The sequence below is a fragment of the Scyliorhinus canicula genome, chromosome 6, assembly GCF_902713615.1.
Source record: "Scyliorhinus canicula chromosome 6, sScyCan1.1, whole genome shotgun sequence".
In the NCBI taxonomy this organism is placed as follows: domain Eukaryota; kingdom Metazoa; phylum Chordata; class Chondrichthyes; order Carcharhiniformes; family Scyliorhinidae; genus Scyliorhinus; species Scyliorhinus canicula.
Window position 1 is genome coordinate 85,692,956 of NC_052151.1, and position 524,736 is coordinate 86,217,691.

At 47.3% G+C, this 524,736-nt stretch overlaps 4 protein-coding genes across 9 annotated transcripts; 3 read left to right on the plus strand and 1 right to left on the minus strand.

Moving 5' to 3' along the window:
• The first annotated feature begins 107,060 nt into the window (after positions 1–107,060).
• On the plus strand, positions 107,061–140,188 carry gprc6a (G protein-coupled receptor, class C, group 6, member A). Its single transcript, XM_038799612.1, has 6 exons — positions 107,061–107,342; positions 120,705–121,008; positions 123,261–124,100; positions 126,041–126,244; positions 130,506–130,629; positions 137,715–140,188. Exons 1-6 carry the CDS (start codon positions 107,152–107,154, stop codon positions 138,767–138,769), a joined length of 2,718 nt encoding a protein of 905 aa, XP_038655540.1. The 5' UTR covers positions 107,061–107,151; the 3' UTR covers positions 138,770–140,188.
• A 72,148-nt stretch (positions 140,189–212,336) lies between these two features.
• On the plus strand, positions 212,337–333,621 carry LOC119967287 (protein FAM162B-like). 3 transcript variants are annotated; one of them, XM_038799614.1, is made up of 5 exons: positions 258,675–258,939; positions 261,897–262,005; positions 326,670–326,778; positions 332,061–332,162; positions 333,476–333,543. In XM_038799614.1, exons 1-4 carry the CDS (start codon positions 258,774–258,776, stop codon positions 332,157–332,159), a joined length of 483 nt encoding a protein of 160 aa, XP_038655542.1. In that variant the 5' UTR covers positions 258,675–258,773; the 3' UTR covers positions 332,160–332,162; positions 333,476–333,543. The 3 variants fall into 3 exon arrangements, with proteins under 3 accessions (XP_038655543.1, XP_038655542.1, XP_038655541.1); XM_038799615.1 differs by lacking the exons at positions 258,675–258,939; positions 332,061–332,162 and adding an exon at positions 212,337–212,412 and having other exon boundaries at positions 333,476–333,621; XM_038799613.1 differs by lacking the exon at positions 332,061–332,162 and having other exon boundaries at positions 333,476–333,621.
• Positions 333,622–339,472: 5,851 nt separating this feature from the next.
• Positions 339,473–395,076, minus strand: kpna5 (karyopherin alpha 5 (importin alpha 6)). Its single transcript, XM_038799621.1, has 14 exons — positions 394,949–395,076; positions 390,289–390,419; positions 390,088–390,192; positions 389,898–389,997; positions 371,926–372,020; positions 366,184–366,315; positions 365,460–365,548; positions 364,273–364,372; positions 363,757–363,920; positions 363,213–363,291; positions 360,383–360,508; positions 355,131–355,258; positions 348,607–348,785; positions 339,473–344,469 (listed from the first exon to the last, which is right to left on the minus strand). The coding sequence occupies exons 2-14, from the start codon at positions 390,415–390,417 to the stop codon at positions 344,282–344,284; spliced, it is 1,614 nt and encodes a 537-aa protein (XP_038655549.1). The 5' UTR covers positions 390,418–390,419; positions 394,949–395,076; the 3' UTR covers positions 339,473–344,281.
• Positions 395,077–395,235: 159 nt separating this feature from the next.
• On the plus strand, positions 395,236–432,380 carry LOC119967288 (zinc finger containing ubiquitin peptidase 1). 4 transcript variants are annotated; one of them, XM_038799619.1, is made up of 11 exons: positions 395,236–395,365; positions 398,640–398,707; positions 399,459–400,131; positions 406,075–406,185; positions 409,762–409,871; positions 416,558–416,726; positions 424,331–424,519; positions 428,273–428,438; positions 430,354–430,517; positions 430,848–431,062; positions 431,704–432,380. In XM_038799619.1, exons 3-11 carry the CDS (start codon positions 399,486–399,488, stop codon positions 431,749–431,751), a joined length of 1,818 nt encoding a protein of 605 aa, XP_038655547.1. In that variant the 5' UTR covers positions 395,236–395,365; positions 398,640–398,707; positions 399,459–399,485; the 3' UTR covers positions 431,752–432,380. The 4 variants fall into 4 exon arrangements, with proteins under 4 accessions (XP_038655547.1, XP_038655548.1, XP_038655546.1 ...); XM_038799618.1 differs by having other exon boundaries at positions 395,297–395,511; XM_038799620.1 differs by lacking the exon at positions 398,640–398,707 and having other exon boundaries at positions 395,239–395,365.
• The last annotated feature ends 92,356 nt before the right edge of the window (positions 432,381–524,736 follow it).

Here is a 524,736-nt window from a genome sequence, read left to right on the forward strand (position 1 = left end):
TTCTTCCAAGTCTTCATGGGTGATCTTTGTTAAGTGAGCAGCACAGTGGCACAGTGGTTAGCACAGCTGCCTCACAATGCCAGGGACCCAGGTTCAATTCTGGCCTTGGGTGACTGTCTGTGTGGAGCTTGTACATTCTTCCCGTGTCTGTGTGGCTTTCCTCCGGCTGCTCTGGTTTCCTCCCACAGTCCAAAGATGTGCAGGTTAGGTGGATTGGCCATGATAAATTGCTCTTCAGGGATGTTTGGGTGGGGACCTGGGTAGGGTTGCTGCAGACTCGATGGGCCGAATGGCCATTTTCTGCACTCTAGGGTTTCTATCGACCATAAGACATAGGAGCAGAATTAGGCCACTCGACCCATCGAGTATGCTCCACCATTCAAACATGGCTGATATTTTCTCATCCCCATTCTCCTGTCTTCTCCCCATAACCCCTGGCCCCCTCATTAATCAAGAATCTATCTATCTCTGTCTTAAAGAAACTCAGTGATTTGGCCTCCACAGCCTTCTGCGGCAAAGAGTTCCACAGATTCACCACCCTCTGGCTGAAGAAATTCCTCCTCATCGCTGTTTCAAACGATTGTCCCCTTAGTCTGAGATGGTATCCTCTGGTTCTAGTTTCTCCTACAACTCTATCCAGGCCTCGCAGTATCCTGTGAGTTTCAACAAGATCCCCCCTCATCCTTCTAAACTCTAACGAGTACAAATCCAGAGTCCTCAACGTTCCTCATACAACAAGTTCTTCATTCCAGGGATCATTCTTGTGAATCTCCTCTGGACCCTTTCCAAGGCCAGCACATCCTTCCTTACATATGGGGCCCAAACCTGCTCACAATACTCTAAATGGGGTCTGACCAGAGCCTCAGCCTCAGAAGTACATCCTTAGTCTTGTGTTCTAGCCCGGTCGACATGAATGTTAACATTGCATTTGCCTTCTTAACTGCCCACTGAAGCTGCACGTTGACCTTAAGAGAATCATGGAAAGGCACTCCCTTTGTGCTTCTGATTTCCTAAGCATTTCCCCATTTAGAAAATAGCCTATGCCTAAATTCTTCCTTCCAAAGTTCAGAACATCACACTTTTCCTCATTGTATTTCATTTGCCATTTCACTGCCCACTTTCCTAGCCTGTCCAAATCCTTCTGCAGCCCCCTTGCTTCATCAATACTACCGGCCCCTCTACAGATCTTTGTATCATCTGCAAACTTAGCAACAGTGCCTTCAGTTCCTTCTTCCAGATCATTAATAGATTGTGAAAAGTTGTGGTCCCAGCATAAACCTGAGGCACACCACTAGTCACCGGCTGCCATCCTGGAAAGACCCCTTTATCCCCACTCTCTGCCAGTCAGCCAATCCTCTATCCATGCCAGGATCTTACCCTTAACATCTTTTAAACTTATTTAACAGTCTCCTATGCGATATTTTGACAAAGGCCTTCTGGAAATCTAAATAAATCACATCCACTGGTTCTCCTTTGTCTAACTTCCTTGTTACCTCCTCACAGAACTCTAACAGACACAACCTCCCTTTGACAAAGCCGTGCTGACTCAGTCCTATTTTACCATGCACTTCCAAGTACTTCGCAATCTCGTCTTTAATAACAGACTCTAAAATCTTACCAATGACCGAAGTCAGGCTAACCGGCCTATAATTTCCCGTCTTCTGCCTCCCTCCGTTCTTAAACAGTGGTGTTACATTAACCACTTTCCAGTCCTCTGGGACCCTTCTTGCCTCCAGTGATTCCTGAAAGATCATTACTAATGCTTCCACAATTTCCTCAGCTATCTCTTTTAGGACCCTGGGGTGCAGTCCATCCGGTCCAGGTGACTTATCCACCTTCAGACCTTTCAGTTTCCTCAAAACCTTCTCCTTAGTGATGGCCACTGCACTCACCTCTGCCCCCTGGTTCTCCTGGAGCTTTGGCATCCCACTGGTGTCTTCCATCGTGAAGACTGATGCAAAGTAACTATTCAGTTCCTCTGCCATTTCTTTGTTTCCAATTATTACTTCTCCAGCCACATTTTCCAGTGGTTCAATGTCTGTTTTGCCTCTCGCTTACCTTTCATGCATTGAAAAGCACGTTTCCTATCTTCCTTTATATTACTAGCTAGCTTGCACTCGTATTTCATCTTCTCCCCGCTTATTGCTTTTTTAGTTGTCCTCCGCTCGCTTTTAAAGGCTTCCCAATCCTCTGGCTTCCCACTAATCCTCACCACTTTGTATGCTTTTTCTTTAGCTTTTATGCTGTCCTTGACTTCCCTCATCAGCCATGGATGCCTTGTCCTGCTCTTAGCATGCTTCCTCCTCCTTGGGATGAATTTCTGTTGTGCCTCCCGAATAACCCCCAAAAACTCCTGCCATTGCTGTTCCACTGTATTCCATGCTAGTCTCCTTTTCCAATCAACTCTGGCCAGCTCCTCCCTCATGTCTTTGTAGTTACCCTTATTCAATTGTAATACTGTTACATCTGATTGCAACTTCTCCCTCTCAAACTGCAGGTTAAATTCTATCGTATTGTGGTCAATGCTCCCTCAGGGTTCCTTCACCTTAAGTTCCCTAATCAAATCTGCCTCATTACACATCACTAAATCCAGAATTGCCTGTTCCCTGGTAGGCTCTGTCACAATCTGCTCCAAAAAACCATCTCTTAGACATCCACAAATCCCTTTTCTTGGGATCCACTACCAAACAAATTTTCCCAGTCCACCTGTATATTGAAGTCCCCCATGATTATTGTAATATTGCCTTTTTTACATGCCTTTTCTATCTACTGATTTATTTTCTGCCCCACATCCTGACTACTGCTAGGGAGCCTGTACATAACTCCCATCAGGGTCTTTTTAAAAAATAAATTTAGATTACCCAATTCATTTTTTCCAATTAAGGGGCAATTTAGCATGTTCAATCCACCTACCTTGCACATCTTTGGGATGTGGGGGCGAAACCCACGCAAACATGGGGAGAATGTGCACAGGGACAGTGACCCTGAGCCGGGATCGAACCTGGGACCTCGGGGACATGAAGCAGCAGGGCTAACCCACTGCGCCACTGTGCTGCCCTCGGGTCCTTTTACGTTTGCGATTCCTCAATTCTACCCACTCTGCCTTCTGATCCTATATTGCTCCTTGCTATTGATTTAACTTAATTCCTTACTAACTATCCAACCCTGTTCCCCTTGCCCATCTGCCTGTCCTTTCGATAGGACATATATCCTTGGATATTTAGATCCCAGCCCTGATCCCCTTGCAGCCACATCTCTGTGATGCCCACAACATCATCCCGGCCAATTTCAATGTGCGCAACAAGCTCATTTACCTTGTTCCGTATAATGCGTCCATTTAGGTACAACACCCTCAATCCTGCATTGACCACCTCCCCTTTCACACTCTCTTCAGTCACTATACCCTGTATTGTGGCCCTCTTTGATTTTTGACTATGGCTTCTCTGCCTTACACTTTCCCGCTTACTGCTTTTTGTTTCTGGCCCGGTTTTACTTCCCTCTGACTTCCTGCATCGGCATTCTGTACCCGGCGCCTTTGTAGGTCACTTATGAGAGTGTGGTGAATGTATAACAAAAATTGATACTGTATATCACTGTGTCCCTGTGGGCTCCATCTGTGAGCCGCTACGCGGCTCTGCCCACTGGGGGAGATGAGGAGCATGTACAGGGCTGTGCCCATGGCTCCGCCCATGGCTCCGCCCACAACCAGAAGTATAAAGTGCTGCGGTCTTGCGAGCCTGCCTTCAGTTCAGCTAGTCGCTGGCAGGCTCAGTTGTAAGTCGATTAAAGCCACAGTTTACTTCAACTCGTGTCTCAGAGTGAATTGATGGTCGCATCAATTTAATCGACTTAAAAAAACTATCATGGAATCAGCCCTCAAACCTGATCGACTGGAACTCGATCCACAGGCCACAGAAGTGAAGGAAATATTTTAGCATTGGCTTCGGTGCTTCGCGATACTCGACCGCCTGTACGTGCGGCCTGTAAATGAAGTTTACGCGCGGCACATCTTTACAATCCGCCGCCAGCGCCCTGCAGAGTCGCAAGAAGACTACCTGCGCAACCTTAAAGCTCTAGCATGGGAAAGTAATTTCCAGGCTGTGACAGCCTCCCAGCACATGGAACTCGCCGTCTGAGATGTGTACATTGCAGGGGTCCGGTCCAATTATGTGCGCCAGCGTCTCCTCGAAAAATGGGCCCAGAATCTGGAAGACACGGTAACTCTAGCGACCTCGTTAGAGGTCGCTTTTCAAAGCTTAAACTCGTTCCCGGCCGACCACGCAACCCCATCGTGGACCCCCGACCAGAGACTCCCCCAGGCCTGGACCGCGCGGCCACCCGCCCACCACGGTGAGCTATCATGCCACTTTTGCGGCCATCCCGACAGCATTGCCCGGCCCACAACGCGACCTGCAGCAGCTGCGGGCGGAAAGGACACTTTGCGAAGGTCTGCCTGGCTAAAACTAAAAACCCCAACTTGAACGCTAACCAGAACACTCGCCCCTCCAACTCACAGGCCCGTAGACCCCGCAATGTGGCAGCGTGTCTGCCGACTCTGCCTCCGCACGACATGTGCGACTCATGGGGGCCGCCATCTTGGCAATCCTCCCCCACGCAGCCGGCCATGTGCGATTCATGGGGGCCGCCATGTTGGGCGCCATCTTCCTCGCCGCCCAGCACGTGCGATCAACGGGGGCCGCCATCTTGGCCATCACCCGAGAAGCCACTCAACAACTACGACCTGCACGGACAGTCATCACGGGGCCGCTCCAGCACCGCCGACCACGCCGCCAACAACCCGCAGCTCAGTGCAGTCACTTTGGATCAGTCGCGGTCAAAGCACCTCAAAAGCTCCATGATGTCCGTCCAGATCAACGGATACGAGACACCGTGCCTCTTCGACTCCGGGAGCACCGAGAGCTTCGTTCACCCAGACCTGGTAAGACGCTGCTCGCTTCTGATATTCACGACGCGGCAAACTATCTCCCTCGCCTCGGGGTCGCACTCTGTCCAGATACAAGGGCGCAGTATTGCAAAACTAACGATACAGGGCACCAACTACTCCAACTTCCAATTGTATGCACTCCCAGACCTCTGCACCCCTCTCCTCCTAGGACTGGATTTCCAGTGTAACCTCAGGAGCCTAACACTCAGCTTCTGCGGACCCCTCCCCCATCTCACTATATGCAGTTTATCAACACTAAAAATCGACCCCCCTCCACTCTTCGCTAACCTCACTGCTAACTGCAAACCAGTGGCCACTCGCAGCAGGAGGTACAGCCTGCAGGACAGGGTATTTATTAGAGCCGAAGTCCAGTAGCTCTTACGTGAGGGAGTCATAGAGGCCAGTAATAGCCCCTGGAGAGCTCAGGTGGTGGTTGTCAAGACCGGGGAAAAGTTCCGGATGGTGGTTGATTACAGCCAGACCATTAATCGGTTCACGCACCTCGATGCGTACCCCCTCCCCGGATTGCAGACATGGTCAACCAGATCGACCAGTACCGCATCTTCTCCACGGTGGATCTGAAGTCTGCATACCATCAGCTCCCAATCCGCCCGGAGGACCGCCACTACACGGCGTTCGAGGCAGACGGCCACCTTTTCCATTTCCTCCGGGTTCCGTTTGGCGTCACGAATGGGGTCTCGGTGTTCCAACGAACAATGGACCGAATGGTGGACCAGTACGGGCTGCGGGCCACGTTTCTGTACTTGGATAACCATCTGCGGCCATGACCAGCAGGACCACAACGCCAACCTCCACCAATTTCTCCAAACCGCCCAAAAACTCAACCTCACATATAATAAGGAGAAATGCGTTTTCCACACAACCAGACTAGCCATCCTTGGCTATGTCATGGAAAACGGGGTCCTAGGACCCGACCCTGACCGTATGCGCCCCCTCCTGCAACTTCCCCTCCCCCACTGCCCCAAGGCCCTGAAGAGGTGCCTCGGATTTTTCTCCTACTACGTCCAGTGGGTCCCCCAGTATGCGAACAAAGCCCGCCCACTATTTAAGACTACACTCTTCCCACTGTCAGCTGAGGCCCGCCAGGCCTTCAACTGCATTAAGGAGGACATCGCCAAAGCGGCAATGTGGGCGGTGGATGAATCCGTCCCATTTCAGGTGGAGAGCGACACCTCAGAGGTCGCTCTCGCTGCCACTCTGAACCAGGCAGATAGGCCAGTAGCGTTCTTCTCCCGAACCCTTTCCGCTTCGGAACTTCGACATTCTTCAGTCGAAAAGCAAGCCCAAGCCATTGTGCAAGCCGTACAGCACTGGAGGCACTACCTCGCAGGTAGGAGGTTTACCCTCATCATCGACCAGAGATCGGTTGCCTTTATGTTCGATAAGTCGCAGCGGGGCAAAATTTAAAATGACAAAATCTTGAGGTGGAGGATCGAACACTCCACCTATAATTGTGATATTGTATACCGTCCGGGGAAGCTCAACGAGCCCCCAGATGCCCTGTCCCGAGGCACATGCGCCAGCACGCAAGACTAACGATTACAGGCAATCCACAATGACCTCTGCCACCCGGGAGTCACCCGGCTCGCCCACTACATCAAGGTCCGCAATCTACCTTTCTCCACCGAGGAGGTTAAAGCCGTCACCAGGAATTGCCCGATCTGCGCGGAGTGTAAACCGCACTTCTATAGACCAGACAAGGCCCACCTGGTAAAGGCATCCCGGCCCTTTGAACGACTGAGTATTGATTTCAAATGGCCCCTTTCCTCGACCAACCGTAATATCTATTTTCTTAATGTCATAGATGAATTCTTTCGCTTCCCGTTTGCCATTCCATCCCCCGATATGCCCTCCCATACAGTCATCAGAGCCCTGCACAGTCTTCACCCTGTTCGGTTTCCCCAGCTACGTCCACAGTGACAGGGGTTCGTCCTTCATGAGCGACGAACTGCGTCAGTACCTGCTCGACAAGGGCATTGTTTTGTACTAAGTGCTCAGTTTTGAATGCGTGTTAACCTTGTTCTTAATGGGGGATGATGGGTGGAATTTCCTTCTTTGTGTTTGTTGGAGATTGCATTTGTATGTTTGAGTGGGGGGAGGGAGATCAGTGGGGCGGGTAGGATGCTTGGCGCAATGGGTGGGGGCTACCAGGCTAGCTGGCGGGCTAGCTCACGGAAGTGCAGTGGGGGGTGAGCAGGTGATAAGTTTGTTCTGGGGATTGGGATTGTTATTTTGTATTGGGGGGAAGGGGAAGGGAGGGGGTATCGATCTGCTGACAGGGCAGGGACTGGTCTTTGGAGACAAATTGGGGGTTGATGAAGGTGGGCACTCGAGGCTGGAGGATGGCCTAAGAAGGGTTATGGTTGATCGGCGGGGGTGGGGGGGGGGGGGTGGAGCCCCCGACCAGGCTGATCACATGGAACATGAGAAGGTTGAAAGGGCCGGTCAAGCGGGCCCATGTGTTCGCGCATCTGAAGAGTTTGAAGGCGGATGTGGCAATGCTACAGGAGACACTCCTGAGAGTAGTGGATCAGACTCGGCTGAGGAATGGTTGGATTGGGCAGGTATTTCATTTGGGGCTAGACTCTAAAACTAGGGGGGGTAGCGATTTTGATCAATAAGTGGGTGTCATTTGAGGTAGGAGCATGCATAGTGGCAGACCCGGGGGGTAGGTACATTATGTTGAGTGGGAAGCTGTAGGTGATGCCGGTGGTATTAGTGAATATCTATGCACCAAACTGGGACCACGCGGAGTTTATGAGACGGGTGCTGGGGAAGATTCCGGACCTGGACTCACATAGGCTGATCATGGGGGGACTTTAATACTGTCATTGATCCGAGTTTGGATTGGTCGAGTTCGAGGACAGGGGGGTGCCAGTCGTGGCAAAGGAACTAATGGGGATAATAGAACAGATGGGAGGGGTGGCCGGGGGGTGGGGGAAGGTAGATCCGTGGAGGTTTGGATGACCAAGAGCGAAAGAGATTTCTCTTTTTCCCACGTGCACAAAGTGTACTCCCGCATCGATTATTTCGTTTTGGACAGGGCTTTGTTGGTGGGGGTGGTAGAATCCGAGTATTCGGTGATTGTTGTGTTGGACTATGCCCCACTCTTGGTGGATTTGTAGGTGAGCAAGGAGGCGCATCAGTGCCCGCAATGGAGATTGGACATAGGACTGTTAGCGGATGAGGAGGTGTGTGTACGGGTGAGGGAGGCTATCCAGAGGTATGTGGAAATAAATGACGCAGGACATTTAGGCAGCAACAATGTGGAGGCACTGAGGGCAGTAGTTAGGGGAGGGAGCTGATTTCAGTACAGGCTAATAGGGGGAAGGTGGAGCAGGCAGAGATGAACAGATTGATTAGCGAGATTCTCCAGGTGGCCAGGAGGTACTCAGAGACCCCGGAGGTGGGGCTGTTGAAGGAGTGGCAGAAATTGCAGATGGAGTTTGGTCTGATATCGACAGGGAAGGCGGTGGGGCAGTTGAGGAAGGCGAGAGGGGCGGTATATGTGTATGGGGAGAAGGCCAGTAGGTTATTAGCACACCAGCTCAGGAAACGGGAGGCGGCCAGGGAGATAGGAAGGGTGAAGGTTAGAGGGGGAAACATGGTCTTGGACCCAGCAGGGGTGAACAGGGTGTTCAAGGAGTTTTACAGTTGGCTGAGGAACCCTCAGATGGGGTGCAGGAAATGAGGCAATTCTTGAAGGGTTTGGAGTTTTCAAAGGTGAAGAAAGGGTTGATGGTGGGGCTGGGAGCCCTAATCAGGATTGTGAATGTAGTAGAGGGAATGGAGGCCATGCAGTCGGGCAAGGCCCCGGGACCGGACGGATACCCAGTGGAATTTTATAAGAGGTTTTCTGGAGTACTGGGGCCGCTGCTGGTGAGGGCATTTAATGAGGTTAGGGAGCGGGGTGTCCTTCCCCCAACAATACCGCAGACTTCGATCTCATTGATCCTGAAGCGGGAGAAAGACCCAGATTAATGCGGGTCATACAGGCCAATCTCCCTACTAAATATGGACACCAAATTGCTGGCCATGATTTTGGCCCAGAGGATAGAGGATTGCGTTCCGGGGGTGGGGAGGACCAGCCAGGATTTGTAAAAGGGAGGCAGTCAACGGCCAATGTTAGAAGGCTCTTGAATGTCATCATGATGCCCTCCAAGGGGAGGGAGGTAAAGGTGGTGGTCGCTATCGACGTGGAGAAGGCCTTCGACCGGGTGCAGTGGAAGTATTTTGTGGGAGATCTTGGGGCAGTTTGGGTTTGGGCAGAGCTTTGTAGACTGGGTCTGGTTGCTGTCCCAGGCACCAGTGGCGAGTGTGTGGACGAATCGAGTGAGCTCAGACAATTTTAGACAGAGGCGGGGGACGAGGCAGGGATGTCCACTCTCCCCACTGATGTTTGCCTTGGCTATAGAGCCATTGGCGATGGGGCTGAGAGTGTCAAAGGGATGGAAGGGGCTAGTCTGGGGGGGCGGGGTTTAGCACAAGGTCTTGTTGTATCTGGATGGCCTACTCCTGTATATTTCTGACCCGTTAGGGGGGATGGGAGAGATTATGCAGATCTTAGGGGAATTTGGTCGGTTCCCGGGGTATAAATTGAACATGGGTAAGAGTGAGGTTTTTGTGATCCAGGCGAGGGGGTAGGAGAGGAGATTGGGGAGTTGCCATTCAAAGTGGTGGGAGGGAGTTTTCGATACTTGGGAATCCATGTGGCACGGGGATGGGAGCAGTTTCATAAATTAAATCTGGCCCGGTTAGTTGGGCAAATGAAAGAGTAATCACTGGTTTGTATGGGGAGGTTGGATGGGGGGTTTCGGAGGTGGCAGAGAGCAGGGATTGAGAGGCTGGGGGATCTGTTTATTGATGGGAGCTTTCCTTGTTTGGAGGATTTGGGGGAGGAGTTTGAATTGCCGGGTGGGAATGGGTTTCGCTATCTGCAGGTGAGAGACTTTGTACGAAGGCAGGTTTCGACCTTTCCGCTTCTACCGCCACAGGGGATACAGGATAGGGTGGCTTCAAAAATGGGGGTGGGGGAGGGGAAGGTGTCGGAAATTTATATAGAGCTCATGGAGTGGGAGGGATCCCAGATAGGGGAGGTAAAGTGCAAGTGGGAAGATGAGCTGGGAAAGGAGTTGGAGGCAGGTTTGTGGGAGGATGCTCTGAGTAGAGACAACACGTCCTCATCATGTGCCAGGCTCAGCCTGATACAATTCAAAGTGGTCCACTGGGCACTCATGACGGTGGCCCAGATGAGCAGGTTTTTTGAGGTGGAGGACAGGGTGCAGGAGGGTCCGCAAATCATGTCCACATGTTTTGAGCATGTCTGAAGCTTAGGGGATTCTGGCAGGAATTTGCTGATATCATGTCCACAGTGCTAAAAACGAGGGTGGTGCTGAGTCCAGAGGTGGCTATGGTGATATGCATCACTGTAAATACACAAGGGGTTCATGTAAATACACGTAGACTAGATAGACACTAGAGGGAGTACCAGAGACATGACACATAGACATTCAATCAATAGGTCAGTAAGATAGGACACGACCAATGGGCATTCACGATACACACAGAGGTGACACTACCACAGGAGGGCATTACACCAACCCATCTAAAACGACACAGCACACATGATCTTCCTCTTTCCAGTGGAGACACTCAGTGAGTACAGACACAGGGTTGATTCAACATCACACCCACCACGTGGATTGTAGCAGATTGGTTTGTCAGTCTGAGTAACTATAGCAGGATTAACGGGAGAGTCGAATCCAAGTAGGAGAATCGTTAACAGTTTAATAAATGTGTTAAAGCTATCTACAAGTCTGAACCTTCCTTTGTCAGAGTGCACATCAAGGAAGTAGCTTATGCTACGTCGAGAGCATAACAAGACAGTGGCAATCTTTGGAGTGTCGGAAGACCCGGGAGTCCAGGGGACGAGAGAGGCTGATGGTTTGGCCTTTGCCTCCTTGGTAGCCCGGAGACGGATCTTATTAGCGTGGAGGGACCCGGAGCCCCCCCGAAATCGGGGGTATGGGTTAGCGACATGGCTGGGTTTCTCAGGCTTGAGAACATTAAGTTCGCCCTGAGAGGATCAATGTTAGGGTTCGTCCGGAGGTGTTAGCCATTTGTCGACTTCTTCAGGGAAAACTAAAACTGTTAGCAGATACAATAAGGGTGGGGGGTTAGGGAATGAGGGGGGTAGGGGAGTTAAAGCCATTTTGGCTGTGTATGGTTGTTGGTTAGAGGGGTGTCACGTACTGAACTATGTTTACATTTGTATTTGTTTCATTTGTTGTTAAAAAAAATCATAAATGCCTTAATAAAATGTTTATTAAAAAAAAGTATCATAGGTCGAAGGCACAGTGGTATGACTGTCCGGCTGAATCGAAGAAGTAGTCCATCCACGATCATCAGAGTTTCCTGAACGTTTCTGAATTGAGGATACTGCCCTTTTGGCCAACAATTCTTGAGATGTCAACGACGCTGGTTAAAATGAATTTGAAGCACTGTCTTCTCTAAGGGACTCAGGACATGCAGATGTGTCTGTTCCCTGCCAGGTCTCTGTTCATTCCTTCAGCTATATGTGGCCTAGTGCTGCAAGAGAGAGGGAATTGTGCCAATGAGTGTCTGGCAATGTGTTTGAATAGCTAGCAGCCTGTGGCACTGTGAGATGTGAGCATGATTGCAGAGTGTTAAGTGTGTTAGGGTGAGGCTGACCATGTGCATATTCGGCATGAATCCTGATTGCTAAAGATTGCTGATGTATAAGTGATGGGAGTGTGGTGCATTGAGCTGTGTATGGTGCTGGTGGTACAGTTGGTTGCATATGATAGATGAAGTTGCACTCACAAATTGTGTCTATGTAAGATCACTGGACTTTTTGCGGCACTGCAGCTAGCTCCTTGGATCCAGACTCTTTATATTAACCTCTATGGCTGCCAGTTTCCATTGCCTTCACAATATGTATGTCTGGAGAGTGTATAACTTTGCACATGAACTTTTCACCACTTGCTAATGTAATCTATTCACTTCATTAGAATTCTTACAGTGCAGAAGGAGGCCCTTCAGCCCATCGAGTCATAGGGTGGGGGAGTGGGTCAAGGTGGGGTGCTCTGTCAGAGGGTTGGTGGAGGAATAACCTCTTTCTGCATCGGAAGAGATTGAAAAACAGTTTTCCTTTCCCAGAATTATCTCAGGCCTAAACGTTTCTTCTCTACATGAAGAGCATTATATATATTTCCTCACTTCTCCTCCACATCGATTTGACTCACAACCACATTTTTAAGGCAAGTCCTTACTCCCATCCTAATCCCAAGGTACTTGGGATTCTTCTTTTTCCTTTCCTCCTGCATGAGAGACATAACTTTCACCCAACCGATCGTGAGTTGTGGGGTGCTCACTTGATTTACCCCTTGTCTTCAGCAGTTGTCATGCCAACACCTCCCCTCCACTGATTGCTCTGGCCATCCCTTTGTAATCTTAAACCACAAGGGACCCATTTGCCAGTGACGTGCAGAATTGACACAGATTTCTCCCCTGAGGAATAGTGAGTGTCAGGTTGGTGGGTTGCAGATTGCCACATGTGCAAGAGGAAAGCTGAATAATCTTGCACCCTGGGATGTCACTACTAGGTGTTTGCAATGTTCCCTCTGGATCACATATTGTTGTGGTTCAATTACCCTTGTTTTCTTCTCCAAACGCGACGCATGTTCAGATTAACATTTCCTGTGATTTTGCTCTGTGAGCGGATTTGTGTGTGGGGAGGGGGCGAGGGGTGCGGTGGGGGGGAGATCTTTTGGCTGTTCATGCCGGCAGGATCTTCTGGTCCCTGTGATTTGCATATCTGAGTGTATGTAAAGGGTTAACATACATAAGTAACAGCTAGATAACCACTCCCAATCTTCTCACTGGCAGCACTAGAGTGAAGATTACATCTGGAATCTCTCCAAGTCCAATTCTGCCCCATCGTCTTATCTGCTGCTGCGATCTCACAGCTGGTAGTGAGTTTGTATTTCTATCATTTATGCCATCACACCATCACCACCGTTACCATCACTGACCCCACCCTCCCCCGCACCAGTAGTGAGATTTGCTGAGGTTCCTCACAATCCCACACTAATGGTGTGATTTCGCCCACTAAACACTCAACACATTTAATCTGCTTGGGCCAATGTATCTCATACATCATAGGGTTGGCCTCATCTGTCCTTTGTAGACAGGTTCAATCACCCATCCTCTCCAGTTTTTCACTAGCACTTGGTCACCTCTGCCCCACTGTTGCCTTGAAGAGAGTGGGACAAAAGGCTATGGACTAGGGAGGCGGGATTCTCCGACCCCCCACTGGGCCGGAGAATCCCGGGGGGGTGCAAATCCCGCCCTGACACCAACTGCCCTATTCTCCGGCGCCATTTTTCGGGCAGGGGGCCATTGGCAGCGGCCCGCCCGGCGATTCTCTGGGGCCTGATGGGTCGAGCGGCCGTCCATTTTTGGCCAGTCACGCCGGCGTGAGCCACTCAACCCACGCACCGGCGGGAACTAGCAGATGTGTCTGTGTGGGTGGTCCTCGGGGTGGGGGGGGGGGGGGATGCATGGGGGGATCTGACCCTGGGGGTGGCCTGGCCCGCGATCTGCGGGTGGGCTTGTTCCGTGGGGGGGGACTTCTTTCTTCCGCGCCGGACCCTGTAAAGCTCCGCCATGGCCGGCGCGGAGAAGAGAACCCACCGTCTATCCAGCAAAATACACCGGCCAGTCTGCGCATGTGCGGAATCACGCCTGCCGTTCCACGCATACGTGAGACAATGCCGGCTGATCAGCACATGCATGAACTCACGCCGTCCCTTTAGTGCCGGCTGGAGTGGCTCCAACCCCTCCACCGTCCACCTGGCCCCCGGAAATGCGGAGTATTCCGCACTTTCGAGGGCTGTTGGCGCCGGAGTGGTTGGCGCCGTTTTTCCTGCCGGTGTGGGGACGTGGTCCCCAGAAGGGAGAATCCCGGCCATGATGTCTACAGCAAATAATGAGAGGATAAAAGCAAATTACTGCAGATGCTGGACTCTGAAACGAAAGAGAAAATGCTGGAAAATCGCAGCAGGTCTGGCAGCATCTGTAGGGAGAGAAAAGAGCTAAAGTTTCGAGTCCGCTGACTCTTTGTCAAAGCTAACAGACAGAGAAAGTTGGAAATATTTATACTGTCATCTTTCATTCTCACTCCCCATTATAAATATTTCCCACTTTTTCCGTCTGTTAGCTTTGACAGAGTCATTGGACTCGAAATGTTAGCTCTTTTCTCTCCCTACATAAGCTGCCAGACCTGCTGAGATTTTCCAGCATTTTCTCTTGCATGTCTCCAGCAAACACCTCTTTAACAAAAAAAAAGAGCTGAACAAAGACATGCCACATGCTGAGTTAGAGTTGAACTGGGTTTTGTTTCTCGAAAATACCAGAATCTTTCCCTTTAGACTTTTTTTGGTTTTAATCAACTGTGATGTTTTTCCCTATAACTTTCTCAGATTTCAGAATGTTCTGCTCAATATTTTAAATCACTTTTTCAATTGTTTCAAGCTCTCTGTTATGTTCTAATGTGTTGCAATGATTGAGTCAGTGCACCAAAGACCGTCTAGTTAGTGACTAGTTAGGATTTGTTAACTTACAATAATGCGGGTAGAAAACAATACTAATGCCAACAAACTGCAAACTGTTAACAATTAGAATATGCAAACTAACACAAAAATCCAACTATCCATAATGACTCCTCACCCAGCCTCCCGAGGTTGCAGTGTCACATGATGTAGTTCTACTGCCACTTGCTGGTTAGAGGTCTAACATATTAACATACAGAATTGCTTATGCATATCATTACATAATAATAATCTTTATTATTGTCACAAGTAGGCTTACATTAACACTGCAATGAAGTTACTGTGAAAATAATGCCACAATCCGGCACCTCTTTGGGTACAGAGGGAGAATTCAGAATGTCCAATTCACCAACTCAACTGAATGTCTTTTGGCACTTGTGCAAGAAAACCAGAGCACTCGGAGGAAATCACGCAGACATGGGGAGAATGTGCAGACTCCACACTGACAGTGACCCAAGCCGGCAATCGAACCTGGGATCCTCGCACTGTGAAGCAACAGTGCTAACCACTGTGCTACTGTGCTGCCCACACACTCTCCTTTTAAAAAAAAGAAAGAAACACATCCGACCAATATCAACAAAGCAGTTCAACATTCAACCTGTTCTTTCATAGAATCGTCATGGAATCCCTACAGTGCAGGACAGCCCATTGAGTCTGCACTGACCCTCTGAAAGAGCATCCTACCTAGGCCCAATCCCCCACCCAATCCCAATAATCCCACCTATCCTTTTGACACGTAGGAGCTGTTTAGCATGGCAAATCCACTTAACCTGTGGAGGAAACCGGAGCACCCGGAGGAAACCCACACAGACAGGGGGAGAATTTACAAACTCCACACAGACAGTGACCCAAGGTTGGAATTGAACCCGGTCCCTGGCGCTGTGAGGTAGCAGTGCTAACCACTGGGCCGCTATGCTGCCCTTTTCATGAATGAAGACTTTTGAAAATCATTTATCAAATCCCTTTTCCCAACTCTTTCAGAGCAAGAACTCCAATAGTTCACTCCCTCCCCCCTGAAAAGAACCTAAAATGTCTCGAACCCTAATTCCAATTTACATTATCAAACACTAAAAATCACAATTCTCACATGTGTGTGTTTGTATCCGGATTAGAATTCCCACATGTGGATCAGGATATTCTGGAATCACGAATTGTGACATGATTCTTGATAAACATGATTCTAGTTTAAAATTTGAAAAGAAAAATTCACTTAATCAATTACTCGCCCCTGCTTTTAAATATAACGTACTGAATCTAAAGGGCTGGTTCAGCACAGTGGGCTAAACAACTGGCTTGTAATACAGAACAAGACCAGCAGCGCGGGTTCAATTCCCATACCGGCCTCACTGAACAGGTGCCGGAATGTAGCGACTAGGGGCTTTTCACAGTATCTTAATTGAAGCCTACTTGTGACAATAAGCGATTATTATTATTATTACTGCCACAAAAATCACAATTTTGGGAAGAAAAACACCCAGGGCGGGGTTTTCCAGTCCCCCACATCGGCTGCATCTTCTGCCCCACTAAAGTCACTGAGAAGGTAAATGGATCACCACATCCACTAGAGGAAATCCACCATGGCGGCTCCAGAAAGCTTGACAAACATCATCCACGCAAGAAAACAAACCTATTTATTCCACAAACAAGCAGAGAAAAATAGCACATGCTTTAACAAAACACAAATGACATTACTTGTCTTCTTTCTTTAAGCTTTTGAAGTGCCTGTAATTAAAGTTCGAAACAAAGTTAATCAAAAAAAAAGCTTAGCATACTTAGTTGGGCAGCACGGTAGCACAAGTGGTTAGCACTGTAGCTTCACAGCACCAGGGTCCCAGGTTCGATTTCCTGCTGGGTCACTGTCTGTGCGGAGTCTGCATGTTCTCCTCGTGCCTGTGTGGGTTTCCTCCGGGTGCTCCGGTTTCCTCCCGCAGTCCAAAGACGTGGAGGTTAGGTGGATTGGCCATGTTAAATTGCCCTTTGTGACCAAAAAAGGTCAGGAGGGGTTATAGGGTTACAGGGATAGATTGGAAGTGAGGGCTTAAGTGGGTCAGTGCAGACTCGATGGGCCGAATGGCCTCCTTCTGCACTGTATTTTCCATGTTCTATGACTATATTTATCCCAAAGCAAAAGGAAACTGAGCTTTCACACAAATGAACAATTGGGGCTTTGTCTTTACAGCTCGTAAAATCTCCACCAGCAATCTGTGCAGCCACAGCCTCTTAAAGAGACAGAACACTACAACTTAGTTTACATTCCCCTGCAAGTCTCCTCTTATCTGGGAGAGATATAATAACACCATAAAATACCAACAATAATTGCTCCCCACGGATCCATAACTAGACTTCACATAATATCAAATTGACACAGATACACTCAATAATCACATCCACATTCTCATATTCTACACATCCTAGAAATGTGAACTATAGTCATTTATAAACTCTAAGTGCCAAAGACACATTAAAATTCACACATAGGCATTATTATCAGAAGCTTGCTCTGCATTCTCCATTCTTGCAACATTTCTTCTAACTTCTTAAAACTTGAGGTAGAACCCAAAACACAGCAAATAAATTATGTTAGCAGTTTCAATTCCCTTTGCCTTTAACTGCTTTTAGCTTTTTTTATACAGCAACCACAACCCCCGTTCCAGGGCTCCCCTAAGCTGTCCACCTGGAAGAAGCATGTATCTTGCTTCAAAGCCACCGTAGGTGAGCAATGACACTCATCGATTCGTCCGATGCCCCACCGCACATTCTATTGCCCTCTCCAATGGCACCTGATGCTCGCTGTTGACGCATTGACTCTCCAGATATTGAGTTAGCCGTCATTCACTTTCCAGCGCAAATCTTTCATTGCCTTCACAACTGCCTCACAATCACTAAGATTTTTATCTCTCTTCTCCAGCACGTATCTGGGTTTTAATGCTTCAGCCACATACCTCCTACTCTGCTGCTGATGTGCCATCAGCCAAACTGTTGCTCCCAAGGCTTGCCTACAAGGGACCCCTGTACCCCCTGTGCAGCTTTATCTACTTTATCTACAAATCTTTATTAACCCACTAAGCAATAGTATATACTTAAAATATCAGTTGCTCAGAAAGAAAAGTCACCCCAGGAGTGATTTCACTGGAAAATAGGGATCTTTTATATTATTAACACAGTAGTAATCATGTTAACATCACAGAAAATGGCTTTTTGACTAACAGTTACATAATTCTTAAAAGAAAAGGAAACACTTTAACTACTAACTTATACCTTCTCTATCTCCAATTAAGCAAAGCCCATTACAGGTCAAAATCCACTTGTAAATAAAGTTGGCAATCATAGGGATACTTCTTGGAGAGAGAGAGAGAGACCCTTTCAGGCGCAGCCTGCAGATCCTTCTGCCTTTGTCAGACTATAAAATCCGACAGCCAAAACTGCTTGCTACAGACCTGGCCCCTCCGATTAATTACATAATTTATATCCCACTCAGGTCCTATGACCTGCTTATCTATGTGTAAACACAATGTTTCAAATTATCTACTCTCCTGGCAATCTCCAGCAATCAGAACAAAGTTCTGTTTGGCATCTCTTTGTAAACAAGTACATGTTTGGAATTAATGAATCTCAATTTCAGACATCTTAATTGCAACCTTAGGAGCAATTAATGCCACCTGCCTGTATAGTAAACCAGGATTTATCAAAATATTACTGCAGCAGATGCATATACCTTAACCCGGACTTTTAACATCATTACTGCAACAGATATATATGTATAATACAATCTACATTAAAAATTCCTACATTCGTCATACTCCACTTCATAGACTCTGCTTTAAAGATTTTTTGAAATCTGTTCCAGCCCTCCTAAAAGAAGAAATTATGGAGTAAATTACTTCTGCCATTACTCACCCTATATTCTTTTGGGATTTTCACATGGCTCCATTGTTGCTTTGCCAAAAAAGAGAGAGAACTTAATTCCTAAAGCTTCATTTCCCCCATTTAGACCAATGTCCTGGCTTGACACCAGTTTTTCCGCCATTCTCGTTTAGATTCAAAAATTATGGTGTTTGTGGCTTGACAACAGTGTGATTTATTGATCCTAGATCGGTTCCTTTAAACACGTTTCTAGTGCACAGAGAAAATTATAATCAGATTTAGAAACAGAATTCGATCTGCAGCGAGGAAACAGTGTTCAGTGAGTGCAAAAGCACCACTTTCATTTATTCTCATAAAACCAAGATGTTCCGATGATATGTCTGGAGTCCTGCCACCCATGAGATATTCAAAAAACCAAGCCAACTGTATTAAAGCTGACAGCAACAATTTCTATAGATATATTGAGACAAAGAGAGTGCTAAATGAGCAGGATCAGCTTTTTAAGGGCAGATGTGAGCAAGGTCATATCAGATAATGGGGAAAAGACAGACTGGTTGAATGAATGCTTTACAATTGTCTTCACAATAGAAGAGAGATCAGTGGTGCAAAGGAGCCTAAACCTAAGTCAAGGATGGAACCTTAGTGGATTTAATGTAAGTATAAAATATGGCAACAGAGAAAGTAATGGGACTTATGATAGACAAAAACTACAAACTGAATTTACAGCACCTGATTGGGACAACAGCAGCACATGAGAATCTTTGGGCTCCTGAATCACCTTTGTTTAAAGGTGGCGTGCAACAGTTGGCTTTGTGCAGTTGTGTCTGAGGTCAGTGATCATCCTGGATGACCTCCATTGTGCAAGGGAAGGGAGCAGGAGAATGGCAGCTTGCATGGAGACTCCAGATCGGCAAGACTTGTTGGGCATGTTTGTCCATAGATCTCTTTTTAAAAATAAATTTGGAGTACCCAATTTTTTTTTTCACGGTTAAGGGGCAATTTAATGTGGCCAATTCACGTACTGTGAAAAATGAAAATCGCTTATGAAATGAAATGAAATGAAAATCGCTTATTGTCACGAGTAGGCTTCAATGAAGTTACTGTGAAAAGCCCCTAGTCGCCACATTCCGGCGCCTGTCCGGGGAGGCTGGTACGGGAATCGAACCGTGCTGCTGGCCTGCTTGGTCTGCTTTAAAAGCCAGTGATTTAGCCCAGTGTGCTAAACCAGCCCCTATTGTCACAAGTAGGCTTCAAATGAAGCTACTGTGAAAAGCCCCTAGTCGCCACATTCTGTTGCCTGTTCGGGGAGGCTGGTATGGGAATTGAACCGTGCTGCTGGCCTGCCTTGGTCTGCTTTCAAAGTCAGCGATTTAGCCCTGTGCTAAACTAGCTCCTACTGTGCATATCTTTTTGGGCTGTGAGGTTGAGACCCACACAGACACGGAGAGAATGTGAAAACTCCACACAGTGACCCAGGGCCGGTATTGAACCCGGGTCCTCTGTGTCGTGAGGCAGCAGTGCTACCCACTGCACCACCGTGCTGCCCTTGTCCAAAGATCTCTGAAGACAGAAGGGCAGATTAATAGGGTGGTGAAAAAGGCATATGGGACATTGCCTTTATCAATCGAGGAATAGATTTCAAAAGCAGGGAGGTCAGGTTGGGGTTGTATAGAACTTTGGTGAGGGCACAACTGGACTACTGTGTGCAGTTCTGGTCGCCACATTATAGGAGGGTTGCAATTGCACTGGAGTGGGTGCAGAGGCTGTTACCTGGGGTGGAACATTCAGTTTATGAAGAGAGGCTTGGATCGTTTTTGCTGGAGTAGAGAAGGCTAAGGAGTGACCTGATCGAGGTGTAAAAGATTATGAGGGGTATGGACAGAGTGGATAGGGGCAGCTATTCCCCTTAGTTGCAGGATTGGTTACAAGGGGACACAAGTTCAAGGTGAGGGGTAGGAGGTTCAGGGGGGATTTGAGGGAAAATGTTTTTTACCAGAAGGTGGTGATGGTCTGGAATGAACTACCTTGGAAGGGTCACAGAGGCGGGTTGCCTCACATCCTTTAAAAAGTACCTGGATGAGCACTTGGCACTTCTTATCATTCAAGGCTATGGGCCAAGTGCTGGCAAATGGGATTAGGTAGGCAGGTCAGGTGTATTTCATGCATTGGTGCAGACTCAATGGGCCAAAGGGCCTTTTCTGCATGCATTGTATTATTCTGGATTTATTTAATTGGATTTGTTTATTGTCACATGTACAGTGTACAGTGATAAGTATTTTTCAGCGAACAGCTCAACAGCTCATTAATACATGAAAAGAAAAGGAAATAAATGAAAATACATAATAGAACAACACAAGGCACACAATGTAACTACATAACACCGGCATCGGGTGAAACATACACGGGTGTAGTGTTAATGAGGTCAGTCCATAGAGGGTCATTTAGGAATCTGGTAACAGCGGGGAAGAAGCTGTTTTTGTGTCTGTTCGTGCGTGTTCTCAGACTTTTGTATCTCCTGCCCGATGGAAGAAGTTGGAAGAGTGAGTAAGCCGGGAGGGAGGGGCCTTTGATTATGCTGCCCGCTTTCCCCAGGCAGCGGGAGGTGTAGATGGAGTCAATGGATGGGAGGCAAGTTCGTCTTCTATGGGCTATGTTCACAACTCTCTGAAGTTTCTTGCAGTCTTGGGCTGAGCAGTTGCCATGCCAGGCTGTGATGCAGCCAGATAGGATGCTTTCTATGGTGCATCTGTAAAAGTTGGTAAGATTTAATGTGGACATGCCGAATTTCCTTAGTTTCCTGAGGAAGTATAGGCGCTGTTGTACTTTCTTGGTGGTAGCGTCAACGTGGGTGGGCCAGGACAGACTTTTTGGTATGAGTACCCCTAGGAATTTGTAACTGCTAACCATCTCCACCTTGGCCCCGTTGATGCTGACAGGGGTGTGTACGTACTTTTCTTCCTGAAGTGATTCTGTGAAGAGTGAATCAGTGGTGCAGGTGGTAGGGAAGTTGTGGAGGTGTGGAAGAGGGATCGAAGGGAGTACAGAGGGTGGAGTTGGGGCATGGAGCAGTGAAGTGGGAAGGGTTTAGCATCCTGGGTGCAGCAAAGGGTGTTGGGAACAGTCTGTTAAAATCAGAAAACAAGCTATCACAGGGTGTTAGCTGGCACTGGACACTAACGTGAACATTCAATAAAGAGTGAATGCAAAAATACAGAATTGGTTCTTCCATGATAGAGAAATGTCCCTAACTCCCGTGTAACAATCAATTTGAGCCAATGAAGTGTGTCAGTACATTTAACTCTCTGGCTAAGGCACTGTCAACAAATAATTATGATGCACACTTAAAAAAAGTGAAAACAACTGAAAACATTGGGTGGATTTCTCCGTCCCGCCGTGTCAGAATTCTGGTTCAGCACCCCGCTGGGATTCTCCATTACGCCAGCTGGTCAATGGGGTTTCCCATTGTGGGGCAGCCCCACGCCGACGGGAAACCCCTCGGCTGCCGGCAAAGCGGAGCATTCCGACAGCGGAGAATTCATCCCGATGTATTTGTAAATATTTATGAATTAAATTAATTTTTTTTAAAATTTGTCCAATAAAGGGCAATTTAGCGTGACCAATCCACCTACCTTGTACACCTTTTGGTTGGGCTGAGTTCACCACACTCTGCAGTTTCTTGCGATCTTGGACCGAACAGTTGGCATACCAGGCTGTGGTGCAGCCGGATAGGATGCTTTTTGTGGCACATCTGTAGAAGTTTGTGAAAGTTGATGCAGATATGCCAAGTTACTTTAGCTTCCGTAGGAAGTAGGGACATTGTTGGGCTTTCTTGACTGTTGCATCAACGTGAGTGGACCAGCCAGACTGGTGACTCCCAGGAACTTAAAGATATTGACCATCTCCACTTCGGTGCCATTGATGCAGACAGGGGTGTGTGTCGTATTAATGGTGATGGAGTTGGGCAGAAAAGTTATAGCCATGATAAAGAGACTCACTGTTTTTTCTGGAAGTTCCTTTATTGACTGCCCATATCAGCTGATGGTGGGTTTCACCACTGACAAACTTTCCCCGCATCCCATGCTGCCATCATACACCCCATGTGATTGTTAAATTTTAATTGTATCTCATGGGAACCAGCAAAGAAACAGGAGAGCAGGTGTGGAGCCCTTTTCCTTTTTCACTTTTGGCAATGGCACGCCATGTTTACAATTCTGGCCATTCGTTTTCTTATTTAAGTCTGGTTTCACAAGCACCAGTCTTGTTTAATAAGTGTCCAAGTTCATAGCTGAGCCTCGACTTTGGCTGTCAGCAGACTGTCTGACTGGAGGGAACCTCGGCGGAAGAAATAAAGACTTCCATTAATATAGGACGTTCCATGACAACTGGATGCTTCAAAGTGCTTTATAACAAATTAGGTACTTTGTGTTGTTATGTAGGACACATGGCAGCCAATCTATGCACAGAAAACTCCCACAAATAACAAATGGTAATGATCAAAGAACTACCGGCCACTGGGACTACTGGCCGTTCTCAGATTCCAAGTCCCAGAGCCAGGATAGAGGCAAGTATGGGGGTTTCATGGCTGGGATGGAAGGGAAGCCACAGAGGTGGGGGTGGGAGGGAGATGGAGGCTCTTTATGGAGATGTTGGGGAGTGGGAAGATCTTGCGGAGCTGTCTGATGTGGAAAGGGGGCCAGAGAGGGAGGCACCCACTGTCTGCCCAAGTCCCCAGCAGGGTGACCTGCTGGGCTTGCCCTTGTCCCTGACTTGGTGGTGCCAGCTGAAAAATTGAGGCCAGGTGGGAAGTGGCACTTAAGTGCCCCTTGAGCAAGGGTGGGTGGGCCAGGCAGTTTCCCACCAGCAAACCCATCGGCTGGGGAAAGGTATTTAGCCTCTGGTGTGGTCTTGTACCCACAGCCTTCTGACTCAGAGAAGAGTGTACAACAGCTGAACCAGGGCTAACACACATCTGAGCTTAATTCTGTCACCCCTGCAGACTACCAGTAGGGGTCACTATATAATAGTTATGATTATGAGCTGCCATTCTGCACTCCTTGGCCATCGAAAAGTCAAACGAACCAGTTGGCCCTGAGTGAAGCCTGCACTGCATGTCACTCAAGCTGACAATGTGTAAGAAAATATCTGCTTCTTTTTATCACAAAACAACATTCTTTGTTCTCTTACTTTCAGAAATGACAGAAAGAAGAAGGAATGAAGGGCAGTAACTGAGCAGCTGTGCTTTGGTTTTAAGGTATTCCACTAAGTATTGGCTCTGATTCTGACAATTGGAACCTCCGCAATATTGCAGCTTTACTATACAGTTCTCTGCCAAAACTGAAGGCAGCCAAGGGAATGGAACAAAAGCCTGGAAGTAAATACTGGAAATGGACAGAGCAATGGCAGATAAAATTCAGCAAAGATAAGCGTCAGTTACTGCACAGTGGAAGAACAATTTGCAGACCAGTGTCCTCCACCGTTGTGTAGAATTCCAACAATGATGAAGTCAGATAACCTAGACACCATGGTGAACATGGCATTAAAGATGTCCACTCTTTGCATATGGCTATCAATAATACAGCCAATGGGTGAATTTTTTAGTTTGGGATACTAAGTGTTAAAGCAGGGACTGAATTCTGTGCGGTTCCCATTCCCGTTGGGAGTGCCTTTTGTGCAGCAATTCAGGATATACTAATGGGCCAACACTCTGCTGGCACGAATTCAGAGCAATTTCCGGCCCAGCGGGCGTTGTAATCACTGGGACCGGAGTTAGCGCCAAAGAGCCTGGCAGCTGGAGCTGTTTTTAAGCGCTCCACTTACCACACACTCACTGCAGCCACCAAGGTGGCTCAGGGAAGACCTGCCCCCCAAGGTGGACCCACAGCTCCATGCCAGTGAGGAGCAGAGGGAAACATTCTTCCCCAACGTGGGCCGCAGATACAGCCCTGCTCTCTTGGACACTGCCTAGGAGGTGGCAGCAGAGGCAGTTAGTTATGCCAGTCTCACCAGGAGGAGTCTGCTCGTGATCTGGAAGGGTGGGAGGGGGGGGGGGGGTCACTGGTGAGGCCTCGGCCCTGAGAGGGGCAGAGACCAGGGTGGGATCCAGAGGCTACAGTGCTTCTGGTTTGGGTGAGCTCTGCTGATCCCTTGCTTCTTCTGCAATGGGGCAGGGCTAACACCTGGTGGGCTGCTGATTGACCTTGGCCTTCGATGATGCAGCTGAGTAGGAGGGTGTCCAGACGGAATACAACTGTTACTGTTCACACAGATCTGGGCTGGAGTTTGCTGAATGTGAATAAAAGGCAGACTGCAGCAACGGCAGTCTGAGCCAGGTGAAAGGAGGAAGGAGCAGTGCTCCAAAAGCTAGTGTTTGAAGCAAACATGTTGGACCTTAACCTGGTGTTGTAAGACTTCTTACTGTAAATATTAGTAGTAATTCGTACCCGCGCGATTTCCATCTGAGAGAGGTGGAGCATCAAGGTAGGGTGGCGCATACTGTGTCCAACCCGCTAATCACATTTAAATGCAGGCAACTGCCGATTTTGCATGCCGCTGCCAATGCAGGGTGTAAACTTCGTTATCACTACCAGTGAGGGACCGGAGTATTGCGCCTAAATCAGCACCAGGCGCAGACCTTGATTTTGGCCAGGTGCCCGATTCTCTGCCTGTGGCAATTGGATGCTTTTAAGCAAATTGGATTTGGCAATTTATGGTTTAAAAGTTAGAATCTGTTCGACTGCAATGAAATGAAATGAAATGAAATTTGCTTATTGTCACAAGTAGGCTTCAAATAAAGTCCCTAGTCACCACATTCCGATGGTCATGTTTCTTTTGAAAAGGAATTCTGTTCTGCAGGGCCTGGGTGGTTTTAGCAGCCAGATGGTAAAATCGACAAAATAATGTGTTTTTCAGTAGTTTAATTTCTTAAAAATGCAATAATATTTTTAAAGCAGAGCTGTCTTGTCTGAAGACAAGGAAGAGGCTGAAAAACCCAGTTGAAACTGCTCTTTGAAGATATTCAGCCAGAGTCTGACAGGGTTCTAACAAGAGCCAGAATCTCTTCTGTAAAGCCAATATTATTCTATGCCCTGCTGATATGTTTATTTTCTGTTGCTTAGTGAGAAATTGAGCCATTGTGTTAAGGGGTATTTGTTCTTTTTGTGTGTCAAGTTGAAAAGTTTAATATTGTATTTATTTTAGAAATGCCAGAGCCCAATTTTCATGCAATCACACCAGGAGCGAATCATTCTTTCTGCACAGTCTTACAAATACACTACTATGTTGGGGTTTCGGTCCAGTGCCGTAGTCACTATTGGCTTCTGGTCCGGGATCGTAATACGCCCAATCACGGTTCATGTTTGCTGCATTATGAGGAAGAGAGTTTCGCCCAATGTCTAAATTAGTACAATATGAATCAGAGAATGAAACTGGACAGTTCATGTAATGTCCAATCTCGATTCCTGAAACATAAGAGAAATAGTCAAACCATAAAGGAAGAACAGGGAAGAACCATCAACCGGGTACATTTTAATCTTCAGCCTTTTGAGTGGTCAAAAGCAGAATAGATTTCCCCAACCTTTAGAGAAATATTTGCATTTCTTTTGAAATCCGATTTAATAATGAACAGAGACCCATGTCACCATTTCCTTTCCCAAGTGGTGAAGGTGGGTGCTCTTCTGGTGTCAGTGGAGGTGCAAAGACCCTTCAGTATAGAAAAGAGCTAGTTGAGGAGATACATGCTGAAGGTTTACAGTGGGTTATATTGCTTTCTTATTGATCTGGAGGACTAACCACTAAATATAAATTCATAAGCACACCATGAGAATTTGAATTCAATTTAAAAAACCTGTAAACATAAAGTTGGCATCAGTAAACGTGACAGTGGAGCTGACAAAGTCCTTTCAGGGTCTAGCAGCTCTCCAGACATATATTTCTGTGCTGTACTGTTCTATGTTCTATAGATGTGATTGGCTTTTAAAAGCTATCTGAAGTGGGTTTGCAACTCAATTATATTAAACAGAGAAGAAGACTCACCATCACCTTATTTGGGCAACTTGGTACAAGCATTGTCAGCACTACGCACATCCTGAAAAGTAATAATCGGAGCACTCTTTCAAGGCAAAGCTGGAACATAGGACGAGATGTCTGCTGTCTAATTCAAGAGTGATTAACACTCAAAGTTCCAGGTATGCTTGTTGGAGGAAAATACCTTTGAATCACATTAGAGCCGTGATTCTGCTATAATTGATTGAAAGTGATTTAAATGAATTTCCACATCCAAATTTGTCACGCGTTTGTAAATGAAAATGCGTTACATTCCTTCATAATGTATAGAGCAGCTGGTGGGAATACAAATACTGATGGGCCATTGAATTTTGCATTTGAAATATTTAAAACATTCTGTTCAAAACCGTGGCAGGATTCTCCTGTTTGGGAGACATGGGCTGGATTCTCCGATTTTCAGACTATGTCCGGTGGATCCGTGGTGTTTTACGTTGTAAAAATCGGCACTGCTCCAGCACCAATCCTCCGACCAGTGAGGGGCTGGCAGCTGCATCACGTGAAATGCCCGACCTCCACGAAATAAACGACCGGAGAATTGCCGGGTCCATGGCCGCGCACGCCGACGACCCACAGCGGTTATGCCGTACAACATGGCGCTATCCATGCCTGGACTCGACCTGCCAGATTGTATCCCCCTGGACTGGACATCCCCTCGCCATCCCCTGTCCACCCCTCACTAGTTCCCCCAGCCCTCGCCGAAGCCACCCCGGCCAGTAGCATGGCGCCCACCCAACTGTGCCGGCACTAGACGCAGTCCGCAACCGCCATGTCGGACTCCCAACTGCTGAGGCCACATGTCAACTGTGCAGTTGGGAACTTGGTCCATCGGGGGCGGAGCATCGGGGGAGGGCCTTCAGGTGCTGAGGCCGTCCCAACGGCTTGTGGCGGGTGCCGCAATAACGCCGTTTTGGCGGGGGCGGTGCATGCGTAACCCACGTATAACAGGCGCTATCCCCGATTCGGTCGGGAAAATGGATTCTCCGCCTGATCCCTGATTACTAAATTAGCATCGGGAAATGGATATCCCGCCCTATGTTCTCCCGCCAGAGCTGAACTGCACTAGCTTTACGATCCCCTTGCAGGTCGTAAAGCAGGATGCAATTCAATGTTTCATGCCATGCTGATTTATGCATGACATGGAATACGAGGAAATTCCCAGGGGATCGCTTTATCAGGACACCATCAAGTGATTGGAATGCACTTAGTACAATTTCATCTCTTTGATTTGGGCAATGTTTACAAACGACATAGGCAACTGAAGCTTGAAGGGATACGAATGGATCAAAGCTGCAGATGGTTTTGATGAGCTGTCAATCACAAACTACTACTGGGAAACCATGAATGGGTTGCAGATAGTGAATCTGTGGGAACCAGATGCAGGCACAGCCTCTCACCTTTGAGGAATGGACACCTGAAGCTGAAAAGTAAGTATTGCAGCTGTAAAGCTTCCCCCAGCCCCTGTCTGGACTGCTGTCTACCTTCCAGACGGGTGTCTCAGTTCTGGGGGGGGGGGGGTCCTATGTGAGGTGGGGGTCAATGGATGGGGTTCTTTAGGCAGGGTGTTCCCCATTACAGGGATCCCTGGAGGGGTCCCCTATTACAGGGGTCTCGGGGGGAGGGCTCGAGTCACATCCATGCTTGGGGGAGGGGGCTGGCCAGGTGATCTGGCTGTTGGGGGCTGCTGTGCGGTGTGGGGGGAGGGGGCATTGGTGGTCTCCATTGTGGCCCTGGTGTAGTGGATGGACCTCGCAGTGGGACAACGAGGCCCCTTTACTCGCTGTGGGGTCCACCACATCAGGTTCAGGATTGTAGAGACCAAGGGCGGGATTCTGCGGGAATCGGTGGGGTGGGCAACTCCGGCGCGAAGGAGTGGCATGAACCATTCCAGCGTCGGGCCGGCCTATCCTTCAGGGGATAGGCCGGCGGCGGAGTGGTTTGTGCTGCGCCAGCCGGCGCGGAAGGGGCATGGCAACACGCCAACCAGTGCCGAAGGGCCTCCGCCAGCCGCCGTGAGGTGCTGCATGCGCGGGAGTGCCAGCATGTGCTGGCGTCATCCCAGTGCATGCGCAGGAGGGGTTCATCTCCGCGTTGGCTGTCGCGGAGGACCACAGCGGCCGACGCGGAAGAATAGACTGCCCCCACGGGATCGGTGGGCTCCGATTGCAGGCCAGGCCACCGTGGGGGCACCTCCCGGAGCCAGATCCCCCCGCGCCCTCCCCAAGAACCCCGAATGTCGCCCGTGCAGCCAGGTCCCGCCGGCAAATACCTGATGTAATTTACGCCGGCAGAACTGGCTGATAAAGGGCGGCCACGCGGCCCACTGCGGGCCGGAGAATCGCCGGGGGGGCTGCTGTTAGCGGCCGCCGACTGGCGGGGTGAAATTCCCCCCCTGCGAAATCCCCGGCGCCGGAGAATTCGGCAGCTGGCGGGGGCTTGATCCACACCGCCCTCTGGCGATTCTCCGACCCGGCGGGGGTCGGAGAATCCCGCCCCACATGTGAACCTCGCCCATGTGATTCCCGGTCACGGGGATGGGAGAAACACGGAAGGGCGGGGCATAGGGCACCGGGCCTGCTAAATAGATGCAAATGAGTCATTACGACCCATTTCCATTTATTTCCATGCTCCCATTGATGTGTTGGATGGGACCCGTTCACACCGCCAGCGAGGGATCAAATCAGGGTGTTCAGGGCAGTGCTCAGCGCAGATCCTGATTTTGTTCCGGCGCCCAATCTCCTTCTCATTGGCAAATGCATTCTGGTCATCCTGGGGACGGAGAATCCCACCCCAAATTTTTAAAATAGTTCCAGAATTAGAATAAAACTGAAAATGCAGAAAACTCAACAGGTCTGGCAGCATCAGTGGAGAAGACCCCAGAAGAATTATATGGACTCGAAACATGAACTCTGTTCCTCACTCCACAGATGCTGCCAGACTTGCCAAGTTTATCCAGTATTTTCTGATCTTATTCTTTATTTCCTGCATCTGCAGCATTTTGCTTTTATTCCAGAAATAGAAATCTCTCTCTCTTTCTGCAAATGAAAACACCATGCTTAATATCAGAGCCAGTTGTCAACTTGGGTTCCAGAATCAAATTTTGTGGCCAGAGTCATATCTAATGTCCCTATAGATTCTAATCCTGAATGAGATTGCAGTGAAAGACGGGAGGTGCACAATTGTTAAAAGATAACAGCGCTCTTTATACAATTGTGTATCAGTTAACCAAAATCTTCACGGCCGATCGTGATTCAGATTTCGAATAGCTTTGGTTTTGAATCCTGTATAATAGCCATAATCAAAACTAAAGGAAAGATAAGCAGTGAACAGAAGATAACAAAATATAAGGAAAAGCTGGCCACACCCAGTTCAAGTGTTCCAGGTACTCAAATTGAAACTGGTGAAGGTCTTGGTTGAATGCTTGTTTATTGAAAAATGTATCAATCATTTCAGCGAAATCACTTTGCATTGTATGCAGCCGCTTTCTGTTTTATTGTCATTATCAGATGAATGCTTACTGACAGATCCGGAAACCTTTGAACTTTTAAACTAAAGGTAATTCTGTTTGGAGTCCCCATATACCAACTTGTGGTGGCCTGTGCTTATTTTTCCAGTCAATTTTCTCCTGTCCTTCAAGTGCCAATCCTCTGCTATGGTAAATAATAAATACAGGTTACCTTTAATAAATTCCCGTTGGTAGCGCCATCCGTGATTCTGCTTGTAAGAGAGGGTACAGAGTGTCAACAAGGATTGTGTTGGCTCAGGTACTGTCATGCCAGCTTGGGTTAGGGACTTTCCATGTCAAAGGTCAATGAGATTCAAAGAAAGTGCAGTTTTTGGATGTATTCACTTTTCGGATTTAGGTATAACGGAAACTCCGCATGTCGTTAAGTTTGCAGAATCTACTTCTCTTCACTTGGCTTTTCTGTTTTCAGATGCTAATGGACCTAATTATATTTCTAATTTTATTACAATCAGAGTTTGTTACATTAAAAGCATTGGATACTCATAGGATCAATAGTTAAATGCCTAATTTGTTTTTAAATCAAAATTTGGAGTTTTGAAAGTCCTGGGCATGATAAATTCAATTGAGGATAAAGAATATTGTATACTTTTAGCTGGTTATGAAATCTTTGACACTTGGGCTGGTGTATGTATGGCCTTGTTGCAATTATGAAGGTACAAATAATTGTGTGGTAGTACAGAATTTCAGCGTAAAAGGACATTTTGTTCACGCTTTTCATCTTGCATTCATTAGAATAATCACAATAATACCAATGTCAGCGGAGCATCAAGAATGAACCAGCAAATGGCTATCACTTATTTTGTTTGGCTGAAACAGGAGCAATGTGTGTACATGTTCTTTCTGTCTGCACCCATGAACAGGCCTAAGACCATCACCTTGGGATTGAAACGTGGCCAGTCTACCTCAGTGCAAGTGCAAGTTATCTCAGATGATGCTAGCTGTTTCATGCTGCTACTATAGTAGCAACACAAGTGGTATTGGTCATGAAGGAGATGCTGTCATCTAGCCAAAAAGACATTCTTTTAAATGTGACATTAAATCAGTCCGTGTCTGTTCACTCAGATGGATGTAAAAGATCCTGTGGCATATTTTGACCATAGAACATAGAACATTACAGCGCAGTACAGGCCATTCGGCCCTTGATATTGCGCCGACCTGTGAAACCCCTCTAAAGCCCATCTACACTATTCCCTTATCGTCCATATGCCTATCCAATGCGTTTAGTGTTGGCGAGTTCACTACTGTTGTAGGCAGGGCATTCCACACCCTTACTACTCTCTGAGTAAAGAATCCACCTCTGACATCTGTCCTATATCTATCTCCCCTCAATTTAAAACTATGTCCCCTCGCGCTGGACATCACCATCCGAGGAAAAAGGCTCTCAATGTCCACCCTATCTAATCCTCTGATCACCTTGTATGCCTCAATTAAGTCACCTCTTAACCATCTCTCTAACGAAAACAGCCTCAAGTCCTTCAGCCTTTCCTCGTAAGATCTTCCCTCCATACCAGGCAACATCCTTGTAAATATCCTCTGTACCCTTTCCAATGCTTCCACATCCTTCCTATAATGCGGCGACCAGAACTGCACGCATTACTCCAAATGCGGCCGCACCAGAGTTTTGTATAACTGCAACATGACCTCACGGCTCCGAAACTCAATTCCTCTACCAATAAAAGCTAACACACCGTACGCCATCTTAACAACCCTCTCAACTTGGGTGGCAACTTTCAGGGATCTATGGACATGGACACCGAGATCTCTCTGCTCGTCCACACTACCAAGAATCACTACCATTAGCCCAGTACTCTGCCTTTCTGTTATTCCTTCCAAAATGAATCACCTCACACTTTTCTGCATTAAACTCCATTTGCCACCTGTCATCCCAGCTCTGCAGCTTATCTATGTCCCTCTGTAACTTGTAACATCCTTCTGCACTGTCCACAACTCCACCGACTTTAGTGGCATCTGCAAATTTACTGACCCATCCTTCTACGCCCTCCTCCAGGTTATTTATAAAAATGACAAACAGCAACGGCCCCAAAACAGATCCTTGTGGTACACCACTAGTAACTGGACACCAGTCAGAACATTTCCCATCAACCACCACCCTTTGTCTTCTATTAGCTAGCCAATTTCTGATCCAAACTGGTATATCACCCTGAATCCCATGCCTCTGTATTTTCTGCAATAGCCTACCGTGGGGAACCTTATCAAACGCTTTACTGAAATCCATATACACCACATCAACTGCTTTACCCTCATCCACCTGTTTGGTCACCTTCTTGAAGAACTCAATAAGGTTTGTGAGGCACGACCTATCCTTCACAAAAACATGTTGACTATCTCTAATCAAATTATTCCTTTCCAGATGATTATACATCCTATCTCTTATAAACCTTTCCAAGACTTTTCCCACAACAGAAGTAAGGTTCACTGGTCTATAGTTACCGGGGTTATCTCTACTCCCCTCTTGAAAAAGGGGACATTTGCTATCCTCCAGTCTTCTGGCACTATTCCTGTAGACAAAGGTGACTTAAAGATCAAAGCCAAAGGCTGTGCAATCTCCTCCCTAGCTTCCCAGAGAATCCTAGGATAAATCCCATCCGGCCCAGGGGACTTATCTATTTTCACACTATCCAGAATTGCTAACACCTCCTCCTTATGAACCTCAAGCCCTTCTAGTCTAGTAGCCTGTATCTCAGTATTCTCCTCAACAACATTGTCTTTTTCCTGTGTGAATACAGACGAAAAATACTCATTTAGCACCTCTCCTATCTCCTCGGACTCCACGCACATCTTCCCACTACTGTCCTTGACTGCCCCTACTCTTACCCTAGTCATTCTTTTATTCCTGACATATCTATAGAAAGCTTTAGGGTTATCCTTGATCCTACCTGCCAAAGACTTCTCATGTCCTCTCCTGGCTCTTCTTAGCTCTCTCTTTAGAGCCTTCCTAGCTAACTTGTAACTCTCAAGCGCCCTAACTGAACCATCACGTCTCATCTTTAAATAAGCCTCCTTCTTCCCATTGACAAGTGTTTCAACTGCTTTAGTAAAACATGGTTCCCTTGCTCGACCACTTCCTCCCTGCCTAACAGGTACATACTTATCAAGGACACATAGTAGTTGTTCCTTGAACATGCTCCACATTTCCATTGTGCCCATCCCCTGCAGTTTTCTTCTCCAGCTGATGCATCCTAAGTCTTGCCTCATTGCATCATAATTGCCTTTCCCCCAAATATGTCCCTTGCCTTGCGGTATGTAACTATCCCTTTCCATCACTAAAGTAAACGTAATCAAATTGTGGTCACTATCACCCAAGTATTCACCTACCTCCAAATCTGGCACCTGCCCTGATTCATTACCTAGTACCAAATCCAATACGGCCTTGCCTCTCGTTGGCCTATCTACATACTGCGTCAGGAAACCCTCATGCACACATTGGACAAAAACGGACCCATCTAAAGTACTCGAACTATAGTGTTTCCAGTCAATATTTAGAAAGTTAAAGTCCCCCATGACAACTACCCTGTTACTTTCGCTCCTATCCAAAATCATCTTTGCAATCCTTTCTTCTACATCTCTGGAACTTTTCAGAGGCCAATAGAAAACTGCTAACAGGGTGACCTCTCCTTTCCTGTTTCTTAACTCAGCCCATACTACCTCAGTATTCGAGCCCTCAGCAAATGTCCCCTCAGCCACCGTAATACTGTCCTTGACTAACAATGCCACCCCTCCCCCTCTCTTACCACCTTTCCTGAGCTTACTGAAATATCTAAACCCCGGCACATGCGACAACCATTCCTCGCCCTGCTCTATCCATGTCTCCGAAATGGCCACAACATCGAAGTCCCAGGTACCAACCCATGCCGCAAGCCCGCCCACCTTATTCTGCATGCTCCTGGCATTGAAGTAGACGCACTTTAAACCACCTTCCTGCCTGCCGGTACACTCCTGCAACTTTGAAACCTTACTCATGACCTCACTACTCTCAACTTCTTGTGTACTGGAGCTACAATTCAGGTTCCCAATCCCCTGCTGAACTAGTTTAAACCCTCCCGAAGAGCATTAGCAAACCTCCCCCCGAGGATATTAGTACCCCTCTGGTCCAGGTGTAGACCATCCCGTTGGTAGAGGTCCCACCTACCCCAGAATGAGCCCCAATTGTCCAGGAATCTGAAACCCTCCCTCCTGCACCATCCCTGGAGCCATGTGTTCAACTGCTCTCTCTTCCTATTCCTCGACTCGCTAGCACGTGGCACGGGTAACAACCCAGAGATAATAACTCTGTTTGTCCTGGATCTAAGTTTCCACCCTAGCTCCCTATCCCGTTTCTTACCTATGTCGTTGGTACCTATGTGGACCACGACTTGGGGCTGCTCCCCCTCCCCCTTAAGGATCCCGAAAACCAGATCCGAGACATCGCGGACCCTGGCATCTGGGAGGCAACACACCAACCGCGAGTCTCTCTCGTTCCCACAGAATCTCCTATCTATCCCCCTAACTATGGAGTCTCCAATGACTAATGTTCTTCTCCTCTCCCCCCTTCCCTTCTGAGCAACAGGGACAGACTCTGTGCCAGAGACCTGTACCCCATGGCTATCCCCTGGTAAGTCATCCCCCCCCAACAGTATCCAAAGCGGTACACCTGTTACTAAGGGGAACGACCACAGGGGATCCTTGTACAGACTGCTTCCCCCCAGCCCCTCTCACCGTCACCCATCTATCTTTATTCTTTGGCGTAACTACCTCCCTGAAGCTTCTATCTATGACCCCCTCTGCCTCCCGAATGATCCGAAGTTCATCCAGCTCAAGCTCCAGTTCCCTAACACGTTTTTTGAGGAGCTGGAGTTGGGTGCACTTCCCACAGATGAAATCAGCAGGGACACTGACGGCGTCCCTCACCTCAAACATTCTGCAGGAGGAACATTGCACTGCCTTCCCTGCCATCCACTCTAGATACAAAACAAGAAAAAGAAAGGAAGAGCTTACCTGATATTCACTTAATCCCTTAGGTTAGAGGAGGTGGAAGGGTGGGGGACACTACAAGTGTAGTGTCTCGGGTTTAGCAACCGCCCAACTTATATACAGGTACTCACCTTCCCGACAGTCCCCTGCTCCCGCCGAAAATCCGGAGGCCACTCCCGCTGAAAGGCAAGCAAATTTAAAGGCACACACTCACCTTCACGACAGGCCCCTGCTCCCATCGAAAATCCGGGGAATTCTCCATGGCATCCTTGTCAATATGTATCCGTTAATCAACATCACAGATCTGAGGATTAGCATATTGTGGTTTGTGGGATTTTGCTGTGTGCAAATTAGTTGCCACATTTTAAAAATTAGAACAGCGACTGCACTTCAAAAATATTTGATTTGCTGTAAACAGTTTTGGGATGTCCTGAGGTTGTGAATGACAGTGGGCAAGGTTCCATGGCCTCCCCGAGGTGAGTTTTTTGGCAGTGGGAGGTGGCCTGCCATTGGCCAATGACAGGGCTTCTCGCCCCACCATTGCCAATGGGCCCATTGACTCCACCCTATTCTGCTAGGAAACCTGTGGTGGGGGGGGTGTGCTGTCAGTGGGACAAGAAGATCATATCGGCGTGATTAGCCGGGGGATCTCACCCACTTTATAAATGAAACTCTTGTTGAATGCCTCAGGAAATGTTTAAAATAATAATACTTATTATGTTTTTTTTTCGTTTAAACACACTTGTGTGAACTCTCCTTTCACTTTCTACTATTTTTGATGCTTCGGCCCTGAAGTTTGGGTCTCACTTAATGGAACAATTTTCTGTACCTATCATTGTTTAACAAGTAACATTTCTTCTTTGCCCACTTTTTCAATTACCTCCAGACTCTGTGGGGCTGCCTGCTCATATGTCCTCATTGGAGTAATACTCGTAATATCCCTTCCTATCTTGCATTTGCACTACACTTTAATGTCAAAAAGCATTCCAAGATATTTTGCAGGGATGCGAGAAAAAGGGGCGGGATTCTCCGAACCCCCGCCGGGTTGGAGAATCGCCCGGGGTCGGCGTCAATCCCGCCCCCGCTGTGTCCCGAATTCTCCGCCCCCCCGAGATTTGGTGGGGGCGGGAATCGCGGCGCGCCGGTCGGTGGGCCCCCCGCGGCGGTACTCCGGCCCGCGATGGGCCGAAGTCCCACCGCTGACTAGCCTCTCCTGCCGGCGGGATTGGCGGCGGGGGTGGGATCCGGGGTCCTGGGGGCGGGGGGGGGGGCGCGGGGCGATCTGACCCCGGGGGTGCCCCCACAGTGGCCTGGCGAACGATCGGGGCCTACCGATCGGCCAGCGGGCCTGTGCCGTGGGGGCACTCTTTTTCTCTGCCTTCGCCATGGTCTTTGCCATGGCGGAGGCGGAAGAGACCCCCTCCCCTGCGCATGCGCCGGTATGACATCAGCAGCCGCTGACGCTCCGGCGCATGTGTGGACTTAAGCCGGCCGGCGAAGTCCTTTCGGCCACAGCTGGCGTGGCGCCAAAGACCGTTCACGCCAGCCGGCGGAGTGGGAACCACTCCAGCGCGGGCCTAGCCCCTCAATGTGAGGGCTTGGCCCCTAAAGGTGCGGAGAATCGTCCGCACCTTTGGGGCGGCCCGATGCCGGAGTGGTTCACGCCACTCCAACACGCCGGGACCTCCCGCCCCGCCGGGTAGGGGAGAATCTCGGCCAAGGAATGGACAGTGAGCAACGGGAGAGGGGAGGAGGTCGTAGGTCAAGAAGTTGGATTTTAAGAATGATCTTGAAGGAGGAAAGGGAAACGGAGGGGCTGAGGGGATAATGGAACACATTTGAAGTGTGTGACCTAGGCAGCTGAAAGTATGGCCGCTGTGATGGAATAAGGGAAAGGAGGAAGCATAGTAGGCCAGAGTCAGAGGACTGGAAAATGCAAGAGTGGTGCAAATATGGGAGGTTCTAGAAATAGGGAGGTATGAGGCCAAGGAGGAATGTAAACTGAAGGATGAGAATTTTGAGCTCGAGAAGTTCAGGGTCTGAGAGCAAATGTAGGGTAGCAAGGGCAGAGGTGATGCTCAAAAAACACTTGGAATGGAATAACGTTCAGGCAGCAAAACTTTGGATGAACTGAATTTAAAGGATAATAGGTTGGAGCAACTGAGTCTGAAGATGAGAGAGATCTGGATGAGTGTTGCAAGAACAGAAAGTCTCAAGTAGGAATAGGCATAGATAATATGAGAGGTAGAAATAAGGAGGACTTTGTACGGGTTTGCATTGAGGTTCATCTCAGAGCTGAACAGGACACCAAGTTTGCAAACAGTCTGACTCAACCTGGGTTAGCTGCTGGAGAAGGGGTGGAGCCATTGGTGAGGGTATAATCTCCAAATGTGATGACTTCAATCTTTCCCATAAGGAGAGATGTTTGGCTGTACACTTGACTCCCAAAATCCCACTTTATGCCGGTTTGCGAATATTCAGAATGCAGATGCGTGTGTTGCCAGCATCCTTGGAGTTTGCACCTTGCTACATTTCAGGGTCCACAGTGACATTCACAGTGGGTAACAGAAACATGCTTCTGCATTTGGGGAGCAGTGGATCGTTGGCAGATCGTTGCTCATGTTTCCTGTGACAGTGCAATTAAATACTGTGAGGAGTATTGTAGAATTTGTGGAACGGATTATTTTGAAAACTTAATAAACTTCTTGCCTACCCGCTTCCACAATCTGTGGACAGGTGAAATGACATTGGCCTTATCTCTCACCTTCAAACATGGAAATCTTGCACTGGTCTTCATGGCAGGATGCCTCTCGCCACCACTAATTAGCATACTTCTGACCAACGTGGACTTCAGCCTAACTTATAGATTACTATCAGCAAATAGCACCACTCTACCACTTGCCTTGTTGCTGATATTTCTCTCTCTCGGCAGCAACACAGCCTTCCCCCAATCAAAATCTCAATCAGTCCAGAGATCTCCGGCTCCTGCTACCCTTGACAGGCACGTTGAACAGAAACAGGAGTCCCCAGCTCCCCTTGGCTGGTCCAGGTTACAGGAGTATTCACGGTGCTCGCTGGACTTGTCAACTCCACATCGGCCGTTGCCACCCTTGACTCCTCAGGTGGTCAACGTGCTTTTTCATGGTCTTCCCGTTAACATCGGCCACACAAGACGAGGCCACAACCAAGGTCAGATGAATGATGAAATCTGGCTGGCAACAAGGATTGTCTGAACTGCTGAAGATCTACTTCACTTGTCAAGTCGAGTTGACATGTGAAGATGGCGTGATTCTGTGGGGATGACGGGTGATCATCCCCCCTCAGGCTAAACCTTCTGCGTGACTGACCCCACCTGACCTTCTAAACAAGGCAAACCAGAAGTGAAACTTTGGACCAAGATTGGGTCTCCCACCCCGAATGACCTGTCACCTCTCTCCCCAGACCACTGACTCTTCTGGGAGGCACTGATGTGCCTCCACCCTCCCCGCCAAATTTGAAAATGCATGATCCAATCGGGTTCTCAACTGATGGCCCATTAGCAGCTCAGTGGGTTGTGACCCCATATGCTGGAATGAGGAGTTGAGTTGTACAATAACAAAATATTAGCCAACCTCTGGCGAAGTGGTTTATCGCTTAGCTTTTTCATAGCATCCCTGAAAGTTTGAATGGCCCTCTCAGCCAGACCATTCAACACTGGATGGTAGGGGGATGTCCTTGTGTGCCGTATGTCATTTACTCTCAAAAATGTTGGAAATCATCGCCAGTGAAGAAGGTGCCTTTGTCCAATACAATTGGCTCGGGAAACTCATGAATGGCAAACACTTGGTGCGAGGTATTGACCATGGCTGCTGAGGTAGTGGTCCCTATCTCTTGAACTGATAGCCACTTTGAGAGGGAATCTACCAGCACCAAAAACATCTTGCCTGGGAACAGGCCTAAAAAATCAACGTGGCCCTTGGTCAGCAGACAACCTGGCCATTCCCAGGGGTGAGGGTGGTAGAAGACAGAAAGGGTGATACTGTCGTACTAGTTCGTCGATGGCTTTGCCTATGCCTGGCCACCAGACAATTATGTGTCAACATCTTCACCTTCAGTTGCCTTGGGTGGATGCTGTGTAACCATTGAAGGGGGGCCTCCAAGCCTGAGGCGGTAATCCCACCTGTGATTCCCCACAGAATCTGACATGCTGTCTTCACATGTCAACTCATCTTGGCGAGAGTCGTAAGGCCTTAGCTGTTCAGACTTCTCAGAATGCCAGCCAGACTGTATCATTCGTTTGATCTTTGAAGTAATAGGGTCTTTTTGTATCCAGCCGTGGATGTGGCCTGCGGACACTGGCAGGGTGTCTAGAAATTTTAGGGCTAGAATGATCTTCTGGGTACCGATGGTGGTGGAATACTCTTGGATTGGGGCAGGTGACTTAATGCATCTGCATTAGCAATTTGCATCCCAACAGCAAGCCCAATGCTGCACCCTCACTAAGGCTATGGGAGTTATGGGTTTACTTCCCTTAATAGGCCCAGTAATAGCTTGAGGTCAGTCACTATGTCGAACCATCGACCATACACATATTGGTGGAATTTCTCACACAGAAAATAATCGCTAAACTCTTCGTATCAATCTGGGTGTAGTTTCATTCCCTCAAGAAAGGGTCCTTGAGGCAAAGGTGTCCTGAACCATCTCCCATTATGTGGGATAAAATAGCCCCTGTACTGTAAGGGGACCCGTCACATGTCAACACAATTGGTTTCCCTGGATCAAAATACACCAAGAGGTTTGACACTACAATGCTTGCTTCATGATTCGGAAGTTCTTCCCCCTGAGACTCTCTCCATTGCCAACATTGATTCTTCCTTAAAAGTAGGTGCAATGGTGCCAATGTTGCAGCGGGATTTGAAATAAATCTTCCATAATACTTGACCATATAGAGGAAGGACTTATGTTTGCTGACATTTTTGGGTGCAGGGACGACTCGTTTGCCCTTGATCTTTTCTTCCACTGGGTGCAACCCTGTCACGTCAACACAGAATCCTGGGGGAGTCACTTCTGAGGCCTGAAAAGTTGATTTTTCACATTTTAGTTGGACCCTTGCATCACGAAACCTCTTTAATACTTTCTCTAGTCTGGTCATGTGTTCTTCTGGTGCAGTGCCGCTGACTAACACGCCAACAAGGTAAACCATCCCATGGGCATTTCCTGGAGGAGATTTTCCATTGTGCGCTGGAAGATAGCACAGGCTAAAGCAATACTGAACTGCAGTCCAGTATACTGGACGAGGCTAACTTGCAGCCAGCAAGACTCCTCATCCCACTCTAGTTGCAGGTAGACGTGACTAAGGTCCAATTTTTAATAGATGAGGCCCCCGCAAGCCTAGGCCTTCAATTCAGGAATTAATATACCGATCAAACTGGGCAGCCTGATTTATGATCAGTTTATAGTCCTCACAAATCCTTATCGACCGATTATGTTTATGGACACTCTGAAAACTGAACTGACTTGATTATACCCAGCTCTTCCAATCTCTTTCTCTCTGCTTCAAATTCTGATGCAATACAAATGGCACTGGTTTGGCTCGGAAGAATTTAGGCATCAAATCTGGATTGACGTATATCTTGGCTTTTACACCCTTAATCCAGCCCAATTATTTGCGAAGACATCTTCATACCTCCTTAAGACATCTTGGAGGATGGCGACAGACATTTTGAAGATTTCCAGACAGATGAGCCTAATCTTCCAAAACCAGTCTCTTACTAACAAACTGAGTCCATGTCCTTCCATTATAACAAAAGGCAGATTGGCCTCCTGCCCTCTATAGGCCACTGGGGTCATGGCTGTTTCGAGGATCTTCAAAATCTCTCTGGTGTAAATCAAAAGCTTGGTGGTGATACTCATCAAGCTGTGTTTTTCGCGCAGGTATTGGAAGCCTGTTCACCCACTAAGATCATCGAAATCCCTGGTGTCGACTTCCACTTTAAGAGGTCTACCATTTACCTTTAAGACAATTTCAATCGGAACTGTCTTATTCAATTGGACTGCATTCGACCGATGCATTCCGTGCTCTTCTTCAGAGCTCTTCCCCACTGTGTTCAGTGGCGCTATGGATTGCTGCTGTTTTATTTGCATTGGTGCACGCTGCCTCATGCAGCAACATGCTTGAATGTGCCCCTTTTGTTTGCAATGGAAGCACATAAACCCCTGAACATGGGGATGGTTCCCCCTGCAATGATAGCAGCCCACCTTCGATTCGGTTCAACACCCCAATCCCTTCCCGATCATTGGATTCCGGTACTGTACCAAGGACCGTGTCTGGCTCTGAGCTGGGCCTGTTCATCCCACTGCAGACCTCATGGCATTACAGCCCCAAACTTGGTTATCCTCGCCTTCAGCTACGCTTTGAAGCTCAGTGGTGCCTTTTTCAGCGCACTCCGTCACCTGATCTCTTGCAGTCGCCTTTTCCAATGTAATTGGAGTCTCTGCCACAAGCTTCTTCTGGATATTTTGGTCATGGATCTCACAAACCAGCTGGTCGTGCAACATCTCTAAGTGCGGTCCCAAACTAACAGTGCTCAGCGAGCTGGTGAAGCCTGGCTATGAAGGCTGAGACAGATTCTTCATGGTCCATCAATGCAGAGTTAAACTGGAGGAGAATTGTGGGCCTTGAGTTGAAATATTCTTTAACCAATTCACTATCTGGTCAAAGATCTTTGAATCATGTGGTTCTGGGGACATGAGGTTCCTAATCAAATTATACATAGCTGAGGAGGGAGAGAGAAGGGGTACGGAAAATATCCAACATCACCATAGTTTGCTGACAGTTGTGCCGCTGGCCGGGGTATCAACACTTGGGGCTGGATTGTCCGTTTCTGAGACTAACTATCGGCGCCGATGCAGGATTTGTGAACTTTCAAGACCGCAAAACTGGAACTGAATCTGGATCAATTCAGCAACTGTGGAGGGGCCACGTGGAACACAATTGATTCCAATGAAAAATGGTGCAGGATTCTCTGAGTCCTTGATTGACACTCAGGAGCTGACAAGCATCAGCCGCATACACATATTGCACTCCCCACACACTCATCCCAGCCAACAGGATGGCACTGGTTGTGCTGGAACATGCCCGTGCAGCTAATGGGTCAGCCGGGGCCAGAGGACACCTAGGGGGCTGGCCTGGGGGGACACCTATATGACCGGTGTTCACAGTGGGCTGTTAGTGGTGTGCGCTGCTGCATGGCTGCCTTGCCGGCTGCGGCAAGGTGTTCCTTGCCCGTCCACCCCGACCCCATAGCCCACCACCTGACCACCCCCCTCCACTCCCCCGGAGAAGCCCCCAGCCAGCGACACACTGTCAGAAAACTATGGCAATGTTGGACACTTTCTGTACCCCCTCTCTCTCCCTCAGCAGCCACAACGCCAATTTTCTGATTTGTAAAAGCACAAGTGAACTGCACCGTCGGGAAATTGGTCATTGGAGGCGGAGCATCGTGGAGGCCCCGGAGAATACTGGGTCAGGCTCGCTAATGACATGCAAATGGTGTTTACAGTACATGTGTTCCGGACCGCATTGACGCCACTGTGGAGGTGACGGAGAATTACGATTCTCGGCCCAATCGCGTTTCACAATTTTGGCATCAGCCAATGGAGAATAGGTTCTAGATAATCCCCCATAGTCTCAGAAACAGAGGGCGGGATTCTCTGATCATGAGGCGAAGTGTTGATGCCGGTGCAAACATGGCCTCAGGAGCAACGGTTCTGACCCCTACAGGGATACAGCACGGCACTGGAGCGACTCACGCCCCTCCAGCTGCTGATCCCCGGCGTCAGATGGGCACCACGGGTCTGCGCATGCGCAGTGTGACCGGCGCCAGTGCATGCTTGTACAGTGAAACCAGCGTCAATGTGCGCATGCGCAGTGGCTCCCTTCTCCAAACTGGCCCCGACACAATATGGTGTAGGGCTACAGGTGCCGGCGCGAAACAAAAGAGGCCCCCAGCCCGAAGAGGCCGGCTCGCCAATTGGTGGGCCCCCATCGCGGACCAGGCCACAACGGAGACCCCCTCCAAGTTTGGACCCCCCTCCCGGGATCCACGCCGCGGTCCCGCCGGGTAAGAGCAGGTGTGAATGGCGGAGAATCGCTGGGGGGGGGGGGGGGGGGGGGGGGGGGGGGGTGCCTGACCGGCTCCACGCCGGCGGCAATGGTGCCAATTCTCTGTCTCCGGCGATTCTCCGGTGAGAGAAACCCAGCCCCAGAATCCAGCCCCTGAGGTCTTTACACTTCAGCTCCCTAGTTAACGTTGCCCTGGGTCTTGATCCCAGGGCCTCGCGCAAACTTCCTATTAGCCGGGGCTTGCATGTTCCCGCGCGATGGGCCCCTAGCCGTTCACATGGTCTGCAGAACCCGCCATCTTAAAGGGGTCATGCTACTACAATGCGCAATGTCCAAAAAGTAGCAATCACACTTTCACAGCATGCAGGCACATTAAAGATGCAATAGTGACTATAGAAATATGTAGTGTGTAACATCTTTCAATTTTTGTTGCTATAATACTTGAAAGCAGTTCCAATATTCTTTGTGATCTGAACATTGTACAGCCAGCGCCACATTAGAATTATAAGTGAAATACAAGTCCTGACACCATCAGTTTTATTGTCTTTGTGCAGCTAACTTGGCAACTTTATACAATTTTTATTAAAGAAAATCTTTATGTTTGGAAAGTATTTTGCTTCTCTCTGCAAAATTCATTCATTGGGAATATTCCTTTGACCATTTGCCATACTAAATTGACATGGTGTAATAAAAGCAAAGCCATAGAGACAGTTTAAAGATCAGAATTCTTTAAAAAAGAGTATTTTTTGGTTAGACTGACGTGCCATATCATCCATCCATAATTGTTTGAAAAATAACTTATTGAATAATTTACAGAGGAACTGCAATTTATTGTTTGTGAAAAATATCCTCAAAAGATGTTTGTACTCCCGCAAGCATTTTTAAACTGAACTCGCAGTATAAATCTTTAAATTCCCTCACTTCCATTAGTTAAACGTGGTGATGCTTACCATTGAAAAGGTGAGAAAATTTTCATTTAAATTTAATAAACATTAAGTCTATTAGTGGAAGAGTTTGTTGTGAAGCTTAGTGTGTAACTTTGCATTGAATATTTTTCTGTTTGCATCAGCTTCATCGCTGTGATTCATCAGCATGCATTTACATTTTCAGCCTTGGTAAGAAGTTTCTAAATGAACTTTACTAAATAACCAGGCTTGTTCAAGATTTCCTGTGGAATTGGCATGGAACAATCGGATTTGATGATGAGTGTGGTCAGTCTGGATTTGATTATTTCATTGCACAAGTGGGGAAATATGACGTGGGCTTTCTGTGAACTGATCCCTGTACTGGACACTTACCCGACTAAGGCACAGATTGGCAGACTTAAATAAATAGCCAACGTTGTTGTTCAGCAGTTCATCTCATGCTTTTCTTCTGAACAAAGGCCCAAATTGTTAAACTCGTTGGGGAATTATTTCCTTCCAAAATAAATAATACATGGATTGAAAGTGATGCATGAGCTACAAGTAAAAATGTGGCTGCACTGCTTAACAGTACCAGCTTTTAGGCAGTTGTGTTGCTCTAGTTAAAGAAGGGAAATATTTCAAAATGTAGTGGCTACATACAATTTTATTCTCATCCAACTGCAGAGAATATTGTTTTAAAACAATGGCCTGAATTTTCATGGAGACAGAAGGGTCCCACTTCTTAGTCAAAATGACATCAGAGTCCCGAATCTGGAAATCCCACTCCCTGTCCGGTACTCACAATTTTCACTGGTGCGGGGGAGGGGAAAAGGGGGTGGGATATATTTCACACATCTGTGGTTCACGGAGGCAGTGACACACTTAGAAGTTGTTTTTATCAGAAGCAATTTTCATCAGCAAAGTTTTTGAAACATGTCCCGTCGCCTTTACAAATTTGAGGAAATCATATAAACCTGCTGGAGATCTTTGAAGAGGTCATTATACATTTGGAGAGCTCAGGTACACTTTTTGGATTGTTATGAATAGTTCTTGCAATTTCAAAAGCTGTTTGTTGACACAAGCCTGAAGACAATCATTATAGTATTAGTACGGCTTGGTTGCTTCCACAACCTATCATTATCACAGTAGGGATCTTGAAAGCTCGCACTCTGATTGACAGCTCCAAATGGCTATGTAGGGATTAATTGTCCTTGATGGGGGGCTATGAATATACATATATAGAACCATAGAATACCTACAGTTCACAAATGGGCCTCTTAGTCCATCAAGGCTGCACCAACCCTCAGAAAGAGTACCCCACCTAGACCCACCCCAAACCAGTAACTCCATAACCCACCTAATCCACACATCTCTGTGACACTAAGGGAAAATTTAGCATGGCAAATCTATCTAACTTGCAATCTTTGGACTGTGGGAGGAAACCAAAGCACCTAGAGGAAACACACATGGGGAGAAAGTGTAAACTCCACATGGACAGTCACCAAAGGTCAGAATTGAACCTGGATCCCTGTGCTAAGAGGCAGTTGTGCTAACCACTGTGCCACCATGCCGATGCAGTATATGGTTGATTTTACATTGGATTAAGCACTTGCAGGGATTTAAATGTATTAAATGGGCTTTTAACAATGCTAGCTTTGTTTAATACAGCGCAGCCTGTAATACATATTTAAAACAGATACATCATTTTGGATACTGTTGAGGGGAAAGCAGCAACAGCCAAATTCATTGCACCATGGTTGGTTCTTCTGCAGAGTGGAGGAATAAAAAGTGTGGGAATACAATAGTTATAGGAGATTCGGTTTTAAAGGGAATAGATAGGCATTTCTGTTGCTGTGAGTGAGTCTCCGGGATGGTATGTTTCCTCCCTGGATGTTTCGGAGCAGTTACAAGACATTTTGGAGGGGGAGGGTGAGCAGCCAGTGGTGTGATGCACATCTGTGCCAACAACATAGGTAAAAAAAGGGATGAGGTCTTGAAAGCAGAATATAGAGAGTTAGGTAGAAAGTTGAGAAGTCGGATCTCAAAGGTAGTGATTTCAGGATTACTACCAATGCCATGTGCTAGTCAGAGTAGAAATAGTAGCTGAAGAGATTGTGTAAGGGAGAGGGTTTCAGATTCCTGGGGCATTGGGACCAGTTCTGGGGGAGGTGGGACCTGTACAAACTGGACAGGTTTGACCTGGGCAGAACTGGAACTGATATCCTGGGGGAGTACTTGTTAAAGCAGTTGGGGAGGATTTAAATTAATATGGCAGAGGGATGGGAACCTATGTAAGGATTCAGAACAAGGGGAATAAAGAAAAAAACAGCAAGGAGAATAAGAAAAGTGACAGGCAGAGAAATCAAAAGCATATGTCAGATAATGACACTGTAAAAAATAGTAGGGATAGGACAAGGAATGTTAAAAGGGCCTTAAAGTGTTGCACCTGAATGCGCGGAGCATTCCGAATAAAATGGATGAATTAGTTGGCAGATAGATGTAAAAGGATATGATATAGTTGGGATTACGGAGACAATGGCTTCATGGTGACTAAGGATGAGAACTAAACATTGAGGGCTGTTCAGATTTTAGGAAGAACAGACAGAAAGGAAAAAGTGGTGGAGTTACAGAGTTGCTTAAAGAAGATATTGACACAATATTGAGGAAATATATTAGTCCAGATGATATGGAATCTGTCTGGGTCGAGTTAAGAAACATCAAGGTATTCAGACCACTAGACTGCAGTGGTAACGTTGGGAATAGCATTAGACAGGAAATCAGAGATGCATGTGATAAAGGAACATCTGTGATTATGGGTGACTTTAATCTGCATTTGGATTGGGTGAGTCAAATTTCACAGTACAATAGCGGAGTAATATCTGGAGTGTATACCGGATTATTTTCTGGACAAATAAATTGCTAATTTGTATGCCTCTTCTTTGAATCTAACACTATCTCTAATTTCCCTTGTAAGCCATATGTTGAGGAATGAACACGGGAACAGGCCATCTTGGACTGGGTATTGTGCAATAGATCATAGAATCATAGAATTTACAGTGCAGAAGGAGGCCATTCGGCCCATCGAGTCTGCACCAGCTCTTGGAAAGAGCACCCTACCCAAGTTCAACACCTCCACCCTATCCCAATAACCCAGTAACCCCACCCAACATTAAGTGCAATTTTGGACACTAAGGGCAATTTATCATGGCCAATCCACCTAACCTGCACATCTTTGGACTGTGGGAGGAAACCGGAGCACCAGGAGGAAACCCACACACACACGGGGAGGATGTGCAGACTCCGCACAGACAGTGACCCAAGCCGGAATTGAACCTGGGACCCTGGAGCTGTGAAGCCATTGTGCTATCCACAATGCTACCGTGCTGCCCGCACAATGCTACCGTGCAATGAGAAAGGATTAGTTGGCAATCTAGTTGTGAGAGAACCCTTGAGAATGAGTGACCATAATATGGTAGAATTCTTTACCAAAGTGAATGGTGAGTTGGTTAATTCAGAGGCAAGGGTCCTAAACCTCAATAAAGGTAACTATGATGGTACGAGGCATGAGTTGGTTATGACAGACTGGGAAACATTACTGAAAGGAAGGACAGTGGACAGGCACTTCAATTCAAGGAACAAGTAGGTGAACTCCAAAAGTTGTTTATTCCTATTTGGCGCAAAAGTAGAAAGGGAACTGGGACCAAACCATGGCTTACCAGGGAAATTAGAGATAGTATTGGATTCAAAGAAGAGGCATACAAATTAGCAAAAAAAACAATAGACCTGAGGAATGAGAACAGTTTAAAATTCAGCAAAGGTGGACCAAGGGATTGATTAAGAAGGGGAAAAGGCAATTTGAAAGTAAGATAGCAGGAAACATAAAAACTGACTGTAAAAGTTTCTATAAGTATGAAAAGAGAAAACGATTGATAAAAACTAATGTTACAGGCAGAAACAGGGAAATTCATAAAAGAGAACAAAGAAATGGCTGAGGAACTAAATTTGTACTTTTCTTCTATCTTCACAAAGGAAGTCATGACTAATGTAGCAAAGGTTCTGAGACTAGGGCAGCACAATGGGGCAGAGGAGAGCACTGCTGCCTCACAGCACCGAGGACCCAGGTTTGATCCCAGCTCTGGGTCATTGGTTGTGTGGAGTTTGCATATTCTCCCCGTGTTATATGGGTTTTGCCCCCACAACCCAAAGATGTGCAGGGTAGGTGGATTGGTCATGCTAAATTGCCCCTTAAATCGGAAAAAATGAATTGGGTGCTCTGAATTTATTTTTTAAAATGTTCTGAGAAACACAGGTTTTAGTGAGCAGCAGAAGGAAATTAGTACTAGTAAAGAAATAGTTTGGGAGAAATTAATGGAATTAAAGGCAGATAAATCTACAGATCCTGATAATCTTTATCCCACAGTACTTAAGGAAGTGACCCTAACAATAGTAGATCGATTGTGGTCATTTTCCAAAATTTTTGGACTCTGGAATGGTTCCTGCAGATTGGAGGGTAGGTAATATAACCCCACTATTCAGAAAGGAAGATAGAGAGAAAACAGGAACATATAGACCAATGAGCCTAACGTTGGTAGTAGGGAAGTTACTGGAGTCCATTATCAAGGATTTCAAGGCACAGCATTTGGAAAGCAGTGATGTAATCAGACAAAGTCAGCAGGGATTTACAAAAGTAAAATAATGCTCGACAAATCTACTAGAATTGTTTCAAGATATAACTGTTATAGTTGACCAAGGAGAACCGGTGGATGTGGTTTATTTAGACTTTCAGAAGGCTTTCAACAAGGTCTCACATAGCAGATTACTATGTAAATTTAAAGCGCATGGGATTACAGGTAGTGTCTTGCAATGGATAGAAAGCTAGTTAGCCAACAGACAGCACGCTGGAAGGAAAAATGTTTTCTGATTGCCAGGCAGTGACTAGTGGGGTATGAAGGGGGAGTTCAGCAATGATACCTCTTAAAACTGAATAGTTGGCATGCTACAGGAGTAGTTTTACATAAGTTATTTTATTAAGGATTGAGATGAATTATAGGACTGAGTAATCATGATTAACCATTAAACATGTATTTTTAGGACATAGCAGTAATAAATAATCAATTGCGATTTAGGATAGCTAACTTGACCAAAAGGACATTGGGCGGGATTCTTCGACTCCCCCCGCCGTATGCAGTATAATGTGGATAAATGTTCAATAGCAGAAATAGGAAGTCAGGTTATTAGTTGAATGTATGTAATTGAGACAGGTGGATACTCAGACCTCGTTAATCAGTCGCTGAAAGTAATTGCGCAAGGACAGCAGGCAGTAAAGAATGGAAGTGTTATATTGGCCTTCGTAGTGAGAGGATTTGAGTACAGGAATAGAGATGTTTTACTGAAATTGTTTAGGGAGTTGGTGAGGAAACACCTGGAGTATTGTGTGCCGTTTTGGTGTCCTTATCTGAGGAAAGATGTTCTTGTTATGGAGGGAGTGCAGCGGAGATTTACCAGGCTGATTCCTGGGATGGTTGGACTGTCATAGGAGGAGAGGCTAAGTCGGTTAGGATTACATTCATTAGAGTTTAGGAGAGTGAGAGGGCATCTCATAGAAACTTACAAAATTCTAACAGGGTTAGACAGGCTAGATTCAGAAAGAATGTTCCCGATTGTGAAGAAGTCTAGAACTACGGGTCATAGTTTGAGGATAAGGGGGTAAACCTTTTAGAACTGAGGTGAGGAGACATTTCTTAACTCAGTGTGGTAAACCTGTGGAATTCACTACCACAGAAAGTGTTTGAGGCCAAAACATTGTGTAATTTCAAGAAGGAAATAGATACAGCATGAAAGCAAATTACTGCGGATGCTGGAATCTGAAACAAAGAGTCATCGGACTCGAAACGTTAGCTCTTTTCTCTCCCTACAGATGCTGCCAGACTTGCTGAGATTTTCCAGCATTTTCCCTTTCGTATTAGATACAGCACTTGGGGGTAAAAGGATCAAGAGATATGGGGGGAAGGCGGGATCAGGGTATTGAGCTTGTTGATCAGCCATGATCACAATGAATGGCGCAGCAGGCTCGAATTGCCGAATGGCCACCCCCTGCTTTTATTTTCTATGTATGTTTCTATGAATGTAAAATAAACTTGATTCCATTTCACCTCAGTATGTTTCCTGAGGTCTATCCATGGTGGAGTCAGGGTGAGTTAACATGAGAGTGTAAAAGAAAAGGGTAATGGATGGGTCATGGGTTGGCACAAGATGGCACTATTTTGGCAAAGAGGTTATAAGGGGCTATGAGAATAAATGGGGACCCATGGGTTGTCATGGGTGGGCACGAAGTTGGCATGAGGGCTAAAGGGTATATGGGGTGGCATAGTGATGTAGGTTGACAGTGAAGGGTTGAGAGTGTACAATCATAGGATTGCAAGGTAATGATGCATGCAGATGAACCATTAATACAGACACCTGTTCTGGTACTGGAAGGTGACCCCAAACGCTCCAAGCAGCAGAACTGTTATTTCAGGCACCTGTGGTTTGTTCCACAATGTTTTTTGTTACTGCTTGGCTCTCATTATAGGTGTGTTGCCCTAGTGTGATTGGGTGGCAGAATGGAATCATTAGCTACGTGAATAACAAGTGTTCAATATCACCTTGCCTCGTTCATGATGATGGCACAAAAATGGTGAGTATGCCTGATTGGTGCTCGGTGAGGGTATCCAGGCTGCTGCCAGGAAAACAGGCATTTTCCAAGACAACCCTCTGGTTATGGTCTCACAGCGACTGGATATTGGTAAATTAGTAGCCCTTGCGGTGCTGGAACATCTCCCCGCTAAGATCTCCCCGCTAAGATAAGACCCATGTACATGCAGTCAATTGCACCATTTGGAATTCTACCAGTTTGTTTTATACAAGGACGGAAAGTGATATTATTCTTGGAGGCTCTATACAAACATATTTTAATACTTTTGTGTTCTGTGTACTTATACATTTTCTGTTTCAATTTACTGTCATCTATTTTTAATCTTTGGTTTAAAGAACAAGGAAGTGCAACATACCATTTTTTGTCAGCTATTATTTTTCCTGTTAAACTTGTCTGTCGTGCCTTTCTGTTTCGCTAATCTTTTCCTTGTGGTATTGATTCTTGCTAAGGTGTGGTTAATGACTGAGACAGTACCTCACTTTAAAACCCACCACCGTACCGTCAGCAGTAAAGCGGTTGAGAATGCTCCCCACATCTAATACTATACAGATATCAGTTTGGACCTTTGAAGCACAATGAGGAGATGAGACAGGAATCATTTGGGCAGAAAGATCATATTGGAAGAACATTCTGCCAGCTTGTCAAAATATTCCTGCCTCCAGCCCATTTTGAAAAGGGCAGGTTAATCAGCACAATGTCTATCTGGCTGCACGTGATAGGCAGTGGCTTAAGACAATAAAGCAACCCCTTAACGCATCGCTCCCAAACTGACTGGATGGAGGGCATGAGGTGGCATGAGTTTCAATGGATGGGCATGGGATGTTATTAGGAGATGAGAGATTGTAAGGGGTGAAGTCTAGAAGGCCTTACTGTTTTTATTATATAACTGAGACAAAGTCCCAGAGCACCGAGACGGGCTTATTGAACACTCCAGAACACGTGGCTACCTCGGAACTCTTTCCAGGTTTGCGGGCCTGACGCAAGGCCTGATGCCTGGAATGAAAACCCAGTGGTTCTGGTTTTTCTGCCCATTTTACTTTGTGTGGTGCGGTTTTCCCACCAGCGGGTGAGCCTCAAATCAGGCTTTGCGTTGGGGTAAAATCTTGCGCGAATCTCTTGACTTGCAGAACCTGGCGCAATCTGGATCATGCACTCACTGGGCGTGATCCAGATAATGGCGCATTTAAATATCCTGAAGCCATGTTCACCCGCGCCCAGCACTCAATGGCCGCGCTTGTGAGGGTGTAAAGATCAGGGCAGCGTTTCAAAATGGTGCCCTGGTTTTTGAGGAGTTGGTCTTGCTGGAGAGCTCAGCCCCCCCAGTGCCAGAAAAATTTCAAAGTGTGTGAGAAACTCCTCGAGACCCAAAAAGATGGTTGTACAGTTGAATAGCGATATCAGTCTCGGCATTGCAACCACCATGAAGCACCCCGGCAAGTGCGCCCAAAACCTGACTGTTGTAACCTGCTGGATCCTATTAGTTGGGGTCAGTTGATTACCCCTAGTATCTTGGGGAATATGAGCTCCCTGATAAGGGGGCGGGCAACTATTAATGTTTATAAATAGGGCTGGCCAGCATTGTACCAGCTAGAGTGAAAACCAGTAATGAACTGCTGGTGCTGCGTAAATATTGTTGTAAATAAAGTTACTTTCTGTTTGACTTAACCTTCATGGCGCTCACAAAACTAACTTGAAAATAGTTTCAGTGAATCGCCTCCGTAGCTTATTTTAATTCATTATTGGGATGCATATTTGCCCTTGAGAGGTTGATGATGAACCACGATCTTGGACGAATGCAGTCCATGTGGCGCAGGTATCTGCAGTGTATGAGTAAACTTCCCCAAGATATATATGAATGAAAATCGCTTATTGTCACGAGTAGGCTTCAAATGAAGTTACTGTGAAAAGCCCCTAGTCACCACATTCCAGCGCCTGTTTGGGAAGGCTGTTATGGGAATCGAACCGTGCTGCTGGCCTGCTTGGTCTGCTTGGTCTGCTTTCAAAGCCAGCGATTTAGCACTGTGCTAAACAGCCCCTGATACAGCTATTTGTTTTAACCTCAGGTGACTGAGCCCAGGATTTTCCACTCCGCTCACAGCAGGTTTTTCCAAAGTGAAGGCGGGCCGCCTTTGACCGAGAAGATCCCGTCACCGGCCAATGGCAATCCGCCTCTGTCGTCTGATAACCCGCCAGAGGGGAGAGGGATCGTGCAGCCGCAAAAATGCTTTTATTCCTCTTTATTTTTAAGTGTTGTTCAGATTTGTACTGTAACTAGAAACAATGAAATGGTTACATTTGTTCACTGTCAGGTGGCGCATGACACGTTGGAGCAGGGACTCGTTGGCCATCTTACGACGAATTTGGATGAGTCGTTCATCCGTAGTGGGCGGATTGGATGCGACGAATGCCACATGAGCATCAATCTGGCACACGAAGCCCACTGGGTCGCAGGGTGTGCTGACAGATCGGGAGAAGGCATCGGCGACAATGAGCTCCTTACCTGGGGTGTAGACTAGTTCGAAGTCGTACCGCCTGAGTTTAAGGAGAATGCGCTGCAGGCGCGGCGTCATGTCGTTAAGACCTTTTTGAATGATATTGACCAGTGGCCTGTGGTCTGTCTCGACTGTGAACTTTGGGAGTCCATAGACATAGTCATGGAATTTGATGACTCCGGTAAGAAGGCCCAGGCACTCTTTTTCAATTTGCGCATAGCGCTGTTCGGTGGGCGTCATTGCACGTGATGCGTATGCGACAGGAGGCGTTGTCACGTTGAAGGAGCACTGCTCCAATGCCGAACTGACTGGCATCTGTGGAAATCTTTGTTTCTCCTGGCCGGATCGAAAAATGCCAACACCGGGGCCTTGGTCAGCTTCGCCCTGAGTTCCCGCCATTCTTGTTCATGGGCGGGGAGCCATTGGAACTCTCGTCTTCTTGATCAGGTTCCTGAGAGCCGTGGTGTGGGAAGCGAGGTTAAGGATGAATTTCCCCAGGAAATTGACCATGCCCAGGAATCGGAGGACCGCCTTCTTGTCCTCCGGTGTCTTCATGGCCTTAATGGCAGATACCTTGCCAGCAACCGGCTGCACACCCAAGTGTGAGATGTGGTCTCCGAGGGATTTAGTTTCTGTTGGACCAAAGGAGCATTTGGCCCTGTTGAGGCAGAGGCCATGCTCATGGATTCGTCGGAAGACGCATTGGAGGTGATCAATGTGCTCCTGCGGGGTGGTAGACCAGACGATTATGTCGTCCACATATACGCGAACACCTTCGATACCTTCCATCACCTGCTCCATAATTCTGTGGAACACTTCCAATGCAGAGATGATGCCAAACGGCATCCGGTTGTAACAATACCGGCCAAATGGGGTGTTAAAGGTGCAGAGCTTCCGACTGGAGGCGTCGAGTTGGATCTGCCAGAACCCCTTGGATGCGTCTGGCTTGGTGAAAAATTTGGCGCGAGCCATCTCACAGGTGAGTTCTTCGGGCTTTGGAATGGGAAAATGTTCTCTCATAATATTGCGGTTTAGGTCCTTGGGATCAATACATATACATAATTCGCCGGATAGTTTTTTCACGCACACCATTGAGCTGACCCAGTCAGTCGGTTCCGTAACTTTTGAAATTACGCCCTGGTCCTGGAGGTCCTGCTTGAGGCGGTCCTTGAGGGGTGCTGGGACCCTGCGAGGTGCGTGCACCACAGGCGTGGCATTTGGTTTTAACAAGATTTTATAAGTGTATGGGAGTGTGCCCATGCCCTCGAATACACCGTGGTATCGGATGATGATGGCATTCAGCTGTGCCCGAAAGTCACCGTCCTGAGATGCGGCAGCGTCAGCGGGTGACAGGGAGTGAACCCTTTGGACAAGGTTTAGGAGTTTGCATGCTTGAACACCGAGCAGGGAGGCTTTAGTGGATCCCACTATTTCGAATGGCAGGTTAGCCTTTAATGACCTGTGCGACACTTCAAGCTGGCAAGAGCCACTGGCAGCAATGGCATTACTATTATTGTCCAGAAGTTGGCAGGCTGATGGCAGGATAGTAGGCTTGACATGGAGGCTTTCAAGGTCAGACCGTGCGATGAGGTTGGCTGAAGCGCCGGTGTCCAGACGGAAGCGGATGCGGGATCAGTTGACCGTGGGGGTGGCACACCACTCGTCGTCCGGATCAATGCTGAATATTGGGAGAGACTTGGCTTTTGTCTTTGGGAGCATCTTGTGTTTGGTGATGATGCCCACCCGAATTGGTGCTTTAGGATCCTCGGAGTCAAGGTCCGGAATCAGGTCGGAGTCGGAATCGTTGACTGGTGGCTGGATGGCTCGGACATCCCTGCGTGGCTGGTTGGAGCGATGAGAGGTAGTAGGTTGAGCAGACCTGCATAAGGCAGCATAGTGGCCAAGCTTGCCACATTGGAGACAGCGTCGGGATTTTGCAGGACATTGCCGCTTTAAATGGGCGGAGCCACAGTTGCCGCACGTCGTGACGTCAGAACGCTCGGTGCGCCACCGTGCCTGTGCAGTGCGATCTTCGGCATCGACGTCCCCTTCGGTCAGTGCGCGCATGTGCAGGAGCCCGCGAAAAGCACGTGAAATGGCCACCCTCATCCAGACTTAGGCCCTGGGGTTGTTTAATGGCTTGCACACGCTCTGCCTCGTGGGGACATTGCCCCGCCGTTTCAGCTGCTTGAATGTGCGAGTATCGGTTAGCGGCGTGTTCATGCAGAACGCAGGTCTCGATGGCAATCACAAGGGTGAGCTGTTTAACCTTGAGGAGCTGCTGGCGTAGGGGGTCCGACTGCACACCGAAAATGATCTGGTCACGGATCATCAAATCGGAGGTGGAGCCGTAATTGCAGGACTGTGCGAGGATGCAAAGGTGGGTGAGAAAAGATTGAAAAGGTTCCTTACCCTGCAAACACTGTTGGAAGACATAGCACTCAAAACTTTCATTTACCTCAATGTCACAGTGACTGTCAAATTTGAGCAGGACTGTCTGGAACTTGGACTTGTCTTCACCTTCAGCGAAAGTGAGAGAGTTGAAGATATGGATGGCGTGGTCCCCGGCCGTGGAAAGGAGGAGAGCAATCTTCCTGGCATCTGAAGCAGCTTCCAGGTCTGTAGCTTCGAGGTAAAACTGGAATCGTTGTTTAAAGATTTTCCAGTTCGCACCAAGGTTGCCGGTGATGCAGAGCGGCGGTGGAGGGCGGACGCTGTCCATACTACCGGATGGCTGATTGCTGGTGGAAGGCAGAAGGTAGGTCTATTAAACTCTAACATCACGTACTGGTACCATGATGTGTTGGGTACTCTGGATCTGCGAAGACTGCATTTACCTTAGCAGTAACATAGACAGGCTACCAACACTTGTAATAGTACAACTATATTTTATTTAACTAAGAGCTGTTAAACATACTTGCACCGTGGGTCGACACTATGTTAGATTGACTGAAGACCTATGTCTAACCTGACCAGCCTATACTGCTAGCACATGGTGGATGTTTGTGCTACTGACTGCGGGCTCTGTCTGTCTCAGAGGCTGCATCCCAAATGAGCGGGAAAACTAGTGCCCTCTGGCTTTATAGTGACCATGCCCTAACTGGTGATTGGCTGCTGTGTTGTGCGTGTTGATTGGCCTTGCAGTGTGTCAGTCAGTGTGTGTCTCTGCACTATCGTATACTGATGTGTATATTATGACAAACGGAAGTGAGGTGGGGGAGGAGGCCGAGAGAGAGCTGGCCGTGGGAGGGGAGGGGGGCAGAGGGGGAGGGGGCATGGGGGAGATAGGGAGGTTGACGCAGCGAGGCGAGGTGGGAGATGAGGCATGATCAGGGGCGGAGAATGGGGCCATCTTGGATGGACCAAATACAGGGTGGAATTAACGGGGCTAGAGCTAAAAAGAAAGGATGACAGGCAGAACGAGATTATTTCGTTCAAGGCTCGGGTGGATAGCAAAAGGAGGGAGGAATATGAACGGCTTATGAACGGGATAGTGGAGGTAGATAGGGAATACTTGAGGGTGCCCACCACGGAGTGATTGGCGAGGAGTAAAACATTACAGGGACAATTTGATAGGCTGACAACGGGGAGGGTGGTAGGATAACTGCCGAGGGCAAGACGGGTGCAGTATGAATACGGGGAGAAAACGATTCGAAAATTACGGAAATAGGCTGCGTCCAGGGAAATATTGAGGATACGGACTGGGGATGTGGTGTCGGAGCCATGGAAGATGATTGAGGCATTTAGGGAGTATTATAAGGAATTGTACAGGGTGGACCCGGCAGGTGAAGAGGGAGACATGTGACGGTTCTTAGATAAACTGCAGTTTCCTCAGCTGGAGGAAGTGAAGAGACAGGCGCTAGAGGAGCCCCTGGAGCTGTGGGAAATATTGGAAGCATAACGGGTATGAGGTTGGATAGGTTCCAGGGCCTGATGGATATCTGGCGGAATTTTAGAAGGAGTTCACAATGGACCTAGCACCACATCTCTTGGGGGCGTTTAATGAGGCGTTAGAGAAGGGGAGCTGCCGGAGACGATGACACAGGCAGCGATCATGTTAATCCCAAAAAAGGGGAAGGACCTGGTGGAATGTGGGTCGTATAGGATCATATCGCTGTTAAACACAGATGTAAAAGTGCTGGCTAAGCTATTAGCGGGAAAGTTGTATGCCTGGGGTGGTTGCGGATGACCAAACAGGCTTTGTAAAGGGCAGACAGCTTTCTGGCAATATAAGGAGGCTGTTAAATGTAATTATGACCCTGTTGGGAGCCCAGGCACTGGAAGTAGTGGTATCCATGGACGCGGAGAAGGTGTCCGACCGGGTGAAGTGGCAGTACCTGTTTGAAGTCCTGGTAAGGCTTGGGCCGAGGTTTGTGCCATGGGTGTGTTTGTTGTATGTGGAACCGAGGGAGAGCGTGTGGACTAATGACATGGTCTCACGGAACTTCGAATTGCATACGGGAACAAAGTAGGGTGCCCGCTGTCACCCCTGCTGTTTGTGCTGGCTATACAGCCATTGGCAATGGCTCTTAGGGTGGCGACAGAGTGGCAGGGATTATGAGGGGACAGAGGGAGCTCAAAGCTGACAACCTACTATTGTACGTTTCGAACCCGCTGGAGAGCATTGGAGAGGATCATGGGACTGTTGGGGAGGTTTGGGTGTTTCGAGTTGGGACGGCGAGCCAATTTTGGGGCGATGCCATTTAAGGTGGATAGAGACAGGTTCAGATATCTGGGGATTTAGTTAGAGAGGGAATGAGCAGTGCTTCGCATGTGGAATTTCACAAAGCTGGTGGAAGAGGCTGGGGAGGATCTCAAGAGGTGGGATACATTGCAATTTACTTTGGCTGGGAGGCTCCAAGTGGTAAAGATGAACATTCTGCCAAGGTTCCTGTTCATTTTTCAGACACTTCCGACATTTGTTTCGAAGGCCTTCTTTCGGAAACAGGACACAAGTATTTCAGACTTTGTATGGGCCTGGAAGGTGCCAAGGGTTAGGAGGACAGAGGCAGAGGCAGCAGGTAGGGTAGGCGTTGCGGAACCTGCTTTATTACTGTTGGGCAGCGAATGCGGAGAAGGTGAGGCGGTGGTAGGAAGGAGAGGGTGTACAATGGGTTAGGATGGAGGAGGAATCTTGTAGGGAGTCCAGCTTAAGGGCTATGGTGATGGCAGCATTGCCAATGGTGCCGAGCAGGTATTCAGGGAGCAGTCCACGGTGAAGATATGGTACCAGTTGAGGAGGAATTTTAGGGTGGAGGGGATGGCAGTGTTAATGCAGTTGCGTGAGAATCATGGGTCTGAGCTGGGGGAGATGGATGGCATGTATAGGAGGTGGAGAGGTGGGGCTGGTCAAGCTGAGGGAATTGTATTTGGAGGAAGGGTTTTCCAGTCTGGAGAAATTGAAGGAGTGGTAGAGCTCCCGAGAGGAAATGAGTTTAGGCACCTGCAGGTAAGGGACTTCGCGCGGAAGGTTTGGAAGGAGTTCCCTCGGTTGTCGGGATACACTCTGCTAGAGAGACTGCTGCTTCTGGATGTGGGAGGGGAGGGTAGAATTGGAAATATATACAGGTGGCTGGGAGAGCAGGGAGGTGAGCGGGTGGTGAAGATTAAGGAAAAATGGGTGGAGCTGGGAGGGAAGATAAATTGAGGAGTATGGAGTGAGGCACTCCGTAGGGTAAACGCGATCTCCTCATGCGCAAGGATGAGCCTGATATAGTTCAAGATCATACACAGGGTACATGTGACTCGGGCAAGAATGAGAGGATTCAACTTCCGGTGGCGGCGATGTGCTGAGCAGACGCACATCAGGTGGGTTCGCCTCCCAGTTGGACCCAACACAGTGAATTTATTTGCATTTTTGGCCCTAAAATTCACCTAAAACCCCCTCAAATACAAAAGTCATCAACAAATCAAGAAAGAAAGAGGATGTTCATGAACAGCTGCTCGAGGGGGGGGACGAGAAGTCGGAAGCAGAAGCGGAGGAAAGGGGCAGGAGCAATGGGCGAGCAGACCAGCGGCCCCACAAGACGAGGCGGAGAACCAGTCGGGGAAAGATCGGCGACCTGAACAGCAGAGCAGGAGCAGACAATTATATCACCCCCTATACAGGGGGACGGATGGAGGAACGTTTTAAAAAAGGAACTGACTGCTATGAAGGAAGTAATTAAGATGGAGTTCCAGGTGGTGATGAAGGAGGTGGTGACAGAAGCGATAGCCACCCTTCAGCGCACGATAGAAGGCCTGGGATGGAATGTGGAGGCCCAGGAGAAGATGATCGTGGACCTGGAGAAGGCATCAATGGACCATAGCGACAGGATCGTGGCTCTGGAAGCCGAGGTGAAGAGGTTGGTGGCAGCGCAGGGGAACTTAAAAGGGAAGATCGAGGAACAGCAGAATAAGTGCAGGCGGCAAAACGTTCGAATCATGGGACTGCCAGACGGGATTGAGGGGAGGGACCCAATGGGCTACATTGCCCAAATGCTGGACAACCTAGTTGGAAGGGAACGCATTCCAAACCCCACAGAGATGGACAGGGCACAGAGGTCAATCCGGCCTAAACCCAAAACTGGGGAGCAGCCAAGAGCGATGATTGCGAAACGACACCGATTCCAGGATCGGGAAACAATCCTGAGGTGGGCCCGACAGACAAAGTCGTGCTCGTCGGAAGGGCACAGAATCAGGGCCTATCAAGACATTGGGGCGGATCTGGAAAACAAGAGGGCCGAATTCAACAGAGCGAAATCGGCGCTCTACCAAAAATGGGTGCGATTCGGCATGCTATTCCCGGCCAGACTCTGGGTAACATACCCGGGGAAGGAGCATTACTCCCCGGCAGAGGCCAACGAGTTTGTAAAAACTAACAACCTGGAGGGAGAACAGATGCAGCAGCGGTGAAAGTGGCAGGCACAGAGAAAGAAAGGGAGTGAGAGTGGAGGATGGACCAAAAACAAAGACTGTAACATGGACTGTAACATGGGGCAGCAGAGTAGCATGGTGGTTAGCATAAATGCTTCACAGCTCCAGGGTCCCAGGTTCGATTCCCGGCTGGGTCACTGTCTGTGTGGAGTCTGCACGTCCTCCCCCTGTGTGCGTGGGTTTCCTCCGGGTGCTCCGGTTTCCTCCCACAGTCCAAAGATGTGCGGGTTAGGTGGATTGGCCATGCTAAATTGCCCGTAGTGTCCTAATAAAAGTAAGGTTAAGGGGGGGTTGTTGGGTTACGGGTACGTGGATACGTGGGTTTGAGTAGGGTGATCATGGCTCGGCACAACATTGAGGGCCGAAGGGCCTGTTCTGTGCTGTACAGCATATGTCAATATGTCAATGGACTATGTTTTTCGAGGGAATAGGTTGCCTCGTTTTCGTGTTTGTTTCTTTTCTTAGTTTGAAGATGGGAAAAAGGGAAAGGGGAGCGAGAATAGGGGAAAGTCAAGGGGGTGAGACAGGGGGTGGAGATGGGTAGGTAAAACAGGGCCAGGGCCAGACCAGCACTGGGGAGGGGAGCCACCGTACTAGCGAGTAGGGCTATCAGGGCAGGCAGTACACGTTCTGGGAGCCACTGAAGGCCGGGATTAGAGAAGAGATCATAGCCTACAAGGAGGGCAGAGATCGTGAAGAGACGCCGGCCAGGCAGCAGCTGGTTGACTCCATTTTGGAGGTCAACATGAAAGTACTCCGAGGCCCCGACCGTAGAGCTGCTGACAGAGGAAAATGCTACAAATGGACTTTAACCTGCTATCCAACAGGAAAGCAGTGCACCAACTCCGCCAAACACGGGTGACCTTCTATGAAGAAGGGGACAAGGCTGGCCGCCTATTGGCACACCAGCTGAGAAAGCAGGCAGCCACGAGGGAAGTAGCGCAGGTAAAGAGCAACAGAGGCAGGGTGGTAGCAGAATCAAAAGAGGTCAATCAGGATTCGAGACCTTCTACCAATGGCTGTACACCTATGAGCCCCCCGACGGGGATGCAGGGATGAAACAGTTACTCGACGGGCTGGAACTACCAGTTGTGGGAGACTACAGATGGGGTGGGCGCTGGAAGCACCAATAGATCTGGTAGAAATCATGGAGGGTATCAGCTCCATGCAGGTGGGGAAGGCACTGGACCCGATGGGTTCCCGGCCAACTTTTATGAACAATTTGCGCCAGGCCTGGTCCCACACCTAAGGGACATGTTTGCGGACTGATGCACTATCAATTGACCACAGAAGCGAGGTTGTAGTCCTAACTGAAGGCTTTAATAGACAAGATGTTTCCCCAGCAGCTCAGTACATAAAGGCAGCTGTGGGGAATACACAGGCTCTTATACCCCGCCATACTGGGTGGAGCTACCTTACAACTCAAACCAATGGGTGACTAGTGTTACATAACATCGGGCCAATGAGCAGCGAGCCTTCTCCACCAATGGTGTCTCGGCATTGCTAGGTACCGTAATACCTCTAGTCATACTATCACATTCACCCCCTGTTGAAAAAAGAATCCGGCGGGGGGGTGGTGGCGGCTTGGTCGCCCGACCATAACTGGTGGTCCGCACGGGTTGAATAGCATAACTGGTAGTATGACTATCGTTGAGGCACTGTACTACTCTCGTACTGCGTCTGCCCACTGGCTCATAACTATTTACAAAGACATAATACAGTTTCGCAATTTCACAATTGGCCATGTACATGTCACATTAAAAGTCTATATACAGTTCATAGCGACACAATCAACGGTCAGGGGCCTTGGTTGTCTTTTGCGATCGACGGAGCTTCGGCGGAGACATCAGTGGAGGTGCAGGTGTTTGTGACTCTGGGAGCGTGGATCCAGGTCCCGTAGCGGCTTCAACACCCCTAGATGGCGCTGGTGAGAGTCGCCAATCTGGGGAGGGGGTGTCCAGACCTCTAGATGGCGCTGGTGGGAGGTTGACTGACCAGGGAAGGGAGCGTCTATAGAGTGCCGCGGTGGGCGGGGGGTCCAGGCAGGGCCGGCGGGAAAAGCGGTTGTCCAGGGCAGGGGGGCGACAGTGAGGTGCGCCAGTGGGGGGGGAGGGTGGGGCTGGTGGTGAGAGCGAGGGAGGGGATCTGGCGGACGCCAGGTCCCGTAGGGAGACTGTGTCTTGTTGGCCGTCGGGGTACTCCACGTACGCGTACTGGGGGTTAGCATGGAGTAGATGGACCCTCTCGACCAACGGGTCCAACTTGTGCGCCCGCAAGTGTTTTTGGAGCAGGTTGGGCCCAGGGGCTGCCAGCCAGGTCGGGAGCGGGGTCCCCGAGGATGACTTTCTATGGAAGACAAGGAGACGTTCGTGAAGTGTTTGGTTAGTTGCAGTGCAGAGCAGAGACCGGATGGAGTGGAGGGCGTCTGGGAGGACCTCCTGCCAGCGGGGAACCGTGAGATTCCTGGAGCGTAGGGCCAGTAGGACGGTCTTCCAGACCATTCCGTTCTCCCTCTCAACCTGTCCGTTACCCGGGGGTTGTAACTGGTCGTCCTGCTCGAGGCAATTCCCCCGCTGAGCAGGAATTGAGCAGTTCGTCACTCATAAAGGAGGACCCCCTATCACTGTATGTAGGCGGGGAATCCGAACAGGGAAAAAATGCTGTGGAGGGCTTTGATGATGGTGGTTGTGGTCATGTCGGGGCAGGGGATGGTGAACGGGAAGCGGGAGTACTCGTCAATCACATTGAGGAAGTACGTGTTGCGGTTGGTAGAGGGAAGGGGACCTTTGAAGTCCATGCTGAGGCATTCAAAGGGACGGGAAGCCTTTATCAGATGCGCTTTCTCCGGGCGGTAGAAGTGCGGCTTGCACTCCGCGCAGATGTGGCATTCCCTAGTTACTGTCCTGACCTCCTCGATGGAGTAGGGCAGGTTGCGGGTCTTTACAAAATGGAAGAAATGAGTGACCCCTGGGTGGCAGAGGTCTTCGTGAAGGGCTCGGAGGCGGTCCACTTGTGCATTGGCACATGTGCCGCGGGACAGGGCATCAGGAGGCTCATTTAGCTTCCCGGGACGATACAGGATCTCGTAGTTATAGGTAGATAATTTGATCCTCCACCGCAAGATCTTATTGTTCTTTATCTTGCCCCACTGTGCATTGTCGAACATGAAAGCTACCGACCGTTGGTCCGTGAGGAGGGTAAACCTCCTGCCGGCCAGGTAATGCCTCCAATGTCGCACAGCTTCTACTATGGCCTGTGCTTCCTTCTCGACCGAGGAGTGGCGGATTTTGGAAGCATGGTGGGTATGCGAGAAGAAGGCCATGGGTCTGCCCGCTTGGTTGAGGGTGGCCGCCAGAGCTATGTCGGACGCGTCGCTCTCGACTTGGAAGGGGAGGGACTCGTCGATGGTGCAATGTGGCCTTTGCGATATCCGCTTTGATGCGGCTGAAGGCCTGGTGGGCCTCCGTCGACAGGGGGAAAGTAGTTGTTTGGATAAGAGGACGGCTTTGTCGGCGTAGTTGGGGACCCACTGAGCGTAGTAAGAGAAGAACCCGAGGCAGCGCTTCAGGGCCTTGGAGCAGTGAGGGAGGGGGAACTCCATAAGGGGGCGGATGCGTTCCGGGTCAGGGCCTATCACTCCATTTCATACTACGTAGCCGAGGATGTCTAGGCAGTCGGTGCTAAACACGCATTTATCCTTGTTGTACGTTAGGTTCAGGAACTTTGCGGTCTGGAGGAATTTGCGGAGGTTGGTGTCGTGGTCCTGCTGATCGTGGCAGCAATACGCGTACCCCGACAGCCGACAGGACACAGTCTCTCTACGGGACCTGGCGCCCGCCTGATCCCCGCCCCCGGCACCAGCCCCCGCACCCCCACTCCAGCCGCAACTGCTTCCCGCAGGGGCTCCCCTCCCTGGCCCGCCAACCCCCTCCCCCGTGCCACCTAGAGGACCAGACACCCCCCCCAATGGCAGGCCCTCACCAGCTCCACCTAGGGGTACGGACGCAGCCACGAGGACCGGATCATCGCCCCTGGAGTCACGGACGCCCATACCTCCAACGTCTCCAGTGAAGCTCCGCAGGTCACAGAGGACGTCCAAGGCCCCCGATCGGCTGACCGAGTCTATGTGAACTGTTAATGGACAGTTTTTTGTTTGTTCTCTCGTTTGTCCAACTCTGTAAATAGTTACCATGTTCTAACATGACCATGTACATAGTTACGGGCCAGTGGGCAGCCACCGTTGGGAAGGTATGATTCCACATCACTAGTCATACTACCATTCTCTTATCCTACTCACACGGGACACCCCCCCCCCCCCCCCACCCTCATCCCCCGGTTTCTCAAAGGCACACGCCCCCCCCCCCCCAGTTCATTTCTCAACAAGGGGTGAATGTGGTAGTATGACTAGGGGTATTACGGTACCTGAGAGTGTGAGCTGCTATTGGTGTTGAAGGCTCGCTGCCCATTGGCCCAAGTGTCGTCTTCTCATTGGTCGGGAGGAAGGTAGCTCCGCCTACGAGGCTGAGTATAGGAAGCCGTGTTTTCCCAGCAGCCAGGTCATTTGTGTATTCCTGCTGCTGGGCACACTTCTTGTAGATTAAAGCCTTCGATTCGGACTACTCCTTCATTTTCTGTGTTCATTGATCGAGCATCAGACGTGAAAATACTTGCAAAGATCTTGGTCAAAAGGCTGGAAAGCTGAGTACCAGAGGTGGTCGCAGAGGACCAAACGGACTTTGTCAAGGGTAGGCAGCTCACTGCAAACATCAGGCGGCTACTGAATGTAATAATGACCCCCCCCCCCCCCCCCCACCCCCGGGAAGAGAACACTAGTGGTGGTCGTCTCCCTGGATGCAGAAAAGGCCTTCGACAGAGTTGAATGGAAATACCTCCTCGAGGCACTGGAACGGTTTGGGCAAGGAGCGGGATTCACCACCTGAGTAAGACTCCTATACAATGCTCCCAAGGCGAGCGTTCAAACCAACACCACCAGCTCTGAATACTTTCAGCTGTAAAGAAGCATGAGGCAAGGATGCCCCCTGTCCCCACTCCTGTTTGCCCCAGCAATTGAACCCCTGGCGATAGCCATGCTCGATGCTAAAAAACTGGTAGGGCATCCAGCGAGGAGACAGAGAGCGCAGAGTCTCACTCTATGTGGATCATAGACTCATGGAATTTACAGTGCAGAAGGAGGCCATTCGGCCCATCAAGTCTGCACCGGCCCTTGGAAAGAGCATCCTACCTAAGCCTACGCCTCCGCCCTATCCCCGTAACCCAGTAACCCCACCCAACCATTTTTGGACTAAGGGGCAATTGATCATTGCCAATCCACCTAACCTGCACATCTTTGGACTGTGGGAGGAAACCGGAGCACCCGGAGGAAACCCACGCAGACATGGGGAGAAAGTGCAAACTCCACACAGACAGTTACCCATGCTGGGAATTGAACTTGGGACCCTGGAGCTGTGAAGCAACTATGCTAACGACTTGCTCCTGTATGTCTCGAAGCCACAGGAAGGACTGAAGGCAATCATGCAGATCCTGAAAGAGATTGGAACCTTCTCGGGTTACAAACACAACCTGGGCAAAAGTTGGAGGGGCTCCCATTTAAAACGGCCCAGAACAAATTCCGTTATCTGGGGATCCAGATAGCCAGAGACTGAACACAGATCCACAAGTGGAACCTGACCAGCCTGGTGGAGGAAGTTAAAAGGGGCCTACAGAGGTGGGGCTCACTCCGACTCTCCCTGACGGAGAGAATGCAGACAATCAAGATGAACATGCTGCTGAGGTTCCTCTTCCTGTTTAGATCCATCCCATCAAGCACAGTGGTCACGGCCTCACTGAAAACGTAGCTTTAAGACAGGACTTCAGGCTGGATGCTCGCTGACAGCCCCTTATGCAGTCCCTGGCTCTTCGACTGTGTCACCACAATCGATGGGGCTGCCCATTCCAGAAGCCCAAAACCCATCTGGACGGGGAGGCGGGGGGGGGGGGGGGGGGGGGGGAGGGGAGAATCGTAGGAGTGCAGGTAGTGTGGAGGTGAATGTAAGGGTGGGAGTGACGGGGTGGTGAGGGTGGTGTAGGGGTGAGGGTGGGGTTGAGCGTGAGGGTGGGAGTGAGGGGGTGGTGAGGGTGCGGTAGGGGTGAGGGTGGGGTTGAGCGTGAGGGTGGGGGTGAGGGGGTGGTGAGGGTGGGTTAGAGGTGAGGGTGGGGTTGAGCATGAGTGCGGGGGTGAGGGGGTGGTGAGGGTGAGGGTGCGGGCGGTGTGGGGGTGAGGGTGGTGAGGGTACAGTGTTGAGGGGGGTATTGACACTCGTGTCACAGGGAACTGCAACTCAGCAGGGTCTCACTTCCTCGCCCGTGGCTGAACTCCACCCCGGCAATGTCCCTTTCCTCTGAGTCGCCGACCACGGCCAGGGGCCTCTGCTGCACCGCGGTGAGGGGCTGTAGGACCAGCGCACCCTCTCCTGTCTTATCCCGCTCCTGATAAGACAGGAGCGGTTATGGGCGGCCTTCTCCTGGGGGGGGGGGGGGGGGGGAGCAAATGGAAAACAACAGTGTTAGACAGTCCACCCAAGCAGCCCAGGGCTGGGTAGCTGGCGGCTGCGGTGACCAGGGCACACAAACATGGTGGCTGGTATGGGTGCCGGCATGTGGGCAGGGTGGGGGGGTTCAGCCACCCTCTGGGTTGGGGGGGGGGGGGAGTTGGATTATAGGTATGTGGGACGTGTTAGTACCAGGGGCACAGTGCTGCCTACTCACCCTGGCCACCCTGAGGAGGTCGTGCAGTTTTTTTCGGCACTGCTGGCCAGTGTTGCTGTCGGCGCTGACTGCCTCTGTCACCTGCGCCCAGGCACGGTGAACGGCGGCGGCTGGCAGCCTCCTCCCTGGGCTGGGCTACAGGATCAAGCGTCTCTCCTCCACTGCGTCCAGGAGGGTCTCAAGCTCGGCATCCGTGAAATGGGGGGCTGCTCTTCTCACTGCCATCTTGTTGGTTGGGATGGTGTGTGTGGGGAGTGAAGTGTGTATCTGTGGCTGCGGCTTGTCAGCTTCCTGAGTGTCGCAAATCCAGCTTATCCCTCACCATTTCTCATTGGAATCGACTGTGTTCCAGGTGGTGCCAGTGATAGCCCCACTAGCTGGATCTGTCCAGGTGTGGCACCAGTTTTGCTGCAATGAAACTCCACGAACCATGCGCCGGCGTCAACAGTTAGTCTCAGAAATGGAGAATCCAGCCCACAATGTTTTGGCCTCAACTACTTCCTCTGGTAACGAACTCCACAGACTCACAACTCTCTGGGTGAATACATTTCTCCTCATCTCTATCCTAAATGGTCTAATCCGTATCCTCAGACTGTGACCCCTGGTTCTGGACGCGCCCACCATTGGGAACATCCTTCCTGCAGCTACCCTGTCTAGCCCTGTTAGAATTTATAGGCTTCTGTGAGATTCCCCCCTCATTCTTCTGAACTCCAATAAATACAATCCTAACTGATTCAATCTCTCCTCATATGTCAATCCTGCCATCCCAGGAGTCAGTGTGGTAAACCATTGCTGCACTCCTGGAGCAAGAACATCCTGGGATGGGATTCTCTCAGCCCGGGGCTGGGCCGGAGAATCGCGGCGCCCAGCACAAATCACACCACGCCACCCCGATGCCGGGACGAGATTCTCCACAGAGCGGAGAATCGGTGTAATTGGCACCAGCGCGGTTGGCACCCGGAATGGGCCGAGCGGCCGTACCAAAAAACCCGAGTCCCGCCGGTGCAGTTCTAACCAGGTCTTACCCAGCGGGACCTCGGCGTGGAAGGGTCCGGAGGTGGCCTGTGGGGTGAGAGGGGGGTCTAACCCGGGGTGGGGGGCCTCCGCTCTAGCCTGGCTCGCAATCGGGGACCACCGATCGGCGGGCTGGCCTCTCAGGCTGGGGGCCTCCGTTCTCCCGCGCCGGCCCCTGTAGCCCTATGCCATGTAGCGTCAGGGGCTGGCGCGGAGAAGGGAGCCACTGCGCATCCTGCACGTTGGCGCCGGTGCCACTTCGCATGCGCGGATCCCGCGGTGCCCAGTTGACACCGGGATCGGCAGCTGGAGCGGCGTGGGTCGCTCCAGTGCCGTGCTGGCCCCCTGTAGCGACCAGAATTGCTGATCCTGAAGCCATGTTGACGCTGTCGGGAAACACGATCGCGTTTATGACGGCGTCAACACTTAGCCTCAGGATCAGAAAATCCCGCCCCCTTCCTCAGATAAGGAACCCAAAATTGCACACAAAGCTCTTTATAATTGCAGAAGACTTACCTGCGTCTGTACTCGAATCCTCTTGCTATGAATGCCACCATACAATTTGTCTTCTTTACCGTCTGTTGTACCTGCATGCTTACCTTCAGCGACTGGTGTACGAGGACACCTGGGTCTCTTTGCACATTCCCCGGTTCCCCTGGCACACAGGAGAACACGGATGGCCATGCACACTGAGATGCCTAATGAATTGGCAAGTCTGCCAGACAGCACAGGGTTTCACGCAGAGCATGAGATCCATAATTTCCAGCATTGACAGCACTTGGTCACAGAGGTCATAAGATCCATGATTGGTGCCATGTAGGGGTTTAGTCTGCTGACATCACGACTGAGGATCTCAGTGCTTAAAGCGGCTTGCAAAATCTAACAGCAGCCCAGCAATCTGTCCTCCAATACAATTTACTCGGATTTACACGAACCTGCAGCCCATGCTTGGGGGACAGCATTCATGTTCCGACTGCTATCCTTCAGACAGATGTACCAGATTGCTGAAGTGGTGTGGTCCAAAGTCGTGTGGTCTGAAGTGGTGCCCACAGGGCCCAGAGCTGCTCGAGATCATCTGAAAAGGCCACCTGCTGTCTCCTCCAGTGAATGTCACCAGCCTTCCACTAGCCATGCTGCAGCCACGAGGAAAGACAGCAAAGGACATCCAGGACAGGCAAGGCCACCTTCAAAACAGACACTGAAGGAATATACAAGGATAAATATTTCAGTTTTACATGTGTTATTGGATGTTGAATATGATTTACATGGCATTAAGCCAAGAGGACACTGAGATGAGATAAAGCTAATGGACTGAAATGTAAGGAGTTGTGGAGCAACTGTGATGTTTTATAACATTAGAGGAAGCAGAATCTCAGCATCCATTTGCGGACAACCTGTCCTGAGTGAAGGGGTCCTAGGTGCCCCTTTCCTTCATCATCTTTCTGCCCCTCTTGTTCATTCATTTTTTGTACCGCTCCCTTTGCTCATCTTGTTGTCCCTCCTCCTTATCCTGCACTGAGGTGGCCCCCGAATGCCCGGTGGAATAGTTTCACCCGTAGCAAAGCAAGATGCAGGAGGACCATAAACGTAGAAAGCTGTCCTTGACCTGAAAGGTGACCTCGAGCAGGCCAAACTGCAGAAATCTTGTTTCAGGCACTGGTGGCTTGTTCCACAATCTTTTTTGTTGCAGATTAGCTCTCGTTATCGTGTGTAGTCCCAGCATGATTGGGTGGTAGAGTGGAGTCAGTAGCTAAGTGTATAACAGGTATCCCATGTCACCCAGCCTGATTCACGATGATGGTGTAAAGATGGTGGATATGCCTCATTGGCACTGGATGAAGTTGTCCAGGCTGCTGCCAGGAAAACAGGAATTCTCTAAGAGAATCTTCTGGTCATGGTCGCACAATGACTAGATATTGATAGTTTGGTAGCAGTGATGGAACATCTGCCCGGTAAGATGTGGGGCCCGCAGTTGATTGCACCACTGGGAAATCTACCAGTCTGTTCAGTACAGGGCTCCTGTTCAGAGCATATTTGAACTGTTTTGTGTTCTGTGTATTTATACATTCTCTGCTTCAATGTACTATAATCTTCTGTTGACTCTTGTTTTAATGAATGAGGAAGCACAACATTCAAATTTTTGTTGGCTATTATTTTTCCTGTTAAACTTGTCTGTCGTGCCTTTCTTTTGTGCTAATCTTTTCTCGGTGATGTTGATTCGTGCTAAGGTGTGGTTAACGACTGAGGCAGTATTTGCAGTGCCTCACTTTAAAATATTAAACCCATCGTCATGATGCCGGTAGTAATGGGGTTGAGAATGCTCCCCACGCCTTTCTTTAAAAATGTTTCCAATTAAAGGGCAATTTAGCGTGGCAAATCCACCTACCCTGCACATCTTTGGGTTGTGGGGTGAGACCCACGTAGACATGGGCAGAATGTGCAAACTGTACAGGCACGGGATCGACCCCAAGTCTTTGAGGCAGCAGTGCTAACCACTGTGCCACCGTGCCACCCGAGAATTCTCCCCACTCTTAATACTATACAGATATCAGTTTGGACTTCTGAAGCACTCTGCAGCTGGGTTAAGAGTCAGGTGGGCAGAATGATCACAATGAGAGGACAATCTGCCAGGTTGTCAACATCTCCAGGTCATTCTTAAAAGGGCAGAGCGTTCAGCATCATGGTGGTCTGGCAGCTGAGGCAATTTTTAATTTGAACAATTTGAAAGGGCTGCTTGGGTGCCTCCATGTTGAGGTATCCTCTCTCTTCCCCTTACCTGCACCTGTAAGTTGTAGTTCTCGAAGTGCTAGATGGCCTCCTGTTGGCCCTGCTTTGTTGGGAGACCAACCACCATCTTTAATTAAATATTGAGCCAACCCTGCAAAAATTGTGTCCACTCACTTTTGTCAACAAGGACCTGTATTTGATCTTGGCATCAATCTCAGAAGGAAAATCCAGCCATTAACATGCACAACAAGGCTAATGGGCGCGATTCTCCGGAAAGCTTTCTAATTGTGGAAGTGAGCAGGAAGAGCCATGAGCTTCCCGGCGCTCGGCCCAGTGAGGCTCGCAACGCTATTCAACATTGATTGGTCCACTGAACAAGGACCCACGGGCTTCACACCACAAATGAAGGCTCGCCAACTGATTCACCAGGACCGTGCTGTACAGTCAACTCCACTCAGCTCGCAGCCATGGCACTGAGAAGACTGGGCCCAAGATTCAGGAATGCAGACCTGGGGAGGCTCCTCGATGCGGTGGAGGCCAGGAGAGATGTCCTGTCCCCCTAAGGGTCCCAAAGGGTGAGCCACAAGGCAGCCAGTGCTGCCTAGGTCGAAGTGGCAGCGGCCTTAATTTGGACAGCGTCAGCAGGAGGACTGGTCTCCAGTGACACAAGAAGGTCAATGATCTACACCAGGCAGCACAGGTGAGTTGACACCACCACAACCCCCTGGAACTCCCCCCCCCCCCCCCCCCACAACCATGTCCCCGCCTCCCAACCCTCCATCTGCTCCCTTCACATCCCCCTCACTTTATCCCAACCCTCCCTTCGCATCCCTCTCCCCTACCACTGAGACCCACGTGTGGCTACCGATTCCCTCTCAGTGTCTCTCCAGGAGGAGCTTTCCCACAATTGCCGGGAGTGGGCCCAGGCTGGCAGAGGGATGTCAAATATTAGAATCCTCGAGGAACAGGCCCTGGAGGTGGCCAAGTGGCCGAGGACAGAGTGGTCACAAATGCAGAGCTAGGTGCACACCGCAGAGGTGAGGAACCACCTGGCCCCACCCTCCCCGCCTACCAAGAGCCCCACCTCAGAGAAGAGCTCCGAGGATGCCACAGTAGATGCATCACAGCTGTCATCCCCATCCTCCACCATTGCAGATACACGCACATTGGTGGAACATGTTAGTGGTCAGGTTTCTGGGGCACAATCTGGTGAGCAACACACTGTTGCAGCTGTTCAGCAGGTGGAGGCAGGAACCCCCAAGCGACACAGCAGTCAGAGGCCTGCTGGATCCCAGAACTCAGCTTGGCCCAGCCTGATGCTGAGCCTCTGGAACAGGGTTACCCAGAGCTGCTGGAGACGTTAGGGAGTGGCTGGGACATTGGAGGATGTCCCAGAGGCTCCGGGCTCTGGAGATGTTGCCAGCAATGCGTGGCACTGAGCTCAACACTGCTAGTCTGGTGACCGCTGTGGAGAGCCAGATGCATGACGGCGACAGCATGAGTGAAGGTGTTCAAGCATGGCTCAGTCGGTGATGGCCATGGCTGAGGGCCTCGGCAGACTGTCTGATTCAATGGGGGACGGGATCGAGTACGAGGCTGACCTCGATAAGGCACTACAGGCTTGTCCTACTCTCAGATGAGAATGGCCGAGGCGCTGCAGCGCCTGTCCCAGTCACTGAGGAGCATCGCCAAGGGCATCGACACCATGGTGTAGACATTGGGGAAACTGCCAAGACTGGCAGAGCCAGATGATGCAGGGCAGCCGGGGCTTGAATGAGCTGCTCCTTCATCCCAAGGTGAACCCCAGGGCCCTCTGGGCACCGATCAGGAGGAGGAGGTGCTAAGTGGCAACTCGGATCCATCCTATGGACTGGTGATGGTGGCTACCAGCTCCTCCAGCTTCCACCCCTACGTTCCACCCTACTGCAGCCAGCACCGGGTGTACAGGGTGGCACGGCTGTGCATGTGAAGTCGACAAGTGCATGGAGGCCCTCTGGCCCCAGAATGCCCAGAGGACGCCTGCCAGGGGCATCTAAAGCCAAGGGGTGGGGTAAGCAGCTGGCTGCCTCCTTCTCTGATGTGCATCCTAGGGACACACCTGCATGTAACGGTGGAACAAGGAAGGCCAAGCACATCGAGGATCACTGGGGGAGAGGGGTGAAGGTAGGTGGGGGGGTAAGGCGTTTGGGGGTTCAGTGTGTATTGGGGGGAGGGGGAGGAGGCTTTTTAGAGGTTTTGGGGAGGGGGGGAGGATGGGGATAGTGGGGCGGCGCCATCGGGATATTGGTGCACTGGACGAGGAACATTAAAATACCCTCAACACAACCAGTATGACACCTCTGGCTCTTTGTTCCGCGGTGCGGGCCGACCACCAATCCCATGCCCCATGCCCCCAGACATGACCCACCCCCACTCCCTCCACCCAACACGCCCTTCCCACGCACACCAGGCTGCGGACATGAGCCCGAGGCTGAGGCCCATCCCTTGGGTGTTTGGAGGTTGGCCGTTGCGTAGTGGTGTTGCCTCCCACAGTGTTCAAGCACAGTGTTCATGCATCAAGGTGCGATTGGGATACTAGTTAATGAGCCCACATGGTACCTGGCGCGTCCACCCTCTGGGATCCACTTGGGATGTACAAACTGTTTACTTGACTACGATTGCCAATTCCCTATATGCAATAGCCTTCAGACGCACGGCCAGAGACCTCCGCGGTTAGTGGGAGTTATGGGTGGTCTGTGGGGCAGATAAGCAGGGGCTAGATTTTCCCCCGGTATGGGAACATGCAGTACAGGGGTTGGCATGACAGACCTGTGCAGGTACACCCCCCACCCCCTCACCACCTCCCCTCAGGTTCCCCCCCCAGCGCTGGTACCCCTAGCCCTCCACGGCAGCCCAACCCAACAGGGGCTGCCCCCCCCCCCCCCCCCCACACACACCGTTATCTGGCACGGGCAGCATTCCCCATGCCCTCTGGGCTCATTGGATGTGTGCAACGATCGTCGCTCATCTCCTCAGCTCGCCACAGAAGCCCATCCGCCAGGTCCACGTTTTCCAGAAGGAGTACTAATCGGCACCAACGAGACCACTTGTGGGGAGGCTGCTGAATGACAGGAGGACGTTGGATATGGGGTCGCTCTCATTAATTGTATGGAAATAGGGCTTGAGTGACGATAATTGGTTTCTTGCCACATTATGGCGAGATCCCGGTTTTGCCTACGGGAGCAGGCCGATTACATTGCAAACGGATTGGCGCCCGGCACGGTTCTCATTTTCCGCCTCTCCCGCCATTCACCGGCCTCGTCTCACACGAGCGAGAGCGCAACGAGGCCAGTGAATCGGGAAATTTGTTGCTGGATTGAAATGTTTAAAATTATGAGGTGTCGACTTCCGGTGGCGGCGATGTTCGAGTGAGCCGCACATTTGGCGGGCTCTCACTCCGGCGGAGCTTTGGAGCTGATTCTCCGCGATAGCGGGACCACGGGGGGGGGGGGGGCTGCCACGAAAGAGCAGGAGAGCGGGCTGACATCGATGGAACCGTGGGAGGCCAGCAGGTAGGGGAAGAGAGAGAGAGAGAGACGGAGGCAAGGAGCAGAGGAAACTGACCTGTAACGTAAGATGGCGGACCCACGGACCTTCCTTCCTCCAGGAGAAGAAAATAAGTTTTGAAGTCGCTGAAGCAGGACAACTTGGACCCACTTCAGAGGCCCAGAAGGTAAAATTTAAGGAGCTGGGCGAAGGAAAGCGACAGCGAAGGTGCTGAGGAGCGGGCTGCAGCACATGGAACAGCGAGAGTCCAGAAGGCAGAAGAAGAAGGAGAAAAAGGGACAGAGACAAGGACCTGAAGAAACTTACCTGGGACCTAAGATGGCGGACACACAGACCCCGGACTTAGCAATCCAGCAGGCGCTGGATAATATGCTCCAGGTAATGAAGTCCAGTTTTGAGACGCTGAAGCGGGACAGCTTGGACCCAATCCAGAAAGCGGTGGATCAGCTGAACCAGAGGCTGGACACCCAGGATGTTAAAGTTAAGGAGCTGGGAGAGGCGGTGGAGGAGCAGGCGGATGCGCAAACGGTTGCAGCGCTAGAAGTTGACGGCCTGAAAGAGCGGCAGAGAAGACTGCTGGACAGAGTGGAGGAGCTGGAGAATAGAGTCCGCAGGGACAATCTGAGGATGGTCGGCCTCCCGGAGGGGGCTGAGGGAGCTGATGCTGCAGCGTTCGTAGCAGAACTGCTGAAGCAGCTGATGGGGGCCGAAGCCTTTCCGCGACCGCCGGAGCTGGAGGGGGCACACAGAGTGCAGGCAAGGCAGGGGCGGCCGGGCGGACCCCCCCGCCCGATGGTGATTAGGTTCCACAGGTTCGTGGACAAGGAGCGGGTGCTGCAGTGGGCAAAGAGTGCCTGGAGCAGCACGTGGAACAACAGTGTTCTCCGCATTTATCAGGACCTAAGCCAGGAGGTGGCTCGGCGGCGAGCAGCCTTTAAGAATGTCAAGGAGGTGCTGTTCAAGAAGCACGTGAAGTTTGGTCTGCTGTTCCCAGCTCGGCTATGGGTCACGCACCAGGGTCAACACCACTACTTCTCCGAGCCCGAAGAAGCGATGGATTTTGTGAGGGGCCTGGGGCTGGTCCCGAAAGGAGGCCCCAAGGACGCGAATTAGGGCCCGAGCATTACTGTGGGAAGGAACGCCGCATGTGCCTGGACTGCTGCTCAACGGTTTGCTGGGCCAAAGGGGCCAAGTGGAACATTTGGGACTCTTTCCTTTGTTCATGGACATTGGTTTGGGGGGTTAACCCCCCCCCCCCCCCTTTCCTTTGTTTTGGGTTTTTTTTGTGGTCTCTCTTGTTTCTTATGGGGGGGGTTTTTTGGGGGTTTTTTTTGGGTTTCTTTTTGTGCTTTTCCTCTTTTTTCTGTTTTTTTTTCTGTTTGGGCTGATTTGTACATTTTGTGCAGCTCGCGGAAGACACTGGAGCCGGCTTGCCCTAGTGGGTGGGAGAGGGGGATGGGGCGCCGGGGAGTGGGGAGGAGGACGGGGAAACAATGGGAATGAGACAGGAAGGCGCCGGAGTGTTGAGTCACCGGGCTAGCAGATTGGCTAGTCAAGGGAGTCAGGTGGGGGGGGAAGTCACAGCCAGTAGATGGCAGGGGTGGGGGCATCGGGGGATGGGGTTGGGGGGGGGGGGTGTTGTTCTGCTGACGGGGGAGGGACTTGAAATAGGCACAGGAAAGGAGGTCGAGGGTGGAGGCAGCCAAAGGGCGGGCCAGGAATGGCGCGACGCACGGGCCGGGGCCGGCCCGAGAAAGGCTATGGCTGACCGGCGGGGTGGGGGTGGTGGGATGTGCCCCCCGACCAGGCTGATCACCTGGAACATCAAGGGACTGAATGGGCCGGTTAAGAGGGCGCGGGTGTTCGCGCACTTGCGGGCCCTGAGGGCGGACGTAATTATGTTGCAGGAGACACATCTGAAAGTGTCTGACCAGACCAGGCTAAGGAAGGGCTGGATTAGCCAGGTCTTCCACTCGGACTTGGACTCGAAGTCCAGAGGGGTTCTCGCAGGCTAATAACGGGAGGGGACATTAACATGGTCCTTGACCCGACTTTGGATCGGTCGTGTCCCAGAACGGGTAGACTCTCAGCAGTGGCAAGGGAGCTGAAAGGGTTTATGGAGCAAATGGGGGCAGTGGACCCCTGGAGAGATAGACAGCCAACAGGAAGGGGCTACTCGTTTTACTCGCACGTCCATAAAGTATATTCTAGGATAGATTTCTTTGGACTAGGCAGGGACTGTATGGGGGAGGTAAAGAACACGGAATATTCATTCCGGAATCCAGGTCCGGGATCTTCCCCAGCACTCTTTTAATGAAGTCCACGTCATCCCAGTTCGGGGCATATATATTCACCAGCACCACTCTTCTCCCCTCCAGTCTGCCCCGTACCATCAGGTATCTGCCCCCCCTGTCTGCGGATATGCCCTCTGCCTCAAATTGCACGCGCTTGTTGATCATGATTGCCACCCCTCTGGACTTCGAGTCCAAGTCCGAGTGGAAGACCTGGCTAATCCAGCAATTACCATTTCAGACCATGCCCCGCATTGGGTGGACCTGCAGTTCGGGGGAGCAAGCTATCAACGCCCGCAATGGAGGCTAGATGTGGTACTGCTGTCGGAGGAGGGGATCTGCGAGAGGCTTCGGAGATGTATGCAAAATTACCTGCAGGTGAATGGCATGGGGGAGGTCTCAGCGGCGACTCTGTGGGAGGCGCCAAAGGCAGTAGTGCGGGGGGGAGCTAATTTCAATTGGGGCCCACAGAGCCAAGGCAGACCGGGCAGAGATGGATAGATTGGTCAGGGAAATGGGTCGGATAGATGAAGAGCACGCGGAGTCCCCGGGGGCGGTTTTACTCAGGGAGAGGCAGAGACTACAGGCGGAACTGGGGGCACTATCCACGAGCAGGGCCGTGGAACAGCTTAGGAAGGCGAGGGGAGTGGTGTACGAGCATGGGGAAAAGGCTAGCAGACTGTTAGCGCAGCAACTCAGGAGGAGGGAGGCGGCCAGGGAAATAGGTAGAGTGAGGGACGAGGGGGGGCACAAAGTGGAGGACCCGGCAGAATTGAATAAGGTATTCCGGGACTTCTATCGTAAGCTGTATACTTCGGAGCCGCCGGAAGAACCGGAGGGGATGAAAAGGTTTCTGGACGGGTTAACATTCCCAACAGTAGGTGGGGGGCGAGTGGAAGAGCTGGGGGCCCCGATTAGAGTAGAGGAGGTATTGGGGGGCCTTAAGGCCATGCAGTCGGGGAAGTCCCCGGGGCCGGATGGATACCCAGTAGAGTTTTATAGGAAGTTCTCTGAGCTGGTGGGCCCGGTCTTGGCGAGGGTTTTCAATGAGGCAAGGGACAGAGGGACCCTGCCGCCGACAATGTCACAAGCCACCATATCACTGATATTGAAGCGGGGTAAAGACCCGGAGGCGTGCGGGTCCCACAGGCCAATCTCCCTGATTAATGTAGACGCCAAGCTCCTGGCAAAGGTACTGGCAGGTAGAATTGAGGACTGTGTACCGGAGGTGATTGGGGAGGACCAAACTGGGTTCGTGAAAGGTAGGCAGCTGGCGGCCAACCTGAGAAGATTACTTAATGTGATAATGATGCCCCCGGCGGACAGGAAGGTGGATGTAGTGGTGGCGATGGACGCCGAGAACGCCTTTGACCGGGTGGAGTGGGACTATCTATGGGAGGTGCTCGGACGGTTTGGGTTCGGGGAGGGATTGGTGGATTGGATCAAATTATTATATCAGGCCCCGAGGGCCAGCGTCAGGACCAACAGAGAAGTGTCGGAGTACTTTAGGTTGTACCGAGGGACCAGACAGCGCTGCCCGCTCTCCCCGCTGCTGTTTGCGTTGGCCATAGAGCCGCTGGCGATTGCGCTGAGAGCCGCAGAGGGTTGGAAGGGGATGGTGAGGGGCGGGGTTGAACATAGGGTTTCTCTTTATGCAGACGACCTGCTCCTGTACGTGTCGGACCCAGTGGCCGGGATGGGAACTATACTGGGAATGCTGAGGAAGTTCGGCCAGTTCTCAGGATACAAATTAAATACGGTCAAGAGTGAAATGTTTGTGGTCCAGGCAAGGGGCCAGGAGAACAGATTGAGAGGGCTACCGTTTAGGCTGGTTGAGGAAAATTTCCGGTATTTGGGAATCCAGGTGGCACGAGACTGGGGCAGGCTGCATAAGTTAAATTTGGCCAGGGTGGTGGAGCAAATGAAGGGAGAGTTTCGGAGATGGGATGCACTCCCACTGTCGCTGGCAGGGAGGGTGCAGACTGTAAAGATGACAATCCTCCCTCGATTTTTGTTTATTTTTCAGTGCCTCCCGATCTTTATCCCACAGTCCTTCTTCAAAAGAGTTAACGGGCTGATCATGAGCTTTGTCTGGGCGGGAAAATCCCCGCGGGTGAAGAAGGCGATGTTGGAGAGGAACTGCAGCGAGGGAGGGCTGGCTTTGCCGAGTCTGATCAATTATTACTGGGCGGCCAACGTCGCTATGATAAGGAAGTGGATGGTGGGTACGGGGTCTGTTTGGGAGCGGGTGGAGGCGGCTTCGTGAAGGGGCTCCAGCTTGGAAGCCCTGGTCACAGCTCCTCTACCGCTGCCGCTGGCCAAGTACACCACCAGCCCCGTAGTGGTGGCGACCCTGCGGATATGGGGCCAGTGGAGGAGGCATGTAGGGGAGATGGGGGCGTCTGTCTGGGTGCCAATCTGCGACAACCATCGGTTTGCCCCCGGGAGTATGGATGGGGGGTTCCGAGTATGGCGGCGAGCGGGGGCGGGAAGGGTGGGTGATATGTTCCTGGAAGGGAGCTTTGCGAGTTTGAGGAGCTTGGAGGAGAAATTTGGGTTGGTAAGGGGAAATAATTTTAGATACCTACAGTTGCGGGACTTTGTTCGTAGACAGGTCCCATCTTTCCCACGCCTCCCGCCAATGGGGATCCTCGACAGAATAGTCTCTAGGAGGGAAGAAGGGGAGGGTAGAGTCTCGGGTATATATAAGGTGCTCATGAGGGAGGAAAGGTCCCAGACAGAGGAACTGAAATTTAAATGGGAGGAGGAGCTAGGTGGGGAAATGGAGGATGGGCTGTGGGCAGAGGCCCTGAGTAGGGTAAATTCGACCGCGACATGTGCTAGGCTCGGGCTGATTCAATTTAAGGTCGTTCACCGGGCCCATATGACGGTGGCTCGGATGAGCAAATTCTTCGGGATGGAGGACAAATGCGCTAGGTGCGCGGGAGGACCAGCGAACCATGTTCACATGTTTTGGGCATGCCCTAAGCTGAGGGGGTACTGAGAGGGATTTGCGGGGGTCATGTCCCGGGTGCTAAAAACAAGGGTGGTGATGAGTCCAGGGGTGGCAATTTTCGGAAGACCCGGGGGTCCAGGGGGAGAAAGAGGCCGATGTTTTGGCCTTTGCTTCCCTGATAGCCCGGCGACGAATATTATTGGCGTGGAGGGACTCAAAGCCCCCGAAGACTGTGTGGTGGCTTGCGTGTGATGTCGAGTTTCCTGGGGATGTAAAAAATTAAGTTCGCCTTGAGGGGATCTGTGCAGGGGTTCGCCCGGAGGTGGCAACCATTTATTGACTTCTTTGCGGGAGAGTGAGCGTCAGCAGGGGGTGGGGTAGAGTAGAGTAGGAGGGAAAATATGGCGGGTAGTACCGGCGGGAGAGGAGCGGGCTTGTGCAATATGTTACGATGGAAGTATTGAAAGTACGTGGATGTTTGCACATTTTTGCCTTTTTTGATGATGTCTGTAACTGTTTATAAAGCCAAAAACTACCTCAATAAAATTGTTTATTTAAAAAAAAAATTATGAGGTGTCTAAATAGTGGGGTCAGGAAGGCCCTTTTCCCCTGCATTGAGTGATTCACTCCTGTCGGAAAATAGAATTTGGGTAAGATGTAGTCTGAGAGAATATGTGAGGCAAAATCTTTTCACTGAGAGGATGGTGAGCATCTGGAACTCACTCTCTAAAAGGGTTGTCGAGGCAGGAACCCTCATAACATCTAAAAGGTTATTGGATATGTACTTGAAGTGATGCAACCTACAAGGCTTTGGTTCTCAAGCTAGGAAGTGAGATGAGGCTGGTAGACTGCTTGTTGGTCAGGGCACACAAGCTGGGGTGAAATGTGCTCCTTCTGTGCTGCAGGTTTCTATGATTCTGTCATTCTGACTGAGCTGGTTTGCATAATATTTTGTCGTCCCTCCAGCATGTGACATATAACAGGCTAAATTATCAGATGGCAGTAGGCGGTAATGCACAGTGATGAAGGACAGCAGAGGCAGTAGTGGCTGGGAAGTTAATTTTCAACATTGCTACTTCCTGTTATGTGCCCTTTCCAATTGGGTCTTTGGAAGAATAGCAGTGTCCTGATGCTCCTGTCATTTTATTGTGTTCTCTGCTAGTTCAAATGGAGCATGGCAGCTAAATCAGCCAAGCACGCGTCTTACGTACCCCGTCCTGGCCACACACATTGGGACGTGCAGACACTTCAAACATATCGTGTCCTCAGGCTTCAGGCCGCTATTCATGATAATACTGTACTTTGGTCCTAGGAATGTGCATCATGCTGCTTTCTTTATTCCTAGCCCAGGGCGCGGGAATTAATTGTGGTGACCCACACATCCTCTTGCTTTGATTAGCTTACGGCCCAGAGCAAGATTCATGCTTGGATCTTCTTTTCAATACGGTTCAATGTGCAGCTCCTGTCTCCACGAGGCCTCTGAGAGAGTATTGTATAAATAATTTCTAATGCGATCCATTTGTTTCTTACTGAGATGAAAGGAGAGGTTAGGAAACGGGGTGCCCGGCTGTTAAAAGGGAAATGAATAAATATTTGAAGATGATAAAATGTAAAGAATTTAGGGAAAGGGCAGGAAAATGACACTGATAGATGTTTCCGAGCTGGTGCAGGAGAGATGAGCTAAATTACTTCCTTTGATTCTGTGACTTCCCGAGCAATCCTATTTACCTATAGGTTTAAAAGAATTGTTTGTTTGACGGGGGTTGGGGAGAGGGGGGAGGTGGTGGTAGTGGATGGCCAGAATAAATCAGCTCCATCTGAGGTATTAACGGGAAGAAGGTTACCCATTAGCTTCCTGTTTTTCCACATATTTTCATGCCATCTCTGGAAACCTCTGACATCAAGAGACCAAGGGCAGGAGGATGAGTATTGTGCAAATCAGAGGAAGGGTTACGATCAACTTAGTGCATGAGGTACCGGAACTCCAACCAGGTGAACCAGCCTGGGTTAGAGACCAAAATGGAAAAGGCCATATACTAGAAAAAACACAAAGTCCGAGATCTTATCTGGTTGAAACTGAGCATGTGATCGTGGGAAGCAATAGGAGTTCACTCCTATCAATGAGAAGGAGACATTCAATTGAATGGACCAAATATCCATATGATCAGAAGACAACCTGAATAGAAAACCGATAATCTCTGAAGATTCACAAGCTACTCCACAATGTTCAAGGGGGAATATAGAAAACCTGATTCCTATGCAATCTCAGCGAGAAATCAAAACAGGGTCAGGGGGATTGATGAAACCATCACAGCGCTTATGTAGAGATGCAGACAGAGATTGGGGAGGGAGATGCAGGATAATGTAAAGAGTATTCATTGAATTAGCGACTGGGGGGGAGATATAGTGTAAGGGGTAAAACGTAAATATATGCGGCGGAATTCTCCGTTCCTGAGACTAAGTGTTGACATTGGGACAGGAGTCGTGGACTTTTACGACAGCAAAACTGGCGCCACACCTGGGCGGATTCAGTGACCGTTAAGAGGATAACACCGGCGCCATGAGGAATACAATTGATTCCAATGAAAAATGGTGTCTGATTCGCCGGATCCATGATTGACACTTGGGCCAACAAGATGGCAGTGAGGAGAGCGGCACCCTGCTTTACAAACGCGGAGCTTGAGACCCTGTTGGACGCCGTGGAGGAGAGGCGGGTGACCCTGTACCCCGGTCCGGGAAGGAGACTGCCAACTGCCACCATTCGCTGGGCCTGGGTGCAGGTGGCAGAGGCAGTCAGAGCCATCAGAAACACTGTCTGGACTGGCCAGCAATGCAGGAAAAAACTGCACTACCTCCTCGGGGTGGCCAGGGTGAGTAGGTAACACTGTGCCCCGGCATAAACCCCGTTCCCAAACACCCAAAACCCGAAACCCCCCTCACCAAGAGGGAAGGCCACACCCCCACCCTGCACCAAATGTCGGCACCCATATCGGCCGCCATGGCTGGGTGCCCCGGCCACTGACGCCATCAGCCACACACCCCTGGGCTGTATACATCGGACTGTCTAACACTGTGTGTTTTCTGTTTCACCCCCCTGCCCAGGAGAAGGCCAGGATCGGGAGAAGACTGGGGTGGGAACCACTGGACTTGCGGCCTCTCACCGCTGCAGAGCAGAGGTGGTCGGCGGACATGAGGAAAGAGCAGTTGCCGGGGTGGAGATCGGTGTCAGGCGAGGAAGTGAAGGCCCGCTGATATGCGGTTCCACGTAACACGTGTGTCAACCACTCCAACACAACGCCCACACCACCCTCAACCCCACACCATTCTCCCTTGACCCTCACCCCCACACCTCTTCTTCCCCCACAGGCCGACGGTCTAATCATGTGTCTTGTCTTGCTTCTTGCAGGAGCTGTTGGTGATGGGGCAGACCCTTCTGATGCCCCCTGCCCCAGGCCACAGCCACAGCCAGTGCCCCAGGTGACCAGCAGCGATGAGGAGACACGGAAGAGAGCCATATATCCAAACCCAGAACACCCCGGAGCTCGAGTCGGAGGATGACACTGACTTCCCATATGGTGGGTGTCGCACTGTAGAACCGTGGGCCAAGGAGGTTCTGTGGAGGGTGCAGCAAGATGGCTATATTGCAGGCTGCAGCACTGGCAGTCCATGTCTGGTTGCTGCCCCAGACCGGCGGTGGGCAATCGCGGCACCACAGCCCGTTACCTGTCACCCCCCACCCCAGCCAGCCCGGCCAATGTAAAGACCGGCAGCCCAAGGTCGTTCCTCTCCGTGTCCTACCTCCTTTCTATCTCTCTCTCATTAGCCACGCCGCCTGTTTCACGATTTTTAAAAGCACAAGTGAACCTTGCCGTAGGGAATTCTCCCCAGTGGAGGCGGAGAATCGCAGAGGCCCCAGAGAATACCGGGTTAGGCTCACTAATGATCTGCCAACGCCATTTACTATACGTGCGGAGTGGAACGCATTGACGCCACTGTTTAGGCAAGGGAGGATTGCAATTTGGAGTGAAACCAGCGTCAGAACCAATTCTCCACCCAATCGATTTTCTCGATTCCAGTGTTGGCTGACACAGAATCCCACCCTATGCTCTCCCGCCGGAGCAGAATTACACTGAGGGAGTGCAAATCATGAAGCAATTCAGTATCCCTGACCATGTAAATCTATGCATGGCGAGGAATACAAGGGATTGCTGAGAGAATCACGCTATCGGGACGCTACTTTGAGTGGTAGGAGAAGGGTGGACAGGTGGTGCATTGTGGGGAGGGTAGGGTTGGCTGGGCCACGGCTGGACGTTGGGGGCAACTCCCTTCAGGAGTTACCCCCTTGACCTTCGACGATGTCCCCCTGCATCAGGTTCACATTTGGTGATACTTGTGGTGAATCCTGGCCTCGTGGTTCCCGGCCCAATGGACCAGAGAATCGCAAGGGTCTGGAGACTCTAGTATCGGGCCTGCATTAGCATCGTCCACTGGCATGCGGACGAGGCCCTCATTCAGCGGGGGGCCAGAGAATAGCGGTTCGAACCCGGCGCAAACCTCAATATCAGCTGGAAGCCTGATTCTCCGCCTGATCGCGATCCACTTTGCAGACGTCATGGGGTGGAGAATCCAGGCCACTATTTCCTCAGTGCAGGTCCTCAGGGTGGCATCTGCTGGCTTCAATAGTAGCTGATTCAATTTTTGTTCATAGATGGTCTCAGGAATTAAGGAAATGGCAGCCCCTTACAGACCTCCATTTGTATCAGTTGTCCATTCAGTTTTGGAATTATCCAGAACAGATGTGATTTACCTTGTACAGATGGTACATTCAAGTTTGGTTCCTCATCAGAACCATGTGCTGTATTTAAATTGTAGTTATTCGTATTTTCTTCCACATTGTGAATTTTAGGGGCTGGTTTAGCACAGGGCTAAATAGCTGGCTGTTAAAGCAGACCAAGGCAGGTCAGCAGCACGATTCAATTCCTGTACCAGTCTCCCCAAACAGGTGCCAGAATGTGGCAACTAGGGGCTTTTCACAATAACTTCATTTGAAGCTTACTTGTGACAATAAGCGATTTTCATTTCATTTTTCATTTCATTTTCTCAGTTGAATTTCTACGGTACAGGAGGAGGCCATTTGGCCCATCGAGTCTACACCGATCCTCTTAAAAATCACCCTACCTAGGCCCCACCCTATCCCCGTAACCCCATCTAACCTATGCATCTTTGGAGACGAAGGGACAATTTAACCCATCCACCTAACCTGCACATCTTTGGGCTGTGGGAGGGAACTGGAGCACCCGGAGAAAACTCACACAGACACAGGGAGAACATGCGGACTCCACACAGACTGACACCCATGACTAGAATTGAACACAGGTCCCTGGGGCTGTGAGACATCAGTGCTAACCACTGTGCCAACATTTAGAAGTGTTCTGTGTTTTTCCTTGAATATTTTTCCCTGGAGAAACTGATTTATCCCAGCAAGTTCTTGCTGTGTGGCCAGTTCTGCCACAATTTTTGCATTGCCCCAGCAATCTGCCTGTGAATAGCCCATTTGCACAGCGATGACACTCCTGTGGCTGGGTAGGCCTTTTCTGGGCAGCAGCCAGTTTATGAACCCTTGTACCTGTTTCGAGCTGAGAAGTCAATTAAGCAGCAAACTCCATTGAAACAGCAATATATAAAATGTATTTCTTTTTTGTTAATAATCTTCTCTGAATGGCCTCATCACTCAACCCACAAACCAAGCAATAGAACATAGAACATAGAACATTACAGCGCAGTACAGGCCCTTCGGCCCACGATGTTGCACCGTCCTGTGTCACACGGGAGGGTTTAAACTAGTATGGCAGGGGGGTGGGCACCGGAGCAATAGGTCAGAAGGTGAAAGCATTGAGGGCGAACTAGGGAATAGGGCCAGTATGGCTCTGAGGAAGAGCAGACAGGGAGATGTTGCTGAACACAGCGGGTCTAGTGGCCTGAAGTGCATATGTTTTAATGCAAGAAATATTACGGGTAAGGCAGATGAATTTAGAGCTTGGATTAGTACTTGGAACTAAGATGTTGTTGCCATTACAGAGACCTGGTTGAGGGAAGGACAGGATTGGCAGCTAAACGTTCCAGGATTTAGATGTTTCAGGCGGATAGAGGGCGATGTAAAAGGGGTGGCGGAGTTGCGCTACTGGTTAGGGAGAATGTCACAGCTGTACTACTGGAGGACACTTCAGAGGGCAGCGAGGCTATATGGGTAGAGATCAGGAATAAGAAGGGTGCAGTCACAATGTTGGGGGTTTACTACAGGCCTCCCAACAGCCAGCGGGAGATAGAGGAGCAGATAGGTAGACAGATTTTGGAAAAGAGTGAAAACAATAGGGTTGTTGTGATGGGAGACTTCAACTTCCCCAATATTGACTGGGACTCACTTAGTGCTAGGGGCCGAGACGGGGCAAAGTTTGCAAGCAGCATCCAGGAGGGCTTCTTAAAACAATATGTAGACAGTCCAACTAGGGAAGGGGCTGTACTGGACCTGGTATTGGGGAATGAGCCGGTGGTAGAAGTTTCAGTAGGGGAGCATTTCGGGAACAGTGACCACAATTCAGTAAGTTTTAAAGTGCTGGTGGACAAGGATAAGAGTGGTCCTCGGGTGAAGGTGCTAAATTGGGGAAAGGCAAATTATAATAATATTAGGCGGGAACAGAAAAACCTAGATTGGGGGCGGATATTTGAGGGTAAATCAACATCTAACATGTGGGAGGCTTTCAAGTGTCAGTATGTATTTTTACACATACATAAAAAGCAAGAGGGTAGCCAGGGAAAGGGTTGGCCCACTGAAGGATAGGCAAGGGAATCCATGTGGGGGGCCAGAGGAAATGGGAGAGGTACAAAATGAATACTTTGCATCAGTATTCACCAAAGATAAGGAATTGGTGGATGTTGAGTCTGGAGAAGGGTGTGTAGATAGCCTGGGTCACATTGAGATCCAAAAAGACGAGGTGTTGGGCGTCTTGAAAAATGTTAAGGTGGATAAGTCCCAAGGGCTTGATGGGATCTACCCCAGAATACTGAAGGAGGCCAGAGAGGAAATTGCTGAGGCCTTGACAAAAATCTTTGGATCCTCACTGTCTTCAGGTGATGTTCCGGAGGACTGGAGAATAGCCAATGTTGTTCCTTTGTTTAAGAATGGGAGCAAGGATAATCCAGGGAACTACAGGCCGGTGAGCCGTACGGCAGTGGTAGGGAAATTACTGGAGAGAATTCTTCGAGACAGGATCTACTCCCATTTGGAAGCAAATGGACATATTAATGAGAGGCAGCATGGTTTTGTGAAGGGGAGGTCGTCTCTCACTAACTTGATAGAGTTTTTCGAAGAGGTCTCAAAGATGATTGATGCAGGTAGGGCAGTGGATGTTGTGTATATGGACTTCAGTAAGGCCTTTGACAAGATCCCTCATTGTAGACTGGTACAAAAGGTGAAGCCACACGGGATCAGGGGTGAGTTGTAGGTCATCAGGTAGGTCATAGAAGGCAGAGAGTAGCAATGGAAGGTTGCTTTTCTAATTGGAGGGCTGTGACTAGTGGTGTTCCGCAGGGATCAGTGCTGGGACCTTTCGTAGTATATATAAATGATTTTGAGGAAAATGTAACTGGTCTGATTAGTAAGTTTGCAGACAACACAAAGTTTGGTGGAATTGCGGATAGCGGTGAGGACTGTCAGAGGATACAGCAGGATTTAGATTGTTTGGAGACTTGGGCGGAGAGATGGCAGATGGAGTTCAATCCGGACAAATGTGAGGTAATGCATTTTGGAAGGTCTAATGCAGGTAGGGAATATACAGTGAATGGTAGAACCCTAAAGACTATTGAAAGTCAGAGAGATCTAGGTGTACAGATCCACAGGTCACTGAAAGGGGCAACACAGGTGGAGGAGGTAGTCAAGAAGGCATACAGCATTCTTGCCTTCATTGAGTATAAGAATTGGCAAGCCATGTTGCAGCTGTATAGAATCTTAGTTCGGCTACACTTGGAGTATAGTGTTCAGTTCTGGTCGCCACACTACCAGAAGGATGTGGAGGCTTTAGAGAGGGCGCAGAAGATATTTACCAGGATGCTGCCTGGTATGGAGGGCATTAGCTATGAGGAGCGGTTGAATAAACTCTGTTTGTTCTCACTGGAACAACGGAGGTTGAGGGGCGACTTGATAGAGGTCTACAAAATTATATGGGGCATAGACAGAGTGGATAGTCAGAGGCTTTTTCCCAGGGTAGAGTGGTCAATTACTAAGGGGCATATGTTTAACGTGCGAGGGGCAAGGTTTAGAGTAGATGTACGAGGCAAATCTTTTACACAGAGGGTAGTGGGTGCCTGGAACTCGTTGCCGGAGGAGGTGGTGGAAGCAGGGACGATTGTGACATTTAAGGGGCATCTTGACAAGTACAGGAATAGGATGGGAATAGAGGGATACGAACCCAGGAAGTGTAGAAGATTGTAGTTTAGCCGGACAGCATGGTGGCATGGGCTTGGAGGGCCGAAGGGCCTGTTCCTGTGCTGTACTTTTCTTTGTTCTTTGTTCTTCTTTGTTCAAATATTTTAACCAATTCTTGGTCAGTTTTGTCATTGGGTTTCTCAGGTTGGAAAAAACGTTTGAGCATATTAAAAGTTTTGCTCCCAATTGTACTAAGAAAATCAGGGATTGAATATCTTCTGAAATGTTATTGTCCAGGATATAATAGTGGAGTCTCTCTGCATATGAATTCCAGTTTTCTGAGTCTTCCTCAAGTGGATCCATGGTGTCAAGGTTTCCCACAATTTTTCAGCGATAGCAGAATGCTCTCACAGCTTCCCTTATGTCAATGCTCTATTTTAAGTGGGGTGAATCAGTCAATTGCATCAGCTCGTGATGCCCACAATGTTTTCTTTGCCCATCTACCTTTTGTCTTATTCTACTGCACATTGCAAAGTCTGCAGTCTGAACTCCTTGGGTGCTGGTCTTAATGGACTTTTCCTTTGAATTTGTGTCCGGAACCTTACCGGTTCCAATGCCAGGTGCGCGGTGCTATGTGTGAAGTGCGATCGCTGACCCACTGTTGATCTACTTCAATATTGACCATCGGCAACTTTGATTTCCTTTTCACTTCGAATTTTTTTTCTGATCCTTTCTTAGTCGCTTGTTCTTCCTGTTGTGTATTGTATTTGCAGGAAAAAAGAATGTAAATGCTGAAGCACATGGGTTGAATGCAATAAACAACAGAGGTTCACGAGATGGTGTTTAACTGTACAAAGGTTTGGTCTAGACTGACTCTAAGCCCACAAAGTATCCAATGACATCACGGATTATCAAGTGATTCAACTCTTAGAAGGACCATGCAACAACACAACAATAGCAACCTGCATATATCACAATGTTGAACGCAATGAAACATCTAAGGATACATTACAGGAATGATCAGTCAAAGATTTGAAACTGAGCCATGTGGGCAGAATTCGGAAACCCGAGTGACCAAAACATTTGTCAAAGTGGTAGAACTAACTTTCTTAAGGAGTGTCTGAAAGGAAGAACATAGGAACAGGAGAAGGTCATTGAGCCCTCAGGGTAGGCCTATTTCACTATTCAGCAACATCATGGTCAATCTATAGCTTAAATCTATCCAACTACTCCATACCGGGATCACTATTTCAAAATAAGGGGTCATCCACTTAGGGCAGAGGTTAAGAAATTATTTTTCTCTCAGAGGATTAGGATACTTTGAAATTCTCTTCCTCAGAAGGTGGTTGAGGCAGAGACCTTGACCAAAATTTTACACTCCACCCAGGTGGGCCCTGAGGTGGATGGGCGGGGACAGTCTAAAATTACATGGACACCTGCCCTAAATCATGAAACAATTGCAAGATGGGATGGGCAGGGATTCAGGCGGGAAACCTGCTGTTGAATCCGATAATGCAGGACACTTGGATCAGCCGGGTAGAAAACTCCCCGAAGGACATCCTCCCTGAACTGCTCTCAGTGCAGGGTTTTTATATTCCAGAGCTGAACTCTCAGCTTAGGGGGAAAAACCCATCGACTCATTATCGGGGGAACTCACATTCAGAGGAGTTCACCAGGAATCTAATTGTCTTTATCTTGTGACCTTCCTGACAGTTATAACATCCCAGTCTGTCAATGGTGGCTTGAGCCGTGGTGCTCTGTATTTTATAGGCCTCCATCCACTACGACAATGCGGAACATCGCTCCCTGGAGTGGTCTCGCAAAATTGATGTGGCGACAGGACCAATGACCGCCGGGCGGGTTTAGTATCTGCTAAAGCAGCACACATGGATCAACCAGGTAGAAAACAAAGATTCTATTTATTCAGAATATTACATTCCAGACTCTCCAAAGGGCCTCCTCCCCGATTGTTCCCAGGCCAGGGATTTTATACTAGAGAGCTGAACTCTCAGTTATTGGGGAAACCACACCCCCTCGTTACTGGGGGTCTCATATTCAGAGGAGGTCACCTGGAATCTAATTGTCCTTATCCTGCGAGCTCCCTGAGGGATTCAACACCTGCCTTTTCCCCAATTAATGCCCTGAGGTAGTCACTTTACAATTTCAGTTGTTTGGCTGGCCGGGACGGGTTAGAAGAGGTGGGAAACCGAAAAATGAACGAATCTCCATCTCAGGCAAGAAGATGGGACAGGAGCCATGCCGGCACCACAATCAAAGGCTCCTTCAGATTTGGGGTTTCCTCCCTTCCGGGCCCTCCTCGTGTCTCCAGCCTACCTGCTATTGCCAAGACCACCCACTCCTTCCAACCCACCCAGGGCACCCTATCCTCCCACCCCAGGGGTGTATCTCAGGACTCATTTGAGGCAGAGCATTGCAGTAGTACCTCTTTGGGCCAGTGCAGCACTGTATCTGGATAGGCTGGAAATCTGATTGTCCTTCCAAGGGCGAATGGAATTCTGGCCTACTGCCTATCAATGCTCAGTTGAGTTCTCATTTGTGGTTCCAAATTGCTGCTTGTGCACAACACCAGTCACAACCCATTAGCTAACATCCAAAGATGTGTAGGTTTGGTGGATTGCCCATGCTAAATTGCCCCTTTGTGTCCAAACGTTAGGTGGGGGGCGCGATACTCCGAGCTCCACGCCGGACCGGAGAATCGCCGCAACCGCGCCACGCTGCCCCGACACCTACGCACGATTCTCCGAGGTGTGTAGAATCGGCGGCATTTGTGCCTGCGCGTTTAGCACAGCACCGGTCATGGGCTGCTGTCCGCGGTGGGGCCGCCGATGCTCCGCGCCGGCTGGGCCGAGCGGCCGCACGGAAACGGCAGAGTTGCGACCAGGGGTGAACGGCGCCGGCGGGAACTCTGCGTGAAGGGTCGGGGGTGTCCTGTGGGGCGGGGAGAAGCGCTCCTTCACCGGGGGGGGGGCTTCCGATGGGGTCAGGCCTGCGATCGGGGCTCACTGATCAGCGGGCCGGCCTCTCCCCCCCGGGCCTACTTTGTTCCACTTCCAGCCCCAGACCCCCGCGCCATGTTGCGTCGGGGCCGGAGCGTTGAAGAAGTCCCCCGTGCATGCATGGGTTGGCGCGGCGCAACTGCGCATACGCGGAGTGGCGTAGCGCCCATTTGGCACTGGGAAGGGAGGCTGGAGTGGCGTGAACCACTCCAGTGCTGTGCTAGCCCCCGGTGGGGGCCAGAATCGGTTGTCCCCGCGCCCGAACACTTAGTCTCCATTTTGGAGAATCGCGCCCGGGGTTTTGGGGATAGGGTGGTGGCATGGGCCTGGGTAGGGTGCTCTTTCAGAGGAACGTGCAGGCTCGATGGGCCAAATAACCTCCTTCTGCACTGTTGGGGTTCTATGGTTCTTTGAACTGTACCAATGGCAGAATAAATCAGGTGATATTAGCATGCAATCTGGTGCTCACATATAGATTATACATAGAATTTACAGTGCAGAAGGAGGCCATTTGGCCCACCGGCTCTTGAAAAGAGCACCCTACTTAATCCCACACCTCCACCCTATCCCCATAACCCAGTAACCTCAGCTAACCTTTTTTTTGGACACTAAGGGCAATTTATCATGGCCAATCCACCTAACCTGCAAATCTTTGGACTGTGGGAGGAAACCGGAGCACCCAGACACGGGGAGAATGTGCAGACTCCGCCGGGAATCCAACCTGGGACCCTGGAGCTGTGAAACAACTGTGCTAACCACTGTGCTATACAGTGCAGAAGGAAGCCATTCAGCTCATCGAGTCTGCACCGACCCACTTAAATCCTTTCTTCCACCCTATCCCCAGACCCCAATACCCCTCCTAATCATTTTGGTCACTAAGGGCAATTTATCATGGCCAATCCACCTAACCTGCATGTCTTTGGACTGTGGGAGGAAACTGGAGCATCCGGAGGAAACCCACGCACACCCGGAAGAACGTGCAGACTCCGCAGAGACAGTGACCCAGCGGGGAATCGAACCTGGATTATGAGGAAGAACGACCATCTCCAGCTATCCTTTTCAGAGGAAAAGAAATTGGCTTGGTGGATGTGACAGAGGAAATTATATTCTTCTATTGGTACTGACAGCATTGCAGCCCAGCCGTGTCTCATTGATGAGGGCCAACTAACAGAACTAACAATAGCTACACACTCTTCCAGGTAGCAAGGCAAACAGTGGTAGTAGAGAGGCACGTATCAATTTTGCTGTCGGGCATTGGTGCATTAGACACTGTCGATCATCCACTGCCTCATGTCCAGTCATCTTGACTTGTCAACTCACCGGGAACAGATGTTGAAGACTGAGAAAGTGAGGCTGACCAAGCACATTCCATCTCCACTATAATTACCTCAAACACAGCTCTTTTTTAATTGCATGCAAACCTCAAAATTATTCACCCACACACCACAGCATATTGAAGGCAAGAAAGAAAGAAGGAAGAACATAGGACGGGATTATCTGGTGCCCGACGCCAGAATTGTGAAACTTGATTGGGCGGAGAATGGGTTCCGACGCCAAAATCGCAGCTGGTACCGATTTGACGCCAAATCGCAATTCTCTGTCACCTCGACAGAGGCGTCGATGCGGTTCGGAATGCACCGTACAATAAACACTGTTTGCATATCATTAGCATGCCCGACCCGTTATTCTCCGGGGCCACCAGGCTTCTCCTCCTCCGATGGGCCGCGTTCTCGTTGGCACGCATCACTTCTGCTTTCAAAAATCATGAAATCAGCGTCGTGGCTGATAAGGGAGAAAGGAGGTAGGACACAGAGGCCTGATTGTGGGCTGCCCAGCCGGACACTGGCCGGGCTCGCTGGGTGGGGGAGGGGGGGGGTGCATGCCAGAGTAGGGGAGTGATGGGGGAACAGACCGAATGGCCTAGGTGACCCCCCCCCAATGGGACTGGGGTGGTGCCCAAACATGGACAACCATTATTGGTGCCAGCAAGTTGCATACCCACTGACCACCCACAATGGCCCATAATTCTGCCAGGCTAGCAGTGCCAGTGCCAATGTGCCCAGGTGGCACCAACAGTACCAGGATAAGCATCTGGGGCCTCCATTCCCCTGGAAGACCCCACTAGTGCCGTTCCATCTCGCCTACGTTTGTGGAGACCAGCATTGAATGGCACTTTTCCGAGATCTCCAAAGTGAAGGGGTTAGATCTCATTATCTTGGGAATTGTGGGAGTGGATATTAGAGTGAGACTAGCTGTCACTCTAATATGCAGGTTTCCCAAAAGGTGATCCAGCCACATTGTGACGTCTCGCAAGATCCCATTAGACCTCGCGAGATGTAGCGAGCCAGGTAAATCCCAGAAGAGGGAACTCCCGGCATCCACCTGCTGCACTGTGCCGCTCTGCACTGCCTACTGGCATAATGCGGCCAGAGGATCATGCCCTATAATTAAATAGGCAGCAAATACACATTAATTATTATCACATTTCTAACCCCCTCTCTTTAACTCAGCCCACCATCTACACACACATAAGACAGAGAAACACAGAGGGGAAAGAGGGGCGTAAAAAAACATTAATAGTAAAAGGATGCAAGTCTCCGAGCACAATCTAACAGCTGAGACGCGCCAGGTACAAATCCGAGCGAGCCGGTTAGATTGCGTGAGAGTCCAAAATCAGGGTAGGGTTGTACCCTGACTCACCCTCTGGCACCCGGACACCTTGGCACTGCCAGGCTGGTACAGTGACACTGCCACCCTGGCACTGTCAGGCCTCAGAGGGGTCATGCCCAGGAACATTTGGCTGAGGGGAATATGATGGTTGGGGGTTGGGGGAGGGGCGTTAAAGGCAATTACGAAGAGGCCTCAGGAAAGCTGGGAGGGGTGAAGGGTGGGGTTCTTGTAGGGGAGGGTCCTAAAAAGGGGGAGCACTTGGGTGGTTGTGGGGTAATGTCCATGTGTTTGGGGGGGGGGGGGGGGGGGGGTTGACAGTGCCGGTGGATGGCGATGTGTGGGGGGGACCTTCAAGCTCATGTAGAGATCATGGGGAACCCTTTCAAAATGTGGTGGGCCGATCTCTGAGGAGCCGGTCTGGCCAGAGAGTTCAACTGCTATACCTTCCTGTGAATTACAAACTATTCTTTTGTTTCTAAATTGCAAACGTGCACTATTTCTCTTTAACTGCATATTCCCTTTGTGTGTGTGTGAGTGAGTGACTTTTGTAAAGGCCACAAAGAGTCCACATCGGGTTTGTTGAAACAAAAACTTACTTTATTTTGCAACTCCTATTATATACAGTTCCAATAGCTCCCAGTCGGTGACTTACTGACCAACTCTATTTCTACATTGCCAGACATTAGAGGTCCCCCGTCGCCTTATCAGGAGGGGGGAGGGGGGCCCATATTCTGCAAGGTTCATAGGGTAATTAATCATTCCCACCCCGTAAGACCAGTGCGGCTCATATTAGTGTCCTAGAACATAGACCATAGGGAAATACAGCACAGAACAGGCCCTTCGGCCCACGATGTTGTGCCGAACTTTTGTCCTAGGTTAATCATAGATCATAGAATTTTGGACACTAAGGGCAATTTATCATGGCCAATCCACCCAACCTGCACATCTTTGGACTGTGGGAGGAAACCGGAGCACCCGGAGGAAACCCACGCACACACGGGGGAGGATGTGCAGACTCCACACAGACAGTGACCCAAGCCGAAATCGAACCTGGGACCCTGGAGCTGTGAAGCAATTGTGCTAACCACTATGCTACTGTGCTGCACATTCCAGCTGAACGTGTGATTAGATAATCTTCTGTATTTAAACCACGAAAGCTTGCTCCTGGTATTCAAATTGACCATGCACATCTTCCTTTTCAAAAAGCACAGATTATGGCCATTAAGGGAAGGGAACAGAGAGCTTCAGTTTCTCTCTCATATCTGCTTGTAACACACATAAGAATTGATAGACGAAAAAAGATTTAAATCTCATCCGTTCACTTTCTACCGAGCTGGTGGTCACATGATGCAATGATAATGGGGTCATTGACTAATTACATAGCAATCAACCTCTATCAATTACTTTACAAACATGACACAAAACCCTCAGATCAACATCTTTTAAACATACTGTGAGTGAGATTGGATTCACAGCGCCAAAACATGGGTCTGATCCCGGCCCAGGTTCACTGTCCATGTGGAGTTTGCACATTCTCGCCATGTCTGCGTGGGTCTCACCACCACAACCGTGAACAAGTTAGACCGAAGGGCCTGTTTTCATGCTGTAAACGTCTATGACTCGAAAACCCAAGGATGCGCATTGTAGGTGGGTTGGCCATGCTAAATTGTTCCTTAATTGGAAAATAATTTTAAAAAGCGAGAGTGGTTGGATGTGATCTCACTATGTGCTCCTACATATATACTCTTCAAGGCTGTTTCATAAAGGTTAAAAGAAACAGACTTATTTAAAGTAAGACAATTACACTAAAGCAGGGTAAGCAGCTAATGGAGGGCACACTATGGAGTGGTTCATCTCCACCCCTGGTCATCCGCTGCAATCTTTTGTTCTTTCTTCCCAATTGCCTTCATGGTTGAGTCCTGCTGACTCTAATAATGAGTGTATTTTAGTCTCAAAAACTACTTGCTTCCCTTTCCCCCTCAGCAGTGCTATAGGATCCAACACCCCATCCACCTCCCATATCCTCATTCAGTGCCCTATGTCTTGTCCCCTCCCTCAGGGATCCCAGCATTGGATCGTGGAATCAACCTACCTACCGCTCTGGGACTCCTGGACCCTGTGACCCCAGAAATCCAGGATTGCAACCAAACCACCCGCAGATTGGACCAGTCTTAATTGGTCCCTTCACTGAGTTGGACCATGAGTGTATCTGCTCCTGCAGAGTCCTCCAGACTGCATATGGGCACCAGGTCTGTCAATAAAATGGCATCAAGGCAGAACCTGTGATGTCACAGCCTACAGTGGTATTGAACCACACCTCTTCCTCCTCCACTCCCAACTGGTAAGGAAAGTTAAAATTCTTCCCGATGCGTCTGTATTGGAACATGCAGGAGTAACGCGAGAGAAAACATAGCTGCCAAGTCTCTGATCTGCTGTACTGTTAACTTTATTATATTTTAAAGTAACTTTCATTAGCTTACAGCCATTTCCCAAATGCTGCTGTTCCCTCGTGCCTGTAACTGTTCAACAGCTTCTCCTGGTTTCTCAGCATTGCTCCAATCTGAATCCTGGCTAGTGTTTCACATTCCTGGGTTGAAGTACATTTCTCTGCTACTGCTGGGTCCTAAGGTGACTTCCAACTTCTCGACCATTTTGTTTCTGCCCTGCAACTGATTCTGCCTACCTCCTGGATTTTCATTCCCAGAGAAATACCTCCAGAAGTGCATCCTTTGATATTCCATCCTTCAAATTGCTTCCGGACTTCCTTTGCCAGCCAGACTTATCTCCAAACTTGGACTACACTCGTCAATGCAGTATGCGCACTCTACCCTCTACATGACCATTATTCCACCACGGGACCTCTGGCTTGAGCTCTCCCAGAAGGAAAAGACAGTAAAACGGGGAAATAAAAATACTGGTCCGAACTGTTTTTTTCAAGTGGATTCCCTCTATCTTCTCCTTATTTGCTGGTTACTGCCAGAATATATGGATCCTGATGATTGCTATGTCACCAGCCATGTAACTTCACAGACTCACAGAATGGTTACAGTGTACAAAGAGGCCATTCAGCCCATCTTGCCAGCTCTGGTTCTCTGAAGGAGCAATTTACTGTGTGGCACACACTGGTTGCTTCCCATAACCCTGTACATTCTTCCTTTTCAGATAATAATCCGACTCTCTTTTTAAAATAAATTTAGAGTACCCAATTATTTTTTTCTTTACAATTAAGGAGCAACTTAGCATGCCCAATCCACCTAACCAGGAACATCTTTGGGTTGTGGGGGTGAAACCCATGCAGACATGTGGAGAATGTGCAAACTCCACACGGACAGTGACCCAGGGCCGGGATTCAAACCCAGGTCCTCAGCCCCACAGTCCCAGTGCTAATCAGTGTACTGCCCTCGACATCCTCTTAAATGCTGCAAATGAACCTGCCTCCATTACACTCTCAGGCAGTACATTCCAGATCCCAACCATTCTGAGTGAAAATGTTTTTTCTAATTTCTCCATTGTTTCTTTTGCCAGTTACCTCAAATCTGTACCCTCTTGTTGTTGATCCTTTCACCAATTGGAATAGTTTCCCCAATCTACTCTGTCCAGGCCCTTGATAATATTCTGGACCTCTATCAAATCTCCTCTTAACTTTACCTCTCCAGGGTAACAGTCCAGGCCTCGCCAATTTATCTGCATAACTGAAATTGCTCATCCCTGAAGCCATTTTTGTGAATATTTTCCATATTTTCTCTAATGTCTTCACATTATTCCTAATGTTTGGTGCCCAGAACAGGACACAATGGGCGTGATTTAACAAGACAGGAACAGAGTACCGTTTTGGGCATGTTGGCGGCGAGACTGACACCGCTATTTAATGGTCCTTTGTTGTCTTTTTGGCCTTGGCAAGGAACATCCCGCCAAGACGCACATACAATAATTTCTTACACTGGTGAGCTGAGCTTGCCAGTACAGGAAGGGCATTTGTACACCGGGGTGCCATTATTAAATGTCGCCCGATCTTTCACCCCCCCCCCCCCCCCCCTCAGCCACAGCACTGCAGCCTCTGGACCCCTTCACGGCATCCAACTTACTTCTTACAGGGTCATTGAGCCCCTGCTCACCCCACCTCTGAGGGCAAGGCACCCCGGGCCCAATCCCTGGCACGAGAAACCTGGCACATGGGCACCTTTGCATTGCCAACCTGGCACCTTCACGATGCCCCTGTCAGTCTGGAAGTGCCACCCGGACCTCCTGGCAGTATTAGGGTGGCACTGCCAAAGTGCTTGGATGGCAGTGGCAAGGTGCCCGAGTGTCAGCGGGAGTGAGAGGGTACCACTCTATCCAGAGTCCAACCGCCAAGGTATCTCTCACAGCTCAATGGCATGGGAGACCCAACCAGGTGGGTTATGCCTGGTCCACATTTGTGTGGATGAGTGTTAAACGGCGCCATGGCATGGTCTCCCAGACAAGGTCATTGGTCCCCGGGCCCCCGGGAGAACACAGCACCAATAAATTTAAATAAATGTGAATATCTAGATCTCGCCCAGGGAGGGTGTGATCCAGATCACGACATCTCGCGAGGATCCATTAAATCTCACGGGGCGATTCGATAGTGATGAATCTCACAAGAAGATTCTCGTGAAATTCAATGGCTTCACTGAGTCACCACGTCAGGCATGACAAGGCCATTAAATCGTGCCCAATATTTCAGTTGAGGCTGATCCAGTGTTGTATTACTTTGTATTATCTTGAACTTTTCTTATCTTTATTTGCATTCACATTTTGGATGCAGTCTCAGAACTAACCTCTTCCCTAATATTTTCTCCCCGTAGCAAAAGTGTTTATAAACATTGTAGTTAGCATCAAAGCAGGGTACCTGAGATGTATTCAAGCGTGAAGGGAAAGGTAAATAAACAATCTACCAAGCAGCTGTGTCTGAACCATTAGACTCTTCATCACAGGCTGATGAAAGTTATTGGAAGTCTTTTCAAGTATTGTGGGCTTTCGAGGAAGTCTCTGACAACTGTAACAAATGCTTTTGGCTGAGGGAGCAGATGTTAGGAAAGAGAAAGTGTTCCTGCATTCATTCTTCAGTGAACTGCCTGGACTGTTTGCCAGCTGTCAGACAGAGTGGTTCAGGTTGAGGATGCAACATCAGAATTACCAAACTCAGACCAGGAGGATGCTGTTGAGCAGAGGATTGCCTGAAATCACCATGCCGTGGGTGATCTTCAGCTTTCCCAGAGCTGGAGGGCACAGCCTAGACACGGGAGCCCCATCCCGGGGGAGGGGATGTCCCAGGATCAACCCCTCTCTCACAGTCTGAGTCCAGCCAACCATTAGAACCTTTGGGAGACCCCCCTCTGAAGTTTGGCTGCAGCAAAGACGCACATTATCGATGCATTGACCCATCGGCCGCCCTCCCCTTGGGGTCCGCCACATCAGGTGTGGGTTTCACTGTCAGGATGTAGGTGCCATAGTGTCAGAGGGTGGGGACTGAAGGGGTATCTGAAGGATTGGATTTTTGTTTATTGTCACGTGTACCGAGGTACAGTGAAAAGTATTTTTCTGTAAGCAGCTCAACAGATCATTAAGTACATGAAAAGAAAAGGAAATAAAAGAAAATACATAATAGGGCAACACAAGGTACGCAATGTAACTACATAATGCCGGCATCGGGTGAAGCATACAGGGGTGTAGTGTTAATGAGGTCAGTCCATAAGAGGGTCATTTAGGAGTCTGGCAACATTGGGGAAGAAGCTGTTTTTGAGACTGTTCGCGTGTCCTCAGACTTTTGTATCTCCTGCCCGATGGAGGAAGTTGGAAGAGTGAGTAAGCCGGGTGGGAGGGGTCTTTGATTATGCTGCCCGCTTTCCTCAGGCAGCGGGAGGTGCAGATGGAGTCAATGGATGGGAGGCAGGTTTGTGTGATGGACTGGGCTGTGTTCACGACTCTCTGAAGTTTCTGTGGTCTCGAGCCGAGCAGTTTCCATAGCAGGCTGTGATGCAGCCAGTTATGATGCTTTCTATGGTGCATCTATAAAAGTTGGTAAGAGTTAATGTGGACATGCCGAATTTCCTTAGTTTCCTGAGGAAGTATAGGCACTGTTTTGCTTTCATAGTGGTAGCGTCGACGTTCGTGGACCAGGACAGATTTTTGGAGATGGGTGCCCCTATGAATTTGAAACTGCTAACCATCTCCACCTCGGCCCCGTTGATGCTGACATGGGTATGCACAGTACTTTTCTTTCTGAAGTCAATGACCATCTCTTTAGTTTTGCTGGTATTGAGGGAGAGATTGGTGTCGCTGCACCACTCCACTAGATAGATTCTCAATCTCCTTCCTGTATTCTGATTCGTCGTTATTCGAGATCCAACACACTATGGTTGTTTCGTCAGCAAACTTGTAGTTGGAACCAAATTTTTCCACGCAGTCATGTGTATACAGGGAGTATAGTAGGAGGCTAAGTACGCAGCCTTGCGGGCCCTGGTATTGAGGACTATTGTGGAGGAGGTGTTGTTTATTCTTATTGATTGTGGTCTGTGTGTCAGAAAGTTGAGGATCCAGTTGCAGAGTGAGGAGCCACATCCTGGGTTTTGGAGTTTTGATATGAGCTTGGCTGGGATTATGGTGTTTAAGGTGGAGCTGTAGTCAATAAATAGGAGTCTGACATAGGGGTCCTTGTTGTCAAGATGCTCTAGGGATGAGTGTAGGGCCAGGGAGATAGCATCTGCTGTGGACCAGTTGCGGTGGTATACGAATTGCAGTGGATCAAGGCGTTCTGGGTGATGCTCTTCATGACCAACCTCTCGAAGCACTTCATTATGGCTGAAGTCAAGACCACCGGACAATAGTCATTGAGGCACGTTGCCTGGTTCTTCTTTGGCACAGATATGATGGTGGGCTTCTTGAAGCAAGTGGGGACCTCGCAGCAGAGTAGGGACAGAATAAAGGTGTCCGTGAACACATCTGCCAGCTGGTCCTCGCGGGCTCTGAGTGCACGACCAGGGATTCCGGCTGGGCCCATTGCCTTCCGAGGGTTCACTTTCAGAAAAGCCGATCTGACATCGGAAGCTGTGTGTGGTGAACGTATAATGCGTATAATTCACACTGTGTATCACTGTGTCCCTGTGGGCTCCATCTGTGAGCCGTTGCGCGGCTCTGCCCACAGGGGGAGATGAGGAGCTTGTAAAGGGCTCCACCCTTGGCTCCACCCATGGCTCCACCCATGGCTCCTCCCACTACTGGAAGTATAAAGTGCAGCGGTCTTGTGAGTCTACCCTCAGTTCTTCTGGTCGCAGGCAGGCTCAGTTGTAAGTTGATTAAAGCCACAGTTTACTTCCACTCGTGCCTTGGTGAATTGATGGTCGCATCACAGTGATGGTGGGTTTGGGTGTGGTATGGGCTGCTGGGGCACTCGACAGCGGATTGTTGGTTTCCTGCTCAAACCGAGCATGGAATACTTTGAGTTCATCGGGGAGGGGTACGCTGCTGCTTGGAGATACTGCTCGACTTCGCTTTGTAGCCCATTACATTGCTTAGCCCTTGCCACAACCACCAGGAGTCTGTAACACTAGTCTGTGACTCTAGCTTAGTCTGATATTCTCTTTTCTTTTATTTTTTATAAATTTAGAGTACCCAATTAATTTTTCCCAATTAAGGGGAAATTATTGTGCCTAATCCACCTAGCCTGCACATCTTTTGGTTGTGGGGGCGAAACCCACGCAAACACGGGGAGAATGTGCAAACTCCACACAGACAGTGACCCAGAGCCGGGATCGAAACTGGGACCTCGGTGCCTTGAGGCATCAGGGCTAACCTACTGTGCCACCGTGCTGCCCCTGATAGTCTCTCTTGGCATATTGGATGACTTTGCAGAGTTCTTACCTGGATTTCTTGTATAAGTCAGGGTCGCTTCACCTGAATGCCTCAGACCTGTCCTTCGGTAGGGAGTCAATCCCGCGATTGAGCCATGGTTTCCGGTTGGGGAACGTACGTACTGCTTTCATTGGCACACAGATGTGCACACATTTACTGATGGAGTCTGTGACGGTGGTGACATACTCATTTAAATTGGTTGCTGAGTTCTTAAATATGGACCAGTCCACTGTCTCCAAGGGGAGGCTGACGGGACTGGTTTATGGGAGTGGCTGATGGCGGCTGGGATTGGGCTGTGTGGTCACGTGGGGGGTTCAGGTCACCCTCATGTGAGCGTGGTGTAAGGCAGTAACCCGTGATTCCCATAACGGTGGGAGGATGCCCTCCATGTCAAAGGGGCGGGGGGGGGGGGGTGGTGAGGATTTGTATTGTGGTGTGGGAGGCCTGCAACTGGACTTTGTGATTGGGCATCCCGCTGAGACTGTCAACCCGATACCAGGATCCTGATGGAATCCAGCGAGTTCTCTGCCATCCATAAATTTGCATGTTTAAGGAGTGAGACTCGCACCTGGGCGCCGTTCCTAGCACCAGCCGACACCAGTTCCGATTTTTGGCTGGCGGGATCACTTAAACTCCAGGGGCGGGAATCTCCGACCCCCCGCGGGGTCGGAGAATCACCCGGGGCCGGCGTCAATCCCGCCCTCGCTGTGTCCCGAATTCTCCGCCCCCCGAGATTCGGCGTGGTCGGAAATTGCGCCGCGCCGGTTGGCGGGCCCCCCCGCGGCAATTCTCCGGCCTGCGATGGCCGAAGTCCCGCCACAGACATGCCTCTCTCGCCGGCGTGGATTAAACCACCTACCTGACCGACGGGATTGGCAGCGCAGGCGGGCGCCGGGGTACTGGGGGGGGGCGATCTGACCCTGTTGGATTATCATGGTGGCCAATCAATTCCTTCACCGAAACAATAACTGGCATCTAGATTGGCAGATTAAAGTTTATTAAGAACAGATGAGAGCCTACATCAATAAAAAATTTGAACTCAGTGGAATGCCCCAAAGAAACAAGAGACTTGGAATTTGAAAATGTGATTAAGCAACAGGAAATGCAAATATTTTAGGATTACTCAATACGCAGAGAAAAATGTTCCTTTTACTCCAATTGCAAATAGAGATTTAATAGAAATCAAATATTTGGTGGTTGTATTAATATAGAATATAACAAATGCAATTTTGTGATTCGGCTGTGCCACTAATTAATTAAAAATGTACATTCTGGACAATATTCCGTGACATTGTTTGCAAAATACAAGCAAGTAAGAAGTATGTTCTAGTACTGGCTGGTCTAGTGCATGTGTTGATAGGTACAGAATATAACAGGAAGTAATACGCAAAAAATACTTGAAAATATCTTTCTACACGAATCAGTTTAAGTCATGATTGGCTTTTAATTCTCAATTCCTCCTGACTTCCAGGTGGCTTTTAACCTGGCACACAGCTAGGTGACAGCTGGACAGTAGGGTTAAAAGGGCTGTGTCCCCACACCGTCACCATATTTTCAGGGCCTTCCATCGGTGTCCAACGTGAATGTGGGAGCCATGACATTGTCTGACTCACATAGAACATCAACACAACTTTGCAGGACAACAGGACAGAGCATGCACTAAGCACACACAGCTGACTTGAATCAAACGGTGAAGAGGGAAGGGCTGAATAAAAAAGTAAATATGAAATTATTTTTGTGGGGCTGAGATGAGCAGGACTGGCATCCTGGGTCACCCCACTGCCCAGGTGACTTCTGCGCAGCATGCCCTGGAATGACCTTCCTGCTAGCTGGGTCAGCCTCTGAGTACCCAATATTGGGGGTATGCAGCGTATAAAGCCGAGCCCTCAAACTAAACTCAGCTTACCGCCAGCAAGGCTGGGCGGTGAGCCCATTCGCTTCTCAGGCTGGAAGCCCCAGAGTGAAAATCTACTCTGGTGTCACTTTGTGCTTCTTCATTACTGCTGGTAACAAGCGTGTTCTGTTTTTTTATAATTGTGGTGGGAATTACTATAGGGTTGTTTTAAAACCGAGAGGAGGGGGCAGTTAAAATTACTTAGATTGTTTACCAGCCTCTGAGCTGTCTGGATTCCGCAGTCGGCAGTTTTGTACTCATTCTTAGCCTAAACCAATGTCCAAAATCAATGTTGAAATTACAGTTTAAATTATATTGCAGTCGGAGGGCAACAAACTAACTGAAAAATGACCAGTTTCCTCATGCAAACGGATAGCAGATAAAATATTCCTGATACTTAACTATAAATATAATTCAGACAGGTTGGTTGTGGTAGCATGCCCCTTAAAGCGACGAGAGGTCCTGCAGTGTCATGTGACTGGATTGGCCAATGGGGCCAGAGTGCATGAGCCCTGGGGACGGAGTGCGTTTTCCAGTTAGCTAGGTGTTTGGAGTCTGAGAACTCTCTGTATATAGTTTCTTACTTTAATAAACCATCAATTTGTTCATCTACCTCGTGGCCGCCCACCTGTCAGGATACTACATTGCTGATGAGGATCAACTGGAGTGCCTTCCTGCTCCTACAGAAATCAGGAGGGTAGATCTTGCGTGAAAACTTTTTCTTCAAAGCAAACTCATTCAGCAGTCTGTGAGTGACGGTATGCCCCTTTTTGGCAAACTAGAATATTCGAGTCCAACATGGAGCAAGAGTCAATAAATGTCAAGCACTTCTGGTGTTTTTCAAGGCCAAGGAAATTGGATGGAGGAAAAGCAAGGGGCTATCATAGTAATGGTTTGTGGGGCTCCTACTTACAACCTGATTAGGAGTCTTGAGTTCTACAGGTGCCTCCAAATCCAAAATATTCAAGGAGCTGGTGGAGTTATTCAAGGGGCCTGGTCACCCGAAACCCTCGATAAGAATGCAGCATTACAAATTCAATTCAACTTAAGGGCGCCAGAGGAGACAATCATGGCGCACCAAAAACAAATGGCTAAACAATGTGGGTTTGGCTCTGTACTCAACGACATGTCAAGAGACAGGCTGGTCTGTGGTGTTAACAACATGGCCATACAAAGAGAATTGTTAGCAGAGTCAGGGATTATTTTAAGGAAGGCATTAGAGGTTGTCCAGGCTATGGAAAACACCGAAAAGGGGGGCCATGGAGTTGCTGAGCATGAAGGCTGGTGACGTCTGTTGTGATCGATGGCTCTCCTGATCATGAAAGCACACATAGAACACAAAGATGTGATTGCTATAAGTATTTATTCTTGACATGCAGGATGGTAACCATGTAATTCTATGTACAAACAATTTTGTCTACATTACTGTGAAGCTAAGGAGAGTCCCACTGGACTCCCAATGGACTGTCCCACTGTCCATCCTACTACCAAGTGTCTGTCTCTCGTCCGTCCCTCGGTATATATATATGTCTGTATGAGTGTCTGGTTCCACCTACTGGCGGGAGGTCATAACTTTCACTACATGTATCGGTTAGTGGCTATGTACACTGGTGCTGTTATATACAAATATATACGTGCAACTATGTACAGTTATACATTGATATGCTCATGCACATATCACCACAACGTCCACCAGGTTTGGCTGGAAGCCACTGGCAGTCATGGTGTCAGAGATGATGGTGCAGAAACCAATAAGCAAAACTGGCTTTGAGTAAATGAGAGCGCCGAGATATAGGGAATTTAGCCTGCAAACCTAAAGAAGAATGCTACCAGTGTGGGGGACATGTAAATTTAGGGAAGCTGCTTGTTATACCTGCAATAGGAGGGGGCACATTAGGAAGAAATGCAAGACGGAACAGAGCCCACAGGGTACCATCAAAAACACCCTCCGACTCCAGTAGAGTGTGTCATAATATACACACAAGTATATGATGGCGCACAGACAGGCATTGATTGACACACAGGATGACCAATGAACACACAGAACACAGCAGCCAATCACCAGACAGGACACGACCACTATAAAGCCAGAAGGCACTAGTTTTCCCGCTCTCTTGGGATCCAGCCTCTGAGACAGTCAGAGCCTGTGACCAACAACTAGAACATACACCATGCGGTAGTAAGATAGTCTGGTCAGGTTAGCCTCAGGTCTCCAGTCAACTCAGCATAGTGTCAATCCACAGTTTAAGTATGTATGATAGTTGAGAGTTCAATAAAATCGAGTTGCATTTCTGCATGTGTTGGAAGCCTGTCTCTCTCACTGCTGCAGTAAATGCAGTCCTCACAGACCCAACTTACCCAACACATCAGAGTGTTGAGAATAACCCTGAGATCTAATTTGAAGTATACAATTAAAACACCATCAAAGTGGGTAAAATATGGGTATCCTCAGCCACTATGGGAATTGAACCAAGGGCCAAGTCTGATGGGCTGGGATTGTCTTCACCAAATTAAATTAAATTGTCGAAAAATCTTCCAAATCAACAAAGAAAGTCTTCATGGCATTTTTTTAAAAATCAAGAATGTTTCCAAGACGAGTTGGGTAAGATACAGGGCCTTAAAGGAAAGATTTACCAGGATCCAGTGGCCATGCTCAAGATGTCCAGAACTCGACCCGCCCCCTATGCCTCATGCGAGAAGGTTTAGTCTGAACACAAGCGATTAAAAGAATTAGGTACCGTCAAACTTATACAGTTTTGGAGTGGGCGGCTCCAATTGTGCCAGTGGAAAAGACAGATGGAACCATTAGAATATGCAAGGACTAAAAACTGGCTGTGGAGCAGCCAGCCAAATTGGATCCCAGAAATGGTCATGGCAAAACAGGTCCAGTGTCATATAAGGTAGATGTTCAAAGAAGATTTAAAAAACACATGGACTATTTGAAGAGGAGAGAACCGCACACAGAACCAATGTGTCAACCTGACCCGAGTAGGCTTGTCAGTGATACGGCTACAAATGAAATTAATGCCACAGCAAACTACCCCAGGATGAACCCAATATATTCCGGGGGAATTGAGGAAACTACCTGCAGGATATACCTGCAGGATATTGAGGATGCAGCATTGTAAGTCGAGACTGAACCCATTGCGGTTCAAACCAAAGTTACCTCTACTGCTGAAGCACCCAGGAGTGAACTGTGTTACTCTCAAAGGATTAAGAAGCTCCCTGAACAAATTTATCTTATAAGAGACTATTTTGAAAGATGCATGTATATTTTTATAAATTGTTCCTTTGTTAATTGAAAAATGTTGAGTGGGAACCTAAAGGGAGAGGAATGTGGGAAAGTATCCTTTTAAGGGGGAGGGTGGGTTCCCGGAGTGTCATGTGACCCAATTGGCAGGGGCCCGAGCACATGAACCCTAGGCGCAGAGCACTGGTTTCCCAGTTAGAAGTTTGGACTCATTCATTTCACTCTCTGTATATAGTTTCTCACATTAATAAATCGTTCATCTGTTATTCTACCTGATGATCGCCTGTCTGCCAGAATATTAAACTCATAAAATGTCCAAATCTTTCACGAATGAAACTTGCCATAACATGACGCAAATAAACAACACTGGAATCGAACACCTGCGCAATGATGACATACCAGTGCATTTCTGATTGGTGCCTATTGTGTTTCTACAATCCAGAAACCCACGTTTAACCAATGGAAGAAGCAGAAACTTTTAAACAAGGTGTGGCTGAGTATTTCCGAGTTTGTTTCTCATGTAACCCACAGAAACTTGCCGGCTGTGCACAAAGAATAAGCCTAATCTGATCCAGTCTGTCATGAGGAAACAATCTTAAAATGCTTCGAAGCATGATTCTGTACGTGTTTCTCACATGGTGTACCTTATCCATCAATCTGCCGCTTGCTTGTGAAATTCTTGATGATTTTGACAATACCGGGGCCCCAGGAGATATCATCATTGGTGGTCTCATTCCAGTCCATGGAACAATTATGAGTATCAAAAAACCAGAGAGTCAACCATGTACAGGGTAAGTGACCCATCTAAACAATAGCAAATGGAGTGAGACATGTTCAATGATAACTTAAGTCAGTGTAAATGGTGTAAAAAATTATTGTTCTAAATTAAAAGTAGTTTTTACAGATGAATGTATTGGCTTAAATGCAGTGATGTAAACACATTTGTTAGAGTGCAGAATCGGAAGTAAACAACTTTTACACATTATAATGCACACCCTAACACAAGTAGATACTTTGCACCATTAAGATGCTGTAGTCCTTTTTCTTCAAGCATTGAGATGTTTTTTTGAAAATATCTTTTATTCTCCTCCTTTTTCACATTTTCTCCCTATGTAACACCCACCAACAATAACAATAATCAGTAACAATTATGTCAATCCCCATATCAATAACAACGATCCCATCCTCCCACCAAACCCCAAACATTAGCCCGCATGTTCACATAAACAAATGACAAAAAGGAATCGGGAATCACCCATAATCAGCATTAACACACACTGCCCCCCTCCCCCCCCCAACCCTCCCACCCACCCTCCCAGCTAATGTTCAATGTTATCCAGTTCTTGAATAATGCCCATGAATGTGGGCAGCACGGTAGCATGGTGGTTAGCATAAATGCTTCACAGCTCCAGGGTCCCAGGTTCGGTTCCCGGCTGGGTCACTGTCTGTGCGGAGTCTGCACGTCCTCCCCTTGATTGCGTGGGTTTCCTCCGGGTGCTCCGGTTTCCTCCCACAGTTCAAAGATGTGCGGGTTAGGTAGATTGGCCATGCTAAATTGCCCGTAGTGTCCTAAAAAGTAAGGTTAAGGGGGGTGGGTTTGTTGGGTTACGGGTGTAGGGTGGATACGTGGGTTTGAGTGGGGTGATCATTGCTCGGCACAACATCGAGGGCCGAAGGGCCTGTTCTGTGCTGTACTGTTAATCTAATCTAATTGTAGAACACCTCCGTCCTTCCCCTCAGCTCAAACTTAACCTTCTCAAGAGTCAAGACCCAACAGGTCCCCCTGCCACGCCAGGGCACAGGGTGGGGAGGTTGCTCTCTAATCCATCAGGATCTGCCTTCGGGTGATCAATGAGGCGAAGGCTACAACATCTGCCTCGCACCCGTTTCCAACCCTGGCTGGTCCGACACCCCAATATGGCCTCCCGGGGGCTCGGGTCCAGTTTCACAAGCACCACTTTAGAAATTACCCTAAAACCCTCCTTCCAGTAATGCTTTAGCTTTGGACAGGACCAAAACATATGAACATGATTAGCGGCCGCTCCCCCCCACGCCCTCGTGAGGTGTGCTCTGTATACCACCTTCATCTGTGTCAGCCCTAACCTCACGCACGAGGTGGAGGCATTCACCCTCCAGAGCACCTCACACCAGAACCCCTCCTCCATATCCTCTCCCAACTCTTCCTCCCACTTTGCTTAGATCCCTTCCAGTGGTACCATATCCTCCTCCAAAATAGCTCCGCAAACCGCTGATACTACCCCCTTCTCCAGTTCCCCTGTCGTCAGCACCTCCTCCAGGAATGTGGATGCCGGCTCAACTGGGAAGCTCTGTATCTTCTTTCTGGCAAAATCTCAAACCTGCCTGTATCTAAACATTTCCCCCTGCTCCAGCAGTGTCTGGTTGTGCTGATACTGCTGAGAAGGGATCATTCCCAATGCACATAGGCCAAGACTGATTTGAGGAGCAATGTTGGATAAGGCTTCTCTGGACTGACTGACTGGAATATGTCCTGTTGCCTCCTGCACGGAGTGAGGACTTACTAGTAGCTTTCTGTTGTAGGGTGTTGGTTACAGTTTGGTAGATCTGAAGAAATCTTCGTAGCCATACGTAGGTTAACTGTAAGTCTTTGTTGTCTCTCAAAATTATTTACAAATATACAGTAAAGTAGAAGCAAGGTGCTGTCCCCATGCCTGCCAGTACACATGGATCTGTTCAACATTGGGCTTCGCTGGGGTGCAGGTCATGCACTCTCCTACAGCACTCTAGTCAGTTCCCCATTAACCCTATGTGTGCCAGATCCTCGTACTTCATTTTCAATTTTTGAAAAATTACCACAGTCGGCTACAGGAAACATCAATTGTACACCGCAGTCTGCAGCACACAGCTGTATTAAGTAGAGCAAGCACGATGAGTGAGCCAATAGGAGTGAGCACCTGTGGTTGTCCACCCTTGTGTATGAGCATTATTAACCACCATGACCGGGGGGGTGCTGGGGCAGGGGTAGAAGATCAGCCTGCATTGCGGAACAACGTGCCAGCAGCTGCACATGTCTCAGGTGCAACGTGTTTATTGGGGTACAATAGTGACTCCCAACTGCCCCGCACCCCCGATGGTGTCGCCCCCCCCTCTCCACTCCTCCCACCCAATAAGTTTAAAAGACAGAAATGTCAATCTTGAGAGGAATGAGTTGCTGAGGTTTTAAAAACAACAATGCATAGGGGACACTGCCACAGAAATGTGCAGGAAACTATGATAACTTGCTTGTAAGAAGTTTTAAAGTTTGATTTATGTTAAAGGGGCTGGTTTGGCTCAGTGGGCCGGACAGCAGCCTTCTGATGCAGAACAAGGCCAGATGCATGGGTTCAATTCCTGTACCAGCTGAGAATTCTGAATTCTCCCTCTGTGTACCCGAACAGGCGCTGGAATGTTGCGACTAGGGGATTGTCACAGTAACTTCATTGCAGTGTTAATGTAAGCCTACTTGTGACACTAAAAAGATTATTATATTATTATTATTATTATTATTATTATTAAGGGGGAAAGGAAGGTAAAGAGGTGTAGGGAGACTATTCCAAATCTTAGGGACCAGGCAACTGAAGCTATCGCCATCAAAGGTAGATCAAATTGAAAGAGACCATCTGGAGGGTTGTGTTGCTGGAGGAGACTTCTGAAGTAGAAAGGGACAAGGCTAGGAAAGGATTTGAAATAAGGATTAGAATTTTAAATTTAACTGAATTTTCATCTGTTTCATTTTACCTCTTCATTAAATCTTTGACTTGAAAACTTGATTAGTAACGAGTTGGAATTACTGTGAGATTTGATGAGTCACTCTGCTCCTCTCAGCTTCACCTTCGCTTTATCGATTTTTGATCGACAAGGGGCTCAGGCTTTGGGAGCTGGACAGGAAAGTGGAGTTAAGGCCACAATCAGATCTGCGATGCTCTTCTTGAATGACTGAGTAGGTTCAAACGACAGAATCTCCTGCTCCTAACTCTTGTGTTCCCCTGTTAATTAGTATCAGTTAGTATCATGTCAAGGTACCATGCAAGGCCAACGGGTTGCACTAAAATGGGATCAGCGTCCATGTAGCGAGATTGACTTGTGCTGCTTGTGGGGTTTAAACTAACTTGGCAGAGGGGTGAAATCCTGAGAGAAGGTTCAACAGGGAGAGATGCACAGACAAAATTACAAGAGGCAGCAAATGAGTCAGGAAGGTAAAGAAATTCTAGACCAGTTAAGTCATAAGGGAGTTTGGTAAGATTGGGTGGCATTTATTTTAATGCAAGGAGTCTGACAAACAAAGCAGAGGAGTTGAGGCCACAAATTAAAACATGTGGGTATGATGTCATTGCTGCCACAGAGACATGGTTGATAGAGGACAAGACTGGCAACTCAATATTCCAGAATATGGGATTTTCAGACGAGACAGTGAAGGTGGTAGAAGAGGAGGGCGGGGGGGGGGGGGGGGGGGGGGGGGGGAGGTGTCGAAATTTTGATCAGGGAATCAATTACAGCTGTAAGGAGGAACAACATCTTAGGAGGCTCTTCAAATGAAGCCTTATAGGGAGAACTTAAAAACCAAAAGGAGCAATCAGATTGCTGGGAGTGTTCTAGAGGCCCCCGAACAGTCCGAGATAAATAGAAGAGCAGATATGTAGGCAAATTTCAAAGAAGTGTAAAAGTAATAGTGTAGTGATAGTGGGGGATTTCAACTTGTCCAACATTAATTGGGTAGTCATAATGTGAAAGATTTTGAGGAAGCAGAATTCTTAAAATGCATTCTCAAAATCCAGGAGATCTTTTTAAGCCAGTATGTAGAAGGTCCTACAAGAGAACGGGCAGTCTTGGATTTAACTTAAGATAACAAAGCTGGGTAAGTGATTGAAGTATCAGTGGGGTAGCATTTTGCAGACAGTTACCATAACTCCATTAGATTCAAAATTGTTATTGAAAAGTAAGAAGTCTTACAACACCAGGTTAAAGTCCAACAGGTTTGTTTCAAATCACTAGATTTCAGAGCACGGCTTCTTTATCTGGTGAATCACCTCACCTGATGAAGGAGCTGCGTTCCAAAAGCTAGTGATTCGAAACAAACTTGTTGGACTTTAACTGGAGGTTTTGAGACTTCTTACCGTGCCCACCCCAGCCCAACGCTGGCATCTCCAAATCATGATTATTCAAAAGGACAAGGAAGGACCTGAAATCAAAGTTTTAAACTGGAGGAAGGCCGATTTTAGTAAGCTCAGGGGCGGGATTCGTCGCGAACCGGCAGGGGGGCCACTCCGGCGCAAAGGAGTGGCGCGAACCACTCCGGCATCGGGCCGCCCCAAAGGTGCGGAATCCGGCCGGCGTGAGTTGTCGCATGCGCGGGAGCGCCATCATGTGCTGTCATCATCCCAGCACTTGCGCAGGGGAGTTCTTCTCACACCGGCCATGGTGGACGTTGACAGCGGCCGATGCGGAGGGAAAGAATGCCCCCACGGCCCAGGCCCGCCCACGGATCAGTGGGCCCCGATCGCGGGTCAGGCCACCGTCGGGGCACCCCCTGGGGTCAGATCTGACAGAACAGTAGGACACATTCGGGAAGGAAATAGAAAGAATAAAGTGGCAGCATGTTCTAGTCAAGAAAAAGAATTGAACCAAAATATCCAGTGATTCCTGCATATCGAGGGATATACAGCATTGGAACAAGAGAAAAATGGAGGCTTACAGCAGATATCGAGGGCTCAAAACAGCAGAAACCCTAGAAGAGTATAGAATGTGCAAAAGGGACTTAAAAAGGAAATTAAGAGAGGAAAAAAAGGGTCATGAAAGGATACCTGCAAAATCCTAAATTGTTTTCCAAGTATATTCAGTGCATATCATTAGTGGATCCGACCCATTATTCTCCGGGGCCTCTGCGATTCTCCGCCTCCGATGGGCTGAGTTCTCAACGACACACTTCACTTGTGCTTTTAAAAATAGTGAAACCGGCGTGGCGGCTGCTGAGGGAGGGAGAGTGGATACGGAAAGTGTCCAGCATGGCCATAGTGTGCTTACAGTTGTGCTGCTCGCTAGGGGGTTTCTACCAGAGCCGGGGGGGGAGTAGTGGAAGGTGGCAAGGAGGTGGGCTGTGGGGTCAGGCTGGATGGGCACAGAACACCATTGCCACAGCCAGCCATGCAGCTGCAGACACCACTAACAGCACACTTTTGACTTAGTGCCACGGATCATATAGGTGTCCCCCAGGGAACACTCCTGGGTGCCCTCTGACCCCTGCCGGCTCATCAAATGTATGGGCGTACTCCAACACAACCAGTGCCATCTTGTTGGCTGGGACAAGTGTGTGTGTGGGGATTGTAATGTGTTTGTGCGGCCGCAGCTTGTCAGCCTCCCGAGTGTCTATCACGAACCCGATGAATCCCACCATTTTTTATTGGAATCGATTGTATTCCATGCATCGTCTTAATAATAGCCGAATCAGTCCAGGTGTGGTGCCAGTTTTTCTGTCATGAAAATCCACGAATTCTGCATTGGTATCAACACTTAGTCTTCGAAACGGAGAATTCCGCCTGATAACTCTCCAGAGCCAGATGAAATGTATCCCAGGCTGTTGAGTGAGACAAGGCAGGAAATAGCAGGGGCACTGGCAATAATTTTCAATTCCTCTCTGGCCATGGGAGAGGTGCTGGAGGACTGGAGGATTAAAAATGTGGTACCAATATTCAAGAAGGGAGGAACGGATAAATCAGGAAACTACAGGCCTGTCAGTCTAACCTCAGTGGTGGGATAACTATTGGAAGCAATTCTGAGAGACAGATTAATCTACATTTGGAGAGGCAGGGATTAATCAAGAACAGTCAGCATGTTTTTGTTAACGGGAGGTCATGTCTCACTACCTTGAATGAATTTTTCGAAGAGGTGACCAAGTGTGTAGATGAGGGCAATGCATTTGACATAGCATTTGACTTCAGCAAGGCTTTTGATAAGGTCCCACATGGGAGACTGAAAGTGAAGGTAAGATCCCATGGGATTCAAGGAAATTTGGCAAATTGGACCCAGAAGTGGCTGAGTGGCAGGAAGCAAAGGGTGATGGTGGAGGGGTATTTTTCTAATTGGAAGCCAGTGTCCAGTGGGATTCCGCACGGATCAGTGTTGCTTGTGGTTTATATAAAGGATCTAGACTTTAGTGTAGGAGGGTTAATCAGTAAGTTTGCAGATGATGAAAAATTAATAATGGTAATAATCATCTTTATTATTAGTGTCACAAGTAGGCTTACATTAACACTGCAATGAAGTTACTGTGAAAATCTCCCAGTCGCCCCACTCCGGAGCCTGTTCGGGTTGTTGCCTTTTTACCCTTTAGGTGAATCACAAGCTGTTTCTTATATTGACCAAATTACCACACAACCAGTATGTTAGCTCAAAAATACAGTTTATTAATAACACAGGACTTGTATCTCTATGCAACAATACACACGGCTCCATACTAAACTACACCTAATGACTGAGATGACCTTTACTTAACTTCGAGTGACCGGCACTGTGCGAGATAAGGCCTTTATCCAGGTTGGAAGTTGTTGGGTTCATCTCAGCTGGGCTCGTCCTTCAGGAAATGGTTGCGAGTCCTTGAACTTGGTTGTTCTGCTACAGTTGGTTGCGCACAGGCCGTGCCAAAAGAGGCCGATCCCTAGTGCACAGGGCTTTTTATCCTTTGTCTCTTTTGCGCCCTTTTGGGCAGTCCTTACTCCAGGTCCAATGGATCGATAGGGTTTTGATCATCCTCATCGATCTTAGCCAATTAGGGGGGGGATACATCCATGGCTGGGCGGGTCCTAGCTATCATTGTCCCAGGTATGTAGGCCTTTCCAAATAAGGGGGGTGGCGCCGGTTAGTCTGCTATCGTTGATGGTCCTAAATGCGAATGCTATTGTCTTGGGGAAAATGGTGATTGATCTTTAATGAACTGGGAGTTTCCTACCAGGTCTGGTTTCTTTGCAATACCCAGAGACTGTATACCTGCCTGTGTCCCAAATTGACCACAATTCCCACAGTCCTTTGCAGTTGCCCATTTTAAATGGCTACAGGGTACACAGAGGGAGAATTCAGAATGTCCAGAATGTTTACTTTAGCGATGGAAAGGGATAGATATATACCGCAGGGCAAGAGTTATAGCTGGGGGAAAGGCAATTATGATGCGATGAGGCAGGACTTAGGATGCATCTGATGGGGAAGGAAACTGCAGGGGATGGGCACAATTGAAATGTGGAGCTCCTTCAAGGAACAGGTACTGCGTGACCTTGATAAGTATGTACCTGTCAGGCAGAGAGGAAGTGGTCAAGCGAGGGAACCGTGGTTTACTAAAGTAGTTGAATCACTTGTCAAGAGGAAGAAGGAGGCTTATGTAAAGATGAGAAGTGAAGGTTCAGTTAGGGCGCTCGAGAGTTACAAGTTAGCTAGGAAGGACCTAAAGAGAGAGCTAAGAAGAGCCAGGAGGGGACATGAGAAGTCTTTGGCAGGTAGGATCAAGGATAACCCTAAAGCTTTCAATAGGTATGTCAGGAATAAAAGAATGACTCGGGTAAGAGTAGGATCAGTCAAGGACAGTAGTGGGAAGTTGTGCGTGGAGTCCGAGGAGATAGAAGAGGTGCTAAATGAATATTTTTCATCAGTATTCACGTAGGAAAAAGACAAAGTTGTCGAGGAGAATACTGAGATACAGGCTACTAGACTAGAAGGGCTTGAGGTTCATAAGGAGGAGGTTTTAGCAATTCTGGAAAGTGTGAAAATAGATAGGTCCCCTGGGCTGGATGGGATTTATCCTAGGATTCTGTGGGAAGCTAGGGAGGAGATTGCTGAGCCATTGGCTTTGATCTTTATGTCGTCATTGTCTACGGAAATAGTGCCAGAAGACTGGAGGATAGCAAAGGTTGTCCCCTTGTTCAAGAAGGGGAGTAGAGACAACCCCGGTAACTATAGACCAGTGAGCCTTACTTCTGTTGTGGACAAAGTCTTGGAAAAGTTTATAAGAGATAGGATTTATAATCATCTAGAAAGGAATCATTTGATTAGGGATAGTCAACCCGGTTTTGTGAAGTGTAGGCCGTGCCTCACAAACCTTATTGAGTTCTTTGAGAAGGTGACCAAACAGGTGGACGAGGGTAAAGCAGTTGATGTGGTGTATATGGATTTCAGTAAAGTGTTTAATAAGGTGCCCCATGGTAGGCTATTGCAGAAAATATGGAGGTATGGGATTCAGGGTGATTTAGCAGTTTGGATCAGAAATTGGCTCGCTGTAAGGTGGTTGATGGGAAATGTTCAGCCTGGAGTTCAGTTACTAGTGGTGTACCACAAGGATCTGTTTTGGGGCCACTGCTGTTTGTCATTTTTATAAATGACCCGGAGGAGGGCTTAGAAGGATGGGTGAGTCAATTTTGCAGATGACACTAAAATCGGTGGAGTTGTGGACAGTGCGGAAGCATGTTGCAGGTTACAGAGGGACATAGATAAGCTGCAGAGCTGGGCTGAGAGGTGGCAAATGGAGTTTAATGCAGGAAAGTGTGAGGTGATTCATTTTGGAAGGAATAACAGGAAGACAGAGTACTGGGCTAATGGTAAGATAGTGTGGATGAGCAGAGAGATCTCGGTGTCCATGTACATAGATCCCTGAAAGTTGCCACCCAGGTTGAGAGGGTTGTTAAGATGGCATACGGTGTGTTAGCTTTTATTGGTAGAGGAATTGAGTTTCGGAGCCGTGAGGTCATGTTGCAGTTGTACAAAACTCTGGTGCGGCAGCATTTGGAGTATTGCGCGCAGTTCTGGTCAGAGGGGACATAGCTTTAAATTGAGGGGAGATAGATATGAAAATGAAAAATTAAAATTAAAATCGCTTATTGTCACAAGTAGGCTTCAAATGAAGTTACTGTGAAAGGCCCCTAGTCGCCACATTCCGACGCCTGTTCGGGGAGGCTGGTACGGGAATTGAACCGTGCTGCTGGCCTGCATTGGTCTGCTTTCAAAGCCAGCGATTTAGCCCTGTGCTAAACAGCCCCTATCGGGCAGATGTCAGAGGTAGGTTCTTTACTCAGAGAGTAATAAGGGCATGGAATAACCTGCCTGCAACAGTAGTGGACTCGCCAACATTAAGGGCATTTAAATGGTCATTGGATAAACATATGGATGATAAGGGAATAGTGTAGATGGGCTTTAGAGTGGTTTCACAGGTCGGCGCAACATCGAGGGCCGAAGGGCATATACTGCGCTGTAATGTTCTATGTTCTATGTCCAATTCATCTAGAAGCGCGTCTTTCGGGACTTGCAGGAGGAAGTTAGAGCACCTGGAGGAAACCCACGCAGACACGGGGAGAACGTGCAGATTCCGCACAGACAGTGACCCAAGCCAGGAATCGAACTCTGGTTCCTGGCAGTATAAAGCAACAGTGCTAACCACTGTGCTACTGTGCCACCCATGGTATATAGTAAGGAGGATAGCCTTAGATTACAGGACATAGACAGACTGGTCAGATGGACTGATCAGTGACAAATGAATTTTTTTTAACGGAATTTGTTTTACGGGATGTGGGCATCGCTGGTTCGGCCAGCATTTATTGCCCATCCTTAGTTGCTCTTCAGAAGGTGGTGGTGAGTTAGCTGCTTCAATCGCTGCAGTCCTTGAGGTGTAGTACACCCACTGTGCTGTTAGGGAGGGAGATACAGGATGTTGCCCCAGTGACAATAATGGAACAGCAATATATTTCCAAGTCAGGGTGATGAGTGATTTGGAGGGGAACCTCAAGGTGACGAGGTTCCCAGGTATCTGCTGCTCTTGTCCTTCTAGATGGTCGTGGCCATGGGTTTTGAAGGTGTTGACTAAGGAACATTGGTGAGTTATTGCAGTGCCTCTTGCAGATGACCAACTTGATTTGTCATTCAATCTGGACAAGTATGATGTGATGCAATTGGGCAGAACAAATAAGGTAAGGGAAGCACAGAGGAGCAGAGAGACCTTTGTGTGCATGTACACCGGTCCCTTAAGGTAGCAGGGCAGGTGGATAAACTGGTTAAGAAAGCATATGATATACTTGCCTTTATTAGCTGAGGCATAGAGTTTAATAGCAGGGAGGTTATGCTGGAAGTGAATAAAAAGTTGGTTAAGCCACAGCTACATTATTGTGTGCCATTCTGGAATCCACATTATAGCACTGGAAAGGGTACAGAGGAGATTTACCAGGATGTTGCCTGGGCTGGAGAGTTTTCTTTCTGAAGGGAGATTGGATAGTGTTGTTGAAAACTCACCACTATTCTTAGAAGTCCCCCTATACCAAAAAGGGCCGACATTCTAAATGGTGAACAGGGATTCTCACTCCCTGACTCCTAAGCAGGCTTCGGTGGGTGCTATTCAGGTCAAACAATATTTTCAAGTTATCTCCCTGTATAACCCATACCTTCACAGAAGATTTCATCTACTTACCACTCAGTAGCATCGATCCTGGGTCCCGCATTGCTATGTAAGTAAAGTACACTTTTGTAATAACCACTGTTTCAGGTTAAAACTTTTAAGTTATTTTATTATTATAGATTTTTTTTCTTTTAAAAGATGCAATCACTGTCTTTACAGAAAAGTAAAAAGATCTTGCTTCTGGATCCTTCTGGTTGGTTGAAGGGACCTTCAGGCCCAACTTGACAATCAATCTTCTTTTTAAAATCTGATCTTCTTTAGATGTATTCACTGTTCTGCTCGGTTGCTATGTCCTATCCTTCCCATGTACCGAGTTGTGAGAGCTGGCTCTGCTGACTTTCTCTGAGCTGACTCTTCTGAGCTGACTATGTCTCCTCTTTATGTTCTGGTCTTCCTTAGATGTATTAGCTGTTTTAGCTCGGCTGCTTTGCTCTGTCCCTTTCCCATGACCGAGCTGACTGTAAACCGACTCTGATTCTTTCTCTGCTTCTCTCCCTCTCTGCCCCTTTCTCAGGGTTTATATATCTTTCTAACAGTTATTACGTTTTTATGACTTTACTGGAAAGTAACTTTTATTTCACTTGGATTGTAAAAGGTACCTTTAATCTAAATTTCTCTAACACGACTAAGCTTTCATTTTGAAATGACATCAGCTCATAGATCTCTGATTACATTGTTTCCTTGTGATGTTCAAAAATGCTTTGATTTCAATAGGGGTGTGAATTTTGGTCTGGTTCCTGTCATTTCTATAGTTTTATTATCGAATTGTGTCCCCAGCTCATAATTTTGATTTTGATTTGGGTCTAATTTGTGTTCTTGTAGACAGGTTGTCTCCAGTTTTCTTTAATTTACCTGGTGTTAGCAGAATTTCACACCTATATATTTGCCCCTCTAGTCATTCTTTTCCATCTGCTGATTTTACTTCAATGAAGGTGTGAATCATTGCTTTTAGCGTAATGCTAAAAATACACTTGGTTATAACTTGAAAGGTTTACATTTATCACCTAGCTCAACTGAAACCCTCATCCATGCTTTTCCAGATGCTGACTAAGATGCTTAATTTCAATGAAGGTGTGAGCCATTGTTTTTAGCTTCATACAAAAATCCTGTTTGTTTGCTAAGCCTGTTTGGGAGAAAGAATCTGCGTTTTATAATCCTGTTCTTTGCAGCTGCTGTTAACCCTTCGTGGGATCTTTCCCTGTATCCTCTCATGTTTCTCTCAGACCAGATATTGCCAGACATCCATGTTTCAAATGACACATCCTTCCATATTTTCAATTACAATAGGGGGAGGACATGATTGAGATTAATAAAATTATGAGGGGCATAGAGAGAGTAAGCAGGAAGAAACGTTTCCCCTTGATGGATGGATCAATGACCAGGGGCCAGGGGAGGTTTAGGAGGGATGTGAGGAAAACCTTTTTCACCCAGGGGACGCTGGGAGTTTGGAACTCGCTGCCTGAAAGGGCGGTGGAGGCAGAGACCCCCATAACATTTAAGAAGTATTTAGTTGTAGAATTGCGATGTCAAGGCATTCAAGGCTTTGGGCCAAGTGCTGGAAAATGGGATTCGAATAGTTGGTTTTTTACCAGCATAGATGTGATAAGCCTTGAATGCCTTGACATCGCAATTCTACATCTAAATACTTCTTAAATGTTATGGGGGTCTCTGCCTCCACCGCCCTTTCAGGCAGCGAGTTTCAAACTCCCAGATGTGATGTAGACGGGATGGGTTCCAGGGCATTTTTTGTGCAATAGACCACTATGACTCTGTGTTAATTGCACATTAATTGCGTTTAATGGAATTGTGGGCATAAACTGGCCATTTGCTTTCCTAGACACAGGTTGAATTAGTGTTTGCAGTTCGGAGATGCATGCTTATAATGTATAACTCCAGAAATAAATGCTTTTAAAATTGTATAAAGAATGGCTCCGGTACTATCCTTCATCAACTGACTTTCTGCAATTTTATAACTATGTTATGTGAGTTCATGGCGTGTGAAATGTTGAGACATTTGAAAATCGAAAACGGATTTTGCAAAAGGTGCAATTTATTCTTGGCTTTAAATATTCCTAATATGCTTTTTCTACCCTTTCCAATATGGCAGGGTTGGCAATATGGTACCTTTTTGGCCATAAATACAAACTTCCTGTTTGCCATATTGGAAGCTAGTGAGCCGAAGTTCTGGCTCCATGAGTTTGAATTCCATTCCATGAACTTCAGCATGCAATCTGCAATTTGGTATTGAAAAAGTGTTGCAAAAACATCATTTGATGAGGAATAGGGGAAGTCACCTGGAATCCTTACCGATGTTCATCTCTCAAAAAAATATCCAAAAGCAGATCATCTGTTCATTTCTTTAGTTTCTGAGATGTAAGCTTGATGGAAGCAAGTGTGTTGCTATATTTCCTACATTACAGCAGTGAGCACACATTAAAAGGAATTCATTGACTGAAAAACACTTTGGAATGTTCTCAGGTCATGAAAGGTGCTGTGTAAATGAAATTTATTATTTTCCAGTAGCAGCTATCATAGAATAATAACAATAGAAATCATAATAATATTAAATATCTCAGTGATAATGGTCATATTAATAATGACTGCAATATCCATTATCATAATAACAATAGATAATGATCATATTACTGGAATATCACAATATTTATATGACAATCTACTATTCTTGCTTCTACTTCTGTTCTTCTCTGATGTTCAGGTATGATGTGCGAGGCTTGGTAAAAGCTATTGCCTTGATCTACTCCATTGAGATGGTAAATAATTCAACTCTGTTACCTGGGATCAAACTGGGGTACGAAATTTATGACACTTGCACGGAGCCTACAAAGGCACTGAAAGCAACTTTGAGGTTCCTTTCCGTATTCAACTCGACAGACAACTGCGTCAAAGTTCAGTGCAATTATGCGGATTATCAGCCAGCAGTAAAGGCAGTTATTGGAGCTGGAACCTCAGAAGTTAGCATTGCCGTTGCAAGGTTGTTAAACATTCAACTTATTCCTCAGGTAACTATGTTTTCTTCATTGGATCTAGGCATTGTTTATTTTGCATTCAAATTATTCTTGTATTTATCTTGCTAATCTTACCCTGTAAAATCTTTTCTTGTTCTTCTGAATAGAGTAATACAAAGCTAGAGTTGTTTAACAATGTGGCAACACATTCATGAGTTCACATGACAGAAGAAAATAAACATTTAAAAAAATGAAAAGCCCACAAGGCCAATAAGCCTGTTCTTTGATGACTGATAACAATCCTGCAAAACTTCTTTAACCATCAACATACACTCTCTTTCCAGAAATACACTTACAGAGTTATATTCTGTGGTAAATTATTCCAAAGTCATTTCACTCATGATTTTCTCCCTCTTAAAAATACAAAATACTGTTAGCACTAGCACAAGAAATTCTGTGGTATGTCACTACCTGGTCCTCGCTCTTGCAGGTATTATTCTACATCATTATTGGCCAAGATTTTGCAGTTAGAAAATAAAGTACGGTATTTGACACTGATCTCGACGAAAACTGTACTGAAAGCTGTTGTGATCTTTGTATCAAGAAATTTAATTCTCTTGATGTATAATTGATTTCATTACAGCAATGGAGATTCGTAGTGCCAAATGGTCAACACGCTATGCAAGCAAACATTCACATTCAAGAATTTTCACAGATAGCCAATCAGGAAATAAAAAGCATAAATAATTAAACCTGTCTTTACAAATTTCACAGCATTAGAATAAAGATTTTGGTTTACACATGGGATTGAGATTGAAAATGAGATATCATGAAAAACTTAATTTTAAAAAGTTTAAAAATCCAATTGATCGTCATGCAGACTTTTAACAAAATTCTATAAATATAAAATCCTTTTTTCAGGACCAGATTAGTCGCTCAGAAGCAGGTATTGTTTAGACCACAGTTATAAAGCTGGGGCTGGATTCGCGCATTGCGATCGGGCAGAGAATCGGGCGTCAGCTGGAAATTGAGGCCGGCACCGGACGGCCAACAGACGCCATGTTCCGGTGCCTCGATGGCAGTGTGAAAGCATTCCATGTCCTGCGCCAGCATGGGCATGTAAAACGTACAGTAGCACTCGTTAACATGTCATTAACAGGCCCGATCCGGTAGTTTCCGGTCTCCCACGATGCTGCACCTCCACCAGGCGGACATGACACCGGCATGGTTCACTTGTGGTATTTAACAATGGGGACCAGGTGCCGTGGGTGTTGATGGAGAGAGAGCAGCTACAAAAATGTTGCAAAGGAGCAACAAGCCAAGCTGGTTTCTGCTTGGAGGTGTTGATTTTGGCCCTTTCTGCCCTTTAATGGGTGACCATTGTGGATAAAGTTTGAAATGAGAGGAGGTTGGGATGTCTTCCACAGAGTGGAATGTCGGCAGGGAATCAGACCTATCAAAAGTAGGTGAGAGCCCTAGCTCAGGAATTGGAGGGCGATTGTAGCGCAGTACCATTGGAAAATTGGCAGAGGGGGAAAGGTCATCCAATATTTTATGGTAGCTTCTTTTCAATTTGTAGTACATTGGGCATCGTCCTGTGCTTTTGCGTGACACATAATCTTCAAATCAACAGTAATGAGATCATGTAGAGTTGTTTGTTTAGAAAGCAAAGTGCTACATTTAGCTCGTTTAATTCTGCCCTCTCTGAAATGTATGACGTTTCTACATACTTCAAATTGTAGTTTGTAACATTCAGCATCAGAAATTTTCAAAATTATTCAATTTCTAGTTACTGGGAAAGAAAAGAAAAAAGTTTGATTGTTGGGAAAAAGGGACTTCCCTGAATCGTTTCTTTGGAGATATGATGGGGTGGTTACCAGCAGAATCTATTCTCATCTGGGGGGGGGGGGGGGGGGCAGGGACGACTAAAAGTAGTTGACATAGTTTATGAATAAGTGATCTACCTTTTAAGACAGAGGTCATTGGTCCGTGAAAATCTCTTGCCCAGAAAATAGTGTAGGCTGGGTCTTTCTGTTCGTTCAAGTCTGAGTTAGATTTTTCATGGACAAGGGAGTCAAGGGTTATGGGGAGGAGAAATCAGCCACAATCTTACTGAATGGCGGAGCAGACTCAAATGGCTTAGTGTCCTACTCCTGCTCCTATGTACTATGTTCCTATGTCAATGTGGCCTTATACCGTTGCAAAATTTAAACAAAATGATTGACTAACAACCCTTATTTATGGTACATATTAGAAATGCAGACTTCAAAAGTAATACCTTCTGAACATTCTAATCTTTTTCACAGATCAGTTACTCAGCTTCTGCTAAAATCCTCAGTGACAAGGCTCGATTTCCTGCTTTTTTAAGAACTATTCCAAGTGACGACTATCAGACCAAAGCCATGGTCAAGATGGTTCAAAGATTCCAGTGGAACTGGGTGGGAACTATTGCAAGTGACGATGAATACAGCCGGTCTGGAATAGATAACTTCATTACACAAGCAGAAAGCCTTGGTATATGCATTGCGTTTCAAGAAGTGATTCCATTTTATTCATCTATTCAAGTAACTAATTCCAGAATAAACGAAATAGCAAACATGGTCATCAACCGAACAAAAGTGAACGTCATTGTTATTTTTGGAAAAAGCACGCACGTCATTGAACTGTTTAAGATATTAGGCACTCACAACATAAGCAAAGTTTGGATTGCAAGTGACAGCTGGTCAACCAACAGCAACATTACTCATTTGGAGGGCATTGAAAATATCGGAGATATTGTTGGATTTACATTTAAAAGTGGAAATCTTTATAAGTTTCAAAACTATATCAAGAAATTACCAGTTAACAGGACAAATGTTAACACATTTTTAAACAAGTATTACAGGCTTCGAGCCCTTTGTGCAAATGTTGAAAACGATGAGGTAGAGACATGTATTTCCAACTATAGGCATGTGGATGCTAAAAGATATAATGTTTCCAACACAGCAATACAATATCAGGAAGATGATTTTCTGGTGAACAATATTGAACCAGGTGTTATTTCTAGCATACAATGGTCAGTGACTGCTCTTGCTCATGCTCTTCGAAATCTACTAAAATGTAATGAAGGAACTTGCAGGAAAACATTCGACTTTGCACCTTGGAAGGTAAATCATTATCCTACAGCACAAATGCTGAATGACATTAATCTACTCGGAGGCACATACATGTAGCTTCCATGGAAGTCCTTTATGATGGAACCATCAATTTACTAGACACGTGCTTTAAGATATGAACAGTGGTTTTAATCTACTTACAACAGAGCCAGCCTGTTCTGCGTTGAACTCTCGATGAACTGAATGACTGGCTCTGAGCATTGGTATTTATACAGCAGTCTAGGGGGAGGAGTCGTGGGCGGAGCCAAGGGTAGAGCCCTGTACAAACTCCTAAGCATTCCCAGCGCTACTTCCCCTAGTGGTCGGGCAACGCAACTGCGCTTACAAATGCATGGTCTCATATATATACAATACAGTGTGAATTACTGAGTTACATTCACCACACTTTATATATTTGTTTATTGACTCTGCCCTTAAAGTATTGGCACAATTTACCGGCCGCGTCCTGCCAGAATCAGATCGGGACGCGGTCATTAGATTCCCGATGGTCGTTTCACCTCGCGAGATCGAATGAGATCTCGTGAGATTTTGCGATCTGGATGTCACCCACAATGGGCAGGTCCCAGACTTGCCAATGCTAGATCAAACCGGCTCCCGGGTTCAACCGGCCTCGCCGAGGAGACCCCAACTGTGCATCATTCAGTCCTGGTCCCCCACAAATGGGGACCAGGCGGAACAGCACTTGGAGGGGGGGGGGGTTCCCATGTGATTGGAGGACCCCAGGTGGCTGGTATCTGGGCAGGATGGTACCCTGGCACTGCTTATGCCACCTGGACACATTGGCACTGCAAGCCTGACACTAAGGCACCAGCCTGGCGCTATCAGGGTACCAGGTGACACTGCCACACTGGTGCCCAGGTGGCATTTGTGCCCATGCTGGGAATTGGGCCTGGGGGTGCCCTGCCTGTGTGAGGTGAGGTGAAAGGGGCTAGAGGTCTCCCCAACAGGTGCGTTGGGGCAATGGGGGCTCCAGGGTCACGTCAGGGGGGAGTCTTCAGAAAGGACACCATTTTTAAATAGCGTCTCGATCTCATCCTGCACTGAGGAACTCCGCCTCACCATTGAGGCTTGAAAAAAATAACAGTGCCGTTAGATAGCAGGGCCATTCCCAATACATTCCCAATACAACAAGCGCTGGAAACGACCCTTCTAATCCCGCCTAGAATGGACTATATTTTTACTTTGTGTAAGTACCACACACCTATATGGTACTTTGTAGCCCTCTTCTATCTGAGACAAGCAGATAATTAGCAGTGCATTCACTGAAATGACTTTTAAAGCCAGGTTCAAAATGTAATAACATTCCCTATGAATCCATGTTGACATCAAGGTACATACTATTCCATGAAATAATATGACATTGAGATAAATTATGAGTGGTGCTGCTGAAATAGTTACTGAGACTTTATTCAGCTAGACCATGGATGTTTCCATGAGCTGTTGAAATATTCCAGGCTATTTACACCAAAACCAAATGTTCTGGTTCCAATTAAGTTTAATTTGCCACGGACCAGTGAAAGGCAAAAATTTTAAAATTTATAATCTTGCTTCCTTAATTTTCCCCCAAATATCAGTTACCATTCATGCTGTTGGAAAGAGGAAATTCTTCACTAAACAAGGAAATGCTCAGTTTACAGAGTTCCCTTGTGAGACAGGTTCTGAATTTTGTTTGGCTTGCATTGCTTTCTCTATAATCCATAATTTACCTGCATGTGTCCTAAGAAAGGAATTTTTGCACAAATAATTCTTTAAGGACTGCATGTCTCCAAGGAATTGTTCAGAACATTCACAATGAAATTTCACAGTTTGGGCATTGATGCTAAAGGTTATAACAATAACATCCTGAATCACATTGTTAGAACTAGATATTAAACTTGGTGATATTATCTTAAATAAAATGGAATTTAATTACTTCTCAATTCTTCTTTCAGTTGTTGGAAGAGCTGAAGAAAGTAAACGTGACTGATGAAGGAACAAAGATCCAATTTGATCCTTCAGGAAATTTTATTTCTGGATATGATATTGTCATGTGGAAAGTTATCAATGGCAAAATGGAGTTTAATCACACAGTTGCTGAATATGATATACAGGAGGATAAAATTAAAGTTAAAAATCCAAGGTTTAATCATTTAGAGGTAAATTTTATAATACTAATATATGTTAACTTTTACATTTTAGAGTTAAGCATAGTACATAGCAATTATAGTCAGTAATATGATCAATCACAAGCTTAACACACTGATGACTTCCTTTGTCTTCTGTTGTAACAGACACATTAATGTATGTTAATGCAGTAAATAGATGAATATCATATCTCCATCCTCACTCACTTTGTCCTTTTTCCTCTGACTTCATTATCCTCTTGTTCTATCTATACCTCTCCCTGTTCTTCCTGAATTTATAGTCAGTGCCTTGACAATGTCACCTTCCTTGGTCCCTTAATCTTTTTGTAACAAGGAATTAGAAAAGAATATGTAAATTTGACAATAGAATAAATTTAAAAGTTTTGTATCTAAAAGCAGAAAGAATTCGGAATAAATTTAATGAGTTAATGGCGCAAAAAGAGACAAAGAGTATTATTTGGTGGTGATTTCTCAGTATTTTGGAAAGATAGACTGAAAGGAAAAGGAGGAGGTGTAGCTTTGCTGGTGAAGATAGGGATCCGTGCTGTAATGAGAAATTATATGATCACTTGAGATCAAGATGTGGAATTACTCTGGGTAAAAATACGAAATAGCAAAGAGAAGTGGAAAAAACAGGAATGTTAATGAACAAGATTTTCAGGGCCTGTTCGCTTTGGGTGCAAATCCTGATGTGGCTGCTAACTCTCGTGAGAGGGCCATAACGGCATTTGGCCTAAAGGGTGTGAACCTGATTTCAATAAATTAGCATACAAATGGAATACAAAAACTGAAGCCAATCGTTATTACCATGCCTGGGGCGTGTTGGTGAGTATAGCCCCCGAGTGGTGAAGAACATGGTTTGGGGAGTACCCTGGCACTGACCCTTGCACCTTGGCACTGCCCCTGACAGGTTGACAGTGCAAGGTGGGCAGGGCCAGTTGCTGGGTCTCTCGGGAACCCCATTAGATGGGTTCCCACTATGTCGGGGTGGGGGGTTCGGTCGATGGTGGAGGGGGTTGGGGTTGTCCTGCATCTCAGTGGAGGAGGGCAGATACTTAGAATGGGGGGTGGGCGCCCCAATGCTGATGAGAATGAGTGGCTGAGGTGGGGTGGGGGGAGCGGGAGGGGGTTTGGTCACCCTGACGACTGCATGGTGTGCAGGTGTTGACCTGACCATTGAGTGGTGGGGCGAGATTAGCCCTCTGTTTTGGACGGTTAAGGTGTTCTCCTTGTCTGACGTGGGTCCCAATGAAGGGAGGGGAGGGGATTTTGAAGTGCATTTTTAAAGGGTACCCTGATCTTGGAATCCCAGCTTTCCTGGCAAGTTTCGCTCCCACCCCAGCTGGCAGTGTAATCCTTGCCAGCACTTTGAAATTATGCCGTTTGATCTGGCAAGAAAAGGAAGCTGTGAAACCAGCAGGTTTCACACTGCTTTTCTCACCTGATCCAGCTATGTGCAATTTTTGGAAAATTTCACCCAGTGTTCCAGAAATCAGAATTGGAAAACATCACAGATGAACAGCATTTAAAAAAGATTAAGGTGAATGGGTGGGATAAAGCATGAAAACACAGAGCAGAAATTAAAAGTTTTATAGTGTTTAAACAGGAGCAGGTTAAATGGGAGGTTATTTTAATATGAAGCAATAACAGGCTTAGAATCTGGAGATCCCTTCCTCACTCAGGAGTAGTTACAGTTTTGACCTCAATCGTCAATTCAAGTGTGAATTGAGCCCCAAATTATGCCTGTTTGAGAAATGTTTTTCCCATGTGTTTCCACTCAAACCTATTTGCATATTATAGAATCGGTCATGAGTCAGCGTAATCAGGTAGTGTTTGAAATCATATTTTCTATAAATGCTACTTCTGAATATTTTTTAAGAGTGGTAACTAGGTGATGTTTGATTAAAACAGCAGAGGATGGATTAATAAAAAAAAGATTTTAATCATGGTGTTAATTCACCACTTCTGGGTAACTTGATTTTCAATTGCTGAAAATCACTTACAAAAATGATATATTAAACAATTTTCCACATATATTGAAGTCAGATTTTTGGTAAATTAACAGAGATAATATTCAAACGCTTTTAAAATGGACTTTTTGGTGTCCTTCAGCAATATTCAATGGATGCAGCAAATGTCTCGCACACCAACTGGAAAGTCTAAGAGAACACCACATTGCTTTTTTTAAGGATAGCCCACTGAATATATTCAAGTGGCTGCTCGATATAGCACTTGGGGAGAATAGGATCAAAGGCTATGGGGAGAAAGCAGGATCAGGCTATTCAGTTGGATGATCAGCCATGATCGTGATGAATAGCGGAGCAGGCTCGAAAGACCAAAAGGCCTCCTCCTGCTCCTATCTTCTATGTATCTATGAATCAGGAGCTACTCATGCCCTGAACTGGACAAGACCAGGTCTGCACCGGGATCAAGGATCCCTGGCCAAAAGTCCTGCCCATCCAAACCAGCTGGCCAACCAGAGATCACTAGCTCTATTGAAAGACAGCACCCCTGAGGAGGTGCTGCTGTGTCACCCAACCTGGGCCTAGGGGGGAATTTGACAGCCAACTACCAGTGTATTTGAAGATTGGGGTCATGTAAAATAAAGCAGATTTTCAGCTCACCATGTTCCTGGTCACTCCCGAGCTGTCCCCTATTTGACAAGGCATGGGAAAAAGGTATCAGAGGTCACTTGCCCTTCGGCCTACTGAGGCCTTTGAGCTGTCAAGTAAAGGCCAGGTAAAGGCCTCATTCTGCCTTTGCTGCGATATACGTCAGGCCGGCATTTACAGTTTAGGTTAAATGTTGGGAAGCAAGTGGAGGGTCCCCCTTAGGAGGGTCTCCTATGCCTATTGAGGGCACCTCTTTTGTGATTTGCCACTGGTCATTAAAACCTCTGACCTCATTAAATGTCCTCACCACTAAACTTGCCACATGGAAAGGTTTAAAAATCGGCTTCTTATTCCCAAATGATTGCAGGCACTAGAGTTATGTTGACAGCAGATAATGCTTAAAATGCTACAACCTTTAATATCAGCTACACTGATTTAGATTGAACTGCATTGTAAAACAGAATACTAGGAGGTGGTGTTGTAATGGTATTGTCACACTGGGCTAAATCGCTGGCTTTTAAAGCAGACCAAGGCAGGCCAGCAGCACGGTTCAATTCCCATATCAGCCTCCCCGAACAGGCGCCGGAATGTGGCGACTAGGGGCTTTTCACAGTAACTTCATTGAAGCCTACTCGTGACAATAAGTAATTTTCATTCATTTCATTCAGCGGATTCTGAGATCAAGGGTGCTTCGCTGGGGACCTGGGTCCAAATCCCATCTCGGCAGCTAGTGAAAGTTAAATTGAATAAAAGGAAAGTCTGGCACTGCCAGGCTGGCAGAGGTACTGTCAGGCTGTCAGTGCCAAGGTGCCCATGCTGGGGATCAGCCCCAGGGGTGCCCTGCCCGGTAAGCCGGGTGGGTCCGGAGGCCACAAAGAGGGGAGTTGAGAGATCGGGACGGCATTTGAAAACAGCATGCTAATGTCTTCCTGCACTGACGAGCTGAGCTGAGCTAGTCAGTGCAGGGAATGAAGGCAAGTGTGGCCTCAGTGGGGCCTTGCCAAGGTCCGGGGGGAAAAAAACTGAGTCCATTTTGATAGCAGGGTCGTTGTTGGCGTTGCAGGCGTCAAGAAACACCCCACTAAACGTGCCCAAAACAGGTCTTGGTTTTTAAGAAAAACTTACTTTTTTCTTTGTTATATCGCGTCCAATATTTTCAATTGAAAACATACAATAATCAATCACTTTGACCCAGGATCCTGCCATGGCAGGAACTGTCATGAGTGGGACAGAAAATCTGATAGATAAAGGTCCATTGAAGTTGTGTGGGAATTTCTGATCCCACAGTGGGACTGGAAAATCCTGGTCTTGACTGTTATGCGTGAAAGTGAGTTCAAAAGTAACGTTCAAATGTTCTGGCAAATGTATAAAGCACTCTACTTACCAGAGCAGAGCATTCTTTTTCATTGGTTTAAATTTTCCATTTGTTTGACAATTTTCCTTCTTAAAAGCTTTGCATAATTTGTTTTAGAGTAACCACAAATAGGCCTCAATATTGCCCTAAACTGGACTTGATCGAACCACATAAAGCTTTTAAAATTATAATTAACTAGCATACTATAAAACATAGTTGATAGCATAATTAGATATTACATTTGGTGATTGCAGTACTTTCCAGGTCTTTTCCACATTTCTCAATGTTATTTTCATTTTCTTAAAAGGTTATGACATCTAATTGCTCAATCCATTGCCAACCAGGGCAAATAAAGTTGTCTTCTGAAGACCAAAACACCTGTTGCTACAATTGTGCAAACTGCAGTCTACATACATACTCCGATACAATTGGTAGGTAGTAAGCAAGTCGCTCTACAAATGATTGTGTACATCATATATTTGTGCAGTCTTGCATTACACCACATCTGTGAAGTATGAATAAAAGAAGGGAGGGGATGGTATCTTTGTATCATTAGGCTGCTAATAGGAGCAATGGGTTAGTAATGTATTTCCAGAACTGGTCCTCCACCTCAATAGCACCAGGGTCGGTTTTAAGCCTATTTGACCAATTTCATCAAATTGGGCCCCGCAACTTAAGGGGGCCCCGCGTCAGCGGTGACAGAGTTACCGTTTGAAGCCTTTTCTGTATTCTAAGAGGAACTATAGGGTAGTTTTTACTTTTGGGGAACGCACCGCATTACCGTCGACAAATCCTTCAGCCCTGCGCCGCCAAATCCTTCCGCCCGGGTATGTAAGTTTCAAAATTTTAGTATATCAAGCATTTAATGTTTTTTTTTGGTTAAAGACGAGCATACTACACGAAATATAAACATACATAAATGTTTACTTTTGTAGAGTAGGGGCCCCGCCATCACTTTTCTAATTGGGCCCGCAATTCCTAGCACCGGCCCTGAATAGCACATCCACAGTGAGGTACTCTTATCTAGCATTAAAATCTTGAAGAAGAGAACAATCCGACTAGAATCTATGCTACAGAATTTGAGCCATACTGAAACATTCACCATTCTTTTCATGCAACTCACAACAGTGGACACTTAACGCTGAGATTTCTTTGACCATTTTTTTCCCCTCCTCGGCTCAGGAATTGTTCTAATTCACACCACCATACAATTGAATGAGGAAATGGTAGAGGTATATTTTGTGTCTGTCTTCACTTCCAAAGACACAAAGGCTGGGATTCTCTGGAACTGCCTGTCAGTGGAGGGAATCCCGGTGGATCGGTGAATCGGGCCAAAAACTAGTTTCATGCCATTCATGAGACCCATTGCAATTCTCCCAGCCTGCCCCACCTGCTGCAACGAGCTTCCCAATGGACCCAAAGAGGTTCCTGCTCAGGCCAGGCAGTAACATGCAAATAGCTCATTAGAACTGTTTTGAAACTAATTTATAGATAGGATGCCCGATTTACCTACCTCCTGAGATGCTCCAGCCCACACTGCGAGCGTCAGGATGGTGTGAATTGTTCTCCCTGTGTTTACGTGGGTTTCACCCCCACAATCCAAAGATGTGCAGGGTAGGTGGATTGGCCACGCTAAATTGTCCTTTATTTAGAAAAAATAAATTGGGTACACTAAATTTATTTTAAAAAAGGATGATGTGAATTGGAATGAGTCCTGAGAAATGGGGAGCTGGCAGCTTACAGTCCGCAGGGTGGCAAGAAGGTGATAATCCTCCTTACAAATGCCTCCAGGGTGTCAAAGGGGAGGTCATTCATGGGAGGTGGGGGTCTGGGCGGCTTGTGTTGAGCTGGAGGGGCTCAGGTTGGGTTCTTTCCAGGGATGTGGGTCGATTGGTTGATTTTCCCATCTGCAGCCTTTAAACCCTTTAAACAGACTGTCAAATTCTTTCTAATAAAATATAGATCTAAGATAATAATTCAATTAATGGACTTTTGTCTTTTACAAGCTTTCTGATTGACAGGTCCCATGCAGTTTCAAAGAGAGGATAAAGCTTATTTATTTATATAGATGTGCAGTGATCAAATAATTCAGGGGAACAGCTATTTTCCTAATTGTAGTTTTTTTAAGAGGCTGTCTGTTTGTTCTAAAAAGCTTCCAGGTGCCGTTTAAAGAGACTGCCTCTTTGGGGCAGCACGGTAGCATGGTGGTTAGCATAAATGCTTCACAACTCCAGGGTCCCAGGTTCGATTCCCGGCTGGGTCACTGTCTGTGCGGAGTCTGCACGTCCTCCCTGTGTGTGCGTGGGTTTCCTCCGGGTGCTCCGGTTTCCTCCCACAATCCAAAGATGTGCGGGTTAGGTGGATTGGCCATGCTAAATTGCCCGTAGTGTCTAAAAAAAAAAGTAAGGTTAAGGGGGGAGGGTTGTTGGGTTACGGGTATAGGGTGGATGCGTGGGTTTGAGTAGGGTGATCATTGCTCGGCACGACATCGAGGGCCGAAGGGCCTGTTCTGTGCTGTACTGTTCTATGTTCCGAGCATCTGCAAGCTCTTGAGACCAAAATGTAGCCTCTTAAAAACTGTGGTTAGGAAAACAGTTGCTCTTCTGAATTAATGGTTCCCTGTTTATAAAAGGCAGTAGTCCTTGAATGTAAACAATGCAGTTCAAAGCTTTTAGGCCTCAAGACATAAGAAATCTTCAATACTTTAACATGCAATGAACTTGACCTTGAAAAAAACTACTTTAAAGGTTTCCACCACAACAAAAGGGATACTTTTCCTTTCATATCACAGATCTTTGAACTTGGCATATTGACAAACTGTTTATAGGGTTTAAGTGTGCAGATGGGAACACTTTCACTTTATTATCATAGAACTGTATTTTTGAAATACTGACAAACTGTTTAAAGGGTTTAAAGACTGCAGACCAAAAGAGCACCCAAAGGAGCCCCACCGCAGGAAAGGACCCCGCCCTGAATCATTCCAGCCTAGCACAAACACCATTAATAATAATAATAATCGCTTATTGTCACAAGTAGGCTTCAATTAAGTTACTGTTAAAAGCCCCTAGTCGCCACATTCAGGCACCTGTTCAGGGAGGCTGGTACGGGAATTGAACTCGTGCTGCTGGCATTGTTCTGCATTGCAGGCCCCTACCTCATACGAAGGACCCTGCTGGGCACCCTGTAGACATTTGTGGGGAAGGTACTTTCCATACTCAGACTAACAAGTTGGCACTGCCTGGTTGGATTGTCAACATACTTATTAGGGTGGGGGATGGACTTTGCCAGAGAACTGGGTTGGGGCGGGGGGGGGTGCAGCATGAGACATTAATTCCAGCCCATCACAGGTCCAGTGAGAACCCTGGTGTTCCATTTTATGGCACTGAATACCCAACTAGGGTAAAAATATTTCTAAGTGCTGTTGAAAGGCACGTTGGTGTCACGCCTAGCACCAGTGAGAATCCCTACGGTTTTCCCACTGTTGGGAGCACTTTAGTCTCCAATCGGGAAAATCGCAGCCAAAGTTTAATTCCAGAAATTGACACTAACCTCGGGGCTAAAAAGGTTGTAAGGAAATTAATATCAGCAGAGAAAAAGTATTTGAGAAATTTTAGGGACTAAAATCTGACACGTTCTCGAGACTTGATGCCCACACTAAGGGGTTTTAAAGAGATAGCTGTAGAGATGATGGAGGATTAGCTTTAATATTTCAAAATTCCTTAGATTTGGGAACAGTTCCATCTGTTTAGACATTGGCAAATGTTACTCCACTTTTCAAGAGGGGAGGGAAATAAATGGGCCGGGATTCCAGATCCCGCGGCCAATGATGCCACATCAAAAGTGGAGCAAGCCACTCCGGGGTCAACGGGCCTCCAGGCCCAGGTAGTCACCCCTTCCTAGGGGGCTAGTACGGCGCTGGAGTGGTGTCCGCTGCTCTGGCGATTGAAAGTAGGCGCACATCGGCCGGCATGGGTCCATGCATACGTACGGGTTCCCTTCTCTGCGCCAATATGAGCAATATGGCGGAGTCCTACAGGGGCCCGGCGTGGAGGAGCATAGGCCCCCCACAGAATTAGCCCGCCCGCCGATCGGTAGGCCCCGATTGCAGGCCAGGCCACCCTGGAGAATCGCCGGGGGGGGGGGGGGGGGATGCTTTCAACAGCCCCCGACCAATGCAGCGGCAATGCCGGCGACGCCAGAGAAACGGCGCCAGAGAATCAGCAGCCTGGCATCGGGGCGGCGTGGCGCGATTCTCACGCCCCCCCGGTGATTCTCCAACCCGGCGCAGGATCGGAGAATCCCGGCCATGAACTACAGGACATTTAGCCAAACAATGTCAGGAAAATGTTGGATTGTTCAGAAGTCTTAACAATGCAGTTAGAAAAGGTTTGTATGATTAGGACAAGTTTTACTAAAGGGAACTCTTGTTTGACAAATTTATCTGAGTTGTTAAGAATATGATTAGTAGGGTAGTTCAAGGGGAACCGGTAAATGTGGTATACCTGGATTTCCAAAAGTCATTCGATAAGGTGCTTCACCCAATCTTAACAGGCTCATGTGGTTGGGGATAATATATTAGCAAGGATAGAGGATTGGTTCATGGGCAGGAAGCAGAAAGTGGACATAAACAGAGAATTTTCAAGCTGGTAGGCAGTGAATACTGGAGTGCTGCAAGGATCAGTGCTTGAACCCCAGCTACTTACAATCTATGATAATGACTTAAATAAAGAGACAGAGAGTAATGGATCTAAGATTGTTGATGATGAAGCGGGGTGAATTCTCTTCCCCGGGACCCCAAAGTGCATTTTCCGATTTGACGGAGAATCAAAACTTTGGGACTGACGCCAGGATTCGGCAGGCGCCAGTCCGGATACGATGCTGACGGTGGGATCGAGGTTCATGCCTACGCACCGTGGGAGGATGTAAATTAGTGCAAATGGGTCTTAATACCTATTTGCATTCACTTAGTCGGCCCAGCAACCTAATCTCTGGCCCTCCGTGATTCTCAGGTCCCCTGGGCTAGAAATCACGTGGGCGGGGATGACTAAAAGTCTCACCAAACGTGAGCCTGACGTGAGGTTCCTTGTGTTTGGCCAAAGGAGCAAACCTTTCAGGGGGTTGCACTCAAAGTCCATTAGGAGCCACCCCCCGACAATGCACTCCTGTCAACCCATCCTCTATCAGACTCCCCTCCCCCCCCATTACACCCCTCCCCAGAGACCCCCATAATTGTAGACCCCCTCCCCAGGAAACCCCATTAATAGGGAGACCCCCACCCCCACTGTGACCTCCTTAATAGGGAGACGCCCCAGGGCCTCCTAACTGAAGGTAACTCCCACAGAAAGTCCCTAAATAGATGTACCCCCACAGAGACCCCCTGACTAAAGAGAGCCCCCCTCCCCAGATACGAGACCCCTATCTGGAACCTAGAGAGCAGTCCAGACAAAGGCAGTGAAAGAAAATACAGTTGTAACACTTACCTGGAAGCTTCACGTGTCCATTCCTGGAAGGGGAACAGGTGTGACCTGTGTTTCACCCCCCTCAGATCTAGTAGCTGCAAGCCATTCATTCCTTTCTAGTGGTGAGCTGTGATTGCCAGCTCCCACAAAACAGCTACCGTCTAGATTCATTCATCTCCCTTCATGGATGAGAGACTCAAAGTGTTGAAACCCCAATGTTTGCAAACATCAAGCAGATCAAAGAGAGGTAAATGCATTGCAATCTCACACTTGATCCCCAGCGGTAGCTCAGAGCATTGTGTTGAGATCAGCGCCCGGCACCGATCCCAATTTTCTGATTCTCCGCCGCATTGGGGACCCTGCTACCGGCGGTGGGCGGTAGAGAATCCAGGCCATGGAGATGTAAAATGAGTGCACAACAAGACTGAAGATGGGGTATAATATAGAAAAGTGTGAAGTTATTCACTTTGGTCACTAGAACAGAAAGACAGACTATTTTTCAAAAGGTGTAAAACTTGTAAATATTGATGTTCATTGAGACTTTGTGTGCTTGTACAAAGAATGCAGAAAGTTAGTATGCAAGTATAACAAGAAATTAGAAAGACAAACAGCCTTGCTTGCAGCGGGATTGTACCGGCAGTTCTGCTATTGTTGTACAGAGTTATGTAAAAAAATAATAATAATCGCTTATTGTCACAAGTAGCCTTCAATGAAATTACTGTGAAAAGCCCCTAGTCACCACATTCCGGCGCCTATTCAGGAAGGCCATTACGGGAATTGAACCCGTGCTGCTGGCCTTGTTCTGCATTACAAGCCAGCTGTTTAGCCCACTGTGCTAAACCAGACCACATCTGGAATTTTGTGTCCAGTTTTGGACTCCACATTTAAGAACGGATATGCTTGTATTGGAGGTGATATAGCAAAGGTTCAGTTAATTGGTCCCTGAGATGAGGGGTTGCCCTATGATGAGAGGCTGATTAAATTTGGACCTTTATTCTCTTGAGTTTAGAAGAAGGAGAGGCAATCTCATTGAAACTTACAAGATTCAGCAAGGGCTTGATAGGGTGGATGTTGACACATTGTTTCTCCTGGTCAGGGAATCTAAAACATGGGGCAGTCTCAGAATAAGGGGCCAATCATTTAGCATTGAAATGAGGTGGAATTACTTAACAGAAAGGGTTGTGAATTTATCAAATTCTCTACCCCGGAGAGTTGTGGTTGCTCCATCGTTGAGTATATTTAAAGCTGAGATTGATCTCTCAAAGAATCCAGAGATATGGGGAGTGGGGGGGGAAAATGGAGTTGAAGTCCAACATCAAACACAATTGGATTGAATGGTGGAGCAGGTGCGACTGGTCATGTGGTCTACTCTGCTCATAATTCTTATGTTCTTGTGTTCGGTGACTGCAGGCAGGATATTCAACCAAGAAAGGAATCACAGCCAGCCTTATCTAATTTTTGCTTGTAATGCACACAAATACACATGTTTGTTTTCCCCCTAGAAAGTTCACTGAACAGTGCTTAGGAGTAAAAGTCTGGCTTTGGGCAGCATGGTGGCGCAGCGGGTAGCACTGCTGCCTCACAGCGCCGAGGTCCCAGGTTCGATCCCGGCCTTGGGTCACTGTCCGTGTGGAGTTGGACATTCTCCCCGTGTCTGCATGGGTCACATCCCCACAACCCAAAAAGATGTGCAGGGTAGGTGGATTGGCCATGCTAAATTGCCCTTAATTGGAAAAAATAAATAATTGGATACTCTAAAATTAAAAACAAAAGTCTGGCCTATATCCTTTTTTTCATGTAGTGTAAACTGTGGCATTCTTACCACCATCGAAGTTCAAATAATCTATGTCAGCAAGAATCAGGGACCATTTTGGACCATATGCTTAACTGTTCAGTAGGCAAATTCATTCAGCTTGCAAAAGGACAATTACAAATCTGGAATAAGAACTTAATTAAATGAGCCCAGAACAAACAGCTTTCAGCTAAAACCAGAAGGACAGCTTAATTGAATAATTTGATATGTTAATTTTTCTAATATTTGACCTTCTTCATTTCAGATGCACTGCGATGTTATCCTTGTCTCGCAGATGAGTGGGCACCGCCTGGAAGTGCAAGTTGTCACAAAAAAAGCATTATATTTCTTGACTGGAGCAATGGATTTTCTATTGTACTGCTCACTCTTTCGGCCTTTGGAATTGTTTTAATCATTGTAATATCTATTATTTTTATGAAGAATGTCAAAACACCAGTTGTTAAGTCAAGCGGTGGTACCATGTCCTTCATTATGCTCATCTCTTTGTTACTCAGTTTTTTAAGTGTAGGTTTATTCATCGGAAAGCCGAATGATATTACTTGCAAAATCAGGCAGTGCCTATTTGGCATCAGCTTTACTCTAGCTGTTTCATGTGCTGTGGCAAAATCACTTAAAATACTACTAGCATTCAACTTCAACCCAGCTAATCGAAATCATTTGAAGAAACTGTACAATTATGGGTTCATCACAAGTTTCTGTACTGGACTTCAAGTTGTCATTTGCACATTGTGGTTGGTTTTTAATGGCCCAAAAGCTCTCAGGGATGTCAGCAGATTGCAAAGGGAAATTTTGGTGGAATGTAGTGAGGGCTCTTATCTAGCATTCGCTGTTATGTTGGGGTATATCGCATTCCTTGCATTGATTTGCTTTACATTTGCTTTTAAAGGTAGAAAGTTGCCAGAAAACTACAATGAGGCTAAGTTTATTACATTTAGCATGTTGATTTATTTCATTTCATGGATTACCTTTGTACCTGTCTATGTAACCACTCATGGCAAGTATCTCCCAGCTGTGGAAGTAGTGGCAATTTTATCTTCAACGTATGGGATATTATGCTGCCAGTTTTTCACAAAGTGTTATATTATTCTGTTTAAGAAAGATTGTAACACTACCACTTCATTTTTGGAAAATCTGTATGACTATTCACTGAAAAGCTCAAACATTATAACAAACCATTCATCAAAATGCAAGTCCATCAAAACAAACAACAGTCAAAATTCTCTAAATGTCACTCCCATTTCCTCTGTACAAAACAACGCAATCACCAATGTTTCAAGGAAGAGATGTTCTAGTTGGTGAATGTTTAATTGATAAAAATGATTTTGCACTTTGCATAGTAACTTCATATTGAAGCTATTTTAGGTTTGAATCTATAGTATGGTCAGATCAATCCTGCCCACTCTAACATAATACGTGTTGTAATTTTTTTCTTTTGGCCTTGGTTGCCAAATGAGATGACACAGGGTAACAAAGGATTGCAATTTTGTGGAAAGTCACAGACTTTTCTCCCCATGCCGCAAATATAACACATCAATCCAAGGTGGAAGTTAATTGACAGAAGCACAAAGTCATTCATTACACATACACCGATCCTTCCTGACGAAGAGTTAATACATAGAATAATCAAGGTAGAAGATGAAATGACTGATGTCATTTGATCTTTGCTACATTTTTGGACAATACAAGTTTACTGAATTTACTTACTGGTACAATTCCTTGATCTTGAGTCATCCCTGGAGAGCAGAGAAATTATATAATGTGACATGACACAAAATGTACCGTTTTCCAATGCATTAATTTTATATCTTTCCCAACTTCAAGCAATAACTTCTAAGAGATTATTTATCAGGAAAATGATGAAAAACAAGATTATTTTTGTATTAATATCTCCCACTCTTCATTGTCCTTCCGTACACCATCGCACAACACCTTCACCAACTGACCTGCAGCAGCACGATAAGGCACACTAGGATCCTTTCAGGAAAGACCACCATCACCCAAACTCAGGAACAAAGAATAAGATATTCTCACATCTTGTCAGACCTCTCACAATGCAACACCCATTCCTGAGGAGGTTCTGGTTGAATCAGCTGCTGATTCTCCATGTTGATTACTCTGTCTGAAAGTGCCAGATGAATTCATCACGTAAGGAAAACTTTGCAGATGATTCCAAAGTACAGCATCTAACTGTATCACCAGACTGACTCACAACTTACATTTTGGTGACTATACTACACAGAGAGAACCTTCTCAATGTAACGTTTAAAATGGTTGCATCTATGGTGATGTGTCAAAAAACACATTGGGTTGAGCAGGGCAGTCAATTAAAAATAGGAAAATGATGGATAAATTACCTCAGCTATTCAGACATCAATCAAAACAATTTTAAATTAATATGCTACGAGTTCTGTTTTTGCTAAAATATATAATGTATATTGAATATTTCGATTTTGAAACTTACATTTGTATGATTACAAATCATATCATTTTAATTCAGTATAAATTTCAGTCTCCTTATTAAGATTCTCCCCATGTGTATTCTCTAAGAGATCTTGTACATCTGTATGATAAATTATTACATGCCACAGAAGTGTACGTTATGCTATATTTTATTGATACATTTAATTTCAATTCTTAAAGATATCAGAGAATATCCAAATATCTCAGAAAAACATGTATAAAAACAATTACTGTTTAAATAAACCTAAGATCAAGTTACATCTTTTATTTGTTTGTGACATCCTTGTGCTGGATTATAGGGTGGAGTTATACTATTAAGAGATTATATAGTCTGGAATTTCCTGGATTGTATCCACATGGAAAGTTACACCTATTTCCCACACCAATCTTGTTGGTGGGAATTTACACAACAACAGAAAACAATTGGGACTTGAGAAAAGTGCAAACATAGAGGGTGGGGCAATTTTCCAAACAAAATAGCAAATTGCCAGGTTCTGACTGAAAACTGGGGTGTTTCTCACCCAGAAACACAGCCGGGTTTTCTGACTAGATCTTCTAACACTCTGTCAAAGGAAAATCAGGAGACTCGGTTTGCGCTGGTGGGGCAAGGCCTTATTGAGCCGACAAGAGTAGCTCCACATAGATTGGGGATCCTGTTTAGAGGGTGCCCTGATCTGCAATTGAAATGAACTCCCTCCCAGAGGATCCCTCCCACAAACTTCGGGATGACCTCCACTCCCACCATGGATGTATCGGGGGAGGGGGGATGGCACGTTCCATTCTCCTCCCCCCCCCCTCCATTTTGATCAGCACCCACCCCTCTTCCCCCCCCCCCCCCCCCTTACCACACATATGGGGAAGCCTCCCCAACCCAAAGGAGGAGGGTTACCTGAAGATACCAGGGTACTGTTATGGGTCAGGGTTTAGAGAACTCCAAAGCGTATCATGGAGTTCATCTGACCCATGACTTTTACTAGATTGTAGTATGGGGAGCACACGGCCCACTCTACAGGTGTGGTGCAGCAGATATCTAACAGTAAATTTTAAAGCTAAACAATGTTTAGTCTATGAACTCAAATTAACCTTTTTAAAACAGTGAACATCTTAGCAACTATCAATTCAAATACAAACCCCAAAGAATACAACACTAAGTAATCCTTAAACTTTCCTTTTAACATCCATAAGACATTTAAAAAAAAGCCTTTTAACAGAAGCACATCTGGTTTAAATTCACTACTGAGAAGTTATCACTTTGAATTCACTAAATGATCAAGAGATAGTCTTTACATGGCAGAGAGAACAACATTACACCATCTCTGGCTGGCTGCAGCTCCAACACTGAAACGAAACCAAAAAAACAAAGACACACCCAAGCTTTTCTCAAAGTGAAACTAAAAAGCAGAGCTAGAGCTCAGCTCCACCACACTCTGACATCACTGCAGTAACTTGAGCAGACAAACATTTCTTAAAGTGACGTTGTTGTGATATTTCCCCCAAGAAAAAAAAAATTAAACCATCAACTTCAAGATGGTTTCATTTTTCACCTTTTCACTTTCCTTTAAGAAGTATGGACAATGAATATACTTTTATTAACAAAACGAAACACGCAAATATTTAAATTATAGAGTCCATTTTAGTTCTTCCTCCATCTGGAATACCTCTTGATTGACAGCCTCTTTGGACAAGAAGGTCTCTGCATGATCCATCCATTTCCCAACCCCTCGGCATGTCTCTTTAAAGTCAGATACTTTAGTTCAATCTGATCACAGAGTCCCTTGTAATTCTCCAACACAGGAGCGTTGGTTATCACAGCTTTAAGGCCTTCAAATGTATGTTGAAACTCCGCTGTCCACTGAAACTTTCGCCGTTTCTTCAGAAAGAAAATGTTCGATCAAATCCACTCATGCCAAGAAATCACATTATTTCCCTTTGTGTCGAGGGTATTGGAAATTCCCCAATAACTTTTGGTTTCACATCCCGTGGGACCATTCAACCCTGTCCAATTGTACGGCCAAGGAAAGTGACTTGGGCTTTTTCAAATTCACTTTTGGCTAGGTTTACCACCAAACCCCCCTCCTGAAGTCGATCAAATAACTCTATCGGATGTTTTAAATGTTCTTTCCATATCTGGTGGAAAATTACCAGATCATTGATGTATATCGCACAATTGGGTAATCCTGAAACGACTTTGTTAGTTAACTATTGAAATGTGGCTGGGGCGTTTTTCATACCAAATGGCATAACTTTGAATTGGTACATACTATCTGAAGTCACAAACGCTGAAATATCCTTCGCCCTTTTGGATAAAGGTACCTGCCATTAACCTTTAAGTAAATCCAGTTTGGAAATAAAAGCTGATTGTCCCACTTTCTCAATGCAATCCTCCAAACATGGGATAGGATAACAGTCCGGTCTTGTAACTGCATTAACCTTTCTATAGTCCACACACAACAATTGGGTACCATCTGGTTTAGGTACCATCACTATGGATGAGCTCCATTGGCTGCAACCCACTTCAATTATGCCATTTTTAAGCATACTCTCAATCTCTTTGTTAACCTGTGCCAATTTACGTCTATATGGATGTTGTTTGATTGGAACAGCATTTCCCACATCTCCATCATGAATAGCCATTTTAGTACGTCCCAATTTATATCTACAAAATTGCCCATGTGATATCAATAACTCTTTCAGGTCAGTACGTTTTTCCTCTGGAAGGTAACTCAACAATCTGTCCCAATTTTTAAGAACATTCTCATTTTCCAATTTAATGTGAGGTCTGTCAAATTCACAGTCATATGGATTTGGTTCGTCACTTTGAGTTAACATCATTAAAACCTCCCCCTGTTGCTCTCCTTCCCTTTCAAAGTACCTTTTAAGCAAATTCACATGACACACTTGGTGATTCTTCCTTCTATCTGGTGTTTTTAACCGCATAATTCACCTCACTTAATTTCCTTTCAATTTGATAAGATCCACAAAACCTTGCTTTTTCAGCTTCACCTACCACTGGTAACAACACTAATGCTTTATTTCCACAGGCAAAATTACGACCTTTGGACTTCTTGTGGCGTGGCAATGACTAACCTTGGTCTTCAACCACGAGTATTTCAGGCACATCTGCATCCCTAGTTTGACCACAACTTGTTTTTGTTTTTGAAAACCAATAGTGATTTGTGCCGTGTCAACCTCCCCTAACAGGCGCCGGAATGTGGCGACTAGGGGCTTTTCACAGTAACCTCATTTGAAGCCTACTTGTGACAATAAGCGATTTTCATTTCATTTCATTTCGGTGTGATGTCATGAGACCAAGGAGGGAGTATTCTACATGGCCAGACGCTACGGTGTAAAACCATTTAATGATATGTAAATGCATGTTAATTTATGGAAATAAGGTTCATGCTGTTCCTGGGCAGGAACCTGAGGGGGAAGATCCCAAACTGAGATTTTGTTGACATAAATCCTGTTTTGACCCTCCCACACGATTTGGCGGCCATAATGGGATTATGCCCATGACTAACAGATCTCACCCATGCTAACTTTTTTACAATACACATTGCCTTTCTAACACAATTAAAAATAAAGGGCATGATTCTCAGAAAAATAAAAGAAATGCTGCCACTAGCAGCAAATTCGGTGTGTTTCCCACTGGCCCGCACTAATCAGAGGTGCTATTCACTAGCACTTGGAAATGTCTTTGGAGAGGGGTGAGTTTTGTGCTAGCCTTGTGAGGAGCGGGGCCTGAACATGTGACAGCTCCCGCTCCTCAGAGATCGGGGCGCACTTTAAAAAGGGTGCCGTGATCTCAGAATAAGATCTGAGTCAACCCGCCCACCCCCAAATCGCTGACAAGGCTTCCCCAATCACGGGCAAGGCTCCCCACCAGGTGAGAGACACCCAGTTATGAGCTTGCCAAATGCCTCCCTTCAAACCCCCCGTTAGGTCAACTTCCTCAGTCCCCCCTTCAGCCCCCCCCCCCTCCCCTTGGCAATGGCAAACTTGTGCAGGAACAAGCTGGTGAGTACCTTCTCTAGACTTATCTCCAGAGGGGATGGAGCCGCAGGGGCTTGGGCTGGGCTGGAAAGGCTCAGGTCGGGGATCATCCCTGCAATAAGGACCATGTGAAAGTTCTCCCTCTGTAGCCTTGAAAACCATTAGACATTCTCCCAGCATGTCAAATTCATTGATCTGTCAGTTGAAGGTAAATGTCGTCCCTCTGTAGCCTTCAAACCTTTAAGCTTCTGTATGTAAAGTTCAAAGATCTGCCAGATGAAGGTAAACATCTTCCCTTTGATGTGTTTGGAACCTTTGAAGCGTTTTTTCACATTCAATTTTATTCCCCTTTAACCTTATCAAGACTCTGGGATTACTGAGAAGCCTAAAAGCTTTGAACTGCATTGGTTACATTCAATTTCATGATCCATTATCTTTGAAAAGCCTCTTGATTAAGATGTCCAAGCTATTTCAAAGGAGCAATTAGCTTTGTTCATTTTTATAGCTTTTCACAGTACATTAACTCTGAAGTGTGACCTTTTTCAGCATGTGTTGTTTCTAACCACGATTTTTAAATGAGGCTTTTTCTTTGTATTGAACCATTTCACAGAGAGACCTGGCACTTTCCTGTAAGGAAGGATAGGCAGTTGATTGGGCAAAGTTGCACTCAGTGGGATGGGTTAAAGTGTGTCTGTTTCAATGCAAGGAGTATCAGGAATAAGGGAGATGAACTTAGAGCATGGATCAGTACTTGGAACTACAATGTTGTGGCCATTACAGATAATGGCATTCACAGAGGCAAAAATGGTTATTAGATGTTCCGGGGTTTAGATGTTTCAGAAGAATAAGGATGTAAAAGAGGAGGGGGAGTAGCACTGTTAATTAGAGAGTGCATCACAGCTGCAGAAAAGGAGGTAATCGAGGAGGGTTTTTCTACTGAGTCAGTATGGGTGGAAGTCAGAAACAAGAAAGGAGCAATTACTTTATTGGGAGTTTCCTATAGACCCCCCCCCCCCCCCCACCCAATAGCAGCAGAGAGATGGAGGAACAGTTTCGACAGCAGATCTTGGAAAGGTGCAGAAGTAACAGAGTTCTTGTCATGGGTGACTTCAACTTCCCTATTATTGACTGGAATCGCCTTAGTGCAAATGATTTAAATGGCCAAGAAGGATTCCTGACTCAATATGTAAATAGGCTGACTAGGCGGGAGGCCATATTGGATTTGATGCTTGGCAACAAACCAGGCCAGGTGTCAGATGTCTCGGTGGGACAGCATTTCGGTGACTGTGACCATAACTCCTTGGCCTGTACCAGAGTCATGGAGAGGGATAGGAACAGACAGTATGGGAAGATATTTAATTGGGGGAGGAAAAATTATACTGCTATTCGACAGGAGCTGGGGAGCATAAATTGGGAACAGATGTTCTATGGGAAATGCACAACAGTAATGTGGGGGTTGTTTAAGGGGCACTTGCTGCGAGTTCTGGATAGTTTTGTCCCACTGAGACAAGGAAGGAATGGTAAGGTGAAAGAGCCTTGATAAGAGAAGTGGAGCTTCTAGTCAAGAGGAAGAAGGAAGCTTACGTAAGGTTGAGGAAGCAAGGATCTGGCATGGTTCCAGAGGGTTACAAGGAAGGAACTCAAAAATGGATTTTGGAGAGCTAGAAGGAGGCATGAAAAAGCCCTGGCAGGAAGGATTAGGGGAAACCCCAAAGCGTTCCACACTTATGTGAGAAATAATAGCATGATCAGAGTGAAAGTAGGGCCGATCATGGATGGTGGAGGGAACTTGTGTCGAGAGTCTAAGGAGGTGGGGGAGGCCCTAAATGAATATTTTGCTTCAGTATTCACTAGAGAGAGGGACCTTGTTGCTCGTGAGAACAGTGTGAACCAGGTTAATAGGCTTGAGCAGGTTGATATTAAGAAGGAGGATGTGATGGAAATTTTGAAAAGCATCAGGATAGATAAGTCCCCTGGGCCAGATGGGATATACCCAAGGTTATTACGGGAAGCGAGGGAGGAGATTGTTGCGTTGTGGCAATGATCTTTGCTTCCTCACTCTCCACTGGAGTTGTACCTAATGACTGGAGGGAGGCGAATGTTGTTCCCCTGTTGAAGAAAAGGAATAGAGAAATCTCTGGGAATTACAAATCAGTCAGTCTCACGTCTGTGGTGAGCAAAATACTGGAAAGGATTCTGAGAGATAGGATTTATGATTATTTAGAAAAACATAGTTTGATTAAAGATAGTCAGCATGGCTTTGTGAGGGACAGGTCATGCCTCACAAGCCTCATTGAATTCTTTGAGGATGTGGCAAAACACATTGATGAAGGTTGGGCAGTGGATGTGGTGTATATGGATTTCAGTAAGGCATTTGATATGGTTCCCCATTGTAGGCTCATTCAGAAAGTTAGGGGGCATGGGATATAGGGAAATTTGGCTGTCTGGATACAGAATTGGGTTGGCCGAAAGAAGGCAGCGAGTGGTAGTGGATGGAAAGTATTCTGCCTGGAGGTCGGTGATCCGCAGGGATCTGTTCTGTCACCTCTGCTCTTTGTGGTTTTTATAAATATCTTGGATAAGGAAGTGGAAGGGTGAGTTAGTAAGTTTGCCGATGACAGAAAGTTTGGTGGAGTTGTAGATGGTGTCAAGGGCTGTTGTAGGTTACAACAGGACATTGACAGGATGCAGAATTGGGCTGAGAAGTGGCAGATGGAGTATTACATAGATAAATGTGAAGTGATGCATTTTGGAAGGTTGAATTTGAATGCTGAATACAGGGTTAAAGGCAGGATTCTAGGAAGTGTGGAGGACAGAGAGATCTTGGGGTCCACATACCGAGATCGCTCAAAGCTGCCATCCATGTTGATGGGTTGTTAAGTAGGTGTATGGTGTATTGGCTTTCATTAACAGGGGGATTGAGTTTAAGAGCCACGAGGTTTTGCTGCAGCTTTATAAAACCCTGGTTCGATCACACTTGGAATATTGCATCCAGTTCTGGCCGCCTCATTGTTGGAAGGATTGGATGCTTCCGAGAGGGTGCAGAAGATTTACCAGGGTGCTGCCTGGACTGGAGGGTATGTCTTATGATGAAAGTTTGAGGGAGCTAGGGCTTTTCTCACTGGAGCGAAGAAGGAAGAGAGATGACTTGATGGAGGTGTACAAGGTGATGAGAAGCATGGATAAAGTAGATAGCCAGAAACTTTCCCCAGGGTGGAAATGGCTGTCACAAGGGGACATAATTTTAAGGTGATTGGAGGAAAGTACAGGGGAGATGTCAGAGGTAGGTTCTTTACACAGAGAGTGGGCTGCCAGCAGAGGTGGTGGAGTCAGAGTCATTAGGGACATTTAAGGGATTCTTGGACAAGCACATGGATGTAGGTTAGGTTGATCTTAGATTAGGATAAGTGGTCGACACAACATCATGTTCTATATTCTATATTCTAACTTTCCCTAGCTTCCAGCAGGTGGGCGTGAACCAGATTACATTGTTGGTAGGGGGTGGGAAGATCATACTCTGAGATCTCCCAGGCACAAATTCCATTATGGCCCTCTTGCAAGAGTTTCTGGCCATAACCGGATTTGTACCTGTATCGAAGCCGGATTTGTACCTGTATCAATGGGATCAGAAAATCGCCAAAAGGAACTTGCGCCAACGTGACGTAATGCCTGGTGGGTGGGAATATTCAATGAGGGCTGAAGATGGAATGTTAACCACACTAAGTGTACCACAATGGATTCAAATTCATGCAAATCAGTTTTTGAACCCTTTCTGGGTGCTAACCTGATAATGGCAGTGGGGGTGGGGGGTTTCAGGGGGGGGGGGGGGGGGTATCGCAATTGGAAATCTCGCCAGAGCAAATCCCATTTTTGCATCTAACAAGATTTAACAACCATGGATTTGGATTTTGTTTATTGTCATGTGTACAGAGGTACAGTGAAAAGTATTGTTCTGCATGCAGCTCAAATAGATCATTTAGTACATGAAAATAAAATATGTAATATTTTATAGGTACACAATGTACCTAAAGGCACACAATGTAAATACATAGACACCAGCATCAGGTGAAGCAATCAGATCAGTCCACAAGGTGATTGTTTAGGAGTTTGGTAACAGTGGGGAAGAAGCTGTTTTTGAATCTGTTTGTGCTTGTTCTCAGATTTCTGTATCTCCTGCCCGATGGAGGAAGTTGGAAGAGTGAGTAAGCCGGGTGGGAGGGGTCTTTGATTATACTACCGGCTTTCCCCAGGCAGCAGGAGGTGTAGATAGAGTCCATGGATGGGAGACGGGTTTGTGTGATGGACTGGGCTGTGTTCATGACTCTGACGTTTCTTGCGGTCCTGGGCCGAGCAGCTGCCATACCAGGCTGTGATGCAGCCAGATAGAATGCTTTCCATGGCGCATCTGTAAAAGTTGGTAAGAGTTAATGTGGACATGCCGAACTTCCTTAGTTTCCTGAGGAAGTATAGGCGCTGTCGTACTTTCCTGGTCGTAATGGCGACGTGGGTAGACCCCCAAGACACATTTGTGGTTATGTGCACAGCTAGGAATTTGAGGCTGCTAACCATCTCCACCTCGGCCTCGTTGATGCAGACAGGCGTGTGTACAGTACTTTGCTTCCTGAAGTCAATAACCAGCTCTTTAGTTTTGCTGGCATTGAGGGATAGATTGTTGTTCGACCACTCCACTAGGTGTTCTATCTCCGTCCTGTATTGTGACTCGTCATTGTTCGAGATCATTGCTTTGGGTCTATGGCTAACGTGTCGGCTGAATCCTGCCCTAAGTGTGATGGTGGTGGGCAGGTTCCAAGGTGCATTTCTTAGTTCTCACCAGAATTTACTCACGCTTGAGGTATGGCACAGCTGAATGATAGACTGAAGTCAAGGCTGAGAGAGACTAATTCTGACTAATTCATCATTAGCAATGCTGAATTAATTTTTTAAAACACTAGCTAGCCAGTTATGCATGGCATGTATATGGTATGGGGGCTATGGGCGGAATTCTCTGCTCCCGGGAAAAATCGGGAGGGCCATCGTGAACTCGGCCGAGTTTCATGACGGCCTCGGAGGCCGCTCCTCGTCCCTATTCTCCCCTCGCGGCGGGGCTAGGAGCGGCGCTCCGTAACTCTCGGCCGCCGGGTGGCGGCCAAGAATGACGCGACGGCGGCGCCTATGTGACGTCAGCCGCGCATGCGCAGGTTGGCCGGCTCCAACCCGCACATGTGCGGCTGATGTCATGAAGGCTGACAGCTCGAACCTGCGCATACGTGGTGGCTGTCTTTCCCCTCAGCCGCCCCGCATGACGTGACGGCTTGATCTTGTGGGACGGCAGAGGGGAAATAGTGCGTCCGATTGAGACGCCGGCCCTACGATCGCGGATCGGTCCCCTCCCGAGCACAGTTGTGGTGCTCTTCCCCACCAGGCCCCCTACAAGCCCCAAAACGGGCATCTCACGGCGATTTCATGACGGCAGCGACCAGGTGTGGTCGCGAAAAACGGCGACCGGCGATTCTTCCGAGCGGGGGGTGGGAGAATCACGGAGGGCACCAGGGGGTCGTGAAATTAATTAGGGGGCCCTCCCGCGATTCTCCCACCCGGCGTGGGGAGTGGAGAATCGCACCCTACGTGTCTCACCGAAAGGAGGTATATATGCTGTGAGTGGTCAACATGCCTCTGCTTCGCTCAGTGTATGTGCTAGAAGATGGCACAATGCCGGCATGGGGGAGTGAGGGGTGTGGGGGTGGGATCCACTATCAGTCCCTCCCCTCCCCAGTTGGCGAACCTGGAGGTGATCAGAACGTTCCCTGCACATTGGCCCTGGCGCACATGCTGTGCGGCCTCCCGTGTCTGCCTAAGCCGCACGTTCTGCCCAACCTCTCCCTCCCCCGCACCTTCCTCGTCGGACAGAGTTTGGTGTGCCACCTCCCCCAGCACGTCGCCCCTCTGCTGTGTGATTTTGTGGAGGACTCAGCAGGCTGCAACGATGCGGATGACCCTCTCAGCATCATACTGGAGATCCCCTCAAGAGCAGTGCAGGCATCTTCAGGAGGCCGAAGCACTGCTCAGTCACCCTCCTGGTTGCTGTTTGGGCATTGTTGCAGCGGGTCTCTGCGTTCGGTCTGTGGTGTCAGGGTAGCTGTCATCTGCCACGACTGTAGCGAACACCCAGGAGCCAACCATCCAGCCAGGAAGGGCATCTCAAGCTTGTCAGCAATCGTAGAGTGTGCCAAGGTGAAGGCGTCATGCCCGGGTATCGGACTCAGCGGTGAATGATGCGCATCTGATGGTCACATATCAGCTGCATGTTCATTGACTGGAACCCCATTTAGTTGGGGGCTAGTTTAGCTCACTCGACTAAATCGCTGGCTTTTAAAGCAGACCAAGCAGGCCAGCAGCACGGTTTGATTCCTGTACCAGCTTCCCCGGACAGGCGACGGAATGTGGCAACTAGGGGCTTTTCACAGTAACTTCATTGAAGCCTACTCGTGACAATAAGCAATTTTCATTTTTTTTTTTCATTTGGTTTGTGTAGAATGGCCTGTTATCTGTAGGTGTTCGTAGGGGATCATGCATCCCATCGATCGCCCCCTCGAGTCAGGGCATATAGGCGAAGTGAAGTGGATTTATTGGGCCAGCTGGCCATATAGGGTCTCCATGACAGCGTGGATGCACCTGTCCACCGAGGTCTGTGAGATCCCAGACAGGTCCCCACTCGGGGCCTGGAATGACACTGTCACGTAAAGATTCAAGGCAACCATCACCTTGACAGCCACCGGGAGCAGGTGTCCAGCCCCATACCCGCCGTGGTGCCAAGTGCCATTATCTGGCAGACTTCAACGGCATGCCCGATCCGTCGGGTCCTCAAATAACAGGTGGTGTTGGTACACGCGAGGCCTCATGCGGCTCGTCCTTGCCAGTTGGGCGGCTGACTCTCCATCCTGGGCTGCTGCCACCTGCTCCTCTGCTGCACACTCCGTTGCTGCCCACTCTGCTGCTGCTGCTGCATTCTCCTCGAGCACTTCCAGCTCGTACAGCCGCAGGGCATCCACAGGGCTGCGGCGACTAGCAGAAAGGTCACCATTGCTGGTTGATTTCCAATATCCATTATCTGCTTTGGGTTAAAGGCCAACAGGTTGGCTTGGGACTGACCCCCGTGCCCAACCACTTCCAACGGGCTACCCAGGTTGGCATTGCAAACTCTGATGCTGCATCCCCCCCCCCCACCGCTCCACCCCCATCCCTGCACTCCTGACCTGTCGGTGCCCGGTGCTCTGGTCCGTCCCTGCTGCCAGGGGTATCGTTAGCTGGCACTGCCCTTGCCAGTGGTATGCTCCTCAGCCCCTGTCCAGCGCTCCCATAGGACTACTGCGGGCATTGCCCTGAGGGGGCCGCATGATGCCCCGCCAGCGGGTGCCGTCTGGTTAAGTGGGAGTGTTTTGCTACAGGGGAGGGTGGGCTGTGGGGGGGTCGGGGGTTGTGTGCTAGGGTGTGGGTGTGGGAGTACCTATATGGCCAGTGGCACCCTGCAGAACCAGGGGCTAAAGCGAGTGGTCAGTGGAGTGTGCAGCAAGATGGCTACCTTGCAGGCCTTGGCAATGGCGGCCTGCGCCTGGACACCACCCCACTGCCTGGGGGATCATCCTGGCCCCCGGCCCATTCCCTCATCACCCCACTCCCCAACTCCTAGCCCTGGTAGGGCCTTCCTTCCCCAGCCAGCCTGGCCAAAGTCCGGCCCAGCAGCCCACGGTCATACCTCTCTGTGTCCTACCTCCTCTCTCTCTCTTCCTCATCAGCCACTACACTGGTTTTTAAAGCACAAACGAACCTCCCGGTCAGGAATTTGTACCATTGGAGGCAGAGAATCGCAGAGGCCCCGGAGAATAACGGGTCGGGCTTGCTAATGAAGTGCAAACGGTGTATACTGGACTTATGTTCTGGAATGCATTGACACCGCTGTTGAGGCGAAAGAGAATTGCAATTTGTCATGAAGTCAGCGCCTGCTGCAATTTCAGCGTTGGAACAGATTCTCCGCCCAAAAGCGTTTCCCGATTTTGGTGTCGGCCGACAGAGGATCCCGCCCAGGATTTCCTGGGAAACTGGGAGCACCTACTGTTGCTGATCGTAGTAAGTCACTCATCTTTTTTCCTACAGTGCATACTCGACCACTTGGTGAGGCTTGCAATATTTCACAATGTGATCTTCCCAAGCCCTCATTAATGTCATTAGGCTTGCTGATTTGCATCAATTTGACTGCATCAAAACGTGCAAGATTAAAGTCGAACCTTCAGACCACATTCAGTCTTCTCACTCACCAGGCGTGATGTCAGGTGGACGCAAATTACTATTGCTTTAAAAACGGGAAACAGATGTCATGACCTCCAAGAGGGGAGCACCACTCTCCACCTCGCAGCAGGGAGTTCAAAGGGCTAGGCCCATTGGCCAGATCGAGAGAGAGTGGACAGGTTGGAGGTGGTGGTTCGGGGTTTCTGGGATGGAGGCCTCAGCTGTTGTGTGCGGTCCTGAAGCCTTCTGCCTGGTCCATGGCTCTCTCCTCATGTAGCATTAGGGTCCTCAGCCTGGGCGTCCCAACACCCGGTTTCTCTCTCTCAGTGGTTGTGAGTGATGTTCTCCTGCAGGAACACAAATGGGGATAATGCGCTGGATGCCTGTCAGGTCGATGACAACAGGCAGGTGGAGACACTGCAGCTAAGAAGGGAGAGGTTCTGATGAGGACTGTTGGGGTGGGGTTGAGGATGATGCAGGGAGGTTGGGTGCTGGGATCCTGCAAAATGGTGCCATGTGGGATCTAGGTGATATTCCGGTGTTAATGGAAGGGTGGAGGTGCAGAGAGAAAACTAGGAGCACCTACTGTTGCTGATCGTAGTAAGTCACTCATCTTTTTCCTACAGTGCATACTCAACCACTTGGTCAGGCTTGCAATCACCAGTGTTGCCACCGGGTTCCAGGCGGGATTCATGACCTTGCTAGAGGATCCCATGCCAACCAGAGGGTATATAGCAGCCCATTTCTCCTCCATTGTATCCAGCAAATGGTTGAGAGCCCCCTCCATAAATCTAGGTGCTGATTTCCTAGCTGCCATCATGTTGGCTTGAATCAGATCAAGTACTCTGGAGCCATGTAACAGCCCCTTTTCTGAAGTTCTCAGTTGACCCTCAGGGCAGGTGAATCAGACGCTTTGCGCCTCATGCATTGCATTTTTCAAGTGGGGAAAAATAATTCTTCTGAGTGCCTGAAGTCCGGATTGTGCTACCAGGGCAGGCTGGAATCAGGCTGATATTCATGCCAATAATGACACTTTGGGCGAGATTCTCTGGCCTACACGCAGCGTGTTTCTTGGAGGCGGCAGGCGGCCTTCCATTGGCTAACGGCAGGATCTTCTGGTCTCACCGCTGTCAGTGGGATTTCTTATTGAATCCACCCCACGTCGCCAGGAAACCAATGGCAGTGATGCCCCGTTGGTGGGAGCTGAATATCCCGCCGACATGAACAGCCAGAGCATGTCGCCCAACGTTTTCGCAAAGTTCTGCCGTTAGTTTCAAAATTGGAAAATTCCAACAAAACTGTTATAGTAAGGCTATTTGAAAGCTACTGAAACAAAACAAATATACTAGTTAATGTTTAACCAAGAATAACAATAAAGACAACTAATATTTATATAGCACCTTCAACATGATAAAACATCAGAGGAGCATTACAATATAAAATATGAGTCTGAGATGAATCAGACTACAGAAGGGAGATAAATTACTTGGTTACATGGTGTACCGAAAACAACCTCTCTCTAAATGTTGGAAAGACCAAGGAACTGATCAACGAATTCAGGAAGCGTAGCACAACACACATTCCCGTCTGCATCAATGGCTCCGAAGTGGAGATGGTCGATAGCTTTAAGTTCCTGGGGGGGTCACATCACCAACAGTCTGTCCTGGTCCACTCACGTTGATGCAACAGTCAAGAAATCCCAACAACGTCTCTACTTCCTACGGAAACTAAATAAATTTGGCATGTCTGCATCGACAATCACAAACTTCTACAGATGTGCGATAGAGAATATCCTATCCGGCTGCATCACAGCCTGGTATGGCAACTGCTCAGTCCAAGATTGCAAGAAACTGCAGAATGTGGTGAACTCAGCCCAACGCATCACACAAACTTGCCACTTCCACATTGATTCTGTCTACATCTCCTACTGCCTCAGGAAAGCAGACAGTTTTAACAGAGACCCCTCCCACCCAGGCATTGCCTTCTTCCAGATCCTTCCATTAGGCAGAAGGTACAGAAGTCTGAAGACCCGCACATCCAGACATCGGAACAGCTTCTTCCCCACAGCTACAAGACTCCTCAACAAATCCCCCTCTGACTGATCTGTTCCCTGTAAGAAAACTATTCACGACGCCCTATGCTGCTCTTGCTCATGTATTTGCTTTGTTTGGCTCCTTGTTCCGCGCTGCAACCAACCACTGTTTTGTCGATGCACCGTTTGTCAATGTTCTCTGTTGATTATTCTTGTGTCTACTATGTACGTACTGTGTACGTTCCCTCGGCCCCAGAAAAATACATTTCACTGTACTTCGGTACATGTGACAATAAATCAAATCAAATCAAAATCAAATAAAACCAGATGACCAAACGTTTGGTCAAAGTGGTAGGTTTGAAGTAGTGTAAAGGAGCCTAGGCAGTTGAAGGCGAGGCAACAAATAATGGAGCGATTAAAGTCACTCAAATATTCAAGGGGCCATAATTAAAAGAGTGCAGATATCCTGTAGAATAGTGAGCCTGGAAGAGATTACAGACAGGGGTAAGGCTCTTTAAATACAATGAGAACTTTAAAATCAGAAGTTGCTTCACTGCGAGCCAATGTAGGTCACGGAGTGAGAACGATATCAGAATGTCAATTTCTGATATCTAGAATATTACTGAAACCTGAATCCAGTGAAATACAAAACCTGAAAATTATTCTGCGGGCGTATTACAAGTTGAGCCTGAAGCACAATTGCATAATGTTACCCTGACTCATTCCAGAGCAGGGGCATTAAACATTTCATGCTAAACCAGTTAACATCCCCGTAAACAGAAAAAAATGTAATAACATATATAGGATCGTATTGCACAGTGTAATTTCCTGGATATGGAAATTGTGGAATTCCAATCACTCACCTTGAGCATATTTATAAGTAAGGTACTTGGCGAGGGCTGAAACAAATTGGTTTTCAACGCATTCTAAAGAAAACAGAGATCCATTGTAATCGGCATCATTATGGAATATGGGGGTATACTTTGCTACCTATACTTAGCAAACTATACAACTAAATGGTTCTGAATCATTTTGGCATACATGTTTCTCTCCTGTGTCATTGCTATTGGATAATAATGGTAGGTATGGTTTTAATTTTGCAGGAATGAAATGAGTAAGTGGGTAAAATGGCTCTTGGGGACCTTGGACTTATCGTGCAGCCATTTTAATTGTGCTGTTTTTGGCCTCAGGAAAGGTGCCTTAGAGGCTGGCCATTTATTAATATGTCAAAGCAAAGTTCTGAGAACATAATTAGGACCCTGATGTGATACCCTTAGGTCTCTGACAGCTGCCTGAAATCACATGCCAGCCACTAGCCAGCAATGGCTTCCTGATGGGCTCATGTGGGAGGCCAATGGTCATTTGGAAATGAGACCCAGGGCGTAAAATTTCTTGGAGCACACGGCAGAACATAGGAAATGGAGCAAGAATAGGCCATTCAGCCCCTCAGGCCTGATACGTCATTCAAATAGATTATGACTGATCTTCTGCCTCAACGCCATTTTCCTCCACTCTCACCATCTCCCTTGATTTCTTTGATAATTAGAAAACTATCGATCCCTGTCTTGAATATACTCAAGACCTTCTGGGGTGGAGAATCCCAAATATTCACCAGCCTCTGAGTGAAGAAATACTTCCTCATTTCAGTCCTAAATAGCCTATCTCTTACCCTAAGACTCTGTCGCCTGGTTCTACACCCCAACAGCCAGAGGAAACATCCTTCCTGCATCTACCTTGTCAGCCCTGTATGAATTTTGTAATTTTCATTGAGATCACCTCTCATTCTTCTAAATTCTGGAGAATGCAGGCCTAGTCTTCACCGTCTCTCCTCAAAGGAGAATCCCACCATACCAGGGATCAGTCTGAAGGAACATTTTTAAACCCTCTCGGGCAAGGATTTTTGTCCTTAGGTAAGGAGTCGAAAACTACACACAACACTCCAGGTACAGTCGCACCAAAATTCTACAGAATAGGAGACTTCTTTATTCCTGTACTGTCAAATCCTCTCATAATAAAGGCCAACATACCATTTACCTTCTTAATTGTTTGCTGCACCTTCCTGTTAGTTTTTGATGACTTGTGAACAATGGTACCCAGGTTCCTTGTGACATCAACATTTCCCAATCTCTCCTCATTTAAGAAATACTCCGCATTTCTGTTATTTTTCTACTAAATTGCAACTGATGCCGCTCCAGCTATAGTTGGATCTTAAAGGAGATTAGCTACTCTAATCAGGAAAGAAAAGAATCACCTCAACCATGATCCAAGGAGGTTGCTTTGTAAGTCGCTGCATCATTCATCAGGGGAATCAGTGTGCTCCGTCCACATGACTGAGCAATGTAATATCGACAGTCGTATTGAGCATTAAGTTAATTAAAAGTACAAGGTTAAACAACCGTCAGTTTAAGGAGCTATTGAAAGATCATGAAGTGCAGAGGTTTTGTTTACTGTTGTGAAGTGTGATGGCTCAGCCGGGGGGATATACTGATGCTGGTTCACCAACTGAGGGACAAAGTGAAACTCAGTGGAGACAAAGGGAAAACCTGTGGCTGAGCTGCGTGACAACAAGTGACTTGGCTTTCACAGTGAACATTGCACAATACCTGTCTTAACTCAATGCCAAACCAGTTCAGTGTGGTACAGTAGCACAGTGGTTAGCACTGTTGCTTCACAGCTCCAGGGACCTCGATTCGATTCCCGGCTTGGGTCACTGTCTGCGTCGAGTCTGCACGTTCTCCCAGTGTCTGTGTGGGTTTCCTCCGGGGGTTCCGGTTTCCTCGCACAAGTCCCGAAAGATGTGCTTGTTCGGTGAATTGGACTTTCTGAATTCTCCCTCTGTGTACCCAAACAGGTGCCGTAGTGTGGCCACTAGGGGCTTTTCACAGTAACTTTATTGCAGTGTTAATGTAAGCCTACTTGTGACACTAGTAAAGATTATTATTATTATTATTATTGCTTCCATTCATTCAAATGCGAAAACGTTTAATGCTGAACTAAAGCTGGGGCAACTGCAAGTGGAAGGGGGCAACACAGTGCATTTTCCCACTCTTCAGCCTGAAAAACGTGGAACAACAGAGGAGCACATCAGTGAGTGTGCAAATTGACTTCAGACATTGTGTGAGCGATTTAAAGACCAAAAGTGAAGGAACCGGAAGTGAACAATTCTTGCAAACACCGTTCAATATTGAAGCAGTCAATGTACCTGCAAACCTTTAACCTGAAGTTATAGATCTGCAAAGCACCATTGAACTCAAAGTTAGATAATAAACCTGCCTCTGCTTGTTTATATCTAAAGGGTGATGGTTTTCCAAACCTGAGGGACGGCACTGAAATTGCATGGCTGTTTGGAACAACATGGGGGCTGCGACCAGTTTTTTTTTTCAGAACTTTCTCTCGCAGAGAACTGTCTGCATGCAGATTGCAAATGTGAATTTTTGATAACCAGGTTGCAGAGCAACAACGTTGTCAGTGCAGCAGACATAACCAACGCTGAAGAAGGAAAAGCAAAACGCAGCCATTACATTAAAACATAGATTGAGTGAGTTGAACATTTCTGTGTTCTCTTTAAAAAATTTAAATAACGTTTGTTTTTATGTGTGCATGGCCATGACTGATTTTGACTATGTGTGAATAGCTCTTGAAAAGAGAAAGATTCCCCAACCATCCTTTAGAATAGCATAAAAGGAAAGTGCAATTTTACACATCATTTGATACACACACTTAGACAATGTATTATTTACTTGATCAGTCAGGTTGGTCTCGGAGCTTTTGATGTGAGGAGGTACTGAATGTATTAGAAAGGTGCGTTAACTCAGTTGTAAAAGAAATGTGGAAGAAGGCTTCACACCTCAATTATGTGACCATCCATTGTTACCAAGAAACCACCATGCTGACCTCATAATCCCATGATGTGGAGATGCCAATCGCATCAATGCCAGATACATCAGTCGCATTCACAAGACAGCCCCGAATGTCACCCAAGCACAACGCAACGCCATCCACGCTCTCAAGACCAACTGCATCGTCATCCAAACCAGCAGATAAAGGAGGGGCCACCATCATGCTGAACAGAACGGACGACTGCAAAGAAGTGTACCAACATCTCAACAACCATGAACACTACAGACAGTTACCTGCAGATCCGACCAAGGAACATTCGAGCCAACAAAAATGTTTTGAGTCAACAAAACAAAGGAGATTGTCATCGACTTCAGGAAGCGTAGTGGAGAACATGCCCCTGTCTACATCAATGGGAACGAAGTAGAAAGGGTCGAGAGCTTCAAGTTTTTAGGTGTACAGATCACCAACCACCTGTCCTGGTCCCCCCATGCCGACACTATAGTTAAGAAAGCCCACCAACGACTCTACTTTCTCAGAAGACTGAGGAAATTTGGCATGTCAGCTACGACCCTCACCAACTTCTACAGATGCATCATAGAAAGCATTATTTCTGGTTGTATCACAGCCTGGTATGGAGCCTGCTCTGCCCAAGACCGCAGGAAACTACAAAAGGTTGTGAATGTAGCCCAGTCCATCACGCAAACCAACCTCCCATCCATTGACACTATCTATAATTCCCACTGCCTCAAAAAGGCAGTTTGCATAATTAAGGACCCCACGCACCCCGGACATAGTCTCTTCCACCTTCTTCCGTCAGGAAAAAGATACCAAAGTTTGAGGTCACGTACCAACCGACTCAAGAACAACTTCGTCCCTGCTGCCATCAGACTTTTGAATGGATCTACCTTGTATTAAGTTGATCTTTTTTCTACACCTTGCTATAACTGTAACATTATATTCTGCAGTCTCCCCTTCCTTCCCTCTGTACGGTATGCATAGTTTGTACAGCATGCAAGAAACAATACTTTTCACTGTATACTAATACACGTGACAATAATAAATCAAATCAAATCAACAGACTGATTAAGACCTTGGATCCAGACCTTCAGAGCACCCTATGTGCTCTCATCCCACGTAACGCCCCGCGATGGAGATTTCTACTGCCTCCCAAAAATGCACAAGGCCAATACACCAGGCCGTCCTATTTTATTAGGCAATGGGACCCTGTGTGAGACCTCTCTTTCTACATTGAGGGCATCTTGAAACCCATCGTACAAGGATTTCTTACAGAAACTCAGCACCCATGGACCAGTTGAACCAAGAACATTCCTCGTCACTATGGATGTCTCGGCACACTACAGCAGCATCCGCCATGACGACGGTATTGCTGCAACAGCCTCAGTCCTCAACACCAACAACTGCCAATCTCCAGACGCAATTCTTCAACTCATCCGTTTCATTCTGGATTACAACGTCTTCACCCAAGTTCTTCATCCAGACACACGGAACAGCCATGGGACCAAATTCGCACCTCAATATGCCAACATCTTCATGCACAAGTTGAACAAGACGTCCTCAACCGCACAGGACCTTTAACTAAACGTTATACATCAGTTATATCGATGACATCTTTTTCCTTGGACCCACGGCGAAGAATCACTGAAACGACTACACGATGACAGCAATAAGTTCCAACCACCATCAGACTCACCATGGACAACTCTCCAAAATTGGTTGCTTCTTGGACCCACTCATCTCCATCAAGGGCGGTCACCCTCAGCACTTCACTTTACCGCAAGCCCACGGATAACCTCATAATGCTCCACTTCTCCAGCTTCCACCCTAAACACATTAAAGAAGCCATCCCCTATGGACAAGCTCTTCATTGACACAGAATCTGCTCAGATGAGGAGGAGCATAACAGACATCTGAAAGATGCCCTCGTATGAAAGGGGATATGGTGCTCGATCATCGATCAACAGTTCCACGCGCCACAGCAAAACAACTGCACAAACCTCCTCAGAAGGCAAACACGACACAACCGACAGAGTACCCTTGTCGTCCAGTACTTCCCCCGGAGCGGAGAAACTATGACATCTTCTTCGCAGCCTTCAACACGTCATCGATGAAGATGAACATCTTGCCAAGGTCATCCCCCACCCCGACTACTTGCCTTCAACCCGCGCAACCTCAAACAAACTATTGTTTGCAGTAAACTACCCAGCCTTCGAAACAGCGATCACGACACCACACAACCCTGCCATGGCAATCTCTGCAAGACGTGCCAGATCATCGACATGGGTACCACCATTACACGAGAGAACAACACCCACCAGATATGCGGTACATAATCGTGCGACTCGGCCAACATTGTCTACCTCATACGCTGCAGGAAAGGATATCCTAAAGCGTGGTACATTGGCGAGACCATGCATACGCTGCAACAACGGATAAACGGGCATCGCGTGATAATCGCCAGGCAGGAATGTTCCCTTCCCGTCGGGGAAACCCTTCAGCAGTCAAGGGCATTCAGCCTCTGATCTCTGGGTAAGCGCCTCTACAAGGATATGCGACGACGCAGAATCGCCGAGCTGAAACTTATAGCCAAGTTCCGCACACATGAGATTACCCTCAACCGGGACCTTGGACTCATGTTGCATTACATTCATCCCCCACCATCTGGCCTGGGCTTGCGGAATTCTACCAACTGTCCTGGCTTGAGACAATTCACACCTCTTTAACCTGTGACTATCCCTCCTCTAGTTTGGACCTGTAGACATGTAGACTTAATTACCTGCACAGACTCGCATTCAAAGTATCATCTTGCATATTTGACTTTGTCTATATATATGTTCTGGAACCCACCTCTTCATTCACCTGAGGAAGGAGCAGTGCTCCGAAAGCTAGTGATTGAAACAACCTGTTGGACTTTAACCTGGTGTTTTGAGACTTCTTATCATAATCCCACAGCAGTTAGGGGAAAAAAGTAGGGAATGGCACAAATTGGATGCTCATTTGGACAAGTCTGCTACTGGTCCTCCTGCTACTCGTCTCCCTGCTGCGGTCCTCCTGCTGCTGGTCACCCTGCTGCTGGTCACCCTGCTGCTGGTCTCCCTGCTGCTGGTCTCCCTGCTGTTAGTCTTCCTGCTGCTGGTCACCCTGCTGCTGGTCTCCCTGCTGCTGGTCTTCTCTGCTGCTGGTCACCCTCTGCTGGTCACCCACACTGCTGGTCTCCCTGCTGCTGGTCTCCTGCTGCTGGTCACCCTGCTGCTGGTCCTCCCTGCTGCTGGTCTCCCTGCTGCTGGTCTCCCTGCTGTTGGTCCTTCTGCTACTGGTCCTCCTGCTACTGGTCTCCCTGCTGCCGGTCCTCCTGCTGCTGGTCACCCTGCTGCTGGTCTCCCTGCTGCTGGTTCTCTGCTGTTAGTCTTCCTGCTGCTGGTCATCCTGCTGCTGGTCCTCCTGCTGCTGGTCCTCCTGCTGCTGGTCTCCCTGCTGCTGGTCCTCCTGCTGCTGGTCTCCCTGCTGCTGGTCACCTTGCTGCTGGGCTCCCTGCTGCTGGTCTCCCTGCTGCTGGTCTCCCTGCTGCTGGTCTCCCTGCTGCTGGTCTCCCTGCTGCTGGTCCTCCTGCTGCTGGTCCTCCTGCTGCTGGTCCTCCTGCTGCTGGTCCTCCTGCTGCTGGTCTCCCCTGCTGCTGGTCTCTCTGCTGCTGGTCTCCCTGCTGCTGGTCCTCCTGCTGCTGGTCTCCCTGCTGCCGGTCCTCCTGCTGCTGGTCACCCTGCTGCTGGTCTCCCTGCTGCTGGTTCTCTGCTGTTAGTCTTCCTGCTGCTGGTCATCCTGCTGCTGGTCCTCCTGCTGCTGGTCCTCCTGCTGCTGGTCTCCCTGCTGCTGGTCACCCTGCTGCTGGTCTCCCTGCTGCTGGTCATCCTGCTGCTGGTCCTCCTGCTGCTGGTCCTCCTGCTGCTGGTCTCCCTGCTGCTGGTCCTCCTGCTGCTGGTCTCCCCTGCTGCTGGTCTCCCTGCTGCTGGTCATCCCCTGCTGCTGGTCTCCCTGCTGCTGGTCTCCCTGCTGCTGGTCTCCCTGCTGCTGGTCCTCCTGCTGCTGGTCCTCCTGCTGCTGGTCCTCCTGCTGCTGGTCTCCCTGCTGCTGGTCTCCCTGCTGCTGGTCTCCCTGCTGCTGGTCCTCCTGCTGCTGGTCCTCTGCTGATGGTCCCCCTGCTGCTGGTCTCTCTGCTGCTGGTCTCCCTGCTGCTGGTCTCCTGCTGCTGGACACCCTGCTGCTGGTCACCTGCTGCTGGTCCTCCTGCTGCTAGTCTCTCTGCGGCTCGTCTCCTGCTACTCGTCTCCTGCTGCCGGTCCTCCAGCTGCTGGTCTCCCTGCTGCTGGTCTCCCTGCTGCTGGTTCTCTGCTGTTAGTCTTCCTGCTGCTGGTCTCCCTGCTGCTGGTCTCTCTGCTGCTGGTCACCCTCTGCTGGTCACCCCGCTGCTGGTCTCCCTGCTGCTGGTCTCCCTGCTGCTGGTCTCTCTGCTGCTGGTCTCCCTGCTGTTGGTCTCCCTGCTGCTGGTCTCCCTGCTGTTGGTCCTTCTGCTGCTGGTCTCTCTGCTGCTGGTCTCCCTGCTGCTGGTCACCCTGCTGCTGGTCTCCCTGCTGCTGGTCACCCTGCTGCTGGTCTCCCTGCTGCTGGTCAACCTGCTGCTGGTCTCCCTGCTGCTGGTCACCCTGCTGCTGGTCACCCTGCTGCTGGTCTCCCTGCTGCTGGTCTCCCTGCTGCTGGTCACCCTGCTGCTGGTTACCCTGCTGCTGGTCTCCCTGCTGCTGGTCTCCCTGCTGCCGGTCCTCCTGCTGCTGGTCACCCTGCTGCTGGTCTCCCTGCTGCTGGTTCTCTGCTGTTAGTCTTCCTGCTGCTGGTCATCCTGCTGCTGGTCCTCCTGCTGCTGGTCCTCCTGCTGCTGGTCTCCCTGCTGCTGGTCTCCCTGCTGCTGTCTCCCCTGCTGCTGGTCACCCTGCGGCTGGTCACCCTGCTGCTGGTCTCTCTGCTGCTGGTCTCCTCTGCTGGTCCTCCTGCTGCTGGTCCTCCTGCTGCTGTCTCCCTGCTGCTGGTCCTCCTGCTGCTGGCCCTCCCTGCTGCTGGTCCTCCTGCTGCTGGTCCTCCTGCTGCTGGTCCTCCTGCTGCTGGTCTCCCTGCTGCTGGTCACCCTGCTGCTGGTCTCTCTGCCTGCTGGTCTCCCTGCTGCTGTCCTCTGCTCCTGGTCCCCTGCTGCTGGTCCTCCTGCTGCTGGTCTATCTGCTGCTGGTCACCCTGCTGCTGGTCTCCCTGGCTGCTGGTCTATCTGCTTGCTGGCCTCCTGCTGCTGGTCTCCCTGCTGCTGGGCTCTCTGCTGCTGGTCCTCCTGCTGCTGGTCCTCCTGCTGCTGGTCCTCCTGCTGCTGGTCTCCCTGCTGCTGGTCTCCCTGCTGCTGGTCTATCTGCTGCTGGTCCTCCTGCTGCTGGTCCTCCTGCTGCTGGTCCTCCTGCTGCTGGTCCTCCTGCTGCTGGTTTCCCTGCTGTTGGTCCTCCTGCTGCTGGTCCTCCTGCTGCTGGTCTCTCTGCTGCTGGTCCTCCTGCTACTGGTCTCCCTGCTGCTGGTAACCCCACTGCTGGTCTCCCTGCTGCCGGTCCTCCTGCTGCTGGTCCTCCTGCTGCTGGTCCTCCTGCTGCTGGTCACCCTGCTGCTGGTCTCTCTGCTGCTGGTCTCCCTGCTGCTGGTCACCCTGCTGCTGGACCACCTGCTGCTGGTCCTCCTGCTGCTGATCTCTCTGCTGCTGGTCACCCTGCTGCTGGACCTCCTGCTGCTGGTCCTCCTGCTGCTGGTCCTCCTGCTGACGGTCTCTCTGCTGCTGGTCCTCCTGCTGCTGGTCCTCCTGCTGCTGGTCCTCCTGCTGCTGGTCTCCCTGCTGCTGGTCACCCTGCTGCTGGTCTCCCTGCTGCTGGTCCTCCTGCTGCTGGTCCTCCTGCTGCTGGTCACCCTGCTGCTGGTCTCTCTGCTGCTGGTCCTCCTGCTGCTGGTCTCCCTGCTGCTGGTCTCCCTGCTGCTGGTCTCCCTGCTGCTGGTCCTCCTGCTGCTGGTCCTCCTGCTGCTGGTCCTCCTGCTGCTGGTCACCCTGCTGCTGCTCTCTCTGCTGCTGGTCCTCCTGCTGCTGGTCTCCCTGCTGCTGGTCTCCCTGCTGCTGGTCTCCCTGCTGCTGGTCCTCCTGCTGCTGGTCTCCCTGCTGCTGGTCTCCCTGCTGCTGGTCCTCCTGCTCCTGGTCTCCCTGCTGCTGGTCACCCTGCTGCTGGTCTCCCTGCTGCTGGTCTCTCTGCTGCTGGTTCTCTCTGCTGCTGGTCTCCCTGCTGCTGGTCTCCCTGCTGCTGGTCCTCCTGCTGCTGGTCTCCCTGCTGCTGGTCACCCTGCTGCTGGGCTCCCTGCTGCTGGTCCTCCTGCTGTTGGTCCTCCTGCTGCTGGTCTCCTTGCTGTTGGTCCTCCTGCTGCTGGTCTCCCTGCTGCTGGTCCTCCTGCTGCTGGTCCTCCTGCTGCTGGTCCTCCTGCTGCTGGTCATCCTGCTGCTGGTCCTCCTGCTGCTGGTCCTCCTGCTGCTGGTCTCCCTGCTGCTGGTCTCCCTGCTGCTGGTCTCCCTGCTGCTGGTCTCCCTGCTGCTGGTCTCCCTGCTGCTGGTCCCCCTGCTGCTGGTCACCCTGCTGCTGGTCTCTCTGCTGCTGGTCCTCCTGCTGTTGGTCCTCCTGCTGCTGGTCTCCCTGCTGCTGGTCCTCCTGCTGCTGGCCTCCTGCTGCTGGTCCTCCTGCTGCTGGTCCTCCTGCTGCTGGTCCTCCTGCTGCTGGTCTCCCTGCTGCTGGTCACCCTGCTGCTGGTCTCTCTGCTGCTGGTCTCCCTGCTGCTGGTCCTCTTGCTCCTGGTCACCCTGCTGCTGGTCTCCCTGCTGCTGGTCCTCCTGCTGCTGGTCTATCTGCTGCTGGTCACCCTGCTGCTGGTCTCCCTGCTGCTGGTCCTCCTGCTGCCAGTCTATCTGCTGCTGGTCCTCCTGCTGCTGGTCTCCCTGCTGCTGGTCCTCCTGCTGCTGGTCTCCCTGCTGCTGGTCCTCCTGCTGCTGGTCCTCCTGCTGCTGGTCACCCTGCTGCTGGTCCTCCTGCTGCTGGTCCTCCTGCTGCTGGTCCTCCTGCTGCTGGTCCTCCTGCTGCTGGTCTCCCTGCTGCTGGTCTCTCTGCTGCTGGTCCTCCTGCTGCTGGTCCTCCTGCTGCTGGTCACCCTGCTGCTGGTCTCCCTGCTGCTGGTCTATCTGCTGCTGGCCCTCCTGCTGCCAGTCTATCTGCTGCTGGTCCTCCTGCTGCTGGTCTCCCTGCTGTTGGTCTCTCTGCTGCTGGTCCTCCTGCTGCTGGTCCTCCTGCTGCTGGTCCTCCTGCTGCTGGTCTCCCTGCTGCTGGTCTATCTGCTGCTGGTCTCCCTGCTGCTGGTCTCCCTGCTGCTGGTCTATCTGCTGCTGGTCCTCCTGCTGCTGGTCCTCCTGCTGCTGGTCTCCCTGCTGCTGGTCTCCCTGCTGCTGGTCTATCTGCTGCTGGTCCTCCTGCTGCTGGTCCTCCTGCTGCTGCTCCTCCTGCTGCTGGTCCTCCTGCTGCTGGTCTCCTTGCTGTTGGTCCTCCTGCTGCTGGTCCTCCTGCTGCTGGTCTCTGCTGCTGGTCCTCCTGCTACTGGTCTCCCTGCTGCTGGTAACCCCACTGCTGGTCTCCCTGCTGCCGGTCCTCCTGCTGCTGGTCCTCCTGCTGCTGGTCTCCCTGCTGCTGGTCCTCCTGCTGCTGGTCTCCCTGCTGCTGGTCTCTTTGCTGCTGGTCTCCCTGCTGCTGGTCACCCTGCTGCTGGACCTCCTGCTGCTGGTCCTCCTGCTGCTGGTCTCCCTGCTGCTGGTCTCTTTGCTGCTGGTCTCCCTGCTGCTGGTCACCCTGCTGCTGGACCTCCTGCTGCTGGTCCTCCTGCTGCTGATCTCTCTGCTGCTGGTCTCCCTGCTGCTGGTCCTCCTGCTGCTGGTCCTCCTGCTGCCGGTCTATCTGCTGCTGGTCCTCCTGCTGCTGGTCCTCCTGCTGCTGGTCCTCCTGCTGCTGGTCTCCCTGCTGCTGGTCTCCCTGCTGCTGGTCCTCCTGCTGCTGGTCCTCCTGCTGCTGGTCACCCTGCTGCTGGTCTCTCTGCTGCTGGTCCTCCTGCTGCTGGTCTCCCTGCTGCTGGTCTCCCTGCTGCTGGTCTCCCTGCTGCTGGTCCTCCTGCTGCTGGTCTCCCTGCTGCTGGTCACCCTGCTGCTGGTCTCCCTGCTGCTGGTCACCCTGCTGCTGGTCTCCCTGCTGCTGGTCTCTCTGCTGCTGGTCCTCCTGCTGCTGGTCTCCCTGCTGCTGGTCTCCCTGCTGCTGGTCTCTCTGCTGCTGGTCCTCCTGCTGCTGGTCTCCCTGCTGCTGGTCACCCTGCTGCTGGGCTCCCTGCTGCTGGTCTCCCTGCTGCTGGTCTCCCTGCTGTTGGACACCCTGGCGCTGATGGTCTCTCTGCTGTTAGTCTTCCTGCTGCTGGTCTCCCTGCTGCTGGTCTCCCTGCTGCTGGTCCTCCTGCTGCTGGTCTCTCTGCTGCTGGTCTCCCTGCTGCTGGTCACCCTCTGCTGGTCCTCCTGCTGCTGGTCACCCTCTGCTGGTCCTCCTGCTGCTGGTCTCTCTGCTGCTGGTCTGTCTGCTGTTGGTCACCCTCTGCTGGTCACCCTGCTGCTGGTCTCTCTGCTGCTGGTCACCCTGCTGCTGGTCCTCCTGCTGCTGGTCTCCCTGCTGCTGGTCCTCCTGCTGCTGGTCTCCCTGCTGCTGGTCACCCTGCTGCTGGTCTCTCTGCTGCTGGTCTCTCTGCTGCTGGTCCTCCTGCTGCTGGTTCTCTGCTGTTAGTCTTCCTGCTGCTGGTCACCCTGCTGCTGGTCCTCCTGCTGCTGGTCTCCCTGCTGCTGGTCTCCCTGCTTCTGGTCTCCCTGCTGCTGTCTCCTGCTGCTGGTCTCTCTGCTGCTGGTCCTCCTGCTGCTGGTCACCCTCTGCTGGTCACCCTGCTGCTGGTCCTCCTGCTGCTGGTCCTCCTGCTGCTGGTCCTCCTGCTGCTGGTCTCCCTGCTGCTGGTCCTCCTGCTGCTGGTCCTCCTGCTGCTGGTCCTCCTGCTGCTGGTCATCCTGCTGCTGGTCCTCCTGCTGCTGGTCCTCCTGCTGCTGGTCTCCCTGCTGCTGGTCTCCCTGCTGCTGGTCTCCCTGCTGCTGGTCTCCCTGCTGCTGGTCTCCCTGCTGCTGGTCCCCCTGCTGCTGGTCACCCTGCTGCTGGTCTCTCTGCTGCTGGTCTCCCTGCCGCTGGTCTCTCTGCTGCTGGTCCTCCTGCTGCTGGTCACCCTCTGCTGGTCACCCAGCTGCTGGTCTCCCTCTGCTGGTCACCCAGCTGCTGGTCTCCCTGCTGCTGGTCCTCCTGCTGCTGGTCCTCCTGCTGCTGGTCTCTCTTCAGCTGCCGTTCATCTTGATCCTTGTGATGAACAGTTACTGTACCCTTATCATCATGTAGGTGATACCCCTTAAGACCGGGCTTGGAACCCTTGGGGACTCCGCCTCCGGCTCCGCCCACCAGGGAGTCGTATATAAGGGGCCGCCCTGTAGGCGGCACCCAGTGAGCATCCGTCTCGGCAACAGGCTAGTTCTTTGCTTATTAAAGCCTTCTTTTACCGTTCTACTCTTTTGTGTCGTTATTGAGAGTACTACAATCCTCATCTGATGTGATGAATGGCAGATGGAAAGTGGAGATTTGGTGCAAGAATTTCCTGAAGTAGTGAAAGTAACCTTCAATGTAGTCGCGTTCTTGGCGCTCCGAGCGCGGGAAAACACCCGGTTAAACACGCTTGACATGGGGCTCTGCATTTCCAGGTTAGAGGTTTTAAAGGCTGCAGATAGGAAGATCAGCCGAATATTCTCACCCAGGAAAGGCCCCCAACCTGAGAGCCTCCAGCCCAGCCCAAACCTCCCCAACTCCCACTACTCATGAAGAACCCCCCTCGGCCATTTGGAGCAAATGGTAGGGAGGGTACTCAACCCTTGCCAACCCTCGGAGTGTACGGTGTTGGATTGGTGCTGCCAAGGGTTGTGGCTTGAAGTGGGGGAGGGGAGGACTGAGGGGAGGCCTAAAGGGGGGACTTAGAAATGGCAGGCTGAAGGGGGTTACTGATGGGGAAGGCCTTTGTCAGCAATTGGGGGTGGAGGGGGGTGGTTTGCTAGAGATCCGGTGGGGGGAGGGGGTGGGGGGGGGGCAGGGGGTTGCAACTGTATCCTGAGGTTAGGGCGCTTTTAAAAAACTCCTCCCGATCTCTGAGGAGTCGGACCGGTCAGAGATTCGGCCCCACCCCTCTCATGTCACGTGGAAACTCCGATCCTCTTTAAACAAATTCCAAGTGCCATTGGATGGCACATTGGCTTCACGCCTGGTGCCAGAGAGAAACATTCTAGTTTTCCCACTGGCAGCAGCACTTAGGGCATGTTCTCCTGCCTCGTCGCGGTACGGCGGCACAGTGTTTAGCACTGCTGCCTCACAGCTCCAGGGTCCCAGGTTCAATTCCGGCCTCTGGTGGCTGCGTGGAGTTTGCACTTTCTCCCCCCGCTGTGTGCGTGGGTTTCCTCCAGTTTCCACCCACAATCCAAATATGTGCATGTTAGGTGGCTTGGCCATGCTAAATTGCCCTTAGTGTCCAAAAGGTTCGTTGGGGTTACTGGGTTACGGGGATTGGGTGGTGACATGGGCTTGGGTAGGGTGCTCGTTCCAAGGGCCGGAGCAGACTTGATGGGCTGAATGGCCTCCTTCCACTCTGCTGCTTTTGATTCTATGGTGAATTGCGGGCCGAGGCCAAAAACGAGATCCGCGCCGGGCACCAAAAATTTGTGATGCAACCGGCCCGCTCCTGTCGGCAAAATCAGGATCTTGCCGTAGTGTGGCGAGGAATGAATTATCACCACAAAAGCCCCATTTCCATACTATTAACGGGAGCTCTACCACTATGTCTCGGTGTTTCCCCAGGATGTACATCTGAGGTGGAGGCAGCCAACTGCCCCATCCCGTGGCCCTCAGTGCCTCTGGGGGGCATCTTCTGGGGACTCTGGGGCTGGAAGGCCCCGGCTCACTTGTCGGCAGCACATGCACAGCCGTGCCACCCTGTCCGTATGCTGATCTCAAAATGCGGCCTCATCAGAGAGATGGAACTCAGGGAGGCTGGTAACCGCCGTCGCCACTCCATAGGACGGGTCCGGGTTGGTACAGAGCCCCCTCCTCCTGGTCAGTGGCCATAGGACCCTGGTGTCCAACTTGGGGCAGAGGGGCAGCTGTCCAAGCCCTGGCTGCCCTTGCATCATCTGACTCTGCCATCCCTGGCGGTTCCCCATGGTCTGCACTATGGTGTCGACACCCTAGACGATGCTGCTCAGTGACCGGGCCATGCTCTGCAGTGCCTCAGCCAGGCCCACCTGTGACTGGGTCAAGCTCCGCAGCGCCTTGGCCATGCCCATCTGAGAGCAGGACATGTCGTGCAGAACCTCATCAAGGACGGTCTTGTACTGGTAGCATACCCCCATGACGGAGTTTTGGGGGGGGGTTTGTCAACTCATCCGTGCGGTCCAGTGTAGGTGATTCACTTTCTTTCGGCACTGGTGGTCACTCCTCCTGCTTACGCTTCCTGAGCCGGGCCGAGCGCGGTAAGCTCTCAGCAGTTCCTGCTCACTACCACACTTAGATTTATTTTGGCACATGCAGCCCAAGGGGTGGGTAGCCGGTGGCTTCATTGGTCAGGGCACCCAGCCATGGCGGTCAATATGGGTGACTGCCTGTGGTGCAGGGTGGGGGTATGGCTGGCTTCCAGGTGGGGGGGTGGGGTTATGCGTGTGTGGGACGGGGGTTCATGCAAGTGGCACAGTGCTGCCTACTCACACTGGCCACCCAGAGGAGACCGTGCAGTTTTTTCTTTCCACTGCTGGCCAGTCCTCATTGTGTTGCGCACGGTGCTGAAGACCTCCGACACCGTGTCCAGGCCAGGCGACTGGCGGCGGCTGGCACCCTGCTTCTTAGCTGGGGGTACAGGGTACAGGGTCACCTCTCCTCCACACCATTCAGTATGGTCTCCAGTTCAGTGTCCTTTAAACAGGATTCTGCTCTCCTTGCTGCCATCTTGTTGGCTGGGATGGTGAGTGTGGGGAATAAATTACGTATATGCGGTTGCAGCTTGTCGGCCTCCTGAGTGTCAATCATGGACCCTGCGATTCCCACTCTGTTTCTCATTGGAATCAATTGTGTTCCCGGTGGTGCCGGTGCTAGCCCCTCAATGGTCGGTTCATTGGTCCAAGTGTGGTGCCAATTTTGTTGTTGTAAAAGTCCAATAGTCCTGTTCCGCCATCGACACTCAGGAACGGAGCATCCTGAGCGATAATAAATGAATAAGCTTAAATATCCCATAATTAACTATTTCAATATAGAGGGCAGGGTCCCACTTTGTTGGGCTTCCTGCCAAGTGTATTACCGCATTCTGGCGTGATGACATCAGAAGCACGACCAGCCGTCATTGCACCTGATAATGCATTGGCACAGGAGTGGGTCAAAATTTAAAGTCAAAATTTAAAGCTTGAGTTTTGCTTGGGTGGAGGTCTTCTGCCTTGCCCAGTGCCTCAGCTTGGTTGGGTGACCTTGTGGAGACGTTCAAGGGGGTCGGTTGAAAGGTTCCACCTAAGATGGCAGCCATTTAGTTCCTTTTTCAAAGAGTTTAGTTACTGTTAAGGGAGTTTTTAGGATTTTATTGTTGGGGTATTAGAATTGGATGTGTTTTTATAGAATCACGACAGTACAGAAGGAGGCCATTTTGCACATCGGGTCTGCACCAACTCACTGAAAGAGCACCCTACCTATGCCAACACCCCCACCCTATACCCCTAACCCAATAACCCCACCTAACCTTTTGGGCAGTTCATCATGGCCAATCCACCTAACCTGCACATCTTTGGACTATGGGAGGAAACCGGAGCACCCGGAGGGAACCCACACAGACACAAGAAGAACGTGCAGACGCCACAGTGACAGAAACTCAAGGCTGGAATTGAACCCGGGTCCCTGCCGCTGTGAGGCAGCATTGCTAACCTCTGTGCCACCGTGCTGCCCTGTTGATTGTTGATTGTGCTCTTTTTATATTGAAACTTGAAGCATCTGTTTTTAATTTTATTATTGTGGGTTTTTTTGTTCAAATGAAAATATTTTCAATAAAAATATATATATTTTAAATTTAAACCTTGAAATATTCAGCCCTTTCAACACTTTTAACCAACTGGCCACTCCCAAACCCATTTGTGCTTTGAAGTGAAAATGATCGCCCATAGGGTCAGGTTGGGCTTATATCAGGCAATTATTTCTGAGACAGGTTGGGTTCAGCAGAGTCACTGATTTGTTTGCACGGCTGAAATCAAATACAGGAATAGCTTTAATTCATTATTCAGCTTTTAATTAAATTAAAATTTGGAGTAATTATTTTAAATTATAACATTTTAAAGCAATTGTAAAAATGCATTTTCCCCACAGAAAAAAATAAAATAAATTGCCTCTTTACACTATAGGATCTGGTTGGTTCCATCATAACACATCGCTGGTGTAGGGTATAGGATCCGATTGTTTTGTGGTGTCGGTTGCAGCAAGGTTTGAGGCTCACTGCACAGACATTTAAAAAAATAGTTTGTCTCTCTTTTACTTACGCAATATATTGCAATATGACGCATTTGTACTCAGTTGAAGGTCAGACATATTTGCCTGTCTGGCAGGGGGATTTTCACATGGGTTGCCTGGGCAGTGCACAAGACAGATAATCAGCAGGATCGAGGGCAACAGGAACTTGAAGACCCATGATGGAACCGGTCTGATTTCCCCTTGTTTAAATTAACAGAAGGGAAATGTTTGCTTCAGTTAGCACTGTGCAAATCTCCCTGTACTCCACCTAGTCATTAATCATAAACAAAAATGTATCAATGGCTTCTATATTTAATCATTCACACAAAAATGCATTCCTGTCAAAGCTAAATTTTGCAACACCTTGTTTGTTACTTTTTCTGCCCTCAAATATCATTTTAGATATAACGTTGAGACCAGTTAAACACGTTTTGATCAATGTTGCCTAAGGCAAAGACAGGTATGGGGCGGGATTCCCCGTTTCAGAGACTAAGTGCTAATGCCGGGACAGAATCGGCGAATTTCTCCGGCAGCAAAATTGGCACCGCTCCCTGAGCAATCCACTCAAGAGGCTGACAAGTTGCAGCTGCATATTATCACTATCACTCCCCACACACACTCATCACAGCCAACAAGATGGCAGCACAGAGAGTGCCAACCCGGTGTGCAGACGCTGAACTCATGAACCTGCTAGACGCCGTTCACTGCGTACACTGGGCCTGGGCGCATGTGGCAGACTCTGTGAGTACCGTGGGCCCCACTGCCAGGACCGGACAGCAGTGCCGCAAAAACCTGCACAACCACCCACGGGTGGCCAGAGTAAGTAGGCAGCACTCTGCTCCTGGCACCAACCCTCTGTAACTTCACCCTCAGAGGGAAAGCGCTCAGCACCCTGCACCACATGCCAATACTCATACCAGCTAGTATGGCCGGGTATCCTGGTCACGAAGGCCACCAGTTACCCACCCCTGTGCTGCAAGCATCCGACTGTCACACTGTGCATTTTCTGTCTTGAGAAGGCGGCCCACAACCACGGGGAGAGGGAAAAGACTAGAGGGGGAACCACTGGATCTGCGGTCCCTCACCACAGTGGAGCAGTGGGCACTGGGCCTGGTCGGTGAGCCCGGAGAGAGGGCAGTCACCAAGGCGGAAGTCAGCATCGAGCGAGCAAGTGAGACCCCACTGAGTTGTTCTCCATGGCATGTGTGTCACCACACCTACCACTCACCCCACTACCCTCCATCCCTCCCCACACCAACACCACCCCCATACCACCCCCCCCCCCCTCCCACACCCCCGTCCATCACCACCCACCACCCAATTCCGCTGGTCCAATCATGCATCATGTCTTGTGTCTTGCAGGACTACCAGTCGATGAGGCGGGTCCTTCTGGTGTCCCGCATCCCGGACCGCAACCCCAACTCCAACTCCAAATGGATAGCAGCGAGGAAGAGGAAACGGACAGCAACAGGAGCCCTCGAACTGCAGCCCAGGACACCCTGAAGCACCAGTCCAGGGATGACTCCCCAACACAGCTGTCTCCAACACCTTCCACCATTCGAGAGACACTCACCCCGGCTGGGCATTTTAGTGAAGAGGCTCCTGGGATACCTTCTGGTGCACACCACACACGTGCTGTGGTACACCAGGTGGAGGTAGAAACGACGGAGGGGGCGGAAGGTCGAAGGGCGGCCCGACTAGCTTCCTTCCAGACGGGTTTCGGGCTTCTGGAAAGGGCGGTCCCTTCGATAGTGGAGAAGCAATCGCAGATCCAAGGGCTGCATCAGGGGGTGTCAGCGAGCATCCAGAGCCTGCAGGTGCAGGAGGTGGTGCCGACCATGCGTGCCACCCAGGTCAACATTGTAAATGATGCAGAATTATTGTGTTAAAAATGGGCACATCAAACATGACAATTGGAGTATCAAACAAGAAATATAAAAAGCAAGATCCAAATATATCAGGTGAAAAATCAAATGGAGGGAAAAGTTTCCACATGATACCAAAAGGCTGTGAAAAAGGACCAGAGTGACAGTCAGATGATGAACTGTCGTTTGACACACCGACCTTAAAGATTAAATCTGATATGTTCCTAAAGGGCGAAAAACCCTTGGAAATCATCAGGTGCAACAGCTTCAACTGGAAAGGTCAGAAGTTGCATTCCACAAACAAGACCTAAAATGCGAGGCTGAATGCAGCGAGAATGAAACCTCGAGGGAGAGGGTGTAGGGTCTGATGGAGTCACGCCACAATCTGGCGAAGGCTGATTGTGTCACAAGAGCCTGGTGAAGAAAATACAACTGGAGGGTAACACGGTTAGGCAGTGGTTAGCACCGCAGTCTCACGACGCCGAGGTTCCAGGTTCGATCCCGGCTCTGGGTCACTGTCCGTGTGGAGTTTGCACATTCTCCCCGTGTTTGCGTGGGTTTCGCCCCCACAACCCAAAGATGTGCAGGGTTGGTGGATTGGCCACGCTATATTGCCCCTTAATTGGAAAAAATTAATTGGGTACTCTAAATTTATTTAAAAACGACAAAATATAACTGGGAGTCAGAGAAGAGGTAGCCTCTGAAGTGAAAGCTCTGAACAAGCAGCCAAATCAGAATGTGCAATTTGAGAATAGTGCTAAATGCCATGTCTTACAGAAAGGGCAGGAACTATACTGATGTGTTGGGCAAGCTGGGTCTATGTGGACTGCGCTTGATGCAGTGTAGAGAGAGACAGGCTTCCAACACTTGAAGAGATGCAACACGATTTTATTGAACAACTAACTATATTACATGCTTAACTGTGGGTTGACACTATGCTGACTTGACTGGAGACCTGAGGCTAACCTGATCAGACTAACTGACTACCACATGGTGTTTGCACTGGCTCACGAACTCTGACTGACTCAGAGGCTGGATCCCAAGAGAGCGGGAAAACTAGTGCCCTCTGGCTTTATAGTGGTCGTGTGCTGTCTGGTGATTGGCTGCTGTGTTCTGTGTGCTCACTGGTCATCCTGTGTGTCAATCACTGCCTGTCTGCACACCATCATATACCTGGATGTATGTTATGACAAGCTGTCTGACAGACTAGTCAAGCAACAGCCTGATATAGTCTTACTCACAGAATCATACCTTACAAATAACGCCCCAGACGCTACTGTCACCATCACCATCCCTGATTGCGTCCTGTCCCACTGGCAGGAGAGATACAGCAGAGGTGGCACAGTGACATACAGTCGGGAGGGAATTGCCCTGGGAGTCCTCAACATCGACTCTGGACCCCATAAAGTCTCATGGATTCAGGTTGAACATGAGCCAGGAAACCTCCTGCTGATTACCACGTGCTGGTCACCATCAGTGATGAATCAATGCTCCTCCATTTTGAACACCACTTGGAGGAAGCATTGAGAGTGGAAAGGGCACAGAATACACTCTGGGTGGGGGACAAAGAGTGGCTCAGTAGCACTACTACTGACGGAGTTAGCAGAATCCTAAAAGACATAGCTGCTAGACTGGGAATGCAGCAAGTGGTGAGGGAACCAACAAGAGGGAAAAACATACCTGACCTCATCCTTACCAACCTGCCTGTCACAGATACATCTGTCCATAGGTATTGTTAGGAGTGACAACGTACGTAACGGTAACTACAGACTTGAGGGAGGAGCTGGCCAGAGTTGATTGGAAAAGGAGCCCAGCAGGGAAGACAGTGGAACAGCAATGGCAGGGGTTTTGGGGGGTTATTCGGGAGGCACAACATAAATTCATCCCAAGGAGGAGGAAACATGCTAAGGGGAGGACAAGGCATTATATGGCTGATGAGGGAAGTCAAGGACAGCATAAAAGCAAAAGGAAAAGCATGCAAAATGGCGAGAATTAGTGGGAAGCCAGAGGCTTAGGAAGCCTTTAAAAGTGAGCAGAGGACAACTAAAAAAGCAATGGTGGGGGGGGGGGGGGGGGGGGGGGGGGGGAGAGATTAAATATGAGTGCAAGCTGGCTAGTAATATAAAAGAAGATAGGAAGAGTTTTTTTCAATAAAAGAAAGGCAAGAGAGAGGCAAAAATAGTCATTGGACCACTGGAAAATGTGACTAGAGAAGTAATAATAGGAAAAAAAGAAATGGCAGAGGAACTGAATAGTTACTTTGCATCAGTTTTCATGGTGGAAGACACCAGTGTGATGCCAGAGCTCCAGGAGAATCAGGGGGCAGAGGTGAGTGCAGTGATCATTACTAAGGAGAAGGTTCTGGGGAAACTGAAAGGTCTGAAGGTGGATAAATCACCTGGAACGGATGGACTACACCGCAGGGTTGTAAAAGAGATAGCTGAGGAGATTGTGCAGGCATTAGTGGTGATCTATCAGGAATCATTGGAGGCAGAGAGGGGCCCAGAGGACTGGAAAGAGGCAGAAGATGGAAAATTATAGACCGGTTAGCCTAACATTGGTCATTTGTAAGGTTTTAAAGTCCATTATTAAAGATGAAATCGTGGAGTCCTTGGAAGTGCAAGATAAAATAGGACTGAGTCAGCACGGCTTCGTCAAGGGGAGGTCATGTCTGACAAATCTGTTAAAGTTCTTTGAGGAGGTAACAAGGAAACTAGACAAAGGAGAACCAGTGGACATGATTTATTTAGATTTCCAGAAGCCCTTGGACATGGTGCCACATAGGAGACTTAAATAATTTAAGAGCCCATGATGTTAAGGATAAGATCTTGGCATGGATAGAGGATTGGCTGGCAGAAGGCAGAGAGTGGGGATAAAGGGGTCTTTTTCAGGATGGCAACCGGTAACTAGTGGTGTACCTCAGAGGTCAGAGCTGGGACCACAACTTTCACGATATACATTAATTTTTTAAAATAAATTTAGAGTACCCAATTCATTTTTTCCAATTATGGGGCAATTTAGCATGTTCAATCCACCTATTCTGCACATCTTTGTATTGTGGGGGCGAAACCCATGCAAACAAGGGGAGAATATGCAAACTCCACACGGACAGTTACCCAGAGCCGGGATCTAACCTGGGACCTCGGCGCCGTGACACTGCAGTGAACAATGTACATTAATGATCTGGAAGAAGGAACTGAAGGCACTTTTGCTAGGGCTGAAGATGAAACAAAGATCTGTAGAGGGTCAGGTAGTATTGAAGAAGCTAGGAGGCTGCAGAAAGATTTGGACAAGCTAGGAGAGTGGGCAAAGAAGTGGCAGATGAAATACAATGTGGAAAAGTGTGAGGTTGTGCACTTTGGAAGGAGGAGTTTAGGCATAGACAATTTTCTAAATGGGAAGATGCTTTGGAAATCAGAAGCACAAAGGGACTTGGGAGTCCTTGTTCACGATTCTCTTAAGGTTAACGTGCGTATTCAGTCTGCAGTTAGGAAGGCAAATGCGATGTTAGCATTCATGTTGAGAGGTTTAGAATACAAAACCAGGGATGTACTTCTGAGGCTGTATAAGGCTCTGGTCAGACCCCATTTGGAGTATTGTGAGCAGTTTTGGGCCCCAGATCTAAGGAAGGATGTGTTGGCCTTGGAAAGGGTCCAGAGGAGGTTCACAAAAATGATCCCTGAAATGAAGAACTTGTTGTATGAGGAGCGGTTGAGGACTCTGGTCTATACTCATTGGAATTTAGAAGGATGAGGGGGGATCTTATTGAAACTTACAAGATACTGCATGGCCTGGATAGAGTGGACGTGGAGAAGATGTTTTCCATTTGTAAGAAAAACTGGAACAGAGGAACACAGTCTCAGACTAAAGGGCTGATCTTTAAAACAGAGATGAGGAGGAATTTCTTCAGCCAGAGGGTTGTGAATCTGTGGAACTCTTTGCGCAGAAGGTTGTGGAGGCCAAATCACTGAGTGTCTTTAAGACAGAGATAGATAGGTTCTTGATTAATAAGGGATCAGGGTTTATGTGGTTAAGGGAGGAAATGGATATGAGAAAAATATCAGCCATGATTGAATGGCAGAGCTCCTATGTCTTATGGTCTTATGGTACAGTCTTTGTGGAGACAAAGACCCGTCTTCGCATTCAGGATACCCTCCATCGTGTTGTGTGGCACTACCACCGCGCTAACTGGAATAGACTTCGAACATATCTAGCAACTCAAGACTGGGCATCTATGCGGCCTTGTGGGCCAGCAGCAGTGGCACAATTTTATTCAACCAATACCTGCAATATCTCATAGAACATAGAACATAGAACGATACAGCGCAGTACAGGCCCTTCAGTCCTCGATGTTGCACCGACATGGAAAAAAAACTAAAGGCCATCTAACCTACACTATGCCCTTATCATCCATATGCTTATCCAATAAACTTTTAAATGCCCTCAATGTTGGCGAATTCACTACTGTTGCAGGTAGGGCATTCCACGGCCTCACCACTCTTTGCGTAAAAAACCCACCTCTGACCTCTGTCCTATATCTATTACCCCTCAATTTAAGGCTATGTCCCCTCGTGCTAGCCACCTCCATCCGCGGGAGAGGCTCTCGCTGTCCACCCTATCTAACCCTCTGATCATTTTGTATGCCTCTATTAACCTTCTTCTCTCTAACGAAAACAACTCAAGTCCATCAGCCTTTCCTCATAAGATTTTCCCTCTATACCAGGCAACATCCTGGTAATCTCCTCTGCACCCGTTCCAAAGCTTCCACGTCCTTCCTATAATGAGGCGACCAGAACTGTACGCAATACTCCAAATGCGGCCGTACTAGAGTTTTGTACAACTGCAACATGACCTCATGGCTCCGGAACTCAATCCCTCTACCAATAAAGGCCAACACACCATAGGCCTTCTTCACAACCCTATCAACCTGGGTGGCAACTTCAGGGATCTATGTATATGGACACCGAGATCCCTCTGCTCATCCACACTACCAAGAATTTTACCATTAGCCAAATATTCCGCATTTCTGTTATTCTTTCCAAAGTGAATCACCTCACACTTCTCCACATTAAACTCCATTTGCCACCTCTCAGCCCAGCTCTGCAGCTTATCTATGTCCCTCTGAACCTCACATCCTTCCGCACTGTCTACAACTCCACCGACTTTAGTGTCGTCTGCAAATTTACTCACCCATCCTTCTGCGCCCTCCTCTAGGTCATTTATAAAATGACAAACAGCAACGGCCCCAGAACAGATCCTTGTGGTACGCCACTCGTAACTGAACTCCATTCTGAACATTTCCCATCAACTACCACTCTGTCTTCTTTCAACTAGCAATTTCTGATCCACATCTCTAAATCACCCTCAATCCCCAGCCTCCGTATTTTCTGCAATAGCCGACCGTGGGGAACCTTATCAAATGCTTTACTGAATCCTAATACACCACATCACTGCTCTACCCTCGTCTACCTGTTCAGTCACCTTCTCAAAGAACTCGATAAGGTTTGTGAGGCAGACCTACCCTTCACAAAACCATGCTGACTATCCCTAATCATATTATTCCTATCTAGATGATTATAAATCGTATCTTTTATAATCCTCTCCAAGACTTTACCCACCACAGATGTTAGGCTCACCGGCCTATAGTTACCGGGGTTATTTCTACTCCCCTTCTTGAACAAAGGGACCACATTTGCTATCCTCCAGTCCTCTGGCACTATTCCTGTAGCCAATGATGACCTAAAAATCAAAGCCAAAGGCTCAGCAATCTCTTCCCTGGCTTCCCAGAGAATCCTAGGATAAATCCCATCCGACCCCGGGGACTTATCTATTTTCACCTTGTCCAGAATTGCCAACACTTCTTCCCTACGCACCTCAATGCCATCTATTCTAATAGCCTGGGTCTCAGCATTCTCCTCCACAACATTATCTTTTTCCTGAGTGATACTGACGAAAAGTATTCATTTAGTATCTCGCTTATCTCCTCAGCCTCCACACACAACTTCCCACCACTGTCCTTGACTGGCCCTACTCTTACCCTAGTCATTCTTTTATTCCTGACATACCTATAGAAAGCTTTTGGGTTTTCCTTGATCCTACCTGCCAAAGACTTCTCATGTCCCCTCCTTGCTCGTCTAGCTCTCTCTTTAGATCCTTCCTCGCTTCCTTGTAACTATCAAGCGCCCCAACTGAAACTTCACGCCTCATCTTCACATAGGCCTCCTTCTTCCTCTTAACAATATATTCCACTTCTTTGGTAAACCACGGTTCCCTCGCTCGACCCCTTCCTCCCTGCCTGACCCGGTATATCCCCCACTCTACCATTGCCACCAATCCAGGGGATCAACCCTGGTTCAATGAAGAGTGCAGGAGAACTTGCCAGGAGCAACACCAGGCAGACCGAAAAATTAGGTGTTGACCTGATGAAGGACAACTTGCATGCCAAACAGCATAATTAACAAGTAATAGACAGAGTTAATTGATTCCACAGCAACGGATCAGATCTAAGCTCTGCAGTACTGCCTCATCCAGCCATGAATAGTGGTGGACAATTAAGCCATGCACTGGAGGAGTAGCTCCACAATATCCCCATCCTCAATGATGGAGGAACCCAACACATCAGTGTAAAAGGTAAGGCAATAATCTTCAGCCAGAAGTGCCGAGTGGATAATTCGTCTTGATCTCCTCCAAAGGTCCTCAGGGAAAAAAAGTGTGCCTGAGATAAACATAGTGCAGAGTAAGAGCATGCAGAGAGAAGCTGCAGGGCTCAACAGGACTGTAGGTTTGCTTCAATGCAAAGATAGATGAACTGAGAGCCTCGATTACTGCATGCAACTATGATGTAATTGCAATTATACAGATATGGTTAAAGGAGAGAAAGGCGGTATGGTAGCACAGTGATTAGCACTGTTGCTTCACAGCGCCAGGGACCCTGGTTTGATGCCCGTCTTGGGTCACTGTCTTTGCGGAGTCTGCAAGTTGTCCCAGTGTCTGCGTAGGTTTCCTCTGGATGCTCTGGTTTCCTCCCACAAGTCCCAAAAGATGTGTTTTTTAAGTGAATTGGACGTTCTGAATTCTTCCTCTGTGTACCCGAACAGGGCACGGAATGTAGCAGCTAGGGGATTTTCACAGTAACTTCATTGCAGTGTCAATGTAAGCTACTGTGATACTAATAAAGAATATTATTCTGGCAGCTTAAAATTCCGGAGTATCGTTTCTTTAGACGGGATAGAAGGGGAAACAAAGGGATGAGGGAGTTGCATTAGGGAGTAGATCATAGCTGTGTTGAGGGAGGACCCATTGGAGGGATCTTGTTGTGAGCCAGTAGTGAGTGGAGCTCAGGAATAAGAAGGGTGAAATCACAAAATTGGGAATGTGCTTTAGACCTTCCAACAGCCCGCAGGAGACAAAGGAGCAGTTGTGTAGTCAGATACTGAAAAAGTGTGAAAAAAGCAGGTAAGTTGTGATTGGTGACTTCAGCTTCCCCTATATTGACTGTGAATCCCTTACAGCCAGGGGCTCGGATAGGAAAAACTAGAAACAGAGGACACAATTTCAGACTAAAGGGATGATCCTTTAAAACAGATGAAGAGGAATTTCTTCAGCCGGGGGTGGTGAATCTGTGGAACTCTTTGTCGCAGAAGGCTGTGGAGGCCAAATCACTGAGTGTCTTTAAGACAGAGATAGATAGGTTCTTGATTAATAAGGGCATCAGGGGTTATGAGGTGAAGGCAGGAAAATGGGGATGAGAAAAATATCAGCCATGGTTGAATGGCGGAGCAGACTCGATGGGCAAGTGATCTAATTCTGCTCCTATGTAACTAGGATAGACTTCGAACATATCTAGCAACTCAAGACTGGGCATCTATGCGGCCTTGTGGGCCATCAGCAGTGGCACAATTGCATTCAACCAATAACCGAATGGTCTAAATTTTGCTCCTATGTCTTGTGGTCTTATGGTCTTAATATTCTAAACTTCCATCATACGCGACAGATGGATCTTTCTCATTGAAATATAAAATATGAAGTATAAAGATAACATGCATTGTTGATACAATGTGATGATCTGTATTTCTTTTTGAAATGGTACCCATTTTCTGCTAAAATCTGACTTCAGTCTCTCACTACCTACATCCGCTCAACATTTTATGCCATTTCCAATGGCTGAGTCAACTCAGATCAATGTTAAGTCAATAAAAATTAGGGCAGCGCGGTGGTGCAGTGGTTAGCATTGCTGGCTCACGCGCCATGGTCCCAGGTTTGATCCTGGCTCTGGGTCATTGGCCATTTGGAGTTTGCACATTCTTCCCATGTTTGCGTGGGTTTCGCCCCCACAACCCAAAGGAAGTGCAAGGTAGGTGGATTGGCCACGCTAAATTGCCCTTAATTGGAAAAAATGAATTGGGCACTCTAAATTTATTTGAAAAAAAGTCATTAAAATTGCATACTTTTATACATGCATCAGAACCAGCTTGTTCTAATAAACTTTATTCTTGGCTTTCAAGGATGTATTGAAAGGGAGGGGAATTATGATTCTCACTAATAGTCGGAATATTAATGGTCATCTCAGCAATAAAGTCCATTGAGAAAAAGTATCTGCTCAAGTCCCACAAACTCCCTGTAAATTCTATAGGATATGTTTTAAAAATTTGAAAAATTTAACAATTTAGGAGCCATTCCTGTTAAGAAAACCCTAGTGTGTCATATACTGGTATACTGGTCTCCGGTGGTGCTAGGAGTGGCATCTATGAGCGAGCCCCTTTCCTTTACCATGCTAACTTATGCATGGAGGAGAGCTCAACGGAGTCTGTCGGAATTCTGGTATTGAGCCGCCATTTTGAACGGGTGGCCCAATACCGAGGACTGGCAGTGGGCATTTTTACCAGGTCTGGCCTACATGTGACTCCAGACCCACAGCAATGTGTTTGAATCTTAATTGTCCTCTGAAATGGCCGAGCAAACCATTCAGTTCAAGGGCAGATCCAGATGAGCAATAAATGCTGCCAGTGATACTCACATCCCATTAATAAATCCTCTATCAACAAAATCTTGGGGATAACCATCGACTAGGAACCTAACAGGACCAATATGCGAAATAGCAGGGTTCAAGAGCAGGTCAAAGGCTGGGAATTCTGCATGAGGAACTCCCAAAAGCCAACTCGCAAATGTCTATCCAAGACAACAATCTGGAGTGTGATGGAATACTCGCATTATGTTGGATGAGTGCAGCTCCAACAATACTCAAGAAGCTCAACAGCATCCTGGGAAAAGCAGCCCATTTGATCAACACCCCAACCACCAACTTGAACATTCACTCCTTCTAGCACCAATGTACAGTGGCAGCAACGTGCACAGATGCACTACAGCAACTCACTAAAGCTCCTGCTCTGCTCCTTCAAGGCCCATGGCATCTACCGCCTAGAGGGACAAGGGCATCAGATACATGGGAAACACCACCACCTTCAAGCTCCACTCCAAGTCACACACCTGGATATCACCATTCCTTCATCATCATTGGATTCTGGGACTCCCTTCCTCTCAGCACTATGGGGGCACTTTCACTACAGGGACAGCAGAGGCTCAGGAAGGTGCCTCACTCTTACCTTCTCAAGAGCACAATTCCTACATCCCCTAAATGGATAAAATAAAACCAAAGCTGTGGCACGCTGGAATTTTATTGCATTGTTAAAGTTAGCATACATTGGAACAAAATACAAATCATAATTTAAATGATAACACGTTCACTTTTATCCTGTACTCTTATGCTGACAGCTCCATAGTTTTAAAAACAAAGTGTTCCTATAAATTCAGCAATTAAGTTTGCCTTAGTTTGTGCTTCTGGCTTGCAGGACTTTGGCTGGTTAAAAGTTGTTTAACATACTAATTGATATATTTCACAGCTTCTAAAGTGATTCAAGCTAACAACACAAATGTCAATTGTATGGCTTGCATGACACTCCTTATTTTGCCCCAGTCATGTGCTGGCTCCATGACAGAGTTTGTGGTAGGGTGGGGACTCTGTTTAGAACAATTTGAACAATTTACCTTTGTGGTTTTGAGCTGACATTTCAAGAACTTCAGCATCTGGCTGACAAGAATAAACGTGGCATCAGCCCTCTGTCATGCTTCGATAGATACACAGGCTCAAACTAAATTAATCGAATCCTTAAAGATAAAAGCACATTACTGCGCATGCTGGAATCTGAAACAAAAACAGTAAACGTTGGATAATCTCAGCCGATCTGACAGCACCTGTGGACAGAGAACGGAGCTAATGTTTTGAGTCTGGCTGGCTCTTTGCCAAAGCTGGAAAGAACTAGAAATAGGATCCAACCCCACTGCTCCAACCCCCCAACACCACCCCACAATAGTACAAATCTGATCCTACATCCAGTTCTATCCAGCTTTGACAAAGAGTCATCCAAATTTGAAACATTAGCTCCCTTCCCACTCCATAGATCCTGTCAGGCCTGTTGAAATTTCTGTTTTTGTTCCAAGTTCTTAAAGATGTTGGGGGCTAAAGTCAATGGGCGCGATTCTCCCAAAACGGGAGAAATCGTAAGGCTGGCGTCAAACCCGGGCGGGTTTGACGCCAGCGCGCCCCTTCCCGACCGGGAACCGATTCTGGTCCCCGGTCGGGGCTAGCAGCCCGACGCCGTAAGCTCCGGCATCACGGACTTAACGAATTTCGTTAAGCCCGCTTGCCGGAGTTAGCGCCGGCTGACGCGTCATATGACGTCAGCCGCGCATGCGCGGATTGGAAGACTCCAACCCGCGCATGCGCGGATGACGTCATCGCGTATTTGCGCGAAACCCGCGCATGCGCGGGCCGGGATGCCCCTCAGCCGCCCCGCGAATGGATACTGCGGGGCGGCGGAAGGAGAAATAGTGCACGGGCATCGGGCCCGCTGCCCGCGATCGGTGCCCACCGATCGCGGGCCCATGGCACCCTTGGCACGGCCGTGGTACTGCCGTGCCAATCGGTGCCATGGTTATAAAAAGCGAGTTGTTCCCGCCGTTTTTACGAACGGCCAGACCAGGTGTGTTTGCCGTTCGTAAAAACAGGGTAAAGGGCTGGGACTTCGGCCCATCTATCCGCTGTGAATCGCTGCCGGCCGTAAAAAAACGGCGGCAGCGATTCGTGTCGGGAGTTGGGCGGGGGGGGGAGAATAGCGGGAGGGCGAGAAAAATGTCGGGAAGGCCCTCCCGCTATTCTCCGACCCGTCGTGGGGGGCGGAGAATCGCGCCCAATATGCCTCAAAATGAAAATGTGCGATCCCAATGCACGATTAACAGATGGCCATTGGTTGTGTGCAGCACACCTGCTCATTTCAATGGTTTCAACATTAAGGCAGCATTGACTGGGAACTGACCTACTCTTGTAGTTACAGTATATTTATGTCTGGCCCAGTCATGTTTCTGGTCCACAGGATGTTGATGATGAAGGATTCAGTGATGGTAATGCTATTGAATGTTAAGAGGAAATTATTAGATTTTCCCCTTTTGAACCTGATCATTGTCTGACACTTCTGTGGATGGCATATTATTTTTAGCCCAAGTCTGAATGATGTCCAGGTCTTGCTGCATATCGGGGTGGACAGCTTCAGTATCTGAGAGTCGTGCAGTCATCAGCGAACATCCTCACTTCTGATTGTTGGTTAATATTTATAAGGGACATTGATGTCTCCTGGCCAGAATACACCCAGGGCGGATTCTCTGACCCCGGGCCGGGTCGGAGAATCGCCGGGCTGGGCGCGATTCACGCGACGACGCGACGACGCCCCGACGCGGGTCCGCTGATTCTCCGGTCAGTGCAGAATTGGCGCCATTGGCGCCAGCGCGCTCGGCCTCTCCTGTTGGGGGCCTCCTTAACTCCGCGCCAACCCCTCTAGCTATCCGCCATGTTGCATCGGGACTGGCGCGGAGAAGGAAGCTAGCGCGCATGCGCGAGTTCGCGCCGGTTGCAGCGCACATGCGCAGACCCCCGACTCCCCTTTGACACTAATATCGGTAGCTGGAGCTGTGTGAGTCGCTCCAGCGCTGTACTGTTGGGCTCAGGATCGCTGCTCCTGGAGGCCTGTTGACACCGCCGTAAAATGTGACGGCGTTTACGACGGCGTCAACCCTTAGCCTTAGGATCAGAGAATCCCGCCTCCCATATTTGACCTGATGCCATAAGACTTCACGGTATCCGGAGTCAATGTTGAGGACTCCAGGTTAATTCTTTCCTGACTGTATACCATTGTATATGAATAGGCAGGAAATAGAGGGATACACACCGAGTAAGGGCAAAAGGTTTTTTTTTTAAGTTAGAGCATCATGATTGGCAAAGGCTTGGAAGACCCAAGGGCCTGTTTCTGTGCTGTACTTTTCTTCTTCGTTCTTTGTTCTTTGTACCTCTGGTGGGCCTGTGTTTCCAGTGAGATAAGACATACCCAAGGATGATGGTGGCAAATCTGAGTTGTCAGCTATGATTCAGGAGAATGACTCTGTCAGACTGTTGCTTGACTAGTCTTTGGACAATTTTAGAACATATCTCCAGATGTTAGTGAGGATTTTGCAGAGTCAACTGGGTTGAGAGTGCCTTTGCCATTTCCAATGCTTGGGCCGATACTGGGTTGTCCACTCAGTTTATTCTTATTGAACTTTTCTGAAGCAGTACGGTGAAGTAGTTTGCTGGGCCATTTCAGACGACAGTTAACAATCCAGCACATTGCTCTGGGCCTGGAGTCAACTATAGTAATTACACACAATATCAGCAGATTTTCTTACCTGAAGGACATTAGTGCATTATTAGGTTTTGCATAGACTAGAATCCCTTCAGTGCAGAAGGAGGCCATTTTGACCATCGAGTCTGCACAACACTCTGAAAGAGTATCCCATCTAGGCCATCTCCCCCGCCCTACCCCAGTAACCATGGGTCGGTGTGGTGGCACAGTGGTTAGCACTGCTGCCTCACAGCACCAGGGACCTGGGTTCAATTCCGGCTTTGGGTGATTGTATGGCATTTGCACATTCTCCCCGTGTCTGCGTGGGTTACCTCCGGGTGCTCTGGTTTCCTCCCACAGTCTAACGATGTGCAGGTTAGGTGGATTGGCCATGCCAAAATTGCCCCTTAGAGTTAGATGGGGTTAGCTGGGGTTACAGGATTATGTGAATAGGTCAGGGTGCTCTTTCAAAGGATGGTGCAGACTCGATGTGCTGAATGGTCTCCTTCTGCACTGTAGGGTTTCTATGATTACATGAACACCCATCTATTTTTTAAACACCAAGGGCCAATTCAGCCAATCCACCTAACCTTCACATCTTTGGATGATGGAAGGAAACCGGAGCACGTGGAGGAAACCCAGCCAGACACGGGAGTACGTGGAAACTCCACAAAGGCAGTGATGTAAAGCTAATTGGTCCTGGGTCCCTGGCACTGTGAGGCAGTAGTGCTGACCACTGTGCCACCATGCCACCATTTTATGACAATCCTATAATTTCATGATCTTCATTGTTGATGCGAGTTGTTTTATACCAGATTTTATTAATTAATTAAAATAAAATTCAAATTCCATCAACTGTCTTTGCTTTTGTGGCCAAAACAGTTGAGAAACTCCCTAGCGCCCAAAAAAGTGACTAAGTGTCATTGAATAGCAGTGGGGAACTCGCCGGCGAAACTCCCTGAGAAAGCTGCCACAAATGAACAGAAATTTTCAGGAGAATCGGGCCTCATGGACGGAATTTTCTGTTAATGGGGCTCTGTCCCTATGCCCACGAGGAAATGGGCGAAATTCCAGAGTGATTCCCCATTTTGAAGGGGGCCCTGCACTTCCGGCTGCGGGTCCGCGCATTCGCGTGGCAGCCCCGTGCAACATGCCGGACTCACACAGCAGGCCGGCCCCAACAATATCCCCCCCCCCCCAGATTGCGCGCGCCCGCCGATCGGTGGCCCTCGATTGGAACCCTAGCCGTCCTGGAGGCTGCCCCGTGACAGATACCCACCGCCAGGTTCACGAAAACTGAGAGCACAAGTGAACCGCGTCGTCATGAACTCGGCCCATCGGGGCGGAGCACGGGGGGAGGGCCTGAAGTAACGTCCTGAGGCTGTCCCAACGGCATGCGGCATACTCCGTGATGATGCCGTTTTGGAGGGGGTAGAGCATCTGAAAACAGGCACCGCCTCTGGTTTCATCGTAAAAAGGGATTCTCCGCCCGATCAGCGATTACAAAATCGGCATCGGGGAACGAAGAATCCTGCCCAAATGTTTACACAATCGGGATGCAGCATGTTGAGTTTTAAAGGTGTAAGGCGAGGCTGGATGGCTTCCACTTTAATGTAAGGAGTATCAAAGGTAAAACAGATGAGTTAAGAGTGTGTATTGTTATGTGGACTTGTAATGTTGATGCCATCATAGAGATTTGGTTACAGGAGCGACAGGACTGGCAGCTCAATATTCTAAGGTAGGCTCTTCAGGCAGGACAGGGGAGGGTGCAAAAGAGGAGATGTTGTTGTATTATTAACTAAGGAGTATGTTACTATAGTAAGGAGGGACAATATCTTGGAAGTGTCTTCTAATGAGGATTTGTGGGTAGAGTTTAGGAATAAATAGGGGGCAGTCACACTGCAGGAAGTGTACTGTAGATCACGAAATAGTCAGCAGGCATCAGAGGAGCAGAAATGGAGACAATTCACTGAGGTGTGCAAAAACAATAATAAACTAATTATATTAGAGGATTTCAACTTTCCCAACATTAATTGGGTAGTCACACTGCAAAGGGTTTAGAGGGGGCAGATTTCTTACCATGTATTCAAGACAACTTTTCATATAAACATGCCGAAGGTCCAACAGGGGATGCTGCAGTGCTGGGCCTAGTTCTGGGGACTGAAGCAGGAGAGGTGTTCGAGGTAGCTGTAGGGGAGCTTTTTAGTGACAGCGACCACAACACTGTACATTTTAAATTTGTCATGGAAAAGGAAAAAGATGGTCTGCAATAAAGGTTTTGGTTTGGGGAAAGTTGATATTATTAAAATAAATGAGGCTCTTGTCAAAGTAGACTGTGGGAGGCGTTCAAAATGGACTTAGTGAGAGTACAGGTCCAGCATATACCCTTTAGGGTTAAATACAGGAGGAACAAGTCCAGAGAACCCTGCATGTCCAGGAATATTCAGGACTGGATAGGAAGGAAAAAAGAGGCTTTTAACAGGTACAAAAGGAAGAAATCTACAGAGGCCCTGTGCAGTATAGAAACTGCAGGAAGGAACTCAAAAAAGCAAGTAGGAGAGCAAAGAGGGGGCATGAAAAAGCACTGGCAGGTAAGATTAGGGAAAATCCCAAAATATTCTGTAAGTATATAAAGCAGAAGAGCATAACCATGGAAACAGTAGGAACCATTAGGTACCAAAGGGGTAATCTGTTCTTTCAGCTGAATGATATAATTGGTAGGCTGTTGATTGAGTACTACACATCTGTCTTCAATTCGGAGAAGGAGGATGTGGGTGCAGAATTCAGACAGAGGCACTCTGAGATTATTGAGCAGGGAGTAAGGAGGGATTGGAGGTTTTGGTGGGCTTAAAGGTGGACAAATCTCCAAGTCCAGATGGGTTGCATCCCAGGCTGTTGTGGAAGGCACGGGAGGAATTTACAGGGCCTCTGACTCAAATATTTAATCCCTCTCTGGCCACATGGGAAGTACCAGATGACAGGAAGACAGCTAATGATGTTCCACTTTTCAAGAAGGGTGGTAGAAATAAGACAGGGAATTTTAGACGAGTGAGACTCACATTGGTGGTAGGGAAGCTACTGGAGAAAATTCTGAAGGGCAAAATAAATCTCCACTTGGAGAGGCAAGGTTTGATCAGGGATAGTCAGGATGGCCGTTTTAGAGGGAGGTCATGCAAATAAACTTTTGAGGAGATAACCAGGTGTGTAGACGAGAGTTCATAGAATCATAGAATCCCTACAGTGCAGAAGGAGGCACTTCAGCATTTTGAGTCTGCATTAATCCTTGGAAGGAGCACCCTACCTAGGCTCACACCTCCACCCCATCCCCGTAACCCAGCAACTCCACCCCAGCTGGTCGGAGGTTGCATTGTAAACTATGTACAATACTATTCACAGGCATATCACCACACACTGCATGGGTGGGTAGTGGAGACAGGAAACCTCACAATCTTTAAAATGTACTGAGCATTTGAAATTTTATAGCATTCAAAGCTATGGGCCAAATGTTGGGAAGTGGGATTAGTGTAGATTAGAGTTGTTTTTTTCTATCGGTGCAGACAGGATAGGCCAAAGGACCTCTTCTGCACACTATGGGCAGGATTTAACTAAATGGGAATAAAGACCCATAGCAAGTGCATGTAGCCGCGTGTTTCCTGGTGCTTGCAGAGCTGAGAAACAGAATGCTATAAAATGGCAGCTGGGTTAGATACAGGGCCTCAGCGGGGAACGCACAGCCAAGGCTACACAAAGCCCCGTTTTGTGAACTGGGGAGCTCCGCTCGCCGGAATCCTGAGTGTAGTGAGAGATCAGGGCATCATTTCTAAATGGCATCCTGACCACTGGTGCCCAACTCGACCCCTGATTCCCCCAAGGCCCAATGCATGATGGGAGGGTTCGGGGGCACCCCTCGTAGGACACCCCTGGCCCGATTGCCACCATGCAAAAAATACCAGCTTGGCACCTTGACAGTGGCAACCTGGCAGTGTTCTTGACAACTGGCAGTGCCACCTGGGCTGTTTGGCATTGCCAAGCTTGCACCCAGGTAACACTGCCAGGGTGCCAGGCTAGCAGTGTCAACGTGCCTAGGTAGCATCAACAGTGACTGAGTACCACCCTGCTCAAGGGCATGTACTAGGGGCTTCCAATGCCCTGAGAGGCCCTCAGGAGTGCCATTCTGTCTGGTCCCTGTACGTGGAGACCAGTACTGAACGATTCTCGCCCGAGGTCTCCGAGGCAAAGGGGATAGATCCCGACGCCTCAGTCACCTCAAGAATCTGCACATTAAAATGAAACTAGCTATTTTACATGAATTCCTGAGTTGCTTCATTTAGGTTTCAGCCTAGCTCCTTTTAAAACTAATTATGGTTGATTCATTGACAATGCTCACCGCAGCAATTACAATCAAGTTTCTTATTACATCTCTGTGTCACCTAATAGGTAGGTGGTGTTCTAAAGGGTTCTGAAACTCTAATGAAAAATATATTGACAATTTGGACTGGTATCAGTATATTTCAAAATTACTCCAGATTATGGCACAGAGTGAATTTTAACCCCCAGAATCTGGTCAAATCGGTAGTAAAATCCAAGTATTGCGCTTCCTGCTCATATCCCGTCTGGTGGCTATTCTCCCGCTGCTTTTTACTTGGATGTCCGAGGTGCCCACCTGACTCAGAAGGTAACCTCATAACTATATGTTCCAACTGGTGGCCTTTCACACGTCCCCCCCCCCCCCCCCCCCCCCCCCCCCCCCCCCCCGCTTTCCACCCTGTACAGCACATTGTGTCTTGGCTGACACTTTCAAAGGGTTATGCAATTGGCAATATTGAAACAGTGAAGCTTTTTTAAATGTCATGAAGTAGGATGCTTTCTTACTGAAGTTTTTTTTGTGAGATTACCTGAACCAATTCATTAATTTTTTTAAACAAAATAACATGCAATCAGGTCTTTGTTTTCTGTATTCTGGTAATGATGCAGCAAACATCGAAGAAGCAATGTGTGGAATGTGGACCAGATGATTAATTCTGGGGGGCTATCTGAATCAGAGCCTTAAGGTACCAGTCTGAAACAATTAAAATAAATTCCTTCAAAAAATCTAGTCATGTCCCTCATCTTGCCTCACATTAGCATGTTGGGAGTTGCAGGAATGTTGGACCTTATTATGTATTGTTGAGATGTATATATAATATACTACATCAATGTAAGTCTCCTGTTATTCTTTATTGTGTCTCCCTGATACCTCTCTATCCCCTCTATCCCCTTGAGGATAAACTCGATATTTATGTAAACTAATATATCAGCCAGGTTACATATCAGAAAAACAATAAAAATATTTCATGATCTCAATCACGGACTTTATTATTAATTTCTATTCCCTTATTATTTGTCAGATTTGGATTTACCCTTGCAACTAGGTGTTTTTCAAATTTTTCTGGGGATACATGCAGCCTGGCCAACCAGGCACAGCAATTTCATCCCCCTCCCTGCCCCCTCGCCCAATGCTTGCCCCTTATTTCTCCCTCTCTGTCTCTCATCCCCAGCTATCCCTCCCTCCCCACCGTTGGGTTTCTCTTCCTTAGTCACCCCACTCCACAGTCTCCACCCTCCCCACTCCTGTATCCCTGAACTTTAACATGCCTCGCGATTGGCTTGTACTCTGAATGAAAATCTATTTAAGGGGCATGTTCATTGTCTTTTTTTTTGCAGGAACATATCTCAAAAATGACACAGCTGGCAATTCCAATGCAGATTTGCATGTTTTGAAATATGTTTGTACAGTCTTGTCTTATTTATATTTGTATATTTAAGTGTAAACTCACGCACAGTCATACCTTAATGTTTTATTGGCAGGATTCCATCACAAAGACAATAAACAAATGATTTCATGACCGCAATCACAGGCTTTGCTATTCGTTGCTGCTCTATTAGAATTCCTTTGGATTGTGTTTACCCTTGCACCCACCAGGCGTTTGGCGAATGTCTCTCGGGTTGTATAATTTGGCCTCCCATTAATACATTTTCCTCCCACAATAATAAGCATGAAATGCTGGTCCCCACAGTGCACAGTAAATAGGTCTCAGTTTCAAAATGTTCAAATGAAAAGAGGTCTAGTTCAGAACCACGTCAATTAGAAAATATACAACATAGGATACATCACAGGACTCCATTTTAACATAGGTGACCACTGCTTCTCCAGCTGGTGATACTTGGACATCTGTCAAAATGTCTGTGTGGACCTCATATGTGCAATTCCTCCTGTTTGCAGATCCTGGAATAGGGTGGTGTTTTGCATCAACAGTTCTCGGACAATCATTCGGTAATTACCTTGAAAAGTCAATATCCTTTGTAGCTTACCAATCTGATGGCTGCCAAATAAAACAAGAGAATTATTTCTTAGCGTAGTTTCAACTCTGTTCTGTGGGGTTCAAAAAGACACCCCATTCTTGAGCATTCTGAAATATCCGTGAGCCATTTCATCCCCAACAACAGTACAGGGGCTGGTTTAGCACAGGGCTAAAGAGCTGGCTTTTAAAGCAGACCAAGGCAGGCCAGCAGCACGGTTCGATTCCTGTACCAGCTTCCCCGAACAGGCACCGGAATGTGGTGACTAGGGGCTTTTCACAGTAACTTCATTTGAAGCCTACTTATGACAATAAGCGATTTTCATTTCATTTCAGTATAGCCACTTGTGGATAAAGCTGCATAAGGATTGAACGCTTGCTTGTTGCCTTTACCCAGACATCTAACTCTCCAAAGGTTCCATGAGCATTTTCTTCTCCCTTCTAATATCTTCCAACTACTGTTGAGTTTGCAAACACACCCATCAAGAACAGCAGGCTTTTCACAAGGGGAAATGTATGCACTACTTGGGAAATAATTCCCCTGCAGCCTTTTAGTGGTTGCTCCACCCTTGCCCATGACAAGGAAGTTTACCATAAATTATTTCACCATGCGTCTTGTCCTCATACTGACATCCTGCTCTATCTTCTTCCCAGGATCCCCCCCCCACTCACCCCAATTCCATTCAACTCTTTCTTCAGACTGTCACCTTGCCTCATTTACAAATTTATCCAGGATTTTTCCAGTTTGGGCTCATATTTTCTGTTATGACCCCAGCGGAGGTCACGGAATAGGAACCATCAAGTTTTCCGTGCCTTCCGGGGAATATGAACTTCCCCAGTAATGGAGCGGGGCTTACCATTAACAGATGTAGCCCCCTCTGGTATAAAAACTCTGACCTGGGTTCAGGTCGGGGAAGGGGACCCCCCATGGAGGAAGAGGAGGAGTAGTAGCAGCAGTAATGCTAGTGGTAGTAGTGATAGTAGTAGTGACAGTAGTAGCGGTAGTAGTAGTGGCAGTAGTGGTGGTGGTGGTGCCATCTTATTGGAAGAGTGTCTGAACTTGTTACTTGAGATCTGAAGTGACATAAACATTGCCACTGCTCAGATCTTTAAAACAAACATTCCTTTCACGATTGGAGCATGGTGCTTCTTCTTTATCAAGAGCTCTGAAAGATCTGACATGACTATGATTTTATAGTCATTTTCAAACAGTGTCCCCTGGCTCTTGTCCCTCCCACAAGGGAAATCATCCATTCAGCGTCCAACATATTCAAGTCCCCTCATGATCTTATATACTTCAATAAGGTCACCTCTCAATCTTCTAAACCCTGATGGAAACAAGCCCAGCCTCCTGTCTAACTTTTCTTCATAAGATAACACACCCTCCCCCTCCTCCCGACATCCCCGGTATTATAGAACATAGAACATACAGTGCAGAAGGAGGCCATTCGGCCCATTGAGTCTGCACCGACCCACTTAAGCCCTCACTTCCACCCTATCCCCGTAACCCAATAACCCCTCCTAACCTTTTTGGTCACTCAGGGCAATTTAGCATGGCCAATCCACCTAACCTGCATGTCTTTGGACTGTGGGGGGAAACCGGAGCACCCGGATGAAACCCACGCAGACATGGGGAGAACATGCAGACTCTGCACAGACAGTGACCCAGCAGGGAATCGAACCTGGGACCCTGGCGCAGTGAAGCCACAGTGCTATCCACTTGTGTTGTCAATTGAGTGAACCTTCTTGGCAGGAAAATATTCAATTTGTTATTTGCAACACTGTGCAGACAATAACACTGATTATGGTGACTGTCTCAGCCCTCAGTAACATGTTCTCCACATTGTACCAGATGAACACAGATCTTTTCCATTCTGTCGAAGAATTGGAAGACTTTCTTCTGCCTGCGTCTTATTCAGCATAATTATTTATACACAGGGTGTAATTAGATTCGATTTTATCAGCAATCTCATAGGGTAGAAAATTCAAATGATTCCTGAGCAGAAAGGCATCATGTTTGAACAATATATGGTTTCAGTGCCAGAGAGAAGCATTAGAGTCCTCAGGTGTTTCTGTGTATCACATCTTTTAAGAGGTCAGAGGACAAAGTCTAAATGACTCACAATTGTATCTGTGTTTTCTTGAGCAGAAAATCTGAAGACTTTGCTGATTGCTGCTTTTCAGTACAACATATTTTCAATATATACTATGCAACACAACTTTATCACACTATTTCAACACTTCAAAAATCTCATTAAACCATCAAGATAAATTGGGATAATAGGTAAGTAGACCAATCTGACAAGATTGAAGTCGGTAGAAGAAACTCACCAAAACCATAGGCAGGGTAAAGCAGGTTACGGATTCACCATGAGCACAGGAGGCATTCCTGTCCTCCTGACAGCAAACTTCCATCAGCAACAAACTAAACAGAACCTGAGACACGATTTCACTCTCTGTTCGCAAGTCAATTATGGATGGCAAAACACATCTAACCCAGTTCATCTTATCCATTCAGGAGGATATCCAAACATTTGTATGATAAGCAGGATAAACCTTTTGGCCCCTCAAGCCGGTTCCACCATTTGATAACATTGGCTTTATCAGGGTTTTTCAAAGTGCGGGTTGTGACCTGTGGGTGGTTCGCAGACAGGTGTTGGGAGGGTCAGGGAGCAATCGGTTGCGGTGTTCCCAATCACGGGAAAAATGCCCAATGGCCACGACCGACTTTTAAACTGAGAATGCCAGCCCCGACTGGCTTTTAAATGGAACGATGCAGCCTTCCGCGAAGCGGCAGCAGAGACCAAGTGACCTGCCCGGCATGTATACTGACGTCACGGGCCCGATACATCAGTGCTTTTGGGGTGAAATCACAGAGGAGAGATTCCTCCATTTTCTACCTGTGAGCAAGCAAGGCAAGGGACTGTGAAGAACTGAAGATGGATCATTTAATTATAAGATAGAGAGGGCCAGAGAAACCTACAGGCAGTATGCCACTTTGCCAGGAACTCACAACTGAATCTGCTGGAGAGAGCTGCTTAGGAGAGTCCATGGCAGGTCAAAGCAGTGCTAGTGTGTGCTGTATAAAGAGCTCCAGGGCCTCTGGTGAACAGCCAACAAAGAAAACGCTGAAATCCAGAACAAAGCAGCATAAGAGATGATTTCTTGAGATATGGCTTTGTTAATTGTGCCAATGCAAATCAGGACACAAAGCCCATATGCCAGATTCTCCGTTTCTGAGACTAAGGGCTGGATTCTCAGATTGTGAGGCTATGTCTGGAACATGTGTCCAGTCTTACGACCAATAAGTCGGCGCCACCCCCGCACCGATGTTCCGCCTGGTGGGGTCTAGCAGCCGCGCCACGTAAAGCCCCCGGCTTTACCTGCAGATACAGACGGAGAATTGCCGGGTCTGTGGCCGCACATGCGCAAGGAGGCGACCTGTAGCGGTCGCGCCATACAACATGGTGCGGCTGCGCGCGGACCCGGCCTGCCAGATAGTGCCTCCCAGTAAACCCCCTCGCCACCCCCGGACCATCTCCCACCAGTCCCCCAGCCCTCTCCAAAGCCCCCCCAGCCAACGGAATGGCTGCCCCCCCTCATGCCTGTGGTGCCGCTGGACACAGTCCGCAGCTGCCACGCGAGGTTGACGAAACCTCAGATAAAGGTGCCCCACGTCGTCGGGAAGTCGGCCCATCGGGGGCAGAGCATCAGGGGAGGGCCTTCAGCTGACATCCTGAGGCCGACCAATGACATGCGGCGTACTCAAGAATGACGCCATTTTGGGGGGGGAAGCTCCAGAACAATGGCACCATTCCATTTCGGCAACAAAACGGATTCTCCGGCCAATTGCCGAATGCTGTTTCGGCGTTGGCAATCGGGAATCCAGCGCTAAGTGTTGAAGCAGGAGCAGGATTAGTGGACATCTATGATAGAAAAATTAGTACTGCACCTGGACCAATTCACCGACCCTGTGCCCCGAGGTGGGAAGAAGGGTGCCAGCTGCCGCTGCCGTGCCTGGACGCAGGTGGCAGAGATCGTGAGTGCCGTGGACAACACCGCTGGGACTGGCCAGCAGTACCATTAAAAAATGCACAACTTCCTCAGGGCGGCCAGGGTGAGTAGGCAGCACTGTGTCCCTAGCACCAATCCCCATCCCACACACCTAACCCCGCACCCCCAACCACCGGGAGGGCGAGTGCTCCCCACCGTGCACCACATGCCAGCACCCATACCACCTGTCACGGCCGAGGGCCCTGGCCACTGAAGCCACAAGCCATCCACCCCCTGGGCTGCATGCGTCAGACTGTCTAACACTGTGCATTTTCTGTTCCCCTCCCCCCCTTCCAGGAGAAGGCCGCCTCATAATCACCGTGAGGGAGAAGACGAGAAGGGGATTTGACAAAACTGCGGCCCCTCTCCGCAGTGGATAGAGGTTGATGGGCCGGAGAGAGGGCATTCGCCAAGGCAGATGATGGCATTGGGCGAGGAAGTGAGACCCCACTGAATTGCAGTTCCCCATGCCAACCCCCCCCACCACCGCACCATCCCTTCTCCACGAGCACCGTCCACCCCACCAACCCTCCTTCCCACACTCTCCCCCTCTCCCCACACACCCCACTCCCTCACGGCCCGCGATGATGTCTTGTGTCTTACAGGAGCCCCTGATGATGCCGCGGGGCCTTCTGGTGCCCTCCGCCCCTAACTCCAACCAGAATCACAAGTGGAGAGCAGCGAGGACAGCGACTGAAGCCCTCAACACAACATTCCTTGACACCCCGGAGCTCGAGTCCAGAGCAGACATCGAATTTCCGTCACATGCACCTTGGTTATGGTTAGCAGTTTCAAATTCCTAGGGGTACACATCTCCAAAAATCTATCTTGGTCCACCCATGTCGAAGATCAAGGGGTCCTTATCAAAGACCCCTCCCACCAGGCTTACTCATTCTTCCAACTTCTTCCATCGGGCAGGAAATACAAACGTCTAATTGCTGTACCAGGCACCTGTAGCAAGTGTGTGTACAAACCGGCTGAGGTCGGGGTACTTCGAGCTTCACCAGGGAACGAGGCAGGGGTGTCCCCTCTCCCCGTTACTATTTGCCCTAGCTATAGAACCACTAGCTGTGGCACTGAGAGCCTCGAGGAACTGGCGGGTACTGGTTCGGGGGTAGTGGAACATCGGGTCTCGCTATACGCGGATGATTTGCTCCAGTACATTTCGGACGCCATGGAGGGGATGGGGGAGGTTTTGTGGCTCCTGAGGGATTTTGGTAGTTTTTCAGGGTACAAACTGAACATGGGAAAGAGCGAATTGTTTATGATCCAGGCCAAGGGGCAGGAGGAGAGACTGAAAGAGCTGCCACTCAGGATAGTGGAGAAAAGTTTTCGTTACCTGGGTATACAGGTGGCCAGGAAATGGGATTCCCTGCACAGGCTCATCCTGACCCGGTTGGTGGAGCAAATGGAAGGGGACTTTAAAAGGTGGGACATGCTCCCGCTGTCACTGGCAGGGAAGGTGCAGACCATGAAAATGACTGTCCTCCCCAGATTTTTGTTTGTCTCTCTGTGCCTCCCCATCTTCATCCCTAAGACCTTTTTTAAGCGGGTGAGTGTGGTAGTCACCATTGATGTCTATATTAGGTGATTTGTGGTAAGGCCCTGTACTACAGGTACGGGGGTAGTTCCCTGCCTGCTGGCTCCGCCCAGTAGGCGGAGTATAAAAATGTGTGCTCCTCGTACAGCAGCTATTTCACCAGTTGCTGTAGGAGGCCACACGTCTTAGTTTATTAAAGCCTCGATTGTATTCAACTCTCGTCTTTGTGTAATTGATTGTGCATCAATTTAATACACTAAAGTTTTCAGAAGATGGACCTCCGCATCAAGCCGGATCGCCTGCAGCTGGATCCGCAATCAGACAACGCCAAAAAGGACTTTGAACATTGGCTAGCCTGTTTCGAAGCTTACATCAGGTCTGCACCAGACCTTATTCCGGAAGATCAGAAGATTCAGATCCTCTACACCTGGCTGAGCTCCAACGTCTTTCTGCTTATCCAGGACGCGCCGATTTATGACACGCCATGGCGCTACTGAAAGAAAACTACGCTCAGCGGACTAACGTGCTTTACGCCAGACACAGCCTCTCCCCTCGTAGTCAGCTCCCTGGTGAGGCAATAGAAGATTTACCCCTAGTCAGAGACTGTGACTGTCAGGCCATCAGATCCACGGAACACCAAACTTGCTTATGAGGGACGCTTTTGTTACGGGGATAAGGTCAGATTACATCCGGCAGCGCCTCTTAGAAGGGCCATGCTCGACCTTGCAGCAACCAAAAAGCTTGCGCTCTCACTGACGATCGCCTCACGCAACATCCAGGCCTACACCCCGGCCGCACGGCCCCCTCCTACACATCATGGACTCCGCAGATGGCCGCCCCATCAGGGACCCCACTCAGCCAACCCCACGCCTGTGCTGCGCGCCTGCCGACCAACCCCGGGGGCCCCAGATATTACTTCTGTGGGCAGCCAAAACACCCCCGACAACGCTGCCTAGCCCGGAGCGCCCTTTGTAAGGCCTGCGGCAAGAAGAGGCACTTCGCTGCGGTGTGCCAGACCGGCTCAGTCGCCGCTATTGTTCCGACCCCCCCCCCCCCATCGTACGGCCAGTGCGTGCCGCCATCTTCCCCTCCTCAGACCACGCACAGCCAGTGGGCGCCACCATTTTGTTCAACCCCAGCCACGTGCGGCCCGTGGGCACTGCCACCTTGTTCAACCCCAACCACGTGAGGACCGTGGGCGCCGCCGTTTTGTCCTCCCCAGGAGCACCAAGTGCCACCATCTTGTCTTCCCCACGACACGTGTGGCCCGTGGGCGCCGCCATCGTACCAGGACCCATGCCCCCCCGGGCTCCCCATCGCCTTCCACCATCGACGACCAGCCACGTCTCGCCTCGATCACGATTGACCAGTCTCGCCCACACAACCTAGCAACCGCTTCTACAAATGTGAAAATTGATGGGCACGAGATCTCCTGTCTGCTGGACTCCGGGAGCACCGAGAGCTTCATTCATCCCGATACGGTAAGGCGCTGCTCCCTCGCGGTACACCCCGCCACTCCGTGGCAGCCCGGAGGCAAGGGTTGGCACTGCCGAACTTTCGCAACTACTACTGGGCGGCCAATATAGCTATGATTAGGAAGTGGGCGATGGAGGGGCGTGGGCGCAGCTGGAGGCGGCGTCATGTAAAGGTACTAGTCTGGGAGCTTTGATAACGGCTCCTTTGCCGTTCTCGCTGACCCGTTACTCCACAAGTCCGGTGATGGTGGCGACACTGCAGATCTGGGGATAGTGGAGGAGGTACAAGAAGGTGGCGGGTGCGTCGGTCTGGACCCCGATATGCAACAACCACAGGTTTGTCCCGGGTAGGATGAATGGTGAGTTCCAGAGCTGGCAAAGGGCAGGCATCAGAAGGATGGGAGATCTGTTCATAGACGGAAGCTTTCCCAGTTTGAAGGCGCTAGAGTTTTAATTTAATCAGCCGCCAGGAAACGCCTTTATATATCTGCAAGTACGAGCCTTCCTGAAAAAACAGGGAGTGGCCTTTCCGACGCTGCCGGCACTGAGGATACAGGACAGGGTGGTCTTCGGTACCTGGTTGGGGGAGGGGAGGGTGGCGGATATCTACCAGGAACTACCAGGAGGTGGAGGAAACCCCGGTGGAGGAGCTCAAGGGCAAGTGGGAGGAGGAGCTAGGTGAGGAGTTGGAAGCGGGTCTGTGGGCAGAGGTCCTGGGCAGGGTTAATTCCTCCTCATCATGTGCCAGGCTCAGTCTAATTCAATTTAAGGTGGTCCACCGGGCACACATGACGGCAGCGAGAATGAGCAAGTTTTTTGGGGTAGAAGACAATTGTATGAGGTGCAAGGGCAGCCCTGCAAACCATGTCTACATGTTTTGGGCATGCCCGGAGCTTAGAGAGTTCTGGCAAGGGTTCGCGAGGGCAATGTCCAAGGTGCTTAACACAGGGGTGGTGCCGAGTCCAGAGATAGCAATGTTTGGAGTGTCAGAAGACCCGGGAGTTCAGGGGGCAAAAGCGACCGACATCTTGGCCTTTGCCTCCCTAGTAGCCCGGAGACGGATTTTATTCATGTGGAGGGACGCGAAGCCCCTGAGTGTAGAGACTTGGGTCAACAACATGGCTGGGTTTCTCAGCCTCGCGAAAATAAAGTTTGCCTTAAGAGGGCCTATGCTAGGGTTCTCTCAGAGGTGGCAGCCGTTCGTCGACTTTCTCGGGAAAATTTAAATGTCAGCAGCAGCAGCAATCCGTAGTGGGGGGGGGGGGGGGGGTGAGTGCTTCATTGGGATGGTGTGGGAAGACTGGGTCAAGTGGGGTAATGTCTATTTAATTGTTATTGTATATTCTCTTTTCGCACTATGTTAATGTTCACTCTACTTTGTTTTGTTATTATTGTTACTACTGTTTTATTATGAAAAATTCAGCAAAACCTTAATAAAAATACTTTTTTCTAAAAAAAAAGGAAATACTAACGTCTGAGAGCACACACTAACAGACTCGAAAACAGCTTCTTCCCCGCTGTTACCAGACTCCTAACTGACCCTCTTATGGACTGACCTGATTAAGTATGCTTCACCCGGTGGTGGTGTCTATGTAGTTACATTGTGCACCTTGTGTTGCCCTATTATGTATTTCTTTTATTTTCTTATATTTTCATGTACTTAATGATACAAATATCAAAGTTAATTAATTTAGGTAATTAGCATATTGTTACAAGATGCTATCCTCATTAGAACATGGAAATTGTCTTTGGGAATATGAATTCTGAGCTGCTCGCAGAAAAATTATTTTCACTGTACCTCGGAACACGTGACAATAAACAAAAATCCAGGCTAAATCCAGGACATGGACTTCAAAGTGTCTGAAGGGCTAGTAACAAGGCCAAAGCTTCCTTTTTAATGGCAGTACTTTGACTTAACTTTTTCTAAAAATATACCACTGGCCTCTCGAACCCCTGTATCGATGGCTTGTAGTAGCACTGCCCCTACCCCCGGTCGCTGGCATCTGTGGCCATTTTATATGGTCCAGAAAAGTCCAGGGCAGCCAAAACCGGTTTGCTCTCTAACATGGTCTACAAACTCTACTTGACATTCTGTGGACCACAGCAGTTTCACTTCTTTCTGCAACATGTGCAACATGCATTTTACTTCAGTCTCTAGCTGAGGCAGTCTCTGTGGTTTTAGTTGAGACTTGAGTGGTTCAGAGTTTCTTTTGTCTGCCTCATGTATAGTTAACGGAGTGCCCCCTGGCATTTCCCAGAACTCTGTCTATACTCTTTCAGTATCTTTATTATATCTCTCTTTCTCTGTCTCTTTATGATGCAGTCAGTCTTTTCTGATTGTCCAATGAATTATATTCATTTTTTGAGGATCTCCTGCAATTAAACTACAAGCAGTATTGTCAATACTGAGGGAAAAATTTGTTTATTTCTAATCAACACACACTTTCCAACCCCTCCAGCTTTACATTCTCTGTTTTCCTTCACATGGTTACTTTCAGTGACAAGTACAGTTGAGGATTCAAGCTCTACAGTTTTTTAAAAATAAATTTAGAGTATCCAATTCTTTTTTTTTCAGTTAAGTATGGCCAATCTACCTACCCTGCACATCTTTGGGTTTGTAGGGGTGAGGCCCATGCAGACACAGAGAGAATGTGTAAACTCCACACGGACAGTGACCCTCTCTATAATTCCAACCTCCGCATTTCCATCTCCCTTTCTTTTTGCTTCACCTTCAATTCATTTTTCTGCATCTCCCTTTCACACTTGAAATGCAACTGTTTTCATTTCAGCTCAATTTTCCTGTCAGAAAATGTATTTCATGGTACACTACTTCGTGGGCTCTCCTAGCATCTCTTTCAAATTGAAATCTTGAGCAATCACTTCAGTTATCTCTTTTCCTAGCTCTAGCTTGTACTTAATTCCCCATCTCATTCAACTAGCTTGTTTTTTTGAATCTCTTTCAAAGAAACCAGAGAGAAGTCACCCACCTGAAGAAAACCCATAGCAATTTCCAGAGCCATCGTTATATCACCACATACCAGGTGCCTCTTTTTAATTTATGCTATAACCCAAACTCCGCCTAATATTGTTCTAAAGATCCTGAACAAGCCCCCCAATTATGTTACGACACCATGGGCTAGTGTGCGGTCAATTCCAGCCCCACATGCCCCAGAGTCACAGCACAAGTATATGACCAATAATTCATAAATAAATACCAGAGGTCTCTGGTCTTTGGCTGCTCAATAATTACAGTCATCAGGTTTTCAAGTGAAAACACAATTACTTTTTATTTCTAACAAGAACTATAATAAGACATACAGTAAATACAACTGGTTAACTATCATTTCACTCCCAACTCACACTTTAATTGTCCCCACCCTCTACCCATACACACAAGACAAACAAACACAGAGGATGGGAAAGGGGTGAAAATAGTAAGGATGAAAATCAAAAGATAAGAGTCTGTGCTTCAGATTGTGTTTTTTTAAGCACACTTTTTTAACAACAAACTTTCAGACTTTGGTTTACAAAGTGTGATGATCTTGTTTGTACATTAATTCATTCAATCAGGTTCTCTGTAGTTTAGAAATGCATTACCAACAGTTTTCCCTGGAGAAGCACCTAATTTCACATCAAACTTTGTTTTCCGTTCGTGGTTTGTCTTCAGACCTCTATAGTTGCAGGAGAGAGAGTTGGTCGGTTCTGCCATTGCATTTCAGAAGAGTTGGACGGTTCTGGACTTTCCTTGCACAACCAATAATGGTTCTCTTGTACATAAATTCACCCAGGCTCCCTGTCAGTTCAGAAGCACAGTGTTTCTCAAGAAAAACGGAGGGGGAACATGATAGCAGGACCTTTCCTGCAGCCGCCAAGATCAAAATTGAAACCAAACTCAAACCTGGTAAGCAATCCACTGGGATCAGATCCAATCACTACCTGTTACCGGACAGAGCACAGCTTTTCAGTCCAATGCATTGGCCGCCAGCCAAGCAATCAAACCGAGTCCTAACTCATCTCTCTGTCACTGATGCCAGCCAGTCTGCAACATCCAGTTTAAACAAGTGCAGCCTTTTGGATTCATCCATTAGAATTAAAGATACAGGCTTCTTGCCTCAAAAAGATATGTCTAATAATCATCCATGCATCAAATTAATAAAAGCAAAATAAAAGAAAGGGGATATAAGAGAATAAACAGGGAGTAAAGAGCAAGGACCCTTGCAATGTACAGTTTGGCTTGTATGCAAAGAAGTTAATTTAATAAAGGAGAAGTTATTTTGCTAAAGGAAACAGGCAATGGCAACCAGAGAAAACAAAATAAGCCAAAGAGAATAAGAGATAATTAATGACAGAGAAAGAAATGTTAATAATCTGGAAAAAGAGATGAAACGAGAAAAGCAGGCCAAGCGTTTTAGGGGAAATCAACATACCTTGTGAAAAATTGAGACAAGGTAAACAGCAAGAGAGAGTTAAAATGTCATAGCCACAAAGAAAAGTAAAACCGAGCATGATTTAGGTACAAGGTAACTAACAATATAATTGGGGAGAAAGTGACTCCACTTGGAGTCACTTTGAAAGTGACTCCACAATATTGCCAAAGAGTATTGTGAACAAATTTTGACAGTTTTTTATTTTTTTAAATCTTTAAAAAATATATTTAGAGTACCCAATTATTTTCTTCCAATTAAGGGACAATTTATGAGGCAATTCACCTAACCTGCACATCTTTTTTGGTTTGATCGGGATTTGTTCATTGTCACGTGCACCGAGGTACAGTGAAAAGTATTTTTCTGCGTGCAGCTCGAACAGATCAATTAGTACATGAAAAGAAAAGGAAATATGTAATAGGGCAACACAAGATACACAATGTAAATACATAGACACATGCATCGGGTGAAGCATACAGGAGTGTAGTATTAATCGGATCACTCCAAACAGGGTCATTTAGGAGTCTAGTAACAGCGGAGAAGAAGCTGTTTTTGAGTCTGTTTATGCATGTTCTCAGACTTTTGTATCTCCTGCCCGATGGAAGAAATTGGAAGAGTGAGTAAGCTGGGTGGGAGGGGTCTTTGATTATGCTGCCCGCTTTCCCCAGTCAGCGGGAGGTGTAGATGGAGTCAATGGATGGGGTAGGTTTGTGTGATGGACTGGGCTGTGTTCACGACTCCCTGAAGTTTCTTGTGTCTTGGGCCGAGCAGTTGCCATACCAGGCTAGGATGCTTTCTATGGTGCACCTATGAAAGTTCGTAAGAGTCAATGTGGATATGCTGAACTTCCTTAGTTTCCTGAGGAAGTATAGGCACCGTTGTGCTTTCTTAGTTATAGCGTCAACATGGATGGACCAGGACAGATTGTTGTTGATGTGCACACCTAGGAATTTGAAGTTGTCAACCATCTCCACCTCAGCCCCATTGGTGCAGACGGGATACTTTGCTTCCTGAAGTCAATGATCAGCTCTTTAGTTTTGCTGACATTGAGGGATTGTTGTCGTTACACCACTCCACTAGGTTCTCTATATCCCTCCTGTATTCTGACTCGTTGTTGTTCGATGGCACAGTGGTTCGCACTGCTGCCTCACAGCTAAGGGTCTTGGGTTCAATTCCGGCCTCGGGTTCCTGTCTGTGTGGAGTTTGCACTTTCTCCCCGTGTCTGCATGCGTTTCATCGGGGTGCTCCGGCGTCCTCTCACAGTCCAAGGATGTGCAGGTTAGGTGGATTGGCCATTCTAAATGGCCTCTTCGTGGCCAAAAGGTTAGGTCTGGTTACTGGGTTATGGGGTAGGGTGGAAGCCCGGGCTTAAGTAGGGTGCACTTTCCAAGGGCCGGTGCAGACTTGATGGGCCTAATGGCCTCCTTCTTCACTGTAAATTCTATGGTTCGATGAGATCTGACCACTACGGTCATGTCATCAGCAAACCTGTATATGGGTGTTAGAGCCAAATATTGCCACGCAGTCGTGTGTGTATAGGGAGTATAATAGGGGGCTAAGTACTCAGCCTTGCTGGCCCTGGTATTGAGGACTATTGTGGAGGATGTATTGTTGGTTGTGGGGCTGATACCCACACGGACATGGCGAGAATGTACAAACTCCACACGGACAGTGACCCGGAGCCAGGATTGAACCCGGGTCCTCGGCGCTGTGAGGCAGACAAATTTTAACAAATTATTCCAGTGCAATAGAGTTTGACACATATAAAAGTAACTGTTTTTTCAAGTATGTAATATTTGTGTGAAGCTTTGAGTTAATTAAGGTGAGAGCCAATACTGCTGGGCAATGGAACACTTTTGAACTCCAGTTCATCGCGGTCACTTTCGAGTACACATTACTCAGCCCTCGCTAACAAGATCACACTGGTTTAGTAAGGAGGTGTTCTGAGTTTGCAATTGAACATCTTGTTAAACCTATGTAGATGGGAGCTTTATTCTGCACCTAATCACAGCATATGTAACCTTGCTTGTCGCTAATATTCCTCACCTTCAATGAGCATGTATAGACAAAAGCCATGTGCCCATTTGTTTAATGGAATCCTTACCTGTTGAGGATTATATGCTCCTGCTCGTATTGAGACCACAGAATGGTGGTTTGAAAATGGTGAGTTTTTTTCACAAAAATCTATATATCTCTTAATGAAATCTCTTGCAATCCTCTTTACTCTTGCCACATCTCCACTTTTGCATTGTTAGCAAACTTTGATATTGCTCTCTCTATGCCAAAGTCCAATTAATCTATTAATGAAGAACATAGGTGGACTTAGACCAACCTCTGGGATATCCTGCCACCAATGTTGCTCCAATCCAAGGTAAACCAACTAATCTTAATTCCCTCTTGTACTGTATACCTGAACACTTGTGAGACACCCATGGAATGGCTCTTTGCATCACATGTATTGCTTTCCATTTGTCTAGCACAAAACAAAGAACAAAGAAAATTACAGCACAGGAACAGGCCCTTCGGCCCTCCCAGCGCTGATCCAGATCCTTTATCTAAACCTGTCTCCTATTTTCCAAGGTCTACTTCCCTCTGTTCCCGCCCGTTCATATACCTGTCTAGATGCCTCTTAAATGATGCTATCGTGCCCGCCTCTATCACCTCCGCTGGTAAAGCGTTCCAGGCACCCACCCCCCTCTGCGTAAAAAACTTCCCACGCACATCTCCCTTAAACTTTCCCCCTCTCACCTTGAAATTGTGACACCTTGTAACTGACACCCCCACTCTTGGAAAAAGCTTGTTGCTATCCACCCTGTCCATACCTCTCATAATTTTGTAGACCTCAATCAGGTCCACCCTCAACCTCCGTCTTTCCAACGAAAACAATCCTAATCTACTCAACCTTTCTTCATAGCTAGCACCCTCCATACCAGGCAACATCCTGGTGAACCTCCTCTGCACCCTCTCTAAAGCATCCACATCCTTCTGGTAATGTGGCGACCAGAACTGTACGCAGTATTCCAAATGTGGCCGAACCAAAGTCCTATACAACTGTAACATGACCTGCCAACTCTTGTACTCAATACCCCGTCCGATGAAGGCAAGCATGCTGTATGCCTTCTTGACCACTCTATCAACCTGCATTGCCACCTTCAGGGTGCAATGGACCTGAACTCCCAGATCTCTCTGTACATCAATTTTCCCCAAGACCCTTCCATTGACCAAAGAGTCCGCTCTTGAATTTGATCTTCCAACATGCATCCCCTCGCATTTGCCTGGATTGAACTCCATCTGCCATTTCTCTGCCCAACTCTCCAATCTATCTATATTTTGTTGTATTCTCTGACAGTCCTCCTCGCTATCTGCATCTCCACCAATCCTTGTATCATCTGCAAACTTGCTAATCAGACCACCTATACCTTCCTCCAGGTCATTTATGTAGATCACAAACAGCAGTGGTCCGAGCACGGATCCCTGTGGAACACCACTAGTCACCCTTCTCCATTTTGAGACACTCCCTTCCACCACAACTCTCTGTCTCCTGTTGCCCAGTCAGTTCTTTATCCATCTAGCTAGTACACCCTGAACCCCATACAACTTCACTTTTTCCATCAACCTGCCATGGGAAACCTTATCAAATGCCTTACTAAAGTCCATGTATATGACATCTACAGCCCTTCCCTCATCAATTAACTTTCTCACTTCCTCAAAGAGTTCTATTAGGTTTGTAAGACATGACCTTCCCTGCACAAAACCATGCTGTCTATCACTGATAAGTCTATTTTCTTCCAGATGTGGATAGATCCTATCTCTCAGTATCTTCTCCAACAGTTTGCCTACCACTGACGTCAAGCTCACAGGTCTATAATTCCCTGGATTATCCCTGCTACCCTTCTTAAACAAAGGGACAACATTAGCAATATCCAGTCCTCCGAGACCTCACCCGTGCTCAAGGATGCTGCAACGGTGTCTGTTAAGGCCCCAGCTATTTCAACCCTCGCTTCCCTCAGTAACCTGGGATAGATCCCATCCGGTCCTGGGGACTTGTCCACCTTAATGTCTTTCAGAATACCCAAAACTTCCCCCTTCCGTATGACAACTTGACCTAGAGTATTTAAACATCCATCCCTAGCCTCAACATCCGTCTTGTCCCTCTCCTTTGTGAATACCGATGCAAAGTACTCATTAAGAATCTCACCCATTTCCTCTGAGTCCACGCATAAATTTCCTCTTTTGTCTTTGAGTGGGCCAATCCTTTCTCTAGTTACCCTCTTGCTCCTTACGTACGAATAAAAGGCTTTGGGATTTTCCTTAACCCTGTTAGCCAAAGATATTTCATGACCCCTTTTAGCCCTCTTTATTGCGCGTTTGAGATTCGTCCTACTTTCCTGATATTCCTCCAAAGCTTCATCAGTTTTGAGTTGCCTCGATCCTATGTATGCTAGTCTCACAATTTCACCCGTCATCCATGGTTCCCTAATCTTGCCATTTCTATCTTTCATTTTCACAGGAACATGTCTGTCCTGCATTCTAATCAACCTTTCCTTAAAAGACTCCCACATTTCAAATGTGGATTTACCCTTAAACAGCTGCTTCCAATCCACATTCCCTAGCTCCTGCCAAATTTTGTCATACTCTGCCTTTCCCCAATTTAGCACTCTTCCTATCGGACCACTCTTGTCCTTGCCCATGAGTATTCTAAAACTTACGGAATTGTGATCGCTATTCCCAAAGTAATCACCGACTGAAACATCAACCACCAGGCTGGGATCATTCCCCAATACCAGGTCCAGTCTGGCCCCTTCCCAAGTTGGACTATTTACATACTGCACTAAAAAAAACTCTCCTGGATGCTCCTTACAAACTCTGCTCCATCTACACCTCCAACACTACACGAATCCCATTCAATGTTGGGGAAGTTAAAATCTCCCATCACAACCACCCTATTGCTCCTACATTTTTCTATAATCTGTCTGCATATTTGTACCTCTACTTCATACTCGCTTTTGGGAGGCCTGTAGTAAAGTCCCAACAATGTTACTGCACCCTTCCTATTTCTCAGCTCCACCCATATTGCCTCAGTGCTCGAATCCTCCATCGTGCCCTCCTTAATCACAGCTGTGGGGCTGGATTCTCCCCTACTCGGCGTGACGGAGGGTCCCGGCGTAGGGGAGTGGCGCCTCTTCCGCTTCCGACATGGCGGAGCCCGTGGCAGCCGCGGAAGGAGAAAGAGTGCACCCAGGGCACTGGCCCGGAGTCTGAGCGGGGGGCCCCGATCGCGGGCTAGGCCACCGTGGGGGTACCCCCCCGGGGTTCGATCGCCCTCCGCCCCCCCTCTCCCCCCCCAGGGGCCCGCTCGCGCCGCTGATCCCGCCGTTACAGAGGTGGTTCAAACCTCGGCGGCGGGAGAGGCCTCCCAGCGGCGGGACTTCGGCCCATCCGGGCCGGAGAATCACCGCAGGGGCCTCGCCAATCGGAGTGGCGAGATTCCTGCTACCGCCACTTCCCGGGTGGCGGAGAATCTCTGCCACGGCGGGGGCGGGATTTTCGGGGGCTCCAGGCGATTCTCCGACCCAGCTGGGAGTCGGAGAATTTCGCCCGTGATATCATCTCTGACGAGTAATGCAACTCCTCCACCCCTTCTACCTCCCTCTCTATCCCTCCTGAAGCATCTATACCCTGGGATATTCAGTTGCCAGTCCTGCCCTTCCCTCAACCAAGTCTCAGTAAAACCAATAACATCATATTCCCAGGTACTGATCCAAGCCCTAAGTTCATCTGCCTTACCTGCTACACTTCTCGCATTAAAACAAATGCACCTCAGGCCACCTGTCCCTTTGCGTTCATCACCTCTTCCCTGTCTACTCTTCCCCTTAGTCACATTGAGTTTATTGTCTCGTACCTTACTGGCTTTAGTTGCTGCTTCTTTGCTGACCTCTAACTTCCTAACCTGGTTCCCAACCCCTGCCACATTAGTTTCTTGAAAAAAAATCCATTAAATTTGTCAAATGCCTTTCACAAATCTTACTAGTTCGAAGTGGATAGTTCTAATCCTCAAGAATGCAACTTCACAGTTTTAACTATTGGTGGGAGCGTTTGAGGGAGGGAGGCACCCGAGGTGGGAGCGGGCAACCAATCTGACCTCAAGAGGCTGAAGAAGCGTATTGTGTTGAGTATCATATTTGTACAACTGGCATTTCTTCTTTTCTAAAAAGTATTTTGATTCCAATTTTCAACATTTTACAATAATAACAACAGAAACACACCCAACATCTTAAACCACAACACAAGACGATCTCTTCCCCTGCACCCCACAACAGTCAATGGTAACCAGCTCTCCAAAATGCAAAATGAGCCAACCCCAGCTCTTGTGGCACCTCTCATTCGTCTCCCCGCCCCCCTTAGGGCAAATTTGTCCTCTAGCGATAAGAACTCCATTAGGTCCCCAGCGTGCCACAGCACAGGGTAGAGAAGCTGACTTCCACCCCAACAGAGCCTGCCTGCAATCAATCAGCAAGACAAAGACTAAAACATCTGCCCCCGTCTGCAATTCCAGCTGTCAAACACTTCACCTAAGGGCTCCAGGGGACTGGACTCCAAGTCTACAGGTCAGACCGCTGACATGGTGATAAAAAATTTTTAAATGACCTCCAAAACCTTTCCAGCTTCAGGCAAGACCAGAATATATGTACATGGTTAGGCGGGCCCCTCCCACAGTGCTCACAGACATCCTCTACCCCCTCAAACAGCTGCCTCATCCTTGACTTAGCCACTGACATTTTCTAAGGAGGCTGCACCCTTCAACTTTAAAAATAAATCACTGTCGGCCAGGATTCCCTAGATTCAGGAAACACTACAGGTAAAATAAGACAACAAAGGTTGAATCCATCAGGTAACTGTGTTTGAGGCCAAGAGGAGCAATGTTTCCTCCAATTCAAACATTCTTTCCTCTGCATCCCACCTAAGGTCTCTGATATTCATTCCACGTGGCCTCCCAGCTTTGTCTGGATTTCAAACACCCACCTCTGCAATCTCTGTCCTCCAAACCACTCATGCTCTACAACGGCCCATATACACACCCTGGTTTGCAAACCCCCAACTCTGCAATCTCTGACCTTCCACCCCTTTGGATCCCTGACCCCTGCCCCCACTCCATCACAATCGCTGACACTCATCCCTTCAACAATGTACCCTGTAAATTGCTCATGTGCATTAACATGCAGTAACTCAGGAAGCAGCCTGAAGACCAAACATTTAAGTTGTTCCCTTAAAGATACCACGGATGGGATTTACCATCGGCGCCTCCGAAATCGGGAAACATGATTAGGCGGTAATTCGATTCTGACGACTAATTCATGGCGGGTGCCGATTTTGACGCCAAATTGCAATTCCCCGTCAACTCGATGTGGCTTCAATGAACTCCCGACACACGTACAGTAAACAACACCCTTGGCATATCATTAGCCAGCCTGACCCGGTATTCTCCGGGGCCTCCCTTGTTCTCCGCTTCCACTGGGGTGAATTACCGACGGCGAGGTTCACTTGTACTTTAAAAAATCGTAAAACATGCTGAGGGAGAGAGGGGGCACTGAAAGTGTCCAATATCTCCATAGTTCACTGACAATTGTGCCGCTGGACGGGAGGTTTCTGACCAGGCCAGGGGTAGTAGCGGGGAGTGGCCAGGAGGTAGGCTGTGGGGGGTGGGCTGTGGAGGGGGGGGGGGGGGGCACAGAACACCATTGCTGCAGCCTGCAAGACAGCCATGCGGCTGCGCACGCCGCTGACTGCCCGCTGTGAACTTAAGGCCACAGGTCATCAGGGTCTTCCCCAAGGGCACCCCCATAGGTGCCTTCTGGCCCCAGCCGACCCATCAGCAGGATGGGCGCGTACCAGCACAAACAATGCCAGATTATTGACTGGGATGGTGAGTGTGGGGAGTGAACTGTGTATAGGTGGCTGCAGCTTGTCGGCCCCCTGAGTGTCAATCGCGGACTGTGAATCCCGCACAATCATTGGAATAGATTGTGTGCCACGTGGCGCCGGTGCTAGCTCCTCAACGGTAACGGTCCAGGTGCGGCGCCAGTTTTTTTGTCGTGGAAGTCCACAAATCCTGCCCCGGCGTCAACACTTAATCTGAGGAAAGGAGAATCCAGCTGCACATGTGGCAAAAACGTGAAGGTACCTTGTAAACAAACGAATAGACATGCATAAGGAAAATATACTTGTACAGGAAATTCCTCCTCACCTGAAGCTCTGATCCTCACTTTGGTAATCTCCAACCCATAACCCCTTGCAATCTCCAATACTCACCCCCTCACCTTGATCTCCAAATCCTAGCCCTACAATCTCTGATTCCACCTTCCCCCCACCCCCTCCCTGATAATTGACACCCTCTATCACCAGCCTTATGGTTTGTGGCTCCTCTCATCTACCTGGCTTCTGTTATTTGCTTGTTTTCCTGTCTGGCAGGCAGCCATGCATTCAGCCAGTAATGCGGGCTATCAGGTGAGAAATCTGATGAATAATAAGCTTAAAAGTCCCTGCAGTTAAATGCTGCCCATCGGGTAAACTATTTCTTCTGGGTTCCTTGTTTGGAAACCTTTCTGGTCCTCTCCCCACCCTGTTCTCTTGCTTCTTGGCAGCTGAACCGGACTTAGCGTGCAGAATGCAGTCTGTTTCCTCATTCACCTCTCCTTTTACAATTTCAGCTTTGTCTCCAACACCATTTGTTGATTGGTGCATGTTTAGTCCCAAATGCCCCAAGTCAAATTCAACTTCAATTGTAGCCACTTCAAACTCATTCATAGAGTACGCGTGACATCTATTTCTACTCAACATGTGCCACACCTTTGTTAGCAATGACTTGTTGTGCTACCCATATAGTTTCTCCAATTCTTTTAGAATTTTTATTTATTTAAATAATTTTTATTGAATTTTCAAAATACAAACATTTTAACCCCCCCTACATTCACATTTAAATTATAACAAAACAAAGTCAAACCCCCCTACTTAACAAGAAAAAGAAAAAAAAAGTCCCCCCCCCCCCCCTACCCGCGCGTCCCCCCCCCCCCCCCCCCGCCGGCGAACCGACAGTCAGACCAACTTATCGTTTCTAGCAGCGTCCTCGGGCAGGCCTTGCCCGTGCCACCACCGCTACCGTACTTCCTTTGTCTTTCTCCCCCCCTCCCCCCCCCCCCCCTCCCCCCTCCCTCCCGCCCTCCCCTCCCCTCCCGGGTTGCTGCTGTCACGGCCTCAGTTTCTATCTCTGATCCAAGAGGTCTAGGAAGGGTTGCCATCGCCTGGAAAACCCCTGCACCGACCCTCTCAGGGCGAATTTGATCCTTTCCAATTGGATGAAGTTTGCCATGTCGTTTAACCAGGTGTTAACACTCGGAGGCCTTTCGTCCCTCCACTGAATCAGGATCCTCCTCCGAGCCACCAAGGACGCAAAGGCTAATATTCCAGCCTCCCTCGCCTCCTGTACCCCCGGTTCCACCCCAACCCCGAAGATCGCAAGTCCCCATCCTGGCTTGACCCTGGACCCCACCACTCTCGACACCGTCCCTGCCACCCCCTTCCAGAACTCCTCCAGTGCCGGACATGCCCAAAACATATGTGCATGATTCGCAGGGCTTCCCGAACATCTAATACACCTGTCTTCCCCCCCGAAAAACCGACTCATCCTTGTCCCCGTCATGTGGGCTCTATGCAGTACCTTAAATTGAATGAGACTTAGTCTCGCACATGACGACGACGAGTTGACCCTCTCCAGGGCGTCTGCCCATGTCCCGTCCTCTATCTGTTCCCCCAGCTCTAACTCCCACTTATCTTTCAGCTCCTCTACTGGTACCTCCTCCACCTCCTGCATAATCTTATAGATGTCCGAGATCTTCCCCTCCCCGACCCAGACCCCTGATAGCACCCTATCACTCACCCCCCTGTCGGGGAGCGCGGGGAACCCCGCTACCTGTCGTCTGGCAAATGCCTTCACTTGGAGGTACCTGAACGTGTTCCCCGGGGGGAGCCCAAATTTCTCCTCCAGCTCTCCCAGGCTCGCAAACCTCCCCTCTATAAACAAGTCCCTCAGTTGTCTAATACCCGCCCTCTGCCAGCTCTGGAATCCCCCTCCTGTGTTTCCCGGCGCAAATCTGTGGTTCCCTCTTAGTGGTGCCCCTATCAGACCTCCCACTTCCCCCCTGTGTCGCCTCCACTGCCCCCAGATCTTGAGGGTGGCCGCCACCACTGGGCTCGTGGTATACCTCGTGGGAGGGAGCGGCCATGGTGCCGTTACCAGTGCCCCTAAGCTTATGTTGCCGCAGGACGCCCTCTCCATGCGCTTCCAGGCTGCCCCCTCCCCTTCCATCATCCACTTTCGTACCATCGATGTATTTGCCGCCCAGTAATATCCTGAAAGGTTGGGTAACGCCAGCCCTCCACTATCCCTACTCCGCTCCAAAAAGACCCTTCTAACTCTCGGGGTGCCATGTGCCCACACATACCCCATGATACTACTCGTTACCTTCTTGAAAAAGGCCCTGGGGAGGAAGATGGGCAGACACTGGAACAAAAACAAGAACCTCGGGAGGACCGTCATTTTAACTGACTGCACCCTCCCTGCCAGCGACAGCGGCACCATGTCCCACCTCTTAAACTCCTCCTCCATCTGTTCCACCAGTCTGGAAAAGTTCAACTTGTGGAGGGTCCCCCAGTTCTTTGCCACCTGCACCCCCAAATACCTAAAACTTTTAACTGCTCTTTTGAAGGGGAGCCTCCCAATTCCCTCCCCTTGGTCTCCCGGGTGTATTACAAAGACCTCACTTTTCCCCAGATTTAATTTATATCCCGAAAAGTCCCCGAACTCCGCTAGTATCCCCATTACCTCCGGCATTCCCCCCTCCGGGTCTGCCACATACAACAACAAATCATCCGCATAGAGCGAGACCCGATGTTCCTCCCCTCCCCTTGTCAGTCCTCTCCACCCCCTGAACCCCTCAGTGCCATCGCCAACGGCTCAATCGCTAATGCAAAGAGTAAGGGAGATAGGGGACATCCCTGCCTAGTACCTCGATGGAGCCCAAAATATTCTGACCTCCTCCCGTTTGTTACCACACTTGCCATCGGAGCTGAATAGAGCAGTTTTACCCACTTGATAAATCCCTCCCCAAACCCAAACCTTTCCAACGTCTCCCACAAGTATTCCCACTCCACCCTGTCAAATGCCTTCTCCGCGTCCAGCGCTACCACTATCTCCGCCTCCCCTTCCACTGCTGGCATCATAATCACATTTAACAATCTCCGGACATTTGTGTTAAGTTGGCGTCCCTTCACGAACCCCGTCTGGTCTTCATGGACTACCCCTGGCACACAGTCCTCTATCCTGGTTGCCAGGACCTTTGCTAACAGCTTGGCGTCAACATTCAGGAGGGAGATGGGCCTGTAGGACCCGCACTGGACCGGGTCCTTGTCCCGCTTCAAAATCAAGGAGATCAGGGCCTGCGACATTGTTGGGGGCAGAACCCCCCCCTCGCGCGCCTCATTAAAGGCTCGCACCAGCACTGGACCCACCAAGTCCACAAATTTCCTGTAAAACTCCACCGGGAACCCATCCGGCCCCGGCGCCTTCCCCGCCTGCATCTGGCCTATCCCTTTAATTAGCTCCTGCAGCTCTATCGGCGCCCCCAACCCTTCCACCAGCTCCTCCTGTACCTTTGGGAACCCCAATTTGTCGAGAAAGTTCTTCATTCCCCCTCTCCTCTTCGGCGGTTCAGACCTATACAATTCCCTATAGAAGTCCCTAAAGACCCTATTCACCTCTTGCCCCTTCTGCACTACGTCCCCACCCCTCTCTCTCACTCCCCCAATCTCTCTGGCTGCATCTCGCTTACGAAGCTGGTGTGCCAGCATCCTGCTCGCCTTTTCCCCGTACTCATACGCCGCACCCTGCGCCCTTCTCCACTGCATTTCCGCCTTCCTAGTGGTCAGTAGGTCGAACCTGGCCTGCAAGCTACGCCGCTCCCTTAATAGCCCCTCCTCTGGCGCCGCCGCATATTTCCTATCTACTTCTAGGAGCTCCCCCACCAGCCTCTCCCTTTCCTGCCTCTCCTTCCTCTCTCTGTGTGCCCTTATGGAGATCAGCTCTCCTCTAATCACTGCTTTCAAGGCCTCCCAGACCGTCCCCACCTGCACCTCACCTGTGTCATTCGTACCCAGATAGTTCTCAATGCCCGTTCTCACCCTTCTGCACACCTCTTCGTCCGCCAACAGCCCTACATCCAGGCGCCACAACGGGCGTTGGTCCCGCGCCTCCCCCATGTCCACGTCCACCCAATGTGGTGCATGGTCCGATATCGCAATGGCCGAGTACTCCGTGTCCTGCACCCTCGGTATCAGCCCCCTGTTCAATACGAAAAAATCGATCCTAGAGTACACTCCGTGGACGTGGGAGAAAAAAGAATACTCCCTCGCCCTAGGCCTACCAAATCTCCATGGGTCTACCCCTCCCATCTGCTCCATGAACCCCCTTAACACCTCTGCCGCTGCCGGCCTCCTATTCGTCCTGGAGCTCGATCTATCCAGCCCAGGGTCTAACACCGTATTAAAGTCCCCTCCCATGATCAGACCCCCTGCCTCCAGTCCCGGGATGAGGCCCAACAGGCGCCTCATAAACCCCGCGTCGTCCCAGTTCGGGGCATACACATTTACCAGTACCACATTCTCTCCCTGCAGCCTACCCCTCACCATCACGTACCTGCCCTCCTTGTCTGCCACCACCTCTGCCGCCACAAACGACACCCTCTTTCCCACCAAAATCGCCACCCCCCGGTTTTTGATATCCAAGCCTGAGTGGAACACCTGTCCCACCCACCCCCTTCTCAGGCGGACCTGATCTGCTACCCTCAAATGAGTCTCCTGCAGCATTGCTACATCAGCCTTCAGTCCCTTCAGGTGTGAGAAGACCCTTGATCTTTTGACCGGCCCATTCAGCCCCCTTACGTTCCACGTGATCAATCGGGTCGCAGAGCGACCCGTCCCTACTCCCTGTCGATTAGCCATGTCTTGTCCCTTGCTCGCCCCGGGTCATCCCTTCTTTTCTGACCCGCTTCCCATAGCGATGGCCCCCCCCCCCCCCCCCCCCCCGGCTCTCCCCTTCCCGTCCCTGGTCTTTCCAGCAGCAACCCGGTGTCCCCCCCCCAGCCCCCCCCCCCCTTCCCCCCCCCCCCTTTCCCACCCCCCCCCCCCCCCTGGCTAGGACCCCTCCTAGCCGCGATGTACCCCACATCGTACTCCCGAGAGTCAGCTGGTCTCCGCTGACCCGGCTGCTCCTGCCACATTCCGACTCCTCCCGGTTCATCCCATCTGCGCCCGTGAAAGATCCCCTTAAAACCCCCGAGAAAGACCCGCATAATCAACCCGCTCCCCCCCGTCCCGTCTCCCCAACTTAACAATATAAATACAAATACCCAATGGCAACTAAATACATAAATACTTAACTACATACTTAAATAACAAAATAATTAACTAACTATCAACTAACAGTGTGCCCAACCATCACCCTCCATCAAACAGTATAAATAACCGCAGATAACCATAACCCGAAAAGAAAAAAAAGGAACCAAAACCCCCCCAAGCACCCAAAGAAAAAGGGTAAGAGGGGTAAATAACTAAGGGAAATTGGAAACGGGAAAAAACACCCCATAAGAAGCCAACGACCCACCATAGAGATTTCAACAGTACAAATACACAGAAACACCCAACAACTCGAAACCTTCAAAATATTCAGAAAAGTCAGCCGTTCGAGAAAAAACACCCCAAACAATCCACGAAACTGTTACCCAGTTCCGACCTGGCCTGAAAAAGAAAAGGGCCACTTGCTCAATCAAGAGTCCCCCGGCGGCTACGACCGCCGGTGCTCCCAGGTTTTAGTTCGTGTCCAACTTTTCCTCTTGTACAAAGGTCCAGGCCTCCTCTGGGGACTCGAAATAATGATGTCGGTCCTTGTAGGTGACCCACAAGCGCGCCGGTTGCAGCATTCCAAATTTGATCTTTTTCGCGTGTAGCACCGCCTTTGTCCGGTTGTACCGGGCCCGCCGCTTTGCCACCTCCGCACTCCAGTCCTGGTACACCCTTACCGTCGAGTTCTGCCACTTGCTGCTTTTCTCCCTTTTAGCCCACCTCAGGACTTTCTCTCGATCACTTAGCCGCTGGAACCGCACCAGCACCGCCCTCGGGGGCTCGTTTGCCCTAGGCCTCCTGGCCATGACCCGGTATGCCTCTTCCAATTCCAGGGGCGCCGGACCGGCCCCTTCCCCCATCAGGGAGCTCAACATCTCCGCCACATATCCCGGGAGATCCGACCCCTCCAGGCCTTCTTCCAGGCCCAGGATCCTCAAATTTTTCCTCCTCATCCGAGTGTCCAGCTCCTCGAAGCGGCTCTGCCACTTCATGTGGAGTGCCTCGTGCACCTCCACCTTTGCCCCGATGACTGTGGCCTCCTCCTCCCTCGCGGTCATCTCCTGCTGCAGATCTTTAATCGACGCCTCTTGGATCGCCTGGGCTCCCACCAACCTGGTGGCCGTCGCGTTCATGGACTCTAAGAGTTCCACTTTCATCTCCGTGAAAAAACGGAGGAGAGTGGCCTGCTGCTCCTCCGCCCATTTCTTCCACTCCTCCGATGCACCGCCGGCCGCCATTTTGATTTTCTTCCCCCGCTTTTTTTGGGGAGCTGCTGCCGTTTTTCTTGCCGCTCCACTCCGGGTACCGACCATAAAATCGGTCTAGTTCTCCTCAGGGGACCTTCCCCCACCGGGATTCGTTTTTTCAGCGCCGTTGGGGCCCTCCAATTGGCCCAAAAACACCGTTGTTGCAGGAGCTTCCAAATGTGCGGCTTAGCTAGTCATAGCCGCAACCGGAAGTCCTCCTTTTAGAATTTTTGAGCTGCCTTTTCCAATTCCACTGTCCACAGTTTTGATGACTTTGCATTCTGTTCCTGAATCCACATCAATTATGTAACTTAGAAGCAGCAGTGGTACCAACACTAAACCCGGAAGTGCTAATATCCCTCCCAAATTAACTTGGATACATTCACATTTACAACAAATAACAAATAACAAGAGAAGATAAAGATTGCATTAGATCAAAGAAAGATGCTACTCCATGCGAGAGTGAACACCAGAGATGATCGTCTCATTGGACGCAGAAATCGACAGAGTCGAATGGAAGTACCTCATCGACGTAATGGAGCAGTTTGAGCTGGAGACGGGGTTCACCCCGTGGATGAAACTCCTGTACAATGCCCACAACGCGAGCATTTGGACTAACACAACCAGCCCTGAATATTTTCAGCTGCACAGAGGCACAAGGCAGGGATGCCCACTGTCCCCACTCCTATTCGGCCTGGCAATAGAACCCCTGGCAACCACCCTCCGGGATACCAGCTGGAAGGGTATCTGAAGAGGAGGCAGAGAACAGAGTGTCGCTCTATGCAAATGATATGTTCCACTGCACCTTGGACCCACAGAACGGCTTGAAGGAAATCATGAAGCTCCTGGAAGAGTTTGGGGCCTCCTTGGGCTACAAACTCAACCTGGGCAAAAGTGAGGTTTTAGTGGTTAACTTGAGTGGGGGAACTACAGAGCTGGAAGGTTTACCATTTACCCGAGCCCTCACCACGACAGAGCGCCCATCCTCGCCGGCAAAACACACATCCAAACCAGTAGGGTAGCAACACTGTGAACTTGGAACCAGATGAGACAACACTTCAGTTTAACTGAGGTGTCCACCCTGGCCCCCCTCTACGGCAACCATAGGTTCCCACCAGCCGTGCTCGACGCCACCTTTAAGAGGTGGAGACAGGATGCGGGAGGGGAATGCTAGCGATTAGGGACCTCTACACGGGGGACAGACCTGCAACCTTAGAAGAGCTGACGGAGAGATGGGATCTACCGAACATTTACAAGTCAAAAACTTTCTTTGCAAGGAGATGACGAGATACCCTGGAGCCCCAAGAGACACAATGCTGGAGGAACTACTGGAGGCAGACAGTATGGGAAATGAGAACTGCGGGGACAGATACGGCCTACTTTTAGAAAGGATTAGAGCACCACTGGACGGAACAAGGGAGAAATGTGAGGATGAACATGGGACGGAAATAGGGTGGGGACTCTGGAGCGAAGCACAAAATACGGCCAACTCCACCTCCTCCTGCGCAAGGCTAAGCCTCATGCAGTTTAAAGTGGTGCACAGAGTGCACCTGACCAAAACCCGAATGAGCAGTTTCTTCCCGGAGGTGGAGGACAAGTATGAACAGTGCCAGGGAGGCCCGGCCAACCACACCCACATGTTCTGGTCTTGCTGTAGACTTGTCGGGTTCTGGACAGCCTTCTTTGAGGTGATGACCAAGATTGTGGAGATGAGGGTGGAAACGTGGCCCGAGAGTGGCAGTCTTGGGGTTTTGGACAAGCCAGAACTCCATACGGGAAAGAGGGCCAACACCCTTGCAGTTGCTTCCTTAATCATGTGCCAGAGAATCCTGCTCGACTGCCGGTCACCTACACCACCCTCAGCTGCAGACTGGCTGGCAGACCGGTGGAATTTCTCCATCTGAAAGATCAAATACATCATCCGAGAGTTGGACAATGGCTTCCACAAAGCATGGGGGCAATTCATCAGCCTGTTCCAATACCCATTTGAAGCCAATAATGGTTAGGAAGGGTGGGGGAGGGGGCACCAATAGGAGCCTTTAGGGACATACAAAGCAGATAGGAACAAGAGGGGGGGGGGGGGGACAATGGGGAAGGTACCGAAGGATGTACCAGGAGGGTACCCCGAGAGAGACCGGCGCGGCTGGCCAGAGGACCCCCCCCCCCCACCCACAAAGCCATAAGAACTCATCAATGGCAGAGGAAAGAGCTTAAGACAGAGCCCAAACAGCAGAAAAAGGGAGAGGGGGAATGGGGGCAGGGTGGGGGAATCAAGGTGGGCAGAGTGGGAGTGCCAAAATGAAAAATATGTAAATTGTAAATAATAACTGTTTCATTTGTCGACTGCAAAATGTACAAATGTAAAATTCATTTAAAATATTTATTTAAAAAAAGAACGAAGCTTACAATATTGCCAAAAAAATAGTAAACCTGAGGATTGGGAGCATTTTAAGAAACCGATCAAGAACAGGAAAATAGAACTCGCGAGAAACATAGAAATCATCTCAAAAAGGTTCGGCAGGTAAGTAAAAAGGGAAAAATGAAAAGAAAAATGAGAGCCCATTGCAGACAGAAACAAGAGAACTGATAAAGGTGAATAAGGAAGTGGCAGCTAAAATAAACAAATATTGTGGGTGAGGTTTTCTGGCCTCCCCGCGGCGTGTTCTTGGAGGCGGGAGGTGGCCTGTCATTGGCTGGTAGCAGGATCTTGTGATCCTGCAGCTGTCAATTGGATTTCCCGAAGTGAGGGTGCGCTATTGGCGGGTCCAATAGGATGGGGGCATGGCGTATGTAGGGTGCTCTTTCAGAGAGTCGGTGCAGACTCGATGGGCCTAATGGCCTACTTCTGCAGTGTAGGGATTCTATGATTCTATGCCCCCACCAGAGAACCTCCGTCAGAAATCTCCCACCATAGATACCATCAGAGACCTCCACCAGAGACCCCACCATCCCCCCCCCCCCCACCACAGACCTCCACAAGAGACAACCATCATAGGCCCACATCAGAGACACCCACCAGAGACCCCCACCAGCCTCCCCCAACCACATACTTCCATCAGGGACCCCCATCAAAGACCCCTATCAGAGATCCCTACCAAAGACCCCCATCAGACTACCTGACCACAGAACCCCATCAGTGGCCCCATCAGACCCCCACAGAAGAGACCCCCAACAGAACCTGCCCCACCAGAAACCTCAATCAGAGACTCCCATCAGATCTCCTCACCTGAGACCCCAACCAGACCCCTAACCAGAGAACCCCCCCCCCCCCCCCCCCCCCCATAACAGAGAAGATGTAACAACAACAATCTCTCCCTCAACGTCAGCAAAACTAAGGAGCTGGTCATTGACTTCAGGAAGCAAAATATCATACACCCCCTGTCATAGACCCCCTGTCTATATCAATGGTGCCGGGGTAGAGATGGTTGACAGCTTCAATTTCCTAGATGTGCGCGTCACCAACAATCTGTCCTGGTCCACCCACATCGACGCTACAACCAAGAAAGCACAACAGCGCCTATATTTCCTCAGAAAACCAAGGAAATTTGGCATGTCGACATTGACTCTTAACAATTTTTACAAATGCACCACAGAAAGCATCCTATGTGGCTGCATCACAGCCTGGTGTGGCAACTGCCCGGCCAAAGACTATAAAAACACTATAGAGAGTCGTGAACACAGCCCTGTCCATCATGCGAACACACCTCCCATCCATTGACTCTGTCTACACATCCCGCTGCCTTGGGAAAACGGGCAACATAATCAAAGTACCTCCCCCCACCCAGGTTATTCTCTCTTCCAACTTCTTCCATCGGGTAGGAGATACAAAAGTCTGAGAACACGCACTACCAGATTCAAAAGCAGCTTCTTTCCCGCTGTTACCAGACTCCTGAATTACCCTCTTATTGGCTGAACTGATCTCTCCATGAACATTCTCGACTGAGTAGAAGTACATTCCTATGCTTCACCTGATGTCAATGCCTATGTATTTACATTGTATATCTACCGTATGTCCTATGTTTTTCATGGATGGAACGATCAGTTTGGACTGTACGCAGAACAATACTTTTCACTGTATCTAAGTACATGTGTGACAGTAAATCAAAGCAAAGCAAATCAAATTGACTATTACATTATAGAATCATAGAATCCAGACAGTGCTGAAGGAGACTGCCCAGCCAATTTTGTTAAAAAGTAAAACTAAGTGAAAAGATTGTACATACAAGATAAAACTAACAATGCTATATGGTTAGCAAAATCACGTAACTAATGAGTAAAGAAAAAAAACAAGGTGTGGGGGGAGAAAACTGGGGAAGTGTAAATGCATCGAGGTACTGGAGAGACATTTACAGTATATCTTTATACAAGTCTGATGTGTTCTTCCATTTTTACATATATATACTTTTTTCTCAACACAAAGAGAGTACACACACCAATAATACATAAATGGATCTGGGTGGGGGGAGCGCCTAGGTTAGGCCCCTGATGATGTTGCTTGCTTCTCCCGCTCTGTTTTCACTGTTGTAAGTATTGTGCGTTTGCCTCTGCTTCGGCCGTTTGTCGTTTCTGCCTCCTGTACTTTCTTACTCTCTGCTGCGGTGTTTGTCATGGTCGTCATTTCCTGCTCTTCTTCCAGTTTGTGTTCCCTCATCTTTCCCTATCCCTCTGGTTCCCCTCTATTGTTCTTTACCTCCTGTCTTTCCTTCTTTCTCCCCCACCCCCCTTCCCTGCCCTTCTCCACCCCCCTCCTCTCTCCCTGCAGATCCCCTTCTTTACTATTGAGTTTAGCTACCCCCCCCCCCCCCCACCACCCCCCCCTGCACTGCTCCCCACCACCCTGGGTCCTTCCCTCCTTCCTTTTCTTTTCTCATGTTTTGGCTACTTTCCCCTGGCTCTTGGCTATTTGTTTATTTGTTTGTTTGTTTTTTTCACGGAACAGTTGGGCGAATGGCTCCCACGTTCTGTGGAAGCCATTGTCCGACCCTCGGATGGCAAATTTGATTTTCTCCATTTGGAGAGATTCAGAGAGGTCGGACAGCCAGTCTGCAGCTTGGGTGGAGCCGCTGACCGTCAGCCAAACAGGATTCTATGGCGGGCGATCAGGGAGGCAAAGGCAAGGGCATCCACCCTCCTCCCCATGAAGAGATCTGGCTGGTCTGATACCCTGAAGACCGCCACTTTCGGGCACGGCTCCACCCTCACCCCTACCACTTTGGACATTGCCTCAAAGAAAGCTGTCCAGTACCCCGCAAGTCTGGGGCAAGACCAGACCATGTGGGCATGGTTGGTTGGGCCCCCTTGGCACCATTCACATCTGACCACCACCTCCGTGAAGAACCTACTCATACGGGTTCTTGTTAAGTGGGCTCTATGTATCACCTTTTGTTGCGTTAGGTTGAGTCTTGCGCACGCGGAGGTGGAGTTGACCCTATGCAGTGCTTCACTCCAGAGTCCCCACCCTATTTCGAGCCGCAGGTCTTCCTCCCATTTCTTCCTTGTTGCGTCCAGTATGGTGTCAGCCCTCTCTCCCAGTCGATCGTACATGTCACTACAGTTTCCTCTACCTAGAATGTTTGCATCCAGTAATTCCTCTAGTGTGTCTGTCGCGGTACTCGTGGGTACGTCCTTGTCTCCTTCCATAGGAAATTTTTAAGCTGCAGGTACCTTAGTTCGTTGCCCCAGCTTGTTGAAATCTCTTCCTCAGTTAATCCAGTGTTTTGACCCTGCCGTCGGTGTATAGGTCTCTGACTATCAGTGTCCCCCTGTCCTGTCTCCACTTTTTGAAGGTGGCATCAGTGAGTGCTGGTGCGAGCTTATGGTTGTTGCTGGGGGTTTTATCTGACATATCTGTCAGGCCAAATTGTTGCCATAGTTGGTTCCAGGTCTGGAGGGTGGCTACCACCACTGGGCTGCTAGAGTGTTTTTTGGGCGGGGATGGGAGTGCCGCCATGGCGAGGGCCCGGAGGGAGGTCCCCTTGCAGGAGACCTCCTCAGTAAGCACCCACTCGGCTTCTGGCTCCTTGATCCATCATCCACTTACTCGTTCTGCTGTCGCCGCCCAGTGGTAGAATTGTAGGTTTGGAAGGGCTAGCCCTCCCCTTGATTTTGTTTTCTGTAGGACCTCCTTTGGGATCCTAGCATTCTTCCCCCCCCCCCCCCCCCTCCCCCATACAAATGCCATGATTAGTTTGTCCAGTGAGTTGAAATGGCCTTGGGATGTAGATCACGACAGATCTAAATAGGAACAGGCACCTGGGCAGTACGTTCATTTTGATCGTCTGGACTCTTCCCACGAGGGAGAGTGGGAGTGTGTTCCTTCTTTGCAGGTCCTTTTTGACTTCCTCTGTCAGACTGTTCAGGTTCCATTTGTGGATCCCCATCCAGTCACGAGTGATTTGGATCCCCAGGCAGCAGAATTTATGTCGGGCTTGTTTAAATGGCAGTCCCATTAGTGCTGCCCCCCCCCCCCCCCCCCCCTTCCGTGTTCACCGGAAAGGTCTCGCTTTTGCTCATGTTGAGTTTGTAGCCCGAGAAGGCACCAAACTCTTTCAGGAGCGCATGATTCCTTCCATGCTGCTTTGTGGGTCTGAGATGTAGAGGAGCAGGTCATCTCACGTAGAGCGAGTCTCTGTGCTCTCTGCCTCAGCTTTGGATCCCCCTCCAGTTTTCTGCTGTTCTGAGAGCGATCGCTAGTGGTTCGATCGCTAGAGCGAACAGCAGTGGGGACAGCGGGACTCCCTGTCTGGTGCCCCTGTGCAACTGGAAGTACTGGGAGTTGGTGTTGTTTGTCCGTACGCTTGCCATGGGAGCGTTGTATAGGAGTTTCACCCAGGATGTGAACCCTAATCCGAGCCCGAACCGCTTCAGTACCTCTATGAGGTATTTCCACTCGACTCTGTCGAAGGCCTTTTCTGCATCCAGGGAGACAATCACCCTTCTCTCTCCAGATGGGGTCATTATCACGTTGAGCCGGTACCTGATGTTCAATGTTAGCTGTCTACCATTGACAAAGCCCGTCTTGTCCTCTGCGACCACCTCTGGTGCGCAGTCTTCCAGCCTTTTGGCTAGGATTTTAGCCAGTATTTTGGCGTCTACGTTTAGTCGTGAGATGGGTCTGTATGACCCACATTCCGTTAGGTCTTTGTCTTTCTTAGGTATTAGCGAGACTGAGGCCTGAGCGAGTGTAGCAAATCTGTGAACATCTCCAGCAGGTGCGGGGCCAGTGCTGTCGCAAATTTCTTGTAGCATTCCAGTCAGAGCCTTTTATGCATCAGTGCAGACTCAATGGACCGAAGGGCCTCTTCATCACTGTTGTATTCTGTGATTCTGAGTCTACACCGAACCTTCAAAAAAGTACCCTACCGAGGCCCAATCTCTTGCCTTACCTCCGTAGCCCCACCCAACCTTTGGACACTAAGGGGCAATTTATCATGGCCAATCCACCTAACCTGCTCATCTTTGGACTGTGGGAGGAAATCTGTGAACATCTCCAGCAGGTGCTGGACCTGCACTTGGTGTGGCTGCACAGTAGCATTGTGGATAGCACAATTGCTTCACAGCTCCAGGGTCCCAGGTTCGATTCCGGCTTGGGTCACTGTCTGTGCGGAGTCTGCACATCCTCCCCGTGTGTGCATGGGTTTCCTCCGGGTGCTCCGGTTTCCTCCCACAGTCCAAAGATGTGCAGGTTAGGTGGATTGGCCATGGTAAATTGCCCTTAGTGTCCAAAATTGCCCTTAGTGTTGGGTGGGGTTACTGGGTTATGGGGATAGGGTGGAGGTGTTGACCTAGAGTAGGGTGCTCTTTCCAAGAGCTGGTGCAGACTCGATGGGCCGAATGGCCTCCTTCTGCACTGTAAATTCTATTTTTAAAAATCGCAGCACCCGGAGGAAACCCACGCAGACACGGGGAGAACGTGCAAACACCACACAGACAGTCATCGGAGGTTGGAATCAAATCCCCATCCATGGTGCTGTGAGGCAGCAGTGCTGACCACTGTGTCACCCTCAGCATCATTTTGACAGCACAAGCTGGTCCATTATCTCCTTATTTGGCTGGTGTCAAATTTTGACGGCAACGCTCTCGGAAATTACCTTGGGACTTTGAAGGCATGAGATAAATACAAGCTGCTGTCATTTTGAACGCAGAAAGAAAGCACGGTGTAACAGGTAAGAGAGCAAGTGCAAAGGATATGATGTGCAAGGGCAGATTAATGTTCAGGAAGAGAAACAGCAAAGCTGATCACAGTATTATGACTCACTGCAGATGTATTCTTGAGACAAACCAGCAATGCAAAGGGAGACAAAACTGCTGGAAACTGCAGTCAGCTTGCTGTGCGAGGAAAGTGGTTGTGCAGTTTTATTCAAGGGAGGCTTAATAGCGCCACCATGTGTATACTTTTACTTACTTCAAGTCCATCCTGTAATTTTGAGCAGTACTAATCAACTGTGAGATTACTGTTTTATGCTGATTTTATATTAAATCATGTTGGTGCTGAGATCTTGTAACGCTTAAGATTAAGCGGTCACGTTAGCCATGAGCGTAATTCCCGTTATAGGACACTAAATCTTGCGAGATGCAGAAAATGCGATTCTCGACGGTGAGTTTCAGTTTGCAATCTTCCCAGGGCCCCTCTGATGATGCACTCGGGTTGCTGCCCAGGAAGAGTGTGAGCCTGATTTACATGCATTACCACCTTATTAACGAGTGTCACAACACATCATCCACCCTCGTTGTATCTTCCCACCCAGCCGGTGCTGTCACACTGGCGCAAATCACTACTGCTTTTGTAAAATGGTAATTTGGCACCATGACCTGATATATAATTTACAGTGCAAAAGGAGGCCATTTGGCCCATCGAGTCTGCACCGGCCCTCAGGGAAGAGCATCCCACTTCAGCCCACGCCTCCACCCTATCCCCGTAACCCAGCAACTCCGCTCACTGGACAGCTCTGTTGGAGGGGAAGGCAACCAAGATGAGTGTCGTTTCCAGGAAGTGGTGATTGACATTGCAGGGGTCTGTAAGTCCACTCACGGGGTCTGTAAATCCACGGGGGAGTGGTGCGAGATCGAGGCTGGGGCAGGGGGACTTTTGTTCTGTGTCATGCCAGCCTTGCCAGCTGGGTTGGGTGGGTGGGTGCCCACATGACTCTGCTTGTTGAGCTTCCCCCCTTGTGGATGGGGGGGGGGGGGATGTGGGTGCAGTTGACGATTTACTATGCAGTGGTTTTTCTTATGGAGGGATGTCAGCAATGAGCTCCCAGATGGCTGCTACTCGAGTTACAAGGGTTTCTATTAGAACAGCCTCGCACTGGGGAGGAAACAATTATGCCCAGTTGGTAAACTGAGATTTGTGCTTGTGACACTGATTGGCGCTCAGGAGTTAACCCTTTTCACCATCAGCTCCCCACAGAACTACATCCAAGGCTGAACTTTAGCTTTTGGTGAGAGGGTTGGCAGGCTTAGTGCCTCGGAAACAATGTGCCAAGGACTTCACCTCCTCCTACCACCCCACCCCTCCCCCAGGGCCCCCACCCTGCTGCCTGAGATGACCTGGGCGTGTGTCCTCTGGAGGGCCAGGACCTGGCCTACTGGCAGGTGGCCCAAGTGTTGTGGTGCCGCCCTGTTTTGTCTGCTTGGCCGGAGGTGCCTCGGTCTCTGGAAGGGGGGGAGGGAGGGCGGGGGTTGGGGGGGAGGGGGGGGGGGGCGAGTCAGATGGACTGGACGCTCCCAATATCTCCTGCCCGACCTGCGGGTAAGCAACTGTGCTCTTCTCTTCTAAACCATCCAACATCCATGTCAGGATGCCCTCTGTGAACCTTGGAGCTGGCTTACTTGCTGCTATCCTCTTGGCTGGACTGTGAATCCACGGTAAGCAGGACACAGACGATAGGTAGAAATTAGCAAACAAGGTTTATTACGATACAAATATAAACACCTCCACTCCCTGAAGGATCTCCTTCCCTGACCTGCATCCAGGCTGGTATTTTCAATGTGAGTTGGGGCTCTCCTTGTTAAGGGGAAGGCCCGTCCCCTTAAAGGGGCTGTTCATATTCCAGCGGGTCATGGGAAACCGTATGGTCCTGATCCCAGGACCTCCATTGGGTTTATAACACTCCTTTCCCCCCTAAGTCTGGAGCAATGTCCATATCCATGGGTAAATGTGCCAGGCCTTTTGACTGCTTTCCCTGTCGATGGCGTTCAGGCTAACGTCGCGCGATGTCAGGAGGCGTATATTGAATTAGGGAGCGGTGTTTGCATGAAGAGCATCTGGGCTATGGCGGCGCTGAGGGTGTGGCCATGAGAGCCGGCACGGATGCCTCTGGCAGTGGTGCAATGTCCATCTCGGTTTCCCAGTCAGAGCTCGTTGGTTCCTCGTCCGCCATCCCAATATCCTCAAAAAGATCCCTGAATCTTCAATAGACGGCTGTGCCGGGCCGGTGGTGGCAACAGGGGTGGCAGGGACAGTGGCGAAGGCGACGGCGCTGGGATGTCCGAATCAACGACCAGTACGGCTGGAGCATCTGGCACGCAGCTACGAAAGTGGTCCATGTGACGATTAGAATGGCGGCCCAGTGCCTGTATCTGGTAGAAAACAGGGCATGTTTTCGCCAACACGATGCCCGGGATCCAAGGAGCTCCGTTGCTGAAATTTTGGATGTATACTGCGTCTCCAAGGGTGAACCGGCGCAGCTGGGTGCGGTTGGGTCCTGAGCATGGCCGACATTCCTGCCTATATCCAGCAAGACAACACTTGACCGGGTACAGAGGCGGCAACCCATCAATATCTCAGCTGGCACCATGCCTGTCATGGCAAGCGGGTCGGCCGGAGCAGAATAAGAACCTGGCCAAGTGGTTCTCCCAGGACCCCAAAGTCTGCTTCTTCACTCCAAGCTTAAAAGTTTGCACCACCCGCTCGGCCAACCCGTTCGAAGACAGGTGGTACAGGGCGGTCCACACGTGATGGATCGCATTGGAGAATGCGAACGCTACAAATATTGCACTCGTGAAAACCGTATCATTGTCTGACACCAACAACTCCGGTATGTAGTGTGTGCTGAAAATGTGCTGGTGTTGCTCTGTACTGGCCTGAGCCATCATCGCCTGTATCTTGAGGGCCTCCATGTACTTGGAGTGGGCATCGACGAGGATGAAGAACATTACACCCTGAAAGGGGCTCACAAAGTCTAAATGTAGGCGAGACCACAGATGACCCGGTCATTGCCAGGGGTGGAGCAGGACTGCAAGAGGCAACCTTTGGTGTGCCTGATGCTGAACGCAGCACTGGGCCACCCGCTCGATGTCCGCGTTGATGCCAGGTCACCAGACGTAGCTGCAAGCGAATATTTTGTCTTGGACACCCCTGGGTGTCCATTGTGGTCCATCAGGAGCGGGCCACGCCTATGTTTGGGGACCACCACGTGGGTCCCCAAAGGAGTACTTCATCCTCTATGCTAAGCTTCTACATTTTTGTGGTGTAGCCCTTCAGGTTGTTCTTGAAAATACAGAAAAATGTGTCATTTGAAACATGGAAGTCTGGCAATATCTGGTCTGAGAGGATACAGAGAAAGATCCCACAAAAGGTTACTAGCAGCTGCAAAGAGCAGGATTATTAAATGCAGATTCTTTCTCACAAGCAGGCTTAGCAAACACGCAGGTTTCATGTAATAAGCCAAAACAATGGCTCACATCTTCATTGAAAGTAAATATCTTAGGAAGCATCTGGAAAATCATAGAACATAGAACATAGAATATTACAGCACAGTACAGGCCCTTCGGCCCACGATGTTGCGCCGTCCTGTGAAACCCCTCTAAATTCCCTCTACACTATTCCCTTATCGTCCATATGCCTATCCAATGACCATTTGAATGCGTTTAGTGTTGGCGAGTCCACTACTGTTGCAGGCAGGGCATTCCACACCCCTACTACTCTCTGAGTAAAGAACCCACCTCTGACATCTGTCCTATATCTATCTCCCCTCAATTTAAAGCTATGTCCCCTCGTGCTGGACATCACCATCCGAGGAAAAAGGCTCTCACTGTCCACCCTATCTAATCCTCTGATCATCTTGTATGCCTCAATTAAGTCACCTCTTAACCTTCTTCTCTCTAACGAAAACAGCCTCAAGTCCTTCAGCCTTTCCTCATATGATCTTCCCTCCATACCAGGCAACATCCTTGTAAATCTCCGCTGTACCCTTTCCAATGCTTCCACATCCTTCCTATAATGTGGCGACCAGAACTGCACACAATACTCCAAATGCGGCCGCACCAGAGTTTTGTACAACTGCAACATGACCTCATGGCTCCGAAACTCAATTCCTCTACCAATAAAAGCTAACACACCGTACGCCTTCTTAACAACCCTCTCAACCTGGGTGGCAACTTTCAGGGATCTATGGACATGGACACCGAGATCTCTCTGCTCGTCCACACTACCAAGGATCTTACCATTAGCCCAGTACTCTGCCTTTCTGTTATTCCTTCCAAAATGAATCACCTCACACTTTTCTGCATTAAACTCCATTTGCCACCTGTCAGCCCAGCTCTGCAGCTTATCTCTGTCCCTCTGTAACTTGTAACATCCTTCTGCACTGTCCACAACTCCACCGACTTTAGTGTCATCTGCAAATTTACTCACCCATCCTTCTGCGCCCTCCTCCAGGTCATTTATAAAAATGAAAAACAGCAACGGCCCCAAAACAGATCCTTGTGGCACACCCCTAGTAACTGGACACCAGTCAGAGCATTTCCCATCAACCACCACTCTTTGTCTTCTATCAGCTAGCCAATTTCTGATCCAAACTGCTAAATCACCCTGAATCCCATGCCTCTGTATTTTCTGCAATAGCCTACAAAGGGGAACCTTATCAAACGCTTAACTGAAATCCATATACACCACATCAACTGCTTTACCCTCATCCACCTGTTTGGTCACCTTCTCGAAGAACTCAATGAAGTTTGTGAGGCACGATCTACCCTTCACAAAACCATGTTGACTACCACTAATCAAATTATTCCTTTCCAGATGATTATACATCCTATCTCTTATAAACCTTTCCAAGACTTTTCCCACAACAGAAGTAAGGCTCACTGGCCGATAGTTACCGGGGTTATCTCTACTCCCCTTCTTGTACAAGGGGACAACATTTGCTATCCTCCAGTCCTCTGGCACTATTCCTGTAGACAAAGATGACTTAAAGATCAAAGCCAAAGGCTCAGCAATCTCCTCCCTAGCTTCCCAGAGAATCCTAGGATAAATCCCATCCGGCCCAGGGGACTTATCTATTTTCACACTTTCCAGAAACGCTAACACCTCCTCCTTATGAACCTCAAGCCCTTCTAGTCTAGTAGCCTGTATCTCAGTATTCTCCTCGATAACTTTGTCTTTTTCCTGTGTGAATACTGACGAAAAATACTCATTTAGCACCTCTCCTATCTCCTCGGACTCTACGCACAACTTCCCACTACTGTCCTTGACTGGCCCTACTCTTACCTTAGTCATTCTTTTATTCCTGACATACCTATAGAAAGCTTTAGGGTTATCCTTGATCCTACCTGCCAAAGACTTCTCATGTCCTCGCTTGGCTCTTCTTAGCTCTCTCTTTAGAGCCTTCCTAGCTAACTTGTAACTCTCAAGCGACCCAACTGAACCATCACGTCTCATCTTCACATAAGCCTCCTTCTTCCTCTTGACAAGTGATTCAACTGCTTTAGTAACCCATGGTTCCCTCACTCGACCACTTCCTCCCTGCCTAACAGGTACATACTTGTCAAGGACACGCAGTAGCTGTTCCTTGAACATGCTCCACATTTCCATTGTGTCCATCCCCTGCAGTTTTCCTCTCCAGGCGATGCATCCTAAGTCTTGCCTCATCGCAACACAATTGCCTTTCCCCCAGCAATAACTCTTGCCCTGCGGTTTATACCTATCCCTTTCCATCGCTAAAGTAAACGTAATCAAATTGTGGTCACTATCACCAAAATGCTCACCTACCTCCAAATCTAACACCTGTCCTGGTTCATTACCCAGTACCAAATCCAATATGGCCTCGCCTCTTGTTGGCCTATCTACATACTGCATCAGGAAACCCTCCTGCACACATTGGACAAAAACGGATCCATCTAAAGTACTCAAACTATAGTGTTTCCAGTCAATATTTGGAAAGTTAAAGTCCCCCATAACAATACCCTGTTATTTACGCTCCTATACAGAATCATCTTTGCAATCCTTTCCTCTACATCTCTGGAACTTTTCGGAGGCCTATGGAAAAACCCTAACAGGGTGACCTCTCCTTTCCTGTTTCTTAACTCAGCCCATACTACCTCAGTATTCGAGTCCTCATCAAATGTCCTCTCAGCCACCGTAATACTGTCCTTGACTAACAATGCCACCCCTCCCCCTCTCTTACCACCTTCCCTGAACTTACTGAAATATCTAAACCCCGGCACCTGCAACAACCATTCCTCGCCCTGCTCTATCCATGTCTCCGAAATGGCCACAACATCAAAGTCCCAGGTACCAACCCATACCGCAAGCTCACCCACCTTATTCCGGATGCTCCTGGCATTGAAGTAAACGCACTTTAGACCACCTTCCTTCCTGCCGGTACGCTCCTGCAACTTTGAAACCTTACTCATGATCTCACTACTCTCAGCTTCTTGTGTACTGGAGCTACAATTCAGATTCCCAATCCCCTGCTGAACTAGTTTAAACCCTCCCGAAGAGCATTAGCAAACCTACCCCACCAGGATATTAGTACCCCTCTGGTCCAGGTGTAGACCATCCCGTTTGTAGAGGTCCCACCTACCCCAAAATGAGCCCCAATTGTCCAGGAATCTGAAACCCTCCCTCCTGCACCATCCCTGCAGCCACGTGTTCAACTGCTCTCTCTCCCTATTCCTCGACTCGCTAGCACGTGGCACGGGTAACAACCCAGAGATAATAACTCTGTTTGTTCTAGCTCTAAGTTTCCACCCTAGCTCCCTGAATTCCTGCCTTACATCCCTATCCCTTTTCCTACCTATGTCGTTGGTACCTATGTGGACCACGACTTGGGGCTGCTCCCCCTCCCCCTTAAGGATCCCAAAAACATGATCTGAGACATCGTGGACCCTGGCACCTGGAAGGCAACACACCAACCGCGAGTCTCTCTCGTTCCCACAGAATCTCCTATCTATCCCCCTAACTATGGAGTCTCCAATGACTAATGTTCTACTCCTTTCCCCCCTTCCCTTCTGAGCAACAGGGACAGACTCTGTGCCAGAGACCTGTACCTCATGGCTGACCCTTGGTAAGTCGTTCCCCTCAACAGTATCCAAAGCGGTATACCTGTTACTAAGGGGAACGACCACAGGGGATCCCTGTACTGACTGCTTACCCCCAGCCCCTCTCACCATCACCCATCTATCTTTACTCTTTGGCGTAACTACCTCCCTGAAGCTTCTATCTATGACCCCCCTCTGCCTCCCGAATGATCTGAAGTTCATCCAGCTCTAGCTCCAGTTCCCTAATACAGTTTTTGAGGAGCTGGAGTTGGGTGCACTTCCCACAGATGAAATCAGCAGGGACACTGACGGCGTCCCTCACCTCAAACATTCTGCAGGAGGAGCATTGTACTGCCTTCCCTGACATCACCTCTAGATTTTTTAAAAAACAAGAAAAAGAAAGGAAGAGCTTACCTGATATTCCCTCAAATCCTGCTCCCGCTGAAAGGTAAGCAAATTTAAAGGCACTCACTCACCTTCACGACAGGCCCCTGCTCCCGCTTCCCAACGACCGTGGGTTTTTTTTTGGTTAGAGGAGGTAGGGGGGAAACACTGACAAAGTGTTTTTCTGGATTCTCAGTACATGGATGAAGGTTTCAATTGAATTAAGTGATGAATGTTTAAAACAGCAGGTCTTTCAAGTCATAACCAAGTCAAATTTTAGCATACAGTTAAAAGCAAAGGTTTCACACCTTCACTGAAATTAACTCTCTTAGTAAACAGCTGGAAAGGATGGATGATGCTCAGTCGAATTTGGTGTCAATTCTAAGTGTGAAATTCTAGAATCAAGTCAATTAAAAGAAAATTGGAAATGACCTATCTATAAGAAACATAATTTAAAGTCAAAATCAAAGGCAAAGTTATGAGCTGGGGACAATTGGAAAATTAAACTATTCAACTGACAGAAATTAAAAGTAACACCTATTGAAACCAAAGCATCCTTGAATATCACAAAGGAACTTTGAACATCACAAAGGACAATGTAATCAGATCTGAGAGGTGAGGCCATGCCCAAAATGAATACTTAGTTGTATTAGAATGTTTACATCAAAGATACTTTTTAACAATCAAAGTGAAATAAGTTAATTTACAATAAGGCTCTAAAAACTTAATAATTGGTAGAAAGAGAATATAAACCCAGGGAGCAGAGTCAGGCCAGCAACAGGAGAGAAGAAGAGGAGAACTCAGAGAGAGTAGAGAAGCATATTCCGCTCTCACAGCTCGGTCATGGGAAAGACAAGACGAGCAGCCGAGCTTAAACAGCTATACATCTAAGGAAGACTAGAATTTAAACAAGAGTCAGAGTCAGCTGAGAGACAGCTAGCAGAGCCAGCTCTTATAGCTCAGTACATGGATCGACAAAACACAGCAACAGAGCTAACCAGCGAATACATCCCAAGAAGACCAGTCTTTAAAGAAGATTGATTGTCAAGGTGGGCTCGAAGGTCCCTACAACCAATCAGCAGGATTCAGAAGCAAGATCTTTGTACCTTTCTGTAAAGAAAGTGTTTGCAGCTTTTAAAAGAAAAAATATAATAATAAAATAACTTAACTTAACCTGAAAAAGTGTTTTTTTTCCTGAAGTCTGCATTACTTACTTAGCAATGCAGGACCCAGGACATCGATGCTACTAAGTGGTAAGTAGATAAAATCTTCAGTGAAGGTATGGGTTATACTGGGGGATAACTTGAAAATATAGTTTGACCTGAATAGCACCCACTGAAACCTGCATCGGAGTCGGGGAGTGAGAATCCCTGTTCACCATAGAATGTCGGCCCTTTTTTGGTATAGGGGGAATTCTAAGAATAGTGGTGAGTTTTCAAAAACAAGGTCCTGCAGTAAAGCCTGGTGCTGAGCCTCATACTGCACCATGTGGCAGACATGTGAGAGCGGAAGGTTCGGCTGGATCTACCCACGAATGTGGGGTGCCGTGTCTGGCAGCGAGTCCACAAAATGGAGGGTGGCAATGACCTCGCTCGCCGTCGCTGGTACAGGTTGCCTGGTTGGCAGGGGCAGATGGCTTAACGCATCGGCGTGGTGAATCTTAGCCCCAGGGCGGTGTTCCAGAACATAGTCATATGATGTCGGCAGCAGTGGCCATCGCTGGATGTGAGCAGATGCAATGGAGGAACCGCCCGATCTTTCTTGAAGAGGGCTTGTGGTCCGTGACAACAGTGAAGCGATGCCTGTTGATAAAATATCTTGACCCCAAACATGATGGCGAAACCCACATTCTCGATCAATGCGTGTCGTTTCTCCACATCTGCCAATGTTCATGAGGTGAAAGCGATGGGAAATTCCGATTTGTCATCCATGGTGAGGGCCAGCACGGCACCGTACCATACAGAGAAATAACACAGGTCAACAGGAGTGCTTGTGATGGGTCAAAGCGGCTTAGCAGTCTTGCTGAGGAAAGCTCTGGCAAAAGCCACCTGCTATTCTCGGGCCCACTCCCATTGTTGCCCCTTCTTTAACAGACAGTGGAGACGGGCCAAAGTGGTGGCCAGGTTCGGGAGGAGCTTTCTACAGTAATTGATCAGGCCTAGGAATGATCAGAATTCCATTGGGCCATCTGGCACGGGGGCCTGTCGAAATGCCTGTACTTTTTCTTCCACTGTGTGGAGACTATGGCAGTCAATGCAGTAGCCGAGGTACGTTACCTCGGCAGCGTTGAAGACGCATTCCCCCTAAGGGTCTCCTTCCCTCATCTGCACCCTTGCTGGGGTTTTCATGTGAGTTAGGGCTCTCCTTGCTAAGGGGAAGACCTGCCCCCTTAAAAGGGCCAGTTCATGTTCCGGGGAGGTGATGGGAAATCATATGGTCCAGATCCCAGGACCATCATTGGGGTTATAACAGCCCCCTTGATTTAAATGCTCAGATGACCCCCCAGGGCAGCTGATTCAGACACATTGTACCACCAGCACACCGTTAATCCATGGAAAACAAAATCTCTCCCCCCCCCCCTCAAGTGTCGAACAATTCCAGTCCAGATCACAGCAACAGGGCCAACAGGATACATTCTGGTTACGCCAAAAATAACACTTAACCAAATTATGGGAAGAGTCCACCCTTAGACTTTGTCAATTTATTCCATCAGCTGCTTGTAACCACAGATACTGAACTTAAACCTTGTGCATCCCTCGGCTATATTCTTTTCACTGGGGCAGGAAACAGAAGCCTGGAATGTTTACACGTCCCAAACTCCCCACCGGTGGGGAATTAGATTGATGTCACATTTTTCTCAGGACCAATTAGAGGGCACGGTGGCGGGAATGGAAGCAGGCCAGATGAAATATAGGCTCCATTTGAACTCCCAATGGCGGTCATTTGCCTGCCTCCCACTTGAATCCTTAGGAAGAAAGCAGAAGATCCCCTGGGAACTGTGGGAGACTGCAGATGTCAATTGAAAGCTGGAGGCCAGGCACCTCGTGGAGGACAACCCCTCGATTTTTTGGACAATAACCAGGAGATGATACTTAGGGCCACAAGGGAGAGAAAAGAGGCTCTCTTCTCGAAGGGTGGCAGGAGGAAGCCACTTACCCAGATAAAGCAGACGTGGGTTAGCGTACATGCCACGGTCGGCAACAAACATGTCATCCGATTTAGTGCTACGAAATGCATAATTGCCTAAAATATTCCCCACAAACATGCTGGAAAATTCTCAGCTCTTGTACCCACATCGAGTTGTTGGGAGGAGTGCATGCCCAGGGCTATTTGCTGACCCTAGCAAATGGATTAGAGTCAGTGCTGCTGACAACCTGTCATCACTGAGGCAGCTAATTAATAGTAGATGACATTGGCCATGGAGAATAGAAGCGTCTAATTTCACAATTGTTTGCCCTTGCAGGAGAAACAAGCACACAATGCCCAGGAAAGGGTGCAAGAAGGTGATGGGATCCCATCACTGGAAGACTGAGCAATGGAGATAGCCAGGATCATGGAGCTGCAGGAAAGCAACGATTAAAGAGGGCAATGTGCAGTAATTGACACGCCATCCATTGTATGTAATGGACTGAGTTGAATTGGGTAATATCAGCACTGCAGAGGCTTCTCTGCTCTCCTAGGCTAGTCTGTGTGATCTCTTCTTGTGTCTATCACAAGGTTCAGACATCCAACCAAAGACACCTCTGCCTCTGTGAGCCCAGAGAACCCATGCAATGGAGGTGGCAACAGTGTATGCAACAAGTATAACGTCCATCAGCACAAATACTCGAACCTCTGTGGGTCCAGGTGCATGTTTAGGTGAGGTGGCACTGAGTGAGGGGAACGGCACATGTGCAGGAGGAAGTGCCAAAGGTAGAGGTACATCAGGGAAGTTCCCCTTGGAAGAACAAGAACAGACAGCGCCTTGCTCAGCTGGGCACAGATGCAAGCTTTTAGGAACCACGAGAAAGAAGGCTCCACCTGCAACAGCAACAGCAGATGTTCGAATCTGAGGCTATGGGCTGAGGATGGAGGAATCCATCCAGCTAATGTGAACCACTATGGCTCAGGACTATGAAGCCATGGGTTTCTCCATGAAGAAAATGGCCACATTCATGGGAGAGTTATGCAGCATCCCTCTGAGTGGATGCAGGACCAATGTACAGACATGCACATGATGTATGCTATACTATGTAAACTTGTCTCTTCAATGGCACAGGGTACCTGGCGGGAGTGCCAAATGTGCCCATGCAGTGAGGCGACCCCTCAATTCATCCAGTGTGCCCAGCAAGAGCTGATGATGTCACTGAGGCAGATGAGGGTGCTACCCCTCACAGGTGCCATCATTATTCTCAGCCTCCTTGGCTCCTCTGACAGAGGGAGATTCTGTGCAGCAGGACCCAGTGACGAAGGCTGCCCCAGCAATTATGCAGGTGCAACAACAACTGGAGATGGCCTTACAGGCACCGAAATGAAGATGACCACCACATGCATCTCAACTGCAGGCAGACAAGTGAACATGCTGCCTCCACCTCATCTGAGGTCACAAGGTTGCAACACATAGAAGTGGCTAAGTCCAGCGTCACTTGCGTGAATCACTGAGCAGGTCACTGGAGTATCTTCCTACTGTATCTATGCACTGTTTCCCTTTCTTATCTCGGTATAAATTATGGCATTTTAAGGCAAGCCTCGGAGACTCCTTTATCACTGGCTTGAGAATACAAATGGTTTGTAGTGATAAACGGGATAGCCAATGTTGAGAAGAAAGACGCTGGGCAGGTGTGCACCCTTCATCAGTGGTGAGTGAGTCAATGTTTAAGGCTGCATCTTCAAATGGTGACTTAGCGCAGGCACCTCAGAGCACAACACAAGAACTCAAGAATTAGGAATGGGAGAAGGCCATTCGGCCCCTCGAGCCTGCTCTACCATTGGATGAAATCATGGCTGATCTGATTGTGGCCTCAGTGCAACTTTTCACCCCCATAACCCTGGACTCTCTTCATAGAATCATAGAAGGTTTATGGCACAGGAAGAGGCCACTTAGCCCATCGTGTCTGTGGCGGGTGAAAAATGAAGCCCCAAGCCTACTCCCACTTTCCAGCATTTGGTCCGGAGTCCTGCAGGCTGCAGTGCTTGAGGTGCATATCCGAACAGCTTTTAAATGAGTTGCGAGCTTCTGCCTATCAGGCTGTGAGTTCCAGACCCCTACAACCCTCCTCATCTCCCCTCTAATCTTTCTACCACTCACCTTAAATCTATGTCTCCTAGCCATTGACTTTTCTAAGGTAACTAAATCCTTCCCATCCACTGTGCCTATGTCCCTCACACTTTTGTATATCTGAAACAAATATTCACTCAGTGTCACCCGCTCCAAGGTGAACAATGTCAACCTGTCAATCTTTCCGAATAGCTGCATTTGTGTAGTCCCACCAACAACCTCCGTACCCTCTCAAGTGGAATTACATCCTTTCTGCAATGAAGTGATCAGAGCTGAACACAGTATTCAAATTGTGGCCTAACTAATGATTAATGTAGCTCCAGCATAACCTCCCTGGTCTTGAATTCTATACATCATCTATATCAAGGTAATAAAGGCTATGGATCCTGAGGGATATTGACAGGGCGGTAGTGCAGAGGATGTTTCCTCTTGTCAGAACATCTAAAATTAGGGCTCACTGGTGTCATTCATTTAAAACAAAGATGAGGAAAAATCTTTGACTCAGAGAGTCATGAGACGTTGGGACTATTCCTGAAAGGGTGATGGAAGCATTAGAGTCTTTGAATATTTTTAAGGCAGAGGTGGATAGATCCTTGGTAAACATGGGGGTGAAAGGTTATCGGAGATAAGCGGGATACAGATTTAAGGTGATTATGATCAGCCATGACCTTAATAAATTATGGAGCAGGCTCGAGGGGCTGAATGGCTTTCTCCTGCCCCTTGTTCGTATGTTCATACATGCCTTCTTAGCCTTCTCAAAATGCCCTGCTACTTTCAGGAATCTGTGATAATTTACGCCAAGGTCCCTCATTTCTTCTAAACCTTCCAGTATTCCCCCATATTGTGTAATCCTTTACCTTGACCTTCTAGCCTCCTAACCTTCCTGCCCCTCATCCCTTCTCTACATTCCTTTGGTGCCCAGGGATCTGCCCTTCCTGCAGAAAATATTTCTCCTCAATGCCACATGGTGGAGTCATGCCCCCTTTTCCTTGCATTGAGCTGGTTGTCCAATTTTACTTGGTGGCCTTGCCCTGCCCTTTGCCCACTATGCAAGGAGAGCAATGATTCCCCAGTACTGCCTGTGTGCAGACTGCTCAATCTCCCTATCACCTGAACAGTGCCAAGGAACACTTGTTTCCCAATGCCTGAGTTCCCTTCCGCATCACGGAAACTTTTGTGGTCCAAAGTGGCACACCTCTGTCTAGCTCAACACCCTGTATACATCTCCTTTCACCTGGTCTGCACAAGGCAGCAGGTATAACCTTTGTGCCTCAGTGAACTTCTCACTTCCCTCTTTTACCATGTTCTTAAATAGTTCTTCAAGCAGCTAAATTGTCTTTTGGGCAGAATCGTTGTCCTGTCCTGCCGCAATCCACTCACAGCGTCTGGAACAACACCACCATCTAACACTGACTAGGGACGGAATCTTCTGTCCTTCTCTGCCTCTATTCTACCCCACCAGGACCCAAAAGTTCATGGCTGTGGGCAGTTCAGCAGCATTTTATACAATGTTGTGTGGTGTGCTTCCTGGTGACAACCCTCAGTGAATAATTGATACATGTTGGATTGCCTTACAGAGAGCATCATGAAACTAGCAATCTGAAGTCTGAGAGCCAATGGTCTGTTTCCTGGTCCCAGTGCTGAGCTACTATTTTATTCAGTGAGTGCGAATGTCACTGGCAAGGCCATATTTGTTGTCTATCCCTAATTGCCTTTGAGAAGGTGTCTTTGTTATATTGCTTGGGAGTTATATATGTTACTCATTTGTTTATGCAGAGTTAAACTTAACTTTAATGATGAATACTCAAAGTCATCCAGTGATAACAAATTATTTATTGAGTAACAAATCAATTTACTTGTGAGTTCAATTCTTCAATATTTTTAATAGTAATCAAATTAAACAAGATAGATTTAGATTAACAATGAATATTATACTTTACACTCTGAGCTAATTATACTTCTGTTCTCTAGCCACAACACACCCCAAGAGAGCAGGAAAACAGATTGAGCTTGTTCAGATACTGCCTGTTAGTGTTGCCCTCTAGTGATCATCTGACTGTACTGACTGCACAATAATCCTTTATATATTTACATATACAGAGATGACTACAGTCTTGACCCATCACAGTCTGTGTAATATAGGTACGACTATAGCGCTGTTAGAGAGGGGAGGGGTTTCAGGGTTTTTAAGCCAGTGACAGTGAAGGAACAGTGATTTAATTGCAAGTCAGAATAGTGTGTAGTTTAGAATGGATCTTGTACGTGGTGATGTTCCTTCACTCACCAAAAGTGAATATTTGGAAATTATGAGCACCAGCGTTTCTCGGCCATTTGGCTAAGATGACTGTGAGTCAGGTATAGCACGGTAGCACAGTGGTTCGCACTGTTGCTTCACAGCGCCCGGGTCTCAGGTTTGATTCCCGGTTTGAGTCACTGTCTATGTGGAGTCTACATGTTCTCCCGGTATCTGTGTGGGTTTCCTCCAGATGCTCCGATTTCTTCCCACAAGTACCGAAAGATATGCTGTTAGGTCATTTGGACATTCTGAATTCTCCCTCTGTGTACCCAAACAGGGGCCAGAATGTGGTGACTAGGGGCTTTTCACAGTAACTTCATTGCAGTGTTAATAATGTTAGCCTACTTGTGACAATAAAGATTATTATTATTATTATTGTGGGGAGCATGGATTGGATTCAATTTGAATTGGTTTTTGGGGCAGGCAAGGAGCTGGATTAGGGGTTTTCCCCTGTCCATATTCTGAGCTCTGGCTTTGTAACTCTGATAAAGGAATTTTAAAAAAAGAAATCTTGAGCAACGACCCGATGCCATTCTGTCCATCCAAAATTAAGTCAGCGAAGGCATAGGTGGAACAGTAGTTAGCACAGCTGCCTCACGGCGCCGAGGACCCAGTTTCGATCCTGCCCCAGGTCACTGTTCGTGTGGAGTTTGCACATTCTCCCCATGTTTGCGTGGGTCTCACCCCCACAACCCAAAGAGGGTTAGGTGGATTGGCCCCATAATTGGGAAAAAAAAGAATTGGGTACTCTAAATTTATTTTTTATAAAGTCAGCTTAAAGTCAAGTTAGGTTAAACCCTAATCATGAACATCAATCGCAATCCATACTGCCTATTTTTGGTAAATTAATTAGGAAAAAGCTCATAGAATCATAGAATTTACAGCACGGAGACAGGCTCTTTGGCCCAAACTGGTCCATGCCAACCAAAACGCCCATCTAAGCTAACCCCATTTGCCTGCATTTGGCCCATATCCCTCTAGACCTTTCCTGTCCATGTATCTGTCCAAACGCCTTTTTAAATGTTGTTAATGTCCCTGTCACAACCACTTCCTCCTGAAGCTCATTCCATATACGTATCACCCTCTGTGTAAAAAAAGTTGCTCCTCAGGTTCTCATTAATTCTTTCCCCTCTGCCTTCTAGTTCTCGATTCCCCAACCCTGGGAAAAAGACTGAGTGCATTCACCCTATCCATGCCTCTCATGACCTTATACACCTCTATAAGATCACCCCTCAGTCTCCTACGCTCCAAAGAAAAATGTCCTCGCCTGTCCAATCTCTCCCTATGACTCAGTCCTTTGAGTCCTGGCAACATCCTTGTAAATCCCTTCTACACTCTCTCCAGTTTCATAACATCTTTCCTATAGCAAGGTGGCCAAAACTGAACACAATACTCCAGATGCCACCCCACCAACATCCTGTACAACTGCAACATTACTTCCCAACTTCTATATTCAATGGCCTGACTGATGAACGCCAACATGCCAAAAGCCTTCTTCACTGCGCTATCCACCTTTAGAGAATTGTGCACCTGAACTCCAAGGCCCCTCTCTTCCACGATACTCCCTAAGTTCCTACCATTCACCGTGAAAGTCCTACCTTGATTTGACTTTCCAAATGCAACACCTCTCACTTATCTGTATTGAACTCCATTTGCCATTTATGGGCCCACATCCCCAGCTGATCAAAATCCTGCTGCAATTTTTGATAACCTTCCTCACTGTCTACAATACCACCTATTTTAGTGTCATCTGTAAACTTACTGATCATGCCTTGTACATTCTCATCCAAATTGTTGATATAGATAACAAACAGCAAACGGCGCAGCACTGACCCTTGAGGCACACCACTAGTCACAGGCTCCAGTCTGGCAAGCATCCTTCCACCATTATCCTCTGCTTCCTACCATCAACCAATTATATATCCAATTTGCCAGCTCTCCCTGGATTCCATGTGATCTAACCTTCCAGAGTAGCCTATCATATGGAACTTTATCAAGGGGCTTACTGAAGTCCATATAGACCATGTCTAATGCCCTGCCCTCATCAACCTTCCTGGTCACTTCATCAAAGATCTCTAACAAATTTATAAGGCATGTTCTCCCATGCACAAAGCCATGCTGTCTACTCCTAAACAAACCCCGTCTTTCCAAATGCCTGTATATCTTATCCCTCAGGGTCCTCTCCAATAACTTACCTAGCACAGATGTTAGGCTTACCGGTCTATAATTTCAAGGTTTTTCTTTGCAACCCTTTTTAAATAAGGGCACAATATTTGCTACCCTCCAATTGTCTGGTATCTCACCCGTGGCTAACGATGATGGAAATATCTCAGCCGGTGCTTTCGCACTTTCTCCTCTAGCGTCACACAGTGTTCTTGGCTATAGCTGGTCAGGGCCAGGAGATTTCTCCATCTTCAAACATTTTAATACGTCCATCACCTCCTCTACTGTAATACAAACTGCCCCCAATATATCGCCACTAACTTTCCCAGGTTCCCAAGTCTTCATGTTTTCCTCCACGGTAAACACAGGAGAAATATTCATTGAGAACCTCACCCATCTCCTGCGGTTCCACACATATGTGTCCACTTTGGTCTTCGAGGGGTGCTATTCTCTCTCCAGTTATTCTTTTTCCTTTAATATACTTAAAGAATCCCTTTGGATTCACCTTAATCCTCTCAACCAAAGCTACCTTATGCCCCCTTTTTTCCCTCCTAATTTCTTTCTCGAGTATACTCCTTCAACCCCTGTACACCTCCAGGGTATCCCTTGATTCCAGCTGCTTGTATCTGAGCCATGCCTCCTTCTTTTTCCTGGTCAAAACCTCAATATGTTTTTTCATCCAGGGTTCCCTACTCCTGCCAGCCTTACCCATCACCCTAACAGGAACATATAGACACTGAACTCCAGCTATTTCACTTTTAAAAGCCTCACACTTGCCGGAGGTCCTTTTGCCCTCAATCAAGCTACTCCAATCAACCCCTGCAAGCTCCTGTCTAATTCCATCAAAATTCGCCTTGCCCCAATTTAGAACTTGCACCTGTGGGATCAGTTTTGTCCCTTTCCATACCTATTTTAAAATTAATAGAACTCTGGCCACTGGTCCCAAAGCAGTCCCCCACCGTCACCGTCACCTCAATCATTTGCCCTGCCCTATTTCCCAAGATTAGGTCAAGATTTGTCCTTTCCCGAGTAGGACCGTGCCTGAGGAAACTTTCCTGAACATACTTAACAAATTCCACCCCATCTAAGCCCTTCACACTATGGCTGTCCCAGTCCATATTAGGAAAATTAAAATCCCCTACAATGACAACCTGATTACTCTTGCATGTCTCCCCTATCTCCCTGCATATTTGTTCTTCTAATTCCCATTAACTATTTGGTGGCCTATAGTACGACCATAATAAGTTCACCATCCCCTTCTTATTTCTTAGTTCTGCCCACTAAGCCTCGCTAGATGCCTTGGCAGACATTTTGTGGTTGAAGTGTATCAAATAACAGGTTGCACCTGAACTGGAGGGGGACCAATATCCTGGGGGGCACATTTGCTAGTGCTACAAGGGAGGGTTTAAACTACATTTCAGGGAGGTGGGATCCTCTCTCGGTTACTTCATCTCTGCCTACTGCCATGATGCTCGCCTTAAACAAAAATGCAACTCCCCCTCCTCTCTTTCTTCCACCTCTGACCCGCCTAAAGCACCTGTACCTTGAAACATTAAGCTGCCAGTCCTGTCTCTCCCTTAACCATTCAGTTATAGCTATAATATTCCAGTCCCATGGTACCTATCCATACCCTGAGTTTAGCACACTGGGCTAAATCACTGGCTTTTAAAGCAGACCAAGGCAGGCCAGCAGCACGGTTCAATTCCCATACCAGCCTCCCCGAACAGGTGCTGGAATGTGGCGATAGGGGCTTTTCACAGTAACTTCATGAAGCCTACTTGTGACAATAAGTGATTTTCATTTCATCTGTCAGCCCTCTTGCATTGAAAAATATGCAATTTAATCTAACAGGTTTCTCCGTTCCCTGCTGTGCTCCTGCCTATCAAATCTATTCAGCTTGCTGTTGCTGAGGACTGCATCTCCTTTCAGCCCCTGATTTGCTTCCCCGCTGCTGAGGATCCCACCTCCCCGAAATGTAGTTTAAACCCTCCCTTGTAGCACTAGCAAATGTGCCCCCCAGGATATTGGTCCCCCTCCAGTTCAGGTGCAACCTGTTATTTGATACACTTCAACCACAAAATGTCTGCCAAGGCATTAAATTCGCTTTCCGTATTTAGAACTGTAACAACTGCAGAGAAAGGATACTTTCCCCACATTTGTTTGAATGAAATGCAAGATCAAGTCTCACATATTAAGAGGGCTGTGTTTTAAATCAGTGTATGACCAATTCCCCTGGATGCAAACATTTGAAACATTGCCACACATTTGGATAATCATTCATTTAAGAACGTTGCACAAGAACGTTGGGCAGCACGGTAGCACAAGTGGCTAGCACTGTGGCTTCACAGCGCCAGGGTCCCACGTTCGATTCCCCGCTGGGTCACTGTCTGTGCGGAGTCTGCACATTCTCCCCATGTCTGTGTGGGTTTCCTCCGGGTGCTCCGGTTTCCTCCCACAGTCCAAAGATGTGCAGGTTAGGTGGTTTGGCCATGATAAATTGCTCTTAGTGACCAAAAAGGTTAGGAGGGGTTAATGGCTTACGGGGATAGGGTGGAAGTGAGGGTTTAAGTGGGTCAGTGCAGACTCAATGGGCAGAATGGTCTCCTTCTACACTGTATGCTCATTGTTCTATGTACATTACTCCGCCCAAAAAAGTTACGAGTCAATTGTTACAAATTTGTGTTTACATACTTCTAATTATAAAGAAAAAAGGTGAACTAAATCAATTTCTGTGGTGAATAATCGAAACAACCACACACTCCAATAAACATTGAACGAATTGCCGAAGTACCTATCTATAACTGATGAAACAAAATTGGCCATTATTGTTGGGTCCAAATGAGTCCAGCGTGCCCTTTCACCAATCCTATATCCTTTGATGTCTTTCAAAATTGTGCCAGCAGATGGTGCCATTGCAAAAAAGTGAAGAACTGCTGATCCTGGATATGCAAGGCCAAGATTTTTCCATAACATGCTTGAATATTAGATTATATTGAAGTCCTGAAGCAAATACCATCAAGGATTCCTGAATTGTTTCCAGAATGCCTTAATGTAAAATTCTCACTCGTACAAATCACTTCACCCAAAAGTTGTTGGCAACTGTTTCATTGATATGGTCCTCTGGGGTCAAATATCTGTGATATTTATTCAAAATCATTCTGATCCTGCTTTCTCTCCTAGGATAATGGGCTACGGCCTGTGTCTCAATAAAAAAAATGCTGGGCAGAACTTACCCATAAATCTGGCAGTGTCAGGATCAGTCAGAAAACCGGTGTGTATCTGTCCAGATGCACAGCCGAGTTTTCACTCCAGATTTTATAGCATTCAGTGCGCAGAAAATCTGGGGCATGGTTTGCACTGTCAGTCTGGTGGGCAAGGACCTGATAGGGCCAGCCTGAGATTGGGGTGCCATCTTTCATAGATTGATAGAATTATAGAATTTAAGTGCAGAAGGAGGCCATTCGGCCCATCAAGTCTGCACCGGCCCTTGGAAAGAGCACCCTACCTAAGACCACACCTCCGCCCTATCCCCATAACCCAGTAACCCCACATTGTGGGCAGCACGGTGGCACAGTGGTTCGCACAGTTGCTTCACAGCTCCAGGGTCCCAGGTTCGATTTCTGGCTTGGGTCACTGTCTGTGCGGAGTCTGCACGTTCTCCCCTTGTGTGCGTGGGTTTCCTCCGGGTGCTCCGGTTTCCTCCCACAGTCCAAAGATGTGCAGGTTAGGTAGATTGGCCAGGCTAAATGGCCCCTTAGTGTCCAAAAAGGTTGGGTGGGGTTACTGGGTTACGGGGATAGGGTGGAGGTAAGGGCTTAAGTGGGGTGCTCTTTCCAAGGGCTGCTGCAATATCGATGGGCTGAATGGCCTCCTCCTGCACTGTAAATTCTATGATTCTATGATAACCTTTTTGATAACCTCTATCTAACCGGAGGAAACCCACGCAGACACAGGGAGAACGTGCACACTCCGCACAGACAGTGACCCAAGCCAGGAATCGAACCTGGGACCCTAGAGCTGTGAAGCAACAGTGCTAACTACTATGCTACCGTGCCTCCCGAAACCCAGAAGCAGGAGGGGTTACAACTGGCAGGCACAGAGGCGCTAGGCGAGAAAACAATAAACAATAATAACACAACATGAAGCAGACAATTCCCCACCCGCTAAACATAAACCAAAAACAGCACAAAGTGAAAACGAAACACACCAGCAACCTGCACGGCTCCCAAACCAGGAACAGCAGATAGCATCTAACACAGAAGTCACCAGTAGTCCTCAAAGGCATCCCGACACAACTCTCGAGTTGCTCAGCCAAACCAGGCCACCACCTCTCCCCTCCCTGTAGCACCCACATCGAGATCCCCAGACGCCACCCAGTTCTAGGACCAAGCCTCAGGGTCACAGAGGGCATAAACAAGTGAAATGAAAATGGCTTATTGTCACGAGTAGGCTTCAAATGAAAAGCCCCTAGTCGCCACATTCCGGCACCTGTTCGGAGAGGCTGGTACGGGAATTGAACCGTGCTGCTGTCCTGCCTTGGTCTGCTTTAAAAGCCAGCGATTTAGCCCAGTGTGCTAAACCAGCCCCGAAGTGACACGCAGTTCCAGGCATAAGTCAATAAACAGTCAAAAGTCAACAAACAAAATATTCCAATGAAGATATCAAAAATCTGCAAGAGCAAACCCTCCCCCATCTTCAGCCCGGCAGCGGGACCATCCTCTTTGCTGGCAGCACACCCACGCCCACGGGGTGGAGAATCCCGCCCTAGGTTAACAAGCAGTTTTGCAGCCAAAAGCAAGAAGCACAGATCATACACAACCTGCAGCCACTTGAGTATATTTTAGTTTTGTAACAGTACTATGATACAAAAGCAAATTACAGAACAAACAGCAACTCACTGAAACTACCCACTATACACCATGGACAAAAACAAATAAACAATCAACAAGAAACAAACCACCAGAATCTAACCAGCGCAAACCCACCCCACACCCCCACATCAGCAGCAGTCCCACGTTAGTGGAAAGAAGCCCAATGTGTAAATAGGAAAGCAAGCATGTAGAAAGCAGTGCATGCATGTCTGTCAAAGTATGCACTGCTTTCTACATGCTTGCTTTCCTATGCATGTCTGACAAAGTATGCATGCATGAGAACAAACAGCACTGTCCACGAGAAAAGGACACACCGACACGGGGCATGGCGGAAGTGAGAGAGGGAGAACACCCCTCCTCTCCCAAGAGTTCAGTCACTTACAGTTCCATTGTACAAAAGACAATTAAAACACAAAGCAATCATAGAAAACCGATAGAACACGCAACTATAAAATGATTATACCAACTGCATGCCACAGGCAAAAAGCAGTAACTATCAATAAAAAAACAAAACTACCTGCATCCAAGCCAGAGGATGGCCTCCCCACCCCGCCCCTGTGGCCGCAACAGCAGACCCACGCCAGTGGAAAGGTGCCTGTGGTGATATGCATCACTGTAGATACACAAGGGGTAATGTAAATACATGTAGACTAGCTAGACACTAGAGGTAGCACCAGAGACATCACACACAGACACTCAACCAATAGGTCAGTTAGATAGGACACGGCCAATGGGCATTCATGATACACACAGAGGTGACACTACCACAGGGGGGCATTGCACCAACCCATATAAAAAGGACACAGCACACATGATCTTCCTCTTTACAGTGGAGACACTCAGTGAGTTCAGAGACAGAATTGATTCAACATCACACCCACCATGTGGATTGTAGCAAACTGGTTCGTCAGTCTGAGTAGCAATAGAAGGATTAACGGTAGAGGCGAATCCGAGTAGGAGAATTGTAAATAGTTTAATAAACGTGTTGAAATTATCTCCACGTCTGAACCTTCCTTTGTCAGAGTGAACATCAAGGAAGCAGCTTATGCTACGCTAAGAGCATAACAAGACAGTGCCCAGTGCATGTATAGGAAAGTATGAATGTGGACATCAGTGCATGCATGCCTGAGTAGGTGTGCAAGCAAAAAAGAGGATTATGGGTGAATTACTGCATATGCATACCAGTAAGAGTGTGCGTGTGTGTGAACAAGCATCACAAACCAGCAGAAAAGGTCACACCAACACGGAACAAGGCAGAAGAAAGAGATAACACCCCTTCTCTTCACCAGAACTGGCAGCTGGTGAAGGACTCCAGGCCACAGGAGCAAGAGAGGCCACAACACACAAGAACACAGTCTTCAAACAACAACAGGACACAGCTAATATCGTAAACAACCCCCCACTCCCCCCAGCAGCCCCTTCAGTAGACCTGCATCAGCGGAGGTCCCCTTCCTTAGCTAACCACCAGAAGGTCATACCAACACGGCGCATAGTGGTGGAGAGAGAGAGAAGATCCCTCCCCTTCACCAGCACAGATAACTTGCGAAGCACTGGGCCACAGAAGCAGGAGGGGCTGCAACTGGTGAGCACACAGCTGCTTGGCAAAAAAATAATAAATAATGAGAACACAATATCCAACGTACAATTTCCCATCAGTTAAACATAAAGCAACAACAGTACAAAAGGAAAACAAAAAAGTCATCAACAATCTGCACGGCTCCCAAACCAGGAACAGCACATAACCATGAACACAAAAAGATCACCAGTAGTCCTCAAAGGCATCCCGTCACAATCTTCGAGTTGCTCAGTCAAACCAGGCCACTGCCCCTCCTCTCCTGCAGTACCACCCTCGGGTCTCCCGACACCACCCAGTTCTAGGACCGGGCCATAGGAACACAGGGACATTAAGAAGTGAAACGCAGTTCCAGACGTAAGTCAATAAACAGTCAAAAAATTCAATAAACAAAATAAACAGTCAAAAAAGTCAATAAACAAAATATTCCAATGAAGATATCAACAAACTGCAAGAGCAAACCCTCCCCCATCTTCAACCAGGCAGAAGGCCAGCCAGAATTCTCCCCTTGCCTCACTCCAGGTCAAAGAGACAGAAGGGCAGCTGCAAGCAGAAATGCAGCCTCAGGCATTGCAGTAGTTGGCAGGCCTCCTCCTCTCTCTCAGCCCTCTGGCAGCGTCCAGTAGCAGAATCTCAAAACATGAACAGTCAGTACCTGAAAGTCACAGTAACACAAAGCATAGCAGAGGAATACGAAAGCACTTCCTCCCCTTCTTCAGCCTTTCTTTGCCTCATTCCAGACTTCAGAAGCAGAAAAGGCAGCAGCAAACAAAGCACTGTGGGCGAGATTCTCCCATATGGGGAGAAATCGTAAGGCTGGCGTCAAATCCGGGCGGGTTTGACGCCAGCCCCCCCTTTCCCGACCGGGAACCGATTCTGGTCCCCGGTCGGGGCTAGCAGCCCGACGCCGTAAGCTCCGGCATCACGGCCTTAACGAATTTCGTTAAGCCCGCTTGCCCGAGTTAGCGCCGGCTGACGCGTCATATGACGTCAGCCGCGCATGCGCAGATTGGAAGACTCCAACCCGCGCATGCGCGGATGACGTCATCGCGTATTTGCGCGAAACCCGCGCATGCGCGGGCCGGGATGCCCCTCAGCCGCCCCGCGAATGGATACTGCGGGGTGGCAGAAGGACAAGTAGTGCACGGGCATCGGGCCCACTGCCCGCGATCGGTGCCCACTGATCGCGGGCCCATGGCACCCTTGGCACGGCCGTGGTACTGCTGTGCCAATCGGTGCCATGGTTATAAAATGCGAGTGTTTACGGCCGTTTTTACGAACGGCCAGACCAGGTGTGTTTGCCGTTCGTAAAAACAGCCGTAAAGGGCTGGGAACTCGGCCCATCTATCAGCTGTGAATCGCTGCCGGCCGTAAAAAAACGGCGGCAGCGATTCGTGTCGGGAGTTGGGCGTGGGGGGGGGGGAGAATAGCGGGAGGGCGTCGGAACAGCGTGGCCGTAAAATTTTACGAGCCACGCTATTCTCCGCACCGTCGGGTGTGCGGAGAATCTCGCCCTGAGTCTTCAAGCAATTTTTCAGCCAAAAGCAAGGAGCACAGAGCACACACAACCTGCAGCCACTTGGGAGCTGTGAAGTGCTCACATTACTGGAATTGCCAATTCCCCATTAGCAATAACCTACTGCCAGCGGCTGCCACGGTCAGTGGGAGTTAACGTAACCGTTACCTTATTGCCACAGATGGATCTCTGTCAGGGGGGTGTTCGGTGGAACAGACAGACATTAGCTAGAGTTTCCCCCGTTATGGTTATACATGATCTGAGATATTGGCATGGCAGACACATGGGTGCTGAGCCCCCCCCCCAGCCCAGAGGTGACCTCCACCGATGGCGCCTCTCTGACCAAGCCCTTCCTCCCCCACGGAGGCTTGCCCCCTGTCACGCCTCCCAGTACTAGGCAGTGGCTCCAAATCCCCTAGCTGATTTCCAAGATGGCTGCTCACCTCCTCGGATCCCACAGCAGCCATTTCACTCGCGTCACATTTTTAAATAGGTGTACTAAACTCTTGATTAATAAGGGGATCAGGGGTTATGGGGAAAAGGCAGGAGAATGGGGATCAGAAAAATATCATCCATGATTGAATGGTGGGACAGACTCGATGGGCTGAGTGGCCTAATTCTGCTCCTATGTCTTTTGGCACCGGTATGACCGCTTAATGGGGAGGGGGTTAGACCATTCGATGGGAGGTCCTCCCATTAATGGTATGGCGATTGGACTTGATTGGTGATTATTGGTTTTCTCGCCACATCGCGGTGGGATCTCGCCGAAGAGAGCTGGCCGGTTCGATCGGAAACCAATCGGCGCCCGGAGTGGTTCCCAAATTAGGCCTCACCTGCTATCTAACCAGCGTGACTAGGACGGTAGATCAAACCCCTTGTTTCCTGATTTTCCCCACCCTCGCCAGTGAAGAAACGAGGTTCAGGCCCACAGAGGGCGAGAACCCCATTTTAATGCAATTACGCACATTTTCATATAATTAGCGAGCCCCCTGCCAAATGATCCCCCCCTCACTGAGTATTCAAACTCGCCAATGTGAAGTCAGGTTTACAACAGCTATTTAAAAATATGAATCAGTCGATGGGATCACCTTGAAGTGCAAAGGAAAGTATAGACACTGAGGAGGGAGGAACATGTCCAGGCAGTGCCATGGCACTATCCACTGGCATAGCCCCTTGACACAGGTTGACACTGCCAATCTCGCTGGCTCCAAGAGGACTCACAATCGACCCATTTTTAGGATGTGGACTGTTGTCATTCTTTCCAACTCTAAACTTCCATCATCTTCCCAGTAAAGCAACACAGTCTCTGGCAAATCGCAGACTACACAGTGGTTAGCACTGCTGCTTCACCGCACCAAGGACCCGGGTTCAATTCTGGCCTCCGGTGACTGTCTGTGTGGAGTTTGCATTTTATCCTTGTGTCTCTGTGGGTTTCCTCTCACAGACCAAAAGTGCACAGGTTAGGTGGATTGGACATGCTAAATTGCCCCTTTGTGTACAAAAGGCTAAGTGGGGATACGCGGATAGGATGTAGGTGTGGGCTAAAGTAGGGTACTCTGTCCAAGAGCCAGTACAGATTCGATAGGCCAAATGGCCTCCTTCTGCACTGCAGTGATTCTGTGATTCACCCAGACTTGCTGTCAGGCAGGCGTCAGAACAGATCACATGACCCCCTTCATTTCACCTTGAGTTAACAACAAAGTCCAAATATATAGCAGTCTTGTAAACCTCACAACTGAAACACTGATTGTGGGTAATTCATTAGGTTAAGTTTGGTTTAATATTTAAAATCATTTGATTTATTGAAAATACCTGTGTAATTCATGAATCCAAAAGTTAGTATGAAAGATGTTAATTTGCTGTTTAAAAGCCTCTCTTCTTGATGTAAATTGTAAATTTCTATTTCCACTTTTCCCATTCAACTCTGTCATGTCAACTTTCATGAAGTAGAGTATCCCAGCTGCATCACCTTTTATCCATAACTTATATTTATCAATTGACTAAAGGCAACCTACTAATAGATATGTATAGTCTAAGTCTCTTACATTATTGAAAAAATATTACTGAAGCAACGGCTGAACTAATGGATTAGTTCAAGGACTACTTCAACATTAAAACAGAAATGTTCTGTTTTGCTTCAGCTTTATTCAGACAGCTACACTCGCTAGCGGGACATATTGGAAATTTCAATAATCGTCACACATTTTGAACCATTTTTGAGAGAGTAATGTTTATTTACTCTTCTTGGTAAATTAGGTTTTTAACAGGTCAAAAACAATAGACTATTATTTCTGCTAATCATTGAAAAGTGAAGCTTTTACAGGGCTTCAGCTGAAGCCCTTCAATGTATAACAGGTAAGAGAGAGGCAAGAATAGACATTGGACCACTGGAAAATGTGGCTGGAGAAGTAATAATAGGAAACAAAGTAATGGCAGACAAACTGAATAGTTACCTTGCATCAGTTTTCATGGTGGAAGACACCAGTGGGATGCCAGAGCTCCAGGAGAACCAGGGGCAGAGGTGAGTGCAGTGACCAATACGAAGGAGAAGGTTCTGGGGAAACTGAAAGTTCTGAAGGTGGATAAATCATCTGGACCGGATGGACTACACCCCAGGGTTCTAAAAGAGATAGCTGAGGAAATTGTGGAGGCATTGGTGATGATCTTTCAGGAATCACTGTAGACGGGAAGGGTCCCAGAGGACTGGAAAGTGGCTAATCTAACACCATTGTTTAAGAAGGGAGGGAGACAGAAGATGGGAAATTATAGGCCGGTTAGCCTGACTTTGGTCATTGATAAGATTTTAGAGTCCATTATTAAAGATGAGATTGCGGAGTACTTGGACGTGCATGATAAAATAGGACTGATCAGCACGGCTTTGTCAAAGGTAGGTCATGTCTGACAATTCTGTTAGAGTTCTTTGAGGAAGTAACAAGGAAGTTAGACAACGGAGAACCACTGGACGTGATTTATTTCGATTTCCAGAAGACCTTTGACAAGGTGCCGTATAGGAGACTGTTAAATAAGTTACGAGCCCATGGTGTTAAGGGTAAGACCCTGGCATGGATAGAGGATTGGCTGACTGGCAGAAGGCAGAGAGTGGGGATAAAGGGGTCTTTTTCAGGATGGCAGCTGGAGAAATAATAGACTATTTTCTAAATGGGAGATACTTAGAAAATCAGAAGCACAAAGGGAATGGAGAGTCCTTGTTTACGATTCACTTAACGTTAATGTGCAGGTTCAGTCGGCAGTTAGGAAGGCAAATGCAATCTTAGCATTCATGTCGATAAGGCTAGAATACAAGACCAGGGATGTACTTCTGAGGCTGTATAAGGCTCTGGTCAGACCCCATTTGGAGTATTGTGAGCAGTTTTGGGCCCCGTATCTAAGGAAGGATGTGCTGGCCTTGGAAAGGGTCCAGAGGAGATTCACAAGAATGATCCCTGGAATGAAGAGCTTGTCGTATGGGGAATGGTTGAGGACTCTGGGTCTGTACTCAGAAGGATGAGGGGGGATCTTAGTGAAACGTACAAGATACTCCATGGCCTGGATAGATTGGACGTTGAGAGAACGTTTCCACTTGTAGGAAAAACTATAAGCATAACTATAAGCATAACATAAAACAGAGTTGAGGAGGAATTTCTTCAGCCTGAGGGTGGTGAATCTGTGGAACTATTTGCCACAGAAGGCTGTGGATGCCAAATCACTGAATGTCTTTGAGACAGATAGATAGGTTTTTGATCAATAAGGGGATCAGGGGTTATGAGGAGAAGGCAGGAGAATGGGGATGAGAAAAATATCAGGCATGATTGAAAGGCGAAGCAGACTCGATGTGCCGAGTGGCCTAATTCTGCTCCTATGAGTGTGGGTCGTATTCGCTAATTTCATTGTTGAATGTTGATGCTAAGTTGTTGGTTAAAGTGTTGGAAATGCATTTAGAGCCCTGCATTCCAAGGGTGATTTGGGAGAAGCAAACAAGGTTTGATAAGGGTCAGCAGATGGCAACCGACATATGTCGATTATTAACTTACCTCCCTCTCCAGTGCCCGTACTGGATGTGATTGTTTCAATGGATGCCGAGAAAGTGTTTGATATGGTCGAGTGGGGGTATCCATTTGAGATTCTTGGGCGGTTCAGTTTTGAATTAAAGTTCATATGCGTGATACTCCGTCCCACCGTACCATTTCCTGATGGTAGCGCGATCCTCCATCCCGGCAGCCATCCAATGGAGTTTCCCATTGTGGGCACTCCCCACCCCGTCGGGAAATCCGTGGGCGTAAGCATGATGCTGGCGAAGCGGAGGATTCCACTGACGGAGAATGCCGCCCCATATCTTTGATTCATTTGCTGTATAGGGCACCCACCACTAGTGTCCATACTAATGTCTTGAGCTCAGGCTACTTTCAATTGAGCAGGGGCGCAAGGCAGGGTTGACCACTGTCTCTGCTTCTGTTTGCCTTCGCATTCGAACCACTGGCTATTGCATTGAGGTTTTCCATGGAGTGGAGGGGGATAAAGTGGGGAGGGAGACAGCATTGGGGTCCCTGTATGAAGATGATCTGCTTTATAACAAGGACCCCGTCTCCACGGTGGTGAGGTAATTCAGCTACTGAGGAGTTTCTGCTCCTTTTCGGGGTATAAGTTGAATCTGGACAATAACGAATATTTTCCGGTGATCCCCTGCCCCCCGGGGGGAGCCGATCTGCGGATGTTGCCTTTTCGCCTTGTCAAATCTAGCTTTCATTATCTCGTAATCTGGGTCACCCATGATTGGGTCTCGCTTCATAAACTAAATAATGCTAGTCTGCTAGTTGGCGTCGGAACTGATTTGCAGAAGTAGGATGTCCTCTCCTGTCCTTGGCGGGCAGGATTCGGAGGGTATTTCTGCAGAGAGAGAGAGACTGTCAGGGGGCTTAGGCTTACCTAACTTGTTACTCTATTACCAGAGAGCAAATATTGAAAAGGTGCTGAGTTGGTTTCAGGATTTGAATTCCATATGGAGATAGATGGTGGCCAGCTCTTGTAGTGGTTCTTGTCTAAAGTCCTTGATAATTGCCTCGTTACCATTTTCTCCTGCGAAAGTTACCCAGCCCGGTGGTGGTGTCAACTCTGAAGATTTGGAAGCAGTTTCAGCAGCATTTTAAGCTCGTTGACAGTCCTATTTGTGGTCATCACAGCTTTGTACCAGCAGAGTTGGACTCGAGATTTAGGTCTTGGGTGTGGGAGGGGCTGGAGGGTTTTGGGGACCTGTTTGTGAAGGGTAGGTTGGTTGGATTTGAGGAGCTGTTGGATAAATACCAACTCCCGAGGTCTAATTTATTTAGGTATCTACAGGTGTGTGATTTTCTGTGCAAGGAAACCTCTTTGTTTTCCTTTGTCACCCTCCCTCATGAATAGGGTTCAATGTCTGGCCAAAGTGGATGAGGGAAATATTTTGGACATCTATGGTCAGATATTGTCTGTGGAGCAGGCTCCATTGGATGAGGTGAGGAGGAAGTGGGAGGGTGAGCTGATTTTAGAGGAAGGGGTGTGGAGTGTGGCTCTTCATAGGGTCAACTCGACCTCCTCCTGTGCCAGGCTAGCTTGATTCAGTTCAAGGTGGTGCACAGGACACATCTGACGAGGACTAGGATGAATGCTTTTTTCTCTAGAGGTTGGACGACAGGTAAGAATGGTGTTCTCGGGACCCATATGTTCTGGTTGTGTCCTAAACCTATTGTCATTTGGCTCTCTTTCTTTAACACCGTGTCAGGGATTCTTGATATCTGCTGGTGGCCCTTTTTGGGGTTTCAATCTCGCCGGTGCTGTGGACGGGGTTGAAGACAGAAATCCTCAGTTTTGCCTTGTTGATAGCCCAGAGGTGAGTTCAGCTGAGATGGAGTTCTCCCAACTCTGCCCAGTGCCTTGGCATGGCTGGGGAAATTGAATGGATTTCCTATAACTTGAGAAGGTCAAGTACACCATTAGAGGGTCGGTAGAAGGGTTTTATTTAAGATGGCAGCCATTTTATTTCCTTTTTCAGGGAGTTAGTCAATGTCAGCTGTTGGGAGGAGGATATTCATCATCAGTTGGGGTTTTCTTTGGGGGTTTTTAGTTATAAGTGTAAGGGGTGGTTTGACAATGTTTGAAATGTGTTTTTGATCTTTTTGTATTTGACAGTTATTATGGATTTATTTTGTAATTGAATTATTTTGTAATAAAAATTGATTATTTTTTCTAAAAAGACAGTCCTTTTAAGTATTATATTGCCAGACAACGTAACCAGAAGCGAATTTAATAAAAAAAAACATTGGCTATCTTTTGGTTGGATGTAAATTAGATGAGCGCAGATGCACAACAGTCATTTATAGTGTGCATGTTTTCAATGAGTTTAAGTGGCTGCAGTGACATTGTGCAGATCTGTTCTGGACACCGATTGCACTGGAGTTGGGGGGCGTGATTGACAGCTTCTGTTTAAATAGATGGCTCCAATTGATCAGAGCGCGGATAGAGAGGTTCGGCTGAAGACCCGTGAAGATGATTCGCGCTGTGACAGGTCAAAGAAAAATCAATTCGGCTCTGTGTCGATTGTACGGGACTAAAGCAACAGACAGGCGGACTCTGCTCACCAAAGGCACAGGGGATCTGGAAAGGACTTTTGCTAATGATTTGCGAATCATTTCAGTGAGAGCAGCCCGCACAGGTAAATATCATGTCATTTCAATCTTTACAGAATCTACAGATGGATCAATGTCTTTCACTCAATGGGAAACTTTTCCAATCAGCGTCCGTTTTTTTCATGAATAGTTACTTAGTATCGAAGGATTTTCAATGTTTGTTTGATATACATTAGTTACTTTTCCATTGTGTTGTTAGTATTATCTGACGAGCCATTATTTCCGTTTTCCCTGAGTTGATGCTGTGCTGATTTTCTGTGTGGTGAAACTTACTCTGGGCACTAAGTATTTGACTTCCTTTCCCACTCTGGGGGGTGTTTTCTGAATCCCCGGGCGAGGGGCAGAGTTTCGCTGGCACGAAATGTGTATCAGAAATCCAGTGACATGGTTCATGGTATGATTCAATCTTTCTGTCTGGGGAGGGGGGTCACTGGGATCACTGACTTCCTTGGTAGGCCCTCCTGTCAAATGATAAGGTAAAGTCATCATAGTCCCAGATGACCATAGACTGCTTTCCCCTTTAACCTGAAGATCACCACACCTCAGGAGAAGGGCAAGTTGTGAGAAGGCAGGACCTTCATGAATAACCTCAGCTGGTGTGGGCAGCACAGTAGCACAATGGGTAGCACTGTTGCTTCACAGCTCCAGGGCCCCAGGTTCGATTCACGGTTGGGTCACTGGCAGTGTGGAGTCTGCACGTTCTCCCCGCGTCTTCTGGGTTTCCTCCAGGTGCTCCGGTTTCCTCCCACAAATCCCGAAAGATGTGCTGTTAGGTGAATTGGACATTCTGAATTCTCCCTCTGTGTACCTGAACAGGGACCGGAATATGGCGACTGGGGGCTTTTCACAGTAACTTCAATGCAGTGTTAATGTAAGCATATTTGTGATAATAAAGATTATTATTATTAATTGAACCTGTGTTGCAGGCCTCGCTCTGCATTATAAACCAGCTGTCTAGCCAAGTGAGCTAGCACTGTTGGCAGCCAGCGCCAACTTGGAAAGTTAGAGATTTTTCTTTTATGTGCAACAAATTGACTTCCATCTGGTACTAAGCTGGGATTGCAGCATAAATCTGAGCTCTATCTCACTATCACATTGCTTGACTGAATTATCAGACTGCTTATTCCACAAAACGGCAGTTACTTCCAATTAAATATTGGGAAGATAAAAGTCTTCATTTCCATTTTAAACTATGTTACCCTTGCTCCTGACTCCATCCTCTATCATAGGCACGTGTAAAACTAAACCGGACTGTTTGCAACATTGTGCCATATTTGACCCTAAGAGGCTCTTCCGACCCAGACAACGTAAGGTACAACCGCCAATGGTGGGGTGAAGATCACCACCTGAAAGTTCCCCTCCAAGTCACATGCCATCCTGACTTGGAAATATGTCGCCATTCCTTCACTGTCATATGGTCAAAATTCTATGAAACTCCCGCACTGTGGATATACCTAAACTTCAGGGACTGCAGCAGTTCAAGAAGGTGACGCATCACTGCCTTTTCAAGGGCAATTAGGGATGGGCAATAAATGCTGGCCTAGTCAATGTCACCCACATCCCATAAATAAATAATACAATAAGAAAGTAGTGGATGCATAAGCAGACAGAATTACAGGAACTGCTTCAGCTTGAAACAGTGGCCAGAGAGGAGGATGTTGATGAGGGAATGTATTTTGCGGTGTTGGCCAAAGGCAATGGTGTTAGTGATCCCAATGTTTAATCAGAGAAAATTTCTTCTCATTCAGTACTTGAAGTCAGGCAATCTACTTCACAATACATAGGCAGTGTAGAGCTTAAGAGAGCTGGCACAGACGTGCAACTGGTTATAAGTTCAAATAACCATGCTCATAACAAGTACTGCTGTCAAACCTCCCATTTTAACACACTTCCCCCAGTAGTATTGAATTAATCTTTCATAATTGATAGAGAAATCCAAACTTAAATCAGTAACTTTGTTTAATATTTTCATCCCCGAGAGTAAAGGCATCAATCTGATTTCCTTCCATATTTGGGTAAAATTAATTTTAATTTATATCACTTGTGAAAGCATTAAAAGCCTTGGCATCATACTCCAAGTGGCCAATACTTTGCACACAGTTATTAATTTTGGTGGGTAAAACTATGCAGCTCACCTACAAGAATTATTGACCTTTTCAGTGTAATTTTCAAACTGTACCTTTGGTGGGGCGTCACAGCCACCAGGAGTAACTGGTGTATATTTGGGCACAGATGGCCTCCTAGTTTTTTTTTTAAGTTTTAAAAATTATGTTCATTATCTCAGTGGTCCCACCGTGAGTGCTTTGTTAGAAAGGGAACCTTTAATGTTGTATTCTTTGTAGGGCAGCACAGTGGCCTAGTGGTTAGCACAACCGCCCCACGGCGCTGAGGTCCCAGGTTCGATCCCGGCTCTGGGTCACTGTCCGTGTGGAGTTTGCACGTTCTCCCCGTGTCTGCGTGGGTTTCGCCCCCACAACCCAAAAAATGTGCAGAGTAGGTGGATTGGCCATGCTAAATTGCCCCTTAATTGGAAAAAATAATTGGGTAATCTAAATTAATTTTTTTTTTTTTTTAAATGTTGTATTCTTTGGATGGACTGATACATCTGTACCCAGGATGCCACTTAGACCTTTGCCATTAGATTACTGAAGCATCTGCAGAGGATTGGATATGTAACTGTGACAGGAACGGAATACTCCCTCCTAAACTGGTGTCCAAGCTCTTTTTCTTTGTAGGCCACATTGGTACATGCCATCAAATCTTAGGCTCCAGAAGGTCAATTCCATGTCCCTGGAGTTTGTATCCTGGGACAATTTTCCTTTTTTCGATCGCTAACAAAATATCTGAATGAAAATCAGTTTGACAGTGTCACGCAAAACAGGAGAAGCAATTATATATAATCTAGAAACGTAATATATTTCTTGTATGAATCATTTCCGTTGGTTCAATACATCTTGAATTGTGTTCTCTAATTTTCTTGAAGTTCGTGACACCCAGAAAGTTCCAGGCTACAAGCCTACAAAGTTTGACAAAAGAATTCTTCTCTGGTCTGGTCGCTTCAAGAATGAAGGGGACATTCCTGCCATTGTTTCGTAAGTATATTGAATATTATTGATTGAATTATTTTAATTTTTTTCCATGTGCAATGAAGCACAAAGAAATAAATCATCAAAACATTCTCTTTCTGGATCATTTAGGAATAATATCAATGTCTAATTGGCGTACCACATTAAAACAAATGTGGAGGAACGGCCCTATATTGAAACGGACACTTGCAGTGGTGTTTCAATCCTTATTGCTACAGGTCAATGTTTGGACTTTCGCTAGATAATTCACTGATTACATCGATGACTCCTGAAAGGACATCCTTACACCCTCAGAATCTAAGTAACCATTATCTGCACATTCGGGGAGAAATTAGTCCTTGCTGCACTCATTTCTATTCTCTTTGTACAATTTTAATGAATTTTCAATCTATTGTTTCACTCAGTCTTACTTTCCTGGCATAAATGTGTAAGATATGTTGGGAATTATGGTCTGCATTGTGTCACTTCCTTTGAAACAATTGGCGACGTTTATATTTTGGCAATGTGGTGCAACAAAATCCCTGTCTAATCCTGTCCATGGAGGTCATTACCTATCATTGAAAATGTAGGGGTTCCCACCCATAGTATGTTAATGCCACTGACTTTAGGGTATTGGAAAGGGTTATCGTGCATCCAGGGTATGGGCAAATGTATCCAGTTTAATCCTCAAATTGGCTCCCTTTGAAATTTCTACAGTAATTGCTTTTTGTACCATCAAATCCTTGTCCAAATAGATCCTAAAGCATTGTAATGTCTCTTGAGCCATATAGGTATGTCGCTGAAAGTAAGCACGCAGGTACAACAGGCAGTAAAGAATGGAAATGGTATGTTGGCTTTCATAGTGAGAGGATATGAGTATAGGAATAGAGATGCTCTACTGTATTTGTATAGGACATTGGTGAGACACACCGGAGTATTGTGTGCAGTTTTGGTGCCCTTTTCTAAGGAAGGATGTTCTTGCTATGGAGGGAATGCAGTGAAGGTTTACCAGGCTGATTTCTGGGGTGGCGGGACTGTCATATGACTAAGAGACTTAGTTGGTTAGGATTATATTCTTTGGAGTTCAGAGTGAGGGGGCAGGACTCTTCAATCACTGACGCCGAAATCGTGTTCAGCAAATCGCGTTCAGCAGTCGGGCGGAGAATCCACGTTTATGCCGGAATCGGGGGTGGCGCATTTTTGCGATGCTCCACCCCCTCAAAAACGGCATACTTGGGGAGTACGCCGCACTCTGTATGGATGGCCTCAGGACATCACCTGAGGCCCTCCCCTGATGCTCTGCCCCAGATGGGCCGAGACCCCCAAAGGCTTTGTTCACGTGTGCTCACACCATTCGGGGACCTCACGTGACAGCTGCAGACTGAGTCCAGTGCCACCACAGTCGGGAGGAGCTGTTCCACTGGCAGGGAGGTGCTTCAGCGGGGGTGGGAGAGGGGGGGGGGGGTGAGGGCAGTGGTCCAGGGCTGGCGTGGCTGGTTACAGAGGGACAGTTTTTGGCAGACCAGTTCTGCGAGCGGCCGGCACCATTTGCGCAGCATGATCTCTGCAGGCGGGAGCTTTACGCTGCGTGGCTGCTAGCCCCCCCCCTCCCCCCCCCCCCACTGGACGGAGGATCGGTGCAGGGGCAGGGCCAATTTTCTGGTCATAATGCATGGGAGTATCCCTTTAAGAAAGGTTTTTGTCTTATCACATGGCTTCAGTGTTGTCACTGTGTGGGTGGAGCCGGGCTGTGGCTCTGTGAGCTGTTTTTAGTTTTGCTTTCACATGTGGACAATAGTGTTTTGACCGGTCTCTTTCTATTTTCATTTTAAATATCGTTTCTAGTAAAAAAAAAACATTGATTACCAAATCAGCTACCTGCTGATTTGGTAACTTAACTGTTTTCCGGAAGGGTTTAAACCTGCTGGTGAGACGGGTCAGAATCTCATGAAAAGTCAGTCTCATTCATGAGAGAATGCAGAGTGCTGGGCCAAGCCCTTGAAAAGAGATTTTTGGTTTATTGGATTTTGTTTTTGAATTGGAACAGTTAAGGGGAATTCATTAATGGTTACACATAGATTACTGTAGCTGTTTGGGTCTTTATGTTTGTAATTGATAAAAAATTGTGCTGTGTGTGTTTATATAAATGTTAACTAAATTCTTAGAATAAAGCTTGTTTATGATTAAAGTGTCTAGGGAGATTGTTGAATCAGACTGCAAATCAAGGCTCTTGTGCTCATCCTAGCCAAATTCAACAAAAAGTTATAGATCAGGTGAACTCCATAATACACTTTGGAGTTTTTAAACCCTGGCCCATAACTGTAAGATCAGATGAATCCTGTGGAAATAGCAGCCTCAAAGGGCCGAATGGCAGACTCATAAGACCGAGAAGCAAAATTAGACCACTCGGCCCATCGAGTCTGCTCCGCCATTCAATCATGAATGATTTTTTTTCATTCGCATTCCCCTGCCTTTTCCCCATAACCCCTGATCCCCTCATTAATCAAGGACCTATCTATGTCTGTCTTAAAGACACTCAGTGATTTGGCCTCCACAGTCTTCTGCGGCAAAGAGTTCACAGATTCACTCCCCTCTGGCTGCAGAAATTCCTCCTTATCTCTGCTTTAAAGGATCGTCCCTTTAGTCTGAGATTTTGTCCTCTGGTTCTAGTTTTTCCTACAAGTGGAAATTTCCTCTCATGTCCACTCTATCCAGGCCACTGAGTATCATGTAAGTTTCAATAAGATCCCCCCTCATCCTTCTAAACTCCAACGAGTACAGACCCAGAGTCCTCAACCGTTCCTCATACGACAAACTGTTCATTCCAGGGATCATTTCTGTGAATCTCCTCTGGATCCTTTCCAATGCCAACACATCTTTTCTTAGATTGAGGACCCAAAACGGTTCACGATATTCCAAATGGGGTCTGACCAGAGCCTTATAAAGCCTCAGAAGGACATCCCTGGTCTTGTATTCTAGCCCACTTGATATGAATGCTAACATTGCATTTGCCTTCCTAACTACCGACTAAACCTTAAGAGAATCATGAACAAGGACTCCCAAGTCCCTTTGTGCTTCTGATTTCCTAAGCATTTCCCCATTTAGAAAATAGTCTATGCCTAAATTCCTCCTTCCAAAGTGCATAGCCTCACACTTTTCCACATTGTATTTCATTTGCCACTTCACTGCCCACTCTCCTAGCCTGTCCAAATCCTTCTGCATCCCCTTTTCTTCTTCAATGTTACCTGTCCCTCTACAGATCTTTGTATCATTTGCAAATTTAGCAACAGTGCCTTCAGTTCCTTCTTCCAGATCATTAATGTACATTGTGAAAAGCTGTGGTCGCAGCACAGACCCCTTGAGGGACCACTAGTCACCGGCTGCTATCCTAAAAAATACCCCTTTATGTCCCCTTCTGCCAGTCAGCCAATCTTCTACCCAAGCCAGGCTCTTACCCATAACACCATGGGCTTTTAACTTATTTAACAATCTCCTATGCGACACCTTGTCAAAGGCCTTCTGGAAATCTAAATAAATCACGTACACTGGTTCTCCTTTGTCTAACTTCCTTGTTACCTCCTCAAAGAACTTTAACAGATTTGTCAGACATGACCTCCCTTTGACAAAGGATATCATGCACTTCCAAGTACTCCACAATCTCATCTTTAATAACGGACTCTAAAATCTTACCAATGACTGAAGTCATGCTAACCGGCCTATAATTTCCTGTCTTCTGTCTCCCTCCCTTCTTAAACAGTGGTGTTAGATTAGCCACTTTCCAGTCCTCTGGGACCCTTTCTACTTCCAATGATTCCTGAAAAATCACCGCCAATGCCTCCACAATTTCCTCAGCTATCTCTTTTAGAACCCTGGGGTGTAGACCATCCGGTCCAGGTGACTTATCCACTTTAGACCTTTTAGTTTCCCCAGAACCTTCTCCTTAGTGATGGCCACTGAACTCACCTCTGCCCTCTGATTCTCCTGGAGCCCTGGCATCCCACTGATGCCTTCCACCATGAAGACTGATGCAAAGTAACAATTCAGTTTGTCTGCCATTTATTTATTTCCTATTATTACTTCTCCAGCCATGTTTTCCAGTGGTTTAATGTCTATTTTTGCTTCTCTCTTACCTTATATATTGAAAAAAACTCCTCCTATCTAGCTAGCTTGCACTCATATTTCATCTTCTCCCCCCTTATTGCATTTTTAGTTGTCCTCTGCTCGCTTTTAAAGGTTTCCCAATCCTCTGGCTTCTCACTAATCCCCTATTGTGAAATTGCCATTTTTACATGCACTCTCTATCTCCTGATTTATTTTCTTCCCCACATCCTGACCACTGCTCGGGGGTCTGTACATAACGCCCATCAGTGTCTTTTTACCTTTGCGATTCCTCAACTCTACCCACATTCTATGCCTTCTGATTCTATATTGCTCCTTGCTATCGAATTAACTTAATTCCTTACTGACAATGCAACCACGCCCCCTTTGCCCATCTGCCTGTCCTTTCGATAGGACACATATCCTTGTATATTCAGATCCAAGCCCTGATCCCCTTTCAGCCACATCTCTGTGATGCCCACAACATCGACCGGCTAATTTCACTGTGCAACAAGCTCATTTACCTTGTTCCGGATATTGCGCGCATTAAGGTACAATATCCTCCATCCCGCATTGTCCAGCTCCCTTCTCACACTAGTCACCTTTTTTGCTCTCCCTGGGGGTGATGTTGTTCTCTTAGTTGTGTTCTCTATTTCCCCCTCAGTTATGATACTTTCTAAGCTAACGCTCTGGTTCCCACCCACCTGCCATACTAGTTTAAATCCTCCTGAGTGACACTAGCAAATCTCCCAGCCAGGATATCGGTGCCCCTCCAGTTTAGATGTAACCCGTCCTTCTTGTGCAGGTCGCACCTGCCCGGGAAGAGATGCCAATGGTCCAGAAACCTGAAACTCTCCCTCCTAAATCACCAGTTTAGTCACTTGTTTAGCTGCTCTATCCTCCTATTTCTAGCCTCACTGGCACGTGGCACAGGGTGTAATCCTGAGATTACAACCCTAATCGTCCTGCTTTTTAGCTTACTGTGTAACTCCCTGAACTTATTCTGCAGGACCTTGTCACTCTTCGTGCCTTTGTCATTAGTACCAATGTGTACTACGACCTCTGCCTGTTCACGCTTCCCCTTCAGGATCTCCTGGACCCTCGCACCGGGGAGGCAACACACCATCCTGGAGTCTCTTTCATTTCCACAGAAGAGCCATTTGTGGTGCCACTGTTCTGGCTGTTGTTGTTTTCCCCTGATATGCTATTCCCCCCCCCCCCCCCCCCCCCACAGTATCCAAAAAGGTATACCTGTTAGAGAGGGGCACAACCACAGGGGATTCCTGCACTGACTGCCTGCCCTTTCTAGCGGTCACCTATCTGTCTGCCTGCACCTTGGGTGTGATCACATCTCTATGACTCCTATCTATGACGCTTTCCGCCACCTGCATGCTCCTAAGTGTATCCAACTGCTGCTCCAACCGAACCACGCAGTCTGTGAGGAGCTGCCATTGGTTACACTTGCTGCAGATGTAATCGGAGCGCTGGAAGCATCACAGATCTGCCACATCTCACAGTTAGAGGACTGCACCCCACTGAGTGACATTTAAGCACTAGTTAATTAATTTAAAATAAATACTTAAATTATTGTTAGATTAAGTTACAATTAACTATATGGCCCTGGTGCTAGATTTTTACTGTAAATTTAAATGCTAAATACTAATCTCTGCCCTCAGGTTTAGTTACTCCTCTACCTAGTTAATTAATAAATTTTAATTAGTCTTTTTTAATGTTTTCTTTCTCAAATGTACCAGATTCCCTACCAGCCAATCAAGTCACAGCTTTACTGTGATTTCACTTCAGTTCCACCACCCCCCCCCCCCCCCCCCCCAATTTGAAAGAAAACAAAACAAAAGGTAAAACGCACCTCTTCCCACTCTGCACCGAATTACCACACTGTTCCGAATTACCAAATTCCAATCCCTACTCTGGCTGTCTCACTCACTCAGGCTGTCTCGACTTCACATGCGCAAAGCACGTCAGGCTCAAAGGGACGAATGACATCCTCCTCCTCCGATTTTCTATGTTTCTATGAATATGTAATTCATCTTTATTTGTTAGTTCAATCATTTTTATAATTTGGTTATTGTGTAGAATTAGTGTGAGTGGAAAGTTTCTTCAAATACAAACCTCAGTTTTGGTGAGGTATAGTGCTTTCCTGCTGTACCACCCTCCCGCCCACACATACACAAACCCTCACAGACGATGATCTGCATAAGAACTAGGAGGAGGAGTAGGCCATCTGGCCCCTCGACCTTGATCCGCCATTCAATAAGATCATGGCTGATCATTTTGTGGTCTCAGCTCCACTTACCCGCCCGCTCACCATATCCCTCAATTCCTTTACTGTTCAAAAATCTATCTTTGCTTTAAAAATGTTCAACAAGGTAGTCTCAACTGCTTCACTGGGCAGATAATTGCACAGACTTACAACTCTTTGGGTGAAGAAGTTCTTCCTCAACTCTGTCCTAAATCTGCTCCCCCCTATTTTGAGGATATACGCCCTAGTTCAAGTTTCACCCGCCACTGGAGCAACCTCCCTGATTCTATTGTACCTATTCCCTTCATAATTTTATATGTATCTATAAGATTTCCCCTCATTCTTCTAAATTCCAATGAGTATAGTCCCAGTCTCTCCTCATAAGCCAATCCTCTCTACTCCAGAATCAACCTAGTGAATCTCCTCTGCACCCCTCCAGTGCCACATCCTTTCTCAAGTAAAGAGACCAAAACTGTACACAGTACTTCAGGTGTAGTCTCACCAGCACCCTATAAAGCTGCAGCATAGCCTCCCCGTCTTTAAACTCCATCCCTCTCGCAATGAAAGTCAATTCCATTTGCCTTCTTAATTACCTGCTGCACCTGCAAACCAACTTTTGGCGATTCATGCACAAGGACACCCAGGTCCCTCTGCACAGCAGCATGCTGCAATTCTTTTTACTATTTAAATAATAGTCCATTTTTCTGTTATTCCTACCAAAAGGGATGACCTCACATTTACCAACATTAGACATAGACATAGAACAGTACAGCACAGAACAATGTTGTGCCGAGCCATGATCACCCTACTCAAACACACGTATCCACCCTATACCCGTAACCCAACAACCCCCCCTTAACCTTACTTTTTTTATTAGGACACTACGGGCAATTTAGCATGGCCAATCCACAATGGAACATTGTATTCCATCTGCCACAGAAGAACATTTCCTGCAGTGGCAATCCAATTTTTCAATCTGGCCTCAGATTAAAATTGTAAAATAAACATAGAAATAGCTTTATTAGTTCTAATGATTTAAAAGTTTGCTGCAAGTTTTGATAGTCCATGACCTGCGCCCTTGGCTTGTAGGTTACAAGTGTTATTTATGCATCGGATGTTGCTCTAGTATCATGCTGAGTTTTCTTTCCTTTGTGGATATTTTCCAGTGGACATAAGATGAGACTGCCAACATTAATTTTCCCAAGAACTCTTAATTAATAAATATCTCTTTCCACGCTCTGAGCTTGATTCTGACCCAGCACTATGAGGGGAGACAGCAGGACAGTGGGATTAAGCCTGGATTGCATTGGCAAAGAACCAACACAGCCATAATGAACTGCATGTACTTATTCTGTGGTTGTAGACCTCCATGATTCTGGGTCTCAGAGTAATTCATGTTGTTTCTCTCTCAGAAAAGTTATAAATCACAGCACAAACTTTGAATTACCACTTGTCCGTGATCCTCGCAAGGCAGCTGTGGACTCAGTCCGGGGCCGCCACCATCGGGGGAGGGCCGATCGGCGGGCAGAGGGGCTTCATTGGGAGCTGGGGGCTACGTGTGAGGGTAGCCTGGGGCGCACAAATGGCCGATGCGGGGCAAAAGTTTGCAGGTCCATGGCCGTGGGCTGAGTCTGCCATGAAGCACGGCGCAGCCGCTGGAGGCCACCACCATGTGCATGCACGGCCTTTGACCCGGAAGTGTGGGTGGCCATATTGGCAGCTGGAGCTGTGAGCTCTACGACGGCTGCCTGCTAGCCCCCAGCAAATCGGGGAATCTGTGGCCTTTTGACGCCAACCTTTCTGGCGTAAAAGACCACAGTTTTCCCGACACGTGGGGACTTAGTCTCCAGAATGGAAAATCCAGCCCCAGACCTTTACCCAAAGCTTAAGTGGCAGAATTCTCTGTTCCTGAAACTAAGTGCTGACAGGGGGGCAGGATTCGTGGACAGCAAAAGCGACGGCGTACCTGGACCGATTCAGCGACTCTTGAGGGGCTAGCACCGGCGGCATGTGGAACACAATCAATTCCAATGAGAAATGGTGCCGGATTTGCCAGGGTCAAGATTGACACTCGAGAGGCTGACAAGCTGCAGCCACATATTAGCATTGCATTCCCCCACACACACACACATATTCCAGCCAACAAGATGGCACTGGTTGTAATGGAGCGGGTCCATCCCGTTGATGGGTTGGCTGAGGCCAGAGGGCTCCTGGGGGTGTGGCCTGGGGAGCCCCATAAGACCCATGGCACTAAGTTCACAGTGGGAAATAAGTGGCCCCCCCCAACCCCGCTGCTCCATCTCCCAGCCCTGGCAGAAGCCCCCCCCCCCATCCAACACACACACACACACACCCCACCTCCTGGCCGTACCCCGCTGCTCCATCTCCCAGCCCTGGCAGAAACCCCCCCCCCCCCCCCACGCACACCCCACCCCCCTGGCCATACCCCGCTACTCCACCCCCAGCACTGGCAGAAACCCCCCCCCCCCCCCCCCACACACACACCCCACCCTCTGGCCGTACCCCGCTACTCCACCTCCCAGCCCTGGCAGAAGCCCCCCCCCCCCCCATCCAACACACACACACACACACACACACCCTACCTCCTGGCCGTACCCCGCTGCTCCATCTCCCAGCCCTGGCAGAAACCCCCCCCCCCCCCCACACACACCCCACCCCCTGGCCGTACCCCGCTACTCCACCCCCAGTACTGGCAGAAACCCCCCCCCACACACACCCCACCCCCTGGCCGTACCCCGCTACTCCACCTCCCAGCCCTGGCAGAAGCCCCCCCCCCCCACACACCCCACCCCCTGGCCGTACCCCGCTATTCCACCTCCCAGCCCTGGCAGAAGCCCCGCCCCCCCCCCCCCACACACACACCCCACCCCCTGGCCGTACCCCGCTACTCCACCTCCCAGCCCTGGCAGAAGCCCCCCCCCCCCCACACACACACCCCACCCCCTGGCCGTACCCCGCTACTCCACCTCCCAGCCCTGGCAGAAGCCCCCCCCCCCACACACACACCCCACCCCCTGGCCGTACCCCGCTACTCCACCCCCAGCACTGGCAAAACCCCCCCCCCCCCCCCCCACACACACCCCACCCCCTGGCCATACCCCGCTACTCCACCCCCAGCACTGGCAGAAACCACTACACTCCACCTCATGGCCTCACCCTGCAGCTCCATCCCCCCTCGCCAACCCTGGCAGAAGCCCCCACACCCTCCATCCTCCACTCCAGCCAGCGGCACAACTGCCAGCACAGTGTGGTGATGTGGGTCACTTTCGGTACCCGTACTCCCTCACTCTCCCTCAGCAGCCATGCCTCCGGGCTCCCGAGTTTTGCTACCGCAAGTGAACGTTCCCATCATTAATGAAGTGGAGCAGCGCAGAGGCCCTGGAGAATACCAGGTAAGGCCCACTAATATGCTGATGGAGTTTGCTATGCATGCACAGAGTAGAAAGCACTTATGCCGCTGTCGCCTGACGCCGGGCACGATCTTCGCCTCACGGCCGATTCTCCACCCAATCGCCTTTTCCGATTTCGCCGTTGGCCAAAGGAGAATCCCGCCCACCCATGTTTGACTCCACTGCAGATCACAAAGTGTTCTGATGTTGCCCCATCCTAGCTGACCTTACCCACCCTGTTGTCATGAAAAGTGGAGGTCGCATTGAGCAGCTTCAGCAGACAACTTATTTTTTCAACAGCTTAAATAAACCGCCTCTGCTCATATGGTCAAATTCCTTGGTGAGATGGATGAAGGCAATATATGATGGTCGCCTTTGTTCAAAACATTGTTCTTGCAGTTACCGGACTGAGAAAATCATTTCAATTGCAGATCTTCCAGTTCTGAAAGCACACTGGGATTTGGGGTGGATGAATTCAAGATCTACAGTTTGACAAGGACAACATGGCCAAATACTTTTCCCACAATGCTCATCAGGGAGATACTTCAATAGCTGCTGCAATCATTGTGGTTGTCTTTGGTTTTGTATAACGTCACAATCTTTGTATCATGCATATCCTGAGGCACTGCCCCAACCCTCCAGCAGAGAAGCTTGTGCAGGAATGCCAGCTTCCCATGCTTAATGAGTTCAGGTGGTATTGCATCATCGCCTGGAGTTTTGTGCATGGCAAGTGAGTCAATAACTCCTTCATTTGGGGTTCGATAACCAGTTCTGCCATGATAGGAAGACTTTCCACGATGTCCAGAGGTTCCTCGTTGACTGTTTTCTTCCTTTGAGTACAACAGGAAAGTAATGTTCCACCCAACTCTCCAACTTTATTGCAACTGGTGATGCCCACCCCTGTACAGTGACGCTGTTTTCGTTGCTGATGGACCTATTACTTTCATTTTTAAAATAAATTTAGAATACCCAATTAATTTTGTCCAATTAAGGGGCAATTTAGCATGGCCAATCCACCTAACCTGCACATCTTTGGGTTGTGGGGGCGAAAGCCATGCAAACACGGGAGAATGTGCAAACTCCACACAGTCAGTGACCCAGGGCCGGGATTGAACCTGGGACTTCAGCGCCGTGATGCAGCAGTGCTAACCACGTGCCACCGTGCTGCCCTACATATTACCTTCATAAATGCCTCTACGATTCTCTGTGTCTGAGGATATCTGGATACTCTGGCAACAGTGTAACCAGTGCAGAGTCTGGCAGTCTGATAAACTTGACTTCACACAGATCTTAGTGCATTCAGAGACTTCTTGCTCAGATTTCTCTTGTTCTTAATGGGAGAAAATCGTTTGGCTTCAATGACCAGGTCAATTACAGAAATGGTAGCTTCAAATCAATTTGCGTTTTTCTGTTCTTGGTTTCCATATTTTGAGATTGTGGTTTTGTTAATAGTCTTGGGGCTGAATTATCCTTTGCCCGATGCTGAAATTGTGATTTGCAGTTGGGCGGAGAACGGATTCCGATGCCGGAATTGAGGCCGGTGCTGGCTTGACGCCGATCTGTCATGCACCACCCCTCTAAACTGCCGTCATCGTGACGCGCGCTGTTTCAACGCCGTTGGTGCGTCATTGGCCGGCCCACCCGTGATGCTTCGCCCCCGATGGGCCGAGTTCCCGATGGTGCGAGCCGCATGCGGTTCCAAGGGCGCGGGAACCGGTCATGACAGTGTTCAGTGCCACCACACTCAGCCATCATCCGTGTCGCTGGCCGGAGGGCTCCTGCTAGGGCTGGGGGACTGGTGGGGGTGGCCAGGGGGTGGACTGTGGGGTCACAGTTGCCGGGTTGGGTTCGTGCAAGGCCATAGCCATGTTTTACGGTGCGACCAGTGCAGGTCGTCAGCCGTGCGTATGCGCAGCCTGAGACCTGGCCGTTTTCGGCGCGATGCGTGATAGTTTCACTCGGCGCCGGTGCTAGCCCCTCACCGGTACCAGAATCGGTGAAGGTTTTCCGGTGATTTTTCTATCGTGAAAGTCCATGCATGCTCCGCTGGAGTCAACACTTAGTCTCCCAAACGGAGCGAACAGTCCTCGGTCTTTGTTTCATTTCACTTCTGCACTCTGAATGAGATTGCTCAATAGAATTAATAATAATAATCGCTTATTGTCACAAGTAGGCTTCAATGAAATTACTGTGAAAAACCCCTAGTCGCCACATTCCGGCGCTTGTTCGGGGAGACCGGTACGGGAATTGTACCCGCGCTGCTGGCATTGTTCTGCATTATAAGCCAGCTATTTAACCCACTTTACTAAACTAGCCCCTCAACCAGAGTTGAGGAATTGTTGGCTTTTATTTGGTTACACACTATGGCTGATATATAAGCCATTTTGCTTTGGAATGGAAAAAGCTTCAAGGGTCATATCCTAACCCTGGTGCACACCAGGGAGTGAGTCAGTGCTGTGGTAGCTGTGCGTGTTGAGAATACTGTTCAGAAAGTCACATATGATGATGAATAGATCCAGCTGGTGCCAATGCCCTGAACTTGGATGTCTCCAGGACTCCTTGTGGCATTTTCTGAAAGAAAGTGTTAGTTACACAAAGCTCCTAGTAACAGCAAAACTCAAGTGTTCCCTGTCCATTTTCATTTATCTTCTTTATCTTTCCTAAGCTGTGATGTCCAAGGCAGGTCTGCCATACCTCATGATCTGTGTCCACTCCTATACTGAAATCTCCCAGGAAGATAAAGATGTTCTAACTTGGGGATCCTGTCAACAGCAGTGTCAGGTTTCCTGAAGAACTGGACTTCGGCCCAGTAATGGAGTAGTGTTGAACCATAGGCACTCATGAAGTTAACTGTCCCTGTTATAGTTGAAAGGCATAGAGAACTAACACACTCTGACCTGTTTGTGGATAGTTAACATTGAGCATAGCGATTTTTCTTACAGCGAAGCCTGCTCCCTGCTCACACATTTCCTCTGAACTATTCCCCTGCCAGATTAATGTGTATTGTCTTTCTTTCCGGATCCACTCTCAGCAAGCTTTGTCTCGTATAATAATAATAATAACAATCTTTATTGTCACAAGTAGGCTTCCATTAACACTGCAATGAAGTTACTGTGAAAAGCCCCCAGTCGCCACATTCCGGCGCCTGTTCGGGTACACAGAGGGAGAATTCAGAATGACCAATTCACCTAACAGCATGTCTTTCGGGACTTGTGGGAGGAAACCGGAGTACCCGGAGGAAACCCATGCAGACACAGGGAGAACGTGTAGACTCCACACAGACAGTGACCTAAGCAGGAATCGAACCTAGGACCCTGGCTCTGTGAAGCCATAGTGCTAACCACTATGCTACCATGCTGCCCTTTGAAGGAATAACAATAGGGGTTGTCACTATTCAACCTCTTATCAAGTTCCATATTGATCACAGATGTCTTGCAGACATTATTGACCAACGGAAAGTTACCTGTCAGTTGCCTGCATGTGGTCCTGACATTCCAGCCTGAAGCGATGGTTTCTGTCTACTTGTTAAGCAGAGGCTCGAAGTTTCAAGTGGCTGTTGAAGCAGGTGGACCATGGCAGATGAGCACCTTACTAGTTGGGGCTGCTAGGCCAGGTGGGCGGTAGCTGACCAGTGGAACATAATGGTCCCTTTCACTTTCCGAAGCAGCTCATAGCACCTGTTCTCTATGCCAATTCAGCTGGGCTTATCACTCATAACTGCCGGCTCCTAGTTTGCCTTAACGCTCTGCAGCAAAATCGCAGTATCCTCTCGGCAGCACGGTAGCATTGTGGATAGCACAATTGCTTCACAGCTCCAGGGTTCGATTCCGGCTTGGGTCACTATCTGTGCGGAGTCTGCACATTCTCCCCGTGTGTGCGTGGGTTTCCTTCGGGTGCTCCGGTCTCCTCCCACAGTCCAAAGATGTGCAGGTTAGGTGGATTGGCCATGATAAATTGCCCTTAGTGTCCAAAATTGCCCTTAGTGTTGGGTGGGGTTACTGGGTTATGGGGATAGGGTGGAGGTGTTGACCTCGGGTAGGGTGCTCTTTCCAAGAGCCAGTGCAGACTCGATGGGCCGAATGGCCTCCTTCTGCACTGTAAATTCTATGATAATTCTATGATAATCTATCCTACTGGAAATAGAGTCCTAAACTTGTAGAATGTATGTATAATCGGCACATGAACTTCAGTATAGATAAGTGTGAGTTGATACAAGTAAGGAGGCCACATTCTCACTGGATACTGTGGGCAGCACAGTAGCATAGTGGTTAGCGTTATGGCTTCACAGCTCCAGGGTCCCAGGTTTGATTCCTGGCTTGATTACTGTCTGTGCGGAGTCTGCACGTTCTCCCCATGTCTGCGTGGGTTTCCTCCGGGTGCTCCGGTTTCCTCCCACAGTCCAAAGATGTGCAGGTTAGGTGGATTTGCCATGTTAAATTGCCCTTAGGTTAGATGGGGTTACTGGGTTACAGGGATGAAGTGGACGTGTGGGCTTAAGTGGGGTGCTCTTTCCGGGAGCCGGTGCAGACTCGATGGGCCGAGTGGCCTCCTTCTGCACTGTAAATCCTATGATAAATGAAATGGAGGAGCAAAGGGGTCTGGAGTGTGGATAAAAAAATGACTAAAAGCAGTGATGTAGGTGACTAAACAAGCATTAACAAAATATTAACATTAACAAAATCATGCTCTTGGGTTTCATTCCTAAACTGTTGGGGAAGTCATGTCAAACATTGGCAGCCCACAGTTGGGAGTACTGTGCACATTTCTGGTCTGCATATTATGCAGAATGTACAAAATCGAGTAAACAAATACCAATTTTGCCTATTAGGAGGGTTTGAACAGGATCCCTGCTGATTCTAGAAAATAAAAGGCTAAATGGAAATCTGATACAGGTTTTTAAGATAAAGAAAGAGTTTTATAGAGATGTGGACAAAGTGTTTCTACTATAGAATCATAGAACCCCTACAGTGCAAAAGGAGAACATTCGGGCCATTGAGTCTGCACCGACCCTCGGAAAGAGCATCCCACCTAGACACGCCGCCCATCCCAATAACCCCACCTATCCTTTTGGACACTAATGGGTAATTTATCACCGCCAATCCACCTAATCTGCACATTTTTAGATTGTGGGAGGAAACCGGAGCACCCGAAGGAAACCCCCGCAGACACGGTGAGAAGTGCAAACTCCACACATACAGTGATCCAAGGCTGGAATTGAACCAGCGTCCCTGGTGCTGTGAGGCAACAGTGCTAACCACTGTGCGGTCATACCACCCACTATGGAGGAGGCATCTCAGAAGAATTTGCTCTTTGCTCAGAGTTTTAAGAATGTGGAATGTGCTGTTATGAATAGCTATGACGAATAGCATAGATGCATTTAAGAGATAACAGGACATAAAAGCATAGGAAACAAGTTGGAGTGGGCTGTTTGGCCCTTAGAGCTTGCTGTGACATTCACTGAGACCATGACTGAACTTCGATGGGGACACAGTCTCCGGATAAGGAAGTGATCACTTAGGACCCAGATGAGAAGACATTTCTTTATTTAAAGGATGGTGAACGTTTGGGTGAATTCTCTATCCCAGAGACAACTCCTGCACTCTCTTCATATCCGTTAATTCCCTTAGTACCCAAAGTTTATTGACACTTTATTCAGGCACCGCAGGAGTTCCTTCTCCAGGGTATGTTAATTTGACCTTCCTGTTGCGTGTCCTTTCTTATGTGGGCTGTGCCCTTGTGTCCATCCCGCAGCGGAGAATCCCAGGTACCAAACCACAAGGGATGGTAATTCCCCTTTTATAATATCTTTATCCCAGAATCTGGGGTCGGCAGGCATCCACGTTTAATTTGGTGCCTTCTGGGGATGATGCGTTTTGTGGTTAATATCAAAATGCAGAGCTGCACAAACGGAAGTTGCATGTGCGAAAAGACGGAAAGTGATGGCAGAGGTTTGCAGACTTCGGAAGAGTGTTGGGTGATATTGGTTCTATGTTCTTCATCAGGATGGATGCTTGTCTAGGGCTTGTGGATACAAATGACCAAATAACAGACTAACCGAGACTGCAGGTGCAGGATTAAAATTACAGAGATGAGATAAAGGGTATCTGAGGGTATGTTGGCCTCAGTACCAGGGTGGGGCCAGTGTCTGAATCGGGTTCACTGTCCCCGTACGTGTGCTGATGGCACTGCAGGCGGAAGCTCGTGGAGGTTTATACTGTCCTCAGAAAGTAATAAACGATGAGCTTATATAAGTCAAGGGAAACCTGCACCCAGGGTAAGATGTTTATTCATTCAGCAGAACAAGTCTCTGCTGCCGTCTCATGGAGATTTTCCTCAGTGAAATTAAAGGAGGAGGAAAATGTGTATCAAGGGAAAGAAACCCAGGGACCTGCCACATGGCCTTGGCTTTTGTTTTTAAGGTAATGAACAGTGCACATTCACTTATTTAAAATTGAGGATGGTGGGGTCACTGTATTCTTCCTCAGATGGTGATCTATTTAGATGGGTGAGCTCCGTTTACCTGGAACCTGCTTTTCCACCGACTCCCTACCGGAGCTTCTGGGGATCCCTGCACCTGGTGCCCTTGAGTGTCCGTGGCTCGACCACGACTTGTTTCTTTCTCCTTTGGGACATCAGACAGAGTTTTGAGTCGGGGTGTGTGGGGGTGCAACCTGCAGCAAGGGGTCAGGGCCCAGACCTCAGAGGTAGAGGCCAGGGGCCGCTGCTTCGAGATCCTCCAGCGATATGTGGTACCGATGGTAGTTTAGGGAGCCAAATGCCTTCATTTGGTTCACATGGTAGAAGGGGTGGAGGAGTTGCATTACTCGTCAGAGATGATATCACAGCTGTGATTAAGGAGGGCACGATGGAGGATTCGAGCACTGAGGCAATATGGGTGGAGCTGAGAAATAGGAAGGGTGCAGTAACATTGTTGGGACTTTACTACAGGCCTCCCAAAAGCGAGTACGAAGTAGAGGTACAAATATGCAGACAGATTATAGAAAAATGTAGGAACAATAGGGTGGTTGTGATGGGAGATTTTAACTTCCCCAACATTGAATGGGATTCGTGTAGTGTTGGAGGCGTAGATGGAGCAGAGTTTGTAAGGAGCATCCAGGAGAGTTTTTTAGAGCAGTATGTAAATAGTCCAACTCGGGAAGGGGCCATACTGGACCTGGTATTGGGGAATGATCCCGGCCAGGTGGTTGATGTTTCAGTCGGTGATTACTTTGGGAATAGCGATCACAATTCCGTAAGTTTTAGAATACTCATGGACAAGGACAAGAGGGGTCCGAAAGGAAGAGTACTAAATTGGGGAAAGGCAGAGTATAATAAAATTCGGCAGGAGCTAGGTAATGTGGATTGGAAGCAGCTGTTTAAGGGTAAATCCACATTTGAAATGTGGAAGTCTTTTAAGGAAAGGTTTATTAGAGTGCAGGACAGACATGTTCCTGTGAAAATGAAAGATAGAAATGGCAAGATTAGGGAACCATGGATGACGGGTGAAATTGTGAGACTAGCTAAAATGAAAAAGGAAGCATACATAGGATCGAGGCAACTCACAACTGATGAAGCTTTGGAGGAATATCAGGAAAGTAGGGTGAATCTCAAACGCGCAATAAAGAGGGCTAAAAGAGGTCATGAAATATCTTTGGCTAACAGGGTTAAGGAAAATCCCAAAGCATTTTATTCGTATGTGAGGAGCAAGAGGGTAACTAGAGAAAGGATTGGCCCACTTAAAGACAAAAGAGGGAATTTATGCGTGGACTCAAAGGAAATGGGTGAGATTCTTAATGAGTACTTTGCATCGGTATTCACAAAGGAGAGAGACAAGCTGGATGTTGAGACTAGGGATGGATGTTTAAATACTCTCGGTCAAGTTGTCAAACGGAAGGGGGAAGTTTTGGGTATTCTGAAAGACATTAAGGTGGACAAGTCCCCAGGACCGGATGGGATCTATCCCAGGTTACTGAGGGAAGCGAGGGTCGAAATAGCTGGGGCCTTAACAGATATCTTTGCAGCATCCTTGAGCACGGGTGAGGTCCCGGAGGACTGCAGAATTGCTAATGTTGTCCCTTTGTTTAAGAAGGGAGCAGGGATAATCCAGGGAATTATAGACCTGTGAGCTTGATGTCAGTGGTAGGCTAACTGTTGGAGAAGATACTGAGGGATAGGATCTATTCACATCTGGAAGAAAATAGACTTACCAGTGATAGGCAGCATGGTTTTGTGCAGGGAAGGTCATGTCTTACAAACCTAATAGAATTCTTTGAGGAAGTGACAAAGTTAATTGATGAGGGAAGGGCTGTAGATGTCGTATACATGGACTTTAGTAAGGCGTTTGATAAGGTTTCCCATGGCAGGTTGATGGAAAAAGTGAAGTCGTATGGGGTTCAGGGTGTACTAGCTAGATGGATAAAGAACTGGCTGGGCAACAGGAGACAGAAAGTAGTGGTGGAAGGGAGTGTCTCAAAATGGAGAAGGGTGACTAGTGGTGTTCCACAGGGATCTGTGCTCGGGCCACTGGTGTTTGTGATTATAGAATTTACAGTGCAGAAGGAGGCCATTCGGCCCAATGAGTCAGCACTGGCTCTTGGAAAGAGCACCCTACCCAAGGTCAACACCTCCACCCTATCCCCATAACCCAGCAACCCCACCTAACACTAAGGGCAATTTATCATGGCCAATGCACCTAACCTGCACATCTTTGGACTGTGGGAGGAAACCGGAGCACCCGGAGGAAACCCACACACACACGGGGAGGATGTGCAGACTCCGCACAGACAGTGACCCAAGCCGGAATCGAACCTGGGACCCTGGAGCTGTGAAGCAATTATGCTATCCACAATGCTACCGTGCTGCCCGAACATAATCTACTTAAATGACCTGGAGGAAGGTATAGGTGGTCTGATTAGCAAGTTTGCAGATGATACTAAGATTGGTGGAGTTGCAGATAGCGAGGAGGACTGTCAGAGAATACAACAAAATATAGATAGATTGGAGAGTTGGGCAGAGAAATGGCAGATGGAGTTCAATCCAGGCAAATGCGAGGTGATGCATTTTGGAAGATCAAATTCAAGAGCGGTCTATATGGTCAATGGAAGGGTCTTGGGGAAAATTGATGTGCAGAGAGATCTGGGAGTTCAGGTCCATTGTACCCTGAAGGTGGCAACGCAGGTTGATAGAGTGGTCAAGAAGGCATACAGCATGCTTGCCTTCATCGGACGGGGTATTGCGTACAAGAGCTGGCAGGTCAGTTACAGTTGTATAAGACTTTGGTTCGGCCACAATTGGAATACTGCGTGCAGTTCTGGTCACCACATTACCAGAAGGATGTGGATGCTTTGGAGAGGATGCAGAGGAGGTTTACCAGGATGTTGCCTGGTATGGAGGGTGCTAGCTATGAAGAAAGGTTGAGTAGATTAGGATTGTTTTTGTTGGAAAGACGAAGGTTGAGGGGGGACCTGATTGAGGTCTACAAAATTATGAGAGGTATGGACAGGGTGGATAGCAACAAGCTTTTCCCAAGAGTGGGGGTGTCAGTTACAAGGGGTCACGATTTCAAGGTGAGAGGGGGAAAGTTTAAGGGACATGTGCGTGGAAAGGTTTTTACGCAGAGGGTGGTGGGTGCCTGGGACGCTTTACCAGCGGAGGTGGTAGAGGCGGGCACGATAGCATTATTTAAGACACATCTAGACAGGTATATGAATGGGCGGGAACAGTGGGAAGTAGACCTTGGAAAATAGGGGACAGGTTTAGATAAAGGATCTGGATCGGCGCAGGCTGGGAGGGCCGAAGGGCCTGTTCCTGTGCTGTAATTTTATTTTGTTCTTTGTACCCAGTAAACAGATGGGCTCACCTGATCTACCAACTAGTAGGGTCCTGCGTATCTGGGGGATAGGGATGTGCCTGGCTGGAAAACCTGGAGCATTACCTTGTGTCCAATCTCATATTCAATGAGGTTCACCGGGTCATCGAATTATGCTTTACTCTGCTGCTTCCTTTCCCCCATTTTAACAGCTGCTGCCAGTTGTGCAGCTTGAATGTTTCTTAGCAGTGTTTTGACTGTGGCCTCATGGCTAAGGGCTGCAAACTTGGGTTCTGAAAGACCAGCCCTAGCAGGTTTCAGTCCCTCTCATAGGTCACCCTAACATGAGTGCACAGGGGCTGAGCCCGATAGAACTGGAAACTGAGTTCTGTGCTATTAGAACAAATGGCAGGACTTTATTCCAAATATGGTTATTTTGTTGGACGGTCTTACGGATCATTTCTTTGAGGGTACGGTTCATCCTTTCCACTATCCCTCTGGATTGAGGATGATATGCTATGTGGAACTTTTGTTTGATTCCAAATAAGTTCATCACCTTTTGCATCACCTGGGCTTGCGCCTTGGACCAAATCTCTATTACAAGGGAGATCTCACTTAATGACGATTTGCTGCACAAGGTTTTCTGCCATGACTCTGATGCTATTAGTTAGAGTGGGGAAGGCTTCTACCCATTTAATAAAAGTTTCTATGTCAACTAGGATGTATTTGTAACCTTACGTGTCGGGCAAGAGGGGACCGCTATAATCAATCTGCAGATTTGTCCAGAGATCTTCTACGGGTAGGGAGGTCTTGGTTTTCTCTTGTGGGTATATCTGTCGGGGTTGGTTTAGGCGCACACAATGCAGTTATCGATGGAATGCCGCACGTGTAAATTATCTATGTCCGGCCACCTACACAATCTCTTAATCTGTTCTGCTGGATGGGCTGTATTCTCTTCCCTGCCTGGTGCAGGACCTTTACTGCAGCTTGTAGATTGCTGCATTTCTCTTTGAACTCCTCTGCTATACGCTGTGCCGCATCTTAAACCCAGATCGCGCGCTGCTCTTTCCGATATGCATTGAGCTTGAAACTGGCTCATATGTAGAAGGCTGGCTTGGTTCCTCTGCTTTCTTGCCTCCTACTCGCTCTTCAGCTTCCCTATCTGTTCCCTAGCATTATCGAGTTCCTTTTTAAATTTTAAACTCTCCACCTCTCTCTCGCAGAGCTGCTCCACACAACTAGTGATCACAATTGCTTTACTTAACTTTGAAACCCATCTACCCAACTCTTTATGGAGCTGGATTATGGTCCCAACAATTTTGCCCTGCGGGTCCCAGATCCACTACCAGGGTCTTACACAATTGTTCCCATTTAGGCCATTTCTTGTTTTGGTAATTCCAAGAGTTTCTTCCAACTCGGCACGGCTTGCCATGTCTCACACTCATTCTCTCAGCATGGCTAGTCCACCTCATCAGCACATCGTTGGACTGTGGGAGGTCACCAGAGCATCCAGAGGAAACCCACGCAGACACGGGAGAAGGTGCAGGCTCCGCACAGCCAGTGACCCAAGCCAGGAATTGAACTTGGGACCCTGAAGCTGGGAAGCCAAAGAGCAAAGAAAAGTACAGCACAGGAACAGGCCCTTTGGCCCTCCAAGCCTGCACCGACCATGCTGCCCATCTAAACTAAAATCTTCTATACTTCCAGGGTCCGTATTCCTCTGTTCCCATCCTATTCATGTATTTTTCAAGATGCCTCTTAAACGTCACTATGGTCCCTGCTTCCACCACCTCCTCCAGCAGCGGGTTCCAGGCACCCACTACCCTCTGTGTAAAAAAAAAACTTGCCTCGTACATCTCCTCTAAACCTTGTCTTTCGCACCTTAAACCTATGCCCCCTAGTAATTGACCCATCTAACCTGGGAAAAAGTCTCTGACTATCCACTCTGTCTATGCCCCATATAATTTTGTAGACCTCTATCAGGTCAAAGCAATAGGGCTAACCACTGTGCTCCATGCCGCTCTCCCACGGGTTCTTCACAGGTGTGTGAGAATCGACCGGGGTAGTGGTACGGCTTTCACTAAATTCCCACCTATAGAGTTATAACAAACACTCTTGACTATCCTACTTCTGACTACGTAAATTCTTCACCTTGTGCTGCAGACACCTGGTACATGGACCAATTTACTGGTCAGATGCCTGTACTCTTGTCCACCCACTTGAATCCTGGTCGTCAAGTTGGGCAACTGCCCTATTTGTTCAGACTCCGGTCAGATGTTGTAGAATACAAAGTTGGTGAGTTCGAATTCGGACCAACTAGGTCACTTCTTATCAAAGCCCAACCAGGGACGCCAAATGTTGTCTGCAAATTATCAGACACTTAGACCAGTTTATTAGTAAAACGTATGGCGACTGGGAAAGTAAATCGGAGTGGTTATTCTTTTAACAAATATTGGCCTAATGGGCATGATGAGTTTTCAGATGGTGATAACGGAGAAAGGAGATAAACTAGACCAAGGCACACAGTTAGGACTAGCGAAAGACGAAGTCTCAGTGGATGCTTGATCTTCACGGCATAGAGTAATAGGAAAAAGCAACTCAAGACAGTCGAAAAATGGTCTCATGACAAATAAATCCACAAGTTCCTTGCAAAAGTTGTTGTGAAGCGTGGAGTGGACAGGAGAGAAGGGTTGAAGGAAATTATTGATTTTGGAGAATTAAGGGATCATCCTAGCTCTCTGTGATGATTCTGGAATAGTGGATAATCTTGGAAGTGAACAGTGACACCTGATAGCTCTTAATGTGGGTCCAGCCAAATCTGCTAATGAATGGCTGAATCAGTAGTGCAACAGATAGTCAAGTCTACAAGTGTAGTTTTGAAGGAGTAAAGATGGGAGCCGAACTGAGGAAATGACCAGAATGGGAGCTAGTAAAGGTTTTACTGGGGACAAGGGCAATCAAAGGTGGAGATGGAGAAAATGAGCAAGTCAACAGCTATGGACAAATCATGGTGAATGGAAAGCCAAAGGATAGTTGGCTCCTTAAATGGACAATTGTAAGTGATTTTGAGAGTTCTTTTTGTGGGAGGAAGAAGGACATGAGGTTGGACATTTGGAGGAATATGGGTGGTAATAGCTACAAGGAAATGAGCATTGTATAAGGTGTTAGTGAGGCCACACCTGGAGTATTGTGTTCAGTTTTGGTCTCCTTACTTGAGAAAGGACGTACTGGCACTGGAGGGTGTGCAGAGGAGATTCACTAGGTTAATCCCAGAGCAGAAGGGGTTGGATTACGAGGAGAGGTTGAGTAGACTGGGACTGTACTCGTTGGAATATAGAAGGATGAGGGGGGATCTTATAGAAACATTTAAAATTATGAAGGGAATAGATGGAATAGATGCGGGCAGGTTTCCCCAGAACGGCACTTTGCGGCCGTTTTCACGAACTGTTAGAGCAGGTGTGTTGCCGTTCGTGAAAACGGCCGTAAAGGCCTGGGAAATCGGCCCATCGGCTAGGGGAGAATCGCTGCTCGCCGTAAAAAAACGGCGAGCAGCGATTCGTGTCGGGGGGCGGGCGTGGGGAGGGGGGGGGAGAATAGCGGGAGGTCAGGAAAAATGTCGGGAAGGCCCTCCCGCTATTCTCCGACCCGTCATGGGGGCCATGGTGTTTGGGCCGGAAAGTGGAGCTGAGTCCACAAAAGATCAGCCATGATCTCATTGAATGGTGGAGCAGGCTCGAGGGGCCAGATGGCCTACTCCTGCTCCTAGTTCTTATGTTCTTGTGTTCATTCTTAAATGTTTACATATTGCTGGTTCAATCACTAAGTCTCTTACATTTTGTCTTGTATTTTATCCCCTCATTTTACCTTGCAACCACGGAGAGCAATGTGCCTGTATCTACTCTGCCCCATAGCTTCTTACTTTTAAACACATCAACAAAATTACTCCTTATTGTCCTCTGCCCTAATGAAGGCTACTATTTTAACAAATCCATCAACCACAACTGCTCTGCACGGACCATTTGCAGAGAAAAAAAATCTTGACACCAGATTATTCCCTAGTTCACTGGGTTGGAACGTTTGTTTCTCAGGCTGTCAGCCTTTGTGGTCTGTGGTAATAAGCGGTCAAAGGGCCAATGAGGAAAACTGCAAAATCAATGCCAATTTTTTTTTCCTCTGCAGATTTATGTTCATGGGAACTGGGTTATTGCTTCCTTAATTTAAGAGATTAAACAGATGTCAGGAAACGGAGATTGCATCTTTCAGTTATGGGTGAATTCACACCTCTGGTAGCAGAGGTGAAGTCAGTGGAGCGACCCAGCTATCTACCCAATGTTACCAGTGAGAGACGGGAGCCATTTTGAAGGTCGGCCCTCACTTATGTTCTATTGTTGGCTGCCCTCCTCCACTGTCCTGGCGAAGACCGCGAACACTCCGGGCTAGAATCGGCCCAATTTCTCGCAACCCCAAAACATGTGCGTGTGATTCGTTGGCCCCCGCCCACACCTCTCGCACTCATATTTACCCCCTGAAAGAACCCACTCATTCTCACCCGAGTCATATGCACCCTGTGCACCACCTTAAACTGTATCAGAATCATCCTTGCACAAGAGGAGAGGAGGTCTCATTTACCCTGCGCAGTGCCTCACTCCACACTCCCAATTGATCTCCCCTCCCAACTCCGCTTCCCACTTCTCCTTGATTTTCACCACTCGCTCACCTCCTTGCTCCCCCAGCCACTTGTATATATCCCCAATTCTTCCCTGCCATTCCCCATTCGGGAGCAGCAGTTGCTCCAGCAGGGTGTATCCCGGCAACCTAGGGAACACCCTCCATACATTTCGCACAAAGTCCCTAACCTGCAGATACCTGAACTCTCCCCCTTGGCAGCTCTACCCTCTTTTTAATGCAGGGAAACCATGGGGAAGGTGCAGTCTAGCTCCTGATAGATGTTTTTAGCAGGGAAACCTCGATTATAGGTCAACAAGTTACACGTCGCGCACCGGACGCGAGAGCGGGTGGGCCAGTTAGATAGTGGGAGAGGCTGAAATCGGGAGCCACGCGATGTGCCGATCAGTTTCTGATGTAACCGGCCCACTCCGGTTGGAGAGATGCGGATCCCACTGCGGCACGGTGGGAAACCAATAATCACCAATTAATCTCCATCCCATTAATGGAAGGACACCCTATCCAACAGCTTCCTGGGATCTCACTGCCTCCCCAGCAAGTGGTCACGTGGGTGCCTTTGAGATCACCAATTCAAAAACTTGAAGCTATCAGAGTACATGCTGTGGGGACCCGAGGGGGTGAGTAGCCATTTTCAGAATCAGGCAGTCAGCCCAGTCAGCACTGAACACCCCTGTGACAGAGCCCCGTCCATGGCAATATGGTGAAGGTCACTTTAACTCCCACTGACCGTGATGGCAACAGGCCGCACAGCTGAAGGCTGGGGACTTGGCAACTCTAGTAATGTGAGGGCTTCACAGCTCCCAAGTGGATCCCCGTGGATACTTGTGCCATGACTTAGGTGGTTGTTACTGCCCAGCATCCCAATCAACACATGAGGCCTGGACACACTGTCTGAACCATGGAGACAGCAACATCACAGAGCAGGCGGGCAACATTCAAACACCCAGGAGCTGGCCACACTACAGAGAAGGCGGGCAACATTCAAACACCCAGGAGATGGCCACACTACAGAGAAGGCAGGCAACATTCAAACACCCAGGAGCCAGCAACACTACAGAGGAGGCGGGCAACATTCAAACACCCAGGAGCTGGCCACACTACAGAGGCAGCAGCCAACATTCAAACACCCAGGAGCTGGCCACACTACAGAGAAGGCAGGCAACATTCAAACACCCAGGGGCCAGCAACACTACAGAGAAGGCGGGCAACATTCAAACACCCAGGAGCTGGCCACACTACAGAGGAGGCGGGCAACATTCAAACACCCAGGAGCCAGCAACACTACAGAGGAGGCGGGCAACATTCAAACACCCAGCAACATTACAGAGAAGGCGGGCAACATTCAAACACCCAGGAGCCAGCAACATTACAGAGGAGGCGGGCAACATTCAAACACCCAGGAGCCAGCAACACTAGAGGCAGCAGCCAACATTCAAACACCCAGGAGCTGGCCACACTACAGAGAAGGCGGGCAACATTCAAACACTCAGGAGGCAGCAACACTACAGAGAAGGCGGGCAACATTCAAACACCCAGGAGCTGGCCACACTACAGAGAAGGCGGGCAACATTCAAACACCCAGGAGCTGGCCACAGCAGTGGGAACATTCTGCTACCAAAAGGTGGGTGTGTGGATCGGGGAGGGAGCCAGCAGGCTGTCCAGGTAATGTCACCAGGGGTCCAGTGCACAGGGGACCCTACTGCGGACAGGGGGTGCATGTGCAGGGCATGCCTGATGGCACCATCAGGGATGGCAGAGGATGTGATGATGGGGGAGGCCCGTGGGTTTGGGGTGAAAGCTATAGCTTTTTTTTTATAAATTTAGATTACCCAATTATTTTTTCCAATTAAGGGGCAATTTAGCGTGGCCAATCCACCTACTCTGCACATTTTTGGGTTGTGGGGGCGAAACCCACGCAGACACGGGGAGAATGTGCAAACTCCACACGGACAGTGACCCAGAGCCGGGATCGAACCTGGGACCTCAGTGCCGTGAGGCGGTTGTGCTAACCACTAGGCCACCGTGCTGCCCGTGAAAGCTATAGCTGATCGTCTGTCCCTCACCAGTTCCTTACAGATATCACATTATGGATGATATTTTGAATCCCGCAGAGGCTTCCCTCGTGGTGCTGGTGGCAGGCCAGGCGGCCAGACACTGGAGGAAGGCAGTGGCAGCAGCATTGACGGAGGCTCGAGGCGGCTGCCCAAGTGCAGCGTGATGCTCCACATACTGAGACCAGGCCGCCTATTAGGCCAGAGAGGGACCCAGAGGGGAAGCTGGTGACAGATCAAGGTGTACAGGTGTCGCTGGTCTTCCGAACCGATGATGGACAGCGTGCGCCGCAGGAGGCTCCGCCTCAACAAGTTGAAGGTGAAGGTGTGGCACATGTTACATGTCCTTGCGCAACTGTCACCACATGAAAGAGGAGTTTACCCGCTCCCATTCCAGGGCTGGAACGGGGACTTGTGTAGCATATCCTTACCAACAGCCCACAAACGCATCTGTGAAGTCACAGATGTCCTGTTTTCCCAGGCAGCTAACTATATAATCTTTGACCTGGACCAAGCCCAAATGGATGCCTGAGCAGCAGGATTCTCCGCCAATGTCGGGATGCCCTAGGTCCAGTGGTGATAGATGGCATGCATGTCCGGGAGCACCCTTCATCAACGAAGGGGTTCCATTCCCTAAATATCCAACCTGTGTGTGACCACCAACTCAAGATCACGTTGCCCCAGGAGTGTGCATGACAGCTACATCCTGGGGAAATCGGAGATCCCGGGCATCATCGAGGGGTCACCCCAGAATGGCAGGATAACGTTTGGGGATAAAGGTACCTGCTTGGGGGCTGTCTGATGATGGAGGCCGGTGACCTGTGTGGAGACCCGATATAATGAGGCCCACGTGGCCATCTGGGCTGTCATTGAGCGGTTCATCAGACTGCTGAAAATGTGGTTCCACTGCCTCGACTGCTCGTGTGGTGCATTGTAGTACCCCCCTCACAGCTACCCCCCAATCCCACAGGGCCGCCCGCTTTGTGGTAGTCTAGTATGCCCTCCACAACCTGGCACAGCAGCAGGGCAATGTGCTGAAGGTGGAGGAGGAGGAACATGTGGCCATCTCAGAGGAGGAGCCGGACCAAGAAGGGTTGCAGGCTGAGCCCAAGGTGGACCCACGGGACCAGCTGAAGGATAGACATACGGCGCCGGAGAGGGTCCGGCATGCCTGGAGGGCTAGGGAGATCCTCGCCTGCTTCACAAGGGAAGGGGCTTTGTCTGTTATCCCTCCACCTCTCCCCTGCCCTCTCTCATCATCCTGTCCCACCCTTCCAGGGTCTGTGTTACATCATTCCAGTGTGATGGGCTGACGTCAGTACCGGGTCAGTGTATAACCTGTTCAGCTCTATTGCTCCTCAGTCTATTCCACAGTCTGACTCCTGTCTGTATGCTGAGACCCATCACCTGCACGTGGGCGGGGAGGCTGGGTGGTGGTACTGGGGGAGGGAGGCACAGACCAGACGGCAGTGCGGAATAATGTGACGAGGCCCCACTTGTCTCGAGTGCAATTTGTTTAATGGTGTTCCAGTAAAATAGTGGCCCAACTGCCCCTAGCTCCTGATGGTGCTTCCCCCCCCCCCCCCCCCCAGTGCTCTCTGTGATCATTGATCTTCTTAGCCCTCTGTGCTAAACCGCTATGTCTGGATGTGGTTCCCCAGGATTTAAAAAAAATAAATTTAGAGTAGCCAATTTTTTTTCTTTTCCAATTAAGGGGCAAGCTAGGTGGATTGGCTATGCTAAATAGCCCCTTAATTGGAAAAAATGAATTGGGTATTCTAAATTTTTTTTAAAACTAACGCGTGATGACATCGGGCATGCATTCCGGCATCATCGCGCAGGTTGAACAGCAGATTGAACATGTGCCTGGAATGATTAATAGGATTAAAACTCCAGTAGAGCAGAATTTAGCATTACCCACGCGATATGAAGCTTGTTGGGGGAAGCATAGGTATGTGGCCTAATTGGAATTGATGCTTTTTAATTCATGTGAGACATAAAAGGCCCCTGATGGATAGAATGGTTTGCCATTTGTAGGGGTGACGTGAGGTGGTGCCCTGTAGCGTGGAAAGAATGTTTTCGGTGTTGGCTTCATCAGATTGTGGAGCTCCAATGAGATTTTGGTTGGCTGGTACTGGAGGTTTGGGTCCCTCAGTGTTCCCAGGTGAGCCCCATTAGCTGACCGACCAATGGGTATTGTGAATTCGGCAGGGAGCACCTTCTCTGGGGAGGAGGAACAAAGATTTAGGAGGCAATGCAGTCCCCTTCCCTCCATCAGGGGGAACAAAAACACCACCCGAGAAGACACCACTACCCTGCTGTCAGGATATACAGGCAGCGGTCCAACTACCTGGACGTGACCAAGGTCCAGTGCTGCAGGAGGCTCCGGCTCTCAAGGGAAGCAGTGACAAGCATCTGTCAGATGATAGGACTGGAGATAGCCTCATGGTGGCACTACATTTGTATGCCTCTAGAGCATTTGAGGACACTGGGTGATCTCTGTGGAGTGTCACAGTCAGCTGCATGCACTGATGCATTGTTCAGGCATCTGAGCAGATTGATTCATTTCAGGACAGGTCAGTGTCTTGTTATGCTCTCGACGCAGCATAAGCTGCTTTCTTGATGTGCACTCTGACAAAGGAAGGTTCAGACATGGAGATAACTTCAACACATTTATTAAACTATTAACAATTCTCCTACTCGGATTGAACTCTACTGTTAATCCTTCTATAGCTACTCAGACTGACAAACCAGTCTGCTTACAATCCACGTGGTGGGTGTGATGTTCAATCAACCCTGTGTCTGTACTCTGAGTGTCTCCTCTGGAAAGAGGAAGATCATGTGTGCTGTGCCATTTATATATGGGTTGGTGTAATGCCCCCCCCGTGGTAGTGTCACCTCTGTGGGTATCGTGAATGCCCATTGGTTGTGTCCTATCTTACTGACCTATTGGTTGAATGTCTGTGTGATGTGGAGATGCCGGCATTGGACTGGGGTGAGCACAGTAAGAAGTCTTACAACACCAGGTTAAAGGCCAACAGGTTTGTTTCAAACATGAGCTTTCGGAGCGCTGCTCCTTCCTCAGGTCCTGAGGAAGGAGCTGCGCTCCGAAAGCTCATGTTTGAAACAAACCTGTTGGACTTTAACCTGGTGTTGTAAGACTTCTTACAATGTCTGTGTGCCATGTCTCTGGTGCACCCTCTAGTGTCTAGCTAGTCTACGTGTATTTACATTAACCCCTTGTGTATTTACAGTGATGCATATCACCACGGTCAGGTCAGCCAGATGGAGTGGGTGAGACGTTTCACAGCCAGGGAGCGATTGATTGTATCCATGAGGCAATCAGGGCATCAGCTAGTCAGCCAGGAGTGTTTGTGAACTGGAAGGTCTTTCACCTGATCAACATACAGATTGTGTGAGATCACAGGACCAAAGTCCCACAGCTGTGTGTTAGGTACACGAGAAGCTCCCATGATTCATACATTCTGCATCACTCGCAGGTACCCAGGCTCTTCGCTACACCAGCTTCTCTGGACAGGGTGTTGATGGGTGACTAGGGCTACCCACTGGAAAAGTTGGCTGATTACACTGTTCAGACCCCCTGAGGTCTAACGCAGTGGAGTGGTGCAGCCACTGCCACGTATTCATGAGTGCAGTGGTGGAAAGGACTATTGGCCTGTTGAAGATAAAGTTCAGATGCTTCAACCGATCTGGGTGTGACTGGCAGTACCTATCCGAGCAAGTGCCACTCATTGTGGCAGTCCACTACACTCTTCACAATCTCGCTCACCCCAGGAGGAGCCTCTTGAGTAGGATGATGATGATGCAGTGGCTCCAGAGGAGCTGATGCAGGGAAACCTGAGCGCAAAGATGACGAGGACGCAATGAGGAACCCTCCAGAGGAGCAGGGACACCAGGGATGCACTGATTCGGCAGTTCTTCAGGCTGCCATGGCCTTTCTTCCAACAGCAAGCGTGGGCACTACCATAGTTTCAGAGACAACACTCATCCACTCCATGTGACCACTCCCACCGACCTGACACACTGGGTATTTCTGATCAGACACTGATTAATCTGACGTAAATGCAGCACACAAGCACACGTCTGGCTTGAATCGAGTAATTTATTTAAAGTCATAACTTTAAAGATGTACAAAAAGAAGTTGATCCACACGAGTGATAAACGTAACATCTCTATCTCAGACAAATTAGAAGGCATCCAGTGTAGACTTTTGTTTGTATCCAGTGTGTCACAAGCTTATGTTTGCAGGTGCTATGTTTGGGTGCCCTCCCTCCGTTCCCTCACTGACGTTGGCACTGGAGGCAGATTATTGTTCTTGTTGCCTTGGTGGCACAGATGACCTTGGGCGGTTGTCCTCTGGTTGGCAGGGCTGAGTGGAATCGCAGAGGGTTCACTCGATGACATGGCCAGGCACCCCACAGTTGGTGCAGACTCCTGGGATGGAGCAGAGACTGGCAGAGAGGTGGAGGAGCTGGTTCCCTCGTCAGGAGCTCCATGATTCCATACAGTGGTCACCTCGTCCACTATTCCAGAGGTTCATCATCTCTCTCGCACTCAGCATGGCCTTTGTCCCCAGCAGTCCTCCAGTCGTTGATGCATTTTACATTCCGTACCTCCACCATCTGCCCAAGTGTGAAGTGCCTTCACCACTGTGCCCTAACAACTCTCCTGACACGGTCACAGCCACCGGTGCTCGATGCTGAGAACTGGTGTGTGCGCGTGCATCCAGGGAGTCAAGGTGGTTGTCTGCCTGCTGGCTGGCTAGTTCATCTGAGGCATGGCAACAAAGAGGCATATTCATTAGTCATATCACCCAGATTGATCTCTTCGTGCACAATGTTCTTCGCGACTGGCCTTAGTCACATTTAGGCTTCTCACTGCCCGGCGCATAAACATGGTTGTTCTGCTGGAGCAGAGCCTCCATCATCGCCTTCACCCTGAATGTCACACACTTCACCCCAACAGCCTTCCTACCTTCCTCAGCGTTGCCAGCCTCTCTGTCACCTGACAACCTTCCTCCACACTCTCCCTCCAGCTCATGGCTGGTGAAAATCACCAGCTTTGGAAAGCCCTGCCAGTGGCAGATAGCTCCCAATCGTTGTGGCTCCATTTCTCCTGCAAGTCACTGTGGAGCTCCAATGAGTGCTAAGAATCATAAAATCATTGAACTTACGGTGCAGAATTCACAGTGCAGAAATAGGCCATTTGGCCCATCAAGTCTGCACTGGGTTTTCGAAAGAGCACCCTATCCCCGTAGCCCAGTAACCCCATCTAACCTTATTTATTTATTTTGGACACTAAGGGCAATTTAGCATGGCCAATCCACCTAACCTGCACATCTTTGGACAGTGGGAGGAAACCGGAGCACCTGGAGGAAACCCATGCAGACACGGGAAGAATGTGCAGACTCCGCACAGACAGTGACCCAAGCTGGGAATCGAGCCTGGGCCCTGGAGCTGTGAAGCAACTGTGCTAACCACTGTGCCACCGTGCTGCCCATAATGCCTAAGGCATTATTCACCACGAATGCTGTTTCCCCCCCTGCTCTCCCCCCCCCCAGAACTCACAACACTCAAGGTTTGAGAATGTTACCAACCCCCTGGACAAATTGACCTCGAATGGACCAGAGGCTGCTGATGCATCTCTCCAGCCTTAGGGACGCACAGAAATATGTGTGACCCAAGATTACATGAGACCTGCACACTTCACACTTGATCGCAACAATGGATTGCCACCCTCCTCTGTGCCCCATTCAGCTCAATTCCCATTCGTTGCTCACCCATGCTGAGGCACAGAAGGTCATTGAACCTTTTCCGGCACTGGATCCAGGTTCTCCAGAAGATCATGGCGACTGACCTCCACTGCGACCTCACTCCTTGCCTTCTTGATATGGCGAGGTGGCATCTTCCTCCCATCACGTGGCACCAGAGGGTCCCTCCTCACTGTCACTGCCTCAAACATGGCTTGGAGGGATTCAACCGGGAAACAGGGTGCTTGCTGGATGCCCGAACTCCTCTCCGGGCAGCTGTGCCCACCTGCTATTGCCATGGCTCGCACAGTAATCTTTTGCGGCCTGTTGAGGCCACTTTTGAAGTTCGCAGCCAGCCGCCATCCCGAGACACATCCACCCCACTGGACTTGCTCCACCAATCTGGCCACAAAACATGTAATATCACAATTTCAAATTGGATGTGGGCAGGAATGGGATTCACTGCCATTTCTGGTACCGCCCACCGAGCACGCCCACCAAGGGTGAAATTTCATTTGCACCGTGGTTGGCACAGTTGCTACACAGTGCCAGGGTCTTGGGTTCAATTCCCGGTTTGGGTCACTGTCTGTACGGAGTCTGCACGTTCTCCCAGTGTCTGCGTGGGTTTCCTCCGGTATTCCGGTTCCTCCCACAGCCGCAGATGTGTAGGTTAGGTGCATTGACCATGCTAAATTGCGCTTAGTGTCCGAAAAGGTTAGGGTGCTGTGGGGCTTAAGTGGCGTGCTCTTTCCAAGGGTCGGTGCAGACTCGATGGGCCGAATGGCCTCCTGCACTGTAAATTCTATGCTCTATGTACCCATAAAGTACAGTTTCATAGAAATAATTAACCAAAAAGCGTTTTCTATTTTGTTAATAGTGAATTACCACAATGTACATGATTCAGCATCATATTTGTCATTAACCAGATTAGTGAAGTAAATTCTTTTAGATCAATTAGCAGATATATTATAAAACATTCAGTATATAAATTGTTGGAAAATGTCCTTTTAAAAAGCAATATTTTTGTGGAAGAGGCAGCTGAGGGCATCATTGAAAATAAATCCTGTCTATGACATATAGGAGGTTACTCTCTGGCCATGTTGCACCTTGCGCACATCCCGCTCTGCCAGGAGAATAGCAGGTGAGCCCCTAAACGGGGTTCACACCTGGCACCGAACAGAGCATGATGCTCCTAGCCAACTACAGCTGATACAATCTGGTTCATGCTGTCGCTGGGAGTGAAACTAATTTGCATATTTAAATCAGCACTGCAGGGTGCCAGGGGGCACTATTAAGCAGCTGGGCTTGAAATGGGGTGGGGAAATGAGGGGAGGTGGTATGAAGGGTGGTGTGTGAAGGGTTGGGGGGGAAGTTGGTGACCCCATAGCAAGGTGTTGCTCACCTGGAGGGGTGTTGGGGCAGCTAGTACAAGCGATTTTGGGGGGGGGGGGAAGAGAGAAGAGTTCATGGGGGCGAGGTGGTTGATGCCGGTGAGGATGGTCGGGGTGGGACGCACTGAAACCCCAACATTGGCAATGTTTTTGGGGGAGGGGGGGAAAGAGGGGGAGGCCTTAATTTTAAGGGCATCCTAATCTGTGAAGCTGGGCTTGCTGCTGTGTTTAGGCCCGACCCTCTCCCTGCCACTGCAAAACTTGCTCCCATCCAGAGAAATCTCCAAGTGTGGGTGAATCCACCCAAAGGGAATCATCAGAACATAAGAACTAGGAGCAGGAGTAGGGCATCTGGCCCTTCGAGCCTGCTCCGCCATTCAATGAGATCATGGCTGATCTTTTGTGGACTCAGCTCCACTTTGCGGCCCGAACACCATAACCCTTAATCCCCTTATTCTTCAAAAAACTATCTATCTTTACCTTAAAAACATTTAATGAAGGAGCCTCAACTGCTTCACTGGGCAAGGAATTCCATAGCTTCACAACCCTTTGGGTGAAGAAGTTCCTCCTAAACTCAGTCCTAAATCCACTTCCCCTTATTTTGAGGCTATGCCCCCTAGTTCTGCTTTCACCTGCCAGTGGAAACAACCTGCCCGCATCTATCCTATCTATTCCCTTCATAATTTTATATGTTTCTATAAGATCCCCCCCTCATCCTTCTAAATTCCAACGAGTACAGTCCCAGTCTACTCAACCTCTCCTCGTAATCCAACCCCTTCAGCTCTGGGATTAACCTAGAGAATCTCCTCTGCACACCCTCCAGTGCCAGTACGTCCTTTCTCAAGTAAGGAGACCAAAACTGAACATAATATTCCAGGTGTAGCCTCACTAACACCTTATACAGTTGCAGCATAACCTCCCTAGTGTTACACTCCATCCCTCTAGCAATGAAGGACAAAATTCCATTTGCCTTCTTAATCATCTGTTGCACCTGTAAACCAACTTTGTGACTCATGCACTAGCACACCCAGGTCTCTCTGCACAGCAGCATGCTTTAATATTTTATCGTTTAAATAGTAATCCCATTTGCTGTTATTCCTACCAAAATGGATAACCTCACATTTGTTAACATTGTATTCCATCTGCCAGACCCTTGCTGCGTCTGCCCAATGGGACAATTTCTATCCAGACGCCTCGCTATTTCTTCCTTGATGATAGATTCCAGCATCTTCCCTACTACCGAATTTAAGTTCACTGGCCTATAATTTCCCGCTCTCTGCCTACCTCCTTTTTTAAACAGTGGTGTCACGTTTGCTAATTTCCAATCCACCGGGACCACCCCAGAGTCTAGTGAATTTTTGTAAATCATCACTAGTGCATCTGCAATTTCCCTAGCCATCTCTTTTAGCACTCTGGGGTGCATTCCATCAGGGCCAGGAGACGTGTCTACCGTTAGCCCCATTAGTTTGCCCATCACTACCTCCTTAGTGATAACAATCCTCTCAAGGTCCTCACCTGTCAAAACCTAATTTCTATCAGTCACTGGCTTGTTATGTTTCTTCCACTGTGAAGACTGACCCAAAAAACCTGTTCAGTTCCTCAGCCATTTCCTCATCTCCCATTATTAAAACTCCCTTCTCATCCTCTAAAGGACCAATATTTACCTTAGCCACCCATTTTGTTTTATATATTTGTAAAAACTTTTACTGTCTGTTTTTATATTCTGAGCAAGTTTACTCTCATACTCTATCTTACTCTTCTTTATAGCTTTTTTTAGTAGCTTTCTGTTACCCCCTAAAGATTTCCCAGTCCTCTAATCTCCCACCAATCTTTGCCACTTTGTATGCTTTTTCCTTCAATTTGATACTCTCCCTTATTTCCTTAGATATCCATGGTCGATTTTCCCTCTTTCTACCGTCCTTCCTTTTTGTTGATATAAACCTTTGCTGAGCACTGTGAAAAATCGCTTCGAAGGTTCTCCACTGTTCCTCAACTGTTACACCATAAAATCTTTGCCCCCAGTCTACCTTAGCTAGTTCTTCTCTCATCCCATTGTAATCTCCTTTGTTTAAACACAAAACACTAGTATTTGATTTTACTTTCTCACCCTCCATCTGTATTTTAAATTCCACCATATTGTGATCGCTTCTTCCGAGAGGATCCCTAACTATGAGATCATGAATCAATCCTGTCTCATTACACAGGACAAGATCTAGGACCGTTTGTTCCCTCGTAGGTTCCATTACATACTGTTCTAGGAAACTATCGCGGATACATTCTATAAACCCCTCCTCAAGGTTGCCTTGACCGACCTGGTTAAACCAATCGACATGCAGATTTAAATCCCCCATGATAACTGCTGTACCATTTCTATATGCATCAGTTATTTGTTTGTTTATTGCCTGCCCCACCATAACTTTACTATTTGGTGGCCGATAGACTACTCCTATCAGTGACTTTTTCGCCTTACTATTCCTGATTTCCACCCAAATGGATTCAACCTTATCCTCCATAGCACCGATGTCATCCCTTACTATTGCCCGGATGTCATCCTTATATAACAGAGCTACACCACCTCCCTTACCATCCACTCTGTCCTTCCGAATAGTTTGATACCCTCGGAAATTTAACTCCCAGTCGTGACCATCCTTTAACCATGTTTCAGTAATGGCCACTAAATCATAGTCATTCACGATGATTTGCGCCATCAACTCATTTACTTTATTCCGAATACTATGAGCATTCAGGTAAAGTACACTTATGTTGTTTTTTTTACCTCTGTTTTGAATCTTAACATCTCCAGTTTTATTCCTTTTAGTATTACTGGGCCTATTCACTGAGCTCCCCTCAGTCACTGTACCTTGTACTGTCGCCCTTTTTGATTTTTGACTATGTCTTCTCTGCCTTGCACTTTCCCCCCTTCCTTCCTTTTGCTTCTGTCCCTGTTTTACTACCTTCCAACTTCCTGCATTGGTTCCCATCCCCCTGCCACCTTGGTTTAAACCCTCCTCAACAGCTCTAGCAAACACCCCCCCTCGGACATCGGTTCCAGTCCTGCCCAGGTGCAGACAGTCCGGTTTGTACTGGTCCCACCTCCCCCAGAACCGGTCCCAATGTCCCAGGAATTTGAATCCCTCCCTCTTGCACCATCTCTCGAGCCACGCATTCATCCTATCTATCCTGACATTCCTACTCTGACTAGCTCGTGGCACTGGTAGAAATCCTGAGATTACTACCTTTTGAGGTCCTACTTTTTAGTTTAATTCCTAACTCCCTGAATTCAGCTTGTAGGACCTCATCCCGTTTTTTACCTATATCGTTGGTGTCTATGTGCACCACGACAGCTGGCTGTTCACCCTCCCCCCCCCCCCCCCCCCCCCCCCCCCAGAATGTCCTGCAGCCGCTCCGAGACATCCTTGACCCTTGCACCAGGGAGGCAACATACCATCCTGGAGTCTCGATTGTGTCCACAGAACCGCCTGTTTATTCCCCTTACGATCAAGTCCCCTATCACTATAGTCCTGCCATTTTTCTTCCTGCCCTGCTGTGCATCAGAGCCAGCCACGGTGCCATGAACCTGGCTGCTGCTGCCTTCCCCTGGTGAGCCATCTCCCTCAACAGTATCCAAAGCGGTATATCTGTTTTTCAGGGAGATGACCGCAGGGGACACCTGCGCTGCCTTCCTACTCTTGCTCGGTCTTTTGGTCACCCATTTTCTATCTCCCTCAGTAACTTTCACCTGCGGTGTGACCAACTCACTAAACGTGCTATCCACGTCGTCCTCAGCATCGTGGATGCTCCAAAGTGAGTCCATCCGCAGCTCCAGAGCCGTCAAGCGGTCTAACAGGAGCTGCAACTGAACACACTTCTTGCACGGGAAAGTGCCAGGGACAGTGGACGTGTCCCTGAGCTCCCACATCGCACACGAGGAGCATGACACGGGTCTGGGATCTCCTGCCATGTCTTAAACCTTAGGTAAACTTATACAACTACAATTTCAAAAAAGCGAAAGAAAAATAAATAGACAATGAAAAAGAAAAACTACTTACCAGTCACTTACCAGGGTTAAAAGCACCTCCTCCCCACCTAGCTTCAAATTCCCAAACTCACTCTTGGTTGTGCCTCACTCTGGCTGTACCTTCTCTGGCTCACTGGGAGAACTCACCCAGGGTCTCAGATGCTCCCTGGTTCTCTCCCTGCAGATTAAAAGTTACAGGCCAGAAGAGAGAGAGAACAAAACAGTAGGGAAAAAGCACCTCCTCCCACTCTGCACCGAATTACCTCACTGCACCAAATTACCAAGTTGCAATTGCTACTCTGGATGTGCCTCACTCCGGCTGTGTCTTCTCGACTTGCACAATCAAACCTAATTTCCCTCTCCGGAGACCACACTTGAAATTCTTTGGAAGAATTCCACCCACCGTATTGTTGTTTGTCTCTACACACCTAGTGGTGCACAAGACAGACTTTAATTTGCCCCCATAGCGGGTTTTCTCCTGGGGCTGGTCTCTTCCCTGTCGCCAGAGTCTTATAGCTTGAGGGGCACACTCCGTATCAAGCATGACTGACCAGGTGACTCTCCCACTCTTACCCTTTGGTATTGGAAGGATTTTGCAGGTTGATACTCAGCCTGTTGGCCATGTTATGAATGCACCCTCCTTGCCCATCAAGTGCTGGGTGGGACTCAAACCTGACTCAGAGGTAGGGACCACCACCCACTGCACTACAAGACCTCCTACTGACGTATACTACACCCGCCTCAAAAATTCTTAATCTAATAATTTATTGTGGTCTTCAGAAAGACAGCCAGGTGAAGGGAGTGCAGTTGATACCAAGAGTAAGACAGGAATAAAAGCTAGCCTAACTGAAAAATGAAAATGAAAATCGCTTGTCACGAGTAGGCTTCAATGAAGTTACTGTGAAAAGCCCCTAGTCGCCACATTCCGGCGCCTGTTCGGGAAGACTGTTACGGGAATCGAACCGTGCTGCTGGCCTGCCTTGGTCTGCTTTCAAAGCCAGCGATTTAGCCCAGTGTGCTAAACAGCTAAACTTATCCCGATGATGCCCCTTATAGAAATTGGCTATGAGTAAATAGGTTGTACCTAATAACCCCAGTGGATAAATAGCTTGATAATACCGGCAGTCTAGGTTCACACATGTAGAATGGTCAAGTGGTAGGAAAGGGTTGCTGAGGGTTGGAATCACTTGTGGAACAGTTTTTCCAGTATCAGTCAGCATTTCAAAGAGAAGAGCTGAGAAATCAAAACAAACTGGAAAGGCCCAAGAAATCCAAAAATAATTCAAAGAGATGAACATTAGTAATGTGCAGCAAAGATACTCTGAAATGTGAATTAGACATTTTAAACTCAACTGCTTAATGTTGTTGATTTGAGGTACATTGCGTCAGCAAAGAATACATTTTTAAAATATCTGTTCATGTGGGTATTGCTTGCAAGGCCAGCATTGGTTGCCCATCTATAATTGCCCTTGAAAAGGTGCTGGTGAGCTGTTTTCTTGAACCACTGTAGTCCAATTGTTGTACGAACACCCACAGTACTGTTAGGAAGGGGGTTCCAGGATTTAAACCCGGAGACAGTGAAGGAACAGCGATATAGTTCCAATAGGTCAGGACTTTGTGTGGTTTGAAGGGGAACTTGTAGGTGTGACTGTTCCCATGCACTTGCTGCCTTCATCCTTCTAGGTGGTAGAGGTCACAGGTGACCTAGGCGAGTTGCTGCAGTGCATCTGGCAGGTGAAAATGAAAATGAAATGAAAATCGCTTTATTGTCACGAGTAGGCTTCAATGAAGTTACTGTGAAGAGCCCCTAGTCGCCACATTCCGACGCTTGTCCAGGGAGGCTGGTACGGGAATCGAACCGTGCTGCTGGCCTGCTTGGTCTGCTTTAAAAGCCAGTGATTTAGCCCAGTGAGCTAAACCAGCTAGACAGTGCAGCCTGCTGCCACTGTGCCTCAGTGGTTTGAAGATCGGTGTGTTTGAAGTTTGTCATTTACAATATTCAGTACTTCATAATCTAAATGAATTAACTTCTGTCCAACTTGATCAAATGATTACTATGAGGATGTTTCATTACCCACATTGTCACAGGCAAGCGGGCTGGCTCTATATAGGTTTCAGTATATAGATAGAATTTCCTTTATTATACCAAGCCTGCTTTTTAAAATTAAGTTAATATCCCTTCAATTCATCAGTTACTCCAAAACAATAATTACATGTTAAAGCTATTTACGACAAACTACAATTGCAAAGTTCATTGCTTTGATATAATTTTTCTGAAGTGCCTCTTGCGGTGATAATTGTTGAATCCTGCATTAAAGTAGATTTGGTGGCTGGTTAACATAAATTTGTTTTAAACATTAATGTGCCCTTTTAGTCGTTTAAACTGAATTAAAAGATGCAAATTGAATTTGTTATGCAAAAATTAGTAATTGCCGTTTGGTATTTTTGTAATAGCAAACAATAAAAAGCCATCTGCTTTCCAGATTTTATATAAATACAATTATAAAACTGCAGCGCTTATACTGAGATAACTGGCCAATATTTAAACGTCCTGATCTGTAGCGAATGGAAGGAAGAACAAGAGACAGAATCACAGAATGAACACAGGACTGGCAGGATTTAGATAAATTTGTTTCAACATCCTTGACATTTGATCCAGGTGTAAGTAATGGGATGTGCCCACTCGGAAGCACTGCCATTGAAACCGGATTACAGAAAGTTCTCTAATTAACATTTTGTTACTGGCCACTTGCACCAATCTGGGTGTTTACCAGATCTAAAGGTAAGGCTGTAAATTCTTGCTAACTTTGAGGGTTTCTCATCACATCCCTTTAATTAATAATTAGGTTTACGTAGAGCAGAAATCTCATGTCATGAAAATATGTGCATGAATTCAGATTATACACAATCTTTTTTTTTACAGAATTGTTTTTTCTTCAATAGAAGTTTCTTTGCTGGGAACTCCAATCAGGAAAGTGAATGCACCTTCCCCACGATTTCCCACCCATTAAAAAATACAAACAGGATATTGTAGGGATAAGGAGGGGAAAAGCGCAAGTTTGAATTCCTGGCAGATGGCTTTCTGTATCCAGTGTATTATTTCATAAAATGATCCTTTAAGTTTTAAAAATAATAGTAAAAAAAAATCATGCCCAATCTCCGGAGCAGCACTTGCAGGAATGTGGAGCCCTGGCTGTTGTCAGACATGGAAAAGATGAAAAATTGTGTTTCAAACACCCCATGAAATGACACCCCAGCATCAAGACATCATTGGAGGTTTGATCGTGTGATATTTGATCGCACTGAGTGTGGTCACCACGGGACATTTGCCTGCAATTTTCAAATTACCCTTAAAAGATTGGGGCCAACATAATGTCTTTTGGCAGTTTTAGCTAACAGAGTTGTTGCACAAGACACTCTGAAAACCAACATGTGAGGAGGCAATGGAAGTGAGTAGGTGCAAAGCCCCCCCCCTCCCCAAAAATGGTTTTATTCTTAGCAATGCCTTTTAACCAATGGCATGATTTTCCACATTTTTGCTGAACAACAGGACCCCACTTTGATACAAGTGCTGAGCCCAGTACCCCATACTTCGTTCATGTTTAAATTAGGTTATTCTCTCTGCTCGAATAGAACTGAAGAGAAATAAGGAAACTGATGGAAACCTGAGCCATGACGTTGGTTTCACATCTGTGTTTAGAATGTAGATTTCCTTTGAGAGCTTTTGGACAAATTCACATGCAGGTCCTTAAACTTGTTTATGTGTAGTAACTGAGGGAGGCCAAAGCCTCTGACACAATCACAACATTCAAACTTCTAGAGCCCAAGTCATTGAAAAACAGCCTGTCAAGTCAATGTTCACAGACAATAAGATATCTGGAATAGCAGGACCAATGAGATAATAAAAAAAGGCTATTTAGAAGTTTCTTTCAGAAGGAAAATGCAAACAGAAATAAGGTACAGAGAGTACAGATAAAGAATAAACCGGACAAACGGTCTAAGGCGCCACAGTGTTTAGCACTGCTGCCTCACAGCGCCAGGCACCCGGGTTCTCCACGTGACTGTGTGGGTTTCACCCGGATGCTCTGGTTTGCTCCCACAGTCTAAAGATATGCAGATTAGGGGGATTGGCCATGCTAAATTCCCCCTTTATGTCCAAAAGGTTAGGTGGGGTTACTGGGCTATGGGGATAGGTTGGGGGAGCGGGCCTAGGTAGGATGCACTTTCAGAGGGTCGATGCTGGCTCAATGGACCGAATGGCCTTCTTCTGCATTGTATGGATTCTATGATTCTATAAGCAGAATTAAAGAAAATTTTAATGGAAAATTTAGTGTTTTTCCAGTTATGTAAAGTAAGTCTGAGCCAGAAGGTTTGTTTCGCAGTAACTGTCAATTATTACACCGTGTAAAAACGTGCTTACTCTTTGTCTGCATAGCCCCAATATGTTTTTCAGTCATTTTTATTAAGGAACGAGTGGACAACAAATTCACACCATTTCAGTAATTTCACTGTCACATCTAAAAGGGTAGGACTGATAGCCCTGGAAATCCCAACTGCAACTTCTGGACTTCCAGGTTTCAATATGGATGTTCATATTCCAGAATTTTCAGTCAGATGTCCTCCATTAACATTGAACTCTGATAGGATCACCGCTAAATTGCAAACGTTGTGTATTTTATAATCTTGAACAATCACATGGAAATGTATTGATCACTGAATTTTAATATGCAACATCATTTGATTTGTATATGTACAAGGATATGCAAGAGTGTATTTAGATTTCAAACTCAAGTTTGTTTGCTTCCACTTTTTCCTCATCTATGTGCTGTCCCATGGCAACATCATCCTCAGACCTGTGATTAACTACCACCTGTATGCTAATAATAACCAAACTTGATATCTCGATCATGTTACTTGAACCCTTGAAGATCAAACAGATGCATGAGGTCACCAATACCTCAAAGTTCTACAAACCACGTGCTATATTGATCATAGGTCACCAATCCTCCATTGTCACTAAGTCAGACACTGGAACTCCCTACTTAGGAGCACTGCGGGGCTACTGCAGCAGTTCAAAGGGTAGCTTGACATTAGTTTCTCAGGGGTAAGTAGGGATGGACAATAAAAGTTGGCCTTGCCAGGTCTCTCCTGAAACCGAATAATAAAAAAAAATTGCAACAGCTTTCACTTGGTGCTTTTCTTCTCCACACAGTTCAATCAGAGAAAAACATTTTGTATATCGGCAGTGGTTCGCCTCACAGCGACAGTGACCTGGGTTTGACTGTGACCTTGGGTGACTGTGTGGAGTTTGCATGTTCTCCTCGCGTCTGTGTGGGTTTCCTCCCACAGTCCAAAGATGTGCAGGTTGGGTGAATTGGCCATGGTGAACAGGGGTGGGGTGGGGTGGGGCATGGACCTAGGTGGGGTGCTCTTTGGGAGGTCGTTGACTAGATGAGCTGACTGACCTCCTGCTGTACTGTAGGGATTCTATGATTCTTGATGTACCATCAATTGGACGCGAGACACGATGAAGATCCAAACTGTGGCTTTAATCAGCTAGTTGTTAGCCCGGTGGTCGACTACAGAGAAAGGCCGACCGCCGGAAACTCTGGGTACTTTTACCCCGCCTCGGAGGCGGGGTCTACTTGCCTCTCGACCAATTGGTGAACAGTCACATGACTAGTCCCAGCCAATCAGACGAGAGGCACATGACCAGCCAGAGCCAATGGGAAACCAATGCTCTGCCCCAATGGCAGTGCTCCCATTCATACCACCACAATTCTATAGCAAAAATGTTCGGTTTCAAGAGCTACATTTCAAGATGCTGTAAAATGCATCAAATGGCGGCAATAGTTCATATCTTAGCAATCCTTCTTGAAATTAATTTTGCTCCACAGAAGTTCACTTTCTGAATCAAGGATTTCTAAATTCATTGCTCCAAAATCTAGACTTTTGTTTACTGCTCTTTTTCTATAATACAACTGATGGTATATTAGGCTTCAGTTTAAAGTCAAGACAATTTCATGAGGATGCTTATAAAAATCCTGAAATCCAATGAGATAAAAAATAATTCAGTCAGTTTGAAACAGGACCCTTGGTGCAGGACACTATTTAGGGTGGTTTTCCCATTGTAAGGTGCATATTGAGTCATCATTTTTTCAGGGGCTGTGTCACATTCTAACCTTTAGGGAACACTGACTGTTTCATCCACTTCCAATCACAACACAACAGAGCATGAACGTTGTGATTACCTCTGTGATGATCTATTGTCAGCTGTGCAGTTGAAGGGATTCTAATAATCCAAGCGCCTCCAAATGGAACAGCTGCAGAAAGTACAAAGAGATAATTTTTATTGTCAAAGACATAAACAATTTTCCTGAACACTGGCTTTCGTCCAGTGTTTTTTAATGAAAGTGACCTCACTGGAAGTAAAAACTGGCATAATATCATTATGTATTATATAACTTTAATATTTTGTTGAACACTCATTAGTGAACAGATATGCCTGATGGTTTATTTACTCATGCATATTTGTCATTTTGTGTTACAGTACTTTACTATTATTTTTCAACAGAAAGCAAATAAACTATTAATCTTTTATGTTTGATCACAATGATATACGATTCCAGGCCTGACATGTGCCATTACTTTCTACTAGATTATCCTTCAGTTGCTAATGTATCATTGCATGCATAAAAAGCTTGTGTTTTATGTTCGTGACTTACCCCTTTACCAAATGAAAATATACCAACTTACTTTTGCCTCTGTGTGAACTTGCACTCAGCATGAATGGTAAATCCTATTGCCTTGAGCTAGTTTCTCACCAAATATTTGATAGTAATTTTAAAACTACCATTGAATTTCAACATTCAATGGCCCATTCAAGCTCCACATTGTGCTTTCGAATATTATGTGAACCAATGGACTGAATTGGAGATTAAATATTAAATTATCAGATTATTCCCTTAACAAAACATGGAAGGCAAATGTATGTTAATAGTTGGGTGAAATTCTACAATTGACTGTGCTCCAGTGATCTAACAAGTGAAATTGTTGCTTTTAATGATTGGACCTCAAGTTAGAATATCAGAGCTTATTCCGTAACTAGTTGTTCCTGACGCTGGTAAGGAATGCTGAGTCAGAAATTTAAGCCAATTCAGCACCTACTTGTTCACCCATTAATTTAAAGGAACACAATCCTTAAAACCCACCTCTTTCCGGTAGCACAGTGGTTAGCACTGTTGCTTCACAGCTCCAGGGTCCCAGGTTCGATTCCCGGCTTGGGTCACTGTCTGTGCGGAGTCTGCACGTTCTCCTTGTGTCTGTGCGGGTTTCCTCCAGGTGCTCCGGTTTCCTCCCACAAGTCCTGAATGACGTGCAGTTAGGTAATTTGGATATTCTGAATTCTCCTGTGTACCTGAACAGGCGCTGGAGTGTGGCGACTAGGGGCTTTTCACAGTAACTTCATTGCAGTGTTAATATAAGCCTACTTGTGACAATAACAAAGATTATTATTTGACCATGCTTTTGGTCACCTGACACAATATCTATATATGGCTTTTTGTCATACTTTCTTTTCAAATCCTCCTGGGGGCTTCCAATTAAAGTGTTAATCAAGATGATATGCTCAGCTCACGGACGAGAGCTTGCAGTCATGACCTGCTAACTCAGGGTGAGGGTCTTAAGCCACATGTTCTGATGCGCAGTGATACAATGTACAATTAGTCAGTAAGGTTATAGTCATAAAGAGCCTGCCAACTATGTGGCTGTCTGGTCTGTAACTACAAATTTGCAGGGGCAACCAATTTTTCATCTGTTTTCTACTCAGAAAACCTTGCTGCATATGGATGGGTGTCCAACACTGTGAAAAATTATGGAGAGTCTTCCACCGTTTCCGCAGTCACTATAAGTTTGTCACGTTCCTCCGCCTGCTCCACTATGACAAGCAATCGATGATCCTGGCCAACAGATCCCACACTGACCCAATTCACATTTGGATTGAGGTAAAGCAAGGCTGTGTCATCTCATCAACACCCTTCCTTACTCCCTTGCAGCAATACTCTATCTTATCCTCAGCAAATTCCCCACTGAAGTGGAGCTAAACCACAGAACAAATATGCTCAACCTCTGCCGTCTGCAGACCAGATTCAAGGTCGTCCACCGTCAGTCATTGAACTACGACATGTAGACCATACTTGTGTCTGTGCACACTCTGAGGCCGAGCTCCAAGCCATCGTCAATACCTTCTCCGAGGTGTAGGATAGCATGGCTCCTACCAACCTGCCACACAGCATTGATTAAAGGGGTAGGTGGGGGGAGGGGGGGGGGGGGGGGGGGTAAATGTCCACGATGAGATCTTGGACAACATGGACCACTTTCTATACCTTGGGAGCCTACCGTCAACAGGAGCCTACTTCAACAAAGGCAGACATCGACAACAACATAGAACATAGAACAGCACAGCACAGAACAGGCCCTTCGGCCCTCAATGTTGTGCCGAGCATTGTCCAAAACCAAGATCAAGCTATCCCACTCCCTGTCATTCTGGTGTGCCTATCCACTAACCGCTTGAAAGTTCCTAAAGTGTCTGACTCCACTATCACAGCAGGCACTCCATTCCACACCCTAACCACTCTCAGTAAAGAACCTACCTCGGACATACCTCCTATATCTTCCACCCTGAATCTTATAGTTATGCCCCCTTATAACAGCTACATCCACCCGAGGAAATAATCTCCGAACGTCCACTCTATCTATCCCCCTCATCATCTTATAAACCTCTATTAAGTAGCCTCTCATCCTCCTCCACTCCAAAGAGAAAAGCCCTAGCTCCCTCAACTATTCCTCATAAGACCTAGCCTACAAACCAGGCAGCATCCTGGTAAATCTCCTTTGCACCCTTTCCAATACTTCCACATCCTTCCTATAATGAGGTGACGAAAACTGCACACAATACTCCCAATGTGGTCTCACCAGGGTCATGTATAGTTGCAGCATAACCCCGCGGCTCTTAAACTCAAGCCCCCTGTTAATAAATGCTAACACACTATAAGCCTTCTTCACGGCTCTATCCACTTGAGTGGCAACCTTCAGAGATCTGTGGACATGAACCCCAAGATCTCTCTGTTCCTCCACATTCCTCAGAGCCCTGCCATTGACCCTGTAATCCACATTCAAAGTTTTTCTACCAAAATGAATCACGTCGCACTTATCAGGGTTAAACTCCATCTGCCATTTTTCGGCCCAGCTCTGTCCTATCAATGTCTCTTTGCAGCCTACAACAGCCCTCCACCTCATCCACTACTCCACCAATCTTGGTGTCATCATTAAATTTACTGACCCACCCTTCAGCCCCCTCCTCCAAGTCATTGATAAAATCACAAATAGCAGAGGACCCAGCACTGATCCCTGTGGTACACTGCTGGTAACTGGTCTCCAGTCTGAAAATTTTCCATCCACCACCACCCTCTGTCTTCTATGTGATAGCCAAATCTTATCCAATTGGCCAAATTTCCCTCTATCCCACACCTCCTTACTTTCTTCATGAGCCGACCATGGGGAACCTTATCAAACGCCTTACTGAAATCCATGTATACGACATCAACTGCTCTACCTTCATCTACACACTTAGTTACCTCCTCAAAGAATTCAATCAAATTTGTGAGGCAAGACCTACCCTTCACAAATCCGTGTTGACTATCCCGGATTAAGCTGCATCTTTCCAAATGGTCATAAGTCCTATCCTTTTCCAATAACTTACCGACCACCGAAGAAAGACTAACTGGCCTATAATTACCTGGGTCATTCCTATTCTTGAACAGAGGAACAACATTTGCCACTCTCCAGTCCTCTGGCACTATCCCCGTGGACAGTGAGGACCCAAAGATCAAAGCCAAACGCTCTGCAATCTCATCCCTTGCCTCCCAAAGAATCCTTGGATATATCCCATCTGGCCCAAGGGACTTGTCAACCCTCAGGTTTTTCAAAATTGCTAATACATCCATTCTCAGAACATCTACCTCCTCCAGCCTACCTGCCTGTATCACATTCTCATCCTCAAAAATATGACCCCTCTCCTTGGTGAACACTGAAGAAAAGTATTCATTCAACGCCTCTCCTATTTCTTCTGACTCCATGCACAAGTTCTCACTACTGTCCTTGACCGGCCCTAACCTCACCCTGGTCGTTCTTTTATTTCTTACAGAAGAGTAAAAAGCCTTGGGGGTTTTCCTTGATCCAACCCGCCAAGGACTTCTCATGCCCCCTCCTAGCTCTCCTCAGCCCTTTTTCTAGCTCATTCCTTGCTACCTTGTAACCCTCAAGCGACACAACTGAACCTTGTTTTCTCACCCTTACATACTCTTCCTTTTTCCTCTTGACAAGACATTCAACCTCTTTTGTGAACCATGGTTCCCTCACACGGCCAATTCCTCCCTGCCTGACAGGGACATACCTATCAAGGACATGCAGTATTTGTTCCTTGAACAAGCTCCACTTTTCATTTGTGTCTTTCCCTGACAGTTTCTGTTCCTATCTTATGCTCCCCAATTCTTGCCTAATCGCATCAGAATTATCCCTCCCCCAATTATATACCTTGCCCTGCCATATGGCCCTATCCCTCTCCATTGCAATAGTGAAAGACACCAACTGTGGTCACTATCTCCAAAGTGCTCTCCCACAAACAAATCTAACACTTGGCCGGTTCATTACCTAGCACCAAATCCAATGTGGCCCCCCCTCATCAGCCTATCCACATATTGCGTTAGGAAACCCTCCTACACACACTGTACAAAAACTGCCCCATCCGAACTGTTCGACCTATAGAGCTTCCAATCAATATTTGGAAAGTTAGTCACCCATGACAACTAACCGGAGACCTCCACACCTATCCATAATCTGTTTTGCAATTTCTTCCTCCACATCTCTATTACTATTTGGGGGTCTATAGAAAACGCCTAACAATGTAACCACTCCTTTCCTATTTCTAACTTCGGACCATATTACCTCAGTAGGCAGATCCCCTTCGAACTGCCTTTCTGCAGCCGTTAAACTATCTTTGATTAACAATGCTACTCCTCCACCTCTTTTACCACCTTCCCTACTCTTACTGAAACATCTATACCCCGGAACTTCCAACAACCATTCCTGGCCCTGATCTAACCATGGCCGGGATTCTCCCCTACCCGATCCCGGTGTAGCGGAGTGGCGCCAACCACTCCGGCGTCGGGCCTCCCCAAAGGTGCGGAATTCTCTGCACCTTTGGGGGCTAGGCCTGCGCCGGACTGGTTGGCGCCATGTCGACTGGCACCAAAACCGGTGCCAACGGCCTTTGACGCCCACCACCCAGCATCAGGGCTGGCTGAAAGGCCTTCGCTGGTTCGCGCATGCGCCGGTGCATCAGCGGCCACTGACGTCACCACCGGCGCATGCGCGGTAGGGGGGTTCTCCTCCGCCATGGTGGAGGCCGTGGCGGCAGCGGCACAGGCCCGCCTGCCGATCGGTGGGCCCCGATCGTGGGCCAGGCCACCGTGGGGGCACCCCCGGGGTCCGATCGCCCCCCCCCCCCCAGGACCACAGGGGCCTGCTCACGCCGCCAATCCCGGTTTAAACCACGTTGGCGGGATTGGCCTGTTAGCGGCGGGACTTCGGCCCATCGCGGGCCAGAGAATCGCCGTGGGGGGCATGCCAATCGGCGCGCCGTTATTACCACCCCCGCCAATTACCGGGTGGCGGAGAATTCCGGCCCCGGCAGGGGCGGGATTTACGCCGGCCCCGGGCGATTCTCCGACCCTGCGGGGGGGTTGGAGAATTCTGCCCCATGTCTCCGTAATGGCCACAACATTGTAGTCCCAAGTACCAATCCACGCTCCAAGTTCAGCTACCTTATTCCGGATGCTCCTTGCATTGAAGTAGACACACTTCAACCCACCTTTCTGTCTGCCGGTACACTCCTGCGACCTTGATACCCTCCTCAGTACCTCACTATTCTCAACATTGGCTTCTGGACTACAGCTAGTTTTCCCATCCCCCTGACAAATTAGTTTAAACCCTCCGGAAGAGCCGTAGCAAATTTCCCTCCCAGGATATTTGTGCCCCTCTGGTTTAGGTGCAAACCGTCCTGTCTGTACAGGTCCCACCTTCCCCAGAATGTGCTCCAATTATCCACATAACTGAAACCCTCCCTCCTACACCATCCCTGCAGCCATGTGTTTATCTGCACTCTCTCCCTGTTCCTTACCTCACTAGCACGTGGCATCGGCAACAAACCAGAGATGACAACATGGTTTGTCCTGGCCCACAGCTTCCACCCTACCTCCCTAAATTCCTGTTTTAAATCCCCTTCTCTTTCCTATGTCATTGATACAAATGTGTACCACGTCTTGTGACTGTTCCCCCTCCCCCTTTGAGGATTCTGAAAACACGGTCTGAGACGTCATGGACCCTGGCACCCGGGAGTCAACATACCATCCGTGAGTCTCTTTCTCTGCCACAGAACCGTCTGTCTGTCCCTCTAACTATCGAGTCCCCAATAACTATTGCTCTCCTGCTCTCCCTCCTTCCCTTCTGAACCACAGGGACGGACTCAGTGCTGGAGATCCGTTCACCGTGGCTTACCCCTGGTAGGTCCTCCCCCTCAACAGTATCCAAAACGGTATGCTTGTTACTGAGGGGAACGACCACAGAGGATTGTTATGTTCTTATGTTCTTATCCCTGCACTGACTGCTTCCTCCCAGCCCCCCTCACTGTCACCTATCTATCTTGATTCTTCAAAGTAACTACATCCCTGAAGCTACTATCTATGACCACCTCTGCCTCCCGAATGATCCAAAGTTCATCCAGCTCCAGCTCCAGTTCCCTAATGCGGTTTCTGAGGAGCTGGAGATGGGTGCACTTCCCATAGGTGAAATCAGCAGGGACACTGACACTTCCCTCACCTCAAACATTCTGCAGGAAGAACATTGCACTGCCTTCCCTGGCATCCCCTTTAGATTAAAAAAAAAGAAAAGGAAAGAAAGAGCTTACCTGTTATTCATTCTACCCTTTAGGTTAAAGGAGGTGGAAGGGTGGGGGACACTACAAGTGTAGTGTCTAGGGTTTAGGAACTTCCCAACATAAATACAGGTAAAAATTAAACACTTAACCAGCAACCACTGCGCCCCTCACAAGAACAGCAATCAGCTGTTATGGGCCCGCGCAAACAATTTAAACCTTTACTACTTACCCAGCAGTCACTCTGTCCTCACTCTGACCGGATTTAGCTGGAAACTTCCAACAGTAATTTTTTTTAAAAAATGACTCCCCTTCTGTCACTTGACAACAGCTCCTCCACAAACCACCTTCAGGATACGGTGACCGCAATGCACTGATGCAAATTTTCCCCGCAACAGCCAATCAGCAGCTCCGCTCTACTGCCCTCTGCTGGATGCTTGCCTTCACTTGAACATGGAGGGTGTCTTGCTCAGGTACAAGTTCTGGATGCAGTGACCGCAATGCACTGATGCAAATTTTCCCCACAACAGCCAATCAGCAGCTCCGCTCTGCTGGATGTTCAACATTATTATCTGTGAGCCAGCGCAGCCTTTGGTCACCTGAGGAAGTGAATGTTTGAAGACGAAGACCACAGACCCAGCACCAATCTCATAGTCTACAGAGCAGTAGTGATACCTGCCAACCTAGATGGCTCAGAGACGTGGACTGTGTACTGCAGGTACTTCAACCCTGGAGAAGTACTAGCAACGCTGTCTCTGCAAGATCCTATGCCCAAATGTCAGTGTCCTCGCTCAGGCCAACATACCCACCATTGAAGCATTAACCTCACTCATTCAGCTCTGCTATGCGGGCCACATTGCCCATGTGCCTGACACAAGACTCCCGAAATAAGCATTTTACTCAGAGTTTCTGTCCCAGGTCAGAGGAAACGCTTCAAGGACACTCTCAAAGGTTCATTGAGAAAGTACAACCTGGGAATCACTGACAACTGGGAATCCCGGGCCCAGGACTGCCCAAAGTGGACAAACATCCGGGTAGGAGCTGAACACAAGAGTTTCATCGCAGAGAGCATAGACAGTGAAAGGAACATGTGCAACCAGCGCACAACCCCCTACCCCCTCCTCAAACCACCAACCATCCCACCTCTGAGAGACTGTTGGTCTCGCATTCGACTCCTCAATAACCAGAGAACTAGTTATCAGTGGTTAGCGCTGCTGCCTCACAGCGCCAAGGACCTGGGTTTGATCCTGGTCCCCGGATCACTGTCCGTATGGAGTTTGTGCATTCCCCCCTTGTCTGCGTGTATCTGTCCCACACAACCCAAAGATGAGCAGGGTAGGTGGATTGGCCATGCAAAATTGTCCCTTAATTGGAAAAATGTAAAAACAAATCTCGACAAGTTACATGTTCAAAGAATTCTAATAGGCAGCATGGTGGCGCGGTGATTCCACTGCTGCCTCACAAATCAAAAAACCTAGTAAATTTGTTAAGCATGATTTCCCTTTCGCAAATCCACGTTGACTTGGTCTTATTATACCACTGCTTTCCAAATGCTGTGCTATGAAATCCTTGACAACATCCTTACTACCGACGATAGGCTCACTGGTCTATAATTCCTGGTTTTCTTTCTACCTCCCCTTTTGAATAGTGGAGGTATGTTAGCTATCCTCCAATCTGTAGGAATCATTCTAGAGCCCAAAGAATTTTGGAAAATAACCATTAATGGATTTACTATTTCTAGGGCTCCTTCCTTAAGTACTCTGGGATGAAGATTAACAGGCCTTGGACATTTATCCACCTTAAATTCCATTAATTTCCCCCAAACCATTCCACTACTGATGTGTTATCTGTGTTGGTCTAACATCGACTGGATGTGAGGAACAGGCTTCCGACATAGGAGATGGTCCATCACTGTTTTATTGAACCTGCTGATTGCTGTACATAATCTGCTGTGGATTGACACTCTATTAACCTAACTGATAACCTCCTACTGGCTTGACCAGACTAGCTCTCTACCACATGGTGATGATGTTCATCGGCCTGTGCACTGCGACTATCTCCCTGGCCGTGTCCTGTGAGAGAGGGAGAGTCTGAACGCCCTGTGGGCTTCATAGTGGTGGTGTCCTGTCTGGTGATTGGTTGTTCTGTGTCGTGTGTGTTCATTGGTTATCCTGTGTGTCAATCACTGCCAGTCTGCATCTCATGATGTACATGAGTGGATATTATGACAACTACTAATACAAATTTCCTTCAGCTCCTCACAAAGTTGTGTTTCTCAGAACTTCCGGTACATTATTCATGTCTTCCTTTGTGAATACAGAAGCAAAGTACAAATTTAGTTCCTCAGCCATTTCTTTGTTTCCTGGCATGAATTCCCCTGTTTCTTTTTTTTAAATTAAGAGTAACCAATTCTTTTTTTCCCAATCAGTGGGCAATTTAGTGTGGCCCCACCTAGCCTGCATATCTTTTGGGCTTTGGGGGTGAGACCCATGCAAACAGAGGGAGAATGTGCAAACTCCACATGGACAGTGACCGGGGGCCAGGATCGAAAGCAAGCATTCCCCCATTTAAAAAAAAATGTTTTAAAATTCTTTTTCACATTTTCTCCCAAAATTACACCTAACAATAAACAACAATCAGTAACAAATATGTCAATCCCTATATCAATAACAACGATTCCATCCTCCCACCAAACCCCCAAATATTAGCCCACATATTAACATAAACGAATGACAAAAAGGAATCAGGAATCACCCATAGTCACCATTAACACATACAGCCAGTCCCCCTCCCCCCCCCCCCAACCCCCTGCCCCCCCTAATGTTCGATGCAATCCAATTTTCAAAAGTGCATAATGAATAACGCCCATGAATTGTAGAACCCCTCCATCCTTTTCCTCAGTTCAAATTTGACATTCCCAAGAGTCAAAAATTCCAGCAGGTCCCCCCCGCCACGCCAGGACACAGCGTGGAGAGGTTGGTCTCCACCCTAACAGGATCCACCTTTGGGCGATCAACAAGGCGAAGGCTGCAACATCTGTCTCCACACCCGTTTCCAACCCCGGCTGGTCCGACACCCCGAATATGGCCACCCGGGGGCCCAGGTCCAGTTTCACGTGCACCACTTTAGAGATGACCTGAAAAGCCACCTTCCAGTAATCCTCCAGCTTGGGACAGGACCAAAACATATGAACGTGATTTGCAGGCTCCTCCCGGAAGATTCACACATCTTCTACCCCTTCAAAGAGTCGGCTCATCCTCACGCTTGTGAGGTGTGCTCTGTATACCACCTTCAGCTGTATCAGCCCCAACCTCGCACGCGAGGTGGAAGCATTCACCCTCCGGAGCGCCTCACAACAGAACCCCTCCCCTCCATACCCTCTCCCAACTCTTCCTCCCACTTTGCCTTGATCCCCTCCAAAGGTGCCTTCTCCTCTTCCAAAATAGCCCTGTAAAACACCGATACTACCCCTTCTCTAGTCCCCCCTGCCGTCGGCACCTCCTCCAGTAACGTGGAAGCCAGCTCTATGGAAAGCTCTCTATCTCCTTTCTGGAAAAGTCTCGAACCTGCATGTATCTAAATATTTCCCCCTGTTCCAGCCCAAACTTCGCTCCCAGTTCCTTCAATCCTGCAAACCGACCACCAAGAAAAAAATCTTTTAGTGTCTTAATTCCTTTCTCCTCCCATTTCCAAAAATTTCCATCCCATTTCCCTGGCTCAAATCTATGGTTCCCCCTAATCGGCATTTCCCTTGACCCTGCCTCCAACCCGAAGTGGTGGCCAAACTGCCTCCAAATTCTCAGCGAAGCTATTACTACCGAATTCCCAGAGTATCTCCCCGGGGCCGTCAGGAGCGGCCCTGTTGCTAGCGCCTTCAATCCTGACGCCCCAACACAAACTCTCCTCCATTCTGACCCATTGGGAGTGTGGTGAATGTACATCATGTAATTCACACTGTATAGCATTGTGTCCCTGTGGGCTCTGTCTGTGAGCCGTTGCGCGGCTCTGCCCACAGGGGAAGATGAGGAGCTTGTACAGGGCTCCACCCTCGGCTCTACCCATGGCCCCTCCCACTACCTGAAGTATAAAGTGCTGCAGCCTTGCGAGTCTGCCCTCAGTTCTTCTGGTCGCAGGCAGGCTCAGTTGTAAGGCTATTAAAACCACAGTTTACTTCCTATCGTGTCTCGAGTAAATTGATGGTCACATCAATTTAATAGACTTAAGAAAACTACTATGGAGTCAGCCCTCAAACCTGATCGACTAGAACTCGACCCGCAGGCTGCAGAGGCGAAGGAAATCTTTCTACACTGGCTTCGGTGCTTCAAGGTCTGGCTGCATCGACTACAGATGAGCAGAAACTCAGCCTCCTGCACGCACGGGTGAGCCATCGCATCTCTACGCAACTCAACAGTACAGACTCGTACACAGAGGCCCTCGCTATGCTCGACCGATTATACGTGCGGCCTGTAAACGAGGTCTACGCGCGGCACATTTTCGCTACCTGCCGCCAGCGCCCCGCAGAGTCGCTAGAGGACTACTTGCGCGATTTAAAAGCCCTTGCACGGGAATGTAACTTTCAGGCTGTAACTGCCTCCCAGCATATGGAACTCGCTGTCCGTGATGTGTACGTCGCAGGGGTCCGGTCTAATTATGTGCGCCATCGACTACTCGAAAAAGGTGCCCACAACTTGGAGGACACGGTAGCGCTAGCAACCTCAATGGAGGTTGCGTTTCAAAGTCTCAACTCATTCCCCGCAGACCAAGCGACCCCATCGTGGACCCCCGACCAGCAACTGCCCCAGGCTTGCGCCGCACGGCCACCCACCCACTATGGAGCGCCAGCATGCCATTTTTGCGGTCAGCCCCAACACCCACGGCAGCACTGCCCGGCTCGCAACGTGACCTGCAGCAGCTGCGGTCGAAAAGGACATTATACCAAAGTATGCCTGTCGAAATCAAAACCCTCTAACTCCCCCGCAGTCCAGAGCAATCGCTCCCCCAACGTGCAGGCCCGCAGACCCCGTAATGTTGCAGCGTGTCTGCTGACTCCGTCTCCGCCCGACATGTGCAACTCATGGGGGCCGCCATCTTGGCAATCCTCCCACACGTGGCCGGCCATGTGCGGGTCATGGGGGCCGCCATCTTGGGCACCATCTTCCTCGCCGCCCGCCATGTGCGATCCACGGGGGCGGCCATCGTGGATTCCATCTTCTTCATCGCCCGCCATGTGCGGTCAATGGGGGCCACCATCGTGGCCATCACCCGAAGTTCACCTCGACGACTACGACCTCCGCGGACAGTCATCACGGGGTCACTCCAACACTGCTGATCGAGCCACCGACTACCCGCAATTCAAAGCAGTCACTTTGGACCAGTCGCGTCCAAAGCACCTCAGGAGCTCGATGATGTCTGTTCAAGTCAACGGATGCAAGACACCGTGCCTCTTCAACTCCGGGAGCACCGAGAGCTTCGTACATCCTGACCTGGCAAGACGCTGTTCGCTCCCTATGTTCCCTGCATGGCAAACTATCTCCCTCACCTCGGGCCCGCACTCGGTCCAAATACAAGGGCGTACCGTTGCGACCGTAACGATACAGGGCGCCAGCTACTCTAATTTCCAGCTGTACGTACTTCCCGACCTCTGCGCCCCACTCTTACTCGGGCTTGACTTTCAATGTAACCTCAGGAGCCTCACACTGAGCTTCGGCAGACCCCTACCTCCTCTCACTATATGTAGCTTAGCGACTCTAAAAATTGACCCCCTCCACTCTTCGCTAACCTAACGGCTAACTGTAAACCAGTAGCCACTCGCAGCAGGCGGTACAGCCTGCAGGACAGAGTATTAATTAGAGCCGAAGTCCAGCAGCTCCTACGTGAGGGAGTCATAGAGGCCAGTAATAGCCCCTGGAGAGCTCAGGTGGTGGTCGTCAAGACCGGGGAAAAGTTCCGGATGGTGGTTGATTACAGCCAAACGATTAACCGGTTCACACACCTCGATGCGTACCCCCTCCCCAGAATTGCAGACATGGTCAACCAGATCGCCCAGTACCGCATCTTCTCCACGGTGGATCTGAAGTCTGCTTACCACCAGCTCCCAATCCGCCCAGAGGACCGCCACTACAAGGCGTTCGAGGCAGATGGCCGCCTCTTCCATTTCCTCTGGGTCCCCTTTGGCGTCACAAATGGGGTCTCGGTTTTCCAACGAGCAATGGACCGAATGGTGGACCAGTATGGGCTGCGGGCCACGTTTCCGTATCTGGATAACGTCCCCATCTGCGGCCATGACCAGCAGGACCACGATGCCAATCTTCACCGATTTCTCTAAACCGCCCAGAAACTCAATCTCACCGACAATAAGGAGAAATGTGTTTTCCGCACTACCAGGCTAGCCATCCTCGGCTATGTCCCAGGGCCCTCAAGAGGTGCCTGGGATTCTTCTCTTATTACGCCCAGTGGGTCCCCCAGTATGCGGACAAAGCCCACCCACTATTTAAGACCACACTCTTCTCACTGTCAGCAGAGGCCCGCCAGGCCTTCAACTGCATCAAGGAGGACATCGCCAAAGCCGCCATGCGGGCGGTGGATGAATCCGTCCCCTTTCAGGTGGAGAGCGACGCCTCAAAGGTCACTCTCGCCGCCACTCTGAATCAGGCAGGGAGACCAGTAGCTTTCTTCTCCCAAACTCTCTCCGCTTCGGAACTTCGACACTCCTCAGTCGAAAAAGAAGCTCAAGCCATTGTGGAAGCCGTACGGCACTGGAGGCACTACCTCGCAGGTAGGAGGTTCACCCTCATCGCCGACCAGAGATCGGTTGCCTTCATGTCCGACAACTCACAAAGGGGCAAAATAAAAAACAATAAAATCTTGAGGTGGAGGATCGAACTCTCCACCTATAACTATGACATCATATATCAACCGGGGAAGCTCAAAGAGCCCCAGATGCCCTGTCCCGCGGCGCAAGACGACCGCGTAAAGGCAATCCACAATGACCTCTGCCACCTGGGGGTCACCCGGCTCGCCCACTACATCAAAGCCCGAAATCTGCCTTTCTCCACCGAGGAGGTAAAAGCCATCACCAGGGATTGCCCGATCAGCGCGGAGTGCCAACCACACTTCTATAGACCAGACAAGGCCCACCTGGTAAAAGCTTCCTGGCCCTTTGATCGCCTGAGCATCGATTTCAATGGGCCACGCCCCTCGACCAATCGAAATATGTACTTTCTCAATGTCATGGACGAATTCTCCCACTTCCCCTTTGCTATCCCGTGCCCCGATATGACCTCCCACACAGTCATCAGAGCCCTGCACAGTGTCTTCACCCTGTTCGGGTTCCCCAGCTACGTACACAGCGACAGGGGTTCATCCTTCATGAGCGACGAGCTGCGTCAGTACCTGCTCGACAAGGGCATCACTTCGAGCAGGACTACCAGCTATAACCCCAGGGGGAACGGGCAGGTGGAGAGGGAGAACGCGATGGTCTGGAAGACCGTTGTACTGACCCTACAGTCCAGGAATCTCCCGACCTCCCACTGGCAGGAGGTCCTCCCCGACGCGCTCCATGCAATTAGGTCCCTCCTGTGCACTGCCACTAACCAGACCCCTCACGAGCGATTATTTGTTTTCCTTAGGGGCACTACCACAGGGACTTCGCTCCCATCTTGGTTGAGGACACCGAGCCCAGTTCCTCCGGAAGCACGTCCGCACACATAAAACGGGCCCACTAGTAGAAAGGGTATTACTGTTACACTCAAACCCCACTCTACGCCTTTATTGAACACCCCGACGGCCGTCAGGACACCGTTTCCCTCCGGGACCTGGCGCCTGCAGGATCCACCACTACCACCGCCGAGGTACCCCTCACACTACACCCCACCCGACCCCCCCCCCCCCACGCCCTGCGCGCCCACGCCTATAGGTTTCCTGCACCCCCCTTTCGCCCGTCGCACGGTCAGGAATGAAGCTTGGACCGAACCACCCCCGGAGTCTACCCTCAGATCCACACCGCCCGTCACCACCCAGCTACCCAAAGAGGCTGCAACCACGGTGCTCCGCCGATCCCAAAGGATGAGTCGGCCACCGGACTGGCTCAACCCGTAGACCCGTCACCCCCGCCGGACTTGATTATTTTACAGGGGGTGAATGTACATCAGGGAATTCACACTGTATAGCATTGTGTCCTTGTGGGCTTTGTCTGTGAGCCGTTGCGCAGCTCTGGCCACAGGGGGAGATGAGGAGCTTGTACAGGGCTCCACCCTCGGCCACTGCCAGAAGTATAGAGTGCTGCAGCCTTGCTAGTCTGCTCTGAGTTCTTCTGGTCGCAGGCAGGCTCAGTTGTAAGTCTATTAAAACCACAGTTTACTTCCTATCGTGTCTCGAGTAAATTGATGGTCACATCCGGGAGTCAACCCCAAACCTTCCTTCTTCTCTGTTGCAGCACCTTTCTAACTCTGGCCACCTTCCCTCCCCATATGAATGAGGTAATCATCCCTTCAATCTCTCTAAAATGTGCAGCACATTCATTTCAACCGCCTGTACCTGACCCGCCAGTGACAGAGGGAGACCATCCCAACTTGCCAGATCAGCTTTCACTCTCCCCACCAAACTAAAAATGTTGTACCTGCGGAGCCCCGTCCCCCCCCAAACCCGAACAACCTGCACCCCCAGGTATCTAAAATGAGTCCTGCCCTACTGAATGGCAGCAGCAACACCCCCCCCCCACAAATTATTCACTCATCTAGATTTCATTTGTACCCCAAGAAGGACCCAAACACCCGAAACAGCTCCAGTATTCCCCCCAGTGACATACTCGGTTCCGACACATATAATAATAAGTCATCAGCATACAAGGACACCCTATGCTCTATCTCCCCCTTTCCATACCCCCAATGGCTCAATCGAGAGTGCACGCAGCAGGGGGGGGGGGGGGGGACACAGGACATCCCTGCCCAGTCCCACAGTGGAGTGGAAAGTATTCTGAGCTGATGTTATTTGTGTGGACACTCACCCTCGGCTCCTATATAATAGCTTTACCCAGTCCACAAATCTGGGTCCAATTCCGAACTGCTCCAGAACTGCCATCAAGTACCCCCATTCTACCCGGTCAAATGCTTTCTTGGCGTCCAATGTCACAACCACCTCTGTTTCCTTCCCCTCTGCCGGTATCATAACCGCGTTCAATACCCTCCTAATGTTCGAAAAGAGCTACCTCCCTCTCACAAACCCTGTCTGACCTTCACCTATTGGGAGGCACTTCTCCAGCCTACCTGTTAGTACCTTCGCCAATATCTTTACGTCCACGTTTAAAAGTGATGTGGACCTATACGATCCACACTGCGTCGGATCCTTATATTTCTTAAGTAACAGGGAAAGCGATGCCTGCCCCAAGGTTTGTGGTAACACCCCCTTTCCTATCGCCTCCTCAAACATCCCCACCATCAGCGGTACCAACTTATTTTTGAATTTTTTATACTATTCCACCAGGAACCCATCCGGCCCTACCACCTTCCCCGACTGCATCCTCCAAATCGCATCTTTCATCTCCTGCTCCCCTATCGCTCCTTCTAATGTAGCCCTGTCCCCCTCCCCTAGCCTCGGGTACTCCAACCCATCTAGAAATTCCTGCATCTCCTGGCCTCCCCCAGGTGGCTCTGACCTGTACAACCTCTCATAGAATTCCTTAAAGACCTTGTTAATCTGATCTGGAGCTACCACCACCTTCCCTGTCCTGTCCCGCACCTGGACAATTTCCCTTGCCGCAGCCTCCCTACGGAGCTGACCCGCCAACATATGCCCTGCCTTCTCTCCATGCTTGTAAACTGAACCCCTTGCTCGCCTCAATTGGCTTAATGCCTTCCTGGTAGATAGTCGGTCAAAGCTGGAGTTCCTCTTTTCAACTTGGCTGGGTCCCCATCTTCTACATAACTCCTGTCTACCTCCAGCATCTCATCTATTACCCTCTGATGCTACAACATCTCCGCTTTGTCTAGCTTAGCCATGAACTAGATCACCTCATCCCTCACCACCGCCTTTAAAGCCTCCTAGACAACTGCCTTCGACACCTACCCCTCGGTCCCCCCAACATCCCACATTTAACTTCCACCCGGGTCTCTGTACCACCCCCTTCTCCAGTACCATATCCACCCAAAGCAGAGCATGATCTGACATTGCAATTACCGAGTACTCCGACCCTTTAATCCCAGCTAGCAGTGCCTTCCCCACCATGAAAAAGACGATCCGCGAGAACACCTTATGGACAGCTGAGAAAAGCGAGTACTCCCGCTCCCTCAGGTGCAGAAACCTCCAAGGGTTTCCACCATTAGCCCAGCAAGCGCCTTTGCACCCCTTGATGGGACCAGCGAGCACGGCCGTGACCTGTTCAAACTTGGCTCCTGCACCAAGTTTCAGTCTCCCCCCCACTATCAGTTTGTGTGTGTGTCAAAGTCGGGGATGGCCCCACACACCTTCTTCGCGAATCCCACATCGTCCCAGTTGGAACGATATACACTTAGCAGCACCACTAGCCCCCCCCCCCCCCCCCCCCACCGTCCCCTCTTCCAGTGCCCCTGTCACAATCACATACCTACCCCCCTGATCTGCAACCTCCTTCTCCATCTGGAACCGTACCCTTTTACTGACCATTACTGCTAACCCTTGAGCCCTTCAGTCAAATCTAGAGTGAAACACCTGATGAACCCAACCCTTTTTAAGTCTCACCTGGTCCGTCACCCTCAAGTGAGTCTCCTACAGCATTGCTACATCGGCCTTCAAACTTTTAAGATGAGCAAGCACCCTTGACCTCCTGACTATCCTAACTGGGGGTCTCTCACCTCTCACCCCCCTCCCCCTTTATTATCTGCCATCATCAAACCACCGGGCCCTGCCCCATGAGCCTGGTCTGTCCCTGTCCATTATTAATATAGAACCCCTTCCCAGAATCCCCGTGCACTTCCCCTCAAAAGAATCTCACCCAGTATCGATCTTCACCCCCCCCCCCCCCCCCCCCCCCCCCCCCCCCCCCCCCCCCCACTTACTCACCTCGTAGGTTCAGCAAAAACTGCTAACCAGGCTCTAATGTCCGCAAGCTTTCCTCTCACCTCACCTCCATTCACTAGGCGACTTAGCCAGCGCGGGTGCCTCCCCCTCCCAAGGCATACTGTCCCCTCCCACCTAATCCCAAAAGAAAAAGAAAAGCAATCTAACCCAGACAATTCAATAAAATAACATGTAACTATTAGCACAGGGCTCAAGAGCTGGCTTTTAAAGCAGGCCAGCAGCACGGTTCAATTCCCGTACCCTCCTCCCCGAACAGGTGCCAGAATGTGGCGACTAGGGGCTTTTCACAGTAACTTCATTTGAAGCCTACTTGTGACAATAAGCGATTTTCATTTCATTTTTTTCCTTTCAACTAAAAAAAGGGAACAAAAGAGCCAATCAAACCAAACAAAAACTTAAACTCTTTAACAATATGAAGTCAAGCAAGTTAATATACAGGTCAGTGAAAAGAAAGTTATAACATTTATACATTTTCCAGCACCCCAATCACAGTCCACGATCTCTCTTCCAACTCCACTCCTCACTTCTTTCCCAAGCCTTCTGCCTTCGTGAACGCCTCAGCCACCTCCACCGTTACAAAATAAAAATCTCTGGCGTTGTAAGTCACCCTCAACTTGGCCGGGTATACCATACCAAATCGCAGTCCCTTTTTGTACAGTGCCGCCTTGACTCAGCTGAACGCCACTCGTCTCTTCACCAATTCCACCGCCAAAGTCCTGGTAAATCCTAGCATCATCCCACTGCACCTCCTCTTCTGCTTTGCCCAGCTTAACCCCTTCTCCTTCATGTGGATATTTCTGGAAGCAGATAATTGCTGCTCTCGGCGGCTCCTTTACTTTGGGCTTCAGCCTTAACGACCGATGAGCTCGGTCCAGTTCATACCGGGAGGGGCCATCATTCACCCTTCCTCATCAACTCCGCCAGCATCTTAGCTAGGTCCCCTGTTGGCCTTCAGCCCTCTGACCCTTCGGGCAAGTCCACAATTCTCAGATTGTGCAGCCTCGACCAGTTCTCCAAGTCCTCGAGCTTTGCTCGGAGTCCACTGTTGACCTCCACCACCCTCCACAGCTCTTCCCCCATCGAGGTGAGCTGGTCGCTGTGCTGAGACACGGCCCCCTGCACTTCCTTCATCTTTTTACCTTCATCTCGGCTGATGTCTTGCCACATCCACCCTCACTGGGGCAATTGCCTCCTCCACCAATAATCTCAGTGCGACCATCATCTTCCTAAACGCCTCCATGTGCCTCGCAAACTGCTTCTCCAGCTCCACAGCCATCACCTCAACCATCCTTTCCACTGTAAGTTGTGCGGCCCCATCACGCGGTCCGGCATCTGCCATCTTGTCACCGCTTTTACTGGTCTTCTCATTCGACGGCGAACCTGCGTTTGATCCCTTTTTCACAGCTGTTTTTGGCATCCCTTAACTGCTTAGTATTTTTTTCCTTCAATCTTAAAATAAATAAATAAGAAGAATAAGTAAATAATAATGAAAAAAAATTAATAAAAATTTAAAAGAAAATTCAAAAATCAAATTTTAAAAAAAAAAAGTCTTCCCCTGGGACCAGACTTCAAACATCCCAAACATTCATTTTCAGCAGGGGGTGGGGCCACCCGATGTGCACTGTTCCCCCTCTACATTCATCCTGGATTCGGGCCTCACCTCAGGCCAAGCTCCTCCCCCGCCACTCACTTCGGGCTCAATGTCCCTGCTCCTCCGTCCATGGGCCTCCCACGCAGCCCAACCCGCCGCCCGTCCTCAGGCCCCTACAGCAGAAGAAATCCCGATCAGCAAAACAATGGGGAAACCTATAGAAACCGCCAAAATGTCTCGGACTGGCGGGAGTCTCTCACCAATGCAACCGCTTCATTTGCATGCACCACCGGAAGCCGTATTCCCCCATTTTTGACTGTAATGGGCCCACATTCATTTTTATCAATCTATTTTTCTTCACATATGTATAGAAACTTTTGCAGTCAGTTTTTATGTTCCACACTAATTTATTTTGAGTGTATTTTCTCCTTAATCAATCCCTTGGTTTGCTTTTGCTGAATTTTAAACTGTTCTCAATCCTCATGGTCTATTGCTTTTTCTTGCTAATTTGTATGCCTCCTCTTTGAATCTAATACTATCTCTAATTTCCCTTCTAGGCCATGGTTTGGCCACAGTTCCCTTTCTACTTGCACCAAATATAAATAAACAACTTTTGGAGTTCACCTATTCGTTCCTTGAATGTCTGACTACTGTCCTTCTTTTCTGTAATATTTCACAGTCCACCATAGACTCTCATGCCTCATATCATCATAGCCAACAATGCAACTCCACCCCACCTTTTCCTTCGGTCTGTCCTTTCTAAACATTGAATAGCCCTGTCACTTAGTTCCCAGTATCTTAATCTCACCTATAGCAGCAAAAATGGCCAGCTCATGCTTGTCCTTATTAAGCATGTACATCTTTGAGCAAGCATCAGTAGAGGACAATCCGGAATGGGAGCACTCTCCCATTTCCCCCTTCCTAATGTGGCACATTTGGGTCAGTTATAGTGTTTCTACTGCTCTGACTGAAATCAACGAAGTCAGATTAGACCAGAGATGAAACCTAGCATGCGTATGGCTTGTATGGCTCAGCCATTTACAGCCTTACGCATTAAGGAGCCTATATTTGTCGTAACCATTACAAACGTATGTCATGTAATGCAGACATTCTACTTTGTCAAGCACTCAAAACCAATGCGTAGGTAAAACAGAAAAAGGAAGAAACAAGCTTATTGAAATTAGTCATAAACTCCTAGTACACTAGCAATTGATTTCTTGCAGTGCGAGCAAGGTTGCATTTTATTGCCATTCACTACCTCTCTTAGGTCTTCTCCTACAGGCTTTGCTGTAATAGTTTTCCTACAATGGTAGTGGTTTCAAATTCCAGGATCCTGATTCCGTGAAAATGAAGAAATGGCGCTGAATGTCCAAGTAAGAACAAAAATAGTTTTGAGAAAAATTTGGAAATGATGTTGTTACTCATGCTGCTCATGTTCTTTTTGGGAGAAGATAACTTGGTGAGGTAAGGGCTGTTTAAGCAACTTTGGCAAGATGCTGCAGTACATGTTGCAGCAAAATGTAACTAAATGTCTCAATTTGATTTTTTGCCTTTGCTGTTGTCAGGTTTGAAATGCTGAATGCAGCAAGAAACAAGGCACGCGTCAAAACCTGCTACATCATGATTGGTTTGACTATTGTGGCCTGCTTTGCAATGATTGCATCTGGAAAACAGGTATCTTATAAGTATTATTTCACAACAAACTATGGAAGTAAAACTGTATCTGGACATTTGTAAAATTTGCGAATCACCAAATCTCAGTTGTTACAGTACAGAATAAGGTTATTCTGCACATGGAGTCAATCAGCTCTTGAGCAATTTACCGTGTGCCATTCTCCCACCTCCCTGTACCTCTGCACATTCTTTCTTTTCAGATAATTTTCTAATTCCCTCTGAATACATCAATTGCTAACGTACATAATTCTGGTGAGATTTTCTTCAGTCCTCCAATATGAAGATAGATAGAGTGATGAGGTAGTAATGCACCAAACCCCAAATTCATGAGCTTAAATCTCGCCTTGGCAAACTATAGAACATAGAACTGTGCAACACAGTACAGGCCCTTCGACCCACAATGTTGTGCTGAACTAGTCTGAAACTAAGATCAATCAATCATTCTAGTGCACTCCATATGCCTATTCAATAACCGCTTGAAAGTTCCTAAAGTGTCCAACTCCACTACCGTAGCTGGGAGTGCGTTCCACGCCCCACCTCTGACATCCCTCCTATATCTCCCACCCTGAACCTTATAATTATGCCCCCTTGTAACAGCTACATCCACCCGAGGAAAAAGTCGCTGAACGTCCACTCTATATATCCCCCTCATCATCTTATACACCACAATTAAATCACCTTTCATCCTCCTCCGCTGCAACGAGAAAAGCCCTAGCTCCCTCAACCTTTCCTCATAAGACCTACCCTCCAATCCAGGCAGCATCCTTGTAAATCGCCTTTGCTCCCTTTCCAATGCTTCCACATCCTTCCTATAATGAGGTGACCAGAACTGCACACAATACTAAAAAATTGCAAAATCAAATTTCATAAATTTGGTATTCCTACGTCTGGCACCAGAAACATTGACAACAAAAGCTGCCAGATTGTTGTAAAAACTCAACGGATTCACAAAAATCCTCCAGATCTAGGTCTGGACTTTATGCAACTCAGAATAATTGTGCTGCGCTGCTGAATCTTCATGAGCACTAATAGATAGAGATAGAGAAATACAGCACAGAACAGGCCCTTCGGCCCACGATGTTGCGCCGAACTTTTGTCCTAGGTTAATCATAGAATTTTGGACAATTTGTCATGGCCAATCCACCCAACCTGCACATCTTTGGACTGTGGGAGGAAACCGGAGTACCCGGAGGAAACCCACGCAGTCACGGGGAGGATGTGCAGACTCCACACAGACAGTGACCCAAGTCGAAATCGAACTTGGGACCCTGGAGCTGTGAAGCAATTGTGCTATCCACAATGCTACCGTGCTGCCCTTAAGAAGTTAACCTACACTCCCTTATTCTACCCTAATCCAAGTACCTATCCAATAGCCGTTTGAAGGTCCATAAATTTTCCGACTCAACTACTACCACAGGCAGTGCATTCCATGCCCCCACTACTCTCTGGGTAAAGAACCTACCTCTGACATCCCCTCTATATCTTCCACCATTTATCTTAAATTTATGTCCCCTTGTAATGGTGTGTTCCACCCGGGGAAAAAGTCTCTGACTGTCTACTCTATCTATTCCCCTGATCATCTTATAAACCTCTATCAAGTCGCCCCTCATCCTTCTCCGTTCTAATGAGAAAAGGCCTAGCTCCTTCAACCTTTCCTCGTATGACCTACTCTCCATTCCAGGCAACATCATGGTAAATCTCCTTTGCACCTTTTCCAAAGCTTCCACATCCTTCCTAAAATGAGGTGACCAGAACTGCACACAGTACTCCAAATGTGGCCTGACCAAGGTTTTGTACAGCTGCATCATCACCTCACGGCTCTTAAATTCAATCCCTCTGCTAATGAACGCTAGCACACCATAGGCCTTCTTCACAGCTCTATCCACTTGAGTGGCAACTTTCAAAGAACAATGAACATAGACCCCAAGATCTCTCTGCTCCTCCACATTGCCAAGAACCCTACCATTAACCCTGTATTCCGCATTCAGATTTGTCCTTCCAAAATGGACAACCTCACACTTGTCAGGGTTAAACTCCATCTGCCACTTCTCAGCCCAGCTCTGCATTCTATCTATGTCTCTTTGAAGCCGACAACAGCCCTCCTCACTATCCACAACTCCACCAATCTTCGTATCATCTGCAAATTTACTGACCCACCCTTCAACTCCCTCATCCAAGTCGTTAATGAAAATCACAAACAGCAGAGGACCCAGAACTGATCCCTGCGGTACGCCACTGATAACTGGGCTCCAGGCTGAATATTTGCCATCCACCACAACTCTCTGTCTTCTATCGGTTAGCCAGTTTGTTATCCAACTGGCCAAATTTCTCACTATCCCATGCCTCCTTACTTTCTGCATAAGCCTACCATGGGGAACCTTATCAAATGCCTTACTAAAATCCATGTACACTACATCCACTGCTTTACCTTCATCCACATGCTTGGTCACCTCCTCAAAGAATTCAATAAGACTTGTAAGGCAAGACCTACCCCTCACAAATCCGTGCTGACTATCCCTAATCAAGCAATGCCTTTCCAGATGCTCAGAAATCCTATCCCTCAGTACCCTTTCCATTACTTTGCCTACCACCGAAGTAAGACTAACTGGCCTGTAATTCCCAGGGTTATCCCTATTCCCTTTTTTGAACAGGGGCACGACATTCGCCACTCTCCAATCCTCTGGTACCACCCCTGTTGACAGCGAGGACGAAAAGATCATTGCCAACGGCTCTGCAATTTCATTTCTTGCTTCACATAGAATCCTTGGATATATCCCGTCAGGCCCGGGGGACTTGTCTATCCTCAAGTTTTTCAAAACGCGCAACACATCTTCCTTCCTGACAAGTATCTCCTCAAGCTTATCAGTCTGCTTCACGCTGTCCTCTCCAACAATATGGCCCCTCTCATTTGTAAATACTGAAGAAAAATACTTGTTCAAGACCTCTCCTATCTCTTCAGACTCAATACACAATCTCCCGCCACTGTCCTTAATCGGACCTACTCTCACTCTAGTCATTCTCATATTTCTCACGTATGTGTAAAAGGCCTTGGGGTTTTCCTTGATCCTACCCGCCAAAGATTTTTCATGCCCTCTCTTAGCTCTCCTAATCCCTTTCTTCAGTTCCCTCCTGGCTATCTTGTATCCCTCCAGCGCCCTGTCTGAACCTTGTTTCTTCAGCCTTACATAAGTCTCCTTCTTCCTCTTAACAAGACATTCAACCTCTCTTGTCAACCATGGTTCCCTCACTCGACCATCTCTTCCCTGCCTGACAGGGACATACATATCAAAGACACGCAGTACCTGATCCTTGAACAAGTTCCACATTTCACTTGTGTCCTTCCCTGACAGCCTATGTTCCCAACTTCTGCACTTCAATTCTTGTCTGACAGCATTGTATTTACCCTTCCCCCAATTATAAACCTTGCCCTGTTGCTCGCACCTATCCCTCTCCATTACTAAAGTGAAAGTCACAGAATTGTGGTCACTACCTCCAAAATGCTCCCCCACTAACAAATCTATCACCTGCCCTGGTTCATTACCAAGTACTAAATCCAATATGGCCTCCCCTCTGGTCGGACAATCTACATACTGTGTTAGAAAAGCTTCCTGGACACACTGCACAAACACTACCCCATCCAAACTATTTGATCTAAAGAGTTTCCACTCAATGTTTGGGAAGTTGAAGTCGCCCATGACTACTACCCTGTGACTTCTGCACCTTTCCAGAATCTGTTTCCCAATCTGTTCCTCCACATCTCTGCTGCTATTGGGGGGCCTATAGAACACTCCCAACAAGGTGACTGCTCCTTTCCTATTTCTAACTTCAACCCATATTACCTCAGTAGGCAGATCCCCCTCGAACTGCCTTTCTGCAGCTGTTATACTATCTCTAATTAACAATGCCACCCCCCCCCCCCCCACCTCTTTTACCATCCTCCCTAATCTTGTTGAAACATCTATAACCAGGGACCTCCAACAACCATTTCTGCCCCTCTTCTATCCAAGTTTCCGTGATGGCCACCACATCGTAGTCCCAAGTACCGATCCATGCATTAAGTTCACCCACCTTATTCCTGATGCTTCTTGCATTAAAGTATACACACTTCAACCCATCTCCTTGCCTGCAAGTACTCTCCTTTGTCATTGTTACCTTCCCCACTGCATCACTACGTGCTTTGGCGTCCTGACTATCGTCTACCTTAATTGCTGGACTACAGATCCGGTTCCCATTCCCCTGCCAAATTAGTTTAAACCCTCCCGAAGAGTACTAGAAAACCTCCCCCCCAGGATATTGGTGCCCCTCTGGTTCAGATGCAACCCGTCCTGCTTGTACAGGTCCCACCTTCCCCAGAATGCGCTCCAATTATCCAAATACCTGAATGTAGCCCAGTAGGTCACTCAGTTGCAAAAACAAGTGTTAGGACATTGAGAGATAGTAATTAGTGGTGTTGTGCCAGTCATACCTTGAGGACACACTTTCAAAACTTGATAAAACATTTGCAAAAATATTTTCTATTTAAAAGTGACGTTTGGAAGTAGTTTTCCACCTCATACAAGTGAAAAGACTTGGACACCAGGGATACGACTATGTTTCAAAAAAACAGGGCAGAATGAAGGAAGACAGTTCAGCACAATATTAGCAATTTGTCACTCTCAATTACATTCAACTTTAGCAATAGGTTAATTGTACAACTAGGTACCATAGTAGCCCAATGGGAGGGAAACCTGAACTCATCAGGGCCATTTGAAATTAATGGTGAGTTCAAACACACCCCATTATCACTTTTCTAAGGGCTTTAACCTCATTAATTTATGGAGGAGACTTAAACACTCTTGAACTTTGACAGGTCTGTTAAGTGTCATGATCTGAAATTATTTAAATCCTTAACCCTTTAAACATGAAAAAGAAAAACCTACAGCTGTCACGAGTTAATGAAATGTTACTAGTATAGTTTTGAAAAAACATTACCATCTGCTCCTGAACATTTAATGGAGTTTAATTGTTAAAATTTCTCCTATTATTAAATCCGAGCCCATTATGGATGCAGGTGAGGATCAAAAAACACTAAACCACTCACCTCAGCTGGAGAGAGGATCTGAATTCACATATTGATTGACCATTTTAAGAGGCTATCAAAAGATTAATTGTCCTTAAACATTGACCACTGAATGTGTTTTGAGGGAATTTAAAATCTTAAAATGGGTTTCACGAATGAAGATTTTTTTTCCTGTATCCAGTGGGAGCTCTTACATAAAATTTATTTTCATCTCTTCATAAAGTTGGCCCATAGTAGATACTGGATGAGTGACTATGGAGACGATATTGAAGTATTGAGGAAGCAAAGGGATATGAGCAGGCATGGAGGTAGCATGGAGTAGGAGGTGAGTTGGGAGTGGATGGAGACATGAGTGGGCATGCGTGTGAGGGCTAGAGGGCCCACGTCTTTTATGAAACTAGGCCCAAGGCTGAGAACTGAGACAGGGCTTCAAACTAGCCCATCTCTGCACTTGCTGAATTCCATGGCCGCCTCCAATCTACCTTAGGAAGCAGCAGGCCCGACTCAATCACCCCCCCCCCCCCTCAGAGAAGGTAGTGTGAAACCATGGTCAATTTGTTGTAAAAAAAAATGGACTGATATACTAATGTCCTTTAGTATAGAATGTGTCTATAAACAGAACTAATAATTAATAACGAGGCTGAAATATTTTGGAAAAGAAAATTAAAATATTTGATTTTAGGAGGAGTTAATCCATTGAAAATAAATGAGCTACTGCCTCAGTTAAAATAGCAGAACAAGAAATTTCCTACAAATGCATTTTGTGGAGTCATTGGAAGGCAGCATGGACCAAAATATATCAACTTCAAGCAATGTATAAACATAACAGAATCCAAGTAATAGTAGGCATATGATCCTCAACTCCTAATATTCTCTATTCCCTCAGAGATCAAAGATCTTCCTCTATCTATCTCAGCCTTCAATATACTCAAATTAGCATACACAGCCTTCCAAGGTAGAGAATTCAAGATTCACAAGACTAAAGTCCAAAAGAGCTGCCCCCTCAACCTCAGACTATGCCTTTAGTTTCAGACTCTCTCATCAAGGGAAAATAGCCTTGCAGCATCTACTATCAAGCCCTCTTTCAATCTTATGTTTCAATGAGATCATCTCTCATTCTTTGAAACTCAAGAGTTAAAAACGTATTCTACCTGCTCCTCAGAAGACAACCCTCTCATGAGCAATCAATCCAGTGAACTTTCACAGCACCCTCTCTCCAAGGCGAGCATATCCTTCCTTAGGTAGAGATCAAAACTGAACACAATACTTCAGACTGGATCTCACCAAAGACCTGCATCCTGTGTATTCGAGGCAGACCTCGGCAGACCTTATACTAAACTTCCTTGTAATAAAGACCAAAGTACCATTTGCTTTTCCAATTGTCTGTTGTACCTGCACGTTACCTTTGCGATTCTTGCACACGACACTCAAATTCTTAATAGTTTCTCACTATTTAAAATATTTTATTTTTACATTCTTTCTCCCAAAGTGCAAAGTGAATAACCTCACATTTCTGTACATTTCCCCATTAAACTTTGGAGTTAAAGACCCTTCCATTGAGAATCCTTGAAATAAGCAAAAGTATCTGAACAGCATTATTGGACTTTCAGTTCATTCCGGATTTTTTGCATTCCCCAGGCTGCTGAACGGCATGAATCACTTACCAGCTGGAATAGAGCAAAAAAGGCGAAATGGAAAGAAGAAGCTCTGCGCGAACAAGCAGCTGCAATGGCAATTACTGATTCCAAATCACAATAACTGAAATAAAAAGCCATGAAACTAAACCATTCAGCCCTCTCTCAGAAGGTTTTCACAAAACAAAGACTCACCCAGCCAAGATTAAATTCTCCATCTCATGGAGATAATACTCTACCAGTTCTAGATGGCATAAAAAGCAAAGAAAGAAGCTAAAAAAAATGAATGGAGCAATATACGGATGTGACCGTTTGTCATTTCTGGATTATTTTATATTGAAATGGTTTGTCAATATTAATGAAATGAAAATTGAAATGAACTGAAATGAAAATCGCTTATTGTCACAAGTAGGCTTCAAATGAAGTTACTGTGAAAAGCCCCTAGTTGCCACATTCCGGTGCCTGTTCAGGGAGGCTGTTAGGGAATTGAACCGTGCTGCTGGCCTGCCTTGGTCTGCTTTCAAAGCCAGCGATTTAGCCCTGTGCTAAACAGCCTCATGCTCAAAGTTATTCTTCAAAATAACCAAAGGGTGAAGACAACCAGCTGGATCCTCTGCCCCGCTTGCACGTTTCCTGACAGCATGGGGTGGCCCACAATGGGAAACCCCATCGGCTGGCTGCAAGGATAGAGAATCCCGCTGTTGGCACGGTAGTACAGTGGTTAGCACTGTTGCTTCACGACGCCAGGGTCCCAGGGTCGATTCCCCCCTGGGCCACTGTGCCGCACGTTCACCCTGTGTCTGCGTGGATTTCCTCTGGGTGCTCTGGTTTCCTCCCACAAGTCCCGAAAGACTAAGGAAATTTGGACATTCTAAATTCTCCCTCCGTGTACCCGAATAGGCGCTAGAGTGGCGACATGGGGCTTTTCACAGTAACTTCATTGCAGTGTTAATGTAAGCCTACTTATGACAATAAAGATAAGGATAAAATGGGACTGGCAAAACGGATAATCCAATAGGTTTTTATTTTTTAGGAACAAACCAGTGATATGGTTTCTGGCTTTACAGTACTAGTTTTAATGAAGAGATATGTACCCAAATCTGACCTGTTGTACATTTCCAGCATTGTTTTTATTTTGGTACCAACATTTTAAAAATATCTAATAGTATTTGTTAATTAATATAAGCAGCTTACTTATTTATAATTACAATAAGCAGATAAACTGACTTCTAGAAAAAAATATTCAACAAGAGGAATTTAAACCAGCAATTTGTGGATAAGGCACACCCTATGCTACGTAACTTCATGTCAGGTGCAGTAACTTGTTAGGAAATCATTGGTTCAATCAATAGACAATTTCAAAATAGAATTTTGATAGAAGCACAAATTAGTGCATCTTGAAGTTTAAAAAAAATGGCATTAGATCATTTGTTAAATCCAATGAAATTATCAGACATGACAGCACAAATTCCAAATGCTTTCGCAGATAACTGCCACAAAAGGTGACCCAAGGAAAAACCCTGTAACGGATGATGGTACATTCAAGTCATTTGTGCCGTTGTCATATTAGACACAAGTAAAGCATGCAAAGTACATTATTTTTCAGATTAATATTTTATCTTGTCCTTCTAGGCTTTATCTAGATTGTAGATTTTCTAACTTTTACAATTGTTTCATTAATTTATACTAGCGACAATTCTTGGTGTTTTCCTCCTCTTCCCCAATGCAGAAAACCACTTTGTAAAGCATGGCAATCAGAATTCAAGACAACATTTAGACCGTAATCTGATGAAAGCATTATAAAAACTGTACTAAATGTTTTATATTTATAATCTAGCTCTACATATTTTAACTTTGTTGCATTATCTAGTCATCAAAATGGATTAGGTCACTGGGCAATACCAATTCTGCAATTGACAATGCTCTTGGGATTTTTCTCTATTTAGTATAATCACACGTGTCAGCATTGCCATTTATCTGCTTAACCGACGAACACATTTGCAAGTAATTTCAGTTTTAATTAATTTAGTGCCTGTAATCTGGACTACTTTAAAAGATGTTGGAAATTGAGTGGAAATAGAAGTTCCTTACGGCCAGAAAGAAAAATATGTTTGGCAAAAAGATACTAGAAAGGCTGGTTGCGAGGACCTCGGTGACGGCAGGCAGCCGCACACTGGAGGGCTCCCGCTCGGGAATAGAAATTTTTGAGTTTTAACGCCCGGTCCCGGGTATAACGGAGGCTGAAAAGGCTGTAAGAAGGCACAGGGAGGAAAAATGTCCAAGTTTGGGAGAAAAACATCCGTGAAAAAGGGGGTTAATGAAAGTCTGCCGGTGAGTGGAAAAGTCAGCACAGGAACTGTAAGGAAAACGGAGGCTGGAGAACCGGGGGAGGGGGGGGGGGGGGGGGTCGCATCGCTCACAGCAGAAGTAATGACCAAGGTGATGGCTGTGAAACTTGAAAAACAGCTCACAAAGCACATGGAAGCGATGAAGAAGATGGGGACTGTGTTGAAATTGCTGGTGGAGGAGGCGATTGCCCCACCAATGGCGGCCGTATCAAGCGAAGCAGCGGAGGTGCGGGAGCAAGGTGAGACTATGAAGGAAGTGGAAGAGGCATTATCGCAGCAGTGATCAACACACCTCACTGGGGAAGGAGTTGCGGAGGGTGATGGAAACCAACAAGAGTCTGCGAGTCAAAATGGAAGACCTGGAAAGCAGATACAGGCGACAGAATCTGAGGATTGTGGGTCTGCCCGAAGGGGTGGAAGGCCCGAGGCAAACGGAGTATTTTGCCACGATGTTGGCAAAGCTATTTTGGGAGGGGGATGATCCCTCTCGATATGAACTGGATCGAGCTCATCGGTCGTGGAGGCCTATACCAAAGGCCAGTGAGCTGCCAAGAGTAGTAAATGTTTTTCTGTAGGTTATAGCGTGAAGGAGAAAGTCCTGTGCTGGGCAAAGCAGAAGCGGGTGGTGCAGTGGGCTGGAGCTGGTATACCCAAATACCAGGACTTTACGGTGGAGCTGGCGAGGAGACAGGCTACCTTCAGCCGGGTGAAGAAGGCACTGTACATCAGCAAGGTGCAGTGCGGCATAGTATATCCAGCTAAGTTGAGGGTGACCTACAAATCCAAGGACTTTTATTTTGGGATGGCGGAAGCAGCGGAGGAGTTTGCGTAGGCAGGACTGTGGCTGAATTGAGAAATGGTCGTGTACCGATGTAGCCTCATGCAACTTTATTTTTTCACTGCGTGTCGGTGTATGTACTAAACGAGTCGACGCTGTATATATTTGGACAAAGGAGGAGATGGGACTTGCATTTGCAATGATGGTTCTTTGGGGCTTGGGTGCGTATGTGGGGGTTGTGTGCTAAAGGGGGATTTCTTGGTTTTCCTGGGACCGGGCAAGGGGGAAGGAGAGCCGGGCGGGACCCTGCACGCTGGCCATTTTAAGCCGGCCAGTGAACGGGAGTGAGGTGGGGGGAGGGGCTGCGGCCATCGGAGCCTGATAGAAACGGTTTCGGCGAGTCCAGCCGAGCCGGGGTGAAAAGTTGGGGGAAGGAACAGAGGTTGGAGGAAGTTTACAAGAGGAAGTGGAGGGGAGGAGTCTGGGAGGGGGGGGGGGTGCCTACAATTCATGGGTGTCATTCACGGTACTCTTTCGGCGATTGGATGACGTTGAACATGGTGGGGGGGGGGGGGGTGCTTGACTATATATGTCAATGGTCACCATAGGCGATTCCGGATTCCTTTTTTTCTCCACCTTGTGAGGGTTTGTTTTATTTGATGCTTATATTGTCAGGTGGGCCATTGTTTGGGGTGGTAGGAGGATGGGATCGTTGTTGTTAATAAGGGGATTAACATTGTATTCGTTACTGTTTGTTGGTGGGGTGTAAATTCTGAAGAAAGTGGAGAATAAAAATATTTTTTTAAAAAAAAGAAAAGTTGGTTGCACCTAAAGTTAATAAATCACCAGGATTAGATGAGATTAATCAGGGGGTACTGAGGGAATTATTGGAAATTGTTGCAGAAGCACTGGCCAATTGCAATCTCTTGTAGCATAGGATCAGGTGTAATGCCTGCTCATCAGTTTTGATTTAGTACATCTCTTTTGTGGGGACCATGAATTTGATTCAATTTGAATTTAAATCGTTTTTATAGCAAGATAGATCCGGGACTTTTGATGTCCACTCTGCAAATTGGCTTTGTAACTCTTGACAAAGTATTTTTTTAAATCTTGCCAGGAGTGGTGCCAGGAAACTGCAAAATTACAAACATTACACTCTTCGGAAACGGTGGAAATTAAACCCAAGTACAGGGCAGTTTAACCTTGGTGGTGGGAAAGCTTTTCGAAAAACGATAAACCGCAACATTCATTTAAAGGAAAGCTGCATTTAACAAACTTGATTTGTATTTCCGGACAAGAGAGTGGAATGGGATTTATGCAGTATATATAAACTTGCAAAAGTTGTTTGATGCAATGTCATAGAACAGTTTTGTCAGCAAAGTTTCAACTCCAAGGAATAAAACAGTGGCAACACGGATATTATGTTGGCTGAGTGACAGGGAACAGTAGTGCTTAACTGTTTTTTGGACTGGAGAAAGATATACAGAGGGGTTCCACAGAGGTCGGTGCTAGGAAAACTGCTTTTTAAAATCTATATCAAGGACAATTTCAAAATTTGCAGATGGCAAAGCTTGGAAGTAATGCAAACCACTAGGATACTGAGGGCGTAGACAGGTTGGCAAAATGGTCAAGACAAATTATCAAAAAAATGCAGATGTGTAAACATTTTGGTAGGAAGAATGAGGAGCAGCATTGTAAACTAAAGGAAACAATTCTAAAACAGGTGCAGGAGCAGAGAAACCTGGAGGTGCGAGGGCACAAAATATTGAAGGTCGCACGACAGGTTGAGAAGATAGTTTATAGATATATATGATTATGGACTTGACTTCAGAAATAGAAGTATAGACTTGACTTCAGAAATAGAAGTATAGAGGACAAAAGCAAGAAAGCTATGGTGAACTTTAACTGGAGGGTTGTCCAATTCTGAGCACAGCACTTCAGCAAGAATATGAAAACATTAGTGATGGTGCAGAATATCTACAAGAATGGTTTCACGGAGGAAGGGCTTCAGCTGAGAAATTGGGGCTGTTTTCCTCAGAGGAGTTTTGATAGAGGTATTCAAAATCATGAACAGTCTGGACAGAGTAGATGAGGAAAAATTGTTCCCATTGGTAGAAGAGCCAGGAACCAGAGGTAACAAATTTAAGGTGAACAGCAGAAGAACCAAAAGTTGTTTGAAGTGGTACGCCACAGACACGAGAGAGAGCACAGAGGAGGTTTCCAAAAATGTTGGCAGGGCTAGAAAAGTGCGGCTAAAAGGAAAGATTGGATAGTTTGGGGTTATTTTCCTTGGAATAAAGAAGGCAGAGGGGTGACTTAATTGAGGTGTACAAAATTATGAGGGAAAGAGATAGGGCGGACAGGATAAAATTGTTTCCCTTGGTGGAGAATTCGAGAACCAGGGAACATAGATTTACTATAACTGGCAGATGGTGTAGAGGGGACATGAGGAAAAACTGCAAAGGACAGTGGGAGTCTGGAATTTGCTGCCCAAGTTGGTGGTGAAAGCAGAGACCCTAAACTCTTTTAAAAGGTACAAGAATCTGCGCCTTAAATGCTCTAGAGAGCTGTGGCCCGGGTGCAGGAGGGTGGGATTAGAAAGGGCACCTGCATGTCCTAGGGCTGGCATGGACAAGATGGGCCGAATGGCCTCCATCTGTGCTGTAACCTTTCTAGGATTCTAAGACACAGTGAACGGTTAGGATCTGGAATGCAACACCCAAGAGCGTGGCAAAAGCACATTCAAACACTGAGTTGCTCTTGCAGGGAGCCAGCATGAACATGACAGGTCGATAATCAATTAACATTTCTAGCCATTTTGAATAGAAGCAAGTTTTCTTTGCACAAAATTGTACAAAAATTAATAGGGAGCCGATTGGTCTATCAATACTTTATTTCACCCGAGCAAGCTGGGTTTGAAGCAATCCAGAGTTAGGATTCAAAGAAGAAATGTAACCATAACTTATGCAGCAATGCTAAATGCAAACTTTGCATAAGTGAAGGTGTGTACAATGACAAAGAAATCATTACCAAAAATTTGGCAAGTCTCACCAGAATGGAGATTCAAACCCTACTCTAGAATTTGAGCACATAAACCACGCTGATTTTTCCAGAAAGTAAACGTAATGCTACACATTTGGTATCAGACATTTTTCAAGATGAGACATTAAACTGAGGCTCCACCAGACTAGATATAAAGATCCCATAGCACTATTCAAAAAGCAAGTGTGTTGTCCTGGCTAGCATTCCACACCAACCATCAAAAAATTAACTGTTTATTTCATTTGTTGTTCATGGGCCCTCCCGGAATGCAAACTGGCTGACATATTTGAACAAAAGAAAAATTGCTTAACAGCTTAAACCAAACCAACTAATTGCAAAGTGCATGAAAACATGACATGGTGTTATGAAATGCTCAGTTATTGAACGACTATTCAGCAATTCAGAAGTGGATAAAAGTGCTCAAGGAATGTGGAAAGCATTAATACAGAATGTGGCAGAAAATGCAACTTTGGTCTTTGATATAGGTGTCATCTATTAGACACAAACTCAGAAGACAAACTACAAACTCAATTCTAATTCTTTTAAATATATGTTGGATAAATATTAATGCTTTCATCACAAGCTATGATACACTTTTTCTTTTGTTTTTTTAAATTGAATTAAAATAATTTGGGTCTTTAGTGTTTCAGTACATGCTTCCAACCATAAAAGAATTAAAATGTTTAGAAGACTAAACAAAATTAGTGAGACATTGCACAAAAAGCAAGCACGTTGAATAATTAAAACCCAAAACTTTGAGTTAAACAAATAGGAAATCAAAATCATGAGAATGGATTTTATTTTTTTCTTCGCTTTCCAGACATTACCAGCTCTAACACATTCCATTGCAGCTCAATCCATTAGCGTGTGAATGCTTGCAAGATATTCATGAGGAAACTATTCCCCAGCCCAAAAGTGGAAGAAAAAAATTAATATCCTCTGCACATGTACAAACAATGCACAACAAGACATAAGTTCTTTTGCATGATATTTGCCGTTTCCTATCTCTGTTTGGTGCATCTGCTTAATTTTGTTCCAACATAATTTCAGAGATTCAAATTAAGGGAGAACAGGAATGGGTTGGGGGGGGGGGGGGGGGGGGAAAGAGTGCTGAAGAGAGGGGAAAACAGTTTTAGGGGAGTTGATTCCAGGGCTGTTGCCAGCAACAGTAGAAAAATGTAGTCCGAAATGAAATAAAATATATCCAAAAGCATGAATATTCATGTCAAACTGTACAGCTCTGGTCATCGTAAAAAAATATATACAAACAAACATTAGCTTTAATGTAGATATGTTAATTTAGAGCACAGATTTTCAAACTTAGAAACTTTTCACCATGATTTATATAACTATTGCTGGTATAGATGCACTGAAATTATTGTTTGTCTAATAAATGAAACTACATTAAATGCTTCTGTCTTCCGATACATTAGTTCAGTAATGTTAGTTTCAGACTTACATTTCTTTGTAAGATACAATATATGCACTGCAAATTGAGCCAACGCTAATTTGAGCTCGGCAAATGACGCACAGAGCTTGACATGTAGCTATGTAGCAAATAAAAACTACAACACAAAATGCTCAAACACTTAGCTTTTCTGATCATTGCCGTATCAGCATTTGTATTCTGGTTTCTTAATTCTATACCAGGGATACAAACATGGCATATGAGCAAAACCACTGCATAGAAGACTGGGGCAAGGGAAAAGAATGGTTAGGAAATAATTTTTTTGCATACATATCAAAGTTTTATCCTCATTAAATTGTTTCATGAAATTGAAGTAGTTTGATGCTAAATATTAACTTTCCAGCATTCCATTTTAAAGTAATACTGTTGGAGATTTTAAATTAATTGGTAATATGTCATATACTGTGCAAACTTGAGTAATATTTTTAGTAGTAATGTCATGGGAGCAATCAAGTAATATACATTATGCATGTAGTCTTGGTGATAGAACTCGACAGCAATACAGCCATGCATAAATAGTATGTGCAAAGATTACTTGTCTTTTATTACTGTCTATAAATTTGTAGAGTTTAGCTCTACCTAAAACTGAAACAGCCACAACTGCAAATTCAAAAACAATGTATTCTCCTCCAACCTGCCCCCGCAAAACCTACAAATCGTAAAAGGTAAGGTAAAGTCGCCATATCCCAGATGACCATAGGCTGCTCCCCCCTTTGAGGGGGAGAGCTGACCAATGGTGATTTAAACTGAGGATCACCACACCTCAGGCGACGGGCAAGATTGAAAAGGCAGGGCCTTCATGAATAACCTTATTACAAATGGTATACAGTGCAGAATACAAATTACACTGCATGGTTCCACTGAAAAACATCCTTTAAAACTCAAATCATAATTAAAGATTTTCATAGTAAGATGTCTTTGTTGTATGAACATACTGCAAATTACAACTGCACTAATGTTGCAAGAAGGTGTCTTTCCAAATACTGATTTTTCCATAATATATATGAATACAACGAGTAAACACTTGCCAGTGTTCAGCAGTTCCATTTCTTTGTAACAATTTAGCATGTCTTTTTTTTTTTACTCGGACCTTACAGGTTAACAATCTATCTGTCCCTTTAAGATGCTCTTCAGAATTACTGTTAACATCCGTGAATGACCAGTAACACATTTGTCACACATGCCTCCCTTAAAATAGCAAGCAGAATACTCCATGAACATGCATTCATCTGCTAACGTTACCAGCTATTTTTCTTTCATAGTACAAAATTAGCGTTGAATTCTGATAAGCAATAAAATTCAATGTCAATAGTGAAAAATTCAAAATCAAAAATCAATATGCTGAATACAAAATAGAATTAACTTCATTATTTTAGAAAAGGTTGTGTTTCTAGATTTAAACAAATGTATTTTCTTTCAAATTATATAATTTGACAGTGCAGTCCCCCACCTTTAACTGGGCAAACTTAAAAAAAAAAGAAGAGATCTTGCTGGCATGGTGGATGGATTTAGGTGGGAAGGAAACATTAAGCCACTAAATGTTTTGAATATTTACACTGAACATTTAAGCATACAAAACATAATTTCCCTTTTACAAAAATCACAGTGCAGCATACTTTTTCATAACACTTGTCCATTGTAAAACAGAAAATAAGAAACTTAGGATGTTGCAACACAGATGAGAAAAGATATTTGAAACTGTGGCTGTGATCAGAAAATAGATTATAAATAAGGGTTTCAAGTGGATTCTTGAAAATTAGTGTAACAAGATCATAATATCATTTAGAAATTCTAATTCTACCAATCAATTTAGTGATGAAGTAAACATAAGGGGAGTTATTCTGCAGTAGTTCATACATGTATCTAGTATATGGAGAAATTATCTCAAGTGAATAAGACAAAGGAAAGTTCAGTAGTAGTGCCTAAGAAAATATGGTGAATGAATAATAAGACTAACCAGCATTATTGTAAAATCCCATTTTAGCCATTATTAACCAGTAACCTGTACCCATTTAGTTACTCAAAATTCTTAAGTTATCTGTTAAATTTACTTGAGGTAATTACCCCAAATTGAAATTTTTTATCTGCACTTGAGTTAATGCAATTTTTCCTGGGGAAGCGAGGGAGGGAGAGGGTGTGAGAGAGAGAGAGAGAGAGAGGGGGAGAGGGAGAGAGAAAAAAATTACATATTACTACTGATCATGTATTCCTGATTAGTTGACCATACAAGAGTTTCAATGATTGCCAGTTATTTCACTCTCTTCAAACATTTGTTGTGTATTGTACACACTAACTAATGCAATGATCAAAATGATGTGTAGTTGGTAATGCTACACATTTCCTGTTCAGAGTGCACTTATGAAATTATCTTCAAGTTATGAACAATGTAAATTTACAGATTTCCATACTGAAATATAACCAAGCAAATGCCGATAATCATTGTTCTCATTTACAGATAATTGACCTGGAGTATAACAAATAGTTCAACAAATCAGGAACTGTTAAACAATTGTGTCTTAATTTAAGAGAGGTAGATTTATCATCAGGGCAGGGCAAGGGGTATACCTGTAAATTTTCTTTACAGATATTAGTGTTGAAAATTGCAGTGCTAAGTAATTTGCTCAAACCATGTATTCTCCAAATCCAAAAATTTAAGTAAGAGAAATACAGCTTCAGGACCTTTAGAAAGGATTTTGGTCAAATAGTTTTAGACTTCAATTCCATTATTCAACACAAAAGTATATCGCACCCTGTAACAGTTTTTGAGGTTCTAGAAACAAAGAATAAATAAGTATTCTGTTTAAATTCGGGCTGTAAACAGTCAAATGAAACAGTATGTTTGGATGACTGCAATTTCAGCTTAAATATAGGTTTGTCATTATACCAACACCTCTTTCTTTTGGAGCAATTTTGACACAGTTGAGATCTTTATGACCCCAGATACTTAAATGAACATTAAATACGAAAGATGAAAGTCAACAGCCCCAGTTTAAATTTAACCTTAACTGCAAATAGAAAGTGCATAAGCTGCCTTAAATTTTTGCCCTTTCATAAATGTTCCTAATTTTAAACTCAACTACAGCAGCTTCTTCATGATTTTGGCTCTGAGGATTTATGAAGTTCTTTCTGAATGCGGTGCAATGGCGGTATTAGACAATTTCACCAATCATGCATTTAGAGCTGGAATCCTTCCATTGGGGCCTCTTGCTGCTGGAAGATGAACTGTTGCTGATTTTCATCCACTTGTGGTGCAATGCTAGAGTCCTCCTCCTCTATACCAAAATAATGCTCAATCAGATCGAAGGCCTTTTGATAGATTTCCTGGTTTTCATGACTTTGGAGAAATTCGATTTTGTCTAGACCTGCAATCAGAGTTCACAATTCAATGTTATTTATAAGTTGCACTGTTTATTGTTACTTCACAAAGTAACTTACACAAAGTTAATAAAATGTTACGCACTATTCATTGGTGTGATTTCATAGATTTGGCCATAGAATTTACAGTGCTGAAGGAGGCCATTCGGCCCATCGAATCTGCATCGGCTCTTGGAAAGAGCACCCTACCTAACCCCACACCTCCACTCTAACCCCATAACCCAGTATTCCCACCCAACACGAAGGGCACTTTTGGACACTAAGGGCAATTTAGCATGGCCAATCCACCTAACCTGCACATCTTTGGACTGTGGGAGGAAACCGGAGCACCTGGAGGAAACTGATGCATACATGGGGAGAACGTGCAGACTCCGCACAGACAGTGACCCAAGCCAGGAATCAAACCTGGGACCCTGGAGCAGTGAAGCAATTGTTCTAATCACTATGCTACCGTGCTGCCCGAGATGGATCATATGATTACTTGCCTGAGGAAGTTTCTAATTATTTCAAAAGAAACATAAACATGTTCCATTTTTGGGGAACAGTAGAGCCAAGGTGAATACGAGCCAGTACAAGAAGATGCAGAACAAGATTTTAGCATAAACCTTTGTTTCCCCTTGGCCACAGACTCCAGGGATTTTATTTTCTAGTCAGGGCTGGGAACCTGACATCTGGATAATTTCCGAGACCCAACCCCCAGGCAACATCACTCACATGATGCTATCTTGAAATGTAAATGCCCTAATTGCAGCAGAGGCAAGTTCGACACCCAATTATTGGCCACCGAATGCAACCAAGGAGGTAGGAGCTGCCTGCAGATCCTGAGCAGCAAAAGCAAATGGTAGCCATAATGAGGCTTGCCACTGCCTTTAGGAGGAGTATGCAGCGCCTTGGAGGCCCAGTGGCCTCTCACAAAAGTGGCCAAACAGCCAAATGGAAGGTAAAAGACACAACCTGGTCATGATTCCAAGAACTAACTGGAGCTTAATACAAAAAAAAACTTGGAACTTCTGTCCGGTTTGAACTAACAGCTATGCACTAACATGTAACAAGCCATTAGTGTTCAGAGATGTCAATTTTGATAACTCCTTCCTTCCCCCCTGGTCTGCTAACAGCTCAAGGAGTTTAATACCAGGGTGACAGCGGCTGAAAAAGACCTGAATATTAGTGGTCCAAGACAGAAAATTCTGAAATATTTTTGTGACAAGAGATCATTAATTTACTTTTATGATCCAAGAGAAATGTAAAAGCTTCTAGGCATTCAACATATGGTCCAAGTGCCAGAGTCTGATCAGCCAAAGGCTTCTATCCAGCCCACCAACCTTTCATAACTTCCACCTGGATTACCTTGCGGGCCACTTCTGAATGATGCTCTTCGGAGATGAATACACCCCAGCTCCATCAGAAGCACCAATATGCACAGGAATGGGAAGATCTCACCCCATAGAGTGCCCGCCTGCACCAAGTTTACACGGTGCAGTCGCAGGAAGATGAATGGGTGAGAGTGCAGTCCCATTGAACGTGGCTCTCAGACCCTAAACCAGAGTGCTGAACATGTAAAAATAGCCTCGGGGATAAGGATCACCATTCAAGTGATATTGCAGCACCTCCTCCATTCACAGTATTTTGATTTGTTTCATTGCAGGTGCTGCTCACAAAACTGAATCTAAAAAAACACTGAGACCCCAAGAGCTGGTTTCAATGAAGACAAGTGTTGATGCAGATTGGTCCCTGGCCTCTTGTGTATGTCTCTTTTGTTGAATCAGTTTGAGCTAAAGAGATGGAAGAGAGGTTGCTGAGTTTCACCCAGATGCCTTTTAAACCCAGTTCACCAAACAATTTCCAATGTGGAACTGTCAAAGGAGGTAGGTACTTTGGGAGATTAGTTTGTCCAACAGTCACTGTCCATTTAATCTACAAAAGTCTCATTTCAGGAACAAATTTGGTAAAGTTTTCAATTCACTTTATAGAGTTTTACATTCATTCTTAGGATGTGGGCATCGATTGCCAATTCCCACTAGATAGGTCTTCAGCATATGCATCCCTCATAATAAAGTGAAAGTGCAGCTGTGGGGACTGTCCCTGCACTTTCTAGGAAACATTTGAGAACAAAAAGGCAGGCTCCTTAGGGGAAAAAAAACACGACCTGCAATCCTGTGTTAATGGATCCCTGCATAGCTATGAAAACAAACTGATTCGCCCCTTTGAATCTCTCGATCTACCAAAAAGCTTTAAGCAGGCTATGCTCATCTCAGCGAATGGCAAGCTACAAGTAGCAACGGGTAAAGCGTTTCACCGTCACGTTTTTGATGCATTTCCTGTGAGCTCCAGTACCTCAGCGTCAGGTACTCTAGAATGACCATGCTGTAAACGGCCACTGTGGCACTCACCTGGAAATGGCTGGTGGTCCTGGACTTCAGGCACCGATGTATCCGACCGACCGGGAACTGCAACCCAGCTCGCTGCAAATGGGAACCCCCTTTTGTCTTTTGCCTTGCCTGTGTCTTTACACACTTTGTCACAAGCCAACGGCTCGTGTTCTTTCGGTCGCTCCTTTTTTTCCACTGCTGACTAGTGTTTATTAGATGGGAAGAGCTGCCAAATGAGCCCCATCCCAGAGAATAAATTATTCTTCCCGACCCGAGCCTAACCAGCCCAGTGCAAGCCCTCCTGACCCCCCACCTCCTACGAAGGACCCCCTCGGCATCCTGGCTGCAATTGTTGGGAGTGTACTTACCACCTAGCCACTCCTTGGACTGAAAGCTACCAGGCTATGTTCCTCAATACTTCTATCAATTCAGACTAGTGGAAGTTTTGGCTGGAGGGTTTGGAGAATCCCAGCTGGCGAGTGAATGGGGCGTCAATGATATGCAAAATAGCTCTCATGAGATATTTGCATGGTCGGGATAGCGGGAAACCCACTATGGTCAGCGGGATGGGCACTGAGACTCACGATGGGCCTGGCGAGAATCCAGATTTCGTCCTGAAGTGGGATTCTGTGGGCCATTGCCGGATGATCCCAGCAAATAATTAGTTGGGAGGAAAGTTTCACTTCTCCAGTACTAGGTATTGGACAGGCAGATTAGAGACAGTGAAAGTTTAAGAAAAATGGTTGGTACACCGAGCTAGGTGTTTTCATAGGTGGGGGTGTAGCGGTATTGCACTAGTGACCCAGCAACCCAGAGTAATACTCTGTGGAGCCAGGTTCAAATCCCACCATCGCAGATAATGAAATTTCAATTAAATTTTTTAACAATTGAATTAAAAGTCTATTGATGAGCATAAAACCATTGTTGATTGTCATAAAAATCCAATTGATTCACTAATGTCCTTTAGGGAAGGAAATCTGTCATCCTTACCTGGTTTGACCTATTATGTGACTCCAGATCCACAACGATGTGATTGACTCTTTAAAAAAAAATAATCCCAGCCAGCGACACCCACATCCCATGGAGAAATAAAAATACTAAAACGTACATATTTTTGAACGATATTGCCAAAGGGCATTATATAGATGAGAAACAGGAAGGAGTTAAGGATAGATCCTTCTTGTAAATGGTGCAGAACAGGAAGAAAAGCCATTGCTAGTGATTTTCTGACTAAAATTAGATAAATAAAATTTGAACCATGCAAATGTTCCACTCAGCCGAATGGCTTAAAACTAAACACCAGGGGAAGGCTGCAGAGAAAATAATTAGAACTGAAAGCTGACAAGTTTGCAGGTTCTGATGCACTTGAAATGAAAATCGCTTATTGTCACAAGTAGGCTTCAAATTAAGTTACTGTGAAAAGCCCCTAGTCGCCACATTCCGGCGCCTGTTCGGGGAGGCTGTTACGGGAATTGAACTGTGCTGCTGGCCTGTCTTGGTCTGCTTTCAAAGCCAGCGATTTAGCTTTGTGCTAAACAGCCCTATCTTCTTCTGGTCTTAAAAGTGGCTGCTGGGATAATAGATATATTAGTTTTAATTTTCCAAATTTGTTCACAACTCCAATGAAAACGGGAATCAGATATTTTAGCTACTCCATTGCCAACCAAGGATTATTACATTTCAGAGAAGCAAAATGAAAGTTATATCCTCTCTTTTAAACATACTATTTGCTCTGATTATCATGAGTTTTCTCACCATAGGCTTCTTCAATAAGTGCACAGTATGGATTGATACCATTTCCATTCTGTTTGGCCTCTTGTTCTCCTAATCGCAGAATGTTTTCTAGTCCATTCAAAGCAACTTGCACTATTTTGGAGTCCATGACTGTAAGTAAGTCACAGAGTGGCTTGATGCAGCCCAATTCCACTAAATACCTTCAAAGGTAAACAAAAAGGTGCCAGTTAACAACTGCTGTTTTAGTGAATTGATTATACAACATAATCTAAACATCCTCAAATCATTTACAGAAAGGCATAGATGTTGAGCATGAACAAATTTTGTTCAGCACATATTCTAAGATTTTGATTACTGTAATAATAAAGAATTATTAACTAGCTTTAGTTGTGTTACACAACTGTGTAACATCCACTGTTGAGCGACCCAATGATAACTTTCAGTTAACGTAACAATGTAATTCAATTTACAATTCAAGTACAAGTTTTTTTGAAGAATTCCAAAATTTAGAGGCAATTCATCACCCATATTAAGCATTTGTTAAATGATTTGAAGTAACGGGTTGAAAACTTGAAGAAAACCACACTCACACCCATTCAAATTATTTTCTTGACAGACTTTTGTTCAGAGAAAACAGAGAATTGAAATGAAGCATTTTGTCAAGACTATACAGTCATGGATTCTATAGTCATGGTACTGGAACATTTCACTGGGATTTCCTATCATAGCTCATTTGAAGCTGGTACATGGAAACAACTTTCTAAAGATTAAAGATCTAAAAATACTGATTATGCAGTACCCTGGTAGAATAAATCTGACTAATGGTGCACAAGCTTTTAAGAAACTAAGTGTATCAACAAAAAACAATCCACAACTGATTTCCAAGCATGGTAAAGACCATAAGTCAGGGGAGCAGAATTAGGCCACTCGGCCCATCAAGTCTGCTCCACCATTCAATCATGGTTGATATTTTTCTCATCCCCATTCTCCTGCCTTCTCCCCATAACCCCTGATCCCCTTATTAATCAAGAATCTATCTATCTGTCTCAAAGGTACTCAGTGATTTGGCCTCCACACCATTCTGCTGCAAAGAGTTCCACAGATTCACCACCCTCTGGCTGAAGAAATTCCTCCTCATCTCTGTTTTAAAGGAACGTCCATTTAGTCTGACATTGTGTCCTCTGGTTCTAGTTTTTCCTACAAGTGGAAACATCCTCTCCACGTCCACTCTACCCAGGCCTCGCAGTATCTTGTAAGTTTCAATAAGATCCCCCCCCTCATCCTTCTAAACTCCAACGAGTACAGACCCAGAATCCTCAACCTCTCCTGATATGAAAAGCTCTTCATTCCAGGGATTAGATACGGGGCCCAAAATTGCTCACAGTACTCCATATGGGGTCTGACCAGAGCCTTATACAGCCTCAGAAGTACATTCCTGCTCTTTTGTATTCTAGCCCTCTTAACATGAATGCTAACATTGCATTTGCCTTCCTAACTTCCGACTGAACCTGCACGTTAACCTTAAGAGAATCATGAATAAGGACTACCAAGGTCCTTTGTGCTTTTGATTTCCTAAGCATTTCCCCATTTAGGAAATAGTCTTTGCCTCCATTCCTCCTTCCAAAGTGCATAACCTCACACTTTACCACATTGTATTCCATCTGTCACTTCTTTTCCCACTCTCCCAGCCTGTCCAAGTCCTTCTGCAACCCCCATGCTTCCTCAATATGCCCTATTGCTCTACAGATCTATGTATCATCTGCAAACTTAGCAACGGTGCCTTCACTTCCTTCTTCCAGATCTTTGACCCCTGAGGCGCACCACGAGTCACCGGCTATCTGAAAAAGACCCCGTTATTCCCACTCTGCCTTCTGCCAGTCATCCAATCCTCTATTCATGCCAGAATCTTACCCTTAACACCATGGGCTCTCAACTTATTTAACAGTCTCCTATGCCTCCTATGTCAAAGGCAATTTTGGCAATTTAAATAAACCACGGCCACTGGTTCTCCTTTGTCTAACTTCCTTGTTACTTCCTCTCAAAGATATGTAACAGGTTTGTCAGACATGACCTCTCCTTGACAAAGCCGTGTTGATTCAATCCTATTTTATTATGCACTTTCCAAGTACTCCATGATCTCATCTTTAATCGGACTTTAAAATCTTACACCAATGACCAAAGTCAGGCTAACTGGCCTACAATTTCCCGTCTTCTGCCTCCCTCCCTTCTTAAGTAGGAGTGTTACATTAGTCACTTTCCAGTCCTTTGGGATCCTCCCTATCTCCAATGATTCCTGAAAAATCACCACAAATGCCTCCACAATTTCCTGAGCTATCTCTTTTAGAACCCTGGGGTGTAGTCCATCTGATGCAGGTAATTTATCTGCCTTCAGACTTCCCCGAACCTCTTCCTTAGTGATGGCCACTGCACTCACCTCTGCCCCCTGATTCTTTTGGAGCTCTGGCACCCCACTGGTGTCTTCCACTGTGAAGACTGATGCAAAGTAACTATTCAGTTCCTCTGCCATTTCTTTATTTCCTATTATTATTTCTCCAGCCACGTTTTCCAGTGGTCCAAAGTCTATTTTTGCCTCGCTCTCTTACCGTTAAATATTGAAAAAAAAACTCTTCCTATCTTCTTTTATATTACTAGCCAGCTTACACTCATTTTGCCTTCACCCTCCCTTATTGCTTGTCCGCTGCTTGCTTTTAAAGGATTCCCAATCCTCTGGCTTCCAACTAATCCTCGGCACTTCGTATGCTTTTTCTTTTGAGTTGTCCTTGACTTCCCTCGTCAGCCATGGATGCCTTGTCCTCCCCTCAGCACGTTTCTTCCTCCGTGGGATTAATCTCTGTTGTGCCTCCCGAATAACCCCCCAAAACCCCTGCCATTGCTGTTCTGCTGTCTTCCCTTCTAGGCTCCCTTTCCAATCAACTCTGGCCAGCTCCTCCCTCATGTCTTACCCTTATTTAATTGTAATACCGTTACATCTGATTCTAGCTTCTCCCTCTCAAACTGCAGGGTAAATTCGATCATATTGTGGTCACTGTTCCCCAAAGGCTCTTTCTCCTCAAGTTCCCTAATCAGGTCTGCCTCATTACACATTATGTCCAGAATTGCCTAAACTCTAGTAGGCTCTGTCACAAGCTGCTTCAACAAACTATCTCTTAGACATTCCACAAATTCCTTTTCTTGGATCGACTACCAACCTGATTTTTCCAGTCCACCTGCATATTGAAGTCCCATGATTATTGTAATATTGCCTTTTTTACATGCTTTCTCCACATCCTGACTACTGCTAGGGGGCCTGTACATAATTTTCCATCAGGGTCTTTTTACCCTTGTGATTCCTCAACTTTACACAGAGATTGTATGTCTTCTGATCCTATATCACTCCTTGCTATCAATTTAACTTCATTCCTTACTAACAATGCAACTCCGCCCCCTTTGCCGATCTGCCTGCCCTTTCGATAGGACACATATCCTTGTATATTTAGATCCCATTATTTTTGTTCTTTATTTCCCCTTCAGTTATTACACCTTCTAAGCTAACGCTCTGGTTCCCAAACCCCTGCCGTACTATTTTAAATCCTCCCGATTGACTCCAGCAAACCTCCCAGCCAGGATATTGGTGCCCCTCCAGTTCAGATGCAACCCGTCCTTCTTGGATAGGTTCCACCTGCCCCGCAAGTGATCCCAATGGTCCAGAAATCCTAAGCCCTCCCGCCTACACCATTGGTTTAGCCACGTGTTTGGCTGCACTCTCCTATTTCTAGTCTCACTGGCACAAACAAAGAACATAGAAAAGTACAGCACAGGAACCAGCCCTTCGGCCCTCCAAGCCGTGCTGCCCGTCTCAACTAAAATCTTCTACACTTCCGGGGTCCATATTTGTCAAGATGCTCCTTAAACGTCACTATTGTCCCTGCTTCCACCACCTCCTCCGACAGCGCGTTCCAGGCACCCACTACACTCTGTGTAAAAACAACTTGCCTCGCACATCTCCTCTAAACCTTTGCCCTTGCACCTTAAACCTATGCCCCCTAGTAATTGACCCCTCTACCCAGGGAAAAGGTCTCTGACTATCCACTCTGTCTATGCCCCTCATAATTTTGTAGACCTCTATCAGGTCGCCCCTCAACCTCCGTTGTTCTAGTGAGAACAAACCAAGTTTATTCAACCGCTCCTCATAGATAATGCCCTCCATACCAGGCAACATCCTGGTAAATCTCTTTTGCACCCTCCCTAAAGCTTCCACATCCTTCTGGTAGTGTGGCGACCAGAATCGAACACTATACTCCAAGTGTGGCCTAACTAAGGTTCTATACAGCTGCAACATGACTTGCCAATGACTATACTCAATGCCCCGGCCAATGAAGGGAAGCATGCCTTATGCCTTCTTGACTACCTTCACCACCTGTGTTGCCGCTTTCAGTGACCTGTGGACCTGTACACCAAGATCTCTCTGACTGCCAATACTCTTGAGGGTTCTACCATTCACTGTATATTCCCTACCTGTATTAGACCTTCCAAAATGTATCACCTCACATTTGTCCAAATTAAACTCCATCTGCCATCTCGCCGCCCAAATCTCCAAACAATCCAAATCCTGCTGTACCCTCTGACAGTCCTCATCGCTATCCGCATTTCCACCAACCTTTGTGAAGTCCGTAAATTTACTAATCAGACCAGTTACATTTTCCTCCAAATCATTTATGTATACTACGAACAGCAAAGGTCGCAGCACTGATTCCTGCGGAACACCACTAGTCACAGCCCTCCAATCCGAAAACCACCCTTCCATTGCTACTCTGCCTTCTATGACCTAACCAGTACTGTATCCATCTTGCTAGCTCACCTCTGATCACGTGTGACTTCACCTTTTGTACCAGTCTGCCATGAGGGACCTTGTCAAAGGCCTTACTGAAGTCCATATAGCAACATCCACTGCCCTACCTGCATCAATCATCTTTGTGACCTCCTCGAAAAGCTCTATCAAGTTAGTGAGACACGACCACCCCTTCACAAAACTGTGCTGCCTCTCGCTAATACAACCTCTTGCTTCCAAATGGGAGTAGATCCTGTCTCGAAGAATTCTCTCCAGTAATTTCCCTACCACTGACATAAGGCTCGCCGGCCTGTAGTGCGCTGGATTATCCTTGCTGCCCTTCTTAAACAAAGGAACAACATTGGCTATTCTCCAGTCCTCCGGGACATCACCTGAAGACAGTGAGGATCCAAAGATTTCTGTCAAGGCCTCAGCAATTTCCTCTCTTGCCTCCTTCAGTATTCTGGGGTAGATCCCATCAGGCCCTGGGGACTTATCCACCTTAATATTTTTCAAGACCCCCGACACCTCGTCTTTTTGGATCTCAATGTGACCCAGGCTATCTACACATCCTTCACCAGACTCATCATCCACCAATTCTCTGGTGAATACAAATGCAAAGTATTCATTTAGTACCTCACCCATTTCCTCTTGCTCCACACATAGATTCCCTCCCTTCAGTGGGCCAACCCTTTCCCTGGCTATCCTCTTGCTTTTTATGTACGTGTAAAAAGCCTTGGGATTTTCCTTACCATTATTTGCCAATGACTTTTCGTGACCCCATTTAGCTCTCCTGAGTCCTTGCTTATGTTCCTTCCTACTTTCCTTATATTCCACACAGGCTTCGTCTGTTTCCAGCCTTCTAGCCATAGAAAATGCCTCCTTTTCCTTCTTGACGAGGCCTACAATATCTCTCGTTATCCAAGGATCTCAAAATTTGCCATATGTATCCTTCTTCCTCACAGGAACATGCCGGTCCTGAATTCCTTTCAACTGATATTTGAAAGCCTCCCACATGTCAGATGTTGATTTACCCTCAAACACCCGCCCCCAATCTATGTTCTTCAGATCCCACCTGATATTGTTACAATTAGCCTTCCCCCAATTTAGCACATTCACCCGAGGACCACTCTTATCCTTGTCCACCAGCACTTTAAAACTTACTGAATTGTGATCACTGTTCCCGAAATGCTCCCCTACTGAAACTTCTACCACCTGGCCGGACTCATTCCCCAATACCAGATCCAGTACAGCCCCTTCCCTAGTTGGACTATCTACATATTGTTTTAAGAAGCCCTCCTGGATGCTCCTTACAAACTCTGCCCCGTCCTAGCCCCTAGCACTAAGTGAGTCCCAGTGTCCCATGGCACAGGAGTAATCCTGAAATTACAACCCTAGATGTTCTGCTTTTTAGCTTACTACCTAACTCTCTCAACTCCTTCTGCAGGACCTCATCACTCTTCTTGCCAATGTCGTCAGTACCTATGTGTACTGCGAACTCTGGCTGTTCACCCTCCCCCTTCATGATATCCAGTGTTCGTTCAGAGACACGTGTTATAAGCAGAAAATAAAATAAAGAGTCAAGCTACACCATTCTGAATCAAAGATTTAAGATTCTGTCTTCAATAGTTATATGCTGAATCTAAAAGATTAGCAGATAGAGTGGAATAGAGCATCCATAGGCACGATGAGTACCATATTTATTGGTTACAATTACCTGATTTGTTCTGGAGTCCCTCCAGAAGTTGCATTTGTGATAGCCCAAGCAGCCTCCTTCCTAGTGCGGAATTCAGCCTTTTGGAGAACATCTATCAGCACTGGGAAAATATTTGCATCTATTACAGCCTATTAAGTATAAAAACAGAATATGAATATCAAATCAAGTAGTCAAGCATATTAGGTACAAACATTATATAAGATGACAATTGTTGTTGAAAATAAACTTTTAACTGAGGTGTCTCGTTTCCCCTTTTCTAAAAAGCTGTTTTTTTTGCAGATATTTGTGGTGGCTTGAGACATACACTGGAAACTTCCAATAGCAAACAAAGAGGGGGTTTATTGATGAAAGGCAAAGGCAGTTAAATAACAAGCACAGAACACAATACAACAGGTTTTTACAATTCAGCTCCCGGGCCCACACTGCCTGGGGTCCTGCTCCCAGGGCCCCACACAAACTCCCTATTGGCCCAAGGATTTGTCTTGAGTTGGTCAAAGTTGTCCGTGGAGCCTGCTCCCTGAAAGGACCGCACCAACACATCCCACACCCACCTCCCCCCCCTTAGGTCCCTTATTACACTACCCTAAAATTATATTCAAAAGTTCCAATGGTTAAGAGACCATGGTAAATAGCATCCATCTCAAGGTCAATTGGTCCGATGACCTTCGGACCCTCCCGGATCTCACTGCCCCAGGCTCAGCACTCTTTTGGGAAATTGGGTCAGTCAATACTACCACAAGTGGCAACACTTCAACAATAGGCGAACTGGCCTCATCGGTCTAGACAGGCACAGCTGGTTGAACGGAAACGGGAATATTTGGCTGGAACGAATCACAGGTGTATTGCCAATGCTCGTTGAATTTGTGAACTCCAAGCTGGGGGTTGCCACCTCACGGCTCCTCAAGTGGTCAACGTGCTTTCTGAAGGTCCTCCCATTAATATTGACCGCATAAGACACCGCCCCGATCAGACCATAGATTTCATAGAATTTACAGTGCTGAAAGAGGCCATTCGGCCCATCGAGTCCGCACCAGCCTTTGGAAAGAACACCTACTGAAGTCCATACTTCCAACCTATCCCCACACCTCCACCCTATCCCTGTAATCCCATCTAACCACAACCTATCCCCACACCTCCACCCTATCCCTGTAACCCCATCCAACAAAGGCTAACCTGAAGTGGAATGACAGGCTTCTCAATGGCACAGTGGTTAACATTGCTGCCTCACAGCTCCAGGGATCTGGATTCAATCTGGTCTCAGAACATGGGTGTTGAATCAAAGATTTACACATATCTTGACTTTTACGCACTTAACCTAGCCCAATTCTTTATGGAAGGCGTCTTCATACCTCCTTAAAACATATTGGAGGACGCCACCAGATATTTTGAAGATTTCCAGGCAGTTCTGCAACCAGTCCCTTCCCAACAGACTGGGTCTATATTCTTCCACGACAACCAAAGACAGATTGGCCTCCTGTCCTCTGACCGTCACTGGCTGTTCCAAGGATATTCAAAATCTTCCCGTTGCCGGTTTAAAACTTAGCTGTAGTACTCTTCAAACTTAAAAGACTGCGTTCCTGCATGAAGATATCGGCTGGTCTTCTCACCTACCACAGTCGCCAAAGCCCCGGTGCCAACTTCCATTTTAAGGGTCTATCACTTACTCACAAGACAATTTCAATTGGAAGGGTCTTAATCCATTGGAGTGTATTCAACTGATGCATTACATGTTCGTCTTCAGAGCTATTCTCATGTTCAGTGGCACTATGGACTGCTGTTGCAGTCTTTGTTTTGGACTGGCGCGCTTTGCCTCGTGCTGCTATGTGCTTGTATGTGCCCTCTTCGGTTGCATTGGAAGCACAAGAACTCCCAACATGGCGGGTCTCCTGGGGATGGTTCCCACTACCGTACCGAGAGCAGTTCCACCCAGAACAGTCCGACTCCTTCCCGCTCCTCGAGTTCCGGTCCTGTCCGGAGGACAGTGTCTGATCCTGTGCTGCTCTCTTGTATCTCGCCTTGGACCTCGCAGCCATACTGCCCCATACTTGGTTAACCGCCTCTTTAGCCATGCTTTCAAGTTCAGCGGTACCTTGTTCGGCGCATTCCTTCCTCTGAGCTATCCCGATCACTTTTTCCAATGTAATTGTGGTCTCCGCCAGAAGCTTCTTCTGGATACTAAGGTTATGGATCCCACAAACCAACCGACTGCACGACATGCCATTAAGCATGGCCCCCAACTCAAGTGCTCAGCAAGCTGATGAAGCCTGTCTATGAAGGCTGAGACAGACTCTTCATGGTCCTTCACTAATAATAATAATAGCTTATTGTCACAAGTAGGCTGCAATGAAGTTACTGAGAAAAACCTCTAGTCGCCACATTCTGGCACCTGTTCGGGGAGGCCGGTATGGGAATTGAACCCGCGCTGCTGGCCTGCATTACAAGCCAGCTGTTTAGCCCACTGTGCTAAACCATCCCCATCAGAGTTAAACCTAAAACTTTGGGAGAATAATCAAAGGTCTTCGGTTGAAATATTCTTTAACCAATTTCACTATCTGGTCAAAATTCTCTTATCTACTCTTTTACCAATTTAAACACCTGAACTTGATCGCCTCTCCACTATTAAAAATACAAAAGGGAACACAATCCTGTCTGTCATCATCTTTAAGCCCTAGTAAAATTCTGATGAGTCTGCACTGTACCTTTTCAAGGTCAATGATTCTTTCCTGAGATTCATTGTCCAAAACTGAACTCTGGACTCCAAATGGGATATGCCCAGAGCATTGTGTGAAGTACCATGGGGAGGCAATGGTGTAGTGTTATTTTTATTGGACTATTAATATAGAGACCCAAGGTACTGCTCTGGGGACATGTGTTAGAATTGCACCACAGCAGATGCTGAAATTTGTATTCAATAAAGATCTGGAAAGTCTACCGATAACCATGAAACTAATGTCGATAAGTGTCCTTCAGAGAAGGAAATGTGCTCTCCTTATCTGGTCTGGCCTGCATGTGACTCGAGATGAACAGCAAAGTGGTTGACTCATAACAGCCACTCAGTTTAAGGACAATTAGGGACAGGCAACAAATGCTGGCCTTTCCAGCAGTGCTCACATCCCATGAAAGACTAAAAACTCACTATATTCAATGAGGCTTTTAGATTCTGTGAACCTGCGCTCCAACTTTTCGTGATTTAAGTACATTGACACTTAATTTTCCTTTGCTGCTCTTCAGCTCCGAGACTATAAATAGGGCAAAATTAGGACACTCATCGACAATGGTTTCATGGTTATCAGTAGACTTTTCAGATCTTTAGTGAATACAAATTTCAGCATCTGATGTGGTGCGTTTCCAACCCATGTCCCCAGAGCAGTTCCCTGGGTACTGGGTATTATAAAATATTCCAAAGTCTTGTTTCCTTCCAAGTGTATGTCCTCACACTTCAGCACATATAATTCCATCTACCAGAGCTTTTCCCCCATACTTTCTTTCCCAATCCACAAAACTTTCTGTGCTTCCTAACCTCGTGTCATCCAAAAACTTTGATACAAAATTCCCCATTATAAATGCACACAATTTAGATAGTGGGAAATTGCAGACACAGTACATAGAAACATAGGGTTTAGGAGCAGAAGCAGGCATTTCAGCCCTTCGAGCCTGCTCCACCATTCAATTAGAATGGCTGATCTCTTCCTGGTCATGAATCCACCTCCCTACCTGTTCCCCATATCCCTTAAAAAAAACTCACAAGTATATCTATCTCCTTCTTGAAACCATTTAATGATTAAGACTCTGCACCATGGGGCAGCGAGTCCCACACATTCACTGCCCTCTGCGATTAGTTCCTCCTCATCTCAGTTTTAAGTGTACCATCTCTCAACCTACAACTGTGACCCATCGTTCCAGATTGTCCCATAAGGTGGAACATTTGGTCTACGTTTACTTTATGAATCCCTTTTAGTATTTTATATACCTCGATCAGATTCCCTTGCAGCCCCCGCACTCCAGCGAGTATAAGCCCAAACCATTTATCTCTCCTCCTACATCAATCCTGTCATCTCCGGAATCAATCTGGTGAACCACCTCTGAACTGCCTCCAATGTCACCTTATCCTTCCTCATGTAAGGAGACCAGAACTGGACACACTACTCCAGATGTGGTCTCACCAACACCCTATACAATTGCAATAACAGTTCTCTGCTTTTATTATAGTCCTTTTGCAATAAACACTAAAATTCCATTTGCCTTTTTTGCTACCTGCTACACCTGCATACTGTCTTCCTGCAATTCCTGAACATAGACACCCAGATCCCTCTGCCCAGACGCATTTTGAATCAGCTTTCCATTTAGATAATAATTTGCCTTTCTATTTTTGCCTTTTTATTATTATCCAACATGGATAACCTCACATTTATCCACATTAAATTTTGGCCCATTCTCTTAGCCTACCTGTATATCCCTCTGTAAACTCTTATTTCCTCTTCACTGCCTGCTTTCCCACTTGTTTTAGTACAGATCCCTCAGGAACATCATTGGTAATATTCTATCTATCAGAGAACCAATAATTTATCCCTGTTCCCTGTCTCCAACCTCCCGACTATTCTGCGCACGCCGCTGCCCCCACAGAACATTGATATTTACAATCATATGAAAATAACGAACTGAGAAAGACTAACTGACCATCACACCTGCCTCATACACGAGATGGCACAGCAGCACAGTGGTTAGCACTGTTGCTTCACAGCACCAAGGACCCGGCTTGGGTCACTGCGGTGCAGAGTCTGCGCGTTCTCCCCGTGTCTGTGTGGGTTTTCTCTGGGTGTTCCAGTTTCCTCCCACAAGTCCCGAAGGATGTGCTTGTTAGGTGAATTGGACATTCTGAATTCTCCTGTGTACCTGAACAGGTACTGGAGTGTGATGACTAGGGGCTTTTCACAGTAACTTCACTGGAGTGTTAATATAAACCTACTTGTGACACTAATAAAGATTATTAAAATACAGATAAGATGCCTTCAGATGGTCACTTCCCCACTACCAACAATGTTTCAAGACAGAAAACCTACATGACCAATTTAAGGGGAAAGAATCTAGAACATTCCAGATCTCAAAATATCATAGGTTACTCCACACAAGTAGGGTGGGCACAATATACACCATTATTCAAATATCATCTCACTTTTACTTCATGCAGCTAAAATATCACAGGTAACAGGCAGATTTTGCATTGCTTTTGGAAGTACAACAAAGTATATTACCTGGATTTGTGCTCTATTTCCAGCAGTGATATTGGAAACTGTCCAGCAAGCTTCCTTCCTTATAGATTCTTTTGGGCTGCTCAATAAATGAAGGAGGCAGGGAAGTGCAGAGCAATTCAAAATCACCTAAATTAAGTAATAAAACATTAAAATTGAGAGACATTGCTACTTAGTAATATTGAGATGTTACAGTTGGCATAATTTAATGTCCAAACTCAAATTAAAAGAGTAGCCCAAAAGCGTGCAAACAAAAACATTTTAAACTTCAGGCTCTCCAACTCAATTTACTATTATGATGCTCACGGAAACCAATAACCTAAAAAACCAATTTACCAAACGCACCCAAAGGAAGATACTGATAGATAAGATTTCACATTTCATAACTTTTCCATGTAACAATTAAACACCAATCAACAGCCACATTATATTTAATAGAAATTATAAAAGTACATCTCAAATAGCCAATACAAAGATGGATTTCATGGCTTTACTATGGATAGCCTTACACATGGGGTCATATTCAGCCACAAAATTATTCAAAACTGTCTCTCTCAGATAGGAGTTCCGCTTCCTATTTCCAGGCATTTCACCTCCTCTCGCCACTCTCAACCTATTTGGGACCTACAGGCAAAGTCATCAGCAAAATGGTCAGCTCTGGTTAATTAGTCCTTTCCAAATAATTGAAGCAGCACAGTAACACAATTTTTCTTATCCTCGTTCTCAGCTTCAGCCTTCCAACACACAACTCTCCTCAGCCTGTCTGCACTACTCTGCCAGTGAAATCTACCTGATGATTCTAAGTACCCCCTCCGCCCCCAGCTCCCACAAACAGCCTCCATTTCCATAGCAACTGGAGGTCACAGCCAGATTTCCCAGCAATCTGATGCCACATCTAGAAACCTGAAGTCATAACCACCTTTCCCAGATACCTAGTTTTCATTTCTCTTTCAATCAGAGATTGTCTCAAAAAATACAGACTCTGAAACCAAGGCCAGTGCATGCACAAGGTTGGATACGCTCACAGTGGATTTCAACATATTAGATATATTTTAGTAAAGGCTAGAACTGGTGAAGTGGGCTGCACATATTTAGTTTATAGCACTGAAAATGCACTATATTTTTTAAAAATAAATTTAGAGTACCTAATTCAATTTTTCCAATTAAGGGGCAATTCAGCGTGACCAATCCACCTACCCTACACATCTTTGGGTTGTGGGGGCGTAACCCACACAAACACGAGGAGAATGTGCAAACTCCACAAGGACTGTGACCCAGAGCCGGGATCGAACCTGGGACCTCAGCGCCGAGAGGATATATTGTCAGCAAATAAAAATTTCAGAAAACATTATTGCAGCAGAATTTAAATATTTTGATTCTGCTGTAGAAAAGAATATAAACTTATTCCAATATACCTAAGATGTGGAGATGCCGGCGTTGGACTGGGGTGAGCACAGTAAGAAGTCTTACAACACCAGGTTAAAGTCCAACAGGTTTGTTTCAAACACGAGCTTTCGGAGCGCAGCTCCTTCTTCAGGTGACTGTTTCAAAGCTTGGTTTCATAGATCATAGAATTTACAGTGCATAGAATTTACAGTTTGCAGCTCTACTTGGTCTCCTGCACATATTATGATGGTCTCCTGCACATATTATGATCAAGCAAAGTCACATTGGACACAAAATGTTAACGCTGTTTCTCTCTCTACAGATGCTGCTAGATCTACTAAGTTTTTCCAGCACTTGTTTTGTTTTCAGATTTCCCGCATTTACAGTAGTTTGCTCTTAATAACCGTAATAACGACATCTGGATCGTCCTGGAGCCACCAACTCATAAGAGCTTCCACTCCATCAATGTGCAATTGACATGTAACCACAAATATATATTTATGCCCATGTGTAAAAGGTTCTTGCTGCTTTCGACCTAGGGTAACCCATCCTTTCGCCTTGAAGCAAACATACTTGCTTGGCTGCTGAGAGACAAGTAATAACCATTTAAAACATGGCCGTCACTCATGCGGAACCCAACCACAGGCTCTTGAGCAGTAAAATGAAAACCAGATACATAAATTGACATGCTGCAGATGTGCTTCAGGATGCCTGGAGAGATCTGGATGCACACTTTGGTACACACCATTCAGGATATCCATAATTGTTATGGTATGCAGTACTCAGCAAAAAGATACACAGTGGCAAGATGTCTGCCATTCCCTTAGGCATTCCCTTTCCCCCACAGCACTCCACAAAGTTAAAATCAAGCCCATGTTTTCACGTAATGAGATGAATGACCACATATCAATTTGAATGAATCTCTCTTGAGAAATAATACATCGACCAAGATAAATGACTACTTTTGTGATCTTTACCATCCCCCTAAAACAGAACAGGTAGGCAGAGCCTTGGTTTAGCATCACAACTAGAGGAAAACTTCACAGAACTCTCGGAATACCAAACTGAAATATATATCTAGATTATATATTTAGGACTCGGGTGGAGATTGAACTGGTGACCTTACAGCCGAGTCAAAATAACACTAATAACCCAAGACCAAAGTAAAAAATGCAACTGGATAAAAATAAAAATGCCACATGTACTTTGGAAGGGTACAGTTAACTTTTACAGGCAAAACGTATCAAGAAATATCTGATACAATTGATTTCAAGACCAAAGGGTAAAAAGGTTATATACGGACATGGAAAATACTATATTTCAGTATTAGATTCACATATAATAATTTATGTTCTGAAATTGCACAGTTGTGCTGAAGAGATGATGAAATTAAGTCTCACAAATATACTGTGAAGCTGAAGGGCAGAAATTTTAAAAATGTTCTCACCTGTGTTTGGATGTCATCGCCAGTAACTATGTTTCCTACAGCTCTCAGTGCAGGTGAGACAACCTTATAATCGTTATGCCTATAAAAGAAGTGCAGGGCAAATTAGCGCTACTCATTGCTACATTTCAAAAGAAATTATCGAAAAAAAAAATTCCAGCAAGAGTAGACATACAGAACACAACTGTTTTAATTAAAAACTAACCCCTCTTATTTAAGGCAATGAACACTACTGCTGCCAAATCAGATATACTTTTAAAAATGTTAAATTATGCAAGACAGAAGTTTTACAAAATTAATAGTAATATTCTTTCAGATTACTTCCTACTATAGGAACCTCAAAACATTATGACCATGGTCACTAGTTTATAATGACTACGGCAAATTCAATTAATTATATTCAATTTAATTATATAGGATTGAGATTTCTGCTGGTTAGAAAAATTACATCCCACAATAAAAATCATAAATCTTCTGATTTAAATAAAATATGAGACAGAAAAAGACCATCATATCAAAAGCCAAGAAAGAAAATCTAGATACTTACATCAAAAGTTCCACTAATCGTCTGCAAACTCCAGAATCAATAACTATTTGTATTTTCTCATTGGGTCCATCGGAAAGATAAGAAAGGGCCCAGCAAGCATCAGCCAAGACATCAGGATCACTGCTAAATAAAAGTCTTGACAATACGTTCAAGCAAGGTGATACCTAAAACAGGGCAATAGAAACAGTGATAAGATGTACACTGATTTAAGTCACTGCACAATGGAGCAGTTTTACTCAGGTTCAAGGTTGTTGGAAGGATATGAACAATTCTGAAGACAGATTGAGATTATTTTCACCAATTTGAATGTTGTGAGTTCTATTGCTAGAATGGAGATGGGTTCTTGAAGGCACAAGCAAGTAATTATTTAAACTTCAAGAAACAGAAGAATGATTGGGATACAGTTTAAGGAAATGATTAAAACATTTTAAAAGCTTCAAAGAGTGACTTCAATACTGAAAATGTTATTAGGTTTGTGAAATGTTCCAATGTAAAAACAAATGTCTTAAGCTATACCTTTTCAAAATCTGGAGGTGGATTCTTTCCTCTGCACAGGTTGGATAAAGCCCACACAGCATTTCTTGTTGTAGTAAGACGGTTCGACTTAGTTAATAGCCTGAGTTTCAAAAAGTCTACATTAGAAAAAAAACGAGCAAGGAAGCAATGCTATTTTTTTACTCTTAATTAAAGAGCCACACAAGTTATCAACATACTAAAACTGATTTATTCAAATGACTTTGATGACAAAGGTCTGGTAACACCTCAAATTTCTTCCCCTTTGCTTTAAAAATACTAGATGTGGAGATGCCGGCGTTGGACTGGGGTGAGCACAGTAAGAAGTCTTAAAACACCCGAGGAAGGAGCAGTGCTCCGAAAGCTAGTGATTCAAAACAAACCTGTTGGGTTAAAAATACATAACAGGTTTAGGAGAAATAATACGGGGTAATATATTCATGGAGGCTGCAGGGAGCAGGATCTGGGCCCAGTGAGGGGGACCAGAGAGTTGGGATGAGCCTTAGGGCTGGAGGGATTGGGTCTGTACAATAGTTACCCAGATATTAGAAGAGATTGTAATCCTTCCAATTTTTTGGGGGTAACTGCGAGTGTAACACAGAGTTAGTGTTTTAAAATCATATCTTTGGATGGTTCCCAGAGCAGGGCAATTTGTCCAGGGCAAGTTTGCACTTCTGGGCAACTGCTGAGCAAACTTTACCTGTGAAGCTCAGAGGAGGGCTCCCCAACACATCTTTGGCATACTTCCTAATCCAAAGCTGGAAGGTTTGGAAGTTACAGCCTGATGAAACTCATCTTTCAGACTACCTCTACCAATCTGATTTATCCAATCTGTATGTGGATGAAACTCTACAAGCCCTCAAAAGCTTCTTCCCATTTACTCCAACCTGCAGTGATGTTAATGTTAATAGGTTTATAAACTATTCACACAATTGACTTCTTACCATTGCCATTTCTTATCATACCCAAACTGATTCTACGTTGATTTTTAAAATTAAGGTCACCTCACAATTGTACTAATGCTATCCTTAATTAACACAGAAACCTCACCATCTTTTCCTAGCTTCCTGCCCTTCTGAAACATCAAGTACCCTGTAAAGTTTTAGGTTTTGTCCCCTTGCAGCCAAGTCTCTATCAAGTTATATTTATTTGCATACACATATTTTGTTGGTTTGCTGCCATGAACTTACTGTAAGAGAGGTGGAAGAATTCCACAATTTAATACAAAGTCTCTGCATTCGGCATTGTCCCCCGCAATGTTGCCCAGAGCCCAGACTGCCTGGAAGACAATACAATAATCAAAACCATTGAACGGTATGCCCACTTTAAAGTTATACTTTTACATTTAAGAGGGATTAACATGCTACAAAAGCTATTTTTTGTGTTTTCAGTGAAATTGGTCTTGTTTTTTTTCTGAACATGTAGAACACAGAATTAGGTCACAGACTGGCTCGTTGGGGAACAAAAAAACATTTTTTTTCAAATGAGAGGCATTGAGTATTGTTAATGGGCTTCATATTATGAAAGGACAAAATAAGAAAACACATGACAAAAGGTCTTCCTACCCTTTTCATTTAGTCAGCATACTTGTACTTTACATTTGGGAAACAGTAAACATCAACATTCACTACAATAGAAACGTCACTTTCCAACAACTCAAAATCATTCCAAAGTTTAATGTTTGAATGTCAAAAGATACTTCCATAATGTATAATGTTGCATTAGTCTACCGACAAGATGTGGTTAATCTAAACATTCATAATTGATAAAACCAATGTGCAGTTTTTCCTTTCATTAATTTATTGCTGTTAGGGGGGGGGGGCAGGAATGATCAATACCATTTGACTATTAAAAAAGAATGAATTGGATATAAAATATTTAGGAATTAAAAAATATAAAGCAGAGAGAGAATACCTGTTCTTGCACATCCTCATATTCAGAGTTAAGTAGCTCAATGAAGATAGGAACGGCATCAGCTTCTATAACTACTTTAGTATGGAGAAATGTCCCAGAAGCAATGTTTGTCAAAGCCCATGCAGCCTCAAACTGCAGATTTAAAAAGGACACAAAAGTTAATATCCAATTAATTACTGTAGCTCCTTTGCCATTACTTAAAACACTCAAAAGGCACCAGTTTTAGTTTGCTATTATTACACATCTATTTTGCGTGTTCAGGATAAGACAAATATTTCATTCTAATTATCCAATACTTTGCGCTGTAAGTCACAATATCTATGACTCTATAAAATGAAATAACTTACAGCACAGAAACACTATACACTTCTCAAGAATACTTTAATGAGGTTGGAGCTATAAAAATATGGGGCAGGATTTTCCTCCACTGGCACCAGATTTCTGGTGCGTGGCACGCGTGGGATTCTCCGTCTCGCCATCTGGCCAATGGGGTTTCCCATTGTGGGCAGCCGCACGCCATCAGGAAATCTCCAGGCTGCTGGCGAAACGGAGAATCCAGCCGGTGACTTTATTTGAGTCAGTGTAATATAACATTTCAGAGGCCTGCAGCTGAAACATCTGAAATTGTCAATCATAAATTATCTGAGTGGCCATATGTTTGGTTGATGAATGATTCCCATTACACTGAAATTTTGCTATCAACCACTTTCCTCACTGAAAAAGCAAATACAATAAAACAACATCTGACAGTGGTGAATCTTTTTCATTCAAAGAAAATAGCTAAACCAGAATGTTTTTGTTAAAAAAGTTTAATTGTTTAAAAAAAAACTTAAGCAACTTTTTTCTTCATTTAAGTTTTGTGGTTGTAAGGAACTCTCTTGTGAATCCTCAATGGACTCTGTTTCCGTTTTGATTCCTGTTCTTTTGGCTATTATAATTCCTGGGGCCTCCACCTTTAATTTAAAAAAAGTAGATGCTGACATTAGCTGCGGCACTTCTGGACAAGACTTTGCTGGCAACCAATCGGTTCCATTGCAATCCTGGGACTAAGCAGATTCTCCATGTAGATTGGTTTGGATTCCTCTGTGTTTTTGCTTTCACTTTCATTTTGGTGCTGCAGAGCTAAACTGAATCTTTTTGAGTCTCTCTCCCAGAAGAGGGGAAATTCTCACAAATCATGGCTGGAACATCCTTCAGATACACAGAGCAATTTATGAGTATTCCAAGCCTGAAGAGGGAGTTGGTGGAAGGGGAACTTTCCGGATTCCTGTCCCATTAAAGGTACCGGACCACACAATGGCCTCAGGGAAAACTGCTGCACTAATATTCTGTTTAACTGAGACAAGCTGTTGGTGAGTTTGCTGAAGCTGACCACATCTCACAAACTGAGCAGTCCTGAAGTGCATCTTCCGTGGCTAAGGCTCAGCCCACCACAAGTTAGTGTGTCCCCAGAGGGGATCCCACGGCCTGAGCAGTCCAGACCCAAACCAACCGACGGCTCGGCATTTCTGAAGGGATCACTGCCCACAAGGTCATCAACCCCAGCAGTGAAGATCCTCAGATTTCTCATATTTCTTAATCCATTATTTTTTTAACCTTCCTTATCTAAGAATCTAACCTTCCTTATCTAAGAATCTAACATCAGAGGGTAAACTGTGACATGTAGATGTGGTGGGAGGGGAAGGGGGAAGCAAAGGGGAGAATGGTGAGGAAAGATGGGGGAGGGGTAAATATAAATAAAGAAAGATAAGAAAGAAATAAATGGTAAAAGACAGTTAAAATGAAATGGGATGAAAACAAATGGGTTGAGTTGGGGTAGAGCTAATCATCTGAAGTTGTTGAATTCGATGTTGAGACCGGAAGGCTGTCGTGTGCCTAACTGGAAGATAAGATGTTGTTCCTCCAGAGGAACATTGAATTCAACAACGTCAGATGATTAGCTCTACCCCACCTCGACCCATTTATTTTCATCCCATTTCATTTTAACGGTATTTTACCATTTCTTTCTTGTCTTTCTTTATATAGTAAGAAGTCTTACAACACCAGGTTAAAGTCTAACATGTTTGTTTCAAACACTAGCTTTCAGAGCACTGCTCCTTCCTCAGGTGAGGAATTCACCTGAGGAAGGAGCAGTGCTCCGAAAGCTAGTGTTTGAAACAAACATGTTGGAATTTAACCTGGTGTTGTAAGACTTCTTACTGTGCTCATCCCAGTCCAACGCCGGCATCTCCACATCATTTCTTTATATAGATTTACCCCTCCCCTTACCCTTTCTTCCCTTTGCTTCCCCCTTCCCCTCCCCACACATCTACGTCAGTTTACGCTCTGATGTTAGATTCTCTGCAGTTTGGCCTTTCACACCTTTTGTTCTCTGTGGGCTGCCATTAACACTCTTTCGCCTTGGTTTCTGTGGCTATTAGCACCCCATTTCCCTGGGTTTCTGTGGTTATGACTCATCTTTCATTCTCACTCCACAGTATAAATATTTCCCACTTTCTCTGTCCTTAGCTTTGACAAAAGATCATCTGGACTCAAAACATTAGCTCTTTTCTCTCCCTACAGATGCTGCCAAACCTGCTGAGATTTTCCAGCATTTTCTCTTCGGTTTCAGATTCCAGCATCCGCAGTAATTTTTTTTTATATCAATTATGATCTTATCAATGTAGGAGCAGGCTCAAAAGGGCTGAAAGGCCTACTCTTGCTCCTCAAGTCTGATGAGCCTGACATCAGTGGTGGGGAGGCTTTAGGAAAAGATACTGAGTGACAGGATATATATGTGCACATTTGGAGGAAAATGGACTAGTTAATGACAAGACACCACAGTTTTGTACGGGGAATGTCACGTCTCACCAACTTGATTGAGTTTTTGAAGAGGTGACATAGAACATTGATGAGGGAAGGGCCGCGGCTGTAGTTTACATGGTATTTAGTAAGGCGTTTGACTACATCCCACATGGCAGGCGAGTATAAAAACTGAATCACATGGGATTCAGGGTGGACTGGCCAGTTGGACACAGAACTGGCTTGGTTATAGAGGAAAGAGAGAAGCGGTGGAAGGGTGTTTTTCAGAATGGAGATCTGTAACTAGTGGTGTTCTGCAGGGATGAGTACTGGACCTCTGTTTGTCGTATGTACAAATGATATGGAGGAAAATGTGGGTGGTCTGATCAGTAGGTTTGTAGATGACACAAAGATTGGCAGTGTTGCTGGTAGTGTCGAGGATTGTCAGAGGATACTACAGGATACAGATAGATTGGAAACTTGGGCATAGAAATGGCAGACGGAGTTTGATCCGGGCAAATGAGAGGTGCTGCATTTTGGAGGATCAAATCCAGGTATGAATTATACTGTAAATGGCAGAACCCTTTGGAACATTAACATATGGAGGAATCTGGGCATGCAGGTCCACAGTTCCCTGAAAGTGGCAACACAGGTAGCCAAGGTGGTTAAGAAGACATGTGGCATGCTTGCCTTCATCTGTCGAGGCACTGAGTACAGGAGTTGGGAAATCATATTGCAGCTATATAAAACCTTAGTTAGGCCGCATTTGGAGTACTGAGTGCAGTTCTGGTCACCCCATTATCAGAATGATGTGGAAACTTTGGAGAGAGTGCAAAGGTGGTTCACCAGGATGTTGCCTGGTCTCGAGAGTGTTAGCTATGTGAAGAGGTTGAATAAACTAGGATTGTTTTCACTGGAAAGACAGAGGCTGAGGGGAGACCTGGTAGAGATCTACAAAATTATGAGGCATAAACAAGGTGGATAGGTCAGAGGCTTTTTCCAAGGGTGGAAGTGTTAATTACAAGGGGGTACAGGAGAAGGGTGTACAGGTTCACGGTGAGAGTGGGAAAGTTTGAGAGAGATGTGCGGGGTAGATTTTTCACGCAGAGAGTGATGGGTGCCTGGAACGTGGTGCCAGAGGATGTGGTGGAAGCAGGCACATTAGCAACATTAAGAGGCATCTAGGTAGGGACATAAATAGGGAGGAAATAGACGGATACTTTCCAACGGCAGAGTTTGTTTTTTAAACTTAGTACATCATGATCGGCACAGGCTTGGAGGGCAGATTGAGAGCAGATGTGCTGAGGTCAGGACAATGACAGGACTAGAACCCCATCTGCGTAACGGGAGACAGCGGACATGGGTAATACAAATTGGTTAATTTAACATCTATGCCACGGAAAAATTTCAAATCTTTTCATTAAAAGATTAAATTAATTCAATTACTCAATATGTAGATGGAAAAAAATAATTAAAAGCAGTCAACACAGTCTGACAAAAGTGTTTGAAAAGGCAACAATATAGTAGATCGGGAAATGCTGATGTGCAGGATGTAGATTTTCAGAAAGCTTTTGTAAAGATATCCCTGGAAATAATTAATGAGTATTGAATCAGGGAGAAGGCAACGACAGCTGCCTCCCTTCTTGCCTTTCACATGCTGCAAGGGGCGTCACAGTGATTAGCATTGCTGCCAGACATAGCCAAGGATCCGGGTTCAATTCGGCTTTGGGTGACTGCGTGTGGAGTTTATACTTGCTCCCCATGTGTGCGTGGGTTTCCTCCGGGTGCTCCTTCCACAGTCCAAAGGTGTGCAGGTTAGGTTGATTGACCATGCTAAATTGTCCTTAGTGTGCAAAAGTTAGGTTGGGTTATGGGATTTCAGGCAGGGTGGGCCTAGGTAGAGTGCTCTTTTGGATCGTTGGTGCAGACTCGAATGGCCGAATGGCTTTGTTCTGCACTGGTGGGATTTTATGATCCATCATTGGACCTTTCTATTTCAATTTCTGAGGATAGACTGTCTAGTAGTATCCATTACAAACCCACTGGCTCCCACAGCTACCTCGACTACAGCTCTTCACACCCCACATCCTGTAAAGACTCCATCCCATTCTCCCTGTTCCTTCGCCTTCATCGCATCTGTTCCAATATGCCACTTTCTAAAACAGTGCTGCTGACATGCCCCCATTCTTCCTTAATCGTGGTTGTCCACCCACTGTGGTCGACAGGGCCCTCAACCATGTCAGACCCATGTCCCCACACCTCTAGTCCCCCCCTTCCCCTCCCTCCCAGAACCAGGATAGCGTCCCCCTTGTCCTCACCTTTCACCCCACCAGCCTCCTCATTCAAAGAAACATCCTCCGCCAGTTCTGCCAACTCCAGCTTGATGTCATCACCAAACACATCTTCCCCTCACTCCAAGTCAGCATTTTGAAGGAACTGCTCCCTCTGGGCTACTCTGGTCAACTCCTCCATCACCCCCAACACCTCTCCATCTTCCCACGGCACCTTCCCATGCAATCACAGAAGGTGTAACACGTTCCCCTTTACCTCCTCCCTGCTCACCATCCCAGGTCCTAAACACTCTGAAAAGTGAGCCAGCGCTTCACATGCAGTTCCTTCAATCTGTTCTACTCTACACTGGAGAGACTAAATCCAGACTGGGTGCCCGCTTTGCGGAACACCACCGGTCCATCCGCAAATCGGACCCAGACCAGTAGGTTTATTCAACAATGTCAATTACAGTACATGAATTTCATAGGTCTGGTAACTTTGATGCAAATTCATAAGATAGTTGAGGCATGTATCTGCTCATAGATTTTTAAACACAATTTCAAGCAAGGCACATCAAATATGAGTGTCTGTACAAATATATTCCCCTATTGCAAATAGATAATTGTTGTGTAGTGCAAATGGCCTGAGATTAATTATTAAAATACAAACTTTTTTTAATTAATTACTCACTTGGAGGGTAAAATTCTCATTCCTCTTCAAAAACTCCACAAACCTTGGCACAATACCAGGTGTATTTATGACCTCATCTATGGGAGGATTAGGTTCTGGAAAGGAAAAATTAGAAAATGTCAAACGAAAATCCAATTCGCTATCTTTCCACTTTTCATCCTGCTTTAGGACAAACGGATCATAGGACAGACGGATCATGGTTAAAAAATATATATATATTTTAGCAATATATGCAGGTTTATTTATAGAAAATTGAATTAATGGCTTGAAGCATCGTTTTGTTTCAAAAGCACAGGGACAGAATCTCAGATTAATTTAGTCATATGAATCATCACTATTTTAACAGTCACAAAAACACAGCTATTCTGATGTCAGTCAGATCAGATAAATAATAATCTAAGCCAAGCCCTTTGACAGAAACCAAAAACATCTGGTTGAAAGAAGAGTACAGAAGTGTATGCCAGAACAGCACGTCATATCTAAAAAGGAGGCGTCAACCTGGAGAAGCTACAACACAGGACTATAATTCCACAATCAATGGACCAGATCTAAGTTTTGCAGTCCTGCCACAACCAGCCCTGAATGTTGGTGGACAATTAAACATTTCATTGGAGGAGGCTCCATAAATATCCCCCTCAATGATGGGGGAGCTGAGCAAAAGACAATGGAACAAAGGCAGAGCTCAGTAGACCACGCCAAATGCCGAAAGCAAATTGCAGACCTGCAATCCCTGCTTTCTGTACAAAATGGATTCCAGGATACATTTGGACCCCAGCTAGATCAGGAAAACGGCCCCGATTGGCAGGAGTTAAATGAGACTACCCACAGATATGTACATGGCACATGTACTCAGGACAAACCACAGAAAAGGAAAGCACCCCCCACCCCCAACTGCACAGGCAGAGCACAACCCTATGAACCCTGTCACCACACAGCGCAGGGCCACAACAGACATGTACCCCGATTTTCTGTACACCACCCCATTAACGGTCACTCAATTAAGGGACGCGTGCGATAAGATAACACCGTTCCTACCCACATCGGACCCACACCATTATTTTGCAAGAGTAAAACAACAGGTGACCATGTACGGCCTGGATAAAAAAGAGCAAGTGAAACTCAGTTTTGAGCATCGACCCCTCAATCATGGCAGCCCTTCCCGACCCACAGAATGTAGGAAGAGGCACCCTCAAAGAAATGCATGCAGCGATCCTAGATGTGATCGGCTACAATAAGGGAGGCCTAAATAAATGTTGGCAGAAAAAGACAGAGCACCCCACAGCGTTTGCTGGTCGCCTGTGGATTCATTGCACAGCGGTATTCGGAGAGTTAGCCCTGCCCATTTGACCCCAGACAATATGGCTAAATGAACTTGAATCCTAGTCTCTCACGCGACTGAAGCAGGACAGACAGCTTGCGCAAATTACAACCCCTCAGACGAGACCCACAATGAGAAATGGGTACTAAAGAGACTGTCCCGAGCTTGGGAACAGTCCGTTCAGGGAAAATCAGCTTACGATAAAGCAGAGGAAGAGCAGGCAGATGCTAAGATGCATCCAGTTAGGACGCACCAGAACCCCGCATGGGTAAATGAGGGAAGAAATAGCCCACAGCGGCCTAAATCCCATGAATGTTACAATTGCGGACAATTAGGACATTACGCACGAGAGTGCAATGCCCCCCAGAAACAGCAGCGAAACCAGCAGGCAAATATCCTGAATAAGAATAGCGGCAAGCCAATTCATAGTATTAGCACCCGTTCTGAGAACGCAGACATGAACGGCACCGATTGACGGTGTTCGGACTCCCCAACTTGGGTCTGCGACACCCTTTGGGACAGGTCCGGGAGACCGGTAGTGGCAGGCACAGTCCGGGGACACCCCATAGAATTTCTTTGGGACACAGGAGGGTCCCGCACCACGCTAAACTCCTCCACAATGTTTCAACGAGACACATGCCCACCACAGACACCATTACTCTCATCCGTTTTACAGGGCACTTGCAGCAGGGACACATCACAGCCCCTGTAGCGATTCAGGTAGGGAACATTAAAACCAAACACCCCGTAGTTCTAGTCGATCTACCCCAGACAGCCGAACACATTTTAGGTATAGATTTTATGAGCCCCCACAATCTATCGTTCGACCCCGTAAACAAATGTGTGTGGAGAATGGCAAAGGCAGCACGAGCCCCCGCCTCGCTCACAATAGGAGACTACGCACACAGAATTAGCGCAGTTGGAGACTTCTGGTTCGACCCTCGAGCCATTAGTCAGGAGAGAGAAGTTAGGAATGTTTTTCAGTGACACAAAGCAGCTTTTGCCCAGCACAAGCACGACTGTGGCAAGATAGCTGCCTTAGTGAACAATCCAGGTCCCGACCCCAAACCCCAAAAACAGTAGTTTCCCCCAACAAGCAGAGAGAGAAATCACAAAGGTCATCCAGAGTTTGCTTGACCAAGTCGTACTCCGTTCAGTAACCTCAACAAACAATGCCCCAATTTGGAAACCCGATGGATCATGGCAACTGACCATCGATTATAGGGCATTGAACAAAGTAACCCCCAGTTGCAGCCCCCACCATAGCCACGAGTCCCGAGACAATGCTAAAACAGGGACTCCAGTCAAATTTGTTTTTCGGTTTTGGACATTAGCAATGGCTTTTGGCCCATTCCATTGGATAAAGCGTGGCAATATAAATTTGCTTCACCTTCCAGTTATAGCAATACACGTGGACGTGCCTACGACAAGGCTTCCACAACTCCCCTTCCATTTTCCACTGACAGCTGGTGAATGGATTAGCTAAATTTTCCCGACCCGGTTGCCTTGTCCAGTATGTAGGCGACTTGCTTCTACACAGACACTAAGTAAGAGCACATTTTGCTTGTCGACGAATTATTAGGACTCCTTCACGAAATTAGATGTAAAGTGAACACCAAAAAGGCCCAGATTCTCCAAGAAAAAGTGATTTACTTAGGCACAGTCATCACCCATGGCAAACGCGAGATGAAGCAGAAATGCACCGACTCCATCGTCAAATTACCCCTGACCCATAATGTCACAGCCCTCCGGTCATTTCTAGGACTGGTTGGCTACTATAGGAATCACAACGACGGTTTTGCCACAAAGGCAGCCCCTCTTTCCGAACTCCTAAAGACGCAAGCCCCATGGGAATGGCTTCCACAGCACACGGATGCCGTGGATGCATTAAAACGAGCACTCAGCACAGCTCCCGCATTACAGGTCCCAGATCCACTCTCCCCATACGCAACTGAGGTTGCAACCACCGACCGAACCCTTTCGGCCGTGCATACGCCTCACGAGTACTTGATCCAGTTGAGCAAGGATTTTCTGCCAGCGAAAGACACTGCTCGCAGTTTTTTGGGCAGTTCAACACTTCACCTACATAACAGGACTCAACCCCATCATCATTTTAACAGAGTACACCCCAACCCAACTCCTCCTAGATGGTTGACTAAAGGACGGCACAGTCAGGCAAATTCGCACCGCCCGATGGATCCTTCTCTTACAGGGACGGGACATTACAGTAAAGAGGAAGAAAACACACACTTTCCTCGCAGATAATTTACTACGCAGGCACTCCACATGAGTATGAGATCATCACCACCAGGCACAACACAGGACCCTTTGTACCCAAGTCAGCTCCCCCGAAACCAGGTACTACACCCCAGAGATCCCAGCCCACAGATATAGGTGCATCCCTTAGGATTTATGTGGATGGCTCCTCCACAGTTTTGAACGGTAAACGGTTGTGGTATATATGTAGGGGACGCGGGTTAGAGATATCCTTGAAATTGCCTGGACATCTAGGTTCACAGGCAGCAGAACTAGCAGCCGTAGTGTATATTGTAGAGCACCCCGACTCGTTCCCGACCCCAGCGACATATATTCCGACTATATGTCTGTAATAGTTTGACAGAATTCCTACCCCTGTGGGAATCTAGAGGTTTCGTTTCCGCAGATGGAAAACCCCTACCCTCAGCTCCATTGCTCCAGCATATTCTCAGGACTGCTAAAAATCGGAAATATGGTATTATTAAAGTTCGTAGCCACCATCGTTCTTCTAAGGTGCTGACTAAGGATAGTTTAGATAAGAATAGTTAGAGGTTCCCGTGTTTTAATTGTAATGCATGCCTGAATGTCATAGCGCCCCGTAGAATCTTATAATGGTGTGATGTATATAAAGCAAGTTAGGTAAAGGTTCCAATCCATAGGACAGAGTAGAGTACAACCTGTCCTTGATTGCGGATTCTCAACTTAGGCAGAGAACAAAGAAGATGCAGTAACATGATCCTTCACGCTTCGCGTTGAGGATCACAAGGAGGGAGTGTAGCCATCTGGGATGGCCACTTTCAGAAATGGATGCTCACAGAGACTCAAGGGAAATGTGGAGAATACTAAACAACAAGCAGGCACAGAGCCTGAACGTATATTTGGAAAGCAGTTACCAGACGGAATCACAACTCTGGGTCGATTAGCATGTTGATGGCCCATCTCCGAGGAATACAAGACTAACACTCAGGTAGTTGATACTGTCGCAGACATCCCGGCGCCAGCACCCCAACCGAAAGTCACAAACATAGGAAGGCCAACGGCCACCTAAGACACGCCCAGCCATCAGGGCACCCACCCCTTTATTGGTTCAGATCGATGACAATGATCGAGAAGCTGCCCAATTAATTGGGACCAAGTTTAAGGCCCGCCTAAAAGCGCACAAAGCCCCTCCAAGTATAAGAAGGAACCCCCACGAGAGATTTGCTCTCTTGGATTTGGCTCTCAAACGGAGAGACCCATCCACCGGCATCACCTGAAGCAAGTAAGTTCAAGGTCAATGCTCGCAACCAGACGGACGACCTTAGCTGTTCTCCTGTATCTCTTCAAACCCAACAGCCTCAGATCCGAACAACGGCCATTGTTCCTCTGACTAAGTGGGCACCCAAAGTTAAATATAGGCTTTAGCGTTAGATAGTTTAGTTTGTAGTACTGCTGTGCACGAGTACATCTTACTGTGTGTGTAAATAAATAGTATTGACTTTTGTCATGTGAGAGTACCTTAAAGAAATGGATGTTTAAGCAATGTACCTTTTAAGAAATGGAGCAGCTCATATTACTGAAGTGATGTCAGAGGGTGGTGGGGGGGGGGGGGGGGGGGGGGGGGAAAGCTGAGCTCACTTTTGTTTTTGGTTTTCAGTTTTGAGGAAAAGAGCTTGGGTGTGTCTGTGTTTGCAGTGAGCTGGATCTACTGTGATCTCTGCCATGAAAGACTATCTCTGAATCATTTGGGCGATTTAAACTCATAATAGCAATGTATTTAACCTAATGTGTTTCTGTTTAAAGGTGTTAAGTCTTTTGAATGTTTAAAGGAACAACTGAAGGATTATTTAGTGTTGTATTATTTTCGGGGTTATCTTTGAAGTAAGGGGTGTTAAGTGATCCAATGTTTATTTAAAAGGTTTAGTTGAGTTCATGGAATAAACATTGTTTTGTGTTTTAAAACCCACGTGTCCATAATTGTAATACCAGACCTGGAGAACAAGCCGTGTGCTTCAAAAGCAACAATACATTAAAGGGGGAGGTTGGTTGAACTCCATGATAAATTTTGGGGTTCTGAAAATGCCTCTCCCATAACACTTTGAATTAACTAACTGGCGTATTGGCTCTTTGATCGGTATTCGGTTTGAACCTTGTGGCGGTATCGAGAGATACCTGGCGACTCTGAAAGTACATATAATTAGGATTAAGAAAAGCGACCATATTGACCGCCATATTTATAGCAAGGAAACAGAGCAACACCATGTACTTGCTGCCCTTATCCTTCTAAAGGTAATAAATTTGGGAAGCACCATTGAAGTAGTCTTGACAAATTACTGCAGTGCTTCTTGAAGCTGGTCACATTGTAGCCATATTGCATTGGTGGTGAAGGGGGTAAACAGTTAAGATAATGGATCGGTTGTGAGGCAAGAAGGTTGCTTTGGCCTGCATGATGTTGATCTTGCAGTGTTGGAGCTGCACTCATGCAGGCAAATAAGAGTATTCAATCATATTCTTGACTTGTGTCTTGTAGATTGTGGACAGGCTTTAGGGAGTGAAAAAGAGAGCGATTTGCAGCAGAATACTGAGGCTCTGACATGCGCTTTTAGCCACTGTAATATAATATGGTTCGCCCAGTTAAGATTCTGGTCAATGGTGACTCCCCATTATGTTGGTGGGGCATTTGAAAATTGTAACGGCCATGGAATGTCAAGAAGAAATGATTTGACTCTCGTCAGAAATTTTGATGTTGGTGAAAACTTGGCAACCAAACAGTGAACAGGATAGCAGCAGACATAAGGCCTCTTCCATTGGGTGGATGATACAAAAGTCTGAGAATATGCACCAACAGATTCTTCTCCGCTATTACCAGACTCCTGAATGATCCTCTTAAGAACTGAACTAAACTCTCTATGCATCTTCTCTACTGTTGTAGCACTATACTCTGCTTCACCTGATGTCTATGTATTCAGATTGTATTTATCATACGTCCTATGTTTTTCATGTATGGAACAATCTGCCTGGACTGTACTCAAAACAATACTTTTCACTGAAATTTTGTACACGTGACAATAAATCTAAAAAATCTTACCCAAGAGACAGACCGTGAAATGAGCAAGACACGGTAGATCAACTAAAAAAAACGTTACCGTTTGGGAGAAATAACTTGGAGACAGTATATCCAAATGGTAATATTTTGAGGAGAAAACATCGGGTACCTCGGGAATGCATATTCAGAAATCGACGAACGTGGCAGTGAAAGTTAATAAGTCAGTTAAGAAAGCATACAAAAGACTTGACTTTATAAACAGGGCCATGGTACGCCTTTACAATTCACTGGTTTTGATTTGATTTACTGTCACGTGTACCGAAGTATAGTGGAAAGTATTTTACTGCGGCCAAGGGAATGTACACAGTATGTACAAAGTAAGCAAAAAAAATAATCGGCAGAGTACATTGACAAGTGGTACATCGACAAAGTGATTGGTTACAGTGCAGAACAAGGGGCCAAACAAAGCAAATACATGAGCAGGAGCAGCACAGGACGCCATAAATAGTGTTCTTACAGAGAACAGATCAGTCCGAGGGAGAGTCATTGAGGAGTCTAGTAGCGGTGGGGAAGAAGCTGTTCCTATGTCTGGATGTTCGGGTCTTCAGACGTCTGTATCTTCTGCCTGATGGAAGGGTCTGGAAGGCGGCAAAACCGAGGTTGGAGGGGTCTCTGATAATGCTGTCTGCCTTCCTGAGGCAACGGGAGGTGTAGACAGAATCAATGTGCGGGTGGCATGTTTGTGTGATGCGTTGGGTTGAGTTCACCACGCTCTGCAGTTTCTTGCGATCTTGGGCTGAGCAGTTGCCATACCAAGCTGTGATGCAGCTGGATAGGATGCTCTCTAAGGAACATCTGTAGACGTTTAAGAGAGTCGATGCAGACATGCCGAGTTTCTTTAGCTTCCATAGGAAGTAGAGACGTTGTTGGGCTTTCTTGACTGTTGCATCAACGCGAGTGGACCAGGACAAACTGCTGGTGACCCCCAAGAACTTAAAGCTAATCGACGTCTCCATTTCAAAGCCATTAATGCAGATTTGGAGGGCGGGGGCGCAATGCTTCCTGAAGCCGATGATCATTTCCTTGGTCTTTCCGGAATTTAAAAAGAGTTTGTTTTCAGTATACCATGTAACCAAGTGATTTATCTCCCTTCTGTCGTCTCATTAGTTGTTGTTTGAGATACAACCGACGGCAATCGTATCATCCGCAAACTTATAGATTGAGTTGGAGTTAAATCTTGCCAGTCGTGTGTGTGTATAAGGAGTACAGTAGAGGACTGAGTACACATCCTTGCGGGGCCCCGGTGTCGAGCACTATTGTGGAGGAGGTGCTGTTGCCTATCTGTCAAAGTCAAGGATCCAGCTGCACAGCGAGGGGTCAAATCCAAGATTGCAGAGTTTGGTTATAAGTCGTGTCGGGATAATGGCGTTGAAGGCGGAGCTATAGTGTATGAACAGCAGTCTCACATAGGCGCCTTGTTGAGTGTTGATTGTAAAGCCAGGGAGATAGCATCTGGACATGTTGTGGCGATAGGCGAACTGCAATGGATCGAGAAAGTCTGGGAGGCTGGCATTGATCCGTCTCATGACGAGCCGCTCAAAGCATTTCATGTTAAGAGACGTCGGGGCCACCGGTCGGTAATCGTTGAGGCCAACTGCCTTGTTCTTCTTTGGTACTGGTATTATGGTGGTCTTTTTGAAGGAGGTGGGGATCTTGGAGCAGAGGAGGTGTTGAAGGTATCTGCGAATACACTCGCCAGCTGGTTTGCGCAGACTCCGAGTGCTCACCGAGGGACTCCGTCAGGGCCTCTCGCTTACCGCGGATTAACTTTCAAGAAGTAAATCTTACCTCTGAGGCTGTAATAGTGGGTATGGGTGTGTCCAGGGCTGTTGGGACGGGTGGCACTGATGCATTGGCAGACTGCTCAAAGCGGGCATAGAACGTTTCAGTTTATCAGGGAGGGGTGCTCCAGCCCCAGATATTCCACCTGGCCTTGCTTTGTAGCCTGTGATCTCGTTTAAACCCTGCCATAATCATCGTGGGTTTGTGTCATTGGCCTGGGACTCTTGTTTGATGCGTAATTGTCTTTTGGCATCCCTGATGGCTTTCCGTACGTCATACCTGGATTTTTTTTATATAGATCAGGGCCATCAGACTTGAATGCCTCCACCCTGAACTTCAGCAGGGAGTTAACCCTTTGGTTGCGCCAGAGTTTACGATTGGGGAACACCCTTACTGTCTTTTTTGGCACACAGTCCTTGGCACACTTACTGATGAAGGCAGTTAATCTCAGTTGTAGTATCATGCACATTTCTCAGCATCATGCTTTAGGAAGGATGTCAAGGCCTTGTAGAAGGTGCAGTGATTTATCAAGAGGATACTAGAGATAGCACTCGTGATAAGTCATGAGAGATTGGAGATGCCAAAATTGTTCTCAATGCAGCAGAGAAGGGTACAGTGAAATCTAATAGGGGCATTTGAAATTATGAAGGATTTTGACAGAGCAAGTAGGAAGAAATTTCCTCTGCCAATTGGATCAGTTAGCAAAGGTCATAAGATTTATTCAACGGACTGAAATTTCAGACGGCTATTATGATCTGGATCACACTTTCTGAAAGAGCTGTGCAATCAAATTCCCCAGGCACTTTCAAGAAACACTTGGACTTGTATTTAACGAACCAATTTGCAACAGGGGGTTGAAATTGGTGGGAGAGCGAAGTTGGATAGAGGCAGCATGGGTCTTATAGCCTCCTTCCGTGCTAAGGCTCTACAAAGTTTGAAAAGTCACTGCGCAACACTCGTGTCTAAAACATGGAACTATTGAAAATCAGCTGCTATATTAATGGGAAAAGTCTATTGTTTTCAATTTGTGATAGGGCAGGCAGAGGAAGACATTATCAATAATGAAACACCAAAGGACTTTTGAATAAAAATCTGAGAAGATATGCTTTAATAAACATTTGAAAGTTTGGAAACAATGAAGAATTTGAATCTAATGATGCCCTTTGTTCTTGGAAACCTATTTATTGAAGCCTTTAAGATTTGATTTATTGTCACGTGTATAGTGGTACAGTAATAATCATAATAATAGTAATCGCTTATTGTCACAAGTAGGCTTCAATGAAGTTACTGTGAAAAATCGCTAGTTAAAGGTATTGTTCTGCATATAGTCAAGACAGATTGTTAAATACTTGAAAATAAAACATAGGAAATGCATAAATACACAATATAAAGGACTTTTGAATAAAAATCTGAGAAGATATGCTTTAATAAACATTTGAAAGTTTGGAAACAATGAAGAATTTGAATCTAATGATGCCCTTTGTTCTTGGAAACCTATTTATTGAAGCCTTTAAGATTTGATTTATTGTCACGTGAATAGTGGTACAGTAATAATCATAATAATAGTAATCGCTTATTGTCACAAGTAGGCTTCAATGAAGTTACTGTGAAAAATCGCTAGTTAAAGGTATTGTTCTGCATATAGTCAAGACAGATTGTTAAATACTTGAAAATAAAACATAGGAAATGCATAAATACACAATATAAATACATAGACACAGACATCGGAGTGTAGTACTACTCAGTAGAGAAGATGCGTGAAGAGATCAGCTCAGTCCATAAGAGGGTCAATTCAGGAGTTTGCCAACAGCGGGGAAGAAGCTGTTTTTGAACCTATTACGCGTGTTCTCAGACTTTTGTATCTCCTGTCTGAGGGAAGAGGCTGGAAGAGAGAATAACCGGGGTGGAAGGAGTCTTTGATTCTGCTGCCGGCTTTCTATATGCATCTATAAAAATTGGGAAGAGTCAATATGGGCATGGCAAATTTCCTTAGTTTCCTGAGGAAGTATAGGCTCTGTTGTGCTTTCTTGGTCATAGCACGACATGGTTGGACCAGGACACCTAGGAATTTGAAGCTGTCAACCATTCCACCTTGACACCACTGATGCTGACGAGGGTGTGTACGATACTTCGCTCCCTGAAACAATGACCAACTCCTTATTTTTCCTGACGTTGAGGGTTGTTGTTGCTACACCATATCACTAAGTTCTCTATCTCCCTCCTGTACTCTGACTCATCGTTGTTCGAGACCGACCCACTACGGACGTGGTATCAGCAAACTTGTAGATGAAGTTGGCGCTAATTTTGCCACAGTTATGTGTGTATAGGAAATGTAGTAAAGGTCCAAGTAGGCACCCTTGTGGAGCCCTGGTATTGAAGACTATCGTGGAGGAGGTGAAGGTGCTCAAAAGATAATTTTCTTTCTCAATTCTAGCCTAGAAATAAAATTGTGAATACGTCTGAAATGTTTGATTTCAAAGTCTGCAATTAACATGCATGTGCTATTTAATTTTATTACAACCCCGTTAAGCCTTTTAAAGGTTTGGTGGCAGTCTCGGTCTCACAAGGCAATGGTTTGTGCCATGGTAGTTAACAGTTCAGTGTCAAATATCGTCTGCTATAGGACAGAAAGTCCACTCTGGCACAAGTAGCTGCTGCATAGGAGGTGCACGATTCACTGGTCTGTATTTTCAAGGCCTTCTTCTCAGCCAGTTGAGCTTTTTGTTTCTGTGGACCTCTTCCAATTCTCTTCCAGTCAGCTGCCCGAGGTCACAGCCATCAGCAACTGTCACCCAGTTGTCAGTGTTAATGGACGTAATTTTTTATATCTCACCTGCAAGTCTTTGTAGCGGACGGATAAATGCCCAGGTCACGACCCAGTGGCCAGTTCACTGTACAGAAGATCTTTGGGCTTACGGCTTTCATCCATTCAATGAATGTGACTGAGTCAGCACAGACATGGTTAGCTTAACAATGACCGTATGCTGACGGAATTAGCATGCTTTAGGGCCTCTACATTGCCGACCGTGTCCTGCTACAAGGTGTCGGGGATACATCAGAGACAGTGAAGGTTGAATTTAGTCAGCCGTTTCTCCTGACCAGCATATTTTGTCCAGGTCTCACCACTGTAAAGGAGTGTGTTGAATATGCAGGCCTGGTAGACTGCTGTTCTCAGCCTAGACACTCACTTATTTAGCTTGGATGCAACAGCCGAAACTTAGTTATGCACGTGCTGAGCTGAGCATCAAGTGACAAGATTGCTGGTGATTGTAGAGCAGAGATATGTGCAGCTACCACCAACTTCCACTGTCAAATTATCAATGCTGACAACATTTGCCTTCCTGATGCTGGTGATTAAACAAAACACTTTACAGGTGCGAGAAAGTCTGTTGATTTGCTGCTGCAGATGTTCCTCAGTATGGAATGTTAGAGCAGCATAGAGTAACTCTCTGATGAGGACTTGGTGCACCTTTCACTTGGATCTTAAGTCAGTAAAGGTTTAAAGGTTTAACAGTTTGTCAGTTCTGGCACAAGTTGACACCCTCTGTAAATGACCAACATGCATGTGACAACATCAATGAGAAGAATATCTCAAAGTGTGTCAGTACCAGAATTAAACCCCATTTGACCCCACAGTAGATCTCAAAGGGTTCTGGTATTGCTCCTTCATAGCTGACTGTTCCCATCACGTTGTCATGGAAAGAGGAAATCACATTGAGCAGCATCAGCGGGCTGTCAACTTTCTCCAGCAAGTTAAATAAACCAACTCTGCTCACATGGTTGAATGCTTTGGTGTGATTATAGTCATAAATATGACTATTTATAAATAGTAATAGAATCATACAGGACAGAAAAGGCGATTCAACCCATCATGTCTGCGCCGGTCAACAACAACCACCTAACCATTCTAATCCCATTTTCCAGCACTTAGCCCACAGCCTTGTATGCCCTGGGATTGCAAATGCACATTAAATATTTCTCAAATGTTATGAGGATCTCTGCGTCCACCGCCCTTTCAGGCAGCAAATTCCAAACCCCCAGCACCCTCGGCATAAAAAAAAGTTTTCCTTCGCATCCTCTCTAAACCTCCTGCCCCTTACCTTAAATCTATGCTCCCTGGTCATTGATCCCTCCACAAAGGGGAAATGTTTCTTCCTGCCTACTCTCGCTATGCCCTTCATAATTTCAATCATGTCCTCCCTCAGTCTCCTCTGCTTAAAATAAAACAATTCAAGTCTATCCAATCTCTCTTCGCAACATTCTGCACCTCAGGAAACCAGGGTCTGGTTTAGCGCAGGGCTAAATCGCTGGCTTTGAAAGCAGACCCAGGCAGGCCAGCAGCACGGTTCAATTCCCGCACCAGCCTCCCCGAACAGGCGCCAGAATGTGGCGACTAGGGGCTTTTCACAGTAACTTCATTTGAAGCCTATTTGGGACAATAAGCAATTTTCATTTCATTTCATCCTGATAAATCTTCTCTGCACCCTTTCAAGTGTCAAATTTCCTTGGAGCCCATGAGCTCCAAGTGATCGCCTTTGTTCAATGTCTTTCTCTTGCAGCTGCCAGACTGAGAAGATTGTGTCAGTTATGTACCTCCCACTTAAAAAATACTGAATTAAGGTAGGTGTGTTCAGGTTGAGGGAGGGGCAGGATTGGTAGCTTAACATTCCTGGATACAGAATCTTCAGGAGGGACAGGGGAGGGGGCAACAGATGGGGATGCATTGCATTATTAGTTAAGGAGTTAATTACTGCAATACGGCGAGACGATATCTTGGGGGTGGCATTAAATGAAGCTTTGTGGGTAAAGTTTAGGAATAAAAAAGGGACAGCTATGTTGCTACGTGTTTATTGTAGACCCCAGATAGTCAGCAGGAAATTGAGGAGCAAATATGTGCGCAATTTGCAGAAGTGTGTAAAAATAATAATAGAGTAATTATAGTGGATGATTTCAACTTTCCCAGCATTAACTGGGATAGTCATTGTGTGAAGGGCGTAGATGGAGCAGAGTTTGTAAAATGTATACAAGAGAACTTTTCAGCCCAACATGTGGAGGGTCCAACAACGTATGGTGCAGTGCTGGACCTAATTCTGGGTAATGAAGTTGGACAGATGATTGATGTGATGGTGGGGGAGCATTTTAGTGATAGCGACCACAACATGGTGCAATTTAAGTTTGTTATGGACAAGGAAATGGACAAATTGCAGAAAAAGGTCTTAGATTGGGGAGAGCAGACTTTAGTAAAGTAAGGCAGGATCTGGCCAAGGTAGATTGGAACAAGTTACGGGTAGGGAGATCTACAGAAGAGCAGTGGGGGTGTTCAAAGAGGAAATGGGGAGAGTAGAGGCCCAACATATTCCCTCTAGAGTAATGGGAAGGAGTAAAAAGCCCAGGGAACCATGGATGACTAGAGATATTCAGGGTAAAATGAGAAGGAAGAGAGAGAGGCTTTTAATAAGTACAAGGGGAGCAAATCAAAGAGGCATCAGTGGAATACAGAAAGTACAGGATGGAGCTTAAGAAAGTAATTACGAGAGCAAAGCGGGGATATGAGAAATCCCGAGCTGGTAAAAGTAGGAAAAGTCCCAAGATATTCTATAAATGTATCAATGGGAAGAGGATAACTAGGGAAAACGTAGGGCCCATTAGGGGCCATGGGGGAAATCTGTGGGTGGAGCCAGAGGGCATTGGTCGGGTGTGAAATGATTATTTTACATCTGTCTTCACCCAACAGAATGAGGTGCCTGATATGGAACTGGAGGAGAGCGACTGTGAGGTTGTTGAGCAAGTTGTCATAGGGAGGAACAAGGTATTGGAGCTGTTGGCAGTTTTAAAAGTGGAGAAATCTCTAGCTCTGGATGAACTGCGTCCCAGGTTACTGTGACGCACAGTACTGTTTTTGCCCCACAATTTTTCAGTAACTGAAGCTTCTTAACTCTCCACTTGGAGAGGCAAGGTTTGATCAGGAATAGTCAGCTTGGCCTTGTCAGAGAGAGGTCATGCATAACAAATCTGACTGAATTTTGCAAGCATGTGACTAAGTGTGTAGATGTGGGTAGAGCAGTTGATGTAGTTCACATGGATTTCAGCAAGCATTTGACAAGGTCCCACATAGGAGATTTAAAAAGGCAAATGCACATGGGATGCTGGGGAACTTGATCATAGATTCATAGAATTTACAGTGTAGGTGGCCACTTGGCCCATCAACCCTTAGAAAGAGCACCCCACTTAAGCAAATGTCTCCAACCTATTCCCGTAACCCCACTAACCTTTTGGACACTAAGGGCCAATTTAGCCTGGCCAATCCACCTAACCTGCACTGTGGGAGGAAACCAGAGCACCCGAAGGATACCCATGCTGACACAGGGAGAAAGTGCAAACAGCACACAGTCACCTGAGGCCGGAATTAAACCCGGGTCCCTGGAGCTGTCAGACAGCAGTGCTAACTACTGTGCTACTGTGGATTCAAAGCTGGCTGAGGTGCAGGAGACAGAAGGTGATGACGGACGGCTACTTTAGTGACTGGAAGCTGGCACCCAGTGGCGTACAACAGGGAGCTGTGCTGGGTCCCCTATTACTCGTCTTTTATACCAATGAATTTGACGACATTGTGGGGGGTAGGATCAGTAAGTTTGCGGATGACACAAAGATAGGCTGGGTGGTTAACAGTGAGGTTGAAGAGTCTTACGTTAAAGGAAGATATAGACGGAATGGTCAAATGGACAGATGGAATTTAATCCTAAAAAGTGAGGTATTGCACTTTGGAAGGTGCACTTTGTCAAGGTAATATTCAATGAATGGCAGCACACTGGAAAGTCTTGAGGCAAAAAGATTGGCGTGTTTGTAAATACATCTCTGAAGGCAGTTAATAGGGTGGTGAAAATGCATGTGGTACACGTCTTTATCAATCGTGGCATAGATTACAAAAGCAAGGAAGTAATGTTGGAGTTATATAGAACATTGGTGATACCACAGCTGGAGTACTGTGTGTAGTTCTGGTCACCACTTTATAGGAAGGATGCGATTACACTGGAGCGGGTGCAGAGGTATTTCACCAGGATGTTGCTTCAGATGGAACATTTAAGTTATGAAGAGAGGTTGGATAGGCTTGGGTTGTTTTTGCTGGAGCAGAGGAGACGGAGGGATGACCTGATAAAGGTGTACAAGATGATGAGGGCATGGACAGGATGGATAGGGAACAGCTGTCCCCCTTAATTGAAGGGTTGATTACGAGGGGACATAAGTTCAAGGTGGGGGGGTGGGAGGTTCGGGTGGGAGGTTCAGAGGGGATTTGAGGAAAAACTTTTTTACCCAGAGGGTAGTGAGGGTCTGGAAGAGACGGGTTACCTCACATCCTTTAAAAAAATACCTGGATGAGCACTTGGCACGTCTTAACATGCAAGGCTATGGGTCAAGTGCTGACAAATGGTATTAGGATTGGCAGATCAAGTGACTTTCATATGCCAGTGCAGACTCAATGGGCCGAAGGGACTTTTCTGCACTGTATTTGTCTGTGATTCTGACATCTGGATATTCTGAAAGTTGTAACCAGCATTCAATGGCACACCGCCTAACAGTCTCTTAGCATATTCAGTCTTCTCATTCAGATCTGTTGTAATTAATGAGAACTGACCGCTTAGCTTCAATGACGGGTTCTATCAAAGCAAAAGCGGTGCCTGCTTCGACCCAGGCATTTTGCCGCTCTTGCTTCCCATATGTTGAAAGTATGGTATTGTAGATGATATGTTGAAATATGCTCCATGGCACTTTTACACTGTGTGGGAATGCTGGAGTGTGTCTGTTCACTTGAATGGAGAAACTGATGTTTCTTATCTGGGCAGGCAGTATGGCCCCTGTTGATTAAAGGAAGTGATCTATATTTCAGTCAGCGCTGTAGTAGAGGTGTGTGTTGAGAATGCTGTTCAGAGATTCACATCTGGCTATGATCAGATCACATTGGCAAAGCCCCGATCTTGGATGCAACTATAGTACTTTGTTGCATGGTTTGTTCTGAAAGGTTTTACACAAAGTTTGTGATCGGAGCAAAGCTCAAGTAGTCTGGTTCTACACATGAGGATCGGGTTGATTGAAGGAGTGCTGGAAAGGTGATAGAGCTAGACTTTCTTGGTTTCATGCCAGGATTTACTCCCTTAGCCTTCAACTCTCCCAAGATATCTATACGGCAGTGGAGTATTTGCCCATAGCTGGGAATTTGGTTCATGAGTGCTCAGGCATGTTCTCATACCAGTTCCTCTAAAGTTTTGGCCAGCAACTGCAAAGAACCCAGTTTTGTCTTAACGCGAGGAGGCACAAATGAGGTTGTCGATGGAAGGCTTTGTACGGACAAGGAGAGACTTAAGACATTAGTGCCTCTGCTTCGCATTGCTGCGAGCTAATGCTGTAAGCTTAAAATTAAAAGTTAACAAAAACAAAGGCAGAAAGCTTTCCAACTATATTCACCCATATTAGATACGTCAGGCCTTTTGAACACACTTTAATGGTTACAGGAGCAAAATACCTCAAAATTCACAGAATCATAGAACGGTTTCAGAACAGGAAGGGGACATTTGCCCTGTGTCTTTGTGCCAACTCTCTAAAAGGGCAACTCAGCTAGCCTCACTCCTCCCTTCCCCCACTAATCTGCTTTCTTCAGGTACTTATCCAATTCCGGTTTAAAATTGTGATTCTGCTTCTGTAACACTTCAGGCAGTGTATTCCAGATCCCAACCACTCATTACATAGAAATGCTTTTTCCTTCTGTTGCCATTACTTAATTTTTACCCATCACCTTAAATCAGTGTCCCCAAGTTATCAAACTTTCCACCAGAGAATTTTGCCTCCATCTACTTTGCCGAGACATCTCATTATTTTGAAATCTTCTTACAAATAACCTCACCGAGGAGAAAAAAAAATCTTTGCCACATGGTAACAGTGGTTAGCACTGTTGCTTCACAACACCAGGGTCCCAGGTTCGATTCCTGGCATGGGTCACTGTATGTGCGGAGTCTGCACGTTATCCCCATGTCTGTGTGGGTTTCCTTCTGGGTGCGCCAGTTTCCTCCCACAAGTCCCGAAATACGTGCTTGTTAGGTGAACTGGGCATTCTAAATTCTCCCTCTGTGTACCCGAACAGAGTGTGGCAACTAGGGGCTTTTCACAGTAGCTTCATTGCAGTGTTAAGCCTACATGTGACGATAATAAAGATTATTATTATATCTCTCATCCTTGGAATCATTCTTCTAAGTCTCCACATCCTTCATAAAAAGTGTGGTGCCCAGGATTCGACACGATAGTCCAGCTGAGGATGAGTTACAAGGGCTCATCAACTTGCTTGTTTTTTTTTTGCAATCCATACCCGATTAAAGCCCAGGGTCCTGGATGCCCTATTAACTATTTTCTGAACCTGCCCTACCACCTTCAGTGATTTATGTGCATATACTCCTTGGATGTACTCAAAGTCACTTTATAACGAACGAGTGACATTAAATCATACCAGTTCTTTAAATAAAGCATTCATCCAGAGGTTCTCACCTTTTGAAAGCAATTTCCGAAACTTCTGTGTGGCCGCAAGCTGCTGATCAGGATCTTCTGAAAATATCATCTGTACCATTTCCATTGTGATTACACCTTCCTACAATTGAGGGCATTTAAGAACATTGACGCTTCAGTGGTTCAAAACTATGTTAAACAGATGCAAAATGTTCTTATTCGCTTTACTTACTCCTTGTACAGATACTACAGTAGAACTGATATCAGGGTCCTGAATGGGGCTTTCAAACATGGCTTCTTCACCTCCAGGAACTGCCACATTTCTGCGTTTGAACAACTGGAATACAAACAGAAAAAAAAAACAATCAGTTAAAAAGTGTGACCCAAATTTATTTATCAAAATCTATTTGCAGAGCTATTATCACATACATACCTGCTCTTCCCTTTTTTGTTTCCGTAGCTGGATTCCCTCTTCTTCTCGTCGCCTTCGCATTTCCTGAGTGTTTAATGCTTTGTTCTTGTAGCTTTTCATTCTGTAATTATCTCTTACTGGGCTTGCCATGTCTGCAATTAAATGTCCACAATATAATCCGAGACGGTTGGTTGTTGCAAAAGCAGGTAAATCACAACTCATAGTTTTTCACCTTAAACTCAAAGATGAACATACTTCAAAAAAAATATTTAGCACAGCATAAAGACATGCATATAAAAGCAAAATACCGCAGGTGCTGGAAATCTGAAATATAAACAGAAAATACTGGATAAACTCAGCAGATCTGGGATATTGCGTGGAGGTGCAGACTTAACGTTTAGAGACCAATATGACTCTTCTTCAGGCAGTGTGATGGCACAGTGGTCAGCACTGCTGTCTCACAGCATCAGGGACACAGGTTCAATTCCAGCCTTGGGCGATTCTGTGTGGAGTTTGCACGTTCTCCCTGTGTCTGCGTGGATTTCCTCCAGATGCTCCAGTTTCCTCCCGCAGTCCAAAGAGGTGCAGGGTTAGGTGGAGTTGTGGGGATAGGGTGGGGGAGTGGGCCTGGATGGCGTGCTGTTTCAGAGGGTTGGTGCAGACTCAATGGGCAAATGGCCTCCTTCAACACTGTAGGGATTCTATGGAACAGGGAGGTAATGGGAGTTATATGGATGCGAAATATTAACTCTGTTTCGCTCTCCACAGCATTTATCCAGCATTTTATTTTTAATTTATATTTTACACCCATTCTGAGATAAAGTGTGACATCGGTGTATGTCATAATTGAGTCATCAACTTTTTTTTGCAAGTGGCAAAAATCATCATGCAAGCACTAATGGAAAAAGCACAAAAGAACCAACCATTTTTTAAAACAGGTTTGTTAATCATCCAAATCACTCAAAATGCCTTTGAATGTTTTTGCCCCACAATTTTTCAGTAACTGAAGCTTCTTAATTTTTTGCTTAAATAATTTGCAAAATGCTACATATTTCACAAAATCATGCTTAAATATATTTACTGAATTCTCATTTATTTTAATACCGTTAAGTATCTCTCTTGTTTATTCCTCCCTTATTTAAAAAGCCTGAAGTTTGGTTCGATTCATTAACCTTATAGTAGCTGGAGAAGTTTTGCATGTAATTTGTTAATCAACAAGCACGATCAATGGTTGCATCCCTTATGCCAAGGGTTCAAGAAGTAGGATTTTTTCAAAAGACAGTGAAATAAATTGAATTTGCAAAGTGTTTGATCAAGCAAAATCCATAGAGCTTTTACGGATACATAAAGGGCAAAATAGTTATTAGGGAGAGGGTAGGGCATCATAAGAATAAACAGGGTCATCTATTTGTGGATCCACAAGGGATGGGAGAGGTCCTGAATAAATATTTCGCGCCAGTATTTACTGCTGAGAAAGACACGAATGTTTGGGAAATAAAAAGTGATGTCTTGAAGAGTATACATATTACAGAGAAAGACAGGCTGGAGGTATTAAACGCATCAAGATAGATAAATCCCCGGGACCTGATGAAATGTATCCCAAGACGTTGTGGGAGGCTAGGGAGGAAATTGCCGGCCCCCTGGCTGAGGATCGCCAGGCACAGGAGAGGTGCCTGAAGGTTAGAGGGCAGCAAATGTTGTGCCCTTGTTTAAGTAGGGATAAGCCTGGGAACTACCGACCAGTGAGTCTTACTTCTGCAATGGGTAAGCTGTTAGAAGGTATTCTGAGGGACATGATCCACATGCAGACAGGCATGGGCTAATTAGGGAAAGTCAGCGAGGCTTTGTAAGGGGAAAGTCATGTCCCACGAGTTTGCGTTTTTTGAAAGGGTAACCAAGAAGGTAGATGAGGGCAGTGCGGTCACCGTCATCTCCATGGACTTTAGCAAGTCCTTAGACCAGGTGCCACATGGTAGTTTGCTGCAAAATGTTAAATCTCATGGAATCTAGGATGAGGTAGCCAATTGGATACAAAACTAGCTTGGCGACCGAAGACAAAGGGTGGTTGTTTAGGGTTGTGTTTCAAACTGGAGGCCTGTGACTGGCAGTGTGCCTCAGGGATCAGTGCTAGGTCCACTGATATTTATGATATATAAAAATAATTTAGGATGAGAATATGAGGCATGGTTAGTACGTTTGCAGATGACACACAGATTGGTGGCACAGTGGACAGTGAAGAAGGTTATACAAGATTGCAACAGGATCTTGACCAATTGGACCAGTGGGCCAATGAATGGCAGATGGAGTTTAATTTGGATAAATGGAAGGTGATGTATTTTGGTAAATCAAATCAGGGCAGGACCTATTCAGTTAATGGTAGAGAGTTGGGGAGAGTTACAGAACAAAGAGATCCAGGAATACAGGTTCATAGCTTCTTGAAGGTGGAGTCACAGGTGGGCAGGGTGGTGAAGAAGGCATTCAGCATGCTAGGTTTTATTGGTCAGAATATTGAATACAGGAGTTGGGACGTCTTGTTGAAGTTGTACAAAACATTGGTAAGACCACATATGGAAGGAATACTGTATTCAGTTCTGGTCATCCTATTATAGGAAGGATATTGTTAAACCAGAAAGTGCAGAAGAGATTTACGAGAATGCTACCAGGACTTGATGGTCTGAGCTATAAGGAGAAGCTGGATAGGCTGGGACTTTTTTTCCCTGGAGCGTAGGAGGCATCGGGGTGATCTTATAGAAGCCTATAAAATAAGGAGCATCGATAGGGTAAATGGTCGACATCTTTTCCTAAAGGTAGAGGAGTCTAGAACTAGAGGACATAGGTTTAAGGTGAAAAGAGAGATACAAAAGAGACCAGAGGAGACATGTTTTCACAGAGGGTGGTGAGCATCCAGAACGGGCTGCCAGAGGCAGTGGTAGAGTTGGGTGCAATTTTTTCCTTAAAAAAAAGTTACATGGGCAGAATGGGCACAGAGGGAAATGGACCAAATGCTTGCAAGTGGGACTAGCTGGGCCGATGGGCTTGTTTCCATGCTGTAAACATCTATGACTCTAAGCAAGACTGCAATTTATCTAAAATTTAAAAAATGTGTTTTGCAAATTGTTTAAACAACGAGAAACAGCAATCCTGCTTCTCAACAAATGATTATCTTTTTATTTCAAAGAAAGATTGTTTAGAGAATGGATGGATTATTTGGAATTGAAATTTCAGTTTAAAAACTATCATTGCTGATGTAATTAGAAAACGCATTAAACAGAATTTTTGTTTATGAAAATCTGTATTTATAAAGATTGCAAAAGTCAATAGTTCAAAAAGGGCACATCTTCTATTCCTAGAGCAGACAAGGAGTGAAAATCACAAAAATGGGCATCAATTTGTGTGCGATTTCCAGGAACATGAGAAGCTGGTAATGGGGACAGGTTATGTTGTAAAAAGATACAAATATCTACAGGGACGGGTTGAACAAACCGACAGATATGAAGTTACAGAGGGTTTGTGTTCTTATCATTTGGGCCCCATTCTCTTGAGCCTGACTTCTTAAAAGTACCAAACTTCAGACCCACCAGAGCTCCATAACATCTTTCCGGATGTTTCTGGAAGTCTGTGACCACTTCCCCAGACTGCCTTTAAATCACAATTGCTTCAATACCACCCAGTTGCACAAACCTCCTGGGGGCCCCTCCAATGATCCCTGGCAGCAGAACTGTCCCAAACTTTCAAATCCATAGAACTGTTACAGTGCAGGAGGTCACTTGGACTATCGAGTCTGCACTGACCCAATTTTGACTCACTCCCCCTGTCCTATCATCATAACCCCACTCAACACTGTTGGATGGTGGGAGGAAACCCACGCAGACACGGGGAGAATGTCCAAACTCCACCCAGTCACCCAAAGCCAGTATTGAACCCAGGTCCCTTTCGCTGAGACAGCAGTGCTAATCATTGTGCTACCCTTCTAATTTGGACACTACTATAACTAAAATGTATATGATCCGATACTTTTACAACTATCCTGCTATAACGGGTAATCCTCATGATTCCAGTGGGGGTTTGCACACCTTTCTCAAGGGCAATTAGGGATAGGCAACAAATGCTGACCTAACCAGCAACCCCCACATCCCAGGAGAGAATATTTTAAAATCCTCTTCCACTGAAGAATGACCAATTAACTTAATTAAAGGCAAAATACAATTTTTCCACTTCAAACACCAACTTTGTGGTATACCTCTGGAGAGTCAACGGTGTGCCTGACCTGCACACTCGTCCCCACACCTTCCCCAGTCCATCATTCATCTCCACAGCCCACCCCAAACTCTCCATCGCTGGGATGGGGGAGACAGGCAGGCTACCACCTCAATTGTATTATCGCGATTACCAATTTACAATAACCAGAAATATATATTTAAAGTTAGCGGTGGAAGAATTTGAGGCGGTTGGGAGGGGGAAGAGCGACTTCCACCTGAAAGGTTGGTTAAAAAAAGAGCATTTTCCTCCTCCTTCACCCCTCGGGGGATGGGGGGGGATAGGGCGGACTGGGACTTGTGCGGCAAATTGCTGATGCGGGGCCCCGGGTTAAACTCCGAACAGGGGTGACGAGGAGCCGGGACCACGGGAGCTGCCGCCGATCGCAGCCGGCGCCATGGATCGCGGCAGAGGCTCAACTCACCGCCAACTGTCACTGGCTTCGCCCTCGCGCGCGCACCGATGGTCAGACCCGGGCCCACAATATGGCGGCAGCACGGGCGCAGCAATCCCAGCAGCCACCTCGCCACCCGCACGCTCTGCGCCTGCGCGCCCACATCAACTCGAAATCTGTGAAAGTTTTCCTCCCCCCACTTCATTCTGTGGGCAATATCCTACTTTCCGTTGATGTACACTTATGCGAGTCAGTGTGTGTGAACTGTCCCCATTTCTTTTTCAGATGAAATGTATTCACGTGAAGGGTTTTTTTTAGGGGGTTGTTGGGGTGGGGGGGAACCTTTTCGCTGTAACATCGCGGTGAATAAGATCTATCCCCGCCCTTGACGGCCGCTGGCGGGCGGACGGACAGATGTTGATGTAACACCGGAAGTCCCGTTTGATGGTCAGAATCAAAAGTTTCCAGTTGATTGTTATGTTATGAGTCTTGCTCTTGGCGGCAGAGACCGGGTCGAGAATAGTTTTAGATCAGAATCAGTGCCTCTGAGGACGCGAAAGCCTCTATCGCGGTGATAGCACCAGGGCTGGACGGTGAGTTAGTCCAGTCCCCCTCTCTCCCGGCCAGGCGGCAGGACGCATTCAGAAAGTAGTTAACAAAGCACACAGGGTCTTTGGTTTCATAAATAGACATATGGAGTATTACTGAATCTTTATAAAGCTCTGATTAGGCCCCAACTCGACGATTATGTCCAATTCTTGTCATATTTTTTAGGGAGGGTGTTCCTGTCCTTGAGAGGGTGTAGAGGGGATTCACGAATGGTTCCAGGCATGGGAGATTTTACCTACAAATGGAGAACCTGGGATCGTTCTACTTGAAGAAAAGGAGGCTGAGTAAAATCGGTGCCGTGATCTAGACCAGAAATGACAGGCGTGTCCAACCCAGTTGTCTGTGCAAAGTCCTCCTTACTAACATCTGGGCAGCACAAGTGGACAGCACTGTGACTTCACGGCGTCAGGGTCCTAGGTTTGATTCCCCGCTGGGCCACTGTCCATGCGGAGTCTGCACGTTCTCCCCATGGGTTTCCTTTGGGTGCTCCGGTTACCTTCCGCAGTCCAAAGACGTGCAGGTTAGGTCGATTGGCCATGATAAATTGCCCTTCGTGACCAAATAGGTTAGGAGGGGTTATTGGGTTACGGGGATAGGGTGGAAGTGAGGGCTTAAGTGGGTCGGTGCAGACTCGATAGTCCGAATGGCCTCCTCCTGCACTATATGTTCTATCTCGGTGCAACCAAAATTGGGAGCGCCGGCCACAAACTATTTCAACATGTTTCTGGACGAGTAATCCAGAGGCCCAGACTGATGCTCTGGAGACATACGTCCAAATCTACCCCCCTCCCTGGCAGCTGGGGAGAGATTAACTTCAGTTAATAAACTGGAATAATATGCTAGTCCAATTAATAGTAATGAAACTACAAACGTTATTGTAAAAACCCATCACAACAATGTGGTTGACTTATAACTGCCCTCTGAAATTACCTAACAAGCCACTCAATTCAAGGGCCATTAGGGATGGGCAAAAAAGTAATGCTTACATCCTAAGAATTAAAAAAGAACCCCTGGGTGTCACTAAATGAGTTCCTAGGGGGTACTTTCTCAAGCCCAAACAGTTCATCTGCCCTGTCAATGATCTTCCCTTGAGCATTTGCTCAGAAGTGGGGATGTTCACTGATCATTAAACAATTTCAATTATAATTCTTCAGATACTGAAGCAGCAACAGAAGGTGGACAATATTGCAACACTGCATTTATTAAAAAATATATTCTGCTTGGTAGATTTTTGAAAGTTCTACAATTGGTAATGTAAAAGTAAGGAGTATAGCTATTTATGAATCTTAACTACAGTGTATAGTTAAAATATTATCAACTTGGTCCAAATATATGATGAACCTGAATAATGGGTTAGATATAAGGTATAGTTGGTTCTGTATGTATCTGTTTTTTTTATTATTTCACTGAATATGACCATTGTTGGCAATTTGTTGCCCAATTGCTTTTGTATTGTGCAGTAATTCTGCATCTGTTAGATTGCACCATCTTTTTTAAGTGTTACCTATAACTCTACTGCCACACTGAGCTATTTATGTGCATTTTCAGTGGAAACTATAATTATACAGTATGTTTAACTTTCAACTGTTTTTTGACAGTAGGGCTGACTATCTTCCTGTAAATTGTGTTCTAGACAGACCATTCTTGAAAGGAGAACAACCTGCTGAAAGAGATCACTGGCTTTGAGATCTATAATTTTTCAGGTGATGGAAGCTGCATTTGCAAGCTTCTAAAATGTTGCCAGATCACCTTGAAGAGATCTCTATTCTGGCAATGAGCATTTAATGTCTGTTGCAGTCTAGATTTACATATGATTGAATTATTTAAGACATTTAAAAATATATACATTTAAGGTTCTTCTATTTAATTAAACATAGATACCCACTTTTACTTCAGAAATCCAGATCTGAAAAGTTTGATAAATGTAAGTTTTTCAGTACAATGGCCAAGTTCCACTCTGGGACTTGAGCACAAAATCAAGGCTGACACTTCAATGCAATACGCAGTGCAATACATCACTCGTGAGGCATTAAACAGAGATCCCATCTGGCCTCGGGTGAGGAAACAAAATGTCCTGGAACTATTTTGAAAAATAGTTGGGGAGTTATCCTTGGTGCCCAGGCCAATATTTATCCCTCAAGCAAGATGTAAAAAAAACAGATTATCTGGTCATTATCACATTGTTGTTAGTGGGAGTTTGCTGTGTGCACATTGGCTGCCCCATTTCCAACATCACAACAGTGACTATATTTCAAAAAATGCTTTGTTGGCTGTGAAGTGCTTTGGGATTTCTGATGGTTGTAAAAAGTGTGATATAAATGCAAATCTTTTTCATGATATGTACTGTTATTTGATATTAGCTGATACTTTGTTGACCTCCAACAAGCCTGAGGAAAAATTAGTTTCTTCTGTTGGCTTTCCAGTAACCCCATAGAAAGTATGGATATTAGGTTAAGTGAAGATTGATCTCGGTTATGATACATTTTCATTGAAGAATCTGAAAGTGAATTCTCCCTTAACTCTTGATCTGATCATCTAAGGTCATAGAATTCTTGCACAGCAACTCCAGAAAGTTTATTAGAAAGTAAAATTATGCTTAACCAACTTCAATAATGACTTTAAAGGTAAAGTCGGCCATAGTCCCAGATGACCATAGCTGGCAGTGGTACAGTGGTTAGCACTGTTGCCTCACAGCGCAAGGGACCCAGGTTCGATTCCCGCTTGGGTCACTGTACGGAGTCTGCACTAGGGATTTTCATAGTAAGTATATTGCAGTGTTAATGTAAGCGTACTTGTGACAATTATAAAGATTATTATTAGGCTGCTTTCCCCTTTTGAGGGGGAGGGCTGACTGGTGGTGGATTAACCTGAGGATCGCCATACTTCAGGCAAAATGCAAAGTTGAGAAAGCAGGGCCTTCAGCCGGTACGGGAATTGAACCCACGCTGTTGGCCTTGCTCTGCATCACAAACCAGCTGTCTAGCCCACTGAGTTAAACCAGCCTCTGGTTGACTTTATAATTACTTTGCAGACCTTTTGATTATGTGTTCTGATTGGGGTTTGGTTGTAGTTGATGTGACGGTCTCCTCTCTGTCTGGTCTTGGTCTTTCAGGTCACGTGGAAAAGCTCCTCAATACCTAGTTTTACATCTGGGGTCTTCTATTGTTTCTGTGCAATGAGGTATTACAAAACTCCATTTTTAACCCCTTTTCTGACCATCACAACACCTTGCAGTCAGAGCCAAATTGGCCTGATAATTGGCTCTGACTGTTACTAGTCTAATTTTATTGGTTTTAAATTAATAAGACATCTGTGTAGCAGTGAATAGGGTGGTATTCATGTTGTCCAAGATCCTATTCACTTTCCCTGATACAATATTCATTTTACACAAAACTATTAATTTCCACTGAAAGCACCCCGATTTGCTGTATCAAACTTGCAGGGATTACTGAGGTTTGTAATGCATTTGTCTAACATGGACAGCCATATGCCTGAACTACTACAAATCACAAAACTGATGGTTTAAATGTATTTGGTATTAGAATTGAATAATCAATACTGTAGCCTAATTTCATGCATAACTCAATCGAGGATATTCATTTTTTCAGGATTTATTGTAGCATTGATTTCTTTTAATATGGTGTCACAAAATAAATCTGACTGTATTAGTATCCTATTGTGAAGCCAAATCTAACCATCGAAATTTACCTACACTGGCTTTGCTTCCACAAACCATTTTATTTTCAACACAACTGCCAGATGGGGATCAAGGAATGTTTAAAAGGAAGTATACTCGCTAACATTGGTATACTCTCTTATTTATGCATGTCCTATTTATTGCGTCATAAATGTTACTGAATACATTTTTTATATTTACACACTGCATTGTATGGATATGTGATCTCATGATATTTTTCTTTATCTTAAATAGCTGAGTGTGTCAAGTCAGTAATCCAACATGTTTACCTGCGATATTTGTGGACAGAGTGGCCTGTCAGAACCAGACATGAGGACACACATTCTTATAATGCATGAAGAAAATGAGTACAATTGCCCAATCTGTAATCTGTCAGGAATCAGTTATGATGAATTGATGTTCCATATAGAGACCTCCCATAGTGAGGTGAAACCTGTGGATGATAGCAGGACAGTCTGTTCCATTGATAAAGAAAAGGATCTTGATGCTTCATTTCAGACCAGTAAGTTAGTTCATTTAGAGCATAAAACTGTTCCAGAACAAAAAGAATTTGAAGTGGACAGGATGGAAGAGCCAAAACCAGAGATTTCTTGCTCTGCTTCTCCTCCTAGCTGTGAGAGACCATTTAAACATAACATAAACAGAAAGGATGAATCCAAAAGATTAATGCCATCAGGAGCTGTCAATGGACATGTTTCAGGAACGGTTTGGAGGCAAACAGAGAAAACACTATGTGATAACAACCATAGAGGATCAGAAGACAATGGACTTCCTAGCAGTTCTGAAGAATCTGTGAAGTTTGATGCCCCGGAATGTCCTTTTTGTGGCCGATTAGGAAATTCAGGAGAGGATCTAGATGAACATGTTAAAAACAAGCATTCCGAGTTGCTGGAAACTCCTCAAAAAGGTGTGAAATATGTGTATGAGGCAATGCTTCTAATCTTCAGCAGTGTAAGTGTATCAGAATTAAGAGCTACGGTTTGGAGACAAAGAAATGTCACTATTTATAAAATCAATGTCCAGGGTAGACCTCCATGACAGCGTTACCCTCATATATTTGTCCCAGCTCACCTTGTCCATATAACCCAACTCCTCTCTTAACCTTATTCCACTAAACTACTGACCATCTGACTTCCCTTCCTGGCTCCAATGCTCACTGACATTCTTAATTGTGTTCTCTCCTCGGGTTCTGCCCTTGTACGAACACAGCAGGTGTTATTTGCTGAGCATGCCGGAACCAGAGTGAAACCTGTTTTCACTGATCATAAACCTTTTTCTTATATTTTGAAAACAATAAGGACGAGCTCTTGATTCCACAATCATAGAACTACAATAATATCTTTAGCATTTAAAAAGTAACAGATTTATCAACCAGAAATAAGCATATAATTTTGAAGTTTATAGTTAAAACAGTCTTCCAGAACGACCCCTAAAAGGCCCACTTGGTCAGAACACACCAGTGAACTATCTTCTTCGCAAAAACCTCCTTATAGATTTTTGACTATAAAAATCCAGTAATATTACCCAAGGAAAAGATGCTATCACTTTACTAAAGGTGTACCACACAACTCCTCAAATATTTCCACTATGGAAATATGTAGACATCCAAAAAAAAGGTTCAGAAGCAGACTATTTTCTGAAAACAAAAACTTCTGGCTTGACTGGATGGCTTCTTCAAATTTACAACTCTCATACCTTCTCCCAGCACAGATCTGGGGCGGGATTCTCCCCCACCCGGCGGGGCGGGGGGACCCGGCGTAGGGGAGTGGCGCCAACCACTCCGGCGTCAGGCCTCCCCAAAGGTGCGGAATTCTCCGCATCTTTGGGGCCAAAACGGGCACCAGCGGCCTTTGACGCCCGGCGCCGGGTCTGGCCGAAAGGCCTTCGCTGGTTCGCGCATGCACCGGTGGTGGCGTCACCACCGGCGCATGCCACTGGGGGATTTTTTTCCACCTCCGCCATGGTGGAGGCAGTGGCGGCAGCAGAAGAAAAAGAGTGCCCCCATGGCACTGGCCCGCCCGCCGATCGGTGGGCCCCGATCGCGGGCCTGGCCACTGTGGGGGCACCCCCTGGGGTCCGATCGCCCCGCGCCTCTCTTCCCCCCCCCCCCCCCCCCCCCCCCCCCCGGGGGCCCGCTCGCGCCGCCGATCCCGCCGCCACCAGAGGTGGTTCAAACCTCGGCGGCTAGAGAGGCCTCCCAGCGGCAGGACTTCGGCCCATCGCGGGCCGGAGAATCGCCGCAGGGGGCTCGCCGATCGGCGTGAGGTGATTCCCGCCCCCGCCAATTCCCGAGTGGTGGAGAATTTCTGCCACGGCGGGGGCGGAAGTTTCGGCGGCCCCGGCATGCGGGGTCGGAGAATTTCGCCCCTGGTCACAGGACATTTTCCCCCCACACAGCCACACCAACTCAGCTCAACATCTTTTCTTCAATATCTTATTTCCCTTCCATTGTTCTCGGACACCTCTTTGAACTCCACTTTTCCAAATATGAGACTTTTTCATGTTTTCCTATTGCCTCCACTTTCGGGTCAGTAACATTTAATATACCTTCCCCTGTTTACTTATGAAACCACGATACTTCGGAACTTCCCTTCGAAATTCAACAGCGGAAAAGTCAGGTCACTGCTTATCTCATAATGCAAATTTAAAATCCAACCTATTGTAAATTCAACATCCACATAACCTCTCCTCACAAATGCCTACATGCATAAATACATACCTAACACCTTTATCTCTCTTACCTCCCAGTTCCCATGGACAAACTATCTATTAACCTCTCCCCAGTTTAATTAATCAAAGACACACACAGCCTTCTTTCCAGAATACCACTATATTCCCAAAAATATTTTAAACAATAACATTCATCCACATAATCCCTCTCTCCTTCAAATCTGCTGTCATCACCACTCTCCTCAAGAACCTAACCCCTGACCCCCCTGTCCTCGCAAACTACTGCTCCATCTCCAACCCCTCGTTCCTCTCCAAAGTTCTTGACTAGTGTTGCCTCCCAAACCCCTGCTTAATCCCTCCTATTGGGTTTCCATCTCTGCCCTAACACTGAAAATTCTTATAAAAGTCACACCCTGTATGACTGTTACAAAGGTAAACGAACCCTCCTTGCCCTTCTCGACCTGCCTGCAGCTTTTGACACAGTTGATCACACTGTACTTCCATAAACATCCAGATGGGGGGGGGAACTGACCTCATTTGGTTCCATTTTAATCTATCTAATTGTCACCAGAGAATCGCACCCTTACCTCTGGTGATCCCCAAGGATTTAACCTTGCCCCTCCTCCTATTTCTCATCAGTGCTGCCCCTTGGCAAAATCATCCAAAAACACTGTTAATTTCCACATGCGTTCTACTGAATAAGCAGGAATGTCCTCCCGAGTAAAATACTGGGAAGGCTGAAGAGATTGTCTTTGGGTCCTGCCACAAATTCCTTTCCCTCCCATTGACTCAGTCCCCTTCCTGGGAACTGTCTAAAGCTGAACCACTCTGTGCAAAACTCTGTTACATTTGGATCTTAAGATGATCTAGTGATCAGTATAAATATGCTCAGTAAGATTGTCTATTTCCTCCTCCATAACATCTCTTAACTTTGCCCTGCCACAACTCTTTACTGCTGAAACCCTGATCCATGCCGCTGTCACCTACAGGCATAACTATTTAAACACCGTCTTGGCCTGCCTCCCACACTCTACTCTCTGTAAAGTTGAGAACATGAAAACGTCCGCTGGCTGTGTCCTAACTCTCTCCAAATCCTGATCGCCTGCGTTTGCTAACCTCCACTGACTCCTGGTGAAGCTTTGATTTGAAAATTCACATCCTTGGTTTTCAAATCCCTCTATAGCCAGGCCCCTCCCTGTCACTTTAATATAGCCTTTTGCATATCTACGATGCTCTAATTCGAGCCTCACGTGCATCCTTGACTTTGATTGATCCTCTATTGCTGACCTCACTTTAAGCTGCCTTATCTCTCGATTTCTCTTTTTAAACCAGTCCATTTCTCCTCCTCACTGTCCTCCTTTAAGACGCTCCTTAAACACACCTCTTTGACCAAGCTTTGGGTCATCTGCCATATCTCCTTGGGTAGCTTGGTGTCACATCTTGTTTTATAATGCTCCTGTGGAAATTTCTTGGGATGTTTTATTATGTTTTTTTTTATAAATTTAGATTACCCAATTATTTTTTCCAATTAAGGGGCAATTTAGCATGGCCAATCCACCTACTCTACACATTTTTGGGTTGTGGGGGCGAAACCCACGCAGACACGGGGAGAATGTGCAAACTCCACACGGACAGTGACCCAGAGCCGGGATCGAACCTGGGACCTCAGCGCCGTGAGGCGGTTGTGCTAACCACTGATGTTTTATTATGTTAAAGTCATTATACGCACTCATAAACTATTGTCGAAAAATGCAAATATGCCTGACCGGCTATGTCTAAATTTTTTTTTTAAAGTTCCTAAAACTGATCGCTTCCTGACCAAGATCGTTATTTTTCACTGCTTTTCCAGTCCAGTTGCTAGAATATGTTTAATTGTACCCCCAGGATGTTCTGCAGCACATTGCTTTCAGTGGAGCAGTGCTATAATGTTGCTCTTACCGATTTTAATATTACTTGTACTGTATTGGAGTAGAGTCTGCATCACAATGAGCTGCTTGTTCTACAGTGTGTCCTGTAGGTGGCATCAGTCGTCTGGCTTCCTGTTAAATCTCGAAAACTGATAGAGGGTGTCAGCAAGTGTGGGACAGTAAACCATTTCTGTGAAGCGTTCTAAACTATTCCTTTCCACTTAAAAGAAGCTTAATAACAAAAGTTTCACCTCCATATATAGAGGCTAAATTTACTTTCAGAGTAAGACTTTCGTAACAAAAATCTTATTTCAGTCTTGAATGTACTTCACAGCCCTCTGGCGTACAGAACTCCAAATACTCACAGTCCTCTTTAATGTAGAAATTCCACTGCATCTCAGTCCCATTATTCTGAGAGTAAGTCCCCTTCTAGACTGTCCAGCCAGAGGAAACAGCTTCTCAGCACCCTGTCAAGCCATCTCATAATCTTGGTATGTTTCAATGAAATCACTTCTGATTCTCCTAAACTCCAGAGATTCTAGGTTCAATTTACTCAACTCTTTCCTCACAGCAAAGACCCTTAGGAAGTCAACCAGCAGTATGTAATAGGCCCAGTCATGAAAATCACCTGGGCCTTCCTGCTGCCAGTCTTAAAATCAGAATTTTAAAAAATATATATTCTTTTTACTGGCAGTGAGCATTGCTGGCTAGGCCAGCATTTATTTCTCATTCCTAATTGCTCTTGAAAAGGTGGTGCCCTCCTGTCCACCTCAACTATCGACAGTAGTCGTCCATGCTCCTCCTCCGATCCCTAGGCGCCTTGAACGACATAATCTCCCCTCGAACCACCGCCTTCAACGCCTTCCCAGAACGTGGCTGCCAACACCTCCCCATTCTGATTAAGCTCCACTTAATCCCCAATCGCTAGCTTCACCTTTTTGCCAAACCCCTTATCTGCCAAAAGACCCAGATCCAGCCTCTGTTCCGGCCTCTGAACCTGCCCCGAGCTAAGCCTCAGCTCCAGCCAATGTGGCGCATGATCAGAAATCACGATTCCTGCATACTCTTCCCCCACGTCCCCCATCAGCACCACTTGACTCACTACAAAGAAATTAATTCCAAAGTACACCTTGTACACGTGCGAGAAGAAGGAGTGCTCCTTCCCCACCCAGCATCCTAAACTCCACGGATCATCCACATTCGTATGTTCCATAAACTCCTTTGCATTCGTGTCCTTCCCATTGACTTGGTGCCCAACCTGTTCACATTTAGCTCCATCATACAATTAAAATCTCCACTCGTCATCGGTATGTATCCAAGTCCAGGATTTTGTCTCTTTACGAACCCTGCGACATCCCGATTGGGTGCATACATGTTGACTAGCATAACCAGCATCCCCTCAAACACACCACTCACTATCACGTATTCCCACTCCCACCCGGGTCCTGCACTTCCCTGGCCCCCACAATCCCTGTCCTTTTGTTTAACAAAATGGCCAACCCCCGCAACTTCAAATCAAACCCTCGAGTGAAATACTTGAAAGCTGGGACTTTCCAGTGTTAACTTCCGGACCCCCATATCTGCCTCATGCTAGTTGTCCTCCGCTTTACCTGACTACAGAGCAAATCTGAAGTTGTTAACTCGAGTGATATGACTTTCTCCTAGAACAAATTGTCCAGCTAACTTTCTCCTTTTCTGATGAATCATAGTGTCCGAAGCTCTGATTTCAGCTTATCAAATCTGAACCATACGTCCTTGAGCTGTGGTTGCTGCACATCACCTTGGTGTCCACCAGATCCCATGTACTGCAGCTGCAACCCATCACCTTTCCTGCCAAGTAGTTTAACCAACTAAGCTCTAAATTTAATACAGTACTTGTGTCTCCTGGTCCTAATTTAAACTCTCTCCATTCAACTCCATTTTTCCGCCTAGTTAGGTTGAAAATATATTGTAAAACTCACCAATCAATCACTTAATTTATGTCTCTAGACCTCGGCCCTCAGGTCTTGCTGTCTCTTACTCCTTGGACTCACTTGTTTTCAAAATACCTGAATAGTACCACTTCACTTACCAAACTCCTCAGCTAAGCACACCATCAAAGTGAACTCAGTGCCACACTGTGTGTATTTCTTCCCACGTATACAAAAAAACAGCAGGACAAGGCAACTCCTTATAGCACATCATAAAATAATTAATTCAATCTTATTTTTTTTTAAAAGCTTAATATTTTGCATTTCTTGACTGGAGTTTAATTTCCACCTTGTGTTTATTAGGTTGTGGAAAGCAGAGACTATATCCATGTCCCATGTGCAAACTGGTATTTGGAAATTGTCAAATATTGCAAGAACATGTGGAGTTGCATTTAGCTGAGAACAGAGCTGAAGGTAATACACTGTTACTCTTTGCAACGAGGTTAGAATGTGAAAAGCTGTTATTTACTGGTTTAATCAAGCATATTAATTTTATTGTCCAACGTGTCAGCTCTTGACACTCAAAGGCACTTTGAACGTTTGCAAAGTTTCCACACAATTTATTTCTGTTTATTGATTACCTCCAATAGAATTCTTCCATTTCTTGCTTGATTCTGAATTGATCCCTATTTAAAGCCTTTGCAGATGTTTATTATGCAAGTGAAACATATTGCATGTTGCTGTAATAGTACTCAGAATACTGTATTATTGCTTTATTTCAAATTTATGGTTTTTAATGTTTTCATTTTATGTATTCTGAGCTTTGTATTAAGGCATGTTCAAGGTCAGAATGGAGCATGTTGTTGTGTTTTAAATCTTGCAAGTTTTATCACTTACCCTGTCCAAATCGCCAGGTTGTTGCATACTGCTCATTGAAAGTTGCAACTTGCATATTCCCTGTTTTTCTCTCAATTTTTCCTTAGGATGCCTCTTCCTTCCCTCTAAAATACTGTCCTCTAAAGCCAACCTTATAGAACATAAAACATAGAACATACAGCGCAGAAGGAGGCCATTCGGCCCATCGAGTCTGCACCGACCCACTAAAGCCCTCACTTCCACCCTATCCCCGTACCCAATAACCCCTCCTAACCTTTTTGGTCACTAAGGGCAATTTATCATTGCCAATCCACCTAACCTGCATGTCTTTGGACTGTGGGAGGAAACCGGAGCAGCTGGAGGAAACCCACACAGTCACGGGGAGAACGTGCAGACTCCACGCAGACAGTGACCCAGCGAGGAATCGAACCTGGGACCCTGGCACTGTGAAGCCACAGTGCTATCCACTTTTGCTACCGTGCTGCCCAGCTAGTTTCATTTAGCCCCTGGGTCCAGTAAATCTCCATCCTTGGTGATTTTCCATCTACACTTAAATGCCTTAACCCCATACCTCCTTTTCTTTATAATCTTACTCCTCAAACCTTGTCGTCCACTATCATAATCAGCCCTTTGGTCCTGTCAGCTTTTGTGACCTCTCCACTGTCTAAATCTTAATCACTGAAGATAGTTTATCTTACCTTTCACTCATCCCACTGCCATCACTATCAACTCTTGGAAAAACTCCATCCTTATCTTGCAAGGAACTGTCCTATGGTTCTTTACTCATTGTGACAACTCTGTTGGACCCCCCCCCCCCCCCCCCTCCTCCCTTTTGACGGGGTCTGCCAGCCTGGCCCCAGCAAAATTACAGACTTACCTTTAAATGCAACTCCCATCACTGCACTGCCTTTTCTGGGACTACCTGCTGTCTCAGCAGTGGTCACTGCCAAAATCTATTTGTTTGGCCTGCAGCTCTTGGTAATGGGGCTTCCTCTCAGATGAGGGCAGTGCTTCACCTCCAGATAATTGAAGGCCTGACTGCTGTTAAAAAGCTACGGGGTGAAACGGCCAAGCAAAGGCATACTCGCCACAGACCTGGAAAATGGGGCAGGAATCTCAGCCCAAGCGTAAACTTCAGCTTCAAGTCTCCTGCCTCTTCTGGTCTCCCGAGTACAGCCTACATCAGCCTGAAAAATACAAATTTGAACTCTCCTCATATAGTTACTTATTGTTAAAGCACACCATCAATATGCTTAATTGTAAGATCTTTTATTATCGTTTAGAAACCAATTGCATCTCATTCTCCTCATCAATGATAACCCATAGCTTCTTTTCTTCATAATGAACCATCTCCTCTAATCTTTCCTGTCTTATCCCGTCCTTTCTAAACTCATTTGTTCCAATTATGCCTACTTCACATTCCCTTTACTTGTTGCCAATCAAAACCCTGGCACTGAACTATCTTCACCAGCCACCATGTTTGATCTTGTTCATAGCTCCCTATTCTCAGGCATCACCCCTCCCATTCAGAACTGCCATCATCACATTTGCGGCACAGTCGTTAGCACTGCTGCCTCACAGTTCCAGGGACCGGTTTTGATTCCAGCCTGGAATTGTCTGTGTGGAGTTTGCACTCTCTCTTCGTGTCTGCGTGGGTTTAGTGTGGGTTTCCTCCGGGTGCTCCGGTTTCCTCCCACAGTCCAAAGATGTGCAGGTTAGGTGGATTGGCCATGCTAAATGGCCCCTTAATGTCCAAAAGGTTAAGTGGGGTTACTAGGTTTTGGGGATAGGGTGAAGGCGTGGGCTTAAGTAGGGTGCTCTTTCCAAGGGCTGGTGCAGACTCGATGGGCCGAATGGCCTCCTTCTGCATTATAAATTCTATGATTCTATGAAGCTCATCTTCATTCCATTCATCTCACCCATATTTTAATATCCTGTTACTCATAATAAGATATTGGAATGTGACATTGCTTTGAGGCTCTATGCCAAAAGCTCCTGTTCAAATTTTTTTAGTCCAGCTTCTGCCCAGTTGAAAACATCAAGACCACCAGCCTGGGGAAAATTATAAATGGTTTCTTTTGTGATCTTGACCACAGTGCATAATTCTTCTCCTTTCATCTTGTCCTCCTGTAGCACTATGATATAAGAAACCATTGTCTCAACTAGTTTGGCCAGTTCCTTGGAACTATCCTTGTGTAGTTCCAATCCTGCCTATCTGAATACAGCCAGTGCACATGCAGCAATAACCTCTCCTCCTGTCCCAGCACCGGTACCACCAGAGTTCCTCATGGATTTAATTTTACCTTTATTCCCCTTTTACTTCCTCATCTATATGCTGCTCCTAGTGACATGTGCAGTTTCCATGTGGATGCTGGTGAAATTCAGTTCTGCACTGCCTCCATCCCGCCCCTTGGCCCCCCACAGCTGCCTCTGTGACCTCTGTCAGACCTGACATCAATATGTGAATTAGTCTATATTTCTTTCAACTAATCATTAAGAAACCTTATAACATAACCTCTACTCCCTTATCGGTGTCTTTGTCCTCTTCCCCACTTATTCATTCAAGCAGGTTCAAATATTGTCCGGCTGAGTTTACTGCTTACTCATCTTCGACACCTATATTTACCTCACTCGCACTACGACAAGGCCAAAGGCCCATCACGTCTGAGCATTTTTCCAGTTGGAAAACTGCCTGGTGTTCGAAATCTCAGTAGCCATAACTGATTTGATTGTTCTGTTCAGTTCCTGTTGAAATAATTGTCAAATTTTAGGTTTTTGTTTTACAAATTCTTTCTGGTAGGATGGATTGAGCTCCTTGTTTTGTAAGAAGCAGAGTGTTCAAAGATGCAGTTTATTTAAATATAAATTTTCAATGATAGTATAAGAAGGCAGGGAAAAGCATTCTGAATGAGATAATATGATCTTTGTGGACTATAAACAATGTTATAAAACAGCTGCTTCTGATTTATGGGAACAATTAATGGAGTACCTCAGTTTATATAAACTTGATTATTTGAAAGCAGGTTATTTTTAATATATATTCTTTCATGGGATGTAAGCATTGCTGTAAAGCTAGTACATAAATTTATTAAACATTTGGCGCTACTTAAGTATTTTTAGATATATATTTAATATTTCTATTGTGACTGTGTTTCTTCATTGAATTGTCTCCAGAATGTGTCCTGGCTGATCGTCAATTTGCCCAAAGGCTTCAGGAAGAGGAAGAAAAGAAAAGAAAAGGTTTTGAAGCCAAAAGAGAACATGACGAATTTCAAAAACTTCAGGTATTTGCAGAAAAATTTACAAAGAACAAAATAGCACAGGAACAGGCCCTTCGGCCCTCCAAGCCTGTACCAGTCATGATACTAACCTTGGCCAAAACCCTCAGCATATCCTTCTACCGTTTCCCTCTATACCCATCCTATCCATGTGTTTGTCAAGATGACTTTTGAACACCGCTAATGTATCTGTTTCCACAACCTCCCCTGGCAATGCGTTCCAGGCACTCACCACCCTCTGTGCAACAAAAAAAAAACTTGCCTCGCACATCTCCTCTAAGCTTTGCCCACAGACCTTAAACCTGTGCCCCCTGGTGACTGACCCCTCCAACCTGGGAAAGAGTACCTGCCCATCCACTCTATCCATGCCCCTCATAATCTTGTAGACCTCTATCAGGTCACCCCTCAATCTCAGTCATTCTAATGAAAACAGTCTGAGTCTATTCAGCCTCTCCGCATAGCTAACACCCTCCAGACCAGGCAACATCCTGGTAAATCTCCTCTGCACCTTCTCCAAAGCCTCCACTTCGCTCTGGTATTGCGGTGGCCAGAATTGTGCGCAATATTCCAAGCGCGGCCTTACCAAGGTCCAATACAACTGCAGCATGACTTACCAGCTTTTATACTCGATGCCCTGTCCAATGAAGGCAAGCATTCTGTATGCTTTCTTGACTACCCTGTCCACTTGTGTTGCCACTTTCAAAGATCTGTGGACCTGCACGCCCAGATCTCTCTGACTTTCTATATTCCCAAGAGTTTTGCCATTTTCGGCATATTTCCCCTCTATGTTAGACCTACCAAAATGCATTACCTGACATTTGTCTGGATTAAACACCATTTGCCATTTCTCGGCCCGAGTCTCCAACCTATCTTATAAATGCTTCACAGCTCCAGGGTCCCAGGTTCGGTTCCCGGCTGGGTCACTGTCTGTGCGGAGTCTGCACGTCCTCCCCGTTTGTGCGTGGGTTTCCTCCGGGTGCTCCGGTTTCCTCCCACAGTCCAAAGATGTGCGGGTTAGGTGGATTGGCCATGCTAAATTGCCCATAGTGTCCTTAAAAGTAAGGTTAAGGGGGGGGTTTGTTGGGTTACGGGTGTAGGGTGGATTCGTGGGGTTGAGTAGGGTGATCATTGCTCGGCACAACATCGAGGGCCGAAGGGCCTGTTCTGTGCTGTACTGTTCTATGTCTATGTATCTATGTCCTGCTGTATACTCCGACAATCCTGGGCTTCACTTTAGCACAAGTGGATAGCACTGTGGCTTCACAGAGCCAGGGCCTCAAGTTCGATTCCCTGCTGAGTCACTGTCTGTGTGGAGTCTGCACGTTCTCCCCGTGTCTGTGTGGGTTTCCTCCGGGTGCTCTGGTTTCCTCCCACAGTTCAAAGACGTGCAGGTTAGGTAGATTGGCCATGATAAATTGACCTTAGTGACCAAAAAGGCTAGAAGGGGTTATTTGGTTACGGGGATAGGGTGGAAGTGAGGGCTTAAGTGGGTCAGTGTAGACTTGATGGGCCGAATGGCCTCCTTCTGCACTGTTGTGTTCTATCTTCAACATTTTCTGCCACTCCACCAACCTTGGTGTCACCCGCGAACTTACTAATCAGACCAGTTACATTTTCCGCCAAAACGTTTATGTATACTACAAACAACAGAGGCACCAGCACAGATCTTTGTGGAACACCACTAGTCACGACATTCCATTCAGAAAAATACCCTTCTACTGCTACCCTTTGCCTTCTGTGACCAAGCCAGTTCTGTATCTATCTTACCACTTCACCTCTGATCCTGTGTGACTTCACCTTTTGTACTAGCCTACCATGAGGCACTTTGTCAAATGCTTTACTGAAGTCCATGTAAACAACATCCAATGCCCTCCCATCATCAATTATCTTTGTCACCTCCTCAAAAAACTCGATCAAGTCAGTGAGGCACGACCTCCCCTTCACAAAACCATGCTGTCTATCGCTAATGAGTCCATTTCTTTCCAAATGCGTATAAATCCTGTCCCTGCGAATCTTCTCGATAATTTACCTACTACCGACATGAGGCTCGCCGGCTTAAAGTTTCCAGGATTATCCTTGCTATCTTTCTTAAACAGCGGTACCACATTACCTAATCTCCAGTCCTCTGGGATCTCACCTAGCCAATGAGGATACAAAGATGTCAGTCAAGGCCTCAGCAATTTCCTCCCTTGCTTCCCTCAGTATTCTGGGATAAATCCCACCCGGCCCAGGAGACTTGTCTACCTTAATATATTTTAAAGGACCCAATACCTTCTCCTTTTTGATGTCAACATGACCCAGACTGTCCACACAACCTACCAAAGAATCATCTTCCACAAAGTCCTTTTCGTTGGTGAACACTGATGCAAAGTACTTATTTAGTACCTCGCCCATTTCCTCTGGCTCAATAAATAGATTCCCCCCATTGTCTTTAAGTGATCCAATCTTTTACCTGGCCACCCTCTTGCTATTTACACATAAATAAAAAAACTTTGGGATTCACCTTAACCCTATTTGTCAAGGACTTTTCATGATCCTTCCTAGCACTCCTGATTTCCCGCTTAACTACCTTCCTACTTTCTTTATAGTCCTCAAGAGTTTCGACTGTCCCCACCCTTCTAGACTGTACAAAGGTCTCCTTTTTCTTTTTGATGAGGTTCACAATGTCCCTCGTTATCCAAGGCTCCCTAAACTTCCCATACATATCATTAGTTTTCTCAGGAACGTGACTTTCCTGAATCCTAATCAACTGTCTCTTCAAAGACTCCCACATGTCCGATGTTGATTTACCCTCCAACAGCCGCACCCAATCCAAATTCTTCAATTCCTGTCTAATGTTATCTTGCTTGTCACAGTTCAACTAGTTGCCACTATCTGAAAATCTTCGGCTATGTCAGTCTAGTATTGTTGCTCTTCTTTGTACCTTTTCTCGAGCCACTCTGTCTATGCTACAAATTTCAGATCTGCCTTAGATACGCTTATATTTAGTGATGCTGATCTATTTTGTGAACAGCCTAAACATCTTACATTCAGGGCGGTCCTTGCTGTCCATTAGCTCGTGTAATAGCACAACCTGAGCTAAATCGCTGGCTTTGAAAACAGACCAAGGCAGGCCAGCAGCATGGTTCAATTCCCCTAACAGCCTCCCCGAACAGGCACCGGAATGTGGCGACTAGGGGCTTTTCACAGTAACTTCATTTAAAGCTTACTTGTGACAATAAGCGATTTTCAATTCATTTCAATATGATGATCTGATATTCCATCATTAATATGTTCCCTTGCATGCACTTAACTGATCTTAAAGTAGAAAGCAGTTTAATAAGATGAAGCTTGATGGAGGTCGTTTATTTAACATCTGGCAAGTAAATGTAAAGAGTAAAGGGGCAGGACGGTGGCCTTGCTGCCTCACGACTCTGAGGTCCCAGGTTCGATCCCAGCTCTGGGTCATTGTCCTTGTGGAGTTTGCATATTCTCCCTGTGTCTGTGTGGGTTTCACCCCCACAACCCAAAGATGTGCAGGCTAGGTGGATTGGCCACGCTAAATTGCCCTTAATTGGAAAAATGAATTGGGTACACTAAATTTATTTTTAAAAATGTAAAGAGTAATAATTAGAACCAAATGTCATCTCTTAATTAACTTCACATGAATTTCATTAACCAAAATCCACCACAAGGGGCTTTTCACAGTAACTTCATTGAAACCTACTTGTGACAATAAGTGATTATTGTTACTATTCCTTTGAGCAGACTCATATAACCTTTTCTCGGCGGTTTGCTGATTTTAACCCATTCTAAGTTCAAGATGAGTGACTTTCCCTCAGTAAGTCAGGCTCTCTTTCCAGACATAACTGAATTAATTACTTCACGTCTGTCTCCCTTCCTTCCCCTGTTAGCAGAGAATGTAAGAATTGTCAGGATGATAAAAGGTAAGTAAGTATGGGTAAGGAGAGAGAAGGCAAAGAGTAGGTTGAGAGCAATAGGAGATTTGTATTCATTTAGTGCCTTTCATGACCGTTGGACATTCCAAAGCACTTCAGGACCAAAAATGTACTTTAAAAGTAAAATGTACTTTTAAAGTATAGTCACTGATGCAGCCAATTTTTGCTGAGCAACATCCCACAAACAGCAATGAGAAAATGATTAGATAACTTGTTTTAGGTATCGGTTGAAGGATAATTAATGAAGACACAGGGAGGACCCCCCTGCTCTTCTTTGATTAATGTTATGTGATCTTTTGTGCCACCTTAGAAAGTAGATAGGTTAACGTTCCCAAGTCCCATCTGAACGTCGGTGTCATTGATGGTGCAACAATCCCTCAGTATTATACTGAGTTGTAAGCTACGTTATATGCTCAGGTCTCTGGAATGGAACCTAAACCCATAATTCAAACAAAAACAGAAAACTTTAAAGAATCTCAGCAGGTTTGACAGCATCCGTGGCGAGAGAAGGGAGCTAACGTTTCGAGTCTGGATGACTCTTTGTCGAGAAACGGTAGCTCCCATCTCTCTCCACACTGTCAGATCTGCTGTGATTGTCCAGTATTTTCTGTTTGTGTTTCAGATTACAGCATCCACATTAATTTGTTTTCAGCTTGAACCCATGGCTATATGACTCGGGCAGGAGTACTACACACAGAATGAATGCTATGAGTGGGAAAGAGCTGAGTTAGAAGCCAGGACAAACATAAAGGAAGATTATGGGAGCAGGCCAAAAGATAGTTAGAGATCTGGGGAGGCAGGGAGTGAACCGAAGATCGGCACAGAATTCGAGTAGAGTTGAAGCCTAGAGAAGTGGCTTAACTGCTGCAACTAGAATGTGACAATCTGTTCCAATCTTCATCGCATTAAACAGGTGGACTGGAAACCATTTAAAGATTGGTGAAGTGCATGTGAGAGCACATGTAGAAGACGGGACATCAGATCACAAAGGGACCCTATTGTTACATCCACAGATTATGCTTTTATGTTGGACAGTATGGGCACTTGGGGTGCGAGTTTCCAGACCAAGCCACCCTACAGCCCTGCGGTGTGTTTTCCAGGCCACCAAAGGCATCTTATCCTGTCATTGTTGATGGCGTTTCATGTGGCTCGCCCGTATTGCCATTGGGGAACCCGCTATGGGTTGGCGGGACCAGAAGATCCCGTTGGCAGAAATGGCTTGAAAATCCCACCCTTGGAAAGTTTACCAAATAGATCTGTGTCACTGTGTTCAAGAGAATATCTAAGACAGACCTGTAATTGCGAACATGGACATTGTAGCTCTCAAGATGTATCAACCTGAACAGAGATTGGAGGGTTTTGAAAGGGGGGTAGATGGGAAGAGTAGAGGATAAGGGGCAAAGGTGGAAGAAACAAAATAAAAACATAAGGAAATGGAAAAGAGAAGATGGGAAACAGTAGAACAAGGGAAATGGGCAAAGCAAAAGAAAGAGGGAAAGAAAGAAGTGGTGATATGACAAAGAGGCAGAAGGGAAAGAGAGAGTTCAGGAAGATGGAGGGGAATAAAGAAGAGAAAATGAAAAAATTAAATCTACTCTGCAAATAGCAAAGGAACAAAAAAAATCATATTGTTCTGGTTTGCAAACTTAGTTTTTTCAATTCAAACATTTTTGATAGCACCTTAAAGCTGTTAAAAGTAGAATGGTGTTGAAAAATGCCTGGTGACAGCCCACAGCAGCTTCTCTTCAGCACAGGTTTGGTTGCTAAAGACATTGAGACATTATCATGCAGAGTGCAAATGAATTTTGAAAAGGGGTTCTGAAAAAGCTCTATTTTCATAAGCAAGGGGCCTTTTTCAGGTGTATATCCCAGAGATCTGCAGCAGCCTTTACCAATGAGGTGGACAGGACATTTTAGTGTAGAAGGTGCATGCTCACGCTGTTGCCATATTGGATGCCCATTTTGTGCCTGTATAACAGGCACGATGGTAATACATTTCTAGGTCATGATGTTTCATCTCTAAATTGAGTTTAACATCAGAATACTAACTGTTTACAAAGCAATATCTGCTTTTGAGGTAATATTTTGGCCATACTATTGGTTATGATGGGAGTAAGAATGAAAGGTTATTCAGTTGAGCATAAATACCCATTAAATGTTACTTTAGTTTCTAATTTACTCGATCATTGGGTACTGAGCACACATTAGAAGAGCAGCCTGTTGAACATGTACAGCAACTGAAGAGAAAGGAGTGGGGAAAAGTTGACTTGTTCTCATTAGACTTGATCTTTGCTTGATTATTTTTCTATACTATCTCTCCATAACATCACTCGGTAATTCCCTGTAAGTGTTCCACTGCTGGTGACATTTTCCGTACCACGCTTTGTTTCAAAAAGCATATTCTCAATCCATGTAAGCAACTCTATAGAGACCTTATGTAGTGTAGAATGTCTTTAGTACAATGTATATTCCTTCTGTCAATTTGCTGAATATAACACATTCTGTTTTCCTTGCCACACAGTTATAAAGCAGCAAATTCTCTGAGCCACTGTAAACAACGTTGTGGGAGATTGGCTAGTGCAAATATGCAGTGATAATAATTATTTATCACACCACTGAATTATTTAAACAAAGCTGATTCCATAAATGTATACTGATGGCTAATGTTCATGCAACCCTATCCACTGTTTTTGGTCAATCCTGTATCAAACTGGAATGTTAAAGTTATTTATGTTGCTTTTCTTCTCCCTATAGCAGCAATATGGATTAGATAATTGTGGAGGATACAAACAACAGATAATGAATAATATGGAGAGGGCTGTGGCACGGGGTCAGTTGAATCCTGCAGAATACCATCGCAGAAAAGCAGAAGTATTGGAGACATTAGCAGTTGGTGAAGATGATGGCAGAACTAGAACTTCAGGTATGATTGATTTTTCATTTCCATTGTCCATTATTCTCTGGGAACTCTGATCTGACCAGCTATTGGCTCATTACAAAGCCTGATTTTGACTGTAAATTGGAGGTTAATAGCATATTCATAGCTTGGTCCTTTTTTTTTGTTTGTGTAAACGGGAGTAGGCGATAAAAAGCCCAGATAGCAAGGATGAGTTCAAGTCCGGACACTCCAGGGCCGAACCATTGTTTGAGGGGCTGGATTGAGCTCGGGGAGAGAAAAGAAACCTGTTCAAACAGTGAGGGCAGATGTATTTGGAAAGCTACCAGACGACGTCATGTGAAGCTGCCACAGAGACCAGCTTTTAAAAAGCGGTCTGAAGAAGCAACTCTAACAGGAATATATTCTGTAAATCTAAGTATCATTATTGCCTGCCAATCTAAGTGGAGATGAGAGCTGTATGTCAATTTTACGTGGTGTTTAATAAGAAATCATGGCTGCGATTCTCCCTTCTGGGGACTTAGTCCCCATGCCAGCGGGAAAACCAGCGCCAACTACTCCGGCGTCAACAGCCCCCCCAAGGTGAGGAATTCCCACTTGTCTCGGGGGCTAGGTGGATACCGGAGGGGTTGGCGCCGCACCAGCCGGCGCCAAAGGGCCGGCGTCAGTTCACGCATGCGCGGAACCGCCGGCGTGATTCTGCACATCCGCAGACCGGCCGCCGCATTTGGGTGCATGGGGGGGGGGGGGGGTTCTCTTCTCCGTGCCGGCATAACGGAGCCCTACAGGGGCCCGGCGCGGAAGCAAGAAGTGCCCCCAAGGAACAAGCCCGCCCGCAGATCGGTAGGCCCAGTTCGTGGGCCAGGCCACCGTGGGGGCACTCCCAGGGTTGGATTCCCCCGCGGCGCGCCCCCCCCCCCCCCCCCCCCCCCCCCCCCCCCCCCGAGGACCGGCCACATATACTCATCTGTCAGGTCACGCCGTGTGGAATCTGACTAACCCATGCCGGCGGGACTGGCCAAAAATTGACGGCCGCTCGTCCCATCAGGGCCCGGAGAATCACTGGGGGGGGCTGCCAACAGCCCGCGACCGGTGTGGCGGGAATCCCGCCCCCCCCCGCCCGAAAAACCACGGCGGAGAATACAGCAGCCGGTGTTGGGTGGGATTCCCGCCTCCCCCCAGGGATTCTCCGATCCGGCGGGGGGGGGTTAGAGTATCCCGCCCATGTGTTCGGGTTAAAAGATACATGTAAGCTATGTCATAGTTTGAAGTTTAAAATTGTTTTTCTTTTAATAAAGTTTTGCTTTCAAAGATAATCAGTCCCTTTTTATGCAATCACTCCTGGAATAATTGATCTTTCCACACTGTTTGAAAATCAAAACATCTTTGCAGTTCTGGTCTAGTATCTTAGCCACTGTTGGGATCTGACCAGGCATCTGTAACTGGTCCCAATACCCACTCTTGGGGGACACCAATACAAACCTTCAATTGAACTGGATGTTCTTAAATACTAATCAGAATCTTGCTTTGTGACAGATACTTGAGGCTCCACAACAAAGCAGATTAGTTTCTAATGCAGATGCTGTGTTCTAAGAAACTCTGTCTTTATCTTTCTAATCCCCATGATCAAATTTAACTTTCTTTGAAACATTCTTTTTAAAGATTCCAAAATATCAAGACAGAAGTCTGGACTATACAAGGCCACAACAAACTATTAAGACAATGGATCTTGTATATATACGCTATCATAGTATTGTCAACAATTAACTTGAGAACAGAACCAACAATAGCTTCCACTAATAAGAGAAAATACTTTCATTTCTTGACCTTGGCCATCCTAAAGTGCATTACAGTGGAGTTTTTTTTGATGTAGTCTCTGCCATAATGTTGGAAATGCAAATTTGTGCATAGCAAGCTGTTGCAAACAGGAATATAATAATAACTAGATAATTTGTTTGTAGTAATTTGGTTGAAGGCTAAATAATTGGCCTGGAAACTGGGGATAATTCTTACTCTTCTGCTTCCTTCTGAAATGGCAGACAGAACTCGGTTTAACATCTGATCTGAAAGAAGTCACCTCCCAATTATAAGGTTTAAGTTTGTGGGTCACCAATTACCCAAAAAAGGGGTTGAACTCAACAATGATTTTAGAATAGTTTATTAAGAAGCAACAGTTTAAATATTAATTCATAAGGGAAAGCGTACAACCTGTGACAGATTAGGATGAGTTATCAGTGCCAGAAGGCAAATGGATGAACAAAGCCATTTTTTTCATTCGGGGCAGCATTTTCTTATCCTGTTTTCAGCCTTTTATTTTGTCCTTCCTCTCGAGCTAACTGAGCTGCTAGCAAACTGCTACTCCCAGTCTTCCTCCATCTGAAGGAGACTGGCCCTAGCATATGTCACCAGTAATTAGTTTTAACAAAATGACCAAAACATTTATTAAACATGAAAAGTTAGATTATGATACAATACTCCTTTACACCCCCTTAGCTTAACAAATGCACACAGATTTTAGGGTTAACACGGCTTACAAAATACATCTTAAGCTACAATGGCCTCAATAACACGCAGTAAGTCCCTTTAAACACGCAAGTTGGCTGTGGTTAAATACACTTTCCATTCTGAAACAAGTGAATGTCTGTGGATTTCTCTACAAAATCCCCCGAGATGATTGTCACATGGGAGTTCTTTGAGGAAGGGAACAAGGAAGTTAGACAAAGGAGAACAGTGGACGTGATTTATTTAGATTTCCAGAAGGCCTTTGGCAAGGTGCCGCATAGGAGACTGTTAAATAAGAGCCCATGGTGTTAAGGGTAAGATCCTGCATGGATAGAGGATTGTCTGACTGGCAGAAGACAGAGAGTGAGATAAAGGGGTCTTTTTCAGGATGGCAGCCGGTGACTAGTGGTGTGCCTCAGGAGTCTGTGCTGGGACCACAACTTTTCACAATATACATTAATGATCTGGAAGAAGGAACTGAAGGCACTGTTGCTAAGTTTGTAGATTATACAAAGATTTGTAGAGGTACAGGTAGTATTGATGAAGCAAGGGGGCTGCAGAAGGATTTGGACAAGCTAGGAGAGTGGGCAATGAAGTGGCAAATGAAATACAATGTGGAAAAGTGTGAGGTTATGCACTTTGGACGGAGGAATTTAGGCGTAGACTATTTTCTAAGTGGGGAGAGGCTTAGGATATCAGAAGCTCAGAGGGACTTGGGAGTCCTTTTTCATGATTCTCTTAAGGTTAATATGCAGGTTCAGTCGACAGTTAAGAAGGCAAATGCAATGTTCGCATTCAAGTCAAGAGGGCTAGAATACAAGACCAGAGATGTACTTCTGAGGCTGTATAAGGCTCTGGTCAGACCCCATTTGGAGTATTGTGAGCAGTTTTGGGCCCCATATCTAAGGAAGGATGTGCTGGGCCTTGGAAAGGGTCTAGAGGAGGTTCACAATGATCCCTGGAATGAAGAATTGTCGCATGAGGAACGGTTGAGGACTCTGGGTCTGTACTCATTGGAGCTTAGACGGATGAGGGGGGATCTTATTGAAACTTACAGGATACTGCAAGACCTGGATAGAGTCAACGTGGACAGGATGTTTCCACTTTTAGGAAAATCAAGAACCAAAGGACACTATCTCAGACTGAAAGGACGATCCTTTGAAACAGAGATGATGAGGAAATTCTTCAGCCAGAGGGTGGTGAATCTGTGGAACCCTTTGTCTTTAAGACACTCAGTGATTTGGCTTCCACAGCCTTCTGCAGCAGAGATAGATAGGTTCTTGATTAATAAGGGGATCAGGGGTTCTAGGGAGAAGGCAGGAGAATAGGGATGAGAAAATATCAGCCATGATTGAATGGCGGAGCAGACTCGATGGGCACAGTGGCCTAATTCCACTCCTATGGTCTTATGGAGTTTCCAAACCCCACTCCCAAAATATATATCTTAAGATTAATAAGAATGAGGCTTTAGATGTTTTAGCTGGCCTAAAGATGCATATATCCCAGGCCCTGATGAGACATATACCAGGCTGCTATGGGAGGCAAGGGAGGAGATTGCTGGGGCAATGACGGAGATATTTAAATCTTAGTTGGCCACAGGTGAAGTGTCAGATGACTGGAGGATAGCTAATGTGTTACCTTTATTCAAGAAGGGCAGCAGGGATGAGCTAGGTAATTACAGGTCAGTGGTAGGGAAATTATTGGAAAATGTTCTCAGGAAAAGGATTAATCAACACTTGGAAAGGCAGGGATTGATCAAGGATAGTCCGCACAGATTTGTTGGTAGGAGATCCTGTCAAACTAATTTAATTGAGTTTTTTGAAAAGGTAACTAAATATATTGATGAGGGTAGCACAAATGATATGGTTTACATGGACTTACCAGTAAGGCCTTTGACAACTTCCCACATGGAGGGCTGGTCCAAAAGGTTAGAGTCCATGGGATTCACGGCACGATGGCAAATTGAATCCAAAATTAGCTTGTTAATAATAGGCATAGAGTGATGGTAGAGGGTTGGTTTTGTGATTGGAAGCCTGTGACCAGCTTTGTATCACAGGGATCGGTGCAGGGACCGTTGCTGTTTGTTATATACATTGACGTGGATGTGAATGTAGAAGGTACAATTAGTAAGTTTGCAGATGATACAAATTGGTGGCATTGTTTATAGTGAGAAGGACAGTCTTAGGCTGTGGACTGATATTGATCAGCTGGTAAATTGGGCAGAGCAATGACAGATGGAATTTAATCCTGGTAAGTGTGAGGTGATGCATTTTCAGAGGTCCAATAAGGGTAGGATATACACAAATGGTAGATTTTAGGGAGTATTGGTGTAAAGGGAACTTGGTGCACCAGTCCATGGGTCATTGAAGGTGGCAGTACAGGTAGATAGGATGATGAAGAAGGTATATGGGATGCTTGCGTTCATTAGTTGGGGCATAGATTATATGAGCAGGGAGGTCTTAGAACAGGGGTGGGCAAACTTTTCAGTGCAAGGGCCACATTCAGAAATTCACAATTTTAAAGGACCGCATAGTATATTAAGTAAAATAATTAATATTTTAAATAGCCAAAATAAAAGGTCTTTAAAGAAAAAAAAGCACATTTATTTGAAAAACAAAGTAACTCAGTAAGTAACAGAACAATGTCAATGAGAATGATGCATCTGACTGCAGTCATTTACCAGTTTGTTGAAATCAGGTGTCAAGTTGCTTGTGCTGATCCTTAACACTGACAGAAGCACAGCCTGGCCGAGTCAACGATAAAAACGCGTGTAGTGGGGTGGATGAGTGGGGCTGCCTTATTGGTCGGTTTAGTTGGGTGTGCGACCAATAGGAGTCCAGGTTACAAACAATAAGCCTTATTATTGTTTGTAACCTGGACTCCTATTGGTCGCACACCCAACTAAACCGACCAATGAGACAGCCCCACTCATCCACCCCACTACGCGCGTTTTTATGCGGCCCGCCAATGAGGTGCCCGGAATCATAACCGGCATTTTTGAAAAGCCGCCGGGGAAAAGCCGCTGATGTAATTGCGCTTATTCAATAAGTGCATTTACTTCAGCGGCTTTTCCCCGGCGGCTTTTCAAAAATGCCGGTTATGATTCCGGGCACCTCATTGGCGGGCCGCATAAAAACCTTTGTCGGGCCGTAGTTTGCCCACCCCTGTCTTAGAACAACTTAATAAAACATCAGTTCGGCCACAGATGGAATATTGTGTGCAGTTCTGGTCGCCACACCATCAGAAGAACGTGGTTGCATTTGAGGGGTTGCAGAGGAGATTCATCAGGATGTTGCATGGGATGGAAAGTTTCAGCGATGAGGAGAGACTGGATAGGCTGGGTTTGTTTTCCTTGAAGCAGAGGAAGCTGAGGGGAGATCTGTTAAAGGTAAACAAAATTATAAGAGGCATAGATAGGCTGGATCGTAAGAATATTTTCCCCATAGCAAAGGTGTCTAAGACCAGCGAGCATAGGTTTAAGGTAAGTAAGTAGTTTAGAGGGCACCTGAGGAAACATTCTTTAACCCAGAGGATGGTGGAAATATGGAAAGCGCTACCTGAGAGGGTGGTGGAGGCAGGTACTCTTGCGACATTTAAGAATCAATTAAATGAGAAGTTAAATCGCCACGGTAGAGTAGGCTATGGACCAAGTGCTGGCAAATGGGATCAGTATAGATCGTTATTTGATGATCGGCATAGATTTGGTGGGCCGGAGGGCCTGTTTCGGTGCTTTGTGACTCTGCTCACACAACCTTTTCAGGAAGTGAGTTCCAAAGATTCACAATTCTGAGTGAATTTTACCTAATCTCCATTTTAAATGGGCGACTGCTTGGCCAGAACTTTCCAGCCGTTCTCGCTGGCGGGGTCGTCCTGTCCTGCTGATTGTGGACTCATGCTGTGGGTTTCATGACGTCGAGGGGTGCATTCAACAGGAAACCCCGTTGACTATGTTGGAACCAGAAGATCCTGCCACCGGCCAATAGCGGGCCACCTCAACCCGCCAGTCAAACCTGCCTACTATTTTTAAACAGTTACCACTAATTCTAGATTCTCTAACAAAAGGAAAAATCCTCTCTATATCCACCCTGTCAAGGCCCCTCAGGAACTTATTTGTTTCAATCAGGTCGTCTCTTACTCTTCCAAACTCCAATGGGTACAAGCCTAGCCTGTTTAACCTTTCCTCATAAGAGAACGCGCTTATTTCAGGTATTGGTCTGTAAACCTTCTCTGACCTGCGTCCAATGCATTTTCAGATTTCTTTAAATAAGATGACCAATACTGTGCACAGTGCTTCAAATGTAGCCTCACTAGTGTCCTGTACAACTGAAGCATGACCTCCCTACTTTTGCATTCGATTCCCCTCGCAATAAAACTATATTAGTATATTAGCATTTGTAATACTTGCTGTACCTTCACACTAGCCTTTGTGATCCATGCACTAGGACTTCCAGATCCTTCTGCATCTCAGTGCTCTGCCGTCTCACCATTTAGATAATATCCTTATCTATTTTTATTATTCGACAGTTTCAGATTTTTCCACATCATATTTCATTTACCAGATGTTTGCCCATTCACTTAACCTATCTCAATCTTTTTTTTAGCCTCCTTACGTCTTCTACACAACTTACTTTCCTGCCTATCTTTGTGTCATCAGCAAATTTGGCAACAATCTCTTCATAGAACAAAGAACAATACAGCACAGGAACAGGCCCTTCGGTCCTCCAAGCCTCCGACGATCATGTGTCCTATCTAGACCAACTGCCTGTATCCTTCTATACCCCATCTGTTCATGTGCCTACCCAGATAAGTCTTCAAGGTCGCTAACATATCTGCCTCAACCACCTCACTTGGCAGTGCATTCCAGGCCACTATCACTCATCCAAGTCATTTATATATATATATATATATATCTATATATTGTAAACTGTTGGGATCCCAGCCCTGATCCTTGTGGCACACCACTCGTTAAATATTGCGAACCATTTATGCCTACTCTCTGCTTCCTGTTAGCCAATATGTTACCCCCTATAACATGACCTTTTATTTTCCACAATAATCTTTGATGTGGTACTATATCAAATGCCTGCTGGAAATATACTCACTTATTGAATTGTGTTCCTGTTTTATAGGTCTAATAAGGGCGTTAAATGAGTATTATCAGCGAAATGGTGCAGAAATAAGGCATGTGTATCTGTGTGCAGAAGCAGATCACTATCATGCCTCTCTAGGAGACAAAGGCTGGGGATGTGGATACCGAAACTTTCAAATGCTTCTTTCCTCACTTATGAAAATGGAAGAATACAAGTGTGATTTACATGGTACAGATATTACAGAAAAATATTACTGTTGGAGGGATGTTGGGAGCAGGCTCTAAGAAACACTATTACTAAGCAAGCACGCGCAGTATTTATTTGTAACTTGGTGATCCTAGATAACCGAGGTCTTCTGCCTCTGAGTTAGAAGCTCTGCATTCGAATTCCACCCAGGACGTGACAGCCAAAGAACATGCATTCATAATTCAGCCAAACAGGCATATCAACCTGCAAATCATTCCAACATACCAATGGCAGGCAGTAAGAGTAGGAGAGATTCAAGAATGACAGATCCTCTATCTAAAACTGTCGCCTATTTTCTAAGGATCTGTATCCCTCTGCTCCCTGCCCATTCATGTATCTGTCTAGATACATCTTAAATGACGCTATCGTGCCCGCCTCTACCACCTCCGCCGGCAATGCGTTCCAGGCACCCACCACCCTCTGCGTAACGAACGTTCCACGCATATCTCCCTTAAACCTTTCCCCTTTCACCTTGAACTCGTGACCCCTAGTAATTTAGTCCCCCACTCTGGGGGGAAAAAGCTTTTTGCTATCCACCTTCTCATGATTTTGTAGACCTCCATGAAGTCCCCCCCCCCCTCAACCTCCGTCTTTCTAATAAAAATAATCCTAATCTACTCAACCTGTCTTCATAGCTAGCGCCCTCCATACTAGGCAACATCCTGGTGAACCTCCTCTGCACCTTCTCCAAAACATCCACATTCTTTTGGTAATGTGGCGACCAGAACTGTACGTAGTATTCCAAATATGGCCGAACCAAAGTCTTATACAACTGTAACATGACATGCCAACTCTTGTACTCAATACCCCTTCCAATGAAGGAAAGCATGCCGTTTGCCTTCTTGACCACTCTATCGACCTGTGCAGCCACCTTCAGGGTACAATGGACCTGAACACCCAGATCTCTGTTCATCAATTTTCCCCAGGACTTTTTCATTTACCGTATAGTTCGCTCTTGAATTGGATCTTCCAAAATGCATCACCTCTCATTTGCCCGGATTGAACTCCATCTGCCATTTCTCCGCCCAACTCTCCAATCTATCAATATTCTGCTGTATTCTCTGACAGTCCCCTTCACTATCTGCTACTCCACCAATCTTAGTGTCATCTGCAAACTTGTTAATCAGACCACCTATACCTTCCTCCAGATCATTTATGTATATCACAAACAACAGTTGTCCCAGCACGGATCCCTGTGGAACACCACTGGTCACAGTTCTCCATTTTGAGAAACTCCCTTCCACTTCTACTCTCTGTCTCTTGTTGCCCAGCCAGTTCTTTATCCATCTAGCTAGTACACCCTGGACCCCATGAGACTTCACTTTCTCCATCAGCCTACCATGGGGAACCTTATCAAATGCCTTACTGAAGTCCATGTATATGACATCTACAGCACTTCCCTCATCAATCAACCTTGTCACTTCCTCAAAGAATTCTACTAAGTTGGTAAGACATGACCTTCCCTGCACAAAACCATGTTGCCTATCAATGATAAGCTCATTTGCTTCCAAATGGGAATAGATCCTATCCCTCAGTATCTTCTCCAGCAGCTTCCCTACCACTGACATCAGGCTCACCGGTCTATAATTACCTGGATTATCCCTGCTATCCTTTTTAAACAAGGGGACAACATTAATAATTCTCCAGTCCTCCGGTACCTCACCCGTGTTCAAGGATGCTGTAAAGATATCTGTTAAGGCCCCAGCTATTTCCTCTCTCACTTCCCTCAGTAACCTGGGATAGATCCCATCCGGACCTGGGGACTTGTCCACCTTAATGCCTTTTAGAATACCCAACACATCCTCCCTCCTTATGCCGACTTGACCGAGAGTAATCGAACATCTATCCTTAAACTCAACATTCGTCATGTCCCTCTCCTCGGTTAATACCGATGCAAAGTACTCGTTAAGAATTTCACCCATTTTCTCTGACTCCACGCATAACTTTCCTCCTTTGTCCTTGTTTGGGCCAACCCTTTCTATAGTTACCCTCTTGTTCCTTATGTATGAATAAAAGGATTTGGGATTTTCCTTAACCCTGTTTGCTAAAGATATTTCATGACCCCTTTTAGCCCTCTTGATTCCTTGTTTCAGATTGTTCCTACACTCCCGATGTTCTTCCAAAGCTTTGTCTCTCTTCAGTCGCCTAGACCTTATGTATGCTTTTTTCCTCTCAGCTAGTCTCACAATTTCACGTGTCATCCATGGTTCCCTAATCTTGCCATTTCTATCCCTCATTTTCACAGGGACATGTCTGTCCTGCACTCTAATCAGCTCTCTTTTTAAAAGCCTCCCACATATCAAATGTAGATTTACCTTCAAACAGCTGCTCCCAATCCACATTCCCCAGCTCCTGCCAAATTTTGATATAGTTGGCCTTCCCCCAATTTAGCACTCTTCCTTTAGGACCACTCTCGTCTTTGTCCATGAGTATTCTAAAACTTACGGAATTGTGATCGCTATTCCCACAGTAATTCCCGACTGAAACTTCACTTCCTGGGAAGCCTTTGATGGAAAGAAAGTTGGAGCCTCTACCGTCACTATCCATAGCTCTAGACTGCAACATGCAGAGAATGATGCGTGTTTGCACAGGAATTTGGACTCCGTGTGAACTGCAACACACCACCACCAATTCTAGATCATAGTTATACTTGCCTTACATCTTCCTTGTTGACCTCATGTCAGTTTGCGGTCATTTTTTTTTTATTCCAGGAGACAATTGCATTATTTCAAAATGCTAAATAGTAGAGAACTGAAATCTGTATTTCACAGAGACTTGTCTCAGCCTGTAACATTATTTATATCATACATTCCACCATTGTCCTTGTTTAGATTCTGGAAGCAAATAGCCACTTAGATTCATTAGAAAAACTGAGAGTCCAAAACCTGTTTCAACATTTTAACCATGTCAGATCCAATGTTCCAGTAAAATATATAATTTCTTGTGTAAATCTGAACATTTTCTTTGCAAAGCATTATTAAACAGTGATGTTAGCACTTAAAGCTATTTGGTTAGAAAAACCTTAAAATCTTTTTTTTTGTAAAATATTTTTATTCTCCATTTTCACATTTTCTCCAGAATTTACACCCCACCCACAAGCAGTAAATGGTAACAAATACAAAGTTAATTCCCTTATCAACAACAACGATCCCATCCTCCCACCACCCCAAGCATCGACCCACCTGACAATATAAACATTAAATAGGACAAACCCTCCCACGGTGGGACAAACAAAGGAGAAATAAAAGAGAAAGGAATTAGGAGTCGCCTATGGTTACCATTAACCTTAGAGTCTCTCCCACCCACCCTCTCCCTAACATTTAATCCCATTCAATCCCTGAAAGAGTACCGTAGATGACACCCATGCATTGCAAGCACCCCGGCTCCTCCCCTCCACTTCCTCTTCCAAAACTCCTCCACCCCCAACCTCCGTTCCTTCGCCTCCCCATCTTTCCACCCCGGCTAGACTCATCGGGACCTATTCTGCCAGGCTCCGATGGCCGCAGCGCCCCCCCCCCCCCCCCCCCCCCCCCCCCCCCCCCCCACCTCACTCCCGTTCACTGGCTGGCTTAAACCGGCCGGGTCTCTTTCCCCCTTGCCCGGCGTTTACGCCGGTGTGGGTGGACACTCTGCCGCGGGATTAGAGAATCCCGTCCACTGTATTTGCATATTTGAACAAATGTTCTTTTTCCATTTGGATGGAGAGATGTAAACATTTTTCATTTGTTCTTTTAGGCCTTGTAATCCCCTGCATTCCAAAAATCCAGGCTATGATTGAGGAAGCATGGAAGGATGGTTTTGATCCTCAAGGTGCTGCATATTTTAAAAATAAACTGCAAGGCACTCGAGCTTGGATTGGAGCAACAGAAATCTATTCTTTATTGACTTTTCTGAGAATAAAGTTAGTATATGAGTTAAAAATACTCTGAATTGATAAAAATGAACCTCCTAATCTACTGGTTATAACTCTAGCTTTTAACTTGGTTGCAAGAGTTAACCTGATTCCGAAATTCAATTGTAATGATTAAGAGACTAAAATTAGTACTTGTAAAATGACAACACTATTAAAATACTGTTAAATCCCCAACTGAATTAATGTACCTATCCATTTTCCCAATGGATATCATTGAGGTATTTGTACAACAGGTAAAGAAATTAAGGATTTCAGCTGACTATTTCAACTGTCCCGTAAAAAGCATTTATATTTTGCAGTAAATAGTCGTGTTTTAACGAGAATGTTCAGTCTCTTGTTCCACAAAGACAGGAATAAAACTGATGTTTTTCTCCCTCTGTACCTTTATTCCACCGATACCCGAGTGGCCATATGCTGCCATTTGAAAGAATGGTGAAGAGAATATGCAGCTGACGGTATTTCCAATTAAGCATATGAAATCAACACTGTTACTAATGAGTTCGGATTAGATGAAATTTTGTGATCAAGTAGATGAATGTTGGTGTTGGAAAATTTAATTTTTAATATTCAGATGCAATTTCCACATCAAAGATTTTTAGTAATTCGCGTACACCCATGGATCAAATGTAAAGTTTCTTTTCTGTCTGACATTGTGTTTCAATCTTGCACATACTGTACTGCTGCAGAGTGTTTTTTTATTTATCCTCATCCAACCTGATACGCTGAATAATATTGGCAGTTACACAGATTTGGATCTGTGCTCACTAAACCTGTATAAACTCATCAGAGCCAACAAAGTCCAAATCCCAGAAGCAACGTGCTTGTATCCTTATTTACCTCCAGAAAAGTCACTAATAATGTGTTTTTACAGCTCAAACACTTTGGAATTATCTTACTTTTAAAGTACAGAAAAACATGGAAATACTTGTTCTAATACTAAAAACCTTATAAAGGGTCCTACAACATTAAGTATTTTCATATGGTGATGTGATAAAGACACCATCCAGCACAAAGCAGCGCCAGATTGATTGGTACCCCTTCCACAAACATTCAATCCCTTCACTATTGACAAACAGGCTGCCGTGTGTACCATCCACAAGATGCATTACAGGAACTCACCAAGGCTCCTTTGGTAGCACTTCCAAACCCATGACTGCTATATCTAGAAGGGCAAGGACCTGGCAATACCACCACCCTAGAGATTCCTCCATGTCACTCAACATCCTGACTTGGAAATATATCGCTGTTCCTTCACTATTGCTGGGTCAAAATCGCAGAACACCCTTCCAACAAGACTGTGGGTGTACCTACGCCTCAGGGGCTGCAACGGTTCATGAAGGCAACTCAGCACCATCTCTGGGACAACTAGGATTGGACAATACACTCTGGCTTAGCCAGCGACGCCCACATTCTGTAAAAAAAAAAAATTACATTTAAGAAATCCATTGACTTGATCATTGCATCCATGATCTTGCTGTATTAATGCCAATGCTGTACTTATTCCTGCCTGAAAATTATTTGGGTTGCTTTACATATGAACAAAGAGCAGGATTAGGCCATTCGGCCCCATAAGCCTGCTCCACCATTTAATAAGAAATGAAATGAAAGTCGCTTATTGCCACGAGTAGGCTTCAAATGACGTTACTGTGAAAAGCCCCTAGGGCCATATTCTGGCGCCTGTTCGGGGAGGCTGGTACGGGAATTGAACCGTGCTGCTGGCATGCGTTGGTCTGCTTTCAAAGCAAGTGATTTAGCCCTGTGCTAAACCAGTCCCTGATCTGATAGTAACCTCAAATAGAAAACATAGAGGAATACATCTTGCTGCTGATAATTGTAATTATCAAACATTTTTCACCTAAACTATCGTAAAATCAATTGAAACTAATCCTTCTGTGTATTTCAGGTGTCAAATCGTTGATTTTCACCATCCGACTGGACCATCAGACACACATCCTCGGTTGTTTGAGTGGCTAAGACAATTCTATTCTTCAGGCAAGGATGCAGGGCCACGGTTACAACCCAGGGTTGTATGGACAAACAAGCCACCAATCTATCTACAGCATCACGGTAAAAAATACAAATGTGATTTCTAGTGTTTCCAACTTCTTTTCACTGATTCTCAGCTGATCTAAAATGATATGATTATGTATTTAATATTGACCACAGTGGTGTGTACTTGAAGTGCAGGGAGAAGCAAGGAAAGTACAGTTTTTTGTTACATTCATATGAGTCTATGTTGTAGGATGATGAGGTTGTTGCTCCTTCTACCCCGGAGAAATTTGACGAAGAGCTCAATATTTTAAAACTTTAGTCCATTGCTGAAGGACTTTTATTTAGAGTTGGTTTATCAGAAACCTATTTTGAAATAAAATAATTTATATATTTTTGAAACTTCAGGTCACAGCCGAACTGTTATAGGCATAGAAGAAAGGAACAATGGAACACTTTGCCTTTTGGTTTTTGATCCTGGCAACCATGAAATGCAGAAACTTTTGCGCCGTGATATGACTGGTGTCAGTCTGAAAATGATTCGTAGATTTATTGGAAGTATGAAACATAAACAGTATCAGATAGTGGCAGTAAATGGGCTCCTAACAATGGAAGAGAAAAATGTAAGTGGACTTTTACCCCTCAATAAACTAACACAAATGGATTATCTAGATCTTATTAGTTTGCTGAGTGAAAAGCATTATATAATCACAAGGCTTTCTTTACTGGATTAAAAGTTTGAAATTCATCTCGAGCTTTAGAAGGAAGTTAAAGTTATGAATAATCTGTTTAGAACTGAAAAAAATTGTTTCTAAGGGAGGTGCAATCAGCAGCAATGGAATGAAGTTTCTGTCAAAAACCCATGATTACCATCAACTTCTCCAATTATAACTTGCTGGAACTGCCTTGGGTATCTTCTTGCAGCAACTTTGACCTCCACATGCTTGAACTATTACCCTTTGATTTTTCTGACATGCTCCCTTCTCTGCTTTAAAAATGTTTTCTCAAAACCATTTTCTTGAACTGCCCTGCTGGAATCCTATCCCTTAATTTCAAATATATGGTTGAAGAGAAAGCAGCACAACAGATAAACCTGGGGAAGTGCTCTATTTTATTAGTTGTGTGCATAATCATTCTAACGATGGAAGTTATAATCAAAACCTAGTCAAAAGTATAATCTTGCTTTCAAATTGGAATAATTGCATAACTGTTTGAAAGCTACCGTTGATTTATAGTAATATTTGTTATATCTATTTCCTTCCAGGCTCGGAAGCATGCATCTGCAGTGCTGACAGCAGAAAAGGTGCCGTAATGAAATTCTTCATATTTGGATTCACCGTGTAAGATATGCAAGATCTCCCTCGCATACACCTTTGCTTGGGTCAAGCGGAAATTTCAATTTATACATCTTTTTCCTTTGATCTTGGAATTACATAAATGTTGTTTAATATGAGACCTTGGATATTTTAACTTGACATTGGTCCCTCATAACATATTAGGTCAAACAATGGCAGTCTCAATCATATTTGCTAAAGTGGGCTGCAACTGTCTGTGACAAGTTGCATCCCTCTCTTAACTGATGAGCATATCTCAGCATCTTGAAAGTTTGAAGAGTGCAGTTCAAATTTACTTATTTTTACTGACCTGATATAAGTCTTGCATTGTTCTGTACTGGAAATGTTGGTGTTCTTATCAGTGTTCTTTTATGCATATAGAAGCAGTCTGTTAACCTTTAGAAAATTGGGACTTGCATGGTGAAACTGTAAATATATCCACTAATGAATACTTCAGGTTTGCTTGTGTATGTTTTGTACTTTTTGTACATGCATTGCATATCATTACAAATATGTGAACTTGAAAATATGGTCCAATAACTGGAAAGTTATTTAATATTTTAATTGCGTCTGTATAGCAGACAAATAAACACTTTAGATTAATTTACACCTGTGTATTTGAATTTGTTATTATCTTTGCAACGACCATACAGTTTGAATTAAGTCTGGTCTTCTACATGTAGACACATAGGTCCAGATTTACATGGAGCCTTCCAGGAACTTCCAAATGGTAGGCTGTGCCTGGAAATGCAAGTCTCCTGCTTCCGACTAATCCAAATTTTGCTCGTGGGGGAGGAAGAGCGTGGTTCACACATGAGAAACTCAAACTCAGCAAAGCTATTTGAGCTCCCTGCTGAGTTGAAACAGACCCCATTTTGCCTGTTACGAGGGTCTTAATACTGTGTGGGAGTCACACATTATGGAGTGGATGTAAAGGCTGGTGAAGAGTGGATAAGATCTGTATAACTCATGATCTGAAGTTATTTAAATCCCCAGCCCTTTAAAAATAAAACATCCTGCTGATTGAGAGTTTTAAACTCTTCTAGCAGTTTCAATATTGGAGCTCCTATGAATACTTGGCATATTTATCAAAGTTGGAATTACCTCAATAGGAAGGGTTCTGGGTTCATAGTTTGACAGCTCAAAGAGGCTATCAAAGAATAGACTATCTGATGTGGGATTATGAATAGAAGTTGGGCAGCACGATGGCGCAGTGGGTTAGCCTTGCTGCCTCACGGTACCGAGGTTCCAGGTTCGATCCCGGCTCTGGGTCACTGTCCGTGTGGCGTTTGCACATTCTCCCCGTGTTTGCGTGGGTTTCGCCCCCATAACCCAAAGGTGGATTGGCCACGCTAAATTGCCCCTTAATTGGAAAAAATTAATTGGGTACTCTAAATTTTTTTTAAAAGATGAATAGAAGTTTGTTTTTGCAAGAGATTAACCACTTGAGATTTTAAAGGTTTGACTGAACTTTCATGAATGAGGTTTTTTTGTTCAGTGAAGGCAGTGTAACATTATTAGAACTTTATTTCATCTCAAAATGACTCCTGCAATCTGAGTATGCATGGAGCGTGTAACGGGTGGGTTGGTTAGCATGAGATGACATGCAGAGGGGATGGGGGTAGTGGTGGGTGTGAGGGATAAAGGGCCTAAATTGTAAAGAAACACTGGCATAAACTCCCAAGGTAGAGTTTTAACCTCTGATCTCTTCTCCCGGGGTGGCAGGCCTTACTCCATCCCGCACTCACCACCACTACGCCCTCAGACCGAAGTTCATCCATTCGGGGGCCTTTCTAGCAAAGCTGGCAGCAATCCAGGAAATTTCCTGACTTCAGCCACCCACATCAATAATTAAAATCTGGGCCACATAGTTTACCAGGGGCGGGTTTAGCACACTGGGCTAAATCGCTGGCTTTTAAAGCAGACCAAGGCAGGCCAGCAGCACGGTTCAATTCCCGTACCAGCCTCCCCGAACAGGCGCCGGAATGTGGCGACTAGGGGCTTTTCACAGTAACTTCATTAGAAGCCTACTCGTGACAATAAGCGATTTTCATTTTTTTTTCAACCTGCATTAATTCTGCTCACTGAAAATTTTCAGTTGGCACCCCTTTTACATAAGTGCAACTATCAACTGGTCAGATAACTACTCTGTGATTTCTTTGCTTTTCTTCATTTGATGCTTTTTCATTGAAAAGTAATTTTTATTTAATTAAATTTGTTCCATTTGTTAGCTGGCATCAGGTTCATAGATATAAGCGAGCGGGATTCTCCCTTTTGGGGAACAAGTCCCCACGGCCACAGTCCGGGGTGTTTTCTCTGTTTTCCAGGGGGCTAGCAGGGCCCCGGCGTGCGTCATGCAGCTCTGGCTGCCTGTGGGGCCCTGCTGTCTAGACCGTGCGGCCGCGTGTACGCACGGCGGCCGCAAGCGGGTCTGCGCATGTGCGCGGCGGCCCAGTTTGGCTCAGGCGCTGCCGACATGTGGACCCACACAGCGGGCCCGCGCAGAGGAAGGGAGGTTTCCCCCCCCCCCCCCAGATCCTGATGGCCCGCCGTTTGATGGCCCCCGATCGCAGGCCTGGCCACCGCTGAATCAGATTCCCCGGCCCCCCACCAGGACTGGCGCCGTGGGTCCGAGCTCCCGCAGGGTGGTCCAAGATGTGAACCACACCAGCGTGAACTCGGAGAATCGCCGCGGGGGCCTCTTTCGATGGCCCTTGACCGCGTGCGCACGTGACTGGTGGGTTTGTGGAGAATCGCGGAAGCACCGTCGCGCCGGATTTCCGGCGTGAATGGCTATTCTCCACCCCCGCGCTGGCCGCGATTCAGGCGTCGTGGGTCGGAGAATCCCACCCATCATCATCACTTAAAGGATATGGGTTCCCTCTCACTTCAGCAAGCTCCTACTGAAACAATTCTGTATGGATGTTTGCCACCTATTAAACAAGTTTAATTATCCCTTCTTTGGCAAATGCATGATGTGGAGATGCCGGCGTTGGACTGGGGTGAGCACAGTAAGAAGTCTTACAACACCAGGTTAAAGTCCAACAGGTTTGTTTCAAACACGAGCTTTCGGAGAAAGCTCGTGTTTGAAACAAACCTGTTGGACTTTAACCTGGTGTTGTAAGACTTCTTACTTGGCAAATGCAGACACACACAAATTAAATTTATTATCAAGTGTATGTTTGAACATCATCAAAAAGTGTGGTGCTGCCCAGAATCGGACACAATATCGCAGTGTTTTATAAAGATTCACCAAAGCCTCGTTGCTTTTTGTACTCCCTCCTTTATTTGTAAAACCCAGGACACTATATGTCTTATTTCTAATTTTTTCCAAACTTCCCTGCCTTCAATGATCTGTGCATAAATACCTTCATGTTAGCATTGATGAATCTGAAAGAATCACTTGGTACTCCGTTCAGTTCCAGAAGTCAAAAAGGTTTATTTGTTACTCCAGCAGGGAGCGAGTGGCCGGCTAACCCCAAGCTCTCTCCAAAGAACAAAAGGGAAACATCATCATTTATACACTTCAGCTAAGTAACAGCCCAGCATAGCTGACCATGATCCAATCATTTGTTAACAGGCACAGTGGGATGGTTTAGGGGCTGGTTTAGCACAGGACTAAATCGCTGGCTTTTAAAGCAGACCAAGGCAGGCCTGCAACACGGTTCAATTCCCGTACCAGCCTCCCCAAACATGTGCCGGAATGTGGCGACTAAGGGCTTTTCACAGTAACTTCGTTTGAAGATGACTTGTGACAATAAGCGATTTTCATTTTCATTTCATGGTGTAATCTGCAGTTGAAGGTTTATTCATGACTTACTGATGTTATCGGACCCCATGTCTCCTGTCCTTGTTTCTTTGCACATCCATTTCCCCTTATTGTAATCTTGTCAGGGGCTGGTCGCATTATCCTTAACTTTGCCCTCATTATCCTTAACTTTGTCAGTGTCTGCTCCCATTGTCCCAATTTGTATTAGCGAAAGGCAGCACGGTTTTGTGAAGGGGAGGTCGTGTCTCACTAACTTGATAAGAATTTTTCGAGGAGGTCAAAAAAATGATTGATGCAGGTAGGGCAGTGGATGTTGTCTGTATGGACTTCAGTAAGGCCTTTGACAAGGATCCTCTTGGCAGACTGTTACAAAAGGAGAAGTCACACGGGATTAGAGGTGAGCTGGCAAGATAGATACAGAACTGGCTAGGTCATAGAAGGCAGAGAGTAGCAAGGGTGCTTTTCTGATTGGAGGGCTGTGGCCAGTGGTGTTCCGCAGTGCTGGGACCTTTGCTGTTTGTAGTATATATAAATGATTTGGAGGACAATGTAACTGGTCTGATTAGTAAGTTTGCGGACGACGCAAAGGTTGGTGGAATTGCGGATAGCGATGAGGACTGTCAGAGGATTTAGATCGTTTGGAGACTTGGGCGGCGAGATGTCAGATGGAGTTTAATCCGGACAAATGTGAGGTAATGCATTTTGGAAGGTCTAATACAGGTAGGGAATATACAGTGAATGGTGGAACCCTCAAGAGTATTGACAGTCAGAGAGATCTTGGTGTACAGGTCCACAGGTCACTGAAAGGGGCAACACAAGTGGAGAAGGTAGTCAAGAAGGCATACGGCATACTTGCCTTCATTGGCCGGGGCATTGAGTATAAAAATTGGCAAGTCATGTTGCAGCTGTATAGAACCTTAGTTAAGCCACACTTAAGAGTATAGTGTTCAATTCTGGTCACCAAACTACCAGAAGGATGTGGAGGCTTTAGAGAGGGTGCAAAATAGATTTACCAGGATGTTGCCTGGTATGGAGGGCATTAGCTATGAGGAGTGGTTGAATAAACTCGGTTTGTTCTCACTGGAACGACAGAGGTTAAGGGGTGACCTGATGGAGGTCTACAAAATTATGAGGGGCATAGAGAGGGTGGATAGTCAGAGGCTTTTTCCCAGGGTAGAGGGGTCAATTACTGGGGGGCATGGGTTTAAGATTCGAGGGCCAAGGTTTAGAGGAGATGTGCAAGGCAGGTTTTTCACACAAAGAGTAGTGGGTGCCTGGAACTCGCTGTCAGGGGAGGTGGTGGAAGCAGGGACGATAGTGACGTTCTAGGGGCATCTTGACAAATACATGAATAGGATGGGAATAGAGGGACATGGACCAGGAAGTGTAGAAGATTTTAGTTTAGACGGGCAGCATAGTCGTTGCAGGCTTGGAGGGCCGAAGGGCTTGTTTCTGTGCTGTAGTTTTCTTTGTTATTTTTCTTTTTTCTTTTGTCTGTATTCATGAGGATAAGTCTGGGGGCTGGTGATACAGGATGTTCCGACTTAACAGGCTGTTTCTGTCTGACTCAGTGTGGATCATTTTTCCCAAAGAATGTGGTCAAGTCAAAATGTGGTCAAGTCCCACCATGCTTTGAGTATGTTGTTTTAACCCTAGTGCATACATTTGCTTCTTGATGTTTGCTACAGACATTAAACATATTTGTATTTGTTACATATTAAGTATGCAGGTGCCTCTGCCTGGGAAGTGCCCTCTAACCATCCCTTCTTTCCAATGTAGGGAAATCTATTGTCAACTTGTCGGACTCACCCTTCAACCAGCCAAAATCAAAGTCCTCAGCAGAGGGCTCAATTTCTGTACCACCACGAAAATGGACCTCATCAGTCTGCGGCATTCACGGAGGAATTCATCAGGCAAATGAGGCTCCAGGAGTTCTTCCACAGACCCCAAGAGGCCAACAGCGAACCCAATAAGACAACTAATAAACCGGAACAGCAGAGCGAGAGATCTGCGGTGCGGCAACCGAAGAGGAAAGCGTCGAATTGGACCATCTGGAAGGCCGCTGCCCTAGACTTGACATGTATGCTCAAGCCGTCAGGAGACGCGTCAACGCCAGATTCATCAGTCATATTCACAAGACAGCCCCGAACATCACCCAAGCACAACGCAACAGCATCCTTGCTCTCAGGACCAACCACAACATCGTCTTCAAACCAGCAGACAAAGGAGGGGCCATCGTCATACTGAACAGAATGGACTACTGCAAACAAGTGTACCGACCACTCAACAACCAGGAACACTACAGATAGTTACCCGCAGATCCGACCAAGGAACACACTCGCCAACTCAACAGACTGATCAAGACCTTGGATCCAGACCGTCAGAGCATCATACGTGCTCTCATCCCACGTACTCTCCGCGTTGGAGATCTCTACTGCCTCCTGAAAATACACAAGGCCTACACAGCAGGCGGTCCAATCATATCAGGCAATGGGACCCTGTGTAAGAACCTCTCTGGCTACATCAAGGGCATCTTGAAACCCATCGTACAAGGAACGCCCAGCTTCTGTCTCGATATGATGGACTTCTTACAGAAACTTAGCACCCATGGACCAGTTGAACCAGGAACATTCCTCGTCACAATGGACACCTTGGCATTCTACACCAGCATCCCCCATGACGATGGTATTGCTGCAACAGCCTCAGTACTCAACACTGACAACTGCCAATCTCCAGACGCAATTCTGCAACTCATCCGCTTAATTCTGGATCACAACGTCTTCACCTTCGACAACATGTTCTTCAACCAGACACATGGAACAGCCAAGGGGACCAAATTCGCATCTCAAATCAAATTGACCATATGCCAACATCTTCATGCACAAGTTTGAACAAGACCTCCTCACCGCACAGGACCTTCAACCGACGTTATATATCAGATACATCAATGACATTTTTTCCTTTGGACCCACGGCGAAGAATCACTGAAGCGACTACAGGATACATCAATAAGTTCCATCCCACCATCAGACTCACCATGGACACACTCTGCTCCATCAAGGACGTTTGCCTCAGGACTTCACTGTACTGCAAGCCAACAGATAACCTCACGATGCTCCACTTCTCCAACTTCCACCCTAATCACATTAAAGAAGCCACCCCTATGGACAAGCATTCTTTATATACAGGATCTGCTCAGACGAGGAGGAGCATAACAGACATCTACAGACACTGAAGGATGCCCTCATATGAATGGGATATGGCGCTCGACTCATCGATCGACAGTTCCAACGCACCACAGCAAAACAAACGCACCAACCTCCTCAGAAGACAAACACGGGACACAACTGACAGAGTACCCTTCGCCGTCCAGTACTTCGCCGGAGCGGAGAAACTATGATGCCTTCTTCACAGCCTTCAACACGCCATCGATGAAAACGAATATCTTGCCAAGATGATCCCCACACCCCCACTACTTGCCTTCAAACAACCGTGTAAACTCAAACAGACGATTGTTTGCAGCAAACTACCCAGCCTTCAGAACATTGATCACGACACCACACAACCTTGCCAAGGCAATCTCTGCAAGACATCCAGATCATCGACATGAGTACCACCATTACGCATGAGAACACCATCCACCAGATACGTGGTACATATTCATGCGACTCAGCCAACGTTGTCTACCTCATACGCTGCAGGAAAGGATGTCCCAAAGAGTGGTACATTGGCGAGAGCATGCAGATACTGCGACAACGGATGAACGGACATCGCGTGACAATCGCCAAGCAGGAATGTTCCCTTCCAGTCGGGGAACACTTCAGCAGTCAAGGGCATTCAGCCTCTGATCTCCGGGTAAACATTCTCCAAGGCGGCCTTCAGGACGCGCGACAACGCAGAATCGGCGAGCAGAAATTTATAGCCAAGTTCCGTACACTTGAGTACGACCTCACAGGACCTTGGATTCATGTTGCATTAGATTCAGCCCCCACCATCTGGCCTGGGATTGCAAAATCTTACCAACTGTCCTGGCTTGAGACAATTCACAACTCTTTAACCTGTGATTATCCCTCTCTCCAGTTGCTCCGTCTGGACTGTAAAGACTTAATTACCTGCAAAGGCTCTCATTGTCTTGCATCATTGACTTTGTCTATATATATATGTTTCTGGAACCCAACTCTTCATTCAATTTAGGAAGGAGCCGTACTCCGAAAGGTAGTGATTCAAAACAAACCTGTTGGACCGTGGCAGCACGGTAGCATTGTGGATAGCACAATCGCTTCACAGCTCCAGGGTCCCAGGTTCGATTCCGGCTTGGGTCACTGTCTGTGCGGAGTCTGCACATCCTCCCCGTGTTTGCGTGGGTTTCCTCCGGGTGCTCCGGTTTCCCCCCACAGTCCAAAGATGTGCAGGTTAGGTGGATTGGCCATGATAAATTGCCCTTAGTGTCCAAAATTGCCCTTAGTGTTGGGTGGGGTTACTGGGTTATGGGGATAGGGTGGAGTTGTTGACCTTGGGTAGGGTGCTCTTTCCAAGAGCCGGTGCAGACTCGATGGGCTGAATGGCCTCCTTCTGCACTGTAAATTCTATGATAAACCTGGTGTTGTAAGACTTCTTACTGTGAATCCCTCCTCCGGTAAGGGGACTGGGTATAGTACCCCCTTAACCAAATTTGTTAATTTTTATTGACCTATTTGATTCACCCGATATTCCTTGCCTCTTGTGCCGGCAACGCGACTTCAGGAATTCCGGTCATCTGAATCAAATTGATGTTCCAAATTAGGTTGTTCCTCTCATATGAAACGTCTTACTGGCTTCAATTATAGTTTTTACCTCCTTTTGTCATTCACGGTGCAGGCCATTATACCCCAGGCCAATGCAAAGATTAAGTGTACTCCTACTAGTGTGTGGGATATTATCCTAATCCAAGGATAGATGTTCATCTTCATCCCCCAGTTCCAGACCTTCTCCCACCAAGTCTGATATTGTCGCTCCTTGTCAGTTTCTTCCTCCAAAATTTTAATCTTTATAACTGAATGGCCAACATAAGTCTTGATTCCTTGAACACCTCAGCTAAGTGTGGGATGAGGGCCTGTTTTGATTCCTCATAATCTTGTAAGTAATCATGTAGCAGATCCGTGACGTCAATAATCTCAGTCCCTCTGCGCCTGATGTGAATGATTCTGGCCTGCCCTATGGTGACAGGTTGCAAAGGCGTTAAGCAGAAATCTGGCTGAAAGTTTGGGCATGGCAGGTTATGATAATGGTAGGAGCTCTTGGCTGTGGCGATGCAATATTTTCCCTTTCCTCCGTAAGCTGCCCTGGCAAAGTGCATGGGAGCAGGTGTAATCTCTAAGACATAACCATGAGCTCTGTTGAACCCACATTCGTCCAACTCTCCCTGTCCCACCAGGTGGGGGCACACCATACTGTCCCCTTTCTGTTTACACCCTGTGAGGGAGATCCCATTTAATGTATTATTCCTGCGTGTAGCAGGGGTCTCGATGAGATAGTACCGCGGGAGGTGTTGGCCCGTACGATTCCAGTGTACTCCAGTTGGTAGGGAGGGAATGGCTCTGAGTCTGGTATGATAGGGATCATCAGGATCACCCCTACCCCCATTATATTACCCATTTTGCAATCGGGGATTGCTGAGTATACTCTGGTTAGTCCCTTCAGAGCACAGTTGTCCAACGTCCCTTGTCATCTGGCTAGCTTAGCCAGTTGTGGGTTGTGTATCCAATCAGGCATCTCTCCCCCTTTGGATCTGATTAAGATTGCGCCTTAGCTGGCCCACCATGCATAAGCCATATGCATGACAGAGCTGCCCCTGCCGGAGCCTTCCGGCATCCTCGCTTTCTTGGTCAATGAGATTGTTGATTGTCTTATCATGGGCCTCTAACACTATTATCCCATGCAATTGTATGCCCAGGCCCTCTTCCCCCAGACTGGCATGATCTTCCTGACTTCTCTGCTCTCTCCAATTCTTTCATTATTCCTTTACGTTGCTCCACCTTTGCGTTTAGTCCTTGTATGTCTAGTGAGTTTACCATAGAAGTTCCTGTGTTAAATCCTGTCACCCCATCATTGACTATGCCCCTTCTTATCCTGTGTAGCTTGTCCTGTCCTCGAAAACTACTGGCATCCATGGCATCGGCAGCCTGCTTCATTACAACCGTATTTAAAACACTATACATTTTCTTCTACAATCTTGTGCCTCACATTCTTATACAGTATCTTCCTCTTGTTAACAAGTACAATCCTGTTCTCTGGTCCCTTCGTGGTCGTAGGGCATAACCATTCCTTAGGCAGGGTGTGGATTTGTTCAGGAGCGTCGGAGGGGAAGGGAAACATATAGGGATAAAGCAACTGCTCCCACCTCCTCATAATAAACCTCCACATATTCCCACCCCTTTTTTATGTGGGATTGCTGTACGGCACCCTGTTGCGGGTGGGATTGCTGTACGGCACCCTGTGGCGGGTGGGATTGCTGTACGGCACCCTGTGGCGGGTGGGATTGCTGTACGGCACCCTGTGGCGGGTGGGATTGCTGTACGGCACCCTGTGGCAGGTGGGATTGCCGTACGGCACCCTGTGGAGGGTGGGATTGCTGTACGGCACCCTGTGGCGGGTGGGATTGCTGGACGGCACCCTGTGGCGGGTGGGATTGCTGGACGGCACCCTGTGGAGGGTGGGATTGCTGTACGGCACCCTGTGGCGGGTGGGATTGCTGTACGGCACCCTGTGGCGGGTGGGATTGCTGTACGGCACCCTGTGGCAGGTGGGATTGCTGTACGGCACCCTGTGGAGGGTGGGATTGCTGTACGGCACCCTGTGGCGGGTGGGATTGCTGTACGGCACCCTGTGGAGGGTGGGATTGCTGTACGGCACCCTGTGGCGGGTGCGCAGATTATCCTGGAAGTGCATCCAGCTGGCTTGTTGGTGATACAACTGACTCTTGTGCCATATCCTACGCATATGCTGTCTTTCCCCGAATGTACCTGCAGCCACGCATTAAAATAAGTTCTATCATTGTTCCAGTCTCTGGCTGCTGAGATACGTATCCCATCAGTAAAATTATATAAAGACCCATAGTTCATGTAGCTAAGTTCATCCTGTGCCCGTTGCAAAATCAGAGATGCTCTGCGCTCTTATGTACTTGTAATTGTTCTGAGGTCTCGAGAGCCATCACGAGTCCCCACACCTCAAACAGCCGCTGTTGTTCCATCCTTTTGAATGTTTAATCTGAAAATTTAAAGGAAAGGGTCCTGGTCATCACCAAGTGTTTGATTTTGTCCATATAAAACTTCTCCTGTATGGGCTGAACACATCTGTTGTTCAAGTGTTAGTAGTTCTCATATTTTCCAACCTTTTCCTATCTATTTTTCTCGAGGTTGCGTGACTAATTCTGCTGCACTTGAACCCGTCCCTGACTGGCTTGTGCCAGTTTCGGTAACCACCTTAATATAACCCATATCTTCTCCCCAACTATCCACTTGCAGTTATTTGTAAAGCAAAACACAAAAGATCCATTCTGCCTGGGACAGAGTGGGTTAACTAATCTGAACATATCTGACAATTCAAAACTAAAGGTTTGTAATTCCTAATTAAAAATACATCTTCAGCTGTTAACAAGCAAGGGTTAATTCTCTGCTGGTTTGAAAAGAGGTGGAATAAGAGTTCACAACCAGACATCATTTTGTCACCACCCCTCTTTTGTTTTAACAAGAAACATGATCATGGAGCTATTTTATTTACCGACCTCTCCTTTATACTTCTTTCTGCAATCTCAGAAGTATTCCTTCAACATTGCGGCAATTGTGTCAGGGAAGTTTTAACCCTGGACTAATCCAACACCGGATTGGTCATATCCATTTCAAATATCCCAATTTCCAATGAACCCTATCAAAGTAATATTATCTTATGCTTACATGTGTGAATTTGTATCCTGATTAAAATTCCTCATGTTTATCAAAAATACCCTGGATTCGTCAGTAAACATGGATGATAACCTTTGAAAAGAAAAATTTGTTAACTGCATTTCCCATTGTTAGCTGTTGACTCAAATCATTTAAACTATGACCTCAAAATCACAATCACGTGACACACAACTATCACCCACACACAAACAGAGGAACAATACTTCAGTGCTTTGACCAAAACAAATTATATAAGCGTCCTTGAAGTTTCTGTCTTAAACTTCCAAAGGGTCTGTAATTGGAAACTCATGGTTACTTCCCCAGAAAGATAAACCTTAGCAAATGTAGTCCAAAACACGATAAAGCAAATGTATGAACATCCACATCAAACAAATGAGAAACACATTCTCGCAGCCTGCAATTTGCTCTCACGGCGACAGACCTTAAAGAGACAGCAAATTCACAATTGCTTGATTGCAATACTAAGCATGGTTCTGCATTCTCCTTCATTATAAAACGTAAATTTATTTTATTTATTTTGCTCCATTTAAGTCAATTTCCAATGATTGATTTTCGAGGCATGAGCTATTCTTTGTGGATTTAAAATTTCAAATGCATTCTCGCCCAAACACAATGAGATTCTTACATTAGTACCAAATGTCTCCAGACCATGCTTAAAATTTTCACTTTTTACTGGTCTTGTTGAACTCCCATAAATTCACGATTAAACCTCAAATAAATGAACATAAACCAATATATAATCATAGATACGCAATTTTTTGCGCAATTTAAAACAGATCACCTGTCTGTTGTAATGGTTAAGTTTTCTATTTCCTATTGTCCTAAAGGGCAGAGAGTGGGCAGAGAAACTTGGCATGCCATTGCGTCCCTTCACATAATTTAAAGACTTTTTCCTTTAATTTTACTCAAATTTCTTTCTTGTGGGCAGCACGGTGGCACAGTGGTTAGCATTGCTGCCTATGGCGCTGAGGACCCGGGTTCGAATCCCGGCCCTGGGTCACTGTCCGTGAGGAGTTTGCACGTTCTCCCCGTGTCTGCGTGGGTTTCGCCCCCACAACCCAAAGATGTGCAGGGTAGGTGGATTGGCCGCGCTAAATTGCCCCTTAATTGGAAAAAATAATTGGGTACACTAAATTTATAAAAATAAAAAAAAAATAAAAATGTCTTTCTTGTTCTTTAAACTGATTTCAAGTCCCAATGTTTGCTACTTAACCAGTGTTTGAAAGAAATCTTACTAGTTGTTTAAAAAACTCAAATGAATTGGATTACTGCCGAGTTTATCTGGCCTGGACGACTTGAATATCTTAATCTCGAACTCAAATCCAATCTTGCCAATTTGAAGCAACCTGAATTTCTTTTCAGACAGGAACCCATTTGTTGCGTTTTTAACCTTAATCTTCTATTTACTTTACTCCCTTTTTATGGGTTGGAGGGGGGGGGGGGGGGGGGGGGGGGGGGGTGCGCGGGGGGGGGGGTCGGAGGGGGGGTCGGGGGGGGTGGGGGGGGGGGGGGGTCAGCTGCAGATATCATTCTCACGATATTTCTGAAAAAGCTTATTGAGCTTTCCAGCCCAGCAGCGGAGTATCCTTTGAAATCCACCCGGCTTCACTGTTTTATCAATTGGGTTGCAATGCTGCTGGGTGAGGAAAATTGTACCTTCCCCTCCTCATTCCTCAATGAACCAGAGGTCTGTCTTTTTGGATTTAGCTTTATTTGATTTTCCTTTTTCCTTTGACTTGTCTATTCTATCTAAATGGTGATTGAAGATCTAAACTTTGTGCAAATTTGTGGCGCCCCCTCGCTGGAAACATAGAACATAGAACAGTACAGCACAGAACAGGCCCTTCTGCCCTCAATGTTGTGCCGAGCCATGATCACCCTACTCAAACCCACGTATCCACCCTATACCCGTAACCCAACAACCCCCCCCCCTTAACCTTACTTTTATTAGGACACTACGGGCAATTTAGCCAATCCACCTAACCCGCACATCTTTGGACTGTGGGAGGAAACCGGAGCACCCGGAGGAAACCCACGCACACAGGGGGAGGATGTGCAGACTCCACACAGACAGTGACCCAGCCGGGAATCGAACCTGGGACCCTGGAGCTGTGAAGCATTTATGCTAACCACCATGCTACCCTGCTGCCCCCCTCACCACTCAATAAAGTTCAAATCGGATTTAATCATCTTATTGATAAACTTTTGTTCTGGTGGCCAAATGGCACGTGGGGGAACCACTCCTGTCCCCAGTTGAGCTCTGCTTTCTTTTTTACTGGCCAAACTTGGGTCAGATTAGAACCGTTTGGTAATCTACTCTCAGAGGTCCACTTTAACTCCAGCGCAACTTGTAGTAGACCGCCCTCGGCCGCCTGTCATAGAACATCGAACATACAGTGCAGAAGGAGGCCATTCAACCCATCAAGCCTGCACCGATCCACTTAAGCTCTCATTTCCACCCTATCCCCGTAACCCAACAACCTCTCCTAACCTTTTTGGACACTAAGGGCAATTAGCATGGCCAATCTACCTAACCTGCACGTCTTTGGATTGTGGGATGAAACCGGCACAGACAGTGACCCAGCGGGAAATCGAACCTAGGACCCTGGCGCTGTGAAGCCACAGTGCTAGCCACATGTGCTACTGTGCTGCCCAAGTGCTGCTGTCGGGTCACAAGTCTGTCACTCTTCACACAAACTGATGATAAATATCTTAAAACTTTAAGCAATGGCTGACAACACCCACGTCTCTGAACGAACTACCTATCACCATTTGACCATTGGTCAGACCCTGTTCACAGGTTTGGAATTCGTCGGTCGCTGAACACCACCCGGTCCTGGGGTAAGTTTTAAAATACTTATTGTGAGGAAATGTACTCACCCTGTATTCCATTGGTTTAGAACGATCGATCGAATACTGCTGACTACGCCATTCTGTTAGCGTTGATGAATCTGAAAGAATATTTTGCTTCAGTATTCACTAGAGAGAGGGACCTTGTTGCTCGTGAGAACAGCGTGAACCAGGTTAATTGGCTCAAACAGGTTTATATTAAGAAGGAGGACGTGCTGGAAATTTTGAAAAGCATCAGGATAGATAAGTCCCCTGGGCCAGATGGGATATACCCAAGATTCCTACGAGAAGCAAGGGAGAAGATTGCTGCGCCATTGGCGATGATCTTTGCTTCCTCACTCTCCACTGGAGTAGTATCGGATGATTGGAGGTAAGCAAATGTTGTTCCTCTGTTCAAGAAAGGGAATAGGGAAATCCCTGGAAATTACAGACCAGTCAGTCTTACGTTTGTGGTGAGAAAAATACTGGGAAGGATTCTGAGAGATAGGATTTATAATTATTTAGAAAAACATAGTTTGATTAAAGATAGTCAGCATGGCTTTGTGAGGGGCAGGTCATGCCTCACAAGCCTCATTAAATTTTTTGAGGATGTGACGAGACACATTGATGAAGGTCGGGCAGTGGATATGGATTTCAGTAAGGCATGTGATTAGGTTCACCATGGTAGGCTCGTTCAGAAAGTTAGGGGGCATGGGATAAATGGATATTTGGCTGTCTGGATACAGAATTGGCTGGCCGAAAGAAAACAGAGAGTGGTAGTGGATGGAAAGTAGATTACCAATGGTCAAATGGAGATCAGTGACCAGTGGTGTCCTGCAGGGATCTGTTCTGGGACCTCTGCTCTTTGTGCTTTTTATAAATGACTTGGATGTGGAAGTGAAAAGATGGGTTAGTAAGTTTACCGATGACACGAAGGTTGGTGGAGTTGTCGATAGTGTCGAGGGATATTGCAGGTTACAGCAGGACGTTAGCAGGATGCAGAACTGGGATGAGAAGTGGCAGATTGAGTTCAACGTAGATAAATGTGAAGTGATTCATTTTGGAAGGTCAAGTTTGAATGCTGAATACAGGGTCAAAGGCAGGATTCTTGGAAGTGTGGAGGGGAAGGGGTACAGAGGGAACTTGGGGTCCACATACACAGATCCCTCAAAGTTGCCACCCAGGTTGTTAGGGTTGTTAAGAAGGCATATGGGGCGCGATTCTCCGCACTCACGCCGGTTCGGAGAATAGCGAGCCGCACATATTTTCACGGTGACGCATGTCCGACGCCCTCCCGCTATTCTCTGAACCCCGCACAAACTGGGGCAGCAGGGTAGCATGGTGGTTAGCATAAATGCTTCACAGCTCCAGGGTCCCAGGTTCGATTCCCGGCTGGGTCACTGTCTGTGTGGAGTCTGCACGTCCTCCCCCTGTGTGCGTGGGTTTCCTCCGGGTACTCCGGTTTCCTCCCACAGTCCAAAGATGTGCGGGTTAGGTGGATTGGCCATGCTAAATTGCCCGTAGTGTCCTAATAAAAAAGTAAGGTTAAGGGGGGGGGGTTGTTGGGTTATGGGTATAGGGTGGATACGTGGGTTTGAGTAGGGTGATCATGGCTCGGCACAACATTGAGGGCCGAAGGGCCTGTTCTGTGCTGTACTGTTCTATGTTCTATGTTCTAAACTACACGTCGGCAGTCCCGGCAAAGGCCCCGAAAGCCCCCCTGACACGACCAGAATCGCGACTTATTGGCCCCCCGCTATTCTCCGGCCCGGATGGTCTGAAGTCCCGACGTCATCACGCACTGTTTTCACGCCGGCCAACACACCTGCTTTTCAAGTTCGACAACCAGTCGTGCTGACTGACGAGAGCTTCGATTAGGTGAGCGCACCGCTCAGCGCACTGCTGGAGTCTGGCCACAACGGGGAAGGCATCCCCGAGAACGGGAGGGGGTCCAGAGCGGGGGGGGGAGTGGGGGAGACTGAGGGGGGAGTGGGGGAGATGGAGGGGGGAGTGGGGGAGACTGAGGGGGGGGAGTGAGGGAGACGGAGGGGGAAGTGGGAGGGGGGAGTGGGGGAGACAGAGGGGGGAGTGGGGGAGACAGAGGGGGGAGTGGGGGAGACTGAGGGGGGAGTGGGGGAGATGGAGGGGGGAGTGGGGGAGACAGAGGGGGGAGTGGGGGCGACTGAGGGGGGAGTGGGGGAGACTGAGGGGGGAGTGGGGGAGACGGAGGGGGGAGTGGGGGAGACTGAGGGGGGACTGGGGGAGTGGGGGAGACTGAGTGGGGGAGACGGAGGGGGGAGTGGGGGAGACGGAGGGGGGGGAGTGGGGGAGACTGAGGGGGGAGTGGGGGAGACTGAGGGGGGGACTGGGGGAGTGGGGGAGACTGAGGGGGGAGTGGGGGAGACGGAGGGGGGAGTGGGGGAGACTGAGGGGGGGAGTGGGGGAGACGGAGGGGGGAGTGGGGGAGACGGAGGGGGGAGTGGGGGAGACAGGGGGGAGTGGGGGAGACTGAGGGGGGAGTGGGGAGACGGAGGGGGGTGTGGGGGAGACGGAGTGGGGGAGACTGAGGGGGGAGTGGGGGAGACGGAGGGGAGTGGGGGAGACGGAGGGGGGAGTGGGAGTGGGGGGTAGGGAGAGAGTGAGCGAGTGACCCGTCCAACCCCGTTACAAAATGTCTGCCAGCGTGCCATGGCGTGCCGGTCACGAGGACACGGCCGCTGGTTCCCCTGTGGCTTATGGCCACAGGCCACTGACGCACCGGTGAAGAGGACGTAGTTAACTGCGGTTAACTAACCAGGGGTTAGGCTGCCCGCGTGTCAGCAGCGCGACCAGGCCACCGGGACACACAGGTATCCCGTGGCAGGCGGCTGCCGAGGTGTCGACTAACCTCCGTCTAACATGTCCCGTTTCTCTGCCCCCCACCACCCTTCTGTAGGTTAGCACAATGTCTGTGAACAGAACGGCTATGTTCTGCGCAGTGGTTGGGGCCGCTGCACTGCATTTGGAGATGCAGCAGCGTCCGCAGCCACAACCCGCAGTGGATGCAGGGGCAGCTGCAGCAGCAGAGGGAAGGGCCGAGGAGTCGCCAGTTGTCGAGCAGCATGGGGAGGAGGAGGAGGAGGGGGAGGAGGAGAGAGTGAGGGTGCAGCCACGGCGCCAGAGGCGACAACCAAGGCCTAGGGTGTACCGTGTCCGGATCTCTTTCCTAACAATGACGGACATCACCTGCAGGAGGAGACTCCGGCTGAGTAGGCGGACGGTGATACATATCTGTCACCTTGTGGCGCACCTCGCCCCACGTGGAACGGGGGGAGGACACGCGATCCCGGTTGCCATCAAGGTGACGGTCGCTCTTAACTTCTATGCGACCGGCTCCTTCCAGTCTCCGAGCGGGGACCTCTCCGGGATCTCCCAGTCATCGGTCCACAGGTGTATCCGGGATGTGACCGACGCCCTCTATGCCATTGCGGACCGCTACATCACCTTTCCCGAGGACCGAGCAACTCAAGACTCACGAGCTCGTGGATTTGCCAGCGTGGCCGGGATACTGATGGTGCAGGGGGCAATCGATTGTGTTCACGTCCCCATGTGCCCGCCTGCAGGGGACAGGGAGGTGTTCACAAACAGGAGGGGGACATACTCCATGAATATCCAGGTGGTATGCGACCCCCACATGAGGATCATGAATGTCTGTGCAAGGTTCCCAGGGAGTGTGCATGACTCCTACATACTGGTGCAGTCGTACATTCCTGCGATGTTTGAGGGACGTCCCCCCCGGCTGAGGGGCTGGTTGCTAGGCGACAGGGGTTATCCGCTGAGGTCTTGGCTGATGACGCCTATACGGAGGCCTCAGACCAATGCGGAAACCCGATACAACGAGGCCCATGCAGCAACCAGGCGTGTGGTGGAGCGCTGCCTTGGCCTCCTGAAGATGAGATTCAGGTGCCTGGACCGCTCCGGAGGGGCCCTGCAGTACCAGCCTGACAGGGTCGCTCATATTGTTGCGGTCTGCTGTGCGCTGCACAACATCGCGATGCAGAGGGGAGATGACCTGCTGCAGGAGGAGGAGGGAGAAGCCAGTGGCAGTGGTGCCAGCACAGAGGAGGAGGAGGAGGAGAGGGAGGAGGAGGAGGAGGAGGCTGGCGGAGTGGCGGGCGCAGCACGCAGACACGACCCAGGTGCTGGTGATGTCCAGGAGGCGGCACGACGGACCCGGCGAGGACGGCGGGCACGCGACGCCTTGGTGGCAGCACGGCTCACGTGTCGTATGCGACGTCCCCGCTGAACACCAAACCACCACCTGCATCGCTAGTCGTGCAGAGGGTCAACACACAACTGCCACCACCACAAACCCCCCCCCCCCCCTCTCTCAGTGTACACTGCTTCACTTCGACATCACCTTTACCACTGGGTCCAGACGGTATGGCACAACATTGATGGCTGTGTCAGCGGGTGTGATCAGTGCCATGTGGAATGATGACAGCCCGCTCTGCGATGAGCTGTGAGCTCAGAATCGTTAGAGAGAGTCTGACCCATGGCAATAGCTGAACCATCCACCTTGGTGGCCGCTGAGATCGTCACGGACACTCCATCACGTGCCCGCGTGGGATAGCTGTGGGAGGGGGTGGGGGGGGGGGGAAGGGACTGCACACCCGGCACTGAAGTTTCACCGCTCGTCAACCCCAGCGACACTCGGTCACCATCACGATTCCTGTGGCTGTGGAACAATCACACGGTATTACAAGTAAGGTGGAACAGTGCGTTTAATGGTGAATATTATGTACAGATGCCCTAGCCCCTACAACTAAACTGTGCCCTTCACCCGTGCCAACTTACTCAGTGTCTCTCTTTGTTGCCTTACGGGCCCTACCACTATGTCTAAGTGATTCCCCAGATGATACAGCAGGAGTGGAGGAGGACTGCTGCGAATCGCCCCCTTCGACTTGTTTCTCCTTCGGCAAGCGTTTCCTGGGGTGACCCGGCCTTGATGGGCCAGGCTGCTCTGCGGGCGTCTCGGGTGACGTTGTGCCACCCTGCTCTGCCTGCTGCCCACCCGATGCACCAGGGATGGGACAGGGGGAGGCCGAGAATTCCGGGACGTCTCGTGATGGAGTTAATGGGACGGGCCCCGAAACCTCCTCCTCCCTCGGGGAGCCCGGTGGCCCCCGGGCCTCACTTTGGGACAGAGGTGCGAGCGGGGAGGTGCCCCGTTGCGCCACCGACACCTGGCGCTGCCAGTCTTGGAGGCCTGCAACGGTATCCACCAGGATTCGAAGGTTTGCAGAGACGGAGTCCAGGGAGTTAGACATTCCCGCCAGGGACTGTGCGATCTCAACCTGTGAGTGCACGACACCATCCAGCACATGTGTCAGGCGGTTGATGCTCTCCGCGACTGACTGCTGGGACTGTGCCATCGATTTCTGGGACTGTGCCATTGACTGCTGTGACTGTGCCATGGCGTGCTGCGACTGGGCCATGACCTGCTGAGATTCGGCCAAGGCCCGCAGCGCGCCGGCAATATCGTGTTGGCTCTGGTGCATTGCTGCCTGTGAGAGGGCAACCCTGTCCAGGGCCGAGGATGACGCGTGCACATTAAGCCCAACGCCTTGCATAACCTGACCCATTGCCTCCACCGCAGATGCCACCCGTGCGGTGTTAGCCTGGGTTGCTGCCATGAGCGGCACCACTCCCTGCTAGTGGACGCGGTTCGACTCCTCTAACAGCGTCTGCAGAGTCTGGAAGGAAGCCCTCATCCCGTCGTTGTCTCCCTGGGTTTCTTGATGCATCGGCTGTGCGGGTGGGTTGAGAACGTCCAGGAACTCGGAAAACGTCTGGGAGCCAGCTGGATGCTGGGCCTGGCCTGGCCTCCGCCAGTCCGGGCCCTCAGCTGCTCCGACCTCCACCTGCTGTACCTGCTCAGCTGTGATGTGCGACCCAGACTGTGACCCAGGAGCCTCATCACTAAATAGCCCAACCGGGGTGAGTGTCTCTGGGATGGTGGATGGTGTGGGAGATAGCTGTGCCGCAAGCTCGAGGTCGTCTTGGGTTGACGCCTCCTCTATGTCATCGGCCCGCTGAGAGGCCGCAGGGCGTTCGCGGGCCATTTCTCTATCTTGCTCTGTCGCCGCCCTCTGGGCGTCCTGCTCCACAGATTCGGTTGGGGAGGATGGGGCTCCCCGCTGATCAGCAACCCTCTGTTGTGAGGCCCTGGGTGAGGTGGGGGCAGATGCCTGTGTCCGCCTGGAGGTAGACGGCCCTGGTCGTTCGGCATCACGTCCTAGGGAAGAGAAGGAAACAAGTTATTTAGATTTGCTCGGCCGGGCGCTGGACGGTCCCAGTGGGCAGGGTGTGTGAAGGGACAGAGGATGGGGGAGGTGTCCCAGTGGGCAGGGTGTGTGAAGGGACAGAGGATGGGGGAGGTGTCCAAGTGGGCAGGGTGTGTGAAGGGACAGAGGATGGGGGAGGTGTCCAAGTGGGCAGAGTGTGTGAAGGGACAGATGATGGGGGAGGTGTCCAAGTGGGCAGAGTGTGAAGGGACAGAGGATGGGGGAGGGGGGTGTTTGTCATGCAGGGTTGTCTCACTTGTTGCTGCTCCGCCAACCTCGCATTGCGCGATCTCCCAGGTGGCAGATCCCCCAACAAGGTCCAGTGCCCTCTGCTTAAACGTGGTGAGGGGGTGCAGGATGGGCGAACCCCCTCCAGTCTTGTTCCGCTCACGGGTGTTGTGAGCGGTCTTGTCCTGTTGGGGGAGGGGGCATAGGTAGATTATTACAATACGGCAGGTATCAGCAGTCCGTCCAGATACTGGCACAGTTTGGGGGTCAAGTTGTAATAAGAGCATTGAATCTCTCCACGGGGACCAGAGCGCTGGGTCTGTGACTACTTTGTGAACCACCCTCAACTCACTCTGCCCCAATCCCCCTCCACCCCCCGTGCCGGGGGGGGGGGGGGGGGGGGGTGATTAAATAAAGGGGGGGAGGGATGGTTGTCACCCGGGGGCACCCTCTTGGAACTTCCCCTGGCAGCCCTGGTGAGGTTGTGCATCTTCTTCCGACATTGGTCTGCAGAGCGAGGGGTCTGCTCCACAGCACTGACGGCAGCAGCCACCTCATGCCCTACCTGGAGCACTGCGCTGGCAGGGTGGCGATGCCCTCTACGCGGGCAGTTGATGCCCCTCCTCTGCTCGATTGATTCGAGCAGCTCTCCACGTCAGCCTCAACGAATCGCGGGGCTGCTCTCCTGAGCTCCGACATCCTGGCCTAGTTTCTGTGCTCGCCCGCGCCTTTTTACGGCGTCGGGTGGCGTCACGTGGGCATGTTCGTATCGTTGCCGCGTTCCGGCGTCATCGCGCACGTGATTGACGCGGCCCCGTTCCTAGACCATTTCCCAGACGTGAATACTTCGGGAAATGGGCCGTGTCGGGCCGTCGCAAAAGTCGGCCGTGATTTTCCACGGGTGCGGAGAATCGCGCCCATGGTGTGTTGGTTTCATTAACAGGGTGATTGAGTTTAAGAGGCGCGAGGTTTTGCTGCAGCTTTATAAACCACACTGGTTAGACCACACTTGGAATATTGTGTCCAGTTCTGGTCGCCTCATTATAGGAAGGATGTGGATGCTTTGGAGAGGGTGCAGAGGAAAATTACCAAGTTGCTGCCTTGACTGGAGGGGAAGTCTTATTAAGAAAGGTTGAGGGAGCTAGAGCTTTTCTCACTCGAGCGAAGAAGGCAAAGAGGTGACTTGATAGAGGTGTACAAGGTGATGAGAGGCATGGATCGTGTGGATAGCCAGAGACTTTTCCCCAGGGCGGAAATGGCTGTCACGAGGGGACATAATTTTAAGGTGATTGGAGGAAGGTATAGGGGAGATTTCAGAGGTAGGTTCTTTATACAGAGAGTGGTGGGTGTGGGGAATGCACTGCCAGCAGAGGTGGTGGAGTCAGAGTCATTAGGGACATTTAAGCGACTCTTGGACAGGCACATGGACAGGAGTAAATTGAAGGGGTGCAGGTTAGGTTGATCTTAGGTTAGGATAAATGGTCAGCACATCATCGTGGGCTGAAGGGCCTGTATTGTGCTGTATTTTTCTATGTTCTATGTAATCATTCAGCACTCAGGTCTGTTCCAAAAGTCAAAACAGTTTATTTGTTATGCCAGCGGGGAGTGAGCCTCTGGCTAATCCAAGCTCTCTCCAACGAACAATAGGAAATCTCATCATTTATACACTTGTTCAGATGACTAACCAACCAGCATGGCTGATGATGATCCAATTATTTGTTAACAGGCATGGTGGGATGGTGTAATCTGTAGTTAAATATTTATTCATGACTTTCTGATGATATCAGACCCCATGTCTCCTGTTCTTGTTTCTTTGAATATCTATTTCCCCTTATCGTAACCTTGTCAGTGGCTGGTCCCATTATCCTTAGCTTTGCCCTCATTATCCTTAACTTTGTCAGTGGCTGGTCCCATTGTCTGTATTCATGAGGATAAGTCTGGTGATACAGGATGTTCCGACTTAATAGGCTGTTTCTGTCTGACTCAGTGTGAATCTGTTCTCGCAAAGAATGTGGTCAAGTCAGAATATGGTCAAGTCTCACCATGCTTTGTGTATGTTGTTTTGACCTGAGAGCATACATTTGCTTCTTGATGTTTGCTACAGACATTAAACATATTTGGTATTTGTTGCACATTAAGTATGCAGGTGCCTCTGCCCAGGGAGTGCCACTTCAGCTTCCACACCTCTTTAGAAATGTTTATATTATCTCTCCTCGCTCTTCTCCTGAACTGTATAATTTTACACTTCTCCACATTAAACTTCATCCACCACATATCCACTCATCCCACTAGCTTATCAAGTCCTCTCTTTCCTCCATACAGTTCATTATACTTACAGTCCTACAGTCTGATAAACTATCATCCACCACCACGACATTTCCTGTGGCTTAGGCTCTGTTACATTTTTCACAGGTTTTAGCTTTGCCAACAAGCCTACGATGTGGTACTTTGTGAAACACTCATTAGAAGTGTTAAGTAGGTTCTTTGAGGGGCTGAGTAGGGGTAGAGGTTAGGTGTGGGCAGTGAGCAGGGAGGGCCGTGAATCAAGTCCACATGTTTTGGGCATGTCCGAAGCTGAAGGGGTTCTGACAGGGGTTCTCGGACGTAATGTCTGAGGTGTGAGGATGGAGGCGGCCCCGAGTCTGGATGTGCCGATATTCGGGATGACAAAAGACCCGGGAGTCCAGGCGGCAAGAGAGGCCAATGTTTTGGCCTTTGCCTCCCTGATAGCCCGGAGAGGGATCTTGCTTGGGTGAGGGAGTCGGAGCAGCTGAAAGCGGGGCTGTTGGTGAGCGAACTGGCGGAATTCCTGAGGCTGGAAAAGGTCAAGTTTGTCTTGAGGGGGTCAGCCGATGGGTTCACTCGGAGGTGGAAGCTGTTTATCGATTTCTTTAAGGAGGTTTGAGGGGTCGGGAATGGGGGGGTTAAGGGGGTGAAAATGGGGAAGGCAGATGGGAGAGGGGTCGGTGTTGGGGGGGGGGGCAGTGGCCATTGATTGTTTATAATGTTGTTTGGTTTTTCATATTTTGTTTGTACATATGCAAATGCCTTGAATAAAGTACTTTTATAAAAAGAAGTCCATGTGCACCACACCAACCCGATTACCTTCATCACCACTCCCTGTTAGCAAACAAACTCAGGATTTTTCTTTAGTAAATCTACACTGGCTTCCCTTTATCAATATACACTTTTCCAAGTAACTGTTATAATGACCTGGATTATAATTTCTAAAATCTTTCCCATCACCAAGGTTAAACTGAGTGCCCTGAAGCTGCTGGGCTCATCCTTACAGCCTTTTATTGAATAAGTGTGTGACATTTGCAATCCTCCAGTCCTCTGACAGCACCCCTGTACCACAGGGGCAGTGGAAGATTACTGGTGTGCCTCCACATTATCCACCCTGGCTTCATCCAAAAAGGTTAAGTGAGGTTACTGGGTTACGGGGATAAGGTGGAGGCAGGGGTTTGAGTAGGGTGCTCTTTCCAAGGGTGTGCTGATTCGATGGGCTGAATGGCCTCCTTCTGCACTGTAAATTCTATGATTCTATGCTGCTGACAGGGGTGTGTACAGTACTTTAGTTTTGCTGGCATTGAGGGAGAGATTGTTGTCGCTGCACCACTCCACTAGGTTCTCTGTCTCCCTCCTGTATTCTGACTCGTCGTTATTCGCGATCCGGCCCACTATGGTCGTATCGTCAGCAAACTTGTAGATGGAGTTGGAACCAGATTTTTCCATGCAGTCGTGTGTGTACAGGGAGTAGAGTAGGGGGCTAAGTACGCAGCCTTGCGGGGCCCCAGTATTGAGGACTATTGTGGAGGAGGCGCTGTTGTTTATTCTTACTGATTGTGGTCTGTGGGTCAGAAAGTCGAGGATCCAGTTGCAGAGTGAGGAGCCAAGTCCTAGGTTTTTGAGCTTTGATATGAGCTTGGCTGGGATTATGGTGTTGTAGGCGGAGCTGGATTCAATAAATAGGAGTCTGATGTAGGAGTTGTTGTCGAGATGCTCTCGGGATGAGTGTAGAGCCAGAGAGATGGCGTCTGCTGTGGACTGGTTGCGGCGGTATGCGAATTGCAGTGGATCAAGGCGTTCTGTGAGTATGGAGTTGATGCGCTTCATGACCAACCTCTCGAAGCACTTCATTACGACTGAAGTCAGGACCACTGGACGGTAGTCATTAAGGCACATTGCCTGGTTCTTCTTTGGCATCTGTATGATGGTGATCTTCTTGAAGCAGGTGGGGGCCTCGGAGTGGTGTAGGGACAGGTTAAAGATGTCCGCAAACACAGAGTGCACAACCAGACTCTTCGTCTTCTGAGGGTCCACTTTCAGGAAAGCCGATCTGACTTTGGAAGCTGTGATGGTGGGTATGGGTGTGTTATGGGCTGCTGGAGTACTCGACAGCAGATTGTTGGTTTCCTGCTCGAACCCAGCATGGAATGCATTGAGTTCATTGGGGAGGGGTGCGCTGCTGCTAGAGATACTGCTCGGCGTCGCTTTGTAGCCTGTTATGTTGTTTAGGCCTTGCCACAACCGCCGAGGGTGTGTAACGCTAGTCTGTGACTCTAGCTTGGCCTGATATTCTCTCTTGGCATCTCGGAAGGCTTTGCGGTGGATTTCTTGTATAGATCAGGGTCACCTGACTTTAACGCCTCGGGGCAGCACGGTGGCCTAGTGGTTAGCACAACCGCCTCACAGCGCTGAGGTCCCAGGTTCGATCCCGGCTCTGGGTCACTGTCTGTGTGGAGTTTGCACATTCTCCCCGTGTCTGCGTGGGTTTCGCCCCCACAACCCAAAATGTGCAGAGTAGGTGGATTGGCCACGCTAAATTGCCCCTTAATTGGAAAAAATAATTGGGTAATCTAAATTTATAAAAAAAAAAAAAAAAAGACTTTAACGCCTCAGACCTGTCCTTCAGTAGTGAGTCAATCTCATGATTGAGCCATGGTTTCCGGTTGGAGAACGTACGTACTGCTTTCTTTGGCACACAGCGGTCCACACGTTTGTTGATGAAGTCTGTGACGGTGGTGGCATACTCATCTAAGTTGGTCGCTGAGTTCTTAAATATGGACCAGTCCACTGTCTCTAAGCAGTCACGTAGGAGCCCTTCTGTTTCCTCGGACCAGCACTGCACGACCTTCTTAGCTGGATTCTCCCGCTTGAGTTTCTGCTTGTATGCCTGTGATGAATGGTATCGGTAACTGCTGTAGCTGTACCTTGCCTTTAATACATTGGCTCTTTAAGGGCTTGGAACCCTGGGGGACTCCGCCTCTGGCTCCGCCCCCAGGAAACGGTATATAAGGTGATGCTCACTGGGCAGCATGCTGTGACCACACTTCTTGGCAGCTGTCCAGTTCTCTGGTAATTAAAGCCTTAGAATTACCAATCTTCTCTCCTGTGTCGTAATTGAGGGTATCTCAATGCCGGGAGTAGGAGCACCGTCTTATGGTCTGATTTCCGAAAGTGCGGTCGGGGGATGGAACGGTAGGCGCCCTTGATTTTTAAGTAGCAGTTGTCAAGAGTGTTGTCTCCCCCGGTGGGACAGGAGATGTGCTGGTGGAATTTTGGCAGTACACTCTTGAGGTTGGCTTTGTTGAAGTCTCCGGCCACAATGAACAGGGCCTCCGGGTGTTCTGTTTTATAGTTGTTTATAACTATACAGTTCGTCCAGCACCTTCTTCACTTCTGCCTGGGGTGCGATGTAGACCGCTGTGATAATAGCTGAAGTGAACTCACGTGGAAGATAGTATGGCGGCACTTCACAGTCAGGTATTCCAGGTCCGGGGAGCAGTAGGTCGCCAGGTCGGCACATCCAAGCACCAGGAGAAGTTGATGAGGAGGCAAACCCCTCCACCCTTGGCTTTGCCTGATGAAGCAGTGTGGTCTGCCTGGTGAATTGAGAAGCCTTCAGGTTGTATGGCACAGTCCAGTGAGGCGGGGATGAGCCATGTCTCTGTGAAACAGAGCACACAGCAGTCTCTTACTTCCCTCTGAGCGGTAAGTCTGGCGTTAAGTTCACCCAGCTTGTTTTCAATCACTTGGATGTTTGTCAGGAGTATGCTGGGGAGAGGCTGGACATATTCCGGGAGACGTTGGTGGAACCCATCTCATGGAATGGCAACGGTGTGGCACGAGCGAGTCTGGGGGGTGTTCGCTACTTTAGCAAAGGAGGCTCCAACACAAACCTTTTTATTAAGAGAAGCTCTACTGCTGTGCAATTCCAGCGTTAAAAGGGGCCGCTCCCTAAGAACAACCGGAACACAGCTCAAAAAGAATAAAGGAATGGAAACTTAAACACCATCAAACCAAGATGTGAGAATCCTACATGTAAGCTCCCGACTCCAGCTCCTCTCGGGTAATTTAAAAGTCCCGGTCTAGAGTTGCTGGAATCAATCAAAGCTCCTGTGCTATGATGTTGCACATGCGGTTCCACTCAAAGTGAAGCACCCATACCCACAGCGAGCTGGCGTGTCTGAACGAATCACTGGGCTGTGATTGTTGACACCACGAGCACTGACGGCACTGCTGTTGGCCCTGCAAAGGGATACGTGCAGTGCAAATTACCTTCATCCAAGGCGATGCAGACCAAACACACACAAGAGAAAACAATTCTGCCGTGGCAAAGTCCAGTCTGTGTGCCTGCCCGCTCCCTTTGACACTGAGGTTGTGGTTTAGAATTTCCCGGAATGTTTTATTTGGCACTGGGAGATTGCCAATTCTGGTAGATTCCTAGCCATTCCCGTGGGGCTGCCAACATTACTTGTGACTTGAAACTACCCTGTCTCCAAGAGACCAAGTGCTACTTGACAGAGGGAACAACTGGGAGTTTGGTGAGTGAGAAAATCTTAAGTATTAATCTCTTTCCAGCTTTGTTTGCATTTAGCTTTTAACTAAAAATTACTGTTTTAAATTTACATTTTTTCCAGTCTTAAGCAGAAATAAACAAGCTCTCTAGAGAGCGTCTGTATTTAATTAATTAAGTAAGTAGTTTAATCTGGTATTTGTAGATATAGCAGAACTGACTTATCTGAGTCTCAGTTGGTAAAATGCAGGGGTCTCAGTGCAACTTCGACTTAGAACTTGACAAGGTGAGCGGTTGGGAGTTTAGTGAGGGAGAGGGTTTAGGGAAGGAGGTGCTCCTTCTTTACTAGCTTTTCCGGAACCAGTATTTGGATCTTACTTTAGTACAGAGGAAAAAGCTATTGGTGAGGTAACTAGTAAGTTATTCTACTTAAATTATTCTACTTAATAAATAATTTGTAACGTTAAGGTATTTGGGGACAGCTCAGCTAAATGGAAAATGCAGCCTGTGGTATGTGGGAAGTCATGTGTCCCAGACTCTGCAGGGAGTGGCCCCACACCAGGGGATCCCCAGGCTTTCCAGTAGTAGGGAAAACATTAGAATCTAGATTTCAAAGAATATAATAACTGGACACTTGGAAAATTACAATATGATTGGGAAGAGTCAACATGAATTTATGAAAGTGAAAAGCAAATAACTGCGGATGCTGGAATCTGAAACCAAAGAGAAAATGCTGGAAAATCTCAGCAGGTCTGGCAGCATCTGTAGGGAGAGAAAAGAGCTAATGTTTCGAGTCCAGATGACCCTTTGTCAAAGCTATAATATAGAGAAAGTGGGAAATATTTATACTGTGGAGTGAGAATGAAAGTTGAGTTATAACCACAGAAAGCCAGGGAAACGGGGTGTTAATAGCCACAGAAAGCAAGGGGAGAGAGTGCTGATGGCAGTCCCCACAGAGAACAAAAGGTGTGAAAGGCCAAACTGCAGAGAATCGAACATCAGAGGGTAAACTGTGACAGATGTAGATGTGGGGGGAGGGGAAGGGGGAAGCAAAGGGGAGAAAGGGTAAGGAAAGGTGGATAAGATGGGGGGGGGTTTAAATATATATTAAGAAAGACAAGCGAGAAGGAAAATGGTAAAAGATAGTTAAACTGAAATGGGATGAAAACAAATGTGCCGAGGTGGGGTAGAGCTAATCATCTGAAGCTAATCCCGTGCGGGGTCGCCCCAGCCCACCCAGTGTTAGGACTGGCAGCCCGCGGTTGCACCTCTCCGTATCCTACCTCCTCTCACTCCCTCATCAGCCACGGCGTCTATTTCCCAATTTTTAAAAGCACAAGTGAACCTAGTCAGGAATTCGGCCCTGTGGAGGCGGGGAATCGTGAAGGCATAGGAAAATACTGGGTCAGGCCCACTAATGATATGCCAACAGTGTTTACTGTACCGCGGACTGGAATGTGTTAACGCTGCTGTCGAGGCGACTGAGAATTGCCATTTCGTATGAAACCGGCGTCTGCCACGATTTTGGGAAACACTATTTTGGGAAATACATTGCATCTGTTAAAAGTTACGGAAACGAGCAATAATGCTGTGGTCTACAGCAAACAAGTAGAGTTTGGGCAATAGAAAGCCTTGTTGGTTGGGAACTGGTACTGGCCGCCTGGACTTTTCCAGACCATTTAAAATGGTCACAGATGCTAGTGACCCTGGGGTGGGGGCAGTGCTACTACAAGACGATGATGCAGTAGGATAATTTTCAAAAAAACTTTAAGTCCGTGACAAAGAAAGAATTCCACCATGTAAAGAAAGCTTTAACATTGTTACTGGTCCTTCCTCACTTTGAAGTATACATCCGTATGACAATAAGCAAAGTTTAGTTTATACGGACCATAATCCGCTGACACTTATCAAAAGTTTAAAACCCAGAGTGCAATATTATTGGAGTTTATTATTACATCAGTTCAATGTTAAAATTGTACACATCCCCAGAAAGGATAATGTGATAGCAGATGCTTTGTCACGGGTTGAAGGACTGAGTAGTTACCAATGTAAAGACTAGGAAGGGAACATATATAATGGGAATGGATGAATGTATATATGATTGTGATTTATGTCCTGCATGGTGGCAAGGTGGAACAGTTATTAGCACTACTGCTTCACAGCACCAACGACTTGGGTTTAATTCCCGGGTGACTTTCTGTGTGGAGTTTGGACTTTCTCCCCTTGTCTATGTGGGTTTCATCTGGGTGAGCCAGTTTCCTCCCATAGTCCAAAGAAGTGAAGGTTAGGTGTCTTGGCCATACTAGATTTCCCCTTAGTCTCCAAGGATGTGTAGATTAGGTGGGTATAGAGGGATAGGGCTGGGGAGTGGGCTTAGGTAGGGTGCTCTTTCAGAGGGTCGGTGCAGACTCAATGAGCCAAATGACCTCTTTCTGTGCTGTAGGAATTCTATACCTCAGAATGAAATGTTTGTGCTGTTTCATTCCTCTTTTGATTTATTGATTTCCTTTTTTCCCACCTTTCATTTACTGTTATCATTTTGATCCATGGATGCTTATATCTTTAAGTCGATCAGTGGAAATGATGAATTCCACAGAACTCTCACTTTTCGGCACCTGAAAGTTTGGTGGGACTTGGGTCGATTCTTTGGCTGGCCTTATTCTGCCCAGCAACAGGTAGTAATTGGATCCTACCGGAATAGGATGGATGTTTTTGGAGAGCCATGGAGAGCAGTCAAATTCCTGGATGCTCAAAGGAAAGGAGCTGCTCACCCTCTTTCTCTCATGGTTTCTCCAGAAATATACTTAGTTGTACAGGAAATCTGAATGAATCTACAGTGAAAACCATTACCGATTTAAAGCAAAAAACCTTGGGGGCAGCATGGTGACCTAGTGGTTAGCACAACCGCCTCACGGCGCTGAGGTCCCAGGTTCGATCCCGGCTCTGGGTCACTGTCCGTGTGGAGTTTGCACATTCTCCCCATGTCTGCGTGGGTTTCGCCCCCATAACCCAAAAATGTGCAGAGTAGGTGGATTGGCCAAGCTAAATTGCCCCCTTAATTGGAAAAAATAATTGGATAATCTAAATTTATAAAAAAAAAAGCAAAAAACCTTGAACTGAAAGCCTAGATTGAAAGAAGGTGCAGCTATAAGACAAGCTACTAAAACGAAGGGGCAGCACGGTAGCATGGTGGTTAGCATAAATGCTTCACAGCTCCAGGGTCCCTCCCACAGTCCAAAGATGTGCGGGTTAGGTGGATTGGCCATGCTAAATTGCCCGTAGTGTCCTAATAGTAAGGTTAAGGGGGGGAGTTGTTGGGTTGCGGGTATAGGGTGGATACGTGGGTTTGAGTAGGGTGATCATTGCTCGGCACAACATCGAGGGCCGAAGGGCCTGTTCTGTGCTGTACTGTTCTATTCTATTCTATCCCTTTTAAGTATTATTTTGCCCCCTCTTTTCCCCTCTGTGTTTGTCTGTCTTGTGTGTATGTAGAGGGTCAGGCGAGTTTTAAGTGGAGGGTTAAGAAAGTTAAGAATGATATAATAGTTACTCTGTGGTATTTACTGCATTTTTAGTTATCGATATTGTTATTAATAAAATTATTGGTGTTTAATTTTACAAACCCGGTGACTGTAGTTATTCGGCAGCCAAGGGTGTTTTTCGAAAACTTGTTCATTAATTTCAATTGTGTTGCGACTCTACATCGGGTTGGAATTGACTGCGCGCTAGCCCAAAGGGGGTCATAACGCCAATAAGAAAAAAATCAAACCATCGCTCCTTGACATTCAATGGCATTACCGTAATAAAATCCCCCCCACTATCAACATCCTGGGATTATCATTGACCAGAAACTGAATTGAACAGGCCATATAAATACTGTGGTCAGAGGCTAAAAGTTCTGCGGTGAGTAACTCACCTCCTGACACCCCAAATTCTGTTCACCATCTACAGGGCACAAGTCAGAGGTGTGATGGAAAGTTCCCCACTTGCCTGCATGAGTGCAGCTCCACCAACACTCAAGAAACTCAACAGCATCCAGGACAAAGCAGCCCGCTTGACTGGCACCCCTTCCACAAACATTCATTCCCTCCACCACTAACACACAATAGCAGCAGTCTGCACCATCTACTGGATCTCACCTTCCAAACCCTTGACCACTGCCATTGTTGTCTGTAAAATTCAGATATATTGACCAGTTTTTTTGTCATTCAAACATTTTACCAGGTGCCTTAATTTGTGAGATGAGCAAAGGACAGAGGCAAGTTAAAAATTCAACCCCAAAAATTCTAACACAATAAAACAGTTATCCCCCAAATTACACCAATTAGGATATTCCTAAAAGTCTTAATACTACCCATGCCAATGCAATGGATCGAGCTGCGGGTCCAATCCTCTGATTCTAGGTGCTTCCTTCTGTCCTCTGGTCCGCTGTTGAGTCATCTCCGCTCCCTCTGCATCACGTCGTCTCTGGGGAGGGTCTCTGCCCCTCTCTTTGTGCCGTTCCAAAAGCTTTTCTGCCAAGACCTCAGCCAATGAGGTCACTGGGCAGGGATCACAACGCTCAATGGATTTGATGATTGCAAACCTTCAGGACACCGGGAACTCCCCCCCCCCCCCCCCCCCCCCCCCCCCCCCCCCCCCCTCTCGCAAGAGGTCCATCTTCAGGTGCATTATCTGCACTTAACCTTATCCCATATAGAGGCGGCATGGTAGAACAGTGATTGGCACTGTTGCTTCACAGCGCCAGGGTCCCGGGTTCGATTTCCGCTTGGGTCACTGTCTGTGCGTAATCTGCACGTTCTCCCTGTGTCTGCGTGGGTTTCCGCCGGGCACTCCGGTTTCCTCCCACAAGTCCAGAAAGACGCGTTGTTAGGTAGTTTGGACATTCTGACGTGTGCCGACTAGGGGCTTTTCACAGTAACTTCATTGCAGTGTTACGTAAAGCTTACTTGTGACAATAATAAAGATTATTATTATTATTGGCTGATCTAGGCGTCAGAAAGTCTAGCTTCATCTGGGCAGTCCTCAACACTCGATCCACTTGAATGGGACCGATTATCTTCTGATATCTTGTCTTGTTTACAGGACAGGCCCGAACTTACTCCAGCTGTCTATCTCTGTCAAGTGTATTCGGGTTTGGCTGCTTGACTTCCCATCTGTGGTTCTGACTGGTTTTGAAAAAAAATATATTTATTCTACTCTTTTTTCACATTTTCTCTGACTGTGGTTTTAATTTAAAACGGCGAATTTTTAATTTAAAGTGTTAAATTCTGTATCAGGCATAAAATTCATGTCATTGGCCAGTTTATCTCACCATCTCAAGGACAAGAGCACCAGATACCTGGGAAGCCCACCACCTACCTGGAGGCTCCCCTCCAAGTCACTCACCATTCTCACATAGAAATATATCGCCATTCCTTCACTGTCAGCTGGTGAAAATCCCGAACACCCTCTCGAACAGTATAGTGGATGTATCTACACCACTTGGTCTACAGTGGTTCAAAAAGGTAGCTCACCTGCTTATCTTTTCAATAGTAATTAAGGATGGCCAACAGGTGCTGTCCTTGCCAGCCCATAAAAATGAATTTTAAAAAATAAAGACCAAAGGAAGCACATGGGAGAACTGGACAATAATCAGTATATGGAAGGTAATGGAAAAGGCAAGTCATTTCAAGGTAAGTGTATTTGCAACCTTCCATGGAATAGTTCTAAGGGGGTAATTTTTTCTGTTGCCAATTAGGCTGGAGCAAATTAGAATTCTAAAACAAAAGTGAAATGCTCACCATCTCGAGAAACCCAAGTCAACATTTCAATTCTGGGACCGGTCATCAGAATCAAAAATGGTATTTCAGCAATTTTTTTGTTTTGCATCAATGGAATTAGTGTGAATCCCCCACCCCCCAAACCAAAATGTTTGCAGAAGAGGGAACCATGGAGTCATCATCAGAAAGTCAGGTTCTATACCTGAAAGTATTCCGCCTGAAAGTCGGTGACCAGTGGTGTCTTGCAGGGATCTGTTGTGGGACCTCTGCTCTTTGTGTTTTTTATAAATGACTTGGGTGAGGAAGTGGAAGGGTGGGCTAGTAAGTTTGCTGATGACACGAAGGCTGGTGGAGTTGTAGTTAGTGTCGAGGGCTGTTGCAGGTTACAACAGGACATTGACAGGATATAGCGCTGGGCTCAGAAGTGGCAGATGGAGTTCAACCTAGATAAATGTAAAGTGATTCATTTTGGAAGGTCGAATTTGAATGCTGAATACAGGGTTAAAGGCAGGATTCTTAGAGGTGTGGAAGAACAGCGGGATCTTGGGATCCATGTACATAGATCCCTCAAAGTTGCCACCCAGGTTGATAGGGTTGTTAAGAAGGCATATGGTGTGTTCACTTTCATTAACGGGAGATTCAGTTTAAGAGCCACGAGGTCTTGCTGCAGCTTTATAAAACCCTGGTTGGACCACACTTGGAATATTGTGTCCAGTTCTGGTCGCCTCATTATAGGAAGGATGTGGATGCTTTGGAGTGGGTGCAGAGGAGATTTACCAGGATGCTAACTGGACTGGAGGGCATTTCTTATGAAGAAAGGTTGAGGGAGCTGGGGCTTTTCTCACTGGAGCGAAGAAGGAAGAGAGATGACTTGATAGAGGTTTACAAGGTGATGAGAGGCATGGATAGAGTGGAAAGCCAGAGACATTTTCCCAGGGCGGAAATGGCTGTCACAAGGGGACATAATTTAAAGATGAGTGAAGGAAGGTATAAGGGAGATGTCAGAGGTAGGTTCTTTACACAGAGTGGTGGGTGCATGGAATGTACTGCCAGGGGAGATGGTGGAGTCAGACATTAGGAACATTTATGTGACTCTTGGACAGGCACATGGACAGCAGTAAATTGAAGGGGTGTAGGTTAGGTTGATCTTAGATTAGGAAAAATGGTCGGCACAACAGAGTGGTCCGAATGGCATGCACTGTGCTATGTTCTATACCTCCACCATCCACATGTTCCAACCCAGGTGAACATAGTATACTTTGGCAAATTCCTTGTGCATGCAAAGCATCTAAAATATGTGAATTGCTGCCCAATGTGTGGAAGGCATATTAAATTTCAAGTCTGATTAGTGGCACTTGTAAAAATGCTACCCAACATGTTGTAGCAGGCTTGAGTAAACCTATCTTAGTGAGTTCTGCACCAAGATAGTTGCATAGATCGGCCTTCTGAGATCAATCCCTGGAAAGCAGCTAACACTAGTTTGAGGGCCGAAGAACCTTTCAAAATTAATCTGTTCCTTTTCGACTCCAGACACCGGATAGGAATGTTGAAAGAAACTTTAGCATTGCTAAGAAATCTAAAAAGGTGGCAGGGGAGGGGCAAATTTGGGTCAGGTGGACGGGTCTGAGAAAAATCTGTTTCACAATCTGTTTACCTCTTTAACTTGAGGCTGCAAACTGTGTGGACAGCCAGCCTGAGGGACTGTGTGAAACTTTGAATATGATAGTTAAACTGAATTTCAGTGTCATTCAGCCTTTTTACTTTAAACATTGTGGACTCCTGAGTGTTGTGGAAATGTGGCAGCTTGATTAAATAATTAGACTCCGAGGTGGGTGGGTGCCTTCACACTTATGTTCAGCATTCGGGTGCCCAAAGCTTTCTTTCCATCTCCTCCCCTCCATCTCCTTTGACATCCTTGGCTCAGTGGGTGGCACGGTGGGAAGCACTGCTGCCTCATAGCGCCAGGGTTCCAGGTTCAATTCCAGCTTTGGGTGACTGTGGATTCCCCCGAGCAAGGTTGAGAAGGTGGGGCCTTCATGAGTAACCTCAGCCGGTACTGGAATCGAACCCACGCTATTGGACTTGTTCTGCATCACAAGCCGACTGTCTGACTAACTGAGCTAAACCAGCCCACATGCCCAAAGTCTACCCCATCAATATTAACAAACACTCTTAATTGCGCACCCCCTCCCCCGGCCCAGATGATGTATTATTGCAACACTCACTGGGCAATGGTCTAATGAGAGTGAGGAAGTAATTAATATCAGTAAAGAGAAGATTATGGAGACAAAAATTGGAGCTTATTGAATTGTGAGTTAAAAGTTTTAAAAATTGGTTAACTGTTGAGAGTAAAGGAATGCATATCAAGACAAGTGCTCCAAGGATGGAGTTTTCTCCTCTTATGGGCCATGGTTTAGAGAGCCCCAAAGTGTATTATGGAGTTCACCTGACCCACAACTTTGAAAAGATTGTGGTTATGGGGAGCACAAGGCCCTACTCTGCAGGTGTGATGCAACAGAAATCTACAGTACTTTTAAATTAAAACACTGTTTATTTATGAAACCAGTTAACACTTATAAACTCACAGTAAAAATTTTAACAACTATCAACACCAATAAATCCTCCAAAGAATACAGTATTCTCTAAGTAACTCTTAATCTTTCCTTGCAACATCTATAAGACAAAAAGAATCCTCTTTAGAGAAAGACATCAGGTTTAACTTCACTACTGAGAACAGTTACCACTTTGAAATCACAAAATGAACATTCATAAGCTTGAGAGATTCATACACACCCTGCTGTGATTGCAGCTTTTCTAAACCAAAACTAAACACAAACTAGCAAACAGCCTAAAACAAAAGTAAGAGCTGACAGACAGCCCAGCTCCACAACACTCTGACATCACTGATAAACACCCATTTCTTAAAGATACATCCACTACAGATATTTTTATGAACACCCATTTACAGATACTTTTATAAACACTCATTTCTTAAAGGTACTCTCACATGACACCTTCCCCCCCCCCCCCTCCCCCCCCCCAAGGAAAAAACCCCATCAACTTCAAGATAGTTTCATTTTTCACCTTTTCACTTTCCTTTAAGAAATATGGACAGGGAATATATCTTTCTTTTTTAACAAAACAAAACATGCAAACATTTGTAATAGCACAGTCCATTTTAGTTCTTCCTCCACCGAACCTGCTTCTGTTCATCACATTCCTGACAAAGCATTGGCTGTCATGTTTTCTCGTCCTGCCACATGTACTATTTTTAAATGAAATGACTGGAACAATGAACTCCATTGAAACAGTCTTGCATTGTTATTCCGGAATCGCTCCAAAAACATCAATGAATTAGATAATGGTGTCAGATGGATTGCTGGTCACATAAATGTGAAAATGTTTCAAAGCTAGCACCAAACACAAAGTCTCCTTCTCAATCGCTGAATACTTTTTCTGGTGAGAATTTAATTTATTTGAAAAATAACCAATAGGCCGCTCTAGTCCTTCATCATCATCTTGTAAAAGCACCGCACCTACACCCACATCACTCGCATCAACAGCCACTTTGAATGGTTTGGTACAACTTGGGATGGCTAACACAGGAGCAGTGGTTAACACAGCCTTCAGGCAATCAACTGCCTGTTGACACTCCACTGTCCACTTAAATTTGCTGCACTTCTTTCGCAAGTCCGTCAGCGGAGCAACCACACTGCTAAAATTTGGGACAAATTTCCAATAGAAACCACACATGCCAAGAAATCGCATTATTTCCCTTTGTGCCGAGGGTATTGGAAACTCCCCAATAACTTTTGTTTTCACATCCCGTGGAACCATTCGACCCTGTCCGATTGTATGTCCAAGGAAAGTGACTTGGGTTTTTCCAAATTCACTTTTGGCTAGGTTTACCACCAAACCCGCCTCCTGAAGTCAATTGACTAACTCCGTCAGATGCTTTAAATGTTCTTTCCATGTCTGGCTGAAAATTACCAGGTTGTCGATGTATACCGCACAATTGGGTAATCCTGAAACAACTTTGTTAGTTAACCATTGCAATGTGGCTGGGACGTTTTTCATGCCAAATGGCATAACTTTGAATTGGTACATACCATCTGGAGTCACAAAAGCTGATCCTTTACCCTTTTGGGATAAAGGTACCTGCCAGTAACCTGTAAGTAAATCCAGTTTGGGAATAAAAGCTGATTGTCCCACTTTCTCAATGTAATCCTCCAAACGTGGGATGGGATAAGAGTTCGTTCTTGTAAATGCATTAACCTTTCTATAGTCCACACACAACCATTGAGTGCCATCTGGTTTAGTTACTGTCACTATGGGTGAGCTCCATTGGCTGCAACCCACTTCAATTATGCCATTTTTAAGCATACTCTCAATTTCTTTGTTAACCTGTGTCAATTTTAAAGGGTTAAGTCTATATGGATGTTGTTTGATTGGAACAGCATTTACCACATCTACATCATATATAGCCATTTTAGTGCTTCCCAACATCTCCACAAACTTGCCCTTGTGATACCAATAACTCTTTCAGGTCAGTCCGTTTTTCCTCTGGAAGGTAACTCAACAATGTATCCCAATTTTTAAGAACATTTTCGTTTTCCAATTTAATTTGAGGTATGTCAAATTCAAAATCATCTGGATTTGGTTCATCACTTTGAGTTAGAATCATTAAAACCTCCTCCTTTCTCTCCTTCCCTTTCAAAGTCCTTTTTAAGCATATTCACATGACACACTCGGTGAGTTTTCCTTCTATCTGGCATTCTTACCACATAATTCACCTCACTTAATTTCTTTTCAATCTTATACGGTCCACAAAACCTTGCTTTTAAAGGGTCACCTACCACTGGTAACAATACTAAAACTTTATCTCCACTGGGAAAACTATGAACTTTGGATTTCTTGTCCGTGACCCGTTTCATCACAATTTGTGCAACTTTTAAATGCTGTCTAGCCAATTCACCTGCTCTATTTAATTGTTCCCTAAAATTTGACAAGTAATCCAATAATGCAAGTTCTGTTTTCTCACTCACCAATTTTTCCTTAATCAATTTATGTGGTCCAGCCTCTAACCTCATGACCAAAAATTAGTTCAAAAGGACTGAATTTGGGTGACTCATTCGGTGCACCCCTAATTACAAACAGTAGGAATGGAATTCCTTTATCCCAATCCTCTGGATAATCATGACAATAAGCCCTCAACATTGTCTTTAATATCCGATGCCACCTTTCAAACGCTCTCTGCGATTCTGGATGGTACGCAGTTGATTTAAATTGTTTTATTTCTAAGCTATCCATAACTTCTGTGAATAACTTTGAGGTAACATTTTATCCTTGATCCGATTGTATTTCTATGGGTAGTCCATATTTAGTAAAGAATTTAAGTAACTCCTCCACAATCTTTTTAGCTGTAATATTACGTACTGGAATGGCCTCTGGAAATGTAGCAGACACATCCATTATAGTCAAAGATATTGATTCCCACTTTTCGTTTTAGGAAGCAGTCCTACGCAATCAATTAGGATCCGTGTAAAAGGTTCCTCAAATGCTGGAATGGGTATTAAGGGTGCTGGTTTTATCACTGCTTGAGGTTTCCCTATCACTTGACACGTGTGACATGATCGACAAAATTTAATTACATCTTTATCTAGTCCAGGCCAATAAAAATGTTTTTGTATTTTAGCTTGAGTTTTCCTTACTCCCAAATGACCTCCCACTGGTACCTCATGTGCAACTCGCAACACCTCCTTTCTATACCCTACCGGCAATACTACTTGATGAACTTCTGCCCACTTTTCATCCACCTGCATATGTAAAAGTCTCCATTTCCTCATCATGACATCATTTTTACGGTAATAACACTCCGGTATACACTCAGATTCCTCTTCTGTTTATGCTTTCTGATACATCCGTTTTATTCCTATATCTTTCTGTTGTAACTCCGCCAATTTTCCTGAACTAAAAATATCCGCCTCATCCTCCAGCTGTTCTTGTTCTTTTTCAACTATCTGATCAAAAATCGTTTCTGATAATTGCACTTCAACTTTATCTTCGCTCTTTGATTTCTCCTCTTGTCTTAACCTGTGACTTTGCAACCTTGTTACTACACAATCCGGAAAAATCCCAGGTTACTCGTCCTTCAACACTTCAGTTGTCTGATTTTCCATTGGCTTATCAACCATAGTAGGCATCACTCCACCTGCGATCCAGCTATATCATTACCCAAGGTAAACTGTATTCCTGGACAAGATAGTTTATCTATTACTCCTACTACCACTTCACCACTCTTCACTGGACTTTCCAACCTTGCCTTATATAATGGAACACTACTCTTCAAGTTCAGGTCCGGGAGCAACTGATGCGCCAACATTTGGATCATCTTCACTTGGGAAGGTTGGTCTTATGTGAGGTTCCTCAGAAGAATCCTTTCCTGGATCCTCCAAATCCACTGCTGAACCAGCCTTCTGTGACACCTCCAGTCTGTGCCGTCACCGACATGGCTGACATTGTTGTAGTGATATGTGTATATATAGAGACATATAAAGGGTTAATGATTACATCTTAGTGTAACCATTGGTGCAGAACACCGGCTTACCATTGGCTCTGGTCGGTCATGTGCCTCTCGACCGATTGGTTGAGACCAGTCATGTGACAGCTCTCCGATTGGTCGAGAGGCTGAGTTAACCACGCCTCCATACCGAGGTATAAATAGTCGGAACGCCAGGCGGTCGTCCATTTTATTGTAGACAACCGCAGGGCTAAGTTCTAGCTTATTAAAGCCTAACTTATGTATAGCAACTCGTCTCTCGTGCAATTGATGGCTCATCAGTAACACAACCACTAAATGGCAGTACTAGATTCCTGTATAAATATGAGAACTCAAAGGATCTTCGAATACTAGACAGCACCTAACAGCATTGTGGATGTATCCTCACCACTTGGATTGCTCCCATTCAAGGTGTTTATTCACCACCACCTTCCTAGAGCAACCGGGTTTGACATTAAATGCTAGCTTTACAAACAATGTCACATCCTATGAATGAGTAGTTACATTTTAATGAGCTCCTTACATCTTTTTGATCCATGTATTTTGTCTTGGAACAATTAAAGATCATATTCCTTCTTAATCTTTTCCCCAGTAAAAATGTGGTCTGTGCTTGGAGCCTGTGAATGCATTCTCAACTCAAATAGATTGGACATATTTATTTATTTGTTTCATCAGAACCATTAGGTGCCTCAATGTGGGTTTAAAGATCGGCCCAGGTCTTCTGGTGGCAGAAGTGGTGAATGCTGAGACATTCGCTGCTACTGAGGGCCGCAATGTAATTGGAAGTTCTGGGGAGGAGACTTATGCCTTAGCCCCGAACTTCCGGTTTGCTAGGAATTGTTCCCTGGGATCCCACGCCGATGGGTCCTTTCAACTTGTTAACTTGGGCTGTTTGCCAGGCCTTCAGTTTTAAAAAAATCTTAATTTATGTTGCTCAGTTCCGAGCAGGAGTAGAGCTTCCTGGAAATGGCCTTTAAATTAGGAGAAGTGCTGTCGGACGCTTGCCACCAAGGGCGGACAAAGTCTGCTTCTACAGCTACCTCGTGAAGGAGAGGTTTTTGAGCTGGGCGAAGCAGAGACGAGATATGAAGTGGGAAGGTGTTGGTATACAAATATACCAAGACCTGACAGCGGAGCTGGTGAGAACGTGGGCGGCCTTTGGACAGGTGAAGGCGGCATTGTATGGCCGCCGAGTGAAATTTGGAGTGATCGACCCTGGGAAGTTGAGAGTGACTCGTAACTCAAAGGGCTTTTATTTTGAGACGAAGGAGATGGCGGAGGCGTTCGTTAAGGCTGAAGGACTGGGACTGAGATGATAGTTGGGATATAGACTTGGTTGGTGGAGACGGAAATTGTGTTTGTGGAGCGCTTTCTATTCGATTGGGGTTTTGTTTTCTTTCCTTATGGGTGCGGTTCTTTATTGTTTCTTGGTTTAAGGGAAGTGGGTTTTGGCATGTGGGACCGGGTTACTGAGGAGGGAGTGGGGAGGACGGGGGGCTCGGCAGGGGTCACCGCACTAGCAAACGTAGGCTGGCTGGGAACGGGACTGTGGTGGGGGGAGGGCCGCAGTGGCTGGAGCCTGTTTGAACAGGTTTCAATGGACCTGAGAAGTGGATGGGGGGATTCTTGGAGGGGTTCCATGGTAACAAAAGGATGGGGCGGGCCTGGCCGGATGGGGAGGGCTGGGTAAAGGTGATGCCAGATAGGGGGGCCGGAGGAGGGGAAATGAGAGACCCCTGCTCAGAATAGTGACGTGGACTATGAGGGCATTGCCCTGGGGGGACACCTATATGACCTGTGGCCCTAAGTTCAAAGTTAGCGGTGTGTGCCGCTGCATGGCTGCCTTGCCGGCTGCCGTAATGGTGTGACTGTCCACCCCGACTCCACAGAGCAGAGAGCAATGGACCTGGTCGGTGGAGAGGGAGGGTGGGCAGTCAGTGAAGCGGATGTCAGCATGGGACATCTAAGTCAGTCCCAAATGCATTGCAATATCCCTGTGGCACGTGGGTCATCCCTCACCCCCACACAATTATCATAGAATTTACAGTGCAGAAGGAGGCCACTAGGCCCATCGAGTCTGCACCGGCTCTTGGAAAGAGCACCCTACCCAAGGTCAACACCTCCACCTTATCCCCATAACCCAGTAACCCCACCAACACTAAGGGCAATTTTGGACACTAAGGGCAATTTATCATGGCCAATCCACCTAACCTGCACATCTTTGGACTGTGGGAGGAAACCGGAGTACCCGGAGGAACCCCACGCACACACGGGGAGGATTTGCAGACTCCACACAGACAGTGACCCAAGCTGGAATTGAACCTGGGACCCTGGGGCTATGAAACAATTGTGCTATCCACAAGGCTACCATGCTGCCCAACACCTGCTGTTGACCTCACCATGCATCCTGTCTTTTGTCTTGCAGCGTCACCTTCCGACGAGGTGCGATCTTTCGGGGTCCCTCACCCCCCCAGTCGCAAACCCTCAACACCCCGGGCCAACAGTCCGGGTACAACACCGACTTTTCATTGCCTTTTCATCACTGCTGTCACTAGCACCGTCCACCATTCCAGAGAATTCCACCTCGATGAGTCATTATAGTGAAGATGCTTCTGGGGCATTATCTCGTGCATACGACACACACATTACGGTACATCAGGTGTAGGTAGAAACCCCCGAAGGGGTGGACAGTTGGTGGGCAACCCGATCCCGGGGGCTAACGACCGTCAGACAGGTCTCACGCTTCTGGAAAGAGAGGTCCCATCAATGCTGGGGATGCAGGCGCAGAACTGGGGACTGCAGAAGGAGGTGTCGGCAACCATCCAGTGCCTGCTGGTGCAGTTGGAGGAGTCCAACCATCTGCAGTCGGCGGTGGTAACCATGCATGCCACCCAGGCCGACACTGAATGGGTGACGTCCGCGGTGGAATCTTTGGGTGTGAGGATCACGGCAGTGGCTAAGGCAGGGTGGCCATGTCACAGACAGCCAAGTACCATGGACACCTGGATATTGCTGCGGCTCTCCAGAGTGTGGTCCTGTCACAACGGGCCATAGCTACGGGTGTTGAGTGCATTGGTTGGGCATTTGTGGACCTGAGCTAGTCACAGTGGGACCTGGCGTGGTCCCAGAGGGATGTGGCCCAGTCCCTATGCTGCATGGCCGCGAGCATGGAGACCTGGTCAAGACAGGAGCAGGCCTCCAGGACTGGTAGTGCCAGGTGACGCTGAGCCCCTGGAGCTCACTCTGGCCGCACCCCCCCATTCCAAGGAGCCATTGGGCACCCCGAGAGAGGATGAGGTGACAGGGCCCATGCAGGTGATTACTCCAGGGGAAGTGCTGGAACAACGCAGTGCTTCTGTATCCCCCCACACCTGCCCCTGGCGCATCCGATGGGCAGCAGGCAGAACAGGGCACCGCATCACTGTGACACCCGGAAGACTGCCGGGTTCATCCTGGCCCGGCCGCTTGAGACGACGGTCGTTAAAGGGGACCCAGGACTCATGGAGTGATATGCAGCAGTCTGCCTTCACATCTGATGTACCATCTGGGGAACCGGCTAAACGGAGTATTAAGATACTTAAGAAAGGTAATAATCTTTTAGTGTCACAAGTAGGCTTACACTAACACTGCAATGACTTTGAAAAGCCCCTAGTCGCCAATGTCCGGGGCCTGAATGGGTACACTGAGGGAGAATTCAGAATGTCCAATTCACCTAACAACACGTCTTTCGGGACTTGTGGGAGGAAACCGGAGCACCCGGATGAAACCCACGCAGACACTGGGAGAACGTGCAGACTCCACACAGACAGTGACACAAGCCGGGAATCGAACCTGGGAGCCTGCCACTATAAAACAACAGTGCTAATCACGGTGCCACGATGCTGCCATGTTGACATGGGTGCAGCACACAGGTTAGCATTAGGAGCTAGAGCAATATATTTGTGTATATATCACAACAAGCACCTGTTGACCGACGATCTGAACTGCCTCTGTCCTCTAACGAAGGGTGTGATGGATGGGCTGGGGTGTGTGCAAAGGGTGTGCCAGGGGGTTTAGGGTGGGGATAGTGGTATGGGTTTTGGAGAAAGGGATGGGGCAGGGCCCCCAGGACATTCCAACATTTCCTTCTCTTCCCCCTCCCCACCACCACAATCCTGGAGCCATCCTGAGGAGGAAGGGGACTGGGCTAGAGATGTCGGGGTGCCAGGTGATAGGGCCTACCCGCTGAGTGACCCATCACCGCTCACCACCCCATAGCCAACCCCCTACCTGGGACCCATCCCCACCCCAGCAGCCCTGAAGCTGTGTGGGCCTGTGCAATAGAATGGCCAGCACACTTGCAGGGATCACCCGGGAAGACTGTGGAATGTGACATCGATGATGGAGCCAGAGTCTGTAAAACAATGTGGAGCACCAGAACTCATTGCACTGTGGGCCATCACCATCCTCCGTCCCATGGACCAGACCTGCTGATGCTGCCGACCCAGGGCCGACTCCTGATGTGTTAGGCAGGTTGGTTCGACGTTGACTGCAACTGGATGCAGGGAAACTGGAAACAAAAGTCTGACACCGGAGATGACCCAACACTGTTTTATTTAACTATGAACTGCTGTACATGTTCAGCTGTGGGTTGACACTCTACTAATCCTATTGATGACCTCTTACTGGCTCGACCAGACTTACTAGCTACCACATGGCAGTAGTGCCCACTAACTCTGACTGTCTCAGTATCTGGGTCCTGAGAGAGAGGGAATCTTAATGCCTGTGAGCTTTATAGTGGTGGTGTCCTGTCTGGTGATTGGTTGTTCTGTGTTGTGTGTTCATTGGTCATCCTGTGTGTCAATCACTGCCTGTCTGCATCTCATTATATATATGAGTGGATATTATGATAACTCCATGTGGTGAAGCTGGTGGCAAGCTTGGAGGGGGGGGGGGGGGGGGGGGTGGTACGGAGTGCAGGATGTGGCGGGGGGAAAGGGACGGGCCAGTTGAACTGCGGGTGGCCAGGCCGCCTCGTCAGCGAATCTGGAAGCAATTTGGTTGTTCCTAATCCGTGGCGACCTGGTGCACATAGAACATACAGTGCAGAAGGAGGCCATACAGTGCAGAAGGAGGCCATTCGGCCCATCGAGTCTGCACCGACCCACTTAAGCCCTCACTTCCACCCTATCTCCGGAACCCAATAACACCTCCTAACCTTCTTGGTCACTAAAGGCAATTTAGTATGGCCAATCCACCTAACCTGCATGTTTTCGGACATGGGAGGAAACCGGAGCACCCGGAGGAAATCCACGCAGATATGGGGAGAACATGCAGACTCTGCACAGACAGTGACCCAGCAGGGAATCGAACCTGGGACCCTGGCGCTGTGAAGGCACAGTGCTATCCACCTGTGCTACCGTGCTGCCCATGCACACGCCGTGGGGCCTTCTGTGGCCTGCCCGGACCCCATGCCCCGCCCACTCAAGAAAGAAATGCCCAGCAATCGGAAAGTATGTGTGAACTGTGTCAAACTTGGTCATTACGCTTCACAGTGCCATTCAAGTAAAAAAAAGGCCTCAGATTAAAATGAAAAGCTCTTTTAACAATGCAATGAAGATTCAAAGTGTGCAAAATGGATTAAATGAAGGAAAAGAATTCTCATTCCGATGTCCAAGCGCAACAATCTTTCATATGTATCACAACTGTATATTTCATATGTTTCATTAATTCGAGCCTTACAATGCAGATCAAACCATTCCATCACTGCATTAATGTTTTTCATTTCATCACTATTTTCAAACTGAAACAAATTAAACAGTTCTATGGCTTGAGGTCCAGCCACAGAGAGAAATGGCACAACTTTCTGCTCGGCACTGGCTGACTCTCGTGCTGAAGCAGAGAGATACAACTGAAATTGTTGCTTAAAACTTCTCCAATTTACGTTGAGTTTACCAGAGGTTCTAAAGTGTCTGGGAGTCTGCAGATCTTCCATTGCCTCTTGTTTCACTCTGTGCTTCTAGATGCGACTGGCTTGCAGAGTGCGATTTTTAAAAAAAATCAAGATTTATTTTTCAATGATCTTCTTGCTAATTTAACTAAACCTAACTAAAAACCTTTATTAAATACGCCTAGTACCATGCTGTGTTCTTTGTTTTTGTTCTTTCAGGATGGTGAAGGTTGCAGTGCGAACAAAGAACAGCAAGCTGTGTTTAATAAACAAAGCTAATTTATTAGATTACACTGAATTAGATTCAAACATATTACTCGGGAATTAGTTAAGTAAAGATTACACTACACCTCTCCACTATTAACAAACTATTAGTTCAATTATCTCACATCTACCCTTGCTCTCTCCCACTCTCTCCAACAATCTCCCTCTATCTCCCAGGAGTCAAGGAGGCATGTGATATTTATATGGTTGCTCTGTAGCACCATCTAGTGACTAGAGTAGTAACATTATATTAACCCTTTATGTGCATTACAATATCCACATACTGTGACACACGTTGCCTGGGTATCAGGCTCAGAAATGCATTATGTACAGGCGGTGGTCACATGGTGCATGCGTCCACTGTTCAGGGTACACTCGTGCCCGGACATCCTGTTGATGGGTTGACTGGGGTCTGAGTGTTCCTAGGGGGTTGCCTGGGGAGGGGGGCATCTATATGGGCAGTGGCAGTCTAGCACATTTACAGGACACATTCGGCAGCGTGTGGGCTGCGGCAATGGGGGTCTGTGCCCAAACATTCCGGTGCAGGAGGCTCACCCCGGCCCCACAGTCCATCTCCTGGTCACTCCGTTACTTTCCCCGGCTGTGGCAGATGCCCCTCAGCCAGCGGCACAACTGTTAGCCCACTGTTGCAATTTTGGACACTACTCTTACCTCCTCTCTCTCTCCCTCAACAGCCACGGCGCCCGGTCTCCACTTTTCAATACCACAAGTGAACCGCGCTGATGTCACTTCCGCGGGGCAGAACATCATGGGTGGCCCGAGAGTACTGGGTCAGGCCCGTTAATGATATGTTTTTTTAAAATTTAGAGTGCTCAATTCATTTTTTCCAATTAAGGAGCAATTTAGCATGGCCAATTCACCTACCCTGCACATCTTTGGGTTGTGGGGGCGAAACCCACGCAAACACAGGGAGAATGTGCAAACTCCACACGGACAGTGACCCAGAGCCGGGATCGAACCTGGAACCTTGGCGCTGTGAGGCAGCAGGGCTAACCCACTGCGCCACCGTGCTGCCCTCCATTAATGATATGTTAACCATTTTGCATGCCCAGGCTGGCACGGGGAGTGGAATGCTTTTACGGCGCCAGCGATGCACTGGTGCATGGTGGCCTGTTGGCTCCCGATTTTCTACCTGATCGCGATTCCAGCATCACTGAACAGAGAATCCACCCAATAATTAATTTTCCCGATGTGAAACATTTAGTGGTTTGATTTTAGTGCTCCTTATTTCCCAGATGGATATCTGTGAACAATCGTTGTTGGGCAACTTAAAAAAAAAAAATTTAGAGTACCCAATTCATTTTTTCCAATTAAGGGGCAATTTAGCATGGCCAATCCACCTACCCTGCACATCTTTTGGGTTGTGGGGGCGAAACCCACGCAAAAATGTTTGGGAAACTTGATGATATTACTGTTGCTCCCATTGATTGCCATTAAAGAACACCAAATCAATTCCAAATCGAGAGGGTTTTCATTGTAGATATTGTTGGATCTCTCAGCAAGACTACCTTTTGAGGTCAGTGGCAAGTGAGCTTTGCAGCTGGCCACATAATCCAGCCTGTGAGTTTTGTGAGCCTTTGGTTATTCCATTCCTGGGCACTGCCATTCTGAATTAAAATATAAATCCCAGCCACAAATATACTGCAGTGTTGTCTTCCGGCTCAATTTTCAGGATCTGAGGAATGATGCACTCAGAGGAAGAATGGACCAAGTTTTCTCTTCAGAACCTTAAAGTACCGGTTTTGCTCCTTTTTACATTAATGTTGATCAGTGATGTAGAGTCAAGTAGACCCTCCAGAACTCAAACTGAGAAAGTTACTGGTGAATAATTGTTCTCCCCACATGGTTTGCTGGTGAGAATGAGAAAATCAGACATTGTCAAAGGGCAATATTATAACGAGGCTCTAAAACAGCTGAAATATCTTTATTTAAATGTTTTATTGACCAAATTGTTAAATCTAAATAGGGACTTGCAATCAAGGGTGATTTTCTTCTTTTTAAAAGAATATTTTTCTGGAGGTGGATTCACCGTACCCAGACGATGAAATCGGGGCTGGCGCCGGGGTGGAGAATCCATTTTCCCCAGACGTAATCGGGACCGGCGTCGGTTCCCTGACTTCTGCAGGCCTCGAAAAGCGGCGGACAGTATTGGCCCCTAACTGGCGCCATTCTCCACCCCCAACCAGCCGATGCCCCGACGGTGTGCACCACTCGTGGTCCGGCCCGTTGGGAAACGAACATGACGGCTGTGGAATCAGAGGCGGGCTGATCGGAGGGCGGGTGAGGGGAGGCCTTATATGCGGTTGGATAATGCTTGGGCAGGCGGTCATGGTCAGGCGCGCAGCCAATTGGGGGGTCTACTTTTAGGGTCCGCCATGGAGCACGGCATGGAGCTCCATCTCCAGCACGTCCATCTGCTGTGACAGGTTGTGGAGGGCTCATCAGTCCTACACACTGCGGGTGACCCTCTGGAGGTGTAGTATAGTGCACCATCAGATTGGTCGATGTATTGGAAGCACATTTTCAGCAGTCCGATGCACCACTTATTGACTTTCCAGGAGGCCATATGGGCCTTGTTATATTGGATATCCGCATCGGTCACCAACTGCAATATTGGCATCATTAATCAGGTTCTAAGTGGATAGTCCTTAGCTCCCAAGAGCCACCCGGTCACCCTGGGGTGTCCTTGCAAGATGCCGGGAATCTCCAACTGCCCCATGATATAGCTGTCATTCACAAACCCTGGGAAGCGTGTACACATGTACATGATCCTCAAGTGATGGTCACACACAAGTTGAACATTCTGGGAGTAGAACCCCTTCCTGTTGATGTAGGGCACTCCTGATACCCCGGAGCTTGCAAAGCAACATGCATGCTATTACACCCTGGACCTGGGGCGATGGCAGAGAACCCTGCCGTCCGGGAATCTTTTTGGGCTTGCTCCTTGTCAAAGTTTATATGGTTAGCTGCCCAGGAAAACAGGGCATCTGCGAACTCACAGATGCACTTGTGGTGTGGTTGGGATATGCTGCACAAGGGCCCGCTCGAGCTCTGGGTCCTTGACGGTCACGGGGAGAGAGTATCCTCTTCCTCCATGTGGTGCCAAATCTGCAAACATATGGCACAGGTGCCGCACTGTTCACCTGAGGCAGAGCCTCCTGCGGCACACGCTGTCATCTGTTCGAAGGACCAGCGACGCCTGTACAGTTTGGGCCATTGCCTGCCTCCCCTCTGGGCCCTCCCTGGCCTGAAGGGCGTCCGGGTTCTCAGAGTGTGGGTTGGGGCCCTGCTCATGGGCCACAGCCTTGAGTCTTTGGTGACAATGCTGCCACCACCTTCCCCAGCGTCCAGCCAACTGGCCTACCGCCAGCACCACAAAGGCAGCTTCCGCAGGGTCCAAGATCTCATCCATATCGTTTATTATCTGTAAGAAATTGGCGAGAGACAGTTAATCAGTGATGGCTTCCATTCCAGTATTCCAGACAACCGATGGTAATTGTACCTGGAGCGGGCGCTGGTTCCCTCCCTGATCCACACACCCACCCTCTGGTTGCTGGGATGTCCGCAGTACTGAGGTCCAGCTCTTGTGTATTTTGATGTTACATTCTGCCTATGTGGTGTTGAAGCCTCTGGCATTTAGGCAAAATATAGTGGCCTCATGGTCTGGTTGTGATGTGAGGCAGTAATGCTCATCTGCGACATGGCACTTGTACCCGTAGGAATGGACTTGGGAGCTGTGAAGTGCTCACATTACCACGATTGTCAATTTCCTGTTAGCAATAGCTTGCAGATGTGCACCCGGAAGCCAGCACAGTCACTGGGGGTTATGTGTGGTTGGTGGTACAGATTGGCAGGAGCCGGAGCTGCCCATGTTATGGGTACAACCAGTTCAGGGGGTACGCATGGTGGTCCGTGGACCCCTCCCACCAACAATAGAGGTCCCCTCCCGACCAAGGCTGTCCCCTGTGGGGCTGATTCCCACCCATAGTTACTTAACAAACAAGTTGCAAAGGATAATTGGTACATTTACTGTCATTCACTATTCACTCAACAGCTGACAATTACATTATATTTGAGATTAGTGCCAAAGGTTATCAAAAATTTACTAAATCACTTTGGATCAAAACTCTTTTCTGATAAATTAGTAGCAATGATTAGCCATTCTGCACACATCAGTGTCTATGTACTAACAGTTTGCAGTGTTTTCAAAGCTCAAATGAACTTTTCTTTTGTATGGCTGAGTTGAATTTCCTCCCGTAGGACAGTGATGTCAGCCACTGTAAAGTTGAGTCAATGACTCCTTTTGGTGTCAGGGTCAGTATGTTCCATTCAAATCTTCTGCACCAGCTGTTCCACTTTACACAGCAAGAACTGCCTCGGATCTGTCTGCCTTAATGATCATTGTCCTTGAGCTTAGACAACATGTACAATTAAGTGACACAATTATCTCTTCTCTGTCTGCCTATCATCGCCTGATTTGACTCGTAGAAACTCTTACTCTCTGTGCTGTTTATGCCTTGCACTTGTGAAAATAGAGAAGACAAAGTAAAAATCAATCTAAAAAATCTCTAAGAATCTGGCTGAGAGGCGTGAACCAAACATCCTTGTATATACTTAAGTTAAGAGAGAAACATATTTCCATTCAGTTGACCGATCTGGCTAATGAATGTCAGATTTTACCTCTTTTGGCATTTATCACTTCTAACAGCCATGTGCAAGGCTTGCAATGTACTCAGGCTATTGTGCCAATGAGAGTGAGTCATGCAACATTTCACTTTTACTCTCCTCACTATTCACCCTTTTTAACTAGAGGACTAGATAAGGCCGGAAAATCTGGAAACTCAATTTCATACTTATAAAACAGACGTTGTGTGATTAAGGGCTTGAGAGTCAAGAATCACTGACAACATGCATGAGCTCATCTGGTGGTGGAACTACACAGGATTAGACTCCCCCACAGAATTCCACAGTATGCGCCCCAAGTATCAGAAATACTTAGGGTCCTCGGACCCTTTTGTGAAATTAGTCTCTCCTGGTGTTTGATTCTCCATGTGATAAATTCACGAGGCACTTCTTTACTAACAGATAGAAAAAACCTATCTGCAGAGCTATTTGCAAAAGATCATAACACAAGCAATTTGAGTAAATAGTTAGTTACTGAACAAGATAAGAATCCAAAGTCCAAAAGGGCGATCAACACATCATTCAGGCATTGCCTTACAACGGTGGCTTTTAAAGGACATATCAACTCCATCCAGGGTTAGTTGCTGGTTCATCCTTTTAGACTGTTGGTTAATAAATTTTGGCGATGTTATGAGTCCTACACCTGATTTGAAAACAGTTTGTCACTGATGCTAGGTTGCTTCTGAATAGTCATGGATGGGGAATGTGGTAGTCATGGATGGCTTTTGGAGCTTCAAACAGTGAAGGAGACAGGAGAGGGTAGATGATGGCAGAACAAGGAGAAGGCAGCATTGCACAGAAGACCACAGCCATAACTATCTTTAAAGGGTGCTTTATTTCCACCTTAACTTCAATGAGGTACGTGTGCAGTGGTTTTGTTTTATCAGGAACATAGAACAGGCCCTACTGCTCTCGATGTTGTGCCAAGCATTGTCCGAAACCAAGAACAAGCTATCCCACTCCCTGTCATTCTGGTGTGCTCCATGTGCCTATCCAATAACCACTTGAAAGTTCCTAAAGTGTCCGACTCCACTATCACAGCAGGCAGTCCATTCCACACCCTAACCACTCTCTGAGTAAAGAACCTACCTCAGACATCCCTCCTGTATCTCCCACCCTGAATCTTATAGTTATGCCCCCTTGTAAAAGCTACATCCACCCGAGGAAATAGTCTCTGAACGTCCATTCTATCTATCCCACTCATCACCTTATAAACCTCTATTCAGTCGCCTCTCATCCTCCTCTGCTCAAAAGAGAAAAGCCCTAGCTCCCTCAACCTTTCCTCATAAGACCTATCCTGCAAACCAGGCAGCATCCTGGTAAATCTCCTTTGCACCCTTTCCACTGCTTCCACATCCTTCCCATAATGAGGTGACCAGAACTGCACACAATACTCCAAATGTGGTCTCACCAGGGTCATGTATAGTTGCAGCATAACCCCGCGGCTTTTAAACCCAAGCTCCCTGTTAATAAACACTAAGACACTATAAGCCTTCTTCACGGGTCTATCCACTTGAGTGGCAACCTTCAGAGATCTGTGGACATGAACCCCAAGATCTCTCTGTTCCTCCACATTCCTCAGAACCCTGCCGTTGACCCTGTAATCCACATTCAAATTTTTTCTACCAAAATGTATCACGCCGCACTTATCAGTGTTAAACTCCATCTGCCATTTTTCGGACAAGCTCTGCATCCTATCAATGTCTCTTTGCAGCCTATAACAACCCTCTACCTCATCCATTATTCCACCAATCCTGGTGTCATCAGCAAATTTACTGACCCACCCTTCAGCCCCCTCCTCCAAGTCATTGATAAAAATCACAAATAGCAGAGGACCCAGCACTGATCCCTGTGGTACACTGCTGGTAACTGGTCTCCAGTCTGAAAATTTTCCATCACCACCCTCTGTCTTCTATGTGATACCCAGTTACTTATCAAATTGGCCACATGTCCCTCTATCCCACACCTCCTTACTTTCTTCATGAGCCGACCATGGGGAACCTTATCAAACGCCTTACTAAAATCCATGTATACGACATCAACTGCTCTACCTTCATCTACACACTTAGTTACCTCCTCAAAGAATTCAATCAAATTTGTGAGGCAAGACTTACCCTTCATGAATCCGTGTTGACTATTCCGGATTAAGCTGCATCTTTCCAAATGGTCATGAATCCTATCCTTCAGGACCTTTTCCATTACCTTACCGACCACCGAAGAAAGACTAACTGGCCTATAATTACCAGGGTCATTCCTATTCCCTTTCTTGAACAGAGGAACAACATTCGCCACTCTCCACTGCTCTGGCACTATCCCCGTGGAAAGTGAGGACCCAAAGATCAAAGCCAAAGGCTCCGCAATCTCATCCCTTGCCTCCCAAAGAATCCTTGGATATATCCCATCTGGCCCAGGGGACTTGTCGACCCTCAGGTTTTTCAAAATTGCAAATACATCCTTCCTCAGAACATCTACCTCCTCCAGCCTACCTGCCTGTATCACACTCTCATCCTCAAAAACATGGCCCCTCTCCTTGGTGAACACTGAAGAAATGTATTCATTCAAAGTGTACAACTAAACTATGTCACCTGCTGGAGCCTCAGACCAGCTATTTATGGTAGAAACCTGATGTACCATCAATTGGACGCGAGACACGATGAAGATCCAAACTGTGGCTTTAATCAGCTAGTTGTTAGCCCGGTGATCGACTACAGAGAAAGGCCAACCGCCGGGAAACCTGGGTACTTATACCCCGCCTCAGAGGCGGGGTCTACTTGCCTCTTGACCAATTGGTGAGCAGTCACATGACTAGTCCCAGCCAATCAGACGAGAGGCACATGACCAGCCAGGGCCAATGGGGAACCAATGCTCTGCACCAATGGTAGTGCTCCCACTCATATCACCACATTCACCCCTTGTGGAGAAGGAAGGCAGGGGGCGGTGTGTGAGGGGAAGAGAGGGGGGGGTCCGAGGACTGGTGATATGAGTAGAGATAATCGAAGATATGGGCTGCCCACTCGGTCGTGGCAAAAATAAACAATACTATATACTCCAAAAAAAAATTACAATAGAGTCCAATAAAGTCCCATGGTTGCATCAGATGGTCACGATCAACCTGTCGGGTGCCCGTGATTTTCTGGTGGACCGTCGCAGTGGAGCCGGTGACGTTGGGCCAATTGTCGTCCTTGTCTCCGGGAGCGTCGGTCGTAAATGTGTCTCCGTACCCTGGGCCGGTGGTGGAGACGCTGTAATCAGGGAAGGGGGAGTATATGCGCTGGGACGTGGGGGCGCGGGAGCACTGGGGGGGAATTGGGGTTGGGGGGGAGATGTTGATGGAAGAGGATAAGGCCGCATGTCGGCGGGTGCCAGGTCCCGGAGCGAGACCGTATCCTGCCGACCATTGGGATACTCCACATATGCATACTGCGGGTTGGCGTGGAGTAACTGGACTCGCTCAACCAACGGGTCGGACTTGTGCAGCCGCACATGCTTCCGGAGCAAGATGGGCCCGGGAGTGGCCAGCCAGGTCGGGAGACGGGATCCTGAGGACGACTTCCGAGGGAAAACAAGAAGACGTTCATGAGGTGTTTGATTAGTGGTAGTACAGAGGAGAGACCGGATTGAATGGAGGGCATCGGGGATGACCTCTTGCCAACGGGGGATAGGGAGATCTCTGGACCGTAGGGCCAGCAGGATGGTCTTCCAGATGGTGCCATTCTCCCGCTCGACCTGACCGTTACCCCGGGGGTTATAACTGATCGTCCTGCTAGAGGCTATGCCCCTGCTGAGCAGGAATTGACGCAGTTCATCACTCATAAAGGAGGACCCCCGGTCGCTGTGGATGTACGCGGGGTAACTGAACAGGGAAAAGATGGACAGGAGGGCCTTTATGACGGTTGTTGTGGTCATGTCGGGACAGGGAATGGTGAAAGGGAAGCGGGAGTACCCGTCGATAACACTCAGGAAATATGTGTTACGGTTGTTGGAGGGGAGGGGTCCCTTGAAGTCTATACTGAGACGTTCAAAGGGGCGGGATGCCTTGATCAGATGCGCTCGTTCGGGGCGGTAGAAGTGCGGTTTGCACTCGGCGCAGACGTGGCAGTCCCTGGTGACGGTCCTGACTTCCTCAACGGAGTAGGGCAGGTTGTGGGTCTTAATAAAATGGTAAAAACGAGTGACCCCTGGATGGCAGAGGTCCGTGTGGAAGGAGCGGAGGCGGTCAATCTGCGCGCTGGCGCAGGTACTGCGGGATAGGGCATTGGAAGGCTCGTTTAGCTTCCCAGGACGATACAAGATATCGTAGTTGTACATGGACAACTCGATCCGCCACCGCAAGATCTTGTCATTCTTGATCTTGCCCCTCTGTGCATTATCGAACATGAAAGCTACTGACCGTTGGTCTGTGAGGAGGGTAAACCTCCTGCCGGCCAGATAGTGCCTCCAATATCGCACAGCTTCGACTATGGCCTGTGCCTCCTTTTCCACTGAGGAGTGGCGGATTTCGGAAGCGTGGAGGGTTTGTGAGAAGAAGGCCACGGGTCTGCCCGCTTGGTTCAGGGTGGCCGCCAGAGCTACGTCAGACGCGTCGCTCTCGACCTGGAATGGGAGGGACTCGTCAATAGCGTGCATCGTGGCCTTTGCAATATCCGCTTTGATGGGGCTAAAGGCCTGGCGGGCCTCCATCGACAGGGGAAAAGAGGTGGACTGGATGAGGGGGTGGGCTTTGTCGGCGTAATTGGGGACCCACTGGGCGTAATAGGAGAAGAAGCCCAGGCAGCGTTTGAGGGATTTGAGGGAGCTGGGGAGAGGGAGTTCCATCAGGGGGCGCATGCGTTCGGGATCGGGGCCTATCACTCTGTTACGCACTACGTAGCCGAGGATGGCTAGACGGTCGGTGCTAAACACGCACTTATCCTTATTGTAGGTTAAATTAAGGAGTTTCACGGTTCGGAGGAATTTTTGAAGGTTGATGTCATGGTCCTGCTGATCGTGGCCGCAGGTGGTGACGTTATCGAGGTGCTAACTCATGCTTGTCGACCATTCGGTCCATCTCCCGTTGGAAGACCGAGACCCCATTTGTGACACCGAATGGAACCCTGAGGAAGTGGTAGAGGCGCCCATCTGCCTCAAACGCGGTGTACTTGCGGTCACTCGCGCGGATGGGGAGCTGGTGGTAGGCGGACGTAAGGTCCACCGTGGAAAAGACTTTGTATTTCGTGATCCTGTTAACCAGGTCAGAAATACGGGGGAGAGGGTACGCGTCCAGCTGCGTAAACCTGTTGATGGTCTGACTGTAATCGATGACCATCCGGTTTTTCTCCCCAGTCCGAACTACCAGCACTTGGGCTCGCCAGGGACTGTTGCTGGCCTCGATAACACCTTTCTTAAGGAGCCTCTGGACCTCGGACCCGATGAAGGTCCGGTCCTGGGCGCTGTATCGTCTGCTCTGAGTGGCGACAGGTTTACAATCTGGGGTGAGATTAGCAAACAAGGAAGGTGGGTCCACTTTGAGGGACGCGAGGCTGCAGACAGTAAGGTGGGGGATAGGACCGCCGAATTGGAAGGTTAAGCTCTGCAGGTTGCACTGGAAAACCAGGCCCAAGAGTGCTGGAGCGCATAGAAGGGGGGAGAATGAGGAGTTTGAAGTTTTTCAAAACACTCCCCTGGACCGTGAGATCCGCTATGCAGCACCCGGTGATTTGGATGGAGTGCGAACCCGAGGCCAATTCGATTATATGCTTAAGTGGGTGGATGGGGAGCGCGCAGCGTCTTACTGTGTCGGGGTGGACGGAAATTTCTGTGCTCCCGGAGTCCAGTAGGCATTTTGTCTTGTGTCCGTTGAGCTGGATCGTTGTCGTAGTCTTGGCAAGCGAGCGTGGTCGCGACTGGTCGAGAGTGATGGAAGCAAGTCGTGGCGAGAGTTCCAGGTCATCCTCGGTGGCAGAGTAATCGCTGGCAGGGCCTTCCGTGTTGGCCCAAGATGACGGCGCCCAGGGCCCGCACGTGGAATCGGGGTCCCAAGATTGCGGCGCCCATGACCCGCACGTGGCGTCCAGGTGGCTCCCGTGGGGACCTCGTGGCAGCTGGGGGCAGTGTTAGTGGCGTCTGCGGGCCGGTCGGGGCAGCTGGGAGCGGGGGTCGGGAGGACCGTGGGCCTGTTGCGGGGGCCGGGAGGTGGGCCGGAGAGTCTGCACCCGATACCTGGGCAGTGTGCATGACTCCTTCAGGTCGGGGATAGGTAAATAATAATCATAATTTCTTATTGTCGCAAGAAGGCTTCAATGACGTTACTGTGAAAAGAACTCTCTTGAGAACGTCAATATATCAAAGAAGGAAGTGTTGAGTACCCTAAGTTGCATGAAGGTAGACGACTCCCGGGGGCTGGATGGAATCTATCCCAGGTTACTGCGGGAGGCAAGGTGAGAAATAGCTGGGGCTTTACAGATATCTTCACATCTTCTTTGGCCACAGACGAAGTTCCAGAGTACTGGAGAATAGCCAATGATATTCCCTTGTTTAAGAAAGGAAACGGGGACAATCCAGCAATCCAGATGAGCAACACCATTCAGCATTGATACAGGTGCCGCCCGAATACGATTTGCGGAAGTCATTGTTGCAAGCAAATAAGACACCGACCATAGCAAAGTCTATGTGTCAACTGATGGACTAGAATGGGAACATGGTCGTCGCGGAAGATACATAGAACATAGAACAGTACAGCACAGAACAGGCCCTTCGGCCCTCAATGTTGTGCCGAGCAATGATCACCCTACTCAAACCCACCCTATACCCGTAACCCAACAACCCCCCCCCCCCCCCCCTTAACCTTACTTTTAAGGACACTATGGGCAATTTAGCATGGCCATTCTACCTAACCCGCACATCTTTGGACTGTGGGAGGAAACCGGAGCACCCGGAGGAAACCCACGCTCACACGGGGGGGACATGCAGACTCCGCACAGACAGTGACCCAGCCGGGAACCGAACCTGGGACCCTGAAGCTGTGAAGCATTTATGCTAACCACCATGCTACCGTGCTGCCCCCGACATGTTGTCTGTTGGGGAGATACAGAGGCATAGAAATGCCTCTAGACTTTGAGGTGGTCAACGATGAGCAGATATCGGTAATAGGTGTGCAAGCTTGTAGAGCATTGGATCTGGTCCGAAGAGTATATTCAATGGATACATCAGATGCAGAAGAAGCAGACTGGGATGGTCTGTCAAGTTTGTTCAATGAAGAGGGAGATGCAGAAGACTGGGAAAGTTTGTCTAGTGTATTCAATGTACAAGAGGAAGAAGACTGTGAAAGTCTGACCACTGTGTGTAATGATGGTCACCAGGAGCAGGTGGCCTCCCCATACCCCTGCGGTGTCAGACATACAAAAGAACAAAGAAAGGTACAGCACAGGAACAGGCCCTTCAACCCTCCAAGCCTCTTCCGACCATGCTGCCCACCTAAACTAAAGTCTTCTACACTTCCTGGGTCCGCATCCCTCTATTCCCATCCTATTTATGTATTTGTCCAGATGGCCCTTAAATGTCACTATTGTCCCACCTTCCACCACCTCCTACAGCAGCGAGTTCCAGGCACCCACTACCCTCTGTGTAAAAAACTTGCCTCGTGCATCTCCTCTATACCTTGCTCCTCGCACCTTAAACCTATGCCCCCTAGTAATTGACCCCTCTACCCTGGGAAAAAGCCTCTGACTATCACTCTGTCTATGCCCCTCATAATTTTGTACACCTCTATCAGGTCGCCCCTCAACCTTCGTTATTCCAGTGAGAACAAACCGAGTTTATTCAACCGCTCCTCATAGCTAAGGCCCTCCATACCAGACAGTATCCTGGTAAATCTCTTCTGCACCCTCTCTAAAGCCTCCACATCCTTCTGGTAATGTGGCGACCAGAATTGAGCACTATACTCCAAGTGTGGCTTTACTAAGGTTCTATACAGCTGCAATATGACTTGCCAATTTTTATACTCAATGCCCTGGCCAATGAAGGCAAACATGCCATATCCACCTGTGTTGCCCCTTTCAGTTACCTATGGACCTGTACACCTAGATCTCTCTGGCTGTCAATACTCTTGAGGGTTCTACCATTCACTGTATATTCCCTACCTGCATTAGACCTTCCAAAATGCATGACCTCACATTAGTCCGGATTAAACTCCATCTGCCACCTCTCCGCCCAAGCCTCCAAACGATCTAAATCCTGCTGTATCCTCTGACAGTCCTCATCGCTATCTGCAATTCCACCAACCTTTGTGTCGTCTGCAAACTTACTAATCAGACCAGTTACATTCTCCTCCGAATCATTTATATATACTACGAACAGCAAAGATCCCAGCATTGACACCTGCGTAACACCACTAGTCACAGCCCTCCAATCAGAAACACCCTTCCATTGCTACTCTCTGCCTTCTATGAAAATGAAAATCGCTTATTGTCACGAGTAGGCTTCAATGAAGTTACTGTGAAAAGCTCCTAGTCCCCACATTCCGGCGCCTGTCCGGGGAGGCTGGTACGGGAATCGAACCGTGCTGCTGGCCTGCTTGGTCTGCTTTCAAAGCCAGCGATTTAGCTCAGTGAGCTAAACCAGCCCTTATGATGTGGCCAGTTCTGTATTCAAGTTGCCAGCTCACCCCTGATCCCATTTGACTTCCCCTTTTGTACCAGTCTGCCATAAGGGCAGCACGGTAGCATTGTGGATAGCACAATTGCTTCACAGCTCCAGGGTCCCAGGTTCTATTCCAGCTTGGGTCACTGTCTGTGCGGAGTCTGCACATCCTCCCCGTGTGTTCGTGGGTTTCCTCCGGATGCTCCAGTTTCCTCCCACAGTCCAAAGATGTGCAGGTTCGGTGGATTGGCCATGATAAATTGCCCTTAATGTCCAAAATTGCCCTTAGTGTTGGGTGGGGTTACTGGGTTATGGGGATAGGGTGGAGGTGTGACCTTGGGTAGGGTGCTCTTTCCAAGAGCCGGCGCAGACACGATGGGCCGAATGGCCTCCTTCTACACTGTAAATTCTATGATAATCTATGATAAGGGACCTCGTCAAAGGCTTTTTTGACCCCCTTTAGCCCTCCTGACTCCTTGCTTAAGTTCCTTCCTACTTTCCTTATATTCTACACAGGTTTCGTCTGTTCCCAGCCTTCTAGCCCTGACAAATGCCTCCTTTTTCTTTTTGATGAGGCCTACAATATCTCTTGTTAACCAAGGATCCCGAAATTTGCCATATTTATCCTTCTTCCCTAGTTGGACTATCTACATATTGTTTTATGAATCCCTCCTGGATGCTCCTTACAAACTCTGCCCTGTCCAAGCCCCTAGCACTAAGTGAGTCCCAGTCAATATTGGGGAAGTGGAAGTCTCCCATCACAACAGCCCCGTTGTTTTTACTCCTTTCCAAAATCTGTCTAATCTGTCTACCTATCTGCTCCTCTATCTCCCCCTGGCTGTTGGGAGGCCTGTACAAAACCCCCAACATTGTGACTGCACCCATCTTATCCCTAATCTCTACCGATATAGCTTTGCTCCCCTCTGAGGTTCCTCCCGTAGTACAGCGGTGATATTCTTCCTAACCAGTAGCGCAACTCCGCCACCCCTTTTACATCCCCCTCTATCCCGCCTGAAACATCTAAATCCTGGAACATTTATCTGCCAATCCTGTCCTTCCCTCAACCAGGTCTCTGTAATGGCAACAAGATCATAGTTCCAAGTACTAACCTAAGTTCAACGCTAACCCTAACCCAAGCTCTAAATTCATCTGTGTTCATCTGCCTTACCTGTTATACTTCTTGCATTAAAACATATGCACTTCAGGCCACCAGTCCTGCTGTTTTCAGCAACATCTTCCTGTCTGCTCCTCCTCATGTCATAATATGCACACAAGTATATGATGGTGCATAGACACACACTGACTGACACACTGAAAGACCAATCAACACACAGAACACAGCAGCCAATCACCAGACAGGGCACGGTCACTATAAAACCAGAGGGCACTAATTTTCCCGCTCATTCGGGATGCAGCCTCTGAGACAGACAGAGCCCACAGTCAGTAGCACAAACATCCACCATGTGCTAGCAGTATAGGCTGGTCAGGTTAGGCATAGGTCTTCAGTCAATCTAACATAGTTTCGATCCACAGTGCAAGTATGTTTAACAGCTCTTAGTTAAATAAAATAGAGTTGTACTTCTACAAGTGTTGGTAGCCTGTCTATCTTACTGCTCTGGTAAACGCAGTCCTCACAGACCCAGCATACCCAACACATCACCTTAGAGCCATACTGGCCCAATTTCCTAGTTCTCCCTCAATGTTTTCACCTTCTGACCTATTACTCCGGTACCCAGCCCCCCTGCCATACTTGTTTAAACCCTCCCGTCTGACACTAGCAAACCTCGCGGCCAGGATATTGATGCCTCTCCAGTGTAGATGCAACCCGTCCTTCTTATACAGGTCACACCTGCCCCGGAAGAGCTCCCAGTGGTCCAGATAACGGAAACCCTCCCTCCTACACCAGCTGTTTAGCCACGTGTTTAGCTGCTCTATCTTCCTATTTATAGCCTCACTGGCACGTGGCATAGGGAGTAATCCCGAGATTACAACCTCAGAGGTCCTGTCTTTTAATTTTCTGCCTAGCTTCCTGAACTCCTGCTGCAGGACCTCATGCCCCTTCCTGCCTATGTCGATAGTACCAATATGTACAACAACCTTTGCCTGTTTGCCCTCCCCCTTCAGGATGCCCGCTACCCGTTCTGAGACATCCTGGACCCTAGCACCAGGGAGGCAACATACCATCCTGGAGCTTCTTTCACATCCACAGAAGCGCCTATCTATGCCCCTGACTATAGAGTCCCCTATAACTAATACTCGTCTGCGCTTTGACCTTCCCTGCTGAACATCAGAGCCAGTCGTGGTGCCACTGCTCTGGCTGCTACTGTTTTCCCCTGATAGGCTATTCCCCCCAACAGTATCCAAAGCAGTTGGCCTGTTTGAGAGGGGGACTACCACATGGGATTCCTGCACTGACATCCTGCCCCTTCTGGTGGTCACCCATCTCTCTGCCTGCACCTTGGGTATGACCACATCTCTATAACTCCTATCTATGATGCTTTCCGCCACCTGCATGCTCCTAAGTGCACCTAATTGCTGCTCCAACCGAATCACGCAGTTTGTGAGGAGCTGCCATTGGTTGCACTTGCTGCAGATGTAGTCGACCGGAACGCTGGAAATGTCACAGATCTGCCACATCTGACAGTTGAAGCACTGCACCCCGCTGAGTGATATTTAAGCACTAATTAATTAATTAAAAATAAACATTTGAATTATTGTTAGATTGAGTTACAGTTAACTATATGGCCCTGACGCTAGATGATTTTTACTGTAAAATTAAATGCTAAATACCGTTCACTGCCATCAGGTTTAGTTATTCCACTGTCTAGTTCATCAATTAGATTTTTGTTGCAATATTTTTTTTTTTTGCAAATTTAACAGATTCCCAACCAGCCAATCAGGTCACAGCTTTACTGTGATGTCACTTACAGATTTCCCCCCACACAATTTGAAAAGGAAATAAGAATCACTTACCTTGCCAGGATGCTCTCTGGCTCTCTCCCTGCAGATTAACAGTTACAAGCCAGAAAAAAGGAAACAAAATGGTAGAGATAAAGCACCTTCTCCCACTCTGCACCGAATTACCAATTCCCACTCGGGGAATTCTCCTCCTCGGCCTGTTGGGCAGTCAGCCTCCAGCCTGGGCAGCCCCACCTGCTCCTTTTCAGCAAGTTCCTCTGCAGCCCAGTGCTTTGATGCCCGCTCTGCGTCTGCCCGCTCTGCTGCTACAGATTCCCCCCTCCTCTCCATGCGGCCCCCACTCACAGGGCCACAGGGCATCTTGCAGAGCTGAGACCACCGCCATGGTGGCCAGCATTGTTTGTTGAACGGCAAATGCCATTATATGCAAGGGGGTAGAAGGCCAACATGGTGCATGGTGCATACCCTCGTGCTCAGCCAGGTTCCATGGGCTACAAGGTGGCCCTGATTGGCATTGCGGGCTCCGCCCATGCATGCCCCCCCCCCCACCCGCATCCTTGCCCGTTCAGTATTTGACACCATCGGCACTCCGGTCCTGGTTCCTCTCCCTGCTGCCAATGGTACCGTTCGACGGCACAGCCCTCAATAGGGGCTAACGTGGGTATGGCCCTGTGTCGTTTGCCGGTGGATGGCGGCCGATTAGGCGGGTGTTTGGGGCCAGGGGGTGGCGTGTGTGGCGGAGGGTGGGGTGTGGGGGTGGGCGCACCCATACGGCCGGTATCACTGTGTAGAGCCAGGGGCCGAGGTGGGTGGTCATTGAGTATGCAGCAAGGTGGCCACAGCAATGGCGGTGGGTGCCTGGGATTTGTGGACTTCCACAACTGCAAAACTGGCGCCGCACCTGCACTGATCCATTGACAACTATGAGGCTAGCAACCGGAGCCAGGTGGAACACAATCAATTCCAATGAGAAACGGTGAGGGAAAAGCTGGATTTGCAACACTCAGGAGGCTGACAAGCTGCAGCCGCATATACACATTTCACTCCCCACACACACCATCCCAACCAACAAGATGGCAGCGAGGAGAGAGGCACCTGTATCATGGACACCTAGCAGAACACCATCCTGGACACAGTGGAGGAGAGGCGGATGACCATGTAACCTGGCCCGGGAAGGAGGCTGCCAGCTGCCGCCGTTCGCCGTGCCTGGGCGTAGGCAGAGGTGGTCAGCACCACCAGCAACACTGTCCGAACTGACCATCAGTGAAGGGAAAACTGCACAACGTTCTCAGGGCACCCAGGGTGAGTAGGCATCCATCCCTGAGGCCCCTCACTGTGGCTGAGCAAAGGGCTCTGGACATGGTCGGCAGCCCGGAGGAAAGGGAGGCCTCCGGGGTGGATATCGGCTGATGCCGAGGAAGTGAGACCCCTCTGGGTTGCGATTTCCTCATGCCACACATGTCAACCCCCTCTACCCCCAACATGCCCCTCTCCCCACCCTCCACACCACACTCACCCCCGCTCCCCCGGCCGGTGCTCTAATCATGTTTACACCGCATGGGTGGCATCTCCGGTGGAGGCATTGGGGGCAACAGTTTTGACTATAGATCAACATGTCTAAGGCTCGGTCGGGCCCTGGCCGAGGCCAGGGTAGGGTTGTCAACTCACGAACAGCCATATGCCAGAGCCACCTAGACATCACAGCAATGCTCCTGAGCGTGGCCCAGTCACAGCAGGCGATGCTGAGAAGGGTAGCGACATTGCCCATGCGCTGGCCAACGTGGCACAGACACAGAGGGAGATAGCTCAGTGTGGTAAACCACTGATCATACTGATGAGACCATCAATTCACAAGACACGTGATTGGAAGTGAACAGTGGTTTTAATAGTCTTACAACTGAGCCTGCCTGCAACGAGATGAACTGAGAGCAGGCTCACGACTGCAGAGCTTTATACTTCTGGTTAGTGGGAAGAACCATGGGCGGAGCCAAGGGTGGAGCCCAGTACAAACTCCGCATCTCCCCCTATGGGCAGAGCCGCGCAATGGCTCATATACAGAGCCCACAAGGACACAATACACGTAAGGCAATACAGTGTGAATTAACGAGTTATATAATTCACCACACTCACCCCCTGTAAAAAAAATCAAGTCCGGCTGGGGTGATGGGTCTACAAATTGAGCCGGTCCGGTGGCCGAGTCGTCCTTTGGGATCGGCGGAGCACCGGGGTTGCAGCCTCTTCGGGTGGCTGGGTGGGGGCGGTCGGCGAGGGTACGATAGTGGACTCCGGGGGTGATTCGGTCCGAGCTTCATACCCGACTGGTGCGACGGGCGATGGGGAGCACGGGCAGTGTACCTGTAGGTGCGGGGGCGCAGGGCGCAGAGGGTTGGGTGGGGTGTAGTGTGAGGGGTAAGAGTTGGGTCCTGTAGGCGCCAGATCCCGGAGGGAAACAGTGTCCTGACGGCCGTCAGGGTATTCGATGAAAGCGTATTGGGGGTTTGAGTAGAGTAGGAGCACTCTTTCTACGAGTGGGTCAGTTTTGTGTGCCCGGATGTGCTTCCAGAGGAGAACCGGGCCCGGTTTCTTCAACCATGCTGGGAGTGAAACCCCCGTGGTAGTGCCCCTAGAAAAAAAAATAGCCGCTCGTGAGGAGTCTGATTTGTGGCTGTACATAGGAGGGACCTAATAGCATGGAGCGCGTCAGGGAGGACCTCCTGCCAATGGGAGGTCAGGAGATTCCTGGACCAGAGGGTCAGTAGGACGGTCTTCCAGACCGTCGCGTTCTCCCTCTCCACCTGCCCGTTCCCCCTGGGGTTGTAGCTGTTAGTCCTGCTCAAGGCGATGCCCTTGTCGAGCAGGTACTGACGCAGCTCGTCGTTCATAAAGGACGAACCCCTGTCGCCGTGTACGTAGCTGGGGAACCCGAACAGGGTGAAGATACTGTGCAGGGCTCTGATGACTGTGTGGGAGGTCATATCGGGGCACGGGATAGCAAAGGGGAAGCGGGAGAACTCGTCAATGACGTTCAGAAAGTACACATTTCGGTTGGTCGAGGGAGTGGCCCTATGAAATCAATGCTTAGACGTTCAAAGGGCCGGGATGCCTTTACCAGGTGAGCCCTGTCTGGTCTATAGAAGTGCGGTTTGCACTCCGCGCAGATCGGACAATCCCTTGTGACCGCTTTTACCTCCTCGGTGGAGAAAGGCAGATTTCGGGCTTTGACCTAGTGGACGAGCCGGGTGACCCCCAGGTGGCAGAGGTCATTGTGGATAGCTTTCAGGCGGTCGTCTTGCGCGCTGGCGCACGTGCCACGGGACAGGGCATCTAGGGGCTCGTTGAGCTTCCCCGGTCGATACATAATATCGTACTTGTAGGTGGAGAGTTCGATCCTCCACCGCAGGATTTTATCATTTTTAATTTTGCCCTTTGTGAGTTGTCAAACATGAAGGTAACCGATCTTTGGTCGGTGATGAGGGTGAACCTCCTACCTGCGAGGTAGTGCCTCCAGTGTCGTATAGCTTCCACAGTGGCTTGTGCTTCCTTTTCGACTGAGGAGTGTCAAATTTCTGAAGTGGAGAGGGTTCGGGAGAAGAAGGCGACTGGTCTCCCTGCCTGATTTAGTGTGGCTGCGAGAGCGACCTCTGAGGCATCGCTCTCCACCTGAAAGGGAATGGATTCATCCACCGCCCGCATGGCCGCTTTGGCGATGTCCTCCTTGATACAGGTGAAGGCCTGGAGAGCCTCAGCTGACAGAGGAAATAGTGTGGCCTTAAATAGTGGGCGGGCTTTGTCCGCATACTGAGGGTCCCACTGGGCGTAATACGAAAAGAATCCCAAGCACCGTTTGAGGGCCCTGGGACAATGAGGGAGAGGGAGTTGTAAGAGGGGGCATAAGGTCCGGCTCGGGGTCCAGGACTCCGTTTTCCACGACATAGCCGAGGATGGCTTGTCTGGTAGTGCGGAAAACGCAATTCTCCGTGTTATACGTGAGGTTAAGTTTCTGGGCAGTTTGGCGAAATTGATGGAAGTTAGCGTCGTTGTCCTGCTGATCATGGCCGCAGATGGTGACGTTATCCAAGTACGGGAACGTGGCCCACAGCCCGTACTGGTCCACCATTCGGTCCATTGCTCATTGGAACACCGAGACCCCATTCGTGACGCCAAAGGGAACCCGGAGGAAGTGGAAGATGTGGCCATCTGCCTCGAATGCCGTGTAGTGGGAGTCCTCCGGGCGGATTGGGAGCTGGTGGTATGCAGACTTCAGATCCACCGTGGAGAAGATGTGGTACTGGGCGATCTGATTCACCATGTCTGCAATCCTGGGAACCCCCTACGCATCGAGGAGCGTGAACCAATTAATGGTTTGGCTATAGTCCACTACCATTCGGAATTTTTCCCCGGTCTTGACGACCACCACCTGAGCTCTCCGGGGGCTATTACTGGCCTCTATGACCCCCTCACGTAGGAGCTTCTGGACCTCGATCAGCTGTGCTGGAGTGGCCCCGTGATGACTGTCCACTGAGGTCGTAGTCGTCGAGGTGAGGTTCAGAGACTGGAGAGGATGGAACGCAAGGTGGCTGCCCCCGTGGATCGCACGTAGCGGGCGGCAAGGAAGATGGCGTCTAAGATGGTGGCCCCCGTGAGTCGCATGTGTTCGGCCGCGTGGAGAAGGATTGCCAAGATGGCGGCCCCCATGAGTCGCACGTTTCGGGTGGGGGCGGATTCGGCATACAGGCCGCAGCATTACGGGGCTTGCGGGCCTGTGAATTTGGGAAGCGAGTGCCCTGGGCTGCGGGAGAGTTTGGAGTAGGAGTTTTCTTCACTAGGCAGACCCGGGCATAGTGTCCTTTGCGACCGCAGCTGCTGCAGGTTGCGTTGCGGGCCGGGCAGTGCTGCCGTGGGTGTTGGCGTGCCCACCAAAAATGGCACGCTGGAGCTGCGTAGTGGGTGGGTGGCCGCGCGGCGCAGGCCTGGGGCAGTCGCTGGTCGGGGGCCCAGGATGGGGTTGCTTGGTTCGCGGCAAACGAGGTGAGGCTGCGGAACGAGACCTCCATGGTTGTAGCTAACTCTACAGTGTCCTCCAAGTTCTGGGCCCCCTTCTCAAGCAACCGTTGGCGCACATAGTTGGACCTGAGCCCTGTCACGTATACATCCCGGACAGCAAGCTCCATATGTTGGGCGGCTGTTACAGCTTGATAATTGCAGTCCCGAGCTAAGGCTTTTAAATCGCGCAGGAATTTGCTCAGCGACTCCGCGGGGCGCTGGCGGCGGGTCGTAAAAATGTGGCGCGCGTAGACCTTGTTGATGGGCTTCACGTACATTCGATCGAGCATGGCCAGGGCCTCCATATACGAGGTAGTACTGTTAAGTTGAGTACAGATCACCTCAGAGCCCCCAACGGGGAAGGCTGGGATGAACCGGTTCCTTGATGGACTGGACATACCAGTCGTGGGAGAGGGCAGAAAACAGGACCTGGAAGCACCACTAGCACTGGGAGAGATCATGGACAGCATTAGCTCCATGCAGACGGGGAAGGCGCCAGGAGCGGACGTCTACAAAAAATTCGCGACAGCGCTGGCCCCGCACCTGCGGGAGATGTTCACAGACTCGCTAGCTAGGGGCACACTGCCACCCACGTTAGCACAAGCCTCAATCTCGCTGATACCTAAGTAAGACAAAGACCCAACGGAATGTGGGTCATACAGACCCATATCTCTGCTGAACGCAGACGCCAAAATACTGGCCAAAATCCTAGCCAAAAGGCTAGAAGACTGTGTACCTGAGGTGGTCACAGAGGACCAGACGGGCTTCGTCAAAGGTAGACAGCTTACCTCGAACATCAGGCGCCTGCTGAACGTGATAATGACCCCCTCCGGGGAGAGAACACAAGAGGTGATCGTCTCCCTGGACGCAGAAAAGGCCTTCGACAGAGTCGAATGGAAATACCTCATAGAGGTACTGGAGCGGTTCGGGCTTGGAACAGGGTTCACCGCTTGGGTAAAGCCCCTATACAACGCTCCCATGGCGAGTGTACGGACCAACAATACCAACTCCCAATACTTCCAGCTGCACAGGGGCACCAGACAAGGATGCCCACTGTCCCCACTGCTGTTCGCATTAGCAATCGAACCGCTAGTAATTGCGCTCAGGGCAGCAAAGAATTGGAGGGGGATCCGAAGGGGAGGCAGAGAGCACAGAGTCTCACTCTATGCAGATGATCTGCTCCTCTACATCTCGGACCCACAAAGCAGCATGGACGGAATCATCGCACTCCTGAAAGAGTTTGGAGCCTTCTCAGGCTACAAACTCAACATGAGCAAAAGCGAGATCTTCCCAGTACACCCGCAAGGGGGGGCAGCACTAAAGGGGCTGCCGTTCAAACAAGCCTGACACAAATTCCGCTATCTGGGGATCCAAATAGCCCATGACTGGAAAGGGATCCACAAATGGAACCTCACCAGCCTGACGGAGGAAGTTAAAAAGGACCTGCAAAGATGGAACACACTCCCACTCTCCCTCGCGGGGAGAGTCCAGACGATCAAAATGAACGTACTGCCCAGGTTCCTCTTCCTGTTTAGATCCATTCCGATCTACATCCCCAAGGCCTTTTTCAAAGCCCTGGACAAACTTATCATGGCGTTCGTATGGGGGGGGGGGGGGGGGGGGGGTAAAAATGCTAGGATCCCAAAGAAGGTCCTACAAAAAACAAAATCCAGAGGGGGGCTAGCCCTCCCGAATCTACAATTCTACCACTGGGAGGCAACAGCCGAGCGAGTAAGGGGATGGATCCAGGAGCCAGAAGCGGAGTGGGTGCGTGCGGAGGAGGCCTCCTGCATGGGAACCTCCCTCCGGGCCCTCGCCACGGCAGCACTCCCATCCCCACCCAAAAAACACTCCAGCAGCCCAGTGGTGACAGCCACCCTCCAGTCCTGGAACCAACTGCGGCAGCAATTTGGCCTGACCAAAATGTCGGACAAGGCTCCCATCTGCAACAACCATAGGTTCACACCAGCACTGACTGACGCCACCTTCAAAAGGTGGAGGCAGGACGGGGGGACACTGACAGTCAGGGACCTATACACGGACGACAGGATCGCAACACTAGACGAACTGACAGAGAAATTTCGGCTACAGTAAATCTCGGCCTGTTGGCTCCACCCAGCAGGCTCTGTATAAAAGTGTATGCTCTCCTGCGCTGCCCCCATTCTTGGATCCAGCTGCAAGACCCTTAACATCTATCACAATAAACCCTCAATAGTTCACCATTCGTATCGTAGTCATTAATGGTACATCAATTTAATGTGCTAGAATTTTGAAGATTATCGTCTTACTCAAGCAGGATCACCTGGAGCTGAACCCTCACGCAGCCGATGCCACAGCGACTTTTGTGGCCAGAACAAGCACCCCAGACAACGCTGGTCAGCACGGAGCGCAATCTGCAACGGGTGTGGCAAGAAGCGCCACTTCGTCACCATTTGCCAGGCCCGATCAGTCGCTGCCATTTCTAGGCCCAGCATCACTACTGCAACATCCCCCATGTGCGATCCAGAGGTGCCACCATCTTCCCCGCCGCCTGCCACGTACGCCCGTGTGTGCCGCCATCTTGGATGTCGCCTGCCATGTGCGCCCCGTGGGCGCCGCCATCTTCGGCACCATCTTGGAACGCACCCCAGGACCACTTCTTGCCTGGCCATATGTTGGCTGCCGATACCTCCGCCACTGCCGATCGGCCCACCCACCACCTTCCGCAGCTTGCCTTCATTACCCTCGACCAGTCTCGGCATCACGGCCTCGCGACTGCCACATGACTGTACGGATCAATGGGCACGAGACGACCTGCCTCTTCGACTCCAGGAGCATGGAGAGTTTCATCCATCCAGCTATGGTAAGGCGCTGCTCCCTCCCGGTCCTCCCCGTCAGCCAGAACATCTCCCAGGCCTCCGGATCCCATTCCGTCCAGATCCGGGGGTAATGCGTCGTGACCCTCTCGGTACAGGACGTAGAGTACAATAACTTCAGGCTCTATGTCCTCCCCCATCTCTGCGCTGCCCTGTTACTGGGTCTCGATTTCCGGTGCCACTTCCAGAGCCTTACCCTGAAGTTCGGCGGACCCCTACCCCCCCTCACCGTCTGCGGCCTCACGACCCTTAAGGTCAATCAACCCTCGCTCTTCGCGAACATCACCCCGGATTGCAAGCCCGTCGCCACGATCAACCGGTACACGCAGCTCGACGCGTACCCCCTCCCACGCATATCTGACATGGTCAACAAGATTGCACAGTATCGAGTCTTCTTCACAGCTGACTTGAAATCCGCATACCACCAGCTCCCCATCTGCCCGGAGGACTGCCAATACTCTGCATTTGAAGCAGATGGCTGCCTCTACCATTTCTTTAGGGTTTCCTTTGGCATCACCAATGGGGTCTCGGTCTTCCAGCAAGAGATGGAGCGAATGGTTGACCTGTATGGGTTGAGCGCCATGTTCCCATATCTGGATAACGTCACCATCTGCGGTCATGACCAGCAGGACCACGACATGAATCTCCAGAAATTCCTCCACACCGCTAAACTCCTTAACTTTACCTATAATAAGGAGGAATGCGTTTTCCACCACAACCCGCTTAGCCATTCTTGGCTACGTTGTGGAAAATGGAGTCCGAGGGCCCGACCCCGACCGCATGCGCCCCCTCCTGGAACTCCCCCTCCCTCACTGTCCCAAGGCTCTGAAACGATGCCTGGGATTCTTCTCAAATTATGCCAAGTGAGTCCCTAATATGCAGACAAAGCCAACTCATCAAGTCCACCATTTTCCCCCTCAGGCCCGCCGGGCCTTCAACCACATCAAGGTGGACATTGCCAAAGCTACGCTCAGGTAGAGCGACGCATCGGACGTGACTCTGGCCACCACCCTCAACCAGGCGGGCAGACCCGTGGCTTTCTTCTCCCGCACCCTCCATGCCTCCAAATTTGGCATTCCTCTGTCGAAAAGGAGGCCCAAGCCATTGTGGAAGCTGAGCGAAATTGGAGGCATTACCTGGCCGGCAGGCGATTCACTCTCCTCACTGACCAACGGTCGGTTGCCTTCATGTTTAGTAACACACAGCGGGGCAAGATTAAGAGCAACAAGATCTTGAGGTGGAGGATCGAACTCTCCACCTAAAACTACGAGATCTTGTATCGCCCTGGGAAGCTCAACGAGCCCCCAGATGCCCTGGCCCGCGGTATATGTGCCAGCGCACAGGTAGACCGACTTCGGGCTCTCCACAACGACCTCTGTCACCCGGGGGTCCCCCGGTTCTTCCACTTTATCAAGGCCCGCAACCTGCCTTACTCCATCGAGGAGGTCAGGACTGTGACCAGGGAATGCCAGGTCTGTGCGGAGTGCAAACCACACTTCTATCGGCCAGACAGAGCACACCTGGTAAAGGCTTCCCGCCCCTTTGAGCGCCTCAGCATGGACTTCAAAGGGCCCCTCCTCTGCACCGACCGCACCACGTACTTTCTGAACATAATTGATGAGTACTCCAGTTTCCCTTTCGCCATCCCATGCCCTGACATGACTTCTGCCACCGTCATCATGGCCCTACACAGTCTCTTCATCTGGTTTGGTTTCCCCACCTACATCCACAGTTATCGGGGCTCCTCGTTCATGAGTGATGAGCTACGTCAATTCCTGCTCAGCAAAGGCATGGCCTCAAGCAGGATGATTAGCTACAACCCCCAGGGAAAAGGACAGGTGGAGAGGGAGAACGCGACGGTCTGGAAGGCAGTCCAACTGGCCCTTCGGTCTAGGAGTCGCCCAGTCTCCCGCTGGCAGGAATCCCTCCCCGATGCACTTCATCCGGTCGCTCCTGTGCACTGCTACCAATGAGACCCCTCCCGAACATGTGTTTGCCTTCCCTAGGCAGTCCACCTCCGGGGTCTTGCTCCCGACCTGGCTGACGGTTCCTGGGCCCGTCCTCCTCCGCATGCGAGGAGCTATTAATGAGACTCCCTCGTCGAGAAGTCCTCCTCCTCCATGCGAATCCACAGTATGCCTACGTGGCACACCATGACAGGCGGCAGGACACATCCTCCCTCCGGGCCCTGGCACCCGCTGGTTCTCCATCCACCATCACCACCACCCCAGACTTGGTACTGTCCCCTCCCCCTCCGGTTGCCACCCTTGCCCCACCACCCCTACCCAGCAGCGCCTGTCCCCCCAGCGGCTCCACTACTGGGTGAAGAAGAAGAAATCAACACGCTCCCGGAGTCGCAGGTACCCACATCGGCACCCACACCACAGCTGGGGCTGAGGAGATCGCGGCAGTGGGTCAAAGCCCCCGACAGACTCGACCTGTAACTTCACTTCACCCCCGCTGGACTCTTTTTTTAAACAGGGGGTGAATGTGGTGAACCACTGATCGTACACTATGTTTATTACAGTACACTGCCATTGTACTCAGTCATTACAGTAAATCCTGGCCTGCTGGCTCCACCCAGCAGGCTCTATATAAAAGTGTACGCTCTCCTGTACTGCCCCCATTCTTGGGTCCAGCTGCAGGAGCCTTAACATATAGCACAATAAAGCCTCAATAGTTCACCATTCGTCTTGTAGTCATTGATGGTACATCACTCAGTCCCAGAGGGAGATGGTGCACAAACCCAGAAGGTGGTGGCACAATCAATGAGTGATGTGATGCAGTTTCAGATGGAGATGGTCTACTCTCTGTGCTCTATGGCCACGGGCATGCAGACCCAGGCCCAGACCAGAGTGGACTCCAGGACTGGCAGTGCCAGGTGGCGGGAGAGCCTCGGGAATAGTTCCGTTCGCACCCTCGTCCCCAAGGAGTAATTGGGCCATCGGGCACCCGAGGGAGGAGGAGGTGATGGGCCCATACCAGTGACTCCCGCAGGGGAGGTGGTGGTACAACGCAGCACCTAGAAGCAGCATTAGGGCCCGTAAGGCCAGAAATCTAGACACCAGTTAAGTCGGCACAGGTTAGGGCATGTATCTGTAAATATTTGTGCGCATTAAATACCTGTGAAACACTGTTACAACTGTGGTGATGTGCATCACTGTAAATACACAACGGGTTAATGTAAATACATGTAGACTAGATAGACACTAGAGGGAGCACCAGAGACATCACACACACACTCAACCAATAGATCAGTTAGATAGGACACGATCAATGGGCAGTCACGATACACACAGAGGTGACAGGACCACAGGAGGGCATTACACCAACCCATATATAAAGGACACCACACACATGATCTGCCTCTTTCCAGTGGAGACAGTCAGTGAGTACAGACACAGGGTTGATTTGATATCACTCCCACCACGTGGACTGTAGCAGACTGGTTAGTCAGTCTGGGTAGCTATAGTAGGATTAACAGTAGTGTTGAACCCGAGTAATAGAAGTGTATATAGTTTAGTAAATGTGTTGAAGTTATCTCCACGTCTGAACCTTCCTTTGTCAAGTGCACCACAAGGAAGCCGCTTATGCCACACTTAGAGCTTAACAAGACAACAACCTGCCTGGGTGCTCTGGGTGTGAGAGGTGGGCTGGTCTGGGCTAGCAGGGAGGGGCCGTGATGGGGGTGGGGTGCAGTAGGCAAATGTTGTAGGTGGTCTGGGCTCTCCTCCCCCCCCCCTCCCTCCGACTGTCCCCACCACAGTCACCGAAAAGGGATCCTATGGGACCATGTGATGGAATGACCAGCTTGCATGCTATCATGTGCTACCATGGGCAGGAGTCAGAAGTTGTCATACGATGCGGAGCACCAAAGGTCAATGCAGAGCGGGTAGTCATCATCCTCCATCCCGTGGTCCAGACCAGGTGTTACTGCCAACCCATAGCCCACCACCTGTAGTGAAGCAGGTATGTATCTCAGACGGGGTTGCAGGCGGGGTGGTTGCCAGGTGGGGAAGGGGATGTGAGGCCTGGCGTTCATCGTCCTCTTCCAGCACGTCACCCCTCTGCTGTCCGATGTTGTGGAGGGCGCAGCAGGCCTCCATGATGTGGGTTACCCTCTCAGCATCATAGTAGAGGGCCCCTCCAGAGTGGTCCAGGCACCTGAACCTCACCTTCAGGAGGCTGAAGCATCACTCAATAACGCCCCTAGTCACTGCATTGGTGTCATAGTAACACGTCTCTGCGTCAGTCTGTAGCCTCCGGATAGGCATCATCAGCCCCGCCCGCAGCGGATCATCCCTGTCGCCCAGGAGCCATCTCCCCCCCCCCCCCCCCCCCAGCCGGGGGTGCGCCTTGAGTGTGCCAGGATGAAGGCATGTACACTGTCTGGGTATCGGGCGCAGACGTGTATGATGCGCTTCTTATGGTCACATACGCTGCATGTTCATCGAGTGGAACCCCTTTCCGTTTGTGTAGAGCGGCCTTTGATCTGCAAGTTGTTTGTAGGGGGACATGCATCCTATCAATCACCCCCTGGACTCAGGTCGATGGTGGCTAATCCTGCTGCCCGGACATTCTAATGGGCTTGGTCCACATTGAAATAGATGTGTTGAGCCAAATGGGCACACAGGGCCGCTGTGACAGAATGGATGCACCTGTGCACCGAAGTCTGTGAGATTCTGGCCTGGAATGAGCCCGTGACGTAATATTTCAGGGCGAGGGTGTACTCCTCCATTCTCCCCGGTGCCTGGTGCTCCATAATCTGGCAGATATGTCACACTGTTTCCAAGCCCAGCCGGAGTCTTTGACGACATGCCCGGTCCGGCAGGTCCTCGAATGGCAGGCGCTGCCAGTACACAAGAGGCCTCAAGCGGCACCTCCTTTCACCTCGTCCTCCTCCTTTTCCTCCTGGGCCTATTAGGAGGCCGCCTCTCCATCCTGCGTGGCTGCCTCAGGCTCCCCTGCTGCAGTCCCTTCTTTCTCGGGCAGCTCCAGCTCATACAGCCGCAGGGCATCTCCTACGGCTGTGATGTCTAGGAGGAAGGCCACCATTGCTCGTTGAATTCCAATATCCATTGCCTGTAAGGGGCATATTGACATGGTACGTAACCCGGTGCCCAACCAAGTACAAGGGCTACACGGTGGTCCTGGTTGACACTGCGGAGCCTGCACCCGCATATCCCCTGCTTCCATCCCCGCATCCCTGGCACTGTCAGTGCCTGGCATTATGGGGACTCTGGCCCGTCCCTGTTGCCATGGGTACCATTGGCTGGCACTGCCCTTGCCAGCGGTACGGTCCATAGCCCCCATCTGGTGCAGCTGTAGGGGCTACTGTGGGCTTTACCCTTGGAGGTAAGCCTGATGACCCGCCACCGAGTGGTGACCTGTTGGGTGGTGGGGGTATGGCGGAGGGCGGGGCTGGGGACTTATACGGCCCGTGTCACTACAGAACCAGGGGCCAATGTGGGTGGTCAGTGGGGTCCACAGCTAGATGGCTGCCTTGCAGGCCACGGCGGTCCTTGCATTGGCACCACTGCAGTCACATGAGGGGGGAGTCACCCTGGTCAAATTCACCAGCAGCCCCTCTGGCCCTGGCAGCCCCCCTCCCCACCCCAGCAAGCCCGGCCAGTCTCCGGCTGGGTAGCCCACAGTCGCTCCTCTCCGTGTCCCACCTCCTTTCTCTCTCCCTCATCGGCCACGACGCCGGTATCACGATTTTGAAAAGCACAAGTGAACCTCGACAAGGGAATTCAGCCTATTGGAGGTGGAGAATTGCGGGGGCCCCAGAGAATACGGGGTTGGGCCCGCTAAAGATATGCTGATAGTGCTTACGCTACATGTGTCCTGGAACGCATTGCGCTGCTGTCGAGGCGACGTAGAATTGTGATTTGGTGTGAAACCGGTGCCCGTCGTGATTTCGGCGTGGAACCGATTCTCCGCCCAATTGTGTTTCCTGATTTCGGCGTCAGCCAATTAAGAATCTCGCCCAATATTATTTTCCACAATAAAGAAAATGTCCCTAACTCCTGTGCTGTATTGTTCTTTGTTACTCTTTTACCATCAATGCTTGCCAACCATGTGATGTGCCAGTACAATTAGCTCTCTGACTAAACTAATCTAAACTAAAATAATCATGATGCTCATTTGAATGAAGTGAAACCAATGCAACGTGAAATATTTCTAGCTGAACTCTAATTTATGAGAACAAATGTGCTATTTTTGTGCTCTCATTAAGTTTTATGCTGATAGAACTGGAGTTGGCAGGTAAATGTTTTGGCTGTAATGCAGAGCCTACCTGTTTTCAAGGAGGCTCTTTTATAGTCTGCCCATAGCTAATGGCAAGTTTCACAAAGCTACCCCCACCATGTGATTGCATGTGTCTCCCATGCATACTGCCTGAACTTTAAATTATGATTATAATTATGTGGGAAACAGGGAAAAAGCAAGAGAGCGGAAGTGGGGCACGCTTCCGGTTATGCTGTTGACAAAATCCATCCCCGACCCTGTGACTCTACAGGCTCTTGCCATTAGTGACAAGGTTCTGCCACCACCATGCCCAACCCAACCCCATTACCTCACCCCTTCCCTAATGGAGCCAAAAGATTTCTCCTCTGTATAGCCTGAACCAGGGTCTTCAAAGCTGCCTCTGAGAATCTTACATTTTCCAGACTTTTTAAACATTCACTCTATTTCCTGCTAACTGCAAACATATTGCACCCCACTTTAATAGCCACTGGCTGCCTTAAATTGCAACAATGAAGATAGATTTGCTGCCCTTCCCCCATCACCACCTCAAACTGATACAAAGCCAATGTACAGAGTGGGGTAGGACATTGACCAAAGTTACGTATGTGCCAAAAGGCAGCTTGCAATGACCTTGGTATGTGAAAATTCAGGCTGGTTGTTAATTTTCCAACCAATGGAATGTCCGATGATGTGAAGCACGAGTTGGCTATGATGAATTGGGAAATATTACTTTTAAGGGATGACATTGGATAGGCAATGGCAAACGTTCAAGGAGTGCTTGGGTGAACTGCAACAATTGTTTATTCCTCTCTGGCGCAAAAGTAAAACTGGAAAGGTGGACAAACCATGGCTTGCGAGGGAAATTAGCAATACCACTAGATCCAAGAAAGAAGCATATAAATTACCTTGAAAAACAACAGGTCTGAGGATTGGGAGCAGTTTACAATTCAGCAAAGAACGACCAAGGGATTGATTAAGAAGGAGAAAATAGAATATTAGAGCAAGCTTGTAGAGAACAAAAAGACTGACTGTAAATGTTTCTAAGGTATGTGAAGAGAAAAAGATTGGTGAAAACAAATGTAGGTCCCTTACAGTCTTTGACAAAGAGTCATCCAGCTTGAAGCGTTAGCTCCCTTCTCTCTCCAAAGATGCTGTCAAACCTCCTGAGGCTGCCCAGTATTTTGTGATCTAAATGCACAATTTGGTTCTGTCTTCAGAATGGAGGACACAAGTAACAGACCAGAAATGTTGGGAAACACTGGGTTAATGAGAGGGAGGAACTGAAGGAGATCAGTATTAGTAGAGAAATAGTATTGGGGAAAGTGATGGGATTGAAGGCCAATAAATACCCAGGGCTTGATAATGTACATCCCAGGCTACTCAAGGAAATGGCTCTAGAAATAGTGAATGCATTGGCGATCTTCTTCCAAGATTCTATCGACTATGTAACAGTTCCTACACATAGTCATAGAATTTACAGTGCAGAAGGAGGCCTTTAGCCCATCGTGTGTGCACCGGCCCTTGGAAAGAGCACCTTATTTAAGCCCATGCCTCACCCCTATCCCAGTAACTCTACTAAGGGACAATTTAGCATGGCCAGTCCACCTAACCTGCACATCTTTGGACTGTGGTAGGAAACCCGGAGTAAACCCACGCAGAAACAGGGAGAAAGTGCAAACTCCACACAGTCAGCCGAATTGGACCCGGGTCCCTGGAACTGTGAGGCAGCAGTGCTAACCACTGTGCCACCGTGCAGCTCTACATATAGGTTAAAAGATTATTTTTTCTATTGATGTAAATAACCCATACTCCCGAACGTCTCTTGCTTTTCAAATTTAAAGTTTTAACTGTGGAGCCATGAGTAAAATCTGTCAACCCAAAGAGTACTTCCTCAGTAGCCTCTGTGGCAAAGTGGGATTTCATTTATTTGTGAAACATTAGGATTTGCTCAGAATTCATGCAAATCACTGTGATCCCATTACCTTTAAAGTCTGCAATCTGTGGCAATGAGGCTGCAAACTTGACGCATGGGGCTGCTTAGTCTGGGATGAGGCATAAACATTTGTTAATTAGATTTTGGAATAAATGTCACTGGTTGTCAGGAATGAGACAAGGGAAATGTATGAAAATAAAAATGCAACATGTTTCAGGCTTTAATGTTACAAGCAACAGACAAGCTGAGAGGAACTGAAGTTGGGATCGGACATGCAAATCAGAAACAAATTTGTGGAACTTTTGGGGTTAAAAATGAGTCGTGTCTGTGATGCATTAGATCGGCGGCCCGTTTAATTTCAAAGCCTGAAATGGAATTGAATGTCAGGTGCTGCGAATGACACACTGGTGATCGGATACCACTGGAGTTACACTGCATGGGATTCAGAGTGATTTTGCAGTTTGGATCAGAAATTGGCTAGCTGATAGAAGACAAAGAGTGGTGGTTGATGGGAAATGCTCTGACTGATGTCCAGTTACTAGTGGTGTGCCACAAGGATCTGTTTTGGGGCCGTTGCTGTTTGTCATTTTTATAAATGACCTGGAGGAGGGCGTAGAAGGATGGGTGAGTAAATTTGCAGACGACACTAAAGTCGGTGGAGTTGTGGACAGTGCAGAAGGATGTTACAAGTTACAGAGGGACATAGATAAGCTACAGAGCTGGGCTGACAGGTGACAAACAGAGTTTAATGCAGAAAAGTGTGAGGTGATTCATTTTGGAAGGAATAACAGGAAGGCAGAGTACTGGGCTAATGGTAAGATTCTTGGTAGTGTGGACGAGCAGAGAGCTCTCGGTGTCCATGTCCATAGATCCCTGAAAGTTGCCACCCAGGTTGAGAGGGTGTTAAGAAGGCGTACGGTGTGTTAGCTTTTATTGGTAGAGGAATTGAGTTTCGGAGCCATGAGGTCATGTTGCAGTTGTACAAAACTCTGGTGCGGCCGCATTTGGAGTATTGTGTGCAGTTCTGGTCGCCACATTATAGGAAGGATGTGGAAGCATTGGAAAGGGTACAGAGGAGATTTACAAGGATGTTGCCTGGTATGGAGGGAAGATCATATGAGGAAAGGCTGAAGGACTTGAGGCTGTTTTTGTTAGAGAGAAGAAGGTTAAGAGGGGACTTAATTGAGGCATACAAGATGATCAGAGGATTAGATAAGGTGGACATCGAGAGCCTTTTTCCTCGGATGGTGATGTCCAGCACGAGGGGGACATAGCTTTAAATTGAGGGGAGATAGATATAGGACAGATGTCAGAGGTAGGTTCTTTACTCAGAGAGTAGTAATGGCATAGAATGCCCTGCCTGCAACAGTAGTGGACTCGCCAACACTAAACGCATTCAAATGGTCATTGGATAGGCATATGGACGATAAGGGAATAGTGTAGATGGACTTTAGAGGGGTTTCACAGGACGGCGCAACATCGAGGGCCGAAGGGCCTGTACTGCGCTGTAATGTTCTATGTTCTATGTTCTATGTTCTATGTAACTCTCTGTTTCGCGCCAAGACAAATGTCTACCTTTTTGTCTCCTCCTAAAACTTTGGAGTTACCAAACTTTGGAAGAATACCATGCAATGAGGTAACATGTTGGGCAGGGCTTCACCTCATGAGAGATCTGGCTGATAAACAAGATGCCAGGTAGTACTGTTATGGGAGAGGCGTTTTCAGAACCCCAAAATGCATCATGGAGTTCAACCAACCTCCCCCTTTAATGTATTGTTGCTTTTGAAGCACATTTTCTCAATGCAATCCTTCAAACGTAGGATAGGGTAAGAGTCCCTTCTTGTAACTACATTCACCTTTCGATAGTCCACACACAACCCTTGGGTACCGTCTGGTTCAGGTACCATCACTATGGGTGAGCTCCATTTGCTGCAACCCACTTCAATTATGCCATTCTTCAGCATACTCTCAATCTCTCTGTTAACCTGTGCCAATTTTAAAGTATTGAGTCTATATGGATGTTGTTTGATAGGAACAGCATTTCCCACATCTACATCATGTATAGCCATTTTAGTACTTCCCAATTTATCTCTACAAACTTGCCCATGTGATATCAATAACTCATTCAGGTCAGTTTGTTTTTCCTCTGGAAGGCAACTTAACAATTCATCCCAATTTTTAAGAACATCCTCATTTTCCAATTCAATGTGAGGTATGTCAAATTCACAGTCATCTGGATTTGGTTCCTCGCTTTGAGTTAGAATCATTAAAACCTCCTTTTTCTTTCCTTCCCTTTCAAATACCTTTTAAGCATATTCACATGACATACTCGGTGAGTCTTCCTTCTATCTGGTGTTTTACCACATAATTCACCTCACTTAATTTCCTTTCAATCTGATACAGTCCACAAAACCTAGCTTTTAAAGGCTCACCGACAACTGGTAACAACACTAAAACTTATCCCCACTGGCAAAACTATGAATTTCGGATTTCTTGTCCGTTACCCGTTTCATCACATTTTGTGCAACTTTTAAATGTTGTCTAGCCAATTCACCTGCTCCATTTAATCGTTCCCTAAAATTTGACACGTAATCCAATAGTGTAATTTCCGATTTCTCACCCATCGATTTTTCCTTAATCAATTTAAGTGGTCCTCTTATCTCATGACCAAAAATTTGTTCAAAAGGACTGAATTTGGTAGACTCATTAGGTGCATTCCTAATTGCAAACAATATGAATGGGATTCCTTTATCCCAATCCTCTGGATAATCGTGACAATACGCCCTCAAGACTATCTTTAATGTCTGATGCCACCTTTCTAATGCTCCCTGTGATTCTGGATGGTCGCAGTTGATTTAAATTGTTTTATTCCTAAGTTATCCACTTCTTCTTTGAATAACTTTGAAGTAAAATTCGATCCTTGATCCAATTGCATTTCTGTGGGTAGTCCATATCTAGTAAAGAATTTAAATAACTCCACCACAATCCTTTAGCTGTAATATTATGTACTTGAATGGCCTCTGGTAACCTAGTAGACACATCCATTACAGTCAAAAGATATTGATTCCCACTTTTTGTTTTAGGAAGCGGTCCTACACAATCGATTAGGACCCTTGTAAAAGGTTCCTCAAATGCTGGAATGGGTATTAAGGGTGCTGGTTTTATCACTGCTTGAGGTTTCCCTATCACTTGACATGTGTGACATGATTGACAAAATTTACATACAACTTTATTTAGTCCAGGCCAATAAAACTGTTTCTGGATTTTAGCTTGGGTTTTCCTTATTCCCAAAGGGCCTCCCACTGGTAACTCACGTGCAACTCGCAACACCCCCTTTCTATACCCTACCGGCAATACTACTTGATGAACGTCTGCCCACTTTTCATACACCTGCATATGTACAGGTCTCCATTTTCCAATCAAGACATCACTTTTACGGTAATAACACTCTGGTATACTCTCAGATTTCTCGTCCGTATATACTTTCTGATATATCCGTTTTATTTCTACATCTTTCTGTTGTAACTCCGCCAAGTTTCCTGTACTAAAAATATCCGCCTCATCCTCCACCTGTTCTTGTTCTTTTTCAACCATCTGATCAAAAAAAAATTCTGATAATTGCACTTCAACTTTATCTTCGCTCTTTGATTTCTCCTCTTGTCTTAACCTGTGACTTTGCGACCTTGTTACTACACAATCCGGAAAAATCCCAGGATATTCGTCCTTCAACCCTTCAGTTGTCTGATTTTCCACTGGCTTATCAACCACAGTAGGCATCACTCCCACCTGCGATCCAGCTATTCTCGCAGTTTTAACACTCTGTTCTTCCACATGAGTTCTCACTACATCAGGAATTAAGTTTTTAAACTCATCCAAGATAAACTGAATTCCTGGACAAGATAGTTTATCTATTACTCCTACTACCACTTCACCACTCCACTGGACTTTCCAACCTTACCTTATATAATAGAACGCTACTCCTCTCACACTGAATTCCAAATATCACCATCTTTTCTGGCAACATTCTTCCCAAACTACATAATTCCTTATCTCTTACCATTAAAGATTGACTAGCCCCTGTATCTCTTAAAATTGTGACTTCTTTACCTGCTCCTCCTGATACACATGAGTAAACTTTGTCCACACAAATAAATTCTTTAAAGACATCTGGCACCTTCTTAACAATTACTTCTTGAACAGGCTGTACAATCGTTTGCACCTCCTTTGTTTCCCTCAGGCTTTCCTTTACCACTCTAACAAATCCCACTGTCTTATCCTGTTTTACCACATCAGCCTTCCCAGTGCTTTTCTTCAACCACCAACACAGTGACTTTACATGGCCTAGTTTATTACAGTGAAAACATTTGAAACTTTTCATCTCTTTTCCACCCTCCTGGATTTCTTTTTTAATCTGAGGTACACTCTCTTTATTGTCTCCCATCAGATCACCTTTACCTTTACCACTTGAGTATTTTTCATGTCCCCAGTTTCTATCCCTCACCGGCTGAAACTGATGTCGGAAACCAATCTTTGATTTATGAACTAATTCATAATCATCTGCCATTTCTGCTGCTATTCTCGCAGTTTTAACGCTCTGTTCTTCCACATGAGTTCTCACTACATCAGGAATTAAGTTTTTAAACTCATCCAAAAATATAATATCTCTGAGAGCTTCACACGCTTGATCTATTTTCAAAGCCCTTATCCACCTATCAAAATTACTCTGTTTGAGCCTTTCAAACTCCATGTATGTTTGACCAAATTATTTCCTTAAATTTCTAAACTTTTGTCTGGAAGCTTCAGGCACTAGCTCATATGCACTTAAGATGGATTTCTTCACCTCCTCATACGTTCCAGGTACCTCCTCTGGTAGTGATGCAAACACTTCATTAGCTCTACCTACCAGCTTTGTTTGAATCAGTAACACCCACATGTCCTGTGGCCATTTCATTTGTTTAGCTACCTTCTCAAATGAAATGAAAAAGGCTTCCACTTCCTTCTCGTCAAACCTTGGCAATGCTTGGACATATTAAAATAGATTCCCATCAAGCCTTCGACTATGATGCTCTTTCTCACTATCCCCATCACTATCATCCAACTGTACGTGTCCCTTTACATCTGCCAATTTTAATTGACTGTCATGTTTCATGGCCATTTTCTGAAGTTCAAACTCCCTCTCTTTCCTGATTTGTATCTCCCTTTCTTTTTCTTTTTGTTCTCTCTCTCTTTCTTTTTCCTCTCTCTCTCTTTCTTTTTCCTCTCTCTCTCTTTTGTATTCAAGCCGCTTTAATTCTTTCTCATGTTCCATTTGTTTAATTTACAACTGAAATTTTGCCATTTCTAATGAGTCAGACTCTATCTCAGGCAACTTTAAATGCTTAACCACCACCATAATTACCTAATCTTTTCGCATTTTGTCAGGTAATGTTAACTGCAATGTTTTTGCCAAACATCACAGTCTGCTTTTCGTCTCTGTCCGTGTTGCTTTTGAAACACACGGTGTGGTATTGCAATTATGGACACATGGGTTTTTAAACACAAAACAATGTTTATTCCATGAATTCAACTTAACCTTTTAAATAAACATTGGATCACTTAACACCCCTTACTTCAAAGATAACCCCAAAAATAATGCAACACTAAATAATCCCTCAAAATGTTCCCTCAAACCTCCAAAAGACTTAACACCTTTAAACAGGAACACATTAGGTTAAAGACATTACTATTGTGAGTTTAAATCACCCAAATGATTCAGAGATAATCTTTCATGGCAGAGGTCACAGCAGATCCACCTCACTGCAACCACAGACACACCCAAGCTCTTTTCCTTAAAATTGAAAACCAAAAAACAGAAGTGAGCTCAGCTCAGCTCCCCCCACCCTCTGACATCACTTCAGTATTATGAGCTGCTCTATTTTTTAAAGGTACATTGCTTAAACATCCATTTCTTAAAGGTACTCTCACATGACACCTCCCCCAAGAAAAAATAAATAAACCATCAACTTCAAGATGGTTTCATTTTTCACTTTTGCACCATCCACTAAGAAATGTACACAGTAAATATACCTTTTAGTTTTTAAAAAAACACACGCAAACAGGTATAATAATATCGTCCATTTTTCTTTCTTCTTCTTCCTCCAACCAAAATCCTTCCATCCATCACATTTGTGACAAAGCATCGGCTATCATATTTTCCCATCCTGCCCATGTACTATTTTAAAATGAAATGGCTATAACAATAAACTCCAGCAAAACAGCCTTGCATTGTTATTCCGGAATCGCTCCAAAAACGTCAAAGGATTATGATCAGTATATATAATGGTGTCAGATGGATTGCTGGTCACATAAATGTGAAAATGTTGCAAAGCCAGCACCAAACCCAAAGTCTCCTTCACAATCGTCGAATACTTTTTTTTGGTGAGAATTCAATTTCTTTGAAAAATAACCAAAAGGCCGCACTAGCCCTTCATCGTCGTCTTGTAGAAGCACCGCACCTACGCCCACATCACTCGCATCAACAGCCACTTTGAATGGTTTGGTATAATTTGGGATGACTAACACAGGAGCAGTGGTTATCACAGCTTTCAGGCAATCACATGCCTGTTCAAAGTCCGCTGTCCATTGACATTTTTGACGTTTCTTTAGCAAGTCCATCAGTGGAGTAATCACGCCACAAAACTTTTGCACAAAGGTTCAATCAAATCCACTCATGCTAAGAAATCGCATTATTTCACTTCGTCTTGAGGGTATTGGAAACTCCTCAAGGAAAGTGATTCGGACTTCTCCAAATTCACTTTCAGCTAGGTTAATCACCAAACCCGCCTCTGAGACATCACTTCAGTAATATGAGCTGCTCTATTTCTTAAATGTACATTGCTTAAACATCCATTTCTTAAAGGTACTCTCACATGACAGTACTGACTGTCCAACATGTCATGCAAAATTATTAAGATAAATGAAACAATGTAGGGCGTGCAATACTGTGAGTGAACCCCCATGTGGTTTCCACAATTGTCAAAGTTATTGCATTTATAAACATCCAAGTTACCTGTCATGTTATATTAAAAAATACATGGCAAACAATAATGGCCGGTAGCATTTTGCAGCCACCAGTGGTATTACAATTTAAATTTTTTGACCCTCAAATATATATGGTCTAGATTACCTGATTGCAAAACCTTAGTAATCCCAAATGAATTACTTTTATTGGTACAATTGAAAAGTGTCAGGCACTGTGTCCCATTTTCAGTTTCATAGCTTTTTTATTGGAGTAATAACCTTGGTTATTTTGTGTTTCTTTGCTGCTGCAAATCGTCATAGAATCCGTACCGTGCAGGTGGCCATTCGGCCCATTGTGTCTGAAAGAGCAGCCTACCTATCAATCTCATCACTGAATCTTCCTTTGCAGGATTGCATTCTCTGCCTTGAAAAAAAGTCTTGTTAGATTAAGTTTTGGACGAGGAGTCTAATGGAGCAACATTACAGGGTGGGAGCGGTTTTATTTTCCAGTGTTTTAAGCCCCAAAATATGTCACATTGGCATTGAGATTTATTGTTTTATTATAAAGGAAGTATAATAGAACAGTGAAATGTCATCACCAATGCATGTGTAACCGTTGGCCTCATTTTCCGACAGTTTCCGACAGCATACTATTTCTCATCTTGTGCATGTGCTTTTAATCCACAGTTAGAGAGTTTTGTTCCTGCATTTCAATTGTTTTTTTTAGGAGCCTAGGACATTACTGAGGTGGAAAAAAGTTAAGGAGAAAACCAAGTAAACAAGTAAGAATTGAGCTGTAATACTAATTTGGAAGTTAGGTGGATTGGCCTTGATAAATTGCCCTTAGTGTCCAAAAAAGGATAGGAGGAATTGTTGGGTTACGGGGATAGGGTGTGATGGAACCATCAATTCACCACACATGTTTCCGATATGAATCTAGGCTTTAATCGACTTACTTCAGAGCCAGCCTGTTACCCGTTGATGAACTCTTAGTGAACTCAGGCTGACTCTGGACAAGGGTATTTATATAGCGGCACTAGGGGGAGGAGTCGTGGGCGGAGCCAAGGGTGGAGCCCTTGTTGTACGTGAGATTCAGTTTCTGTGCCGTCTGGAGAAAACGGTGGAGGTTGGCGTCGTGGTCCTGCTGGTCATAGCCGCAGATGGTGACATTGTCCAAGTACGGAAACATAGCCCGCAGCCCGTACTGATCCACCATTCGGTCCATTGCTCGTTGGAACACCGAGACCCCATTAGTGACGCCGAAAGGGACCCGGAGGAAATGGAAGAGGCGGCCATCGGCCTCGAATGCCGTGTAGTGGCGGTCCTCCGGGCGGATTGGGAGCTGGTGGTGTGCAGACTTCAGATCCACCGTGGAAAAGAGACGGTACTGGGCGATCTGGTTTACCATGTCTGCAATCCTGGGGAGGGGATACGCGTCAAGGAGCGTAAATCTATTTATGGTCTGACTGTAGTCGACCACCATACCGAATTTTTCCCCGGTCTTAACGACCATCACCTGAGCTCTCCCCCTCACTGAGTAGCAGACCTCTGCTCTGACAAATACCCTATCCTGCAGGCTATACCGCCTGCTACGAGTGGCTACGGGTTTACAGTCCTTTGTGAGATTGGCGAAGAGAGGAGGGGGAGGAATTCGCAGCGTAGCGAGGCTGCAGATCGTGAGTGGGGGCATGGGCCCTCCGAAGCTGAGGGTGAGGCTCTTGAGGTTACATTGGAAGTCTAGGCCTAATAAGAGTGGCGCGCAGAGTTCGGGCAAAACGTAGAGTTTGAATTTCGAGTAGCTAGCGCCTCGGATTGTGAGTGTCGCGGCGGTGCGCCCCTGGATCTGGACCGTATGGGAGCCTGAAGCGAGCGAGATAGTTTGCTGCACGGGGAAAACGGGGAGCGAACAGTGTCTTACCAGGTCTGGATGTATGAAGCCCTCCATGCTCCCGGAGTCGAAGAGGCATGGCATTTTGTACCCGTTGATATGGACCTCTGCCATCGAGTTTCGTAGATTCTTTGGTCGTGATTGGTCCAGGGTGACCGCGCTGAGTTGCGGGTAGTCGGCGGCTCAATCAGCTGTGCTGGAGTGGCCCCGTGATGACTGCCCTCTGAGTTCATAGTTGAATTCGAATTCTTCCGCAGAGTTATCCGACCGCGGAGATGCCGATCGGGCCCGTGGATCGCACGTGGCGGGCGGCGAGGTGGCGGTTTTCCAAGATGGCGGCCCCCATGGATCGCACGTGGCTGGAGGGGGCGGAGTCGGGGCATAGGGTGCAGCGTTTCGGGTTCCGCGGGCCTGCAAGTGAGGGGAGCGATTACTTCGAGTCGCTGGGGAGTTGGAAGCTGGGGCCCTTTTAGCGAGGCACACTCTTGCGTAATGGCCTTTTCACCCGCAGCTGCTGCAGGTCGCGTTGCGGGCCGGGCAGTGCTGTCGCGGGTGCTGGTTCTGGCGGTAGAAATGGCAGGCTGGAGCAGCATAGTGGCTGGCTGGGGCAGCATGGTGGCTGGGCGGCCGCGTAGCACAGGCCTGGGGGAGTCGCTGGTCGGGGGCCCATGATTGGGTCGCGGGGTCCATGGGGAACGAGTTAAAGCTGCGGAAGGAGACCTCCATTGTGGTAGCAGCTTCCACAGTCGTTTCTAAGTCCTGGGCCCCCTTTTCCAGCAGTCGTTGGCGCACATAGTTAGACCCGAGCCCCGCTACAAAAACATCGCGTCCAGCAAGTTCCCTGTGTTCAGCTGCGGTAACCGCTTGGTAATTACAGTCATTGGACAAATTATTGAGTTCCCTTAGAAATTCAGCGAGTGATTCCGTAGGCCACTGGCGGCGAGTCGTGAACACATGGCGAGCGTAAACTTCATTAATAGGCCTTACATAAATTTTATCGAGAACTGCTAGCGCCACAGTATATGAACTGGCCGAGTTTAGTTACATAGAGATTCTGTGGCTCACCCTCGCGTGCAGTAGACTTAGCTTCTGATCCTCTGTCGTTTCGGCTGTGCTCGCTTCTGCCAGGTAGGCCTTCAAGTACTGCATCCAGTGGGAGAAGACCCTTTAGCCTCTGCATCCTGCGGGTCGAGTTCCAGGCGTCCAGGCTTGAGGGCCGATTCCATAATCAATCTTTACTGTTCTTAAGTCGATTAAATTGATGGAACCATCAATTCACCAGGCACGTGTTTCCGATATGAATCTAGGCTTTAATCGACTTACTTCAGAGCCAGCCTGTTACCCGTTGATGAACTCTTAGTGAACTCAGGCTGACTCTGGACAAGGGTATTTATACAGTGGCACTAGGGGGACGAGTCGTGGGCGGAGCCAAGGGTGGAGCCCAGTACAAGTTCCTGAGTACTCCCAGAGCTACTCCCCCTAGTGGTAGGATAGCGCTACTGCGCTTACAACGACAGTGTGAATTATCATATATATATATATATATATATATTACATTCACCATAGGGTGGAAGTGGGGGTTTAAGTGGGTCTGTGCAGACACGATGTCCTCCTTCTGCACTGTATGTTCTATGTTCTACTCTTGCAGTCACATTTGCATAATGCTGCACTGGAACAAAGGTAATATTCAAAACATCTGCTTACTGTTACAGTGTAGCTTCTTAAAAATTAGGAGGTATCCCCGATAAAAATGAACAGACCAAAATAATACTTCGTAAATCGTGACCAAAAGAAGAACAAAGAACAGTAACAGCACCAAATCAGGCCCTTCGGCCCTCCAGCAGCGCCAACCTTCTGGGGCTCATATCCCTCTATTCCAATTCTATTGATGTATTTATCAAGCCGACCCTTAAACATCACCATCGTATCATTGGAGGGTCATTAATGTAACCCCACTATTTTCATAGGGAGGTAGAGAGAAAACTGGGAATTATAGAACAAAAGCCTGATGACAGGACTGGGGAAAATTCTTGAATCCATTATCAAACATTTTCTAGCAGAGCTCTTGGAAAATAATGGCAGGATCGGGCCGAGTTTGCATGGATTTGCATGTTTGACAAATGAACTGGAATTTTTATATGATGTAACTAATGGAGTTGATGAAGGGAGCCAGTGAATGTGGTTTATCTGGACTTTCATAAAGCTTTCGACAAAGTCCTGCATCGAAATTAGCATGTAAAATTAGAGCACATGGATTCAGGGTAGTATATTGTGATGGATAGAGAACTTGTTGGTAGACAGGAAGAGTAGAGATAAAAGGTCCTTTTTCAAATGGCAGGCAGTGACTACTGTGTTACAGCAGTGAAGGGTGCTGGGATCCAGCTACTCACAATATACTTAATGGTTTAGTTGTGGGAACAAAATATAACAGGCGCAATTCTCTGGCCGCATTGCACTTGAGCGGAAATAGGTCTTATCCTACATAAGGCCTCGCTACCCGATATCCACCAGCCTCCCTTGATTCTCCGCCCTACCCAGGCAGGCTACAGCCAGGCACCGATCAAGGACGTGGACCAGGAGGAACAGCATCCGGGGAATCTCCCGGGCCATCGGAGACCCCTGGGTGGTTAGGATCAATGCAGGGTAGCTTCCTAATCCTCCCTCTGGAACACAGGCATCTTGGCACTGCCTCCCAGGCACTGCCAAGGTGCCTGGGTGGCACTGCCAAATTGGCTGGAGCATTGCCTACATGCCAGGGTGGCAGTGCCAAGGGTCAGGGCCCGAGATGGGCCATGCCTATGAAAGGAGGGTGGGGGTGGGAGGGGGTGAAGGGTGGGGGTGTGCAGCTAAATAGGGGCCTCTGGGAGATTGGGGGGGTTGATGGATGGGGTCCGGGAAGGGGTTGCTAAAAGGGGGCTTGGGGGGCCCGAAGAGCACCCCCATCCCCCGGGACCCCATAGCGGGTTGTCCTCACTTTGGTGGTGTGGGATAGTGCCCATGTGTATGGAGGGGGGATGACATTGTCCATGGGGTGCAGTGTGTGGGTGACCCACAAGAGATTGGGGCACGTGATCTCTGAGTTCAGCTCCCAGTGATGAAAGAAATTCTAAGGGCGCGATTCTCTGGAAATATTTTTAAGTGTGGTAGCGAGCAAGAATTGCCGCGAGCTTCCCGGTATTTGGCCACTCAACGTATGTCAGTCCACTTAATGAGGACCCAAGGGCAGCAAATGAAGGCTCGAAAGCCAATTCGCTGGCACTGCATTCGCCAGCCCCCACCCCTGCCAACAAGGCCGAGCAGCACTTGCTCAGCCAATCCCAATCAGCTCACAACAATGGTGCCCAGGAGACCAGCCCCAAGATTCGGGCTCCTAGACACAGTGGAGGTCAGGTGGATATGTCCTGTTCCCCCAAGGGTCTCAGAGGGTCAGTCCAGTGCTGCCTGGGATGAGGTGGAGGCTGTGAGCGCCGGGAGTGTGACCAGGAGGACTGGCCTCCAGTGCTGGAAAAAGGTCAACGACCTACACCAGGCAGCATGAGTGAGTCGACACCAATGTCCCCTGCGCCCCCCTGAGACTTTTCCACTCACACGTAAGCATCCACCCCTTGCAACCCCTCCAACCCTCGCTTCCCCCCCAACCCTCCCGGAAGCCTTCCTTCACACACACCTCCCACCACTGTGAGCCATATGTGTGGCTAACGATGCGCTCTCTGTGTCTCCTCCGGAAAAGCTCTCCCACAATCGCCGTGGAGTGGCCCAGACTGGCGGTGGGGTGCTGGACTTAAGAATCCTCACCTCTTTCCAGGAACAGTCCCTGGAGTTGACTGGGGTGGTCGCGGAGGCAGAGGCTGGCAGAAGCCGCAGGGGTGAGGAACCACCGGGCTCCATTGCAGGACCTGTCAAATGTGAGTTATTGCCTTACTGAGTGATTCATTCCTCCCACTGACGTCACCTGGACCGGGTGTTGGTCCCCTCCCCGTATCCCCGTCCACCCTCTGGCGGTGGACATGTCCCCAGAGCTGTGTACCATCCCCAAGGTGTGTGTGTGTGGTGTTGCCTCCCGCAGTGTCCAGGCACAGTGTCCAGGGCTCGCGGTTTGATTAGGATATGAGACAATGTCTCCCACATGCTGCTTGGCCCGCCTACCGACAAGATTCCACTTGGGTTGTGTGAAGTGCTCACTTAACCACGAGTGCCAATTCCCTATTAGCAATAGCCGTCAGCTAAATGGCCAGAGGCCTCGGAAGTCAGTGGGGGTTATGGGCGTCGGTTCAGCAAATGGGCAGGTACAAGGGTTGTCCTGGAATTTGGTACACAGGAGCCAGTGGTTGGCATGGTGGTGCCATGCGTGGTAGCCCCCCAGTGCCTCCCTCCCATGGCGGCCAACCCTGTGGAGGGTTGTTGCACGTTTTACTTGAGTGTATTACGCGTTTATTGGAGTGTATTAACACGCCTCCGTTTAAAGGCCGTGTGCTTAACACTACTACAGCTCTGTGTATGTAATTTCAGCTCGGAGTCGCCAGGTGCCGTATTTAGACACCTCACAAGTATATCAAGGTCAGGTTCAAAGTAATAAAACTGTACACCGATTAGTAAGTTCAAACGATTAATATTTATTATAACAAATATAATAAATACGCATGCATACGCTAAAGACTAATACTTATTTCTACTATTAAACGACTAAATACTTATCTAAGTAGGAACCAGCAAGGTCAGGGGACAAGGCCTTTGTTCCTTTCTGGACTGCACCTTCTGTTCTCTAATAGTCGGCTAGAGTATAGGTAATGCCGGGGTCACGTAGCGAGCGTCGTTTGGCACTTACTGAACGATGGCTGGTGCTCAATGGCCGGTGATGAAAGACAGGTTCTGGAGGCTGGAGTCGGAGTCAGAAGCGGAGCCGGAGCCAAAACAGCAGTCCAAGCCGGAGCACAAAAACAGACAGAACCATGTGTGGGGTCTACCTTTATAGGTCCCCCCCAATGTCCGTGCCTCTTCGGGGCGGGCCTTTACCTGCCATGTATCGATTGGGTCATTTCCCAATCGATATCTTACAAATCCCCCAATCTGAGGGTCTCTTCTCGATGGGTGGGGCGGTCTCTAGGGTCTTTTGTGATGGATACTTCTGGTGCCGTTTCGTCTGGGCGTCCACTCAAAGTATCCATTCAAACCCAAATGTTTCTATTGTGTGGGCCCAGATCTGGATCGCCTCATTGCTATGCAAAGCGTTGTTGCCATTTACACCTTTGGTTGAGATCTTGCACCTGGCCATAAACTGGTTTCGATACGTGCAGAATGCTAATTAGCCTTTTGCAAACTGCTTGTCCTGGCTAAAACTGTTTTCTCCCTACA

Bases quoted from the DNA above. Each gene is read 5' to 3' on its own strand.
- gprc6a (XM_038799612.1), top strand. From the start codon at position 107,152: ATGCTTCGAAGCATGATTCTGTACGTGTTTCTCACATGGTGTACCTTA. The intron at 124,101-126,040 runs GTAAATCATTAT...TTCTTCTTTCAG, and splicing joins TCGACTTTGCACCTTGGAAG to TTGTTGGAAGAGCTGAAGAA. The intron at 126,245-130,505 runs GTAAATTTTATA...TTTTCTTAAAAG, and splicing joins CAAGGTTTAATCATTTAGAG to GTTATGACATCTAATTGCTC.
- LOC119967287 (XM_038799613.1), top strand. From the start codon at position 258,774: ATGATTCGCGCTGTGACAGGTCAAAGAAAAATCAATTCGGCTCTGTGT. The intron at 258,940-261,896 runs GTAAATATCATG...ATTTTCTTGAAG, and splicing joins AGTGAGAGCAGCCCGCACAG to TTCGTGACACCCAGAAAGTT. The intron at 326,779-333,475 runs GTATCTTATAAG...TGCATTCCCCAG, and splicing joins TGATTGCATCTGGAAAACAG to GCTGCTGAACGGCATGAATC.
- kpna5 (XM_038799621.1), bottom strand. From the start codon at position 390,417: ATGGCAAGCCCAGTAAGAGATAATTACAGAATGAAAAGCTACAAGAAC. The intron at 364,373-365,459 runs GTAAGTTCATGG...TTTGAAACTCAG, and splicing joins ATTCTTCCACCTCTCTTACA to GCTATTAACTAAGTCGAACC. The intron at 363,921-364,272 runs GTATAGCTTAAG...GCCCTGTTTTAG, and splicing joins CACCTCCAGATTTTGAAAAG to GTATCACCTTGCTTGAACGT.
- LOC119967288 (XM_038799619.1), top strand. From the start codon at position 399,486: ATGTTTACCTGCGATATTTGTGGACAGAGTGGCCTGTCAGAACCAGAC. The intron at 409,872-416,557 runs GTATTTGCAGAA...TTCTCCCTATAG, and splicing joins ACGAATTTCAAAAACTTCAG to CAGCAATATGGATTAGATAA. The intron at 424,520-428,272 runs GTACAGATATTA...TTGTTCTTTTAG, and splicing joins ATACAAGTGTGATTTACATG to GCCTTGTAATCCCCTGCATT.